Source organism: Octopus sinensis, linkage group LG5, assembly GCF_006345805.1.
Source record: "Octopus sinensis linkage group LG5, ASM634580v1, whole genome shotgun sequence".
Taxonomy (NCBI): Eukaryota; Metazoa; Mollusca; class Cephalopoda; order Octopoda; family Octopodidae; genus Octopus; species Octopus sinensis.
Window position 1 is genome coordinate 14943091 of NC_043001.1, and position 477942 is coordinate 15421032.

General features: G+C 37.6%; 2 protein-coding genes, 1 long non-coding RNA gene and 1 other non-coding gene across 4 annotated transcripts; all 4 read right to left on the reverse strand.

Moving 5' to 3' along the window:
- Nucleotides 1-5319: 5319 nt before the first annotated feature.
- Trnav-aac lies at nt 5320-5392 on the reverse strand. The gene has a single exon. It is a non-coding gene; the product is annotated as a tRNA-Val (tRNA).
- A 68771-nt stretch (nt 5393-74163) lies between these two features.
- LOC118763481 lies at nt 74164-95936 on the reverse strand. Its single transcript, XM_036503117.1, has 7 exons — nt 95821-95936; nt 85682-86044; nt 81019-81054; nt 80367-80522; nt 78752-78773; nt 77565-77613; nt 74164-74957 (listed from the first exon to the last, which is right to left on the reverse strand). The coding sequence occupies exons 1-7, from the start codon at nt 95894-95896 to the stop codon at nt 74823-74825; spliced, it is 837 nt and encodes a 278-aa protein (XP_036359010.1). The 5' UTR covers nt 95897-95936; the 3' UTR covers nt 74164-74822.
- An 18439-nt stretch (nt 95937-114375) lies between these two features.
- LOC118763576 (heat shock factor 2-binding protein-like) lies at nt 114376-456529 on the reverse strand. The gene is made up of 10 exons (XM_036503167.1): nt 456425-456529; nt 440840-440929; nt 439740-439878; nt 374422-374525; nt 320350-320499; nt 186396-186528; nt 160370-160493; nt 136667-136770; nt 127557-127654; nt 114376-114541 (listed from the first exon to the last, which is right to left on the reverse strand). The coding sequence occupies exons 1-10, from the start codon at nt 456491-456493 to the stop codon at nt 114449-114451; spliced, it is 1104 nt and encodes a 367-aa protein (XP_036359060.1). The 5' UTR covers nt 456494-456529; the 3' UTR covers nt 114376-114448.
- Nucleotides 404321-429490, reverse strand: LOC118763577. The gene is made up of 3 exons (XR_004999325.1): nt 429481-429490; nt 420498-420502; nt 404321-404708 (listed from the first exon to the last, which is right to left on the reverse strand). It is a non-coding gene; the product is annotated as an uncharacterized LOC118763577 (long non-coding RNA).
- Nucleotides 456530-477942: the final 21413 nt, after the last annotated feature.

Below are 477942 nucleotides of genomic sequence, written 5' to 3' on the forward strand. Positions count from 1 at the left end.
TGTCTGTCTATCTCTCTATCTATCTATCTATCTATCTATCTATCTATCTATCTATCTATCTATCTATCTATCTATCTATCTATCTATCTGTCTGTCTATCTCTCTTTCTATCTATCTATCTATCTATCTATCTATCTATCTATCTATCTATCTATCTATCTATCTATCTCTATCTATCTATCTCTATCTATCTCTCTTTATCTATCTATCTCTATCTATCTCTCTTTATCTATCTATCTATCTATCTATCTATCTATCTATTTATCTTTATGTATCTATCTTTATCTATCTATCTGTCTGTCTGTCTGTCTGTCTGTCTGTCTATCTATCTATCTATCTATCTCTCTTTATCTTTCTATCTACCTATCTATTTATCTCTCTCTCTCTCTCTGTCTGTCTGTCTCGCTCTCTGTCTCTGTCTTTGTCTCTCTCTCTCTCTCTCTCTCTCTCTCTCTCTCTCTCTCTCTCTCTCTCCCTCCCTCTCTAGCAAGATATTGTTTCCTTTCGGTGGCAACTGGATTGCGTATTGTGATTCCAAATGACATAGACGGTTGGCAACAGAGTTCAGTAATGTCAAAGAACAGATTATAACTAGGTTTTCTCGATATTTCAACGCTCAACTGAGATATCCATCGACATTATTATTGTGCTTCTGTTAACAACAAATTAGCTTTTTATATTTACAAATGACAACGACACTTAGAACATGCATAAAGTGGAGAATCCATGGAAACTGGTAGTGGATGGAGTGCTCAATAAGAATGCTCGATAGGGGAGCTTCATTGTTGTAAGCGATGTGACATACATACATACCTACATACGTAAATACACACATAGACATAACTACAGATGCATACATCCCTGGACTTTGTTGCCTCATAACTTCCAGAAAAATGGATACTTTTGAACGAAACTTTCAACAAAGGCGCAGGAGTGGCTGTGTGGTAAGTAGCCTGTTTACCAACCACATGGTTCTGGGTTCAGTCCCACTGCAAGGCACCTTGGGCAAGTGTCTTCTACTATAGCCTTGGGCCGACCAAAGCCTTGTGAGTGGATTTGGTAGACGGAAACTGAAAGAAGCCTGTCGTATATATGTATATATATATATAAGTGTGTGTGTATATGTTTGTGTGTCTGTGTTTGTCCCCCTAGCATTGCTTGACAACCGATGCTGGTGTGTTTATGTCCCCGTTACTTAGCGGTTCGGCAAAAGAGACCGATAGAATAAGTACTGGGCTTACAAAGAATAAGTCCCGGGGTCGAGTTGCTCGACTAAAGGCGGTGCTCCAGCATGGCCGCAGTCAACTGACTGAAACAAGTAAAAGAGTTAAAGAGTAAAAGAGAATAAATAATTGCTTAGATCCTGCTTGTGAGTCAGTGACTCTTATCCTCACGAATCATCATCATTATCGTCGTCATCGTCATCGTTGTTGTCATTTATAGCTGATGATACATCGAATGTGAGTGGCTCGTCTGACAACTCTTCCCTATTCAATTCCCTCTTCTCTTTACTCTTTTACTTGTTTCAGTCATTTGACTGCGGCCATGCTGGAGCCCCGGGACTTATTCTTTGTAAGCCCAGTACTTATTTTATTGGTCTCTTTTGCCGAACTGCTAAGTGACAGGGACGTAAACACACCAGCATCGGTTGTCAAGCAATGCTAGGGGGACAAACACAGACACACAAACACACTCACACACACACACACATATATATATATATACATATATACGACGGGCTTCTTTCAGTTTCCGTCTACCAAATCCACTCACAAGGCATTGGTCGGCCCGGGGCTATAGCAGAAGACACTTGCCCAAGATGCCACGCAGTGGGACTGAACCCGGAACCATGTGGTTGGTTAGCAAGCTACTTACCACACAGCCACTCCTGCGCCTTCTGTTGACTTTATTGTTACATCTTCGCTCTTATTATCTCTGTCATACTCTCAATAGATTTCTTTTCTAGATCTTTCTCTCGGCATATTTGTAAGGGCATTTCCATTCTGTAGGGTTTTGCCCCTTATCACATCCCTAAAATATCTAAGTCTTTCTTTGTTCAGTTCTTTCATACAATTCTTATTTCTTTACTGCCCACAAGGGGCTAAACATAGAGGGGACAAACAAGGACAGACAAAATGGATTAAGTTGATTACATCGATCCCAGTGCATAACTGGTACTTAATTTGTCAATCCCGAAAGGATGAAAGGCTAAGTTGACCTCGGCAGAATTTGAACTCAGAATATAACGGCAGACAAAATACCTATTTCTTTTCTACCGACAAGAGGCTAAACACACAGAGGACAAACAAGGACAGACAAAGGGATTAAGTCGATTACATCGACCCCAGTGCGTAACTGGTACTTAATTTATCAACCCCGAAAGGATGAAAGGCTAAGTCGACCTCGGCGGAATTTGTACTCAGAACATAACTGCAGATGAAATACTGCTGAGCATTTCGCCCAGTATGCTAACGTTTCTGCCAGCTCGCCGCCATACAATTCTATTCACTTCCAGTCCTATCCAACAAAGTGGTTTCCCATTTTTCTTCATTTTTTTTGTCCAGTTAATTCTTTGCTTCCTTCTATAGCGGCAAACAGGGCTGAGTGGTTAAGAAACACGCTTTGCAACTACATTGTCTTGAGTTCAATTTCACCACATGGCATCTTGGGCAAAGTCTCTTCTACAATAGATCTGGGCCAATCAATGTGCCTTATGAGTGGATTTGGTAGACGGAAACTGTGTGGAAGCCTGTCGTGTGTGTGTATATGTGCATGTGTATATCTTTGCGTCTGTGTTTGTTTTCCCCACCTCACCACTTGACAGCTGGTTGTTTACGTTTCTGTAACTTAGTAGTTTGGCAAAAAGAGACCGATGAAATAAGTACCAGACATTAATAAAAGAAGGAAATACTAAAACACTGCATGGTGGTCCTTCAGTATGGCCACAAATCCAGTAACTGAAACGAGCAGAAGATATGGCAGCAAACTTGGAAACTATCTTTATTCTATCAGCTTTTATAAGCGATTAACTTTCAGATCCATTCGTTGTTATTGGAAACGTGAGAATGTACAGCAACTTCAGTTTGGCTCACTTTACTTATTGATGGAGTTTTCCAAATGCCATTTAGCGGAATTTGCTTCTGCGATTCTTCATTTTTCTGTTTATTTCTTACCACGTTGATTTGTAATATTGCTTTGAGAATAGCCAGAATCCTACCACACTGACTGTTTAATTATCAATCGTGATATGATTATCGTCAGTTTTATCTTAATTATTGACCAACCAGGAGTGGCGCAAGAGTGGCTGTGTGGTAAGTAGCTTGTTTACCAGCCACATGGTTCCAGGTTCAGTCCCACTGCGTGGCACCTTGGGCAGGTGTCTTCTACTATAGCCTCGGGCCGACCAAAGCCTTGTGAGTGGATTTGGTAGATGGAAACTGAAAGAAGCCCGTCGTATATATGTGTATATATATATATATATATATATATGTAGGCGCAGGAATGGCTGTATGGTAAGTAGCTTGCTTACCAACCACATGGTTCCGGGTTCAGTCCCACTGCATGGCACCTTAGGCAAGTGTCTTCTACTATAGCCTCGGGCCAACCAAAGCCTTGTGAGTGGATTTGGTAGATGGAAACTGAAAGAAGCCCGTCGTATATATGTATATATATATATAAGCGTGTGTGTGTGTTTGTGTGTCTGTGTTTGCCCCCCTACCATTGCTTGACAACCGATGCTGGTGTGTTTATGTTCCTGTTACTTAGCGGTTCGGCAAAAGAGACCGATAGAATAAGTACTGGGCTTACAAAAGAATAAGTCCCGGGGTCGAGTTGCTTGATTAAAGGCGGTGCTCCAGCATGGCCGCAGTCAAATGACTGAAACAAGTAAAAGAGTAAAAGAGTAACCATTTTATTTTATCTTTCATTTCTTTCATCAAAAACACTCGATTGTTCTAAGCTGCCATCAACAGGGACAGCATCCTCAGCATGTCTGAGATTAGTGACCATTCTTCCATCTGTATTTGTATCTTCAAAACCTACTGCTTTAATCATTACACTTTCTGCAAAGATATTAAACAGAGACGGAGAAAACATGCATCCTTGTTGTGCTCCATGCTCAATTTCAATTCACTCAGTGAGTTCCATATTAATTTTGATAGTTGTTGTTTACACAGAACTAAGTAATTTTAATACAATTCTATATTTAAGAGATAAGGAATTATTTACATTGTTTACATTATTTACAATTGACGGATATTTGTCCTCATCTTGTTTGTTGTTAACACAATGTTTCAACTGACTCACCCTCCAGCCTTCATTAAGTGTCTTTGGGAAATTTTGAACCTGAGTTCTCATTCCTGAGGTATTTTTTTATGTTACTATTATCATTATTATTATTGTTGTTGTTGTTGTTATCATCATCATCATCATCATCATCATTATTATTATTATTATTATTATTATTATTATTATTATTATTATTATTATTATTATTATTATTATTATTCAGGTCATAGCCTGGAATCAAACTCAGAATCTTGGCGTTAAGAGTGCAAGCTACTAACCCCAAGATTCTGAGTTCGATTCCAAGCAGTGACCTGAATAATAATAATAATGATAATAATAATAATATAATAATAATAATAATAATAATAATAATAACAATAACATCGAAAAATACCTTAGGAATGAGAACCCAGGTGTGAAATTTCCCCAAGATACCTGATATAGGCTGGAGGGTATATCAACCAAAACATTGTGTTAACAACAAACAAGATGAGGACAAATATCCGTCAAATGTAAATAATGTGATTTTTAAACAGGTTATAACATGTTTAGGAAATCCCAATGGTGTCACCATTGACATCACAATTTGTCATCAGAAACGGCTTGCATCAATTGCTAATCAATAAATCAATAAATAGTTCTAAATTACGCTCTCAAGTTTTTTGCTTATTACTATTTTTAACCAGGCTATGCTACAAAGGGTAGGGCTATTAGATATAATGCCAACTGGACACAAACTGCTCTTGGTCAACCCCAGCTGGGTTGCCTGAGTAAGGTTGTCTGATGTTTCAAGACCCAAACATGCAATGACACCGTGATGCATCACTGACAGTGTGTCCAGATGCATCACAGGATAATATACAGAAAAAACTTTCGGAAGAGTTAAGTATCCTTCATTCCTTTTGTAGTTAAAGTCCAACTTGTCACTCTTCGATTTCTGTTTCATATTTCACTTTAACTCTATCATTTCATCTAGTTTCAGCTCATGAGCTGTGGCCGTGCTGGGGCACTGCCATTAAAAAAAGTCCCTGTAGGTTCCAGTGAGTTTCGAACTCACGACCTTCTGTGTGTTAAGCAGATGTGATAACCACTACGCCATGGAACCTTGACAGTAATAATCGAAAGTAAAATTTTTACAAACGTAATTTAATCAGTGCGCAGGAGTGGCTGTGTGGTAAGTAGCTTGCTTACCAACCACATGGTTCCGGGTTCAGTTCCACTGCGTGGCACCTTGGACAAGTGTCTTCTACTATAGCGTCAGGCTCACCAAAGCCTTGTGAGTGGATTTAGTAGACGAAAACTGAAAGAAGCCTGTCGTATATATGTATATATATATATATGTGAGTGTGTGTGTGTGTGTGTGTGTGTGGTGTGTGTGTGTGTGTATGTATGTGTGTTTGTCCCCCCAACATCGCTTGACAACAGATGCTGGTGTGTTTATATCCCCTTAACTTAGCAGTTCAGCAAAAGAGACTGATAGAATAAGTACTGGGCTTACAAAGAATAAGTCCTGGGGTCGATTTGCTCGACTAAAGGCGGTGCTCCAGCATGGCTGCAGTCAAATGACTGAAACAAATAAAAGAGTAAAAGAGCAAAGTGCAGGTTTGTCATTGTTTACACACACACATATATTGTATTAAATTTTGATATTGGTTTCAAATTTGGCACAAGGCCAGCAAATTTTTTGCTGGGTAGGGGTTAAGTTGATTACATCGACTCCTAGTGCTCAACTTGGTACTTATTTTATCGATCCTGAAAGGATGAAAGGTAAAGTCGACCGCGGCAGAATTTGAACTCAGAATGTAATGTTGAACAAAATGCCACTAAACACTTTGTCCGGCATGCTAGCAGGTCTGCTATTTCACTGCCTTAAACATTAATTTTTGATTTTAGAATTTTGTTAATGAAATGAAAATTCATTCAGTCAAAAAAATTGACCATTTGAATTCCATCATATTTTTGCACTCAAGCAGTGGTAACAATTTCACAGACACTTCACCATTTTTTCAAAATTCTCTCGCAATGTCATCTTTTCCAAGAGTTTTGTTGTTTTTCGTATTTTTCAGGCATTTTTGTTTTCACTTGATACAACAGTGATGGAGGTGTTCTTTCTTTTCTAACACAATTTATCCTTTCATCATTTCAGATTACATTCTGTTTGATAAATATCTGTTGCTTTCTTCCGTAAGCCATAACACTATTCTTTCTCCATTTCCAAATATTTTTTCCTTCATAAATCATATTACCATCTTTGTCTGTCATAACATTTCTTGGTGCAAATTTTCTTGTTTATTAGCTCCACCGTTTTTTTTTTTTTTTTAATCTTTAGTATTGCTCTTGGCAGAAATTTCTTTCTCAATCTCATCACAAATTTCATTTCTATTTTCCTAATTTTTTTTCATCATGATTTGAATTTCATGGCTCAGCTGTTGATCTACTTTTTGTCCTAACACTGGTTTGGACAGATCATCCTTCAGTTTTTACCTCTTCTCTTGTCTGTTGTTCACTTCAATCATCTTTATTTTTCTTTGGTAAGATATTTTTTCTTCTGCCTCCAAATCTCCATTTCTCAGCTTTATTCCACAATTCTTCTGGATACCATTCCCCCTCACATTGCCAAAGTTTGTGCAATCATGTTTATTTTTTTCTCTCTATTTCGATATTATATTAATTTGGAATGTTTGCAAGCTCATACTTTATTGATATGTTCATCTTTAAAATACAACATGTCTTGAACAGCACAAACAATGCAGAGTGGACAATAATAACTGTTATAATTTAATTATCCATAGTCTGATATAATAATAATATTTCGGAATGCAAACATTCCTTCTTCAGATAATAATAATAGAAAAATCTGGCATAAATCTGTATCATGGATGGGGCAGTTAGCTAGTATGCATTTCTGCTGTCCCTTACTTTACTATTATTATTATTATCTGTTATTATTATTATTATTATTATAATCGGTTTTCCATTGGTTACTCTACTCTCTTTTTACTCTTTTACTTGTTTCATTATTTGACTGTGGCCACGATGGAGCACCGCCTTTAATCGAGCAAATCGACCCCAGGACTTATTCTTTGTAAGCCTAGTACTTATTCTATCGGTCTCTTTTGCTGAACTGCTAAGTTACGGGGATGTAAATACACCAGCATCGGTTGTCAAGTGATGTTGGGGGGACAAACACAGACACACAAACATATACACACACACATACATACATACATATATATATACACACATATATACGATGGGCTTCTTTCAGTTTCTGTCTACCAAATCCACTCACAAGGCTTTGGTCGGCCCGAGGCTATAGTAAAAGACACTTGCCCAAGGTGCCACGCAGTGGGAATGAACTTAGAACCATGTGGTTGGTAAGTAAGCTACTTACCACACAGCCACTCCTGTGGCTATTTGGTCACAAATCTTGCAAATTAAAATAAACAAACTTTGAATTTCTAATACATTGTTTAATCAGCATCACAGATTATGGTTTATCTTGGTTTGTTTCCCAGAATTCCACAGAATGGTCTCCTGGCTTCTTCATAATGCTTAACCTGAAACTTTCCCCTCCCCTACCAGTTTTCTCATTAGTTTCCTCACCTCATCATTTGCGTCTCCAATGAGATTGAGAACATCTTTTTTGAAATGATTGATCGATTTCTTAGAGTGCATCATAGAATCTACCTACCTCATCTTCATTCATATCAATTTATTGGAGCATAAAATTCTATATTTGGCTGTAACAGTGGATTGTTTTCCTCTGCATCCGGTTTTTATAACTCAATCATAAACTGATTTACATCAAAACAAGGACTTGGTGACAGTTCTGTTTGAGAAAGCTCCAACACCGTGGCTATAATTAATATTGCTTCCTGAGAAAATTACCATTTTATTATGGTTGTTAAACAGCCATTTCCTGTCTGTTTTGTTTCTGAAAACCCAAGAGAAGATATCCACGTCCGTCCTTCCATTACATATTAACCAAAGTTTAACAATTAGACATAAACCCCATTTATTTCATGTGGCAACTTTCATCTATCTAAAGTACTGAAATTTTGATCAACAGAATCAAGATGTGGAGGCGCAATGGCCCAATGGTTAGGGCAGTGGACTTGCGGTTGGAGGATCGCAGTTTCAATTCCCAGATCGGGCGTTGTGCGTGTTTATTGAGCGAAAACACCTAAAGCTCCACGAGGCTCCAACAGGGGGTGGTGGCAACCCCTGTTGTACTCTTTCGCCCCAACTTTCTCTCACTCTTTCTTCCTGTTTCTTGTCCCCGACTTCCTATGCAACTGCTGAGCCTGGATGCGCATTCATCCATCCGTCGATGTTGGGGGGTTGACCTGCTTTCTCTTCTGCGGGTCTTACAAATAGCAAAGGACCACGTTTCGGACCTCTCCCACTAGACAATCCTGAGGTGCGATCTTGCAAGCTCTGAGACGAAGACCGCCTCGCTCAACAAACAAACAGCATCAGCAGCAAGAGTTATGTTAGTGGAAACTTGTCGAAGCCTCTTACTGCTCACTTGTCGTGTTACTATCTTTTATCTTTTACTTGTTTCAGTTATTAGACTGTGGCCATGCTGGGGGCACTGCCTTGAAGAATTTCTAGTTGAATGCATCAACTCCGGTGCTTACTTTTTAAGTCTGGTACTTACTCTATCAGTCTCTTTTGTTGAGCTGCTAAGTTATGTGAATGTAAATGTACCAACGCCGGTTGTCAAGCAGTGGTAGAAGACAACATACAGACACACACACACACACACACACACACACACACATATATATATATATATATATATATATATATATAAAAGCACGTAAAAGCACCGTCCGTTCGTGGCCGTTTGCCAGCTCTGTCTGGCCCCGTGTCGGTGGCACGTAAAAGCACCATCCGTTCGTGTCCGTTGCCAGCCTTGGCTGGCCCCCGTGCCGGTGACACGTAAAAGCACCGTCCGTTTGTGGCCGTTTGCCAGCTCTGTCTGGCCCCGTGTCGGTGGCACGTAAAAGCACCATCCGTTCGTGTTCGTTGCCAGCCTTGGCTGGCCCCCGTGCCGGTGACATGTAAAAGCACCGTCCGTTCGTGGCCGTTTGCCAGCTCTGTCTGGCCCCGTGTCGGTGGCACGTAAAAGCACCATCCGTTCATGTCCGTTGCCAGCCTTGGCTGGCCCCCGTGCCGGTGACACGTAAAAGCACCGTCCGTTTGTGGCCGTTTGCCAGCTCTGTCTGGCCCCGTGTCGGTGGCAAGTAAAAGCACCATCCGTTCGTGTTCGTTGCCAGCCTTGGCTGGCCCCCGTGCCGGTGATATGTAAAAGCACCGTCCGTTCATGGCCGTTTGCCAGCTCTGTCTGGCCCCGTGTCGGTGGCACGTAAAAGCACCATCCGTTCGTGTCCGTTGCCAGCATCGCCTGGCCCCGTGCCGGTGACACGTAAAAGCACCATCTGTTCATGGCCGTTCACCAGCTCTGTCTGGCATCTGTGCAGGTGGCACGTAAAAAACACCCACTACACTCGCGGAGTGGTTGGCGTTAGGAAGGGCATCCAGCCGTAGAAACACTGCCAGATCTGACTGGGCCTGACGAAGCCTTCCAGCTTCACAGACCCCAGTTGACCCGTCCAACCCATGCTAGCATGGAAAGCGGACGCTAAATGATGATGATGATGATGATAATAATTATTTGAGGGAATATTATTCCTAACTTACAGGGAAAAATTCAATTTAGAAATAGTAAATCAAATTTCACAAGATATAATATATATATATAAAATTTAGAAAAAATCACCTTTTATCAATTCAAAATGAACAATTAAATTACACCATCTAGAAAATTACATATAATAGAAATATTGAAATTAAAATAACAATAATATACCGATGATTAAGTAAATTGCAAAATAATAATAAAAACGTATATATATATATATATGGTATATATATATATGTATACATATAGGCGCAGATGTGGCTGTGTAGTAAGAAGCTTGCTTCCCAACCATGTGGTTCCGGGTTCAGTTCCACTACGTGGCACCGTGGGCAAGTGTCTTCTACTATTGCCTCAGGCTGACCAAAGCCTTGCGAGTGCATTTGGTAGATGGAAACTGAAAGAAGCCCGTTGTGTATATATGTGTGTGTTTGTATTTGCGTGTGTGTTTGTGTGTGTGTTTGCGTGTGTGTGATTGTATGTGTTTGTTGTTCCCCACAATCACTTGACAATTAATGTCGGTGCATTTATGTCCCAAAACATAGCGGTGCGGCAAAATACACCGATAGAATAAGTACTAGGCTTGCAAAGAATAAGTCCTGGGGTCGATTTGCTCGACTAAAGGCAGCGCTCCAACATGGCCACAGTCAAATGACTGAAACAAATAAAAGAATATGTATATATATATATTTATATACATACGACGGGCTTCTTTCAGTTTCCGTCTGCCAGATCCACCGACAAGACTTTGGTTGGTCTGAAGCTATAGTAGAAGACACTTGCCCAAGGTGACATGCAGTGGGACTGAACTTGGAACCATGTGGTTGGGAACCAAACTTCTTACCACACAGCCACTCTTGCGCCTAGGTAAAAAGAAAATTCACCATTTTCTCGATTTCTAGAAGAAGTTTCTGCCTAGCTGCTAGTCCTGCTAGAAGTAGTGACCAAATCTACCTCAGATCACATTCTGTGGTGACGTAGAGGTTATATATATAAAAAGGAGATGTTGGATAATGCAGTCTTGCACATAAGAAAAAGGGGAAAAAAGACAGGATGGTCACAACTAGATTGGGACCATCTTGTCTTTGGTCTCTTCAATCAGGACAAATCCTGGAGTGAATCAACAAGAACTACTACTACTACCACCACCACCACCACCACCACTAGTACTACTACTAATACTACTACTACCACCATCACTACCACCACCACCACCACCACTACTACTACTACTACTACTACCCCCCCCATCCCACCACTACCACACCACCACTAGTACTACTACTAATACTACTACTACACTACCACCATCACCACCACCACTACACCACCACACTAGTTATACTACTAATACTACTACTACTACTACCAACACCACCACCACACACTAGTACTACTACTAACTACTATACTATACCACCATCACCACCACCACTACCACCACCACCACTAGTACTCTACTAAATACTATACTACTACAACACCACCACCACCACCACTAGTACTACTATAATACTACTACTACTACTACCACCCTCACTACCACACCACCACCACCACACCACCACCACTACTACTACTAATACTACACCACCATCACCACCACTACCACCACCACCACTAGTACTACTACTAATACTACTACTACTACTACCACCATCACCACCACCACTACCACCACCACCACTAGTACTACTACTAATACTACTACTACTACCAACACCACCACCACCACCACTAGTACTACTACTACTACCACCATCACCACCACCACTACCACCACCACCACTAGTACTACTACTAATACTACTACTACTACCACCATCACCACCACCACCACTACCACCATCACCACCACCACCACTACCACCACCACCACTAGTACTACTACTAATACTACTACTACTACTACCACCACCACCACTAGTACTACTACTAATACTACTACTACTACTACCACCATCACCACCACCACCACCACCACCACCACTAGTACTACTACTAATACTACTACTACTACTACCACCATCACCACCACCACTACCACCACCACCACTAGTACTACTACTAATACTACTACTACTACTACTACCACACCATCACCACCACCACTACCACCACCACCACTAGTACTACTACTAATACTACTACTACTACTACTAATACTACTACTACTACTACCACCATCACCACCACCACTACCACCACCACCACTAGTACTACTACTAATACTACTACTACTACTACCAACACCACCACCACCACTACTACGACGACGATGACGACTTCTACAATTACCACTGCAACAGCCTATCACAATGTGTGTAAGTACTCGATGTGTTACAGTATATTTCAGTTAATTAATATTACATTAACTAATTACACCATTAAACATGCATCAAACAAGAGTATTTGAAATGTCAGAAACAGAGAGAAAATCTGTAGAATGCCATTTTCTAATGTTTTACTGCAACCCAACGCCAAACTGACTCGCTTCTGCGCTTTAGGAATTCTCAGATTTTAACCTGTTCTTAAAACCGATTGACATTTAAGTGAGAAAGTAAAGGTGACTGTGATTTAAGTAGGAGATCCACTTCTTCCGAATCTATACTACCTGGCTAAATATTTATGGTCCATTTTTGGCATATCAACAAAAGTGTGTCCCACTGACTTTGTTTCTGCATAAATTTCAAACAAAAGGATATTTTTTTAATGAATTTTTCTACAAATGTCTTTCACGTAAGGTAGACTACCGTATTTTCCGGTCTATAAAACGTATCGGTATTTAACCCTTTGGTGTTTAAGCTAGCCATATCCGGCCCAAATATCCTACATGTTTTACATACAAACTGGCCATATCTAGCCCCTCACTCCTAACCTACATTGACATTCTAAGAATAAACTATCACACCATTGAAACTTCAAAGCTGTAAGATAATGTATGATTACTTGAAAATAATTTGAGTGAAAAAAATATTACATTTAACAGATTAATCTGAACACTAAAGGGTTAAACCACAGGGCTGAAGTTTGGGGAAAATTTTGGTTTTATTCAGACATAGAGCACACTGGTGTTTAAAAGATCTATAGAGCTATGGGTCTGCACCTAGCTTTTTTTTGCTGATGTCTATGTAGTTTCAAAATGCCTCCGAGAAAGAGTTACACAGCTGTCTTCAAGTTAAAATGTATTAACTATACAAAAGAAAATGGTAACAGAGTTACAGCAAGGCAGCACAGCGTAAATGAAGCCATGGTCTGTTCATGGTGCAAAAAGGAAGATTCACCACAACTGACCAAAAGAGCAAATTGTGGCACGAAAGCTAGACGGCCAGTCCTAGAAGACCAGGTTGAGAGTTGGGTACCTGAGCAGAGAGCCTCACACCAAGGGGTAAGCACAGTACACATAAGACTGAAAGAATTGTCCTTGACCAAAGACTTTGGGCTGACTGACTGCCAAGGTGTGTCCAGTTCATGTGAAGAAACTCCTCTCATCCCACCTCTGAAAAAGTTTTCTTCACAAGAATTTCCAATATAATTGGAATCTACACAACTTGAAAGTTATTTGTGGAAACTTTATTTTAAAAATTACCATTCTTCTAAAGGTTATGAGGAAACGAAGTTAAAGGAAGGGTACACTTGTGTAGACATGCCTTACTTCTGATTGAGGTAGTTTGAATCGAGGTAGAGACCATGCTGGAATGTTTATAAAATAATAGTAACAAAGTCAGGCGTGGTTGTTGGGTCTGAAGCTTGCTCTCCAACCATGTTGTTCTGGGTTTGATCCTGCTGTGTGACACCTTGGGCGGGTATCTTCTACTATAGCCTCAGGCCTACCTAGGCCTTGTGGGTGGAGTTGGTAGATGGAGGCTGAGGGAGGCCTGTCGTGTATATGTATGTATATATCTAGCACATGGTTCAGTGGTTAGAGCATCGGGGGGGCGGTCACTATCATGGGGTAGTGAGTTTGATTCTCAGACCAGGCTCTGTGATGTGGTCTTGAGCAAGACACTTTATTTCACATTGCTCCAGTTCACTCAGCTGTAGAAATGAGTTGCGACGTCACTGGTGCCATTAATAATCATAGGCGCAGGAGTGGCTGTGGTAAGTAGCTTGCTTACCAACCACATGGCTCTGGATTCAGTCCCACTGCGTGGCACCTTGGGCAAGTGTCTTCTACTATAGCCTCGGACCAACCAAAGCCTTGTGAGTGGATTTGGTAGACAGAAACTGAAAGAAGCCTGTTGTATGTATATGTATATATATATATATATATATATATGTGTGTGTGCATTTGTGTGTCTGTGTTTGTCCCTCCAACATCGCTTGACAACCGATGCTGGTGTGTTTACGTCCCCGTAGCTTAGTGGTTCGGCAAAAGAGACCGATAGAATAAGTACTAGGCTTACAAAGAATAAGTCCTGGGGTCGATTTCTTCAACTGAAAGGTGGTGCTCCAGCATGGCTGCAGTCAAATGACTGAAACAAGTAAAAGAGTAAAAGAGATTGTAAAGTTCTTAATGCAGTGACATGTTTCTGGAAGAAACTTCCATGATTTAAAAAATTTTAATTTATTACCCAATTGTTGGACGTCAGAACCAAACAATAAATCAAAATTCTTACCCAAATGTTGTAAATCTACGACATGAATAAAAACAAGAAGTCTCTTGTAAGTTTTCATAAGATGTTACAAGATAAAAATAATGTTACATGATGAAATATGAAAAATATATTAAAATAACAAAGCAAGAATTTTTTAAACATGGTTTATAGCTTAGTAAAATGAAACTGACCATTGTTTGAAATGGTGAACGAAGTAGAGTTCTTAGTTAAGACTGGAATCAGTTTAAGGAACTGTTTGCATTGGTGGTTTTCTTCACATCTTATTGTAGAGCATACCGTAAATCCTCGAGCATAATCCGCATTTTTTCCCCAAAATTTAAAGGTCAAATTCCCTAGTGCATATGATATATGAGGTTAAAAATGAAAAATATTTTCTAAGCAATGTCCGAGTCTCTATTTGCTGTCCGGCAATGTTTGTTCAGACGCATTTTGTGATGTCGGGCGCGAAAATACCTTAAGCTAAGCCTGAAAGCAATGAAGTCATAAAAGAATCATCCATAACTTGCAGTAAGCAACATTTATCAAAATAAAAGTATTCAGAACACAGAATAACATGTAACAAAAACAATTTGCAAAGATATTTACATTCCCATATAACAGTTAAGAACATCACCATTATTGTATTACGCATGCATGGAAGTGTTTGTTCGACTAGGTGCTGCTGGCTTAATTACGCACGACTCAAGTTAGAGAAGTAGTGCATATTATACACAAGGTTTAGGTTTATCAGAGGTACAGCCCCCTAAAAATGTGTTCTGAGTTCAGATCTGGTCTTGGCCTTCTTGGGTAGTAGACTTTAATCTGTCTCTCGATTTAACACCACCTCATGGCACCTTGGATGTCTTTAACTGAGTCTATTCTGTTACAAGCATTGAGGACTGATCCCGGTTCGAAAATATCTTCCTTCTCCCTCAAAGAGACCCTATAAAGGGCCGTGAGTACAACCTTCTAATATAAGTAAAAGATTTCAGGAGGTAAGCTGGCAGAAATGTTAGCATGCCGGGCAAAATACTTAGCGGTATTTCGTCTACCGACACGTACTGAGTTCAAATTTCACCGAGGTCGACTTTGCCTTTCATCCTTTCAGGGGCCAATTAAATAAGTACCAGTTACGCACTGGGGTCGATATAATCGACTCAATCCATTTGTCTGTCTTTGTTTGTCCTCTCTATGTTTAGCTCCTTGTGGGTAGTAAAGAAATCGGTATTTTGTCTGTCTTTATGTTCTGAGTTCAAATTCTGCCTAGGTCAACTTTGCCTATCATCTTTCAGGGTCGATAAATTAAGTACCAGTTGCATACTGGGGTCAATCTAATCGACTGCTCCTCCTTCCCCCAAAATTTCAGGTCTTGTGCCTAGAATAGAAAAGAATTGTTAGCACGACTGGTGAAATACTTAGTGGTATTTCATCTGTCTTTACATTCTGAGTTCAAATTCTGTCGAAGTTGACTTTGCCTTTCATCTTTCGGGGTCAATAAATTAAGTTCCAGTTGTGTACTGGGGTCAATCTAATCAACTAGCTCCCTCCCCCAAAATTTTTGGCTTGGTGCCTTGAGTAGAAAAGAATATAAGTAAAAGATTTTAAAAATTGTTTATTTGCAGAAAATATTTATAATGCCAAACACTAAATAATGGTTTCTGAGTTAGGCACAAGGGCAGCAGTTTTAAGAGAAGAGGATAAGTTGATGGCATTTAAGACCCCCAGTATTTGACTGGTATTTTATTTTATTCACCCCCAGAAAGATTAAAGCAAAATTAATCTTGGCGGGATTTCAATTCAGAATGTAAAGAGTACAGTGTAGCTAATGGCAGGGCGATGGGACGATCTGCCCCAGGTGACACTTTTATGGGGAGAAAGGTACATTTGGGTTTGCTATAAAAGCAGGAGCCTGATGGAGGCAGTAGTAAACTTAGAAGCTGTCCGGGCACCACCACACCCTAGCTATGCCATTGGCAAAATGTAGGAAGAGATATTGCAAGACATTTTACCTGACAGTTGTAAAGATTCTGCTGGTTTGCCACCTTTTAAGTTAAAAATGTGTGAGTTGTTGAACTCTAAATATTACAGTAATCAAATAATACTTGAATATAAATTTGATGCATTTTCTGACTGGGCATGAGTTTGGATCAATGAACACCAGGTATTTACAGGTGAAATGCTTATCAAGATTAATGAAAGGAAGGACTTTTTTCCTGCACTTTATAAGAGCAAACTGCTTTGCCGAAGAAGGTAGCTTTCATAGTTGAATATTAAGATCTATTCCATCTCAATCACAGATTTTTTAATTAATTGTTTTTTAACTAAATGGTTTGAAATTTCGAATACTGGTAGAATTTCTCATGTAGACCATGGTTTACTTGAATGGAAAGCTTGAATCAGTAAAAAAATTAATTCAAGAACTGTGAAATGGAATAATTTGTCAGATAAATTCATTCATTTCTTTCCACTGTTATTTGAATTAATCCGGAAAATATTTTCATCGTAGTGTTGTTTGGTTTGTTTTCTGTAACTGTTTTTCCTACAGAAATTTTGTTTATTGTTTTTGAAATTTGAATAAATTTTTACTTCTTTTCAGATGTATGACTCATTGTGTGCCATGTTCAACATGACAACGATCGCTGCCTCGTCGCTAATTTGACAAAAAAAAAATTCTACTCAAGAACTCAATTGAGAGGCTGTTTCACACCCAATGTATTCTCTTGATATAGCACTTTCAGACTATCATCTTTATCGATTGCTCCTCAACATCTGCAAAGCGTTTCGTTTAACAATAACATGGAGCCGACAACATGGCTCGATGAATTCTTTGAGCCAAGACCCTGTGAATCTTGCACTCATGGTATTGACAAGCTTGAGAAACATTGGTAAGAAATGAACAATGAAGGAGAATACACTATTGATTGATTTGTTAAAATTATTGATGGAAAAAGATTTTAAAAAAATGAATGAATGAATTAGTGATGAAGGAAAAAAAAACAAATTAGTGATGCAGAAAAAAAACGAAGAATTTATTTGACAACCCAACAGTGATGTTTGAATCATTGATTACAACTTGTCCTAGATGCTTTTATTGATGAATTGAATGAAACAAGCAATTTTAAGATCCTCCAGGAGTAGGTTTTTTTGGAGCTGATAAAATTCCTGTATGGAGTCCTTCATTTAAAACCATGAAAAAAACAACAAATTTATATAATGAAGACCAGTTGCAGCTTCAAAACAATTTGCTGCAGAATAGGTCATATTCTTCTCGTTCAAGTTGGGTTTCCTGCTGCCTTAAACATGTCTGTTAAATAAAGGTATGGAGAGTTTATCCAGTTTGTTTTTGATTTTTTTTTCTCTCTGAAGGTAAGAATTTCCTGGCATAAAAATGGCTGAAACAAGTAATTTATAAACGACATTTTCAACAAACTTGCTTTGTTATCTTATATACAAAGAAGACAAACTTCATAATGGCAGATAAGAATCAAAACTGCAGTTGCTGTTTGTTTGTTTGTTTGTTTGTTTGTTGAGCGAAGCGGTCTTCGTCCTGGGAGAAGTCCGAAACATGGTCCTTTGCTATTCATAAGACCCACAGAAGAGAAAGCAGGTCAACCCCCAACACCGAGAGCATCGATGGATGGATGAATGAGCATCCAGGCTCAGGGGTTGCGTAGGAAGTCGGGGACAAGAAACAGGAAGAAAGAGTGAGAGAAAGTTGGAGCAAAAGAGTACAACAGGGGTCGTCACCACCCCCTGCCGGAGCCTCATGGAGCTTTAGGTGTTTTCGTTCAATAAACACACACAACGCCCGGTCTGGGAATCGAAACCGCGATCCTCCGAGTGCGAGTCCGCTGCCCAAATGATTGGGCCATTGCGCCTCCACTGCAGTTACTGTTCCTAATACAATAAAATAGCTTTTTGATTTGCATGCTTATTTTCACTAGTTTATGACAACCCATCAAAGGTGATGACAACGTTGACCTAAGACGGCTATCCTTCTCCGCCTCCAGCATATAGTTTCTTATGGGAGCGGACGTGGTTGACAAGACCGACACGAGATAGGCATATCTTGTGGCACTAAGGGCACTGAAAGTGACTCCAAACAACAGCTGCAGGGCATTGATGTCTCGCCATCTCTTTATCTAATCCCCCATGTTTGTTTTCAAAGCATTCTACTACAAGTGGAAGAGTGCTTTGGTTTGCATAAAAAAAAAAAAGGGATCATCACAAAGCATGCTTTTAAGCATGTATGGAGGAAAGGAAAGATGTCGAATTGCAGCTCTGGGGAGTATGATTTGCGTATATGACAGTTAAAATGAAAGTGCGGTTTATTGGATGAAGGACACAAGGTTCCATTAGATAGATTCTGAGAAGGGCTGAATTATGAAATATTTTTGACCCCCCCCCCCCACACACACTCTATGGAACATTGAGGAAATTCTGTGGAAAATTCAAAGAAGTTGAACCAAATAAATAGAAACAAAATTTGATTCAAATTTTTTATGATTTCCATAACTTAACAAAAAAAATGTTTTCAACCGTAGGCATAGGAGTGGCTGTGTGGTAAGTAGCTTGCTTATGAACCACATGGTTCTGGGTTCAGTCCCACTGCGTAGTGGACTGGGCAACTGTCTTCTACTATAGCCTCAGGCCGACCAAAGCCTTGTGAGTGGATTTGGTAGACAGAAACTAAATGAAGCCTGTTGCAGATATGTATATATATATGTATATATGTGTGGTGTGTGTGTGTGTGTGTGTGTGTATGTTTATGTGTCTGTGTTTGTTCCCCCAACATCGCTTGAAAACCAATGCTGGCGTGTTTACGTCCCCGTAACTTAGCGGTTTGGCAAAAGAGACCGATAGAATAAGTACTAGGCTTACAAAGAATAAGTCCTGGGGTCGATTTGCTCGACTAAAAGGCAGTGCTCCAGCATGGCCACAGTCAAATGACCGAAACAATTAAAATAGTAAAGAGTAACCGAAATAACTTTTTGCTACAATAGCATAAAGACAAAACAAATTATTAATACAGGGTGTGGCAGAAAAGTATAGAACCCCCTCCCATGGGTTTTTTTCTCCATCGTTCTCTGCTGTTAACGAAGTCAAGCAGGTGGTAACGATGCCTTAATGGAACTAATGTTTTATTTTTCTTTTCTTTTTAGTTCCCATCATGGTTTGGATCAGTGAACACCTGGTATTTACAGGTGAAATGCTTATCAAGATTAATAAAAGGAAGGACTTTTTTCCTGCACTTTATAAGAGCAAAATGCTTTGCCGAAGAAGGTAGCTTTCATAGATATGAATATTAGGATCTATTCCATCTCAATCACAGATTTTTTAATTAATTTTTTTTTTTAACTAAATGGTTTGAAACTTCGAATTCTGGTAGAATTTCTCATGTAGAACACACTTTACTCTGAACATTTTTGACAAAATTTTGTATTTTAGATGTTATTTCATGTTAAAGTTGTCTTGTTTGGGTAATTTTAACCAATCAATGACATGTATTTAGCTGAAGGAATGTACTGCTGTTTGCGGAAGAGCAACAGTTTCCGGGTCATCTCTACTAAAGGAATTTGGATATTTTTGCTTACTACTTGTGATAATTTTCACCACTCTGTTCTATTTTATTTTTGTTTACTTGCTTGCATTAATTTCGCGGTTTATTTTCACCAACTTTTGCTTACTTACCTGCATTAATTTGTACGTGTTACACCATGCCTGGTTATTTTTTATATGTACCTCTGCTCAAACTGAGTATGTACTGCCATGAAACTTTACAGTGCATTTCAAAGTTTAATATTCCACATTAAAATTGATTTAATCTTTATCCATTTGTATTCTTTTCCCTTTTGTTTACATCGTATACATGCCTCGTTATGGGTTAAATTAGAGTTAGAGCTATGGTTTAGAATTAGGGTTAGTTAGCATGCTAAAGTGTAAATGGCCATGTCTACTGTATGCTAAAGTGGCACTAAAAATTAATTGAAACAAATTACCTGTCAGAAATTAAATCATGAAAGGGTTAGCAGTGTCAACACACTTTACTCCGCATTTCTATGTTTCTGAGGGCAATAAAATAAAATATGGTTAATGCTGACATTATTACCTGGAAGCGAAATCGAGAAAAAGATAATGCAACAGGTGTAAAAGAAAAAAGATGTAAGAAACAGATATGCAAACAAAATGGTGGAAAGAGGCCTTTGGAAAATTCACAAGATCCGATGTCTTTCCCTCATAACTTTTGGGAAAATGGGTTTTTTTTAATGGAATTTTATATAAATACCTTTCAAATGGTATAGATTACTATTATAATGAATTTTGTGGGAAAAACCTTTTTCGAGGGGGTAGGGAGAGGCCTTTGGAAAATTCACAAGATTCGATGTTTTTCTCTCATAACTTTGAGGAAAATTCGCGTAGGAAACGAATCTGAAAACACAAATGCATGGAAAGCAACAGGGTGGGGGGGGGAGGACTTCGGAAAATTCACAAGATTCATAAGATCCGAGTTTTTCCTTCGTAACTTTGAGGAAAATATAATCCATTTGAAATTACAAATTTTTTTTTTGCATATTCGTAACCTCCGACATCTAAAACGTAGGAATCCGAAAATTATTTATCAAAGAAATCCATTTTTCAAGCAGAGGTTCGAAACTACATTAACCCCCCCCCACCCCGATTGTTTAACACATTGGTTAAACAATCGATCGGTTGTTTGTTAACCAAAGTTCTTTCATCGTTGTTCGCCAACACAATTCAACAAACGGTCGATTTGTTAGTCAGTTAAATATTCAGCCAACTGAAGTGGAACTGAATCTGTGCGTGTGTTATTGGCAAAACGACTCTCCTACGACACAAAATTTACTTCCAACACGTATTCTTATCAGGAATTACACGCAAACCAAATTCAAACAGTTTTTGAGTTGTTTCCCTTAACATCTTCCATAGTTTCTTCCCTTGTATTTATTTATTTTGAAAACAATCTTTTTGGGGGCCCATTCTCATTTACCGTTTTTTGTTTTCCTGCAAATGTATTTTCCCAGGCTACGATAGCGATTATTGGAATGCTACTCTCAGAAAATCGCCTTCCTTTAATCGGTTGGATGGGTTTATTTTTCGTTGCAGCAGTAATATCGCCATGTGGTAGCTCTCTCTCTCCCTCTTCCCCTCTCTCCCCCTTCTCCCCTCTCTCTCTCCCTCTTCCTTTTTCTTTCCCTCTCCTTCTCTCTTTCCCTCTTTCTCCTCTCTCTCTCCCTCTTCCCGTCTTCCTCTCTCTCTACCTCTTCCACTCTCTCTCTCCCTCTTCCCCTCTCTCTCTCCCTCTTCCGCCCTCTTCCTCTTTCTTTCCCTCTTCCTCTCTCTTTCTCCTCTCTCCGTCTTCTCGTCTCTCTCTCCCTCTTTCCCTCTTCCCGTCTTCATCTCTCTCTCTTCCCTCTCTCCCTCCCTCTCTCCGTCTTCCCCTCTCTCTCTCCTTCTTCCTCTTTCTTTCCCTCTTCCTCTTTCTCCTCTCTCCTTCCCTCTTCCCCTCTCTCCCTCTCCCCCTCTAATACTAATACTGATTAGCACAGCTATACGGTTCACAACGGACGTGGCATTTGAATCCTTGTCCACGATGTTAAACTTTTCCCATCTTCTCTCTCTCTCATCGACCCCAGTGTTTCACTGGTACTTTATTTTATCGACCCTGAAAGGATGAAAAACAAAGTCGACCCCGAGAGGATGAAAGGCAAAATCGACTCAGAAATGTAAAGACAGACGAAATACGGCGCTAACGATTCTGCTAGCATATGCTGTCGGGCCCTGCTGCTGAAATCGGGGGATGTGTTCTATGGCTTGATCCGAGCATAGAATGGGGTTTGCTTCTTTGAGCTGGGAAATGAATGGAATACCTGGTGTGTGTCTTGTTGTGGCTACTCTTCCTAAAAAAAGTGGGGAATAGGCCTAGGTATATAAAAAATTATTATTATTATTATTATTATTAAAATTCTGCCAAGTTCGACTTTGCCCTTCATTCTTTCAGGGTTGATTAAATAAGTACCAGTTATACACTGGAGTTCGCAAATTCGAGGCCTTGTGCTTCCAGTAGAAAGAATCATCATCATCATGATCATCGTCGTCGTCGTCATCGTCGTCATCATCATCAAGGCAACGAAGTGCAGGCAGAATCGTTAGCACGCCGGGCGAAATGCTTTGCGGTATTTCGTCTGCCGTTACGTTCTGAGTTCAAATTTCGCCGAGGTCGACTTTGCCTTTCATCCTTTCGGGGTCGATAAATTAAGTACCAGTTACACACTGGGGTCGAATATAATCGACTTAATCCGTCTGTCTGTCCTTGTTTGTCCTCTCTGTGTGTAGCCCCTTTTGGGTAGTAAAGAAATAGGTATTTCGTCTGCCATTATGTTCTGAGTTCAAATTCTGCTGAGGTTGACTTTGCCTTTCATCCTTTCACGGTCAATAAATTAAGTACCAGTTACATACTGGACTCAATATAATCAACTATTACCCTCCTCTAAATTTCAGGCCTTGTGCCTATAGTAGAAAGGATTATTAGTATTATTGAGTGAGAGAGCAGCGCATGCCATCAAAGTGACACTGGGGTATAAAATATACGAAGCCCAGTATGTGATTGTTACCAGCGTCGCCTTACTGGCACTTGTGCCGGTGCCACGTGAAAAAACATTCGAGCGAGGTTTTTGCCAGTGCCGCTGGACTGACTCATGTACAGGTGGCATGTAAAAAGTACCATTTGAGCATGGCTGTTGCCAGTATCGCCTGCCCTCGTGCCGGTGGCACGTAAAAGCACCCACTACACTCTCGGAGTGGTTGGCGTTAGGAAGGGCATCCAGCTGTAGAAACTCTGCCAAATCAAGATTGGAGCCTGGTGCAGCCATCTGGTTCACCAGTCCCCAGTCGAACCGCCCAACCCATGCCAGCATGGAAAGCGGGACATTAAACAATGATGATGGTGATGATGATGATATATATATATATATATATATATATATATATAAACATTTCCTCTATTTACATAATATTGAGGTCTCTTTCTTTCTTTTGTTATCTTACCGTTTTTACCAATATATATGTATATATATATATATATATTTCGTTGCATTTCAGGAAGGTCATTTTATTCATATTCTTTTTTTTCTTCACTTATTTATTACTGTTCTTCTTTTATTTTAACTTATGTCCATTGTCCAGGAATCTTTCATCACACATCTGTGACATCTTCAGCGACATCTTTCGCTTCCGTGTGCGTTCTTGCTCCACTTACTCCATTCTGGAACATTCTGCATCCATCCATCTGTAGTGCCCAATCAGGTATCAACTGACCTCATTTTCTACACCCTCACCATCAGCACTATCATTACAACCACCGCCATCACCCCCACCCCCACTATCACCACCAACACCTCCACCACTACCACTACCACCACCACCACCACCATCATCATTACTAACACCCCCACCACTGTTGCCGCCATCACCATCCCACAGAAAACGTGACATCTCATGCCAAACTTAGTAATCAATATATTACTCAATACTCGAATAGTGATTTCATTGTATTTATTTCTTTTTTTCTTTGTCTCTCTCTTTCTACCCTTCCCTGCCTCTATCTATCTGTCTATCTATCTCATTCTCCCCCTCTCACTTAATGTCTATCTCTTTCTATCCCTCACTCTCTCATTGCTTCTCTCTCTCTATATATATATATAGTCTTTCATCATCTTTTTCTCTCTCCAACTTATTCTCTCACTCACTCTAACATACTATCTCTCTCCTTATCTCCCTCCCTCTATCTAACATTCCCTTTCATTGTCGCTCTCTCTTCCTCCCCCCTTTCTCTGTGCTTCTGTCTCTTTCTTTATACAAACTTACAATAAACCTTTATATTTTACCTTCCCATTGTCTCTCCTTCACTTTATCTAACTTAACCTCTCATCTCTCTCTCTCTCTCTCATTACATTCTCTCATTGTCTTTTTCTCGTTAACCCTCATTGTTTCTTTTTTCTATCTACCCTTTCATTATCTCTCTCTCTCCTGCTCCCTCTCTTTATATAACTAACCCTCTCATTGTCTCTTTCTTTCTCCCTCTCTCTCTCTTTGTCTGACTTACCTTCCTATTGCTCCTCCTTTTCTAACTTAACTCTTCCCTCTCCCCTCCTTTCTTCATACAACTTACCTCCTCTCTTTTTATTAAACTTAATTTCTTTTTCTTTCTCCCCCTCTCTCTCTCTCTTTTAATCTATCTATCAATCAAACATATCCTCTCACTCACTCTCTCTCTCTCTCTCATTTACTCACCCCGTCTTTTTGTCATTCTATCTAAAATATCCTTTGCTCTCTTTATCTTACTTATCCCCCTCTTTGTCACTGTCTCTTTATCTAACTCACACTCACATTGCTCCTCCGTCTCTAATTTCATTTTATTTCTCCCTCTCCTTCTCATTCACTCACCCTCTATTCTTGTCACATTTTATCTACAATAAGCCACTGCTACCCCCCTCTCTCTCTCTCTCTCTTTCTTTCTCTTTGTCTCTCCCCCATCTTCCACTCTCTTTATCTGACGGACATTCTGTCGTCTGTTTCCTTCATTTATCGAAACTCACTGTCATCTTTCTTTCTATTTCTCTCATCAGTCTCCCTCTCTCCTTATCTACATTATCTCTATTTAATTTACACTCACTCCCTCGTTACATTTACCTCTTCTTCTTTCAACCCTCTCCCTCCCAATCACACACACATACACGTTCACCCTCCCTCTCACACTGTCTTTCTCTCTCTTTTAACTCCCTCTCATATTATCTCTTACTGTTTCATTCTTTCTCTAAACCATTAACGTTCTCTTTCCTCTTCCCCCTAGCAGTCCCCTCCTGTTCTTCCCCCTCCCTGTCATTTTCTCTCTTTCCGTCCCTCTCTATCTATATCCTCCTCCTCTCTGTCATTTTCTCTCTTTCCGTCCCTCTCTATCTATATCCTCCTCCTCTCTATCATTTTCTCTCTTTCCGTCCCTCTCTATCTATATCCTATCCTCCTCCTCTCTCTGTCATTTTCTCTCTTCCGTCCCTCTCTATCTATATCCTCCTCCTCTCTGTCATTTTCTCTCTTTCCGTCCCTCTCTATCTATATCCTCCTCCTCTCTATCATTTTCTCTCTTTCCGTCCCTCTCTATCATTATCCTCCTCCTCCTCTCTGTCATTTTCTCTCTTTCCGTCCCTCTCTATCTATATCCTCCTCCTCTCTGTCATTTTCTCTCTTTCCGTCCCTCTCTATCTATATCCTCCTCCTCTCTATCATTTTCTCTCTTTCCGTCCCTCTCTATCTATATCCTCCTCCTCTCTGTCATTTTCTCTCTTTCCATCCCTCTCTATCTATATCCTCCTCCTCTCTGTCATTTTCTCTCTTTCCGGCCCTCTCTGTCTATATCCTCCTCCTCTCTATCATTTTCTTTCCGTCCCTCTCTATCTATATCCTCCTCCTCTCTATCATTTTCTCTCTTTCCGTCCCTCTCTATCTATATCCTCCCCCTCTCTATCATTTTCTCTCTTTCCGTCCCTCTCTATCTATATCCTCCTCCTCTCTCTCATGTCCTTATAAGTTTTACCCCACTCCCCCTCATCCTAATGTTTAATTATTAAATCGTCAATGAATTTCAAAACATTTCTGTAACTTACGGTTACGGTTTTAGGGTTGGGGAAAAAGTCAAAATTGAAGAAGTTGAGGTGGGGGGGAACTTTCACAAAGCCGATTTTTGGCAATTTTTCGGAACCTTCGTACCCGAAAACGGGGGTTTTTGGCAATTTTCCGGAACCTCCGTATCCAAAAACGAGGATTTTTGGCAAAAAAAAAAAAAAAAAATTACAAAAATAAACAAATTTGGGAGAAAATGGCGGTGGGGGGGGGGGGGGGGCAGACAGAAGTCTTTCCAAAACTTCATCTTTCAAGCAACAAAACATTGATATTGGCTTAACTACAAATTTCTGCACCTACCGACTTTGGATGATCGTAACTTTTAGAAAAATGGGTATTTTTAAATGAAATTTTCTCCGAATATGTGTTATATCATGTAGATTCTGAATATACAAGAATTTGGGAGGAAAGTGTTTTAGGTGGGGTGGGGAATTTCGGAAATTTCGTCTTAACCTTCAAGAAAATGGATATTTTTTAATGAAATCCTCTACAAATATACCTCGGACTATGTAGATTCCGAGGACATAGGAATTTTTTTTTGGGGGAAACAATTGGGGGTTATTTTTAAGAACTGTTCCCCACTCGGGGGTGTTTCGGAACATGCCGTCCATATTTGTTTCATTTTCTCCATTTTGTGCGTTTGTGCATCCGTAGATTTCTTCTGAAGCAAGGCAAATGAAGCCCTCACCAGAAAACTCGTTATGCTAAATATAACAGCTAAAGGTCTGGTGCACAGAAATATACTGTTAAGACGACTTATCTGTTGCATAAGATTTTTTTTTCACTTTAAGTAAATTCCCAGGCAAACATTTCTAATAGAAAGACAGAAGACACCAGAAGCAAAAATAAGGAATATACACGCACAGTTAAACATAGAAGTTTACTCTGTAATAAACATATTATATATCTATATATATAAAACTCTAGTTGTGTGAGTGTCTGTCCCCTTCGATTTAGATTCCTAACTCCTCCCACATTTTGCGGTGCAGTTTAACCAAATTCGGGTATCTTATAGTCGTGATTAATATCGAGCCCGTCTGACTATTAGCGCGCGTCAACGATGAGTCTACGATTTTAAAAATAATTTAACATAATTTTTTATTCCATTTTAATGCATAGTTTTTCGTGTGTCGATGGCGGCGGAGTTGGCATCCACGCTCACAGCTGCACCTGTTTGCTTCTACCCCTTCCCTCCCTCGTGAAGCTGTGGGGAAGGGAGTGTAAAGAAATCAACGTCGTAAAGCGTTGTCAAGGAGACCAGCGTTCTTTTAGAACAACGACTTCATGGCTTGAAGACACCAAAACAGAAATGGCTAAGAAAGCCCGAATTGGCATCTATAAGGGAAGTAACTCTCTAAAAATGCTTATATAGTTATTTCCCTTACAAACCCGAGCAACGCCGGGCGATACTGCTAGTCATATATATAAAACTGTAGTTGTGTGAGTGTCTGTCCCCTTCGATTTAGATTCCTAACTCCTCCCACATTTTGCGGTGCAGTTTAACCAAATTCGGGTATCTTATAGTCGTGATTAATATCGAGCCCGTCTGGCTATTAGCGCGCGTCTACGATGAGTCTACGATTTAAAAAATAATTTACCATCAATTTGTCCCATTTTTAATCCATTTTTGGCATATATAAGGGAAGTAACTCTCTAAAAATTTATTAAATCTCAGAACGTAAAAAGCTACAGTAACACCCCCCCCCTTTGTGGTTAGCCATATTGAGATGGCTATTATACTTTACATCTCTAAAAATGCTTATATAGTTATTTCCCTTACAAACCCGAGCAACGCCGGGCGATACTGCTAGTTAATAATGAAATTATTGTATACAGTGCTCAGGTGCACCAGAACTTGTCAGAAAGTGCGTATAAATTATATGCAGTAATGTACAAATGTCTGGGAAGTGAACAGTGTATGAGTCAGACACATGCTTGCGTGTGTATGGAGGGGAGAAAATCAGGTGTAGTGTTGGCGAATCTCGGAAAGCATGGAAGTTTTGAAGGATGCAGTACTCCAACAACTAACAACTGATGCTGGCAGTTTGTTCCATGCTTCAGCGACTCTCAGCGTGAAAAAATGTTTCCTGAAGTCATGGGAGCTGTGCTGTTTTCTGACTTTGTAAATATGTCCACGGGTGTTAGACAGGTGGAGTTTGAAAAGGTGCTCAGAGTTATTGTTTGTATGATGGTTAATAATTTTATGGGTGTCTGTCAAGTCAGCTGCAAGACGTCGGAGTTTCAATGTGTCCATGCCCAGCGAAGTAAGGCATTCAGAATATGGCAAATGCCTGATGGAGGGTATTCTCTTGGTTGCACGTCGCTGAACGGTTGGCTTCCAGACGATTAATATCCTGGTCAAGATAGGGATTCCAGACCGGTGATACAAATTCCAGATGAGGTCACACCATAGCTATATAAAGCCGCAGATATTGAATTAAATAATTCCCCGTTTTAACTTTTTAAATTACGTATGTTTGTTTGTGTGTGTAGAAATCTACGGATGCACAAACGCACAAAACGGAGAAAATGAAACAAATATGGACGACTTGTTCCGAAACATCTCCGAATGGGGAACGGTTCTAAAAAATAACCCCCAATTGTTTTCCCCCAAATTCCTATGTCCTCGGAATCTACATAGTTCGAGGTATATTTGTAGTTAAAAAATATCCATTTTCTTGAAAGTTAAGACGAATTGAAGTGGACTCCGGTGAATTTTCCGAAATTCCCCACCCCACCCCTCCTAAGACAGTTTCCTCCCAAATTTTTGTATATTCAGAATCTACATGATATAACACATATTCATAGAAAATTTCATTAAAAAATATCCATTTTCTTGAAAGTTAAGACGAATTGAAGTGGACTCGGTGAATTTTCCGAAATTCTCCACCCCCACCCCGTCTTAGAACCCTTTCCTCCTAAACTTTTATATATCTGGAATCTACATGATATAACACATATTAATAGAAAATTTCATTAAAAAATATCCATTTTCTTGAAAGTTATAATCATCCAAAGTCGCTGTGCAGAAATCTGTAGTTATACCTTGATATTTATGGTTTTATATTGGAATAATCGATTCATTGTTTGTTTCTGAAAACCTAAAACAAATTACCGAAATGGCAGACATTTTTTGTTTCACTGTTTATTGTTATTAAAAACATATACGAGTTGACTGTTATATATCTATTGTTTTGTCTGGCCTTCTCCATTCGATGTTGTAAAATTACTGTTTATTTTCTCAAAGTACATTTAACCATTGTAACTCTAATTCGCTACTATTGTTTTTAAGAGCAGACTAAATTCACAAATACATTTATGTGAATGTCTATTTAATATTCTTTTGTTTCTCTCGAATTTGTATTTATTGGTGTAGCAACAGATCGTTCATTTGTGTGGGCTTGTATCTTAATTGTATTTTAACTTTTTTTTTTTGCCTTTACACTCGACTAGACGTTGTAAATAAGTATTATCCATTTATTTATACTAACCGTTTATTTCATGTCTACGTGTACCTCTGTTGTGTTTCCCTCCTCGATTGTAAATTCATTTTATTAATAGGAGGGCCGTGCCGAAAATAATTATAAAATTAAGTAAAGATTCTTTTTAATGTTACTATTACTAGCAGTATAGCCCAGCGTTGCTCGGGTTTGTTCTCTTTTCGACCCTTTAGAATTAGAATTTTTGAAAAGTAAAAATTTTGCATTATATAACTTGTTATTCTCTTTGAGTGAACATTTTTCTGGGTGAAATACATTGAAAAATGGCGACACACAGTAAAAAATAGGGATTTTCATAGAAAAAAAAGCACCTTTTTGATGTAAATAATTTTTGGTGCTAACATGGTCCGATTTGAATTTTTTCTTCTACGGAAGGAAGAGCAAGCCTTTGTCTATCATACTCTTAATTTTGGTCAACTTGCACCACAGGGTCTTGGAGGAGATAGTGTTAGTTGAAGGCTACCAAACCTGCCATACACAGACAACTTCAGCTTTATATATAGAGAGATTATTAGCCGTCTTTAGGGTTGCCAATTCTGTTAAATAACAATAAAGGACATAAAAACTTTATTGATATTTAAGTGTACAAATTTTAATTCAGTTCCTATAGATATAATAGATACCAATATTAAATGCAGTTTAAAATTACAAGAATGAGAAGACATTTTTTTTAGCTTGATCAAAAGATTCTAATTTCTAAAACTATATTTGCCCTGGCTTTTTGCTGCCTTCAGGAAATTTGTATCATCTTTGATGTTTTTAGCGAATTCCAAGCAACTACCTTTTATGTTAAAATATATGAGAAGTTCATTCTCAATTAATTCTACAGAGCATCGTTTCCTTTCATCTCGCCATTTAGATGGCATTAAACTAAAAACTCTCTCGCAATAAGATGATGTTCCAGGAATTGATCGAACAAAAGAAGCTATTTTGAAAACATTGCTACATTTAAAGTCCATAGATTTCATAATAAAATACCACTTTCTGTTTGTTGTTTTTGAGCTTATGAAGAATTCCGAGCTTTCGAAATAGTGTCGAAGTTTCTTTGAATTTATACTACTTCACCCAAAAAGTTCATCCATCTTTAATTTAAGCTTTCCTTCTAGCTTCAAATGTTCTACTAATTCTACAAATTTCTGAAACTTTGGGAATGAATATCCTAAGAAACTTAGATTTGGTAATTTGCCGAATGTTGAATTTTCATCGAAATCTATTCTGTTTTCCGAATATATGATGTCACCAGCTGTATTGGATTTGAAAATAATTACTAATTATTGTTTTTCACCAACCATGATAATATTAAGCAAAAAGATACTCTATGGCCCAACAACCATGTAACTAGGCGCATAACTTGAAATGTGAACCGAAATCGAAATGCTAGCACTTGAGAAGTTGGGGCAAGACTGCTGCAAAAAAAACATCCCTTTTTAAATTTAATTTTTTTTCTACACAATTTTTTTTCTCCGTTTTCGGATACGGAGAATACGAATCTGTAAAAAAAATTAGCAAAAAATGGCATTTTGAAATTACTCCCCTACCACTAAATTCTTCATTTTTACCTTTTTTCACAATTTTTTTTCAAAATATTCAGAAAAATATGGAGATTATGATTCTGAAAAAAAATTCCGCAAATTTTCAGAAATTTTTTTTTTCACAATTTTTATTTTGTCAAAATATGCGAAAAAGAATATGGAGATTTCTGAAGCAAATTTCCAAAAATTTTTCTACTTAGGGTTAGGGTTGGGGTTTTAGGATAAGGGTTATGGAAAAAAGTGAAAAATGAAGAAATTGGCGGAATGGGGGGGGGGTGAGAAATTTCAAAATTCCGATTTTTTTTTGCAATTTCCTGGAATTTCCGTATCCAAAAACGTGGGTTTTGGGCAAAAAAAATTTTTAAAAAACCAATAATTTGTGAGAAAATGGGGTGGGGGATGGGAGGAAGTCTTTCCGAAGTTGGGCCTAATCAATACATTCTTGTAACAATGTAAAAATGATCATGTCTCAAAAACACACCTTCAATTAATATTGTTATCTGATAATAACATGAAATATTGGCACTACTATTACAAGTTTTCTCACATAGATTTCACTGTTCTGGTATTTATAACAAATTATGGCTCAATTTTGTGACAGGCCTCATCACCACCTTGTTGTATAACACGCCATATTTGTTTTGGTTCTTCTTCTTCGTGGGCCCCAGTTCAGTTCAGACAGAGGTATTGCCTTTTCAAACGTCTGACGGTACCTCCTTTCTTTCTCTATTGTTTTTTCTTTTCTTTTTCTTGGTGGTGATTCTCATATCTAGTAACATAGTTTCCGATTTTCTCGTTTTCCCAAAATGAGTGCCTTTTTTTGAAATGGAGAATTGAGTTATACATAAAATGAGACTAATTTTACACCCTGGTCTGCGGTCTGCCGCTCTGTGCTTCTGGTATTGTGCACAGAAGCAGGGTTGACAGTCTGCACTCTTACAAGAAGTAAATACTTTTGCAATCCCATCTTGAGAGCAGGAAATTGAAGTACCAGTCAAAACGATTTCCAAATAAAGGACAACTAGTGTCATTTCAAATCTCAATGAAGGACAAGAACAGATAGAGCTGAATAAAGGACTGTCCTTTGAAATAAAGGACTGTTGGCAACCCTAGCCATCCTAGGAATTGCACATGTTGGCAGATTACTACTTCCTCTTTGAAGCAGGCAGGCTCCAAGCAGAAGCAACATGCCGTCAATGTGTTTTTGATGAAGTAGTGATGCAGGATGTCCGTCATCAACTGACGAGTACAAGTTGTTCACAGGGATGACATCATTAACAAGAGCAATGAGAGCGGATGGATGCAGAAGTTTAAAGAATGAGAAACCAATATTGACAACTAGCCACACAGTGGGAAACCATAACTACAACCACTGACTCGAACTGAATTGTGCAAACAGACAAGTCACAGTCTGCGAGTTTGCTGCTCAACTGGACTGTGGTCACAATGTATTATAGAGGACGATGAAGACTTTGGGCCATAGAAGGCAAGTGTGAGTAAACTGGGTACCTATTTCTTTACTACCCACAGAGGGGACAAACAAGGACAGACAAACAGATTAAGTCGATTACATTGACCCCAGTGAGTAACTGGTACTTAATTTGACCCCGAAAGGATGAAAGGCAAAGTCAACCTCAGCGGAATTTGAACTCAGAACGTAACAGCAGATGAAATATGGCTACGCATTTTGCCTGGCGTGCTAATGTTTCTGCCAGCTCCCCGCCTTCTAAAATGGGTACCTTGTGTGTAAACTGGGTACCTTGGCAGTTGACACTCAGTTTGAAGGAGAAAAAGGAGAAAGTTTGATCTGCTTGATGCTAATGACATTTTTTTCCTACTTGGTGGCAGGAAATCAAATCTTGGGCGTGTCTGTCTGTGTGAACTGGAAACAAAAGCACGGTTTATAGAAGGGTTCTACACCTCTTCTCTTAGGTTCAAGAAATTGAAGAATGAGCTTTCAACACAGAAAGTCATGGCAACTGTTTTGGGGGATAAGAGCATTATTTGCTCTGATTTCCTGAAACAAGGCTGTATACTGAACTGTGGGCGGTAGACTGAGACACTTAAAAACCTCAGAGAAGCCATTTGAAGGAAGAGACTGAACAAGAATCTGAAAATGATTCACTTTCTTTATGACACTGGCGACCATACATCATCATCATCATCATCATCATCATCGTTTAACGTCTGCTTTCCATGCTAGCATGGGTTGGACGATTTGACAGAGGACTGACGAACCAGATGGCTGCATCAAGCTCCAATCTGATCTGGCAGAGTTTCTACAGCTGGATGCCCTTCCTAACACCAATGTACATTAATAATAAATCAGGCAATCGGCAAATTGGGTTGGTTAGTGGTTACCTACGAACATACAACACGTATTTGGTGTCATGTGACTTCCGCTTGATTGGTCAAATGGAGGACAGCAATTAATATAGAGATGAGGTGAAGATGTAGGTAAAGCAGTGAGCACCTGGATTCTTTTCAAAGAGGATTTGTGAATTTGGTTCAATGATATTACGTCATCCTTGAGACAGACTATATTGAGTCGTAGCTACTATCATATACATTTGGAAAATCCTGTAGGGGTATGTTTCAAACTTTGGCATTAGAATTTTAATGCGTGAACTGGTAGATACTGTCATTTTCCAAATATAATTTTCAAAATCATGAAAAAAAACAAAAACACTCTGTTGTACCTGTTTTAATATTTGGAGGTCCTCATGTGTTTAACTGCCTCTCTAAAGATATCAGAAATGTAAAAGGATCCTCTGCTGAAAAATTAAAAGATGAAAATTGGCTACACTCTTAATAACGATGCTGGACCAGCTGACCATTCAAGGATACACTCGGGTAAAATCAGCCATAAACCGACAACACAAATGATAGAAAATAAATTAAGGTGGTGCTCCAGTATGGCTGCAGTCCTACGAATGAAACCATTAAAAGAATAAAAGAAAAGAAAGTTCCTCTACCAATGTGCAATTTGAATGACCAACATCAGTTAATAAAACAGTTATGTCCACATTTTCATTACCTTCGACAGCATAATAGGCGCAGGAGTGGCTGTGTGGTAAGTAGCTTGCTAACCAACCACATGGTTCCGGGTTCAGTCCCACTGCGTGGCATCTTGGGCAAGTGTCTTCTGCTATAGCCCCAGGCTGACCAATGCTTTGTGAGTGGATTTGATAGACGGAAACTGAAAGAAGCCTGTCGTATATATGTATATATATGTATATATATATATATATATATATGTATGTGTCTGTGTTTGTCCCCCTAGCATTGCTTGACAACCGATGCTGGTGTGTTTACGTCCCCGTCACTTACCGGTTCAGCAAAAAGAGACTGATAGAATAAGTACTGGGCTTACAAAGAATAAGTCCCGGGGTTGATTTGCGCGACTAAAGGTGGTGCTCCAGCATGGCCGCAGTCAAATGACTGAAACAAGTAAAAGAGTAAAAGAGTATTATAAAATTATACAAAAAATAAGAAATACGAGTATTCGTAATGTGTGTATGTAGGATGTGTAATCTCTATGTAAGTGATGTATATCTGGCAATGAAATTAGTGGTATGTTTAAGTTGAAGTTTTATTGAACACTCAAATTTTTTAATGATTTAATTCCATTAAAATTCCTATCAACGGCAAATTTTATCTTTCACATACGATTCTACTGTTTCTATTGATTATTTTTCATTTCATTTTGGTTCTCTGAAACTGAAATTCATTACTGTAATTAAACTTTTTTTTAAGGTGAGACAATTCTCATTTATATATATATATATATATATATCATCATCATCATCATCGTTTAACGTCCGTTTTCCATGCTAGCATGGGTTGGACGGTTGAACTGGGGTCTGGGAAGCCAGAAGGCTGAACCAGGCCAGTCAGATCTGGCAATGTTTCTATGGCTGGATGCCCTTCCTAACGCCAACCACTCTGTGAGTGTAGTGGGTGCTTTTTATGTGCCACCGACACAGATGCCAGATGAGGCTGACGAACGGCCACGCTCGGATGGTGTTTTTTTTATGTGCCACGGATACAGGTGCCAGACGAGGCTGGCGAACGGCCACGCTCGGATGGTGTTTTTTTACGTGCCACCGGCACGGAGGCCAGGCGAGGCTGGCACGGCCAGTATATATATATATATATATACTAGCTTAAGGTGACCTGCTCTACGTGTGGGTGAGGGTGTGGTTGTTACTTTCTGTTGCTTCCTTTCTGTTTCTTATCCCCACATTCTTCCTCTTTGTTTCTCTCTCCTTTCTCATTTTCCCACTCTCTTACTCTTCCTTTCTCTCGGACTCTCCCTCGATTTCTCTTACTCTTTATCCTTTATCTTTCTTGACCTATCTCTCTCCCATTTATAAAAAAATTAGATTTCCGAGTTTAAATTACAAATCTGCTTCCACTTTACCATGTTGAAAATTTGATTGAAATTGGGCAAAAGGTGTCCGATCTAGACCCCTAAGTGTCCCCCAAGATCAATAAAATCCCAATTTTCACACCAAAGCAACCACTGTAGCACCCAAAAACATCTCCCAATCAATTTCCCACCTCACGTTACGCCCTCCTTTAAATTTTAATCCCCTTCCAGCCCCATTTAGACCCCTTTTTACATAAAAATCCAATTTGTATCACCGTTCGCCTTCTTCATTTTATAGATTAGACAGATATACTTGACCTTGCTCGGGATTAAAATAGTTTATTATTGTTTTACTTGTTTCGCTATTATAACCTGATTTCATTCGGGTCTATGCAGGCCACATTTTAAAAGGAGGAATTTTGCCCTAGAGGCCATGCCTTTCAATTGAGCAAACTCAAAGTTGCCATGCAAACTCGTTAGCACTTTTAACATAGGTGTGCATAGTTTCAGCTCAATCTGACCACATATGCACACACATATATATATATATATATACACACACACATATACATATGCATTAAATATGTACATATATGCACATTATATATACATGTCTACACACACATATATCACGTCACGTGACCGACCAGACCATCAGATGTTGTTACACATCGCTGGTCACAATGCGTTTGCATTGTTTTAGCCTTTGAATGACGCCACCCCGCTGGCTAAGCGAGCAGGCCAACAGAAGAAAGAGTGGGAGAAAGAGTGGTGAAAGAGTACAGCAGGGATCACCACCCCCTGCCGGAGCGTCGTGGAGCTTTTAGGTGTTTTCGCTCAATAAACACTCACAACGCCCGGTCTGGGAATCGAAACCGCGATCCTACGACTGCGAGTCCACTGCCCTAACCACTGGGCCATTGCGCCTCCACACATATATATATATATACACACACGTATATATAATATACACTTTATATATATGCACATATATATATGTATACACATTAAATATATATTTATACACACACACATGTATATATAAATTAACACAATATATCTGATTAATATCTTTTATGATTGTGCGTTGGTGGTGGGCGATAATAATTCACCATTCTAAAAGACCTGTAGTGGGAATATTTAAACTTTTGTGGCTGTCAACGCTTTCTCTCTATAGATACAGACAGACGTACAGTGAGAGAGGTGGTGGTAGAAAGAGTGACAGAGAGACGAAGCTGTCAAACGTCATTATAGAGAGAATGTGTAGGGAAGGGAGGAAAGAGAAATCGAGGAAGAGAGGGTGATATCCGAAAGAGAGAAACGACAAACATTTGTTAAAGTGTGGGTTTTGTTGCCCTAGTAACCACAGCTTTTGAGATAGGGATTTCGAAAACATATACGAAAAACAAGGACAGTAAAAAAAAAAATGGACAATGTTACACAAATACAATAAAAATAACAACAGGACATAACAACAGGTGTCTTTCGACTAAGGACGAAATAAAATTATAAAATTATCGGCTTTTTTTCTTTTTCAAGACATACAAGCATATGAGGTCTGATCAAAAAGTATTGGGTCTGTTCTTATAAAAAAAACAACAACAACAACACCACATATCAATTTGGCATTTAAGCTCCATCGAAGTAGTTGCCTGAAGCCACACATTGTGCCCAGCGTTGTTTCCATTGCTGGAAATATATTCCTGGAACTTCTTTTCGGGGATAGTGAACACTTGGCTTGTTGCATTCTCTTAGATTTACTCGATGTCTCGAAACCTTGTTCAAATGGGATTCCTTTCGAGCCCTGGTTTCGGGGTCATAGATGACCATTTTCAAAAAGTTTTCATCAACACAATCAAGGAAATCCTAGCTGAAACCCAATCTTCTTTTGAGACGACCACGCCCTACACACTTTACTTTCAAGCACTGCTATAAACAACAGAAGTGAATGAGAATGTTATATCTTAGTGTGCATACGCGACAAAGTTCAAGGCTACTCTCTACCAAGTGGCTTCACCCTGTGTAATGTAACTCCGTTATTATAGCAAAAATCTCGATACTTTTTGACCAGGCCTTGTAAGTATGGATTTTCTAAAGCTTCCTATAATATTCTTCAAATCCACTGCCCAGGTAGTTACTATTTATGATGCACTGTTTGAGAACCACTGCAATTGGACATGTAACCAAGAACACTTCACTTAACAATCATTGTAGGGTAGTACATTTGCACCGGTGACACCGATTCCTTGTCGAGGATTTTGCTGTAGTTTTGAGAAATTTATCCAAGCCTGATGTCATTGACCCATTCTAAAGAGTATTTAGGATCGTTTCATCTGCACTCTCTCTGGTTACTTTAACCCTTCAGTATTCCGATTACCAGATTACTCTGTCAAATGTAAAGCTAATTTATAGGTTCAGGAGTGGCTATGTGGTAAGTAGCTTGCTTACCAACCACATGGACATGGATTCAGTCCCACTGTGTGGCACCTTGGACCAGTGTCTTCTACTATAGCTTCGGGCCGACCAAAGCCTTGTGAGTGGATTTGGTAAACAGAAACTGGAAGAAGCCCATTGTATATGTGTGTGTGTGTGTGTATCATTGTGTGTCTGTGTTTGTCCCCTCAACATCGCTTGACAACTGATGCTGGTGTGTTTATGTCCCTGTAACTTAGCGGTTCGGTAAAAGAGACCGATAGAATAAGTACTAGGCTTACAAAGAATAAGTCCTGGGGTCGATTTGCTCGACCAGAGGTGGTGCTCCAGCATGGCCACAGTCAAATGACTGAAACAAGTAAAAGAATAAAAGAATAAATACATTGTTATGAATTTATCATGCATTATCTTGTAGCTCTGAGATTGTGATGACGTGATAGTTTATTTTTGGAATGGCATTGTATGATAGGTGTGAGAGGCCAGTTCTGGCTGGTTTCAACATAAAGCCAGTAGAATATTTGCACCAGATATGACTGGTTTAAATGCTAAAGGATTAAAACAAAAAAAAAAAGCATGTTTATCTGATTGATAACAGCTCTCAGTAATCCTATTTGTTACTCTGAGTACCTGATGAGGAAAATAGTTCACTTACTACTTCCCTAAAATGTTAGTCTGAATTATTTAGACTAGCGCTTCTCGGCTGGGGTTCCCTGGAACCTTAGGGTTCTGCTAAAGGTTTCTAGGGGTTTCACAAGAAAGAGTGAGATAAACTAATGCTAATTTCATGATTGTAATATTACTATACAATCACAACATGTTATTGGTTATTGTAATATTATTATATAGACATCATCTTATCTCATCCATCATGTTATCAAAAAATATATCAACCATTGGGGATATATTTAGTGATGTCTCTAATTTATGGACACCCTATATATATATGCAATGACTTATGGAAAATATACTTGAAAGAATCGATGATGTCATCATTGATGACATATTTGAGTGGGATAATTCCAACAAAAACACGACAGGAGATTTAAACGAGTCCTTAACTGTGTGACTCAAGCAGGGCTTAACTAAACCCTGACAAAGTAGAACTGACAAAGACGAATTTGGTTACATTGGTCGTATACGACCCACAAATAAGCAAGATTTAGATTCTTGAGAATGGCTGAGTATGTTGCAAAGTAAATTCCTAATTTATCTCACGTTTCAGTACCATTCCATGAGGTTATCAAAGATAACATTGAATTCGCATGGGATGATAAACACAGGAAGAGTTTTGATAAATTAAAAGAACTGATAACAAATGCTCCAGTTTTAGTGCATTTTGATGTCAAAAAACCAATCATACTTCCTGCAGGCAGCTCACAAGACTGTCTAGGAGCATGCGTATTACAAGATGGTCATTCCATCACTTATACATCATGTGCATTAATGCTAACATCCCCACCACCAAAAAGAAAAACAGTTATTCACAAGAGAAGGAACTGCTAGCCATAGTCTTTGGATGTAGATGGTTCCATAACTATGTGTATGGAAAGACAGCATTAGCTGCAAATCATCACAAACCACATTGGTTTTCCAGAAGAATCTTTGTCAAGTAGATAGTCCAGAAACTGATTTTACATCTGGAAAGATATGGTTGCGGAATCACATACAAATATGGCAAAGAGTTAATTGTAGCTGATACTCTCTCTGGAGAATGTCCAAAGAAGCTGAATTGCTGGATATCAATGTTATCAACTCACTTCCAATGCCACTAATGAAACCAGAACAGTTTCAGATTACAATCAGCCAAAATTTTAGTCTGACAGCACTGCGTGACATTATGTTAATTGGTTGACCGAAATCAAGAGAGGAATGTCCACTATCAAGTGATACCATATTGGGAGTTGTGAGATAAAATTGCATCTCATGACCAACCGCTTTTCAAAATTGACAGAGTAATCATTCCTGAATCGCTTAGCGGTGAGCCTGATTCACCAGTCATATCAAGGTATTATAAGAAATAAGTAGAGAGCCAGAGACGTCTGTTTTGGTTTGGTATAAATTCACAAATTCAGGAAGCAGTTGAAAAGTGTACCGTATCTGCCTAATTCCGAACTGACAACACTAAAGGACTGTTAATGCCTCATAAGATTCCACAACATCCTTGGTCAAAAGTTGTATTATTCTCGACTAATTATAGTGATTTCATTGTTATTGTTGACTATTACTTCACATTTGTTCAAGATAGACATGCTGAGCACCAAGCCTAATAAAGAAATATTATGATCAACAGGCAGGAAAAGCACTTGGATTGTTGGAACCTGGTGATCACGTACAAATAAATGGCAGAGCATGGATACCAGAAACAGGAAGAAAAACATAAGCTGAGATTATATGTGAGCTAGATGACCACATAAATTTATGACACGTCCATCAAAAGAGTTTGATAGTCAATTTAGAGAACAGCAGACCATTCTTATGAACCAAACTGTGAAGAACCAGTTGTGTCTGACCGAGTTGACCAGCCAACTCCTAATAAGCCGTCACCTCTAGAAGTTGGCAAAACTAACAAAAAGTGTTCATCTAATTAACAAACCAATAAGATATAGAACTTAATCGGTTCTGAGACTGGCTTAAATAATGCCATCAGAACATGAGGCTAGTCTATTGCAGTGGAAAGCTTGGAAATGTATTGATTTACTTTCCTTTGATTGTAAGATTATGGTTAATTATTATTATTAACCAGTATGGTGGCAAGCTGGCAGAATCATTAGCACGCCAGGTGAAATGCTTAGTGGCATTTCGTCTGCCTTGACGTTCTGAGTTCAAATTCCGCTGAGGTCAACTTTGCTTTTCATCCTTTCAGGGTCTATAAATTAAGTACCACTGAAACACTGGGGTTGATGTAATCAACTAGTCCCATCCCCAAAGTCTCAGACCTTGTACCTTTGGTAGAAAGCATTATTATTAACCAGTGCAAGGCAATGTGTACAAGCAATGGCTGCCTGGTCAAGAAACAGGTGTGTTGTCTCTTCTCATTGACTGGCCTCCGTGCTGATGGCACGTAACAAACACCATCCGATCGTGGCCGTGCCAGCCTCACCTGGCACCTGTGTCAGTGGCACATAAAAAGCACCCACTACACTCTTTGAGTGGTTGGCGTTAGGAAGGGCATCCAGCTGTAGAAACACTGCCAGATCTGACTGGCCTGGTGCAGCCTTCGGGCTTCCCAGACCCCGGTCAAACCGTCCAACCCATGCTAGCATGGAAAGCGGACATTAAACGATGATGATGATGATGATGTCATTAAAATACAACATAACATCTCGCAGTTTGCAAACAAAATTTTTCTTCCTAAAGGTTCTATTCTAATATATGTCTGTAGTTTTAGGAGTGGAGTGGGGGATAAATTGTTTGGACTCTTTGAGCCTAATGGTGATCTATGTCCTAAAGTGGCCAATTGTACCTTAAGATGTCTCATGAAGTTGTCATTGGTCACCTATAATTACTCTTTAGAATTTGCTCTTATTCTTATTAGTTTGGTAAAAGAGATTGAAAGAATAAGTGTTAAACAATTTTTTAAAGCATCAGATAAGCACTGGTAGTGATATGTTCAACTAAGCCCTTCCAGACATGCTCCAGCATGGCAACAGTCCACTGCCAGAAACAAATAAAAGATTGTTACTCTTTGCAATCACAGCCGAACGCACCATTTGGTCCTGGGTGTACAACCTGTTACTTTCTCTGCCACCGGCTATTACTTAATCCAACCCCCCTCCTGACACTTTTCATTTCTTTGGTGGGTTTTTTTTTCTTGATAATTTGATCTTTTATGTTTTTAATTCCTTTCTTTTCTTCCTGTGAAAATCGGTTGATGATAAAGTTACCAAGCTGTGTGCTAACTAACCAGACTAAAATTACATACACTTGAAGCATATTTCTAATTTTCTTTTGGACTAATTGGTCAATATTCAAGTTGTTTATTTTCTCTGGCCCAAAACAGGATGCTTTAAAAATTTTTCCAGACACTTGAAATTTTAAAGTTTTTTCAAAACTTAAAAAAAAAATTTTCCACTCTGAAAATTACAAATATATTTTTAAAAAAATTTTCCAAAAATTACAAATATATAGACCCTGCCAGAGCCTCGTGGAGACTTAGGTGTTTTCGCTCAATAAACACACACAACGCCCGGTCTAGGAATCGAAACCGCGATCTACCGACCGCAAGTCTGCTGTCCTCTCCACGCTACTGATGTTATCCAAGATAAAGGCAAAGGACATTGCAACTCTTTTCTGCAACTGCTGGAGCCATGTGGAATAAAGTGTCTTGCTCAAGAACACAGCACACAGCCTGGTCCTGGAATTGAACTCACTATCTCATTGTGAGCCCTACGCTCTAACCACTGAGCCATGCGCCTTCACACACATTGCGTGTAGTTTACTTATTAAACCCAATCTCTTGACACTGCTGTGTATTCATGGTCGGTGAAAGAGCAAAATCCTATTTGCTGCTGTTACGACAAAAGCCAGTCGTCAATCACTAAAAAGCCTTCGACAACCCTAATCCTGCTTAAATGCCACTCATCATCGTTTATCTAATAATTCCATCTCATCCAGCAACATTACAAATTATCCACTTGACTTTCTGGCCATTATCTAGACTGACATTTTCTCTCTCCACTCTCTTTCGCTCTCCCTCTGGTCATTCTTATAACTTCTAATATGTGTGTGTACTTGTGTGTGTGTGTGTGTGTGTGTAATTTTTCCTGTGGTTTTGGCAGTGTGTTGTGCTTTTTCTGTACTGTAGATGTTGTTGTTGATATTGCTGTTGTTGTTGTTAAGCCCCAGGTCCAAAGAGTATTTGCAGATGTTGGTGAGTGTAGAGGTTCCTTCATCTTTGAGATGTTTCTAGATGTAGATTTGTAATTTTGTGTGGGCCACTGAGATATCAAAGTAATTAGTTTTCTCAATTAGTTCGTAAAAGTGCTTTTATTGTCTTCATTGGTGTGTGTGTGTGTGTGATAATGATAATTAATTGGTTGGTGGTCAGAGTACAGTTGGAAAATCGATTCTCGAATGGTTGTCATATCCAGATATGTAGAGCAGAAAGTGATGTCTGGGGAAGAGTTGATTTTGTTAGCTGGAGAAGCCTGTGTGTGTATTGGTGTAGACCAGTGGTTCGCAAACATTTTCAGGCTGCTGCCCCACCGATACCCAGACCACATTCCTAGCACTCCCACCCCAACTAACCATTACAACCCCATTATCACCCCACTTTTCTTCAATACCCCCTTGGAACTTTCCATTGCCCCCAGGGGGCAATACCGCCCACTTTGAGTACCACTGGTGTAGACTATTTACGATGTAAAGGGAGTTAATTTGAAATTGTATTGTTAGTCTTCATGTAGGTAGGAGGGCTCTGAAAGGGTCTCAAGGAGTAGTATCCCTGCCTTCCTGATCTAGTTTTCCATCACATTTCTTAAAAATTGTGGTAGCGGCCTCGGGACCACTTATGTCTAGAAACTGAGGTTGGAGGTAAGCAAGAGCATGCTCCCTATAGAAAATTCAGCTTCAAAAAACCCCTCATGATAGCAAAGGAGAATGGGTACCAGCCAGCCCAAAGGTTGAGGTGGGCTGCACCTGCCTACCTCGGTTGCTATGGAATTGAGGTAGATCTGGTCACTCCCATTAACGGGGACAAAAGCTGGATTTAAAACACTGGATGATGATGATTGTTATTCTTAATGCTACCTATGTTATTGGTAAACCAGGTGGTGTTAAGTGTATGGAAGTCACTAATGTTTTGGGAGTATTGAAGTGTGTGATTGGGATGTGTGACTATGGTGAACTGTTGGTGATGTTGATAGCGGCAAATATATGCTTATGTTTCATTTTTTTCTTTTGATATCTAGTATAGTACCTTTCCATTACTTGATAAATTCCATTTGTGGTAATAAATAGAATGAAAGTTTTATCTAGTGAGATCTCAACAGAGATTTGAACCCTATCTCTCAGATTTCCCCAGTCTAGGACCATAAACTAAAAGTGCCGCCATAAATGTGTCAGCATGAATATAGCTCAAGCAGTCAGCTTTGACTGACTTATTACGATTGGTGTGGCAAACTTCATAAGAAGTATGCAAGTTTTCTTGCCAAACAGTTTGACTGAAGTTTCTAGAAGGATAGCTAACAGTTATAAAAAGATGGCGAATTCAACCTAACCAGTGAGCCACTATTTGGGGGGATCAATATTACTTGTTTCAACAATTTGTTCTCTCTCCCCGATCTTTCTCTTTTAATTAACATAATTATGTTATCGTTAACAATAAGCACTAACATTCACTTGCAGTGTTCGTTAACACGTGTTAATTATATGCAGTGATTAATTTTCTTGCCTTACTTCTATTACATTATCCAGCAAGTTCTATACAGAAGATTCCTAACCATTATGTCCATGGAATATTGATCTGGAATGGGAAGCACTCCGTCGGTTACGACGATGAGGGTTCCGGTTGATCTGATCAACGGAACAGCCTGCTCGTGAAATTAACGTGTAAGTGGCTGAGCACTCCACAGACACGTGTACCCTTAACGTAGTTCTCGGGAATATTCAGCGTGACACAGAGTGTGACAAGGCCGGCCCCTTGAAATACAGGTACAACAGAAACAGGAAGTAAGAGTGAGAGAAAGTTGTGGTGAATGAGTACAGCAGGGATCACCACCATCCCTACCGGAGCCTCGTGGAGCTAAATATAACGAGGCAGGTTAATAATGCATTAGGAAACTCAATTAATGTAAGTGTGGTCATTGTCTACAAACCCAACCTTCCTAATGAGTAAACAGTATAAATACGTATATTATGTGGCCACCCTCACCGAAAAGGTGTCATGCTCCTCAAAATGGCATACTGTTTTTATATCTTTTACTTGTTTCAGTCAGTAGAATGTGGCCATGCTGGGGCACTGCCTTGAAGAACTTTGGTTGAGTGAATCGACCCCAGAACTTATTTTTATGTCCGATACTTATTCTATAAGTCACTTTTGCTGAACTGCTAAGTTATAGAGACACAAACACACCAACATCAGTTGTTAAGCAGTTGTAGGACACACGCACACACACGCACAAATATATGACAGGCTTCTTTCAGTTTCCGTCTACCAAATCCACTCACAAGGCTTCGATCAGCCTGAGACTATAGTAGAAGACACTTGCCAAAGGTGCCATGCAGCAGGATTGAACCTGGAACCATGTGGTTGGAAAGCAAACTTCTTACTGCACAGCCACTCCTGCACATGTGCATATACACGCACACATACACACACATATAGGTGCATGGTTTAGTGGTTAGAGTGTTGCATTCACGATTGCAAGACCGTGGGTTCGATTCCCAGACCGTGTGTTGTGTTGTGATCTTGAGCAAAGTACTTCATTTTACGTTGCTCTGTGATCCTTTCGACATCTGACAAATGGTGCCTGTTGCACCTGTACAGGTAATGTTGATTTGAAGGAATGGGTGAGCTTATGTCTACATAAACATTTGATCACTATAAACAAATCGTTGTTCAGTAAGAAATTATCGAACCTTCATACGTCGTTTAATGATGGGAGGAAAAACATGGTAAATGAAGAAATATTACCTAATTTGGAAATGGATGAGGGTTAGCAACAGGAAGGGCGTCCAGCCATACAAAAAAATCTGCCTCCACAAATTCTGTCTGACCCATGCAAGCATGGAAAAGTGGATATTAAATGGTATTCTATTCTTTTCCTTTATAACGATAATAGTGGGGTGCCACATAAAATCGCCCGTGTGACACAATGTAAAAGCACCCGTGCTGTGCCACATAAAAGCACCCATGCAGTGTCATGTAAAAGCACCCAGTACACTCTGTAAAGTAGTTGGCGTTAGGAAGAGCATCCAGCCGTAGAAACCATACCAAATTGAATCCAGGTAAAAAGAAAAAAAAAGTCACATGTAATACCATCATATATAAAATGAGTTGTCAATATGTACAAGTCTCGAGGCGGTGAGCTGCAGACTTGTTAGCATGCTGAATGAAATGCTTAGTGGTATCCCATCTGTCTTTACGTTCTGAGTTCAAATTCTTCCGAGGTTGACTTTGCCTTTCATCCTTTCAGGGTAGATAAATTAAGTACCAGTTGCAGACTGGGGTTGATCTAATCAACTGACCCCCTCCCTCAAAATTTGGGCCTTGTGCCTAGAGTAGAAAGGAATATGTACAAGTCTCAAGGCAGTGAGCTGGCAGACACTTGAGGACGCCGGACGAAATGCTTAGCGGTATCCCATCTGTCTTTACGCTCTGAGTTCAAATTTCACCGAGGTCAACTTTACCTTTCGTCTTTTCAGGGTTGATAAATTAAGTACCAGTTATATACTGCGATTGATCTAATTGACTGCCCCCGCCACTAAGATTTCAGGCCTTATGCCTAGAGTAGGAAAGAATATTTATATTATCTATGAAGGCGGTGAGTTGGCAGAAACGTTAGGATGCTGGGTGAAATGCTGAGCAGTATTTCGTCTCTCTTTACGTTTTGAGGTTGACTTTGCCTTTCATCCTTTCAGGGTTGATAAATTAAGTACCAGTTATGTACTGGAGTCAATCTAATCAACTGTCCCCCTCCCCCCCAAATAATACAAGACACTTGCCCAAGGTGCTATGCAGTGGGACTGAACCTGGAACCATGTGGTTGGGATACAAGCTACTTACCACACAGCCACTCCCTTCTTTCCTAGACAAAATTGTTATTTTTTCTGTGACTTTATTATCAGCCAAGGCCAAATCAGTCTGGGGTCTGGAGCAACTCCCCAGCCTGTCAGCTCTTGTCAAACCGTCCAACCCATGCCAGCATGGACAACAGATGATATTACTATACAAGTGAGTGTTTATAGAGAAAATCCCCATACTACTAGATGTTATATAGATGATATCACCACACCAGTGGATGTATATAGAAGGCACAAGTGTGGCTGTGGGGTAAGAAGCTTGCTTACCAACCACATGGTTCTGGGTTCAGTCCCACTGCGTGGCACCTTGAACAAGTGTCTTCTGCTGTAGCCTTGGGCTGACCAAAGCCTTGTGAGTGGATTTGGTAGACGAAAACTGTAAGAAGCCCGTCGTATATATACATATGTGTGTGTGTGTGTTTATGTCCTCATTTGTCCCCCACCACCATTGCTTCACAACCGATGTTGGTGTGTTTACGTCCCCCATAGCTTAGCAGTTTCGCAAAAGAAAAATGATGATGATGATGATGATTCAAGGGAGATTTGGTTGCTATTTCTAACAGACTCAATGACTAAACAAAGGCTCCCCACCCCCCAGTTAACTTGTTCTTTTTGTAGTATGGCAGTAGTGGTTGTGGTTATTCTTGTCGTTGTATGGTGTTGGTTGTAGTGTTGTGAATGACATTGTTGTACATGTGATGCGGCGTTTGCAGTCTGTGGTGGCTGTCTCTCTCACCATAGCAACAGATCATAATTGATAGCTCACTCTTACACACAGTTGCTTGATCATACACACACACACACACACACACACAATCACACATGTGGTGTAAATAAACACTCACCCACAAATAGTCTAACACTCATATACACACAGTGGCACTGTTCAACCGATATCCTATAAACCCACACACACTGGTGCTGATATCCTCTATAATACATAGCAACAGACACACACATACTGGTGTAGTGATCTCTCTCTCTCATATCGTTTACTGGTTTCAGTCATTAGACTGCGGCCATGCTGGAGCACTGACTTGAAGAATTTTAATGGTACTTTTTATTTTTAAACCTGGTCTTTTTTGCTGAACTGCTAAGCTATGGGGACATAAACACACCAACACCACATGTTAAGTAGTGGTGATGGTGGTGGGAACAAACACATTCACAAACACACACACACACACATAGATATATATATGTATACAACAAGCTTCCACACAGTTTCTTGTTTCTTTATTGCCCACAAGGGGCTAAACACAGAGGGTACAAACAAGGACAGACAAAGGGATTAAGTCGATTATATTGACCCCAGTGCATAACTGGTACTTATTTAATTGACCCTGAAAGGATGAAAGGCAAAATCGACCTCGGTGGAATTTGAACTCAGAACGTAGCGGCAGACGAAATACCGCTAAGCATTTCGCCCGGCGTGCTAACGTTTCTGCCAGCTCGCTACCTTAGCTTCCACACAGTTTCTGTTTACCAAATCTACTCACATGGTTTTGGTCAGCCCGAGGCTATAAAAGAAAAAAAAACACTTGACCAGGGTGCCACGCAGTGGGACTGAACCTCGAACCACATGGTTGCAAAGCAAACATATTACCACACAGCCATGTTGTGTACACACACACACACAGTAAATACACTGATGCTACTGATCTATGTACACACAGCAACTCATCCTCCCATGTAGTGATTGACTGTGCCACGCACACATACACACACACACACATGCGCACACGTGCACACACGTATAGAAATACCTACACACTGGTGTACTGATCACTTACATATACACACACATTGCTGCTGATTTTCCCCTATACACCCTGTCTTATAAACACCCAGTTGCTGGTATTCCTTTATTCTTTTACTTGTTTGTCATTTGACTGTGGCCATGCTGGAGCACCATCTTAAAGGGGGGTTTTTTGTTCAAAGAACTTGACCCCAGGACTTATTCTTTGCAAGCTTGGTACTTATTCTATCGGTCTCTTTTGCCAGACTGCTAAGCTATGAGGGACGTAAACACACCAACATCGGTTGTGAAGCAATGATGGTTGGGGGACAAATGAGGACATACACACACACACACACATATATATGTATATATACGACAGGCTTCTTACAGTTTCCGTCTACCAAATCCACTCAAAAGGCTTTGGTCAGCCCAAGGCTACAGCAGAAGACACTTGTTCAAGGTGTCACACAGTGGGACTGAACCCAGAACCATGTGGTTGGTAAGCAAGCTTCTTACCCCACAGCTACACTTGCACCTTCTATATACACTCACTGGTGTGGTGATATCATCTATATAACATCTAGTAGTATGGTGTTCTTCTCTATAAACATTCACTTGTATAGTAATATCATTTACATATATTCATTATTGCAGTAGTTTTCCTATATATACACCCACTCGTGAAATATCCTTTATGTACATATATTGGTGTTGTGATATCGCTTATATATCCCCACTTTTGCAGTGATATCATCTGTGTACATCTACAGCTGTACTGACGTCCTCTATATACACCCACTCAGATAGTGATATCACCAACATACATTCGCTGGTGTGGTGATATCCTTTACATATGCCAAGTCTGGTGATATCACTTGTCTGCACCACGTGGATATACACACAGCTTGGCTGTTCCATCAAGTACTCTTCCACCCTACTGCTGTCACTGAAGTGAAACTGTTTGATGCGTCAAGTCACCATGGAAACACTGCAAGTTGGTCTGCATTTCTCTGGATTTTTAACAATAATTGGTGTGGGTGGTGCCGAGTGGTGCCGAGTGGTGCAGTGATTGTAATGGTAGTAGTATAAGGGTGAAGTGTTGTGGCTGTAGTTTGTAATGGTGGTGGTGATGGTGGTGGTATTACATAAGTTGTGATAGTGGTTAAAGCAGTAGTAGTTTTGGTGCTAGTGCACTGGTTGTAGCATAGTGGTGCATTATGGTAATGGTGGTTGTATTCTATGGTGTATGTTGTAGTTGTAGTAGTAGTTGTAGTTTTGTAGTGGTTGAAGTGATTGTAGTATATTGATGGTGGTGGCGTTTCACCCCAGGTCAACTCCCATTAAGCTGACCTATGGCCAAAGGCATTCCACCCATGGCCATCCTGTCTTTTTCCCTTAGTCAGAACACCCATTATCCAAAGTATCATTTTTTTTTTAAGATTATGGAAGTATGATTTGAGATGGATTAGGCTGCTATTTTTAGCAGGTAGGATGACCACGTATGGGATCCCTTGTTTCTATGTGGTGCTGTCTTGTGTCTTATGCTTGTTTCAGTTATTGGACTGCGACCATACTGGGACACCATCTTGAAGGGTTTAGTTGAGCAAATCGATCCCAATACTCATCTGTCTGTAACCCTGGTACTTATTCTATTGGTCACTTTTACCAAACTGTTAAGTCACAGTGACATGAACAAACCAACACCTGATGTGAAGTAGTGATGAGTGGGATAAACACAAGCATTAAGACACACACGCATACTTATGTATATAGATATGGGCTTCTTTCAGTTTCCTTCTCCCAAATCCACTCACAAGGCTTTGGTCAGCCCGAGGCTATAGTAGAAGACACTTGCACAAGATGCCATGCAGTGGGACTGAACCTGGAACCATGTGGTTGGGAGGCAAACTTATCACACAACCATATCTTTATCTATTAACTAGCGTTATCGCCCGGCATTGCTCGGGTTTGTTTCGACCCTTTAGAATTGGAATTTTTGAAAAGTAAAAATTTTGCATTATGTCGCTTGTTATTCTCTTTAAGTGAACGCTTTTCGGGTTGAAATACACCGAAAAATGTCGACACAGCAATCAAAAAATCATAAAAAAAGTAGGGATTTTCATAGAAAAAAAAAGCACCTTTTTGATGTAAATAATTTTTGGTGTTAACATGGTCCGATTTGAATTTTTTCTTCTACGGAAGGAAGAACAAGCCTTCTTCTATCATACTCTCAATTTTGGTCAACTTGCGCTGCAGGGTCTTGGAGGAGATAGTGTTAGTTGAAGGCTACCAAACCTGCCATACACAGACAACTTCAGCTTTATATATAGAGAGATTACTTGGATAATCCCAGGTGTTTAAAACGTTTCATCCCCCTATGGATGCTAAGAAACTCTAGGGAGTACTGAACAGCAGAAGGTCTTCCGAAAAGAAACTGCCTTCATGCAACTATGTCAGTCCTTAACTCCTTACATTTTTAAAGAGTCCTAGCTGTACCTAGGTCATGACACCTAGAAACCCCTCTATTTCCACATTCTTTGCTATTGCCTACATAAGTGGTTCTCAACCATTTTTTTTTTTTTTGTTTATGAACCCTTTGCTTACTGTTTTATAGCCATTTGATGTTTAAAAACTAGTTTTATAGAAATGTCTTTCAAAATTCCTATTTTTTGTTTTTCACACATTATCTTGTGTAGGTTGATCTATGTAAAACATTAGAGAAAAAACCGAATGGTTTCTAGTATTGTTAAATGTATTTTCTATGAATGGATTGCAAGAAATGGAGGTGAAAGATTTGCTGATGCTGCTTGTGGTTAGAATGGTACATGTGGGCGGTTTTGGTTCCTGAAGCCATTGTATGTTCTGTGTTAAGTTATTTTACTCTTTTACTTGTTTCAGTCATTTGACTGTGGCCATTCTGGAGTACCGCCTTTAGTCGAGCAAATCGACCCCAAGACTTATTCTTTGTAAGCCTAGTACTTATTCTATCGGTCCCTTTTACCAAACCACTAAGTTATGGGGACGTAAACACACCAGAATCAGTTGTCAAGTGATGTTGGGGGGGCAAACACAAACACACACACACACACACACATATATATATATATATACATATATATATATTATGTGAAATAGAAAGATGAATAATCTTGTTGCAGATTAATCAAAAGTTTAATCGATACCTTGGTAACAAAAATCACAGCAGAAGACAGCACGGTTGGAGGTACAACCATATGGTGTTGCAACCGTGCGTTGGTGCGGATAATTGAATTTTAATATTATTAGTGAATTTAAGAAATGGAGTTGAACGAAGATTGAACAGAAATCGTTTTATTTCATTCTACACGTGTTTCGAAAGGCACAATTTACCAAATTCCGATTGAATAATGAGACCATATTGTGCCTTTCTCTTCAGGAAGAAATAGGAAATCCGTTGGAAAAAACAAAAACAGAACAGAGGCGGAGCAAAACAAATCGAACTAGGCTCCTAAGAGCCCATGGCCAAACTGTTTATCAGTGTATGTTGAAAACTGGTGGTGGGGGCGTTGAAGATTTTAACGGGTCAGGCAACGGTCATTCCGGTGGGTGAGGGTACGGGGTGTGTAGATGTTCTTTGTGACCGAGAGTAAAGTTCTGACTATTTAAAGAATATTAGATGTATTATATGGGGCGAGAGAAATCTACTAAGAGACATGTGTGTGTTTACTGTTCTATATATGTGTGCGGGTGCGAGTTGATAAGCAGCGCTACATTCTGGTCAGTGCTGAGAAATCCGTCAAGGGGTAGAAAACATTTTGTGTGTGCGTTTGATCGCGCGGCTGTCAGTTGGTAAACAGCTCTACCCAATGGTCAATGCTGTAGAATCCGTTGGGCGGCAGAAAAAAAATATTTTATGTGTGCGTGTGTTCGTCACAGACGAACACATGCACACGCACAGCATTGACCATTGGGTAGAGCTGTTTACCAACTGACAGCCGCGCGATCAAACGCACACACGTACACATAAAATGTTTTCTACCCCTTGACAGATTTCTCAGCACTGACCAGAATGTAGCGCTGCTTATCAACTCGCGCCCGCACACATATATAGAACAGTAAACACACACATGTCTCTTAGTAGATTTCTCTCGCCCCATATAATACATCTAATATTCTTTAAATAGTCAGAACTTTACTCTCGGTCACAAAGAACATCTACACACCCCGTACCCTCACCCACCGGAATGACCGTTGCCTGACCCGTTAAAATCTTCAACGCCCCCACCACCAGTTTTCAACATACACTGATAAACAGTTTGGCCATGGGCTCTTAGGAGCCTAGTTCGATTTGTTTTGCTCCGCCTCTGTTCTGTTTTTGTTTTTTCCAACGGATTTCCTATTTCTTCCTGAAGAGAAAGGCACAATATGGTCTCATTATTCAATCGGAATTTGGTAAATTGGTGAAGTTGGTGAAGAATGTTGCCGTTTGGTGTGATTGTTGTCTTTTAGCTCCATGTTAGAGTCGATGGAACACATTCAAAGGTATTTCAGCCGTGACCTTTGTGTCTTTGGAGAAATCTAGAACCAGATTATTCAGAAACACAAATTTATTGTTTTAGTATCTCTTGTTTTGTGAGGATTCAGCGTGGATGATCCACAGATGAAAACATAGAACAATTTAACACCAGGCCCTGTTTTGTAGTTGTTATAAGTTAATTGTACTGTTGTCAATGATAAACCAGACATGTGTGCCGGTGGCATGTAAAACGCACCATTCGAGCATGATCGTTGCCAATGCTGTCTTCCTGGCTCCAGTGCTGGTGGCACATAAAAAGCACCATTCAAGCGTGGTCGTTGCCAGTAACATCTGACTGGCTCCCATGCTGGTGACAAGTAAAAAGCACCATTAGAGCATGGTTGTTGCCAGTGCCACCTGACTGGCTCCTGTGCTAGTGGCACATAAAAAGCACCATTAGAGCATGGTTGTTGCCAGTGCCACCTGACTGGCTCCTGTGCTGGTGGCACGTAAAAAGCACCATTTGAGCGATGGTCGTTGCCTGTACCACCTGACTGGCTCCTGTGCCTGTAGCATGCAAAAAGCACCCACTACACTCTTGGAGTGGTTGGCGTTAGGAAGGGCGTCCAGCTGTAGAAACATTGCCAGATCGGATTGGAACCTGGTGCAGCCTACTGGCTCGCCAGTTCTCAGTCAAACCGACCAACCCATGCCAGCATGGAAAGCGGATGTTAAACAATGACGATGTTGATGATGTGTATGCGTGTAGATGTGCTTGTGTGTACTTATGTGGATATTTGTATGTAGGTTTGTGTGTGTGTGTATGTGTGTGTGTGTGTGTTATGACATTGCAACAATGCAATGTCATATTTCTTATGTCAGATTTCTTTATTGAATGTAATGCTTATTTAGTCATATTTTGCTTTGAGACTTTCATGGTGTGATTGTTTATTTTTAGAATGACAATGTAAGGTCGATGTGAAAACCAGATCTGGTCAGTTTGACCATAAAATGGGTTGAATACTTTGGCCAGACATGGTCAGTTTAAATGCCATAAAAGTGTTATTTAGAAACACAAATCATAAAAAAAACACTGTACAAAGCAACTAATTTCTTACAATATCTAATTTGACAAGATCTCTCATATTTCAAATTCTATTAGACTTTGTATGTGAAACGCCAATAATCTGTTTTATGTCTCAGAATGGTAATGGTACCATAGCAGCCATTCTGTGGCATTGATATTTTTGTAATATTTATTTGTTCCACAATAATTTTAGAAGTCAGAGTACAACTCGGTGGCAGAACCAATTATGAGATGCAAATTAACAAAAGATTAATGTTCACAACTAGAAATCATGTCGGGAAGAATTATTAACCAATTTTGGTTTAATGTAGTTAATAGTAACACTGTTGCCAGGCATGGCTGTGTGGTCGAGAGTTCTGTTTTCCAACCACATGGTTTCAGGTTCAGTCCCACTGTGTGCTATTATTGGCAAGTGTCTTCTGCTATAGCCATGGGCCAACAAAAGCTTTGTAAATGGATGTGTGTGTTTGTGTCATTTTGTCTTGGCATCACATGATACTTGGAAATTATGAAAGTTGGAAATTATGAAAGTTGGAAATTAAGCATTACTGAAAGTTGGAAATTAAGCATTACTGTTATAAAAACAGTGTTACCCATTTCCAATATTCTGTGACATGGCTGACTGTGGGGAGATATTAGCTTCCTTGGAAACAGGTGGGGGCTGGTGACAAGAAGGGCACCTGGCTGTAGAAAACCTGCCTCAATAGGCTGTCTGACCCATGCAAACAGAGAACAGTGGATGTTAATATGATGATGATGATGATTATGATGACTGACAAAATGAGGAGGTCTTGAGAATGTCCCGAGCAAGCTGCAGTGACCCTGACACTGTGACTTCTAGTAATGTTGGCCAGAATCAACAAGCTGTACTAATGAGCATCGAAGCTAAGATAATCCGGCAGACTTTCGGTATATCCATAGAACTGTAAGTTATTTTGTGAATCCTGTCACTGATATATACACCAATAATGCTGAAGATTTCTGGGCAGGTATACGCAGTGACCGATCAATTATAAAACAGAATCAACCACCATCATAAAGTGGTTGCATGTGGGTGAGGCATGGAATCGTCATTATCATCGTTATCATCATCAATGTAGTCATTGTCACCTTCGTCATCGTTGTCATCATCGTCATCATCTTTGTCATTATCGTCATCATCGTCATCACCGTCTTCGTCAGCATCGTCTTCGTCAGCATCGTCTTCGTCATCACCGTCTTCGTCATCATCGTCTTTGTCATCACCATCTTCGTCATCATCATCTTCGTCATCGTTCTTGTCGTCGTCGTCATCATTGTCTTCATCATCCTCCTCATCGTCTTCATCATCGTCGTCATCATTGTCTTTGTCATCATCGTCTTCGTCATCACCGTCTTTGTCATCATCGTCTTCGTCATCACCGTCTTCGTCATCATCGTCATCATCATCTTCATCATCGTTCTTGTCGTCGTCGTCATCATTGTCTTCATCATCCTCCTCATCGTCTTCATCGTCGTCATCATCATTGTCTTCGTCATCACCGTCTTCGTCATCATCATCTTTGTCATCGTTCTTGTTGTCATCGTCGTCATCATTGTCTTCATCATCCTCCTCATTGTCTTCATCATCGTCGTCATCATTGTCTTTGTCATCATCATCTTCGTCATCATCGTTGTCGTCTTTGTCATGTTCGTCTTCGTCGTCGTCAGTGGTATTTTGTCTAACTTTATGTTCTGAGTTCAAATTCCGCCGAGGTCGACTTTGCCTTTCATCCTTTTGTGGTTGATAAATTAAGTACCAGTTGTGTACTGAGGTCGATCTAATTGACCTGCCCCTCTTCCCCAAAAATTTTGGGCCTTGTGTCTAGAGTACAAAAACATATTTCTCTTGATATGCTGTACCTTTGTTTCAATTAATTTTGGAAATAACGAAGAATTTAAGTAAGGCAATTCAATCCTTACCAAATTTGTGTTTGGAACATAAATGAACTTTAGCTGGAAGGTTTAAATTTAGATCACTTTGAAACAGGAAGTTTTTTATCATAAAACCAGGTGCAGTCTTAGATGAATTGGTATCGAAAGGGTCAGATTGGTGTTACTGTGTTCCCTCTATTTCTGTATGTCCCCTTAATACTTTCTACGTTATATATGATTGATTGAGGAACTCCAATGAGACCTACACATGTCCACTGCTTTCGCAAGCTGTCTTTAAAAACCAGATCCACTCAAGCTTGCTACTTTATTTTAAGAATTATACCTATTTCTTTACTACCCACAAGGGGCTACACAGAGAGGACAAACAAGGACAGACAAACGGATTAAGTCAATTATATCGACCCCAGTGCGTAACTGGTACTTAATTTATCGATGTCGAAAAGATGAAACGCAAAGTCGACCTCGGCGGAATTTGAACTCAGAATGGAGCGACAGACGAAATACTGCTAAGTATTTTGGCCAGCGTGCTAAACCCTGCAGCATAAAATTAAAAAGCTCGTTTCAAGTTCCTAAAGTTAACCTGCTGTGTTCCTGCTAGAGTGGGAACTGGCTAGATTTGATCTCTACTGGATTCCCATTAAAGTGGTAACGAACAGCACATGTAGGAAAAGGAGATGAAATACTAAAAATAGACTCAACCGATCATGTTACATCTTTGTAGTTGAGTGTGTTTATGACTCATTGTTAATGGTGTCCCCCAAAGCCTTTGTTTACTTTTGTTTGTAATAGAAAATAGAACAAATAGAAATCTGTGACTGTGCATTCACTTGAAATATATATATTGCATGCAGAAGTGAGATGCTATCATCTCTAGCAGATGAGGTATCCAGTACTGAGGAGTGGCAGAAATAGCCTGAAACCTGGTCTGGTCTACTGGTCCCATTGCTAGATGATAGGGGTTTGCTACCCTGCTCACAGTTTTATTGGATGCATCTGTGCATCATTAACCAGCTAGAGGAAATGTCCTGTTGGGGTTAAAAAATCGCAGTAGAGTCTGCTCGAACGGACAGCCATGTTAAAGTGGCTACGAATAATACTTGTCAAAAATGATTTTGCAATAAAACAAGTATGTAATGAACCCAGCACTTCATCTTGTAAATGAGCAAGGCCTAGACTCTTTGTAGTTGAGGAAATTGTTGAAGATTAAATCTTTGGATGAAGGGTTTTCACATAGACCAGCAATGAGAGTGATTTGGAAAAATCAAACAGATGAAAGAGCTGAGGAAAGTAGTGATTCAGGTGAACAAATACGGTATTTGAAAGATAGGATTATCATTGTTATTCTCTTGATTTTTTTTTGTTTTGCTTTGTGATTCTGTCCATTAGTTTGTCTGCAATGAACAAATATGGTAGTTGAGAGATAGGCTTATTACTACTACTACTACTACTACTACTACTACTATACTACTATACTACTTATTATTATAGTTCTCTTGAATTTTTTTAGTGATTCTGTCCATTGGTTTGCCTGCAATCGTTGCTCTTGAGAGCTGTGTGTGCAACTGTTTATTGTTTTGCTTAGGAGCCCTCCGGGTGGAGGGTAAAATTAGGCACAGGGGCCCTGGTCTGAGAGGGTTAATGACTAATGTTATTAACATACTTTGCGAATAAGCATTTTAATAATACAAGTTCTATATTTAAGAGATGAGGAATTATTTACACTATTTACATTTGACAGATATTTGTCCTCATCTTGTTTGTTGACACGTTTCGGCTGATATACCCTCCAGCCTTCATCAGGTGTCTTGGGGAAATTTCAAAACTGGGTTCTCAGTTCTAAGGTATTTTTGATGTTATTATTATTATTCACAGGCATATGGCATAGAGGTTAAGAGCGTGGGCTATTAACTCCAAGATTCCAAGTTCGATTCCAGGCAGTGACCTGAATAATAATAATAATATCGAAAAATACCTTAGAAATGAGAACCCAGGTTTGAAATTTCCCCAAGACACCTGATGAAGGCTGGAGGGTATATCAGCCGAAACATTGTGTTAACAACAAACAAGATGAGGACAAATATCCGTCAAATGTAAATAATGTAAACATTTTAATCATCATCATCGTCTCAACAGTGACCTATGGAAATAAGCTGTGTTTGAGAAAACCCAGCAAGCCAAGTGAGACCATAACCTCGTTGCTTATGCCAGATGTGTAACCAGCCCGCTTATGTGTACCTTTCCTTCATTGGACACTAAACTCTGCTTGTGAAGACCTGTTAAAGCAAGTGAAATCAAATTCAATGACTGGCATCTGTGCTAGTGGAGCGCTAAGAGCACCATTCGAGCATGATCGTTACTAGCGTCACCTTACTGGCATTTGTGCCAGTGGCACAGGAAAAAATATTCAAGTGAGGTCATTACCAGTGCCACTGGACTGTCTCCTGTGCAGGTGGCACGTAAAAAACACCATTTGAGCGTGGCTGTTACCAGTACTGCCTGACTGGCCCTTGTGCCAGTAGCACATAAAAGCACCCACTACACTCTCAGAGTGGTTAGCATTAAAAGGCATCCAGTTGTAGAAACTCTGTCAGATCAGATTGGAGCCTGGTGGAGCCATCTGGTTCACCAGTCCTCAGTCAAATCGTCCAACCCATGCCAGCATGGAAAGCGGACGTTAAATGATGATGATGATAATTTTAATGAAATTATAATAAAACTGTTGGATTGTCAGGTAATTAAGAGGTATTAGCTATCACAAGATACAGATCTGTATAGATGTGTGCTTTGACATCATTGTGTTTATTCAGCTTCTATTTTTTATGCTGTCATGAGTGGTATAATAGGATCTAATGATCTGCAGGACTTTGCTGAGCTCTGATGTTAGCTTTGACAGGGTTTCTATGACTTGGTGCCTTCCTAGCATCGACTGCTCTTCAGTGTGTACTGGTTCTTTTCTTTTTTAAGAAACAATCAACTTGCAAGACAAAGGAGGGACACGAAAAAACCCCTAGGCTGAGTGGGAGTGTATTTGAAAGAGAGGGGTATACATGGGTTAACTGGTTACAAATTCATGAAGAGAAAAGGATGTGTAAGTAGGCCCCTTTAGGCTGAGTTCCATTCTTTTCCTTTTAGGGTCAATAATATATTCCCCAGTTGTGTAAAAGCGTCAGTTCAATCAATTATAACTTGAATCTTGTCAAAACAGGTGACGTTGTACATCTATTATAAATTAGTGTGGAGGCACAATGGCCCACTGGTTAAGGCAGCGGACTCGCGGTTGTAGGATCACAGGTTCGATTCCCAGACCGGGTGTTGTGAGTGTTTATTGAACGAAAACACCTAAAGCTTCACGAGGCTCCGGCAGGGGTTAGTCGCGAACCCTGCTGTACTCTCTCACCACAACTTTCTCTCATTCTTTTTTCCTGTTTCTGTTGTACCTGTATTTCAAAGGGCCGGCCTTGTCACTCTCTGTGTCACGCTGAATTTCCCCGACAACTACGTTAAGGATACACGTGTCTGTGGAGTGCTCAGCCACTTACACGTTAATTTTACGAGCAGGCTGTTCCGATGGAGTGCCACGATTATAAATTAGTTTTGGTCTTACTTTAGCGTGCTATCTACCACTGTAGCTGTAGTCTACGTTGTGAAATGACTTGATCAGGATTAGGGTTTAGGTTAATGTTTAGGTACTACTTGAGAACAGTGGTCCCAGTGCGCGCACTCGCGCACCCGCGCTAGCTAGTCGTGACTAGTCGATCTTACAACGACTACCCAGCAAAGTAAATAAAACACAAAGTAAATAATTTTTTAAACAAAGTAAATAACACAAAAACACAAAGTAAGGATCGACTAGCTAGCGCGGATGCGCGAGTACGCGAGTGCGCGCACCGGGACCACTGTTCTCAAGTAGTACCAATGTTTAGCCTACACGCTTAAGTGTAAGTGACGAGGTAGATCGCACACTAAAGTGACACACCACTTTTACACATCAACCGTACAAACAATTTAAGAAAACAATGTTGTTTAACCACAGGTCAGATTTATGGAACAAATTCAATGATCATCAACGTGTTGGGTTGGTAGTACGAACAAAGTTACCTCCCTTACTTCATTCAGAGACCTTTGTATAAGTTTTTCTGTTGTGTTTTGGTATTTAACACCAGCCTTTGTTGTTATCGACAATGGTTGTACACAACTGATAACAACATTGCTGGGTGTTGAATATCATCGTTATAAAAATATATTTATCCTGGTAGTTTGAAAATAATGACTAAAACCAAGCGAAAACTAACCACTGTGGAATAATTCTCTATTTAAGTTATATTATCAAGGGGAGTAACCTACGAGTACAACACTAGACAAGGGAAGTAACTCTAGAATAACTTTTACTTCATTCTTCGACTGCGCGAATATTTTGTTCACAGCGAAATAGGACGGACGAATGGAGACGGCAGTTTGGAACTAGTGCTTAAACCGGCCATACCAGGCCAAAATTGTCTTCCTGTTATATGCTCAAACCAGCCAGCTCTGACCTCTCACGCCTACCCTACAATGTCATTCTAAAAATAAACAGGGACATCATCAAAATCTCAGAGTTACAAGATGCTGTACAATTAATTTTAAACAATGTGATTAAACAAGCTTTACATTTGACAGAGTAATCTGAATGCTAAAGGGTTAAAGCTTGCAGGGATTAATTTCATCTGATATTCTATCAAGATTAAATAAATCAAGTACAAGTCATGTCCTGATGGCAATTTAACTGGGAATTTCTCTCGTTAAAATATTTGAGAAAATACTGAAAAAATAGGAAAACGTTTTTTTATTACCACTTCTTACAGAAAAGAAAATATTTGTATAAATTTCCAGAACATATTGTTCATTATGAAGATCTCCTTTTTGTTATTCCTCTCATCATCATCATCATCATCACCATTTTAAGAGGCATTTCTTTAGAATACAAGTATATTTCATTGTGAGTATTTTATAATAAATGTCTCACCAATTCCTTTTTGGTAATTAATGAGGCCCTGTTCATAGAATTTTCCATATTGATACTTGCTCTCACAGTAGTTGTTGCTTATTGAGGGGTGATATTAACACCATATTGCTATCATATAAAAGATATATTTGAGTTGTATCACCATCATCAACATCATTTTGATGTCCATGAGTTGGACAGGATCTGATGATTCAGATGACTCCACCAGGCACCAGTGTCAGATTAGGCAGGGTTTCGACATGCCCTTCCTGATGCCAACCACTTTACAGAGTGTGCAAGGTGCTTTTTCTGGGGCACCAACACTAGTGGTGATTGTCTTTTCTAATTTGTAAAAGTCAAAGACCCAAAGTCGTCCCAATAACTAAGGGAGAACAAAAGTGGGTGATGGGACGAGGGGGAGATGAGTGAAAAATGGAAGGGGAATATGGTAGGGAACAGAAGAAGGGATTAGTGATGGGTTATTGAGAAAAGGAGGAGGTATATATGAAAGGTGATAGTGTGGCTTGAGTAAAGGTAGAGTCTAAGGTTACCCAGTGTTACAATGGATGAGTATCATGTTCTGCAAATGTTCTTTAGAAATACAACAGAAATGGTGCCGTTTGTTGGCAACTTTCTATGAAAACCTGTCCAGATTAGGGAAAATATTTCACGACTTTGAAACAGGTGAGGATAGGCAACAAGAAAAGAATCCAGCAAAGAAAATTCTGCTTCAGTGAATTTGACCTGATTCATGCAAGCTTGAGTGGAGGCACTTGGCTTAGTGGTTAGGGTGTTGGACTCCTGATCCTAAGATTGTGGTTTCAGTTCTTGGACCAGGCGACGTGTTGTGTTCTTGAGAAAAACTCTTCATTTCACATTGCTCCAGCCCACTCAGCTGGTACAGATGATTAATTTTGCGATGGATTGGTGTCCCATCCAGGCACAAGCATAGCTGGCAGAAGCATTAGGCCTGCTCTGCCCAGGGCGGATCTTTTAAAGGGGGGGGCAGAACTTTTGGGTCTGCTGTAGGCATTGTATGTTTTTTGTGGGGTATGGGGGTGGCAAATGGAGGGGCCACCATGGGCAGTGCACACTCTAGCTACGTTAGTGCATCCAGGCGGGGAATACATACACCACGAAACTGGTTCTTATGGGTCAGTATGACTCGAGAAGATAATTTTTCCTTTTTATTTTATGCAAGCTTGGAAAACTAGACATTAAATCAATGATGAACACTAATCAATCTTAATTTGTGCTTCAAATATTACGGATGCAATATCACTCATAACTAATTTTATAACAAACCAGAGCCAATGTAATATCACACAAAGTTAATGAAAAGTCAGACACAGCCGATGCAAATCACACACAACTAATGTAATATCGACCCACCACCACCACCACGGCTTATCTGATATCAACCACAGATAATACAATATCAACTCTGTCCACTACAAAATCATAAGCAGCCACAGACATACTAAATCAATTATTGAAAATAATAATAATAAAACTATGGCCATTCTATTATGGTTTCCAATATATGTGAATTATAAGAGATAGATGTGAATGTATTATAAGAGAATTTAGCCACACTGCTAGTATAGGTGTTACATAAGCCATTGTATTTATCTGTTGCTGACTGCTAATAGTGTTGACTATAAACATGGCAGCCATCTATGTGCTAGAGTTAATGTGAATGCACGTGAGTGAAGGTGCATGGCTTAGTGGTTAGAGCATTCGGCTCATGATCGTAAGGTCGTGAGTTCAATTCCCGGCGACGCGTTGTGTCCTTCAGCAAGACACTTTATTTCCTGTTGCTCCAGTTCACTCAGCTGGCAAAAACGCATAGTACCTGTATTTCAAAGGGCCGGCCTTGTCACACTCTGTGTCATGCTGAATCTCCCTGAGAACTACGTTAAGGGTACACGTGTCTGTGGAGTGCTCAGCCACTTGCAACGTTTTGTATTGAGACGTCAGATGTAAACAAGCAGTGAAGACAAATCAAAGACAAATGTGGGTAATGAGTATATATATATTTCAGGGGTTTTTGTCCCTTCATCAGTACCCATCCAACCCATTCTCGCCTCCAAACACATTGCTTATATACCCACTGCATACAGCGGTGTAAAGTTATTGGATATACCAATTTACATATTAGGTGCATCAATGTAAACTAAGCATTTTGTCCCACATGCTAATGAGTCTGTCAGTTTACTTCCTGATTATAATAATAATCATTTCAAATTTTTACCACAAGGGCAGCTTGGGAGAAGTGGGGACGAGTCGATTACATCAACCCCAATGTTCAACTGGTACTTATTTTATTGGTCCCGAAAGAATGAAAGGCAAAGTTGACCTCGGAAGAATTTGAACTCAGATGAAATGCCGCTAAGCATTTTCCCTGTGCTAATGATTCTGCCAGCTCGCCACCTTGATAATAATAATAATAATAATAATAATATACAGTACAGTACTGCTTCTGTTTCACAGATTTTCACCTGTTGCTGGGGGTTTTGGAATGTAACACCTGCAATAGTTGAGGGATTACTGTAATTATAAATGATAATATTTTGTCTTGGTGTAAAAGATGGATTACAGCAAATATTCTGCTGAATATCATGGATTTGTTTGTGGACCTTTAATGCCAGTCAAGCATGTCCCTTAGTGACTGACAATATATGCATCTCTGATCACAAGCTGTAGTGGAAAGTATCAAACCATGTGTTGAGAGGAATTCTTTGGAGTTTAAATAATTCACCATTGCAAATATGGGTGTTTTGTTCATCATCCTTAAACAATTCTTATTCAGGGCCTTTTGAGTGGGAACGGCTACTTGACCTGAAGGAAATTCTAGCTGGGCCCCACCAGCAAAATCATGTATTGTTTATCATATGTGCTCATAATGTTGCGTACATATGAGTGAGATGCATATGCCTAGTGTACCCTTATCAGATGGGTAATCATGATGGGTATATTGGGCTTTGTATATTTGTACCCGAGCTTCACTTTGTTGGTGTGTGCTGCTCTCTCACTTAATGATGATAATCACAATAGCAATGGTTTCTAATATAGACAACAAGGCCAGAAATACCCATCAATACACCCATCATGATTACCCATTTGATAAAAGAAGACAAGGCCAGAAATTGGAAGAGAGGGGTCAGTCAATGTCATTAACCCTAGAACTTGGCTGTTGCTTATCATCTTTTTCGGTACTCCTCTTTGATCTATGTCGGCACCCTCTTTGATCTCTTTCGACAACCTCTTTGATCTCTTTCGACAACCTCTTTGATCTTTTCGGTACTCCTTTTTCATCTCTTTCGGCACCCTCTTTGATCTCTGTCGGAACCCTTTTTGATCTTTTTCGGTACTCCTCTTTGATCTCTGTCGGCACCCTCTTTGATCTCTGTCGGTACCCTCTTCGATCTTTTTCGGTACTCCTCTTTAGCCTATGTCGGCAACCTCTTTGATCTCTGTCGGCAACCTCTTTGATCTCTGTCGGCACCCTCTTTGATCTGTCGGCACCCTCTTTGACCTCTGTCGGCAACCTCTTTGACCTCTGTAGGCAACCTCTTTGACCTCTGTCGGCAACCTCTTTGACCTCTGTCGGCACCCTCTTTGACCTCTGTCGGCACCCTCTTTGATCTCTGTCGGCACCCTCTTTGATCTCTGTCGGTACCCTCTGATCTTTTTCGGTACACCTCTTTAGCCTATGTCGGCAACCACTTTGATCTCTGTCGGCAACCTCTTTGATCTCTGTCGGCACCTCTTTGATCTATGTCGGAACCCTCTTTGACCTCTGTCAGCAACCTCTTTGACCTCTGTCGGCAACCTCTTTGACCTCTGTCGGCACCCTCTTTGATCTCTGTCGGCACCCCTTTGATCTCTGTCAGCACCCTCTTTGATCTCTGTCGGCACCCTCTTTGATCTCTGTCGGCACCCTCTTTGATCTCTGTCGGCACCTCTTTGATCTCTGTCGGCACCTCTTTGATCTCTGTCGGCACCTCTTTGATCTGTGTCGGCACCCTCTTTGATCTGTGTCGGCACCCTCTTTCATCTCTTTCGGTAGTCCTCTTTGATCTCTGTCGGCACCCTCTTTGATCTCTGTCGGCACCCTCTTTGATCTTTTTCGGTACTCCTCTTTGATCTCTGTCGGCAACCTCTTTGATCTCTGTCGGCACCCTCTTTGATCTCTTTCGACAACCTCTTTGATCTCTTTCGACAAACTCTTTGATCTCTGTCGGTACCCTATTTGATCTTTTCGGTACTCCTCTTTAGCCTATGTCGGCAACCTCTTTGACCTCTGTCGGCACCCTCTTTGACCTCTGTCGGCACCCTCTTTGATCTCTGTCGGCACCCTCTTTGATCTCTGTCGGTACCCTCTTTGATCTTTTTCGGTACTCCTCTTTAGCCTATGTCGGCAACCACTTTGATCTCTGTCGGCAACCTCTTTGATCTATGTCGTCAACCTCTTTGATCTATGTCGGCAACCTCTTTGATCTCTGTCGGCACCCTCTTTGATCTCTGTCGGCACCCTCTTTGATCTCTGTCGGCACCCTCTTTGATCTCTGTCGGCAACCACTTTGATCTCTGTCGGCACCCTCTTTGATCTCTTTCGACAACCTCTTTGATCTCTTTCGGTACTCCTTTTTCATCTCTTTCGGCACCCCTCTTTGATCTCTGTCGGTACCCTCTTTGATCTATGTCGGCACCCTCTTTGATCTCTTTCGACAACCTCTTTGATCTCTTTCGACAAACTCTTTGATCTCTGTCGGTACCCTATTTGATCTTTTCGGTACTCCTCTTTAGCCTATGTCGGCAACCTCTTTGACATCTGTCGGCACCCTCTTTGACCTCTGTCGGCACCCTCTTTGATCTCTGTCGGCACCCTCTTTGATCTCTGTCGGTACCCTCTTTGATCTTTTTCGGTACTCCTCTTTAGCCTATGTCGGCAACCACTTTGATCTCTGTGGGCAACCTCTTTGATCTCTGTCGGCACCTCTTTGATCTCTTTCGGAACCCTCTTTGACCTCTGTCGGCACCTCTTTGATCTCTGTCGGCACCCTCATTGATCTATGTCGGCACCTCTTTGATCTCTGTCGGCACCCTCTTTGATCTCTGTCGGCACCCTCTTTCATCTCTTTCGGTAGTCCTCTTTGATCTCTGTCGGCACCCTCTTTGATCTCTGTCGGCACCCTCTTTGATCCCTTTCGGTACTCCTCTTTGATCTATGTCGGCACCCTCTTTGATCTCTTTCGACAACCTCTTTGATCTCTGTCGGTACCCTATTTGATCTTTTTCGGTACTCCTCTTTAGCCTATGTCGGCAACCTCTTTGATCTCTGTCGGCAACCTCTTTGATCTCTGTCGGCAACCTCTTTGATCTCTGTCGGCAACCTCTTTGATCTATGTCGGCAAACTCTTTGATCTCTGTCGGCAACCTCTTGATCTCTGTCGGCACCTCTTTGATGTCTGTCGGCAACCTCTTTGATCTCTGTCGGCACCCTCTTTGATCTCTGTCGGCACCCTCTTTGATCTCTGTCGGCACCCTCTTTGATCTCTGTCGGCACCCTCTTTGATCTCTGTCGGCACCCTCTTTGATCTCTGTCGGCACCCTCTTTCATCTCTTTCGGTAGTCCTCTTTGATCTCTGTCGGCACCTCTTTGATCTCTGTCGGCACCCTCTTTGATCTCTGTCGGCACCCTCTTTGATCCTTTCGGTACTCCTCTTTGATCTATGTCGGCACCCTCTTTGATCTCTTTCGACAACCTCTTTGATCTCTGTCGGTACCCTATTTGATCTTTTTCGGTACTCCTCTTTAGCCTATGTCGGCAACCTCTTTGATCTCTGTCGGCAACCTCTTTGATCTCTGTCGGCAACCTCTTTGATCTCTGTCGGCAACCTCTTTGATCTATGTCGGCAAACTCTTTGATCTCTGTCGGCAACCTCTTTGATCTCTGTCGGCACCTCTTTGATGTCTGTCGGCAACCTCTTTGATCTCTGTCGGCACCCTCTTTGATCTCTGTCGGCACCCTCTTTGATCTCTGTCGGCACCCTCTTTGATCTCTGTCGGCACCCTCTTTGATCTCTGTCGGCACCCTCTTTGATCTCTGTCGGCACCCTCTTTCATCTCTTTCGGTAGTCCTCTTTGATCTCTGTCGGCACCCTCTTTGATCTCTGTCGGCACCCTCTTTGATCTCTGTCGGCACCCTCTTTGATCCCTTTCGGTACTCCTCTTTGATCTCTGTCGACACCCTCTTTGACCTCTGTCGGCAACATCTTTGACCTCTGTCGGCAACCTCTTTGATCTCTGTCGGCACGCTCTTTGATCTCTGTCGGCACCCTCTTTGATCTCTGTCAGTACCCTCTTTGATCTTTTTCGGTACTCCTCTTTAGCGTATATCGGCAACCTCTTTGATCTCTGTCGGCAACCTCTTTGACCTCTGTCGGCACCCTCTTTGATTTCTGTCGGCACCCTCTTTGATCTCTGTCGGCACCCTCTTTGATCTCTGTCGGCACCCTCTTTGATCTCTGTCGGCACCCTCTTTGATCTCTGTCGGCACCCTCTTTGATCTCTGTCGGTACCCTCTTTGATCTCTGTCGGTACCCTCTTTGATCTTTTTCGGTACTCCTCTTTGGCCTATGTCGGCAACCACTTTGATCTCTGTCGGCAACCACTTTGATCTCTGTCGGCACGACTTTGATCTCTGTCGGAACCCTCTTTGACCTCTGTCGGCACCTCTTTGATCTCTGTCGGCACCCTCATTGATCTCTGTCGGCACCCTCTTTGATCTCTGTCGGCACCCTCTTTGATCTCTGTCGGCACCCTCTTTCATCTCTTTCGGTAGTCCTCTTTGATCTCTGTCGGGACCCTCTTTGATCTCTGTCGGCACCCTCTTTGATCCCTTTCGGTACACCTCTTTGATCTCTGTCGGCAACCTCTTTGATCTCTGTCGGCACCCTCTTTGATCCCTTTCGGTACTCCTCTTTGATCTCTGTCGGCAACCTCTTTGATCTCTGTCGGCAAACTCTTTGATCTCTGTCGGCACCTCTTTGATCTCTGTCGGCAACATATTTGACCTCTGTCGGCAACCTCTTTGACCTCTGTCGGCACCCTCTTTGATCTCTGTCGGTACCCTCTTTGATCATTTTCGGTACTCCTCTTTGATCTCTGTCGGTAACCTCTTTGATCTTTTTCGGTACTCCTCTTTGATCTCTGTCGGCAGCCTCTTTGATCTCTGTCGGCACCCTCTTTGATCTCTGCCGACACCCTCTTTGATCTTTTTCAGTACCGATAAACATCTCTTTCGGTACTCCTCTTTGATCACTGTCGGCACCCTCTTTGATCTCTGTCGGCACCCTCTTTGATCTCTGTCGGCACCCTCTTCGATCTCTGTCGGCACCCTCTTTGATCTCTGTCGGTACCCTCTTTGATCATTTTCGGTACTCCTCTTTGATTTCTGTCGGTACCCTCTTTGATCTTTTTCGGTACTCCTCTTTGATCTCTGTCGGCAACCTCTTTGATCTCTGTCGGCACCCTCTTTGATCTCTGTCGGCACCCTCTTTGATCTCTGTCGGCACCCTCTTTGATCTCTGTCGGCACCCTCTTTGATCTCTGTCGGCACCCTCTTTGATCTCTGTCGGTACCCTCTTTGATCATTTTCGGTACTCCTCTTTGATTTCTGTCGGTACCCTCTTTGATCTTTTTCGGTACTCCTCTTTGATCTCTGTCGGCAACCTCTTTGATCTCTGTCGGCACCCTCTTTGATCTCTGTCGGCACCCTCTTTGATCTCTGTCGGCACCCTCTTTGATCTCTGTCGGCACCCTCTTTGATCTCTTTCGACAACCTCTTTGATCTCTTTCGGTACTCCTTTTTCATCTCTTTCGGCACCCCTCTATGATCTCTGTCGGTACCCTCTTTCATCTATGTCGGCACCCTCTTTGATCTCTTTCGACAACCTCTTTGATCTCTGTCGGTACCCTATTTGATCTTTTTCGGTACTCCTCTTTAGCCTATGTCGGCAACCTCTTTGATCTCTGTGGGCAACCTCTTTGATCTCTGTCGGCAACCTCTTTGATCTCTGTCGGCAACCTCTTTGATCTCTGTCGGCACCTCTTTGATCTCTGTCGGCAACCTCTTTGATCTCTGTCGGCACCCTCTTTGGTCTTTGTCGGCACCGTCTTTGATCTCTGTCGGCACCGTCTTTGATCTCTGTCGGCACCCTCTTTCATCTCTTTCGGTAGTCATCTTTGATCTGTGTCGGCACCCTCTTTGATCTCTGTCGGCACCCTCTTTGATCTCTTTCGACAACCTCTTTGATTTCTTTCGGTACTCCTTTTTCATCTTTCGGCACCCCTCTTTGATCTCTGTCGGTACCCTCTTTGATCTATGTCGGCTCCCCCTTTGATCTCTTTCGACAACCTCTTTGATCTTTCGACAAACTCTTTGATCTCTGTCGGTACCCTATTTGATCTTTTCGGTACTCCTCTTTAGCCTATGTCGGCAACCTCTTTGACCTCTGTCGGCACCCTCTTTGATCTCCGTCGGCACCCTCTTTGATCTCTGTCGGCACCCTCTTTGATCTCTGTCGGTACCCTCTTTGATCTTTTTCGGTACTCCTCTTTAGCCTATGTCGGCAACCACTTTGATCTCTGTCGGCAACCTCTTTGATCTCTGTCGGCACCTCTTTGATCTCTGTCGGAACCCTCTTTGACCTCTGTCGGCACCTCTTTGATCTCTGTCGGCACCCTCATTGATCTCTGTCGGCACCTCTTTGATCACTGTCGGCACCATCTCTGATCTCTGTCGGCACCCTCTGATCTCTGTCGGCACCCTTTTTGATCTCTATCGGCACCCTCTTTGATCCCTTTCGGTACTCCTCTTTGATCTCTGTCGACACCCTCTTTGATCTCTTTCGGCAACATCTTTGACCTCTGTCGGCAACCTCTTTGACCTCTGTCGGCAACCTCTTTGATCTCTGTCGGCACCCTCTTTGATCTCTGTCGGTACCCTCTTTGATCATTTTCGGTACTCCTCTTTGATCTCTGTCGGCACCCTCTTTGATCTTTTTCAGTACCGATAAATATCTCTTTCGGTACTCCTCTTTGATCACTGTCGGCACCCTCTTTGATCTCTGTCGACACCCCCTTTGATCTCTGTCGGCACCCTCTTTGATCTCTGTCGGCACCCTCTTTGATCTCTGTCGGTACCCTCTTTGATCATTTTCGGTACTCCTCTTTGATCTCTGTCGGCACCCTCTTTCATCTCTTTCGGTAGTCCTCTTTGATCTCTGTCGGGACCCTCTTTGATCTCTGTCGGGACCCTCTTTGATCTCTGTCGGCACCCTCTTTGATCCCTTTCGGTACTCCTCTTTGATCTCTGTCGGCAACCTCTTTCATCTCTGTCGGCAACCTCTTTGATCTCTGTCGGCACCTCTTTGATCTCTGTCGGCAACCTCTTTGATCTCTGTCGGCACCCTCTTTGATCTCTGTCGGCACCCTCTTTGATCTCTGTCGGCACCGTCTTTGATCTCTGTCGGCACCGTCTTTGATCTCTGTCGGCACCCTCTTTGATCTCTGTCGGCAACCTCTTTCATCTCTTTCGGTAGTCCTCTTTGATCTCTGTCGGCAACCTCTTTGATCTCTGTCGGCAACCTCTTTGATCTCTGTCGGCAACCTCTTTGATCTCTGTCGGCAACCTCTTTGATCTCTGTCGGCACCCTCTTTGATCTTTTTCAGTACCGATAAATATCTCTTTCGGTACTCCTCTTTGATCACTGTCGGCACCCTCTTTGATCTCTGTCGGCACCCTCTTTGATCTCTGTCGGCACCCTCTTTGACCTCTGTCGGCACCCTCTTTGACCTCTGTCGGCACCCTCTTTGATCTCTGTCGGCACCCTCTTTGATCTCTGTCGGTACCCTCTGATATTTTTCGGTACACCTCTTTAGCCTATGTCGGCAACCACTTTGATCTCTGTCGGCAACCTCTTTGATCTCTGTCGGCACCTCTTTGATCTATGTCGGAACCCTCTTTGACCTCTGTCAGCAACCTCTTTGACCTCTGTCGGCAACCTCTTTGACCTCTGTCGGCACCCTCTTTGATCTCTGTCGGCACCCTCTTTGATCTCTGTCGGCACCCTCTTTGATCTCTGTCGGCACTCTCTTTGATCTATGTCGGCACCCTCTGATATTTTTCGGTACTCCTCTTTGATCTCTGTCGGTACCTTCTTTGATCTCTGTCGGCACCTTCTTTGATCTTTTTCGATACTCTTCTTTGGTCTCTGTCGGCAACCTCTTTGATCTCTGTCGGCCCCTCTTTGATCTCTTTCGGCAGCCTCTTTGATCTCTGTCGGTACCCTCTTTGCTCTTTTTCGGTACTCCTCTTTGATCTCTCTCGGCAAAGAGGGTGCCGAAAGAGATGAATGAGGAGTACCGAAAAAGATCAAAGGAGCCGACAGAGATCAAAGAGGGTGCCAAAAGAGATCAAAGATCTGTTGGCACCCTCTTTGATCTCTTTCGGTACTCCTTTTTCATCTCTTTCGGCACCCCTCTTTGATCTCCTCGGCACCCCTCTTTGATCTCTGTCGGCACCTCTTTGATCTCTGTCGGCACCCTCTTTGATCTCTTTCGACAACCTCTTTGATCTTTTTCGGTACTCCTTTTTCATCTCTTTCGGCACCCCTCTTTGATCTCTGTCGGTACCCTCTTTGATCTCTGTCGGCACCCTCTTTGATCTATGTCGGCACCCTCTGATCTTTTTCGGTACTCCTCTTTGATCTCTGTCGGCACCTTCTTTGATCTTTTTCGATACTCTTCTTTGGTCTCTGTCGGCAACCTCTTTGATCTCTGTCGGCCCCTCTTTGATCTCTTTCGGCACCCTCTTTGATCTCTGTCGGTACCCTCTTTGATCTCTGTCGGCAAAGAGGGTGCCGAAAGAGATGAATGAGGAGTACCGAAAAAGATCAAAGAAGGAGCCGACAGAGATCAAAGAGGGTGCCAAAAGAGATCAAAGATCTGTTGGCACCCTCTTTGATCTCTTTCGGTACTCCTTTTTCATCTCTTTCGGCACCCCTCTTTGATCTCTATCGGCACCCCTCTTTGATCTCTGTCGGCACCTCTTTGATCTCTGTCGGCAACCTCTTTGATCTCTGTCGGCACCCTCTTTGATCTCTGTCGGCACCCTCTTTGATCTCTGTCGGCACCTTCTTTGATCTTTCTCGGCACCCTCTTTGATCCCTGTTGCACCATCTTTGATCCATGTCGGCACCCTCAGATGAAAAAGGAGTACCGAAAGAGATCAAAGAGGTTGTCGAAAGAGATCAAAGAGGGTGCCAACAGAGATCAAAGAGGTTGCCGACAGAGATCAAAGTGGAGTACCGAAAAAGAGGTGCCGACAGAGATCAAAGCGGGTGCCGACAGAGATCAAAGAGGGTGTCGAAAGAGATCTAAGAAGGTGCCAACAGAGATCAAAGAGGTTGCCGACAGAGACCAAAGAGGAGTACCGAAAAAGATCAAAGAGGGTGCCGACAGAGATCAAAGAGGAGTACCGAAAGGGATCAAAGAGGGTACCGACAGAGATCAAAGAGGACTACCGAAAGAGATCAAAGAGGGTGCCGACAGAGATCAAAGACGGTGCCGACAGAGATCAAAGAGGAGTACCGAAAGGGATCAAAGAGGGTACTCCTCTTTGATCTTTTTCAGTACTCCTCTTTGGTCTCTGTCGGCAACCTCTTTGATCTCTGTCGGCAACCTCTTTGATCTCTGTCGGCACCCTCTTTGATCTCTTTCGACAACCTATGTCGGCACCCTCTTTGATCTTTTTCGGTACTCCTCTTTGGTCTCTGTCGGCAACCTCTTTGATCTCTGTAGGCCCTTCTTTGATCTCTGTCGGCACCCTCTTTGATCTCTGTCGGCCCCTCATTTATCTCTTTCGGCACCCTCTTTGATTTCTTTCGGCACTCTCTTTGATCTTTTTCGGTACTCCTTTTTGATCTCTGTCGGCACCTTCTTTGATCTTTTTCGGTACTCCTCTTTGATCTCTTTCGACACCCTCTTTTATCTCTGTCGGTACCCTCTTTGATCTTTTTCGGTAGTGCTCTTTGATCTCTGTCGGCACCCTCTTTGATCTCTCAGCACTCTCAATGATCTTTTTCGGTACTCCTCTTTGGTCTCCGTCGGCAACCTCTTTGATCTCCGTCGGCAACCTCTTTGATCTCCGTCGGCAACCTCTTTGATCTCCGTCGGCAACCTCTTTGATCTCTGTCGGCAACCTCTTTGATCTCTGTCGACACCCTCTTTGATCTCTGTCGGCCCCTCTTTGATCTCTGTCGGCCCCTCTTTGATCTCTTTCGGCACCCTCTTTGATCTCTGTTGGCACCTTCTTTGATCTTTTTCGGTACTCCTCTCTGATCTCTTTCGACACCCTCTTTGATCTATGTCGGTACCCTCTTTGATCTTTTTCGGTAGTCCTCTTTGATCTCTGTCGGCACCCTCTTTGATCTCTGTAGGCCCTTCTTTGATCTCTTTCGGCACCCTCTTTGATCTCTGATCGAAAGAGATCAAAGAGGGTGCCGACAGAGATCAAAGATGGTTCCGACAGAGATCAAAGATGGTTCCGACAGAGATCAAAGAGGGTACCGACAGAGATCATAGAGGGTGTCGAAAGAGATCAAAGAGGGTGCCGACAGAGATCAAAGATGGTGCCGACAGAGACCAAAGAGGAGTACCGAAAAAGATCTCTTTCGGTACTCCTCTTTCATCTCTGTCGGCACCATCTTTGATCTTTTTTGGTACTTATCTTTGGTCTATGTCGGCAACTTCTTTGATCTTATCAATACCAGAAGGATGAAGGGTGGAGTTGGCCATAGAAGGATTTGAAATTAAACTGTAAAGAACCAGAAAAAATACTGTTAATCCACCATCATTTGTGCATCAGATAAAATGCTTTCCTGGTGGTTCTTTAGGCTCTGAGTTCAAATTCTACTAAGGTCTGCTGTGTTTTTCATCCTTTTGGGGTTGATAAAATAAGTTACTAGTCAAGTACTAGCATCAATGTAAATGACTTGTCCCCCTCCCCTCAAAACTGATGGCCTTGTACCAAAATTAGAAGGAATTATTATTAAGGCAGCAGGCTTGCAGAATTGCGAAAACATCAGAAAAATGGCCTTGCTGTATTTCTTCTTTCTCTTTACAGTAGGAGTTCAAACCCTGCTCAGGTCAACTTTACCAGTCATCCATTCTTAGGGTCAATAAAATAAAGTGCCAGTCAAGTACTTGGGTCAATGGTATCAACTAACTTGCTCCCTTTAAAAATTTTAGGTTTTGTGTCTATATTAGAAATAGTTACTATTATTTATTAAGTGAGTTGGCAAAAATGTTATCATTTTGGATAAAATGCTGCCTGATTGGTAATATAACTGAAGTGAAACATAACCAGTGTGTGTCTTTCATTGACAGTATGACCCTCCCAAGATAGAACATCAATTTAAACCCTGCCAAAATAGACACAGTAGTGTGAAGTAGTTTTCTACCTGGCCGACTCTGTCAAACCGTCCAACTCATGCCAGCATGGAAGATGGATGCTAAATGATGATGATGATGATGATTTCACATAAAAATTCTTGCAATACAAATACAAAAACGATGGTTCACATTCATTTCTTTGTCTCAACTTGATTCTTGTTATTCTTGTTCTTGTGTAAAATTTGTGACAGTCTTAGAAATGAGTTTGTCCTTTACACGTTGGTGCTCCGAGACTGTTGATTAGCAGGAAAATGGATAATAAATTCCTTATTGTTTTGTTTCACAATGAAGTCATGTTGGCAAATTTCTGACTCTGATAAAATTGGTGAGGAAAATCTGGAGTCAACCTGAAACAAAGTAAACTTAGTTTTTATACATTCGTATATACAAAATACACATATTTATTTCTTTATTGGCCACCACAGGGGGCTAAACATAGAGGAGACAAACAAGAACAGACAAAGGGATAAGTTGATTATATCGACCCCAGTGCATAACTGGTATTTATTTAATCGACCCCAAAAGGATGAAAGGCAAAGTCGACCTCGGTAGAATTTGAACTCAGAACTTAATGGCAGACGAAATACTGCTAAGCATTTCGCCTGGTGTGCTAACGATTCTGCTAGCTCGCTGTCCTACAAAATACATATATTAACATATTATTCTATAAGCATCATAAATAATATTTATGTGTCAGTGGATGTTTAATGTGACAGAAAATGTGTGTGTGTGTGTGTGTATATATATATACATACATACATACATACACACATACAAAATGTTAGCGCAAAGCAGTGTTTAGGCATAAGCAAAATTCAGGTTGGTCAAAGTATGTTTGTGACATACTTCAACTGCTAAAAGGCAAATACTTGGTTTGACTGGGCTGGCATACTGGAAGGTCGCACCAGACTCCAGTCTGATTTGGTATCGTTTTCTACAGCTCGATGCCCTTCCTAAAGCCAACCACTTTGAGAGTGTAATTGGTGCTGTTGCATGCCACTGGCACAGGTGCCATTTGTGTGACACCAGTGTCTGCCACAATTGAGATTTTGCTTGGCTTGATGGGTCTTCTCAAGCATGACAAAAGGCCAAAGGTCTTGGTCATTGCCTCTGTGAGGCCCAACGCTCAAAAGGAACTCAGCCACTTTGCCTCTGTGAGGCTCAACGCTTGAAAGGTGCTCTTTACACACACATGCTCATAAGAGATGCAAGCATAGCTGTGTAGTAGAAAGTTTGGTTCCTAATTAAAGGATTTCGGGTTCAATCCTGCTTCTTGGCACCTTGGGCAAGTGCCAACTATAATCCTGAGTTAACCAATGGCTTGTGAGTGAATTTGGTAGACAGAACTGTATGACAAGGCGGCGAGCTGGCAGAAACGTTAGCACACCGGGCAAAATGCTTAGCGGTATTTCGTCTGTTATTACGTTCTGAGTTCAAATTCCACTGAGGTCAACTTTGCCTTTCATCCTTTCGGGGTCGGTAAATTAAGTACCAGTTATGCACTGGATCGATGTAATCAACTTCATCCCTTTGTCTGTCCTTGTTTGTCCCCTCTATGTTTAGCACCCTGTGGGCAATAAAGAAATAAAAAACTGTATGACAAGTGGTTTTCCTAATTTTCAACCATTTATAGCCATACTGTATTCTCAAAACAAGGAGACACATGTGTACATACACACACCCACACCAGCATAGAAGCCAGATGTTAAATGATGGTGATGTATATATTGGGCTTCTTACAGTTTCTATGTACCAAATCCATTACCTATGGACCCCTTTGCTTACTATTTTATTCTGGTGAACCCTATAGCCATTTGATGTTTAAAAACTAATTTGTCCCTTTATGTTTATCCCCTTGTTTGTCCCCTCTATGTTTAGCCCCTTGTGGGCAGTAAAGAAATAACTAGTTTTATAGAAACTTCTTACAAAATTCCTATTTTTGTTTTTCACACATTAACTTATGTAGATTGAAATATTAAATATGTACAACACTGGAGAAAGAAACTAAGCCAAGTCTTGCAATAAATACATCTAAATCAAAATTATTTTCATGGACCCTTAATATACTAGTGTGGGTCCCTAATTTACTATTTTACTTGTAAGGACCTCCAAAAATCTTATACGGACCCATATGGTCCCTGGTTGAGAACTACTGCTCTACACAGTCACTAGACGTTGCCAGAAACAGCAACCAGATCTTTATCATCCCACACTCTCTCTTAATAAGGTAAAAACATATGCATTAGATAATATTGGGTTGTCCGGAAAGTTCATGCCGATTTTTGAAGGAAAGAAAAAGGTCAATAAATACTTGCCATTACATTCTTAGTCAACCAAATATGAACCATTTTGTTGCACAATGCGTCTCCATCTTTCCTTTAACTTGAAAATACCCTCTTCCCAGAATCGAGGTGGTTTCATGGCAAAGAATTCATCAAGGTATCTTTTTACATCATCCAAGGAATTGAAATTTTTACCATTAAGACTATTCTGCAGAGACCTGACTAAGTGGAAATCCGAAGGAGCAATATCTGGTGAATATGGAGGCTGGGGGTAACACATCCCAGCCGAGCTGCCCCAATTTTTGTCTGGTTCCAAAGCATCAAGTGCCGAAAATGAACTTTCTTATCTTCCATTTTAAAGGGTTACAAAATTAACACAGGTTATAGGAACATAAACCTTCTTCCACGAAACGATAGCTTAAACTGTGCTCTAAATAGAGGTGTAGTCAAATCTTATTTTATGGACTCAACCATGTTCTAAAATAAGTCGAAAGGTAAGCTACTATAAATCAGCACAAACTTTCTGGACAACCCAAAATATAGGCTCAGATAGACAATGTTGAGATCAGACTAGATGGCATGGGTATTACTTGAACGTTTTTGATCAAAGTACTGCTAGTTCATAACAACAACTATAACAACAAATACACAAAACATGTTGTAACACTTTACCTGGTCTTCCTGGCTGTGTGGGCTTGGTTGGTCCTCTCTTATATCTGTGCTGCAATGGTGAATGTTGACTTGTCAAAAATTATTCACACATGACCAAAGAGAATAAATAAAAAAATCAGAAATGTTGTATAGAGATATGTGACATGTTAATTCTTTAAATACAAATCCTTGATTAGTAAATTAAATTGGTTGACTGGTTAAACACCATCACCAGGCTCATGGGGTCACAACCATTTAGACCTGGCCTCCAACAGGAGGATTATATCCCTTCTTCCTTCACACATGAACTTGAAGGTGCATGGCCTTGAGTTAAATGTATTGCACTCCTGGTCATAAGAGTATATCAAGGCATGCCCATATCTTCACATTCCATTTTTAGCTGATAATACTGAGGAAGTAGGTTGATTGTGTTATGTAACAGAACTGACTTATGTAATAACAATTGACCTGGGGAAACACGTGCATAATATATAAAGCTTAAAAATACTGATTAATATATACGAAGGGGAAACAGATCAGAAGTGAAGTCATATTATATGACTTCATATTATATGGCAAGCTGGCAGAAATGTTAGTGCACCGGGTGAAATGCTTAGTGGTATTTCGTCTGTCTTTATGCTCTGAGTTCAAATTCTGCCGAGGTTGACTTTGCCTTTCATCCTTTCTGAGTCGATAAATTAAGTACCAGTTGCATACTGGGATCGATCTAATTGATTGCCCCTGCCTCTCCAGAAATTTCAGGCCTTGTGCCCAGAGTAGAAAAGAATAAATATAAGGTGGTGAGCTGGCAGAAATGTTAGCATGCTGGGCGAAATGCTTAGTGGTATTTCGTCTGTCTACGTTCTGAGTTCAAATTTTGCCAAGGTTAACTTTGCCTTACATCCTTTAAGGGCCAATAAATTGAGTACCAGTTGCATACTGGGGTCGATCTAATTGACTGCTCTCACCCCTTCCCCAAAATTTCGGGCCTTGTGGCTAGAGTAGAAAAGAATATTAATAACACAACCTATTCTGTTAAGGTTTGAATTTATCACCTATATGTTGTTAATGCATCATTTCTATCAACAAAAGCGATTAACAAACCACCTCAGGGTCACCAATCTGAATGATGTCCCCCTCATAGTGTGATCCTTCTGTGGAAGACCAATATGCAATTTATAGTTCTTAAGAGAAAATAGAAGACTTACACACTGTCCGTGTCTTTTACATCTGGAAAACAAAATAATACAAATGTTATGAATCCTGATAAAGAACTTGGGGGGAAAAAGGTTTATTTATGATTTTTAATGGTAATGCCCTTCCCATGGCTACAAGTGTATTCTGGAAGCAGCAGCAGAGAATTTGGGTTGGTGTATAAAACCATAATATCAATATTGCATCATATCAGGGTGGCAAGCTGGCAGAATCATGACCATGCCAGGCAAAATGCTTAGCACCATTTCAGACATCTTTACGTTCTGAGTTTGAATTCTGCTGAGGCCGGCTTTGCTTTTCATCCTTTTGGAGTTAGTAAAATAAGTACCAGTTGAGTACTGGGATCCATGTAATTGATTCTACCCCTTCTTCTGAAGTTGCTGGTCTTGTGCCAAATTGTGGAACCAATATTACATCATATCTAAAGGTAATGAGCTGACAGGAAAAAGGCTTAACCCTTTTGTTACCATATTTCTGTTGAGATGGTCTGTGTTTCTTTCAATTAATTTTAAATATAGCAAAGAATTTAGTAAAATAACTTAGTTATCATTAAGCTAGTGTTAGGAACATAAATTGTGGCTAAGGTTTGGTGAAAGATTTTAATTCAGAATTTTTGAAAAAGGACATTTGTACTACAGAACCAGAGGCAGTTTCAGCCAGGTTGGTATCGAAAGGGCTAAATTAATCATTTCTTAACCCTTTTGTTACCATAGTTCTGTTGAGATTCTCTGGGTTTCTTTCAATTAATTCTAAATATAACAAAGAATTTAGTAAAATAAGTTAGTCACAATTTATGTTCCTAACATTAGCTTAATGATAACTAAGGTTTGGTGGGAGATTTTAATTCAGAAAACAAGACATTTGTACTAGAAAGCCAGAAGCGGTTTCAGCTGGGTTGGTATTAAAAGGGTTAATGACTTTTCGTCCATCTTTATGTTCTGAGTTCAAAACTCTGTTTGTCGTTCATCCTTTTGGGGTCAATAATACAAGAACCAGTTGATCACAGGGGTGAATGTAATCAACTCCCCCTTAACTAAAAATTGTTGACCTTCTACCAAAATGTGAAGCCATTATGACATTATCACTCAACTCTTTTGTGAAGCCCAACATTTTGAGATCAAACCTCATCACTTCTCTCAAAAACTTCTGTGGTTTATTTTTTATTAAAATGACATTTATAGGCGTAGGAGTGGCTGTGTGGTAAGTAGCTTGCTTACCAACGAAATGGTTCTGGGTTGAAACCCACTACGTGGCACCTTGGGAAAGTGTCTTTTACAATTGCCTCGGGCCAACCAAAGCCTTGTGAGTGGATTTGGTAGACGGAAACTGAAAGAAGCCCATCATATATATATGTGTGTGTGTGTATATATATATATATATATGTACGTGTGTGTATATGTTTGTGTGTCTGTGTTTGTCCCCCCAACATCGCTTGACAACCGATGCTGGTGTGTTTGCATCCCCGTAACTTAGTGGTTCAGCAAAGGAGTCCGATAGAATAAGTACTAGGCTTACTAAGAATAAGTCATGGGGTCGATTTGCTTGACTAAAGGTGGTGCATGGCTGTATTCAAATGACTGAAACAAGTAAAAGAGTAAAGAGAGTTACCTTTCCATAGCCAAGGACAGATTCTCTGGAAATATTCCAAAACCACTTGTTTATACTGAACACCATAATATATTCCAGTTGTCAGAAGAACTATAATGGCTATAAAACCAATAACAGACCCAACAAAAATTGCAGCATAAGAAACGGTGTTGGCATCTGAAGAGAACAATGCGAAAGAGAAAAGGATTTTAGCGAACAGAAAGTAGAGATTATACAGTATGGTCAGTCATAGTCAGGGGTGTAACTAGGGTGGGGGCAAGCAGGGCACATACCCTGGGTGCCACTTTGAGCGGGGTGCAGTTTTGGCAAAGATCATTTTCTAATTAAGCCATTTCTATGCGAATTTCCACTTTTTGGTTGATGTTGTTGTTGGTGGTTGTGGGGGTGGAGGGTTGCAATTTTGATGCTTGCTCTGGGTGCTGTTTACCCTATCTACACCCCTGGTCATAGTGGTCAGTTGTTTATAGTGGTCATTCAGTTGTCACTCATAACAGTCTGTCAGCTTTAGCTCAGCCTGCCAAGCCTATAGGTCAATTCAGTACTGACCATACAATTCCTTATACCTTACCATTTTACCATCATACCATTACATATTATATCTTTGTAATATCTATTTATATTAAACTCATTATCTCCTTTAACATGCACTTACTTTCAGCTGGATATGTTGTATTCTTGATTCCAAGACCTGAAATACAGAAATCAAAAGAATTAGTGCAATCACCATCATCATCACTTTATATTTCCACCATTTTAATTATTAAGGTCATTGCAATCCCTTCGTTTTAACCATTAATGTCAACACCATCACCTCCCCACCCCCACTGTAATTACAACCTGACTATCTTAACTATTTCTGCAACAGCTACCATCACTACCATTATACCTTCATCACTGTCACCACAACCACCACCACTGTCCCAGTTATCACTGCCATCTTTCTAATGTAGACCATTAATGTCAGCACTACCCACATCGGCCCATCTCCACCACCACCACTGTCACCACCAGCACCACTGCCACCCACATCGTTGCTACCATGACTATCAACTTAAACCAGTATTCCCATCATCAATAATCCTGTCATCATCATCATCTCCTTATAGTAGTTATCATTGTTACTATTGTATACGAAGCTAGTTCATTGATACCAGTATACCCTCTGCAACATCACACCTCTGTGAATGCTTTGCTTGACCTGCATAAACAGCAGTCAAGTCTTCTTCAAATGATACTTGCAGTATTAGATAAAAGGAAGGACACAATGTGGCCCTAGATTTCCTGTGTTTCAATAAAATATATTTGCTTAAAGGTCCGTTCAATTTTGCATTAACAATATTGTCAGTAAATGAGAAGAGTTTCACAGCTCTGCTCAGGATTTGAACTTACAACTCCTCAGTTGTGACTGCAATAACTCATCCACTGGGAACAAATTTAGCAATTTTTGGCAAAATACATACGCTTTTGCCAAGTTGTAACAAAAAGTTAGTGAAATATTTAAAATATTTACAGTTGGATAGACAAATGTAACAGAATAATTTGACAAAAAATGTGAATTTTTAATATTTAAAAAAATATTAAAAAAAAAAAAAATTTTTTTAATGTTATGGTGACTCTACAATGGGGCAGACTGATGCAATGGTCAAGATGTGCCATTTTAGTGACTGCCTTCATGTAATTTGAGAAGGCACCTGTTAGACCTGATTGTCCATTAAACAAAGTATACATTTTTTAAATAATAATAATAATAATGAAATTATTGTATACAGTGCTCAGGTGCACCACAACTTGTCAAAAGTGCATATAAAGCATATGCAGTAATGTACAAATGTCTGGAAAGTGAACAGTGTATGAGTCAGATACATACTTGCGCGTGTATGGAGGGGAGAAAATCAGGTGTAGTGTTAGCGAATCTGAGGAAGCATGGAAGTTTTGAAGGATGCAGTGCTCCGACAACTAACATTGATGCCGGCAGTTTGTTCCATGCTTCAGCAACTCTCAGCGTGAAAAAATGTTTCCTAAAGTCATGGGAGCTGTGCTGTTTTCTGACTTTGTAAACATGTCCACAGGTGTTAGACAGGTGGAGTTTTTTTACCCTTCACTGCCAATTTTACATTGGTACTAATTATAAAATATATGAAGAGGTGCAAAAAAGTTCCTGGCTTTAAGGATATCACGAAAGACCTGGCTAGAGACCCAAACTTCCGAGTTCTTTTACAGGGTTTAGAAAAACTGAAGAAATGTTGCAATAAGTATGTGAAACTGAGAGAGGAATATGTTGAATAAAATCACCAAAACATAAAACTTGTTCTGACCCCTTCCTTCATATTTAACCTCTCCTCCAATAGCATAAAACTGCCTCCCTCTCTACTTTAACCCAACTCTGTCAAAGAGGTTCTTAGTCTTGTGGGATGCATGGTAACCTCTTTAATATTGATGCCATGTGAAAAGCACCCAGCACACCCTCTGAAGTGGTTGACTTTAGGAAGGGCATCTAGCCACAGAAACCGTTCCAAAACAGATATTGTAGTATGATGCAGTCCTTGGATCTGTTGAATGCTATAAAGTCACCCAACCCATGCCAGCATGGAACTTGGATGTTGATGACAATGATGACGATGTTTACTGCTAATTAGTGTTAAATAAAATAAAAAGTAGATTACTAAACAGAGTTGTATGGAGTGCTTTGGGAAATGATTTGCAAGAAGATTGTGTTTTTAACCTAGTATTTCACGCTCAGTACCTATGTCCTAATGTCATCTAAACACTGGCAGGGTCAAATGAGATGCTGTGCTCAGGACATTGATTAGCTTTAATCTGGTCCCTGCATCTAAACACTCATAAACTCTCATCTTGTCTCTGCATCAACTGAATGACGACAATATAATTCGTGCATCACTTAGAATATATCACTGTCATAGTGTTGTCTTAACACTGTCACAATACTGCCCTTAGTACTATCAAACAATTGCATAGTACTGTTATAGTATAGCAGTTTTAATAAGGGTTTTAAATTTTGGCACAAAGCTGGCAACTTCAGGGGAAGAGGTAAGCTGATTATATCGACCTCAGTGGAATTTGAACTCAGAATGTAAAGATGGACAAAATACCACTAAGCATTTTACCTGGCATACTAATTATTCCACCAGCTCACCTCCTTGCAGTATTACCTTAGTATTGTTATAGTACTTTTATGGTAGTGTCACAGGATCGTAGTATGCCTTAAAACTGCTGTAGTGCTGTTGTTGCAGCTGTCATCCGTTAATTCACCTCAAATCTTTACTTTGATTCCAGTTAAAGTGTTTTTGCGCTCAAATTCTTTTTCCTTTCCTTTCACAAGAAAAGAGGTTGCTCATGTTCAGCCCAACCCTTTAGCATTCAGGGTTTCCTGTTAAACGAAATGGTTATTTATTCATATTGTTTCAAATTAATCACGAATTAATTTGAATGTTGCTTCAAGATTTTAGTGATGCGGTAGTTTACTTTAGAATGACATTGTAGGGCAGGTGTGAGGGGCCAGATTTGGCCAGTTTCAACACAAAGTAGGTAGAATATTTTGACTGGATATGGCCATTTTAAATGCTAAAGGGCCAAGGTCAGCCTTAATCAGAGAATTTCCAGCCAGGACCATCTCTTCATTTTTTTTAGTCACTGCATCTAGGACCATATTAGTCAAACTATTTTCATGCTTTAAAATGGCAAGGTATGACTTCGGAGCCATTTGGCTGTTATTTCTAGCAGAGCAAGTGACTATGTAGAGGCTTCTCTGCTGTCTGAGGAGGAAGATATTTTAAGTAAGAGACGTCAATTATCATAAACCAATCAAAATCGATGACTGGCACCTGTGCTAGCGGGGTGCAAAGAGCACCATACGAGTGTTATCATTGACAGAGCAACTAACTGGCTTCCGTACCAGTGGCACATAAAAGGTACCATTCAAGTGTGATCATTACCAGCGTTGCCTTACTAGCACTTGTGCCTGTGCTAGTAGGGTGCCAGAGCACCATCCGAGCATGATCGTTGCCAGAGTGACTTTCTGGCACCTGTGCCAGTGGCATGTGTAAAAAGATTCGAGCGAGGTTGTTGCCAGTACCGCCTGACTGGCCCCCATGCTGGTGGCACGTAAAAAGTACCCACTACACTCTCAGAGTGGTTGGTGTTAGGAAGGGCATCCAGCTGTAGAAACTCTGCCAGATCAAGATTGGAGCCTGGTGCAGCCATCTGGCTTGCCAGTCCTCAGTCAAAATCGTCCAACCCATGCTAGCATGGAAAGTGGACATTAAACGATGATGATGATGATGAATTAAATGCTAGAACTGTGTGACTAATTATACAATTTTGTTTGTTCTTTAAAAGATGACAATATAAAGAGCCCCAGATCATTTTGTAACTGAAACTTCAGCTGACTTGAACAAGTTTTTCCACTACTTACCTAACACTTCTATTCTTTGAGCCAAGTTGATTTCTTTGTCTGCCATCGGACTAACAATCTCACAGCGGAACATCAAACCAAGGTCCCAGGCATTTGTCTTGTATACGATGACACTTGATCCCGACACCTGGCAGTTGTCCGTCTCCTCTGCAATGCTATCAATCTGTTTACCAAAATATTCTTGGAACACGTCGATGGTTTGGCGGTAGAATGACCATCGGAATCGACCATTTGGTTTCCCCAGTTTACCAGAACATGTCAGAGAAATTTCTGTATTTTGCCAAACGCTCCATTCTGAGTGAAATGCATCAGAATAAATATTCAAAGATTCTATGAACGGTTTGGCTGAAATAATCACAGAAAAATAATTGATTAATCATTTATATCAAGATGTATATTGATTTCAAATTTTGGTACAAGGACAGCAATTTGAGGGGAGGGGATAAATTGATTACATTGACCCCAGTGTTCAAAAGACAACCTCTAGATAACATTGAGAAGTGTATTAATTTGATTTACCATCCATATTTATATATAAAATACAATTAGCCATCATTTTTGACAGTACGGGGCCAGCTAGTATATAATATATATTATGGCCTTCTTTCAGTTTCTGTCTACCAAATCCACTTACAAGGCTTTGGTCAGCCTGAGGCTATAGTTGAAATCACTTGCTCATGGTGCCATGCAGTGGGATTGAACCCACAACCTCTGGTTGGGAAGTAAGTTTCTTACCTTAATTCTAAAAATATAATGGGATTTTTTGTTTTTAAACATCAAATTGCTATGGGGTTCTACCTGAGGAAAATAAGGATCAAAAAGGTCTGCAGATAGTGCAATGCTAATTTTATTTTTCCAAATTCATCAATTTTATTGTTCTTACCTTTCAAAATAGTATTTTCTGTCTGTGACTGAAAAGTTCCATAAGACGTCTGCATAGAACAGGAATAAACTCTCTGGTCAGAACATAGAGCTGGTGCCATTAGTAACTCAACAACTGTATTGTCATCACTCGGACGGGATATTTCCGCATGATGTTGAAGCTGTTGGTCAATCCATGTGGTTTGGTTCTTCTCAATGTTCACCAAAAGAGTCCGTTCACCATTTTTAGCATTGGCAGCAAAGAATAAGATGCTGTAAATGTTGATGTTGTCTGGGAAAGAATTGACCAAACCTTGGCAGCGAACCTTCAATGTGTCTTCACCAATAACGGGTTTCTCGGGCAGAACAGAAAGTTCCACTGTAACTAAGACAAAAAGAATTGCAACATTTATTTCTTGTGCAACAATATTGTTTTAAAAAGGATTGAGGGTTAGAAAATATTGGTGAAAGAAATGCTATGAGAAGTTCTGTAATTATTTCTCCAGACCAATTCTCTGTTAGTGTTATTTAATTCTAAGTTCATCCATGACATTAAATTTCCTTACAGGAATGGTTATGGTCAAAAAGGTTGCTTCCCAACTTGATAGTTTGGGGTTCAGTCCCACACTAGGGCAAGTGTTTTCTGCTATTGCTTTGAGACAACCAAAGCCCTTTGAGTGGTTTTGCTAGATGGAAACTGAAAGAAGCCCATTGTATATGTGTGCTGATATGTTCCACTTTCTGATGATGTAACTTCATTGTCTGCATGACTGGTTCGAACAGTGGACCTTGCTGACTGACCCTTCTTACTGAGTCTGTCCAATATTTATCAGAAATAGATCAGCCCACTTCTCTCCTGAGGGCGTCTGCCAAAACATGCACACATGTGGTGGAGTGAATGTATTTTTGTGTCTCCTTGTCTTAACATTGTGTGATGGTTGTAAGCAAGTGTCACCATCATACAAGCAGTGTCATTTCTAATCATCATCATTAATATCCACTTTTCATGCTGGCATGGGTTGGACGGTTCGACCGGGGTCTGGGAAGCCGGGAGGCTGAACCAGGCTCCAGTCTGATCTGGCAGTGTTTCTACAGCTGGATGCCCTTCCTAATGCCAACCACTACGAGAGTATAGTGGGTGCTTTTATGTGCCACCGGCACGAGGGTCAGTCAGGCAGAACTGGCAACGGCCACGCTAAAATGGTGCTTTTACATGCTACCTACACAGGAGCCAGTCCAGCGGCAGTGGCAACGCCCTCGCTCGTATGTTGTTTTTCACTAACAACCAGCATCTACAAAAACATGTCTGGCCATTGGGAAATATTACCTCCCTTGAAAACAAGTGTTTGCAACAGGAAGGGCATCCACCCATAGAACATTTGCCTCAATAAACTCTGTCTGTCCCATGCAAGCCTGGAAAAGTGAATGTTAAGATATGATACATTCATTTCTTAGTCTTCAGCTTTATCCTAGCAATAAATAACTTTGTTTCATATTCACTTAGTGTCACATGTTATGTCTTGTCACAAAACCTGTCACGTTTCCTTTTGTGTTTGTATGTGAGTATGGATGGATGGATTTAACGCATGCGTTCTGTTTTTTCTTTTCTCATTTGTCCTGGTATTGCATTTAGTTGTAAATGAGGATCCCTTCATTTCCAATGTCTTATGAAAACGGAAAGGGCCTCCAGTTACAGAAAATCTACCTCGGTTAATCCCATCTGATCCCTGCAAGCATGGAAAAGTAAACGCTAAAATAATCACACAAACACACACACACACACATATCAATTATCCTTTAACGTCCCCTTTTCCATGCTGGCATGGGTTGGATGATTCAACAAAAACAGTCAAGCCAGAGTGGGTAAAATCAGATGCTCATACGTTAGGTGAGGGTAGATATATTATCTTCATTTATAAGATGTTATATATTTCTTTACTACTCACAAAGGGCTAAACACAGAGAGGACAAACAAGGACAGACAAACGGATTAAGTCAATTATAGTCAATTACATCGACCCCAGTGCATAACTGGTACTTATTTAATCGACCCTGAAAGGATGAAAGGCAAAGTCAACCTCGGTGGAATTTGAACTCAGAACGTAGTTGCAGATGAAATACCGCTAAGCATTTCGCCCGGCGTGCTAAAGTTCCTGCCAGCTCACCGCCTTTCATTTATAAGAGGTTCTAACCCCATAACAGCTGATTAATGTTACCAAACAATTTCACGGAGGTCACTGGCTACAAAACAAACAAAAAAAAAAAGCACCAATACAAGGGACCTAACTGTGGTAGACCTAAGGATCAATTGTGTTCTGTTTGTGCTGTTAATCTGTTTCTTTTGGCTGTGTTCGTTCATCCGTGAAATTCATTCTGATTCTTTTACAATTCTGAGAACCATAATAAACCAGATGTGATATTTTCAGGATCCCAGCAGCAAAGAGTCCAAGCCATACTTTTCCATTCAGCCATATCTAATGATTGCCAAGTTTATCTTCCCAATTCTGGAAGGTTATCAGCCAAAAAACCCATTTGGTAACATTAATTGGCTGTTAGGAGACTATAATCTTTATATATAAAAGAGAGGTTGTGTGAGTGTCTGTCTCCTACGATTTAGATTCCTAACTACTCCCACAGTTTGCGGTGCAGTTTAACCAAATTCGGGTATCTTATAGTCGTGATTCATATCGAGCCCTTCTGGGTATTAGAGCGCGTCTACGATGAGTCTATGATTTAAAAAAAAATTTACCATCATTTTTTTCCATTTTAATGCATTTTTTCGTTATTAAATAAGGGAAGTAACTCTCTAAAAATGTCTACGATGAGTCAACGATTTAAAAAAAAATTTACCATCAGTTTTTTTTTCCATTTTTAATGCATTTTTTTGCTATTTTTTGGCTATAACTCTCTAAAAATGCTTATATAGTTATTTCCCTTACAAACCCGAGCAACGCCGGGCGATACTGCTAGTATGATATAAAGAATAATAGTAATAATAATAATAATATAGATAAAGAGAGGGAGAGGGGGTGTGCGGGTATGACTGTGTGGTAGAGAAACTTGCTTGCCAACCATGTCGTCCTGGTTTCATTCCCACTGTGTGGTACCATGGGAAAATGTCTTCTACTGAAGCTATAGGTCACAACCAACCAGTGAATTTGGTAGACAGAAACAGAAATAAGCCTGTTGTGTGTGTGTGTGTGTTGAGGGTGTAGGTGTGTCCTATTTTCAGTCAATATATCTTTCCATTTTAGGGCAGTGAGCTGGGAGAACCGTTAGCATACCAGGCAAAATGCTTAGTGGTATTTCATTTGCCGTTACGTTCTGAGTTCAAATTCTGCTGATGTCGACTTTGTCTTTCATCCTTTTGGGGTTGATTAAATAAGTACCAGTTACGCACTGTGTTCGATATAATCGACTTAATCCCTTTGTCCGTGTTTGTCCCCTCTATGTTTAGCCCTTTGTGGGCAATAAAGAAGTAAATATATCTTTCCATTTTTAAGATGGTATTGTGTGATTTGAGGGAAATTTTTATCTACTATTTCTAGCAGGTCAAGCAAACACGCCCATCCTCCTAGATTGACTCTTCATTTCTTTCTTTTATTGGTAATAAAATCCTCATTGAGGAATGAAGTTAGTGGATTTGTGTTTTTTTAATAATAATAATAATAATGAAATTATTGTATAGTGCTCAGGTGCACCACAACTGCTCAGGTGCACCACAGTGGTTTGGAATACTGTCTCATGTGGATCAGTCTACCCCGACAGGTGGGGGTGAGGAAGGTTTTAGAGATGATTTGATGTGGGGTGGAGGAAATCAACATTTGATCTGAAAATTATGAATGTCTGCACTTGGTGTGAAGACGTGAGAAGTGATGGAATTCCAGAAGATATCCCCCTCATCGTCATTTAATATCTTGGATTAGATGGCTCAATACTTTTCATATTAGCAGTGGCATTCATCCAGAGTGGGTTGAGCCAGCTCTGACCAATGAGTTCACCATGTCCCCCATGAATGCAGACCACATCTGACATTCACCCCCTAATGTTCCAGCAGGCAATGTAATACTTCTGCCAGGTCTTGTTGTTTCATTCCACTAATATTGCTCAGCCATTCAACAGATATCTCTCTTCAATACTTTATGATCAAAGCAGCAACAGAACAGGATTAACTTGGCTTAAATAACAAATTAATCCACCCAAGATTTCTTCATTAATAAATTTTTTTTCAAAATAACAAAAATAAAAAAATAAAAACCACTAATTAACTTACTGAAAGGGAAAGAAATAAATAACCAATATTAGTGAATCGCTAATACTATTTTAATTATAAGAACAGTCAGGAATGGCATGATTGGAAAATATTGCTTTGTGAGATTTCTGTACATTCATCATCATCATCATTTTGTATCAGCTCTCCATGTTGGCATGGGTCTGATAGGTTTATAGAATCCAGTGGATCAGGGGACTATTTCTGGCTCCAGTCTTCTACTTTTAGAATTATTATTCCAACCCCTGGATGTTTATCTTATCACCAAAAATCCAGTTTGTAGATTTGACAAATGCTTCACCGGAAGAGCAAGCACCTTGGATAGTGCTGATGCTGTAGCCATAGTCATTGTTCATTGCTGAGGTGTAGGGGTCATGTTTGGAGTTCATGTTCCGATGGTTCCAGAGGACCCAGCTTAGCCCAAGTGCTGGTCTCCATTGTCTGCTTTTTATAAAGTCTCTATGGTTTGATGCCCTTCCAAATGCCAACCCCTTTACAGAATGTCCAAGGTGTTTCTTTCATGGTACCAACATTAGTGGGGACACCAGGTACCTTGCAAGACAAGACTTCTTGACTGAGTGGAGGTTCTGTATTAAGGGTGGTGGTTTTATGCCAAGTGTAGAGAAGTTAAAGCATGATAGAGGGGACAGGGACACATGTTGCTCTAGAGGAAGTACATGGGTACTCCAACAGGAAAAGGGAGAAAGGATGGTGAAGATGAGATGTCAGGGCTAACCCTAAAGCTACAAGAAAGAGGATAGAGAGATAATAGGGGTAGAAAATTGAAAAGGGCTGGCTGGATGGATTGGTAGGGTTGTGAAAATGTGAAAAGAAAGTTAGTGAAAGGAGAACAGAAATGAAGATCATTCTGAAATTAAAAATGAGAGAGAGAGAGAGGGGGGGGCTTATGTGTAGTGGTGGTGGTGGGGGATAACTGGGTAATAAGGTGCAAAGTTAAGTAGATGATGTGGAGGGGGAGATAGAGGGTGGGGGTGGAGTAGGGCTGGTGGTACATTATTCAGTTTAACTAAAACACCACTTTTTACTCAACATACCATAAATGATGTAGAAACTAGTAGAACCCATCTAAATTTTGGGTGGAGCTTTTTTAAAACTGAAGGTCCACCCCATCAATCTCTCAGTTATGTGTCAACTGATGATGAAAGTAATAGATTGGTGTGGGTGGGCGTATGAAATATTTTGCTTCAACAAGTCTTATCTCAATCATACTTCAAACCTGTCATGTGGTGTCAGTTAATACCTTTCACTTTCGTTATCTTTTAAAACACAAGACATCTGATACGGTGTCGGATTATTGAAGACATAGCTTTGCTTATATATATATTCGTTGAAATACAATATCTATATAAAATAAACTCCAATCACTACATACATATCCACATACATTCATATACATACATGCACATACACAGGAGTGGCTGTGTGGTAAGTAGCTTGCTAACCAACCACATGGTTCCGGCTTCAGTCCCACTGCGTGGCATCTTGGGCAAGTGTCTTCTGCTATAGCCTCGGGCCAACCAATGCCTTGTGAGTGGATTTGGTAGACGGAAACTGAAAGAAGCCTGTCGTATATATGTATATATATATATATGTATGTGTGTGTGTATATGTTTGTGTGTCTGTGTTTGTCCCTCTAGCATTGCTTGACAACCGATGCTGGTGTGTTTACGTCCCCGTCACTTAGCGGTTCGGCAAAAGAGACCAATAGAATAAGTACTGGGCTTACAGAGAATAAGTCCTGGGGTCGATTTGCTCGACTAGAGGCGGTGCTCCAGCATGGCCGCAGTCAAATGACTGAAACAAGTAAAAGAATAAAAGAATACATGCGCATACGCAGACATAATATATATATATATAATATATATATATATATATATATATAATTTCAACAATATTAAGGAATGGCCCTGATAGGCCATTCGACTCACCAGAAAGAGCAGCCAAAAAATGTTTTAATTTTCCTTTGATTTCTGAATTACTACTATTTAGCAGTTTTGTTTGGCTGCTCTTTCTGGTGATCGAATGGCCTATCAGGGCCATTCCTTAATATTGTTGAAATTATATATATATAGTCTGTGACTATTTTCTCTTTCTCACTAGACCGCTGGTGGCGAAATAAATTTCTATCGAATTTTTTGCTACCCTTATATTGATTTTATATATATATATATATATATATATATTTCTTTACTACCCACAAGGGGCTAAACACAGAGGGGACAAACAAGGACAGACAAAGGGATTCAGTCGATTACATCGGCCCCAGTGGGTAACTGGTACTTAATTTATCGACCCCGAAAGGATGAAAGGTAAAATATATATATATACCGTCCAACCCATGCTAGCATGGAAAGCGGACGTTAAACGATGATGATGATGATATATATATATATATATATATATATATATATATGCAACACCACCACCGTCATCACTACCAACATATAGTCGCTTTCCCATGTTGACCCATCTGACCCATGCTGGCATGGAAAAACATGCGTAGAATGATGGCAGTGTGTGTGTGTTCATACACAATACAGACAAAAATGCATGTATGTATACACATGTATATACATACATACAAATATGCTTAGAATATATATGTCTATCTGTGCTATGCCTGCATATGTGTATATATATGTATGTGTGTATGGATGCATATATATTAGACTTATGATTGTAAGATTGTGGTTTCAATTCCTAGAGCGGGTGATGCATTATTTTCTATAACAAAACACTTTATTTCACAAAGCTCTAATAAAAGTGGGTAATCTTGCTTTGAACTGGAACCCTGTCCAGGGAAGAATATATATTCTGGAGAAAACAGGAAACTGGCCCCATGTTCTTTGTAGAGTCATAAGGACTAACCGTGTGTGTATGTATGTATATATATATATATGCGCAGGCTTGGTTGTGTGGTAAGAAGCTTGCTTCCCAACAACATGGGTCTAGGTTCAGTCCCCCTATGTGGCACCTTAGGCAAGTGTTTTCTACGATAGCCTCAGATCAACCAAAGTCTTGTGGAATTGATAGACAGAAACTGAAAGAAGCCTATATATACATATATAAATATTATATATATATAATATTATATATATATATATATATATATATATATATATATAACAGGGTTATTCAAAAAGAGTGAACCAATTTCATTATGCAATATTTTATTAAGGAAAAGCAATAGGAATCTCCAGCTAAGTCACAAGTATTTACTCACAATCAACTTTCATTTCTATCTTACAAATGTTCAATGTGGCCACCACTTGCAGCACGGACAACATCAATGCAATATGAGAATTCCTCCCAGACACGAATCAGTATATCACAATCCACTGAGTACTTCTTCGGCTGTCTGGTTGAATGCTTTATCGGAGCTTCTCCATTTCCCTTCTATGTCAATATCTTCTGGAATCATCTCAAGCAAAGCAAATTTATTCTTTAATCCCATAATGAACTTGCTTTTGCTCTGCTGATACTCATCTGGGAGGAATTCTCTTATCACATTGATGTTGCAGGTAGTGACCACTTGTAAGACAGGAAATAAAGTTGATTGTGAGTAAATACTTGTGACTTAGCTGGAGATTCCTATTGCTTTCCCTTATTAAAATACTGCATAATGAAATCGGTTCAGTCTTTTTGAATAACCCTATATATATATATATATATCATCATGCTGCCATCGTTCAGGCAGTTTGACAGGAGCTTGCAAGCCAGAGAGCTGCACCCAAATTTAGATGTGTTGTACCAGTTTCTGCATCATCCATTTCCAAGTAAGTTTTATCTCAATAATTCTGATGCAACACTAATTCTATCACTATCTCTATTTCTCTCTCTCTTCCTCTTTCTGTATTTGTATCTCCCTTTTTTCTCTCATCCTTTCTCTAATTTTTCTCCTCCCTCCTTCACCGTTCTATACCTGTCCCTCTCTCATCCTCCTTGACTTTCGTTGCTCACATGTGACCAGTGGCCATCTTTCTTTTCCTAACTCAAATTTCTTTATTTCTTCTCGTTCAGCTACCGGGATAGCAGGCATTTTTGTCTGTCTCCTGTCAAAGCTTCTTTCTCCAGCATTCACCACTTCACCTCATTATGGCTTAACAGCCCATACCGTTTGTTTTCACTATCCTGTTTTTGTTACCAACTTTGACCTTCTGCAAATCCCAAATTTTATTTAATTTGCTTTGCAGGAGCAACTCTTTGACGAAGATACATTTAAAAAAAAATGTTATTAATGAAGAAATCTTGGGTGGATTAATTTGTCAATTTAAGCCAAGTTAATCCTGTTCTGTTGCTGCTTTGGTCATAAAGTATTGAAGAGAGATATCTGTTGAATGGCTGAGCAGTATTAGTGGAATGAAATAGCAAGACATGGCAGGGGATAGGTGGGGGTCCCTGTGCCAGTGGCACGTAAAAAGCACCATCCGAACGTGGCTGATGCCAGCACCGCCTTGGCTGGCTCCATGCCGGTAGCACATAAAAGACACCAACTGATCATGGCTGTTGCCAGCCTCCTCTGGCCCCTGTGCTGGTGGCACGTAAAGAGCACCCACTACACTCATGGAGTGGTTGGCATTAGGAAGGGCATCCAGCTGTAGAAACACTGCCAGATCAGACTGGGCTTGGTGCAGACTCCTGGCTTCCCAGACCCGTCCAAACCATGCTAGCATGGAAAATGGACGTTTAAATGTTGAAGTGAAAGTAATGATGTTCGTGTGTTCTTGAATGGCCTAAAAACATCTTCCATGCTGAAATTGTATAAATATGTGTGTGTGCGTGTATATCTATGTATGTATGTATGTATATGTGTATGTATATACATGTGTGTATGTGTGTGTATATATATATGTTATGTCAGGTCACTTTCGAGTGCTACTGGTAACATGTAACCCAGTACAACCTGTTGCATGGTTGGGTCGTCCGCGACTAAACCGGCAACCCCACCAAACTAGCTTGGTGAGGAGGGTGATTATTGGACACCCTGCGGGATGAAAAACAAAACCCGTCAAAGAGCGGAGGAGCTCTTGAGAGTCAACGGCCATCCAATAAAGGTCTTAAGGCTGTATCATGCGTGGGGACATAGAAATAATCGGACTGAATACCCGATCGCGCGGTTAAACCATTGGGAGTGAAGGACCCCTAGCCTTTGCTAGGGCATCCTTCTAGGAGAAGGTAACTCAGGTAACTGGGATAACTCCGACATAAAACCTGCGTCTCTGTAGTTACTGATGATGTTGACTTGTTCTTCTTTTCGGATTATGGCTGCTGTTGCTTCGTGAGTGGGATTGACTCTGTGCACAGCCTTTCCTCACTTAAAAAAAAATCTTCTTGCACAGGCATTGCACGATAACAACATTGATTAAGCTTCGTGCAATGGCCATACTCGATCACGAGGGGGAAGCCACCATGTATGTATGTATGTGTATGTATATATATATATATATATATATTATGTATATATATATTATGTATATATATATTATATATGTATTTATGTGTGTGTGTGTAGTCTATATTGAGAGAGTGTGGTACATGTGAATGAAAATCCAAGTAAAACTGTATCTCAATTGGTTTTGTTTAACAAACTCTTGTAATAATTCTATCGCAGCATTTCTAATCAATGCCAAGACAGTGGAAGCTCTATTCCCCCCCCCCGACACCACTAATTAGGAGCAGGTGGCTTACGAAGAAGAAATTACTAAAAGCAACCTTAATCAAATACAAGAACAGACAATTAAAAGAGTTTATATATACACCACACCTTTTATGAGGGTGTGGTTGGAGGCCATTGATAATCTAAATTGGTCAGGAGTGAAAGAAACGAGAAGATGATGGAAAGATAATAGCAGAGATAGGAAAGTGCTTACCTTGTTTGTGACGCTGGGAGGTTATTAGGAGAGGAGCATAGAGGAGAACAATGAGATATTGTGTAAGGCCAGTCATTTTTATAAAGACTGTCTGAGCTGTTGGGATTGGTTTTGACCGAAAGGCAGTGTGACAGTTGGACACAGACTGGCTTGGTAAATGGAATAATAAATGGATTAGTGTTTGTTATGCAAAGTTGTACTTCGTGCTGTGTGAAGCTTGGGAGGTCATTAAAAACATACTTGTTTTAGTGTCTTTAAAGAACCGTTTTAATGAATTCAGCATGAAGCAAGGCTGTGTGTGTGTGTGTGTGTTTTGGAGACATTGTTTCACTGAGTGTAATGTTTTAAGATTATGTGTGTGTGTGTGTTTCTATATCTGGATGTGTGTATGCATGTGTGTCTGTGTATGCATGTGTCTGTGTATGCATGTGTGTCTGTGTATGCATATGTGTGTGTGTTTCTGTGTTGAGTAAGCTGTTTTGCTGAACACAAGATTTGGTGTGTGTGTGTGTGTATCTCTGATTGTGCTGAGGACATTGTTTTATTGAATACAAGATTTGAAGAAGTATGTGTGTGTGTATCTGTGTGTGCTGAGGACGTTTTACTGAATACAAGATTTTAAGGAGTGTGTGTGTGTGTGAGCCCCTATGTGCTTATTGGGAATACGGTTTCACTGGGTACAAATTTAATCTTTTTTGATAAGTTCTTTGTTAGGGAAGCTTAATATTTCTGAGACTTTAGTATTTCAAAATAAAGATAAGATCAAAAATGTCTAGGTTGTATTTTTGTAAAAAAAAAACCCAACAAAAAACCCCTCTATAGCTGTAATGTAGGGCAGACAAAACAAGATGTAAATTTAAAGAAAAGGTCTCTACAATGATAACACACCCTTCTTTAGCCGGCCATTTAGATAAGTGAGGAGGAAGAGTTTATTTATCCAGATGACACCACACTACATTCCGACCTCTTCTGTTTACTCTGACATCATCTGGACTCCTCAGCAGATGTGCGCAATCTCTATGAGTAGAGAGAGAGGGAAAAACTTGAAAATCATTTAACAATGGGGGCATGTTAAACTACTTTCGTTTGATGACACTAAAACAGATACATGTCAAAAATACATGGTTTACTGTGAGTTAATACATGGTTTACTGTGAAGGCACATGGCTCAGTGGTTAGAGCATCGAGCTTATGATCATGAGGTTGTGAGTTCGAATCCCGGACCAGGCTGCGTGTTGTGTTCTTGAGCAGGACACTATATTTCACGTTGTTCCAGTTCACTCAGCTGTAGAAATGAGTTGCGACATCACTGGTGCCAAGCTATATTGGCATTTGCCTTTCCCTTGGATAACACTGGTGGTGTGGAGAGGCGAGGCCAGTACGCATGGGCAACTGCTGGCCTTCCATAAACAACCTTGGGAGGGTAACTTTCTAGCTGCAATCCCACGGTCAGTCGTGACTGAAGGAGGTCTCCACTCCACATCTCCACTGTGAGTAAATGAGGGTTGCTTGTATGTTTCTGTCACTGAGCTGCGGCCATGCTGGGGCACTACCTTGAAAGGTTAAGTGAAGCAAATCAACCTCTGCCAAACTACCAAGCCATGGGGTTGCAAGCAAACCAACACTGTGATGGTGGGTAGGTAGGGGATCATGAATACAAAGACAAACACATACATACATATATATAGGTACAGGTGTGCTGTGTGGTAAGAAGCTTGCTTCCCAACCACATGGTTCTGAGTTCAGTCCCACTGCATGGCACCTTGGGCAAGTGTCTTCTAATATAGCCTTGGGCCGACCAAAACCTTGTGAGTGGATTTGGTAGACAGAAACTGAAAGAAGCCCATTGTATATATATATATATATATATATATATATGTATGTGTGTGTATGTATGTATTTTTGTGTCTGTGTTTGTCCCCCCCACCATCACTTAACAGCCAATGTTGGTCTGTTTACATCCCTGTAACTTAGTGGTTTGGCAAAAGAGTTTGATGGAATAAGTACTAGGCTTACGAAGAATAAGTGGTGGTGTCGATTTGTTTGACTAAAGGTGGTGCTCCAGCATGGCCACAGTCAAATGACTGAAACAAGTAAAAGAATAAAAGAATAAATATGTGTGTATATATATATATATATATATCATCATCATCATCATCGTTTAACGTCCGTTTTCCGCGCTAGCACGGGTTGGACGGTTTGACCGGGGTCTGGGAAGCCAGGGGCTGCTCCAGGCTCCAGTCTGATCTGGCAGAGTTTCTACGGCTGGATGCCCTTCCTAACATCAACCACTCCGCGAGTGTAGTGGGTGCTTTTTACGTGCCACCTGCACAGGTGCCGGGGGGGGGGGGTCCAGCATCGGTCACGATCGGTTGGAGCTTTTAACGTGCCAGCGGCACGGAAGCCATATATATATATAATATATATATATATATATATATATACACACACACACACATAACAGGCTTCCTCACAGTCTTCATCTACTGAGTAATTCATTTGTAAGGCATTGGTCAGATTGAGTCTTCAGCAGAAGACACTTGCCGAAGATACCATACGGTGGGACTGAACTTGAAACCATGTGTTTGCAAAGCAAGCTCCCTAACCACACGGCCATGCCTGCACCTGTTTTGGAGACATTACTTAACTGGGTACAAAATATTAAAATATATATGAGTGGGTACATAGTTTTATCATCAACAGCATCAAAACATTTAACAAAGTTTTCCATGCTGGCATGGGTTGGATGGCTTGAGAGAAGCTGATAGGGCCAGGGGCCACATCAGGCTCCATAGCCTGTTTTGATTTGGTTTGTACAGCTGGGGATCCTTCTCATTGCCAGCCACTTTACAGAGTGTTCTGGGTGCATTTTATGTGATGCCAGCACCAGTGGTTTTTACATGGCACTAGCATCAACAATGTCAATAAGTAACTTGCAGGACCCCCCCCCCACTAAAATGATTCTGGTCTTTTATGCAATTTCCAATGCTAGTCGATGAAGAAGAAGAAAGAACCCTTTCTCAAAAGTTGCTGTAGTTTGAAGCAGTATACCTATTTCTTTATTGCCCACAAGAGGCTAAATACAGAGAGGACAAACAAGGACAGACAAATGGATTAAGTCGATTATATCGACCCCCCCCCCCCCCCAGTGCATAACTGGTACTTATTTAATCGATCCCGAAAGGATGAAAGGCAAAGTCGACCTCGGCGGAATTTGAACTTAGAACGTAACGGCTGACGAAATACGGTTATGCATTTTGCCTGGCGTGCTAATGTTTCTGCCAGCTCACCACCCTATACCATGAAATGGAGTTATTTTCAAAGTAGAAACTTGGTTTTGAATGCTTGTGATGGAGTGGACGTTGTTAAAAGAACCCAAAGAGCCAGGTACTGCTGCAACCAAAAACAGACAACGAAACTGTCCAGGAAGAGATTTCTCTCTCGTCCACAACTTAATACTCTCAAACTAGACTTAAGCACCAACTGTTAAACTCTCCCGTGGGTGTTTAGGAAACATTTACCTATATTTTTCTCGCATCTAAACATGTTTGCTTCAACTTCCTTATTTACACACACCAAGCAGACGTTAGACGACAATGATGATGGTGACCATCACCAATAGATTGACTGTCGCTCTAAAGCAAGGAAATTTGAGGTTTATTTCTTTTTTTTCTTTTTCTTCTATAATCCTGCTTTACTTTAAAATAATAATAATAATAATAATAATTATGTATATAAATTTATATTTCTTTATTGCCCACAAGGGGCTAAACATAGAGGGGACAAACAAAAACAGACAAAGGGATTAAGTCGATTACACCGACCCCAGTGCGAAACTGGTACTTAATTTATCGACCCCGAAAGGATGAAAGGCAAAGTCGACCTCGGCAAAATTATTGTATACAGTGCTCAGGTGCACCACAACTTGTCAGAAAGTGCATATAAAGCATATGCAGCAATGTACAAATGTCTGGAAAGTGAACAATGCATGAGTCAGGTACATGCTTGTGTGTGTATGGAGGGGAGAAAATCAGGTGTAGTGTTAGCGAATCTCAGGAAGCATGGAAGTTTTGAAGGATGCAGTGCTCCGACAACTAACAACTGATGCCCGCAGTTTGTTCCATGCTTCAGCAACTCTTAGAGTGAAAAAAATGTTTCCGAAAGTCACAACTTTATATCACATGTCCCACACAGCACATATGTTAGCCAGTAGGGGTGGTTAAATAGGGTATGAGACATTTTGGTGCTGCCTATCTGGCATCACTGACTCAACACTAACTTAATTGGCATCATTCGTTTTGGTGTCTCTCTTGTCCTCTCTCTCTCTGTGAGCATCTAATTAGGTTTCTCTCTCCCTCTCTTTCTCCTTCTCTCTTACTCTTTCTCCCCTGCTCTCTTCCTCCCATTTCTCTCTCACTTTCCCTCTTTCGTTCTCTCTCTGTGTAGATCTTTTACTGTTTTACTTGTTTCAATCATTAGGCTGTGGCCATGCTGGGGCACCACCTTGCAGAATTTTTAGTTGAACGAATCAACCCCAGTAGCTATTTTTTTCTCTTAAGTGGCATGTAAAAAGCACTATTCAAACGTGATCGATGCCAGGGTCACCTGCCTGGCCCACGTGCTGGTGGCATGTAAAAGCATCCACTACACTCTCGGAGTGGTTGGCATTAGGAAGGGCATCCAGCTGTAGAAACCTTGCCAGTGTAGCTGCTGGTGTAGCTGCTGGCTCTCCAGACTGTTCAGTCAAACAGTCGAACCCATTCCAGCATGGGAAACGGACATTAAACAATGATGATTATGAGATATATATATATTATATATATATATATATACCATAAATTCCAGGAGGTATGAAAGGTGTATATATTTATTTAACCAAGTCTTTCTGTGATAACCACATGGTTCTGTGAATCCCTATATTTCACTACAAATTCATCCATGCCAGCATGAAAGGCGGATATTAAGTGATGAGGATGATGATGATATATACATATATATATATATATATATATAGGTGCAGGAGTGGCTGTGTGGTAAGTAGCTTGCTTACCAACCACATGGTCTCAGGTTAAGTCCCACTGTGTGACACCTTGAACAAGTGTCTTCTACTATAGCCTCGGGCTGACCAAAGTCTTGTGAGTGGATTTCGTAGATGGAAGCTAAAAGAAGCCCATCGTGTATGTGTGTGTGTGTGAGTGTTTGTTTCCCCAACATCGCTTGATAACCGATGCTGGTGCATTTACATCGCCCTAACTTAACAGTTCAGAAAAAGAAACCGATGGAATAAGTATCAAGCTTACAAAAAATAAATCCTGGGGTCAATTTGCTTGACGAAAAGTTGTACTCCAGCATGGCCACAGTCAAATGACTGAAACAAGTAAAAGAATATAGAGTTTATGACATCGTTTTTAACATCCCTTTTTCCATTCTGGACAGATTAACAGGAACCAACAAGCTAGAGGGCTGTGCTGAGCTCCAAAGTCTACTTTGACATGGTTGCCATGTATGGATTCTTCTTCTTAACACCAGTCACTTCACAAAGTGTAACAGGGTGCTTATTTATGTGTCACTGGCACTAGTGAATTCACCGTATAACTCACAAGTCAAGAACCCTCAGTTGAATGAGGATTAGCATTGAGGGGCAGGGGTGACCTTATGCTATGTGGTGAGAGGTTTAGAGTATGATGGAGGGACAATGCAGCAGGACAGTCAGAAAAGGTGCTGAACTGTCCATAATCACAAGTACAGGCAAAATGTTCATTTTTCAAGGTACCAGCACTGGTGAGGTCATCAAGTACTTGCTAGACAACTGAAGGGGTGTTATATTGGAGGTACATCATCAGCATTTAATGCCCGTTGTCCATACTGGCACAGGTTGTACAGTTTGACTGGGCTGGCATGCTGGAAGGCTGCACCAGGCTCCAGTTTGATTTGTCATGGTTTTCAAAGGCTGGATGCCCTTCCTAATGCCAACTGCTCCGAGAGTGTAATGGGTGCTTTTAAATGCCACTAGAACAAGTACCATTTGCATGACACCAGTATCTTCCACGACTACGATTTTGCTCGGATTGATGGGTCCTCTTCTCAAGCACAACATAATGCCAAAGGTCTTGGTCATTGCCTCCCAACGCTCAAAAGGAACTCGGCCACTTTGCCTCCATGAGACCCAACACTCATTCAGGAGACAACGGTGTTGTGTGATTTAAGGGACATTTGGGCGCTATTTCAGCAAGTTGATAAACCACATAGAAGCCCTCTTGTTAGCTAAACATAAGAATACGTATGTGTATTTGTACTTTAATAGGACTGTAAGGATGTATTTAAAGTACAAAAAGAAGAGTGCACCATGAAGTAGACCCCAGTTGATTGGTTACCGATACCCTATTTCAGAGCTTCAAGTAAAATTAGTTCTTATGTCTACCCCGCACCCCCGTTCTCTCTTTCCCCTAAATCGGTATTTATTGTTTTAAATTAATAGAGCAAAAGTTTGTCCACAGGATGCTTAATTACAGTTTATATTTGATCTCTTGGTAAATAGTGGAGGCACGTGGCTTAGTGGTTAGGGTGTCAGCATCATAATCCTAAGATTGTGGTTTCAATTCCTGGACCGGGCGACGTGTTGTGTTCTTGCGCAAAACACTTCATTTCACGTTGCTCCAGTCCACTCAGCTGGAAAAAATGAGTAACGCTTCGATGGACTGGCGTCCCATCCAGCTGGGGAACACATATGCCATAGAAACCGGGAAACCGGACCCATGAGCCTGGCTAGGCTTTAAAAGGGCACATTTATTTATTTTATTTTTTCTTGGTAAATAGATCAATATATAGCTTGGAAGGAACTTCCAACTTGATGTATCTCCTTTACAGCAAAACACCTCATCACCTGGCACAAATCCCCCTCTCCCTCAACTATATTTACTCCATTCACACTCATTTGAGGAGTGGGGGGTCTTGTCTTGTAAGTTACTCAGGGACCTCACTGGTGCTGGTAGTATGAAAAGAGCATCTGGTAAAGTTGTAGGCATTAGGAAGGGTACCCAGCCATAGAAACCATGTCGAAGCAGACATTGGAGTTTGGCACAATTATGTGGCTCATGTGTTCATATCAAACCATCTTGACCAATGCCAGCACATGGGTGGGTGGAGTGGTGGGGGTAACTGCCTCTCTGTTGGTTACCAGTTCCAGTTGATCCAATCGACCGATCAACCTGCTCATGAGATTAATGTTCAAGTGGCTGAGCACTCCACAGATGCACGTACCCTAAGATAAGTTCTCGGGGAGATTCAGTGTGACGCTGAATGTGACAAGGATGGCTCTTTGAGATACATTTATGCTGGCTGAGTTGACCGGAGCAACATGGTATAAAGAGTCTTGCTCAAGGACACATGTTGCTGGATATCGAACTCACAACCTTACAATCACAAGCTGAAACCCTAACCACTTAGCCACACATCTTCACTGTCAACTTGGGAAACTGATATTGAATGATGATGATGATGATGATGATGATGATGATGATTTTCAGGAGAAAAGGTTGTTTAGGGTTTGCTGAAATGATAGGAATTCAAGAAATGATAATTTTTTCTTTTTTAACCGGTAGCATTCATAAGTTTTATGATTGATAAGAAAGTAAATTCCTGCGCTTTATTTATTATTATTTTGTTTTGCTTCCGACCCCCAAAAATTACAAATGTTTAGACACTCTCTGGTATTTCACCTATTCCCCTATTTTACTAACCAGCTTCAGTTCCAACAAAGATACAGCTGCTACAGACATATACACAAAGAGGGAAAGGTCTTAGCACGGCTAAACACAACTAAATGCTCTGCTAAGAATCCCTATATATATGATATTTACTAATTAAAGAAATTAATCTGTATTTTCATTAATATGTGATGCCAATTAAAATGTCTACTTAACAAAACTTTGGTTTCTTATATCTGCTGCAGGTGTTTTAGAATGGTATTTGAGCCAATTTTCTTCACTTCCTCTTTAAATAGCAGGAGATTTCTTTGCAGAAAAACAATTCCAGTGATTTTTGTGTAAAACAAGAATTACAAGTTTTCTTTGCTCACTTCTTGTTCACGTGCACACACACACACACACACACACACACACACACGCACACGCACACACACATAGAGTCAGTTAGGAAAATAAATTTTAAATGTTTCCGTAAATGATTTATTTAAATAAGGAAAATAGATTAAATATTTTTTCTCCTCATTTTTTAATTATTGTTTGTTAAGCCAAAAGCTTTAAAAAATCCAATATTTATTACACACAAGAAAGAAAAGAGAAAAAGAGGCATGAAATGATAATTTAACCCCAGGTCTGCTCTGAATGAGAAAACCTATAAATCAAAGTTGCACCGGTCATGACCATTCCATCTTCTTTGTGTGTCTATCTAGGAGTACATTATCCACTGTGTGTTTTCTTTTTTAAGATGACAGAGTGCAATTTCAAGGAATTTGGCTGCTATTACTAGCTTGTTGAGCAACTGCACAAAGGTTACCTCCAGCGTTTGATAACCTCAAGACAATATGTTATGTATTCAATATTGTATTTAGAATGATAGTAACTACAAAGCTATTGGTTGGTCTTCATCATCTTATTATATAATGCAAAGCTGTACCAATAGAGGTGCCACCTCCTACAAACAGAACAGGGTTGCACGGGGCACAAAGAAAACAGAGCCGACTCCTTGCCTTCAGTCCCAGTAGGCCACCAGTGCCGGCCAACCTGCAGCAGAGCCTTCTAAGCAGGCATCTGACTGATTGACCACAGCTGGACACACTGTGCCCCCTGCAACCGGCTTCTTTTCTCATATCATTGTCAACAGAAAAATCATCATTATTATTATTAAGGGGGGCGAGTTGGCAGAATTGTTAACAAGCCAGGCAACATGATTAGCAGTACTGCATCTGTCGCTACATTCTGAGTTCAAATTCCACCGAGGCTGACTTTGCCTTTTATCTTTTCAGGGTCAATTAAATAAGTACCAGTTACGCACTGGGGTCGATGTAATTGACTTAATCCCTTACCCCAAATTTCAGGCCTTGTGCTTCCAGTATTATTATTATTATTATTATATAGGCGTAGGAGTGACACTGTGGTAAGCAGCTTGCTTATGAACCACATGGTTCTGGGTTCAGTCCCACTGCGTGGCACCTTGGGCAAGTGTCTTCTACTATAGTCTCGGGTCGACCAAAGCCTTGTGAGTGGATTTGGTAGATGGAAACTGAAAGAAGCCTGTCGTATATATACTAGGCTTCCAAAGAATAAGTCCTGGGGTCAATTTGCTCGACTAAAGGCAGTGCTCCAGCATGGCTACAGTCAAATGACTGAAACAAGTAAAAGAGTAAAGAGAGAGTAAAAAAGTATTATTATTATTATTATTATTATTATTAGTAGTAGTAGTTTTATTATTATTACTAAGGTGGCGAACTGGCAGAATCGTTAGTGCGTTGGACGAAATAATTAGTGGTATTTTGCCCGTTGCTACATTCTGAGTTCAAATTTCACTGAGGTTGACTTTGCCTTTCATCCTTTCGGGGTCAATAAATTAAGTACCAGTTGAATACTGAGGTCAATGTGATCAACTTGCCCGCCTCCCCCCCAAATTTCAGGATTTGTGCCTATAGTAGAAAAGATTATTATTATTATCATAATATAATGGCATCTTGGGCAAGTGTCTTCTGCAATAGCCCCGGGCCGACCAATGCCTTGTGAGTGGATTTGGTAGACGGAAACTGAAAGAAGCCTGTCGTATATATGTATATATATATATATATGTATGTGTTTGTCCCCCTAGCATTGCTTGACAACCGATGCTGGTGTGTTTACGTCCCCGTCACTTAGCGGTTCGGCAAAAAAAGAGACCGATAGAATAAGTACTGGGCTTACAAAGAATAAGTCCTGGGGTCGATTTGCTTGACTAAAGGCGGTGCTCCAGCATGGCCGCAGTCAAATGACTGAAACCAGTAAAAGAGTAATGCTACAGGTATTAAAAAAAAAATAAGAAAAAAATTATCAATAGATAATAAATTAGTTCTGCCATATTCTATCAGCTGTGAGCTTGTGCAGATCTAAGAATCTACTACTATGAATGTAAGGAAAATGATGTGCAGGTTCAATACCCAGCTTCTCCTTTTCAGCTTGATATGAGCTTCACTTCTTGTGTTCTCTATCAAAAGCGAAGTCTTCAAGACTCAAATGGTACCTGGCCCCATTTGTAGCACCTTTTAAGCTTATTTTCCTTTGTATGAAAACCCTTTACTCTGCGAATGTGCGGAGTGGATTTCTTCTTGAAATATCTAATATGTTATTATCATATTCACTCCTGCGATGTGTGAATGGAATGTGGCACTTAACAAAAGTTAGAGAGTCTGAGAAAGAGATTTGCTGCATCTAAATAAACAATACGATGATGCAGCTGTGCTTACTTAATAGCAAGTCTGCTCCAGTGCGGAGAGAAGAGAATGTGTCTCAATGCAGCACTTGCTCTCATTCACCTCTCTCCGTTCAGTCATCTGTTGCTTAAATATATATATGTGTGTGTATGTATATATATATATATTTATCTTTTATTAAACTTTTAATACTTTTGATATTTATATAAAAAAAAAAATAAATTAATTAATAAATAAAATAATATATAAATATAAAAATATACATACATATATATATATATTTAAAATTTATAAATTTAAATTATTTAAATAATTTTTTTATTTTTAACTTTTATATTTTAAAATTAATTTTATGTTTGGCTTATGTTTTTCACTGTTTGATTTGCCTAATAGTGGTTTTATCTCTAATTTAATTTAATATAATATATATATATATGTGTGTGTGTGTGTATGTATATATATCTTTTCACATTCACTACTGAACCATTTTACTTTCTGTAATCTGCACTTTGCAGTTTCACCTCTGGCTGTGATTTCCAATGTGAAAATGCTTTGATCTTTACTTTGAGTTCGTTTGTGTCATAAAACCATTATCATTTATTTACAACCTGTCTAGCTTTTTCTTATGATTTACAAAGATCAAGCCGAATCTATTTTTAATGAAATTTCCCTTTATGTCCAGAATGCCATAAAGCAGACATTGGTCATATATATATATATATATATATATATATATATATATATATATACAAATACATACAGGTATAACTTTGTGAGGTTATTCCTTTAATCTTCTTCTAAGGTAATCCATCAGGCTTAGAGGCAGAAAATAATTATGTTGCAGACACTTTCAAAAATATCAATAGATTCTATAAAATGAAGGGGCGAAAACTCTGAATGGCAGACAAACTGCCCCGTCTGCAGCATGTCTGCTATAAACACACACTCCCTTAACAATTATTCTAAAATACTCCAAACAAATGCCCCCTGCCTGCTTTGTCTAAATAACATTGTCACACTGTCTAGCTAATAAGTAACTCAACCTGACATTTCACTTGTTGTTTCTCTGACTACTATAATACAAGTCCCTTAAATGAACTGACTGACCCTATTGGTTAACTGTCCTAGAACAGTACATTGGCAGGGAAACGATATGTCGCCAACACAGAGCCCAGCAGTGCCTTGCAACAGACAAACGTTGTTTACTTTGTCTTTCCCCCTGATTAGTCTGAAATACTCAATAGTGTTACATCCTAAATTTTGTACTTGATTACTCTTTCGAGAAGGCGTGGTGGGTAAGGAGGAGCTGGAGGTGGGTGCCCATGGCAGTGGCAGCGGTGGTGATGGTGGTGGTGGTAGTGGCATGAATGGTCATATTTCAACCACATTCTCTCTCTCTCTCTCTCTCTCCCTCCAGCCTGCATCAATGCTAACAATCCTGTGTATTTCAACCGAGATTATCACACCATAATATTTACACTGAAACCAACACTGTCATCCGGTGCTTTCATTCAGAACCATTGTAAGAACACGGTTCAAACATTTCTCTTATCTGTCACTTATTCTCTTGTTATTCCACCTCCACAACTATAATTAGATTAATGAAGCCATGGGAGGAAAGTGGAGTGAAGTATCTTGCTCAAACACCTGTAGCAACATATTAAAGGGTCAGGTGTGATATCATCTACTCAAGTTAGATAATGGTTTTTCTTCCTTTTTTTCTTTCGTTTCAGTCATTTGGCTGTGGCCATGCTGGAGCACCACCTCAAAGGGTGTTGGTTGAAGAAATTGACCGCTGGGCTTATTCTTTGTAAGCCTAGTATTTATTCTATTAGTCTCTTTTGCTGAACTGCTAAGTTATGGTGACATAAACACACCAGCATTGGTGGGGGATTGGTGGAGGACAAACAAATACACACACACGTATATATCATCATCATTTAACGTCCGTATTCCATGCTAGCATGAGTAGGATGGCACCAAACATCTGACTGTTTTGGCGGGATTCTTACAGCTGGAGACTGGCATTGACCACATTTGGATGGTGCTTTTTATGTGCCACCGGCACAGGAGCCATCGGCGGGGGGGGGGGCACAGGAGCCTGTCAGGTAGACATATAAACATACAACCACACACACATATAATGAATATGTTGGTGCAGCCAAAAGTGAAGAAGTTCACTCTTCAACTATGGGGTCCTAGGTTTGACCCTATTCTGTGGCATCTTAGGCAAGTATCATTTCCTATAGCCTTGGATCAACCCATACCTTGTAACTGAAATTGGGTAGACAGGTACTGTATAGATCAGTGCTTTTCAAACTTTTTGCTGGAGCGGAACCCCAAGAAAACATTCCACTGGCTCGAGGAACCCCTGTGCAATAATTTAATAGTCTTATGCACACATATCTGCACAGGAGAATTAAAAATTACTGTCGATTTTAGCATTTTTGTAACTTCTTGCGGAACCCCTGGACTGTACTGGTGGAACCCTAAGGTTCCGTGGAACCCTGGTTGAAAACCACTGGTATAGATGCTTGCTGGCTAAGATTCTATGTGTAATGCAACAAGTACAACCATGTCTTACTAATTCTGCCTGAGGATTATGTGAGGAGCAATCACATCTGTGGAATATTCAATCACTTACATCTTAAGTCAGTACTAAGTAATTTGGCTAATTGAGCAACTAAATCCTCGTTATTGAACAATGAAGACCCATTGTCACTATATTCCAGTGCTCTGCAACCGTTTCTCACTTGCTGTATACGTATATTCTCTTCAAAATTCAGCGGCACACCTGTAAAATATAATTAAAAGTATAGGGGAAAAAATTATATTCAGGTGACACTGTGGCACACCTAGCATCGTTTTAAGGCACACCATTGTGCTGTGGCATACTGGTTGCAGAGCACTGTCCTCGCTTAACGTCCATGGGTTGGATGGTTTGACAGGACCTGACGTGGCCCAAGAACTGCCTTATATTCTAGTACCTGCATTGGCAGGGTTTCTGCTGGTGGATGCCCTTCCTAATGCCAACCACTTTACAGTGTACTAGGTGATTCTTTTTTTTTTTTTGTACCACTAGCACTAGTGCAGTTGCCATGACTAACAAACGCCAATGGAGTTCTAACAAAGGTAGGGGTAACACATTTCTTGAGAGGATTTAGTCATTTCAGTTGACTCCAGTGTTTTAATGGTACACATTTTATTGACCTTGTTGTTGTTTGTTCCTTCTCAAGCTATGCCTGGCTCATAAGGGTCGGTTTCCCAGTTTCATTGGCGTATAGGTTCCCCACCTGATCCGTCACAGGTGAGCTGCTAGATGTAGGAGGAAGTGAGAGAAAGTTGTGGCAAAAGAGTCAGCAGAAGTTTGCCATTACCTTCTGCCAGAGCTGTGGGGAGCTTAGGTGTTTTGCTCAGACACCGGTCCTTCGCAGGTGAGCTGCTGGATGCAGGAGGAGAGAGTGAGAGAAAGCTGTGGCGAGAGAGTCAACAGAAGTTCACCATTACTTTCTGCTGGAGTCACATGGAGCTTAGGTGTTTCACTCATAAAAGCATACATTGCCTGGTCTGAGATTCGAACCCACGATCCCTTGACCACGAGTCCACTGCTCTAACCATTTGGCCACATGCCTCCACTTATTGATGTTGAAAAGACGAAAAGCAAAGTTATTCCAATGAAATAATAAAGAACTTATATACAATGCTCAAATACAATTCGACTCAGCAGAAAGAGTAGCCAAATGTACACATGCAGATTACGTAGAATAATGCACAGGAAGTAATCAGTGAATGACTTATTAAAAAGACTAAAAGGGGTTGGAGGATATCAGGTATTCTTTTGGTGTATTTCAGGAAGCATGGAAGTTTTTGGAGGATGTAGTGTCTCAACAACTAACAAATGATGTGGGTGGTTTGTTCCATGCTTCAATAATTCTGAGCACGAAAGAATGTTTCTGGAAGTCATGGGTGCTGTGTTTTTTTCATTTTCCTGTTTTCGATTTTGTCCATGAGTGTTAGACATATGGAATTCAAAAAGGGGTCCAAGGTTGTCGTTGGAAAGATGGTGGAAAGTCTTGTGGGTGCCTACCAAGTCAGTCAATACTATTGGCCAGAGGGTTTGACTTGTACTTTGCTTTTCTTTCCTCCAGGGTCAATTAAATAAAATTAACTTTATCTTTTATTTTTTACTTGTTTCAGTCATTAGACTTTAGCCATGCTGGGGCACCAACTTGAAAGATTTGTTTCTGTTGAACAAATGGACCCTAGAGTTTTTTTTTTCCTTTAAAGCCTGCTCTTTAGCCTATCAGTCTCTTTTGCTGAACCACAAGGCTAAAGGGATGTAAACACACTAACACCGGTTGTCATGCAGTGGTGGGGCACAAACACAGAACCAAAGACTTATATATACACACAGACATATATATATATATATACAATGAGCTTCTCTCAGTTTCTCTACCAAATCCATTTGCAAGGCACCATGTAGAAAGCACCCAGTCTGTTCTGTGAAGTGGTTGGCATTAGGAAGGGCACCCAGCAGTAAAAACCATGCCAAACAAACAACTGGAACCTGGTGCAGCCTTCTGGTTTGCCAGCTCCTCTCAAACTGTCCAACCCATGCCAGCATGGAAAGCAGACGATAAATGTTGATGATGATGATGACAGATATCATTCCAGTAATCTTGTTATCAATGGTAACCAACACAACACAACACAAAATCAGATTCTTCAGAAGAGATTAGGGATAATCCAGTTCCTATTTTCTCACTACTGAAGTCAGAAAAGAAAGCGGTTACAACCAACAACTGGAGTTTTAATTACCATTTAATTAATAACCGAAAACCAATTTGAAGTGTCAGAGAAATTTAAAACAAAACTTCATTTAATGAATTAGAACAAACATTGCACAAAGTAAATAAATATAAAAAATAAAACATGCATAAGGATAAAGTTAATCCTGTGTAATAACATCATAGAAAAGCCAACATCTGGAATTTTGAATAGTTTCATACTATAATAAACGTCCCTTGAAGGATTATAATTGTAGGTCCTTGGCTTGATTAAATCTATCTATCTATCTATCTCTTCTGCGTGGCACCTTGGGCAAGTGTCTTCTACTATAGCCTCAGGCCAACCAAAGCCTTGTGAGTGCATTTGGTAGACGGAAACTGAAAGAAGCCGTCGTATATATATATATATATATATATACACACATAATGGGCTTCTTTCAGTTTCTGTCTACTCAATCCACTCACAAGGCTTTGGTTGGCCTGAGGCTATAGTAGAAGACACTTGCCTAAGGTGCCACGCATTATATATATTATATATATATTATATATATGTTATATATATATATATATATATTATATATATATTATATATATTATATATATATATATAAGTTCAGCAAAATTTAGATTCAGATAAATATGGTACTTAAGTTAAAGGCACCAGAATTTTGCATGGTATTATCCATATAAATCAAATGGGGTGATTATAATCAAAATAAGCAACAAGGATATCCAAAATAGTGTAGTACAATTGTTTCATGCTACTTCATTTTATTAAACACTGTAAGGATTACATCAGTTTTAAAATGTCGAGCAATCTTCAGCCACATATAGAATTTTTTAAATGGACAATGCACATTCTTATACTTATGAAATAAGTATAAGAATGTGCATTCTGTATGTGGCTGAAGATTGCTCGACATTTTAAAACTGATGTAATGCTTACAGTGTTTAAAAAAATGAAGTAGCATGAAACAATTGTACTACTCTACCTTGGATATCCTTGTTGCCTATTTTGATTATATATATATGTTTGTATGTCTGTGTTTGTTCCCCTCACCATTGCTTGACAACTGATGTTGGTGTGTTTACATTCCTGTAACTTAGTGGTTTGGCAAAAACGACCGATAAAATAAGTCCTGGGGTCTATTTGTTTGACTAAAGGCAGTGCTCCAGCATGGCCGCAGCCAAATGACTGAAACAAATAAAAGTATATTTTGTAGTCTTTGATTATTGTTGGTCAGGAAATTACCATTGATTTCATGTCGATTATTGCCGTAAGCAACATAAGTGATTCATCTGACCTATAAGCTCTTTAATTAATGGAGGTAAGAATACGGTTCAAAGGGAGATAACTCTCTCTTTCCCCAGGTGGGGTTTCCACTTCAAAGAATTTTGTTTCAGGTTTTTTTCCTTTTTCACAACCTTGCTGACCAAGACTGCATTCTTACCTCCATTAGGAAAGAAGTTTATGTGTCTCTGGCCAGCAAGTCCGATGATTTGCTTATAAGAGCAATAACAGACATGAAACCAATGGTTACTTTCTGACTGACCATAACCAAGGACTGAATGAAATATATTTATAGGTGCAAACGTGGTTGTGTGGTAAGAAGCTTGCTTTCTGACCACATGGTTCCAGGTTCAGTCCCACTGCATGGCACATTTCGCAAGTATTTTCTACTATAGCCTTGGGCTCACCAAAGCCTTCTAAGTGGATTTGGTAGACAGAAACTGGAAGAAGACTTTAGTGTATGTGTATATATATATATATATATATATATATATTTAAAATTTATATATACAGGGTTGGCCAAAAGTCACCTGACAGTAAATCAAAACCATTTAATCCCAAGATTAACTTATGTTTAACAACTGAATGAATTTAATAAAAGCATCTAAATATAAAACATCATGAATATTGTGAGGTATACTTGCCACCTCAATATGGCTAACCACTAAGGGTGGGTGTTATTGAGATGGCAAGTATACCTCACATTGTCGTGCAGTTACTGTTTATACCTCGTTCAGAGATTTATTATCATGAATATTGTTCAAACTGAAGTCCTTCTTGAGCGACACATTTTCCCATTCAAGTCAACACAGAATTACAGAAAGTATTTATGGAATTTTGATTTACAGTCCGGTGACTTATGGCCAATGCTGTATATGTATATATATGATTATAGCTATGTCTGTGTTTGTCCCCCACCACTGCTTAAAAACTGGTGTTGGTGTGTTTATGTCCCTGTAACTTAGCAGTTCAGCAAAAAGACTGATAGAATAAAAACTAGACTTTAAAAATAAAATACTGAAGTTGATTTGTTTGACTTAAAGCCCTTCAGGATAGTGCTCCAGCAAGGCCACAGTTAAATGACTGAAACAAGTAAAAGGCAAGATATATATATATATATATCCAAATAAGCAACAAGGATATCCAAAGGTAGTGTTGTACAATCGTTTCATGCTACTTCATTCAATTAAACACTGTAAGTATTACATTAGTTTAATAAAATGAAGTAGCATGAAACAATTGTACTACACTACTTTGGATATCCTTGTAGCTTATTTTGATTATAATCACCCCATTTGATTTATATGGATAATACCATACCGAACTCTGGTGCCTTTAACTTAAGTACCATATTCAACTGAATCTAAATTTTTACTGAACTTATAATACCATATATATATATATATATACATACATACACACACACACACACACACTTTTAATAAAGTTTGATTCAGTTCTGCATCTGATGTGAGGGTTGTGTCCTCCATGCTCACAAAACGTTTGGCTTGGTGGAGCTGTATCCAACTCCTATAAAATGTGTTGAGTTTTACTTGTTGATGCCAGCACCGCTGAACTGGTTCATGTGCTGGTGGCACGTAAAAAGCACCATTCAAGCATGCTGGATGCTAGTGTCACCTGACTGGTTCCTGTGCAGGTGGCACATAAAAAGCACCCACTATACTCTTAGGGTGGTTGGCGTCGGGAATGGCATCCACCCATAGAAACTTTGCCAGATCAGATTGGAGCATGGTACAACCTCTTGGCTTGCCAGTCCTCAGTCAAACCGTCCAACCCATGCCAGCTTAGAAAGAGGACGTTAAACGATGATAATATATATATATATATGACAATATAAAATGGGAACATATGTTCATATAAATATATTTTCTATTGTATTTTAATAAAATTAACTTTGTATGCATATAACTAGAGGATAGAACTATAGACTTCAGTAATTTTTATATTTTTCTGTGTATCTTGAAAGTAATTAAAAATACAGAAGATGAAATGAAAAACTTTTATTGACAACAGAAAAAAAAAAAAAGAAAAAGGCTTGACCTAGAGAGGTTTTTCTTCTCTGGACTGAAATATCTCAGCTTTCCTACTAATTTATGACAACATGAAACACTGTTAATAGTTGAGATCAGTACGAAGATCTGAGGCCAGTTCGGCAACTACTTTATTCCGGCTGCTACACAGCTGCCCCAACTGTTGCTCGGGTAACTGCAAGGAAATTATTAGATAATCCTTATGAAAATTTAATCTAAGAAACAGAATGGAAATTCACAATTGGAACAATGACATATCTTTAGATTTATTTTCTGCTCAAACAAATTGAATTAAGACACCCCATTCTAATTGTTTAGTTATTTTAATTAACAGTAAGCCATTTTAATTCATTTAATTAATTCTTTTGCATAATGGCAAGGTCATATTCTATTTGATACATATTTTCAGTACAAACAATATCATTGTTTCTTTTAATATAATTACAAATCAAATACATTAACAGAATTCAACAACAATAGCCGCAGCAGCCTTTACAATGTCACTCGACCTCCTCGAAAAAGCAACCACATCTATTTCACATGACACTCAAACCAGCTGAAAGAAGGGCACATTGAATGATGTAGTCTCGGTTATACTTGTGTCTGGAGCGCGATGTCTTTGATCCAGCAATAAAGAAAAAAAAATGCTATCCAGAACAAAGACCATTTATTATTCCCTTTATAATAAAAATCAAACACGTTACAGTGTTTGTATAGCTCCGCTGGTCTGTTGTAAGACAATCGTGGTTTGTCACGGTATTGGAACGGCTAACGATCACCGTAAACCATACCTAGCTTGATTATAGAGTCATGATGAACGGTAAACGATAAAAATATCTAACCTTTAATTCATCTTGAAAACTATGTAAGAGAACACAAAGAAATTTATTAAAAAATTGCTTCGTTTCCAATAATTACGTTGGTATTAGAATAAAATAATAAATAAAACTAATTCAAGGACATCTATCCATTTTAATTATGTAAGAGTAGTCTCCCCTAATATTCAGTTTTTAGACTTCGTTAAACCTTTTGCCTAACATGAAAATTTCTCTAATTTTCTTCCATCTACGGAAAGAATTGTTGATTAGCCTAACAATAGTTTTGATATAGTAAACCTATGAGCAAAATCAATCCAGCCACGACCATTTCATCTTATTTTCCAGTGTATAATGTATGTACGGTTGCATTATTAATCAATATCCTTCTTATTTTATGGTGGTATGAGTACTACTAGAGAGATAGTTCACTGCTATTTCTAGCAGATCCAATGATCGCTTAGCAGTTCTCTCATTCGCTGGTATACAAAAAATTGAAATAGACTTGTGAAAAGTTTTGCTATGTTTGAATATGCTGAAAACAATGTGGTCTTAAAATTTACATATATTAAAGAAAATAGGCGCAGGAGTGGCTGTGTGGTAAGTAGCTTGCTTACGAACCACATGGTTCCAGGTTCATTCCCACTGCGTGGCACCTTGGGCAAGTGTCTTCTATTATAGCCTCAGGCCGACCAAAGCCTTGTGAGTGGATTTAGTAGACGGAAACTGAAAGAAGCCCGTCGTATATGTGTATATGTGTGTGTGTGTCTATGTTTGTCCCCAATATCGCTTGCCAACCGATGCTGGTGTATTTACGTCCCTGTAACTTAGCGGTTCGGAAAAAAGAGTCCGATAGAATAAGTACTAGGCTTACAAAGAATAAGTCCTGGGGTCGATTTGCTTGACTAAAGGTGGTGCTCAAGCATGGTCACAGTCAAATGACTGAAACAAGTAAAGAGAGTACAATCACTGAAGCTTCCACAACCAGCAGTCAGCTTCCCTTAATCACATTCTATTGTCTTACAACAGAAAGGACTAAACTGGACAATGTATGTTTAGGGCTGTGCAATACGACTGAACTTCGTTTAACGTCCATTTTTCATGCTGGCGTGGGTTGAACGGTTTGACAGGAGCTGTCCAGACTCCAACTGCCTGCGGTGGCATGGTTTCTATGGCTGGTCGCCCTTCCTAACGCCAACCACATTACAGAGTGTACTGGCTGCTTTATATGTGCCACTGGCTCATTTGACTAACAAAAATTTAGCCATCCGCACATAACCACCATCTCACAGACTCATACACACAATTTTGTCTCTTCGCTGATTCTGCAATGTCCTTTGTTCCTCTGAATTAGCCAACCACAAATATTTGCTGTCTTACTTTCACTTGGTCCCAGTCCCTTCTTTACCAACATTGGTGTTTCATCTCTCGCATCCTGCATCGATCAATCAATGATTCGGATTGAACATTAACCACTCCAATTTCTGGAGCAAAGATCAATACAACCATTTCTCCTCCGTTGACAAATTGTGATCCCTATTATCCAACCCATGCCAACATGAAACATGGTCATACAATGATGATCATTTAAAAAACCGATTTGGGATTTCATTTGACTTTGATGGGCATTTTAAGACCAGATACCCTTTTATCATGCACCACTCACTCACAAGGTGGTTGTGCTAAAATACTGGGTTATCACACCCACATGCTTGTTTTAATAGCTAAAATATTTTGGAGCCTGACTAAATACATAAAATTAATTTTTTGATAACTTAGGCATTAAATAACTTTTTGTATGCAGTTCCATTGAAACTTAAACGACCAAATGATTAATTCCAGATATTTGTACAGATATATCATCATCATCATTTTACATCCGTTTTCCCAAGCTTATATATATATATTTATATATGTTATTTATATATAATTAGAGAACATGCAGGGTTTTAACTGTATAGTGTAAATGTAATGTAAGTATCTTCTAAGCCCCGAGGGGGTCTTTTAAGGACCAGTGCTTATCGACAATATCATGGCATGAACCAAATGAGAGAGGAAAAAGAGATCTTTCTGAACAGACTGCCAGTCTATACCAGATGATCTGGCACGTATTTGTGTCCAGATTATATAATAAAATATTTACAATAGATTTCATCTCACACTTATCAGCTGGTAATCTAATCCCTTCTCCATCTAGCCATTTCACCTCTGCAAAATCCTGATGATAGTGAAGCTAGAACAAAACTCTCTCTTTCTATGTATGTGTGTGTGTATGCTCACACACACACACACACACACACAACTGAAATGCTCAACGGGAAGTGGTTAATATAATTTGTCGCACAATTATTGTCAAAAGATAATTTAGAATGAAGTTTGCCAGATCAGACCGGACACGTGATCAAAACACATTGAAAGATGCTGTTTTTGCTAACCAAATAGTTTAGCACTTCTTGTCAGTTTTGCAGACATTCTGTAGGAAAGCCAGTGGAATTATATTTTTCATCAAATATATTAAATTATGTACCATCCACTAAAAACTGGGAAAATTAGTAAGAAAATATAGCATTACATCACTAGTGTGTTTATTCAGTAAAATTTGAGAGTTCTGTCAGGCACACAAACACACACACACACTATGAGCAACATCTTTTAAAATGTGTACTTGCTGACATGAAGAAATATTGTTTATCTACTGAAACCTGTTCTAGATAAGTGATACCTGACCTTTCTTTGTAATCCAGGTCAAGGCAGTGGCAGTTTCTTTCCAAGCAAACAATTCATCATATCTTAGATAATGTCATTGCAGGCTTGAAGCTCCAAGCTAGACTTTGCATATTTTCTAAGACTCAAGTTTGCTAATTGACAGATCAGTGAAAATTCGGGTACAATAAGATTGCATTCAATATCAGACTAAAATCTCTATTGGGGGATTGGAGGATATTGTACATGATAATGCAGATGTTATGGAAGCATGTCATTCTGTTTGTTTGATATGTTAGGAATTATCATACAGCTTGATGAAAGTGTAATCAAGTTCTCTGATAAAAGTGATGTAATCTATATATATAAAACTGTAGTTGTGTGAGTGTCTGTCTCCTACGATTTAGATTCCTAACTACTCCCACATTTTGCGGTGCAGTTTAACCAAATTCGGGTATCTTATAGTCGTGATTCATATCGAGCCCGTCTGAGTATTAGTGCGCGTCTACGATGAGTCTACGATTTAAAAAATAATTTAACATCATTTTTTATTCCATTTTAATGCATAATTTTTCGTGTGTCGATGGCGGCGGAGTTGGCGTCCACGCTCAAACACCTGTACCTGTGTTTGCTTCTCCCCCTTCTTCTCTCCCTCGTGAAGCTGTGGGGAAGGGAGTTTAAGGAAATCAACGTCGTAATGCGTTGTCAAGGAGACCAGCGTTCTTTTAGAACAACGACTTCATGGCTTGAAGACACCAAAACAGAAATGGCTAAGAAAGCCCGAATTGGCATCTATAAAGGAAGTAACTCTCTAAAAATGCTTATATAGTTATTTCCCTTACAAACCCGAGGAACGCAGGGCGATACTGCTAGTCTTTATATATAAAAGAGAAGTTGTGTGTCTGTCTCCTACGATTTAGATTCCTAACTACTCCCACATTTTGCGGTGCAGTTTAACCAAAACCGGGTATCTTATAGTCGTGATTCATATCGAGCCCTTCTGGGTATTACCGCACATCTACAATGAGTCTACGATTTAAAAAAAAATTTACCATCATTTTTTTCCATTTTAATGCATTTTTTCGCTATTATATAAGGGAAGTAATTCTCTAAAAATGTCTACGATGAGTCAACGATTTAAAAAAAAATTTACCATAATTTTTTTTCCATTTTTTTGCTATTTTTTGGCTATAACTCTCTAAAAATGCTTATATAGTTATTTCCCTTACAAACCCGAGCAACGCCGGGCGATACTGCTAGTTAGAAATATGAAAATAACGATAGTATTGTAATGGAAGGAAAAGGCTAAGAAATGGTTTGTTTCTTTGTATGAAAGTTAGATAATATTGGGTGTGTGTAATAAGAATGCTAACTTTTGAGAGCCTGTGAGGTGATAAAGAAGCTAGCGATCAAAGACTTTGGCAGTATTAGTAGATATGCTGAGTAGTGGAATGTTTAAATGTAGTCGAGATCAAAGGAAACTTTGGAAAGACACAGAGAAGGGGTCATGAATGTATTGAGATGACCCACAACTTGGATTCCTACATATTCTGTATTTTTTTAAAACAGATTCTTTTATTCCCTTGTTGGATTCATCCAGAGGATGGGGCCATGCTGGAGCACTACCTTTGAGTAAGGTATTCTGCATGGAATGTGACTGACATGTGAACTCACAGACATAGACATGCAGACAAGTGTTCTAATTTTATGCTCACATACCATGCTGTTAAAACAAGCTTTTAAAAAAAAAAAATCTTCTGAGGTGGTAGCCATGACCAAAGTTGATATTTTATAAAAAGTATTGGTAAGGATTTCGGAGGGCTAAAGTTCTGGTGATAGAGGATTGAACAAGAGTTTAGGGATGAGTTAGGTGGTTGAGATATAAAAGAGGTAAGAAGTGGAGAGACGGGGTCATCAAATGGTTTGTAGCTACATAAAGGAGGATGTACTTTTATATAATAAAGCTGGAATGATACAGAGAAGTTTAATAGAAAAGATAATGATTACATAAGACAGTGCAGTGCCTGTCCACAAGTCGACAGAAGAAGGACTTCTATTTTAAGTTATCTAATTTTAGAGACAGATTAAATAATTCATAACGAGCAATTGATCATAATGGTATTTTCTTGTCTTAAACAGGAGACATTCATGCATAAGTTAAAGGTATGATTGTTTCAAACATATAATACATCTATACACATGAATGGGAGGGAAAAAAGCTTGGGGAGAAGTTTCTTAGAATGTAAAATGCTTAACATTTAACCTTGTCACTACATATAATTGGCACAGGGAAATCACCAACAATAGATTACCATTTCTGATTAGAGGTATCGCAGTGAAGTAACATATATCAATGACTAGGCTAAGAAGAAAAATGCCTTTTAAGTCAGATAATTACAATAAGAAATGGAGCAAATGTTAGGGAAGTGTGGAAAAAGAATTTCAGTTTCAAGGAATAAATTTATCTGATGCTGTGTTCCTGTTATTAAAACAGTCAGCAATATATGTATATATAAACAACAATTATGTATATATATACAATTATGTATATATAAAGTATGTATATATAAACAACAATTATTACTAAAAGTAAAGAAGGTGATGACCTGCCAGAATCATCAGTGTACGGGACAAAATGCTAGGCAGCATTTCTTTCAGTGTTTTACATTCTGAGTTCAAATTCTGCTGGGGTCAGTTTTGCCTTTTATCCTCTTAGGGTCGATGAAATAATTACTGGTTGAGCACTGGGGTCAGTGTAATTGACCAGCCCCATCCCACAAGATTCCAGTCCTTGTATCTCTAGTAGAAAGGATTACTAGCAGTAAAGTACTTATTTAAAAAAAAATATATTATCTCTTCAAAATATAAAGAAGATTGTTATAGAAAATTTCAGTGTTTTTTGGCCCCTACAGTTAATACTGATCAAATGTAGCCACAACCATGTATGTGTATATATATATATATGTGTGTGTGTATGTGTGTATATATAATGTATTCATATATATTATATATATATACAATGTATGTGTGTGTGTGTGTGTATATATATATAAGGTGTGTGTGTGTGTATATATATATAATGTATGTGTGTGAGTGTATATATATATATAGTTTATCTAGGATTATATCATCCAATGTGTCCTTCTTTATTGAAGAGATCATGGTGTGGTTTGACAAGTAACAGCATAAAAGCTCTCTTGGCTCACCCACCCCCCCTTCACTGGCCCATGAAATTTTGTTTTTGCCTGATGGTTACAAACAATTCTTGTAATGCAATGATATTACCAATTCGAATATGCTAAAAGCACATTCGGACTTGTAAACAAGCCATTCACTGTGTTTTGTCATGGAGAACATTTCTTGCTATAGACAAATGGTGTAAGTACACCCAGATCAACTCACAGCGCCACCTATCCAGACTGTGAGATGCAAGCATTTCGGAGTAGTTATCTCCTCTTCAGTCATAGAAACTGGACGGTGGTGCTGCAAGCTGATTTGAATGTACTTACACCATGTGTCTACAGTGAGAAACCAACATGCAAACACATATTCAAACTGGTAATAGCTTTGCTTTCATACTTATCACTGCTTAGTGCTCTCATCCTGTGGTTCTTGTAATGTTTTAGGATGTAAATGAAATGTTTTGCTAGTGTGTGGATAAACATGCTTACAAGGTTTTCAATGCTTACTGACAAATTTCTACCAAGCATCAGTGATTTTCTGCACCCATGATTATCTCTAATGAAAAGAGTTAATTATTCAAAGTGTAATCTATGGGGATATTATGCTACAGTGAACAGTACTCTTTTACATGTTTCAGTCATTTGACTATGGCCATGCTGGAGCACCGCCTTTTAGTCGAGCAAATCAACCCCAGGACTTATTATTTGTAAGCCTATTGCTTATTGTATCGGTCTCTCTTGCCGAACCGCTAAGTGACGGGGACGTAAACACACCAACGTCGGTTGTCAAGCGATGTCAGGGGATCAAAGACAGACACACACATACATATATGTATGTGTGTGTGTGTGTGTATATATATATATATACATATATACATACATACATACATACATACGATGGGGTTCTTTCAGTTTCCATCTACCAAATCCACTCACAAGGCTTTGGTCAGCCCGAGGCTATAGTAGAAGACACTTGGCCAAGGTGCCATGCAGTGGGACTGAACCCAGAACCATGTGGTTCGTAAGCAAGCTACTTACCACACAGCCACTCCTACGCCTATATGTGTAGTTCATAAACTCTAAATATTCTAGAGCTCTGAGGAGATAGTTAGAACTTCTTATACCTTCAACATGTAAAGATAATTTTATTGTATGACTACTAAATAAGTTAGACGGGGAAAAGTAATTAGTCTGTACGTTAATTCGAAATGATTACTCAGCTCCAGTAACAAGAACAGTTATGAGAAGTGAATTATGAAGGAGTTGATATTTGTTGAAAAGATTTATCTAAATTGTGGATTAGTTTGTAGTTCCGACGGTGTCAGCATTTTCTCAGATCTTAGTAATGTAGCAAAGTAGGCAATAGAAAGGTGAACGGGAGGACTGCTTGCAAGCGAGATAAGATTAGGGCACATTGACAGATGGTATTTGCTGAATGAAAGATGTGCTTTAAAAGCCTGCAAAAAGGAATCGAGAGAGAGAGAGAGAGAGAGAGAGCAAAACTGGCAGCACTCAGAGAGAGATTGAAGAAATCCACTGATTGTTGAAATTGAAGTTCATTTCACACCTACACACACAGCTTCGTTGTTTACAGAATGAAAACAATATTGTTTGAACTAGCGACTCTATACTGATTCTGCATATATATATATAAATATATGTGTGTATATATGTATGTATATGTGTATGTATATATAATGTATGTGTTTGTATATATATATATATATGATGATGATATATATATGTGTGTGTGTGTGTATATGTGTGTGTGTGTGTGTATATATAATGTGTGTGTGTATATATGTGTGCGTGTATATATATATAATGTATGAGTGCGTGTATATATATAATGTATGAGTGCGTGTATATATATATAATGTATGTGTGCGTGTGTATATATATGTATAATGTATGTGTGCGTGTGTATATATATGTACAATGTATGAGTGCGTGTATATATATATATATATATAATGTATGAGTGCGTGTGTATATATACATAATGTATGTGCGTGTGTGTATATAAATATATATACTGATTATTTTTAGACTTAATTATGAGATTTAATTACTCCTTACTTGTACACATGGTTATCGGGTCCTGTTCACATAACTATTATTGATGAGGTTAACATGTTAGATTACAACAGTTATTATATACACACATCTTAGCTTTATAAACTTTTTATTCTTTTTATTCTATACCCTCTTCTTTTACAGTTGGTAGCGTTACAAACTCTCGGTTTACAGCTATCTTCTCCAATGCTGATAATATTTGATACCACTAATTTTCTATCTTCTTGCCCTGACAAAACTCATTTCAGCTATCAAACTCACACTGCACATCTCATACAATCTTCTCACTTTGCTTTGTTCCAGCTGTAGCAGGTGCTCTACTTTCACTGCCTGTGTCTCATTACCCTGTAGGATAACATTCTTGGCACCTTCATCATTCACTATAACTATATCCACTTAATTAAAACTTCCTTTTACTAACTTCCAACTCTAACTTGGGCTTTCCTCGCAACAATAAAGAGCTTTAATGATTATAACCAGTTCAAATTAATATTTTAATCATAAAACTATTTTCTATACATTCCAAAAAAACACAGCTTTATTTATTTAAGCTAGAAACTTTCTGAGTGCGTAAGCCTGTGCTAGAGTGTGTGTGTATGTATATATATATATATATATATATATGTATACACACATACACACCTTATCAATGTGTAAGTGCCTATTTTTCTTTGGTAGCATGGGTCATATATGAATATATAATTCTACTACACACACAAAAATGCCATTTCACAGATGAACCAATGATAAAGCCTTTACTGTAAAGTAATCAAACAATCCCTAAATCAAACCTCAAAAGGACACATTAGATAATGTAATCCTAGTTACCCGTAACAAGATAGGATGGTTGCAGCCAGCACGGCTTTGGTCAGTCAGGTTTATTATAAACACCTCCATATATACTAAGCCTATAGTATTCTTTTATTTGTTTCAGTCATTTGACTGTGGCCACGCTGGAGTCATCATCATCATTGTTCGACCGTGGTTGAGACAATGGAATTTACCATGCTACGCCAGACTTCACGGTCCATCATGGCATTACGGAGGTCCTGTTGCTGGATGCCTGTATCCCTGGAGATTACATCAGGGTAGGAGAGTGTGCGCCCTCTGGTATCGCGAGCAGATGGCTTCCAGAGGAGAAGAGTAGAAATTACCTCGTTTTCAGCCCTACAACAATGTCCAGCAAACTGGACTCTCCTACCTTTCACAAGAGATGACACAGGTGGTAGTTTCCCACGCTGGAGTACTGCCTTTAGTCGAACAAATCAACCCCAGGACTTATTCTTTGTAAGCCTAGTACTTAGTCTATCGGTCTGTTTTGCCAAACTGCTAAGTTATGGGGAGAGAAACACACCAACATCAGTTGTCAAGTGATGTTGGGGGACAAACACACACACATAAAAACATATATATATATATATATGTACACAACAGGCTTCTTTCAGTTTCCGTCTACCAAATCTACTCACAAGGGATTGGTCTTCCTGAGGCTATAGCAGAAGACACTTGCCCAAGGTGCCACATAGTGAGACTGAACCTGGAACCATGTGGTTGGGAAGCAAGCTTCCTACCACACAGCTACTATAGATTATTTCTCATATAACTTGAACCATCATTGGCATAAAGAAATAACTGACCATTGGCCTCTAAAAACTCAGCCAGGATTTCTTTTCTTTCTTTAAAATAACAAATTGAAGACCAATTGAACATTGCCAATAATCCCCATAAACTAGTTCCTTCATTTGGTAACATATTAGTTCAGCATTGTAAGCTTCTCGAGTGAGAAAGTTAGGTTTTCCACATGGAAAATTGTCGATTGCTGCCCTGCTCAATTTACAGACCATTTATTTATGTCTGATTACAGTCCAAATGTTCTGCACATCAATTATAATACACCTGACAGGGGAACAATTTTTGCCCTGCTACTGTACTCCTCCTAAGCTATGAACCATGAGAGTAAATACACAAATATACTTTTATTCTCTTCCTCACATTATTTGTTACTTGTATTTTCTTAACTCTCATATTCAGCACTCTGAATTCTAATGTTTATATATATATATATATATATCATCATCATCGTCGTTTAACGTCTGTTTTCCATGCTAGCATGGGTTGGACGATTCGACTGGGGTCTGGGAAGCCAGGAGGCTGCACCAGGCTCCAATCTGATTTGGTAATGTTTCTACAGCTGGATGCCCTTCCTAACGCCAACCACTCCGTGAGTGTAGTGGGTGCTTTTTACGTGTCACTGGCACAGGTGCCAGGGGAGGCTGGCAACGGCCATGATCGGTTGGTGCTTTTTACGTGCCACCAGCACGAAAGCCAGTCAAGGCGGTGCTATATACATATATATCTCTCCAGCATGTCCAGAATCCTAAAGCATTAGATAAAATGTCTTGTGGTATTTCATGACAGCACATTGCATTCTGAGTTCAAATCATGCTAAGGGTGATTTTGCCATTTATCTGATCAGTTGATATCAATAGGGATCACTCATGCCCCAGCATGGCCAAGCCTCAAGACTGAAACATATAAAAGAATATTGAAGTGTGTGTCTGTGTGTGTGTCCCACCACCACCTGACAACCACTGTTGGTGTGTTTATGTCTCTGTAACTTAGTGGTTCAACAAAAGGAAATAGATACCAGGTTTAAAAAAAAAAATGTACAAGTCATGGGGTCGATTCGTTTGACTACAAATTCTTCAAGGCAGTGTCCCAGCCTCTCTCATCTTTTTGTCTACTCTCTTAACATTACCACTCTGCTGCTCTGCATCCCTATGCATCACTGGACACATCCCACCCCTTATACACTATTCAGTACATCTACCCTCTATCCACCCCTAAACACTTGTTTTTCATTCATTATATTCACACACACACCCACCTATTCCTCATCTCTTACTCTCCCATACACTCTTGCAATCTCTATCCATGCACACCTCTGGTTTCTTTGTTTCCATTCAATTCTTGAGGGTCCACACAGATACCAAATGGTATATGGGAGATGCCTGGCTTGTAGGAGACACATGGCTTAGTGGTTAGGGTGTTGGACTCATGACCATAAGATTGTGGTTTCGATTCCCGCACTGGGCAATGCATTGTGGTCTTGATCAAAACACTTCATTTCACATTGCTACATTGCTCCAGTTCATTCAGCTGGCAAAAATGAGCAATTCCCAGAAGGATTAGTGTCCCAGCCTGGGAGGTGAGGGATATATGTACTGCAGGAATTAGGAAACCGGCTCTATGAGTCTATATGATTCAGGAAGGATCTATCAGATACTAAATCACTATTTTTATCTCTTCCCAGCTCCAGCCCAATCACCCTCACCCTCTGTTAAAGCGTGAGTAATCATGTAGCACTTCTGCAGCAAAGATATCTGTTCTGCTCCGGTTCTTTACCCCCTGTTTTAACCCCCTCATCTTCTAACATAAAGCTGCCTCTCTCCCAAGGTTCATAGTCTTGCAAGTTGCATGGTAACCTCACACGTGACGGTGGCACCCCAAAAAAACAAAAAAACACCCATTACATAAAGTAGTTGGCATTAGGGAGAGGATCCAGCTGTAGGGACCATGCCAAAGTAGACAACAGAGCAAGTTGCACTGTTTTGCTTGATTAAATTCTACCACAGTCCAACCCATGCCAGCACAGAACAAGAATATGAACTCTCTCGTTACTTCGTTACTGTATTTAATTTGAGATGCTCTGTTTCTTTCAATTATTTTAAATATAACGAAGAATTTAGTAAAGTTATCATTAAGCTAGTGTTAGGAACATAAATTGTGACTAAGGTTTGGTGGAGGATTTTAATTTAAAACTTATGAAAACAAGACATTTGTATTACAGGGCCAGAGGTGGTTTCAGCTGGGTTGGTAACGAAAGGGTTAAATGATGTTGAAGAAGAGATTTTTTTTTTTTGGTTTTCCTTTAATATGAAATCATCATCATCATCATTGTTTAACGTCTGTTCTCCATGCTAGCATGGGTTGGATGGTTCGACCGGGGATCTGGGAAGCCAGAAGGCTGCACCAAGCTCCAGTCTTATTTGGCAATGTTTCTACAGCTGGATGCCCTTCCTAACGCCAACCACTCTGTGAGTGTAGTGGGTGCTTTTTACGAAATAGAATTGGAATTTTGTGAAGATCCCCAAACAGCATGTAGGGGTCTGAAAATGCAAAAGACATTAATAAGCTAGGGTGCCTTGTATTAATGTTGATCTTGGAATTTTATTTACAGAACCATCCAAGAAAATTGCTAATAGGCTTTGTTCAAAATCATACAAGTCTCTACTCCCAGGAATTCAATATCATTTGAATTTTGTTTAATTTCTAAGAGTTCTATGAAGGCTCCCCACTATGTACATGATGTAATGGGGTGGGTTTATTTTCTGAGATTCAACAAAAGACTTACCACTTCTTTCAGCTGGTGAATTACAGGAATACTGGCCTCACAAACCAAAGACTGTAACAATCGAAGCACATTAATACAACATTCTGTGGATTGTTCTTCTGTTAAGAGAGAGAAAAAAAAAAAATAGACAGCAGCATAAAGATGAAAATCTTTGAAATCTTTTAATATACTGAAGCATACATTTACTCAATTCAAAATGCCGACAAACTCTGGACAGATAAAAATCTATATGTATATCAGATAAAACTTTGTGTGTGTAATGTGTGTGTATGTGTGTATATATATATATATATATATATATACACACACACACACACACATACGCATACACGAGGGTGAGTCAAAAAGTAATGCCATTTTGTTTAGGACAGGTATAATTACCAACACAGGAACCTGTATCATACATCAAAACAAAGCTGGTCTTCTGTGGATCACATCTCTACTCAACATAGTCACCGTTTCTCTCAATAGCAATGTTCCACCTTCCAATGGGAGCATGTATTCCAGCCCCGTAAAATTCTATTGACTGTTCTTTGAGTCACTTCTTCACTACAGTTTTCACTTCCTCGTCACTGGAATAATGTTTGCCTCACAAACCCTCTTTCATTGGGCCGAAGAGATGATAGTCCAGTGATGAGGAAGTGAAAACTGTAGTCAAGAAGTGGCTCAAAGAACAGTCAACAGAATTTTACGGGGCAGGGATACATGCTCTCATTCAAAGGTGGAACATTGCTATTGAGAGAAATGGTGACTATGTTGAGAAGTAGGGATGTTGTGATCCACAGAAGACCAGCTTCATTTTGATGTATGATACATGTTCCTCTGTTGGTAATTATACCTGTCCTAAACAAAATGGCATTACTTTTTGACTCACCCTCGTGTATGTGTGTATATATCTATATTACAATAACCAATAATATGTTATGCATATATAGTAATATTAAGATCATGAAATGAGCATTAGCTTATCTCACTCTTTCTAACGGAACCCTAGGGTTCCAGAGGAATCCTCGTTCCCTGGTTGAGGAATGCTGCCTTAGGGTATGAAGTACGCAGAAGTGGAGACAGAGAAAGTAGATGTGAGTGGGTGGGGGTTTGCAAGAGTGTAGGGGTCAAGAGATAGGGGGAAATGGAGGAAGTAGACAACATCTGTAATGACTGGATAAGATTAAGGGGGGGGGGCTGTAGATAGTGATGAATAATGGGGTGGGGAGCAGCCAGTAGTTCATGAGTTGGGGAAGATAAAGGGATGAGAAAAAAAAGGGCAGTGGTGCGCAGCAACAGGGTAGTAATGATGATGCAGTTGATGAGGGGATGACAAGAGAGATGACATGTGGTCAGAGGTTGCAGGAGTTGGGGGAAGAAAACAGCAGCCATAATGATGCTTAACGATAATCATTCAACATCCACTTTTCCCATGCTTGCATGGGTCAGACAGAATTTGTTGATGCTGCTTTTCTATGGCTGGATGCTCTTTCTGTTGCCAACCATCACCTGTTTCCAAGCAAGATATTTTCCGACGTCCGGACATGTTTTCCACAGAAGAGTGGAAATGAACCTTCATGGCTTGTATGATGGAGATGCTCATGATGGCAAGACTAGGGTACACACACACATACTCTTTTACTCTTTTACTTGTTTCAGTCATTTGACTGCGGCCATGCTGGAGTACCGCCTTTAATCGAGCAACTTGACCCCAGGACTTATTCTTTTTGTAAGCCCAGTACTTATTCTATCGGTCTCTTTTGCCGAACCGCTAAGTGACGGGGACGTAAACACACCACCATCGGTTGTCAAGCAATGCTAGGGGGACAAACACAGATACACAAACACATATATATACATATATACGACAGGCTTCTTTCAGTTTCCGTCTACCAAATCCACTCACAAGGCGTTGATCGGCCCAGGGCTATAGCAGAAGACACTTGCCCAAGATGCCACGCAGTGGGACTGAACCCGGAACCATGTGGTTGGTTAGCAAGCTACTTACCACACAGCCACTCCTGCGCCATCATCATCATCGTTTAACATCCACTTTCCATGCTGGCATGGGTTGGATGGATTGACTGAGAACTGGCAAGCCAGTGAGCTGCACCAGGCTCCAATCTGATCTGGCAATGTTTCTGCAGCTGGATGTCCTTCCTAATGCCAATCACTTCAAGAGTGTAGAGGGTCCTTTTTTATGTGCCACTGGCATGGGAGCCAGTCATATACACACACACACACACACCATGGTTTTTTAGGGGGGAAATGGTTATAAATATAAATCAACAAGTATAAGACATTTTGCTTTCAAACCAACAAGGGGAGGTTCTATGTAATTTTTCCATTTGCTAGAAATGGTAAACAACCACACCTTACCATGTTCAAAAAGTAAGGTCATGTCAGATATATACATCATATTTCCATCATAAGGTTGGAAGATAAATGAAGAGGTCATAACTGGAATATCTTTGGGCATAAGTTAGATGCTTCATTAGGACTGACCCTAAACGACAATAATATTCTTACCTTTGAGATGATGCCCCCCCCCCCCAAAAAGCGGACATTATGTTTACTATCTTCCGTTACCCGAATGACTTTGGCAGGCCTGTAGCTTAAAACCTTTCAGTTTTGCATAAACAAGTTCATGGGGTGGTTTACATGGCCTATTCTTTCTATTCTTTTGCTTGTTTCAGTCATTTGACTGTGGCCATGCTGGAGCACCGCTTTTTAGCCAAGTAAATTGACCCCAGGACTTATTCTTTGTAAGCCTAGTACTTATTCTATCGGTCTTTTTTGTCGAACCACTGATTTATGGGGACGTAAACACACCAACATCAGTTGTTAAGCGATGGTGCGGGGACAAACACAGATACACAAACATATACATACAGTTTCTATTGATCAAATCCAGTAACAAGGTTTTTGTCAGCCCGAGACTTATAGTAAAAGACCAACAATGCATGCACCTACACACACACACACGACAACCTTCTTCCAGTTTCTGTCAACCAAATCCACTCACAAAGCTTTGGTCAACCTTGGGCTATAGTAGAAGACACTATGGTTACGAAACCTTTTCAACCACACAACCATGCCTGTAGCTATATGTACATGCACACACACACATACAAATAAAATCTTCCAGTGAAAAAGAGAGAGAGAGAGAGAGAGAGAGAAACAAGAGAGAAGGAAAGAAGTGATTCTGGTATTAAAGTGGTACTTTATTCATTGGCCCCTAAAAGATGGAAGGCAAAGGTCTGTGAGATTCGAACTTAGGGCGTTGGACAAACTACTTCATGACATTTGTTCTGACACTGTGCTCTAACAACACTTCTGCCAATTCTTGTGTGTGTGTGTGTGAGTGAGAGTGAGAGAGAGAGAGAGAGAGAGAATAATATCAAAAAGGATCTACTTTGCATTTGTTGATCACAAGAAAAAGTCATTGGATCCCTTCCACATTTTGTAGTGCAAAAGAAAAATGGGTGCGAATGGATAGCTCTTTTAAGGGTTGTTTAAGCCATGAAGAGGGAAGGGCTAAAATCATATTAATACATACAACTGGGTGATACATGCTGTGAATTGGTTACGAAGGGTACATTGAGTACAGGTACATTAAGTATAATGAATTTAGATTAAGTCTTAGAAGTTTCAGCCTCTCAGATGAGACTTTATAGGATGAAGATGAGAAAGATTCTATATTGCAGAGCCCTGAAAAATAGATATTAAATTACACCAACTCTGCTGAGTACTTGTGATTGGTACATTTCATTAGATAAGAGCAATAACAAGGCTTATGTATATATATGTGTGTGTGTGGGGGGGGAGGTGCAATGGCCTAGTGGTTAGGGCAGTGGACTCGTGGTTGGAGGATCGCGGTTTCGATTCCCAGACCAGGCGTTGAGTGTTTATTGAGCGAAAACACCTAAAGCTCCACAAGGCTCCAGCAGGGAGTGGTGGCGATCCCTGCTGTACTCTTTCGCCACAACTTTCTCTCACTCTTTCTTCTGTTGGCCTGCTCGCTTAGCCAGCAGGGTGGCGTCATTTGAAGGCTAAAACAATGCGAAGCGCATTGTGACCAGCGATGTGTAACAACATCTGATAGCCTGGTCAGTCACGGTGATATATATATGTGTGTGTGTGTGTGTGTGTGGCCAACTGGTTGGGGTGTTGCACTCGTGATTGCTAGATTGTGAGTTCGATTCCCAGACTGAGCCATGCATTGTGTTCTTGAGCAAAACACTTCTTTCCACTCAGCTGTAAATGGTTAACCTTGTGACAGACTGGATTTCCAGTCAAGGGAAATGTTGGCCAACGCACCTAGCCATTGGGGTGGCATCCTTTGAAAGCTAAAACGATGCAAAACGCATTGTGACCAGTGATCTATAATATCCCATAGTCTGGTCAATCACAATACACACACACACACACACCATATAAGGGCAAAATACTTAATCTTTTTGCTATTTTCATAGCTATACTGAGTTTGAAATATGACTTTCTAGATTGTATGATACAATACAAATTTGATGCTTCTAAAAACAGTTTGTTTACATATGCTGTTGCACATACACACATACATACACACACACACACACACATATATATATATATATATATATATATATATATATATATATATATATATATATATACTCTTTACTCTTTTACTTGTTTCAGTCATTTGACTGCGGCCATGCTGGAGCACCGCCTTTAATCGAGCAACTCGACCCCGGGACTTATTCTTTTGTAAGCCCAGTACTTATTCTATCGGTCTCTTTTGCCGAACCGCTAAGTAACGGGGACATAAACACACCAGCATCGGTTGTCAAGCAATGGTAGGGGGACAAACACAGACACACAAACACACAGACGCATATATATACATATATACGACGGGCTTCTTTCAGTTTCCGTCTACTAAATCCACTCACAAGGCTTTGGTCGGCCCGAGGCTATAGTAGAAGACACTTGCCCAAGGTGCCACGCAGTGGGACTGAACCCGGAACCGTGTGGTTGGTAAACAAGCTACTTACCACACAGCCACTCCCGCGCCTTTATATATATATATATATAATCATCATTTAATGTCTGTTGTCCATGCTGGCATGGGTTGGACGGTTTGAACAGGACTGGTAAGCTGGAAGGCTTCACCAAGTTCCTGTCTGATTTGGCATGGTTTTCTATAGCTGGATGCCTTGCCTAATGCCAACCACTCTGAGAATGTAATGGGTGCTTTTATGCGTCATTTAAGTGACACTTGTATCTGTCATGACTGTGATTTTGCTCAGCACTGATGGGTCTTCTTCTCAAGCGCGAGAAAATGCCAAAGGTCGCGGTCATTGCTTCTGTGAGGCCCAACACTTGTAAGGAACTCAGCCTCTGTGAGGCCCAACACTCAAAAGGAACTCAGCAACTCTGCCTCTGTGAGGTCCAGTGCTTGAAAGGGACTCAGCCACTTTGCCTCCGGGAAGCCCAACACTCGAAAGGAGCCCAGACACTTTGTCTCCAGGAGGCCCAATGCTTGAAAGGAACTCAGCTACTTTCCCTCTGTGAGGCCTAATGCTCTAATGGTGCTATTTATATGCCACCAGTGTGGGTGCCAGTTGTATGATACCAACATCAGCCTTGACTACAATTTCGCTTGGCTTGACGGGTCTTCTCAAGCATATATCTCAGGATAATTTTTCTAAAATATTGATTTCTAACATTGGCATATGACCACAAATAAGGAAAAAGATGTAGTTGATTCAATTGATACTAGTATAAATTTCACGGTGCCAACAGGTTTAACCCTTTAGCATTCAAATAAATCTGTCATATATAATGCTTTTTCATTTACAATGTTTTGAATTAATCATGCATTATCTTGTATTAGGTTGTTCAGAAAATAATGGCCAATTTCAGAAACATAATTTTATTCTGGAAAAATTAACAATAGGAATGTTTTGATTAGTCAAAGTATGAGCTGTGAACATCTCTGCATCTCTGCCATCGATCAATGAGATTATTTCTGCCTCATTGATAAAAACTTATTGGTTTTGATGCTAAGAAATCTTTAAAAGCTAATTTATCACATAAAAACGTGTTTAAACGCTTACAAAAATGGTTGTCAATAGGTGAAAGATCAGGAGAATATAGAGGATGTGGTAAAGTCTCGTATCCCAAGTCTGAGTTTCTGCAGTGTCATTCTTGCAACATGTGGCTTTGCATTATCATGGAGCAGAATTGGGCCATGGCGATTCACCAATGCAGGTTTCATTTTTTTGCAAGTGAGCATGAATTTCAGCAAGTTGATTGCTGTGAACCTCTGCTGTATTGCTCTGATTGGCTTCCAGAAAGCTGTAATGGACAACTCCAATTGCAGACCACCAGACAGTCACCATAATCTTTTGCTGATGCAACTTTGGCTTTGGGAAATGTTTGGGGGACTCATCATGATCAAACTATTGACTTGATCATTTATGGTTATCATAAAGGATCCAATTTTCATCACAAGTGACTATTTGGTCAAGAAAAGGACCATATTGGTGTTTTGTAGAAAGAACACTGAGCAGACTTCAAAACTCCAAACTTTTCAATTTTCATTGAGCTCATGTGGTACCCATTTATTGAGCTTTTTCACCATACCAATCTTCTGCAGATTGTGTGAGACTGTTGCAATACCGATACCAAGTGCCTGAGACATTTCTCTGACACTCTGAAACCACCTTCATACTGTGCAATCACTTGTGGACCCATCTCCCCATGCTCTATTGATATTGGCAGCAGTTTGGGAGGCATTGTGCCCAAGTTTGAACTCATGCAAGAAAAGTAAGCAAAGGTCCTTTCTTGTCATGCTCATAATTAAGGGTGTCTATGCTTCAAGAATGCTTTCTCTTTGAAATAAGTAGAAAATTATTAAAGAGTATACATAAATTATTAAGTATAGCGAAATTCACCTAAAATATAACTAAAATACTATGATAAAATTGCATTTCAAAACACAACACTTAGAGCGGCCATTATTTTAAGAATAACCTAATAGTTTTTAGATTTCGATGATGTGATTGTTTAATTTTAAAATGACATTGTAGGGTAAGTGTGAGAGACAAGATCTACCCTGTTTGAAGAACATAAAAATATATTTAGTACCAAATAAGACATTTACTATTTAATCAATTCAGAAAGACTGCAATATTAAATAGTAGCTGTATTTTCATGTAGATACCAAAGTCAGTAACTTATTGATATAATAGAATTCCATGAACAGCCTTATATCACAATTGCTTTTAATTGCTGTTACTCCAACTTAGTACTGTTTATGTCAGAGTTAGTATATAATTATGTACTATTTAGTATGGAATTATGTCGGAGTTAATATATTTTATACTTTTGATATTTTGGAAAAAAAAAAAATTAAAAACCCCAACCTAAAAGCCATGAAAGAAACAAGAGAACTTAACATCTATAGTACATGCCCAGTGGACTTGTAACTTTTTCGGAAATATAGCAATTCAAATTATTGGCAATTGTGTGTGTGTATATATATATATATATATATATATATATATATGTATGTATGTATAAAATATTCAATCACAGGAGTCTCATGATTGCACTCAGTGTAGGAATTTTCAGTTTAAATGAAATATGTAAATAATTAAAACAGCTGCAAGCTTTGATCTTTAATATTTTCATGTAATCATATTTAAATCATTAATCAAAAAATCTGTAGATTCAGAATTACTGCTGTGTCAGAAAGGCAAAAAAGAAAAAAATGCCAAGAGGAAATAGATTAAATGTAAATAAAAAAAGATCAAGAACTACAACAAGTGAATTTGTAGATAGTAATATATATATATATATATATATATATATATATATATATATATGAACTAAAGACTAAATGTCACCCAGTATTTATTAAATTGTCTTCATTACTACCTGACAGCTGTAGCTTTTTCAGTAAAGTGAGTCCTGAATTTATTTTCAATTCGCAATTAGAACCGCTTTAATGATTAAATTTGTTAAAGTGAGTCAGTACCCCAAGCCCTTACAGGCAGCCCTCTTGTTCATAGAAAGGTATAATTATTACAACTTGCTATGTTAGGGATTTTCTAATGAGCATAAAAGCCTAATATGGATAAAAGGATATGAATGAAAGCTGGAACGACCAAACGGAAGCAGCAGTTGCTTCTGAGTAGAAGTGTGTGTTTAGATCCCATTACAGGTACCGTCTTACATATCATGAGAGATGTAATGAACATGCAAGTGCCACTTGACTAAATGGGAACTTATGCTCAATTCAAATGGCTATGTGAGAAACTACTGGAGATTGTAATTAAACTCTGGCTGGAGAGGGTTGCTGCAGGAAGGCCATATGTGTAGCAGCAGGATTTGATTCCTTTCCATGCCTCTGGAAATAGTCAAGTGGTTGTCAGAAAATTTCTACAACTTCACCAGCCCCAATTTCTGGCCTCCGAATTCTCCCAATTGCAATGCCATGGAATACTATGTGTGGCATGTAATTGGAAAAGACACCAACTGTTTTACCTGTAACACCAAAGTCAAGATCAAGGAAGTGTTCAAAGTTCTTCCCATGGACAATGTGAGGAAGACATGTACCGAGTTCTGGAGCCACCTTGATGCTGTGGTGGAGGCTGAGGGTTGCTACTTTGAATAAACTGTTATCTCCCATCATTCATCATCATCATCATCCTTTAGCATCCGCTTTCCATGCTAGCATGGGTTGGACGGTTCAACTGGGTGTCTGTGAAGCCAGAAGGCTGCATCAGGCCCAGTCTGATCTGGCAGTGTTTCTACGGCTGGATGCCCTTCCTAACGCCAACCACTCCGTGAGTGTAGTGGGTGCTTTTTACGTGCCACCCGCACAGGTGCCAGACAGAGCTGGCAAACGGCCATGGACGGATGGTGCTTTTTACGTGCCACCGGCACGGGGGCTAGGCGAGTAATCTATTTAAAAATTTTTGATTAAAAAAAAATTGTTTTGAATGAGATATTGTATTTTCTTTTCCTTTTATGCAAACTGTCAAATTTAGCACAAACACCCTGTATAGTCTTAGACACTGTAGGTTAGTAAAAGAGAGCTTTGTGATATATATATATCAGAATATCATTCTTACCTGTTAAAAGCCAAACCAAAAGCTGGAATAATGTTGTTTTATTGCAGATATACTTTAGACCTTTTTGGTTTATAGATATGTTGTAGAGGGACATCAAAATGAGACTGAAAATAGGAAACAGAGAAAAAATACTTTAAAATATAATTGTTCTCCAAATTGTGTACTTTCAATAAATCAAAACTAAAACAAGTAACAATTTAAAATGATGAGTTTATTAAAGAGATGGTGGCATGTAAAAAGCACTAACCAATTGTGTCCGTTGCCAGCCTCCTCTTGCCCCTGTGCCGGTGGCATGTAAAAATCCCCCACTACACTCACGAAGTGATTGGCGTTAGGAAGGGCATCCAGCTGTAGAAACACTGCCAGATCAGACTGGAGCCTGGTGCAGCCTCCTGGCTTCCCAGACCCTGGTTGCACTGTCCAACCCATGCTAGCATGCAAAACGGACGTTAAACGATGATGATGATGATCTGAGTATGCTCTGCTTGATGATGCACAATATCAGTATGCATGACAGTGCACATATGTGCTGAGAAAAATGTGCATCAGAAAAATTAACTGTAGTGTGCAAGAGAAAAAACTGTTCTGAAGCAGGCATATGAAGAATGACAATTGTGTGAAGGTTTAAGTGAGTGAAAAGAAGATATGAGAAGAAATGAATTTTAATTTTAGGATGCTAGATTTCTTGGAGATGAAAAGAAGCCAGAACTAGTATCAAAAAGCTATACTTGAAAACAATTCATTAATTTAATGCCAACATGAAAAAACAGGTGTAAAATTATGTCAAGTGTTATATGGTTGACTGTCCATTGGTTTCAACAATGAAGATTCAGTCATTTGATCAAGTGAATTGTCTACTCATTGAATAAGTATGGAAGTGGCTGAGTACTTCACAGACACATGTACTCTTAATATAATTATCAGAGCCAGTGCGACAAAGCTGTACCTTTTGAAGTAAAGACACAGTCCATCCAATAAGCTTCTATACAGTTTCCATATCTCCAATTTCTCCTCATAAAGTATGAGTCAATCTAAAACCATAGGAAAATGACATTTGCTCAAGATACCATGCACCGGGATTGAACCTAGGACCTCGTGATTACAAAGCAAACTTCTTAACTATTTGTTCATACTGCACAAAAGACCGACCAGTCTGGCCCTTTGCTGTACTCAGGAAGACCCGTACTATGCAGTAGAAGTGTTAAGACTGGTCCCTCTGGTGACTAATGTACTAATGGCTGTGCCATGCTAAACTGGTAGGTGTTAGAAAGGGCATCCAGCCATAGAAACCATACCAAAACAAATTCTAGTCTTGTGCAACTCCCCAGCTTTGGTCAAACTGTCCAACCCATGCCAGCATGGACAATAGACGTTAAATGATGATGATGTACCTATTTCCTAAAAACTACATTACAAGTTTAATGATTATTAAAATGGTTATCAAAATATTTCAATGTTTACTTAGAAATTATTACCAGCATCATTATTTGTTCTGTTTCTTTCAAACAGATATTTCCAGTCATGTCTTGGAAATGTATCTACAGTTTCACTTTTCGCTTTTGTTCTGTTATAAGATCTATTGGGTTGATGCATAATTATTGCGGCTTTTTTTCAACAAAAACAATAACAACCCGTAACAAAAACATCTTTAACCCTTTAGCATTTAAACCGGCCATATCCAGCCAAAAATAATCTACTTGTTTTATGTTCAAACTAGCCATATCTGGTCTCTCACACCAGCCCTACAATACCGTTTAAAAAATTAACAGCTACCTCATTAAAATCTCATAGCTCCAAGATAATGCATGATTAGTTCAAAACAATGTAGATGAAGAAGCATTAACTTTGACAGAATAATGCGAACACTAAAGGGTTAAATGATTATTCTGGAGCATATTCACCATCTACTTCAATTACTGCTGCTTGGCAGACAGTCAGACCATAATTTAAAGATGTTTTTGTTAAATATTGTTATTGTTTTTGTTAAATAAAATTTGTTGAAAAAGAAGCCGCAATAATTATGCACCAACCCAGTAGTTCTCTCAAATTGTACCATATTTAACCTATCTCTTCTCTTGCAAATTCTTACAATAAACTGATAATTCTTTATCATACATTCATTATCTTTTTTTTATCATAGTCTCTTTTCCTCTCTCACTCACAGATATTGAAAAGTACTTCTACACAGTTACTTGACTGGCAAAAAAAGTAACAGCCAACAGCCAGATCTCCCTGAAATCACACCCTGAAGTCTTCCCAAAATAAGAAGGTTATTCATGGCTGGATTGTCTTTGATCATAGCTGCACTGGACCAAAGTTGATTTGAGAAATAACAGCAAATGCAAATCTACAAAATAATACATCACCAGACTATGTACAACTCAGCCACACACACTGACCATGCTGTAGCCTCTTGCAACATATTTAGTAAAAGCACTATACTAAATATATATTTTTTTCCCTGTCACTTCGGTCATCTAGATAACATATCCCTTAAAATCAACAGTAAAAGTTCATGTAAAACTTTAAAGCAGGTGGATTATAAATATCAATTTTAAATTAACTGGTATCCTTTATTATCTCAGTTTCTGCTCCAATCAAGGTGCATTATCTACATACAATTAAGTTACAATCTGTTATCTTCCAATCTGTGAAAGTTTTTAGCTCCAGATACTCTACTGCTAACCTACATATTAGTTTCTTATCTATTTTAATTATGAGTCTGATATCCCATCTAGTTTTGCAAGTTCTTACATTGGTCTTTTAATATAAATTAGGTAATTTGCATTGAAATGCATCAACGATAAGCCAAATCTGAAATCTGCTGTAAAGTTTTTCAATGTAAGGATAAACAAAACAGAAGGACTGCATGAACAGAAATCTAAAAAAAAACATCCAAACGTGGCCGTTGCCAGCACCGCCTCAACTGGCCTCCGTGCCAGTGGCATGTAAAAAGCACCAACCAATCGTGGCCGTTGCCAGCCTCGCCCCTGGCACCTGTGCTGGTGGCACGTGAAAAGCACCCACTACACTCACGGAGTGGTTGGTGTTTGAAAGGGCATCCAGCATTAAAACACTGCCAGATCAAACTGGGCCTGGTGCAGCCTCCTGGCTTCCCAGACCCCAGTCAAACTGTCCAACTCATGCTAGCATGGAAAGTGGACGTTAAACGATGATGATCGATTTCAAATTCTGGCACAAGGCCAGCAACTTTAGGGGAAGTGGGTGTGTTGATTACATCTAACCCAGTGCTCAACTGGTACTTATTTTATCAATCACAAAAGGATGAAAGGCAGGGTCGACTTCAGTGGAATTTGAACTCAGAATGTAAAGACAGACAAAATGCCGCTAAGCATTTCACCTGGCTTGCTCATGATACTGCCAACTTATCACCTTAAATCTAATAAATACATATTAAAAACTTATTGTTTTGGATTTATATATTTTTTATTTTGTATCACAACCGGGTGAACAACAGAGTTCATTGGTTGAAGATTTTCAACGAACCAAGTTATGGATTTATTGCATTTTTGATGGTGAGATTACCTAGGGAGCGTTTGCAACTGAGGGCTGAGTACAATGTCCCCAGGTGACTGGTTGTTGATTTGATGACTGCATTGCTGATGTGTCTCTATGCGTTTTATAAAGCTACCAACATTGTTACAATATCTACAGATGATTCAAGAGGCAAGCAACAGTGTTGGTACAATGTGTCTTGGTGATTTATAGAGCTATCAACATTGTCGAAACAATATCTCTATGTGAATAGTGGAGATAGCAACATTGTTACTAGACACTACAAATCACTTGGAGACATAGCAGTGATTGGTATGGTTAGTAACACAGCTGATATAATGTTGTTTGGTAGCTTGTGCAGCTCACAACATTGTTATGATACTATCTCCAATTGTGGCATTGAAGAAAGATGAGTATCATCACCATTGTTCCTCATTTAACCCTTTCGTTACGATATTTATTTTGAGATGCTCTGTGTTTCTTTTCTGTGTTATTTTAAATATAACAAAGAATTTAGTAAAATGACTTACTCTTTTACTTGCTTCAGTCATTTGACTGCGGCCATGCTGGAGCACTGCCTTTAGTTGGGCAAATCGACACCAGGACTTATTCTTTGTAAGCCCAGTACTTATTCTATCGGTCTCTTTTGCCAAACCGCTAAGTTACGAGGATGTAAACACACCAGCATCAGTTGTCAAGCAATGTTGGAGTGACAAACACAGACACACAAACACACACACTTATATATATATATATATATATATACATACACACGATGGGTTTCTTTCAGTTTCCGTCAACCAAATCCACTCGCAAGGTTTTGGTCGGCCCGAGGCTATAGTAGAAGACACTTGCCCAAGGTGCCACGCAGTGGGACTGAACCCGGAACCCTGTGGTTGGTAAGCAAGCTACTTACCACTCAGCCACTCCTGCACCTATCATTCAGCTAGTGTTAGGAACATAAATTGTGATGAAAATTTGGTGGAAGATTTTAATTCAAAACTTACGAAGACAAAACTTTTGTACTACAGAGCCAGAGCCAGTTTCAGCCAGGTTGGTGACGAAAGAGTTAATGTTCGTTTCCATGGAGGCTTGGGTTGCATGGTCAGACAGGAGCTGGAGTTGTCTGTATTGGCATGGTTTCTATGGTTGGATGCCCTTCTTAATGCCAACCTCTTTACAGAGTGCACTGGGTGCTTTTTATGTGGCACCAGCACAGGGTGAGTACTATGTGATGAAGTTTCACAGTCAAACAATAAAAGTTAAGCAGAGGATGGATGGATGGGAAAGCATAAGAGAAAGTGGTCAGGTTAGATCTTGTGATGTTCAGTTTCACAAATAGGATCAAGACAATTGGCAATATGATGTCCTTCCTAACCATACTAGCAGGGGAAAAGATATCAAAATGATGACAATTCACCTTAGTCAGATGTCTTCTATTATAGCCCTGGGCTGACCAAAGCTCTGTGAATGGATTTGGTAAACAGAAACAAAAAGAAACTTGTCATGCATGTATGTATTTTGTCTCCTTGCCTCAGCTTTGTGCAACAGTTGTAAACGAGTGTCACCCTCATGCAAGCAGTTTTCTTTGTTTCCAAATATCCATGAAAACATAATTGTCCATGGGGAAATATTACCTTATTTGGAATTAGGTGAGGGAAGGTGACAGGAAAGGCATCCAGCCGCAGAAAAATCTGCCTCTAAAAATTCCTTCCAACTCATGCAAGCATGGAAAAGTGGACTTTCAACCAATAATGAGAACAAGTTTGATGATGAAGAAGATGATGGTGGTGGTGGTGGTGGTGGTGGTGGTGAGGACAGTGACAACAACAGTAAAAACAATCATGATTTATGCCTTTTGGCCATTCTGCTAATTTCCTTCATTTAACCAAAGAAATTAGTGGCATCAGAAATAGGATTTGTCAAAATGGTAAAGGCATCAATAGACATTGGAATCATCATTCAACAACTTCTAAGGTTATCTCAGAGATTCAGACATTTTCAGCTTGTGAGAAATTTTTCTCAGAGTTCAGAATAATAAATTTACTGCTAAATATGAGTCATATATATCTGTTAGTAAGAGGACAGCTTCTCAATAAATTTAAAACTAGAATATTAAGATATATACAATTTATTGTACATCTTGTTTTAATAAAGATATTTCATTCCGTGTTTATATTTTCATAACTGAATTTTGTATGATAGCTTCGTTCTCAGATGAAATAAATATCTTACACAGAAGTGTAAGCAGTAACGAACTCAACTAGTAAGAAAGTAAAACACTTGCTCTGAAATAGTAAATCATGTCAGGAAATGAGAAATGTTCACTTTGAAATAATCATTCTATATAGGTGTAAGAGTGGCTGTGTGGTAAGAAGCTTGCTTCCAAACCACATGGTTTCAGGTTCAGTCCCACTGCATGGCACCTTGGGCCAACCAAAGCCTTGTGAGTGGATTTGGTAGATGGAAACTAATAGAAACCCATCATGTGTGTGTGTGTGTATATATATATATATAGGTGCAGGAGTGGCTGTGTGGTAAGAAGCTTGCTTCCCAACCACATGGTTTCGGGTTCAGTCCCACTGCGTGGTACCTTGGGCAAGTGTCTTCTACTATAGCCTCGGTCCGACCAAAGCCTTGTGAGTGGATTTGGTAGATGGAAACTGAAAGAAGCCAGTTGTGTATATATACGTATATATATATTTGTGTGTTTGTGTTTGTCCCTCCCCACCATCGCTTGACAACCGATGTTGGTCTCTTTTGCCAAACTGCTAAGTTACGGGGACATAAACACACAAATAGAACAAGAACTAGGCTTACAAAGCATAAGTCCTGGGGTCGGTTTGTTTGACTAAAGGCGGTGCTCCAGCATGGCCGCAGTCAAATGACTGAAACGAGTAAAAGAGTATTAAAGCTAATGAATTCAATGCATTTTTGTAGGAAGTGTGAATATTCTGTGATGTGAATTTGTATTTTATTATAAGTATTTCAGAGAAATTATTTAATGGAAGCACTAAAAGCCTTTCTGAAGTCATGTGGTAAAAGAGTTTCAGAGAATTGCAGTAATATATAGGATTAAGGTCTATAATGAAAAAAACAGAGAGGAAGTTCATTAGCTGGAAAGGAAAACTACTGGCTAAGATTATGATAGATGACCAGATGAATGGGAAAGCTAGAAATCTGACTAAATGAAACATTTCTGGTGCAGATGTTGTTAAGCTAAAACCTTTGGAGTTCCCTTGACAAATCAATTTTGTGTTTTTGTTTATATTTGCAAATGTGACTAATACCAGATGTTTAACATTCTAGAAAAAAAGATTAAAAAAAAAAGAAAGAACCAAATTGAACTGAATATTCAATACACTCACCAATAAATATTAAGGGATTTTTAAAACTTTGATATCTTAACCCTTTTGTGACCATCCTTCGAATGAAATACACTACCTATATGTTTCGATAAATTTTGAAAATAATTAAGATTTTGGAGGAATCTAGTAAAATAACCAACCTTTATATCTTAACTCTTTCGTTACTGTATTTCTGTTGAGATGCTCTGTGTTTCTTTCAATTAATTTTAAATATAAGAAAGAATTTAGTAAAATAACTTAGTTATCATTCAGCTGGTGTTAGGAACATAAAGGTTTGGTGGAAGATTTTAATTCAAAACTTATGGAAACAAAACATTTGTACTCAGAGCCTGAGCCAGTTTCAGCCGGGTTGATAACGAAAGGGTTAAAGTTGATGTTAATTGAAAGAAAGGCCATTACATAAAATCATTATGGAAGGTTTTAATTAATATATGAGCATTTCAAAATGGGCAGCTTTCTGCCATAGAACTAGAGGTGGTCTCATGTGGGTCGCTATCAAAAGGGTTAATAACTAAATATGCTTGAAATAAATCAAAAGTGACTTTGTGGGAGAAACCTCAGAAGCTTAACAGCTGATGATTATAAAACTAGAAGTCATAAAAACTGCCAGTGTTAAAACTGAAACTTCATCATCATCATCATTGTTTAATGTCCGTTTTTCACGTTGGCATGGGTTGGACGTTTTGACTGAGGTCTGGAGAGCCAGCAGCTGCACTAGGCTCCAATCTGATCAGGCAAGGTTTCTACAGCTGGATGCCCTTCCTAATGCCAACCACTTCACAGAGTGTATTGGGTGCTTAGATTCTATTGAAACAAGTTGGACAATACTATTTTGACAAAGCTACAAACGCGGTCCTAACTAAAACATAGAATTGATAGAGACTGCGAGATCTGAGTAAATATAGACACACTTTGAATAACATTTTTTTCTTTCAAATTCTTTACTGATTTCAGTTACTGGGTTGTAGTATTAATGAGTGCTGCCTTCAAGGATTTAGTTCATTATACTGGGCCTTAAAATTTAACTTGGTTTGTATCTATTTTATTGATCTCTAATTTTCTAAGTGCTGAGTTATAAGAAAGAGAGGGATACAACATAAACAACACCAGTTTTAACAATTGGTGTAAAAAGAAAAATGCACACACACACACACACACACAGTGAGCAAGCACACAGAGTTTCCACCAACTAAATTCTGCTTACAAAGTATTAATCAACCCAAAATCATTGGTAATCGCTTTCTCAAAGAGTTGTACAGGAAAATTGAACCTGGAAGCATGTATACACACACACACACACACACACACACACACAAGTGCGTGTGTATTAAAAAAGTAACATTGCCAATATGAATCCAACAGTCTCTGATGTAAACTATAATACATCCTAACCATTACAGCAAGGTGACATCATAATTTTGACCATTGAAATTAGAAGACCTTATCCGACAAGCTATCATTTGGCCATACCAGTGGTCTGTCAGTCAGGAACTTGGTTAACACAGCATTAAGATAAGTTATTATATAAGACTCACCACAAATATTATATCTTTTGTAATGGATTTAGAATTATACAACCTGGGATATTCAACAAAGAATATCTCAACACCACTAAGCCATATCAGCAAACTCTGATGAGCATATGGTTATATAATCAGGTTGTTACCTAACACTCTTTTGTATTCCTAGCACGAAACCAATTGGTAAGATCAGTCATGATGGATACATAATATTGTACATTTCGAATAATATATATATATGGATTGGACAAAATAATGGAAACCCCTTAAAATTTCAAACAAATTAATTTTAATATGGAGTAAGTAATTACTGTTTTTGGCAGTAATTACAGCTTGAATTCTACGAGCTATGGACCCGTACAAAGTTTGAATCGTTACAAAATATTTTTTGTCCATTCTTCAGCTAAAACAGTCTCCAGTTCTTGTAGTGATGAAGGTGGAGGATATCAACTCCTTACTTGTTTTTCTAAAATGCACCATAAATGTTCAATGATATTGAGATCTGGGGACTGTGGTGGCCAGGTAAGAAGTTCAACTTCACTAGAATGTTCCTCGTGCCATCCAGTAATAACTTTAGCTGTGTGAACCTACAGAATTGGTCCTTATAGCAGTGGAAGAATTTTATTTTCTCAGATGAGTCATCCTTCACCTTATTTCTGACCACCAGTCGAGTATACGTGTGGAGACAGCCAAAAGAAGCATTTAACCTAGACTGCCTTCTTCCAGCTGTTAAACATGGATGAGGATCTGTGATGATCTGATGGGGCTATATCTTGGAAATTCGCCGGCCTAATGGTTTCCCTTCATGGCAGAATTAATAGTCAAAACTATTTAAGCATTTTATCTGATCAAATTCATCCTATGGTTGTGGAACTGTTTCTGGAGGGAAACGCAATCTTTCAGGATGATAATGCACCAATTCACACAGCTAAAGTTCTTACTGAATGGCACAAGGAACATTCTAGTGAAGTTGAACATTTTATCTGGCCATCAAAGTCACCATTTCTCAATATTATTGTACATTTATGGTGCATTTTAGAAAAACAAATAAGGAGTCGATATCCTCCACCATCATCATCACTACAAGAACTGGAGACTTTTTAGCTGAAGAATGGACAAAAATTCCTTTGGAAACAATTCAAACTTTGTATGAGTCCATACATCGTAGAATTCAAGCTGTAATTACTGCCAAAAGCAGTCCTACCCCATAATAAAATAAATTTGTTTGAAAATTTAAGGTGTTTCCATTATTTTGTTCAACCCCTGTGTATGTATGTGTGTGTATATATATATATATATATATATATAATATAATATATATATATATATATGTGTGTATGTATGTGTGTGTGTGTATTTGTGTATCTGTGTTTGTCCCCCCACCATAGGTTGACAACCGATGTAGGTGTGTTTACATCCCCATAACTTAGTGGTGCGGCAAAAGAGACCGATAGAATAAGTACTAAGCTTGCAAAGAATAATCCCTGGGTTTGATTTGTTTGACTAAAGGTGGTGCTCCAGTATGGCCACAGTCAAAATGACTGAAACAAGTAAAGAAAATATATATAGTCATGGCCATTGCTGCCTGACTGGCTCCTGTGCTGGTGGCACGTAAAAAGTACAATTCAAGTATGGTCGTTGCCAGTACCGCATGACTAGCTCCTGTATCGGTGGCACATGAAAAGCACTATTCAAGTGTGGTTGATGCTAGTACTGCCTGATTGACCCTCATGCCGGTGCCACATAAAAAGCACCCACTACACTCTTGGAGTGGTTGGCATTAGGAAGGGCATCCAGCTGTAGAAACTTTGGCAGATCAGATTGGAGCCTGGTGCAACCTCCTGGCTTGCCAGCCCTCAGTCAAACCATCCAACCCATACCAGCATGGAAAGCGGACGTTAAATGACGACGATGATGATGATATAAATATATATATATATGTATATATAAAGAAAAGTGTGTAGGTATGTGTGTAATTGTCACACCTTTTTGAACAATTTATAAAATATCTTAACAATGTTATTAAACAGCTGATGTGATTTAAAAGCTTGTTCTTTCACTACCAAAGCTGTTTATGATAGCAATGTTAAAATAATGTTATTATATAATAAACAACAGAGGGTGATATAGTGGTGGAAGAAGGAGATGGACAGTGCTATAAAGGCAAAAAGGCAGGCCTGGAAAGACTGGAAAAATGGTGGAAGTAGAGAATCGTATCAGGTAGCCAGAAGGGAATCAAGGCGACTGGTTTACATAGCAATGAATTAGCAGAATTTGAGAGATTTACCCATGTTCTATAGTGTGAAAATCAGAGGTATGAAATGTTCAGGATGGGAAAGCAGTGTATCAGAGTATAGAGATGAAGGTGAGAAATGTGTGCAAATAGATGATGGTATGCTTGCACTTAGTGACTCAAAGAAGAAAGATGTGTGGAGGTATCACTATGAAAGGTTGTTGAATGTGGAAAATGAATGGAAGGAGAGTCTTTCAAATATCGAACCAATTGAGGGACCAGCCATCAGAGTTGTTAGCAGTATAATAGATAAGGCAATTGGGGATATTAAGACAGGGCAAGGCCCTGGAGCATCGGGCATCACTGCTGAGATGAGTAATATCTGGCGGTGTAGTATACAGCCTATTTACTTGCATAATTAGTCAGGTTATTCAGGAATTATTTATTTATTTATTTATGTATATATATATATGTGTGTGTGTGTGTGTGGAGGTGCAATGGCCCAGTGGTTAGGGCAACGAACTTGTGGTCAAAGGATCATGGTTTCGATTCCCAGACCGGGCACTGTGTTTATTGAGCGAAAACACTTGAAGCTCCACGAGGCTCCGGCATGGGGTGGTGGCAATCCCTGCTGTACTCTTTGCCCACAACTTTCTTTCACACTTACTTCCTATTTCTGTTGTACCTGTATTTCAAAGGGCCAGCCTTGTCACACTCTGTGTCACGCTGAATTTCCCCGAGAACTACGTTAAGGGTACACGTGTCTGTGGAGTGCTCAGTCACTTACACGTTAGTTTCATGAGCAGGCTGTTCTGTTGATTGGATCGGCTGTGACCCTCATTGTCGTAACCAACGGAGTGCTGCAAATATATATATATAAAACCATACATTCACACATATATACACACACACATATACTCACATTAACATGCAGTCCACATAAGCGTACACTTAGACATACATACCCACAAGCACATACACCTACTTCTGCTTTTTCTTATTGTTGTTTCTCCTTGTTTCTTTCTGTGGAAGAGCATAGGCTCGAAACATTAAAGACTTTTTCACTTCCGAGCATTAAACTAATACTAATACACCACCTGTCTTTGTCTTTTGTTTTTTTGTGAATTCTCCTCTCTATATATTATATATATATATATATATATATATATATATTGGTAAAAATGGTAAGATAACAAAATATGAGGACACTATATATATATAGTGTCCACATAAGTGCATACATACACGTATCCGGTACTCTTAGTTACATTTGAATTATCTTTATATATAAAAGAGAAGTTGTGTGTCTGTCTCCTACGATTTAGATTCCTAACTACTCCCACATTTTGCGGTGCAGTTTAACCAAAACCGGGTATCTTATAGTCGTGATTCATATCGAGCCCTTCTGGGTATTAGCGCACGTCTACGATGAGTCTACGATTTAAAAAAAAAATTTACCATAATTTTTTTCCATTTTAATGCATTTTTTCGCTATTATATAAGGGAAGTAACTCTCTAAAAATGTCTACGATGAGTCAACGATTTAAAATTAAAATTTACCATCATTTTTTTCAATTTTTAATGCATTTTTTTGCTATTTTTTGGCTATAACTCTCTAAAAATGCTTATATAGTTATTTCCCTTACAAACCCGAGCAACACCGGGCAATACTGCTAATTATTAATACAACACAAAGCTATATATTATCATTATATAAACATACTAGCAGTATCGCCCGGCGTTGCTCGGGTTTGTAAGGGAAATAACACTTTTAGAGAGTTATAGCCAAAAAATAGCAAAAAAAATGGGAAAAAATGATGGTAAATTTTTTTTTGATAGTTAAAAAGGCCGAGTTGCATCCCCTAGACCATCTGCGGTTTGTGTTTCTGATTGTCGACCCCATGTCGAATTTATCGATCTTTTTCTGAACTGGGGGAACTTTTCAAAATTTTCGCTGCGTTAGTTTTGAATTATGACATTGGGCTATGTGTGTGTCAAGTTTCATCAGAATCGGTTGAAAGCCGTGGTCAGAGTGAGGGTACAAGCAAACAGACACACAGAAACACGCACAGACAAACTGCCGTTTATATAGAGAGAGATAAGGAATCGGGTGAGCTGGGATGCTGGTGGGGGAAGCATCCAACGGTTTACATTTGAATATAATAAGACCAAGGTAAATGACTTAGTTGCTGTTTGCATTTACAGTAGTGCACCTGTTTCTGTCCTCTTTCTTGTTACCTCTCTCTCTCTCCCCATCTCTCTATCTGCCTAGGTAACCATGTACATCCTCTATAGCAAGACACCTGTTTCTGCCTCTCTGTCTCTGTCACACTCTAACCTGTCATCATCTGACGTGATGCCCCCTCCCTTCTCAAAATTCCTTGTCTTGCAAGTTACTTTGTGACTCTGCTGGTGCTGGTGCCACATGAAAAGTATCCAGCTGTGAAACTCATGCCAAAACAGACACAGTAGTCTGGCGTAGTCTCCTACCTGGCTGCCTCCTGTCAAACCATCCCAACACAGAAGATGGATGTTAAATGATGATGATGATGATGATGAATGTGAGAGAGAGAGAAAGGCAATAGGATCACTAAACAGATATACATAGTATGAGTCCTGTCACTGGACATGTTCATCTTTTGTTTCAAATTGATGTTTAATTATCACCTCATACAATAACTAAGTTTTCTTTGCTAAGGAATTAAAAACAAATATAAGGTGGCAAGCTGGCAGAACGTTAGCACACCAGGCAAAATGCCTAGCGGTACTTAGTCTATCTTTACATTCTGAGTTCAAATTCCACCGAGATCAACTTTGCCTTTCATCTTTTCAGGGTCGATAAATTTAGTACAAGCCGTGTACTGGGGTCGATCTAATCGACTACCCCCTCCCCCAAAATTTCGGGCCTTGTGCTTAGAGTAGAAAAGAAGGAATTAACAATAAATGTTTACATGGAAGCTTTGAATTTATTTGCAAACTATAATTGGCTTATTGGTTAACAGTAATAATAATAATAATAATAATAATAATAATAGTACTAATAGTCTTTTCTATTATAGGCACAAGGCCTGAAATTTGGTGGGAGGAGACGAATTGATAACATCAACCCCAGTGCTTCAATGGTGCTTAATTTATCAACCCTGAAAGGATGAAAGGTAAAGCCGACCTCAGTGGAATTTGAACTCAGAATAGAGTGACGGGCGAAATACTGTTAAGCATTTTGTCCACTGTGCTAATGATTCTGCCAGCTTGCCACAATAATAATAATAATAATAATAATAATGGTTTCAAATTTTGCCACAAGGGCAGCAATTTTGGGGGAGGAGATGTGTCGATTACATTGATCCCAGTGTTTCGCTAGTGCTTAATTATTGACCCTGAAAGGATGAAAGGCAAAGTTGACCTCGGCAGGATTTGAACTCAGAATGTAGCAACGGGCGAAATACTGCTAAGCATTTAGTCTGGCGTGCTAACGAGTCTGCCAGCTTGCCACCATAATAATAATAATAATAATATACTTATCAATGACAATGGAAAATATTGAACTACTTAGCCAAAGTCATTGAGCAATTAAGGAAAACCATGGTATTTTATTCTCGTTTTAGTTTACCTTAGTATTTAGAACAAGGAAGCTCCAACAAAACAAAACACAATCACTGCAACAGATGTCTAAATTAGAAGAACCATGAAAACCATATCAGAATGGTAAACATTGATGTAACATGTGACAAGGATTTATTGCAAAATAGAGGAAATATTAAACATTTCAAAACATCCCCCTCAATAAAGTCATCATGAGCACTTAAGCTTAACTTTAAGCTATTTTTACACAGATGACGAGAAACCTTCATTTAATTTAATATTAATGAATAATTACTGCTACAAACAAACTCCATTTCCTAAAGAATCAAGTTTTCAGCGGTAGGATTTCTTTAAATCCAAACTGTTCTCCTTTTGATTGCTGACCTGTTTTTATTATTTTTTATTTTTAATCAGGAGCCAAACCTAGAATACTATTTTACCCAACACTACTCTTTTCCATGTTATCACAAAGCTAGCTTAGATTATTTCATTCCTTAACTCCTTCAGTATGTCGCCTTTCTTACTAGTATTTCAAATAAGAGGTTTAGATTTCTGTTTTATTAGCCTCCTCCTCCGCTGCTTTTTTTTATGTATATTTTTAACATTCAAAGTATATATACTATGAATGACAATTATTAAATGTAAGTTCCTTCAGCCACCAGCTTGTTATCACGTCAAAACCACTGCAGATCCGATTAACTTTGGAAATATGAGAAATTGAGTAGAGAAAAGTATAGACACTTTACAATGTAGACATAGTGATACATGTTGCATTCGAGAGATGATGGAAAACTGCATCGAAAAGGATTAAACAGAAGATATATGGCTTATTTTTATTTTTTATTATTTTTTTTTTTTGAGACTAGAATCTAAGACGGAAAATGAGAGCAATGACATTGGACCAGTTGAAAGATGGATTAACAACTTAATAAATGTTAGCAGAGTAAAATGTCAGCCTGTAATGTTTTATGTTGTAATTGAGAAACAGGTGGTGATAGATGTACCCCTGTTTAAGTCTGAGAAAAAGACTTCATTTATTAATGACTCCATAAATACTGACAGAGGAACTGAATAAAGTATCAAAAATATATCGGATATGAAACTATAGTAGAGGAATATCATCATCATCATCATCATCATCGTTTAGCGTCCGCTTTCCATGCTGGCATGGGTTGGACGGTGCAACTGGGTTCTGGGAAGCCAGAAGGTTGCACTAGGCCCAGTCTGATCTGGCAATGTTTCTATAATATTTAAAAAAAAATATTGTCATAAATTGTATTCATATAATACAATAATAAATAACATGAGGGGAAAATAAAAGATTTGAAAATATTTATAGAATGGAAACTAGCTGAACTGAGTGAAGTAAATATATATGGATTAGTGAATTGGTAATAGAATAAGTAAAGTACTAGGCTTCCAGAGAATAAGTCCTGAGGTCGACTTTATTCAGATGAGAATTCAGTGATGGATTAAGTAAGCAAAAAATAACCTTGGTGATATTTTGGAAATAGAAAAAGCAAGTGTGAAAGGAATTAAGGAAATAACAAAGAAAGATACCTGGAGGCAAAACAAATATATTACAATACAGCATATAATAGAAGTGGCGAGTGATTGAAAAAGCATATAGTTCTTGGATTTGAGACAGTGTTAAAGAATCATGAAATAGACAATGCTAACTTGAAGAGTAATTTAAGAGAAACAACAAGAATGTATGGTTAATAGATTCAGCAGAAAACACGAGTGTACAATGAAAGCTATTTAAATGGGGGAAATGAAAAACAGACAAATATTTTAGTAGTCTAATAAAACAAAAGGAGTATCAATGCCAAGAGAAACAAATTAAAAATTAATATTACATATTTAGGAATAAGTATAGGAAAACAGACCACATAGTAGTCTAAACAGTGACAATCTTCTTGGATTTGTATTTTCTTGGTCATGTGTTAAGATGAGCAGGATATGATTAACTTTTTAATGTCCTACTTCTCCGTGCTTGCATGGGCCAGATGCAATTTGCCAAGGCAGATTTTCTACAACTGGATGCCCTTCCTGTCACTAACTCTTACCTCTTTCCAGGCAAGGTAATATTTCTGCATGGTTAGATGTGTTTCATAGAAGATAGATTTACAGCCATCACATGATGTCAAGACAAGGGTGCAGACAATCATACACATGTATGATGGGCTTCTTTCAGTTTCCATCAACCAAACCCACTCTCATGGCTTTGGTTTGCCTGAGGCTATAGTAGGAGAAACTTGTCCAAGGTGACACAGTGGGATTGAATGTGAAACCATATGGTTGGGAAGCAAGCTTCTTAAAAACAGTCATACCTGTGTCCAATATTCTTATTTAAAACCAGAGAAAATCTCGATTTAAAAGATACAATTCTAATGGTCCTTAATTTAAAACAAAAACCTACAGACTTTTGGAAGCCAGACTACAATGATACAGTAAACAGTCATATGCATCAGTACTTTCACTGTGAAGTTAGGCCAATGAGGTTCTTTTCAATAGATTGGGATGAAAACCGAAGAGACTGGTTTTTGCCCTTAACAACTCAGCAGAATTCATTGATCTCTCCCTCCTATAATGCCAAGATGAAGTAGCAAAAGATTATTTATTAAAAACATGAACCATGTTGTGTTAGACTCAACACATTCACATAATGATGCAATGTTGAGAGTCTGACAATAATTATTGTATTATATATATATATACCCAGACCTATTCCCTATTTTTTAGGAGGGGGTAACCACATCAAGCATTCCATTCATTTCCCAGCTCAAAGAGGCAAGCCGCGTCCTATGTTCGGGTCAAGGCATAGAACACAATCCCTGATATCAGCAGCAGGGCCCTATAGCATATGCTGGTTTACTCCTGCTGCATCATGCTGGTTCCATACCCCTTTGAGCAGCATCAATTCACTCATCCATCCATGAACACTCTCCAAGCTTTCCTATCTCACTCCGCCATCTCTAACCACCAAAGCTTTCCTCACTCCATCCATCCATCCACACAAACCGAGGTCTGCCTCTGGTTCTGCTGCCTACCACTTCTGCCTTCATCACACTCCTTACCATCTGCCACTCATCCATCCTCTCCTTGTGGCCAAACCACCTCAACATCCGTCTATCCATTTCGGTTGTTAGTTTTTCTCTCATTCCTGCTCACCTTTGCACCTCCTCATTCCTCATCCTATCCATCCATGCTACACCAACCATAGCCCTCAAACATTTCATCTCAAGCACATCTACTGTAGCACCAACAAAACTACATGACATAACATTCACTATAAAATACATTTCCTAACCGGTTGATGTTGAATGCATACATATATGATGAGGCAATACTGCAACGGTGAGTCAGAAAGAACCAAATTCCTGGTTCAGTAAGGTTTAATTCCACATAGTAACTCCACTTTAGGAGCCCAGTAAATGCTGGAAACTTGTTAACGAAGGTAGAGGCTATAAAAGATACAACATCAACTTGTACGTAATGAACTGTAAAAATGGGTTCAACACGGGGTCTAATTAAAGACAGGATAAAATAGAAGATGACTATTAGGTAGGCCTATCTAAACACACCAGTATAGAAAAACAGATGTTGAAATGGTGGTGATTGTCCCTCATTCATTTTGGTTTTTTAATATTTTCATGACTGAATACCATATTATTCTATGCATATTCCAGTATTTTTTAAAGAAATTATACATGCAGCTAATATATAAATTAATGGAAATAAACAATTATGTTATTCCCAAAGGAAATATTAATTTCCATTGCTAGTAAGTAAATCTGTTTAATTTGATACTTAAAAATAACATTAAATCTAAACTAATTTTATATAGAAAGTAAAATAATGAGATAGAATAAACAGTGGAGGTATGTGTGATGTTACATGAACTAATCTAAAATTACATTAAAAACATGTCCAAATTAGTGGTGCCACCGTTGATAGAGGAAGATTGTGGAAATCAGATAGCTGGCTCTGATCGTAGTTGAAGGGATTCTACAAATAATTTCAGAATCAACGTTTAATCTTATCAAGCTGCTAATAAGGAATCAAGCTATTCACCTTGTGAATCCAAAACAATTTCTTTTTCACGGACACATTGAGTAAAGTAAATATAGTTATTTCTATGCAACATTTATGGTTTCCTAATTTATGATAAATTAGAACAAACATAGATTTAATCCAAAATGTCAGACTTGTTGGCTCAAAGCTTTAACAAGGTCTACTGAAGAAGGAAAAATAGGAAAAGAAGGCATTCACTTAGGAAGTTATTAAGTGCTATGAAATGACTTTAAATTAATTAAATATGGTATCTATCCCGCGTCAGTGGCACATAAAAAGCACCATTCGAGCACGGTCAATGACAGTGCCACCTGACTGGCTCCTGTGCCAGTGGAATGTAAAAAGCACCATTCAAGTGTGGTCGATGACAGTGCCATCTGACTGGCTCCGGTGCCAGTGACATGCAAAAAGCACCATTGGACCGTGATTGATGCCAGTGCCGGCTGACTGGTTCTGTGCTGGTGGCACATAAAAAACACCATCTGCGCATGGTCGATGCCAGTGCTGTCTGACTGGTCCCATTTGAAAGCACCATTTGAGCATGATCTTTGCCAGTGCCACCTGACTGGCTCCTGTGCTGATGGTATGTAAAAAGCACCATTCGAGTGTGACTGATGCCAGTACTGTCTGACTGGCCCTCGTGCAGGTGGCACATAAAAATGTATCCACTACACTCTTGGAGTGGTTGGCATTAGGAAGAGTATCCAGCTGTAGAAACATTGCCAGATCAGATTGGAGCCTAGTGCAGCCTCCTGACTCACCAGCCCTCAGTCAAACCATCCAACCCATACCAGCATGGAAAGTAGATGTTAAATGATGATGATGATGTTATCTGTATTGGAGATAGTTACAAACACTATGTAAATTCTATGGAAAATTCATAAACCAATTTTGAGTGACAGCTTAAAAATTGTACTTAACAAAACAGTTTCTGTCAATATTGTCCTTGTAAAGAAGTGATTCAATACCATCAACAGGTCTTTAAAAAATTCTAAATGATATGAAAACCATATAGTTGTTTGCTAGACTAATTCATTGACACCATATATTTAATGGTATAGTCTACAGTTAGATAATTAATTTACAAGCACATATTGGATCTTCAGGTTTGCCTCAGTAGACCAGAATAGCTGTAGCCAAGAAACAGTTTGAATCTGAAAGAAGGTAAAAATCCAACAATATAGGTGCAGGTATGGCTGCGTTGTTAAGAAGCTCACTTTGAAACCACTTGGTTTATGGTTCAGTCCCACTGCATGGCAACTTGGGCAAATGTTTTCTATTATTGCCTTGTGAATGAATATGGTGAATGGAAATTGTGTGGAAGCCCACTGTGTGTGTGTGTGTGTGTGTGTGTGAGAGAGAGAGACAGTGGACACAAATGAAATAAAATGGGCACTCAACATATTTAGTAGGAGTTACATGTATTATTTAAAACAGTTTGATTCGATTCTTTGCTACTCCAAGTTTCGCAGGCACCTAACGGGAGCCTGACTTCTTCAGGCTTCTGGAATGCTGAATGCAACATTCCAAAACCCTGAAGAAGTCAGGCTCCTGTTAGGGGCCTGCAAAACTTGAAGTAACATGGAACTGAATCTAACTGTTTTAAATAATATATATCTATAAGAAAAATTTTATTATCACTAATTGTGAATGAGGGTCCCAAAGCACCTATATTGCAAGAAATAAGAGTTAAAAACTCTTAATACTGTAAGAAGCATGCAATATATATATATGTGTATATATATATGCACTGACACGGGAATTAACTGCCCCCATGAGTGTCTTTAGGATCACTAGACTAGATTAGTTTCACTCTTCCGTCAATGGCTTGTCAGTAGTGACTACTCAAATGCTCATGGGGTGGTTATCTCCCCTGTCAGTCTGTGTGTGTGTATGTATGTATGTATGTATGTATGTACGTATGTATATATATATATATATATAATATATATATATATATATATATATATATATATATATATATATACATATACATACATATATATATATACCAAGAAAATTAAGGGTTGTAGATCCAACCCACTAAGGGATAATACTTATCCAATATACTGTTGGTATAATACCCAATTATTAATACAAAAGTGTTTTTAATTGCAAGCAATAAACTTACTTATTGTATGAAATGGGTGAAAGTAAAGAAATATTTTACCATTAATTTATATTGCAAATAAGAAAATGGAGAAACAATTTAGTTGATTCATATATATATATATATGTATATAGGCGCAGGAGTGGCTGTGTGGTAAGTAGCTTGCTAACCAACCACACGGTTGCGGGTTCAGTCCCACTGCGTGGCATCTTGGGCAAGTGTCTTCTGCTATAGCCCCGGGCCGACCAATGCCTTGTGAGTGGATTTGGTAGACGGAAACTGAAAGAAGCCTGTCGTATATATGTATATATATGTATATCTGTGCGTGTTTGTGTGTCTGTGTTTGTCCCCCTAGCATTGATTGACAACCGATGCTGGTGTGTTTAGGTCCCCGTCACAGCGGTTCGGCAAAAAGAGACCGATAGAATAAGTACTAAAAGGTGGTGCTCCAGCATGGCCGCAGTCAAATGACTGAAACAAGTAAAAGAGTAAAAGAGTATATTGCATACTTCTTACAACATTAACAGTTTTTAACTCTTATTTCTTGCAATGGAGGTGCTTCAACACCTTCAGTCACAATTAGTGACGATAAAATACTTCTCCTTTGTGGTATTATATTGCACCTATCTGTTTTATATTCATTTTTACATGTGTATGATTTTGCATACAACTAGTCTTGGTTTGTTCATGTCCTTGTAATTTAGAAATTTTGGCTAAAGGGACCTATGGAATAAATTACCAGACTTAAAAACATAAGAGGTGAGATTGATTTGTTTGACTAAAACCCTCCTAGGCAGTGCCCCAGCATGGCCACAGACCAAAGGCTGAAATAAGTAAAAGTTAAAGAAAAAAAGAGAAAATACTTGAAATGCCTATGTAAAATATACTGCATCTATGCTAGCAGGGAGAACGAAAATAATTGTAAACCAGTATTACTAATGACAACTGTTTCGTTATTAATTAGTTCATTGTAGAAGATGAAGGTCAGTCCCATTAACCATTGTCTTTGTAGATTCATCCAGACAGATAAGGTCTAGTTTGAATGTCTCTAAGTCAATGCTGGCAGGAAAAGAGTGGGTAGAACAGGAATTATAGAGACTTGTAGTTGTGAAGAGGTAAGACTGGACAAACTTGTAGCAGACCCGTCATGACTGCTTGGGTTATCTCAGGGCTAAACATAAAAGGCCCGGAAGGGATGAAGAAAAGCAGCCATGATGCATGCACAAAACACAACAGCCCTTAACAGAAGTCATGAAAGGCATATAAGGAACCCGACTGACTGGACTCTTCCTCTTTTCCCTTTTGGGTAGTCAGCTCACCAATTGCCCACAGGTAGGACTGCTAGCTCTCTTTCTTTGCTTCGGGGCCCTACACATGGTGTTGAGATGCAGCTCTCACAGTAGGTACCTCCTGATGATATATTCACTCGCTCTTTTTTTGTTTATACGGTACATGTCAGAATGCCATAACATCTTGTAATGCATCTCCAACAAAATAAAAATTGTTATATTGAATGAGTGTTTATTCTTCATTTACACGCAGCCCACACCCAATCAGCACATTGCCAAACTAACAATGAAAACACTCGTATACTCACTAAAAACTGTATAGAACAGTGGTTCTTGACCAGGCTCCATAAGGCCCTTGGAGGTCCCCATAAGATTTTGTTGTTAAATTTTATGTGCAATAATTTAGTTATAATTTTACAATACACAAAATATTTTATACAACTTTTGATAATATTTAGTGGTAAAAATATAATAAGATTTTTTTTTATATGTTGAATGGCTTTCAGCAAAAACCTGAGTGAAATAGGAATCAAAGCAGGTCAATAGGCAAAAAATGGTTGAGAACCATAGATATAAAGTGTGGGGGGTTAGAGATGGTGAAAGTAAGAGAGACAAATACATTAAGGGGAAATGTGAACTGGCGTGAAGAGTAGAAGGTTTTATATGAACAGTAGATTAAGCTAATAGCTTCTGCCTTTTGCTTTGTAACCACAAACAAACAATAACAAGAGCACTCAGAGAGCACAAACTGCCGCCAAGGCAACACCAATGTCCTCTTAGCAGTTAGCCAGGGATGATTTTTAAAATGAGAATATCTGAAATAAACTTGACTGCTCTCACAGACAAGAAGACTAAGAATGAACCAGACTGCTCTCAAAAATTAAGTGAAAAAAACAGGAAAAGTAATCCAGGATCCTTGTCCGGTACTGGATCGATCCTAAAATCTAATCAGTTCATGCCAGTCACGAGGCCAAATATCCCTAAAAATTTCATCTGAATCCATCTGGCAGTTCTTGAGATATCTTGTCCATATACAAACAAACAAACATGACTGAAAACAATACCTCTGCCTTCGCTAAGACATAAGTAATAATCCCATAAGGTGGGTTGTGTGGAAGTTCTTATCTTGAGTCAAGTAAATAATAATTATAGTAAATATTAATTTTAACATAGTTAACCTACCCACTCCACCACTGGAAGATTAGTAAAGCACTACAGTTGATTGTGTAACCCTTGTGATACCAACCTGCTCAAGGCTGCTCTTAGATCTGTGATACAAACTTTATTTTTAACATGATCTGAATTAAAATCTTTCATCAAAATTCCATATTAATTTAGGTTCCAAACACCAGCTTAACAATAAAGCTGTTTTGTTAAACTCTTCATTATTTTCAGAATTAATTGAAACGAAATTGGTTTATTTCAGGAGAACTATGGTAACAAAAAATGTTAATTATGATAACCATCGCAGTACTCTGTCGGTTGCGATGACGAAGGTTCCAGTTGATCCGATCAACGGAACAGCCTGCTCATGAAATTAACGTGCAGGTGGCTGAGGACCCCACAGACATGGGTACCCTAAATGTAGTTCTCGGAGAGATTCAGTGTGACACAGAGTGTGATAAGGCTGGCCCCTTTGAAATACAGGTACAACAGAAACAGGAAGAAAGAGTGAGAGAAAGTTGTGGTGAAAGAGTACAGCAGGGTTCGCCACCAACCCCTGTCGGAGCCTCGTGCAGCTTTAGGTGTTTTTGCTCAATAAACACTCACAATGCCCAGTCTGGGAATCAAAACTGATCCTACGACTGTGAGTCCGCTGCCCTAACCACTGGGCCATTGCGCCTCCACTAATTACCATAAATGTGCACTGACAAGGGAAAACACTGAAGCTGGCATTTCAATAGAGATGGTAAATAATGATACTTTTACAGTTACTTTGGATATAATGACCGAGGACTTAAATGGATTCAAAGATATTAATAAATAACATTGCTTGGTGAACACTTACTTCTTTAGTTTTGTGCTTTTCTTGTTGGGTGCTTCAGCCAATACTGTGATGAAAATATCAATAATTTGACATCCATAGGTGTTATTCACAAGAAAGTCCCGACCATAAGCAGATGCTGCAATATCTATCAAAGAAAGACAGAAAAACAAAAAAATGTTTAATCATTATTCATTCATCAGTATTGGCAAAAAAATTGCTTTGTGGTTATTGTTCCAGCTTCTTATGTTTACAGTTTGAATCCTGCCAAAGTTTATTTCACCTTTCATTTATTTCAGGGTTGATAAAATTAGGTAACAGCCTAGCACTAGGGTTGATGGTATCGACTAACAATCTCTCCTCAAAATTTGCTAGCTTTGTGTCTAAATTGGAAACATTATTATTATGTTTAACAATAACAGCACAGGTCAAATAGTCCATCCCACTCAAAAGGTCCTTGAATAAGGGTTGTTTAAGAGTGAATAATGAAACACCCATGTTTCCAGGGATGAATTATTCAAACCCCCAATAATTCCTCTCAACACATGGCTATGATACTCCCCCACATAAATTAATATAAAGACATATCACTTAAAACATAACTTCAAATCTATAATTGAGGTTAAACTTCCTTTATATGTTGTTAAACATAATACGTTTGATAAAACACACTCATGCGAAATATTCGGTCAGCAAAAACTTACACAAAATCTAAATTCCAGCTAAATAGTCGTTACTATAAAAGTCTTCAATTTTAGTATTTTGTCACCATCACCGTAGTAGTAGCAGTAGTATAAGTAGTGGTGATATTTTGAATTACGTCTTATTTTTAAATCTCAGCACATTTTTTAAGTATTAAGAGCACAGTTGCTTATAAAAAAGAAAAAATTAAAAATTAAAATTGTTTGAAATAAAATGTTCTTATATATACTTTTTAGTTCTATAACAAGTTCATGCCATGCATATATGCATATTTTCATTCATAAATACCATTGTTTTTCATTATAATCCGTTCTTTGTTTAACAGAATCTAAGAAAGATTGAAAGGTCAACTTTTAAACTCTGATGGAAGTCAGATAAAACTACAAAATATTGAAAACCTAACATAGTGGTATGGCGGTGAAAGTAAACTTGTTCCCTGCTGTGAAAATTCCCACAGGAGTAAAAGTATTGCAGATTGTTTTGTCAACTGCTAAATACTTTTCGAAATTCAATGATTCAAAGGATTTTTTAAAGAGCATCTGGATTTGAAAGCTGATATGGAGCCCATGACTCAGCAATAATGTGTTACTTGATCGGTAAATATTGGAAAATAGAACTTGAGGGAATAACACTGATAACATTCATGTAATCAAGCAGAACTTCTAGATTTTTGTCATTTAGATCAACAATTTCCAAATTCTGGAGGTGAAGGATTCTTGCCAGATGCTAGAAAAAAATCCAGTATGGCTTAGGTACAGCCGTGTGGTTAAGAATCTCATTTTGCAACCATGTGGCTTTGAGTTCAGTTCCACTGTGCACCACCTTAGGTAAGTGTCTTCTCTACAGCCCCAGGCTGTCCAATGCTTAGTGATTGAATATGGTAGACAGAAACTGTGTGGAAGCCCAGTGTGTATGTATGTATATATAGTAGGCATCTGTCAGTCTTGAGAGGCCATGGATCTGCATCCAAAGAAATCGTGTCAGCTACTGATGGTGGTGCAGCGTCTGTCGTGGCTGTGCAGGCCCACATGGGAGTGGCAGTCACATATATAGTGACTGCATTTGACAGAACCCTCTGCCGGTACTGCTGATTTTTCCTTTCATCGAGTGTGCTTTTCTTTGATGGTGAGTACCTGTTTATCTTCCTCTCGCTTCATTCCCTTTCGCAGTATTTGCTCCCAGTGTGGGCGATCATTTGCAACCACCTTCAATCTCAGGATGTCCAGATCAGGCGACTTCATCATCTCTCTTACAGACATCTTTGAAACAAAGATGAGGTCGTCCTCGTGCCAGTAGCCAATTCCTCATACTGGAGGTCTTTTGGGATCCTTCCATCTGGCATGCGATGAACATGACCGAGCCAGCACAAACAACGCTGCTGGAGCAAGATGTGTATGCTAGGTATCTTGGCTCGGTTGAGGACTTTGGTGTTGGTGATGAGGTCAGTCCATTTGATGTCCAAGATGTGTCTTAAATTACAAAGGTGAAAGACATTGAGACACCACTCTTGTCCAGAGTAGAAGCTCCATGTCTCACTGCCATAAAGTAACATACACATACACACACACATATATATATATATATATATATATATGAGAAGACCTGTCAAGCTAAGTGAAATCAGAGTCATGGCCAATGCAAGTGTCACATAACTGGCATGAAAAAAAGCACTCTTCAAACAATGGGCGATATGCCGTTCTTGGCATTAGGAAGGGCATCCAGCCATAGAAACCATGCCAAAACAGACTATTGAAACTTATCAAACCATCCAACCTGTACCAGTATAGAAAACGGACGTTAAATGATGATATGATTATTAAATACTAAAAGGACAGTAATTATAGGATAATTAAGAAAGTCAAAAGATTTGTTATTAAAATTCTTTTGATTGGCAATATAACACAAGAGCATGTAGAAACTTTTGTGAATGCTGTGATTGATAAATAAAATAATGATGGTTCCGGGTTCAGTCCCACTGCGTGGCATCTTGGGCAAGTGTCTTCTGCTATAGCCCCGGGCCGACCAATGCCTTATGAGTGGATTTGGTAGACGGAAACTGAAAGAAGCCTGTCATATATATAACCCATGCTAGCATGGAAAACGGACGTTAAACGATGATGATGATGATGATGTATGTGTGTGTTTGTGTATTTGTCCCCCTAGCATTGCTTGACAACCGATGCTGGTGTGTTTACGTCCCTGTCACTTAGCGGTTCGGCAAAAGAGACCGATAGAATAAGTACTGGGCTTACAAAGAATAAGTCCTGGGGTCGATGTGCACGACTAAAGGCGGTGCTCCAGCATGGCCACAGTCAAATGACTGAAACAAGTTAAAAAAAAAAAAAAGGCTTTTCAACATTTGTTTGTTTATTCTTATTGGCTGCAAATTTATTCCAGTAAAGAATTTTTCTCCTCCTATAAAAAGACACTGACAAATAAAAAAAAAAAATTCTGTTGCCAAAGAAAATGAAATGATTAAAATCCAACCAGTACTAAGTATTAATGAACGTAGCTTGGTGAATTTAGATGGCTCTTACAACAGCAAATGTTTCAAAATATCAGTGAAAAGTTTTTTGCCGGTTTTGTTGTATGAAATACAACACAAGTGATAACAGCAACAAATTGGTAATTTTTGAATTATGTTCTGATAAAAGTCCTTTCATGTGTTATCAAACAGGAAAATGGGTGTTTGATTTACATTGAAGTCGACTGACAATTTGATATATCAAATAAGTATTGTGTATCTAATAAGTTTCAGGATTTACTACCAAAACTTCTGCAGAATATGCACAAATTTTGCAAAGCGTTGCAACATTTTTTTCAAAACTCACTGTAAAGAGAGAAAAATCTTTTGTTCCCATCAAAAGTGGTAGTTCTTGAAATTTATCTCATCCCAATTAACTGCAATACTAATTGTCTTACCAAGATAGAGTAACTATCTGTGCCAGCAAGCCATCTGACAGTCTATTATCACCAGGGCAAGGCAATATATGATGTCACTTACTGCAAACTATTGGTAAACAGGAACCTAATTGTCAATGTAGTATTTATTGTATCTTTCGTTGCTGTCTGCACTGGCCATTTCCTGTTCCCAGCTGCGAACTCTTGTATAGTAGATACATATTCATCTGTAAAGTGGTTGGTGATAGAAAGGGCCTAAACTGGAATGCACAGGACATGTGGTCCTTCAATCCATTTAGGTGGACAATAACTCCAAATGTGAATTGAGTCAGACTATGACAATCCATTCAACTCATGCTAACATGGAAAATAGACTAAAAATTTATACACACACATACAAACTTTTACAAAGGAAAGGTTGATTGTGACTTCAAAGTTTTGGCTTGTTCACCTTCATTATACAATGCTTTACACGAGCTCTTTTTGGTTTTATATAGTCTGTGGCAAGATTTTTTTTTCTTTGTGGGTAGGTGGAGTTATTGGGGAAGTAGTTGTATAAAAAAAGGGGAGACAGAGGAGGAGAGGAGATAATAATAATAATAATAATAATTACTTCTACAACAGGCACAAGGCCTGAAATTTTGGAGGAGGGGTATAGTCAGTTACATCGATCCCAGTGCTCCACTGGTACTTATTTCATTGAGCCCAAAAGGATGAAAAGGCAAAGTTGACCTCAGTGGAATTTGAACTCAGAATGTAATGATGGGTGAAATACCGCTAAGCATTTTGTCCAGTGTGCTAATGATTCTGCCAGCAAAGTCGACCCCAGTGGAATCTGAACTCAGAATGTAAGGATGGATGAAATGCTGCCAAGCATTTTTGCCAGCAAGCTAATGGTTCTGCCAAATGCCACCTTATAATAATAATAATAATAATAATAATAATAATAATAATAACAACAATGATAATAATAATAATAATCCTTTCTATTATATGCACAAGGCCTGAATTTTGGGGGTAGGGGGCTGATCAATTACATTAACCCCCAGTGCATAACTGGTACTTATTTCATCGAACCTGAAAGAATGAAAGGCAAAGCTGACCTTGGCAGAATTTGAACTTAGAATGTACTGACAGACAGTGTGCTGCTAAGCATTTGGTTTGGCATACTCGTGATCTTTAACCATGATAATAATAATGGTAAAGAAAGTGGCAGGGGAGAGGGGATTGAAGGACTATAAGTTTAAAATGTGTGCATTTGAGTAAACAAATGTAAGTAAAAATTACACAATACATTAAGCAGAGTTTATAATATATTTATCAAAATCAGATTTTCACACTATGTCGTCAGTAAAAGCATTTACCTGTAATTAGAGACATATACATGTGTGTATGTATGCATGTTTATACACACACACACAACACACTATATTGATTCTATTTGATCTGCATGACTTCTGCTACAAACCAGTATAAATATTATGTTGTGTTTACATAAATTTTGATCCAGTAAAGTAAATTCCATTACTGTAGTAAACACATTTTCTCATATGCATAGATATAAAACTTGAACTCTTCAATTTTCTATCATTTTTCAAAAAACTGACCTGTGCTGTAGACAATAATAATAAAATAATTATTTATGCTAAAGAAAGAAATATTTATCCGATCTAATGAAAAACTTTTACAAGCCTTTGTCATAAAAAGGAAGATTCTTTTATTAGAAAGTGATGTGTGGTATTCTCTGGAGAAAAATCCAAGATGTTCAAATGCTGAGGTTGTTGGGGATTATGCAGCAAATAGTAAAAGAATAGGATTCAGTGTGAAGTGATATTCACATAGTAAATGAAGTCACTGTTGGTCCAGGAGGAAAGACCATTCTGATATTGTTCTTGTTAATACAGTTCTATATTTAAGAGATGAGGAACTATGTACCTTATTTATATTATTTACATTTGACAGATATTTGCCCTCATCTTGTTTGTTGCTAACACGTTTCAGCTGATATACCCTCCAGCCTTCATCAGGTGTCTTGGGGAAATTTCGAACCTGGGTTCTCATTATGATATTATTATTCAGGTCACTGCCTGGAATTGAACTCAGAATCTTGGGGTTAGTAGCCCGTGCTCTTAACCACTATCCCATATGCCCATGGTATTTCAAAGTATCTAAGGCAGTGAGGGGACAGAATCGTTAGCATGCCGGGCAAAATGCTCAGTGGTATTTCATTTGTCTTTACATTCTGAGTTCAAATACTACCAAAGTCAAATTTGCCTTGGTCGATGTCATTGACTTACCCCTCCCCCGAAATTGCTGGCCTTGTGTCAAAGTTTGAAATCAATATTTCAAAGTCTCTAATCATATCTTTAGTGGTTTATGTTATATTTCACATGCTATCTCTCTGCCATTAGTCTTCAAACATTTTCTAAAAAAACTGCTCAAATCTTAAAGCTAGATTTACAAATTTGATAATCCACTAAACTCACCATAACATTTATTGCAATTCTTTCATCAAATTAGTTTCATATTGAAGTATCAAGTTTCTCTTTCTCTATTATTCTCTTTTCTTTTCTATTCCAGGCACAAGGCCCGGAATTTTTGGGGAGGGGGCCAGTCAATTAGATCAACCTCAGTATGCAAACGGTACTTAATTTATCGACCCTGAAAGGATGAAAGACAAAGTCAACTTTGGCAGAATTTGAACTCAGAATGTAAAGACAGACGAAATACCTATTTCTTTACTACCCACAAGGGGCTAAACACAGAGAGGACAAACAAGGACAGACAAATGGATTAAGTTGATTATATTGACCTCAGTGCATAACTGGTACTTATTTAATTGACCCAAAAAAATGAAAGGCAAAGCCGACGTCGGCAGAATTTAAACTTAGAACGTAGTGGCAGATGAAATACCGCTAAGCATTTCGCCCGGCGTGCTAACAATTCTGCCAGCTCAATGCCTTTTCCTGCCAGCTCGCCGCCTTAATTCATTATTCTCTTTCAACAGAGGACTGTCATTGAATCAATTCATGAATGAATCTTTCAAGCGTTTAGGTACATGAAGTAACTGACACTTCTTGTTCACAAGGTCTGCCATTCTAGTAGGGCAAAATATCTCCCCAACAGAGTCAAACTTTTTGGAAGGTATAATTAAAAGAAATGTAGCAGATGCAAATCCAAAGAACTTGACAGCACTGATAATAAGATCTTCCAACAACTTAAGTGGAATAATTCAAAGTAAACATCAACTCTACTAATCCCATCCAGTTATCCTTAGATTAGGAATACCTCAAAAAATTTGCCATCTCCTCTCAATTACACAAAAGTATAAAGTTTCTGTTACGTTCTCATTAGCAGTGAAGGAGTGATGCAGTTGTTTTATTTTACGAAAATAAGGATATCGAAAGAAAAATATATAGCATATCACTGACTGAGGATAGGGTAATTCATTAGAGATTATTTCCCAACCATTTAAAATTTTAATTCATCAATTACATCATCATCATCATCGTTTAACATCAGCTTTCCATGCTGGCATGGGTTGGATGGTTTGATTGAGGGCTGGCAAGCCAGAAGGCTGCACCAGGGGGACAAATCAGATCTGGTAACGTTTATACAGCTGGATGCCCTTCCTAAAACCAACCACTCTGACAGTGTAGTGAGTGCTTTTTACATGTCCCTGGCACAAGAGCCAGTCAGGCGGCACTGGTGACGACCACGTACGAATGGTAATTTTTATGTGCCAATGGCACGGGGAGCCGGTCAGCTGGCACTGGTATCGACCACACTCGAATGGTGCTTTTTACATGTCACCGGCACTGACATTGACCATGCTTGAATGATGCTTTTTACGTGCCACTGGCATGGGTGCCAATCAGGTGGTACTGTCATCGGCTACAACAACAACTTCACTTGCCTCAACAGGTCTTTGCAAGCACAATTTATTGCCCAATGATTGAAGGGTACTCTTAAATGGGCTGGTTATACTGCACTGGCAAAGGTCACAGTTACAGTCTCACTTGGCTTGCCGGGTCTTCTCTTGCACAGCATATTTCCAAAGGTCTTGGTCACTTGTCATTATCTTGGTGAGGCCCAACGTTCGAAGGTCATGCTTCACCACCTCATCCGAGGTCTTCCTGAGTCTACCTCATCCCAATTTAAATATACGTTGCTAATTTTTCGTAGCATTTTTGGCATTAGATGAGGACTCTTCTTATTAACTGATATGTTGCATTAGCAAAAGAGTGGAACTTAATAGCCAAGAATAGTTAAAGCCAGACATTAATGGCTTTAGTTTAATTTCCTCAAAAAAAAAAAAAAAAAAGGATTTGGACACTGAGAACAATAAAATTACCTGCATATAGTGTAGGTGCAAGCACAGGCATGTGTGCAGAGGATGCAAGAACACCCAATAAAATTTTTGTGGGGGTGCAAAATCAAAATTTGTACCCCTACTTATTTTTCTCAGGTTTAGAAAACAGTGAGTAAAAAGGGATCTGTAAGAAGTACCTTGAATTAGTTTCTTCTCAAGGAGCAAAAAAACCCCCCAAAAAACATGACCTTGTTTGTAAAACATTTTGAGCTTGGGTTTCAACCCCTGAAACAAATTTTGTTCCTGAACCAGTGGGTACAAGTATGGCCGTGTGGTAAGGAAGCTTGCTTTTCAACCATATGGTTTGGGGTTCAATTCCACAGCATGGCAGCTTGAGCAAATTGAGTGGATTTGGTTGATGGAAACTGTAAGAAGCTTGTCATATGTCTGTGCGTAGCCATGTCTTAACATGTCATAATTGTAAATGAACATCATTATCATACAAGCAATGCCATTCATTTCCAGTCAGGCTATAGGGAAACCTTTCCTTGCTTAAAAACAAGTGAAGGATTGTGACAGGAAGCACATCCAGTCGTAGAAGATTTACATCAACACTTTCTGTCTGACCCATGCAAGCATGGAAAAGTGGATGTTAAATGATTGCATTTAGTTTTATGGAAGTGATTGTGCTATTGTTGGGGTCAAATTCACTGATCCCTTAGCCACGTTTCTTCAACAATTTTATCAGGTGATGAAAACTTGAGTTAAACAAATTTACAGACCTTAACTGATAGAGTTTCCCTTGAGTAATTTTGAGCGTACATATGATCAAAAATGTTCCAGCTGTGACCATCTGTTTATTCATACACATTGCAATTAGGGATGAATTATCTAAAATACCCTTTCTTTCTTCAAGATGGTAGGATGTGATTAGAAAGAGATTTAGTTGATACTGTTAGCAGATCTTGTAACTATATATAGAGGCCCCTTTACTGGATCATCAATCACTATTTCATCATCATCATTGATGTCCTCCTTCCATGGGCTGGATGGTTTGATGGGAGCTGGCCAGTAGGGAGCAAGCACCATGCTTCTGTGTCTGTTTTGGCATGGTTTTTATGGCTGGATGCCCTTTCTAATACCAACCACTCCATAGAGTGGGCTGAATGCTTTTTATGTGATACTTGCACATGTGAGGCCAGTTTTGGCATGGTTTTTACAGCTGGATTCCCTTCCAAATGCCAACCACTTTACAGTGTGGACTGGGTACTTTTTAAGTGGCACCTGCACTGGTGTGGTCATCAAGTGACTTTGTAAGACAAAAAGGGGACATTGGGGGAGGTGATCTTGTGTCAGATGATGGAAGATTAGAGTGTGACAGAGAGGCAGAAACAGTCCCAAATCAGCATTGAGAGAGCAAACATGATGAAAGACTTCCAAGCCATGACATCACATCGTTTCTGTATTATCCAGTGTACCCTTTTGTGAAAATACTAGGGTATGGCTTAAGGAAACTTTGGCTGCTATTTCTAGCATACCAAGTAGCCATCTGGAGGTTCCGTTAGCTCATCCTTTCCTAGTAAATTTGAATGGTAAGCACCGAATGAGAAACTGAGAGGAGGCCTCGTTATTCTTCTTTCTATGATAATGGCTTACATGCTGATAAGAGAACTACTCTCTAATGCCTGGATTGAACTAGCTTCAGCTGTTAATTTCCACTCCTTTGTTCACACTGCTCATCAGTTATTTAATTGCTTTATAAATAGTTTAAAATATCTGCATTAATAACACTGAAATAGCTGGCTTCTCTGCTTACCTTATTTTCCAATGTAATAAGCCGTTATATCAAGATACCTAATAGTTTTGGATATTTTGCCAAAATTTTAGCAGCTTAGTCATAGTCCATCTCATCTTACTTCATAAATATCCAAACTTCTCACTGTTATCACAACGAACACTGAGAATATTATTTAATACTAGATTACTTGTGACCCGTTGGGTCACCTGGAAAGTCTGAGTTTCCCAGCAACGGAGTTTTGTTTTGTGGGATTTTTTCTTTTCTAGGTTATTTCACATGCTTTCAATGAATGTGACATCGAAATCACGTGTAAATGGCTCCTTTCCCCAGAAAAGGAAAGATTTGGCTGCTATTTCTTGCAAGCCCTGCTACCATGTAACAGGTATTTCGGGTCCCTGATCGCAAATAACTGTTATGTGGTAGCAGGGCATGCTAGGAATAGTAGCCAAATCTTTGGAGCCGAGATACGTTGAATGCACTCGAAAAATTTTTTATAATGGTATTCCCTTGGGGTGATCTTTCGCTTTGACTCTCAGAACTGTCATCTGGATCAGTTGGTTTTGTTCATTAATTTCTGTAAATTGTTTTAAAGTAAAAGAGAGGAGAAAGTGAAAGATGTACGAACGTGTATATGAAATGGACGTGTGTGTGTGCATGTGTGTGAGAGAGAGAGTGTGCCATGTATGTTCCACACATACATGAGCTTGCTTACCAACCACATGGTTCTGTGTTCAGTCCCACTGCGTGGCAGCTTGGGCAAGTGTCTTCTACTACAGCCTTGGGCCGACCAAAGCCTTGTGAGTGGATTTGGTAGACAGAAACTGAAAGAAACCTGTCGTATATATGTATATGTATATATGTATATGTGTGTGTGTGTGTGTTTGTGTGTCTGTGTTTGTCCCCCACCAACATTGCTTGACATGCAATGCTGGTGTGTTTACATCCCCGTAACTTAGCAGTTAGGCAAAAAGAGACTGATAGAATAAGTACTAGGCTTACAAAGAGTAAGTCCTGGGGTCAATTTGCTCGACTAAAAAAGGTGGTGCTCCAGCATGGTCACAGTCAAATGACTGAAACAAGTAAAAGAATAAAAGAAAAAGACAGTATACTTCACATCTCTTCGAGTAGTATATCACCTGGGAAACAACCTTCTAAGCAATTCCTTTTAGGTTTTCCTAACTCCTCTACCAAAAGCACAAGAATAACTAAAAAGAGTGCAGTCCACTTCGGCTGGCTTATTTTTGGAGTAGTATTTTATATATGTATTACTGTGTGCTTTTGTCTTTTGACAGGGTGGGGTGGAGACAAACTCAGAGACTGCCTTGGGAAACACAAACTCAAGTTACATTACTGATTGTAATTACTTTCAACTATCAACTTACAAAACTCTTTCACTCAGATTGCATTATTCAATCAAATTATATGTCAATATCAATGTGGTTAACTCAACCACATACATCACCTGCTGTTTTTGCTTCCTGATGTCATATTAAAGTCTCTTGTACTTAAACTTCCTGGTAAGTTAATTAACATAACACATTTGACAAACCAACTGGCTGCACTCAACCTGTTTCCATTGCTTGAGAATATTTGCATTAACTGTCCATGTTTCCCTGCCATACTGCAAGACATTTTATATACATGCTTCAAACAGGCAACCATTTTATAAAGAGACAAAAACTCTAGTGACAGTAACCTAAACCTTAACTATCGCAAATTGAACACTATCACAAACTCTCCTTCCAGAACTGCATTAAAATGCCACTCAAATAAGAAAACATGGTTGGCATCCTTACTGTCTCGGGAGACAATGGAGTTGCGCATAAAGTAGTCTAGTCCGGCTTTTATATTTCATGTCCTGATACATTTCCTGCTAAAAAATCCTCCGCATCAAATGGCAGAATCATATCCCCAACAAAGATGTCCTCAGGCAAGCAGGAATACCAAGCATGTTTGCACTCCTCACACAAAGACGTATGAGATGGCTTGGGCATGTTAGCCGTATGAAAGATGGCAGAATCCCCAAGGACATACTCTACGGAGAGCTTGCTAGGGGTTACTAGGTCTGTAGGTAGACCGATCTTACGTTACAAGAAAACATAGGATCACTGCTATTAAGAGAACTGACCGCTGTCCATTCTTGAGTCAACCTGTACTCCCCACACCCCTCAAGTTTTGGTTTCATATCTCTCATCATATAAGATCATAACTGTAGCACACCTTTTTGCTCTCTCTCTCTCTCTCTCTGTACGATGCCTACAAGTGTTGGTGATCATGGATCTCCATGCCAGAGTCTGACAATTCAAGATTCTTCAAGGAAAGATGCAGATTTCAACCAGTTTATTTGGTTTACTCTGCAGGTTCCCTGAGGCACAAAGTCTATTTAATCCTTAGGCAGCAGGAAATGATTCACAACATCAAAGCTTATCCACACACTAGTGGGCCTGTCAGGTATATTTAGGGGCCAGTCCTTCTCCAAGTCCAGTATGCCTCAGTCACTGAGTCATCTTCTGCTTTTTGACCCATAATCGAGGCTCTTGACAGATAGTGCTAAGGCCAAAGCAAATCTGGGAGTAGTGGTGACTAAATACTAATTCCATCCTTCCTCAAACTCCTGAACTCCCAAGTTGAATACAATTCTATACTTAAGAGATGAGGAATTATGTACATTATTTACAGGATATTTGTCCTCATCTTGTTTGTTGCTAACACAACATTTCAGATGATATACCCTCCAGCCTTCTTCAAGTATCTTGTGGAAACTTCGAACCTGGGTTCTCGTTCCTAGGGTATTTTTTCGATGTTATTATTATTATTATTATTATTGTTAGTGTTCAGGTCACTGCTTAGAATTGAACTCGGAATCTATGCCCATGGGCACATGGGCATAGCGGTTAAGAGTGCGGGCTACTAACCACAAGATTCCGAGTTCGATTCAATGCAGTGACCTGAACACTAATAATAATAATAATAATAATAAAAGTAACATTGAAAAATACTTTAGGAATGAGAAACCAGGTTCGAAATTTCCACAAGACACCTGAAGAAGGCTGGAGGGTATATCAGCCGAAATGTTGTGTTAACAACAAACAAGATGAGGACAAATATCCGTCGAATGTAAATAATGTTCCAAGTTGAAGCCTCACTACTGGATGCAGTTTAATCTCTTTCCTAAGACATAATTTTCATTAATTTCATGAAAATAAATTCCTACTAGCTTCCATTCTGTATTTAACTGATACTGTTAGTTTTTTGTGATAACTGCCAACAACTAACATCATTTGGCATTGCCATATTCATTTACAGATCCTTTTACTTAAGCTCATTCTTTCAAATTTCTTTTTTTATTCTTATTTCTCTTGTTTATAGCTCAAAAATGTTGAACTCTTAAAAATGGGTTTTGTTATACAAAACATGAAGTCCAATAAAATAAAATAAATGCCTGAAAATGCAACACACACACAAAAGTTTATGGGAACTTTCTACAATCAAAATATAAATATATACCAAGAATACTATTTTAAATACATTTCTCAATTTTCTAATTAGTTCATAGAAAAGATGAACCATTATTAAGCATGATACTAAGATGGTGAGCTGAAAGAATTGTTAGAGTTGGACAAAGTGCTCAGCAATATTTCTTCCAACTCTAAGGTGGCGAGCTGGCAGAAACGTTAGCATGCTAGGTGAAATGCTTAGTGGTATTTTGTCTGTCTTTATGTTCTGAGTTCAAATTCTGCTGAGGTCAACTTTGCCTTTCATCCATTTGGGGTTGATAAATTAAGTACCAGTTGCATACTGGAGGCAATCTAATCAACCGACCCCTCCCCCCAAATTTCAGGCCTTGAGCCTAGAGTAGAAAAAAATATTTCTTCTAACTTTTTATGTCCTGAGTTCAAATTTCACTGAGACTGACTTTACCTTTCATCTTTTCGGGGTCAGTAAAATAAGCACCAATTGAACACTAGGGTCACTCCCCTAAAATTGTTGCCTGTCTGCCAAAATTTGAAACCATTAAGTATGACTACATCTAGATTAACTCTTAGAGTTAAAACTTGACGAATCCTTTCTACCATAGGGCACAAGGCCTGGAATTTGAGGGGAGGGAACTAGTCAATTACATCGACCCCAGTGAGTCACTGATACTTGATTTATTGGCTCCAAAAGGATGAAAGGCAAAGTTGACCTCAGCAGAATTTGAACCCAAGCGACAGGTGAGATACCACTAAGCATTTTGTCCAGCGTGCTAACGATCGTTAAGACAAATGAAAACAGTAAAAGAAATGGAAAGCTTTCTTAAAAAGCGCATAGGAAAAGAAAAAGAATGAAAGAAATAAAATAACAGCTAGGATAAAAAAAATTCAAATAAAATGCAAAAGGTGATAAAAAAAACAGAGAAAGGATCAATATTCAAAGAATGACAAGGTGTAAAAATATATCATTATTGAGTTAAATTAATTGAGATTGAGTTATTTCTCATAGACTGTCAAGTATTGCTGAAATGATCTTTCTGACAGGAGCTGAGTCATATATTAATGAAAGATTAGAAAAAGTTTGCCTGCAGTATATCAATGTGATGTTTAACCCCGAACATTTTAGGAATGTGTCAGTTTGTAAGAGATTGATAGTTAGCAACCTAAAATTGAACCTGGGCAGTCTCAATTGCTGTTAAGTTCACATTAGTGGCATTGCTCTGTTAGTGTGAAGTATTTTTGTATTATGTATGGATAGTATGTGTTTTATATGCCAATGAAAGTGAGCTTATAGAGTTCATTAGATGAAAGGAAAATATTGGAATGATAATACATCTTCCAACTTAAAAACTGCTATTATTTGGTGGAAAAGAATAAAAAAAAAGGAAACAAGTGTGTGTGTGTGTGTGTGTACGGGTGTGTGTACATGCAGAAATATTCAACCAAATCTGAGTGGGGAAAAGGGTAGTTAAGTGTACACAGTATTCGAAGAACAGAATAAATGAAGATACAAAGAACAGTAAGGTAAGATAGTCCAACTGAAGGCAAAATGGCAGATTCCACTTTAATCTACTAATTAAGACAAACTGTAAGTAACACAGGTACACTGAAGTGTACGTCCCCCAGCAATTCTTGGTTGAAGTTTTGAAAATAGCTCAGTTTACCTTACAATACCATCATCATCATTGTTTAATGTCTGCTTTCCATGCTGGCATGGGTTGGATGGTTTGACTGAGGACTGGCAAGCTGAGAAGCTGCACCAGGCTCCAATCTGATGAAGCAAGATTTCTACAGCCAACCACTCCAAGAATGTAACGGGTGCTTTTTATGTGCCACTGGCATGGGAGCCAGTCAAATGGCACTGGCGTTGGCCATGCTTGAGTAGTGCTTTTTATGTGCCACTGACATGGATGCGTGCCAATCAGGTAGCACTGGCATCAATTATGCTTGAATGTTGCTTTTTACGTGCCACTGGCACGGGTGCCAGTCAGCCAGCACTGGCATTTTCCACCCTCAAATAGTCCTTTTTACGTGCCAGTCAGGGGGCACTGGTATTGGCCAGTATGACAATTCTTACCTTATACACACAATCAACTTCAAAAGAACATCGTTTACTAATTATAGCAGGGGTTCCCAAACTTCTCCGGGCTGCCACCCCCTTGACACCCAAACCACATTCCTAGCACCCCCTTCCACCCCAAATAACTATCACAAACTTAGACCCCTTCTGAAGCAAATTCAAAGCAATTGTATTTCACAAATAAAATTTAACCCAATGAACCCATTATTTTGTTGTTTTTACATGAATTGCCACACCATTATCACCCCACTTTTCTTCAATTCCCCCTTGGAACTTTCCACTGCTCCCAGGAAAATAATCAGTACTACATTCATATATGAAAAAAACAGCATATTACCCAGTTAATATTTAACTGTTTGGAGATAGAATTTACTGTGGCCTTGACATCAAGAATAGCGAGCCAATAAAAAAACCTCTATATGGTTACTCAGCCTGCAAGAAATACCAGCCCTGTACACCATCTTAAAAGAATAAATAAATTGGATCATGTACTGGGGTCGATGTAATCAACTTAATCCTTTTGTCTGTCCTTGTTTGTTCCCTCTATGTTTAGCCCCTTGTGGGCAATAAAGAATAAATATGGGGTACATTATTCCGGAGAGAAAAAAAGGACAGTACAGTCATGTGTGCCTTTAATAATAGGTTTGTGTAATCAGAACCAACTTGGAGGTTAAACAACAATAATAATATTAAGGAACATAGTATCATTTTTATGAGATACAAAAAGAATAATGGTGTTATTTAAATTGTTGTATCTTAGAAGACAAATACATACATACATATGTGTGTGTGTGTGTGTAATATATACATATATGTGTGTATTATTGAATGACAAGGAATTGGGTAATCAACTTCATTAGTTTACAGCTAGTATACTGCTACAAGAAGCAGTGCACTCAGAGTTAAGTTTTTGTGCATCTTCTATACCACAAAAAAGCTAATGAAGTTAATTTCTGTTCCCTTGTCACTCAATAATTTATGTTGTGTGTTGGACTCACCTAATGCTTTATTCTAAAGCATATGTGTATTGAGTTCTAACAAGTATTAGTATCATGATGCCAAAACAAAATTATTATGTACTCCTTACTCTCTCTTTTCCTTGTTTCAGTCATTTGACTGTGGCCATGCTGGAGCACTGCCTTTAGTTGAATAAATCAACCCCAGGACTTATTCTTTGTAAGTGTAGTACTTATCCTATTGATCTCTTTTGCTGAACTACTAAGTTATGGGGACATAAACATACCAACATCATTTGTCAAGTGATGGTGGGGGGACAAACACAGACACACAAACATATACACACACATACATACATACATATATATATATATATATATATATATATATATATATATATATATATATATATATATATACAACTGGCTTCTTTCAGTTTCTATCAACCAAACCAAATCCACTCACAAGGCTTTGGCTGGCCTGAGGCTATAGTAGAAGACACTTGCTCAAGGTGCCACGCAGTGGAACTGAACCTGGAACCATATGGTTGGTAAGCAAGCTAATTACAAGTCAGAAAACATGCACTTGCTTCTAACTTTAATCTTTTGTGTATGAATGGCTATGTTCCATGGATTTGAGACATGCAGAAGACAGGTGAAGACTGGAGAAGGTGAAGCTAGTATACTCTGATGGCGTGCAACATCAGTGTGCATGTACAACAAAATGCAAATGAGTTGAAAGAAAAGTTAGGCATAAGATGAATCAGATGTCGCATGGAAGAGAGAAGAAGACTACGATGGTTTGGTCGTGTGTTGCATATGGATGACTTCAGCTGTATAAAGAAGTGCCAATCATTTAAAGTGGATGGAACCTGGTTTATGAAAAGAAAACAATTCCTCAAAAATCTTGTCTAATTAATCTCACAAATATTTGATAATTTGTTAGATAATTGGAAACCACATGTAAGACCATTCACAAATGGCTGAAAAAAGTTGCCATAAGTTCACTACATCTTGTTTGTTGTTAACACAATGTTTCGGCTGATATACCCTCCAGCCTTCTTCAGGTGTCTAAGGGAAATTTCGAACCTGAGTTCTCATTCCTAAGGTATTTTTCAATGTTATTATTTTTGTTATTATTATCATTATTGTTATTGTTCAGGTCACTGCTTGGAATCGAACTCAGAATCTTGGGGTTGGTAGCCTGCGCTCTTAACCACTACACCATATGGCCATGAGCATATAGTGTAATTGGCAACAAACAAAATGAGGACAAATATCTGTCGAATGTAAATAATGTACATAATTCCTCATCTCTTAAATATAGAACTGTATTACGTTCACGACAATCAGAGAAAGAAATGTCTCTACTGAAGAAATGACATAAACACAATGTATTTATTTCTTTATTGTCCACAGGGGATTAAACATAGAGGGGACAAACAAGGACAGACAAAGGGTTTAAGTCGATTATACTGAAAGGATGAAAGGCAAAGTCGACCTCAGTGGAATTTGAACTCAGAGCGTAGCGGCAGACAAAATACTGCTAAGCATTTCGCCTGGCATGCTAACGATTCTGCTAGTTCGTTAGTATGGTCATAGGAACAGGCTTGGCTGTGTGGTTAGGTACTTTGTTCTGCAACCATATGAGTCCAGATTTAATCTCAATGTAAGGCACTTTGAGCAATTAGCTTCTTATTTCTTTATTGCCCACAAGGGGCTAAACATAGAGGGGACAAACAAGGGCAGACAAAGAGATTAAGTCAATTACATCGACCATGAAAGGATGAAAGGCAAAGTTGACCTTGGTGGAATTTGAACTCAGAACATAACGGCAGACAAAATACCGCTAAGCATTTCGCTTGGCATGCTAATGTTTCTGCCAGCTCGCCGCCTTGAGCAATTAGCTTCTACAATAGACTTGGGTTGAGCAGTGCCATAGGAGTGAAATTTGGCAGAAGGAAACTGCACAGCAGCTTGTGGCACATATGTAAATGAGTGTAGATTTGTTTGTGTGTTCTTCAGATAAACACTGCTGGGGCAGAAGTGACATTTGTCTATGTTCTGCATAAATTGTATGTTCTGCAGTTTGAGGAGTGAAGACCAGTTTATCTCGCTTTGTTGAAAACAAATAACAGTTAGCATCATAAAGGGCATCCAGCTGTAAAATACTGCATCAAGAAGTGTCAACCAACTGAGATAAAAGTTAACCATTGGTAGGGTTTGAACTCAGAGCACAGGAGTCAGAACACATAGCAAAATACATTCTAGTCAAATGTTCTAACAATTCTGCTAATATGCTGTCCTTTACACATCTCTTTAATTAGTCTATAAGAATTGATATTGAAACAAACAAAATGCGTTCACAAACTTTTAACAGCCAACATTTTTTTACTGTCTGTTTACCTCTACTCCTACGTAGGACACTCTGAATTCTTATATGAGCAAAGAAAGTAATGTAAGTGTTGTGTAATAACTTAGAGTTCCTAGATGTGTTAGTCCATAGTATTTTTACGTATGTAGGTATCCAATTTCAAAGTTTGGTATACAGAAGAATACAGAACAGTTACTATCAAAAAGCTTTTTAAAAAATGCCAATTAAGTCTAAGCTGAAGATTAAAGTTAGAAGCAGGTGCATGTTTTCTGACAAAGGAAAATAAATGAGAAAGTGCATGGTGTAAGTACAATCCATCAGAACATGATAATAATAATTATCTAGCAGCTATTATAGTAATATGCACTAAATGAGTTACTTATCTGTTTCTTAACTGATTTAAACGGTAAAATATTAACCGTTTCAAAAGTTTAGCTTTTGGTTTCTGTTTTATGATTTATGAATTAATTTAGATTCTAGAAAGAGATATTTTAAATGAATGAGTAAAAAATATTTATTAGAAAGTGCCAGAAGTTTTTGAAGATTGAAAGGTTGAAGAGCAATGCTCTCAAGCACATTGCTGTTGACAATGCTTAAGATTACAGTTCACTTATAGCAGACAACTGGGAGCATCTATGAGACATTCAGCTCTGTGAATGGAGCAAGGTTCCAGCCAGTGGGAAGATGACATGATGGTAGAATAGTACAATAGATAGAGCCATCAAAGTTTAAGAGAGACACTCAAAAGAATAGAAGAAAACGAGGAACAAGCAACAACAGCAAGTAGCTAGATGAGGAACTGTACAATAGATATATTTACCAGTGAGAAATGAAGAGGTCTGCCAATATTTTTCTATTTCCTCATTCCCTAGCAAAAGATATGTATTGGAAATAACCAATAAAATTACCAAAATTTCGTCCCTGAACTTTTATGGAATAAGAGTTAATCTTCCTCGGGAACATCTACGGCTGAATGTACCTAATACATCATCTAAAAGGATATTCACAAACGTCTAAAACATTTATTTATTGCAGCTATTCAGAGGAAGCTTTTGTGTAAACAACACTAAACAAAACAAAAATATTATTCCTGCTAGTTCCAAAGAATCCTTTGTTATTCTAGAAATAACAATTGTTGTTTTCATTAATCGCTTTCACCGATTCGTTCTTTCCTTAATTTATATTCCTGCTTTTTCCACCTATTCCAATAGTTCTATAAATACATTTCCTACCTTATCCAGTTGAGACATTCCCACCTTTATCCCCTTTGTCTTATTTCTAGTCTAATTAAGAGCTTCTTACCTTCCAAAAATATATTCCAAAGCCATTTATAACCATTACCTTATCCTATGAGATGATACCTTAAGCAAAAATAATTTCATATTCTATTTTCTTTTTCAAAGGTTTTAAAATTGATTGAGAGTAAACATAACACCTAGAATGATTAATATAATTATTAGCTTTTATAAAGTTCAAAGAAAAAATCTTACAATTGGCAAGAACTGTAAATGTTCACAGTTCCTGCTCAAAATTACAGGAACAAGATTACCAACAAAATCAAATTTGGAGAAATTTTGTCAAAAATCAATTCATTATAGATTGGGAATTACCAGGAGTTAAGAAAATGCTTCTAGGTCATATAATTTCTTGTCATTTTTAAAAGCAAAATTAGGAAGTTTGAGATGATACCCGAAGTTTCAAGTCAAAATATAAGCATCTTAGAAGGCAGAATGGAATAGTGGAAGATAAAAACACACACATACCAACACTAGGAAAAACAAAACAATTCAGAGCATTATCTATAATAATATCGAAGTAGATGCATGTGTTATGATTTGTTACCTGCTAACTTATTCTAGTGTGGACAAGCAAACATTATAACCTCCACTGCCTAATGAAATGTGCAACTTCTGGTCATTATTGCAGTGCGGTTCATCAGATCTTCATTCTGAGTTCAAATACTGCCTAAGTAAAATTTGTTTTTCATGCCTCCGGGGCCAATAAAATAAAGTACCAATCAAATACTGGGATTGATTTAATTAACTGATATAAATGTTTTTCAATAGACTACAGTACACACACACACCATGTGACAACTGGTGTTGGTTTGTCCCTGGTAACTTAGCAGTTTAGCTAAAGACCAACAATAAGTACAGGACTTAAAAGAGAAAGTACTGGAGTCAGTTTATTCAATTGAAACCCACCAAGGAAATGCTCCAGCATGACTACAGTTTAAATGAATTCAATAGAAAAGTTACAACAACTGGTACAAGCAAAAGAGTGAGGCTCTTCATTATCACTTCAACTGTAAGAAACAACAGTCAAATCTCCCACAAATGATACCCTAATGTTTCAAAAAAGGAGAATCACATTGGATATAGTTCTATAATATATGCAATATCTTAGAAAAGAATAGGATGGCCATGGCTGGAATGCCATTAATCACAGATCTGCCCAGTTGGGGCTAAATTAGATAAATATATTCAAAGTTAATATGATATCTTACATTTGTTTAAATAATATTTAATAATCATTTTCCAAAAATGATTACATTTTGAGATAATATTCTCTGATTTAATTCATATGAGATAATTATATTATAGGCAAAAAGCTTGGAATTTTAGAAGATGGGGCTAATTGATTACGACCCCAGTAGTTGACTGGTATGTATTTTATTAATCTCAAAAGGAGGAAAAACAAATTTGGCCTCAGCAGAATTTAAACCAGGAGAAATGCTGCCAAACATTTTGTCTGACATACTCTGCTTGCTGGCTGCTCTTTTTCTCTGAGGTGATATTCTCAGATTTAATTCACCTAAATAGAATTATCCTATATGTTGTAGACCAAGATAACACTGGACAGAAGAAGTAACTTGGAATCTATGCTTTCAAATGAAGATGAAAGTGAAGCTTTTAATAACGACAAGCACACAAGCAAGCATGCAATCAGAGTTTGGGTAGTATATAGATTTTGTGTTGAATACATTATACCTAATAACTTCAGCACTATCAAGGATAAACATACTTGTTAATTCTCTGATATTGAGACAGTCCAATATGATCATAAGTTCTCTAGTTTCGTGATGTTATGGGACTCTAATCCCTTAGGCTCAACAAATTCAGATTGAAGTATATACACATGAGAGAGAAAGGGTTTGTTGCTGTTGTTTAGTAAGAGCTCAGCCCTTATTGAGTAGACCCATTATCAAAGGCATTAAAGCAATTTTATTTTGTTTTTCAAGATTAGTGGATCCAAACCTCTTTAACTAATATACATTTTTAAAAGCAAAGTGATGTGGTTTTGAGGAATATTTAGCTGTTACTGTTAGCAGGCTAGATAACCATGTAAAGGCTCTTTCATTAGCTCAACACTGAAAGTTTTAAATAAAAAGTAACTGATAAGACAACATGTGCATTTGACAACATAAACTTTTTGAAATGTCATCAAAACAAGTTTATTTATTTTTATAGGTGGAAAAAGTCATTTGTAGAGGGTACGATATACATCCCTTTTCATGGATCATGTTTTCACAAACACATCAATAAGTACAAATCGATTTGTCAATCAAACAGCAGCTATGCTATCTGAATAATTATAACTGTGCATACTGTTGTCTCTGTTGATGATGTTATTAGTAAGAAAAAAAAATATGAACAATAATAACCTTGTATGTTTAAATGGCTGTGTTGGGTAGATTTGAAAATCTCTTCCCCCATCTCGTCAGAGAAAAGGGGTGATTTATATGAATGAGAAAGTCGCTATCTGAAAGATTACACTAGATCTTATCTAAATGGGTAAATTCTGTCAATTATTTGCAACTAATATTACTCTGATATATGTCAGGCTTTCTTACAAACGAACTTATTGCTTGTTTACATGTAAACGATCCAGAATCTCACACTTAAAATTGTATTCACGTTAATTTTTCAAATATGCCATGTAGAAGAAAACTGTACTTTTTAGCAAGGAGTTGCTTAATAGTTTAACAAGATGCAAATAGCTTTTGACAGGCATTGTTCTTGATTTTCCTGATAATGTGTTAAGAAAAAGAAAAAAAAGAAAAAGATGCGTTTGAAAGGCTTGGCTTTAATGAAGTTAACAGCCTTGCCTGTAGCCGGCAGTCAGTTGGGGAAACAAAATACAGAAGATGAAATATATATACCATACAAAGCTTTCCACAAACAAACTACAATAGTAATCTTTCATTGAAATTACATTACACCGTTAAGTAAAATATCCTTCTGTCATAAATATAACTGCATGAAATATTGTTTCGCTCCTTCTCTTAATCCACCATTATGAATAAAACAGACATATACATGTACCGTCAGTTCACTTACTGAGATCATCATGAATTATGTCTGTGATACAACATCAAGACAAATATGTATTTGTAGTTTTGCCAGTGACTTCGACCTCACCTTACTTTGCTTCTCTTTTCCAGTTCTCTTGTATATGAGCTTTTTGATGGATTCATTGAAGTTATTTGTGGCCATATTGTCTCCCGTTTCCAGATGTAATTTATCTCCACTACATTAAGTCAATAAGTCCTTTTCCATCACCATCATCATCATCATCATTTAACATCCACTATTCCATGCCTTAATGGAACAGATGGAACCTGTTGAGGATTTTCTATGGCCAGAGACCCTTTCTGTCACCAACCCTTACCTGTTCCCAAGCAAGATGATGGTTGTGCACATTTGTAACCATCATAATGTCAAGACAAGGGTAGACACAAATATGTGTGCGTGTGTCTGTATGTGTGGATATATATATATATATATATATATATATATATTTGGCTGCAGTTCAATCACTGAAACAAGTAAAAGATAAATCTCAGGTGCAGGAGTGGCTGTGTGGTAAGAAGCTTGCTTCTCAACCATGTGGTTCTGCGTTCAATCCCACTGCATGGCACCTTGGGCAAGTGTCTTCCATTATAGCCTTGGGCCGACCAAGGCCTTGTGAGTGGATCTAGTAGACGGAAACTGAAAGAAGTCCATTGTGTATATATATATATGTGAGTGGATCTAGTAGACGGAAACTGAAAGAAGTCCATTGTGTATATATATATATATATATATATATATGTATACTAGCAAACACACCCATCCTTTGGATGGTTTAAGTTGCTTTGGTGGTATTTTTCTCACCAAATAATTGAACTACCGAGAAGGTTTATGAGTCCCACAGCAACCTACATTTCCAATTAACCTAGGAATGGAAAATCATATTGAAGGCTGGTTATTGTGGAGGTTGTTGCACTTCGATGATTATAGAACGTATAAGTTTGCAAGTGATGCAAAGTAATGCTACTGAGGTGGGCATGGTCTGCAGTGCTGTTGGTGTTGTTGTATTGCTGTTGCAGGCATTAGATGGTGCTGACATGGACATTGTAAGCTTTCGCAACAACCAGGGTACACTGCCCTGCTTGCAATTGGCTGATAGCTTGCTCTCTCTGCACAACTGACAATCAGGTCATACCTGATGTGTCCGATTTTTAGACCCATAATCTCCACGAGATGCACATGCATTTCAGTTTTCATGACAATTGTTTGAGACTGCCACCCACAGCATTCCATGCAGCTGAAATTTGGCATCACATTTCAGGGAAAGTTGAAAGGTTACCTGCAATTTGTCTCTTAGCCATAAACCATCATGTTTTGGAATATTTATACTTACATGCCTGAAATAAATTTTCCGAATTTATTATATAAAAATGACATTTGAAAAAAATCACATTTCTTTTGTGGTTCAGAGTATTTAAAACATTAAACCAATGTAGCCCTGACAGGAGCCTCTGTATGGTCATTCTTTATTCTTTTACTTGTTTCAGTCAATTGACTGTGGCCATGCTGGAGCACCACCTTTTTTAGTCGAGCAAATCGATCCCAGGACTTATTCTTTTAAAGCCTAGTACTTATTCTATCGATCTCTTTTGCTGAACCGCTAAGTTACGGGGACATAAACACACCAGCATCGGTTGTCAAGCAATGTTGGGGGGACAAACACAGATACACAAACATATACACACACACATATATATATACATATATACAACAGGCTTCTTTCAGTTTCCGTCTACCAAATCCACTCACAAGGTTTTGGTCGGCCTGAGGCTATAGTAGAAGACACTTGCCCAAGGTGCCATGCAGTGGGACTGAACCTGGAACCATCTGGTTCGTAAGCAAGCTACTTACCACACAGCCACTCCTACACCTAAATAGGTCACTTGACCTATTAAAATCCAACTTTCAGATTTCACCAATCTTTAAAAAGGAAGCTGCTTATTGGATAATATAGTATTAGATATATTATGTCAAAAGTAATAAAGGATGGCCACAGCTTCGATAACAGATATGCTCCAACAGAGATGACCTGGGGTTAAACAACAACAACAACAATCTACCTGATAAGGTAAGTCATCTGCAAACTTTAACCTTTGAGCATTCAGAATACTCTGCCAAATGTAATGCTTATTTATATCACGTTGTTTTGAATTAAACATGTATTATCTCATAGCTTTGAGATGTCGATGATGTAAAAGTTTATTCCTAGAATGACATTGTAGGATAGCTGTGATAGGCCAGATCTGGTTGGTTTGAACATAGAACAGGTAGATTATTTGGGTCAGATACGGCTTGTTTAAATGCTAAAGGGTTAAGCCAGTATTTCCAGCAAATTAAACCACACCTGTGCTGGTGGCATGTGTAAAAAGATTCAAGCGAAGTCGTTGCCAGTACCGCCTGACTGGCCCCCATGCCGGTGGCACATAAAAAGCACCTACTACACTCTCGGAGTGGTTGGCGTTAGGAAGGGCATCCAGCTGTAGAAACTCTGCCAGATCAAGATTGGAGCCTGGTGCAGCCATCTGGTTCGCCAGCCCTCAGTCAAAATCGTCCAACCCATGCTAGCATGGAAAACGGACGTTAAACGATGATGATGATGATGATGGCAATAGAAAAAAAATCAGAAAACTGCTGAATTGTCTGTATTCACATATTTTCATGTTTTTTTGGCTTTTTATCAAGGCCTCATCCAGTCAGGTTGATTTCCTGGGCCAACCTGACTATCTGTCTCCGTCCCTCCGGATCTTTCACTAGTGTTTTTAGGTCTTCAACTTGGTATCCAACATCTTCTACAAGCTGTTGTATATAGGTCTTCCGTGGTCTTTCAGCCATTGTGGTACCATGATTTGGTGTCCACAGTAACACATTACTCATAAGTTCTTCTTTACTTCTTCAGTAGTGGCCGCTCTTGGATGGTTGATGAGAAAGTTGGTACAATCCCAAATAACCATTGTTTTGTTAGGTTCTCCCTCCAAGAGATATTAAGCACTGCTCGTAACATTCTGATTTTCATGTGATCAATGCAATACCCCAGCATGGCCACAGCCCAGTGACTGAAACAAGTAAAAGAATGTACAAATAAGACATATTTTTCATACTTACTAGTTATAATACCACACATAGCTAAGATGAAATGTTCTTCATCGGTTTTCTCCTGAGGCCAATCTTCTTTGTATGCGGTAAGAAAACTTTCCAGAGTCCCTTGCACAAGCAATAAAAATTCATTTACTTTATTCTGAAATATAAAATTGTAAATAAACAAACAAATTATAAATAAATGACTAAGATTAAAAGACATCATAAGCGCTAATCTAAGCTAGAAAAAATATACCACCCCCTCCGACGGGATTCAAACCTAGCTTCTATCATATTTCAGGCAACCACATTACTAGTTACACTACAGTATGCTTGTCATCTCTGTTAAATTAGGCTATATATGTTTTACTACTAGAAACTAATACTTCAACCTCAATAAATATCACATTTATTTCACAGATAATTCGATAGTCTCTTGGAGGCGGGTCCTGTTTTTTTTTGCATTTTCTTTTTTAGTCTTAAATTAGTGATGATAATGTTTTTTTATCAAATATATATATGTGTGTGTGTGTATGTATGCACACACTATGTATGTATGTGTGTATGAAAATATAACTTGAAATTACTTTTCTCATTCAATTTCAATTTATGTTTTGATATAAATTTGGAACAATTTCTGTAGTAACTGCACAGGAGAGGTATGTATATCTCCATCTGTGTATCATACTTAATATACACACACTGTCAATATGCCAGTTACTGTGCTATGTGTTTGGAGATAATGTCTCTTATGGATATGTGTTAAAAACACTATAAATATCAGCAGATGAAAATTCATCCCTGCAGTGACCAGTGAGAAAGCCAGGTGCATTTTGGCCTTTGAGGGCTTTTTAATGGTGCATACTGAAAGCCAGTGACGTGCTCAGATGAGAAGTTTTCAACTCTGATACAGGAAAGTGAAAACCCTTTTGTTACCATATTTCTGTTGAGAAGCTCTCTGTTTCTTTCAATTAATTTTAAATATAACAAAGAATTTAGTAAAATAACTTAGTTATCATTCAGCTAGTGTTAGAAACATAAATTGTGACTAAGGTTTGGAGGAAGATTTTAATACAAAATTTATGAAAACAAGACATTTGTACTACAGAGCCAGAGGCGGTTTCAGGTGGGTTGGTATCAAAAGGGTTAAGGTTCATTGATGTTGTGAGTGGCTGGCCAGCTGCACAAAAATCTAGTGTATGCAATTGAGGCAGTATTACTACTACCTTGTGTGTGTGTGTGTGTGTGCCAGGTTGAGGCCAAAGTTTTTCATATTTTAAACTAATTAATAGCTCAAATTACATATGAAACATGTTTAGTCCTCAAAATGTATCCAATCATATTCTATTGTCTGTTGCCATCATTGTGCCAGAAGCTCAATTCTACTCTTATACCATTTGGCTGATTTAGGGGCAGAAAACTCCTTGCATCTATTGCCAACCTCATCCACATTGCTGAACGTCTGTCTAGGCAGGATATGAGCCATGGATCGGAAACAGTGGTAATCTGATGGTGCAAGGATTGAATTATAGGCAGAGTGAGGCCACATTTCCAGTCTCTCAAGTTCCTCAAGTTTGTGCTTGGCCACATTGGCAGTGTGTACTGGGGTATTGTCATGCTGTAGGAGTGCAGATCTTCAATTGACCAATACTGTATAGTGGGTTTTCTAACCATCATATACTCACTGCAGTTGTTGAGCACAAAGGTTAGCATTCACAACTTGACCATCTGGGACAAGCTCAAAGTGCAACACCCTCTCAAAATTCCACAAAGCATACAATATGACCTGTTCAAATGACCCTTGTTTGACAACAAATTCTAAAGCCTGGTCAGAATGAAGTCACTGATTTTTCTTATTAGAATTACAAAAATAGATCCATTTTTCATCCTCAGTTACATTTTGATGCCAAAAATGAGCATTGTGAGGATTTGCTAGTAGTTGTTTGCAAATGTTCACACAGCATAGAACCTGATCATTGATCAGTTCATGAAGAGCTTCTCAACAGCGTCTGTTCATAAGTGGTTGACAGATGGAGCTTTGAAGGATCAAATTCTACTGCCAATGTACAAGTGTCTGTGCTTGACTGTTGTTCAACCATTCCAAGCAAGGCCACATCTTCCACAACAGGAGGTCTCCCTGACCTTGGTTTGTCTTTGAGGCTGGTGTCACCTTCTTTGAAATGTCTGAACCAATTTTATGCCACAAAATCGTTAGCAGTTCCTGGACCTTTCTACATCATTAACTTCTTTTGCTGCTGCCTGTGCACTTAGTCCATTTTCCCACAGGTAGCGTAAAATGGTTCTACTTGCAATTTTTTTTTTTATTTGCTACTCATTATGAAAGCTGTAAAAGAACGAGTAAACAATTCAGCAATAATTGGATAATGAGTTGTCTCAAATTAATGATATAACATGGAGATACAAGTTGCTAAATATCATCAAGGAAAATCCAGAAAAAAATTTTTTGACTCAACCTAGTATGTGTGTGTGTGTGTGAATTTATATATACATTTATTTTTGTTGGCGTTAGGAAGGGCATCCAGCTGTAGAAACACTGCCAGATCAGACTGGAGCCTGGTGTAGCCTCCTGGCTTCCCAGACCCCGGTTGAACCATCCAACCCATGCTAGCATGGAAAACAGATGTTAAACAATGATGATGATGATGACATCCAAGTAAGTGAGAGCAGTGATAATGACCGTCTTCAGGCCCTTCAAGACTGTTGGGAAAGAAAGAAGTAGTTAACTTCAAACTAGAAACCAGGTCTGAATGCTTAGAATGGAATGAACTCCAACCCTGAGCACTGATATTAGCCCAGGTAACAAATTAAGTCTACCACTCTCTATGATGGTGATTATGATGATGGTAGTGATGTTGCCGCTGATGGTGTTTAAGGGTGAGCAATGATGGTGTTGATGGTAGTGCCGATAATGGGGGGGGGGTAGTGATATGGCAGTTGTTATAAAGAAAAAAAATTACTATCCTCTAACAAAAATTTCATTTTCCAAGGTTAAGCCATTGTTAAACACTACCATAAAGACCCTGATATCAAGCCAAATAGAAATCACATTGATCTCATCAAAGGTCATGGGTACAGCCCCTCCTCTTTTGAAGTTATATCAAATAAATAAAAGAAATAGATGTAACCTATATTAGCTAAGATTCATTGGAAAATCAATTAAAAATTTATAAAAATTAAAACATCAACAACAAAAGTAGTTTCAAAATGATGTCAGTGAAAGAAAAGTACTCAAAATACAACACAAACACAAGAAATCTGGCAAAACTGACAAAGTGAACAGTTTGAAAGTCCCAGTTTTACAAGACTTATCAATAATCTCTAGATTTGGGACCCTAAGAGATAAACACATTGCCAGCTAACTTGCGGAATAAAAACAACCAAAGAAAAAGAAAAAAAGAAGGAATATTACTTTGGTATGTATTTGCATGGAGACCCTAATTTCTTCTCTTTTATGGAGAGAGGAAATACGATTTCAACATATGCAGCAGAGTAATATACAACAGATTGAAAAATTATTTTAATGTAAATAGTGTAACCATGAAATCTAATAGAAAATGATGTGTGTATATATGTGTGGGAGGATATGTGTGCATGAAGATGTATGGATGTATGTGCACACACTGCTGTAAAACTAGTGTTGTCCAGGGGGACGTATTATGTATACATAAATTTAATGTATGCAGATTGTAAATAAATAAATAAAATCCATATGATTTAACCTTTAAATTTTTTAATTACTTTTAATGATGATGATGATGCCTTCCTGTGAAAGAATTACAATAGAAAACTCTCTCTCATTATCTAGATGCTGGTTACTTTTCCTGTAGTTATTATATATATATATATATATATATATATATATATATATATATGTCCAGTTCCTTGGGTTTGTGTCTATGTTTTCGTTTCTCATTGTGTTCGACGTTTTTTTCGTGTCCTGTACTCATATATGCGTGTATATATATATGTAGAGGTAGGTACGTACATATATGTATATATATATGCATATGTTTTATTTATTAATATATATATATATATGCATATGTTTTATTTATTAATATATATATATATATATGCATATGTTTTATTTATTAATATATATATATATCTGAAGCAACAGTAAAAACCAGGATAGGATACTCTGTCATATCCACTGCTAACAACACAATAAATTAAAGGCAAGTCCCTATCCCCCATCCAGGCAGATTCTGTTACCATGTACCATATGTTCCAGCCTGATTATCATCACTGCTTCACCCCAGTCCTGTTGACATGACTGCATGAGACAGAGAAGTTTCTAAATGAACTTTAGCTTCCCTGTCCAGTAATTATTTGGTTTTTTTTTATTCTTTCAGATGATCTGTCTGAGAAAAAAAAAAAAATTCCCCAAAAAAAACAAAACCCCCAAACCCCAAAACAAAACAAAGAAGCTGACATTTGTTCAGCATTATGTATTGTGATATGGCCTCAGTTTTACAAAACTACTGATCCACATGAAACTGGCATTACTCTTAGCAAACCTCATATTCTTGGTAACAAATATTATATCTTAGCTGAAGTTGGCAGGACCTTAATAACAACTAAATATCGTATCATTAAAATAGAGCCAGCAGCATCATGATACCATGTCAATCAGAAGAGAGTAAACTAAATAGGAACAAATGTCTTCTTAAGCATTAAAATGATATGTTTTCATTTTCACATGTCAAGATTAGACTGAAAGTTCCAAAGTTTAGTTAGTGCCAACAGCAGCCAGTATAGCCATGTTAGAGAGAGAGAGAGAGAGAGAGAAGAGAGAGAGAGAGAGAAAGAGAGAGAGCTATTACAAATAGAAAGTATTTTATTTTTTACATCTGTCATTTACAATACCAACCTCTAGTATAGTTTCCCTATTTCAAATAGACAAAACATTCCCTGATGTTATGAAAGATCAGCATAAAAATTAGGAATTAATAGGTTTTCAGAAGGAACTTTCATAAAATTGACATATACCAGTTTCTAACTCGTTAGAGTACCTCACAATTGTCCTATAGCGCACAGGCTCAAATCCAGCAGTTGGCACTGTTTTAAGACTACACGAGGTTCATTACTCCATTTTGATATAAGCATCAACCCTTCTTCTCGGGTTTAATAAAACGTTCTGAACTGGACAGCTTAAATGTAAAGCACTAAAATTTCAATTTATGCTAGCATTGGGAAGACAGATGTAAAGATAAACATTAGCAGTTGTGTACAAATACAGATCATCATCATCATCATCATCATTTAACATCCACCTTTCCATATTTGCCTGGGTTAGAAAGGGGCTTACCACAGAGGGGACAAACATGGACAGACAAACGGATTAAGTCGATTACATCGATCCCAGTGCATAACTGGTCCTTAATTTATCGACCCCCGAAAGGATGAAAGGCAAAGTCAACCTTGGCGAAACTTGAACTCAGAACGTAATGGCAGACAAAATACATATTTCTTTATTACCCACAAGGGGCTAAACACAGAGGGGACTAACAAGGACAGACAAACGGATTAAGTCGATTACATCGATCCCAGTGCGTAACTGATCCTTAATTTATCGACCCCGAAAGGATGAAAGGCAAAGTCAACCTTGGCGAAACTTGAACTCAGAACGTAACGGCAGACAAAATACAGCTATGCATTTCGCCCGGCGTGCTAACGTTTCTGCCAGCTCACCGCCTTTAGAAAGAATCTGTTGAGCAGATTTGCAGATTTTCTTTGGCCAGATGCTTATCCTGTCACCAACACGCATCTGTTTCCAAGCAAGATAATATTTCACTATGCAAAACAGGAAACAAAAACATGATTTATATCATAGTAATGCTCATTTACAATCATCACATGATGTCAAGACAAGGATACTTACAAACACACACGTAAGATTCAAAAGTTACATAGAAGGATGACAAAGTCACACACAAGATGTGGACATGATCTTCCTTCGTCATTTATTGTCCAAAAATCATAACAATTTTGCACCTTTTATGATACAATAATTCATTTTGGTGGTGTCAAATTAAAATCTTTAATATAGCTTCAGTTGGTTTGGTCAGGAAAGGCAGTAACTTCAAATAAGAACAGGCATGAACCATAATGACCAGTTCAACCTGTTCATAGCAGTGTGGAAAATAAATGAACATCTCTAATAATGGTGCAATGAGGAAATACACTCAGTACAGTCTATGGTTCATGAGAGGAAAGGCATCCAGTGATAGAAACCAAGCCAAGGCCAAGATGACCTGTACGAACACCAGTCTCTGGTGTTCACATGTTATCTTGGTTCTAAATCAAAAAAAAATCACTTGGACCCTGAGAACTTGGAAAGGGGACATAAAATGATGATGGTATATATATCATCATCATCATTTAACGTCCGCTTTCCATGCTAGCATGGGTTGGACGATTTGACTGAGGTCTGGCGAACCAGACTCCAATCTGATCTGACAGAGTTTCTACAGATGGATGCCCTTCCTAACGCCAACCACTCCGAGAGTGTAGTGGGTGCTTTTACATGCCAGTTTGGTGGTACTGGCAACGGCCACATCCAAATGGTGCTTTTTATGTGCCACCTGCACATGAGCCAGTCCAGTGGCACTGGTGACGTCCTCACTCGAAGGTTGCACGTACCACCAGCACAAGTGCTAGTAAGGCGACGCGGTAACGATCATGCTCGAATGGTGTGCTTAACGTGCCACTGGCACGAAGGCCAGTTTGATGCTCAGGCAACAGTCTTCTGAAGTCATGTATATATGTATATATAAATGTATGCATAAATTATTTAAGAACAATGTGACTCACTTCTACATTAAAGTTTCGTGGGTGTAAGATATGTCCACATCATCCGATTTTCATAGAGAAAGTATTCATGCCCCATTGGTCAGTTGAGGTCACACGATCATTTATGCTATCAGAGTGACATCATTTATTCTGTTGGTAGGTCCATGTGGTGGACAGGATGTTGGAGTCACTTTGCTGGTATTCTGCAAGGGTGTGATATTTCAGTAGCACCAGCTCTTTTCAGTAGATGTATAACTTAGCAGAACAGACAATTAGTCGTTATGTATGGTGTGGTATTTCAGTGACAACAGTTATCATGTGGTGAAGTAATCAACATAATAATGCCTGGTTACATGAGTTTACATGGCAGACACAAGATGAGAAATCAGAATTATATACCATGCAACCAGAATTATATACCCTACCATTGTACATATGCCAACTAGGCCTGGGTTGTATATCAGTTATCAGTGGCCAATAGCTTGAATATATTAACAGAATGTACCTCTGGTAGCAACAACATTTTCCCTGTAGATGAATGCCATGAGCTGGGGGATTCGGTGCAGTTTTGGCAATTACAAGCTCCAGGTGAGCAAGGACCCTATCACAGATTCCCCATGTAATGTTGATGAAATCATTTTAATGGTCCTGGAATCTCCAGGTGAAGCAGGAAAGGGAGGCAAAGTTTTTTTGGTTCTATTTCTGAAAGGGTGTATATGTTGCATGTATCTTTCCTTGGACTCATTGGCCATTATGCTTGTGTAGAGTCTTCTGAAGTCATCAGTGTGAGGATGGCTCTATTAATTAGGATCTTTGAGAAGCAGGATCCTTTCAAAGAGCAGTCGCTAGGATTTCAGAAATTGTAGATTGGAGTGTAGGGTGAAGACTGTGTTTACTTTTCTTGTAGAAAGTCATGCTAGAGGCAATATTATTTAAGCATGAGTGACCTTGATGATATGGGAATTAAAGAGTTTATAATATTTGTGGTTTGGGGGAAAAAGTTTTTTTAATTAGCATCAAGAAGTGCCAAGCTATATTAGTGGAAATATCTGCATGAAAGATTAAACCAAATTATCTAACCTCTTTCTTACTCAAAGGTTTGGGAAGGAGTTCTCTTTAATTCCCATAATGTCAAGGTTAGCTACTCATGCTATTATAATACTACTTCCAACATACACTACAACATATGTAAACATACACCCACATAGCATTCACAACTGGCTATAGGGAGGATCCTCCCTCTCAAAGGTTGTGGAGTGAGCACCACCCTCACACCTTCAGATGGCATCATGAGACATTACATGACATGACAGCAAACGACTTCAAAGAAAGATATACAATATACACCAGACACTCCCTTAGATGTAGTGTCAAGGAAAACTCCACATCTCTGACTTGGTTCATCTAGAGACTCCAGGACAGTCAAAATGACTTCTCCAACATCACACAGAGCATCTTGAGAGGACTCTTCGTTACTCACCCAGGGCTCATAATCATCAACTCTGGTTCTGTGAGAAACTGCACCTACTCCTCCAACCCACAACACCCATCAATAAGAAAAATGACCAATATCAATATTGTCATCAGAAGTACCGCCTGTTAATGAACTTCAAGCCATTGACCACTGATAACTCTGATATATTACTGAGGGTTTAGTTTCCCCAAGCACTATGACAGGGTATTTAATTCTTGTCGCTCATAGAGATTACAGCTTTCTGTAACTCATGTTGGTCATGCAAGCTCATGTCAGCTGACACTAACACATCAGTTACTTCCCCACATGGTAACTGTTGTCAGTGAAATACTACACCATACAGAATGACTAACTGATGCCAACATTTTGTCTGTTCTACCATGTGATATATCCAATATAAAGAGCTGAGGCTGCTGAAGTGTCACAACCTTGCAAAATACCAACAAAGTGACTTCCCCATTATATCTGCCCCACCACATGCACCTACCATATACAATAATTGATGTCACTGATAGCAAAAATAATTGTGTAACCTGAACTGACCAATGGAGGCCTGAATACTCTCATCTAGAATTCATTTTTAATTTCTCTTAAATTCCCTCCATTCTCTATAAAAACCTGATGATTTACACATATTGTATACTCATGGAGGCGAGTCAAACAGTTATTAAATACAAATAAGTCTAACCAAATGTGTTGAGTGTTATTTTTGTTAGTTCACTAACTCATTCATGTGTATGTGTGCATGTGTGTATGTATACATATTTCTATGTGTGTGTGTGTGCATACATATGTATGTATGAATATGTGTGTTTGTATATGTATACATGTTTATGTATATATGTGTGTATATACATATTTGAGTGTGTGTGTGTATGTGTGTGCATACATGTCTGTGTATATGTGTATACATGTTTATGTATATATGTGTGTATATACATATTTGAGTGTGTGTGTGTGTCCATACATGAGTGTGTGTGTGTGTGCATACATGTCTGTGTATATGTGTATACATGTTTATGTATATGTGTGTATATACATGTGTGTGTGTGTGTTGTGTGTGAGTAAACTACCAGAAGCAGACTAACGAATAAAATTTTAGCCAACATCATTCTTCTAAAAAAAAAAATAATAATTTAAAAAATAATTATATCTTACAAAGTAAAAAAATTGTTTTGTGCCATGGGAACATGTGGAATTAAATCTGTAATAACATTAAGCTTGGTTCTAGCTGATATGAAGCTGAAACTTAACGATAGATAGTCAACACATAAAGCTAAATGGAAACTTTAATTATGCTAAGACCAACTGATTTAGATTTGAGATGATTTGAGATGATATCTTCGCCTTGATAGTTATTACAGTGTTGATTTGCAAACAGGTGAGATATATCAAGCAGAAAGTAGTATTTTGTTGGGTTTTTTGTTGTTTTTTTTTTTACTTTGAGATTATTATACTATAAATTAAAAATTCCCATTTAAAGCAATATTCTATTTGTGATGATATACAGCCTGCGATATTCCTGCTTTTATCTCCTCTTTTGATCTTTTTGACTGAGCACCAACGAAATAATTCTAATCAGTGTATATCACTTAAGATGCTCTAAGAAGTGGCTTATAAATTCTAAGTTCTTGAATTAAGATGAATAAAAAAAAACAGAAAAAAAAATATCAATGAAAACAAAGCTAGTAGTAACAGTAGTTGTAGTAGTGGTGGTGGTGGTAGCAGTAATGAATGATAATGTAGCCATGAGAAAAAGTAAACCATGCAGATATAGTGATATTAAGTTTAGCCTATCTGATATAAGAGAAATGGGAAAGTGTAGTAAAGAACATTCACTTTCATTCATAACTTCTAGTTTGATATTTTGAAGCCAATTTTTGTCATAATAATTTTTCTTCAAAAATCCACTACTTAATAACTTTCATTGCTATCAAGCAAAAATCTGCATATTTCAGCAGTTGCAGCCCACGAGACTATTTGTGCTTTCCGCCTACATTAAAGTACTCCATTAGTCAGCATCTGTTTCGTTTATTTATCACAAAAAAGTAAGTAAATAAAAAACTACATTAAACTCGTCTCTTAAAAAGGAGGTTAGTATAAAAAAAAAAACTGTGTTTATTGAACTGTATTACAGAATTCACTTCAAGACTATGCTGACATTTTAATATCATTGAAATAACACTGACATTAAAATCATTTTATAGTAAATCTAATTAAGCAGGAGTTACAAAACTAAGAATTCTTTCAGTGTTGCTTTCCTCTAATTGTAAGAACTTTGTTCCTCATAATAATAATAATAATAATAATAATCACGAGCAGAAGTAGTGGGGGAGTATCATAGCCATGTGTTGAGAGGGATTCTTTGGGGGTTTGGATAATTCATCTCTGGAAACATGGGTGTTTTGTTCAACATCCTTCAACAACCCTTATTCAGGGACCTTTTGGAGCGGGATGGGTTACTCAACCAGACGAAAATTCTAACTGGGCCCCACCTGCAAGGTCATGTGCTGTTTGTCTTGATATGAGATCACCATGTCGCGCACACATGGTTGTGATGCATGTGCCTGGTGTACCGTTATCAGACGGGTAATCATGATGGGTATACTGGGCTTCGTATATTTTACCCCAGTGTCACTTTGATGGCATGCACTGCTTTCTCACTCAATAATAATAATAATAATCCTTTCTACTATAGGTACAAGGCATAAAATTTGTGGGGAGGGGTCTAGTCGATTACATCAACCCCAGTACTTGACTGATACTTAATTTATTGACCCCAAAAAGATGAAAGCCAAAGTCAACCGTGGCAGAATTTGAACTCAGAACACAGCAATGGGCAAGATGCTGCTAAGCATTTCTCCCAGAATGTTAACAATTCTGTCAGTTCACTGCTTTTAATAATAATAATAATAATAATAATAATAATAATAATAATAATAATAATAACTTTTTGTATAGATTTATCTTCTTTATTAAATGGGGAGTATTTTTTTAACAGATTTATACACTATTATTTCAAGCCAGTGAGAGAGCATCTAGTGGTTGTTTGACCTACAAGAAATAGCAGCCATGTCTCCTTCAAACATTACACACTACTGTGTTAAAAAATAAAAAAAAATACATGATGTACAGTGTATTCCTCGATATACAAAAAGGTAGGTTAGTCAGCCAGTCATAGCTGTAACAGCTTTGATGATATGTCTTCATGATCAGGGTTGGCTCGGGGCTAAGCAGTGACAGCATATAATTTATTGGCTTGCTTTTTAATAGTTCTTAACAACTTCTTTGAGATTGCTTCTGGGAGGAGAACATTGTGAGATCAGGTTCTAACATGGAGGTTTTCAGTTTTAATTGGGCTTCCTGGTGTTCATTTGTCATATGCATTTCCCAATAAATTCTGGATATGTGTCAAGACCTCTCTCAATACTACACTACCCTTGGTGGAGGGGATCCTGTCTTATGAGTTACTTGGTGAGCACACTGGTACCAGTGCCACACAAAAACCACTCAGTACACTTTGTAATGTGGTTAGTGTTAAGAATGGCATCCAACCATAGAAACCATGCCAAAGCAGCAAAGGCAGCAAGCAGGCAGAAACGTTAGCCCACCGGGCGAAATGTTTAGCACTACGTTCTGAGTTCAAATTCCACTGAGGTTGACTTTGTCTTTCATCCTTTCGAGGTCGATTAAGTAAGTACCAGTTATGCACTGGGGTCACTATAATCGACTTAATCCGTTTGTCTGTTCTTGTTTGTCCCCTTTGTGTGTAGCCCCTTGTGGGCAGTAAAGAAATAGAAACCATACCAAAGCAGACAATGGAGCTTGGCACAGTCCTCTGGCTCACCAACTCCAGTCAAACCGTTCAACCCATGCCAGCATGGAAAACAGATACTAAACGATGGTGGTGATGAATAAGAAGGAGCGTTGACACGACTAGATTGTAGAAAAGCACAAAATCAGTTGGCATGCTTGCTTGTGAAGGTAAGAGTATTCTTCCACCTTTTTCCAAATTCTAATTGGATCTTCTACCAAAGATGTTAAGATATTTACTTTGGACAACTTCACCAGCTCTATTTGTAACTTTTCTGGTGCCTTTGATACAAGAACTAAGTGAGGTTGTAAAGCTAGTTTTAGGGTGTGATATCATGCTTTTCAAAATCATTAAATCTTCCATTGTATCCCTCAATTAATGCGTCCAAAGCTAATAAGTATTTTACAAAATATCCACAGGTGTACTATTCAGGAAATATTTTTGTGAAATGGGGAAAGTGTTCTTTTGGTTGCTTCAAATGAAGAAGAAGCGATTTAAAAGACAACTTCTTTCTAAATGCCAGAATATTTTACCACATATCATATACAGATTTATAATAAGCTTGCAACAAAATATTTAAACCGTTTTGTTTTATAATTACTGTATTTTAAAGTGAATAAGGAACTCTTGTGTATAAGGAACCCCTTAATTTTTTTTTTTTTTTGCTTAAAATCTGGAAAAAAGTTTTGTAAGGGATTATAATACTATCCGTGTATAAGAAACTCCCATATTTTTTAAACCTAATTTTTAATTAAAAAAAAAGGGTTCCTTATACACGTTAAAATATGGTATATCACATAAATGCAATATTCTGAATAAAGATTAATATTTGATAATGAACAATGTAAAATGTTTCCTGAAAAAAGCAATTGTTTCCATTTACAAAGATAAAAGTTTGGACTAATACTTGTACTTGTGATAACCAGAACATCTTTGAATATTAGGGTAAATCTAATTATTTATCACAAACTCATGTTGAAATGGGCAATGCTTTGTAGTATTTGCTCAGATATGGGTCACAATGAGTTTTATATATTTTGTTTTAGTCACTGGACTATGGCCTTGCTGGAGCATCGCATTGAAGGTTTTAGCTAAACAAACCAATCCCAGTACTTAGTTTTAAGTTTGGCACTTAGTCCCTTTTACTGAATTGCTAAGTTACGGGGACATAAACAAACCAATCCCAGTTGTCAAGCAGTGCACGGAGGACAAACACACACACACAATGAGCTTCTTTCAGTTTCTGTCCACCAAATCCACCCACAAGGCTTTGGCTGGCCTGGGGTCCACAGAAGAAAACAGTTGCCTGAAGTACTGTGTAGTAGGACTGAACCTGGAACCATGTGGTTGGGAAGCAAGCTTCTTACCCGCTCTGTTACACTGAGGACAGATTTAAGCTGTCAATCTGCATTAGTTCTTGAGAGAAGCACATCTTTTATACTTGTTAACTTCAAGAATCTTACAGCTTCAACAATGCATTCCTTTACAAGCTCAGAATTGCTAAATGTCTTAGCTTTTCCCCAATAAAATATGCTTCTTTATAACTTGCCTTTATCAATGGTAACATTTCCTTCATGTAACACTGAATGGAATAATTGTCTTTGCTTTTGCTTTCCATCCATTAAATTCTTCAGTGTAATTTAATGGATAGATTGCTCCTCTTATATGTATTATGCTTGTGAGTAGCATGGGGTTGGTGAACTTTGGCTTTTTATTGTTGAAACTATGAGGCATGGCCATGTGGTAAGAAGTCTGCTTCCCAAACACATAGTTCTGGGTTCAGTCCCCGATGCGGCACCTACTATAGCCTCAGGTTGAGTAAAGCCTTGTGAGTGGATTTGGTAGATGGAAACAATAAAAAGCCCATAATAATGTGTGTGTGTGTGTATGTGTGTGTGTCTCTTACCACTACTTCACAACTGGTGTTGGTGTGTTTATGTCCTCATAACTTAGTGGTTCAGTAAAAGAAACTGATAGAATAAGTGGCATACTTAAAAAAAAAATACAAAAACTAAGTACTGGGGTCTTTTCATTCGAGTAAAAATTCTTTGGGGCAGTCCCTTAGCATAGCCACAGCCTGATGACAGAAACATGTAAGAAGATCGCAAACCATGTCATTTTACTGCTATTAACCCATTAGTACCCATTTAAAAAAAAAAATTATTACCAAAAATATTTTTTTATACAACTTTATCTGATACTAAATATATAAAAAAATTGAAAGACACTCCAATCTTGATGACTAACTAACTAAAGATATCTCAGAAAAATACAGGTGTTGCAGAAATATGATGGATTATCCTTCTGGTCCTAAGAAAAAGGACCATGGGCACTGATGAGTTAAAACACCATAAAATATTGTAATTCTCATTTATCATAACAAACTATTCCTATAGCAATCTTTCCAATTTTTTGACCTGATGGAGAGCTTAATAAAAAAAAATTACTATAGGGACACTAATAAATGATTAATTGATAGTGACAACAAAACTCCAAAATAAAGTAATTTCCAATTTTAATATTTCACAGGCATTTTCTTTAATTGTAATATATATATATATATATATATATATATATTATTTGTTTCAGTCATTTTACTGTGGCCATGCTGGAGCACCACCTTTAGTCAAACAAGTCAACCCCAGGACTTATTCTTTGTAAGCCTTAGTTGTCTCAGATGGGTGAGAGTAAGTAAAGCACATTTACTATAAGAAGTAGCCACTGTAGAACTGATGAATTCTCAGCCAGTTACCAGGCTTAAATTAGAAAAGAGAGTTCAGAGATCAGATATTGTTGAGTGGCAGGAAGGGTTGAGATGGGCTGTCTTGTTTAGGTAGAGTTTAACCCTTTCATTACCAATCCAGCTGAAACCAGCTCTGGCTCTGTAGTACAAATGTCTTGTTTTCAAAAGTTTTGAATTAAAATCTTCCACCAAACCTTAGTCACAATTTATGTTTCTAACACTAGCTTAATGATAACTAAGTTATTTTACTAAATTCTTTATAATATTTAAAATTAATTGAAAGAAACACAGAGTATCTCAAAATAAATACAGTAACAAGAGGGTTAAATAATATGAGGGAAGAGACAAAGCGATGGTAAAAATGTTGATTTTGGGTTATGAAAGAGGCATAAAATAGCTGTAAAGTCAGTAGTTAAAGATATTGAGAGTTGAAGATACTAAGTGATGCAGATGGTTTAGTATAGCAAGTCCTCCACCAACAATGTTAGGGGAGTCTGAGAACCAAAAGGAGTTATGGGCATTGAAGTTACACAGGATGATGACTTCAGAGAGAGTAGAGATGAGAAAAATATCTTCAAAGTACAATGAGAAATAGTAAAACAATTGATGGTGGTTAGGTGAGTTCAGAGAATAAAACAAACAAATGAACCTATATCGGACATTAACTATTCCAACATACCTAGTTATTTTCTAAAGTTTGAGGTCTCCCCTTTTGTGACAAACCCAAAATTTTAGAAAAGGAAAAATGGTAAACTAGCAAGATCCATGGTTTATTTGTCAGAAATCTTTGACAGAAACTAACTTATGTCACAGCTTAAAACTTAGATAATCTATATAGCAAATCAGCTGAAATGGGCTGTACTGAAAAACACTGTTCAAAATGATGGAAACCACCTTTTGTATGTCGAGGGAATCACTTTTGATGCCAATGTCAGAACTAAAAAAAATGAGAATTGGAATTCCGAAGTGAATTATCATGAAACTGTAGAATTGTAGAAAATATTGGCCAATATTAAGTACAGAAAGTTCAAAGTATAATAAATTATTTTGCCATAAGGAAAAAAAGAGAACTAATGTTTTGGGTCATGGTTGTATATATTTCTTCTCAATCCAATGATGGGGCCTGCCCAATATACTGAAAATTCTCTTTTATCTCACAACAATTCAATCTAATTTGAACCTGAAGTATTTTACACCAAAACTAAACCAATAAATGTGAAGTATTTTTTTTTTATCACCTTCATAATCATCATTATTGTCACCATCCTTAACGTCCTTATTTTTTAAATGCCAAAACAATATTTTTTTTAATGTTTCTTGCAGCCTGATAAAGGATGTGCTGTAAATGACTTTAGAAATTAGTGTGAAAGTAATTATTATGAAAAATATTTAAAAAAAAAAAAAAAAAAGAAGCAAGAAACAAAAACCCACTAATGAAATAATCCCTTTGAAGGAGAAAACATTTTCATGTCAATTATGTTTTACAAATACATGGGCAAAATATAAAATCAGCCACAGGGATTTGCAGTACAAGAAGGAAATTAGATTAACTAAAAATTCTAAAACAAAGCAGCAGATTTCTAACTTTAAAGTTTCAACTTTGACAAAAACAGAAGTTTTGCATGCTAAATCAAATAGTTTTATCCTATAAGAGTGACTGTAGGGAATTTAGTGGTGACCAAGCATAGCTTGTTTCAACATTTTGTCCCTTAGTCTTTCTAATAATGGAATAATGTAAAGCATACATTATACATAGTTAGTTTCAAATTACCTGAAGACAATATTTTAATGCAAAACAGATGTAAGTTTAAAGATTGGCAGTGTTATAGATATTCTTTAAAAGTAGAAACCCCTTTCATATGTATGAGAGTGCATGTGGGTGAGTGTGTGTGTATATGGACGTGTGCAATAAAGATGGTTTAAATACTTTAAAAGATTAGAAGAGAGAGAGAGAGAGAAAAAAAAAACCCAAAATAAATTGAAGAATTTTGAAATATTGCACCGACTATTTTTATCAGCATTGTAGGCTGGAACTTCTGGGTTAATTCTGACAGTTTGTTCAAGTGCAATTTGTTTGAGGTCATGGCTTAGAAGATGCAAATTAGTCGTCCTATCATTTTACTATGCAATATCTGACAAGTCAGATGGAAAATGGATTGAGGACAAATAATGGTTTCTGTAAAGAGATAACATTAGTGCTACAGACGGAACAGCTTTGCCCATTCTTTCACACATACACACACACCTATGTGCACTCACTCACATATACAGACATACATGCACAAGCACATGTCTATATACATACACACATGCATATGAATATATACATATGTACACATGTATATATGTGCACATGCGCATGTGTGTGTGTATATATATATAGACACACATATCTACATATAAATACACATGCACACACATAGACACATATATACGTATGTATACTTATGTGCACACATATATATACATAAGTATAAAAACACACATATACATTGTATATACACACACACACACACACACATATATATATATACATGCACACATATACATTGTATACATGCACACACACACAAGTATATATACACACGCACATACATTGTATGCACAAATACACCCACACCTATGTGTATACATATACATATTTATATATATATATAAACATATATAGCATGGAAAACGGATGCTAAATGATGATGATGATGATGATGATGATACATAAATATGATAATATATATATGTATGTTGTGTCGGCGTGGGCATAACAAGAAACTTCAATGTTTATCAAAACCCACATGCTGTAGTAGTAGTAGTAGTAGGAGGAGGAGGAGGGGGAGGAGGAGACACACTGTTCACTTTAAAAACATTGGTCCTTTTACATGAATGGCTTTTCGGTAGTACTGTTGACAATCGGAGGCCAGCAAATAAGAAACAACTGAATGCACAGGAGTCATTTTATTTTACCAGAAATAAAAGAAAAAGGAAACTCTACTTGAGCAAAGACATTAGAATCGAGGAATAATGATGTATCGCATTTCAGTCACCACCCTAGTATGTGGCATCAAGTGAGATTTTCCACTGATACAGTACACTACCTGCTTTACGTGGGTGGCATATTAAAACACATTACAGTGGTTGTAAACTAAAAACTTCAGTTGAAAATATTAAACATTCCAGCACTCACTCATACACACACACACACACACATGAACACATACACTCTCTCACACACACACATTTACATCTATTTTTCTTAAATGTGGTCATTCGCTCCTGTGCCTGATCTTAAATAATTTTTCAAATCATTAACAATTCGGTACAGGCGTGGTTGTGTACTAAGAAGTATCAGCTTCCCAACTGTGTGGTTCTATGTTCAATCTCACTGTGTGGAACGTTGGGCAAGTGTGTTTCTCCTATAGTCTCAGGCTGACTAAAACTTCGAGTGGATTTGGAAGCTGGAAACTGAAAGAAGCCCAGTGTGACCTTGTGTGTGCTGTTGGCGATTTTTTTCCTTCTGTCTTCCCTTCTCTGGATATTTCCTTCTCATATGTTTCCGACGAAGAGCTCCGCTCGAAACGTTAAACCCTCCTTCTTTCCTGAGCGTCCAATAATACTATATTTGTTCCACGTCCTCGCGTTGTTGTGTTTTTTTTTGTGCTTTCTTGTTTGGATTAACTTTATATATACATATATATATATATATATGATTAAAATTTACAGAAAAACAAAAGACGAAGACAGGTGTATAAACAACAAACAGGTGTATTTGTTTAACGCTTGAGAAGGTGAGAAAATCTTTTACGTTCTGAGGCTACGCTCTTCAACAGAAAGGAACACGAGGAAATAAACGGAGAGAGAATGAAAAATCTTTTGGAGCTAGCGGTCAATATATAGGTAATGTTTGTAGCCATTTCAACATGGCTGTTCAGTTCGAGTGGAATTTACTACGATTTTGTAACCCCAGGAGGACATCCCCTCCAGCTGATTAACGATGCACAGCTGTATCTGATATTTTGCAAGCAGGGAATCGAATCCCTACCGCCTTCTAGTGATGGGACCAGCAGATCAGCTTGGTTTCAGGCTATTTCTGACTCTCTTCAGTACTGGACAGCTCGTCTACTAGAGATGGCAGTAGCTCACCTCTGCTCACAATATATATAAATTCATATGTGTGTGTGTGTGTGTGTGCTTGTTCTTCATCACTGCTTGACAACTGGTGTTTGTTTGTTTACATCCCTGTGACTTAGTAGTTCGACAAATACCAGGCTCTTAAAAATAAAGTGCTGAGATCGATTTATTCAATTAAAATTCTTCAAGGTGGTGCCCCAGCTTGGCCACAGTCTTATGACTGAAATAAATAAACGATAAAGATAATTCTTTTAAGACTATTCATAATTACTTTTCACTCGACTCTGAACTATTGATATATCAATGCAATCTAATATTTTTGTTGTTTTTGTAAAATCTCAGAAAATAATTAAAAATTCACATTTTTTATCAAATTATTTTGTTATCTGTTTGTGTGTGTTTGTTTGTGTGTAAGAGAGAGAGAGAGTGAGAGAGAGAGAAAGGGAGAGAAAGATAGGGAGAGAGATTCAGACTCATTTCACCATCATATGACCCCTTGCATTTATGATTTCAAGATGATGGTTTCGATTCCCAGACTGGGCAGTATGTTATGTTCTTGAGAAAAATATCCCATCTCATGTTGGAGTAACCCTGTAATACACTGGTGTCCCATTCAGGAATAATGTGGCCATCTCAGATACTTATATAACATAAAAACTGATCTATGAGTTGAGGAACTACTTACTCGGTCAATTGGTTGGTCGGTCACTCACTCACTCACAAACAAATGAGCCAAGAAGAAAACCACTACTTGGTCACTCAAAATGCTAGAAACAGCAGCTAAAGCTCCCTCAAACCACACCATTTCTTAAAAAAAGCGAAAGACTCATTGGGAAATGTGGTCCTATAAAACTCTTTGTAGTATGAAATAGACACAAAGATGTCTGTGTATGGGTTTAGGCATGGCTGTGTGGCTAATCCCACTTGCTGCACCTTGGGCACATTGACTAAAACTTTATGAGCAGAATTTAGTAAATGGAAAATGTAGAGAAGCTAGTTGAGCATGTATGTATCTTTACATGTATGCATGTGTGTATGTATGCATGTGTGTGTGTGTGTGTGTGTGTGTAGGCACAACCGTGGCACTCTATTGGTTAGGACAGACAAAAGGTTCAGTTGATTCAATCAACGGAACAGTCTATTTGTGAAAGTAATGTGCAAGTGGCTGAGCACTCCACAGACACATGTACCCTTAACATAGTTCTTGTGAAAATTCAGCGTGACACAGAGTGTGACAAGGGCTGTCCCTCTGAAATAAGAAGAAAGAGTGAGAGAAAATTGTGAAGAATGCAGCAGGGTTCACCACCACACCCTGCCAGAGTCTCATGGAGCTTCGGGTGTTTTCGCTCAATAAGCATTCACAATGCCCAGTCTGGGGATTGAAACCATGATCCCAGGACCACGAGTCTGCTGGGCTAACCACTAGGCCAGTGTGCCTCCACGTAGGCACAGTACAGCCAAATGGTTAAGACATTTTCACTTCACAACTTTTACTCCTGCTTTTTGTTCTTGGGGCACTAGAAACTGGCTGAAACTACATAAGCCATTGACTTCTACTTTTCATTGGGTAAACATTATCCAATTTCATTGGATAAACATTATATCAAAGGCAGCGAGCTGGCAGAATCATTAGCACGCCGGGTGAAATGCTTAGTGGTATTTAATCTGCTGCTATGTTCTGAGTTCAAATTCCGCCGAGGTCGACTTTGCCTTTCATCCTTTCAGGGTCAATTAAATAAGTACCAGTTACGCACTGGGGTCGATATAATCGACTTTATCCATTTCTCTGTCCTTGTTTGTCCTCTCTGTGTTTAGCCCCTTGTGGGTAGTAAAGAAATAGGTATTTTGCTGTTGCTATGTTCTGAGTTCAAATTCCGTTGAAGTTGATTTTACCTTTCATCCTTTTGGGGTCAATAAATTAAGTACCAGTAAAACACTGGGATCGATGTAATCAACTATCCCCCTCCCCCAAATTTCAGGCCTTGTGCCTATAGCAGAAAGGATTATATCAAAAGCTCTAGTAATTGCTTTGCTGATGCCTTATTCCAAATAATGTGAATTCTTTACGCTCCAGTGATTCTACTGATTTGATGAATATTCCTATTGATGAAGAATTACTATCACCAAAGAACTCTGTCATTTTCTTTCCAATTTCCTTTTGTTCCTCTGCCTGCCTCCATGAAGCATTTTATGAGGAACTGCTGCTGCTGCTCATGAGCAACCTTTTGCACTTGCTAAACATAGATTCTCAGTTTTTCCTGCTCTTCACAGCTTATCTCATACTGACTGTCGATTGACTGTAAAAAAGGCTATATAGTTGTAAATATAGCCAACACATCCATGTCTTCACACCCAACCTCAAACTCATGTATACATACATAGACAAACTCAACACAAAAAGCTATTGTAGCTGAAAAAAAAAGACCAACTTTACAACTAAAAGTGACAGAAGAGTACTGACAGGATAAGCACTAGACTTAAATAAGTACTTGGGTCAAACCCTTCTAGGCTATTCCCCTACATGGCAGCAGTTCAATGACTGAAACAAGAGATAAAAGATTATAAATCCAATCCATGCCAGAATGGAACATGGGAGCTAAATGATGATGATGATGAAGAAATTTTTATGAAGATTCCCAATGTGAAGGACATACTTTTTCACTATTCACGCTACAATATTATTCCACTAATTGCCCTCTGCTGTCAAAAATGATGGATAATTGTAGTATTTTATATATAAATATAGATGGTAAATCAAATTAATACACTTGTCAATGTTATTGAGCGGTTGTCTTTTGAAATGTTTGTTACTAAAAGAACACTGGTTCACATATACAAACATTCACATACTTCCCTTTTACATACACACACATATACTCACACAGAGTTGAAATGCTGTTTGATTTTTCTTTTCAGCATTGGATGTTCACCATCCCACTTCCATTGCACACACACACACATATACACATACATATATATATATATATATATATAGAGAGAGAGAGAGAGAGAGAGAGAGTTGAAACACTGCCACTACCAGTTTGCCATCACCCCTTCCTTCCTTATTCATCTATCACCCCTTCCTTTCTCATTCATATGTTGTGATGGAGAAAAACACAAGAGCATTATTATAGTAGAGGATGATTAATATCATCCAGATTTCACAAATTACCTCAACATATTCTACTTCAGTTGATATCCCAAGTCAACTGATATTCCATCATTTAGGAATATCCGGCTGATCCAAAGCAAATGATTTGCTTCATTTTGCAATGTCAATGTTGACTGCAACACCTCCATTACACTACCTGTAACTGTAGGTAAATTCCAATACACAAACACCTCACTGCTTAAAGAAGTTTATTTGCAATTGTTTATTGTCATTGTCAAAAAGAAATTACAACAAAGCAAGCTTGGTGTGTCTTGGCTGTAGATTTCTGTTTGTAAATTAAACACAAATATCCTTTTCTTATTTTGGCATAAGGCAACAATTTCGAGGAGTGGGGAAGTCAATTACATCAACCCCAGTACGCAACTGGTACTTAATTTATCGACCCTGAAAGGATGAAAGACAAAGTCAACCTTGGCAAAATTTGAACTCAGAATGTAAAGAAGCTGAAATGCTGCTATGCATTCAGTCTAGGATGCTAAAGATTCTGCCGGCTCATTACCTTATATTCTTTTCTACTCTAGGCACAAGGCCTGAAATTTTTTTTTTGGGGGGGGGCAGTCGATTAGATCGACCCCACTGTGTAACTGGTACTTAATTTATTAACCCCTGAAAGGATGAAAGGCAAAGTCGACCTTGGGAGAATTTCAACTCACAATGTAAAGACAGATGAAATACCGCTAAGCACTTCGCCCGGCATGCTAATGTCTCTGCCAGCTCACTGCCTTTCATTACCTTATATTAAACACAAACGTTAACTAACTCTACACGCAAGTTTTTATATTCTCTAATAGGACTCTGGAGAATAAACCGAACTACTAAATTCTTTTTTCTACTTTCTTCTGTTTATTTCCTTAGATTTTTTTCCCCATAATTTGTCTAAATTCATATAATTTTTTTACTTTTATATACTTATATTTTATAATTTTTAAAATTCCTCATTTTTATTTTCTTAGTTTTAAACTTTTTTTTTTTAAATTCCACCTTTTGTTCTATATTCTATGTTTTTATAAGTTCCTCTCCTGTATTTTGAAAATATTTCTTGTTTTCATTTAAAAAAAAAATTAACATCTTAAAGATAGTTTCAGATAAGAACATTGCATATTTTTTTTATTGTGAACATTCAATTCTTAAATATATTCTTTTATACTATATATTTGTCAATTTCCTAGAGCAACTGTATAATAGGAAGTCTTACTTGGTCATTAACATTAGAGAATGTATGGTTGTGTATTCCACCATGTACTCTATGATGATCACAGGGAATAGTTAAAAATGAGCCCCACTCCTTTTCTGTAGACTAATAGGTAAAAAAAATAGCAAAAATAATAATCTATTTCTTCTAACTTGGTAATGATTTTAATTTGAAATTGCATGATAAAATAAATACCACTAGCTCTGGGAAGAACTATTTTGCACATATAAAACACATCTGCACTTTATATTCACTAATTCATTTGTACAATTAATTTCACTGAAATAAAGACTAATGAAGTGATTACTGTTCAATGAAATACAAGTCTCTTCCAGTTCATGACATGACAAATATAGCCTCAGTTATTTCCAGCTTGATTCTTGCTAATGTAAACCACGCCGTATGCCTATGGGCATATGGCGTAGTGGTTAAGAGTGTGGGCTACTAACCCCAAGATTCCGAGTTTGATTCCAAGCAGTGACCTGAACAATAATAATAATAACAACAACAACAACATAAAAAAAAACAACCTTAGGAATGAGAACCCAGGTTTGAAATTTCCCCAAGACACCTGATGAAGGCTGGAGGGTATATCAGCCAAAATTTTGTGTTAAGAACAAACAAGATGACAAATATCCGGTGAATGTAAATAATGTGAACTATTACCATTGTAAACTCCTATCACTTCTAGTGACTGTCCTTCTTCACTATGATTTAGTTTCTTGATAGTCATATATGCTGATCACTTGAGATATTCTAAATAGTGTACAACTTACAATAAAGGACTATGTTTTATACTGAGAGATACGCAGAAGAAAGGACCACCACAAACTAAAATAGATACAAAAATCTTCATTATATATTCAAACATACATACTTCTTGCATGTATGCAAGACAAGGACTCTCACTTTAGAGACAGAGTAAGATACAAGCACAGGAAAAGACATGCTACAGCAACATTTAAAGTACCTGGTACTTAGGCTACATCAAAAAAGAACAGGTTTATGAAATCATCTAGCATCACATTGGCTGACATGAAAACCTCGAGAGCTGTCCTGTTTCAAAGAAATTGCAAGGAAATCAAATGAAAACATGTAAAAAACATATATATAAATGATAAAACAAGACCTCACTCATGTTTTCAATATATATTTAAAACAAAAGCTGATCCTATAGATACAGACAAAGATACACACACACACATTGGTTAACAAGCTTTTAAGGTTAACAATGATTAATTTCTTTGGGCCTGATGTGACTATGGGGCCAATGTAGAATTCAAAAGTCCACTCTTAGACTGAGCATTGACTTAGCAGGAGAAGAGAGTTTACTAGCCACTTCATACAGCTTTCTACACTCATGTTTATCAGCAAGAACTTTGGTTCATGCTAAGTGTTACATATCCATTTGTGTCAGTCATTTGCCTATGACCCCCACTCCTATAGATGATGTAGTTGTTCTGCTGAAGTCACAAAAACTGTTGCAGAATATGTCACAGTTAGCACAGAAGCTCGTATCAATAGTACCTGTGGAAAGTTGATTTAGACTGAATAAGAAACAGCAACTATCAACAGAGTGCTAAAAGTCCACCAAGTTATTTATGCATGTCAACTTCCAACCGCTTTCTAATATTGTCAATGGGAAAGTGTTCTAAGTGTAGATCATTGTCAGATAACATGTGAACACTTTTGAATAAATTCTTTTATACTCTAGGCACAAGGCCCAAAATTTGGGGGGAGGGGGCCAGTCGATTAGATTGACTCCAGTACACAACTGGTCCTTAATTTATCAACCCCAAAAGGATGAAAGGCAAAGTCGACCTCGGCAGAATTTGAACACAGAACATAAAGACAGATGAAATATCACTAAGCATTTTGCCAGCTCGCCACCTTACACCTTTGAATATATTAAGAGATCAATGACATGTACTGGCTCAAACTAATAAAATGAAATTGATATGAGACATTACAAGCACTAATTTGAGACAAATGATAGATACATGTTTCCCTTTTTATGTATCAAATCAGTGCCTATCATGTTGAATATCAAGTACCACTGATGTTTTGCAGATAATCCATTCAGTTAACTCGGTGATTCCAGCATAGTCAATCATTAATAATCAACAATAAACCTATAGTGGTTACAGCCATGACTGGTCACAAATTTTGAAATGCTGAAGTTTTGAAGAAAATCATAAACCAAAAGAAAATTAATCTTCAGTTTAACAAATGTTCTCAACAGGTTAACTTCAACTTTATTCAATTTTAACTCTTCCAAATGAATTGTATTTAATTCTTGACTAGAACAAACATCAAAAAATGTCTAACCTATTTTTATCACTCCCCTGAAAGAAAGTATACTTTCCATGGTATTAAATTTCTACAATTTTAAAAGATTTGCTTTCAACAGCAGCCTGAATAGATTTACTTTTAAATTTGATACTTTCAGCTTGAAGGATTAACACTTATTTCATTATATTTCTAGTTTGGTGCTGCCTATAACAAAGATAGAATTTTTTTTATTGGTACTACTTTACCATTTCCTGAAAATGCTTAATTTTAATGATTTCTAGCATAAATGTAAAGCCAGACACTTTTTGGGTAGGCTAAAGTCAATTTAATTGGACCCTTAGCATTTGATTAATACTTAATTTAATTGATCTTGAAAGGTAGAAAAAGGTGATCCAGTAAGATTTAAGGCAAAAGTACAAAATATATTCCAAGGTGTATAGTGCTCTATTGTGTCTCCCACTTCAACTAGTTTCCATAGTACGATTAAATTCAGCAAAGAAAATATTGAAATAGTCTTTGTGTCATTAAATCATAATTTCTAGGTTATTAACCACCTCTTTAGAGTGTATATTCATAACATTTATATTACAATAGTATAAAATTACACACTAATAAGGTCAACAACCTGTAAAATTAAATCATATTAATAATTCAACTCAAAGCTACAAACTTTTAACCACGTGTTATTTTCTTTGAGGTGTTGAAGCATGACCTTCGGAATGTTGGGCCTCACCGAGGCGATGACAAGTGACCGAGACCATTGGAGATATACTGTGCTTGAGAAGACCCAGCAAACTAAGTGAGACCGTAACTGTGGCCTATGCCAGTGCAGCATAACCAGCCCATTTAAGAGTACCCTTCAATCATTGGGCAATAAACTGCGCTTGCAAAGACCTGTTGAGGCAAGTGAAGTCATCGTCGTGGCCGATAACAGTACTGCTTGATTGACATTTGTGCTAGTGGCACATAAAAAGCACCATTCGAGCATGGTGGATGCCAGTACCACCTGACTGATCCTGTTCTAGTGGCACATAAAAAGCACCATTCGAACATGGTCTTTGCCAGTGCCGGTGGCATGTAAAAAAGTACCATTCGAGCATGGTCATTGCCAGTGTCACTTGACAGGCTCCTGTGCTGGTGCCATGTAAAAAGCACCATTCAAGCGTGGCTGATGCCAGTACCATGTGACCCTCATGCCAGAGGCATGTAAAAAGCTCCTACTACACTCTCGGAGTGGTTGGCATTAAGAAGGGCATCCAGCTGTAGATACCTTGCCAGATCAGATTGGAGCCTGGTGTAGCCTTCTGCCTCGCCAGCCCTCAGTCAAACCGTCTAACCCATGCCAGCATGGAAAGCGGATGTTGAACGATGATGATGATCCCAGACACTCCATCTTTACATGCTAAAGTCATGCAAAAAGGTAAGATGCCTGACACAATACACTTCCATAAATTGTTTGTCTTAACATTATGTTACTAATTCAGGAGTATATAATAAATCTTCACAATAAAGCTATGGATAAGTGTTCTACTAATGTCCTTTATTTTATCCAATGACTCTAATATTCTCTAGTTTACCCAGTTATTTTGTAGTTCTTTAGTTTACCCAATTACTCTATACTATAAACCAAGTTAGAGGAAACCTTTCATAAATTTAATTAATCATTTCTACTATAGGCACAAGTCCTGAAATTTTGGGGGAGAGGGGACCAGTCGATTAGATCGACCCCACTATGCAACTGGTACTTAGATTCTAAGTTCGAATTACACTGAGGTCGACTTTGCCTTTCATCCTTTCAGGGTCTATAATGTAAGGGCAGACAAAATACCACTAAGCATTTCGTCCGGCATGCTAGCAATTCTGCCAGCTCGCCGCCTTACTCTCTTTACTCTTTTACTTGTTTCAGTCACTTGACTGTGGCCATGCTGGAGCACCGTCTTTAGTCGAGCAAATCGACCCCGGGACTTATTCTTTGTAAGCCCAGTACTTATTCTATCGGTCTCTTTTGCCGAACTGCTAAGTGACGGGGACGTAAACACACCAACATCGGTTGTCAAGCAATGCTAGGGGGACAAACACAGACACACAAACACACATACATATATGTATATATACATATATACGACAGGCTTCTTTCAGTTTCCGTCTACCAAATCCATTCACAAGGCATTGGTCGGTCCGGGGCTATAGCAGAAGATACTTGCCCAAGATGCCACGCAGTGGGACTGAACCCGGAACCATGTGGATGGTTAGCAAGCTACTTACCACACAGCCACTCCTCAGTATTTTTTTCACAAATTTAATTAATATCAACTTAATTTTGTCCACTGGGAAAAGTAGAAGGGATACAGATAAAAGTAGCTTTAGTAACTCTAGACCTGTGGTTCTCAATTCGGGTCCATATGACCCTTGAGAGTCCATATAAGGATTTGCTGTCAAAATTTATGTGCAACAAATGAGTTTTATTTCTCCAATATGCAAAATGTTTCGACAATGTTTTTCATACAATTCCTAATGACATTTAATTAAAGAAATATAACGGAATATTTTAAACACTGAATGGCTATGGAAGTTCAGTAGAATAAAATACAAATCAAAAGGGCCCATAGGCAAAAAATGGTTGAGAACCACTCTGCTCTCAATAAAAGGTGTATCTAGTGGTGACTGTAACCAGTTTCTTAATAAGGTCAGGTAGCTTCAAAACAGCAGGCTTCATAAACCAATAAACATTAATGGCATATTGTAATTATCGAAATAGTGGGTGTGTGGTAAGTAGCTTGCTTACCAACCACAGGGTTCCGGGTTCAGTCCCACTTTGTGGCACCTTGGGCAAGTGTCTCCTACTATAGCCTCGGGTCGACCAAAGCCTTGTGAGTGGATTTGGTAGACGGAAACTGAAAGAAGCCCATTGTGTGTGTGTGTATATATATACATACAACCGATGCTAGTGTCCCTGTAACTTAGCAGTTTGGCAAAAGAGACCGATAGAATAAGTACTTGGCTTACAAAGAGTAAGTCTTGGAGTTAATTTGCTCGACTAAAAGCGGTGCTCCAGCATGGCCACAGTCAAATGACTGAAACCAGTAAAAGAATAAATGAATAAACTTTTAATGATTACCATTGTACTAGAGAGTAAGTGATCAAAGAACAATGTGATTGATAGGTAATGCTAAGGAATTAAAATATAATAAATATATAAGGGTTACTTTTTACGTATCTCGAAAGTCAGCTAACAGCTTCAAGATATCATCAGGATAAAAAAAAAAACTTAGCAAAATACAAGTTTCAAATAAATTGGTTGAAATAACAAAGTCTAACAAAAGAATTATGAAGTATTGTAAAGAAGGAGCTGTCAAAAAGGTATTCAAGCATCTGATATTTTCCCCCACTTCTTTAATAGTAAAATGTTGAAAAATAAATGAGTAAACAAACAAAGCCAGCATGAATCTCACCCAAGGGAGAGATTCAGATATAAAACCCATTATTTATGAAGAAGCAACACACACACACACATATATATATATATCTGACTAAAAATTTCTTTGTTTTGACTGTCAGGAAAAATGTAAAAGTAAACAAACACTAAAAATATTTCTCACTACTTATGATATGCTTAAAAAAAAAAACCCCAAAAAACCACCAAAAACCAACCCCCCCCCCAAAAAAAAAACCAAAAAAAAAAAACCCACAAAGATCAGACAGTTTGACTCAAGAATAGAAATCTGAAACAAATATTTCACGTTACAATATTTCTACATCATTATGAGTCACCTACTCATTGTTAGTTTTTAGTTTCTAGCCTTGCAAGTACTTATCAGATTCAGAATGTTGTTAGTCATATGGTAACATGCTCTGTACTGCACATAGAAGGCCAATGTCATTAATCCATAAGTGCCCTCTCTTCTCACCGCTACTTCAACCGTCATGCAGTTAACATTATTACACATCTAATGAACTGTATTCAACGCATTCCTCTTTAATCTCTGAAGATAATCTGAATTTAACACTTAACTTATTTGGCAGCTATTGTTATTTTTCTTTGACAGCTCACTCAATCAGACTTTAATTTATAAATGTTATTTCACCCAAATGAACTGATAGGAATGAGCATTCGATAAACTGAAAGTTGAGAAATCATAAGAAAAGTCCAGAATATTAAAATTTCTGGCATCTCGTCCATATAAATCTAAAGTTGCTGATATAATAATTGTTCCAAATTTTGGCACAAAGCCAGAAATTTTAGGGGGAGCGGAGAGGAGCAAGTCAAATATATTGACCCCAGTACCTGACTAGTACTTTGTTTTAACAACCCTTGAAGGATGAAAAGCAAAGTTGACCTCAACAGGATTTGAGCTCAGAGTGTAAAAAGCCATAAGAAATGCTGCCAAGCATTTTGTGTGATGCACTGCTAAGTCACCACCTTAGTTGCTAAAATAATAAGAAATAATAATTTAATGCCATATCTTTAAATGCAACCTATTTAGTTCTTTCAATAGCAAACAACCAAAAACTGCCTTGGATCTATGATATAAACTTCCTGTTTTAACCCTTTTGTTACTGTATTTCTGTTGAGATGCTCTGGGTTTCTTTCAGTTAATTTTAAATATAGCAAAGAATTTAGTAAAATAACTTCGTTATCATTAGGCTAGTGTTAGGAACATAAATTGTGACTAAGGTTTGATGGAAGATTTTAAGTCAGAACTTTTGAAAACAAGACATTTGTGCTAGAGAGCCAGAAGCACTTTCAGCTGGATTGGTATCAAAAGGGTTAAAGTAATCTAAATTCAAATCTATCAAAATCTCTGGATGTAAGCTTAATAATGACAAAGCTATCTTTCTAAAATCTTCAATATTTTCCAAATTAATTGAAACATTGGAACTGAATTTGGTCAGGAATATTGTAACGAAAGTGTTAATGTTTAAAATACTTTAGCTTTTAAAAACAATACAGTATTTGAAAAGCCATAGTGACAAATATTTTTGCTGTTATTTTACAACAGCTTAGAGTAGAAAAATATGGTTTCTTATTTATTTTGGCTCTCAAAGTTGAAATTGTATAAAATTACAAAATATAAACCTGGATTAACAAGGGGGAAAAAAAAAAGGTTTTATAGTCAAATAACACTAGTCCTCCTATTTTGATATGTATACATTGTATAAAATTTCAGTATGAAAAATATACACTTGTTCTCTGAACATGTTTCCTTTACAATCTTTATTTTTTCAATAAATATAAAATTTTATTTTATTTTAAAAAATTTATTTTTTCTGGTTTCATTCTTTTCTGTGCTGAGGGACCCACCTATAAGGGATTAGTAAACTATACTGACCCCATTACATTGTTTGGTATTTAGTTTATTGACCTTGTAAGGAGAATAGGCAAAACTGATGTGGATGAGATTTGAACTCTGAACATAAAGTCATGTCTCTGACATTCTACTGACCCTATCAATCCATTGCCCTTGTGAACACAATTATTTTCAATTTACAAAGAATTAAATTCTAAGAATACAATCTGAGAATTCTTTCAACAGTTTTAATGCCAGATTGTGGGAATATTATTTCTTGTTCAATATTTTCAGTCTAGCTAAAACTAAAATTACCCCAAAACAGGAAATATTTGACAGAACAATGAAACTTTCCCCAAAATAATCTGAACTTGATCCTCTTCTGATCATTATTAAATAGATTTCAATAATAATATATTTGTGGCCATAAAGAAGCTTAGCTACTTTCATAGTTAGGAAGTAGACACACATCACAGATCTTGTCAGTTGGAATTGAGAAATAACCACCAAGGAATATTTTGGCAAATATATTTGCTATTACTTGAAAAATATGGCATAACTAAATCCACTAAACTATCACTTTGGACAAAGCCATTTTGAAACCCAGGCACAAGGCCTGAAATTTCGGGAGAAAGGATACTTGATTACATCAACCCCAGTACTCAACTGGTACTTATTCTATCAACCCTGAAATGATGAAAGGCAAAGTCGACCTTGGTTTTGGTCAGAGGAAAAACAATGAAAGAAACAGTATACATCAACAAAAATCCAATCTCTGTCCAACATTCCTAAAAAAAATTTTAAAAGTGCAGGCATGGCTGTGTGGTAAAAAGCTTGCTTCTCAACCCCATGGTTTCAAGTTCAGTCCCACTGCATAGCACCTTAGGCAAGTGTCTTCTACTATAGCTTTGGGCTGACCAAATCCTCATGAATGGATTTGGTAGACAGAAACGGAAAGAAGCCTGTTGTGTGTGTGTATGTATGTTCTTCTTGTCCGCCACACCTCTCTTTGACAACTGGTGTTGGTTCGTTTACATCCTTCCAACTTAGTGGTTTGGCAAAAGAGACTAATAGAATAGGTACCAGGCTTTAAAAAAATTAGTACTGGTGTTGGTCTGTTCGACTAAAAATTCTTCTAAGTGTTGCCTCAACATGGCCACAATCTAATTACAGAAACAAGTAAAAGATGAAAAAAAAGAAAGCCAATATAGTAAGAAAATAAACTGGCAGCTCTTCTTGTTTTATGACACCTTCTATATGAAAAACCTGAAAATGGGCTCATTGACATAAATACGGAGAGCTTCAGTAGAGCAGAAGTTTCTAAATTAATCAACTACCACATTCTTGATACAATAAGTATAAAACAACACTCTTTCTAAAGAAAACTCTACACAAAAATAATGACCTAAACATCTCCACAATATGAATGGCTATAATGTATTATCAAGAAGTAAAAGGGAGTAGCATCCCATACACACAAATGAGGAGGAGAAAAATCAGCTGGTATAATGCTCCATACAGTATGATGTTGCTTCAGGTCATCACTCTTTAATCAGTCTAAGTGACTGAGGAAGTGAAAAAAATTTTAAAAAGATTGCCAAATATTTGAAACAATAACTAAAAATTCAGTACCTCTTCAATATCTAGGGTCAACTCAGTCAACTAAAAATTCTTCAAGGTGGTGCCCCAGCATGGCCACAATCTAATAACTGAAACAAGTAAAAGATAAAAGAGGGGGATTGGATGTGTGTGTGTGTGTGTGTGTGAATAAAACAAAGAACTTTCCAGCCTTGATCATCAACCTTAATGTCAAGAATAATGTATGTAGGAACCTTTCTTTTGTAAGACAATAAAGTGTTGAAAGAGGTTGACTACTATTTTTAGCAGAGTGGGGGTCCCTTGTTGACTCATAAAACTATATAAGCATTATAATTAGATATAGACAACCATATACAATGCCTCACCCAGCACAAACCATGCATCACATTAAAGGACCATAAAAACACTTCCTATCCAACCGCAAGTGAAGACCTTTCATGAAGAGACTGGTCATAGTTTGGAATTACATCTTAGACTCTGTAAAATCAAAAATTGTATATAAAATGGATTTATTACGATGAAATTGCAGTCCCAACATAACTAAATGGTTTAATAGCATGAAAATAAAACCAGCTGTAGATTTACCCAGTTTAACACAGTGGAATTTTAGGAAGCTATTTCTAAACTACTTCTTCTGAAAGCTTTAAATGTCAGGAAAACATTCACCACCATAATCAACATTAGTAAAATATGAACACAAGAAAGTACTTCTTGTTTTATGGCTCCTTCCATATCAAAAACATGAAAATGGGCTCATTGACATTAATATGGAGTGCTTCAGTAGAGCAGAAGTTTCTAAATTAATCAACTACCACATTCTTGATACAACAAATATAAAAGAACACTCTTTCTAAAGAAAACTCTACACAAAAATAATGACCTAAACCCATCTCTACAATATGGACAGCTATAATGTATGGAGATTAATTCAGGAAAACACTAATCAACATGTCCAAAGCAAAAAACTCAGTCATAGCATACTTAAAAATAGTTAATTTCCTTGGCATCAAAATAAATTTGAACCCCTAAACCAACTAAAGGAACATATATTAAAACTCCAAATACTATCCTACAATCATAACAAAAAATAGCTTAATGACAAATACAGAATATTAAACTGATAGAGTCTCATTACAATGCCACATTATCAAGTCATGGCTTCAGTGAAAAACTGAAGAGCATGGAACAGCATGTGTGCCCATGTACATACACACACAAAACAAAAACTAGGAAGAGAAAAATCATCTGGTATAATCCCCCATACAGTATAATGTAGCTCTCACTTCGAATATATGAAGGAACTTCTTCAGACATTTTTCTGTAATGCACAAATAGTAAATCTTCAACCAAAAATGTACAAAGGACACTGTACAACTGTTTAGGTAATATAGACTCTCAAATCTCTCTTCACAGGTAAAACTTCAGAAATCATGCATGACTCCAAGAGTCAGAATGCAAGATATTTATTAAAGGTGCTTGTGTATAAATAACAGTAACAAGAGCCAGATAGTAGCCTATATATAAGCTTACAGAGAATGGTTTTATATCCAATTGCACACAGCACATTCATTCCACAAGTTGGTGATAGAATCAACAAAACATCACTATTACAATATATTTGGAAACTTGGAAGTAAAAGGATTTGCAACATCTAATTAAAATGGAGCATTTTATCTCAAATTTAACACTTGCAATCAAGAGTATTCTCCTCTTGGATCTAAATCTATTGCAGAAGATCATAGAGAAAGAAAATATCTTAAAGAGGAAAGGGTTGTCCTCTCCAAACAGACGAATGTATTTTCAAATACACAACCCTTACATAACATGACCTGATGTAGCCACTATCATAATAACTTCTGGTACAGCTCAATTTGTCAGTCATTTTTGTTTCTTTCAGAAGTATTTGGATCAAGCTACAAGCTGAGTAGCAACAGGGTGAATCACCAGCCTCATAATAAATTTAGCTCTAAATTTTTAAACCAAAAATGTGTGTATGTGTGTCTGTATGCATGTGCATATGTGTATAACTATTCCTATGTGTGTGAACTGATCTTGCAATCAGTCTGAAAAAAAGTATGTCCCCAATAGTTTTCTTATTGCTGACACTATGTCAGTCACAACTCCTTCCAGAAGTGTCACCATTCTTTATTTTCAGGTGAAAAGATGTGGGATTTGAACTCAGATGCACAGATCTGGAGCAGATACTGCAAGGCATCCCATTCAAATCAATCTGTCTTGTATTGGTTCCACCCAGTACATTCAGTAAATTGGTTAGTGGTAGGAAGGGCACCCAGCTTTAGAAATGAAGCTAAAAATCACAAGGCACAATTCTCCAACTCATCTAGGGAAGCAGTAACTAAATAAGAACTCAGACCACAGTAACCTTCACAATTCATTTCAGCATGGAAAGTGGATGTAAAACAATGATGGTCATAATGATGATGAGGCATGTGGATGGCAGCATCACAGAACATCAGACAAAATGGTGTTTTGTTACATACCTTTACAGTAGGAGTCTAAACCCTAGCCAAGTCTAATTTGATTCTTTTCTTTTTTTTTTTTCTTCCTGAGGTCAATAAAATAGTATTAGACAAAAGTAAGGGGTGTTCAACAGAACTGAAGGGATGGAACCCCTGCATGGTTACAGTTGAATAACTGAAACTAATAAAACAATAACATTACTTTACAAATTTCATTTTCTATATCAGATTACTATATCAATACATTTTCCGAATATGGAAAACTAAACCAGAAATCTAAACATTAAGAAATTAGATGATGATTATGATGATGATGATGATGATGATGATGATTGACCATCATCATCAATGCTTTACACCCACTTTTCCATGCTGTATGACATTCCTGTAGCCACCCTTTTAGTCACCTCTTTTGAAATGTGAAAACATGATGTACATAATGTAAACGAGGTTACACAGGATTTACAATTAAGATTCGAGAAGAATAGCTCTTAAGCTTCAACTACAAATCATCAAACTGATTCCAGAGATAAACATATGATTGATGGATGCAAGACAGTAGCCAACAAAATGATGAGAGAAGTAAAAGAGAAATATGAAGTATGAATTGCTGAAAGTGGGTACATGTATAGCGCTGTGATTAAGAAATTCTCTTTGCCATCATGTTGTTCTATGTCTGAACCCACTGCACAATGCTACAGCCTATGGTTGAGTAATATTAATATGTTTTGAGTGGAATGTAGTAGGCAGAAACTATGCAGAAGCCACCCCACCAAACACACACACAGACACCTCATCAAGGAATTGCAACCAAAAGAAAGTATCAGTAATTAAAAAAAAAAAGTCAACAGACTTTTATAGGCGCAGGAAACCACATGGTTCCCGGTTCAGTCCCACTGCGTGGCACCTTGGGCAAGTGTCTTCTACTATAGCCTCAGGTCGACCAAAGCCTTGTGAGTGGATTTGGTAGACGGAAACTGAAAGAAGCCTGTTGTATATATGTATATATATGTGTGTGTGTGTGTTTGTGTGTCTGTGTTTGTCCCCCCCCCAACATTGCCTGATAACTGATGGGGTGTGTTTACGTCCCCATAACTTAGCGGTTCAGCAAAGAGACCGATAGAATAAGTACTAGGCTTACAAAGAATAAGTCCTGGGGTCGATTTGCTCGACTAAAGGCGGTGCTCCAGCATGGCCACAGTCAAATGACTGAAACAAGTAAAAGAGTAAAAGAGACACTTTGTTGCTTTGGTTCAATCTGAAAATTGACATCCATCCCATCTATATACTTTCAGGTATTCTTCAAACAAAGTATATGTATATATGTTTTGATGATCTGTCAGCAAAGAATGTAGACATTGCTGAGAAAACAAAAGGGAAAGAGAAGTACTTTTCAAACAAAGTCCTTTGTAATATTTGTTCTACTCTGAGTTACAGATACTCCCTCACCACTTTCACCATCAGAAACATATTGCACTACTAATTTGTTCATTGGAAACCTGTAACCAGTGACACTACTGTTAACCAACTGTGAAATGAAATAAATAAGAATATAAACATTTTATCTTTTCAAATTATTCGAAGTAAATATAGTCTGAAGTATATAGCCCCGATGATATATAATACCTTTTCTAAAAAAGTGAACACTGTATAAATCATTTTGGCCCCTGCTGTTGTCATGGATTTTCTTTGTTTATCATTTTTAATCATTATATGTGACAAAATAAAAATCTAGCAAAAAGAGAGAAAAAAACATCTGACTTGGATAGAAAATAGAATCTGACATTTAGTATTACTTTTCCATGTTGTGTAATAATAAGCCCTGATATCTTGTTGATTTACATTCACAAACAATGATGATAGACAAAAGTTGTCTATAACATAGAAAAAATTTGCAATGTTTAGCAAGGCAGCCTACTTTATAAATATAAAGACAGTTTTAAGAGAAAAGTGATATACTATGTTAGTTAAAAATAGTTTTGAATATTAATCATACTAATAGAAGTGCAGTAAGTTTTATGTTTAGACTAGATATTCTCAGAATTTTCTAATTTAGCAAGGAGATAACTTCCTGTTGTATATTCCATATCAAATATCTCTGTTAAACATGTTATTGTATTCTCAATGAATTAACAGAAAAATAAAAGAAACATTACACCAACTGAAGTGTGATTTTCTAGCAGCTCGGTTACACAATTAGTGACATTAAAGTCAATGAAGTCTCGAGAGCATTTAGAAATTTTAAATAAATAACAGTTCCTGATTAGAAGTTATTAACGCATGTCTACGTTAACAGTGTATCTATCCAAGAAAACAAAAGGACTCTTGAATCTCTCAAGAATATTTTTTCGGTTAGGGTTACTAATGATTTGTTTATAAGTAATCTTTTGGATTGTTTTCTAATATAGGCGCAAAGTTGCAAGTTTTGGGAGTAGGGCATAGACAATCATGTTGATCCGAGTACTTGACTTGTACTTAAATTATAAAGTACACGAAGGAGGAACATAATATGTAAAAAGTAATAAAAGATCTCTTACACACGTCAGTGATGTATATTCAGTGTTGGTGTTTCTGCTGCTAATGTTGTTTGAGAAGATGGGGGTTGGGGTTCATTAAACAGAACTTTTGATATTCACTGTTATACACACACGCACACACACACACACACACACACACACACATTAATAAATAATTTGGACAAATAAGTATAATTCGATTTGTATGTTTAAATGTTGGTATATATATGCATGAACATGAAACTACTTATCAAAGTATTAATCTTCCTTTCTTCTACTTTCTTTTTCCCTCTAAGCAGTTATGACAGCGAAAGCTGATTAGGTCATTTTATCTAAACTGGAATGAATTGATTTCCACATTTATATTTGAATTTTTTGCATTTCTATAATATTATTTGCTTTTATTCTTTCCTAATTTAATGGGCATTTAACAACAGGCCAGCCGACACTAAAAGTCTCTAGTGAGACTTCTTCATCAATGTACTTGAAGAGACCCAAACTGATGGGTTGGAACATGTGTTGTACCTAATGAAAACCTAATACAAAATCCATCTCCTACTATTAATACTATATATATATATATATATATATATATAATATATATATATATACACAATCATCATCATCATAATATAACGTCTGTTGTCCATGCTGGCATGGTTTGGATGGTTTGACTAGGTTGGCATGCTGGATGGCTGTGCCAGGATCCAGTCTGATTTGGCACGGTTTTCTACAGCAGGATGGCCTTCGCAACGCCAACCACTACAAGAGTGTAATGGGTGCTTTTAGGTGTCACCGGCATGGGTACCATTTTCATGACACCGGTACCTGCCACGACTGCGATTTTGTTCAGCTTGATGGGTCTTCTTCTAAAGCATGACATGATGCCAAAGGCCTTGATCATTGACTCCGTGAGGCCTATGAGGAACTTGGTCAATTTGCCTCCACGAAGCCCAACACTCGAAAGGAACTCAGCCACTTTACCATATATATATATATATATATATATATATAAATACACACACACACACACACCATCATCATCATCATCAGTCAGATCATATATGAATTTGGAAAATGATGTACTTTTACTTACACTTAAAAGAAAAAGTGAAAAGACGTTACTTTCAAAATTATTTTACCTAACGGCATGTACATCTGTTAGAAATAATTTACCAAATTATGAGTTGTCATATTTTTATCAAGCAGTTGAATGCTCTACTATAGATCAGACATACTTCATTCTGTATCTTATTTTCAGCCACAGTGTCACAACACACTCACAGAGGCAGGGACATTTGATTGGGTAAATTGTTTACAAAATATAACTAATACTTTCAGGTATGGAGATATTTGAAAATTTGTTAATACCAGTGATTTTAATAAAAAGACTATAAAGGAAAAATACTATTGAGTACTTTAATTATGACATAATGTGTATTTATCTAATTGATTTAATTAATTACAAAGAATCTAACATATATTTCTTCTTTCTTGTCCCCTTAACTGAATGGTTTAGTTTCATTTTAGTTTAACTAAGAAAAATTTCCTTTAGTGTAATGAAAGACAAATTTCGAATTCATATTGTCTAGCTTTCAAGGGTTTACAACTAACAACTCTAACATTTTCTTCAGCCGATAAAGATCAAAATAGTCCCAGGGCTTGATGGTTTTCTACTCACCACTCTGATATAGTGCTTTGCAACCAAGCTCTTCAACATCTTTTTCAATGTAAACTTAAACATACTAAGAAAATTGTGCCCTTATATGCAAGAAGGTTCTTATTTCATTTCACTATCACCTCTACCCTAACTTCAACACAGAAATTCTTCTACAGAAGATACTACCCTACACTTGCCACATTTCATAGATAGATTTCGTTCACATCCAAATTCTGTCAAATACAAACTGCTGAGCATGCACATTTTTCATAAGCAGCAACACTGGTAAAATCTTGCATGAAGGATTTGACAAAAATTTCATCAAGCAGCACAAAATTTTAGATGTGGAAAATTTCAAGAAAAAAATTTCCCAAACTTGCTGTCCTGAACCCTTTATTCATATGTACAGTGTCTGATAACTTTTCGTGATGGTCACATGATCTTCAGGTAGTCATAAATATATTGTGAGAATACTTCAGTCTTCAAAAACAGCAAAAATTATACAAAATGCAAATCAGTCTTACACACAGGCACAGCAAAGCAGTCCATTTCTTAAGCAAACCTTCAACTGGTTATTTAAAACAATTGATCCATTATCAATTTGAGCTCAGCCTTTGTTTCTTTAACCCTTTCATTACCAATCTGGCTGAAACCAGCTCTGGCTCTGAGTACAAATGTCTTGTTTTCATAAGTTTTGAATTAAAATCTTCCCCCAAACCTTAGTCACAATTTACATTCCTAACACTAGCTGAATGATAACTAAGTTATTTTACTAAATTCTTTGTTATATTTAAAGTAATTGAAAGAAACACAGAGCATCTGAAAATAAATACAGTAACGAAAGGGTTAATGATTGCCAGAAAGTTTCCACTCCTGATACTTGTAATCTGTATAAAAGTATTTGATGCACACATTTCTTCTCTTCTTACCATCTTCTAGAATAGAATGAGGAACGAAGTGTGATTCACCTACCTCTGAAGTTCTCTTGCAGTGTCAACTTTCCAGCTAGGTTACATCTGAAAGGCGCCCTACGCACCTGACCTATGGCCAGAACCTAATGGCAAATTCCCCCTCTAGCTCATATGTTCACGTGTCCAACTGTCATGACCACTCTGAAGTGAAGAGACCCATGCTGGTCCTACTTCCACCCACTCACTTCTGCTCTTCTTGTAGGGTCCCTCAGCCATTGATGTTACTGACCCTTTATTCTTGGTTCACCTCATCTCCACATCTAGTTAAATATTTAACCATACTCTCCAATGTTTCCTCCTGGAACCCTCTTCTTACTTATAATCCACATCTTTCCATTAACTCTTTAACACTTAAACAGGACATACCTGGCCAAAATATTCAACCAATTCTATGTTCAAACTAGTCAGATTTAGGCTTTAACACCTATCCTACAATGTTATTCTAAAAATACACAATCACATCATTGAAATATGGAAACTATGAGATATTCCAAGATTAATTCAAAACAATACAAATAGATAAGCTTTACATTTGACAAAGTAATCTGAATGCTAAAGAGTTAAACATTAAACCCATTAACTGCACTTAGTTATCCCTTGACTTGAAAAGGTTAATTAGTCAAATGATTGGTTGTGAACCATAGAAGTATATTTTGTATATACAATACCTCCGCATGAAGGCACATGGCTCTGTAATAAGAGTGTTGGACTCATAATCATGAGGTAGTGAGTTTGATTCCCAGACTGGGTTGTGTGTTGTGTTCTTGAGCAAAACACTTCATGTTGCTCCAGTTCACTCACCTATAGAAATGAGTGCCAAGCTGTATCAGCATTTGTATTTTCCTTGGAGAACATCGGTGACATGAAGAAGGGTGGCTGGTATACAAGGGTGGCTGGTATACATGGGTGACTGTTGGTCTTCCATAAACAACCTTGCCCAGACTTGTGCTTTGGAAGGGAACTTTCTAGGTGCAATTCCATAGTTGTCCATGACCGAAGGGGGTCTTTACCCTTTACCTCCACCTGACAGTTTGAGTAGGATATCACCAAAACCTATTGGTATACAGGAACATATTAGATATCAGAGATGAGGCAACAATTTGGTGCACAAAAATAAAGGTTAAAAAAATTTGAACGAAGCACAACAGTTGCTGATGTTCTGACCTTATCAGCAGTGGTATGCACATCTCAGAATCTCACACTAGAAAGATATTGAGGATGCCACTACTTTAAGCATGTATTTACTTTTTATATTTATACAAACAAGGGGGCTTTTACATGATTGCTTAACCTGATAAAAAAAAAAGGCAGCTAAATCTCTATCAAACTACACCCTGGCATCTCAGAAAAGACAAAACATGTTGAAGAACTTAATCTTGAAAACAATATGCCAAAAAAAGAAAGATGATGGGCGTAATCATAACTTGAATATCAGTCAAACGGCAAAAAATTGACAGAGAACACCATGGTAAGGATATTTTATAAAGCTGTGAACTGAAATTCTTTGACATGCAATTTTCTAAATGAACTTTTTGGTAGTTTTTAGGGTTTTTTTCCTTACACTTTTAATGGATTAGTCAGGAGGAAATTCAAACTCATGACCCTTTAAAGGGCCTCTTTCACTGGTGGGAGCACTTAGCTTGAACAGAGTGAATTCTGCTAGATGTACTGAAAGGACAAGTTGATGGCGGAGTTAAAGTAGTTGATGAACTCACAGACTTAAAGCTTACAAATCAAGGCATTTTCCTCTGTTTAAAAGACTTTGAAAAGTTATTGTTGGGTAGGAGAAATAAGTAACATGCCTATTATTGAAGAGGGGGATTATGATAAATAAAGAATAGTATTGTTTTCGGTACACTTTTCTCTAGAATTAAAGACTTTCTTTTACTTTGATTCAGTAATCAGTTACACACACACACACACACACACACACACTTTGCAGTCAGTTTCATAAATGAACTTATATATTGGTGAAATATTTTAAAATAAAATTCTGTGGTTTGTGTGCGCATACACACACACTTGATTCAGCAGCAATAATGATGTCAAGTTTCATGTAAGCCAAGTTTGTAAGGCAGTTTTAAGTTTCCTGTAGCAAGAATTTCTCTTTTACACGTAATGTAATGTCTTGACCCTTTAGCATTTAAACTGGCTCAAATTTGTGGCTCAAATATCATCCTTGTTTTATGTAAGAACTGGCCAGATCTGGTCTCTCACACCTACCTTGCAATGTCGTTCCAATAACAAACAATTGCATCATGGAAATCTTGAAGCTACAAGATAACACATGATTAATTCAACAACGAGAATAAATAAGCACAGCATGGGACAAAGTAATCTGAATGCTAAAAGGTTAAAGGAAGCACATTCTTTTATTCTTTTACTTGTTTCAGTCATTTGAATGCAGCCATGCTGGAGTACCACCTTTCAGCAAACAAATCAACCCCAGAGCTTACTCTTTGTAAGCCTAGTACTGATTTCATTGGTCTCTTTGGCCAAACCGCTAAGTTACAGGGACATAAACACATAAACATCAGTTGTCAAGTGATGTGGGGGGGGACAAGCACACACATCTATACAATGGGCTTCTTTCAGTTTCTGTTTACCAAATCCACTCACAAAGTTTTGGTTGGCCCAACACTATAGTAGATGACACTTGCCCAAGTGGGACTGAACCTGGAACCATGTGGTTGGAAAGTAAGTTTCTTACTACACAGCTACTCCTATGCCTATGTAATAATGATTTTAATTACCTACAGGTATGACGTTAACTTTACAGTTGTTGTTATTGTTATTTAGCCCTCGGCCAAACCTGAATGAACAGATATGATCTAAGGTGTTCAAGCTATCATCAACCAGATGTCTCTTAAGATAAAGCTATATACGACTCCTTTCCTTTACTAGACAACTGAGTGTGATTTTGAGGAAAATTTGACCATTATTTTTAGTAGGTTACACAATCACATAGAGGCTCCCTTTTTGTTTGCTATAGTTGCTTTACAAATATTTACAGCTGACAGCCAAAAATCTATAATTTATAACGTGCCTTTTGTGCATTAGAAGCACCTTTCATATTCCTCCAAGATTTATCAAGACTATTGTAGGATTAAAGACTCTGGCAAAATATTCTCCACAAGTACATCACCATCTTTTAATATCCGTTTTCCATGCTGGCATGGGTTGGATGGTTTGATAGGAGCTGGTAAATCCAGGGGCCACATTAGGTTCCATTGTCTGTTTTGGCATGGTTTCTATGACTGGATACCCTTCCTAATACCAACCACTTCACAGAGTGTACTGGGAGCATTTTTTCTGACACCATCATGTGTGCTTTTTATGTGACACCATCACGAGTGCTTTTTATGTGACACCATCACGAGTGCTTTTTATGTGACACCATCATGGGTGCTTTTTATGTGACACCATCACAAGTGCTTTTTATGTGACACCATCACAAGTGCTTTTTATGTGACACCATCACAAGTGCTTTTTATGTGACACCATCACGAGTGCTTTTTATGTGACACCATCACGAGTGCTTTTTATGTGACACCATCACGGGTGCTTTTTAGGTGACACCATCACGGGTGCTTTTTAGGTGACACCATCACGGGTGCTTTTTAGGTGACACCATCACGGGTGCTTTTTAGGTGACACCATCACGGGTGCTTTTTATGTGACACCATCACGGGTGCTTTTTATGTGACACCATCATGGGTGCTTTTTATGTGACACCATCACGGGTGCTTTTTATGTGACACCATCACAAGTGCTTTTTATGTGACACCATCACAGGTGCTTTTTATGTGACACCATCATGGGTGCTTTTTAGGTGACACCATCACGGGTGCTTTTTAGGTGACACCATCATGGGTGCTTTTTAGGTGACACCATCATGGGAGCTTTTTAGGTGACACCATCACGGGTGCTTTTTAGGTGACACCATCACGGGTGCTTTTTATGTGACACCATCACGGGTGCTTTTTAGGTGACACCATCACGGGTGCTTTTTATGTGACACCATCACGGGTGCTTTTTATGTGACACCATCACAAGTGCTTTTTATGTGACACCATCACAGGTGCTTTTTATGTGACACCATCATGGGTGCTTTTTAGGTGACACCATCACGGGTGCTTTTTAGGTGACACCATCATGGGTGCTTTTTAGGTGACACCATCATGGGAGCTTTTTAGGTGACACCATCACGGGTGCTTTTTAGGTGACACCATCATGGGTGCTTTTTAGGTGACACCATCACGGGTGCTTTTTAGGTGACACCATCACGGGTGCTTTTTAGGTGACACCATCACGGGTGCTTTTTAGGTGACACCATCACGGGTGCTTTTTAGGTGACACCATCACGGGTGCTTTTTATGTGACACCATCACGGGTGCTTTTTATGTGACACCATCGGGTGCTTTTTAGGTGACACCATCACGGGTGCTTTTTATGTGACACCATCACAAGTGCTTTTTATGTGACACCATCACAGGTGCTTTTTGTGACACCATCATGGGTGCTTTTTAGGTGACACCATCACGGGTGCTTTTTAGGTGACACCATCATGGGTGCTTTTTAGGTGACACCATCATGGGAGCTTTTTAGTGACACCATCACGGGTGCTTTTTAGGTGACACCATCATGGGTGCTTTTTAGGTGACACCATCACGGGTGCTTTTTAGGTGACACCATCACGGTGCTTTTTATGTGACACCATCACGGGTGCTTTTTATGTGACACCATCATGGGTGCTTTTTATGTGACACCATCATGGGTGCTTTTTAGGTGACACCATCACGGGTGCTTTTTAGGTGACACCATCATGGGAGCTTTTTAGGTGACACCATCACAGGTGCTTTTTATGTGACACCATCATGGGAGCTTTTTAGGTGACACCATCACGGGTGCTTTTTACGTGGCACCATCACGAGTGCTTTTTAGGTGACACCATCATGGGAGCTTTTTAGGTGACACCATCACGGGTGCTTTTTACGTGGCACCATCACGATTGCTTTTTAGGTGACACCATCACGGGTGCTTTTTACGTGGCACCATCACGAGTGCTTTTTATGTGACACCATCATGGGAGCTTTTTAGGTGACACCATCACGGGTGCTTTTTACATGGCACCATCACGAGTGCTTTTTAGGTGACACCATCATGGGAGCTTTTTAGGTGACACCATCACGGGTGCTTTTTACGTGGCACCATCACGGGTGCTTTTTATGTGGCACCATCACGAGTGCTTTTTAGGTGACACCATCACGGGTGCTTTTTATGTGGCACCATCACGAGTGCTTTTTAGGTGACACCATCACGGGTGCTTTTAAGTGGCACCATCACGAGTGCTTTTTAGGTGACACCATCATGGGAGCTTTTTAGGTGACACCATCACGGGTGCTTTTTACGTGGCACCATCACGAGTGCTTTTTAGGTGACACCATCATGGGAGCTTTTTAGGTGACACCATCACGGGTGCTTTTTACGTGGCACCATCACGAGTGCTTTTTAGGTGACACCATCATGGGAGCTTTTTAGGTGACACCATCACGGGTGCTTTTTACGTGGCACCATCACGGGTGCTTTTTATGTGGCACCATCACGAGTGCTTTTTAGGTGACACCATCACGGGTGCTTTTTATGTGGCACCATCACGAGTGCTTTTTAGGTGACACCATCACGGGTGCTTTTTACGTGGCACCATCACGAGTGCTTTTTAGGTGACACCATCATGGGAGCTTTTTAGGTGACACCATCACGGGTGCTTTTTACGTGGCACCATCACGGGTGCTTTTTATGTGACACCATCACGGGTGCTTTTTAGGTGACACCATCACGGGTGCTTTTTACGTGGCACCATCACGAGTGCTTTTTAGGTGACACCATCATGGGTGCTTTTTAGGTGACACCATCACGGGTGCTTTTTACGTGGCACCATCACGGGTGCTTTTTATGTGACACCATCACGGGTGCTTTTTATGTGACACCATCACGGGTGCTTTTTACGTGGCACCATCACGAGTGCTTTTTAGGTGACACCATCACGGGTGCTTTTTAGGTGACACCATCACGGGTGCTTTTTATGTGGCACAAGCACTGGCATCAATTCTGCTGTGGTGGATGAGTCTTCTTGAATACAGCAAGGTGCTAGATGTCTCAATCCTTTGACATCTCCTTCATAAGACTCAGTCTTGAGATCAATTTTTAGTACTTTGTCTCATTTTTGCTTGGGTCTCCTTCTATCACAAATTCTATCCACTTTAAGTGATTGGCACTTCTTGCTGACATTTAATTTAGTGAGTCCAAAAAACTTTTAATAAATTGATATTACACTCATGAGGAGGAGGAGAGAGAATCATTAGTTTAATTGTCAATTTTGAAGAAAGAAAGCAGGGAGAAAACTCTCAAATTTTAATTGATTACAATTAGTGGTGAGTTAGTATAATGATAACTAGAATTAAGTAATTGTATTTAGTTTGTTGGTCTTTTGATATTTTCTTAGCTTGTTGTATCACATCTTAATATATATATATATATGGCCTCTCATTCACAACCGATGAAGTTCTAAGATATCATTTCCTGAGGTTGAATTTTCCTCCTATTATCTTATGGGTTTATATTATATTATACACACATCATATCAGATTATGTCATATATTATCATATCATATCTTCTTTTTCCCTATGTGTAGAACATTGAAGGAAATCAAAGCACTGCAAGTCTAGCTGTACATATCAGGTCTTTAAAGAAGTTGTCGCTAACATGATTGTTTTCCTCTGCAGAGTTCTGCAAAACTCTGATACCACTTGAAACATTATTTTCAGGAAAGTGTTAAATCAACAAAAATATCTTAAATGCTTAAACCTTCTAAATATAAATTACATGAGAAAAAAGACTGAGCTTGTTATTCAAGCTAAGCAAAACATGCAAACTCATCATATATCAAGAAATATAGTACCCTTTTCTTTGTGCCTTATCTTCTAAATGTCTTCCAACTACAGCCTTTAAATATAGACAATTAATTGTTTTATCAAGCCTGCTATGATGTGGTTGTAGTTAGACAGTTCTTTATTTCTACTATTTGAATTGAGAAAGTGAATTGACTGTTTAGTTATATGTAATCTACCAGTCGTGACTGTCTGATATAATGGTAGTTAAATTTCATTCTACAAAATATGAAAGTGTTACCAAAACATTAAGAAGATATATAATGTATAACAATTTCAAATTACTGTGTTTTCCATAAATATATGGAAAAGGAAATGTAAGCATGTTCAACTGTTTGTCACGCTGTGATTCTGCGTAATTGTTATGTTATATTCTTGTGCAATAATTAGGATAAGGACGAACATTTCAAGCAATATTTTCCAATAGAATAACAGGAAAAAAAAAATTTTTGGAGGTGTACTTGCCATGTTAGTGATTTCATCTGAGACAATGTGTTACAATTAAAACAATTACAGCATGGAAGACACATGTGAGCCATTCAAAAAGACACAAAAATCTAACTGAAGATGCAATGGAAACATATCAGTGACCAACTGCTGTGACAAACATTTTGATACCAAATAAATGATCGAGTATAACTGACAGGTTTTGTACATTTTTGACTGGCTAACATGTATCTTTCATGCTATAACTGAATTATATTTATTTTACTGCCTGCACAAGCTATTCCCCAACACCTAGTTTCCTCAGAGCCCACAAAATTTCTGAAAATGGCACCTTGTCAAATGGTTTATTTCCAAATCAATGAAAGACAGGAACAGCCATTTATTCTTAGCTAAGTAAATTCTCTTGAAGTTGCCTTACTAGGAAGATTGTGTCTGTGGTGATTCTTCCAGGGACAAAGCCAAACTGCATCCCATCCAGGTCTACTCTATCATGGATCAACTGAGCTACAGCTTTCTGTGATTCCCATAACTTGGTCTAGAAGTTTGGTTCCTCTATAGTTCCTTCTTTCTAAGGCATCACCTTCGTCCTTGTAGCAGTTTACGATGATACTACTATGCAGTCACTGGGTACAACACCCTTGATTATTTTATCTTCCACACTGCTGTCAACATGAATCACTGGTCCCTCTACTGGGTTAGCATCAGGTGACCCCAGTTTATTTCATGTGTTCTCTACTTTTAGCAGCCTTTCATAGTTCAATTTTTGACCCAATGGACAATAATCCAACACTGCAACCTAATTTCAGTCAGTATTACATAATTTGCTGCCTTAATCTGGTTTCAAATTTCAGCACAAAACCAGCAATTTTGGGGGAGGGGGCAAGTTGATTACATTGACCCCAATATTCAACTGGTACTAATTTTATTGACCCTGAAAGGATGAAAGACAAAGCCGACCTTGGTGGAACTTGAACTCAGAATGTGAAGACAAACTACCATTAAGCATTTTGCCTGGCATGCTAACAATTCAGCCATCTCACCACCTTCATCAGTATAAATATTAGAAGATATTTCATACGCATTGTTTCCACCATTATTTATTTGAAAAGTGAATGAACACAGAAAAAAATTATTCAATCACCACTAATTATATTTAGCAATGGCATCAATCTGTTCAATAGCTGTTGCTGTTGATATCCAAGTACACAACCATCCTAGACTACATAAAAAAAAAAAAACTACCATCAGGGTGATTGGCAAACCTTCAATTGCTAACATACTGGAGCATATCCCACTGACAGTCTGTCACCACACACTGTCTGTGACAATGACAATGTCTGCTCTTTGGAACTAGCTGGTTATATACACCTCTGACACACTTGTCTCACTTTTTTTTCATCACCCATAATATATCCCCCTGTCAAGGCCCCTTTACTATGCCCAATCCTTTTTCATTAGAATGTCAAACCTACTCATGTTTTCCCAGTAGATGTCAATTTAGAGATGTTGAAGTTGAACATCAACTGCATCAGTCTCACTTGTCCCAAAGGGTTTACAAAACCCATCAGTACAACCCTTCTTTCTTCAATAAGCTTTTTGTTAAAAAAAGAAAGAAAAACTAATTTTGACAGAGGCAGTGCGCATTCATATTCAGGTGCGGGGAAAGAAAAAAAAACTAGCTTTCTACATACAATTTTATCACCAGTGAAATCAATTACACGAAAATATCATTTCAGAACCTTTTAACAAAGAAAAAAAATATAACATTTTAAGTAAACTTGTTTGAAGTGAAGAATAATTTTTATGACTGAGCTGAAAATTGAACAAACTAATTTACAGTTAATTTCTAGAAGTTGTTTGAGAACCAAAAATTTGCAGCATCAGTAATTTTGCTGAATAAGAATATTTTTTCTTTAATGTATCTGCATAACTCTTAGCATTTTTCAGGCCTCTTTTTCCTTTCTTTTTCTCTTCATGTCAATTTGTTTTTGCCATTTATTTCAAGATAACTACAGAAGATTAGAATTTCTCTCCACAGTAAAAGAATGTTGTTGAATTTACTTCAAATAATTAATGGATAATTTGGAGATATCTGTTTATTAGTAATTGAGTTTGCCATTTTGTGTTGTAAAAAGGTCATCTGTACAGCAAAAGTTCATAGTTTGTGCAACCAAAACTTACTGAGCTTCAAGACCTACTTCTGTAGATTTCTACACTATTCATGACAAACCTATTTTAGAGCATGGCTAATTACACACACTTCACCCAATCTGGCCACCCCACTTTCTATTTTATTTTCTGATTTTAACTCAGTTCTTTATTTATATTTCTGCCACTATTTTCTTCAAAGATCAGCAACATATTAACTTAATTTGGTATGGAAATTAAACAATTCTCATATGCATATATGCACTCTCTTTCACAGGCATACAGTTCCTTGAACAGCTCGAGAACTTAGACATTTATTTTCTTTTTTTTAAAACTGCTTGCTTTTTCAAAGTAATTAAATATTTATTCATAATTGACTTAACTTCTGTAATTTAAAAAAATTATAAAATAAAATACTATATAGATTTAATTTATAAAATATTGTACTTTCAAGAGATTAGTGAGAGGTCATGAAAAAGCTATCCTCAACCCAGAAACCAGGCTTGAATGTTTGTAACCGACTGGACTTCCTTAAAGGCAACCACAGACCGGGCAGTGGTATGGTGGCAGTGTTAAACTGGGCAACGGGTATTTTTCTAGCATCCAAAAAACATGGCTGGCTTTCATAACTTCCTTCAACCAAATTTTACTTACAAGCTTTGGTTGCCCTGAGTTAGACAACACTTGCCTCGGGTGCTACAAAGTAAGACGTAGTATCAAAGTTGTGTGTGTCTGCATGAGTATATGTGTATTTGTAGACCATTAAATTGATATATACAGCTTGATGCAGGCATCTAAGTAGACATTCTTGATCTCCTGAAGAAACAAAGCAAAAGTAGTGATAGTTCAAGAATTGGTCCAAGCTTTCACTTAAACAATACAAGACATTAGTCTTGGACAATGGCAAACATAAATAAAATTCAGGAATAACTGAGCAACTGTTTCTTTTTTTTTTATCAATACGTGTGCAGGAGTGGCTGTGTGGTAAGTAGCTTGCTTACCAACCACATGGTTCTGGGTTCATTCCCACTGTGTGACACCTTGTGAAACCGTCTTCTACTATAGCCTCGGGATGACCAAAGCATTGTAAGTGGATTTGGTAGATGGAAACTGAAAGAAGCCCATCGTATACATGTATGCATGTGTATATGTTTGTGTGTCTGTGTTTGTCCCCCAACATCGCTTGACAACCGATGGTGGTGTGTTTATGTCCATGTAACTTAGCGGTTCAGCAAAAGAACCAATAGAATAAGTCCTGGGGTCGATTAGCTCGACTAAAGGTGATGCTCCAGTATGGCTGCAGTCAAATGACTGAAACAAGTTAAAGAGTAAAAGAGACATGTACATCACACAACATTATGGAAAATTTAAAAAAAGCCATATTCATATCAATATGGTGGCCTATACTTAATAGGAAGTACAAAAGAAATAACAATGACCCTACCACCACCAATCTGTAGATATAAACCCCCACCCCTCATATAGATTTATTCATGTGCCCACATTTGTGCATGCATGTCTGTGCATGTGTGGGCCAGTGTGTGCATGGATTCAATTATGGGATTGATGAATAGAGTGGTGATCATATACTGTGGCCAATGTGGTTGAATGGTTATCCTCATTCCTCATTTCCAGCCTTGTCTCTATGCTGGGAATGAGTCTATGTATATGTAGACATAAAAAAAATAAGGAATTAGCATTCCCACCATCAGCAGACCCAGGATATGCAAGCCATTCAACCACTATGTGTTGTTGGATGCACAAATGTATGCATGTGTATACACACACACACACTTGACTGTATGCATGTGTGTGTGTGTGAGGTTGCTCATGAATGCATCAGGTAGTATGTAATCTGGTACTATCTGTTGTACATTTGGGTCATACAAAACAAAAATGGGTCCCCAAAGGACTTGTGTGTAAGATGGCTTGCTAGAATAAGTACATATCTGTGAATAAATTCATTATTTCCTTGAGAGATAGCAATAATAGGAAGATGTGCAGCCAGGAACTGCGACTAGAAGGCTTATAGGTGTGGGTACATACATGCACACACACGCACACAATGTTCTCACAGAAACTGACCAAAAATGTAAAAAAATCAAAACCCCAACAGACCACATGTAAATCTCCACCCACTTGCCATTACACATGCACGTTCACACATTTCCTTACTCTCCAAAAAGTATAAATACAGTAGCAAAACTCAAGAGATCCAGATAAGATACAACATAACAGACTTGGGGAACTGAAGGTATGTCATTGATGAGGTTGTAAATGGTGACAAAAGGACCCTTAAAAATGAAAGGATTCACTAATTGATTGAATGATTAATCAAGCAATCAGTTAATTAGCTAGATGACTGATGACAATAAAAAGTAAAATAGAGACAGTGCATGTATTTTTATTGGTAAAATGACTCTCCAAGATACAACAACATCTGTTTCAACACACGATTTCACATCAAGGATTTTGCAAAACAAATACAAAAATGAAACCTTCTTTAAAAATATGCCAAAACTATTTAAGCTCTGTCTTAAAAGAAAAAAAAAAAGAAACAAGACCACCTGGCACCCATTCTAAAGAAAAACTTAGAATTAATATCCTCCATCCATCTCGTGTATTAAAAAAGATACCCTCTTTCAAACATCATTAAACACTGCTGAGTCTTAATGTAACCAACAAACCTGGTTGTCATCACATGTCAGCCCATCTAGCTATTATTACTACCTCGGCTTTGTGTTCACTGATGATTTCAGACATCCACCAGGATACCTAGATGAAACCAGGGGATGTGTGTAATAGTCTACACTCATGTGTCAACAAATTTATATTAAGTATATTTAATGTTTTTGAATGTAAAAACCATAAGCATACAAACTGTGTGTTTGTATGAGTATGAGACATTATAAACAACAATTTTAGACAGAGAGGAAAGGAACAGGCCCACTGATAGAAGTGGAGCACTATGTATCTGTGGTGTGTGTGTGTGTGTTTTGTAGCAGTAGTACCAAGCCTTGCCAAAGTTTACTTATACCTAAAAATAAATGTAATCATACAAACTCACTATATGCTGGTAAAAAATAGGTTTTTGAGGGAAAATTGCTGGCAACATTTAGTTGATCTGGAAATGCTGATGCACTCTGGACTGCTGCAGTAAAACCTATTGGAAAATAGTTCAATACACTAAATAAATAAATAAAAATATAAAATAATAGTAAGCTAACAAATATAGAATAAGCTAGATTTCTTAATATGCGTGCTAATTTACATAATTATTGCAAATAAATTTCTAGGTCAGCCTGCTAGAAATAGCAGTTGAGTTAAATCTGCCTACATGCACCCAACCTCCAACTATCTCAAAGAATAAAAACAGAAGAATATACTAGATACCTTACTCTTAAACATAATATCGGAAGAGTGGGCATGGTTGGAACTAGCTTTGATCATAAGTTTGATGGATCAGTTCTGATCTGGAGCTAAATGGGTAGAATGTAACAATTAAGTTCAATGCTGTATAATCTATGAGTTGTAGATATCATGTGGAGGTACAGTTCATTGCTTGTAGTGGATAAGATAGCATGTATAATTTATCAAGTGCATTTCAACAGTTTGTAGTGCTGATCCTCAACTTCTACCTTGAGTAAAAGCCACAAAAATAAAAAATACATGCACACAACACAAGGGTAAGTAGCTTACTTACCAACCACATGATTCCAGGTTCAGTCCCACTGCATAGCATCTTGGGCAAGTGTCTTCTACTATAGCCTCAGGCCCACCAAAATGGATTTGGTAGATGGCAACTGAAAAAAGCTCATCATATATGTGTGTGTGTATGTATGTCCCAACATCACTTGACAACCGATGCTGGTGTGCTTACATTCCCGTAACACAGCGGTTCGGGTAAAGTGACTGATAGAATAAGTACTAGGCTTACATAGATTTGCTCAACTAAAGGTGGTGCTCCAGCATGGCCGCAGTCAAAATGACTAAAAGAATAAAAGAATACCACAAATGACTCACATCATTATACCAGTATAGCTTGGTTAAGCTGTACATTAAAGTAATCTAGAACAAGGCAACACCAATGTCCTCTCAATGATTAGCCAGAGATTATTTTTAAAATGAGAATATCTCTCTCTATATAAACGGCAGTTTGTCTGTGCGTTTTCTGTGTGTCTGTTTTCTCGTACCCTCACCCTGACCACGGCTTTCAACCGATTCTGATGAAACTTGACACACACATAGCCCAATGTCATAATTCAAAACTAACGCAGCGAAAATTTTGAAAAGTTCCCCCAGTTCTGAAAAAAATCGATAAATTCGACATGGGGTCGAGAATCAGAAACCCAAACCACAGACCGTCTAGGGGACGCAACTCCACCTTTTTTAACTCTCAAAAAAAATTTACCATCATTTTTTTTCCATTTTTTTTCTATTTTTTGGCTATAACTCTCTAAAAATGCTTTATAGTTATTTCCCTTACAAACCTGAGCAACGCCGGGCGATACTGCTAGTCTGAAATAAACTCGAATGCTCTAACAAACGAGAATACTAAAAATGAACCCGATCGCTCTCAAAAATTAAGTAAAACAACAGGAAAAATAATCCAGAATCCTTGTCTGGTAATGGATCAATCCCCAAATTTAATCAGTTCGTGCCAGTCATGAAGCCAAACATCCCTGAAAGTTTCATCCAAATCCATCCAGCAGTTCTTGAGATATCTTGTCCACAGACAAACAAACAAACACGACTGAAAACAATACTTCTGCCTTCGCTAAGGTGGAGGTAACAAGAGTGTGTCGGTATATTGTTTATTTTGCTTCAGTCAGTTACACACTGCGAGGGCGAGTACAATTGGCCATCTAAATCTTACTAGCTTAGCCTGCAGCGAAGTTCCTGGCTACAATTCATCTGTTATCAGCCCAATGGCAGTGCCTTACACCAGCATATAGTACAGTTCCTCAAACAATGTAGCATCACATATAATATACATGCTTCATCTATGCCCTTCTTCATCTCTCTCTGGTACTCTGTCAGTTATGACAACAAGGGTCCACTTGATCCAAACAGCAGAACAGCCTGTTTGTGAAATTAACATGCAAGTGGCTGAGTACTCCAAAGTCACGTGTACCCTTAATGCAGTTCTCGGGGATTTTCAGCATGAATCAATGGAAATTGTAGTTGTAATCCCTGTGCCGGTGGCACGTAAAAAGCACCATCCAAATGTGGCCGATGCCAGCACTGCCTTGACTGGCTTCCGTGCTGGTGGCACGTAAAAAGCACCAATCGATCGTGGCTGTTGCCAGCCTCGCCTGGCACGTAAAAAGCACCCACTACACTCACGGAGTGGTTGGTGTTAGGAAGTGCATCCAGCTGTAGAAACACTGCCAGATCAGACTGGAGCCTGGTGCAGCCTTCTGGCTTCCCAGATCCCGGTCGAACCGTCCAACCCATGCTGGCATGGAAAACGGACATTGAACGATGATGATGATGACAGGATGTAACAAGGCTGGCCCTTTGAATTACTGGTACCACTCATTTTTGCCAGCTGAGTAGATTGGAGCAGTGAGAAATAAAGTGGCTTGCTCAATAACACAACACGCTACCAGGAATTGAACTCATGACCTTATGAGCATGAGCTGAATATCGCTAACCACTAAGCACTTCTTCATAGGCCTTAGCAAAACCCAACCCTATCCTCATTTCTTCCCCTTCACAAATTACATCAGGGATTAAGGGAACCTAAAATATGGGATGATCACAGCTGGAAAACCTCTGGTTATAAGCTTGTTTGAAGAGAAAGGCCAGGGCTAAACAATAACAGTAATACACTACCACACTGTACACTGCTGCCCCCATCGCCCTCACCATTCATACAACAATCTTGACAATGTTGGAGGTATCATGCAACTGATATTAACTAGCAGCAGCAGCAGTAGCAACAACAACAACAGCAGCAGCAGTAAAAGTGAGTGGGGAATAGTTTTCTCTCTCATACTGTAGGAAATGCATTTGTAAACATATATACATATTTGGACAGATGTGCATGCACAATGCTTATATATCAATAGCAAAAAGGTTTTAATTCACATGAACTGTGTCAATAAGTACTTATATTATTGTTTGATCTCTCTCCTTTTTGATCTCATCAGCAATACTTTAGCCAATCATGGGTACATTTTACCACAAACGCACACGCATATTAATAATAATAATAGTAATAACCAGGATTTCAATTTTTGGCACAATAACATTGACCTCAGTGCCCAACTAGTACTCATTTTATTGACTCCCAAAAAGGATAAAAAGGCAAAGTCAACCTTGGAATAATAATAATAATAGTAACGATAATACTCTTGTGGTTTTCTCTGTCTCAAAACATGAATGAGAAAGGGAGGGGTGATAGATAAGGAAAGAAGGAAGGAAGGGGTGATGGCAAACTGGTAGTGGGATGATGGAAATTCTAGTGAAAAAAAAATCAAACAGCATTTCAACTCCGTGTGAGTATATGTGTGTGTATGTAAATGTGTGTGTGTGTGAGTGTGTGCAATGGAAGTGGGATGGTGAACATTCAATGTTGAAAAGAAAAATCAAACAGCGTTTCAACTCTGTGTATTTGGTATTTACTTACCAGCTCCCATATTTAGTCACAGCCAGCTTTATGTAGCCTTAAGTCGGACAGGAAAGAAGGAAAACTTTTAAATTCTTTTGAAGGAAACAAGCAGTCAAGGGATGTTAGTTTTGGATAGATTTTTTGCAAAACATTTGGTAATAAAAGAATTATTTAACTAAAAACTTGGTTTTGTACTTTATATATAAAGTACTACAATTAGCCGTCATTTTTGACAGCACAGGACCAGTTAGAGATAATAATAATCTTTTCTACTAAATACCCAAGGCCTGAAGTTTTGGGGGAAGGGACTAGTTGATTACATTGACTCCTGTGTTTTACTGGTACTTATTTTATTGACCCCGAAAGAATGAAGTTGACCTCAGTGGAATTTGAACTCAGAACATAAAGATGGGTGAAATGCTGCTAATCATTTTGTCCCATGTTCTAATGATTCTGCCAGCTTGCTGCTTTGATAATAATAATAATCCTTTGTACTATAGGCACAAGGCCTGAAATTTTGGAGGAGGGGGATAGTTGATCACATCAACCCCAGTAGTTAACTGGTACTTAATTTATCGACCCCAAAATGATGAAAGGCAAAGTTGACCTTGGTAGAACTTGAACTCAAAATGCGAACACGGATGAAATACTGCGAAGCATTTTGCCCAGTGTGCTAACAATTCTGCCAACAGTTTGATTCAGCTCCAAGCACATTATAGTTTTGTGGGCTTGTTTAACAAACCTAGCTCATCAGACTTAGGTAACCTAAGTTGCATGGAGCTGAATTAAATTGTTATTGATGGTAATGATAGATGTAACACCTACCAACTATGTTTGAGTGCTACTTTCTTTCATTTATCCTCTCACTCATGTGTGTGTGTGTATCAGTATATACATATATGTTTAGAGTTCATCCCTTGTGGTATGCTTGAAAATTGTAAAGAGATCTTTCATTACATGAAACCAATGGTAGCCTTGTTAAGTGACATATAAAGAATATTTATCCACCAATGCAGTGTAGAGCATTCATATGCGCTGTTTGATATTGGTGTGTGTGAGTATATATATATATAATGAACAGTTGCTACTCATGAATTTATTTAGAACAGTTCCTACCACTACTGCTACGACCATAACAGGTCACTTTTAGGTCACTTGACCATTAAAGTAGATTCCATGGACAGCTCTACTACTGGATCATACCACTCTCATCTTTTTCTTTTCTTTCACCTTCTTCCTCTTCTTCTCCTTCTCCTTTGCCGTCTCCTTCCTCAGCTGCTTCTGCTGAAACAATCAGACTTCAGAAGCAAACATTTCTCTGCACCCATAAACACTATTTATTCAGATTTGCTACTACCTACCTACAAAGCCTTCACAAAAGAAGAGAGAGAGGGAGAGAAAGAGAGAGAAAACGAAAATGTCCTACGTATTTGAAGATTATGGAAATATTTACAAAACATTTCATTTAATTTTTCTTCAATTTAATTTTTTACTTGTTCCACTCTTAGTTGAAAAAGTTAAAAAGACTGAAACCAGTACCAACCTTTACAAAATGTATTTCATGATAAAATTATTTTAAGATTTTCTACCTTATTTTCCTTACACACACACACACACAGGTGTATGCTTGCAACAAAAGCTAATGATTGACTCCATTGTTAAGCAGTGTTTCTTGCTACATTTGGCCAGTAAATCACAAACTTTGAATGAATTATCAAACTGTGTATTGCATATTTTTCTTTTGAGTATCCAATCATATGCACCCACACACAGACACACACACACACACACTCATATGTACAGCTGTTATAGTGCATACTAATCAGTAACTTCCAGTCAACTAAAATGGGTCAAGGAAAGGAATGTGACAAATGCCATAATTAAATTTCATACACCAATACTTACTAATAAGAATAAATAAGACCAATCTGCTACAATATAAATCAAGTGTTTAACTTTTTTCCATAACTTAGCTTTCTGATATTTGATACATCATTGTTCAAAACTCAGAAAGCTATATTAGAGACAGAAAATGAAATAAACATAGCTAAGAAAAGGGGATACTTAGAAGGAGAGGGTAGAAAACTCACCAGAAGAATCAGGTAAGTGGCCTTGTTCGGTATATTACTGAGAAAGGAATAGGCAGGAGCTAAGTATTAAACAATTAGTAGAAACAAAAGTTGCCGTACCAAATTAATGGTAAACCAAATTTTTAGCTTCACCAGACATACTACAACAGTTAAAAGTATGAATACAAATGAAATAAGAGCAACAGTTCCCAAGAGGATTACCTTTGAAGAATGATCAAGCATGAACATAAAATCATAAAATGCTGGAATTCATTAAAGTTTAAAGCTTCTTAATTTATTCTGCTTTGTTAACATTATTTAACATCATTTTTATAATATAGACCAGGACTTGTCTTCTTGAAATTCAGTGCCGCCTGAATGATGCTGTGCCGGTGGCACATAATAAGCACCATTCAAGCGTGGTCATTGCCAGTGATGCCTGACTGGCTTCCATGCTGGTGGCACATAATAAGCATCATTCAAGCATGGCCAGTGTCAGTACCGCCTGACTGGCCCTTGTACCGGTGGCACATAAAAAGCATCAACTACACTCTCGGAGTGGTTGGCGTTAGGAAGGGCATCCAGCTATAGAAACATTGCCAGATCAGATTGGAGCCTGGCGCAGCCTTCTGGCTTGCCAGCCCTCAGTCAAACTGTCCAATCCATGCCAGCATGGAAAGCGGACGTTAAACGGTGATGATGATGATAAGTGCAGGACTGAAAAACAGCCTAGTCAACTGGTTTAAAATATGGTTCTCCCATTTAATTGAGAGAGAGAGAGAACCTCTATGTGGTTACTTGTCTAAATACCCCTCCAATCAGTCCCTTCCAAACTAACGAAGGAAAGTTTGGGTAAGGATTATAGTCTCGGGTACGCAATACCCGAATGCAATGGAGTGGTTTTGGTTGGAAAGCTTTTCTTCTCAGATCTATTCATTTTATGTTGACATGGGACTAAGTAACAACAGTACAATTGCTGATGTTAAATGAAGATGAAATTTATAGAAAAGCTTGTTTTCCTCAATATAGAAATAAGTATTATAAGAGGAACATATAATAATTTTGATAGTGCAAGTCAGTGAGATGCATACAGCAGACAACAGCATAGATGCAGAGGACAACAGCATAAACCCAAGGCTGGAAAAAGGGAAGGAGGATGACCATTCAACCAGAGAAGGACAACAGAGGATACTGTAGGAACTGAAGAGGGACCCATTGGATGTGGTGTGTTAGATGGAGAGAGTGATATACAAGAAGTTCACAAGTGACACCAGAGAATTTCCCACGGTTATCATCTGCATGAAGAGCATAGAGTTAAGTGCAGATTACCATAAACAAGAGAGAAATTTCAAGCAATCAAAAATTAATAAATGCAGATATACAAAGACTAAATGGGGCATCAAAGTTATTGATTCATGTGTGAAGGTCAGATGAAGGAGCTAATGAACAATTTTACCAGCTGGGTGTAAAGAATTTTGTAATGCAGGAATACCTATGATAGGGGCTGACCATAAAGAACTCTGGAGGAAATGACGTCATCAGATTTGAGGCCAGTGCCCCACTGTAGATAAAATGTGAAAGATAAGAAATATAAAGAAGTTAACTTTACACACTGAGCCAATGCAAAAGAAAAAAATTGTTATGATGAGAAGATGTTAAATGATGGTGATGATGATGAACATGGGAAGACAACTATGTCAGTTTTCAAGCCATTTTCCCTATTTTAGTTGTGCCATTGACACAACATTTTAATCAGAATTTTCTTTAAGCACTTTTAGGTGATAATCTTGAGATAGTTTAGGGATTGAACCTGTTATAACATATGAACATAATAATAAATACAAACATCTGTATAAACACAGCTAAAAGCAAACACAAACAATACCATATCATTGTTTATAATTTATTATTGCTAGAAACAGGGCTATGAGGTTCATGAGAGAAATGACTGTTGCTGCTTCATGTAGAAATCCATGCAAGCAGAGTCACAATCACCATCATGATAACAAAGACAAACAATGGTTAAAATTTTTTGGAGCCATTTATTTTCTACTCGTACGTAACATCGCGCAGGTGTACCGCGTGTATATACAAATGTATGGCAAGTGTATGCTTGCACGATGTTATGTACGAGTAGAAAATAAATGGCTCCAAAAATTTAAACCATTGTTCAGTTTTGTTATCATGGTGGTGATTGTGACTCTGCTTGCCTGGATTTCTACACGAAGCAACAACAGTAAAAAAAACTTTGTTGGCTCATCATCCTAGAAGCAGCAGAAAATTGGTCATACTGGTACAAAGCCACATTAGCAGTGACATGAAATAACCAAAGAAGAACATTCAGGGATGACAGCAGGTTTTCTGAGATATAGACAGACACAAAAGGGACCCCCCCCACCCCTTTTCCTGAAAACAAAACAACCTCGATCCCAGATGCAAACTGAAAGTGACTCGTTTCTGACAAGTTGTGAAAACTAAAACTAAATAGTAATGCAGTAGACTTATCATTGGGGATAACAATGACAAAGACCAAGAGGAATGGTAAAGTACTACACACGAAACCCAGCTGACCAATAACTGCTAAGAACCACGAAACATTGTTGTCAGCAATTATGACAATTACAGTGCTAATGGAATAATTCTTGTTTCCAATTTTAATACTGCTTTCTGTTAAAAATCCTTTAATAACCAATATCTTAATCTAATTAAATGTTTTCAATGTTGAACTTTGAAATGTTAATATTCCACAACAAATTTTCAAAGATTATGAGCTATATTGTATAAGCATTACTTAATCTTATAAATCTGTTTTTGAAAACATTTTTTCCTTTTATTGTGTCTAGGGAGAGTTATTTTCTTTTTGTGCCTTATAATTGAACACACTGGTAAAATTACCACTGAGTGTGTTAAATTATAAGGCACAAAAAGAAAATGACTCTCCCAAGACACAACAGAATATGCTTCAACACACAAACTCCGATAAAGAATCTTGCAAACCAAATACAAAAACAAAATATTTTTTCTTTTACTTATATGAGATAGACACAGGCATGGCTGTGTGCTAAGAAGGTTCTAGGTTCAGTTCCAGCGTGTGGTACTTTTGGCAAGTGTCTTCTGCTATAGCCACGAGCTGACCAAAGCCTTGTGAATGGATTTGCAGATGGAAACTGAAAGAAGCCTAAAGTATATATGTTTGTGTGTGTGTGTGTGGTGTGTGTGTGTGTGTGTGTATGTCTGTCCTCATCACAGCTTGACAACTGGTGTTGGTGTGTTTATGTCCCTGTAACTTAGCATTTCAGCAAAGGAGACCAATACTGTAGTCAATTCATTTATCTAAAAATTCTTTGAAGCAGTGCCCCAGCATGGCTACAGTCTAATGACTGAAACAAGTAAAGGATAGAAGATATCTAGCTCATTATTTATGCTACTAATCGTACATATCTAATGTAAACTTTGGTAAGTATCGTGCATAAGATTCCTTAGTTGCAAATATAAAAAAAGAATACTAAGCTCTCATCAAAACCATGTACCTATCATCATCATCACCATCATCATTGTATAGCCACTTTTCTGGCTGATATGGATTGAATGGGTTGTCACAACTTGAGCCAGTTCTTATTTGGGATTACTACCTTCTCAGACAGATCGATGGACCACATCTCACTCATATATTTGTGATTTAGTTCCCATAGCTTTATGACACTCCAATCACCAACCACTTTATAGTGTGTACAGGGTGCATTTTATTGTAGCACTGGTATTAGAAAGGTTATTGGGTCTTCAATAAGACAAGACTAAAGAATCCTCTTGACCCTACGTTTTCTCCTCTTTGATATCAACAACTTTACAGAATGCACTTTGTGCATTTTATTGTGGCAACAACACTGGAGAAATTGTCTTATATGTGGGAAGACAGAGGAGTTTTTAATACTCCATGTTGTCTGTGTTTGTTCAGGGCAATGTGACCAACAGAGTGAGTAGAAGAGAGGGTGATTGCTGATGATAAACTAAGGTAGGGAAGATAAACATGCACAAATAGGATGTGGAAACCTCTGTGGTTTTTCTATTTCATAGAATATATAAATTAAATTTTTCAATCATAAGTTAGTGATAAGCATACAAAAGAACAATTTTTATTATATGTAATATGTATATCCAAGGCTATTTCATTTTGACAATTAAAACAATGGAATAATAGTGAGAAGCCCAAAAGCTTGGTAATTACGAAGCAGCCAATCATTTTCTTTACTTTCAAAATTGTAACTTCCTGTAAATGAATTTCAGCCAGAACTCTCTTGAGCAGTTTAAAATTCAAACTTCATATAAACAGTCAAAAAACACAAGCAGTTTGTCTCTATCCCAGCCTGAGTGACTAAAGACGAGAGAAAATTGCATTTATTTACAAATCTAGCCAAAGAATGATAAAATGAAAACCAAAACCCGAGTGTAAAAATGTTGAATAGTAATAATAAGTTTTCAAATAAACAATCTCAATAAAGAAAACAATATATGATGATGGATATGTAGAGAAATAAAACACTCATTTTTGCTGAATGATTTTAAAAAGACTTAACTGCCATTAAACAATTATTTCATGTTTAATATATTTAGTTCTATTTAGCTTCTGGTTGTTGACAATAAAAACAATATAATATTTCATTGGGGAATTTACTACACATCACAAAAACACTTCAGTACATAAAATCTCACCCAAAGACCTCTTGCATTTGGTGTCCTCGGTTACATAAAACATAGCATGGGTACATTTTATGTTAACAGATACCTAACCTATTCAAAATTACAAATACAGATCCATATCAAAACAAACTTGTACTATGAGTTCACAGCTACTTACTAGTACAGCTGCAAATGTTATATGAGCACTTTATTCTTCATTACAGTGCATAAGATGAATATAATTATACTGCCCACATACAAACTTTTGAATAAACACGAATAAATCAAAGAAACTATACAAAATTTAATATATCTTTAACAAAACAATGTAACAGAAGAATAATGAAAACAGTATAGTGCATTTGAACGTTTACAATATTCTAACACAAGAATACAGAATACAAAGACCAAAACCATTGATTGTAAATTCAATAGGCAAGCAATGGAGATGAAATTCCACAGTCGTATTCTTTGGAGACGAAAACAATGTTATATATAATTTTATTTTATTTTATTTTATTTTATTATATATTTTGTGAACAAGAGTGTCGTTGGGTACAGGTTTCTCACCAGTCAGCCACTGGGTCGTTGCCTTTACTGTGGTGAAAGTGACAAGGATTGTCTGTGCCACACAAAGAGAAGAAATACAAGCACTGATTTATTGGTTTCTTCAGTGTGTGATGCTCACAGATTTTCCAGTACAGATTACTCAAAACACACACACTTTTCACATATGATGGCAACAAATAGCCTTCGACAAAAACTGTCTGAAATAGCTAACATGCATCTGACAACAGATTAATAACAACCATTGTATTTACTTTGTAAATCTGAACAAACTAATATTAACAACTGTAAGAAAACTCAAATACTGATTGTTGGGACATTGAAATTGTAAGTTATGTCGCATATTAGAAAATTTCCCATTGTAATATGTAAAATTTCATTAATTTTTTTGTCAGTTTATTTACAGAGATGAGAGATGAAGTCAACAGAAATAATTTTCACATAGTTCCTGGAAGTTATTTATCAATTCTTGAAGGGTGACAATGTAATTTGGCTTTAATATAAAGAAAAAAAATGGTTACTGTATTTTACATAAGAAGACTAATTTCTATAAAGCAAGGATAAACAGATTACATATGAAACACGCATACACATCATTATCACTTCCAAGCTTGCATGGTGCAGGCAGAGTTTATTGAAGCAGATTTTCTATGACCAGATGCTCTTCCTGTTACCAACCCTTATGTTTCCCAGCAAGGTAATATTTCCCCCGCATCCAGAGATGTTATCGCAGAGTACTGGAAATGAATGACATTCATTTACAATAATTATGTAATGTTGAAACAAGACACACAAAGAGAGAGAGAGAGAGAGAGAGAGAGGGAGAGAGAGAGAGAGAAGAGAGAGAGAGAGAGAGAGAGAGAGAGAGAGAGAGAGAGAGAGAAGGAGATTTAAATGACAATTTCAGTCAACATGCACTACGCACATACATACACACATGCAACATGCTTCCTTCAATTTCCATCTACCAAATACACTCACAAGGCTTTGATCAGCTTGCAGCTATAGAAGACACTTGCTTAAGGTGCCACAGCATGAAACTGAACCTGAAACCATTTAAGTGGGAAGCAAACTTCTTAATCATACAGCCACGCCTGTGCCTGCACCTACACATACACACACACACAGATTGATTTCCTGTTCTACTGCAAAATAAAACATTTAATGTTTAAAACGTTTCTAGTCAAGGGTATTGAGATTAGAATTTCCAAAGAACATAATAACTAAGTATGGCGAGGGAGTCAGAAAGCAGAATATTTTGATGTAAGAGTTTTCAATAGAGATTATAAAGAAGCTATTGATATCAAATCTTTAGAGTTGGGAATAGTCAGAAGATGATGTGAAAATCTGTTGGGTGGTCATTAATTACTAAACTAACTTGGTTTAAGTGAGATGAGTAAAAGAACTGATGAAAGTTATCAACTTTTATCCCCACTTCTTGTTAAATTATTAGTTAGGGAATTGACTCATGTTTTAGAAAAACTAAAAGTAGTTTAGTTACCACATCTGAGACGTCTGAAAATATTTGTTTTATTTCATATATTGTAACCCATGCCAGCATGGCAAAATAAACACAAAATTGCTAACGATATGCGAATAATATTTAAACACTTCAGAAGTTTTAATGGTTATTGTTGTCAATAATGTATAAGTGATTGAGTGGGAAGAAAAGGAAAGAGAGAGAGAGAAGGGGATTTAAATGAGAATTTCAGTCAACAAACTAGTTAACCTCTCAACTGAAAACAAACTTTCAGTAAAACACTCCATATATGAAAAGGATATCATGAATGTTTATATACTAAAAATTTTACTTAAAGAGGGAAGAAGGATATTTTAAACAATTTTCTCAAGCATATTAAAAAGAAAATCAAGAGATATTAAAAGCAGTCAAAGTCAAAACACCATCAGCTACTAGCGTCTCCCCTCCATAACAACACTACTGGTCAATCCTTCAATCCCCATGATGTAATTTTAGTCGACAATTACACTAGGCTAATCACTTTTAAAGGAAAGATAAATAAAGATGGCATATTACGTTGGTTCATACTTTATTTAAATTATTTCAGTAATTCTATATTTCTCCACCTTCATTTGGTTTTTTTTTTATAATTAGAAAAAATACACCTACACTAAATTATTCATGAGTATCAGCAGAGATTGAGAAATATAATTTTCTTTAATCCAAATGTGCAAATTTGAAGAAAAAAACCCCTCTGCTCTACACGTGTCTACTTGTTCACACATACACACAGAGTGTGTGTGTGTGTGTGTGTATAACATACAAGAAGACATGAGTAATATATGCATCTAAACATACACATGTGAGCCTTAGAACTTTCAAAAAAATCAACCAGAAGGTTCCAAAGGGTAAGCTGAGATATTAAATTTGTAGCTGGATGGAATTAAAATATTAGTTTAGCGAGCAACTTTGTCCTAGAAATAAATATAAAAATAATTTGTGAAACTACTTGATTTTGAATATTACTATCGTCATGCTCGTCATCTTAAGAGCCAAGGTTTCCTGGTGCACAGCTTTTCAGTGCAACATAACATTAATCTTCTTGATCCTGTGTGATCTCATCTGAGAGTGCAACGTTCTGAATAGGGTTTCACTGCTTCCTCCAGTGATTCCACTATCACTATACAGTACTACCCACGTTAGTACATAACATTATTCCACTCAGCACTTTGTCCATCCACATCATATGTCTATATACAAGTGAAGATCTCTCTCAAATGGTCTTTAAGGTCTAATCGTTATTTCAGCTCACGTCTCTCTATTTCCTCAGAATTAATATTACAAGGGTTGATATTTAATACCATTCTAGTCTCACAGATGTTCCACATTAAAAACCTAAGTTTCACTGCTATGCAGCTGCACACTTTTTATATACTGCACCCAAGTACGCTCAGTAAAATAGTTGGCAAATGGATAGAGATGTCGGGGTTGAAAGAACTCTACAATCATTCAAAGTGGATGAGAACTTTACTTGTTCTGGTGCAATGATAAAATGCACCCAGAACACTTCATAAAGTGGTGCTAGGAAACAGTAGAAACCATGCCAAATGAAACACAAATGAGACATGATTTCCAGACCTATCCAGGAGGGCAAAAATCTACAAGAATCATGATAGCCCATCCATACCATTCCAGCAGGGAAGACATAAAATGATGTTGGTATTGGTTTGCTTTTTCCAGAGATAGAGAAACCTTTGTTGACAACAAAATCAATTGTCATCTAAACTTCTACCATGTTTATTTTAATCTCACAATAAGACAGTCATTGTATGAACTTCTGTTTACCTAATGCTTGTATTGAGTTTTTGCAAACACCTTTCCTAAATGTTAAACAATATCAATTCACAAATGGTACTGGGATATTGAGGTTTCAGTTTTACCTTTACTAGGTTTCAAAGATCTGTTAGAGCTCTTCCAAGTCAGGCTGTCAACAACAAAACAGTTCCTATGACTTTCCTTTTCTATTGCCAGAACAGTTACGATGATGAGAAAGCTGTTGAATACAGAGAACCAGTGAACATTTGAAGATTATTTGCCAACATAATGTGGCAGTCCCGGGTGAGACAAATAATACTGTTATTTAGCCCCAGGAAACATCACCTCCAGCTGGCTATATGACACACAATCCGTGTCCTTATATTTTCGAAAAGGGGAGTCTAGCACACCCACTCAGTACAAAGCAATAGCTGTGGACCTCGGCACAGAATAACTGTTCAACTAAGATGGCACTGCTAAATTCCCATTCGAAAATATATATAATTTTCAAAGTGGCACACAGAAAAATTATCATTTCTAAACCTAACCCATATGCTTTTCACTCAGCTGGTTAGTAATCCTTACCTTCTGCATTACACTCTTATACGTAGCTAAACCAGTTCTTACAGGTCATTCATCAGCCCTTATGATTCTTAATGCTAGTATAGGACTCTATACAAGGCTTTCTCCACTTTGACAAATACTAATTTGATTTTCCTTAGTTACAAATAACTTCTCCAAAAATTCAGCAAGGAAAGTAAACCTGCTACATTAAATAAAAAATATATGCAGACTCTAAATATCTCAATATTTTTAATTATCAGCTGAAATATCATTCTATTCTGAATATGTACAACACACTGTTTGTGTCAATAGAAAGGTGGCAAGCTGGCAGAATGGCAGAAATATTAGCATGTTGGGTGAAACACTTTAGCGGTATTTCATCTGTCTTTACGTTGTGAGTTCAAATTCCGCTGAGATCGACAAATTAAGTACCAGTTGCGTACTGAGGTTGATCTAATTATTCCACTCAGCACTTTGTCCATTCCCATCATATGTCTATATACGAGTGAAGATCTCTCTCAAATGGTCTTTAAGATCTAATCGTTATTTCAGCTCACTTCTCTCTATTTCCTCAGAATTAATTTTACAAGGGTTGATATTCAATACCACTCTAGTCTCACAGACGTTCCACATTAAAAACCTAAGTCTCACTGCTATGCAGCTGCACATTTTTTATATACTGCACCCAAGTATGCTCTGTAAAATAGTTGGCACGAAAAATTTTGGGTCTTGTGCTTAGAGTAGAAAAGAATATTTTAAAGGTGGCAAGCTGGCAGAAACATTAGCATGCCAGGTGAAACGCTTAGCAGTATTTCGTCTGCCTTTATGTTCTGAGTTCAAATTCTGCCGAGATCGACTTTGCCTTTCATCCTTTCGGGGTCGATAAATTAAGTACCAGTTGCATACTGGGGTCGATCTAATCAGCTGCCTCCCCCCTCCCCCAAAACTTTCAGGCCTTGCTTCAATAGATCTGCATGGGAAATACCTATTCCACCTTTCCAAGTCTGCTTCAAGAACACATATAAATATATAAACTTGTGAACTCAGACTCCTCATACCAACATGGATATTAACCCTTTTGCTACCATCTTTCTGTTGAAAGACACTGCTTTTGTTTCAATAAATTTTGAAAATGAAGAATTCAGTGAAATAATTTTGACATTGTTAAGTTGGTATTTGAAGCATAAATTAGAATGAAGCTTTGCTTGAAGATTTTAACTCAGATCACTTTCAAGCAGAAAGCTTATTTCGTAGAACTAGGGATGGTCTCAGGTAGGTTGGTATCAAATGGGTTAAATAAAAAGTTGTAATAAAAAATAAGCATAAAAAAAAGATGCTAAGCTATACCACAGAACAATCTTCAACTACTTTCTGCAATATCTTATATCATTAATATTTTTATACATGCGTGTACACCAATTAAACAAATCTCCACAGAAACTTCATCTTTTTCAAACAAACTTCTCAAGAGGAGTTTAATGTAACACTAATTAGATATAAGTGGTAACCATTATAGGAGGTAGCTAATTAGCAATGATGTTATGTCATTCAGATGTTTATCATAGAGTATTGGGGGACATACTAGACTACTGCCATATTCGTTACCAATAGCTTTAAATGAAATAGATTCAGGATTTCATGGTTCAAAGTTCTGACTTTACAATCAATACAGATTTTGTTACCTAAAGTTCATTACAAAATTATTTTATCAATCAGGTGATAATGATACAATTATAAAATTTCTGGATAATAACTAACCTTGTCTTTAGAGCTTAAATATTTTTTAATATTTCGAGCGTGATCAATGCCAGCGCTGCCTGACTGGCTCCTGTGCTGGTAGCACGTAAAAAGCACCATTTGAGTGTGGTCGATGCCAGTGCTGCCTGACTGGCCCCCATGCCTGTGGCATGTAAAAAGCGCCTACTACACTCTCGGAGTGAGGGGCATTAGGAAGGGTGCCCTGCTGTTGAAACCTTGCCAGATCAGATTGGTGCAGCCTCCTGGCTTGCCAGTTCTCAGTCAAACTGTCCAACCCATTCCAGCATGGAAAGCGGATGTTAAATGATGATGACACATTTCAATTGGTTTGAGCTCCAAAATAACCAGTTGTCATTTGGAGTATGTACATAGTGTCAAAATATATTAGGACTCAAACCTTTATATCTAAACTAATGATTGTTATGCTCTTATTGATAAGCCCACTATTGCATGTACATAGTGACAGAGTGGACAAGAACATTAGTACCTTAGTTTATTAACAAACATTCCTATTTTGAATGCCATATGATACCCAACGAGGACTGGAAATCAAATTAAGTGGAAAAGTGTGGATATATTTTGAAAAATATTTCGTTTCTAAAATTAAGGTTAATAATCTGAAAAATTCTAACTGTATTAAGAGAAATCTGTTTTAATCCTTTAGTATTCAGGTTATTCTGTTAAATCTAATGCTTATTTATCTACATTGTCTTAAATTAATCATACATTGTCTCAGCTTTAAAATTTCTTGTTCATTATTACTATGGCAATGTAGAGTAGGTGTAACATGTTGGATCTGGCCAGTTTGACCATGAAAGAGGCAAAATATTTTGGCCAGATATGGTCAGTTTGAATGCTAAAGGGTTAAGCATTTAGACAATCTGGAAATAACAAGATTATCCATCATCAATACAATTGCATGAAGAACACTATATAGGTGCAGGAGTGGTAATGTAGGTGTGGGAGTGGCTATATAAATGCAAGAGTGGCTAAATAGGTGCGGGAGCAGCGATATAGGTGTGAGAGTAGCTATATAAATGGAGGAGTGGCCATACACATGCAAGAGTGGCTATATAGGTACAGGAGTGCCTATATAGGCATGTGGTAAGAAGTTTGCTTCCCAAACACTTGGTTCTGGATTCAGCCCCACTGAGTGATACCTTGCGCAAGTGTCTTCTACTATAGCCTCAGGTTGACCAAGACCTATCTGGATTTGGGAGATGGAAACTGAAAGAAGCCCATTGTGCATGTGTGTGTGTGTGTGTGCGTGTGTGTGTATGTGTGTATGTATGTGTGTATCTGTGTTTGTTTCCCCACCATTGCTTGATAACCAATGTTGGTGTGTTTACATCCATGTAATTTAGCAGTTTGGCCAAAGAGGCCAATAGAATAAGTACTAGGCTTACAAAGAATAAGTCCTGGGGTAGATTTGTTTGACTAAAGGCAGTGCTCCAGCATAGCCACAGTCAAACGACTGAAACCAGTAAAAGAATAAAAGAGCATATTGTAAAAGAATCTAACCAAAATCTATTATACATTTGAGAAGGTTTGTGTATGTCCATCTTCTCTCCACTCTTTCTTTTGGTATCATTTGTTTCACTGGACTGAACTTCTATGTTTTACTATTCCAGCCCTCTTCTTGCTCCTCACTGAAAGCATTACTACTTTCAGTTTCTCTTTCCCTCCCACACTTTTTATTTCTTTTATCTCTTACTCTTATTTATACCAAGCTGTTTTTGCCACCCTAATACTATTAACACTTCTTATATCTCTCTGCTTAATTTTTTTCTTCTTCTTTTGCTTTTCTCACTTGAATTTTCGTTGTTTTTTTTAATTTTTTTTTTTTAGAAAATTCATTTTAATTCAAACAGGAAGCCAAATTTTGTTTTTGTGAATGCCAGCTCAATTTGATCACAACCAAATGTAATTTTCCCTCGTATTAATGATTCACACATTAATAAAAACACAATCATAAATTAAAGAGATTTTGAAGACATGAAGTAAAATATAAAAGCAACTACTAGGCGTGGCTGTGGTGGTAAGAAGCTTGCTTACCAACCACATGGTTCTGAGTTCATTCCTACTGCGTGGCACCTTGGGCAAGTGTCTTCTACTATAGCCTTCTACTATAACCTTGTGTGTAAATTTGATAGACAGAAACTGAAAGAAACCAGTTACATATATATATATATATATATATATATATATATATATATATATATATATGTATATGTTTGTGTGTCTGTGTTTGTCCCCCACCATCACTTGACAATTGATGTTGGTTTGTTTACACCCTGTAACTTAGTGGCTTGGCAAAAGAGACCGATAGAATAAGTATTAGGCTTTCAAAGAATAAATCTTGGGGGTTGATTAGCTCGACTAAAGGCAGTGCTCCAGCATGGCTGCAGTCAAATGACTGAAACAAGTAAAAGAATAAACACAACAGTTTTGCAAATGTGTATGCGATAGAATAGCACAAATGAGTTTTCCATACACAACCAAATTGATTCATTATGTCAGCAGAGGTTCAAGATATTGGCAGAAAGAAAATACTTTTTAATATATGGTAAAAATCAATGCTGTTAAGATGTGAACCATCCAATCTTGCGTTGGTTTTAGCTCAAGTATTGTAATGAGATTGTCAAAGATTTCAAGCATCAAACAGAATAGATTTACTCGAGTGGTTTACACAAGTGGACTCTACAATGCAGTCCACATCAATATTGTGGACAAGATCAAGAATATTAATGAAGAACTTCAAAAACATGGTTTCTTTCAACCTCACGACCATAAAAGTCAACAAGCTATTTACAGAAGTTTTGAGAGAGGCAACACAATTCTGACACATTAAAATAATATATAATGGCCCCTGTCCTGCTCTTAGAAGACACCAAAGGCATTAAAGAGTTTCAAAGACTTTTTGTTGAAGATACTCAAACGGTGATGTTGGTTTACAGAGGAAGAGTACCAGAAGATGGAGGCTTCTAAGCCTTGATTGAACAGTACAAAATTGACAGCAGTACAAAAATGACAACACACAAAATTGACAGCAGCACAAAATTGACAACAGTACAAAATTGACAACAGTACAAAATTGACAGTAGCACAAAATTGACAACAGTACAAAATTGACAGTAGTACAAAATTGACAGCAGTACAAAATTGACAACACACAAAATTGACAGCACACAAAATTGACAGCAGCACAAAATTGACAACAGTACAAAATTGACAGTAGCACAAAATTGACAACAGTACAAAATTGACAGCAGTGCAAAACTGACAGCAGTACAAAATTGACAGATGTACAAAATTAACACCAGTACAAAATTGACTCACTCCTGACCAAGACATTGAATGCACAAAATGTTGAGTTCTGCAATTCAAGTATGTCTGTAAATATAAGTGATCTGATGCTACAATGTTTGTTCTAATGAAGCAAAATAAGGTTTTCTGGTGCTTTTTTGCCTTTACCATTCATGAAGGATACTCCAGCATTCAACAACTTTCTGTCCATTTGGAAAATCCCAACAGATACACTTCACTCCAGCAACTTTGGCACAGCAAACACAACAGTCAAGAGACACAACACATTAGCCTTTTTCAAGCTGCCCCAGCATAACACCTCTTGCAAAAATAATGTTGTGCCATTGTTTTCTCTCCTACTATGCATAGAACAACAAGCCTATGCAGATAAAGAAAGCAAGATGCCCCAGTTAAAGATCAGCCTGATACATGTTTCAACAGTTTCCTTATTGCAAAAATGATTTCATTTTAATGTGATTCATCCTGCTTTCTACTTGATTTTAAAATTATTTTAAGTCTAAGAATTTTAATATGAAGTTCATAAATAGTTTCAAAAGAAGCAATGGAAGAATGGACTAGAACTATTTCTACTTTCACTTAATCCTTATTTAGTATGCTTCAGTTAGTTATATATGATACACACAATTTATAAAAATATACCATTATTATTGAACCCATATCGGTAGAATACTGCATTCAACATCATACTGCTATAAACAGAATCAAATATTTCATTGCTTGCGAAAAAGACAAATTTTGAAGAAATATTCAATAATTCTGTTTATTGCACAGAAAATGCTTAAATAACAATTTCTGGGTGATTTACAGCTATTTTTCAGCCTAGGCAACATCAGGTACTATTCTAGTAAATATAATACCTAAGAAAATAGCCTGTGAATTTCATGTTAATCTGATACAACAAAAGATGTGCAAGAAAAGAATTAAGAGTTTAAAATATAAGGTTGTTCTTTACTACAAGCAGTATTTAGTTGCCTGCTTCAGTTTTTTTCTTACTTTTCAAGGTGTCTGTTATCACTGCCTGTATCTCTAAACTCAAGCATTTTTTTTTTGTAATGATCAAAGACAGTTCTCCAAAACTCCTGATAATGGTCTCTCATAGATCCATTTCAGAAACCTTTTTATTAAAATCACTGATATATAACTAATTCTTTCCTTGATTAACTCAAAGACTTTTATATTTCTTTCACCTCAAAAATCCTAACTCAAACTGTTTTGATTGCTTCGTGTATTGTTTTCATTTGTACAGCTGTTCACACAACTGGGCTGATATGGGGGAAGGTTTCCCAACTTTTAAAAATTACTCTAATTATATGAGTTTCTGATCCCTGTATTTATTCTTCTTGTTACATTATAGCCTTGAAGCTATTCTGTAACATCCAGCATGAAGAAATGTATATGAGTATTGTGTTATATACTATAATCACCGAGAAATTTAAAGTGCACTTATTATCTACTTTCAGAGAAAATAAATATTTTCACAATCATCCATCCATTCAGTAAACAGTAAAATCCTTGGACTGAAATAAATATCTAAAATATTTTAAAAACTTACTGGGAGATAATAATGACAATCAATGAAATTTTTTTATTCTTTTATTTTAAGTCACTGGACTGGGACTATACAGTACACCATCTTCAGTGGTTTTCGTCAACCATATCAATCATCATCATCATCATCATTTAATGTCCATTTTTCCATGTTGGCATGAGTTGGATGGTTTGACAAGAGCTGGCAAGGCCAGGAGCTGCATCGGGTTCCATTGTCTGTTCTGGGAGGGTTTCTACAGCTGGATGCTCTTCCTAATGCTAACCACTTTACAAAGTGCGTTTTACATGGCACACATCAGCATTTAAATCAAACTCTGAACCACAGGGCATAGTTGTTAATCAAACTTAATCATATAACTATGACTACATCTACGTTTATCAAAAAATATAATACGTGATTATCAAAAACAGGATTGAGTCCTAAAAATATGATTAATTCTTAGTCACTAAAACATTTCTGATATTTAAATAAAGAAAATCCATGTCTACTATCAGAACATACCAGATTGTATCAGTATGTAAAAATAATAAAAAGAGATTGATACAAATAAATCAAGATAATAACAAACATTATGTATTAACTTTCAAATATAACAACTATGTGTTATGTCTCATAAATCATGCGTTTTATTATTTTGACCATTAATGCAGATTAATTAAATAAATTATTTTCAAAACAAAAACTTTCCTGTTTTTTAACAAAATATTTTTTCTTACAGTTAGATATATCAGCTCTTATTAAAAAAAATATAAATATATAAAAAAAAAAACAATGAAGTTATTTTCTTTATCAATGGAATCGTACATATTTTGGAAATTTTAATGTAATTTTTATTCTTTTTAAGTTTATTGTCTTAAGAATTTTAGATAAAAATCACAGCAGTTCTAAGTTTGTGTTGTTAAAGATAGCATATCATTTGCATGTCGGTAAGATAGGAGATACCTAACAGCATGCAGCAAAAGATGTAAAATAAATTCAGACTCTGATATTGTCATTCTAAATGAACAGTTAAAGTGTTGAACATTTGAAGTAATGTCACAAAGGACATATAAGAATATGTTTATTTAGAGTAGATTTCTTGTAAGTAACATGTTTGCTATGAGAAGAACAAACCAAAACATACAACAACTCAACTCTACTGGCGTACCATATTGCCACTTATATGCAATGTTTGCTTAGCCTAGTAAAACATACACAAGGAATAGAGCTCTTAAAACAATATATACTAAGAGAGGGCATACTTAGTGCTACCAAATGCTATGTAATGGTAATCCTCTCGAAAGACATGTCATCCACTAATGGAACCAATGAGACATGTTATTTCTTATAACCAGCTTCATTTCAATAAAAATTCCTTCCATAGAATATTTCGTCCATATTCACATATTAAATGTATTCCTTCCATCGGATATATTTACCAATACTCTGGTAGCACTCTTATGCAGGTAGCAACAGAATAGTAGCTACATTTTCTGAAAGTATCATCATCAGTGTAACATGAACAAATGAAGAAAACACAAACCAGCAAAAGAAATTTCTGAAGAAATCTAAACAACTAATTATTTATTGGCAGATTTATCTTGAAAATGTCCTCATTTTAGCAGTGACTATCATATATTTCGAGAGAAAAAATAATCTTCAAGAGATTCTATCTAAAATGCCATTTCCTATATGACCTTTATTTAGTATTTTACGATGAGGTCTTGCCCAATTTGTGACAGATGATTTCAATAATTTGAACTGTTAATTGTGGAAAATACACACACTTTCAAGATTGCTCTGCTATTAAATATAATCAGGCAACGGCTCTCAAGATATTATTTGAACAAAAGGGAAATAGATTTTGATGCTGAAGGAAAAATGGACATTTCTATTTAATCACTGAAATACAAGTTGCTAATCATAAACATTAATGAAGAAAATTCTGATGAAATCTCGTCAACTTAATTGAGCATTAGGTATTAAAATGAAAAAGGAAACACGACTGTCAATTCGAAGCAGCTTATGAATAAGACATCCTGTTCATTTATGGCAGGGTGTCAGTCATGGAATAGGGAAACTATTGAACAAATTGGTAACTAGCTTTAAATAACCGAGTGTTTTGTAAGCGAGAGAATATGTCATTTGCAAAATTTTATTGGATGTTCATTTATAAGAATAACAGTAAGAGATTTATTTGAATAGAAATAATCAAACATTTTCAGGATGTCCACAAGAAATCCTTTATACTGATGACTGCTATTGGAGTTGAAAGTTAGTGAAAGGTTCTATATGTGCAATGTTAAGACCATATTCAACAATATTTCTATCACTGACACTATTTTGAAGTGGCGAGGTATATAGTTAAGTATATCAACAGGAATATATTACAGGAACTTATTTTATCTACTCCACAAGGATGAAAGACAGAGTGAAATCTGAGGTTTGAACCCACAATCTATGACTTGGACAAATGCAAAAATATGAATAGACAAGCTTTAAATAATTATAGGAGAAAAACTTCATTGGTTTTGGCAGTAGATAGAATATGTATTGATAAACACGCACACATACACACGTATATATATTCGTGGCACTCTGTTGGTTATGATGATGAGGGTTCTAGTTGATCCGATCAACAGAACAGCCTGCTCATGAAATTAACGTGCAAGTGGCTGAGCACTCCACAGACATGTGTACCTTTAACATAGTTCTCAGGGAGATTCAGCGTGACACAGAGTGGGACAAGGCTGGCCCTTTGAAATACAGGTACAACAGAAATAGGAAGAAAGAGTGAGAGAAAGTTGTGAAAGAGTACAGCAGGGTTCGCTACCACCCCCTACCAGAGCCCCATGGAGCTTTAGGTGTTTTCACTCAATAAACACTCACAATGCCCAGTCTGGGAATCAAAACTGTGATCCTATGGCTGCAAGTCTGCTGCCCTAACAGATACAAGTCCATATGGATATTTGAGTGTTTGCACATGTTTGAGGAATTGTCTGCGACAGTGTCAATTTTACATTGCAGGTATCACCACCATTGTTTCAAGTGAAGTTGTGTGTCTGTCTCCTACGATTTAGATTCCTAACTACTCCCACATTTTGCGGTGCAGTTTAACCAAAACCGGGTATCTTATAGTCGTGATTCATATCGAGCCCTTCTGGGTATGAGCGCGTCTACGATTTAAAAAAAAATTTACCATCATTTTTTCCCATTTTTAATGCATTTTTGGCATATATAAGGGAAGTAACTTTCTAAAAATTTATCATTAAATCTCAGAACCTAAAAAGCTACAGTAACACCCCCCACCCTTTGTGGTTAACCATATTGAGATGGCTATTATACTTTACATCTCTAAAAATGCTTATATAGTTATTTCCCTTACAAACCCGAGCAACGCCGGGCGATACTGCTAGTTAGATATAAAACAAAACTAAGGCATAAAGTACATAAATCAGAAAAGTGCTAAAGGATTATAAAGTAATTTAATCATTTGATGCCTAACCCTAATCCAAATTATTGCTAACTACAGATCCTTCATTCTTACATATATATATATATATATATCCACAGGCAAGTTTTGGACTTTAATTTCTAATCCCATAGGAGCTCAAGGAAATTTATATTTTCTACATTTTAAACTTATAGCCCGAGTACTTTAATAGTAAATTCTTTGAGGCAGTTACACAACTGATTAAACCTTACCAGTATGTATATATATATATATATATATATATATATATATATATATCATCATCGTTTAACATCCGTTTTCCATGCTGGAATGGGTTGGATGGTTTGACTGGGGACTGGCAAGTCAGGAGGCCGCACCAAGCTCCAAACTGATCTGGCAATGTTTCTACAGCTGGATGCCCTTCTTAATGCTAACCACTCCGAGAGTGTAGTGGATGCTTTTTACATGCCACCGGCATGGGAGCCAGTTAGCCGATACTGGCATCGGCTATGTTTAGATGGTGCTTTTTAAATGCTACTGGCACAGGAGCCAGTCGGTGGGAGGGGGTGCTGGCATCGATGACATTTGGATGGTGCTTTTTATGTGCCTGTCAGGCAACACTGGCAACAACCCACGCATGAATGGTGCTTATTACATGCCACCAGCATGAGAGTCAGTCAGGTGGCACTGTCATCGGCCACAACTACAATTTCCATTCTTGACTGTGATTTTGATTTTTGATTTTACTTGATTCGTCCGACGATTCAAAGGTACTTTTTAAATGGGCTGGTTATGCAACTCTGGTATAGGCTACAGCTGTGATCTCACTTTACTTTCTGGGTCTTCTCAATCACAGCATATCTCTAGAGGTCTTGGTCTCTTGTCATTGCCTCTGTAAGACCCAATGTTCGAAGGTCATGCTACATCACCTCATCCCATGTCTATATATATATATATATATATATATATAATCTCAAACTAAATGAAAATAAAATGAGCAAAAGTTTTAACATACCTAGGGATGAAGTATTGAAGTGGAAGTTGATTTTCTGAATGAGTGATCAAGAAAATAATTAAAATTGTAATAAAAAGAGGAATCATTAGTTAATGACTAATTTTAGTCAAGGAAGGTAAGGGGGACAATTTCAAAATCTAATTTAATTTTAAAAAAACGATAGGAGACATGTGGTGGAATGAAGAGAAGGGTGATCAATGGCAAGAATTATGTGTGTCTAGCATTGAATATTGAGCATATGGTTATAAATTATTTCTATTATTGTGATTGTGTTGCGCTTCTATACAAAGCATGTAATTCTTTTGTTTGTTCCAGTTTGCTGAATTCAAGAAAAACAAAAATGAAAAATGAATATGTCCCACTTTTGGTTTACTGTTGAATGTGTGTGTGTGTGTGTGTGAATGGGTGGCAGGGAGAGAATGGTAGGAAGATTATCATCCAGCTGTAAAAACAACTGCTCCAACAAATAAACCATTCCACCCAAGCTAGCATGGAAAAAAATGGATGTAAATCAGTAATGCATCTAAACGTATCTAAATATGTATAACTAAAACTTTTCATGTTTTTATGTGTAAATGCATGGATGTCAGTGAGTATACTGGCATATCTACACACATAGAGAGAGACATACACATGTAGAGATACATGTATATATATATACATGTATACACACACATGCATATATATATATGTATATATACATGCATATACACATATGTACATATACATTCATACAAACATATGTACATACACATATATATATACATATACTTACTTACACACTAATACATATACACCAGTATACACACATACACATATACATGCATACATACATCTATCACGTGACCGACCAGGCAATCAGATGTTGCTACACATTGCTGGTCACAATGTGTTTTGCATTGTTTTAGCCTTCAAATGATGCCACCCCGCTGGCTAAGCGAGCAGACCAACAGAAGAAAGTTGTGGCGAAAGGGTACAGCAGGGATCACCACCAACCCCTGCCGGAACCTTGTGGAGCTTTTAGCTGTTTTTGCTCAATAAACACTCACAACGCCCGGTCTGGGAATCGAAACAGCAATCCTACGACCACAAGTCCGTTGCCCTAACCACTGGGCCATTGCACCTCCACACATACATATATACACACAGATAATCACATTATACACACATACATAATTACATATATACACACACACACACGCACACATATACAGGTGTGTATATACATGTACCTGTATTCATACCTAGAGCAAGACTTAAAACATGTACTGGAGCTAATTTGATTGCCTAATCCCTTTAAAGTATTGCCCCAACATGACCACAGATTGTATGTATGTGTGAACATGTATTTAAAGATATATAAGATTTGTATGTATGAATATATGGAACTAAGCATGGCTATGTGGTAAGAAGTTTTCTTCCCGACCCTATGGTTCTGAGATCAGTACCACAGCATGACATCTTGGGCAGGAGTCTTGTACTATAGCCTGAGATTGACCAAAATCTTGAGAATAGATTTGGTGGATGGAAACTGAAAGAAGCTTATTCTTTTCTACTCTAGACACAAGGCCTGAAATTTTTTTTTGGTGGGGGAGCCAGTATCGATTAGATTGACCCCAGTGCACAACTGGTCCTTAATTTATTGACTCTGAAAGGATGAAAGGCAAAGTCAACCTCGATGGAATGTGAACTCAGAACATATAGACAGATGAAATACTGCTAAGCATTTTGCTGGCATGCTAATGTTTCTGTCAGCTTGCTACCTTGAAAGAAGCCCATTATGTGTGTCTGTGTGCATTTGTGTATGTGTGTATTTGTCCCCATCACTAATAGACAAATGGTTATATTTTATTGGTGTTGGTATGTTTACATCCTTGTAGACTAAAAACGAAACTGACATAAGTACCATGTTTAAATAAAAAATAAGTACAGGGGTACAAAAATTCTTCAAGGTTGTGCCACAGCCTAACGACTGAAACAAGGAAAGTAATATAAAAATAACAAAAAAGATACAAGTCCATATGGATATTTGAGTGTTTGCACATGTTTGAGGAATTGTCTGCGACTGTGTCAATTTTACATTGCAGGTATCACCACCATTGTTTCATGTCTGTATTCCATGCTGGTTTCACAGGATCCATTGGGTCTAAGGATGGCATCATGCTCTCGTATCTTCTTTGACAGGGTTTCTATGGCTGGAAGCAATGCCAACCACTTTACAGCCTCTACTGAGTGCTATTTACAAGCTACTGGTGAGAGATCCCCATGCAGTTTACAAGACTATAAACCCTGATGTTCATAGAAGATGAGAGTTGAATGTATGAGAAAAGGGTGGGGAAAGAAGGTCCCTGTTGAACAGGAGCTACATATTATTACAATTCATTATTACTGATTCAATTAGGTAACTATTTACTGCATTTTATGTATGATATATATATATATATATATATATATATATATATAATGCTAAGCATATTAAAGCATTTATATATAATTATGAAGCCAAATTATGTAAATGCTTTCATATAATATGTAATGATCTTCATTAGTGTGTCTAATATGCACTTTCATTAGTGTTTCTATTTCTAATTCTTTGATGTCCTATTGAGACAAGAAATTATTTTAATTGCTAAATTTGTTCTGAACATATGAATCACAAAGAACATATCTGAAAGGACTTTGCTGTATTTATAGATTAAGTATATTTAGTTTCTGAAGAGTTTTTGAAAATAGTGAAAGCGGAGATTGTTTGCTAAAAAAATAAATCTGTAAAATGTAACCATTTGCTGCATACTTCACTGTATAGCTTGTATTGAGTCCCCTTTGATTCAAAAATGTTCCTATATATATATATATATATATGTGTGTGTGTGTGTGTGTGTGTATTTCGTTTTTGGATTTGGTTTGCAAGATTTTTTATATGAGTTCGTGTGTTGAAGCATATTCTGTTGTGTCTGGGGAGAGTCATTTTCTTTTTGAGAGTCAAGACTATTGAAAAGGTTGCAAGACGCAACAAAAATTTTAGGAAAATAAAAATAAGAAGTGGAAATTTTACTGGTGAGTGTGTTACATTATAAGGACTCTCTCCAGACACAACAGTATATATATATATATATAGACAGACAGACAGATAGAGCAAAATTAGTTACACATTAGAATCTAGACACATCAACACGTGGGATACCAGGACAGGCTAGGTACCATGATACTGAATTCACACTGAGGTTAAAAGCAACCAAGACTTGTTAGGTGTTGATAGAGTACTGCAGCAAGATATATTGTTATTCGAATTGGTACAACCATGAAACGATCGTAGTGTTTTACTCTTTATCTTTTATTAAATTTTTAATACTTTTGATATTTATATAAAAAAAAAAAATAAATAAATAAAAATAAAGATTAATATATAAATAAATAAGTTATATATATATATATATATAGGTACCAAATCCAATATAAACTGTAGATCTAACTAAGCTGCTTGGTTCCAGGAGTTGCATAAGTATAAAAAGAACATAAATGGGGTTTAAATTTTACTACAGCTGTTTTGGTAGAATTTTGTTGGTGCATTCATAGATTATGTTATAGCATAAACTCACCATCCTCAGGTAAAATTTTAAACAGGTATAAACAGGCAAATCAAACCTTGATGATGACCTAGCCAACAAACAACATGATGAATAGCACACACACACACATATATCTACAATCCTTGCCTCAGTAAGAAAGAGAAAATATTCAGATAGGCGCAGGAGTGGCCGTGTGGTAAGTAGCTTGCTTATCAACCACATGGTTCCGGGTTCAGTCCCACTGCGTGGCACCTTGGGCAAGTGTCTTCTACTATAGCCTCGGGCCGGTCAATGCCTTGTGAGTGGATTTGGTAGACGGAAACTGAAAGAAGCCCGTCCTATATATGTATATATATATATATATATGCGTGTGTGTGTGTCTGTGTTTGTCCCCCTAGCATTGCTTGACAACCGATGCTGGTGTGTTTACGTCCCCGTTACTTAGCGGTTTGGCAAAAGAGACCGATAGAATAAGTACTGGGCTTACAAAAAGAATAAGTCCCGGGGTCGAGTTGCTCGATTAAAGGCGGTGCTCCAGCATGGCCGCAGTCAAATGACTGAAACAAGTAAAAGAGTAAAAGAGAGAGTAAAGAGATATTCAGATAAGCAACTCTTGTTTTCCAACCTCATTTTATAGCACTAATTATAATTAATATTATTATTCATTAATTTATCTCTCTACCCAAATATTTTTTATTCCATGGCATATATAAAGTAAAGTTAGGAAACTCTATGTCCAATTCTCTCTCACTTTAACACTCATTATAATTATTATTATTTGAAAGACCGATTTAATGACACCCTCTTGCAGACTACCTCATCATCAAATGACAGGGACCTTTTCTTTGTGGCTGGCAACTTCAATGGGCATGTTGGACAACATGCAGGGGACTTCCATGGTGTACATGGAGGCTATGGTTTTGGTTCCTTCAATGAGGAGGGAACCAGGCTGCTGGAGTTCTGTGATGCAAATGATCTTATGGTTTGCAATACTAACTTCAGGAAACCTGCCAGCCACCTATTCACTTACTGATCTGGTGGACACACTAGTCAAATAGATTACATCCTTGCCAGGAAATGGGAAAGATGGCTACTTATAAATGCCAAAACCTTCTCAAGTGAAGAATGCACCCCATAACATAGATTTGTAGCTAGCAACTTCAGGATCAGGGCTAAATGGATGCCCAGAAGACAGCCAGCATGGAGAAGAAGGGTCTGGAAGTTTAAGGATCCTGCGAATGGACAGAGATTTAGAGATGTATTACTTGAAGCTTTTGACGAAAAAGAAGAGGATATAACATCACATAATGCAGAGGAAAACTGGAGGTTCCTATGGGACAACCTATTGATGGCTACTGACCAGATCTGTGGCTGGTGCAAAATTCCCTCTCAATCTAAGGTGACATGGTGGTGGAACAATGTAGTTGACAGGGCCACTAGGGAACAGAAACAAGCATGGAAGGACAGGAAGTGTGGTGGTAGCAGGGAACTGTATCAGATAGCCAGAAGGGAAGCTAAGAGATGGTTCACTTAGCCAGAGGGAAAACAGATAAGAAATTTGCCAATGTTCTACGTTGTGAGGACCAGAGACTTGAAGTGTTTCGAATTGCAAGATAGTGTGTGAGAGAAAATCTTGATGTCATAGGAGAGAAATGTGTCAGCCAGTGACACATAAAAAACACCATTTGTGCATGGCCAATGCTAGTGTTGCTTGACTGGCACTCATGCCAGTGGCATGGAAAACGCACCATTCGAGTGTGGCAGACGCCAGTGGTGCCTGACTGGCACCCATGCAGGAGGCATGTTAAAAGCACCATTCGAATGTGACTGATGCCAGTGCTGCCTGATTGACCCCCATGCCAGTGGCATGTAAAAACCACCCACTACACTCTCAGAGTGGTTGGCATTAGGAAGGGCATCCAGTTGTAGAAACCTTGCCAAATCAGATTGGAGCTTGGTGTAGCCTCCCGGCTTGCCAGTTTTTATTCAAACCATCCAACCCATGCCAGCATGGAAAGCGGATGTTAAATGACAATGAGATATACACACATTTATACATATGCACACACATATACATACATGTAATATAAACATACACCTGCATAAATACAATATATAAGTATGCATGCATGTATATATACACACACCTGCATACATCTATCTATATATATATGTATATATATATATATATGTGTGCGTGAGTGTTTATGTTTGTGTGTACACATAAACAAGAAAATATGGACCCAAAGAGTGAAAGATATAAAGCAGAACTAGGTTTATAGACATAAATATCAATTTGTCAAATTATCTGTAACTCAGTGAAAGCATGTAAGTTGTTCGTATCAAGAATCAAAAGATTTCTGCCAAAATCCAGGGTATGCTAACTTTGTTGGCAAGATTCATTTTTAAAAAATACCTTCCTCGCATTTCTTTCTCTCACCTGGCAAAATAATGTGGCATATGTTGCAGGGGCAACCTATTGGCTAAATACCAAAATGAGAAATATATATCATTTCAATTGTTACTAAAAATGTTTTCATGTAGTTGTAAGGTGCCTTTGTTACAAAGGCTTCATACCTTAGTTACCTTTAATATAGCCTGTAGGTGAAGGGAAGAGCTGTCACTAAGTTCTTTGTGTTTTTTCATTTGTTTTCTGTTTTTTTTAACAATATATTTTACTGGTGGAACACTATACATTTCAATGTAGGAAACACAGAGAAAATAAATGGAAAACAAGCATGATTTTTTTCTAGTGTTTACACACACACACACACACACACACACACACACACACACACACATAGAGAGAGAGAGAGAGAGAGAGATTTGTGTGTACAGGAAGATATGCCTATGAAAGGTACAACTCTTGAAGATGTTAGATTCTTAACAACATCAGACTCCAGCTGTGAGATCACTGTGTTTAGTATCAATCAATTAGTATTGATTTGACAGGTGATTAATACAACACCTTTATGTACTTCCATAGAATATGTATCTCCAGCACAATACCTTAGAAGGTAACAACTGCATTTTATGGCCTTAGGTTTTCAGATTCGTGCCAGTGATTCCCTACTAATGCTTTATCCATAATAACTATATATTCAAATTCTGTTGTGTCTGGGGAGAGTCAATTTCTTTTTGTGCCTTATAATCTAACAAACACACTCACCAGAAAAATTTCCACTTTTTTTTCTTATTTTTATTATCTATAAAATATTATTTTTCTCTCCAAAACTTTCAAATACTCTTTATTACATCGAATGAACATTTTCTGGTCATGCAGCGTCACACTTCTTATACATATCTCATACAATTTGTGGTAATGCCGTGGGGGGGGGGGGGATTTTCCATATTTGTTTTGTCTGTGTTTTTCTTGCTGGACTGTGATTGTGTATCACCAGCCATCATAACAGAGCAAAGTATTTTATCATGGCATAAACATCATAAATATTCTGATATTAAATTTTATATTTCAAGAAGAAATTATTTTAAATTTCTCAAGATATAATAATTTCAACAAAGTTTTCTCTGTGTTTTATTGCACTAAAATCAGTAACTGACCTCTTTTTGATATTTGAAATATATATATATAAAAGAGTAGTATAAAATAAGAAAAATCATGTAACTGTCACAGTAAAGTCCTCTTACAGATTTGGCTATAAGTTCTGAAAGAAGCCTGTCGTATATAGGTATATATGTGTGTATGTGTGAGTGTTTGTGTGTGTTTGTCCCCCTAGCATTGCTTGACAACCGATGCTGGTGTGTTTATGTCCCCGTCACTTAGTGGTTCGGCAAAAGAGACCGATAGAATAAGTACTGGGCTTACAAAAGAATAAGTCCCGGAGTCGATTTGCTCGACTAAAAGGCGGTGCTCCAGCATGGCCGCAGTCAAATGACTGAAACAAGTAAAAGAGTAAAGAGTAAAAGAGTATATATAAAATCTTGCATGCTGAAATTGATACTACATGAAGATTGTGAAATGTCTGTATCCCTTTGGAAGGAATAAATATATCAATATTCACTGTGCTGAAGGTGGTGAGCTGGCAGAAACATTAGCATGCTGGGCGAAATGCTTAGTGGTATTTCATCTGTCTTTATGTTCTGAGTTCAAAATCTGCTGAGGTTGACTTTGCCTTTCATTGTCGGGGTCAATACATTAAGTACCAGTTGTGTACTGGGGTCGATCTAATCGATTGTCCCCCACCCCTCCCAAAATTTCAGGCCTTGTGCCTATAGTAGAAAAGAATATTCACTGTGCTGATACTGGTAAAAAGTACCCATGCCAGGGCCATGTGGTAAACACCCATGCTGATTCTATATAAAAGCACCTTTGTCAGTGCCACACAGAAGACACCCCCGTCGCAGTCATGTTGCAGGCACCTGTGCCAGTTCCACAGTAGTCACCCAACCAGGTGTCACATAATATGCACCTACACTAATGCTACTTATAAAGCTGGTGCAATGGAAATGCACCCAGTATACTTTGCAAAATGGTTGATGTTAGGAGAGGCATCCAGCCATAGAAATCATGCCAAAACAGACAAATGGCGCCTGGTGCAGCCTTTCTGGCTGACCAGCTCCTGTCAAAACTGTCCAACCCATGAGAGCATTAATATTGGACTTTAAATAATGAGATGTGTGTGATCATCATCATTTATTATCCATTGTCCATGCTGGCACAGACTGGACGGTTTGACCAGGGATGGTAAGCTGGAAGGGCTGCACCAGACACGAGTCTGATTTGGCATGGTTTTCTATGTCTAGATGCCCTTCCTAATGCCAACCACTCTGAAAGGGTAATGGGTGTTTTTATGTGACACCAGTATCTTCCCCGACTGCGATTTGGCTCGGCTTGATGGGTCTTCTTTGGGCAAAATCACAGTTATAGCAAATACTGGTGTCACGCAAATGGCACCTGTGCCGGTGGCTGTATATATATTTATATATAATAAAATAGAGCTAAGTTTTCTAATATATTTTTTATTAGTGCTGTGATTTTAAATTTGAATTTCTATGAAAATATCCAATCTTATTTTCAAAATAATACACGTTACTTTAAATGAAAGCACACAAGCAAGAATTTTGACTGTTCAAATTGATATTAAATAAACAATATTAAAAAAATTACTGAGTTGTAAAAGGATTAATATATCCATGTATTATAATATTTGATCTGTGTCCAATAAGCAAGACTGGATGACAAATTTTAATACTGGTTTCAAATTTTGGCACAAGGCCAGCGACTCTAGAGGAGGGGGAAAGCTGATTATATCACTCCCAATGCTTGACTGGTACTTATTGACCCCAAAAAGATAAAACGCAAAGTTGACCTTGGCAGAATTCGAACTCGGAATGTAAAGACAAGAGAAATTCCACTGAGCACTTAGCTTGGTATGCTAACGATTCTGCCAGCTTGTTGCCTGATTCCTGTATTACAATATTAGTTACAAATTTTGGCACAAGGATAGTGGTTTTGGGGGAGGGGGAAAGCTGATTATATCATCCTCAGTGCTCAACTGGTACTTATTTTATCAACCCTGAAAAGACGAAAGGCAAAGCTGACCTCAATGAAATTTGAACTCAAAATGTAAAGACGGACAAAATGCTGCTAAACACTTTGCTTGGAATTCATTTATTCTTTTATTTGTTTCAGTCATTTAACTGTGGTCATGCTGGAGCACTGCCTTTTAGTCAAAGAAATCGACTCCAGGACTTATTCTTTATAAGCCTAGTACTTATTCTATCGGTCTCTTTTGCCGAACCAGTAAGTCAGTGACATAAACACACCAGCATTGGTTGTCAAGCAATGGTGGGGGGACAAACACAGACACACAAACATATACACACGCACACAATGGGCTTCTTTCAGTTTCTGTCTACCAAATCCACTCTGGGAGGCAATTCTAGAAGACACTTGCTCAAGGTGTCACGCAGTGGGACTGAACCCAGAACCATGTGGTTGGTAAGCAAGCTTCTTACCACACAGCCATGGAACCACCTTGCCTCCTCATTCACATTTAATATTGAAAACTTTCCTTTTACTAAACCGTGGTGCCTGCAGAAACTGTGTAATATACTTATCAAAAACCGATAGACTGTAACTGACCTTTATTTGTGCACAAACAACAAATGTTAATAAGTCTTTCTTCACATGACAGCGTCAAATCCTATATAACTTAATTCTTGCCAAGTTAAAACATTCACATTGATGCCTATTATAAAATAATTAGTAATATAATTCCAATAATCAGAAATTAAAGAAAACAAAGTACATCAGCTACTTGCTTCAGAAAAAATCCCAACTTTAAAGAGATTAGTTAATATTGCATTAGTATTAAAGCTATAGTTTATTATTTTACCAAGTTACTAAATACAAAATGATTTTTTGATTTTTTTTTTTTTGTGATTTTTGTTCATTCTTTCGTTCTCTCTCTCTCTCTCTCTCTTTCAGAAAGTATTCCACAGAAAGTAATTTAAGAATAGTTGTGAATATTTTCCAAAACATCTGGTAATGATCATCTGTTCAACTTCAATGATTGTAAAACGATGAGGATAAATCTGTTTCATGGTGCTTTTAGATAAGATGCAAGCGATACCTACCATTCATCAACAGGCCAGATACTAAAAACTTTGCCGATTACATGTGATTGTTCAGCTTTTACCATTATGGTCTCCAGCCATTTAGGACAGCTACTCAGCAATAATATTAAAACATGCAATCTATGATTATCCACTACTCCTAGCATAAGCCAAGTTCGAAAGTAATTACATAAATGACTTTCTGGAACTTTTAAATAATTTACTGCTTAATTTTCAAAAATCTCAGATTATATGGTTTTGCATTCAACTAAAAGTTATCATCATTCAGATTTACACAGGTATGTGAGCATGTGTATGTGTGCACACATGTGTGTGTATGTGTAAGAGCATGGATGTAGTTAAGAATTTATTAGTATTCTTTTACTCTTTTACTTGTTTCAGTCATTTGACTGCGGCCATGCTGGAGCACCGCCTTTGATCAAATAAATTGACCCCAGGACTTATTCTTTGTAAGCCTAGTACTTATTCAATGGTCAGGGGACAAACACTGACACACAATATATATATATGATGGGCTTCTTTCAGTTTCCGTCTACCAAATCCACTCACAAGGTTTTGGTCGGCCCGAGGCTCTAGTAGAAGACACTGGCCCAAGGTGCCACACAGTGGGACTGAACCCAGAACCATGTGGTTGGGAAGCAAACTTCTTACCCCACAGCTACACATACAGATTTCATTTTAATAAATATCTCTCCCCGTCACACACACACACACACACGCAAAAGCATACATACACACTCATTAACTTCTGTTACACACAAACACACAGACACAAATATGAGCACACATCTAAATAAACATTTGTCGGTATACTTTTTATTATATTTATTCTGTAATTATTGATGTCAGTTGTGTTAGTCTTAGTCCCATGTGCACCCACGACCAGCATCCCAAGACCTATTATCATCTATTTATTGCTGTTTATCCTTTTACCATGACAGTGTGTGGAATTGCTTTGTTGGAGCAATTGTTATTACAGCTGGATGCCCTCCCAACTGTTAATCTCTCAATGATGAAATAAGAATTGAATTCCTATTGCCAGCAAGGTATATATTAAAGAATTTGGGGTTATAGACTTGCCTCAAAAAACTGTGAAAATGAGCCAATGGAGAAACCTCTATGCAGATGCATGACCAGCTGGAATAACAGCTAAATCTCACTCCAATCATACTTTACCATCTTAAGGACAGAAAGGACATTTTGATAATGTAGTCCTAGATAGCCCTAAAGGACGGGTTGATCAAGACTGGATTGCTTTTGATCATAGGTCAGCTTCATTGATGCCAACTTGCGATTAAACAACTGTGAAAATAGCTGCACTCGTCTGGTTTGCATTCTTTTGAAATTGAATAAAGTTTGACTCAAACGTTAAGCAATATTTGATACAATGCAGAAAAGACAAATATGTTCAATATTTCAACTGGAAAAGGAAGTTGACAAAGAAAGGTGGAACAGAAGATTGAATATAAAGATTTGTTGTTTCTAGTTTAATAAGCAGAATTCTGATTTCATATCTTACCTATTCACTGCACCTTTGAAAACAAAATAACTTTCAGTGACACTTGATGTAAGATTGCATTTACTGCAATATGGTTTTGGATGAAATGAAAATAAACTAGTATTACACATGAAAATACATAAAAGAAGATAAAGAATATAAAGGACAGCTGTGTAAAGAAGTGCCAATTCTGACTGTGGAGGGAATCTGTGGAAGAGATACACTAAGGAAGATGTGGGATGAAGTGGTGAAATATGATCTTCGGATGATGAGCATCACAGGTAATGACAGGTGTCCAAGACTTCTGGTGATTTGCTGTGCTTGAACAGACATGTCAAGCTAAGTGAAATTGTGCCAGTGACACATGAAAGGCACCCATGTTGGTGACACGAGAAACACCCAGTACAGTGTGGGAGTGACAAGAATTAGGAAGGGCATCCAGCCATAGAAACCAAGCCAAAACAGACAGGAGCCTGGTGCAGCTCTCTGATTTACCATTTCCAGCCAAACTGTGTTACCAATGCCAGCATGGAAAACAGATGCTAAATAAAGATGATAAAAATGTTATCAGTTAATTATCCTGAAATGCAAATTCATAAAATACCATATTCAGGTAGGTTTGCATCTAGAATGCTCTGTGATATTTCGTAACAACTCTTTATGTTCTAAGCTTCAAGTCCCATGAAGTGACGATAATCTTTCATCCTCCTAGGGTCAATATATTCACCTGTATTCCTATTGTTAAATGTATGGCCTTCAGCCTATGTTAGAACATATTATATAAAGCTTACGTTTTAAATGCTAAATTCAACAGTTTTTTTTTTTTTCAAAGGACACTTCTACAAATAACTGAACATAATTAGAACATGTAATTATAAAATAATGACATAACAGCATTAGTTAATTTCAGTCAAAATTTTCAGTTAGATAACAATATAATTATAAGAATTGCCATCTGTTTAAAATGCCATAGATAAACATGTTGCATGCAAAATAACTAGGCTAAAAAGCAGAGTAAAACTTTTGGCTAACATTACACAATTACTTGAAGAGAACATTTAAAAGAGTTTGTATCTTTTTTTTTTGAGAAATTAATAAATTAACATGAGAAATTGCCAGTTTTACAGATTTCTAAAAGGTATTTTGGCTTAAATATACGGAAATATTTTTTTGGTATACTTGTTTTCAGATATTTTTTATTTCTATTTTTCACAAAGCAAAGCTACCAGAATAAAATGTGCTAGTATTCCATATTATTTACCTTTCATAACAACACAAAATTTGTATTTCATATTTCTTCTGTATTAACTTAATAGCAAGGCAGTTGAAGTATTTTGATTAGCAACAAAGCTCTCTTATCCATAAGTTTTCTTCATTACATTCATTGCCAGAAAACTCTCAAAGCTATTTACTATTTTCACAAGGCAGGTAAGGCAGCCTTGATTACACAGAATACACAAAAATTACATTAAGTCGTTACACACATGCCCACTAGATGGAAATATAAACAGATACACCTTGCCTCGGTAAATTCAACTGACATAGCTTGAATAGATACAACAACAATTAATATGCCAAAACTAAACCCAAGAAAGACAAAGTTTGTCTCTAAAAACAAAAGAACTATAAGTATCATATGTATAAGTTATAGGTTCAAATAACACATTTTATGTTTGGCACCTTTGGTATCAACATTCCAAAGTAAAGAGAGAGATAACAGAACTCTAACGTTGAAATTTAGATAAAGCTAAATATTTTTATAGCCATTAGCCTCATTAAAATATATCCTTAAAAATGTCTTCAACAATAGTGTTCATGCATTTGTTTTCAGCCTGCTGAGAGGTAATGAATTGATCTGAAAGCGAACAAAATATTGATGTAGAAAACAGACTTAATTTCACAGTAGAATAGCTAACAGACAGGACATAGTTAATTATACAAAAGATACAAGTAACAGTTTAAGAGATGCAGATTCACTGCTTCAGTTGGTTGCTAAGAATTAGAAAATCTGGAAAATCCAGTGACTAAGAAGCTATTGTTAAGACACTTTGACTAAACAGCAGAGAAACAACAACAATGTAACATCTGGTGCATTATAAATTGACCTAAATTTAATGCATGGCTATCATGTCATTATATATATATATCTTGCTCTTCTAATTCAATAAACACAAGAATATCACACTGCTAAAAGGAGACCCATCTCTCATATGTTCAACTATTTAGTCACATATCTAACACAATGTATTCTCCTAACAAGCTAGGTCTCAAGACACTCAAAGACTGCCTCCCATCACAGAATTTTTAATTCTTTCCTGATTCAGTTATTCTCAGAGTATTTTCTCTTCAATAACATCATCTCCAGTCAGAAAAGAATAAACATAATTCTCAGTTATTCTACCACCATAAATGAGCTTCAATTCCTTAATATAAGCAAACAAACTTGTGCTCCCTATTCATAGTTGCATTATGTTCTCATTCTCTTCTTAATGTTTCATAAATTCATTCTTATCATCACCATCATCGTTTAACGTCCGTTTTCCATGTTAGCATGGGTTGGACGGTTCGACCAGGGTCTGGGAAGCCAGGAGGCTGCACCAGGCTCCAGTCTGATCTGGCAGTGTTTCTACAGCTGGATGCCCTTCCTAACGCCAACCACTCCGTGAGTGTAGTGGGGGCTTTTTACATGCCACTGGCACAGGTGCCAGAGGAGGCTGGCGAACAGCCACGCTCGGATGGTGTTTTTTATGTGGCACCGACACAGGTGCCAGACGAGGCTGGCGAACGGCCACGTTCGGATGATGTTTTTTATGTACCATGGACACAGGTGCCAGACGAGGCTGGCGAACGGCCACACTCGGATGGTGTCTTTTACGTGCCACCAGCACGGAGGCCAGGCGAGGCTGGCACGGCCACGATCGATTCTTTAATATAAGCAAACAAACTTGTGCTCTCTATTCATAGTTGCATTATGCTCTCATTCTCTTCTTAATGTTTCATAAATTCATTCTCCTGTTTATATATTAATTCACCTTAGAAAGAGATATACAGTTAACTGATTGGTCACCAGTAACATATATATATAGATAACAGTAATGTCCCTTCATTTACTAGCTTTATTTCACGGAGTAGTTGGCGTTAGGAAGGGCATCCAGCTATAGAAACACTGCCAGATCAGACTGGAGCCTGGTGTAGCCTCCTGGCTTCCCAGACCACAGTCGAACCATCCAACCCGTGCTAGCACGGAAAACGGACGTTAAACCATGATGATGATGATGATGATATATATCACTTTCCAACCACATTCTCTCTTCTAAATTCTGAGTAGCTGCATTACTCCTCTACAGCAGGAAACCCATTCTGCTTCAGCAATTTTCTCTCTACTCCTTATTCTCTTATCATAAAGTTCAAGTGACATAGAAGAGGATAATGAGTGTGCGTGCGTAAGATTATTACCATCATTTAACATCCATGCCAGCATAAGATGGATAGTTTGATGAGAACTGATGAACCCAAGGACAGTGTTTGTTTGGCATAGATTCTATGTCTGTACTGGGTGCGTTTTTTCATGCTACCAACATTAGTGAGGTTGCCATGCATCTTACAAGAGTACAGACTCTGAGAAAGGAGAGAGAACTTTATGCTTTGTAGTAAATGAACACAGACATAACACATTCAACAGAGCATGCTAGCATTATTTCTTTCAAGCCTTTACATGTCCTCTGAATTCGCAGCCCATGTCTCACTTCCATGTAGCTTAGCTGTTTGTACAAAGGCATAATACAATCTGCCTTCCAGTCTGAGGGAGAGGTCCTTTGTTACCAACAAAGGCAATAGCTCTGAACTTTGCCCAGCTGGTTCTTATTCTAGCAACTATACTTTCAGAGCATCCTCCTCCACTGCTTGTTTGGTCACCCCCCAAGATACCAGATACTATCTACACCCTTTAATCCTTTAGCATTTAAACTGGCCATATCCAGCCAAAATATTCTGCCTTTTTTTTTTTATGTTCAAACTGGCTTGATCCAACATCTCACACCTACATTACAATGTTATAGTATAAATAAACTATCGCATCACTGAAATCTTGAAGCTACAAGATAATGCATGACTAATTCAAGACAAAGTGAATAAATAAACATTGCATTTGATAGAGTAATCTGAATGGTAAAGGGTTAAGGTTCCCTCTGGGCATTTGAGAAAACCTACTATTCATTTCAGTCTGTGGCTGTGTTGGGACAACCCTTTAAGGGATTAGCCAAACAAATCAAACAAGTATTGTATTATTCTTTAAGTTTAGTACTTATTCTATTGGTCATTATTGTCAAACTGCTAGTTTATGGGGACATAAACAAACCAAGACTGGGTTTTCAAGCAGTGGGATGACAAACACATACATACACACACACATATATATATGATTTGCAAGCTAGGCAAAATGCTTAGCAGTATTTCATCTGTCTTTATGTTCTGAGTTCAAGGTCAACTTTGTCTTTCACCCTTTTGAGGTCAATAAATTAAGTACCAGTTGCATACTGGGGATTGATCTAATCGACTGGCCACCTCCACCAAAATTTCGGGCCTTGTGCCTAGAGTAAGAAAGTATATATATGACAGTCTTTCACATAGTTTCTTGCTTACCAAGTTCACCCTCAAGACATTGGCCTGCCTAGGGCTGGAGTAGAAAACACTTGCTTAAGGTGATGCACAGAGGAAGTGAATCTGAAACCACATGGTCGCAAAGCGAGGTGCCTAACCACACAGCCATGCCTATGCCTATATAGAAGGAAATTTAAAGCAATAACATCTGATAATTAAAGAAGAATGCCTCATCGTTTCTGATTTATATGATTGAGAGGGATAATTATAAATTAACTCTCTTGACTACAACTTGCCCTGGGATTGGATCTACAACAGATATGTTGCATATCCCATTCCATCATCATTGATGCTATAAGTTCATCACCAGTTATGGCTGTCCACCACCAAAGTCTTGCCCACAGTTTTAGAAAAACATTAATAGTTTATCTTCCCATGGCTCGTTTCCTTTACGATTTGACTGGAGGGAATCTTTATGTGTTGCAGACAGTTGCACTCCAGTTACAGAAAGATCACTGAAAATTTCTGTAATTTTTCTGTTATCTTGTTGGTCAACTGCTGGAAGTTATCATCGTCATTCGTCACCTTCTGCATCCAGCCAATGTTAAAAGCCATCTGGAGCATCAAAGTGTAGCAACTTTTGAAGGACTGTAAAAGTTTCAAGAAAGGTAGTACTAACATACTTAATGTAGTGGACATCAAATAATGTAATTACAAATACATATTTTTTGCTTGCGAAGACCTGTTGGGGCAAGTGAAATCGAAATCGGAATCGAAATTGAACCAATCCTATGACTGGCACCCGGCAGATGCCAGGACCCCTGGACTGGAGATACGTAAAAAGCACTATCCGAATTGTGGCCGATGCCAGCGCTGCCTCGACTGGCTTCCGTGTCGGTGGCACGTAAAAAGCACCATCCGAATCGTGGACGAAGCCAGTGCCGCCTCGACTGGCTTCCGTGCAGGTGGCATGTAAAATGCACCAATCCGACCGTGGCCGATGCCAGCCTCGCCTGGCACCAGTGCAGGTGGCACGTAAAAAGCACCCACTACACTCACGGAGTGGTTGGCGTTAGGAAGGGCATCCAGCTGTAGAAACATTGCCAGATCAGATTGGAGCCTGATGCAGCCTCCTGGCTTCCCAGATCCCTGGTCGAACCGTCCAACTCATGCTAGCATGGAGAATGGACGCTAAATGATGATGATATCTGGTGAGGAAGATTAAATTGGCTCATCATCATTGTTTAACATCCGTTTTCCATGCTAGCATGGGTTGGACGGTTCAACCGGGGTCTGGGAAGCCAGCAGGCTGCACCAGGCTCCATTCCGATCTGGCAGTGTTTCTACAGCTGGATGCCCTTCCTAACAACAAGCACTCCGTGAGTGTAGTGGGTGCTTTTTACATGCCACCGGCACTGGGACCAGAGGAGGCTGGTAACGGCCACGATTGGTTGGTGCTTTTTACATGCCACCAGCACTAGTCAAGGACACCAGTCAAGGCGGCGCTGGTATCGGCCATGTTTGGTTGGTGCTTTTTATGTGCCACCGGTATGGGTATCACAACTACAATTTCCATTTGATTTTTAGTTTGATGTTGATGTACTTGACTCAATAGGTCTCCACAAGCACAGCAGGTCGCCCTACAATCCAAGGTAAGCACAGCAGGCCGTCCTGCGATCTCAATAATATTATTTTAATTATTTTAGCAAATATGGGACAACCATATTTTTCAGTTTGACTAATTAACTTCAGAGATTCATTTTCTATGTTAATTTTCCCATCTAAATGTTTATGATATTGCATATCTAATTATTCCCTTATCATTTGTTTTGAGAGTAATATGAAGGTTATGTTTCAACTAAGAGATCTAATGAGACCAAAACATATTCAGAATTGTTGCCCATCCTTGTTGTAATAATTAGAATAATATTAGTCCTGAACTAATGTATTTTCCTCACTATAAGCATAGGCATGGCTGTGTGGTAAGAAGTTTGTGTTCCAACCACATGGTTCATGATTCAGTCTCTCTGCGTGGCACCTTGGGCAAGTGTCTTCTACTATAGCCTCAGGTCAACCAAAGCATTGTGAATAGATATGGTGGATGGAAACAAAAAGAAGCCTGTCACATATGTGTGTGTGGTGTATCTCCTACCACTGCTTCACCATTGTTGTAGGTGTGTATATATCCCCATAACTTAGCAGTTCAGCAAACGAGACCAATAGAATAAATACCAAACTGAAGAAAATAAAAACTGGGGATCAATGTACTCAACTAAAATTCTTCAAGGCAGTGACTCAGCATGGCTGCCGTCTGAATGACTGAAACGTGTAAAAGATAAAAGATACAAACATTTCGATTTAAACGTTTAATGCTTTCTTCGTTAAATATGCCAACACTAACTTAACTATAGTTTTTCACGCAGATGGCACCTCTAAGTAATTAACCTCAAAGACTTATAAAACTTCTCAACTATTAAAAAGATAAGAGAAAACTGAGTTTCATTTACTATTTAATCTTTATAATGTATTATTGAAGCAGTGTATTGGACGGATATTTATAAATATCATATTTTATAACATTATATTTGCTTCTTCGTATATCTTTCATCTAAGATTAAACTCAGACATAAAATTTCAACGTGATTATCCCCATGTTACCTCGGTGCAAACAATGCACATTGCTCCAGTGGAGAAATCTGTACTTGTAATTTGCAGTTGGTACATCTCCAAACATTGCCTGTGTAACTATTTTAAGACACTGAAAGAAAACTGCATGCTATAGTTATTTTAGGTTGCAAAGCCTGAATCCAAATGTAATTGTTTAGATCCAAGTTAGCTCTGACTGAATAGATCTATGAGCATAGGGTATGCCAACCACGACCCTCCCATGTTTTTATTTGTTTTTTTTTTTTGCCACAGGGCACAAAGAATCACACTACCTAATGTCTTCTTTTCTAAGACAGTATATATGACAATGAGCTAGGAAGATTTGGCTGCTATTACCTCTCAAAGCTAAGTTATGTACAGACTATAGTATAAATATTCTCAAAGATTTATAACAGTGGATATAAGTACTTAAGGATTAGATAATGGAAGCCATATTGTTAAAAAAAAAACCCAAAAAACTTTCAATAAAAAGTTAACATTTTTTCTCATAGGAAATAAAGTATACATAGTCATTTCTGACATAATTGTATCAAACTTTATTAGGCAATTGATGCCTGAAATGAATTCTCTTACACATTGTATGGAGCTTCTAATATAGTTTATCATAACAAACTCACATATCTTTTTGACATTCTGTTTCGTGATTATACCTATTATGTCTTTGCTAATACTGAAATATTTAATTTTGACATTTCTACATAATAAAATGTCTAAAAGATTTAAGTTACACTGACAACTAGACAATGCACGGTGAGTTAATATAAATAACATTAAAGATAGTTATTGCTATTTATATAATTATATTGAGAAAATAACAGTGCAGTTATTGAGACTACTTCATAGTGATTGAGTTAAGTGTCATATGAAACATTATGTCGTTAGAATACCTGAATGGACATTTAGAAGCACCTAAAAGAGAGATTAAATTTCACCCGTTAACTAGCATGATGCTACGTACGAGTATACAAACTAAAAGAAATGCATTTTATTACTGACATTAGATTGAGGATAATGTTTGTGATATTCAGCTGTTAAAGTCATAAGATAGACACAAGGAAAAGTAAATCTGTTTTAAAAGAAAATACATCATCTTTATGATTACTTGCTGAGCTCAACATGACACTGACACCGTACACGTAAAACTGTTAAATTACACAACAGTAATACAACTGTTGAATTATGCAACAGATTGCTACACTGCTTAAAGAGCTCCACTAAGCAATTATATGTAATCTTCTCAATTTGTGCTATGATCAGCTTGCTTCCGAAACAAGTAATATTAACGCTAATTTACTTATGATATCAATTTTCAATTTATTCTTTTCTAATCCAGTAAAGAATTCATTAAACTATATGTGACAATGTAGTAAGTCACATAACAAAAAGTAAACAAGGAAACCAGTGAAGATCTGTGTCAACAGAAATCCATTCATTAAAGTTTAAAAAACGTTTATATATTCTGAAGAGAGAGTGCTAAAATGTTGGGCTAGGTTCGTTATCAGAGAAAAAAAGAGACTCCACCCAAAATTTTACAATCCTTTTCTCATTACAACACACAAATTCATTTCATTTTATGAACTTTATTGACCTGTAGTAAAAGTTTCCTACTAAGTAAGTTCTGCAAGTCATTATGGTTCTTCCAAACACTGCATATTTAATTAGTCGCATGGGAGGAAGTTTTTAAACACAAATTTCATACCAGAAGACCAATTGGTAATTTATTGAAGATGGATCAAAATTACAGTGAGATTAAATGTAGACACTTTGTTATTAGAAGCAAATTTTAGCTTTTGATGTGCTTTTGGCTATTAATATAATTAAGAAACATTAAGTAAAGTCAGTCCAGTGAAGCTTTTAATTTTTAGTGCCCTGATAGCAAAATTATTTACATTTTCTCCTTTTTAAAATTCTTTTCCTTTTTTTTTTTTTGTTTTAGAAACAAAGAAAAATATAAAAAAATATAAGATAAAAGGGGGTTTCAAAACACACTTTTAAAGAACTTATTTCACTGATCTTTTAGTGCAAACCACAACAGAAAATTGCAGACAGATGATTGGGAACAGAAGGATTGTCTGCTGCTTCCTAGATTTAAACATCAACAATCGTGTAACACTAACCAAAACATAACAAATTAAATAATGTTATGACTAAATGATCAAAAAGTTTAATAAAACGCAACATCAATTAAGTAATATATATGGCTTACATGTATAATGTGTACATGTTAAAGCAGAAACTAGAAACTACACAGCAGTGATTTTACAAAAGAGTGCAGTTGATAAGGAATAAGCTAACAAAAAAAGAAAAAAAAAAAAATTACAAGAACAAATTGTGTAATGTTTAGGGAGGATAATAGTAACTAGTAACATCCTGCAATAACAACTCGGTAATTATGAAGATCATTGAAAGAAGGAAGAGGAGAGATTTAAATTTACCATACAAAGAAGTCGTCTTATCTGTCAGGAATACTTATAAGAGAAATACAAAAGAAATAAAGAAAGCAATGTATAGGTTGTCGTTCGTTTCATCGTTTAACGTCCGCTTTCCATGCTAGCATGGGTTGGATGATTGACTGAGGGCTGGCAAACCAGATGGCTGCACCAGGCTTCAATCTTGATCTGGCAGAGTTTCTACAGCTGGATGCCCTTCCTAATGCCAACCACTCCGAGAGTGTAGTGGGTGCTTTTACGTGCCACCGGCATGGGGCCAGTCAGGTGGTACTGGCAACGACCTCGCTCGAATTTTTTTACACATGCCACCGGCACAGGTGCCAGTAAGGCGATGCTGGTAATGATCACGCTCGAATGGTGTCTTTCACATGCCACCGGCATGGAGGCCAGATAGCCGCTCTGGCATCTGTTTATCCGTTTAATCTTTTACTAGCTTTGATCATTGGACTCTGGCCTCACTGGGACACTTCCAAAGATTTTGGTGTGTTATATCAATCTCAGTACTTGTATTTTTCTCTCTTTTCAGTTGTCATGCCAACAAGAGTCAGCAGTCATGGATTTTCGTGCCAAAATCTGAAGATTCAGGATTTGTCTTGGGAAAGATACAGCAATGGTTTCCCCTCACCTTCAATTGGCTTCTTTACAGTTTACTTTGCAAGTCTCCTGAGCTTACTCTTGAGGTATAGAGACTCAACACTTAGGTACAGGACTGGGTCATATGACATCAAGCATGTTCACTCATCAGTAGCTGTGTGTGACAGGTCTATAGGCCAGCTCTCCTCTGAGTCCTAAGGTATACCTTAGCTATAGCACCATCTGCTAACTGACCCATAAATAGGTACTACTCTTAAAAGGCACTACCAACCCAGGTGAGAGTAGTAATGACAAAGTAGTAGTAGTAGTGGTGACTGAAGGGATAATTCCATATTCCTCAAAAAACTTCTGAACTCCCAAACTGGATACAGTGGATTCAGTTTAATATTTTGCCTATTTTAATGACACCAAAAAGGTGACATATTGTAGACTTTACTGTGATTTGATATCAGATTATAAAAAGCTGCAACAAAATACCATGAGGTACTTTTTCCGCCATTCTACTATCTTAAGTAAATGTCCTACCATTGGGTGAAGTATTATTGTAATTTTTTTAGTCATTTTATTTATTTATTTTTGCTGTTCTGCTCAGTGACCAACATTAAATAATAATTAAACAACAGATATAAGAATTTTACAGTTCTTAAATATAATCAAGCATTAGAAATTCAAATTAAAAGCTTAATTGAACATTTGAGTAAGTTAATAGTAAAGTATTTACACAGATAAAAAGGTTAAAAGGTTATTTCAGTATTAATTAATATTGTAGAAAAGTTAACCAGGTAACGTAATTATCATCTAATATTTGTGAGGAGATTAAAAAGTCATTATACAGAATTTTGCAACCACCACAAAATAATTAGCGATTCTTTCATCACTTCAAAAAGTATGATGAAGTCTGCGCTTTGTTGGAGAAGTCAGAATAATACCGAAACAGTTGAGGTCAGAATAATACTGTTAATCATAATCATCATCATCATTTAATGTCCATTGTCCATGCTGGCATGGGTTGGACGGTTTAACAAAAGCTGGTAAGCTGGGGAGCTTCACCAGACTCCAGTTGGATTTGGCATGGTTTCTACAGCTGGATGTCCTTACTCTTTTACTTGTTTCAGTCATTTGACTGCAGCCATGCTGGAGCACCACCTTTCGTTGAGGAAATTGACCCCAGGATTTATTCTTTGTAAGCCTAGTACTTATTCTATCGATCTCTTTTGCTGAACTGCTAAGTTATAGGGACGTAAACACACCAGCATCAGTTGTCAAGCGATGTTGGGGGTGGGGACAAACACAGACACACATATATATACATATACACAACGGGCTTCTTTCAGTTTCTGTCTACCAAATCCACTCACAAGGCTTTGGTCGACCCAAGGCTATAGTAGAAGACAATTGCCCAAGGTGCCACGTAGTGGGACTGAACCCGGAACCATGTGGTTGGTAAGCAAGCTAATTACCACACAGCCACTCCTGTGCCCTTCCTAATATGTCAACCACTCCAAGAGTGTAATGGGTGCTTTTACATGCCAGTTTCAGTGACACCAGTATCTGCCACAACTACAATTTCACTTGGTTAGATGGGCCTTCTACTCAAGCACAGCATATTGCCAAAAGTCTCGGATCATTAACTATTATGTTTTCATAAGTGGAAACTGGGTGAATAGTAAAAGATGCTGCTGCTAACAGATAGAAACAAGTCACTGGATTTAAATAAAAAGGTGGAATAGACGGTTGCATCATTTGATTAGGAATGATTTGGATGAGAGCAATTGACAACAACAAAAATTTATTGATAAAAAGTCTAGGGGTCAAAGAAAGCACAACTGATATAGCAAGTTCAGAATCCAGAAGATTAAACAGAACACAACACATGAAAAATTAACACAACCAGATTTCAAAATGCTTTTTGTTGAAGGGCTTCACTAACATTAAAATCAAGGGAAGTATTTTGGTTTAGTATTCATACAAAAGTCAGCCAAAATAACTGATTTTTAAGGACTCATTACTGAAAATAACTAATTAAAATTTTTCAATAATGGTTTCAATTGCTTAATGGTATTGAAAATTGGCGGCGAGCTGGCAGAAACGTTAGCACGCCGGGCGAAATGCTTAGCGGTATTTCATCTGCGTTACGCTGTGAGTTCAAATTCCGCCAAGGTCGACTTTGCCTTTCATCCTTTCGGGGTCGATAAATTAAGTACCAGTTACGCACTGGGTTCGATATAATCAAATTAATACCTATGGCTGTCCTTGTTTGTCCCCTCTGTGTTTAGCTCCTTGTGGGTAATAAAGAAATAGGTATTGAAAATGAGAGGACTAGCACTGAGAGTCAGAAGAGTCTTATCTTAAAGAGTCATAAGACTCCTATTATGTATCTACATTCATGGGCAGATATATATATATATATAGAGAGAGAGATATTGAGTTCACCTAATTCAAAAGTATTTACTTCAAGGCAATTCATATTCTATGTGTCTAAAATAGGGGGTGACAGTGCTAAGCAGTGATGTGTATAAATACAAACTTGTTACAAATTCAAATATGCTTGAGGAATATTTGAACCTGTGAGAAAGCTATTCACTGTATTTTGTTATGGAGAATATTTCTCAGTGTCAACAGAAATCACATTGAGTTAGCTCATGGTGTCCTCTAACCAGACTGTTGGATGCATGCATTTTGGAGTGGTTCTCTCTTCTTCAGCAACAGAGACCGGAAAGGCAAATGCTACAGGGCAATTATAGGGGCTGATTCTACACAACGCAATTTGTCATTTTCCCTTTAAGTGTAAAAACAAATATAATCTTATATCAACACACATAATAAACATTTGATTTATTAGGCGGAAAAAAATTGAAGATAAATAGCATCTGAAACTCTCAAAGTTAGAAGTATGAAATAAGCATTGTAAGTAATAAGGTCTTAAAAATCTTACTTAAATTTCTTATAGATGTAAGGATATGAATCTAGTGTGGAAAATCATTTAACCCTTTGAACTTCAACTTGCTCTTAGATATTAAAGTGTTCAAATTTATGTTCAAATTTTGGACTGAAATCTTAATATTACATAAAAGATTCTATAAAATTTTGTATTGCTTTACAAATACTAACACATTGCTCCTTGTGTCTTCAGTGAAGGCTGTGTGTATTGTTTTTTTTTTAATATTTTTTTATATTTATGATACATTTAACTTTTATTACTTTGAAAGTTACTATTTTTCTTATCTGTTTCAAGAATAAAAGCACAAAACCAGAGAGTATTTGTGTCAGGGGTTAAAAGCAATCATTTTTGAAACAATTTAAACGAAAAGAGACAAGTTTGTTAAAACCACATTAAGTAATGTACTCTTTACATTAGCATGACAATATTCTTTCTTATTCAAGTGGCGAGCTTGCAGAAACGTTAGCATGCTGGACAAAATGCTTAGCAGTATTTCATCTGTCTTTACATTCTGAGTTCAAATTCCGCCGAAGTTGACTTTGCCATTCATCCTTTTGGGGTCGATAAATTAAGTACCAGTTGCATACTGGGGTTGATCTAATTGTCTAGGCCCCCTCCCCAAAAATTTTGGGCCTTGTGCCTAGAATAGAAAAGAATATATTTTCTTATATTAACCTTACTCTTTACTCTCTTTTATTTGTTTCAGTCTTTTGAATGCAGCCATGCTGGAGCACCGCCTTTAGTCGAGCAAATCGACCCCAGGACTTATTCTTTGTAAGCCTAGTACTTATTCTATCGGCTTCTTTAGCTGAACTATTAAGTTATGGGGATGTAAACACATCAGCATCCATTGTCAAGCGATGTTGGGGGGACAAACACGGATACATACACACACACATATATATATATATATATATATACATACATATATACATACATATACATATATACAATGGGCTTCTTTCAGTTTCCGTCTACCAAATCCACTCACAAGGCTTTGGTCAGTCCAAGGCTATAGTAGAAGACACTTACCCAAAGTGCCACACAGTGGGACTGAACCCAGAACCACGTGGTTGGTAAGCAAGCTACTTACCACACAGCCACTCCCGCGCCTATTGGTAATTTTTTTTAAAAGTAATAAAACCGAATGCTCTCATCATAATAATAATCATCATCATCATTTAACATCTTCCTTCCAAGCTGGTATGGGTTAGATGATTTGACAGGAGCTGGCAAGTCAGAAGACTATGCCAAGGTCTACGGTCTGCTTTGGTATGGTTTCTATGGCTGGATGTCCTTTCCAACACCAGCAATGTTACAGAATGTACTGGGTGCTTTTTACATGACCTCAGTAACTTGCAAGACAAAATCTCTCAATTGAGGCGGGGATAGTTTAGTACCAGGTGATGAATGGAGAGACAATCACAGGTGTCTTGCAGTAGTGGAGATACATGAATACCTCAGTAAGAGAGAGAAGAGAGGGATTAGATGGTAAAGATGTCACTGGGGTGTGGGGCAAGGATTGGATAAGGGAAGAGGGTGGGTAAGGTTGCAAGGTTGTAAAGAAAAGTGGGAGATGGAGGGGAGAGGTGTAGCGAATAGGCACACATAGTGGGAGGTGGGGGCAGTGTTAGGAGGATATGTTGTGAGGGGGAAGTATTGGGAAGATGGGGTGTAGGGGAGGGGTTTGTCATGGACAGACTGTGTGTAGGAACATGGACATAAAGGACATGCCGCCTTTTTGGCCACAATTTCGCTTAGCTGGACAGATCTTCTCAAGCACAGCACATTGCCAATTGTCTCAGTCCCTTGTCATCTCCTCTGTGAGGATCAACATCTGAAGCTGTAAATAAATGGATGTATGACACAGCAATAATGGATCAAAGAGGATTCAAATAAATCAAGAAACTTTTCTTCTTAAATTTAAGTTCCTTTTCTTCACTTTCAGGAGAGGTACAGGCATTCTGTGTTTAAGAAGTTTGCTTCCCAACTACACTGTTTCGGGTTCAGTGCCACAGTGTTACACTTTAGGCAAGTGTTTTCTACTATGGCACCAAGTCAATCAAAGCTTTGTGGGAGAATTTGCTAGATGGAAACAGAAAGAAGCTTGTCATGTGTGCATGTGTGTGTGTACATGTATACATCTATGTCTCCAACCGATCGTGACCGTTGCCAGTCTCACCTGGCACCTGTGCCGGTGGCACGTAAAAAGCACCCACTACACTCACGGAGTGGTTGGCATTAGGAAGGGCATGCAGCTGTAGAAACACTGCCAGATCAGTCTGAAGCCTGGTGCAGCCTCCTGGCTTCCCAGACCCCGGTCGAACCATCCAACTTATGCTAGCATGGAAAATGGACGTTAAATGATGATGATGATGATGATCTCCAGGTGTTAGTTGTAAATGAGCATCATTGTTATAGAAGCAGTGTTGTTCATTTCCATTACTCAGCAAAAACATGTCTGGTCATGGAGGAATATCACCTTGCTTGAAAACAGGTAAGGTTTGGTGACAGGAAGGGCATCCAGCCATAGAAAATATGCCCCAATAAACTCCATCTGACCCATGCAAGTATGGAAAAGTGGATGTCAAAATGATGATGATGATGAAAGACACAGCACTTCCAGTCCATACTACAGACCTGCTTAGGTTGTTATAAAATTTATTGATGTGAGGTTCACTAAGCATCTGTCTCAAAGCAGCACCTGCATCCGGACAAGTTATGCACCTTAGAGTAAAGATCCCATTACTTCCTGCACAAGTTTGAATCATTATAACCAAACAACATGCAGGCTTCTCTGCAACAACAATTGACATTTACTCAGAAACATCTCATGGGGAGACAAAGAGAGGGTCGCAATTGAAGAGACAGGTTAAGGTTGCTGCAGAGAGTTATGTCCACTTCACACAACAGCTAACATCAGTTCAAAAGATTAGAACCATTCCCCACAAAAATAATTGGTCTTTTATCCAAATAATAATACACACTTATAACTTTCAAATAATATCAAGTTATTTTAATTCTGATTTTCATTGCATTTATTCATTTTTTAAAAATAATTTTCAAACAAAAATCTTTTTGTCAATGAATATAATATTTTAATGCTACTGGAAAAACTGATGAACATTAAAAAAACAACAACAAACAAAGCTAATCTCTAAACCAAACAATTAACTCAAAGTAATCAAGAAAATTACAGGAAAATACAATAGTGATGCCTAAAACAGAACAGGGAATTTCAATGACTGTTACAGCTCTAAGATAGTCATTCTTTGGGTGATTTGATACATGACTAAGATGCAACTCCATTTGTTATTTCTAACAAGAGATTATGTGTTTTGACAGTAAAACTTTAGATCAGAAGAGAAAAATTGTTGAGTGAGGAAAAATGCTTATCTTGTGTTTACAGCTTAACGAAGACATAAATGTACTCTTGTTTATCTTTTATTTATATTATTTATTTTGTTACCTTATTCAAAATGGTAGGCATATGTTTAATGTAGTTTCAATGTATAGTAAGCTGTTGTTAATAGCATTATATTATAAGATACTACATGCACTTGTTTCTTATTTAGAAAAGATTTTACTCATAACCACAAGAGAATAAAGTTGTTTCTTTTACTTTCTTTCATTTGTTTCAGGCATTTGACTGCGGCCATGCTGGAGCACCGCCTTTAGTTGAGTACATTGACCCCAGGACTTATTCTTTGTAAGCCTAGTACTTATTCCATCAATCTCTTTTGCCGAACTGCTAAGTTGCGGGGACATAAATACACCAGCATCGGTTGTCAAGAGATGTTGGGGAAGACAAACACAGACACACACACATACATATAAGCCTTGTGAGTGGATTTGAGAGACGGAAACTGAAAGAAGCCTGTCATATATATATATATATAATATAATATATATGTATATGTTTGTGTATCTGTATTTGTCCCCCCACCATCGCTTGACAACCGATGCTGGTGTGTTTGTGTCTCTATAACTTAGCGGTTCGGCAAAAGAAACCGACAGAATAAGTACTAGGCTTACAAAAAGTCCCAGGGTTGATTTGCTCAACTAAAGGCAGTGCTCCAGCATGGTCACAGTCAAATCACTGAAACAAATATAAGAATAAAAGAACAGGCTTAGGAACAGGAGGTGAAAGAGCTCCCACCACCTAAAATCCTTTGTTGAGACAACGAAAATGCTTTGAACATCCTCTTGAAAAACTTAATCACTAAAGCAAATGAGTGCAAAAACATTTTTGAACTCATTTGAAACCTTATTTTTCCATTATTGGGTTCATCTGATTTGAGTCATGTACAAATACAGATTTTGAAGGTGACGAGCTGGCAGAAACGTTAGCACGCTGGGCGAAATGCTTAGTGGTATTTCGTCTGTCTTTACATTCTGAGTTCAAATTCCACTGAGGCCGACTTTACCTTTCATCCTTTCGGGGTCGATATAATCGACTTAATCCGTCTGTCTGTCCTTGTTTGTCCCCTTCTGTGTTTAGCCCCTTGTTGGTAGTAAAGAAATAGCTATTTCGTCTGTCTTTACATTCTGAGTTCAAATTCCGCTGAGGTTGACTTTGCCTTTCATCCTTTCAGGGTTGATAAATTAAGTACCAGTTGCGTACTGGGGTTGATCTAATCAACTGGACTCCTCCCCCAAAATTCGAGCTTTGTGCTTAGAGTAAAAAAGAATATTTTAAGGTGGTGAGCGGGCAGAATTGTTAGCATGCAGGGCAAAATGCTTAGCAGTATTTGTCTGTCTTTACGTTCTGAGTTCAAATTCTGCCAAGGTCAACTTTGCCTTTCATCCTTTCGGGGTCAATAAATTAAGTACCAGTCGCGTACTGGGTTCGATCGAATCGACTGGACTCCTCCCCAAAAATTTCAGGCCTTGTGCCTAGAGTAGAAAAGAATACAGATTTTGGCCTGGGTTTGCACCCCACAAGCTGATTATGTTCCTGCGCTTATGACTGTGACTGTTCCTTTTTTTTCTTCCGATAATATGCCTCCTAGTGCTACGTTATCTAATGTTTGTTTTTGTTTTTCTTAAAGAGGACAGAGTGTAATGTGGAGGTGATTTGACTGCTATTTCTAGCATTTTAAGTTTAAATCTTGCATGTGATTGACTTAGCCCTCCATTCCTCTATGGTCAATAAAATAAAGAAGCACCAGTAAGCAACACGCTGGAAATTGAATTCATTAGCTACAACTTTCTGTCATGAATTTGTGGTGATGTGCCAATGTAAGAATAATGGTTCTCAACCAGGGTCCACCATGACCCTTGGGAATCCTTTAAGATTTTGGTATTAAAATTTATTTGCAAGAAATTGGTTTTATGCTTCTACAATACACAAAATAATTGTTTTTTAAAATATAATTCTCAGGCTGTGTGGTAAGTAGCTTGCTAACCAACCACACGGTTCCGGGTTCAGTCCCACTGCGTGGCATCTTGGGCAAGTGTCTTCTGCTATAGCCTCGGGCCAACCAAAGCCTTGTGAGTGGATTTGGTAGACGGAAACTGAAAGAAGCCTGTCGTATATATGTATGTGTGTGTGTGTGTGTGTATGTTTGTGTTTGTCCCTCTAGCATTGCTTGACAACTGATGCTGGTGTGTTTACGTCCCCGTCACTTAGCGGTTCGGCAAAAGAGACCGATAGAATAAGTACTGGGCTTACAAAGAATAAGTCCCGGGGTCGATTTGCTCGACTAAAAGGCGGTGCTCCAGCATGGCCGCAGTCAAATGACTGAAACAAGTAAAAAGAGAAAAAGAATATAATAGGAATTTTTAAATATCAAATGGCTTTGAGGATCCACTTTAGAAACATAGGAATCAAAGAAGTCCATAAGAAAAAATTGTTGAAAACCACAGATCTAGAAAGTGTGAAACACAGCAAAGTTCTTTCCTCAATGATACAACACAATGACTGCAATTAGAAACCAATATTCTAGTTATCAGCCATACTCTTTTACTCTTTTACTTGTTTCAGTCATTTGACTGCAGCCATGCTGGAGCACTGCCTTTAGTCGAGCAAATCGACCCCAGGACTTATTCTTTGTAAGCCCAGTACTTATTCTATCGGTCTCTTTTGCCGAACCGCTAAGTGACAGGGACGTAAACACACCAGCATTGGTTGTCAAGCAATGCTAGGGGGACAAACACAGACACACAAACATATACACACACACTTATATATATACATATATATGACAGGCTTCTTTCAGTTTCCGTCTACCAAATCCACTCACAAGGCATTGGTTGGCCCGGGGCTATAGCAGAAGACACTTGCCCAAGATGCCACGCAGTGGGACTGAACCCGGAACCATGTGGTTGGTTAGCAAGCTACTTACCACACAGCCACTCCTGCGCCATACTGATAATTTTCTAAATGACACATTATATTTTGCCATAAAAAACCTACAACTCTACTAATCCCAATACTTAACCTGCAAACAATAATACAGAATTTTGGTATTTAGTTTGTAAGATTTATGTTGTGAACTTGTGTGCTGAAACAGATTTTGTTGTATATCGAGAGGGTTAATGTGCCAATAATAAATATATACACTGGTTCTATTTCACTTCTTTTATCACTATTAATCAATTCATTAACCATCTAAACAATTAAGCAATTGACTGACTGACCATTCCTTTCGTTGCCATTTGCAACTTCATCAATGACATGCCCTCTTAGCTCTGGATCTGTTTGAGGTCTGCCTGCCTCAAAACAAGCCTAGCTGAATGACTAAATGATTAGTAAAACAATTGGTTAAATAATAAGTTAAATGCTAATGAAATTGGGTAATAGTAGTATAAGAAGTAAAATAGAACCAGTGCATGTCGTTTATTATTGGCATAATGACCCTCCCAAGATGCAACAAAAAAATATACAGAAAATATATAAATAGGTGCAGGAGTGGTTGTGTGGTAAGTAGCTTGCTTACCAACCACATGGTTCCGGGTTCAGTCCCACTGCGTGGCATCTTGGGCAAGTGTCTTCTACTATAGCCCCGGGCCGACCAATGCCTTGTGAGTGGATTTGGTAGACGGAAACTGAAAGAAGCCTATCGTATATATGTATATATATGTATATGTATGTGTGTGTGTGTGTGTGTGTGTGTATGTATGCTTGTGTGTCTGTGTTTGTCCCCCCAACATCGCTTGACAACCGATGCTGGTATGTTTATGTCCCCGTAACTTAGTGGTTCAACAAGAGAGACTGATAGAATAAGCACTAGGCTTAGAAAGAATAAGTCCTGGGGGTCAACTGAAACAAGTAAAAGAATAAAAGAATAAATAGTTGTAAAAAAGAAAACTCTTTATAAAATACTGAATGTAAAAATGGTTCTCCATAATTAAATAATTTTATATGCTCAAAATGTAACCGTTATTAATAAAAGGAAATATTTCTGAGGCAGAAATCAACTGTTTGCATTATAAAAGATTTCAACTTCATTAAATTGAAATTAAAAAACAAAAAGAAAGCCCATCTTGATATGTATACTGACAAACTAGTCATCTTTGTATTCAGACTATGTGTGTTAAATGACTTAGTTAATAAACAAAATATCTTAAGTAAATATAAAAAAACAATAATCTAACTATACCAACAAAGCATTTTTTAAATAACTCTCACTAGTTTTAAGACGACAACGCCCTACATATTTTGGTCGTGTTAACTTAGAAATAAAAACATGATAATGAAATTAATTATATTTTCAGCTAACTAACTTATTTCAACTAATGTAATACATATAAAAAAAACAAAAAACAAACGAGAACAAATTTTAATTTAAATTGTTATAGAGTTTAACTGTAAATGTCTATTCTACAATAGTTACAATGCCACCAAACTTCAAAACAGTTCATTTTACAAGCCTCTGTATCTTTTTTTGACCTGTAACAAATGGCAATAAAATTTTCCTTATACCAAACACTATTCTCTTAAAATGGGTAAAGTCTGAAAAAAAAAGAGAGAAAAGAAATATCACTGGGATGACTATGGTTGAAAGGTTTTTGGACATGAGTCTGCTTCACATGAATGAGTACACAAAGAGCCAGCGTCTTCTCAATTAAAACTGACCTGGTCTGCTTTAATTGGGCTGATTTGAGGCAAACTACCAACAGCTACCATTTGTTTTTTTGCCCATGTCAGTCTAAAGTTTTACCCTAAAGTACAAGGGTGAGTCAAAAAGTAATGCCATTTTGTTTAGGACAGGTATAATTGCCAACAGAGGAACTTGTATCATACATCAAAATGAAGCTGGTTCTCTGTGGATCACATTCCTACTTCTCAACATAGTCACCGTTTCTCTCAATAGCAATGTTCCACCTTTGAATGAGAGAATGTATCCCTGCCCCATAAAATTCTGTTGACTGTTCTTTGAGCCACTTCTTCACTACAGTTTTCACTTCCTCGTCACTGGAATAATATTTGCCTCTCAAACCCTCTTTCATGGGGCCAAAGAGATGATAGTCTGAAGGTGCTAAATTATTCCAATGATGAGGAAATTAAAACTGTAGTGAAGAAGTGACTCAAAGAATAGTCAACAGAATTTTACGGGACAGGGATACATGCTCTCATTCAAAGTTGGAACATTGCTATTGAGAGAAACGGTGACTATGTTGAGAAGTATGGGTGTGATCCACAGAGGACCAGCTTCATTTTGATGTATGATATATGTTCCTGTGTTGGTAATTATACCTGTCCTAAACAAAATGGCATTACTTTATGACTCACCCTTGTAATAAAAGATAAATCTTTTAACCAGTAATTAGTTGAATATTATTGGAATAATTAAAAAAATTTTTGAGTTCATTCCTTTTTACTTTTAATACAAAAAACATAATATGAATGCTACCTATGTTACAAATAGATAATAAATACACGTGAAATAGAACCTTAATTAGATATTTAAAAAAGGAAGTTCATTAATAAAAATGAGCCTATGCCCTTTGTTTCAGAAATCTTGGAGACCAAATGAGAACTGGTGTTTACAACATGATATTGTACACAAAACATGACAGACAGCTAAAAACTGAGTCCATTAGAAAATATTAGCAAAAGTTTGAAATGATTTTAATAACTGAAATGTTATAAACTGAACAAAGAAGTTTACTTTTCATCTTTTCTTGTTATTGTACTTGTCTTATTTTTTTCTGCTTGTGTTCTTCCATCATATTGGCTCATTTACACCCCAGCAGCTTATGCTGCTGACACTGTGAAATTTAACAATATTATCATAAGGTGCTGAAATTATGATGATTATAGGCGCAGGAGTGGCTGTGTGGTAAGTAGCTTGCTTACCAACCACATGGTTCTGGGCTCAGTCCTACTGTGTGGCACTTGGGCAAGTGTCTTCTACTATAGCTTCAGGCCAACCAAAGCCTTGTGAGTGGATTTAGGAAATGGAAACTGAAAGAAGCCCATTGTATATATGTATATATATATATATATATATATATATGTGTGTGTGTGTGTATGTTTGTGTGTCTGTGTTTGTCCCCCCAACATCGCTTGACAACCGATGGTGGTGCCTTTATGTCCCCGTAACTTAGCAGTTCAGCAAAAGATACTGATAGAATAAGTACTAGGCTTACAAAGAATAAGTCCTGGGGGTCGATTTGCTCTGCTCCAGCATGGCCACAGTCAAATGACTGAAATAAGTTAAAGAGTATATTTGGTTGATGGTATTAGCTGATGAGGGATTGAGCATATCCCCATCCATTGTGTGTGTTTTTCTTGTTTTTCTGTAATTCCTTTGTTATCCCCATGCCATATTTTATTATTATTATTATTATTCACTAAATTAAGTCTAATAGGGAAATCTCTAGACTATGAGTCACAAATAGGTTTGTCATAACAATCTCCAGCTATCTCATACAAGATTTTATTAAAACTACATTAACCCTTTAGCATTTAAACTGGCCATATCCGGCCAGAAGTATTCTGCCTGTTTTATGTTCAAACTGGCCAGATCTGGTCTCTCACATCAACCCTACAATATCGTTTTAAAAATTAACAGCTACCTCATCAAAAGCTCATAGCTACAAGATAATGCACGATTAGTTCAAAACAATGGGGATAAAAAAGCATTCATTTTGGTAGAATAATGTGAACAATAAAGGGTTAAAACTCCAATATGTCTTTGACAAGAACATTTCTTGAATTTATATGGTTTATAAATTGATATCAGATCCCGCCAAAAAACACAAAATATGCAGAAGTAGAGAATACGTTGAAGGTCACATATCTAAAACAATCAATCAGAGCAACATGGTTGGCCACAGCTATTGTATGGCACTTAACTGCCATCTGTAACTTCCCAGTTTGTCTTTCTATAAGTATCGCTATATACAGTGAGATGGTCTTATGTCAAACAATATGGTGATGTACTCTAAAAATACCAATGCATAATCTGACCACAATAACTTTGGATAAGAGAAAGACTGGTGAAAAGATTTCAGGAGTTAAGAAGAATCAATTATTATCTGTTTGTTGTAAATTACAAGCTATAAGAATGTATGAATGTGGTGACAAGACAAGACAAGGAATGGGGAATAAAAGAAACCGTGTGAACAATTATAAGAAACATTGATGCAGCTTTACCTCTTTCCTTATAGTTATAAATAAGGGCTTCTTACAGTTTCCATTTATCAAACCCACTCACAAGGCTTTGGTCAGCCTAGATCTGTAGATGAAGATGCTTGCTCGAGGTGTTGCGCAGGGGGACTAAACTCCAAACCACTTGGTTGGGAAGCACATAGTCAGTCCTGTACCTTATGTTATATTTCTAATAAACTGTGCAATTGTGAACACATATTCACAATCCATTTGTTTTCTCTTACACAGAAACATGGTAAAAAATACATTTTTTAAAATTCAGTGAAGTATTCTGAAAGGTCTAATTACTGTAGGTTTTATGTATGATTATATCCAGATAGCATGGTCTTTTCAAGGAGCAAATTAACCATGGTAATTGGTGAATCACTGTACTAATATTTTATTGCTATATAAGAGAATGGGGAGTACTTTGAATATCTATGTGAGTCCTCTCAGATTATTGTTTTGTAAAATGGTAAGACCTATGATGAAAGGTTCCAGCAATAGACATCCCATAGCCTAGCTTTTCCGTTGGTATTGTGTACTACACACTACATTTCTAATGTGTCCGTTTCTCATGTTGGCATACTGTAATTTGAGGGAGATTTGACTGCTGTTTCTAGCAGGTCGAACTACCGCATAAAAGTTCCCTAAATGATATTATCTCTTTAGTACGATTAATAAAAAGACAGAAGAGAAGTAATGTATACCAATAACCATATGGCAGGAAAATGAGCTGTGTAGAGTGGGAGTGATCTTTAAAATGTAAAATTATGTAATGTAAGTAATGTGAAGTTTAGGAGGTGTCGCATGAGAGGCAATAGGTACTCTGTAACAGTGGTGCCATAATACATAACACATTTTGAAAAATATAGTCCATTATTGTTGCAGTAATGTATGTATGTATGTATGAACAAAAGAGAGAACCTTATGAGGATGATGAATGAAGAAAAAAAATTATCAGTAAGGGAGGGTTTATCATTGTAATGTGATAAGGAGTTGAGGGATTTGCAAACTTGAATGTTATTCACTAAGTGGAGCCCCATCTGGTCTCCGGTAACCTTGAACGAGTTTCTCATAACAGGAAGTAGAAATAAAAAGAAATACTGGATTATGTGACAACTGTCAAAGTAGCTTTCAAAGGACATTGACCCCAGATTTGGATCCTTAATTCTCAAGTAGAAGACTCCTACTTGGAAACTATTTAGTCAAGTATACTCTATAACAGTGAGAGCTAAATAAGTAATCAACATTCCAATCGAACACTCTTTGGAATCTTTACAAGATTTTTTTTTGCAACAGAGGAGAGCCCATCAGAAGCACTCAATAGTTAGAGGGTGTTGTTTTATAATTGTATGTGAAAGTTTACTACCATGAGAGAAAAAAAAAAAAAAGAGGCCATTGAGGGAGCAGAGCCTTGAATTATATCCTGCTTATAATCTTTGAAAATAACTGTATGGAGAGGGGAGATGTGATGGTCATGGCAAGAACACCTTTGATAATAAGTCAACTTGAAAAGCTTTGACTTGGTTCTAACCTATTTCTTTACTACCCACAAGAGGCTAAACACAGAGGGGACAAACAAGGACAGACAAACGGATTAAGTTGATTATATCAACCCCAGTGCGTAACTGGTACTTAATTTATCGACCCCGAAAGGATGAAAGGCAAAGTCGACCTTGGTGGAATTTGAACTCAGAACGTAGTGGCAGACGAAATACCAATTTCTTTATTACCCACAAGGGGCTAAACATAGAGAGGACAAACAAGGACAGACACACGGATTAAGTCGATTATATCGACTCCAGTGCGTAACTGGTACTTAATTTATCGACCTCGAAAGGATGAAAGGCAAAGTTGACCTTGGCGGAATTTGAACTCAGAACGTAGCGGCAGACGAAATACCGCTAAGCATTTCGCCCAGCGTGCGAACGTTTCTGCCATCTCGCCTACAACAACAAAGAGTTGGGGAATGGACAGAAATGGAGAAAAGAAAGCAACATTAAAACAACAAAAATAGATTTAAAATTTATATGGAGATAATATTCCTCTCTATCACTTCCCATATCCTGCTACAGCTTGAGTGGAGCCTACGTTGCTTTCTGCTGTTTTTTTTAAAAATTCATTTTACTTTTATTGTTTACATTTCCTTTGTGATATTAGGCAGTCATAGATATTTTCATGAGGAACTGCCATCACACACCATTATTTCTGTAATAATCATAAGCTGTGGCTCCTTTCCACTGTGTTGAAAATACTTATTTGGTGATGGAAGAAAGAAAGCATTAAAATATCATCTACTCATCTTTCTCAGTCATCTCTGTACACGGAAAATGGGAGAGGTGGAGAGGTAAGTGTTAACAAAAAAGTGCTTCTGAGGATCTTGATCTTGTGAAGCAACATTCACACAAGTCTTAACTGCCCCCCCCCCCCGGAATAAAAAACCCCCAAAAAACAACAAAAAAAAACGTCTCTAGCTAAAAAAGAATATAATCACACAATACTGACTTTACTATTATCAGCAGCTCTTCCAGATAATACTTATTACTTAGTATTATTAAAGCAGTTTTTTTTTTTAAAAGAACTATATATAAACTAAGTTTTTTTCTCTTTTTTCTTTTGTATCAACAAAATTAACCTCTTTAAGCTAACCTTAACTAAAGCAACAAGCAAAAAAAAAAAACATAATAGACCAAACATTTTGTTTGTGTTTGAAAAAACTACGAGATACAATTTTAAGCATCTTTTCAGTTTAGCAGTTATATTTTCTTGTTGATGAAACGATTGCAATAATTATTGTCTGTTGGTTTAAATGTTTTATTTCTTGCTGTTTTGCCAAGCCTGAGAAATTTCCAGGCCAACCTCTCCATCCCCGTGCCAACCATCACATGATTACAGCCTCTCATTATTTACTCATCCCAACCAACTATCTTATTATTATAATTATTTAACATTTACTTATCTATTCCTCCATTTTATTACATGTCAATCTACCTCTCCCCGTCTATATATCAATCTCCCACTTCTCTCTCTCTCTCTTTTTTGTTTTTTAGTGGAATGCTTCTTTAAAACTGCCTAACATGCAACCAAACTTCTGATATACAACACTGCACTATACAGAGCCAAAATCTAAATAAGAAAAGGAAAGACAGAAAATAATAAAACTCGCAACAGTGTTCTTTCTTCTAAAAAGTAATGTTCAAGATCAAACAATTCTTATCTTTCAGGGAGTTTCCCAATCTACTATTTAGAACATATTCAAGAATAAGTATCTACCTTGCAAATAAGAACAAAAAAAACCCCAAAAAAACCCCAGAAATCATACTGTAGAGGTTGTAAGATTCAAAGTATATATTTCATAAATGCTGACCAGGTCCGGTGGCTGTTGATCTTCATTTCTCAAGTCCTTTCCTTTTCAATAATTATTATCAAATATCTTTCACTAAAGATAATTTCTTCGCTAACCTTTTCCTGTCTAACTCCACTCTTGATAACTCAGCAAAGAGGTATCATTATTATTCCCTTACAGAACAACTTTTTCCACCATGCTAAATGTCACATTTAAACAGCTCTCATTAAAAAGTAACAAAAGGAGTAATCAAGGCATAAAATAGTCTTAAAAACATCGACTGATTTGATTTGGACAACAGTTTTTTGGGGTTTTTTTTTTACAACTAAAGCTCTGGAATATTGCCAACAAGGCTGTGAGCTCAATTCTGCTACAAGCATGTATATTGCTGCTACACAAGGAACAGTAGTTTGCTAACCTTACACCACTAAGCCAAAAGAAACCACTTCACAGACTTCTGAGCACCGGGAAAAATAATCCAGGAAAAAAGACATTTACTCGGATGAGACACAAAAACCAACCCCTTTTGCCACTAATGATTTTAATGGAAAGGGGCAAGATTAGGTGATGTCCTTATATTTCTGATAGGTAGTGCCAGCTAAGACACACAAATGACTTCAATGAGGAAGAAATAAGTTGTTTAAGTTGGTTTTTCAGAAAGTAATATTGTCCCACAGCAGATATAAAACCTGAAAATTGTATACTAGAAAACCCAGATCAAAACCTAGTATTGTGTTTTTCATTTTTTAGATGGAGAAACACTGCCCATGACCTTTATTGATCATCCCCTCAACCAGTCTGGTGAAATCAATGCAACAAATGCTTGGTTTTAACTTCTGTGGGAAGAAGGTGGAAGAAGAAATTATTTATGAGGTTTGCAGCTCTGGGGAGGAATGTTTAGCGCACAAACTGAAAGACGGAATGGTCGTGAATATGAGAGAAAATACAAGAGTATCGAGTGAACTTAAGCATAGAGAAAAAGCTTGGAAGTTTGGTTAACAAACAGCAAAAGGTATTCCTGCTTGAAATCATTTACAGGCATAGAACTATCTCTTGAGCTGAAGAGTAATGTTCCATGAAGCCATAATAGAAGCATATTGATAAGAAGATATATAAGATGGCAGGTTGGCAGAATTGTTAATGTATCAGACAAAACTGCTTAGTAGTATTTGTTCTGGTTCTATACATTCTGAGTTCAAATTCCACCAAGGTCAACTATCTTTCATACTTTTGGGGTTGATAAAATAAGTATCAGTTAAGTAATCAGCTTATTCCTCCTTGCAAAACTGCTGGCCATGTAAAAAGCACCCAGCTCATTCTGTAAAGTGGTTGGCATTAGGAAGGGCATCCAGCCATAGAAAAAATGCCAAAACAGACTGGAACCTGGGTCAAACCGTCCAACCCATGCCAGCATGGAAAACAGATGATGATGATGATGATGATCTGGGGTTTAGACTGTGTTGTCTAGTTAACAAGGAAATGCACAAAAGGAAAAGCATACCTATTTCTTTATTACCCACAAGGGGCTAAACATAGGGAGGACAAACAAGGACAGACATAGGTATTAAGTCGATTACATCGACCCCAGTGCGGAACTGGTACTTAATTTATCGACCCCGAAAGGATGAAAGGCAAAGTCAACCTTGGCGGAATTTGAACTCACAACGTAACGACAGACGAAATACCGCTAAGCATTTCATCCGGCGTGCTAACGTTTCTGCCAGCTCGCCGCATACCCATGACCATAATAATAGATTCAGATATTTGAAGTCAAACATTTTCATAAAGAAACTATATCTCAATAATTCCATCACAATTTCATAAGAGAGAAACAAGCAGTTAGACAAGATTAAGAAATGTAAAAATAAGTAGCAAAAAGGCAAAAGAAAATAATAATAAATAAGAAATAAAAAAAGATATGTGCTAAATGAAGAACAATAAAACTTTGTTCTATCAGTCTAATTTTCTCATAAAACATTAACTCCCTTAACTTTCAATTTGAAAGTATCAAATATATTTTTAAAAACAGTTAAATAAATAAAAAAACATTAAATAAATATCTACGCATAAGAGAAAACGTGGATGTGTGGTTAAGCGGTTTACTTCACAGCTATGCAGTTCCAGGTTTCAATGCTAATGCACATTACCTTGGGAAAATCTCCGCTATTACAGCTACAATTTGACTAATACTTTGTGAGCAGAATTGCACATATGCACACAAGAAGGATTGTGGATGAGTGGTAAGGGTGTTAGGCTCATAATCATAATATTTGTGTGATTCCAAGACTGCATGGCACCAGGGGTGTATATTCTGGGTGTGCTAGGTCTACGCTGCACACCCATTGAAAACAGCTAAGTTGTTTTAAATATCAATCTTACTCATTAATTTAATCACAAATCTTAACGGAAAATTTTTGTTATATCCCTGCTTGAAATTTGGTGGCATTGGGTGTGGCAGCAGACCCAATACAACAACCACCATATTCCACTGTATGGCACACTGTGTTCTTGAGCAAGGTGTTTCATTTCATATTTGTACCAGCCGGCTCAGCTGAAAATGAGTATCAACCTAGTGTTGGTGTAACCCATTCTCCCTCCTGCAGTCACATTCTCAATGTTCACATGGGATGGAAGGTCTGAGAAGATGTCTATGTCCACTCACAGCTACATCATCATCATCTTCATCGTTTAACTTCTGCTTTCCATGCTGGCATGTGTTGGACAGTTTGATTGAAGACAGGCAAGCCAGGATGCTGCTCCAGACTCCAATCAGATCTAACAAGGTTTCTACAGCTGGATGCCTTTCCTAATGCCAACCACTCCGAAAGTGTAATAGTACTTTTTACATGCCACCAGCATGGGTGCCAGTCAGGCTGCACTGGCATTGACCACAACTATGGTTTCACTTGACTCAACAGGTCTTCTCAAGCACAGCATAGGCACCTAAAACCACGAGTAAAAGCATGGTACATCTTACGAAGCCATACATGCTAGTGAGTGGCAGTTAAAGTTATATACACACACACACACACATCACATACGTGTCCTGACCTTCTATCCCTATGCTCTCTTCCATCAACCTTTTTGTACCTTGAGGGTACACTGACACCATGTTACCACCATTTTTATCTCTCTTTCCAGCTCCACCTCATTTACTCCCATGCAACTTCACATTGTGTTGGGAAGCCGTGTTCCTGTCCCTTTTATCCCTCTTTACTCCCCATCACTTGAAGGTGGTTCTTTAGTCTTTGCAAGTTACACAGTAACTGCCGGTGCCAGGAAAAAGCAGCCAGTAGACTCAGTAAAGTGGATGGCATTAGGAAGGGCATCCAGCTGTGGAAACCATGGCAAAACTGAAACACTAGAACAAGATGTGGTTCTCTGGCTCGTTGAATGTTGTTGAAGCATCACTCTCATGTGACCAGGGAAAGGAGATGTGATGTGAGATGATGGCTGATGATCTTGGCTTAGAATTGGATCACTGTGTCTTAGTGTTGTATGTGGCAACAAGGTCACTTGATCATAAAACACCACTTGGTCATAAAACAAGTCCAACTAATGTCCACTTGGGAAACAAAATAGAGATAGAAAGGAGCATGATGTGTGAGAGAGAGAGAGAGAGAGAGAGAGTGTGTGTGTGTGTGTGTGTGTGTGTGTGTGTGTGTGTGTGGTGTGTGTGTGTGTATTAAAATTTACACTTATCTAAAAACTAGTGGCGTTTCTGTAGTGTTCTTTTATATTTATATTTTTTTTCCCCAATGGTTTGACAAATAGGTGTGGATGAAATAAATATCAGATTGAAATACACACTTGTGATGATATGATTGACTAAACTCTTGCAGGTGGTACTTTGCTTGGCCACAGTCCATTTAACTGTAACTGGTAAAAGAATGAAAGAATTTTGAATTCATCACAGGTATTTTTAGCACAACAATTAATTTCAAGATTTTTTTTTTTAGATCTATGGATAATTTTAATTAAACTTCTAATTTACATTTTTTTCTCCTGTCTGCTTACAGGCATCAAAAACATCAATTCTATCAGCTCACAAAGATCATGGGTATCACCTTCCACTCTTGACAAATTAATTATTCATTTGAAAATAAGTATTTTCACTTAAAAAATAACTTTTCAAAGAATGTAATGAGTCAAATAAGAATTATTTGTAAACATAAATTAGATCAATTAAAGGATGTAATTTTTATTCTTAACCATATGAAGCTGATCAGTGTTATAAAGAAAAATTCACACAGAAATTTATCATTTCCAAGTGCTAAAAATGTTTTATGCTCAATATATTTACACGACAAAAGATAATATTCTATTTACTGCCTCTATCTAATATACTTCTTAATGTCTTCAAGCGTACTCTTTCAGTAATTTTTTTTCAAATTTTCTCAATAAATATATATCAACTTGATAAATGAATAGCTAATAAATGCTTAAAACTTCTTTCCTCATCATGTCCGTAAAAGTATAATTGAATTTATAATGCATTCTTCATAGTTATAAATGTAATATTAATAAAAAATAGGTTACACTTGTAACTTACATCTGAAGAACTAGTTTCACAAAATTTGAAGTTGAGATGAAAAGCCTTACTTATATATTACAAAGTAAGCCAACAATCAAATGTACGGGGTGCATTCTGTTTCAACAGTATCGTTTACTGTGTCAGAATGAGTGCTTGTTACACAAACTAATTTATCATAAGCTAATTTTAGGAAATCTATCAAAGGCAACTTTGTGTTCTGTTGTTCATAAAAAAAACAAAAACTATTATGACAAACCACAGGTTCTTAAAAACAGAAGAGATTTATTTTCTGTACACATTGTCTTCTATACTTTTCCAGCCTAAATAATAAATTCCCTTGTAATTAGATATTCTTGAAGATTGTATTTATTGCTAAAATACAATACTATATCGATTGAAGACATTTTACTCTTGTTTTCAGGTGTATACATACACATTGTGTTTGTATACATTTATGAGCAGCATTTCTATAGAGTAATGTACAGTATCACCTTGAAGCTGCCAAAAGACAACTAAAAAAGATAAAATAAAAAGAATCATTAAGCAAAAGAAGAAAAGAAACAAAAACTATCAAAGAAGAGTCAATATTTTCTTTGAAGCAGAATAAGCAGTGTTTGCTTTGGTAAGTAAACTGAGGTCATAAACACTAATAATGTATTTTAGAAAAGTATAAACATCACAACTTTACATTTCCTATTTCCTACACATCAGAAATGTTATATCTCTGTATGGCGTCAGTATATAACAGAGTGGATCTCTATCTACCCTGAGTAAAGGTAATGAATTCAATAGATTGGTAGAACTTGTCATAATATAGGTACAGTGCGCAGCAGGGATATTTTCTGTACATTGTATAGTGGTAAGAAACACAAGAAAAGCTGAACAGCAGATCTTCAGAGAAGAAACTCCCCCCAGGCAAGTGTTTAGGCCCTTAAATTCTTGCATTCTAAGGCGGCCATGCCACATCCATTTCGTGACCCCTGGGTGCCCTTCTGCTTGACACATTTTAGCCACTTGGATATCAGAGATGTGTGCATATAAATACACAATAACAGTACACATCCTGTGGATTATGCTCACCCCACTTTCTTTACACTCTTTGCATATCCTCTAAACTCAGTACCCATGTCTAACAGCATTGCAGTTCGTACACACGCATCATACAATCCAGCCTTCACTCAGGAAGTCAGTAGAGATAATATCTCCTTGAACTTTTTCTGTACTATTCTAATTGGCTGACCAAAAAGTTCATTCAGTTTTTGCCAACACTAAACTCCATGCACTCTAATAAGCTGCTAACTTCAGTCTGCCCCTTGCATATGCACACTTGTTCGCTACTTAACCCTTCAACATAATTCAATGCAAACTTGCAACAAAACACATATTTTATGTATTTGGGATTACCGTGAAAATGGAGAACCAAAATGAACATTATCGACACCTCAAGCTTTCTTATTTTAAAAAAGGCAAGAAAGCTGGCAAAAACCTGAGGGAAGATATGCATTGAATACAGGGAGGCTTCTGTTAGGGAACATGTGTGTCAGATGTGGTTTTCAAGATTTTAAACCAGGAAATTTTTTGGTTCAAGATGCAACTAACTATCCAAACAGCTGAGATTAAGAGCAACACCAACCTCTGTTATATGACCAGAAGGATTACAGATCATCATCATCATCATCACTTAATGTCCGCTTTCCATGCTAGTATAGGTTGGACTATTTGACTGAGGACTGGCAAACCAGATGGCTGCACCAGGCTCCAGTCTGATCTGACAGAGTTTCTACAGCTGGATACCCTTCCTAATGTCACCAGATATTCTCCAAATATCCAAATCAAATGTTGAAAACCATCTGCATCAACTTGGTCATGTCAGCAAGTTTGATGATTGAGTTCTACATCGGTTGGATAAAGCTAACTTTGCCCAACAGATTTCTCTCTGCAATTTGTTACTTCATCTAAAGTGGGTTATGCTTTCAATTTGATGAGATTGGAAGGGTGTTGTCTTTTAAGAGCTTCTTCCCATAAACAGGACCATCAATTTGGATGTGTACTGTGACCAGTTGGACAAAATTAAATGTAGTGATCTGCCAGAAGTGTCCAGCACTTGCTAATCATAACAGCACTGTCATTCATTATAACAATGCCAGACTGCACACTTTTTTGCAGACATGGCAAAAGTTACTGGGGCTTGGCTGGGAAGTTTCGCAGCTGCATATTCCCCTAACCTTGCACCTTCAGATTTCCACCTGTTTCAATCTCTTCAAAACTCTGGAAATGTAAAGATTCATCTGGAAGAGTTTAGCACCAGTAAAGACAGGAAATCCATCGAACAGAGAACAATGGATCTGCCCACAATATATCTTCCACAAACCCCTTCCCTCTATCTGTGTCCACTCATTACACCCCTTCCCTCCATCTACCACTCTACTTTCACAATCTCATAAACTCACCTGCTCATCCTCTTGAATCCCCAGCACACTTGCTCTCATTACCACCTCCCTTCTTCCCCTCACTCTCTCCCCACCTGAAGTAGCCATGTTTCCAAAACTACTTCCCTTCTCAGTTGAGGTGGGGGGAAGGGTCTTGCAAGTTATTCATGTCACATAAAAAGCATCCAGTACACCCTATCAAGTGGTTGCCATTAGAAAGGGCATCCAGCCATAGAAACCCAACCAAAGCAGACAACAGGGATTGGTGCAATCTCCAGTTCATGTGAAACCATTCAACCCATACCAACATGGAAAACAGATTTTAAAGGATGATGATGATGATCGTGATGAAATATAACTTTTCTGAAGAAGAACACATCCAATACATATTGCCTCAGTGCATGCCATACAGTAACCACTTGACTAATCTTTTATATATGATTTAATACACTATAAACAATTATATGTGGTGTCAAACTGTGCAAATCTTCCAAAAAAGTCCCATGATTAAATGTGTCAAACATGACTGATAGATTAAATATCAAGATCTATGAGTATAGATTCTCAAAGGTATTCCTTTGAATAACATTGCACAAGCTCACAGTTATATAACCCATATCACTTTGATTTCTATAAAGAAATGTAGTATTTTATGTGTGTGAAAGCATCGTCTTTCTCGGAGAGAAAACACCAAATGATTCATTGTAATTCTTAGTTTCAAAGAATTTCCATGTCAAAATTAACCTTCATGTTAACTGCGGTGATTGGACTTTTGTGGGTCAACTTTTAAGGATATATTCAAAATTCTCACAGAAATGAGTAAAAGATCTGTAAGAAAATCTTAGAAGTGGTTACGAAGAAAATCATGAACTTAAGATTAACAATGAAAGAAATTTCCTTAATTCTTGAACATGTATGATCTATATATATAGGGATACTATTAACCCTTTAGCATTTAAACCAACCATGTCCAACCCAAATATTATCCCTGTTTTATGTTCAAACCAACCAGATCAGGCCTCTTACATCTACCCTACAATGCCATCCTAGAAATAAACAATCACATCATTGAAATATTGATGCCAAGAAATGATGCATAATCAATTCAAAACATTGTTAATAAATAAGCGTTACATTTGACAGAGTAATCTGAATATTTAAGGGTTAAAGACAATTTTATCACACACATTTGGAGGATGATAGATAATGAATCAACTGCGAAGATATTTAACACAAAGAGTATCAAATGGTGTTCATCTTTAATACACAAAAATTAAGTAAATGAGTAAATGAGTATTATTTTTTCATTGCCTCTAAAGTAAGTTGAAAGGCAGTGAGCTGGCAGAAATGTTAGCACGCCGGACGAAATGCTTAGTGGTATTTCGTCCACTGCAGTGTTCTGAGTTCAAATTCCGCAGAGATCAACTTTGCCTTTCATCCTTTCGGGGTCGATAAATTAAGTACCAGTTATGCACTGGGGTCGATGTAATCGACTTAATCCGTTTGTCTGTCCTTGTTTGTCCTCTCTGTGTTTAGCCCCTTGTGGGTAGTAAAGAAAAACTCTAAAGTAAGTTGAACATAATTCTCATATGAGTGAAAGGATAATTTTCTTTCACTGTCTCCTGTTTTACAGAAAAATAAAAAATAAAAACTAAAAGAGGCCTTTACAGAATTTTGAAAACTTGATTTCCATGATAAGTGGAGTTTTGGCTTTTTAACATTAAACAAAGAACACAGTGATAAGTACTCAATGCTTGCTGTTGTTATTTTATTCTCTGTCTGGGCCCATTTTTATTTATACTGTTCCCCTTGTTCTTCTGACCTTAATAACTTTCTCTATTTACTTACTTTAGTTGTATTAGACTGAAGATTTTCTTCAATGAAACTGGTACATAAGCAATTCTCACTTCTTTAAGCATAATAATGATACAATTAGTTGTAACAGAGTTGCAGTGTGAATACCTCTGTCATATTACAAGCTAGCGAAAAGGTTTGTCCTTAAACACTAACAATGTAAAATACTAACTTTTACAATACAAACGAACTACCACTAGTTATAGTAATGAGCCTTGCTCACTATAAAACCTAACATGCACAGTTTCTATGAAGAGACACCCAAACATTTATAAATATATAACAGATCCAGTGATTACCGTAATGAGAGCTTTGTCTACTCATCAAACTGAACCAGACATGCATAATTTCTTTTAGGGAACAAAACAACTTTTACTACAGACATGATAAAACCCAGTCACATTTATCAGCACAAACACAGTTACCACACATATAAAGGAAATATATGTATCACATTCTCCTTATTCATGAACACTTAACCCTTCACACACAGAGCAAAAAATGCTACGTTTTACAAATTCTAATGACCTGTCATGGAAACTATATTCTAAGGCTCCTTCTTTGAGATCATGAAATACTTCAGTTTTTTTTTTGTTTTTGTTTTTGTTTTTAATCCCTGACAAATCAGAAGTGCATCTCATACTACAGAACTGCTCTCATATCTGAAGCAGCTGGCAAAACATCATTTACCAGCATGTTACAACCACAAGCTTAACAATGTACTGCATTATGCCTCTGTTTTTATATATTAGCTTACACAGAACTGTTTTCTTCACATGAAGAGTAAGTTGTGTGACACTAAGTGTGAGTTGAAAGAGAGTGATTCAGGAGTTATGGGAAAACAACAAACTGAATTTGATTGTTTTATGCAACAAGCAAACTTGAGAAACCAGCTGAATGTGAGTGAGTTTACAGCAGAAATTGAATTTCAACACAGCCTACACATATGGAGAAAGTATTCTGTTTGGGTCTGTGTGAGAATAGTTCCACCATTCTTTTTGAAGATAGAGGCAGGATAGAAGAATACATTGTTAAATTAGTGGCTGTGGTGAGTTGATGAGTTAGGTTTTACTGATATAGACATGATACAAGTGGATGGTGCATGCTCTGGAAATACTTTTAGCAAACTAGTAAGTGCTAGTGTTTCATGCAGAAAGTAACTTAAAATAATTAATTAACTGGAAAAAATTCTAACCCATAACAAATTAAATATTAGCCAATATACCTACATGGTGAGGAAAATAAATTTACATAGCTATGTAGACACTGGAAATAAAGATGTTATTATTTCCAGGTGGTGCAATAAATATTTAACAATGTCTAAAATCTTCTTTGGTAGTCTGAGCATCTAAATTAGATTTGTATAATTGTTTTAACATTATTTGCAGCAATGTTTCATGCATGGATCACTTTTCGTTATAACAGTGTGTTCTTTGGTGCAGCTCTGCAATGATATATGTTTATTATTTAGTTTACTACATGGCTGTAAATGCACGCCCCATCCCTCTTTCAACACACACACACACACACACAGAGTACTAAACTGCAACCTTCCATAGCTTATAAAAATAATTAACATCTTATGCCAATAAGAATATATTTGTAATCTTGATATGAAGCATCATCTTTTATCAATTTGATGTTAACCGGTCATTTTATTACTTTGTTCTTGACTCAAAAGCTAATTTGTATCAACCAAAAATATTATACCAGCTGCATTGTGTTCATGATGATCCTACAAAGCACTAATTTACGAGTAACTTTATCTTAAATTAAAGAAGTACGTGTAATTTGCTTTACGGTTGTTTAAATCTTCACTTTAATTTTCTAATCTTAAATGATTTCCATAAGTGTCAATATATGAAGTCAACAAAACACAGAATAATCAGTAATTGAAATCTAGCAGTGACACATAGTTCATCAAATTATGGTCTGTGATATGCAATTAATAGAGAAGATAGAGTCTGATACTAGACAAACACTAACTCTTTCGTTACTGTATATATTTTGAGATGCTCTGTGTTTCTTTCAATTAATTTTAAATATAACAAAGAATTTAGTAAAATAACTTAGTTATCATTCAGCTAGTGTTAGGAACAGAAATTGTGATTAAGGCTTAGTGGAAAATTTTAATTCAAAACTTATAACAAGACATTTGTACTATAGAACCAGAGCCGGTTTCAGCCAGGTTGGTAACGAAAAGGTTAAACATTATTCAAATATGATAAATTAGCCAATTCTACAATGAAAGTTCTATGAAACTATGCAAGTTATATTATTAACAGTAAGAATATCATTTCTGAGTAATAGAGAAAATGCTTGTTGTTTCTTTTTTATTCAGTACTAGCAGTATCGCCCGGCGTTGCTCGGGTTTGTTTCGACCTGCTGGAATTGGAATTTTTGAAAAGTAAAAATTTTGCATTATGTAGCTTGTTATTCTCTTCAAGTGAACATTTTTCTGGTTGAAATACACCGAAAAGTGGCGACACAGCAGTGAAAAAATCATAAAAAATAGGGATTTTCATAGAAAAAAACACCTTTTTGATGTAAATAATTTTTGGTGTTAACATGGTCCGATTTGAATTTTATCTTCTACGGAAGGAAGAGCAACCCTTCTATCATACTCTCAATTTTGGTCAACTTGCGCCGCAGGGTCTTGGAGGAGATAGTGTTACATGAAGGCTACCAAACCTGGCGCACACAGTCAACTTCAGCTTTATATAGAGATAACACACACACACACACACATATATGTATGGATGTATGTATGTATATATGTACATCTGTCCACTTCTTGCCATATTTTTATCCTTCACTTCCTACACACACACAGACACACACACACACACGCACGCACACACACACACACACACCTTAGCTTACAATTTTCTTTCAACAATTGACACTGTCATATATGTATATGTTTGCGTGTCTATGTGTGTAAAGAGAAAGTGGGAGTAAGTGTGGTAATAGGCGGAGTAAAGCCTTTGAAGTGAGAGAGGGAAATCGTAAAATATTGAGTTTTCTTGAATTTTTGCTTAATTGGGGGTGAAATTAAAAGAAATTTATATGTCATGACCGAATGGAATGTACTTGGAAAAATCATAGGTAAACTCCAATTGAAGAAATTGTGTGAGGAGTAAATCGTTATGTATTTACTTGTTTCTGTTTGCTCTGTATTTTTTTTGAGTAGTGATTTAAGGTACACTTGCAAAGAGAAAGTAGGAGAAATTATGGTAATAGCATGAGTGAAGCAGTTGAAATTAGAGAGGCAAATCGTAAAATATTTACTTTTCTCGAATTTTTGCTTAATTGGGGGTCAAATTGAAAAAACTTTATATGCCATGACCCAATCGAATCTACTTGTAAAAATCGTAGGTAAATTCCAATTGAAGAAATTCTATATTGTAGAATTGTATTAAAAAGGAACATGAGAACAGGCAGAGAAAATCTGCCTTTTATCATAAGAGATAAGAGATTAGCTTAAAAGCCACACTCCATGTGGACTTTTAAGCTAGTTTCTGTGGAAGGCTAATTGGGCCTGTAGCCCAAAACAAAAGAGAGCTAGATAGCAGGACTATAATACATCTATAATGACTATATGCCCCAGTGGTTTTTGATCAGAGGTTAAGGACAGATGAGAATTAATTCTGTAATGCAATAATTCTATTGTTCTAGTCCCAAGTTGAATTCCAACTGTTGGCCAATTTGTCTTATCACAACATAAAATTAACAATGTGAACGTCATTTATCTTCCCATTGATCTCTGACATCATCTGACAAACACCAATCAAGATGGTGTGAATCAACAAAGCTTTACCTGCTAAAATTAGCAGCCCAAATGCTTTTAAATCAGATCTCAATGCTGGATGTTCAAGAACCAAATGAAGGGCAGATTTTCAATCCCAGGATCATCCTGATTCCAAAAAAGGTAAGGGTATAATATGTCTATGTAGACCAAATGTAGACTGAGATACAAGGGTCCCAGACAGACAGAATTTTGTGTTTATTATTATAGATTTAATCTGACGTAGGAGGGTTGTGCCTATAATATTTGTAGACTCTTTTAGACTAGTGATGTTGATGCAGGAAGACAACTAGTGCTAACACCAATGATGATGAGAGGGTGCCTTGTAGAGCTTTTTTGTAAGATTAATAGATCCAAACATTTGAATGAAGTAGGGGCTCAATAAAGAGTACAGTTGAAAGATGAAGGGTGATTAAGTATCTTACTTCCTAACCACATGGTTTCAGATTTATTCCTATTGCATAGCACTTGGAGTGTCTTCTATTATAGTCCCAAGTTAACCAAAGCCTTGTGAATGTAAATTGTAAATGGAAACTGAAAGAAGCCCATCATATACGCACACAAGTGTGAGTGTCCTAGTCTTGATATCATGTGATTATTGTAAATGATTGTCAGCATCTTACAAGTAGTGTCCCTTGTTTCTAATCTTCTGTGAAAACACTTCTACCCATGGGAAAATATTGCTTTACTTGGAAATAGGAAGGGTATCAAGTCATAGAAAATCTGCCTTAACAAATTCCATCTGCCTCATATATATAAGCATTGATAAAGGCGGTGAGCTGGCAGAAATGTTAGCGTGCCGGGTGAAATGCTTAGCAGTATTTCGTCTGTCGTAACATTCTGAGTTCAAATTCCGCTGGGGTCGACTTTGCCTTTCATCCTTTCGGGGTCAATAAATAAAGTACCAGTTTCGTACTGGGGTCGATGTAATCGACTTAATCCCTTTGTCTGTCCTTGTTTGTCCCCTCTATGTTTAGCCCCTTGTGGGTAGTAAAGAAATATATATATAAACATTGAAAAGTGAACATTAAAGCAACAGCAACAACTTCCTTACAAAAATACAAAATTTTAGCAAGAGAAAATAGAAGCCTATATACAAATACAATATTGATAAACCATGTTATCATTTCAAAGGAGAACTGCATTCCATTGAGTGAAGCATGTCATAGTACATACAATATTGCAAATATAGTAAATCTATTTATTCAAAAAATAAATAGGAGTGGCTGTGTGGTAAGTAGCTTGTTTATCAACCACATGGTTCCGGGTTCAGTCCCACTGCATGGCACCTTGGACAAGTGTCTTCTACTATAGCCTCGGGCTGACCAAAGCCTTGTGAGTGGATTTGGTAGACGGAAACTGAAAGAAGCCCGTCGTATATATGTATATATATATATATATGTATGTGTGTGTATGTGTTTGTGTGTCTGTGTTTGTCCCCCTAGCATTGCTTGACAACCAAGGCTGGTGTGTTTATGTCTCCATCATTTAGCGGTTCGGCAAAAGAGACCCATAGAATAAGTACTGGGCTTACAAGGAATAAGTCCCGGGGGTCGAGTTGCTCGATTAAAGGCGGTGCTCCAGCATGGCCACAGTCAAAATGACTGAAACAAGTAAAAAAGAGAAAAAAAGAGAAGAAAGAGAAAGAAAATGAGCTGAAGAAATTACGGAATTGCCTCAGTGCCTCAGTCTTAATATCATAGGCTTTATACAGGTTTAAAGTAAGAGTTAAAAAGTAGAAGAAAAAAATTCATTGCAATAAAGGTATAGCATGGATTGAAACCTTAGTATATAATATATTGTTTAGGAGGTCATCTGAAAGAGGAATTCTTAGAGTAGATTTGTTGATACTTTCAACCATGTAAGAATAAACATCCAACAATACAAAAATAATAATAAATAAACTGTAGTGGCAACAAGGACAGAAATGGGATGCAACAAATCATTGCCAAAACTACTTTAAAAGAAAAGGTAAAAATAGAGAATCTGAGGAGACTAGTGATGGTCAACTGGAAAGGTACCTTTCCAGTTGAGCAATTAGAGTTAGTTAGAAAGGATAATATCTATAAAAACATTTGTTTCAATTATCCAAAATTTCCAAACACCTGTAACTGTGGATGGTAATATGTTACCAAAACACCCAAATTACCCAGATACTTGGTAAGAGTATTGATGTGAGAGAGAGAGAGAGGGGGGGGAGTAGTCTGACAAGAAAAGGCCAATCCAAGAAATGAGAAATACATGTAGCTCATAGAGAGGCAATTTATCTGTTAAAAAGTTTTCCCGGCAATGTTGTCAGGAAAGGTATCTAGCTGTAGAAAACCATGCCAAGCTGACATTGAAGCTCACTGCAGCCTTGCAGCTTGCTGGATCCTGATAAAAGCTGTCCAACCAGACAATGGATGATGTTTCCCCCATCTAATACCTTATTAGACGGGAACCAAGAAATCTTTAAGACATGGCAACTATATGCATGAGTTATTGATAGGGAACTGATGGTGAAACAAAGGGGAGTTTTGATGAATGTTTAGTTGAGAACAAAACAAGTGGCAAATGTGGAGGGGGTTTTGTGGTGGTGCGGAAGAAGTGCTGTTTACAATATCATATTGGTTGACAAACTGTGAATACAGGAATTCTATACAATTGAAAGAGATCCTGTGACAGTGGATTAGAACCAATTGAATTATAGGAAGAAGGAGAGTTTTTACACTACTCTCTCTTTTACTCTTTTACTTGTTTCAGTCATTTGACTGCGGCCATGCTGGAGCACCGCCTTTAGTCGAGCAACACTCGACCCCGGGACTTATTCTTTGTAAGCCCAGTACCTATTCTATCGGTCTCTCTTGCTGAACTGCTAAGTGACGGGGACATAAACACACCAGCATCAGTTGTCAAGCAATGCTAGGGGGACAAACACAGGCACACACGTACACACATATATATATACATATATACGACGGGCTTCTTTCAGTTTCCGTCTACCAAATCCACTCACAAGGCTTTGGTCGGCCTGAGGCTATAGTAGAAGACACTTGCCCAAGGTGCCACGCAGTGGGACTGAACCCGGAACCATGTGGTTGGTAAGCAAGCTACTTACCACACAGCCACTCCTGCGCCTACTAGGTAATATTAATACACAAAGGCACATCATTTGCATTTTTATGGTAGTCTTTCAGGCAGGGATGGCCCTAGGACTGCTGGTGCCCCAGACAAGCTGAACTTCAGTGCCCTTACAGGTATACTTGTTTAAAACTTTCACCAGGAGAAAAACTGAAAATGTCAACTAAAAAGCACATGGCATCCTGGTTGATTGCCTGAGTTGCTGGTACCTTGAGCCAGCCCTGCTTGCAGGGGCAGTATTGATGCATAGATGCCTTCCACAAAGTGATGATGGTCTATAACTTGCTCCAGGAATTTTACAACTGCAATTTTTAACAAATACATTCATTTCCATTTAGTTATTTCTTTTCTTTTTTTTTTGTACATTCTGATAACAATTTTGTGAATGTAAAAGTATTGAGGTAACACTATAGTGTCCATTTTAGAATACTTTAGCAGAGATGATGTACTGAACAAATATAATGATAACTTACAAAATAAAACCCCAATCCCCTGTCAATGATGAAGCAAAATTTTACTCACTAAAACTGTCCAGTTCACATACCCTTGCCTCATCAACCTCTCATCCATATCCTCAAAACTACGTAAGCAAATATGTTCCACAATTGCATCCCTCTAGAACTTTTTCCAATGTTTTTTTTTTTTACCTAACCCATAACTTAAAAAAATTCTTTCAAAACATTAACCCCAGTAATTCTCCCACCATCACAGTTAAATTTGATCTTCAGTCATGGAATACTTGGAAAGTGTATGGGTCCTCCTCTTTCTTCTAAAAGAAAATACATTTTAAAAAGGCAATATTTTCAAGTAGTAAATTTTGATAACAACTTACTCCCACTAGTATGGCTTGAATGCTTTCCTCAGAACGTGACACTCTCCATAACAAAGTACAACAAGCTGATCCTAAACTTGAGGTATAATCCGATTGTTGATTAATCTGTTCACTCAGTTCTCGGACTTGCTGAGACAATTGAAGGTTACGCTGAAATGTGAAATATGGAATGAGTTAAATTATTTCAGATTCTGTCAAAATTGTAATAATTGTTCACTAAAGATAAACTTTCAATAAAAATGTTATTCCTTTTCAAATACATGAAAAAATTATTTCAATGAAAACTATCTAATTAACTGGTGTTGCCAAATGAAAATAAATAAGAAAAATTATATTAATGACTTTATTTTTAAAAAAGCATAGAAATTAAACCTTTGCTAATATATCTGAATTAGCATCTAACAAATCTTCTAAGTCATTGAATCTCTCAGTAACTCTAACACAGCAATCTTGCTTCTGAGGGAAAAATCAGAATGAAAATATGAGGGAAGATGTTAAGAAAAGTTTTGAGAGAAAGAGAATAATTCTGTCCATGGAATCTCTATTATGTTTTTCCACTTCAATAACGGAATCTTGTTGAGATGTATACATCTTGACAAGTTTTTATTATCAAACTGGAAGAAACCCCCCCCCAGCCTTCCACCCACTGAATTAGCACACTGTTAAATTCACTTTATCCTTTTCTTCATACAATTACTTCCACTAAATATATATATATTTAGATGTAAACAGCCAAAATCAACAATATCCTTCATTTAACAGGTTAAAGGGGCATGACCAAAATTTAAAAAATGGAATTATTCCATTTCCCTAAAAATGTCTAATGTTTTGCTTCTATTTTGTTTTTCTTGCATTTCCTTGTGGAGTATTCATGCTAATTGAGCCTGACTGATTGCCAGATCATGCAAGATACACTATAGAAGTCTGACAACTGCACTAACTGAACATGAAACTTGAAGTAGCTCAAGTATAATGCCTGTTTTCACATATATATAATATATATATAACACAGCATTTTTGTGACTACTTATATGTCTATAAATTCATCCATCCAACCCATGCTGGCATGGGTTGGATGGATGGGTGTGTGTGTGTGTGTGTGCTAATATTCTTGCTGTACAATACAATACTAAATCTAGCATCAAAAATATTTTACTGGCAACACTAATTTTTAACATCTTTTTATACTTAATTCAGTTCTCTCTCCACTAACAACAACAAAAATATGCAACAATAGAAATGGAAAGATAAGGATATGAAGATACAGACATATTCAATCTCTTAACCATTTTAGAATACATCCAAGACATCCTTCTAAAACAATTAGGAAACAAAAATCATACAAGTTACAATATGTAAAATAACCAATTTACATTAAAAACTAAAAATGCATGTTATATATAAAACCAGACATAAATATCAAAGGCTTAACACTCCTGAAACTTTTAATTTCATGCACCTGCAGAAGAATTACTAAGCAACAAATTGTAAAACCATTATTCTTTACTCTATGCACTAACCTATTTCAAAGTGTTTTTGATTGATTCAAAAGACAATCATAATTCAGTCCTTATTCAACTAGAAAATCTTACTGTATACATTCAGCATCTGATTATTCTCTGTTATTCATTCATCAGTAATGCACCCAACACACCCTTATATGGTGATTATCAAAGTATCTGACTCTCTCAATATGTCAACAAATATTCATACATCTATTGCTTTGTTAATGGATGGCTCTTCCCAATCCCAAAATCTATGTAACTAACACTCCTAACCCACATAGACATTAGATTATACACAAACAGAATTTATGATCATGAAAATCTTAACAGCTAATTCATAGTCTGTTCATATTTATGCATAATGTCTGATTGCAAACATTAAACAAATGTGTAAGCCTACATTTGATATTAGCTGAATAGTCTATCCTCATCATAATCAACATGCTTTTTCCATGCTGAGATGAGATGGACTGGTTGTCATGGACTGAGTCGATTTTTATTTGAAGTTACTGCCTGCCTAGATGAATCATGGATCATCCTGTCTCAACCATACATTCCAATTTTTGGCATGGTTTATGATTGCATATCTTTCCCCATCACCTGCCACTTTATAGATTGTACTGGGTGCATTTTATCATACCACGAGCACTAGAAAATTTACCCTGTACTTGGCAAGATAAGGGAGTCTACTTTACCCCATGATATTTCTATTCAGTCATCAAACACTTGACAGCCTGCACTGAGTGTTAGTATCATCATTGCAGAAGGCTGCCTTTTGCTCAAATGCATGTAACAAAGTGGACTCTGCTAAAAGGAACCTGGAACCAGGTGATATAAAATCAAATTATGGATTAAGTCTACTACACAAGTGTGGAGGCACATGACCTAGTGGTTAGAGCAGAGGACTCGCAGTTGAGGGATCGTAGGTTCAAATCTCAGACCGGGTGATGTCTGTGTTTATGAGTGAAACACCGAAGCTCTACACAGCTTTGGCAGAAGGTAATGGTGAACTTCTACTTCTGCTGACTCTTTTGCCACAACTTTCGCTCACTCTTATCTCCTGCATCTAGCAGTTCACCAGTAATGGGCCAGTGTCCTGTCCGGGAGAGGAACCTATACACCAGTGAGACTGGCCCATATGAGCCAGGCATGGCTTGAGAAGGAAAAAACAACAACAACAACACGACACAAGTAGGCTACAGCATCATTTCAACTGTACTCACTCAATTCAGATAATTAAAATTTATATTAATTAGAACCATTTTCCATTGATTATTTTAAATCTAAGAAAAAGCAAATTTTATTTAAAACTTATATTCCTGATGAAGAGAATAACCCAGAAATCATGATACACAGATATTGTTTTGAGCTGAGTGGGGGTGCTAGATTCCCTTGTTCAAAAATGTTAGGACACAGATTGTGTGATATAGCCAGCTGGAGACGATGTCTCATGGGGCTGAATTACCGCAACATTTGTCCTAGACCAGGACTGCCATGTTATGTTGGCAATCAATCATTACTACAAAGTACTGTTGCTGAATATCTCACATTGTGAGATTTAAAAATAGTAATAATTTATAAATCAGTGACTAGTTATCACTGAAAACTATATATTTTGAACAGGAATTTAGCAGCGTCATCTCTAGCCGAACAATTATTCTGCGCTGATGAAGGGAAATAACCCGGAAATCACGATACACAGATATTGTTTTGAGCTGAGTGGGGGTGCTAGATTCCCTTGTTCGAAAATATAAGGACACAGATCGTGTCATATAGCCAGCTGGAGATGATGTCTCCTGGGGCTAAATGACAGCAACATTCGTCCTAGACCGGGACAGCCATGTTATGTTGGCAAACAATCTTCATATTCATGTAATGTCTTATTTTTTTATAATCAGTAAGGCAATATTTATTGTAAAAATAAATATATCAAGTTAGAAACCAAACAAAAAAATGAAATGAACTAAAAATCACACAAATGTAGCTATTTGTTTTCTCTATATTGTTTTGTTTTTCACATGAAGGATTAGTTTCACAGTAATAAAAGTTAATGATACATTAAAATGTTGTTTTTTTTTCCCACATAAATAATGTAATTAGAATACATTCGAATATGTAAAGTGAAGAAATAATTCTCCAATATTTCTGATCATAGGTAAAGCATTAAACTGAAGCAAACTACTTCAGACCTCCCAGGTAGTAAAAAAAAAAAAAACATCCTTTAAAATGAAGAACAATTTAGAAAAATGATAAAAAAAAAATAAAGAGATATAATGAGTGATGATGACAGACAAAAGATGTAGTAGTAGTAAAAATAATAATAATAATAATAATAAGTTATCTGTAGAGTAACAGTAAGGGAACATGTTAAAAGGGTAGAAAGCTATGATGACATAATTAAGAGATTAGAGCAGAAAAGAAGAAAAAAAAAATTGTCAGATAAAGAATATGTTTTCCTACTATCACTTAACTCTGTGGAGACAAGTCTATTGATGTTTTTACACTAAAGTAGGAGATACAAAAAAAAAAGTGTAATTATTTAAAATTCTACAAACCATCTTCCATCTGAATCAACATCATATATTTATTACACACACACACACACACATATCTTGAAGAGGGGAACTTTTCTTCTTTCTAGCACAAAAATAGTGGGGATGATAAACTGACATAGTCATCTTATTACAATTTTTTCTACACCAGGCACAAAGCCCCAAATTTTTTTTGGGGGGAGGGGGCCAGTTGATTAGGTTGACCCCAGTATGCAACTGGTACTTAATTTCTTGACCCTGAAAGGATGAAAGGCAAAGTTGACTTTGGCGGAATTTGAACTTAGAACATAAAGACAGATGAAATACCGCTAAACATTTTGCCCAGTGTGCTAACATTTCTACCAGCTCACCACCTAAATAATCTTTTCTACTCTAGGCACAAAGCTGGAAATTTCTGGGGAGGTGGCCAGTTGATTAGATCGACTCCAGTATGCAACAGGTATTTAATTTATCAATCCCAAAAGGATGAAAGACAAAGTCGACCTTGGCAGAATTTGAACTCAAAACAAAGACAGACGAAATACTGCTAAGCATTTTGCCCGGCATGCTAACGTTTCTGCCAGCTCATTGCCTTAGTCATCTGATTATAATGCGAAGGCAAAAAGCTAGGCAAAGTGACAGCAATCTAATATTAATTCTGTAGAAGAGTTAAAAATTAAAATGGATGTGAATAGTCAAAACTTCATATATGTAAGTTACTTTTGTACCAAGCCAGAACAATAGAGGAGTTGCTGTAATTGAGTCCTAGGTCAGTCCTCATTATGCAGATCCTATGTTCAAAGTGCTCCAGCTGTAACCCTTCTGTTTTTTTCTTCTTTGTTCTTAGGCATAATGTATCCAGGCCTAAATTATTGAATGTGTCCAGCAATCTTTAAAATGGTAGGAAGTTATGAGGGAAATTTAGCTGCTATTTCTAGCAGATAAAGTGACTTAATCTATTAAATGGAGAGATATTGAAACAAAGAATATATATATTTTCATGAGTTTCATTACTTTTTTTTAACTCCTTAAACTTTACTCATCATTGTAATGATAAAAATGAAGCAACAAAATCAAAGCAAATCAAGGTTTCTATATAAAACAATTAAATTTACATCAAAACAAAATTGAATTTATCCATTTAATACCAGCACTTTTAAGATTTTATAAATACAATATAGAATGGTACAAGCATGGTAGTCTGGTGAAAGCATTCTCTCATGTTATTACGGGTTCAATCCCATGGTGCATCACCTCAAAATATCAGGCTGAGTAAAAGGTAGCAATGTTTTGAAACATGAAATTCATCAGAATATATTTCAACAATGTGAAAATTCTATTCATCAAAGTAAAAACCATTATAATCAACACATTTTTGCCAAGTTACAAGTTTGTTTATTCCGGTAATGTAAAAATCTGGAGTTCTGGAGCTGATGAACTCTTTGAATGCATTTTCAGCATCAGTTTGATTTTTGAACTCTTTCTCTTGCAGGGAACTATCAAGGCACTTGAAAAAGTGGTAGTTGGTAGGAGAAAGATCTAGGGAATAAGCTGGATGGGGAAGAACTTCATAGCCAAGTACCCTCGACTTCTGGAGCATCATTAGTGAAATGTGTGGTCGAGCATTGTTATAAAGAATGATTGACCCTCTTCTGGGGATGGAGGAATGGCAGTTTTTTGTTCATTTTGGCAATTTCATAGCAATATGTTTCTAAAGTAATGTTTTTTCTGGGTTTTAAGAAGTTATAGTGGATGAGTCTAGCAGTACACCACCAAACAGTCAGCATAGCTTTCTTTTTGAAGAGCTCAGATTCAGGGAAGGTTTTCAGTGCTTTATTTTGGTCTGCGAAGAACATTTTTTATTATTGTACAGAATCCACTTTTCATTGCAAGTTAAAATACAGTTGAGAAATGGATCGGTCTGGTTATGGAGAAGAAGCGACGAGCAAATTTCATATTTGCACATTTGCTGATTTTTATTTAAATCATGTGGTACCCATTTGCTGAGCTTTTTTGATTTTCCAATCGCATGCAAATGGCTGCAAGCAATTTTCTGGCTGACTTGAAGTTCTTTTGCCAGTTCTTGTGTGGTTTTATGTGGATCTTTCTCAATGACAGTCTTTGATTGTCCATCACCGATGACAGGTGGGCATCCACTACGCTCGCAATCTTCAAGGCTCAGGTCTCCACTGTGAAATCATTTAAACCATTTTTGAGTTGACCACTCACTGCTCATTTCCTCACAAAATGTTTCGTCAATATCAGTTGCTTTACGTCCTTTTTTTGGAGATGAATAGCAAAATTGCTCCAATATCGCGCTTTGACAGTTCCATTTCAGATGATTGTAACAACGGTGAAAAACAATCAATGTTAATTTATTGATGCATTTGGGTAAATCTATGTCTTTATGATCAGACAATTGCAAAAAAATGTTTTAAAAAATTCAAAACTCTGCAAAAATCCGGTACAAATTCTTCATGGTTCAAAATGTTGCTTACTTTTTGCTCAACCTGATAATTTCTTCTATCAAAGCCTCATGTTGACCATTATTTTGTGAGATAAATTTGATAGAAGTCAACTGCAGGAATTAATTTGGTATGTGTTTTCATGAATAAATGTATGTACATATAAATGTGCATGTATATACGTTTGCATGTATATATGTTTATATGCATGCATATATATACGTTTGTGATGTGATGGGAAAAGCAAGAAGATCTTAACAGAAATATTCTATGGTGTTTATATCTGATTACATCATGTCAATGTCCATATTGTATTTCGTACCTTATGAGAACAATGAAATAAATGAAACACTATATGAGCCTAAATTATGTGATTAGAACCCTTGAAGGCAGTTACCTAGCAAGGTTACAGTTCAATGACTAAAGCTAGTAAAACAATAAGATGATCATCAGTATTACTCATCTTTTTACTTTTTTTTTTGGTTGTCAAATACTGTTTCATAAAATTAAACATAATCACACATGAGACTAGTGGTGTGAAATTAAGTAAAATTAAGATGTGACTCATAAAATGACTATGAACTAAAAATTTCACCTTATATTTTATTGAATCAATGAGCAACAATATTTTAGGGACTTGGTATATTGTTAAACATAAAAAAACTAAAAACTTTTGTTAGTCTTAATTTGTTTAAAGCTCTTCATTAATGAAAAAGGGAGCATTCTGTATTCTAAATGGCAATTTGAAAGCATATTAATATGCAACACAAAGTATACCTTCCAATCCAAAGTATTTTCATAAATTTTTCCTAAACATCCACGCTTGTTTTGAGATTTTTAGCTAACCATAGTTTCATGCTTTGAGTATATAAAGCTTTCCTTTCATAAGTTCCAAGTTACTCTGGTGGCTCAAAAAAAAATTAGGAATATGTATTGTATATAATGCATGGATGCCAGGAAAATACATCTTGTGAATCACATGTGATGCACAGGACAAGCAAAGGGTTAATATATTGCTACCACAAGGCAATGAGCTGGGTGAAATGTTAGCATGCTGAGCGAAATGCTTAGTGGTATTTCGTCTCCTGTTACGTTCTGTGTTCAAATTCTGCCGAGGCTGACTTTGCCTTTCATCCTTTCGCGGTCAATTAAATAAGTAGCAGTTATGCACTGGGGTTCATGTAATCGACTTAATCTCTTTGTCTGTTCTTGTTTGTCCCTTCTATGTTTAGCCCCCTGTGGGCAATAAAGAAATAAATATATTGCTACCACAAGGATTACGAATTTAGAGATAAGGCAAATGCCACCAAAACACAAAATTCATAGAAGAAAAAAACAAACGGTCAGGTCTTTGGGTATCAAAGTAAGCCATTCATACACAGACATCTGAATTGGAAATATTAATCTAGCACTGATATTGAGTATTGTATTCTAAATTTGTCCATATTTGTCCAGGCGCAGGAGTGGCTGTGTGGTAAGTAGCTTGCTAACCAACCACATGGTTCCGGGTTCAGTCCCACTGCATGGCATCTTGGGCAAGTGTCTTCCTCTATAGCCCCGGGCTGACCAATGCCTTGTGAGTGGATTTGGTAGACGGAAACTGAAAGAAGCCTGTCGTATATATATATATATATATATATATATATATGTGTGTGTGTGTATGTGTATGTGTGTGTATGTGTATGTGTGTGTGTCTGTGTTTGTCCCCCTAGCATTGCTTGACAACCGATGCTGGTGTGTTTACGTCCCCGTCACTTAGCGGTTCGGCAAAAGAGACCGATAGAATAAGTACTGGGCTTACAAAGAATAAGTCCCGGGGTCGATTTGCTCGACTAAAGGCGGTGCTCCAGCATGGCCGCAATCAAATGACTGAAACAAGTAAAAAAAGAGAGTATCCTTTCCGCAATCAGGCACCAGGTTAATAACCACAATGCAGCTGTTCCAAACATGGCAATAAAAAAAAATGGGTAAATTTGTAATAAACTTCAGTCACACACTGGACACTGTTTCTTATAGTAATGTTTTATTGATTACACTAATATTTTTATTTACGAGAGATCCATTTACATTCCAGGAACACATGCAAATGAATCATTTGGTTTCTTATTCCTTTATCCAGCCATAAATGCCAAAAAGCTGGTTAAAATCACAATCAAGTATGTAGGTATATATACGTACACAAACTCTTGCCAATGTTAAATGACAGAAACATTTTGGTTGTTAGGGGAAGATTTCTTTTTAAGTTTTTTTTTGTTACCTGTTGGAATGAGAACCTTTTTTCATTTTATATCATAGAGAAATAGTTCCTAAGGCAAAAGAATTTGGGTAGTTCTGAAATATCCAACTAGAAAGTCTTAACTTTAAGTAATTATCTTAAGATATTAACATTCTTCTCCTCAAGCTTGTGGCTCATTTTCAAACATTTTAGTTATTCATAGTAGGGTTGTTGTCATTTAACACAGGTCAAGATGAATGAGAAAAATCTCTAATTAAAGGCATTCCATCCACGATACCCCCACCTTTCTTTTTAGAAATGTCTACAACTACAAAACAGTAAACTGAGATTTTTTTTTTTTAATGGCTGCTATTTTTAGCAAGTCAAACAACCATACATCCCACCCCATATTCGCTTGTCATAGTAGAGTAATTGGTGTTGCTGTTTAAGATTCCTTTGTATATCAACTGATTCCAAAAGTTTTCCCCAATTTAACATTTCCATTGTAACAATCCAGTCCACTCTACTTGAAGTGAATTGAATTGACTTGATTTCAAAATAAAAATAATTTATTTAAACTAGTTGCAACATTATAATAAATTCTTTAAAATTCATACTCTCCATGAATGTCACATCGATAAAATGATTCCATCTATTTATACTTAAAAGTTTTACTCTGTGCATCCTAGTTTTAGAACAGGTACACTATACAGTTCTATATTTAAGAGATGAGGAATTATGTAGCACAGACCCCAAGATTCCAATTTCGATTCCAGGCAGTGACCTGAATAATAATAATAATAATAATAATAATAATAATAATAATAATAATAATAACAACATCAAAAAATACCTTAGGAATGAGAACCCAGGTTCAAAATTTCCCCAAGATATCTGATGAAGGCTGGAGGGTATATTAGCCAAAACATTGTGTTAACAACAAACAAGATGCGGACAAATATCCGTCAAATGTAAATAATGTAAATAATGTACAGTGTGTCTTGGAAGCTGTAGCTAAAAGAGGTGGAGATTGAAAGAGCAACTGAATAAAACCTGCTGTCTCAAAAAGGCTTTCCAATCTGTGCCAGCATGAAAAAGAAAATACAAAACAATATAAATATATATTCAAAACCTAGACACCATCATCTCCAGGTATTACTACCTCAAGCTGAAAAATCAGCAATGAGAAAATAATAGTGAGTATTAAAGGCTGATTAAAAATAATTATGTAATGAGAAAACAAACTGCTAGATTATCATTTAATGTCTGTTTTCCCTGCTGGCATGGACTGGATAGTTTGACAGATGTTGGCAAAATCAGGAGCTGTACCAGGCTCCATTGTCTGTTTTGGCAGGGTTTATACAGCCGGATGCTCCACTTTACAGAGTGTACTAGGTACCTTTTAAGTGGCACCATCACTAGTACTTCTTACATAGCACCAGTACCAGGGCTTTTTACATGGCACCTTCACCAACAGGGTCACCAAGTATCTTGCAAGACAAAGACCCCCTAAACTGGGAGGTGGGAGTAGTATTGAGGGGGTGGTTTTGTGCCAGTTGATGAGAGATTAAAGGTATAAGGGGACAGGGATGGGTGTCTTGTTGTAGAGTAGATACATGGATACTCAGTTGGAAAAGAAAGGAAAATGAGTTTGAGAATAAGAAGATAAGAGAGATGATGGCAAAGATAGGTGATTGGTGGAAACAGTAGGTGGGGAAGACAATGGGAAAAAGAAGTGGTTTGAGGTGGGGGAAGAACAAAGGTAACTGAGAAAGCAGGGGCAGGTGAGAGTAATATGCACCTATTCTGCTCTTAGGTGAGAGGCGTGACATATGTTAGGGGGTGAATGAAATGTGTCTGTGTGTGTGTGTGGTGGGGAGTGATTGATGAGGCAGAGAGGATGGAAGTGAGGTTGGGCAGAGCCCTGCATAGACAAGCATTACAAAGGTGGGTTTAGGATAACAATTCTGCTGTGGTGGAAAGGTCTTTTTGAGTAGAGCAAGGTACCAGATGTCTTGGTCATTTGTCATCCCTATTGTAAGGTATTAATATTATTATAGCAATTTTGGTAACGGTAGAGACAACTCCAAACATGATGCAGTCATATTTATCCCTCTTACACAAAATATTGACTTTACTCTATTTGCAAATGTAACGCAGAGAGAATCACTAAGTAGATGCACAAAAAAGTACACACAGAGATATGAAAATTATCAGATTTTAAAGATCAAATCCCTACAAGAAAATTACTCTTAATTAACTTCCTTGATGCTAATTGCATCAAATGTATTGATAGTAAGTCAAATATTATTTTTCTCAAGGATGGAAACTGAGTAATTAACGTCAAATATTTTAAAACAATATACCTATTTTCATATCTACTCATATACAGTATTATACATCTACTCAGATAATTCTCTCATCTTTATTTCAGAAACTGCTGTGTAGTTTGAAGAGATCTAATAAGACTGAAACATGTTAAAAATTATAACCCATACTTCCTGAAATGGTTAAAACAATATTAGTCATTGAGCTTAATGTCTTCTCTTCACCGTATAATTATTTTAAATGAAATATTTAATACTTCTTAAATTAAGTAAGTTAACACTACCATTTATTTATCTATTTATTCATTTATTTATATTTATTTTTCCTGTGGTTGGCAATTGTGAACAATTTCCCTTGGTGATATATTTGTTAACAATTTCTTGCGACTGAAGATCATTTAATACTTTAACATGAAAAATAATAGTAAAAGACAGGCAGTAATATTTTGTTAACCATTTTCCAAGAACTACGATTCCATATGTCTTCTACTTTTCATCAGTTTATGCACGTAAATTTTCAGTGAGCTATTTTATCAAAAACGTGAGCCCTAATATTCTCTACAACATGGGTGTTCTAGGACAGTATCTGTAACATTACATTGACTGCTAGGGAGATGTTCACATAAACTGATAAAGAATGGCATACGCAAAAATAAACAAAAGACAAAAAGACGAAATACAACTTCAACTCAGATTATTTTCTTTTCATTGAGGCCCATAGAAAACAGAGCCAACAATAAATTTGAAAAAACCCCCAAAAAACTAGAGAGTGATAGTATCATGATGCTATCAAGAAAAGAAAAATATGTCAACAACAACAGAAAAAAAAAAAGAAAAGCCATTACTCTTTTAGAATAATTTCTTAAATGATAGAGCTATTAATGATAACTTTTGTTTCTAAAGATTCTGACTTTTTCAAAGCAGATGGTTGCAATTACATAGACACACAAAACAATATCTCGCTTCCTTAAGAATAGCTAAAAAAAAAAATACTTTAGTCCTAAGTTTATATATATAAAATAGAAATTAATTACATTGTTATTGAAAGTGAGTAACAGACAAAAAAAAAAAAAGATTGATAGGTTTATGAAATGGCTCTATGGCTCGGGCAGATATCCACTACTAGTTAATCTATAAATACATTTATACTATATATATCTATATCACTGCTGACCTTGCCACTACAAGAACTATTATCATTTTCTATTAATCTACCTACCTCACATTAAGAAAATAACAAAATCTTTTCAGAAAGAAGTGGTATTTTGTTTCATAAATGTCTCCATATCAGTTAGACACATATAAACCATTAGTGAGGGCTGCATTGTCATACTCCTTTTCATTTAGATTTCATAAATGCTATCTTCAGCAAGTCACCCTTTTGACAAGTTTCAATATATAATTCTTAATTAGATGACTGAGAAGCTTTCCAAACAAAGAATGCAACTTAAAAATATAAACAACAAAAACACACACACAAACATATACATACACTAAAATCACAAATATGGCCTGGAAACAATGGATATAATCAAATCTAAAAGCTGCGTGACCAGAAAAATATCTTACTCTATGAGACACAATGTCAGTAGCACTATAAAGCTGATAAAAAGGTGAAGAAAGCTAATACATGAAATGACAGTAACATGCAGCTTATATATATATATATATATATATATATATATATATATATATATATATATATATATATATATATACTAGCAGCATAGCCCGGCGTTGCCCGGGTATGTAAGAGCCCCTAGTAGGCAACGACTAATCCCAATCTAGTCCTTTCCCTCTAGGGAACGAAGGCGCATGTGTAGGTTGCAATGTCTTCTCTTCACTCCCAAATAACTATCAAACAGCTATCGATAATTCAACCCAACCAATTCCTACCAGGAAGAAATTACATTCGAGACTTTACCCCAATAGCTGCTGCAGCCGCAAGTTATTCAAATACTTTTTTTGTTTACACTTTCTTTATAACTACCACCCCAAACGTTTTACCTTAAATTTTTGACGTACCCTAAGGGTCCTCGGACGCTACTTGCAAACTCTTGGTTTATTATAAACCGCTTTTGTCGTGTGCACCAAAAAACCTTTTCCATTCGTTTGTTCAGTTTGGTCACTTTTGACTTTTTCGTTGTTGTCACTCACATTGCTGCCCGCTTTTTTGCCATTTTTGTACATTTTTATACATTTTAGGATACTTACCCCACGTGTTCCGAGAGTTAAAAAGGTCGAGTTGCGTCCCCTAGACAGTCTATAGAAAATGTGTTGCATATAAAAAGCTTAGATTCTCGACCCATGTCGAATTTATCGTTTTTTTTCAGAACTGGGGGAACTTTTCAAAATTTTCGCTGCGTTAGTTTTGAATTATGACATTGGGCTATGTGTGTGTCAAGTTTCATCAGAATCAGTTGAAAGCCGTGGTCAGGGTGAGGGTACAACCTGACAGACACACAGACAGACAAACTGCCGTTTATATATAGAGAGATAAGAAATATACAGAGAAATACAGAAGAGAAGCCTTAAAATATGGAGGGAGCAGTTATGAGAAGTTGAAAAGCTTCAACCTTTCTCAAAGGAGTTAACAATGTTTGTGCTACACAGTCTGAATTGGTAAATAAGACCATTGTTAGAGCCGTGGTTCTTTAAGAATGGCAGAAAGTGAAATATCGATAAAAAGGTTGAATAGATCATAAAATATTCATTAGAACAGAGAATAAAAATAAAACATCAGTTGCTCATCAATAAAACTTCCTGTTACTATTATTATTATTATTATTGCTAAAGCAGCAAGGTGGCAGAATTGTTAGCATGCTGGGCAAAATGCTTAGTGGCATTTTGCCCGTTGCTACGTTCCGAGTTCAAATTCTGCCAAAGTCAATTTTGCCTTTCATCTTTTCGGGGTTGATTAAACAAGTAGCAGTTAAGCACTGGGGTTGATGTAACCAAATTAATCTCTTCCCCAAAATTTGAGGCCTTGTGCTTACAGTAGAAAGGATTATTATTATTATTGTTGCTCAGTCACAAATCAACTCTAATCGAGCAGACCTAGCATGAAAGCATTCCAGCCATGACCATGTCACCTTATTTTCAGACAATATTATCTTACTGTATCTTTTTTTTTTTTTACTTATTTCACTCCTTGGCCATGCTGGGGCACCACCTTGAAGGTTGTAACTGAATGAATTGACGCCAGGACTTTTTTTTAAAGCCTGATACTTATTCTATCAGTCTCATTTGCTGAACAGGGACATAACTAAACCAACATCAGTTCTTAAAGATGATAAAGTGAGGCTTGGAGGGAATCTGGTGGTTATTTCTAACAGGTTAAGTAAACAGGTGGAGGATCCATCATTGTTTCAGAAACTTCCTGTTGAGACTGATGTTTACATAACAAAATTGTTAAATTTCATACACTTCAATCATATGAATTTGATGGATTTGTAGCGGGATGAGTAGCGAAATGTGATGTTGCTGATGGTTCAATGTATGCTGTGGGGTGCAGCAGATGAAGATAGGAATGTTGGGCTGACATCAAAGGACAACAATGAGGAAAGAATAGGAATGCTGTTTTCATAATGTATTTGGTTAACAGTTGCATTTATGTATTGGATACAGAAAGCTCGATTTGAAAATATGAACAAATTTGCCGCTACATAAGGTTACCAAACTACTTCGAGTTGGTGAAGTAAAAACAGAAGAAAGAGCATGTTGATGGGACAAGATAGTACAGAGCCATATTTTGCGTGTGTGTGTGCTTGCCATTTGGTCATGTTGTGTTGTTTTTCTGTGTTGTCTGTTTGTGTCTTCACATGTTACTGTCTTGTATCACTGGTCACTGCTTGCTTATCTCCTGCTATCTGGCTCTCTATCTCAATCATGAAGCTGCCTGTCTGCTCATTGCCATCTATCTGGCTCACTGGCGTGTGTCTAAGGAAACCATATTTATAATGGTCATCCTAGCTAGAAGGACGGACATACCATAGGAGTAGTTTGTACTTATTTAGGTATGTACTGGTATGAACCAGGAAATGTGTGCCTGTTACACAATCATGGACGAAAAATAGGTGACTTTGTGGATGAGAGCCAAGGAAATCCCATCACGTTCAACTCCTGGCTGATTCGTTTCCCGAATGGGATGTCGAGAATGGGTATGGAGTTGTGCATTTCTGCACCCATGTTTCAAATGTATGGTGGTACTAACATGTTTCCTGTGAAGTATGAGAGGCACTGGGAATTTGTGGCTACCTACCAAATTGACGCGATCGGCTGCTACCTCGATGGGGGATAACAAATGATAGGGCTTGTATCTGCACTGTCAGGGTTTGTATTTCTGATACCCGCTGTGCCACCAATGAATGCAAGTTCGCAATTTCTGAAGCAATGGGTAATGAAAAGAAAGGATTGGTGGAAGGAATCGCTGCCTGGAATGGCTCTCTATCTCAATCATGATGCTGCTTGTCTGCTCATTCCTGTCTATCTGGCTCACTGGCATGTATCTAAGGGAACCATATTTGTAATGGTCATCCTAGCTAGAAAGAAGGATATACCATAGGAGTAGTTTGTACTTATTTAGGTCACTTGTTGTCCATCTGAACTTTCCATGATACAGCCGAAGTTGAAGGTTGAGTGGAAACTCATCCGTCACTTCTTACAGGACAAAGAAATTTTTCATGCCTGGTCAACCCATAGTGGTGGATCAAGCAAAGGAGAATCCTTAGATTCGGGTTTTGAATCTTAGCCCGGAAAATAAAATATAGCTTTTACAGACTGTTCAATTATCAGATAATTGTTATAATTACAAATTCTGTTGTTCTTTGGTTTGTTTATTACTGGTTTAGTCTGAAGAAAAAAATCGTGCCTATCACTTTTGAAAGTACTCTAAAACATGAGACTTAGATTAAATGGTGAGGGCATTCCAGAGGGATGACATTTTGAGAAAGAAGGATTGAGAATAGTGGTTAGTATAGAGCCTAAGGGTTTACCAGAGTTAAAAATACCATCTGATCCTTGGATGCTCTATCATGGTTCACTACTCAAGATAGATTTCTAATCTGAGAATAATTTGCCCCACCAGTTTCAGTGTTATGGAAAAGGATTTTAGTTGCTGCTCTCCCTCCTGGTTAAAATCATTTAAAAAAAAAAAAAACGAAATAAGAAAAAGCAGTCTCCATATGCTTTTATTTGCTTGTGAATGTACGCATGTATGTACAATATCTCTGTCTATATAAAATGCTTTAGTTTACATATTTTACAAATGTACATTAGTTATTTGTTGACAGTCTAAACTTTCAAGTTGGATATTCTGAAGGTAATAAAAGAAGTAGATGGTAGCAGGTTTTAAGTAAGCAAATAGTTTCTAATGTAAAAGTAAATATTTCACCATGGCAATAGAAATTAATAATTTTTTTCTTTTTTTTTTTTACTGTAAAATACATTTTAATACACATTTAAACCTTATCGTGTTGCAGCAAAATGCAAATATCTATTACAAATCAGTTTTGTTTTTTTTTTTTGCTATGACTGAACATACACCAAATAAAAAATAAAAGAGAAGATGATACGAGGTGTAACTTTCTAAATGATTAATTGATGTCTTTAGATAGAAGGACAATGATTATTTACTCTCTCTCTTATTCATTTATTTATTTATTGTTAAGTGACATAGGTTAACAGAGAAGTCTATAAACTGCTAAAAGAGAAGTCTATAAACCAGCTTACATTTATGTATATTCAAAATGTATTTCTGTTCTTGAAATATATACATTACTAGATAATTCTGTAAATATTTTCTCATATAACAAAATGAAATATAAGCATGAAAGTGAAATGAAAGAGCTGAAAAAAATTATATAGAATTTAAAGAACCCAAACTGAATAGTTTAGGGATTACAGGAAGGAAATAAGGAAGTCATGTGTCAAGTAGTGAATTCTAACATTAAATACAATCATAAACTTAGAGTTCATTCAAAGTTAGCAAAATAATACAGCTTCAAAACCAAGTTCTGTTACACAGATTTTACATAACGGTTAATGTGCTGTATATGTGAGGCATGATAATTGTTAGTTGAAATGAATATTGTTGATGGGATCTAGTGCTATTATCATCATAATCATTTAACATCCATTTTTCATGCTGGCTTCAGATGGATGATTTGACAGAACCTGACAAACTGCACAGCTACATCAAGTCTCTTTGTCAGCTTTGGCGGGGTTTCGATTATACATAACATCAACTACTTTACAGTGAGTCATGGGTGTTATTTATCTATTTATTTTGTGACACCGGTACTAGAGAGGCCACCAAGTAACTCACAAGACAGAGAAAAGAAAGGAAAGAAAATGCTATAAACTGTGCCCCCACCCCACCACACCATTAAACATTTTCATACAGCTCTCCATCTTTGGCCAAACTATCCAATCCATGCCAGCATGGAAAAACAGACATTAAATGATGATCATAATGATGATGATCACTAATCATCTTCCAAGGCCTTATTTTCATACACATATCTCAGCATAGAATCTTAATTGTTAATACAGAATTTCAATACTAGTGTCATACAGTTAGTTTTTGGAGATCTATAAAATTATAATTGTCCAACAAGACAGTGTTAAGAACCTTGAAACCCAATATAAAAAAATAAAGAATCTAACTTCAGCTCAGCCAAAAGATATATATCTAAAAACAGGTCTCCTGAAGAAAAACAGAAAATAGGGCTAAAACATAATAATCCTTGAGGTGCACACACTACAGCAAGAATCGAAACAATAACGTACCCATTCTTAATATGTTCTTGAGAGTTTTGAACAGGAAACTTGGTTATCATAGTTTGGCATTTTCAGAGAATATGTCCCTTTGAACAATGTATTCATAACACATGTAATTCACCAGTATAAAAGGCTGAGATATGACTCTAACAAGATTTCAGGCTCTTCTTTGTAGAAATCAGCAAGCAGATGTTCTCTGATGACAATTAAAGAACAGCAATCAGATATTCACATTTGCATCGGCCAAAATGTATTAAGAATGGATGCATTATTTGGATTCTCACTGCTCTGCATGCATCTCAAGAATCATCTGTTTGATATGAATCATCAAAAAATTTTTTGTTGATTTCTACAAAAAAAAGAGCCTGTACTCTTGTTATATTTGTTGATCAGCTGGGATATCTTTGACTGATGAGACACAATAAGGCTGAAACATCCTGATATTTCAAAGTCCCCTTACATCGGGGAATTGTAGATGTTATGAACACACAAAGTCTAAAAGAAGATGTTCTCTGATGATGAGAAACAACAGCAATCAGACATTTGCATTTAAATCTGTCAGAACATATTCAGAATGAATAGATATATTATAGTTTAGACCAGTGGTTTTCAACCAGGGTTCCTCGGAACCTTAGGGTTCTGCCAGTACAGTCCAGGGGTTCTGCAAGAAGTTACAAAACTGCTAAAATCGGCAGTAATTTTTAATTCTCCTGTGCAGATATGTGTGCATAAGACTATTAAATTATTGCACAGGGGTTCCTCGAGCCAGTGGAATGTTTCCTTGGGGTTCCGCTCCAACAAAAAGTTTGAAAAGCACTGGTTTAGACTAAAACAATTTAACTATAAGTATGAAAGATAATGCTGTGTGGAAACCTTGTTAGATACTTATACCTTTTTTAATTTCTCAGAATGTTTTCACGAAATCTTACTAAAAACCTAAATCTATTAAATTCTATTAAAAACTCTTGATAAAAAATCCTTTAACATGTTTTTATTTTTCCTTCTTTTGAGAAAAGGTTAAACTGAAATACCAAAGATCAAAAAATTTTTTCTAAGGATAAAGTATAGTTAGTCATACTATACCTTCAAAGTTCAAGAGGTAGCATAAAGATAAAAACAACTAAAAAAAATACCACTTCATGGCTAACCCGTCACAATCTTCATCCTATTTAAACCCTTTTTCAGCAGAGGAAATCATTGCTCATTGTTTTACTGATGTCAAAGATTTAGATTAAAAAAGAACTAGTTTTAAACTGTCACACATTTAATGATGATGATGATGATGATAGTGGTAAAAGCAGGGACAATGGTGATGACAAACACAACAATGATTATAATTCATATATAGAGTATATGAAGTGCTTTGTTATCCAGTTTGATAGTAGCTTTAAGAGACTGGCCAGCTGCTTAAGATAGAAAAATAGTCCTTACAGATTTAGTCATAAATGTGGCACTCCATCGGTTACAACAATGAGGATCCCAGTTGATCTGATCAACAGAAACGCCCGGTCTGGGAATCGAAACTGCAATCCTACGACTGTGAGTCTGCTGCCCTAACCACTGGACCATTGTGCCTCCAGTCATGAATGTAATCAACCAATAAAGACTCGTACTTTTTATATTTTAGTTTATTTTTGAGATTTGAAAGTGCAACAAATTTCATATTTTGATACAAAAATTTATCAAAAATTTTCTTGTATCTCAGGAGGGTCATTGTGCCAATAACAAGCACAAGTCCTATTTCATTTTTTTGTCATTTATTTGTCAACTGGTTAACTATTTAATCAATTAATTAATCAGTTGCTTGATTAGTTGTTCTGTCAATCAATCAATCAATTATTTTTTTTTTAAAGTCTCTTGCCTTTTGCAGCCTCGTCAGCGATAGTCTCTCATACAAAGATTAGCAAAAGTTTCTGAGAGAGAACTCAGGAACATTTAACGAACAAGACAAGAGAGAGGTGCGACTGTTCTAGTAAATAAGAATCAGATTTTAATGGATCAACAATGGAAACATATTTAAAAAAACATATCTTTGCAATATGAAATTTAAGCATTATGAAAGAATATTCTGTTACATATATACTTTTGTTTCGAAACTGTCAATGCTAATATTTAAAACTGATATCTAGCTTTAAAATATTTTAAACTTTATGCATTTTTGATCATTTATTTACAATAACTGTATGTATATGGAGAACAAAATTTACAGTATGCTAAAATAATTCATAGCAAACCAAACATTCACAATTGAAAGAATTTATTCAAAACAATGCTAAGTGCATGTTTTAATATTTGTTAATATCAACTCGGAAATTAGAAAAAACTTATTCAGTAAATTTCAATAACAGGCATCGGCAAGATTGTTTGTTAAGGAGCTTTCTTCCCAACCGCATGGTTCTGGGTTCAGTCCCACTGCAAGGTACCTTGGAGAAGTGTCTGCAACTATAGCCTTGGGCTGAAAGAAGCCCATCACATATTTATTTATTTATTTATTTATTTGTGTGTGTGTCTCTGTCCTTCCACCATTGTTTGACAACTGATGTTGTCCCCATAACTAAGCAATTTGGCAAAAGAGTCCTATAGAATAAGTACTAAGCTTAAAAAAGAAGTCCTGGAGTTGATTTCTTCAACTAAGAAAAACCCCTTAAGGCTGCAGACTGAAATAAGTAAAAGAATAAAAGAATATCTATTTGTCTTTTCTTATTTTATAATCTTTTTTTGAGGTACTATCATCATCATCATTATCATTTAAAGTCCCCTTTTTCTTACTGGCGTGGGTTGGGCAATTTGACAGAAACCATTGAGCCAGATGGCTGCGCTGAGCTCCAATGTTTGGGTATAATTTATTCAACTGGATACCCTTCCAAATGCCAACCACACACACACACACACACACACACACACTTTGAAACATTCACTAATTAATACTTTATAAAAAAATTTGCATTGTGCATTTTAATTCATTGATTTACTTTACACGAGAGAAATATTGGCTATAAGAAGCATCAGATGCGGTGTGCAAGAAAGACAACTGCACTGGTATGGGCATGTGCTGCATATGGATGAGGAGAGCTGTGTGAAGAAGTGTCACTCCCTAACAGTGGAAGGAATCCGTGGAAGAGGGAGACCCAGGAAGACATGGGATGAGATGGTGAAGCACGACCTTTGAACGTTGGGTCTCACAGAGGCAATGACAAGAGACTGAGACCTCTGGAGATATGCTGTGACTGAGAAGACCCGGCAAGTAAAGTGAGATCACAGACATAGCCTATACCAGTGTTGCATAACCAGTCTATTTAAAAAGTACCTTTGAATCATTGGGCAACACACCATGCTTGAGGAGACCTATTGAGTCAAGTAAAATCAAAATTACAATCAGAATCTCAATTAAATCGAAATGGAAATTGTAGTTGTGGCTGATGCCAGTGCTGCATGGCTGGCTCTCTGCTGGTGGCACGCAATAAACACCATTATTGCGTGGGTCGATGTGTGTCCCACGACTGGCTTCCTGTGCCAGTGGCATGTAAAAAGCACCATCTGAACATGGCCGATGCCAGTGCTACCTGAATGGCTCCTGTGCCGGTGGCACGTAAAAAGTAACCACTACAATCTCGGAGTGGTTGGCGTTACGAAGGGCATCTAGCTGTAGAAACCTTGCCAGATCAGATTGGAGCCTGGTTCAGCCTCTTGGCTTGCTAGTCTCCAGTCAAACCGCCCAACCCATGCCAGCATGCAAAGTGGACATTAAATGATGATGATGATGAGATGATGTGTAATCAAAGTGTTTTTTATGTTTATGTGGTTATATTAAAAGTAAAGGAAAACATAGCCATTTGATGTAGCAACTATTTGTTTCTATATAAGAACATGCATACGGATAACATTCTATGTCTTACACTTGTTGTTTGTTCCTTCTCAAGTCATGCCTGGCTCATAAGGGACGGCTTCCCAGTTTCATTGACATATAGGTTCCCCACCTGGACAGGACACCGGTCCATCACAGGTAAGCTACTAGATACAAGAGGAGAGAGTGAGAGAAAGCTGTGGCGAAAGAGACAGCGAAGTTCACCATTGCCTTCTGCCAGAACCACGGGGAGCTTAGGTGCTTCGCTCATAAACACACACATCACCCAGTCTGAGATTCGAACCCACGATCCCTTAACTGCAAGTCTGCTGCTCTAACCACTAAGCCATATGCCTCCACTGTGTCTTACACCCCTCTTAATTTCAAAAACAGCAAGATTTCCTGTTGTTGGAAGCACTCTGTCGGTTACGACGACGAGGGTTCTGGTTGATCCGAATCAACGGAACAGCCTGCTCGTGAAATTACCGTGTAAGTGGCTGAGCACTCCACAGACACGTGTACCCTCAACGTAGTTCTCGGGGATATTCAGCGTGACACAGAGAGTGACAAGGCCGGCCCTTTGAATTACAGGTACAACAGAAACAGGAAGTAAGAATGAGAGAAAGTTGTGGTGAAAGAGTACAGCAGGGATCACCACCATCCCCTGCCGGAGCCTCGTGGAGTTTTAGGTGTTTTCGCTCAATAAACACTCACAACGCCCGGTCTGGGAATCGAAACCGCGATCCTATGACCGCGAGTCCGCTGCCCTAACCACTGGGCCATTGCACCTCCACAGATTTCCTGTAACTACCATATTTATTACTAGAGCCATCCTTTTCATCATTTTTAGTATATCATTTTAACTTCTATAACTATTGAATATGGCACTGATATAGCATTTATTGAGGATAACCTGCTTAGCAAAATGAGAGACTAATATTAACTCTTATGACACTGATGCTACCAGTATCTTTACGACTAGCTCTGGATATCATATTTACTCCACAGTAATTTATTTTACTGCAGTCAATAATATTTGTTACTTTTTTTTTTTTTTATAAAAATGAGGGATGGGGTGGAATTTGGTGGAACAATTGTTTTAACAGCTGGACACCCTTTCTAGTATTAACTAGAAAACTGAGAAGTAGGAATGGGTGATGTTATCAGTAGCTCAACTGATGCAAGTAAAATGTATATCATGCTTAGAAGCACAACAAAATGGCTGTCGTAAGGTTTGATCTTATAACCATGTGACTAAGTATTCCAAGATATTAACAACGAAGCCTTTGCACAACACATTCATATGTGCAGCTTTCTTTCTTAGTAGATGGTTTCTCTGGGAGATTGAACTCCTCAAGATCCTGCCAATTTTAGAATCTCTTGCAAATGCAACTATAAAATGGTCTGTCATTGTCCACTCATGAAGAGACAAACATAGGAAACTAAACAAATCCAGGAGAACCAATGAGGGAGTCTCAACCTGTTAGAAATAGCAGCAAAATATTCCTCAAATTACACTGTATCACATCTTAAAGGAAAGAGCACATTAGACATGTGGTCCTATATACCCCCAATAAGATGGTACGGTCATAGTAGGAATGACTTACTGCACAGGTCTGCTTGATTCTGGTTGACCCGCATCTAGACAAGAACAGGGATCTGTATCTGGACATGATAGCCATTTATTTCTATGTGTATTGAGCCAGCAAGAATTAAGTACTTTGACTATGGACTAACCACAATACTAATAAACTAGAAAGTGAACAACGGACCCTTCTTTCAAATGTTTTTCCCTTTACCATACAATAAGAAAAATATAAGAGGACAGTAGCCAGATTGAGTAAAAAATAAGACATTTGGATTAAGTAAATTTAATAATAATAAACCATCAGAAGCAGACAAAAGATCAAAACAATGACATCCATACTCATTTTTAATACATTCTAAGGTGGCGAGTTGGCAGAAACGTTAGCACGCTGGGCAAAATGCTTAGCGGTATTTCATCTGTCTTTACGTTCTGAGTTCAAATTCTACCGAGGTCAACTTTGCTTTCATCCTTTCGGGGTCAAATAAACAAGTACTAGTTACGCACTGGGGTTGATATAATTGACTTAATCCGTTTGTCTATCCTTGTTTGTCTGTTTTTGTTTGTCCCTTCTGTGTTTAGCCCCTTGTGGGTAGTAAAGAAATAGGTATTTCATCTGTCTTTACGTTGAGTTCAAATTCTGCCAAGGTCAACTTTACCTTTCATCCTTTCGGGGTCAATAAATTAAGTACCAGTTGTGTACTAGGGTCGGTCTAATTGACTGTCCCCATTCCCCAAAATTTCAGGCCTTGTGCCTAGAGTAGAAAAGATTCTTAATACATTCTGCCAAATTTAAACATATGAGTCTGCCAGAATGTAGAAAGAATGAATATGTATGTCATCACCACTGCTTTTTACATGGCACCAGCATCAATAATAACTTAAGGATGGTGCAGATAGAATACAGTGGGTATTATTAATGAGAATTTTTCAGTGTAAATTCAGAATTGTCTTTTTATATCGAAGCATTAGGATGAATTGTAGTAAGTCATAGTCAATAATAAAATTAATCTGAGATTAAAAAAAAAGTTACTGCTTAGTAGTTTCTGTTCTACTTTTCAGAATATATACATTTGAAAATGAGGAAGTTGTAGGCGTTTTGTGATAAATCACCTGGGAACAAAGTACACACTACATTGATATAAGGATTCTGATGTTACTTAGATCTTGATATCATGACGAACGGAGAATTAACAGGGATTAGAATGGGTTAAGTTTGTATGCTGCTGAAGTTGACTAAATTTTATACGCTGCAAGCTGAAATGTAAATCATGAAGCGGAATAGAAGCAACACTTTAACAGAATATTTAAAAAGAGGCTATGAGAGATACTCTTATCATAAAAGACAGATAAATGTAATATTTAATCAGATATGACTAACTAGATATGTTGATAAAAAACTGAAGTGTCATCTCTGAAATAAACAGATATAGTGTTTGAAATATAAATAATTTACTCCTTAGCTTACAATTTAGATACAAATGATCATCTGGCATACTTTATATTTTATCTTTGAAATAGTTTTCAAAAATGAAAAACAAAAAAAACACAAATGGTAACATTTGATATATGTTGTGACACTATCACAATCCTACAGCACAAACATTTTGGTCTTATTCTTTACATATTAAAATTATTAGAAATATAAATTTATTGAGAAACTTTCAAAATGTGTGTGTGTGTGTGTATATATATATATATATTTGTGTAACATTGTCCATTTTTCGTCCTTGTTTTTGTATACATTTACTGCTTTGTTCCAAGGAATCTAATGCTCTTAGCTTAGTTTTTCCTTGGGGCTGGCCAGATTGGAGCAATCTCAAGTATAATCAGCCGAAATTGCGAAGATAATCTGGTACTTGACTGAAGAAAGAAAACTTCAAATGACCCATCCTTGTTTTATTTGTATTGTCTATCTGGATATTTTGTTGTCCCAATTTTGTATCACCTAACTGTCCGGATGTTTGGCGTTCTCGTCCCATTTTGTATTTTATATATATATATATGTATACATATAAACATATTCTTTGTAAAGCAAAACATAAAATGTTTTTCCCCATCAAACTAAAGTACTTTGTCATCTCAGAGAATGGGGTGTTATATGCTTGTCTAGACAATTAGTATATTTCTTTCCAGCTTATTTCAACTAAAAAGAAAGTAATAATAATAAAAAAAAAGAAAAAACAACTCTGTAAAATTAATACCAGACAATATAGCACATAGCAAAACTGTCATGATATATACTTTACGCAACTCACACAGTTGGCTTTTCTACACAATGGCTAAATGGTTAAGAAGCTTGCTTTTCAAAAATATGGTTTGGGTTCAGTCCCACTAAGTGGTACCTTGAGCAAGTATCTTCTACAATAGCCCCAGGCCGACCAGTACTTGTAAGTAAATTGGGTAAACAAAACTGTAAGGAAGCCTATCATATATGTGTGTGTGTGTGTGTGTAAGTGTTTATCACACCCACCAACCACCAATAGACAACCAGTGTTGGTTTATTTACATCCCTTGAATTTAGCAGTTTGGCAAAAGAGACTGATTGAATAATCAAGAGACTTCAGGAAAACATAAATATGGGGTCAATTTGTTCAATTAGACCAATTCAAGATTGTGCCCCAACATGGCCACAGTACAAGGACTGAAACAAGTAAAAGATAATGAAAGATATAGTATGACCCACACAGCACATAATCTATAAAGTCCCAGTCTGATATTAATCACTTAACATACAGAAAACACAATCGCCAACCAAGTAAATAATACAACTCCCATTGAACTCAATCTATACAAGTGACGAAACACTGAAGTCAGTGGCGGACTCGGTCTAAAAATATTGGTTGCCAGGAGACTAAGGGGGCCCACCCTCAACTACAATTTTTTTTTCTTTTTTTGTTAAAAGTATTCTTTTCAACTGTCTACAAACACAGCCACGCTGAAATAATTAATGCATTCTTCCAGAAGTGAATAAAAAATTCTCAAAATTGAGGGGATGGGCCCTTTAGATACTAACATGGGCTCCCATATATGGATTCTAATGGCGTAGGGGCCCACTTGCCATCGGGCAAGCTGGCAACCTGACCAGTCTGCCACTGACTGAAGTAATACCAGAAATGACAAAGGAAAGCCTGCAACAAAGCAAAAAAAGAATACAACCCCAATTTTACATTTTAAAAGGACAATGCTGCACACACCTCAGGGCCTCAAATGCATCTGGTGGTGCAGTAGATGCACATATAAAATTGCTGAAAGCAAGATAGTGGTTTTTAACTAAGGGATAAGATCACAGATTTGGGGAGAAAGGCACAGTGGATCAACTGACCTAAGTACCTTATCCAAGTATCCATGTGAAGTTGTGTGACTAAGTGGCTAGACTACTTGGCTCATGAACATAATGTCGTGAGTTCAATATTCAGTAGGGTGTTGTATCCTCAGGCAAGACACTGTATTTCATGTTAGTCCACTCAGCTGGCAAAAATGAGTAGTGCCTGTAGTATTTCAAAGGGCCTTGTCACATTCTGTGTCATGCTGAATATCCCTGACAACTACATTAAGGGTACACATGTCTGTGGAGTACTCGTTAATTGTATATTAATTTCACGAGCAAGCTGTTCTGTTGATCAGATCAACTGGAACCCTCATCATTGTAACTGATGGGGTGTTAGTTTAGCCAGTTGTCTATCTTATCAACTCTCAATGATGAAAATAAAAGGACAATTCCAATGGGATCTGAACTCACAATGTAAGGAAATGCAACTCAATAACACAAAGAGTCCATCAAGCATTTTACCTTTTATAATCAATAATAATAATTATTTCTACTCTTGGCACAAGGCCCTGAAAAGTTTGGGGGAAGGGGGCTAGTTGATTATATCGACCCCAGTGCATAACTGGTACTTATATCTCATCAACCCCGAAAGGATGAAAGGCAAAGTTGACCTTGGCAGAATTTGAACTCAAAACATAGCGGCAGACGAAATGCTGCTAAGCGTTTTGCCTGGCGTGCTAATGATTCTGCCAGCTGGCCACCTTCAATAATCAATAATAATAATGTTAAATAATAATAATGTTAAAAAAAAAAAGTGGGGAAGCAAAAAACAAACTAACTAAACAAATAGAACAGAATGCAATGGATAAAGTTACTACTGGACAACAAACTAAAATTCCATCTTTCTCTCTCTCTAAACTTGTCTTATTCTTTCTTTCTCTAGTTACCAAGAAAATGTGAGAGCGGTAAGAAATTTCGGAGGGAGCAGGTTAATCAATTAATTGCCTCTAGTTCTGGGGCGGGATTAATTTAATGGGACTTTATTTTATCAACCCCGAAAGGATGAAAGGCAGTTATCCTCAGCAGGATTAGAACTCATATAAATATAAAAAACCTCTGGAAAAAAAAAAAAACCCAAAAGGTATTTTGCCTGATGTGCTAATGATTCTACCATCCTTTCTACATTCTTTTGTTTATTTATACATACATACACACACACACACACACATATATATATATATATATTTATACATACATACATATATATATATGTGTGTGTATACCATTTCATTCAAAGCATTGAATAAATCCGGTTATCACCCTCCTCCTCCCCTCTCAATGGAAGCTTCTCTTTCTATTGCCTTCTTTCTCACATTTGCTAATCCCCACCCGCTCTCTCTCTCTCTCCCTCTCATTGCTGGCTGTTTTCTGTTGTCTAGAATTCTCTTTGTAAACTTCACTTCATGTCCAGCTAAATTATGCTCAGCCAAAACCAAACCCATTTCTTTGCATTTTCATTGTACATTGCAAACTCAGCAAATGTACTTGGTCCTTGAGAGTAGAGGACATCTTAAGAGACGTTCTATAAACTGTGATTCTGTGTTACAATGATAATATCACCAAAAGAGCTACATCCGCATTTATTGGGTGTCACTTTGGGACCTGCAACTCTGATTCTCAATCAATCAATCAAAGCATTTCTACTTTGCCCAGCTTCCATTCCCACCAAGTGGTAGCTGTTCACTTGCCAGCATTTCCACCGGTTGGCTGTAGTTTGCTTTCTCTCACAAAGTCATTCTTCCTTCACTTGGCATGTCAAACTGCCTCCTGAGACAATCAGTTCTACATTGCATCTAATTCCTCTTATACCCAGCTTTTAATTTCAATTCAACTAGCAGACTATGCTCACCTTATTTCCATCCATTGCATATGTTAGTGCATGTATGTGTGTGTGTGTGTGTGAGAGAGAGAAAAAGAGAGAGATTATGAATGTAGGTATGACCAATTGATTAAGATGTTCTCTTCCCAAATATAAGAAGTCCTAGGTTCAATCTCACTGTACATGGCATCTTAGACAAGTGCCTTCTGTTCAAGCCTCAGGTCAACCAAAAACATTTTGCATGGAATTTGGGGTACTGATTTGGGGAGAAAGGTACTGTGGATCAACTGACCTAAGTACTTTATCCAGGTATCCATGTGAAGACATGTGACTAAGTGGTTAGAGTATTTGGCTAATGAACATAAGGTCATGAGTTCAATATCCAGTAGGGTGTTGTATCCTCAGGCAAGACACTTGATTTCACATTGCTCCAGTCCACTCAGCCAGCAAAAATGAGTAGTACCTGTATTTCAAAGGACCTTGTCACATACTGACCTCAGTACTTATTTTAGTAGTTTTGTATCTGTTTTAATGTTTTCTATTTATCACTGTAGCATGACCAAGTGGTTAAAAAATTGGCTTTGCAATCAAAGGGTCTTGAGTTCAATCCTGTTGAGCGGCAGCTTCTACCATAGCTTCAGCTTAACTCAAGCACTGCAAGTGAAGTTTGGGTGATGGCAATTGTGTGAGAATGTATCATATGGACTGTAGCTGTAATTCAAAGGGCGACTTTGTATCTTAATGATTAAGCCTGAGAATTGCTTTTAGAAGTATATGTGGAATACTCAGGCACCTACCCATGTTAATTTAGTAAATAGATAGTTCAGTAGAGTAAATAACTAAAAGTTCATTTCTGAAACAAACAAAAAGTCCATCACCATCATCATCATTAGCAAGGGGAGAACAAAACACTTTGTGGTATTTAGTTCCAACCAAGTTACCATCCTTTGTGTTTGCCTTTCATTTCTTATAAAACCAGTAAAATAAATATCAGGCAAAATATAATAAACTAGAACCCCTAAAGGTGGTATCAGCATGGCTGTAGGTAAATAACTGAGAGTAGTAAAAATGATATAAAAGTCATTGAAAAATATGTTATCAAAAATGTTTTTTATAAATATCCAAATTATACAAAGTTTTCCTTTACTAAATGAAGCAATGTTATATTTTAATTGCATCAGAATAAAAAAAAATTTTTTGGTAAGAACACAATTGTTATATAATATACATGATGTGTTTTTGGGGATTTTTTTTGTTTTGTGTTTAAACAGTAATGATAAATTTGGGTGTAGAAAGTATCATGTTAAACAAAAAAGAAATGAAAAGCAACTGAGAATTTGAAGACAAATATGTTTCATAAAGAATCTATATAATTCTGCTGATAGTGTGGCTCATCTGTTATACAGATGGAGCAATTATGGACAAAATGTTGTTTTTATAATGCACAAATGTCAAGGAAGTAAGATTTACAGATAAAGAGATTAACCATAATTAGCTGAGAAATATGTCTTTCTTTTAAGCTGAATATGATGCAGCTGAATTTACTCAAATCACACAGAAATCTTATGTCAGCCATCAAAATGACAGAATCTCACAAAGAAAATTACAGTTACATCTACGATAAACATACCAGAACCATTTTCTGTAGAGTCAGGGATTAAATTTCCTACAATTCAAACATCTAAATAACAAATGGAACATAGTATTCAATTCAATCTGTATAAAAACAAAAACCCCAAAAAACCCAAACTAAGAACTTAATTACACCAATTCTTTCTACCAATTGTTAACCAAATCTTGGACAATGACAATATAACCAGATTGATATCCAGCATGGAACTATGATTTTTAAAATTATATTTTTTTTATCAAAACTGAAATTCAGACAAAACTAAGTCTATCAGTCCTACACTGTCCAGTTTGTTTATGTTTATTACTGGTTTATCAGTTTCAAAATCTGTGACATTTTAGCTTTTATACTTTTATAAGACAGTACAGATGAACATACGTGTGTGTGTGTGTGTGTTGTGTGCACACGAGCGTGCGTGCATGCGTGTGTGTCTGAATTTGTATATATTCTCAATTTTCTTATCCTGAACATGAAGATAAAAACTCTTTTAGCCAGGATATCTGTTAAGATGCTAGAATAACCAAGATCTATTTTCAGCTCTAAGATAGTTCATATAAATTAGAGCTGACAATAAAAAGTCATAGTAATTTATCCTTAAAACATTACTGTTTTATACATATGTAAAACAGTATACACACACATACATTATATATATTATACACACACACACATTATATATAATCATCATCGTTTAACGTCTGTTTTCCATGCTAGCATGGGTTGGATGGTTCGACCAGGGTCTGGGAAGCCAGGAAGCTGCACCAGGCCCAGTCTGATTTGGAAGTATTTCTACATATGGATGCCCTTCCTAACGCCAATCACTCTGTGCTTTTTACGTGCCACCAGCACAGGTGCCAGGTGAGGCTGGCAACGGCTACGATTGGTTGGTGCTTTTTATGTGCCACCGGCACAGAAGCCAGTCAAGGTGGTGCTGGCATTGGCCACATTTGGATAGGGCTTTTTATATGCCACTGGCACGGGTATCACAACTACAATTTCCATTTGATTTTTATTTTGATTTGATGTACTTGACTCAATAGGTCTCCTCAAGCACAATATATATATATTATACACACACAAATATATATATATATACACAAACCACATAGAATTACAAACTTACATATATATATATACACACATATCATCATCGTGGCACTCTGTCAGTAACGACGATGAGAGTTTCAACTGATCCGATCAATGGAACAGCCAGTTCATGAAATTAATGTACGAGTGGCTGAACACTCCACAGACAAGTCTACCCTTAATGTAGTTCTTGAGGAGATTCAGTGTGACACAGAGTATGACAAGGCCAGCCCTTTGAAATACAGGTACAACAGAAACAGGAAGAAAGAGTGAGAGAAAGTTGTGGTGAAAGAGTACAGCAGGGTTCACTACCACCCCCTGCCGGAGCCTCGTGCAGCTTTAGGCGTTTTCGCTCAAACACTCACAATGCCCAGTCTGGGAATCGAAACTGATACTACAACCACGAGTCCGCTTCCCTAACCACTGGGCCATTGCGCCTCCACATACACACATATACATATACTACATACATAGACATGTACATACATATACCCAGCTGGATGCATGTATGAAAGGAAAAGTACTCAATACATAGAGTAAAGTTTATTCATTCATTTGATGCTGAAGCTTCACTCTCTCTTGACTAGGCTTAGAACACACACACACACACACAAACACACACACACAAGATATTAAAATAATTCAGCACCATTAACAATACACAATGAATAAAAAAATATAAATTATTAACCTATTTGAAATGTTAAAACAAAACAAAACAAATGTATATCACACACACACACACACACACACACACACACACACACACACACATGTAAATTGAACTTTACATGTTAAAACTGCCACTTGATGTCAAGATAGAAAAGTCTGTTCTATCAGTCAATGACATTATCAAGGGAAAGGCCTACCACAGCCACTCTGATGGCAGCCATCACAAAACTGATTATCCCATAAAACAAGGGAACAAGCCAAAAAAGAGAAAGAAAAAAACAGAAAAAGAAATATAAAATAAAAAGTGTGTCAAACAGCAAAAGAATGAAATGAAATGAAATTCAAGTAGGTGAGTGATAAGGGAATCTAGTCTTGTGGGGGAGTGAGTGATAACAGCCTTGTGCTGGGGAATGAGTGATAACAAATAAAGGGGACAATATAAAGGGGACTGCAATATAACAAGAGATATCAGAATGGAAATGAACTAAAACCCTTAATTAATGATACTGTCCAAGAGATATGGAATAATAGAGCTGCAAGCACATAACTACATCATCATACAGAACATTTTTTTCCTTCTTTTATTTTCCTAATTTTGAATATCTAATCAGCAATTTAAATATATTACAGTCCAAAGGATATTATTTCCTTGGCACTGTCAATTATTGCCATTCCATTTTCAAAGAATAAGCATTCCATTCCTGAAGTTATGAACTCACTTTACCCCTATTTCTTTCATGTTCAAAAACCAATGCCAGCATCATTTAAAGCTCACACAAACAAGTGCGAGATTATATTATTCTGGTGTAGCTTCTATAGTTGTAGTTTTCAACATTCAGAGAAAACATTTCCGTAATCTCTCTGCTCTCTACAAATTCCATATCTCTTTATTTTGGTGATTCTTTTGCATATTTGGAAATATTCTTTCTCATTTTTGCCACAAGATCAGCAATTTTGAAGAAAGAAAGAACTCAATTACATCGATCGCAGTGCTCAACAGTAACTTACTTTATTGACTCCAAAAAGGATGAAAAACTAAGCTGACCTTGGCAAAATTTGAACTCAGAACCAAAGCCCAGAAGAAATGGCAGTAAATATTTTGCCCAGCATGCTAATGAGTCTGCCAGAAATATATAATTTATTAATTCTTGTTTACTGAGTAACCTTTTGATTAAAAGCATTCTACCAAAGATGTAATGTATATAAAACTTATTCAAGTTTTTTTTTTTTTTGAAAGATGATGAAGTGTGATTTATGCAAGATTTGCCTGCTGTTTCTAGCAAGCTCAGTGATCACAACAACACTTTTTGATTAACCTAAATACAAATATTTGTACCAAGTAAACTCAATATCTTGCAATAAGTAATGCAGACCAGTTATTAAGATTCGATAGAAGTATTGTAATTGAGCTGATAAAATGAAGTTCTCAGATCCCACCACTGGAATTAACTTATCACAATTATAATACTTCGTATTTTGGAGTCAATGACTATCGAAAAGGTTGCAAGATACAATGAAAATTTTAGGGAAAATAAATAAGTAAATGAGTGGAAACTTTATCAGTGAGTGTGTTAAATAATAAGGAACTAAAAGAGAATGACTCTCCCCGCAAACACAACAGTTATAATAAAACTGCTGGTATTTGTCATATCAGATTATAAACTGACTTTACTTTCAGTTGAACCTACTGAGAGAGATTTAGATTCTTTTTTTTTATCAGAATTATGTATTACTATGTATAATAATGTTGTAGAAGGCATGTGGCCTAGGGGTTAGGATGCTGAACTCATGATCGTAAGATCATGGGTTTGATTCCCGGATAAGGTGGCATGTTGTGTTCTTGAGCCAAACACATTACTCTGTGATCATTTCAACATCTGATGTGTGGCACACTTGTGCACCTGTACAGGCCATGTTGATTCGATGGAGGGAGTGGGCTAATGTACAGCATGTACAATGTCAATTGTAAGAGCAATAAATCATCGCCAAAAATATAAACAATTAAACTGAACAGTCTGTCTGTGCTACTTAGACTTGAACAATACACAAAATCTATAGCTCAGAACATCTACAGTCTGTCTTTTATTTGTTTATGTCATCAGACTGTGGCCATGCTAGGGCACTGCCTTGAAATGTTTGAGTGAACAAATTAACTGAGTACTTATTTTTTAAAAGTCTGCTTTAAAAATGAGTTCTCATTTTTTTTTATTGTGGTCTCTTTTGCTATACTGCTAAGTCACAGAGACATGAATAAACAGACATCAGCTACCAAGTGGTGGTGGTGGTGGTGGACAAACACACACACACATTATATAATAAGTTGCTACACAGTTTCTGGGCACCAAATTCACTCACAATGCTTTAGTTAGCCCAGGGCTATAGTAGAAAACACCTGTTGCCGAAGGTGTGGAGCAGCAGAACTGAGTCTGAAACCACATGGTGGCAACATAGAATAAAAATTATTAAAAATTCTAAGTCTCTCAATCTCTGATAATCTTCCTTAGTGACCATACAGTCCACAGTACAAACTCCATTGAAAAGACAAGCTTTCCTTTCCAGCAATGAAAAATACTTCAACTCTGTTCGATTGTTGACTGATTCTCTTTAATATTCAAGTGAGATATGTTAGAACACTACACGCACTTCACAGAAAGTGTCTGAAACAAGGTCCTCCAACTGATTGGCATAAATTCATTTACCAACACACTACAACCACAAGCTTTCAGATTTGCTGTCTCTTCATATAACTTCATCATTTTGGCACTAAAAGCTCAAAATCTGCTGAGGTCAACTTTGCCTTTCATCCTTTCGGGGTCAATAAATTAAGTAAGTGATCAACTTACTCCCTTCCCACAAATTTCAGGCCTTGTACCTATAGTAGAAAGGATTATTTTGGTGCTAAAACAACATCAACAGGTGGTAATAATGGAGGTTGGAAAATGAAATATATCATTGTGTTTCTTGCCTCTTATATTCCTGTTAAATTTCAATTTACTGCTCTTTTTCATTATCTTCTCACCAATTCACTGTGCCATGCTGCCTGTGCATAGAAGAATGGCATTTGTTCTGTCAGTAGTCAATCCCTCCATCTTCCTGGCACATTGGAAGGCTGCACCAGGTTCCAGTCTGATTTGGCATTGTTTTCTACAGTTGGATGCCTTTCCTAACAACAACCACTCCGAGAGTGTAGAGGGTGCTTTTATGTGCCATTAGCACAGGCGCCATTTCGGTAACACTTGGGTGCTTTTACATGCCACCAGCATGGGTGCCAATTTGCATGACATCAGTATCTGCCATAGGTTGATGGGTGGTCTTCTCAAGTACGACATAATGCCAAAGGTCTCGGTCATTGCCTGCGTGAGGCCTAATCAATGTAACACAATAAGTAACAAGACTGGACATTTGGATCTGAGCTACAATCCAGCCAATGAACTTCTACAGATTCCATCCACCCAATTTAACTCACATCTCAAGTCAGCCCAAAACTACAATAAAAGACACTTGCCAAAGATACCCTGCAAACTTTAACCACTTTGCCATGCTACATGAATAAACCACATGATCATGTCAATGACCAAACTATCAGCTTTTGTTATACATCACTGATTACAATGTGCTTTGTATCATTCTAGCTTTTGGATGATGCCACCCAGCTGGCCAGGCAAGCATGACAACATTCCCTCTGATCGGAAGACTAATCCGTCACAGAGTGACCCATGTAACAGCTGAGTGGACTGCAGCAATGTGAAATGAAGTGTTTTGCTCAAGAACACAAAATTCAGCTTGTCTGGGAATTGAAACCACAATCTCAGGATCATGAGTGCAACACACCTAATCACTAGGCCATGCACCTTCACATTAATAAATAGGGAATAATAAAACAAATACAAGACTAAAATAAGCACCAGGGTCAATACAATACACGAAGACCCTCGACATCAGTACTTGAGCATGATCCCTATCCAAAGACCAAAATTAATAAAAAGAATTTTAATTACTCTTTTGATGATATGGTAGCAGAAATGAAGTAAGATTGACTCTGGCTTCAGATTTAAAAAGCTTCTCTCATGAGAAGCTTTTATAATTATAAATGTTTCATAGCAATTTCACAACATGTATTAATGTCTGGATAATTATAAAACATAAATTTACATTGTTGCTTTAAGTTGTATGATAATCTGTATTGAGAATGATATTTTTGAGGAAATAAGTGTAAAGTCTGTGTGACATGCCATAAAAGCAGGTCACATTTGAAAACTAATCTAAATTCAAAATTTATGATGAAAAAACCAAATACAACTGACAGTAGAGACAGAGGAAGAGAGATGTTTGAAATTTTACTGTAATAAGGAAGAACATTAGCTGATAAATAAATTATTTATCAGAAGAATCACCAAAAAGCAAAAGAAAGAGTAGTAAAGAAACAGCATGATATATGCAAAATCCAGCTTGGTAAGGGAAGATATAAAGAAAGTAATTTCTGATGAGAAACAAGAGTAATAGAAAATAGGGAAATATATAGCTATTACAGAAAGACAACATAAATGCAAGTCTGCATATTTTCATAGAGAGGAACCTACGTCTCATACTGTCAAAAATGGACAGTTGAAATAGAATACAGCAATGTAAACACTCCCACGTATTTTGTTTTATATATATGTATATATATATATATATATACTTGTAGAAGTAATTATAATACTGGTTTCTTTGTATATAACTAATATGATTAGTTTGTATTGAGTTTTAACATTCATAAAATGAATAAGGGAAAATATTTAAAGCCATTTTGTGAAAGCTATTTTTTTTTTTTTAATTTCCTAGTGCAGAAAATAAGCAAAAACAGCGAATAAAGTGAAATAAAGATGAGTTTAGAAATCAAGTGCAAAGTTTGATAAGTCTGTAAAAAACAACTGCATTTCTCTCCCAACTAAAAACACTATAGACATTATTTAGGTCAGTTAATTTTTAATACACACAGCTGCAAACAGACATACACTAACAGTAACAGAATACTTAGTCGGTAGAAAGTTGGACACTGGATGTAACAAAAAGGAGCTGATGTCGACAGATCCAGACACTGCTAAACTGTGAGAATGAAAACAGTTTAAATTCATTTTTAGATTAATTAGATGATAATCTGCAAGATAATTGATATAACTATTAGCTCCTGTTGGATATTAATTTTTCTCAGATTACTTATCTTTGTAATTGTAGACGTTTATTAGTCTAAGAGGTTCTCAGTGTCTTTCACTTTCCAAAGGTTAATAGATTAGGTATTCAAATCAATTAATCAACTATACTCTATATGGTAATGTTCCAGCATGGCCTTAGATCAATAAAAATAAAAGAATATCTACTCTGCATATATTTTTCTGTTTGATGAAATATTCACCACGAGCTTCAGGGATGATATTTCTAAATATAGACATATCTATCAGCTCACAAATCTTTATTTGTAAGACATTTATTTGCAGTTATCATTTAGTGGTAAGGCAACAAAGTGTTAAACTACCAATTAAAGGTCAATGGATCAGAATATTAATATTCTATGTTATAAATTAAGTTCTGTGAGCTCAATTCTAGCTTAAAGATAGTTAAAAACTCTGATCATTGCCAATCATTGCCAATCTGTCCCTTATGGGCAGTAACAAAAATCATGGCCATCTCCAAACTGCTTGCTTTGATTGGGATAAAGCAAACTGGAATTCTTACTGCACTGAGCTACAGTGCCCAAACTGGCTGGAATTTTACAACTCCGGAGATGTGAACACTATACTTCAGAACATATTGAATCCAATATGGAAAGCATGTGCAGCATCGGTACCACGTATGCACAAAAAACCTCCCAAAAGTGCAATTTGGGAGACTGCAGCAGTCAGACTTGCCAGGAAAGAATGTCGTAATGCTGAACGGGAATACAAACTGCATAAATCAAATATAAATAGAAAAAAGTACAATAAATCATCCAACCATCTCAAGCAGGTGACAAAAAGGGCAGCGCTTGAATCTGGATGGTGCATAGCAACCAACCCTGACAGTAAGGTGTTCTGGAAATATGTACATTCAAAGCAGAGACCTCACCCTCCAGTTGTACCTTGAGATAAAAAGGTCAGATCCTGAACATTATAGACCTTTCCTGCAATCGGACCTGGACACAATGTAGCAATGGATCATAGACTGGCAACTCAAGCTGGCTGTAGACAAGTGTACCACCATGCATTTTGAGAGGGAAAACTCAGCGTCCACATACTCCCTCCACTACACTAATATCAAGAAGTCTTCTTGTGAACGTGACCTGGGCATTACTGTCAGCAGCGATTTGCACTGGACAAAACATCTCTAGAATTGTCAAGAAGGCTGAGGGTGTCTTGGCATCACTCAGAAAGATCTTTGTCAGCCGCTTTCCAGCTATCTGTTTAAGGCTGTATATGGCTATGGTGCAGCCACACTTGGAATTTGCATCACCAGTCTGGAACTCCTACCTTCCTAAGAACATTGACCTCCTGGAAACTGTTCAGAGACATGTAACGCAAGTTACTTCCTTGCACCCTACCCCAACTAACCATCACATATGTGAACCTCTTTCTGAAACAAATTCAAGGCAACTTTACTTCACAAATAAAACTTTACCTAACAAAGCCAATATTTTGTTGTTTTTACATGGACCACCACCCCATTATCGCCCCAATTTTTACATGAATTGCTACCCCATCTTCTCCTAACTTTTCTTCAATGCCCCCTTGGAACTTTCCACCACCACCAGGGGGGCAATACCGCCCACTTTGGGAACCACTGTTTTATAATCTCCATGTTTTCAGAAATTCACGAGCTGAGAGAAGACTCCAGAGAGCTAATATTCTGAAGGGAAAAGGCTTGCACAATGAGGTTAGTGTAGGGGAGAGAATGGATGCAACAAGGGTGAGGAAAGATACGTGGAGCATCTGAGCACCTGAGTGGTGGATATATAAGACCAGCTAGCTCTGAGGAGTAAAAACCATTACAGTAGCAATAGAAAGATAATGACTAGTGGATCAGAGGCTGAAGATGTCCAGTAAAGATGGGATGCAAAGCAGCTGAGTGACTCTTCTCTGGATGCAGTCCAGGATATCAATATGCATAGTAACAGAATTCCATTATTTAAGCCTTGTAGAGTGTCAGCAGCTGTTGGGGACTGAAATATCTTCAAGTCCCAAGGGGCCATTCTTTGGTTGAGGTCCTAGCTATGCTAAGAATTTGTTTTTACCAGGAAAAGATCCTTGGTGATAATGAGGCCCAGCACTGAGAGTGACTGTGAGGGCTCTGTCTGAGAGTTGCTCATGGTTAAAGGGGTTGTGATACAGTGGTGGTTTTCTTTTATATGAATAGCGCTAAAATTTTTTGGCTGTTAAAGGGACCAGATTGGCACGACCTCATTGGCATGACCTCACTGGAGGATGCTCTCAAGGCTTCCATTTATAGAGTCAATGCAGGTTTTGGATGTGGTAACTGAGTTGTGCATGGATGATGCATGATTAGGAAAGATTAGGGTCACTTATTTGCATAAAATATTCAATGCTGGGTGTGGCAGCAATTAGATAATTGATGCTTAGCAGGAAAAAGGGGTGCAAAACCAAACCCTAAGAAACAAATAAGCTGACCTTCATAATAGTTCTGAGATTTTAGAACATTTAACAATAAAACCTGAAAATTAAACCCTTGTCTTCACTGAGCTTAATATATGAGAATATTTTATTAACATTTCTTTTATTTCTGTAGGTATTTTATAACAAGCAGAATACAGAGTAACTTAACAGAGCAAATTTTTCCATTTTCTTTTTTTCATTGTTCTTTAAGGCAGAGATCCTTATCAGTTTCCTCAAGCCTTAAACATCATTCATGTCTTAATGCTGTCTTACATTAAGGGAGAAGACAGTGATATTCAGTCAAGGGCAACATACTTAGTCATATTGTTGGTACGGATAAACAAATATGATAACTCATTTCTTTGAAATGTTTTATAGAGGGCTAATGGTAAATATAGCGTGTAAGAATCTTTTTTGTTGAAGAAGAAAGTAATTGTGCATACATATTTAATACATGTTGACAACAAGAACAGATGTTTATCTCGTTTTAGTTCAATGTGTGATGATGAAGAGCACAGAAGAACTAGGACACAGCAAGAGCAGGAAGAGAAATAGCTAGGATAATAACAAAGAAATATAAATGATCATTGCAAATGCTCTTTCTTAACTTTCATCTTTATTTCTTGGTATTGCTTCATAAATTGTTTAGAAACAGAAAGGCATTTTACAAAGTAGATAATAACTGAACTTTTGTATGATGAAAAAAAAAAAGTTATCAGTACACAGTAGTTTTTTCTCCTTAATGCCAAAATAAAATGTGGAAAATTAGTAGTCAGTGAAAAGATAGTTAATGGCTTTATGGAAGACAATAAATAGAATAAAGTTGAAGCAAATTAAGTAAATAGCTGCTTTAATTGACTGATGTTATTACTTTAATAATTGTGTAAACTTGAAGGAAAGATCCAAAGAAGAATTTTATAGCAATCCTTGGTGATTTTAGAGGATAAGTTATCAAGACAGCAAAACTACAGCGACAACTTTAAAATATACTTTTGTTCTTCTATGATAAGAAAAAGCTATTAACCCTTTTAAAATCGACTTGCTTGAGACTGCGCCTGAAGCTATGATACAAAGCTCTTGGTTTAAAGAGATCTAAATTAATACCTTCCATTAAAATTTCATGTTCCAGACACCAGTTTCATAATAACAATGTTATTTTGCTAAATTCTTTGTTATTTGTTATTTTTTTTAATTAATTCAAACAGAGGCAGTGTATTTCAACAGAAATATGGTAATAAAATGGTTAATGAAGATTGTTCTTTTAAATTTAGTATACTCTTTTACTTGTTTCAGTCATTTGACTGCGGCCATGCTGGAGCACCGCCTTTAACCCTTTAGTGTTCTGATTATTCTATCAAACATAATGCTTATTGATTCACATTGATTTAATCTTGATGGTGTAATTACTTAATGTAGAATAACATTGTAGGGTAGGTGTGAGAGCCTGGATCTGGTCAGTTTGAACATAAAACAGATTAAATATTTTGGCCGGATATGGCTGGTTTAATACTAAAGGGTTAATTGAGCAACTCGACCCCGGGACTTATTCTTTTGTAAGCCCAGTACTTATTCTATCGGTCTCTTTTGCCGAACCGCTAAGTAACGGGGACGTAAACACACCAGCATCGGTTGTCAAGCAATGCTAGGGGGACAAACACAGACACACAAACATACATGCACACACATATATATATACATATATATACGACAGGCTTCTTTCAGTTTCTGTCTACCAAATCCACTCACAAGGCATTGGTCGGCCCGGGGCTATAGCAGAAGACACTTGCCCAAGGTGCCACGCAGTGGGACTGAACCCAGAACCATGTGGTTGGTTAGCAAGCTACTTACCACACAGCCACTCCTGCGCCTATGTATATTGCTCAAAGTTTACCAAGATGGTAATGAAATTACAATATCAATTGACAACTAAGTATGCGATACTAAAGAAACTCTTCAGGCCATTTACCTTAAAAAGTTTCAAGAAAATATCAAGAGAGCATGAAGAATAGGAATAATTCATTTGAAAAATAGAATTCCTGAAGAAATAACACAATACTGACAATAAATAAATAAATATGACAGTCTAAGAAAGTCAAAAAGCCAAACAAAAATATTAGTTTTCTGAGACCAACATATGAGAAATGAGGAATATCTTCAAAGAGTTTAGGAAAATAATCTTTGACATCAAACCAAATCAAGATAGATGAACATCAATGGAATTTATATCTTTGTGGTACCAGTGCCAGTGGCACATAAGAAAACCATCCGAACATGGCCGTAGCCAGTACCGCATCGACTGGCCTCCGTGCTGTGGGCATGTAACAAATACCATCCGATCGTGGCCGTTCGCCAACCTCGTCTGGCACCTGTGTCGGTGGCACATAAAAAAACACCATCCGAGCGTGGCCGTCTGCCAGCCTCGTCTGGCACCTGTGTCGGTGGCACATAAAAAGCACCATCCGAGCGTGGCCGTTCGCCAGCCTCGTCTGGCACCTGTGTCGGTGGCACATAAAATCACCCACTACACTCTCGGAGTGGTTGGCGTTAGGAAGGGCATCCAGCTGTAGAAACACTGCCAGATCTGACTGGCCTGGTGCAGCCTTCGGGCTCCCCAGACCCCAGTTGAACCGTCCAACCCATGCTAGCATGGAAAGCGGACGTTAAACGATGATGATGATGATGAATATATTTATATTAAATGAATAATTTACTTTTAAAGGACAGATATATGGATTCATAGTTACTTTTAACTATCAGATAAGACAACTATAAGCATAACAATCATAAATATAGGTATATATGCATATGTATGATATATGTCTCTCTCCCAAGTGTTAAACCACCCCTAATATTACCTTCCTGCTCCTACTTTTCCATGCAGACATCAACGCTTTCAATATAATTTGCCCCTTGTTTGACCATAAAACAAAAAATGCATAGATCTAACATAATATTATGGCCTACATTTGAAGCAGTGAAGTATGGTTGTGTGGTTAACACCACCACCCAGCTCTTGAGCACTTTAGGAGGAGAACCCATTGTTACCAGCAGTTGGTTTAGGATTCCAGTATGCTCACTAGCCTTGAAGGCCATAAAAGAAGGTCATAGCTATTGCTCTTCCTCCTCTTATTAAATAATTAAAACAAGAATGACTTGTATTACGTTTCACCGAGAAGAAAAAAGAATTAGTATTTAGTAACTAAAATTAGGAGATGGCAACGAGTGCGTGTGCTGTTTGTTTTATATTGTTATATTGATTTTCATAAGAACAACTTCTCAATGTGAGTTCTTCCTTGGAAATACAGCATCACAGACAGCTCGGAATATTAAAGGAGTATTTCATTCTAATTCCAAAACTGTTATTGCATGACTAGAGAAAATAAATGTTTTAACTTGACTCTTTGTATGTGTGTGTGTGGGTATGCGTGCTTCCTCATCTTGACATTGCACAGCAGTTGTAAACAAGGATCACCACCATACAAGTGGTGTCCATTTCCTTGAAAACTTGTCCAGCCATGGGGAAGTATTATCTTGCTTGGAAATAGGTGATGGTTAGTGACAAGAAAGTCATCCTGCCACAGAAAATCTTCCTCAATGAATTCCACCTGATCTATGCAAGCTTAGAACAGTGAACATTAAGATGATAATGATTGGGTGATTTTTGTTTTAGTGATATTTGTTAGCACTGAACAGTAAACAGGAATTTAAACAAAAACAATTGAATTTCAGTTTAAAAAACACTCTTTCTCACCCATCTCCCCACAAAAAGCACTCTTCACAAAGACCTCTTTCATATATTAGAGACTAGCAGTATCGCCCGGCGTTGCTCAGGTTTGTAAGGGAAATAACTATATAAGCATTTTTAGAGAGTTATAGCCAAAAAATAGCAAAAAAATGCATTAAAAATGGAAAAAAAATTATGGTAAATTTGTTTTTAAATCGTTGACTCATCGTAGACATTTTTAGAGAGTTACTTCCCTTATATAATAGCGAAAAAATGCATTAAAATGGAAAAAATGATGGTAATTTTTTTTTTAAATCGTAGACTCATCGTAGACGTGCGCTAATACCCAGAAGGGCTCAATATGAATCACGACTATAAGATACCCGGTTTTGGTTAAACTGCACTGCAAAATGTGGGAGTAGTTAGGAATCTAAATCGTAGGAGACAGACACACAACCTTACTTTTATATATAAAGATATTCTTGTAGATATCTCCAATACGTAAAATATATGTAAGTTATTTTAACCATCAAATGCTATCGTAAATACACTAACTTGGCTGGACAAATTTATATTTCTTCCAAAACTAAAATCTCTTTGAATTATGATTTTTAGTGATATAACAATAGCTACAGACATTCTATTAAAAGAATGTCAGGTTTCATTATAAGCTAGTAGTATTTTTTTTTATTTTTTGCATCTCTTTCAGTAAAAACTTTATTCCAGTAACAGGAAATTCCTGCCACCATTTACCAACTTTAAATTAGCAACCTTCTTATATATCCTGTTAGTTCTTACTTCATTGACACCTATCAAAGTATTGGTGGTAAACAGCATCCTGTTAATTCCTATTTCATTGACACCAAAGTACCGATAGTAGACATTAGTACAAAACAGAAGGTAAACAGTATTTTTATGTCAGTAAAGCAGAATTTAGTAGGAAACTAAATAAATGAATTTCTCATATTAATATTACTTATTAAAAGATTATTAATTAATGGAAATACTGTGATTTCTTCTTAAAATAATTATCTACCTCAGACTTTATACTGTGCTTTCTTAAATTGAAGCTAACGTGATTTTTTCAGTGTTAGCAACAACAAAGAAACATCAGATTATTCTGTAACATTTTATTTCTGGTAAGTAGGAAAGAAGAAGATCCTAATGCCACCACAGAAATGGCTGAGTTAGATAACAAAAAAAAAGAAGGTAGAAATTTTATAGGTGTATCCAATGTAAGTTCTAGTTGTGCAAGATCTGGAATGGAATCACAGACAAGCTGACAAAGAAGATTGATTTACTATGTGATAGATGCAGACAGCAGTAAATGTATACAAGAAAAATTCCTTCAGATGCTTGGAAGGCTCCCTCGATGTAGTCATTGTAAGAAAGACATGGAAAAAGTTCAAGGAGATAAAACTTCTGCTGGCATCAAAAGCTTTCTCTCTCTCAAAGTGAAGGGCATTTTGTATGATGCATGTGTATAGAGTGCAATGCTGCATGGCAATGAGATGTGGGTCTTTAATGTTGAGGATTTGTGAAGGTCAGAAAGAAACGAGGTAAACATACTCTGCTCGATGTGTAGTGATAATATGCATGAGCGACAGTGCACAAATGAGCTGAAAGCAAAGCTAGATCGAAGAGGAATTAAATACGGTGTGCAAAGGAAAAGACTACACAGGTACAGGCATGCGATGTATATGGAGAATGTTAGTTGTGTAAAGAAGTACTGAGGGCTAAAAGTGGACGAAAACTATGGAAGTGGGAGACATCGGAAGACATGGGTCAAAATGAAGACTGATCTTAAGAGGCTGAACTTTTTTAAAAATGGAGATGACAAATGACCTCAAAGAAAGACTAAGTGCTATGCAAGCAAACATTCATCCAACCCTTGCAATCATGACAAAATTGAAGTGAAATTGGTGGTGGTGAAGGAAGTTGGTCATCAACATCACTTCATGGCCACTTTTCCATGTTTGGGCTCGATACCCTTTCTGTTAACAACACTTATTACCTGTTTCCAAGCAAATTAATATTTCCCCATAGCCAAACATATTTCCATGGAAGAGTGAAAATAAATATCATTGCTAGTACAATGATGACGATGAAGACGTTCATTTAGCAGCCATCATGTAATGTCAAGACAAGGGTACACACAAACACACACATAAGTGTACACACGTATATGTACAATAAGCTTCTTTCAATTTCTGTCTATCAAACCCACTCATTAGGCTTTGGGTGGCCTGAAACTCTAGTTGAAGACACATGCCCAAAGTGCCATGCTGTGGGACTGAACCCCAAACCAGGTGGTTAGGAAGCAAACAGGATGAATATCTACATTTTGGCTTCTTGTCTTTTACATTTTTATTACGCCTCCATCTTCTGCCCTGCCACTGTCTTCATTATTCTCTCATCTCTCACTCACTGTCTGACCTATCATTGAGCCATGCCACCTGTGTAATGAGGCATGGAACAGGATCTGCTCATATTCAATCTCCCTTCTATTATCCTTTCTTATTGCAAGCCAACATTTTCTTCTATTCAGTCTCCTTACCAACAACCAAGATGTAGCTATCTATCACTGTCTTTCTTCCATCTCTCCTACCTTTACCACCCTTTCATTTTTACACTGTTTCAACCATCAACTCTTCTTTTACCTTCTTGCACTAATCCAGTATTTTTCACCACTGTCTTGTATTCATCCTCCTAGTTGGGTTGCTTTGAAAAAGTGGAAACAATGTGGTTTAGAGGATTCTTTAGCCTTTCCTCTCCAGCGTTGATGTGGTGATAGAATGCATCCAATATAGAAGAGGTACTTGTCAAGTGATTCACAAATAAACAGATACAATGTGAAATAGAGAGGGTTCTTCACTCTTACTTGTGACAAGGCAGTAACTCTAGTGTTGGTGCCATAATAAAATGCACTCAGAACTTATGTAAAATGTTTGGCATTAAGAAGGGTGTCTAGCCTTATATATTTCTTTACTGCCCACAAGGGGTTAAATATAGAGGGAACAAACAAGGGCAGACAAAGGGATTAAGTTGATTACATCAACCCCAGTGCGAAACTGGTACTTAATTTATCGACCCCCAAAAGGATGAAAGACAAAGTCGACCTCGGCGGAATTTGAACTCAGAATGTAATGACAGACGAAATACCGCTAAGCATTTTGCACAGCGCGCTAACATTTCTGCCAGCTCACCGCCTTAAGGGTGTCTAGCCTTATAGCCATAAAAAAAGACTCATGTTAACTGAGCTGCTGGGAATATAAGGAGAATATGAGACTAACCTGACTTTTTATAATGTTAAAAATCTTAAAATTTTGATGTAGATTTCTATTCCAGCTAATGGAGATTAAAGAGGGTTTAAAAACTCACTAGAGTCTTTCTTGCTATTCTAATAAGAATTAAAATACTCGTGTAAACAGTGTGCATTTTATGAAAAGTCACAAATGTTTAAAGCAGTAAATTCTTTACATAATGAAACAGGAAGCTTTAAAATACTTTTTATTTCAACAAAATTAAGACAAATGTTTTAAGTGGTTGAAAACATGCTTGGAGAATTAAAAAAAACTAATGTAGAATCAAATATGCTGAGAAAGAAAAAAATATATTAGACAACGAAGAATATTTTATTTCTTTTTCCTTATTTCCATCAACAAGCACAAGAGATAACTACAGACATAAATCCTTAAATCCTTAAAATTATTTTAGCCCGAAGGCCGCGGCCATGCTGGGGCACCACCGCTGTTTAACTTTCATTTAACCACCACATGTTTAACTTTCATTGAAGTTTATTAGAAATGTCTATTATCATACAACTTGCCAAAGTATAAGTGTCTGAATCACTTAGTAATTATAAAGAAATATATATTCGTTGGCTTAAATAAAGAATAGTTTTTAGAAACTATATAAATCTGAAATACCAATATTTATAGAACAAATTTGATTTGCTATATCATTAGTATTCAGTTTTTTTTACACATTCTAATTTTCAAATATAAATGTAAGAATAATTCAAAGCCTTATTCAAAAAGGTAGTATAGTAGACAGGATTTTTTAAAATGCTAATTCAAGTAAGAAATAACTTATATGAAGGCTAGATTATGAATGAACAAATTAACAGATCAAGATGTAAATAAAAAAAAAATAAAGGCTATAAAAATAGAAGTTTAATCTTAATATTGCTATATAAAAATTTAATTATTTATAAAGTGGGGAAAAAGAAAATGTTCTAATCATTAGATTGCTGTTAGATTGTTTATTATCTACAAGCAATTTATAACACAGAAACAATAAGATCTAATAGTACTTTGCAGTATCCTTTTGGTCATATCAATTAAAAAATAAACTAATTCAGCAATTTAAAGGAAATCATTTGACTGGCCTTATAAGTATACACAACTGTAGCAGACATTTTAAAAGTACTGCACGTAGGGAAAAGTATGTTTAACCTTCTCAGTATAAAAGTATACGATGTAATTTTTTTTTGTTTTATATATATATATATCAACTTCCTGAGACAACTACAATTGTTGCTACACAGATTTTTGTCATGTTTCTCATTGACATTAGCTGAAGACTCAGCGCAGATTTTTTTCAATAGTACTACAAGTGGAAATATAAAGTCATTATTCAGAAGCAGTTTATAAGAAGACTAAAATCAGATTACTAGTGTCAACTGTAAACTGAGAGGAGTAAGTATGCTTAAGACTGAAGCATATGATAGAAAATAAGATAAAAAATAAATTGAAAGGGAAATAATTTTGGCCTTTGGTCACTCCAGAGTGTATATATTTAGTCGTTATGGCATCCTGTGTATGAAATAAGAGCCATCTCAAGTACTAATTTTACTTGTAGTCTATTCTTGACCAGCTCTTTTATTCATATAACAATTATTTTTCAAGAGCTTCTAAAAAAAATAGATATACTTTGCTTGACATCAAAAGCACTTCAGATCTTAAAAAGATATTTTGGAGGAATAATTGTCTCACAATTAAATGCAAAGAAAACTCAAATATATTAAACAAAGAAAAATATGAGATGGCTTTGTTTGCTTAAAATATCTACTTATTCAAAGATAGGTAACAAGTACAGATATTGCCAGACTAAGTCAAACAAATTAGTAACTCTACATTCAGAACAGAAAAATATTTCTTTTTAAGTATTGATCAGTGTGCCAATTATTCTAGGCTTTAATTATTTCAGTTCTATTTGATTTAGACCTGAGAGTGACTACCCCAAAACCAAAATGCATCTTGGAATCTGGCTTTTAAACAACAATGGCTTTGTAGAGAGAAAAAAAAATCATCTACATAATCTATGAATATGCAACCTTATTATCAATTAATAAGGAAAGAGAACTAGATAAGATTAGTAAAATTAGATTTTCAAGTGCCAGAGGTTGGTAAGACACAGAAGTAAAAGGAAAATTAAGTAGCAGAATTCGGTTAGTAGAATTGGAGAGAAAGGATTACAAATCTTTAGGGATACTTTTAAGTGATGATACAAAAGATAGGAAGCTGCAGTAAACAGATTTTATATTAATTACAGTGGAAAAACAAGAAACTAGCTAAAAATAAAATACAACACAATAGCATGCAAGGGCTTACAATCCTAAAACTAAACAAATGTTAAAAATAAAAGTATTTCTTGGTTTTTCAAAAGAAACCTATGTCATTATGAATGTCAGAAGAGTTTTCCAAGAGAAACTGGAAGAATAAATGTACTTAACAACTACATACAATGTAGGCCTTAAATATTAAATACACAAGAGTCAAGACTATTGAAAAGGTTGCAAGACGCAACAAAGATTTTTGGAAAATAAAAATAAGGAATAAGTGGAAATTTTACCAGTAAGTATGTTAAATTATAAGGCACAAAAAGAAAATGACTCTCCCCAGACACAACATTAAATACACAGTTTTAAGCTTATTTTATGTATTACAGAAACCAAAACCAAGTGAGCAAATTTTCAAAAACAAAGAATAATTTCCCCAAAATAGCAATTATAACCAATTAAAATCCAATGAAAATTATAAATTGACTCTAAATAGTAACAAAGCATTGTTTATATATCAAGTGATTTATATTGAAAAACTTTTATGAAAATCACCTAAATTAATATACACAGCAGCAAATGATGTTAGACTTCATTATTCAAAATATAGAATGAAAGCTGAATGAAAACTTTGCAATATGTATCAGAGTTCTCCCCAATTCCTTACTCTATTGGTTCAACACCAACAACTCACACTTTACTATCCTTATTGATACACAATCCAATCATTTTTATGCTGCCTTTTGTTAGCTATAGGTCTTCCAACAGCCAAATCACTGGCCCAGTGCATCTGTGATGATGAATGAAATGAAGGACTGTCCAGGAAACATATGTGGAACAAATACCAGAAGGTACAATTTAACAGTTTCCTTGCTGGTGCATACATCTTTCACAAGGTATATTGATGAGAGGAATACAAATACCAGCAAGTTGTGGTTCTCAGACTCTTCTATAAGGGTAGCTATATTTAATAAAAACTGACTTGGACTGTGGTGACCCATGTCAGTATGATGAGTTATAAGAACAAGAACATCAGCATAGGGGATCTCCCATGAGTAACTGGTCTTAAAGTCCCCTATTAGGGCCTGGATGACTATGATATATAGAAGGAGACTAATAACCAGGCTCTGGTGAACTACCAGTACACTAAATTCATGGCTGTACTCATTGCTAGCTCTCATGTTATTGGCAGTACTCCTGTACAAGGCTTGAATGGTTCACACTAGCAATGTGTCTACTCTCAGCATCCACAGTAATTTTTTTCCCAAACTGACATCCACCACTGACCATGCCTCCACTTGTGTTCCCCATCTGTCTAAGTCCCTTTGCTTTCTCACTCTTGCAAGCTGAGCCACCCTTTCCAATCCTCTCTTACATTCACCTTGTTGTACTTGGAGAGTATGCCTTGACCCTTCATCTCCACCATCTCTTTCCTCTTTTCAGCTGAGGTAACCATGTATCCCCTCTCTTCTGGCATAAAGCCAACTGTCAATACCACACACCCCATCCAGTTAAGGGGTCTTGTCATATGAGTTACTTCGTGAACTCACTACTGTCAATGCCATGAAAAAAAAACACAATCACTCAGTACATTTGGTGAAGTTACTGGCATTAGGAAGGGCTTCTCTCCATAGAAATCATGCTAAAACAGACATTAGAGTTCAATGCAATCCTGTAGCTTGTTAGATTCTATTGAAGTATCCAACACATGTTGGCATGGAAGATAGATATTAAGCAATGATTATTATGAGGATACGCACACAAAATCATATATTGTGAATGAATTTGATAGACGGAAACTGTGTGGAAGCCCATTATATATATATATATATATATATGAGATGCAGCATGGAATTTTGTCAATGAAAAGGTCATGGTCTCAAAGCAACGAAAATATTTGGCAAATTAAATTTAAATGTTGAAGTGAATCTAATGGTTTTTGTGTGTTTAAATAGCTTATAAACACCTTCCACACTGCAATTGTATATATATACATACACACATATGCATTTATTTGTCCACCACCACCACTTGACAACTGGCATTGGCTTGTTTATGTCTCCATAGCTTAGCTATTTGGCAAAAGAGACCAATAGAATAAGTGCCAAACTTTAAAATAAGTACTGGGGTTGAATTTTTCAACAAAAAAATCTGCAATCCAGTGACTGAAACCAGTGAAAGATAAAAGATGCAAACACTCCCTCGTTAGTTCATTAACATTCAGAAACAAATCATACAAGCAAGAGGAAAAATAAAAAATAAAGAAGCATGAAAGTGATATCGTATATGTGTAAACCATGCAAGGAAACAGAAAATCATTTGCTGCCTGGGTGTAAAATATTAAATGGAGATGATTATGTTAGGAGATATTAAAATTGCATTGATGTTCTTTTTAAAAGAAATCCAGTGCAGTATAAAACCAGATGGGATAAATGGACCATGATGAAAAATAAGGAAAATTAACTATACTGGGATTTTGAATATATGCAAAACAATCATCAACAGAAGATGAGATTTAATTTTAGAAAATAATTCCAAGAGGTAAAATACAGATTATTGAAATGATCTACCCATTGAGAAATACTTTAATGCAAAAAAAGCATGAGAAGAGACCAAGAAATACAAAAAAGAAAAGAGTCTTTGAGGTTCCTGAAAGAAGTAGAAGATTATACTAATTGTAAGTTTGTTGATTAGATCCAAGTCAGTTCCAAATGAGCAAAGCTATGATCAAAAGTATTCCGGTGATGGCATTTCGTTTTTTTTTTAAGCACATTGCATATCAAGGACTACATCATCCAATGTATCGCTCTGTTAGTCAATTACATCAGCCCCAGTGCTTCACTGATACTTTATTTTCTTAGTATCAGGGTTGAAAGGCAAAGGGAAGGTGACCTTGGTGGAATTTGAACTCAGAATATCAAGAGACAGGACAAATAATGCAAGGATTTTGTCTGATATTCTAACAGTTCTACCAATCCACTACCATTAATCATCATCATCATTTAGCATCTGCTTTCTGTGTTGGCATGGGTTAGACAGTTTGACTGGAAATGGTAAGCTGGAGAGCAGCACCAGGTTCCGTCTGTTTTGGTCTGGTTTCTACAGCTGGATGCCCTTCCTAATGTCAACCACTCCAAGAGTGTAATGGGTGTCTTTTATGTGTCCACACTATGATTTCATTTAGCCTGATGAGTCTTCTCAAGCACAGCAAAGGTCTTGATAATCATAATAATAGTAAAAACTGGATATAAATACAAATGTGACCCATCAATAGTTGGCTGCATCTGGACTTAAATCAGATCAAAGGGTTTCATTATAGCAGATTAAGAAACTACCAAGCAAGCATTTCTAAAAATGGTGCAGACCCTACCTGCCTGCCACTTTTGTGGTACAACCAAGAAAACAATTGACTACCTCCTTTCTGGTTGCTCTATGCTAGCTTCAAATGAATACATTATTCACCATGATAGAAATGGCCAATATATGCACTGATTTATATGCCATAAGTTTGGACTCCCATATGAGAAGAACTGGTGGAAACATAAACCTGCCAAAATAGTAGAAAATGACGATATCACCATTCTCTGAGATTTTAGTATTCAAACTGATTGTGCTATACAGGCAAAGACTAGATATTATGAAAAAAAAAATCACATTGACAAAACATGCCTGCTCATAGATGTGTTAATGCCAGCAGATTGAAATGCTTCATAAAATTATTTGAAAAATTAAGAAAATATAAGAACTTTGAAGCAGAGGTTTCAAAAATGCAGCCTCTAAGAACAACTGTGCCTGTAATCCTCAGAGCTTTGGGGACAATACCAAAGAGTGCTCTTGAACACTATGGCTAAATATCAAGAAACTCCAAGGCAACAGAACTACAAAACATTGTTCTCATGGTACTGAAATCCTAAGAAAAACATTGTCAACTTGAAAATACCTGATTCTCTTAAAACTCTATAAAAACTGAAATAATAGTTCTCAGATTCTGGCCTCCTTCACATAAACTACACCTTTGCTAGTTATAAAAATAATACCCATAGTAAAATGTCCAACTTGCAGTTCTTTGGGGCTTGTGGGTGAAACTTGGCATAACTCATATAAAACAAAGTAACAATAATGTAATCTTGTATCCTCCCTCTCTCAAAATTTCAGGCTTTGTGCCTGAAATTTTGGGAGAGGAAGGGTAGTTGATTATATCAACCCCAGTGCTCAGCTGGTACTTATTTTAGAAACCTTGAAAGGATGAAAGGCAAAGTTGACCTCAGAAGAATTTGAACTCAAAACATAAAGATAGACAAAATGCTACCAAGCATGTCCAGCATGTTAATGACTCTACCACCTTAACCCTTTAGCATTTAAACCGGCCATATCCGGCCAAAAGTATTCTACCTGTTCTATGTTCAAACTGGCCAGATCTGGTCTTTCACACCAACCCTACAATATCGTTTGAGAAATGAACAGCTACCTCATCAAAATCTCATAACTACAAGATAATGCATGATTAGTTCAAAACAATCGTCGTCGTCGTCGTCGTTTAACGTCCGTTCTCCATGCTAGCATGGGTTGGACGGTTCGACCGGGGATCTGGGAAGCCAGAAGGCTGCACCAGGCTCCAGTCTTATCTGGCAGTGTTTCTACAGCTGGATGCCCTTCCTAACGCCAACCACTCCGTGAGTGTAGTGGGTGCTTTTTACGTGCCACCTGCACAGGTGCCAAGCGAGGCTGGCAACGGCCACGGTCGGATTGGTGTATTTTATGTGCCACCGGCACGGAAGCCAGACGAGGCGGTGCTGGCATCGGTCACGAGTCGGATGGTGCTTTTTACGTACCACCAGACCAGGGATCCTGGCTGGTTCAATTCGATTTCGATTTCGCTTGCCCCAACATGTCTTCGCAAGCAAGGGGGTTGGCATGGGTGCCTGTTGTACGGTCAGATTGGTGTATTTTACGTGCCACCGGCACGGAAGCCAGCGGAGGCGGCACTGGCATCGGCCACGAGTCGGATAGTGCTTTTTACGTACCACCAGACCAGGGAACAATGTGGATAAAAAAGCATTAATTTTGGCAGAATAATGCGAACACTAAAGGGTTAAAAATGATAATGTCGATGATGATGATGATAATAATGGGATCAGTCAGGACAAGATATTGAAGGCATTGTGATTGGGAAATGGAAATTAAACTGAAAATTTCTAGCAAAAGAAATATGAAAAATTTGGATGGTGATTGCATAACTTGTGCCTGAGGTCTATTAGAAGATTATCTTACATGCTGATTGCCAAGTCAGTTACAAATCAAATCATTTTCAATGTAGAATAGATGAATAAAAATTGAAAGGAGAATAAGAAAAGTGACTGAAATATTAACCTGCTTTTCATTCTGACAGTCAAGTGAAGTTGAATCGTAACGAGATTTCCAATGATTCCTCTCCAGTTCGCTTTCTTGAAGAAGCCGTTTGATTTTATTTATTTCTGCAACAACAAATTATAAAGCATTTAATTAGGAAATAATCTACCAGAAACCAGTTGTGTTTCATTATCATTATTTGTTTAAGCATTCACTGAAAGATAAATGTACAAATATATATAACTTTCAGGAACAAAAAATTATTAAAAAAAAACTAACAAAAGTATTTAACCCTTTAGTGTTTAAACTGGACATATCCGGCCCAAATATTCTATGTTTTATATTCAAACCGGCGATATCTGGCCTCTCACACCTAATCTACATTGACATTCTAAAAATAAACAATCACATCACTGAAACCTCAAAAGCTATAAGATAATGCAGGATTAATTAAAAACAATTTTAATAAAAAAAAGCATTACATTTAACAGAGTAATCTGAACACTAAAGGGTTAAACTTAAGGGATGTTCCAAAGCATCAAATACCAAAGTAGTAAACAAATTCCATTTTGAGTTTATAGTTCTGTTCTGTATAAATTCTAAAAGTAAAAAAAAAAAGAATTCCAATGCTTACATGTGAAAAAGTGTCTATAAATTGTTAAGTCAACATATATTCTATTTTCAACAAGTTAAGTATTTGCAAAGAAACATAGACATAATGAAATTCCATAAGATTAGACCAAGAATGCTTGGCTTGTCATTTCTTCCAAACTATAGATATATTAAAAAAATGTTAGATTCACTCATGCAGTAGCATAGTTTTAGCAAGGCTGGTATGCAGAAGCAGAGATGATATTGTCCTTCTATGTAGATTTGTTGATAATAATTATAACAACATTGGCACAAGGCAATACATTTTTGTGGGAGGGAACAGTTATTAAATCAATCCCAGTACATGTCTGGTATTTATTTTATCAACACTGGAGAGATGAAAGGACAAGTCAATCTGGTGATAATTGAAACCAGAATGCAAAGGGACAAAACTAAATACTCTAAGACATTCCTTATTCTATTACTCCACCATTTCCGCCTTTCTAACATTAATGTTTAGCACAAGGCCAGCAATTTCAAGGGAAGGGAAAAGACTTTGTATTAACTAATATCAATGCACCGTTTAGTATTTAATACATGACAGCTAAGTCTACAGTGAGGCAGATTTGAAAGTTGTTCAGATAATTAGAGCAACATTTAGTCAATGAATACTTCCTGAAAAGTTAAATTCTGCAGAAATCTTCAATAGGCGCAGGAGTGGCTGTGTGGTAAGTAGCTTGTTTACCAACCACATGGTTCCAGGTTCAGTCCCACTGCGTGGCACCTTGGGCAAGTGTCTTCTGCTATAGCCTCGGGCCGACCAAAGCCTTGTGAGTGGATTTGGTAGACGGAAACTGAAAGAAGCCTGTCGTATATATGTATATATATATGTATATATATGTGTGTGTGTGTGTGTGTGTCTGTGTTTGTCCCCCTAGCATTGCTTGACAACCGATGCTGGTGTGCTTATGTACCTGTCACTTAGCGGTTCGGCAAAAGAGACCAATAGAATAAGTACTGGGCTTACAAAGAATAAGTCCCGGGGTCGAGTTGCTCGATTAAAAGGCGGTGCTCCAGCATGGCCGCAGTCAAATGACTGAAACAAGTAAAAGAGAAAAAAGAGAAAAGAGAATAGGAAGATTCTTGCTAATTCTGTAAAAATGGAGATTCATTTTAACCTTTATAAGATGACTGATCCACCATTTTTGTGCTAGAAAGAAGAAAAAAACTGATTTCATCATCATTTTAAAATCCATTTTTCCAAGCTAACATGGGTCTGATGGAAATTTTTTTTCGGATTTTTCTATGGCTGGATGTTTTCCCTGTTACTAGTCCTCACCTGATTCCAAGTAGGGTGATATTTCTCCATGATCTGACACACTTTTATGGAAAACTGGAAACAAATAACAGCACTTCTATAACTAACACTCCGAACCATTATCTGCTATCAAGGCAAGGCAAGGATACACACACACACACACACACACACACACACACAGAGGTTTATTTGAATTTCCATCAACTAAATTCTCTCATGAAGTTTGGTTGGGCCAGAGCTGTAGTAGAAGACACTAGTTTGAGGGGCCACACAGCCACACATTGTGCCTGAGCCTGAAGTTGTGTGGTTAGGAACTTAACCTGCTGTATGTATCTAAACAAAACAACTAAAATGTTTTCTATGAGAAAAGAAAAAAATTGTAACAGCATATATCTCCAGTCCAATTTTCTGATGTATCTTCTCTCCTGTTGTTACTGCATAATGAAATGGGGATAATGTATATCAGATCAAATGTATTAACTTTTAATATTGTGCGGACATATTTCTATAGAAGTCTTTTTTTCAAAATTAAATGACACACCATAATGGAAATTTCAAACAAATTACCCATTATTAAGCGTGTTTTTAATTTATTTAATTTCAGGAGTGAGTGTGTACACATATACACATACATAACTACAGACAAATATATATATTTCTTTACTACCCACAAGGGGCTAAACACAGAGGGGACAAACAAGAACAGACAAATGGATTAAGTCGATTACATCAACCCCAGTGCATAACTGGTACTTAATTTATCGAGCCCGAAAGGATGAAAGGCAAAGTCGACCTCGGCGGAATTTGAACTCAGAACGTACCGGCAGATGAAATACGGCTACGCATTTCGCCCGGCGTGCTTGCCGCCTCTACAGACAAATATATATTTTATCATAAAAGAGTGGATGGAAAAAAGCAAAAAAAAAAGCAATATTGATACAAGTATTTTATTTCAATGAGTGAACTTATTTTAATTTATTATTTCTTCATACACAGTGATTCTTTCTTTTACAGATTCTTTTCCACCACCGCAACTCACAGACTTTGAATTAGAATGAACAAAAAAAGTTGGTGTTTGGCTGCCGTTTCAATGATTGTCAGCAATATCTGATAAAATTATCAGACATGCTTACACAGCAGTCTATAATCGCACAGGTCTGCTTTATTAAAAGTAGTCTTTCCATGGTAAACCGAAATCTCAATGTATTATTTACTTTCTCAAGGAAAGGCTGCTCTCATTAAAAATAACGTCATTGATATTAGTGGTGATATATAAAATACAGCAAAATTATCAGAACCAAAACAGAAAACATTAAATTTCAAATAAAATCCTTCTGGTGAGGTAAGCTCTAAAATATATCTCAAGCCAGCTGTGTTTGAAATATAGTACTGTAGTATCTGTACTAAATTTACAGCGTCATGAAGGAAACCATTGATAGAAAATTATTTTTCATTTCCCATAGGTATTAATGATTATCTTTCTTAGCTAATGAATTCAGATAATTTCATACAAAATCATAAAATAGCAATAAAAGGTTAGATATGATTGGTTTGATTAAGTAATTGAAGTTATCAACAAAGAAATTTAAATCTCTGTAGATTCGTGAGCGTGTGTATTTACTTATCTTTATACTTGATAGAGAGAGAGAGAGAGAGAGAGAGAGAGAGAGTGATGTAGACCAAAAACTTCATAATTACCATTCAGTGATATCTAAATCTTTTCCATACAGTAGCTGACATTATGCACAAGCATTGAAACATTTACAGTGTTTCAGCAAGATAATATATATATCTGTGTATGTGCGTGTGTGTGTGTGTGCGTGTGTATACGCACACACACACACATAAAGGCCTGTCCCAAATGAAACCAAATTTAAAAAAAAGAAATTAATTGCTTTACTTACATTTTAATCTGATTTGTCTTCCTCTAAAATAGTCCCCTCCACTGTTGATATATAAATATACTAGCAGTATCGCCCGGCGTTGCTCGGGTTTGTAAGGGAAATAACTATATAAGCATTTTTAGAGAGTTATAGCCAAAAAATAGCAAAAAAATGCATTAAAATGGAAAAAAAATTATGGTAAATTTTTTTTAAATCGTTGACTCATCGTAGACATTTTTAGAGAGTTACTTCCCTTATATACTAGCGAAAAAAATGCATTAAAATGGAAAAAAATGGTAAATTTTTTTTTAAATCGTAGACTCATCGTAGACGCGCGCTAATACCCAGAAGGGCTCGATATGAATCACGACTATAAGATAACCGGTTTTGGTTAAACTGCACCGCAAAATGTGGGAGTAGTTAGGAATCTAAATCGTAGGAGACAGACTTTTATATATAAAGATATACATATATATATACACACACACACACTCTCTCTCTCTCGGTAGGTTTTCTTTTTCCCTAGTTTCATAACATGACTTAAAATGTGTTTTCAGGGTTAGAGAACAATTCTTGAAATGAAATTTCTTTGATTTCTATGTTGACTGAAATCAGTAGCCTCCCTCAATGCGGATCTCAACTTTGAGAAATGAGACAAATCGAGAGGAGCCAAATTCAGCCAGAAGGGTAACTAGAAGGACAAGAATCATTTCATGCATCACAGAATAAAGAATGACACATGAGCAGATGCACTGTCATGTCGCAGCATCAAGGATTGTATGTACATCCATTTGAAATACTCATGGCATTATGTATGGATCAAATAGGCCTCTCTATATTCCTGTTGCAATATTAGAGAAATCTCAACAACACCATAAATGAATTTTTTCTAATTTGAAACAGAATTTCATGCCAACACATTGCTCCTCCAAATCTTTCAGTGTTCCACTTGTGGCAAATCATCAACAGCACTAAACATTCAATGTAGGATGTATAGATCTTTTTGCTTTCTACTCTAGGCACAAGGCCTGAAATTTTGGGGGAAGGCACCAGTCAATTAGATTGATCCCAGGATACAACTGGTACTTAATTTATTGGTACTTAATTTATTGACCCCGAAAGGATGAAAGGCAAAGCTGACCTTGGTGGAAATTGAACTCAGAACACAAAGACAGATGGTGTACACCTGGTGTACTAACGTTTCTGCCAGTTCGTCACCTTAAAGAATATAATATATTCTTTTCTACTCTAAGCATAAGGCCCGAAATTTTGGGGGAGGGGGCCAGTCGATTAGCTCGACCTCAATATGTAACTGGTACTTAATTTATTGACCCCAAAAGGATGAAAGGCAAAGTTCACCTCGGTGGAATTTGAACTCAGAATATAAAGAGAGACGAAATACCACTAGGCGTGCTAACAATTCTGCCAGCTCGCCGCCTAGTAGCATGTGTAGATGTGGCATGATATGATTATTATAAGATTGAAGATTAAGATTACCTAAACATAGCATTACTGTGAACACAATGTGTTAAATAATAAGCATGCTGTTTTCAAAATCCAGCTTCTTTCCGGACAGACTATTACACATACACACACTTATTTTTTCAGGAACAGGTAGAATAGGAGAGGAAAATAAGTAACATGCCTAAATAGTCAAACTGCACCCATATTCTAAACTACTGTATATATGTGTCTCATGTGCTTCTCAACTAGATGGAAGTATCAAATATCTGGAGCAGGAGATATGTGGATCATACCTAATCATTTAACCAGCTACTTTAGAAATAAAGGTTCCAAATTTGAAAGTTTGTTGCCTGAAGGTAATTCAACGAATTGCTTGAAACATAAACGGACGAAACATTGATGTTATCATTCGCAGTTCATATCAATTATGTATACAGTAATCCCTCAACCATCGTGGGTGTTATGTTCCAAAACCCCCAACAACAGGTGGAATTCCGCAAAGTAGAAGCAGTACTGTGTATTTTTTCTATTATTTTTATAATCTTTTCTATTATTTTTATAATCTGTATATATTTATTATATTATAAATGCAAAACACCACCACGCACTCGCCTCCCGAGTTTTGTTTTCCATACAGCATGAGCGATTCTTTGTTTACTTATCTATGGTACACTCTTTACTCTTTTTACTCTTTTACTTGTTTCAGTCATTTGACTGTGGCCATGCTGGAGCACCGCCTTTAATCGAGCAACTCGACCCCAGGACTTATTCTTTGTAAGCCCAGTACTTATTCTATCGGTCTGTTTTGCCGAACCGCTAAGTAACGGGGACATAAACACACCAGCATCGGTGCTAGGGGGTACAAACACAGACACACAAACACATACATATATATATACGACAGGCTTCTTTCAGTTTCCGTCTACCAAATCCACTCACAAGGCATTGGTCGGCCCGGGGCTATAGCAGAAGACACTTGCCCAAGATGCTACGCAGTGGGACTGAACCCGGAACCATGTGGTTGGTTAGCAAGCTACTTACCACACAGCCACTCCTGCGCCTATCTGTCACTACGTATTTTCTTTTTAATATATTTTAATTAATGGGTTATATAGTGCAGTACTGTACTGTATTTTTATTTATTTATTTGTTAATTTTTAGATGTGAAAACGCTTATTTTACCACAGAAATAATTCAAATTAAAAAAAATATAAAGTGGCTGTGTGTTAAGTAGCTTGCTTACCAATCACATGGTTCCGGGTTCAGTCCCACTGCGTGGTACCTTGGGCAAGTGTCTTCTACTATAGCCCCGGGCCGACCAAAGCCTTGTGAGTGGATTTGGTAGACGGAAACTGAAAGAAGCCCGTTGTATATATGTATATATATGTGTGTATTTGTGTGTGTCTGTGATTGTCCCCCCAACATCGCTTGACAACTGATGCTGGTGTGTTTACGTCTCAGTAACTTAGCGGTTTGGCAAAAGAGACCGATAGAATAAGTACTAGGCTTACAAAGAATAAGACCTGGGGTCGATTTGCTCGACTAAAGGCGGTGCTCCAGCATGGCCACAGTCAAATGACTGAAACAAGTAAAAGAGTATTTATCGGCCACAGAAACCTGCAATATACTGAGGAGTCCATGATATAAATTTACATGTATTAGCCAGAAAAATCTGCAATGTATTGCAGATGCAATTGGTGAACAACAATAATGGCGAGTGATTACTGTATTTTTAAAAAATCCTTTCTACAAGGATTTATGAATTGGAATCAAAAGACAATTTAAGTTAGTTTCAAATAGTATAGTTTCAAGTTTTAACCCCAGGAATATGTACCTAATTAAATTATTGTTTGCCCATTTACTTACTGCTGTAAACTTTTGGAGATGAGATGTTATTGAAATGATAAAACAGTTTTCAGTTATTGTTTATTTAGTCTTACAGATAAAGTGTCAGGTTTTCAGTGATCTCACATATACTTCTCAAACAAACAGACCTCCACGCATAATGAGATAAGAACAAGTGCAGGAGTTAATCGGGCGATCACCTAATGGATTGTTAGTTCAAATCTGCTGCAGGTGTAGAGGCACTCCTGGAAAGGGTACATTACTCTAGACTGTTTCAGTACAAGAAGGCCAAAAACATAAGCACCGTATTATGTGTGTGCATGTGTGTAGGCTTGAGTGTGTGCATGTGTGTGAGTGTGTGTGTGTGTGTGTGTGCACGTATTTGAGAGTGCATGTGTAGTTGTGTGTGTGTACGTGCATTTGAGTGCATGCATGTTTGAGTGTGTATGTGTGTGTGTGTGCATAGGTGTGTTTGAGTGTGCGTGTATGTTTGCTTGAGTGTGTATGCACATGTGTTTTAGTGTGCATGTATTTGAGTGTGAGTGTGTGTGTGTGTTTGAGTGTGCATGTATGTTTGCTTGAGTGTGCATGTGTGTGAGTGTGTGTGTGTTTGAGTGTTTGCATGTGTGTGCATGTGTGTTTGTGTGCATTTGTGTGTGTGAGCATACATGTCTATGCACACATAAGTGTGAGTGTTTCTTTATGCCTTCATATAGTCAATGTATGAGTAAAAATAGTGTCTGCATTTATGTACCTTGTACAAATAATAGATGTAACTAGCTGTAGAGTTAATTAGCATATCACTGAAAGGCTTTCAGTAGGAGGTCACATGCTGACATGCCAACGAACCCAGGGCAGAAGAGGTCCTTCAGCTGCTCATCTCTATATATATAAACGGCAAAATGTCTGTGTGCGTGTCCTTTATACAAATCCACAGTTTTTCAGTTAGAGGGCTCGCACTTTCTATGATCATTCAAAACCGTCCATGGGTGGTCGTGCACATCTTTACATTTCCCCAGTCACCCCGCAAAGCCATTAAAAAAATCAATAGAAGTGATTATTTTGTAAATTTTCTATCCAAAACCCAATCAAAATGCCTGAAACTTGATACGCCAATTGAATGCCAGCTAACTGTATGTGATTGGTCAGAGATTTGGACAGTACTTGCATGTGCGTGTGCATGCAGCTGTATATGCATGCACTAGCACAAGATAATGTAACTCCATACAAACCCTGCATCCTGATAACTGTTGGGCTTGTGGCACTTGTTGCACCAGACGATACATGTTGGGAGGATAAGAAGGTGGGACTAGTTCTGCACGGACCATTCCCATTATAATAACAAACCCCAGCTACCTTGTGGGATAAATTATTGGGTGCTGTCATGGACTTTTACAATGATGAAAGCAGCACTAATCTGGCAAGACCCTGCCTTCTAGATATCAATAGCACTTCAACAGAGGATGTAGCCACCTACTAGAAGAGCATGATTACTGCTGCCTCTACAATACTTTCTGTGTGCCATCATGTGAGAGGGAAATATTTTCCTTGTATATTCCCTCTTTGGTGTGGTTTCTTGGGCTCTTTTTACTGTGGCACCACCACTAGAAAGGTTAAGTCTGTAACAGGATCAGAGTGTCCCCTCTACCCTGTATTGTCTCTCTTCATTTACCAACTCCTTAATGGTGTGCATTAAGAGCATTTAGCAAACCACAAACACTTGAGAGGCTGCCTTGCCCCCTGAAAGATTAAAGAACCTTCTCTAAATCATTCTTTCAAAGCAAACACCCGACCAGTGGTGAAGATAAGAGGGAATGATAATCAAGAGAGTGAAAGAGAGAGTGTGAGAGTGACAAAGAAAAGAATGATGAGAATAAAAGAAGCGTAAGAGAGTGAGTAACGAGATATAGTGACAGTTATGTGTTGGTAAGAGACCGATAGTAATGAATAGCAAGATAGATGATAAGTATAAGTGGTAGATATCAATGTATATTTCTTTATTGCCCACAGGGGGCTAAACACAGAGGGGACAAACAAGGACAGACAAAGGGATTAAGTCGATTACATTGACCCCAGTGCATAACTGGTACTTATTTAATCGATCCTGAAAGGATGAAAGGCAAAGTCGACCACGGCGGAATTTGAACTCAGAACGTAACGGCAGACGTAATACCGCTAAGCATTTCGCCCGGTGTGCTAACGAGAGTAACATGAGGCAGAAGTCATATTCTTTGGACCCTTATTTCACTCCCTACAACCATAACCTTTATCATTCTGATTCCTTCTTCCTTCACAAAATCTATGTATAAAGGATTGCATCAAACTGATATTCTATCGTCATCCTTTCTCTTTTTGGCTGCTTATTACTGACATCCATCGCAGTTCACCTCCATTATAATGCATCACACTCTCTCCTCCTCCTCTATCCTCTCACCTGAGTAACCCTCATCCTACCATAATACTCTTGCTTGCCTTCACTCACCCATCTCAGTTCTTCTTAGGTTCGCCACTCTCACCTCTGTTCAAATGAGAAAAAAGAGCTCTCCCCATGGAATATAAAAGGACAAGATAACCCCATTAATGCTGGAGTAACAATAAAATATACCCACTACACTCTGTGAAGTGGTTGGCGAATGAGTGAAGATGATGTACAGAATGAGGGGAAACCATTGGCCTTGTTGAGTATATGACAATCTCTCTTATGGCAGCTGTCCCCTCCCATAGTTTAAAGCCTGTCATACAGAGACAGACAGACACACATTTATGAGTGTATGTGTGTTTGTGTGTCCTCGTTTTGGCCTCAAGTGCTGATAGTTAAAGTCATCATTCAGTCATTAGTTAAAGTCATTTGCTATTAATCTTCCATGAAAAACATGTCCAACTACTGAGCTGCTTTTGTTGAAAGAACTGGAAGAAATAATACTTTGCTTGAAATTAATTGAAGGTCGGCAACAGGAAGAGCATCCAGCTACAGGAGAATCTGTGGCAACAAATCTCATCTGACCCATGTAGGCATGGAAATGTGAATGTTCAAATGATCATTTTATTTATATATATATATATATATAAGTTGTCGAAGAGAGAGACCCAGGAAGACATGCAATGAAGTAGTGAAGGCTGGTCTTAAGGCACTGAGCTTTATGAAGATGACAAAGGACCGAGATATCTGATGCCTTGCTGTACTCAAGGAGACCCATCCATCACAGCAGAATTGATACTGGTGCCACATAAGAAGCACTCATGTTAGTGCCATGGTAGAGGCACTGGTTCTGGTGCCACTTAAAAAGCACCTGGCACACTCTGTGGAGTGGTTGGTGTTGGGAAGGGCATCCAGTCGTAAGGAACCATGCCAGAACAGACAATGGAGCCAAGTGTGGTCCCTGGTTTACCAGCTCCAGTCAACTTGTTCAACCTGTGCCAGCATAGAAAATGGATGCTAAATGATGATGCTGATGAGTGGCTGTGTGATAAATAGCTTGCTAACCAACCACATGGTTCTGGGTTCAGACTTGCTGCATGGCACCTCGGGCAAGTGTCTTCTACTATAACCTCGGGCCAACCAAAGCCTTGTGAGTGGGTTTGGTAGACGGAAACTGAAAGAAGCCTGTTGCATATATATGTATGTGTGTGTATATGTTTGCGTTTCTGTGTTTGTCCCACCAACATTGCTTGACAACTGATGCTGGTGTGTTTACGTCCCCGTAACTTAGCTGTTCGAATAAGAGACTGATCGAATAAGTACTAGGCTTACAAAGAATAAGACCTGGGGTCGATTTGCTCGACTAAAGGCGGTGCTCCAGCATGGCCACAGTCAAATGACTGAAACAAGTAAAAGAGTAAAAGAGTATATACAAACATAAAAATCTCTCACATATATATAAACACACACACACACACACACACGTATATATTCTATGTAGTCTTTGGTTATGGCCTGTTAGAAAGTTACCATTGATTTCACATCTACTATTGCTCTTTGCAATACAGGCAACCCACATACATACATTTATAAAATTCTGTTTCACTACTGTGTGTGCGTGTGTGATGCGCGTCCACCTCATGCCAGTAAGGAACCTGGACACTGGATGATGATATATCTAAATGCTTTTTTTGCTAAGTTTTAAACTAAAATATAATTTCAAGCAAATCTTTACATGTATTGCTAAATTCTTCAACACCTGAACACTATAAAATATAATGCAAAACCGTTTCATATCAAGCATTTTGATCTTTGCTTCAAGTGAACGGAAAGTTTTGATTTACAAGCTCTGTGGCCTTTTTAACAAGCAGATATTCAAACAAATAGTTAAGCACACCTAACTTTGCTGGGAACATAAATAAATAATGTAAAGATTCAAAACTATCCATCCTTTCTCCATACTGGGGGGAGGGGGGAGAAGAAAAAAAAAAGAAAAATAGTATAAACAAACATAGCTCTAAAACACATATCAAATATAAACAAGTCAGTTTGTAGAGAGACTTGAATTTTTGAGACCTCACTTTGATATCAATAGGGACCTGGTATTTAAACAGAGTGACACATTCATGATTGACCACTTCCTGTGTGTATGTATATATGTATATATATATATATATAGATATGTGTGTGTGCATATGTATATATGTGTGTGTGTGTATATATATATACATATATATATGTATATATATTATATATATATCTATGTATATATATATATATTATATATGGTCACACACATTTACATTCAAGTTAAATACAAATAAATACACACTGAATTTCTATTTTCTTTTTTTTGCCTATTTTATTTCTTTTCATTTATCTCTGGATGGAGAAGATTTAGTTACAATAAAAGAATATTTTCTCAACAGCTGTATTTGAAGCAGAAGAAAATCTGCCATCATTAAATACTACTAATGTCATGAATAGACATTTTTCTCAAATTCTTTAAACTGTTTGCTTTTCAGTATGAAAAGAATATGGTCATCGCAAGTTTTATTTATTCCTATCAAGTGTTACTATCAAAAGATCAACAAATGCCAATTTTGTCCAATCTTGGTGGCACCATCAATATGAGAAGCTCTTAGCAGCTTTATTAAGAATTTCAAATAAAAGACATACCAAAAAAACAAAGAAAAAATAAAGAAAGGAAAAATACATTATCATCTCTTTTTGGCCACCAGAAAGAAAAGCAGCTGCAATGAGAACTAATATAGTAGTATCACCTGATACTTTAGATCAATGATGACAACTTAGTATTTGATGTGTCAGAGTAGTGTCCACCATACACACACAATCACACATATATATAGACAGATAGATAAAGAGAAGTAGGAGGCTAGAATACAATACTTTCCATTACTAAACATTAACACTTTTGTTACCATATCTATTCTGAGATGCTCTGTGTTTCTTTCAATTGATTTTAAATATAACAAAAGAATTTAGTAAAATAACTTTGTTATCATTAAGCTAGTGTTAGGAACATAAATTGTGACTAAGGTTTGGTGGAAGATTTTAATTCAGAACTTTTGAAAACAAGACATTTCTACTACAGAGTCAGAGGTGGTTTCAGCCAGGTTGGTATCGAAAGGGTTAAGAATTGTTTCTCTATTATATATTTTAACCCTTTCTTTACTGTATTTCTGTTGAGTTGTTCTGTGTTTCTTTCAGTTACTTTAAATATAACAAAGAATTTAGTAAAATAACTTAGTTATCGTTAAGCTAGTGTTAGGAACATAAATTGTGACTAAGCTTTGGTGGAAGATTTTAATTCAGAACTTTTGGAAACAAGACATTTCTACTACAGAGCCAGAGGTAGTTTCAGCTGGGTTGGTATCAAGAGGATTAAATGTAGCAAAATTATAAATTTTGCCCCCTCTAATTAAAAGAAGTCATTCTTGTGAATCTGAGTAAACAAACTATATCATTAATTTTTCTGAACACATTTATCATCATCATCATTTAGCATCTATTGTCCATGCTGACATGGGTTGGACGGTTTGACCAGGGCTGGTAAGCTGAGGGGCTTCATTAGACTCTGATCTGATTTGGCATGGTTTCTATGGCTGGATGCCATTCCTAATGTCAACCACTCTGAGAGTGCAATGGGTGCTTTTACATGCCACCATCATGGGTGCCAGTTACGTGACACCAGTATCTACCATGACTACAGTTTTATTTGGCTTGATGGGTTTTCTTCTCAAGCACAGCATATTGCCAAAATTCTCAGTCATTTGTCATTGCCTCTGTGAGGCCCACCGCTCACATGAAAAAAAAATGTGCTATAAACTTGGTTGTTAAATAAGAATTATAAAAAAGGTGCAGGAGTGGCTGTGGTAAGTAGCTTGCTTACCAATCACATTGTTCTGGGTTCAGTCCTACTGCGTGGCACCTTAGGCAAGTATCTTCTACTATAGCCTCGGACTGACCAAAGCCTTGTGAGTGGTTTGGTAGACAAACTGAAAGAAGCCTGTCATGTGTATATATATATATATATATATATATATATATATATATATATATATATATATATAAGATGCACCAAGTGTAAGCTATGGACACATAAGAGATGCAGCAATGTCAAAGGAAGGCTAACTAGGAAGATGGTTTTTGTATGTGGCAGATGCTCAGGAACAATAAACACTGAAATGCTCTGAGACCAACTTCCGTCACTTTCCAGGGAGAAAAACTAGAAATAGTTGATAGTTTCCATTACCTAGGTGACCAAGTCAGCAGTGGGGGTGGGTGTGCTGAAAGTGTAACTGCTAGAGTAAGAATAGCTTGGGCAAAGTTCAGAGAGCTCTTACCTCTGCTGGTGACAAAAGGCCTCTCGCACAGAGTGAAAGGCAGACTGTATGATGCGTGTGTACGAACAGCCATGCTACATGGCAGTGAAACATGGGCCGTGACTGCTGAGGATATGCGTAAGCTCGCTAGAAATGAAGCCAGTATGCTCCGATGGATGTGTAATGCCGGTACTCACACTCGGCAGAGTGTAAGTACCTTGAGAGAAAAGCTGGACCTAAGAAGCATCAGTTGTGGTGTGCAAGAGAGACGTTTGCGCTGGTATGGTCATGTGGCGAGAATGGATGAAGATAGTTGTGTGAAAAAGTGCCACACCCTAGCGGTTGAGGGAACCTGTGGAAGAGGCAGACCCAGGAAAACCTGGGACGAGGTGGTGAAGCACGACCTTCGAACTTTAGGTCTCACTGAGGAAATGACTAGAGACCGAGACCTCTGGAAGTGTGCTGTGCGCAAGAAGACCCGGCAGGACAAGTGAGTCCACAACCCGTGGCCTTCTACATGGGATAGAGCCAGCCTACGTATGCATACCTTCCCTTCTTGGGACACAAAACTCTACTTGTGAAGACGTGTTGAGGCAAGTGAGGATCAGAATCGAAATCGATCAATGGAAATTGCGGATGTGCTACCAGTGCCGGTGGCATGTCGAAACTCTGCTTGTGAAGACCCATTGAGGCAAGTGAGGATCAGAATCGAAATCGATCAATGGAAATTGCAGATGTGTTACCAGTGCCGGTGGCATGTAAGAGAACTTTCCGTTCGCGACCGTTGCCAGCACCGCCCCGTTTCGTGTCCGTTGCCAGCCTCGCCTGGCCCTCGTGCCGGTGGCACATAAAAAGCACCATCCGTTCGTGGCCGTTTGCCAGCTCTGTCTGGCACCAGTGCGGGTGGCACGTAAAAAGCACCCACTACACTCACGGAGTGGTTGGCGTTAGGAAGGGCATCCAGCCGTAGAAACACTGCCAGATTTGACTGGGCCTGATGAAGCCTTCTGGCTTCACAGACCCCAGTAGAACCGTCCAACCCATGCTAGCATGGAAAACGGACGCTAAATGATGATGATGATGATGATATATATACATACATATGTGTGTGTGTATGTATGTGTTTGTGTGTCTGTGTTTGTCCCCCCAACATCGCTTGACAACCGATGGTGGTGTGTTTACATCCCTGTAACTTAGCGGTTTGGCAAAAAGTGACCAATAGAATATGTACTAGGCTTACAAAGAATAAGTCCTGGGGTCGATTTGCTCAACTAATGGCAGTGCTCCAGCATGGCCACAGTCAAATGACTGAAACAAGTAAAAGAGATAAAAGAGAGAGAAAAAAATAGCAATAGCTGATAGTTCAGTCTGGTTCAGGTTACTAAAGAGAGATATAATGAAATACTTTCTACCACTAGATGTCAGTTGAATCAGCTATGAAAATATGGTTGAAATTAAGTACATAAATAATTTTAAACTGACATTTCCCAGCCTCATTTGCTTAGTTCATCATATTTCTTAGCAAGCAAACACTAAGACATATATATATATATACATATACATCATGTGACCAACCAGACTATCAGATGTTGTTACATATCACTGGTCATACATTATGAACCCTTCTTAGTTTCTGTCAAACAAATCCATTTACAAAGCTTTGGTTGACATGGGGCAATGGAGTAGAAGACACTTGCCCAAGGTGACATAGAGTGCAACTGAATCCAAGACCTCCTGGCGGGGAAATAAGCTTCTTAACAGCACGGCCAGGCCTGCACCTATGTGTTTGCTTATCCATCAGATTTGCTTATGGTCAAAGGTTGTTCTTGAATGACAGAATTACATTTTTATTAGGCATAACATCTCCAGTGTTTAGAATAACAACAGAAATTGAGAAAACAACTTTCATAACATATTCAATAAATACCTTTTTAATAGATACATTTAAAAAATTACATTTTCACAGTCGTATACAGCATATGAATACCTTTCTATTTTGTACATGATTGTTATTGAAAAACATGTCAGTTTAAATAAACAAGTTATATTGCTTTTAAGGTACAAAGTTGTTCAACAACAATATACTACTTGTATATAAATTTTTATTAAACCTAAAAGGTTTAATATTTACTTTTGCTGTCTTACATCCATGTTCCCATGTTAACACAAGTGGAATGGCTTTTGTTAAGAACAATAATATTTTCAGTTGAATACCCATCCTGCTGCTAACCACTTAAGCAAGAGGTACAAAAAGAACCTGTTGTCAACTAGGCATATTTGTCCTTTTTTTCCCTCCAAGAGCCTACACAATGGCTACAAGATTTGAGTTTGTTACCAATAACATAAAAACATAGCTGTTTTTTTTTTTTTATAAAACTTCAATCATCATCTTAATCATTAAACATCTGCTTTTTCATGCTTATAGGGATCAAATAATTTAAGGCAGATCTTCCAAGGACAGATGCCCTTCCTGTCACCAACCCTTACCGATGTCCAAGCGCAGTAATATTACCCATAGCTAGACATGTTTTTCACAAAAGACTGGAAACAAACAACCTTGCTTGTATGATGATGGCGCTCATTTAAAACCATGACATGATGTCAAGACAAGGGTATGTGTATGTTGTTCGTTCATCATCATCGTTTAACGTCCACTTTCCATGCTAGCATGGGTTGGATGGTTCAACTGGGGTCTGGGAAGCCAGAAGGCTGTGCCAGGCCCAGTCTGATCTGGCAGTGTTTCTACAGCTGGATGCCTTTCCTAACGCCAACCACTCCGTGAGTGTAGTGGGTGCTTTTTAGGTGCCACCAGCACAGGTGCCAGACGAGGCTGGCAAATGGCCACAATTGGATGGTGCTTTTTACGTGCCACTGGCATGGCGCTGTCAACGGCCACGTTCGGATGGTTCTCTTATGTGCCACCGGCACTGGTATCACAACTACAATTTCCATATATATATATATATATAGCTGAAATTTATAGAAAAACAAAAGATGAAGACAGGTGTATGAACAACAAGCAAGTGTATTAGTTTGATGCTCAGGAAATGAAGAAGTATTTTATGTTTTGAGCCTACGCTCTTCAACAGAAAGGAATAAGAGAAAATAAACAGAGAGAGAATGAAAAAAATTGTCTATATATTACACACACACACAATACATATATATATATATATATATATATATATATATACACATACATCATATGACCAACCAGACTATCAGATGGTGTTACATATCACTGGTCATACATTATGAATCTCTCTCGGTTTCTATCAAACAAATCCATTTACAAAGCTTTGGTTGACATGGGGCAATGCAGTAGAAGACACTTGCCCAAGGTGACATGGAGTGCAACTGAATCCAAGACCCCCTGGCTGGGAAATAAGCTTCTTAACAGCACAGCCAGGCCTGCACCTATGTGTTTGCTTATCCATCAGATTTGCTTATGGTCAAAGGTTGTTCTTGAATGACAAAAATTCTTTATCATATCAGATCAAGCTATATGTAAGGAGCAGTAGAAGCATTATTTTTAATGCCACACATAATAAAGGGAAAATGCCGTACATGCACAGGTTGCTGTACAGGTCAATGTTAGCCTGTGATATATGGGGTACTATCTTTGTCCATCCTGTCTTTAAATATATATATTTAGAAATACTTTATTCAATGTGTCTTGCTTTCTTTTTAAAGATGATAGGGTATGACTGGCTGCTATTTCTAATAGGTCCAGTGACCATATAGAAGTTCCATGCTTTGGCTCATGCATGTGAAGTTGAAGAAAGTGGGATATATGACAGCACCTTATGGCACTCTTTTACTTGCTTCAGTCATTTGACTGCAGCCATGCTGGAGCACCACCCTTAGTCGAGCAAATCGACCTCAGGACTTATTCTTTGTAAGCCTAGTACTTATTCTATTACTCTCTTTTGCCAACCGCTAAGTTACAGAGACGTAAACTCACCACCATCGGTTGTCAAGCGATGTTGGGGGGGGGGCAAACACAGACACACAAACATATATATACACACATATATACGACTGGCTTCTTTCAGTTTCTATCTACCAAATCAACTCACAAGGCTTTGGTTGGCCCGAGGCTATAGTAGAAGATACTTACCCAAGGTGCAACACATTGGGAATGAACCCGGAACCATGTGGTTGGTAAGCAAGCTACTTACCACACAGCTTCACAATTCCACAGGTTTTTGCTCAGTATGCTATTGTATATAATTACATATAATATATAGGTGCAGATGGGTCTGTGTGGTGAGAAGCTTGCTTCCCAACCACATGGTTCCGGGCTCATTCCTACTGTGTGGCATCTTGGGCAAGTGTCTACTATGGCTTCAGACTGACGAAAGCCCTGTCAGTGGATTTGGTAGACGGAAACTGAAAGAAACCCATCATGTGTGTATGTGTGTGTGTTTGTTTGTTTGTTTATTTGTTCCCCACTACTACTTCACAAATGGTGTTAGTATGTTTACATCCCCATAAGCAAGCAGTTCTGCAAGAGAGACTGACAGAATAGGAACCAGGCCTAAATACAAAAAGGTACAAGGGTTGACTCATTCCACTAGAAATTCCTCAAAGTGGTGCTCCAGCATGGCTGCAGTCTAATGACCAAAACAAGTGAAAGATAGGTTTAGCAATCTTAAGTTAACACATAATATATCTCACACACCCCACCCCCACCCCCAGCAGAGTAGCCAGACATTTAACAACTAGTTACTTCAAACAGAAAATATGACTGAGATGTACGTTTTACCAAAGGGTACCAGTATAATAAGAAAACCTGGGTCACAGACAGTTTGCTAGATACTAACCGACATATATTACATACCAATGACATAAGAGCATTCTGTTTAGTTATTTCGTGAATACTATGAATTGGTGAACTGCTTAATAAATCGGTCAATAACTCACAATATCTTAGTGGTTATAATAGTAACTATATCTGAACATATTGTAATGTGAATGGCATTACAATAAGTTTAAAATATACTGACCCAGATATGTTTACATTAGTTCATCCTTTATGCAATGCTAATATTTAAAAGGACAATGAATGAAAAACTAAAATTAAGTCAGTGTATATGTGTTACTCCTGCTATTAACCCCTTATCCACCAATCACAAGATATCTTGTAACAACTAAAATGCTTGCTGACAGTCAATCAAAACATATCTTATAATTGTAACCTTCCTTTATAAAACTATCTTATTGGATTATATATTTAGTTACCATGGAAATTGCTTACATTAACCAATTAAAAATAATTTTACAATTGTTAATAGTAACTTTCGGCATATATATATTCAATGCACAATCACTAGCTTGTGTGATTACATTCTGGTATATTTTTTCCCAAAATGGCACATACTGTAGGTGCAGGAGTGGTTGTGTGGTGAAGAAGTTTGTTGCCAAAATATGTGGTTTTGGGGTCAGTCCCGCTACATGGCACCATGAGCAGGTGCTTTCTACTTTAACTTCAGGAACTGAACTCAGAATACAACAAGTTTTAATAAATACGGTAAAGAAGTTCCCATGATGCTTTTGCCAATTCCATGCCTTTCAAAACCTGCCAGGGAGATTATGCTGCATCTTTGGACAAGACATGTGTTCATAAAATGATTATAGACATCAAACATCATCAGTCATCATCAATATCATTTCATGCCCACTTTCCATAGTGGAATAGATTGGATCCAGTTTTAGTAAAATAAAGGTTCCAGGTTCCATCACAAGTACAGCTCATGCACATCATCATCATCGTTTAACATCTGCTTTCCATGCTAGCATGGGTTGACGATTTGACTGAGGGCTATCGAACCAGATGGCTGCACCAGGCTTGATCTGGCAGAGTTTCTACAGCTGGATGCCCTTCCTAATGCCAACCACTCTGAGAATGTAGTGGGTGCTTTTTACATGCCACCGGCACAGGAGCCAGTCAGGCGGTACTGGCAACAACCTCGCTCAAATCTTTTTACACATGCCACCGGCACAGGTGCCAGTAAGACGATGCTGGTAACAATCATGCTCGAATGGTGCCTTTTATGTGCCACCGGCATGGAAGCCAGTTAGCCGCTCTGTCAATGATCACGCTCGGATGGTGCTCTTAGCACCCTACTAGCATATCACCTGAAAATAATCGTAGGTTATGGTGATTGAAATAGAATATCAACAAACATACCTAGGATGAGTAAATAGTCTGAGAAGCAGAATATGTTATTTTTGAAGGGTAAAGGAAAGTATTCCAGCATGGCTTAATGTTTGCTTGCTAACAAATATGATGAACCAAGCAAATGAGGCTGGGAAATGTCCATTCTTGTCAACGGAATTTATCTTTGGCTCAGCTGACAGACATATTCATCCACTTAGACATTGCTTTTGCACACTGAAACAAGTAAAAAGATAAAAGATCACTGTCATTAGACTGTGGCCATCCTGGGGCACTGCCTTGAAGAAATCAATGCTGGCTATAACTTCTGTAGAATGTCAGTAATATTTATGTACCAGCTTCCAGGAATGTGTTTAATATGTTTAAAATTGGTATATCTCATATTATTACATCCCTAAGCTTAGTGGTTACTAAATTGGGGTTAGATGGGTGCTGATGAAGGAGCGAAAACTCCCGAAATATAACATATATGCCCATTGCCCTTTTTTCGTCTTCAATGTTCGGTGCCGGTGGCATGTAGAAAGCACCATTTGAGCGTGATCGTTGCCAGCGTCGCCTTACTGGTACTTGTGCCAGTGGCACATGTAAAAACATTCGAGCGAGGTCATTGCCAGTGCTGCTGGATTGGCTCCTATGCAAGTGGCACGTAAAAAACACATTGCCAGTACTGCCTGATTGGCCCTCATGCTGGTGGCACATAAAAGCACCCACTACACTCTCAGAGTGGTTGGCGTTAGGAAGGGCATCCAGCTGTAGAAACTCTACTAGATCAGATTGGAGCCAGGTGCAGCCATCTGGTTCACCAGTCCTCAGTCAAATCATCCAACCCATGCTAGCATGGAAAGCGGACGTTAAACGATGATGATGATGATGAATCTTATTGTTTGTTTACATTTGACATCTCGGATATGAAATGTAACAAAAATCAGTGCTGGCAATAATTTCTACAGCATATCTCTTTACTCTTTTACTTGTGTCAGTCATTTGACTGCGGCCATGCTGGAGCACCGCCTTTTAGTCGAGCAAATCGACCCCAGGACTTATTCTTTGTAAGCCCAGTACTTATTCTATCGGTCTCTTTTGCCGAACCGCTAAGTGACGGGGATGTAAACACACCAGCATCGGTTGTCAAGCAATGCTAAGGGGACAATTACAGACACACAAACACATACACACACATATATATATATACATATATACGACAGGCTTCTTTCAGTTTCAGTTTCCATCTACCAAATCCACTCACAAGGCATTGATCGGCCCGGGGCTATAGCAGAAGACACTTGTCCAAGATGCCACGCAGTAGAACTGAACCTGGAACCATGTGGTTGGTTAGCAAGCTACTTACACACAGCCACTCCTGCGCCCTTATCTGTAGAGATAACCCTAACAAACGCTAAACTACAAGGACATAGAGACACTAACATTGGTGGGCGTGGTGCAAATACCGCTAAGTGACGGGGACGTAAACACACCAGCATCGGTTGTCAAGCAATGCTAAGGGGACATTACAGACACACAAACACATACACACACATATATATATATACATATATACGACAGGCTTCTTTCAGTTTCAGTTTCCATCTACCAAATCCACTCACAAGGCATTGATCGGCCCGGGGCTATAGCAGAAGACACTTGTCCAAGATGCCACGCAGTAGAACTGAACCTGGAACCATGTGGTTGGTTAGCAAGCTACTTACCACACAGCCACTCCTGCGCCCTTATCTGTAGAGATAACCCTAACAAACGCTAAACTACAAGGACATAGAGACACTAACATTGGTGGGCGTGGTGCAAATACCGCTAAGTGACGGGGACGTAAACACACCAGCATCGGTTGTCAAGCAATGCTAAGGGGACAATTACAGACACACAAACACATACACACACATATATATATATACATATATACGACAGGCTTCTTTCAGTTTCAGTTTCCATCTACCAAATCCACTCACAAGGCATTGATCGGCCCGGGGCTATAGCAGAAGACACTTGTCCAAGATGCCACGCAGTAGAACTGAACCTGGAACCATGTGGTTGGTTAGCAAGCTACTTACCACACAGCCACTCCTGCGCCCTTATCTGTAGAGATAACCCTAACAAACGCTAAACTACAAGGACATAGAGACACTAACACTGGTGGGCGTGGTGCAAATACAAACACAAAGACACACATACACACACTGAACCCAGAACTTCTTACCACACAGCTATTAGGCTTTTTTCGTTTTATTGCCACAGAAAATTTTCGTAAAGATGTAAAGTTATAAACTGGAAGCTCAGAAAGTGAGAATCACCTGTATGTTTGCATGTAAAAGGACTTGAAGAATGCTCGTTCCAATTAGTTGTGGTGTCAAACAAGGTGATATAACTGTTCCTATCTACTATATTTTCTTTATACTGCATATAATTTACAACAGATATTTTTCCCACTGCTTTCAAAGAATGCTCTGTAAGTATTTGCATTAAGTTATTCAACCTCAAACAGTATAATTCTAAATCACACACTTTTGTATCTCACTGATAAGAGGCCTCTTGCATAAAGATGGTATCATCACACACAATGAAAAAGAGCTTGAAACGCTTGTAGATAAAATTTCACTGGCATGTAACATGTTACGCCTTTAAAAGGAATTTAATGTTCTTATTTACAAATACTAATTTGAAGAGGAGCAACATCACTAGACAACAGAAAGATGGCTGTTTGAAAAACTTATTGGCCCCAATGCTATCAAACAAATATAGAATCAGAGAAGATTTTACTGATCAGTTAAGTTCTAGGTTTAGCATATACTCTTTTACTTGTTTCAGTCATGTGACTGTGGCCATGCTGGAGCACTGCCATTAGTCGAGCAAATCGACCCCAGGACTTATTCTTTGTAAGCCTAGTACTTATTCTATCGGTCTCTTTTGCCGAACCGTTAAGTTACGAGGACCTAAACACACCAGCATCAGTTGTCAAGCGATGTTGGGGGGACAAACACAGACACACAAACACATATATATATATATATATATACACGACGGGCTTCTTTCAGTTTCCATCTACCAAATCCACTCACAAAGCTTTGGTCAGCCCGAGGCTATAGTAGAAGACACTTGTGCAAGGTGCCACACAGTGGGACTGAACCTGGAATCATGTAGTTCGTAAACAAGCTACTTACCACAGAGCCACTCACTCGAAATTCTGAAGGTGTGTCAGCATATGTTTCCTTTAATTAGAGTTCAGACTAAATCTGACTTCTTTTTAAAATGACTTAAATGAATTGGGTAGAAGTAGCAATCCCAGCGGTGAAAATACACTGTTGATCAGGGAATATGGAAAATGAAACGAACATGTGAAAATTGCTCAAAACATAAAGCAGCATAGATATTGCTGATCAGCATTTGCCAGGAAAACTTTTAGGCAAATTAATGGACAGTGTTAACATTTAATGATGTGATGAAGAAAAGACAACATTTGGTAGGAATCAGATCTAGACATGCCTAGGACTTACACTTCTTCAGTGAAGCATAATCTTGACTGTACATGTGACATTGTGACGAGAGAATCGGTAAGAAAATGTACAATATTGTACACCAGTTGGCCTGAAAGAGTAGAACATATATATGTGTTTATGACAGTCCTCTTATCTCCAAACAACGAGTCAGTCCCATTCCTTAACGGCATGTCAGTTTTGGAGAATTCTGGAATCTTGAGATTGTCTCCCCTTTTGACCATAATTGCCATTTGATAATTATGATGCTTTAAAAGTGGAGATAATTTTAATATAAATGATTTATAGGTATGTGGTACTTCGTTATAGAAACATAAGGTATTTAACATAACATAGCAGTGTGTGTGTTGTGTGTGAGAGTATGTGTGAGTGTGAGAATGTGTGCTTGAGTGTGTGTGAGAATGTGAATGTGTGCATGAGTGAGTGCGAGTGTGCTTGAGTGCATTGGCGTGTGTGTGTGTGTGTGTATAAAAAGATTCTTTTGTCTATGGTTCAAGAGATTTTTCTACACAAACTACATGATGGACTTTTCAAGTTCTTGAAGACTTCCTTCTTTGCTACGAATATATTTAAAATTTCTCTATATCTAAAGCCATCATTACATGCACAATATCATTATATAATAAAAGTACACACACAGACACACACACACACACACACATACATACATACAAATGAACTTTAAGAATAATTTTCTGTGAGAATAGAGTAATGTTGCCAACGTCATTAGTGGTAATTTTATTTTATCTCCAGCAGTAATTTAAGATGATTGATTTATTCTCATGAAATAGTTAAATGTTACTTTGCATCATTTGAATTGCCTTTGAATGAAAAGGTTTTTTTCTTCTTCTTCACTTTTTATTTTTTATAAAAATAAACAACTTCAAATAATCAATTAGCTACAAAATAAATTTAAGATAGTAATGCTGCAGAGTGGTCAAAGTAAGGCAAAGTACGATTAAAAAAAAAAAAAAAAGTCTAAAGTTTGTAGTAGTTAACTATCTTACAGTGCTGCTGTATTCAAGAAATGTTAATCTCTTTCGATACTTGACCCTTTGTCAGGCAATGCAAGGAGACTGTTTCCTTTAGTTAATTACTGACAAACTTGACTAAAGTTTCAAGGCATCAAGATCTGGTTAAGTGCAGAAGTAGATGTAAGGGAGAGAGGTTGGCTTTAAGTAGAGTACTCCTCCTACTACCTGATAACTATGGAAACAAACAAGCACCTAAAACTAGAAAAATAAACAAACAAAAAGAGCTAAAAAGGTGAAAGCATTGTGTTTTCCAACGTTATTTTGTTTTGTACTGGCATGAGTAACAAGGACATTTTTATAAAGTTTGTTGAGTTAAATATTTATTTGGTGGAGGTTCAACCTACCACACTAACTCCTTTCTTATGAAGTAAAAGTAATGAACTTCACCTGGGAGTACAATATAAGGATTCCAGGAAAATTTTAAGAGAATAGATTTATTTACTCAAGTCAAAAGTTTACAAACTACACACATTTCCTTCCTCTTGTTTTTGAAGAAGGAAATTAGAGCGAGTTTGAAGTCTTATACACCTCGAATGTGGTTGCTCATATTGCTAGAAATGTAAACAAACTTTCAAACCACACCCTACTATCTTAAAACAAAGTGCGACGGGCCACAATCATGGTCGTCAGGCACCGGTTGACAGGCCACGATCGTGGCCCAGATAGATGCCTTTAATTTATGGGCATTTGTTGGGGTCTAATATCACTCAAACGCTCTGATACCCCTCAGAATGCAAGAGGACTAATAGTTCAACTAATGACTTTTCAGATGATCTAAAACTTGCCACCGTTATATACTAAGAAGATATTTGAACTATTTTTTGTTTTTTATGTGTGCATGGTAGTCTCATTTTCATAAAATGTGCTCAGCAGTCCATGCTAATGTAAGTGCAAAGCCCAGCGTTTTATGGGTTAAAAAGGGCACATTCAATAATTTAATCCTATATGGAAGAACTCCGTCGGTTACGACAATGAGGGTTCCGGTTGATCCGAATCAACGGAACAGCCTGCTTGTGAAATTAACGTGTAAGTGGCTGAGCACTCCACAGACACGTGCACCCTTAACATAGTTCTCGGGGATATTCAGCGTGACACAGAGAGTGACATGGCCGGCCCCTTGAAATACAGGTACAACAGAAACAGGAAGTAAGAGTGAGAGAAAGTTGTGGTGAAAGAGTACAGCAGGGATCACCACCATCTCCTGCTGGAGCCTCGTGGAGCTTTTAGGTGTTTTCGCTCAATAAACACTCACAACGCCCGGTCTGGGAATCGAAGCCGCGATCCTATGACCGCGAGTCCGCTGCCCTAACCACTGGGCCATTGCGCCTCTATTTAATCCTATATATAGTATGTCTGAAAAGAAGATGTGATGGCTGTGGCTGGAATGTCTTTGTCCAGGATCTTGCCAGCTCAATTCTGAATTGGAGCTAAACAACGACAATTACTATTTTATGAGATTTACTTAGAACAGTCATAAAATTTACCTTTTGCAATAATTAATCTCTTTGTAATCATAATTTTACATTAATCAAATAACACATAGTTCTTCAAGTGATACCATGAGTAGTTGTAGCAACTGTTTTTACAGCAAAATACTCTTCTCAATATACATAGGCATAGGAGTGGTTGTGTGGTAAGTAGCTTGCTTACGAACCACATGGTTCAGACCCACTGCGTGGCACCTTGGGCAAGTGTCTTCTACTGTAGCCTTGGGCTGACCAAAGCCTTGTGAGTGGATTTGGTAGACGGAAACTGAAAGAAGCCCGTTGTATACATGTATATATATATGAATGTGTGCGTGTGTATGTTTGCGTGTCTGTGTTTGTCTCCCTAACATCGCTTGACAACCGATGGTGTGTTTACGTCCCTGTAACTAAGCGGTTTGGCACAAGAGACCGATAGAATAAGTACTACAAAGAATAAGTCCTGGGGTTGATTTGCTTGACTAAAGACAGTGCTCCAGCATGGCCACAGTCACATAACTGAAACAAGTAAAAGAGTAAAAGAGTATACATGTTCACAAACGTGGTCAGCTGGCCAAATCGTTAGCACACTGAGCAAAATGCTCAACATTTCATCCATTTTTACTTTCTGAGTTCAAATTCTGCCAGAGTCGACTTTGCTTTTCATCCCTTTAGGGGTCAATAAAATAAGTACTGGGGTCAATTGCTGGCCTTGTGCCAAAATTTGAAATGAATATACATGTTTATTAATTAGCCCATCTATAACAGTGGTTGGTACTCCCCCTTGGGGTTAATGGAAAGATCCGGAGGTGGGGTGGGGCGTTGAAGAAAAATAGGGTAATAATGGGGTGACCAAAACAAGGCAATGAATGTAAAAAAAAAAGAATACAGACAAAATAAAGGGTTAAGTTAAATCTTATTTGTGAAATATTGTTGTTTTGAATTTGTTGCAAAAAATGGTCTATGTCTATGATGGTGAGTGGGGGTGGCAGCACTAGGAATGTGGCCTTAGACCAAGGGGGCAGCAGCCTGAAAAAGTTTGGGAACCACTGATCTATAACAATGTAAGACAATTATGGCAATATTAACTTTATATGAACCAATGACTTTTATGAAACTTATAATTTTCAATGTCCAATTCCATAACTTTCCCTCATTATTTCACGATCCACCACCAAAGGTGCAATAAACGAAGTCAGTGATGCAAAAAAGCTGGGTGGAGAAACTATCAGATTGTCAGTTCGAGGCTTGTAAGCTGGATAACACTGTTCAAGCCATCAAACATGACAGACTGAACCTGCATGACAAGGGGAAAGCAATGAAGTGACTAGTGGTGATGATGAATATGAATCCTAAAAAAAGTAGTGAAAGTCTTCAAAAGAAAATTAAATTTCTAATGGGACAAGAAACTTATGTGTGTACAAATTATTTTAAGACTTCCTACAGATGATTGAAGGGTATTCTTAAATGGGCTGGTTATGCTGCACTGGCATAGACTATGGTTTCATTTTACTTGCCGGGTCTTCTCAAGCACAGCATATCTCCAGAGGTTTCAGTCACTTGTCATCGCCTCAGTGAGGTCCAATATTCGAAGGTTGTGCTTCACCACCTCATCGCATGTCTTCCTGGGTCTACCTCTTCCACAGGTTCCCTCTATTGCTAGGGTGTGACACTTTTTCACACAGCTGTCCTTATCCATACACAACACACACACGTACAGACACACACACCCACACACAAACGCACTTGCACAAGGGCCCAGGGCAAAAGCAAGAGACGTCCGCCCAAGGTGTCATGCAGTGAGACTGAACCCGAAACCACATGATTGGGAAGTACAATACAACTGTTTAACACAAAGTTTAATGAGTCATTTCAAAGGGAAAAGAGAACCGGTGTTTAACAGTTCTTTAGATTATTTTATGATCACATAACATGGATATATATTTAGATTGCTTTCTTTTCAGCATCAACCATAAAAGAATATAACAAAGTAGTTCAGGTACATACAGTCAGCTGTAATATTTTATGGCATTTGAACAGAGTGTGTACAAAACTGACAATTATTTCACTGGAAATGTTTTCCCATAAATAAAGACATTTCAATAAGTTTATTAGAGAAGGGCACAAATCTATGTGAATATTCTTTCATTGTTTTTCTTTTATTCTTTTATTTGGTTCAGTCATTTTGACTGCAGCCATGCTGGAGCACCACCTTTACTCGAACAAATCAACTACAGGACTTATTCCTTGTAAGCCTAGTATTTATTCAATCAGTATCTTTTGCTGAACTGCTAAGTTATGGGGACGTAAACACACCAATATCGGTAGTGGGGAACAAAGACAGACACACAAACATATACATATATCAACATCATTATCATCATCGTTTAACGTCTGCTTTCTATGCTGGCATGGGTTGGACAGTTTGACTGGGGTCTGGCAAACCAGTAGGCTGCATCAGGCTCCAATCTGATCTGGTAATGTTTCTACAGCTGGATGCCCTTTCTAACGCCAACCATAGTGAGAGCATAGTGGGTGGTTTTTACATTCCACTGGCACAGGAGCCAGTCAGGCAGGCCTGGCATCGTGTTCGGATAGTACTTTTTACATGCCACTGGCACAGGAGCCAATCAAGCGGGTCTGGCACTGATCATGTTTGGATGATGTTTTTATGTGCCACTGGCACAGGAGCCAGTCAGGGGGCTATGATTTTGGTTTTACTTGACAACAGGTTTTCTCAAGCATATATACTCTTAAATATATATATATTGGGCAAGTGTCTTCTACTATAGCCCCAGGCTGACCAATGCTTATAAAACAAGCTCCTTTCAGTTTCTGTCTGCCAAATCCACTGGGGCTATAGTAGAAGACACTTGCCCGAAGTTCCATGCAGTGGGACTGAACCTGGAACAATGTGGTTGGTAAGCAAGCTTCTTACCACACAGCCACTCATGCACCTATATTCAATAAATAGAACTAATCTTATTAACACTAAAAGTGTCTACTCTAATTATAAGGGTTATTGGGAGAGCTTTACAGGGAAGGTTTTTTTTCTTTATATGTTTTTCCTGTTTGACATACAGTAAAACTTCAACTGAACCAACAATCAGGTTCGAGAAACAGTATTGCTTTTGGAAATATTCAGATTTCAATAAAACCAAAATTAAAACATAAAACATCTGTTCGATTTCTTTTAGAATCTAAAAATATAGAAATATAACTTAAGGGAATAAGTACAAAGTTATTATAGTGTATTTTGTGAGGTGGGTTTATTCAGTGATAGAGGCTGGTTGGTATACCAATTCTAAATATGCATTGTTGGGGGTTCATTTGAGCAGTTTCCTAATTAGATTAAAAATCTAAGCAAAAACAAAGCAAAAAAAATTGGTAGGATGCAGCACAAAATATAGTTGGATGATGCACTAGACAACAGGCATTGCTTGGGATTACACACCCCAACTCATCTCTTCCAAAATGAAGTTTTTTTCTAAATAGTTCCTTTAAAATTAAAATTAAAATGTTTAACCCAAATTGAGTTTTACTCACGGGTTTCCTTTAAAACCATTTTAAAATTACCCTTCACACTGACATTCTTCAAAGATATCTTCCACACTGTGAGTATCTAAGGTAAAACAATGAAAAGAGCAGTGGTGAAACTGGAGTGTATTCTACCTGGGGCAGCCCTTGAGTTTCCCACCCTCTTCTTATACAGACTTATAGAGCAGATCCAAAAGTGCTGCCCACATAAAGCATTGCTTTCTCCACCTACGTTACTGGTAAAGTGATCCTGCTGAAGTTATAATAATTATTCTAGTTTGCAAATAATATTTAGAAGTTACCAAATAATTTTGTTTATTTTCCTAATATACAGGGTGATTCAAAAGTCGCCATACATAGGAGTAATTTATCTTTTTATAAGAAGCAGTTTATAAGAACAGTTTTTTATTATTATTTAACAGGCTCTATATGGTTACCACTGTTTCGAATACACATTACAATATGTTTAACCCCCACTCACTGTGAACTCGTAATAGCACATCTGGTGATACGTGTGCAAAGGAGTTGGTGATGCGTTCCTTCAAATGATTTATGTCTTTTATCTTTCTGCGATACACCGTGCCTTTCAAATGCCCCCAAAGATAGAAATCAAGAGGGGTCAGATCAGGGGATCAGGGGGATCTTATAAACTGTTTTTATAAAAGGAATAAATTTTTCCTATGTATGGAGACTTTTAAATCACCCTGTATATTTTTTGCGTCTTGCACTGAATATTCATATTAAAAAAAAATTTCAGTTTTATCATTAATTTTCTTCCATAGAAGAAAACTTCATGTGCCATTTAAACTGCGCCAAGTGCTGTTCAGTTTTCTGTGGTCAAGGGATGAAAGCAGAGGCAAACACGAGTGGTAGCAACTATCTAACATTATTGAGTAGTTTTAGTGAAACCAGTACTACCATCTTACCATTAAGAAAGCAGAACTAATTAGCACATTTATTTATGGAGAAGGGTAAAGCTACAGAGAAAGCTGGCTTTTAGATGAAATATGACATTTGCCAAATATCAAAAAAGGATAAAAATATGAAAAAAAAAATGTCTACATAACTGAGATAATTTGTACAAAATGTTCTTTTGATTGTTGATATTAACACTACTGGTATAGTTAAAACTGGCTTGTCAAGTAATACAGAGAAACAGACAAAAAACTTGTACAAGAAATTGTATGAGAATTTAAAAAGACAGCGACATTATTATGAGTAAATATATGTTTGAAAGTATATAAATCTCACTGAGTTTCTTAAATTTGTCCTTTACTTATCTATGCTTTGTAAATCCTTTTATATTGTTGTTTGTAAGGGAAAAGTAAAAAGACACTTGCTCAAGGTATCACACAATGGAATTAAATCTAGAACAACATGGTTGCAAAGTGAAATTCTTAAACACATTCTTTTCTTAATTAGTCACACAATATAACTCTTCCCATTATTTTCACAACCTGGTCCATCAATTTCATGCCTCAGTAGCTGCTTCGTTTTAGGGCTTCTTGTTTGCCCTTGAAGTTATTGATGATACTATATTGCCAGTCACTGGGTATGACACAGTCCTGATTATGTGAGTGACTTGTCTCTGCCATACTTTTCCAGATATTTTCATCATCTCATCCCTGATCATCCAGCTGCTTTTCCTACTTTCATATCCCAAATTGCACTTTCAGCCATGTTGCTAATTTCAATAGCATGTCCCTCCACTAGAGCAACTTAAGGTTACTTCCTAGCTCTCTCTCTCTTTCTCACACACGTTTTCTTCATTCAACCTATCATAACATCTCCAAGCCTTACTTTTCAGTAAAGGTGAAGTACATCACTGCCATTTCAAACACTTTTTCCCAACAATATCTAAATCACCTAACACAGTGCTTTACAATTTGAAACATGAATCTTTTATCACAGAACATTGCTTAACCCCTTATTTCTAGCTTCCCTCATGCCATATATGCCTTCTGATTAAGCTGTCTGATAATGTTCCATTTCCTCCTTTCTTCCAATCTTTCTAGGCCCATCTCTTGGCTTTTATTACTCAAGCTAGTATCATCTAACCACTCTGTCACTCTTCATCTGGTTGATACCTTGTTCCCATCACAAACCTGGTGCCTGTGGTAAGGCGTGTGCCTGTCCCATTCTTCTTCTTCTTTCAAGATACATGTCACCTAATGCCTTTCTGAAGAATAAAAATCTTTGTTTTCCTGCCTTTGCCACACCAAATTGTCTTGTGTTTAAGATTCTTCATGAAGGAAAGAATATTCACAATCCTTTGTCTGTCCAGTTTCCTGGGGACTGTGAAGTCTATCTGGCTTAACCCTTTTGATACCAACCTGGCTGAAACTGCCTCTGGCTCTGTTGTACAAATGTCTTGTTTTCAAAAGTTCTGAATTAAAATCTTCCACAATTTATGTTCCTAACACTAGCTTAATGATAACTAAGTTATTTTACTAAATTATTTATTATATTTAAAATTAATTGAAAGAAACACAGAGCATCTCAAAATAAATACGTTAGCGAGAGGATTAACAAATGATTAATTTAACCCTTTTGATACCTGAAACCGCCTCTGGCTCTGTAGTACAAAAGTTTTGAATTAAAATCTTCCACCAAACCTTGGTCACAATTTATGTTCCTAACACTAGATTAATTATAACGAAGTCATTTTACTAAATTCTTTGTTATATTTAGAACTAATTGAAAGAAACAGAGGATTCTCAACAGAAATACAGTAACAAATGGGTTAAGTGTTTACTTGAGTAGTGGGTGACAAGATTGTTGGCTAGTTTTCTGAAGTTAGTATTACAAATGGTTAGCTCATTTGTTACAGAATTCTAAGAGTTTTCATCTTTCTCATTCTTCAAACCATACCCATAGCCACCACCATGCACATTTGATTAGCCAGTGTTCATTTTGTCACAGTTGTGATAGTGTGAGGTTGCTGCCATTCAAGTGGGAAAATGGTCCATTTACTCATCAGATAGTAGTGTATAGACAGAGATTACTGTTGTTGGTGTATTGTCTATGGCTAACCTAAACTTAATTATCCTACACACTAGAACATTTGGTATGAACTACACTGAAGGATTTTGACAAATGCCAACTCATATAATAGAAATAAAATACTATGGGACTTATACAGTACTGAAGCATTGGAGATCTTTTTTTTTTTTGGGGGGGGGGCTAAAAACACAATTCTGAATAGAAATTTGTAAACATAGGATATAAAAGACTATCATGTATCTAAATAGATGATAGTTATCTGTGTCTTTATACCTAATAGGTTGTGTTTTTTTTTAAAGAAATAAAATTGTGATATAGTCTTAACTTTTAATATTAGCTTCTGAAGATCCATCTAAAGGTGAAAGCATAGTTTCTTAACCAAAACATTATATCTGTTGTGAGTGTGCATGATTTCCTTAAAGGTACAATGACTGTTAAAACTCTTCTATAATATACTCTTCAACAATCTCACAATTATTTATCTCACAATATTCAATTCATATGCACTTTAAAGATTATCTTTTCAACATACGCTTACCACAATATAATTTTTTATTACTTTGTTTTATCAAATTATATCTGCTACTTCATGATTCTAGTCTATCCAAAAGCCAAATATATAAATATCTATCCGAAGCATGTTTCATTTGTTTATCTACAATTTCCTTTATCTCTCACTGCCTTTCCTGGTATTTACCTCTTAAAATACACTACACTGTGCTAAAACTAAAATCATTTAATATCAAGTAGTAATTTTCTGTCATCACATACCTGTAAACAACTGTAAAAACATGAATAAAAATTGAGATAACATCACCTTTTTACATATCAGGTGATTTTATACTTCAGTCGTAATCTTGAATAATAATAAGAAATAGAAATAAAGAAAGGTACCCATGTATTTACCTTCAATAAATATTCACAATGGATATTAGAAAATACATGTTATGAATATATACAAACATAAACGCATGGGCACTGCATGTGTGTGTGTGCATGTGCAAGTACACAGATGTGGCTGTGTGGTAGGATGTCTGCTTTGAAACCACATGGTTTTGGGTTCAATCCCATCTTGAGCTAGTGTCTTGTAATTATAACCCTAGGCCAACCAAAGCCTTGCAAATGGATTTGGGAGATGGAAAGAAGCCTGTCTGACACATGTACACACACAAACACATGTGTGTGTGTATGCTGAAGCATGTGAGCTTACATGTGTTACTGTCTACTTGCACTGACTTTGCATGATAGTTGTAAACAAGAGTTCATCATGCAAGCCCTGTCCATATTCAGAGGTATTGTTTTCAGTTGCGTTTGTTTGTTTGTTTGTCCGTGGACAAAATATCTCAAGAACCGTTAGATGGATTCAGATGAAACTTTAAGGGATGTTTGCCCTCATGACTGGCATGAGCTGATTAGATTTTGGGGATTTATCTGGTACTGGACAAGGATTCAGAATTATTTCTCCTGTTTTTTTTTTACTTAATTTTTGAGAGCGATCGGATTCATTTTTAGTATTCTTGTTTGTGAGAGCAGTCGAGTTTATTTCAGATATTCTCATTTTAAAAATCATCTCTGGCTAATCACTGAGAGGACATTGGTGTTGCCTTGTCAGAGGCCTGTGCTCTCTGAGTGCTCTTGTTATTCATATTATTATAGCTTTTTCTTAAATTTTGCTCCGTGACTTACTTCATGAAACTTCATTATAAACACATTAACTCTTTTGAAACCAAACTGCCTCAGATTATCCCTAGTTCTAAAATACAAAATTCTTGTTTTGAACTGATTTAAATTAAAACTTACAATCAAAATTTCATGTTAATTTAGGTTCCAAGGACAAAGTTTTGCTAAATTCTTCATTATTTTCAAAATTAATAGAAAGAAAAGGCAATGTATTTCAACAGAAAAAAAACGGAAACAAGGGTTAAGCTTACCATAAGCATTTAACTTTTGTTAATATTTAGTAGAAATTATATATTAAAGTCTCCAGCTGTTTATACTTGTAATTAGTCACAACTAAGTAAGTGTGGTACAAATTGTAGTTGTAAAACAAAGAAATTGAACATGACAGATTTTAAATTATTAATAAAGGCTTAAAACGTTTGTAAAAAGAGCACATATTGTTTGTTGTAAGATTTGTAGGTGAAAACACAGGGAGGATGGCAGAGAGAAGAGAAAGAAAAAATAAATGTAAAAAAGGTTTTCAAAGGAAAAAAATGAGAAGAAACCTATACATTTATTAGAGTAGAGCAGACAAGTGGATCTCATTATTGGATAGATTCAGTTCACATCTGTAGCCAACTACATTCCCTGTTTTGTTTTTAGACACTTGAAATTACTATCCTAGATTTTAATGCCTCTATTGCAGTCATGGCTCTACCCCTACTTCATCAGTGAGGAGTAAACAATAGAAAGGCTGTCCACCTGTAAAACAAATTAATCCAACAAATAGACCATGTCATTCATCTCTCATGTGTCATGGCCACAGGTGTTGGTAATCATGGACCTTCATGCTAAAGTCTAAAGATTCATGATTTTTCTTGAGAAAAATACAGCAGTGGTTTCCTGTTGCCTTAAGTTGGTTTTCTTACACTTCACTCTGTTAGTCTCCTGCCCATTCTTGAGGTTTAGGGCCTACTTAACCTGTAGATAGGGTTCATGTGACATCAGAGCATTTCTACACCCAGTGGGCCTGTGCAACATGTCTAGAGGCCAGCTCTCCTCCAAATCCTGTACAACGTAGCTTTAAAACCATCTGCCACTATTTGACCCATAACTGGAGGCTTTTGACAAGTGCTCCCATCCTGGGTCAAAATAAATGTGAAAATAGCAGTGACTAAGAGTAACTCCGTACTTCCCAAAACCCCTGAGCTCTTGAGATGGAACATCACTGCTGGATGCAGTTTAATGCCTTACCCAGGACACAATCGAATCAGTAACATATGAAGTTAAAAATCTATATCACATTCCGTATTGATACAGCATACACACAATGGAATGAGCTTTCTGAAGATTTTCAATGAACTATGAACTTGGTATAGACATAGCTATGTGGTTAAGAAGTTTGCTTCCCAATCATGTGGTCTTGGGTTCAGCCCCATTGCACAGCACTTTGGACAAATGTCTTCTACTAAAACTCCAGGCCATCTAAAGTCTTGTGAGTGGATGTAGTAGATGGAAACCCCACCCAAAAAACCTGTCACGTGTGTGTGTGTGTGTGTATACTCTTACTCTTGTGCAGACAGAGCTCCATTGTCATACAAGTGAGGTTGTTGTTTCTAGTCTACAGTGAAAAACACGACTAAGAACAGAGAAATATTACTTTGCTTGGAAACAGGAAGGGTATTTTGCCATTGAAAATCTGCCTCAACAATTTCTGTCTGACCATGCAAACATGGAAAAGTTGAAACTAAATGATGATGATGATGATGATTTGTTCTAAAGAGTTGAATTACGTTTCTTTGTGTAATCTCTTAAAATATTTTGATAAATTTTGATATTCCATGTTATTTATACCTTTAAAAATACTCATGTTATCTTATCTTTATATGGACACATTACCTTTCGTTGTGTTTTCAAAGCAGCACTAATATATCAATAATTTTTTTTAAATAATTACTCTTTCACCCGCTTCGGTCATTTGACTGCGGCCATGCTGGAGCACCGCCTTTAGTCGAGCAAATCGACCCCGGGACTTATTCTTTGTAAGCCCAGTATTTATTCTATCGGTCTCTTTTGCCGAACTGCTAGGTGACGGGGACATAAACACACCAGCATCAGTTGTCAAGCAATGCCAGGGGGACAAACACAGACACACAAACACACACATACATATATATATATATATACATATATACGATGGGCTTCGTTCAGTTTCCGTCTACCAAATCCACTCACAAGGCATTGGTTGGCCCGGGGCTATAGCAGAAGACACTTGCCCAAGATGCCACGCAGTGGGACTGAACCCGGAACCATGTGGTTGGTTAGCAAGCTACTTACCACACAGCCACTCCTGTTTAACAAAATTAGTCAAAATACACAATTACAAATACAACATTTTTTAAAATAATAATTTTAATTCTAAGGCAGTGAGATGGCTGAATCATTAGCATGCTGGGGAAAGTGCTTAGCAGCATTTCGTTCATCTTTATAGTCTGAGTTCGTATTCTGCATAGGTCTACTCTGCTTTTCATCCTTTTGGGGTTAAGTCCTAGTCAAGCACTGAGGTTGATAAAATAAGGATTCATCAAGCACTGGGGTTGATGTAATCAACTTACACCCTCCCCTACAATTACTGGTTTTGTGACAAGATTTGAAACCAACAGTTTTAGTTGTAAATATTGTAGTTAGAAATAAAGTAAAAAATGGATTAATTTGTCTATCAGAATCATATTAGTTGCATTATGTGCATCAACATAAAGAGATGAATAAAAGTACATTTTATTTGCACCTTCTTGTTTCCTTTTGTATGTGATCTGAGTGGTGTTGCACTTTTTACTGAGATGATAAGGAGTAAAATTAAACCCAAGTCATTGTCCTACAAGAGCTTTCAAATCCAGGTGACAGCTTTCTGACGTCAGTCACTAAGAAACCTGATAATATCAACACGTTTCTTTAGACAACAATAAGTAGCTGTCTAATTTCTGTACCCTGTTTCAAGTTAAACTTCATAGGACAAAAGCTGCATTTCAAATTTGTCTAATAATGGTTTAAAGATAAAAATACAAGTTTGTTGTGATAACCACAAGAAAATCACACAAAGAAATGGTATACAAATAGTAACATAGATATAATTACACTAATTATTATTATACCATTGATAATAGTTTCTAGAATTTAATTGTTATTTGTCAGGTGTGTTCAAGTGGAAAGATATAACTAAATATATTTTTTATAAAGCAGAAATATTTAATTTGGTGTAAATGTAGTGAGATTAAGGTACTGCACTACTAATTACATGGTCTTATAACCTTACTAGTCGTTGCATTGTAATATCCAGTCGGTACTAATCAAACTTATGAGCAAATGTATTCCATATATAGCAATCCTGATTCTATATATTTAAAACAATACTGTGTAATGTGTCCTTCCTTTTTTTAAGACTGTGATTTGGTTGTTATTTCTAGTGAGCTGAATGACTGCTCAGAGGTTCTCCCATTGCTTGCATTCTTCAGTGTTGTTACTCTTTACTCTTTTACTTGTTTCAGTCATTTGACTGCGGCCATGCTAGAGCACCGCCTTTAGTCGAGCAACTCGACCCTGGGACTTATTCTTTTGTAAGCCCAGTACTTATTCTATCGGTCTCTTTTGCCGAACCGCTAAGTAACAGGGACATAAACACACCAGCATCGGCTGTCAAGCAATGCTAGGTGGACAAACACAGACACACAAACATACACACGCATACATATATATACGACGGGCTTCTTTCAGTTTCCGTCTACCAAATCCACTCACAAGGCTTTGGTTGGCCCGAGGCTATAGGTGAAGACACTTGCCCAAGGTGCCACGCAGTGGGACTGAACCCAGAACCATGTGGTTCGTAAACAAGCTACTTACCACACAGCCACGCCTGCGCCTATTCTTTTGAATAACTTACGTAACACAGCTTTTCTTAGTTTGTCTAACTGATTAAATGAGTCTCTACTGTTATTTGATGTGTGAGTGGTTTGCAGTAAGAAAGGGCATCGAGATGTAAAATTCATCTTTGCCAACAATTTTTTTTATTTTGTTGAGGTTTCCTTCTACTTTTCACACATGGGTAAATAAAAATAGATAAAATAAAAAGAATCTTGATACATTCAGTTTTACATTAAATTTTTAAAGCCTGAGTGAATTCACATTTTCTAATTGTTTTCTAATTGTTAGATAAGATCTCAAAGAAACTGATCGTCTAGCATGAACAAGGGAACTTGAGTCACTGAATGAACTAAAACAGGTAACTCAACCTGTTAGAAATAGCAGCCAAATCTCCTTCAAAAGGGATCCTACCATCTTATAAATAGAGGAGCATAATGAGTGATGTAGTCAGAGATTTATTATTTTATTATTGTTCGACCAGGGTCGAGACAATGGAATTTACTATGCTACGCCAGACATCACGGTCCATCATAGCATTACGGAGGTCCTGTTGCTGGATGCCTGTATCCCTGGAGATTACATCAGGGTAGGAGAGTGAAATACACGCTATTTAAATAAAAGACAGGATGGTTATGACAGAAATAGAAGGCGGCGAGCTGGCAGAATTGTTAGCATGCCGGGCGAAATGCTTAGTGGTATTTCGTCTGCCGCTACATTCTGAGTTCAAATTCCGCCGTGGTTGACTTTGCCTTTCATCTTTTCGGGGTCAATAAATTAAGTACCAGTTATGCACTGGGGTCGATATAATCGACTTAATCCCTTTATCTGTCCTTGTTTGTCTCCTCTATGTTTAGTTAGCCCCTTGTGGGTAATAAAGAAATAGGTATTTTGTCTGCTGTTACATTCTGAGTTCAAATTCCGCCGAGGTCAACTTTGCCTTTCATCCTTTCGGGGGCGATAAATTAAGTACCAGTTACGCACTGGGGTCGATGTAATCAACTTAATCCCTTTGTCTGTCCTTGTTTGTCCCCTCTATGTTTAGCCCCTTGTGGGCAATAAAGAAATAAGAAATGTCTGTGATCATAGGTCTGCTTGACCAGGAATTATTTGGTGCTAAACAACAACTAGTGCAATTTTCCTAAAGCAAATACTGCATCTTAAATAATAATTTTCCTTGTTCTTTAGCTCAGGTCCAACCTAAATCAAGCAGAATAAAATCAAAGGCATTCCCAACTTGACCACCTCCCATCTTCAACACATCTATCATCATCATCATCATCGTTTAGCGTCCGCTTTCCATGCTGGCATGGGTTGGACGGTTCAACTGGGGTCTGGGAAGCCAGAAGGCTGCACCAGGCCCAGTCTGATCTGACAATGGCTGGATGCCCTTCCTAACGCCAACCACTCCATGAGTGTAGTGGGTGCTTTTTACGTGCCACCGGCACAAGTGCCAGACGAGGCTGGCAAGCGGCCACGATCGGATGGTGCTTTTTACATGCCACCGGCACGGAGGCGGTCGGGGCGGCGCTGGCAATGGCCACGTTCGGATGGTTCTCTTATGTGCCACCAGCACTGGTATCACAGCTATGATTTCCATTGATGTTGATCGATTTTGATTTTGATTTTGTTTTTCACTTGCCTCAACAGGTCTTCACTACAAGTAGAGTTTTGTGTCCTAAGAAGGAAAGGTATGCATAAAGTGGACTGAGGCCACGGGTTATGGCCTCACTTGTCTTAGCTTATATTTTTAATATAGTTTCCCTTGGTTAGGATAGCACGGCTTTCATGCTGACATATTTTGCTAGTATTTTTAGAAGATCAAGTGACCACATAGCTCATAAATAATTTTAGTATTATGTACTACTAGCAAAATAAAACATAATTAATGATGGCATGTGTATGAAAAGAAGCGGAAGAGCGGCAGTATTTAACTGCTTATATCAGCTCAATAGAACACAGAATCTCTTGCCATCTTTAAACTTACGCTTGCACATTTACAAATATTGTCAGACATATGTTCACATTAACTATACTCTATTCTCACCTTAGTCATTTCAAATTTCACAACAGTAAAACCCTTATCTCGTTCATTCTTATCTATTCAACACATTGTTGTATTTGTCATTTTAACAGTCTGTGCTCTGTGCTGCTATTTCTAGTCCCGGTGACATAAGATTTGGAAAAGGACTTCTTACTTCTTAGAAAATCAAAGTAGAAAATAATAAAGATGCAGGAATGGTTGCATGGTTGAGAAGTTCACTTTGTAATCATATGGTCTTGAGTTCAGTCCCAAAGCACAGTACCTTGGGCAAGTGTCTACTGTAGCTCCAGGATGACCAATACCTTGCAAGTGAATATACGGTCGATGGAAACTCTAGAAACTTGCCATGTATGTGTATCTGAGCTTGCTCCCTCATTATTTGGCAATCGGTGTTGGTTTGTTTATGTTCCTGTAACTTAGCAGTTTGGCAAAAGAGATCAATCGAATAAGTGCAAGACTTAAAAATAAGTACTAGAGCCAATTTGTTTGACTAAATCCTTGAAGAGAATGCCCCCAGCATGGCCACCATCAAAAGACTGAAACAGGTAGAAGATACAAGATAAATAGCTAGAAGAGAGTAAAAATAATATAAAAAAACTTATGGTTTTCTAGAAAGAAAATCTCAAGCCCATAGCCTGGTCAGGCCATACAAATTTTAAATAGTGAGAGATAAACAGAATAAAATTTTTTGAGGAGTACAGGTAATGAGAGGTGGTAGATATTGGATGTAACGTGTTCGAATGTAACAATGTTACAATATAACGTGGAATGAATAGTATATAGAAATAAATGTCAGAAGGCATGTTTGTTAAAAGAGCATAGTAATTTTATTTGGATTGTTGACAAGTGCTGAGCAAAGGGAGTGTATATGTGTAGGAGTCAGAGGGAAGCCTTGATACAATTGCACAAGTAGGTTTAGAAGTTTGCGGTGCTAAGGATGTAAGAAAAACAAGCAGACAATAGCCGGTAGTACAAAGGCTGGTGTGAAATGTTAAGATCTGTCCGTGCTGTCAGTTGTGGAGATCTGTTTGCTGACGGTGGTGGCCTCAAGGTCTTCTACTGACTGACTGCAAAAAGGCGTGCTTCTGCTGCTTTTATAGGTACACGACCAGCTCTGATTGGCTACAGTTGCCCAAGCACAACTGCGCCAATCCGCGACAACAAATTAAGGCTTCCTTGATTCACTACAGATGTTACCTGGTCTAGCATTATCAAAGGTGATTAGAAATGATATGTAAAGAAATGAGTACGCATAGTCTCAACATACTCATTGAGTGTACCACAAGTGAGTTTACTAAGATTACCTTTGACAGAAATGTTTAAATGCAGTCTTACTTATACAAGAATCTACTACTTGGAGTAACTAGACCAATACTGTATATTCATGTTTCTTCTTACTAATTATAAAGAACTTTTACCTTAAATCTTACACACAACATATTTAAAATCTCAGCTATTTCAACCAATATACTAACACAATTCTTTTTAATGGCTTAATCAGAGGAAGAAGGACATCACCTATGACCTTTTTGGGACTTCCATCACTAGATTCAGCAAAGAGTTTAGCACAGAGGGTGTACATCACATAGTATACTAAGTTTCTTGCTGAACTCATTAACTCTCACCTTACTAATGGCATCTTTGCACATGGCTTGTATGGTTCTCACAAGCCATTCAGCTATCCTTAGTTATCTAAGTGACTACCAAGTATAAAGTGTGGAACTATCGAATGATTTCTCCAAAATCAAAAGCTACATAGCATGCTTACTCCTAGCTAAGTATTTCTCCTGTAGCTATCTTTCTAGGAATACAACAATGGTGGTACCCTGTCCAGGTGTAAAGCTGAACTGGTTTCTGTCTAGGTTAATTCTTTTCCTAATTTCATTGATTGCCTCTTCCTCCCTCTCTCTCTCTCTAGAGTTTCCTTTGTCTTTGAGACAGTCAATGATTGACTATGCAAGTAAGTAGCACATGACCTGTATCACCAAGTAAACATCTCAATGACTAACCATGATAGTCCAGCTGCCTTTCTTGTCTTCATATCCTTAATAGCACCTTCATCTATATGACTGTCAGCTTCAATGGTTGGTTCATCTATTGGATCTACTTGGAGCAGGTCCTTTCTCTCTCATGCACTCTCCTCATTCAACAATCTCTCACAATACCATTTCCATACATTTTTTCTTTTCAGTGCAGTGAGGCCAAGTGCACTGCTACCATTTTGTACACACTTCTCCCCAATAACTCTGCCTAGTACACTGCCTTGCAATCTGGAACATCTCATGCATCTGATTTGCACACTGCAGAGCATCGCAGAACAAACCTGTTAACTTTGGCTTCTCCCCTTGCTAAGTATACCTGACATCTAGCTTCTCTTCCAGCTACTTAATATTGTTGATAATGGAAGTTTTTACCTCTGTTTTACTACACCAACACAAAGCTTTCTGTGAAAGCTATTGCTTTTACAGCTGGTTGTCTTCAACCACTGTCTACTCAAAGATATATAAAGAATACAATAGAACCTGTTTGACAGACAGGCAAACTGATACACAAAGAATTATATATCTTGTACAAGAATGCAACACACATGGGAATTCTACACTGTACTGAGGAGAGCTATCTACAATCATAGGACTAAGCACAACTTTAATTCATGAATATAAGAAATTAATTAGATTTTGTATTTAGAACATTGGTGGTTTGAAAAGAACTAATCTGTGCTAATTACTACAGTACTCATTAATTAATTGTGTGTAATTTTAATGCCATATAATACCAAAGCAAAACCATTGTAACTGCAAAATATCTCAAGTAACCAGATGAAAATTGATTAAACATTATATTTGCCTATTCTGAACAATAATGGTAGGAGTGATATAACATTAAAAAACAAAACAATGAAAGATCTCTTAGATAATCTAGAAAATTATTTCGACTTCCATCAGCAGTTTATTACCCCTGGGAATGTTGCGCCTTTGTCAGCTTCATACAACACATAATGGGATAATGTGCCATCCAAAGATGACACATCAATCGCCAAATAGAAAAGAAATTAAAAATAAATGGTGAGTTAGACATTTATTTAAAGAAAGAACACACTAGTGATAGCATCCTTATTGTTTGATAAGATATTGTGGTCCCAATCAAAGAAAATATTTATTCCAATGTGCTGTTGAGATTTCATTTGATTTATCTCTCACTATTGGCTGATAATAAAGTGGGTCTGAAGTGCCATACCAGACCTTTCTCTGTCAGCAAGTAAGATGCCTGTGGGTTTTACTTTTTATATTATCTTATAAGTGGAATTCATATAAAAATAAAACCTACATTCAACAAATCACAAATAAACATCTGTGAATAGTTTACCTTGTCTCCTAACAAATGTTTTTGTCATTTTGAAGTATGCACATCTGCAAAATAAAAACTAGATGGCAAGCATAAGAAAAAATAATTTAATCCACCTCAGCTGACTAACCATACACAAAGAGAAAGACAAAGCTAAATACTGGAAAACAAGGTTTTGGAGTTTTTTCTTTGCTTTTTTTCTATAGGCCCTAAAACTGTTGAAAATTATAAAGAAATACTTCATTAGAAAATGATAAACATTTCTCAGTTGGGTGGTGTTAGAGATGTACTTTACAAGTAGAATTAGAGCATATCTGATAGTGTTCTGTATATTAACTATTTATTTAATGTCATATCTATTACAGTCTTTTTTTTTTGTAGATTTTTCATCAGTTTCTATCAATTTCTATCTTCAAGTATAATCCCGCCTTAATTGCTTGCTTTCAGACTTTTATAATTTAGTGCTATAAAAAAAAAAAAATCTCACAATATGCTTGCATTTCTAAGGTGGTAGATGGCAGAATCAGTGGAGCAATGGATAAAATGCCTAGTGGCATTAAGTTAATCCCACCAAACTCAAATTTATTAATTTCAGAAGGATGAAAGCAAATTACAGTTAGTTACTAGGAACAGGATATGGACATTTAAATTGACCTAACATATGTAGACTAATTTAAAAATTATTATTATAACTATTACAGGTTATATTAGTTAGCAGGGCTATTGTCTTGAGGTTTGGTAACAAGTTTCCTCAAATTTCAAGAATCATTCAAATGATTCTTGCAGAATATAGGATTGCTCTTTTCTACAGGTCAACAATGCAAGCCCCCAATCAATATACTCCAGCCTCTTAGTTAAAAGTCTGGATATCAGACTTAACTATGAGCTATTACAAGTTTCATGTGCCAGTAGTACAATCCTGTGTTTATTAAATGTGTATCTCTTGCTAAATGGAGCGCTTGTTTTGTTGATCCTACCAATAACAAAACAGTACACTAAGTGTGAGTGTGTGTGTGTGTTTGGTGTAAGGGTATGCATCCAGCCAAGGAAACCAGGAGCTTGGTACAGTTGTCAGGATTACCGGCTCTTTTCAAATTGTCCAACACAAACACCAGCATAGAAAACAGACATTAGATGATGCCCACACACACATTTTATTTATGTCTTGTATCTTTGTTTATCAAAAGTCTTGCATGATTTTATTGTGACTTTCATAACTTTTGTGTTTTAATCCAAAATAGAGACAAATACCAATGTTTCCATGTGATAGGCTTGATAATTGTGGAGGTATTTCCTAACAGGAAACCAACGGTAGCCTTAATACACAAATGAAGAATCTTTATTCATCAACATGGTGTTGAGCACTCATTCTCATGGTTTGATATATACACACACACACGTCTGTATATATCATCATTTAACATCCATTGTCCATGCTGGCATAGATTAGATGGTTTGACCAGAGCTGGCAAGCTGGGGAGCTGCACCAGACTCCAGTCTGATTTGGTATGGTTTCTATGGCTGGATGCCCTTCCTAATGCCAACCACTTTACAGAGTGTACTGAGTGCTTTTACATGGCTCCAACATGAGTAGCATTATATTCTTTAATTGGCTGAAGTTGCAAAGTGACTCAAGGCTCAAGAGTTTCCTGCGTGGCACTGACCAAATCTGTACACACAAAATGTCTAAAATAAACATTAGGCAAATAGCCCTTCTGCCCATAAAGCTGTAGGATGCAATCTCCATGACAAACCAACAAACTAGCATATCTATCATAAAGCCATTCACCCAACACATTACAAACTTATTCTTTCAAGTAGAAAGACATACTGGATAATATAGTCTTAAAGATACTATTTCTATCATCATCATCATCATTTAACGCCCACTTTCCATGCTGGCATGGGTTGGACGGTTTGACTAAGGACTGGTGAGCCAGAGGCTGCACCAGGCTCAATCTAGTCTGGCAAAGTTTCTACAGTTAGATGCCTTTCCTAACACCAACCACTCCAAGAGTGTAGTGGGTGCTTTTTACGTGCTACCGGCACAAGGGTCAGTCAGGCAGTTCTGGCAATGACCACGCTCATGCTCAAAAGGTGTTTTTATGTGCTACCTGCACGGGAGCCAGTCTGGCGGCATTGGCAATGAACACGCTCAAATGTTGTTTCCACATGCCACTGGCACATGTGCCAGTAAGGCGACACTGGCAACGATCATGCACAAATGGTGCTTTTCATGTGTCACTGGCACAGGAGCCAATCCGAGGCCCAGGCAACGATCATGCTCGGATGTGCTTTTAACATTCCACTGGCACAAGTGCCAATCAGGCAGTACTGTCATCGGCCACATCAGCGATTTTGGTTTGTTTACACTTGCCTCAATAGGTCTTTGCAAGCAAAGTTCATTGTCCAATGAATGAGGGAACAACAATTATAGTAGCAGTGAATCAAAAACTTACACATTTTAAGCTTTGCATTTATTAGTTCAAGACTGGAACAACACAAAAATTAATCTAGAAAATATGGGACTACCTGAATACAAACTACAGCTCAGATGCATTAAACCATCGTTAAGACAAGTGTAGGACAAAAGCCCCATTGTTAAAGTGTGAAAGTGGACAAAAGCCCCATGGTTTTTTTTGTTATTTTTTTTACACTTTTTTACTTGTTTCAGTTATTAAACACCAGAATTTTTTTTATTTTTACTTGTTGCAATTATTAGAATGCGGCCATGCTGGGGCACCAACTTGAAGAATTTTTAGCCACAGAAAAATCAGCATTTTAAAATTTAAATTTAGAGTCTTTTGCTTTCTTCTCTCAGCCCTTACAGATTAATGGGAATGAACTGACCTTTGGCACTTTCTCTGGCCATTGAAGGTCTAACAGAATTATGGTACCAAAGGCTACTCAAACGTATTTCTTATCGTTTTTATGTTTCTACACATTTCTGGAAGTAAATGCTTTTCCTTTTGTTAGAATTCAGACAATATGTACATTGATTAGTAAAGAGTCTTATATTCTGTTATTCTATTCTACTTATTTATTTTTGGTTGAATATATTTTGTTTAAAAATTGGAATTTTGGAAAATAATTTTTTTTCTTTTTTACAACTGCGATTTCTGTTTTCGTTTATGTGAAATTATAAAAATAAATTTCTTAAAGATTTGGCTGTTATTTCTAGCATGTAGAAAGACCTAGGTTTAACTTCATGTGCAGGTTGAAAATCACCTAAAAAATGATTCTAGGGTTGACACATTCGACTAAAAATTCCTCAAGGTGGTCCCAGTATGGCTACAATCTAATGACTGAAACACATAAAAAGATTTTTAGAAAATAAATAAAAAATCAAAGAGTAACCAAAAAATATAATATAATTTTCAAGAGATTTGGCTGTTATTTCTAACAATTGGAGAGACCTTCTAGGCTTAACTTCATGCACTGGTCTGGTTGAAAATCAGTTAAAAAAAAATTGTGGGGTTGATACATTCAACTAAAAATTCCTCTAGGTGGTGCTCCAGCATGGCCACAGTCTAATAACTGAAACAAGAAAAAAGAAAAAAAAAGCGAAAAAAATAACCAAAAAATATAACCATGGGCCTTTGTCCACTTTCACACTTTAATTATGGGGCTTTTGCCTGTGGGGCTTTTGTCCTAGGGGTCTTTTGTCCCAATTCCCATTAAAACACATAGATATGAAGCAATAGAATCCAAAGTAACTCCTGATAGTTTGTGTCTTAATACTTATAATAAATTTTAGTCTACAGTGATACTTGTTCAAACAAAAATTATTAAAACCTACTTTACCATCATTACCACTTTTTCCTCACTGCTTCTTTGATCTTCTTAGATTTTCTATAATTTATATTTCATCAGACCCATCTTCAAATATCTCCCTAGTTATGTCTACTCGCTAAAAAACATGACATTTCAAACATGAACCAAGAGCAAGCTCAATAATTAATTACAAATTAAGGTAATAGCCAAAATGATCTAAATAAATATTTGCCCTATCTGTAATGTGGACGAGATGTAAAACATGAAAGAAGTAATTATTTTAAAGATGGATAATCATTAACTGGATTCATCTTTTATCTCTTACTTGTTTCAGTCACTGGACTGTGGCCATGCTGGGGCACCAACTTGAAATACTATTTTTAAGTCTGGTGCTATTCTTTTGGTCTCTTTTGCAGAACCACTAAGTTACTGGTGACACAAATTAATCAACACCAGTTGTTAGGCAGTGGGGGAGGTCACAAACAAATACATGTACACGCACAAGCTTCCACACATTTTCCAGCTATCAAATTCACAAGGTACTTGTCAACCCAGGGCTATAAAAGATTCTTGCCTAAGGTGCCACATGCTTGCAAAGCAGGCATTTTAACCATACAGCTATACCAGTACCTGCTTCTTTATAAAATAAAAAAACTTATTTAACCCTAGGCCAACTCTGATCTAGCAGACATGATCAACATGTAAGGTGCCAGGACTGGCTGAGTGTATAGGTGCCACATGCTTGCAAAGTAGGCATTTTAACCATACAGCTATACCAGTACCTGCTTCTTTATAAAATAAAAAAAACTTATTTAACCCTAGGCCAACTCTGATCTAGCAGACATGATCAACATGTAAGGTGCCAGGACTGGCTGAGTGTATAGTATTAAACCTACAAGTTGAGAGGTAACTCACAGTTGTCATTTGTTGTTACTTCATTATAAGTGTGTGTATATATATATCGTCATCATCATCATCATTTAGCGTCCGTTTTCCATGCTAGCATGGGTTGGATGGTTTAACTAGGGTCTGTGAAGCCGGAAGGCTTCATCAGGCCCAGTCAGATTTGGCAGTGTTTCTACGGCTGGATGCCCTTCCTAACGCCAAGCATATACCTATACAAATATATATAAATACACATAAACATATACACACACTCACAGTGTAGCATATGTATAAAGAAGAACACAACCTCACTTGTGTTCTTCATATATCATCATCATCGCTGTTTAACATCTGCTTTCCATGTTGGCATGGGTTGGACGGTTTGACTGAGGACTGGCAAGCCAGAAGGCTGTACCAGGCTCCTATTTGATCGGGCAAGGTTTCTCTACAGCTGGATGCCCTTCTTAACACCAACCACTCCGAGACTGTAGTGGGTGCTTTTTACGTGCCAGGGCTAGTCAGGTGGCACTAGCATTGACCATACTCGAATGGTGCTTTTTACATGCCTATTTCTTTACTACCCACAAGGGGCTAAACACAGAGGGGACGAACAAGGACAGACAAACGGATTAAGTCGAGAATATTAACCCCAGTGCGTAACTGGTACTTATTTAATCGACCCCAAAAAGATGAAATTGAACTCAGAACATAGCAGCAGACGAAATACTGCTAAGCATTTCGCCCGACGTGCTAACATTTCTGCCAGTTTGCCGCCTTACATGCCATCAACATGGGACCTGTCAGCCGGCACACACACACACACACACATACATGCGTGCTTTTTATATTAAAAAATGGTCTGTTCTTGTAGAATATATGACAAACTGAGAGCTTGTATGACCTTTTGTTTAAGCACAAACAATATTTGATAATGACCTGTATATATTATCTTACACTGTTACTGAGCACAAATGCTGTCACCCTAATCACATTCAGATAGGTATTATTCTCCTTGATTTTTGTTTTTCTGTTTTCTTTTCATAACAAAACACTGAACATGATATTACTATGTATCAGGAATTACATATATACACAGTGGGATGAATTTACCGACTGAGATACTGGGATTGCTAACTTCATAATGAAATACTGCAAAACTATTTAAGCTAAGAAGGAACAATTTACAACTTGCTGAACTGGAGCGAGTAATATGAGTTGTCTAAAAGAATAATGCAACGTCTGTGGCATATCAATCACATAGATATCAGATGTTATACCCACCACAAAAAAAAAAAAAGAGGAAAAAAGTACTCAAACTAAAATGGAAAGTATAAACCTGACAAGGTAACATAAAGAGAGTCAGCAATGCGAGTGTGATAGTCGAGTTGCATCTGACAGCCAGAAGCAAGTCTTATGTTATACTCTATCGGCTTATCTTTTACTTGTTCCAGTCATTGGACTGCAGCCATACTGAGGTACATCTCTTTGAAGAATTTTTATCAAATGAGTTGACCCAGTAAATATATATATATATATATATACATATATATATATACACATATATATATACACACATATATATATACACACATATATATATACACACATATATATATACACACACATATATATACACACATATATATATATATATATATATATATATATATATATATATATATAGGCGTAGGAGTGGCTGTGTGGTAAGTATTTTGCTTACCAACCACATGGTTCCGGGTTCAGTGTGGCACCTTGGGCAAGTGTCTTTTTCTATAGCCTCGGGCTGACCAAAGCCTTGTGAGTGGATTTGGTAGACGGAAACTGAAAGAAGCCCGTCGTATATATGTATATATATATATATATATGTATGTGCGTGTATATGTTTGTGTGTCTGAGTTTGTCCTCCCTAACATCGCTTGACAACTGATGCTGGTGTGTTTACGTCCCCATAACTTAACGGTTCGGCAAAAGAGACCGATAGAATAATTACTCACTCAACTTACAAAGAATAAGCTCTGGAGTCGATTTGCTCAACTAAAGGCGGTGCTCCAGCATGGCTACAGTCAAAATGACTGAAACAAGTAAAAGAATAAAGAGTATATATATTTTTTAAAGCCTGGTACTTAATTTAATTGATCCCTTCTGCTGAACCGTTAAGTTATGGGGACATAAATACACCAACACTGGTTGTCAAGCAGTGGTGGGGGACAAACAGACACAAAAGCACACGCACACACACTCTCTCTCTCTCTCACGATGGGTTTCTTTCAGTTTCCATCTATCAAATCCACCAACAAGGCTTTGGTCAGTCTAAAGCTATAGTAGAAGACGTTTGTTCAAGGTGCTACGCAGTAGGACTGAACCCAGAATTATGTGGTTGGGAAGCAAGCTCATTATCACACAGCTACATCTGCACTTATATAAAGTAGGGGTTGAGACTAATCAATTTTTATGTTTTACTGGTTTCATTCATTGGACAGCAGCCATGCTAGGGTACCACTTCAGAGGGTGTAGTTTAACAAATTGAACCCAGTACTTTTTGAATTCATACTTATTCTCTGGGTCGTTTTTGCTGAACCACGAAGTTATGAGAATATAAACAAACCAGTAGAGGTTGTCATGTGGTAGGGGACAACAGATATTCAGGGTTGGCCAAAAGTCACCTGACAGTAAATCAAAACCATTTAATTCCAAGATTAAAACAGAAAATTATTTTATGAGACTTTAAAAAAAAAACAGTGGTTTTAAAATTCAATTATTAAACATTCATAATTAGAATGAATAAAAAAAATTGAATATTAAGTATTTATGGAATTTTGATTTACTGTCAGGTGACTTTTGGCCTACCCTGCTCTCTCTCTCTCTCTATATATATATATATATATGTATGAAGGCGCGTGGTTTAGTGGTTAGGGCATTCAGCTCACAATTGTAAGGTCATGAGTTCAATTCCCAGCGACGTGTTGTTTCCTTGAGCAAGACACTTTATTTCACATTGCTCCAGTCCATTCAGCTGACAAAGATGAGTTGTACCTGTATTTGAAAGGGCCAGCCTTGTCACACTCTGAATCTCCCTGAGAACCACATTAAGAGCACACATGTCTGTGGAGTGCTCAGCCACTTGTACATTAATTTCACAAGCAAGCTCTTTCCGTTGATCATATCAGCTGAGCTGCGACCCTTGTCGTCATAACTGATGGAGCACACACACAACAGGCTTCCACACAGTTTCCAACTACCAAATTGACTTGAAGTGTTCATTGGCCAGGGGCTATAGTAGAATACACTTGCCCAATGTGCTATGCAGTGGGTTCAACCCCAAAACCCAAGTTGCAAAGCAAGCTTCTTCACCACATAGCCATGCCTAGAAAAACTACAAAAAGGTAGGATGGTTAAGAAAAAAAATGCATAAAAAGGCAGGTGTAACATATTGTGAAGTATCAGTCAATAATTGCAGAACTTAAGGGTAAAATTATGTAATTTAAGGAAAGCATATCTGTGATAAGAGAGGTGAAGTATGGAGCCTTGACCGAGAAATGCAAGAAGTGGAGAAAGTGAGGTGACATTTTAATTGAATAAAACAATGATATACATATAATGTTACCAGCGAGAATATTAAATTTCAAAATGTAAAGTATGAAACCAAGTATCATGAGACACTGTCATGGTGAACATTATCTCCAACAATGTAACACTGTATTCATTGCTTATCGTTACCATCATCATTTAATGTCTGCTTTCCATGTTAGCTTGGGTTGGTCAGTCAAACAGGATCCAACAAGTTGCGGAACTGCTTCAAGTTTCAATGTCAGATTTGCCGTGATTTCTACAGCAAGATGACCTTCCTAGTGTCAACCACTTTACAGTGCGAACAGGGTGCTTTTTGTATGTCACCAGCACTAGTGAGATTTCCAAGTAACTTGCAAGAGGAGAAAAGAACACTAACTCTCTGCACTTGATTAAGTGAGGATGGGGGAGGGGGGTTATGCCAGGTGTTGAGAGGCTAAAGTATGATAATGGGACAAGCACAGGTATCTTGCTATAAAAACACATAGCTATCTCACATTATATAAGGGTTTGTAGGAGTAACTGGGGAGAAGATAATATGGTAGTGATAGGGTGCCAGAGTGAATCCTCAAAGTACAAGTGAACACAAGAGACAATAGGAACAGAGGATCTTGTGGGGAGAAAGGAGCGATGAGTAGTTTTATTAAAGTGTGAGGGAAGGGTAGCAGATAGGGGAAGAGTTAAACGTAGTGAATGATGAACGAGAGTGGCAGTGTTGTTGATGGAGAAGTACCAGTGTTACTTTCTTTGAAATCCATTGAAAGATGAATGAACCAGTCTGATAGAAATAACTAAATTATACCTGGTCATCTTCAAATGAAAAGGAACATTGGACAATAATATCATGCTTGACATCAGAAAGTCTGAATGAACTCAGCTCAAACATCTTTGGTCATAAGTGTACGCAATCAACACTGACCTGTGTTTAAACAGAACACGAATAATGTTGTGGGATTAAGAAATTCACTGCACAATACCTTTGTGTGGCACAATGGATAAGTATTGTCTAAAACAACCTTGGGGTTGACCAATAATCTGTGAGTGGAATTCAATAAGTAGAAACTGTACAGAATTTCATCATACATACAGGAACTGTACAGAATTTCATCATACATACAAGAACTATACAGAATTTCATCATACATACAAGAACTGTACAGAATTTCATCATACATACATACATAAAAAGCACTTAGTACACTCTGAAAAGTGGTTGACATTAGGAAGGGCATCCAGCAGTAGAGACCTTGCCAAAACAGACAACTGGAGCCTGGTGCAGTCAAACCATCCAACCCATGCCAGCATGGAAAATGGATGTTAAGTGATGATGATGATGACATACACAGCTCTGTGCTTAAGGAGCTTGCTTCCCAACCACATGATTTTAAATTCAGTTCCATTGAATGGCACTTTGGACAAGTGTCTTCCACTGTAGCCTTGGGCTGACCAAAGCTTTGTGAGCGGGTTTGGGAGGAAGTGTTACTGTCATACAAGCGATATACTTAATTTCCAACCTTACATGAAAAAACCTGTCTAGCCATAGGAAAATAATACCTAGCTTGGAAACATGCAAGGACAGGTAACAAAAAGGGCATCCAACCACAGAAAATCTGCCTCAAAGAGTCTCATCTGACCCATGGAACAGTAGACATTAAAATGATGATAACACAACACTATTATAATAACTGTATATTAAAATGTAAGAAGCTTTGAATGAATATGCACACAAAATCATTCAAAGAATTTTTTTGCCAATCGAGTAGAAATTAGCCTACTTCTCCCAAGTGCTTAAGGTTTATCCAAGGTGCTGAGGAAAATTCAGAAGTATTCATATGTAGAAGAGGTTTGTATGATAGATTTAAACACTAGAATAATTTTGAGAATCATTAACGAATATTTCCACTACTCTCCTCAACTTGAATTTCATGTTGATGAAATAACTCTCCATCATTTTGTTGTTGATGTTGAAAGGGTTGCCATCTTACACTTTCAACTCTTGTAAAGAAAGAAAATGCTTCTGGGTGGAAGAACAGAAAAGCCTGGTTGGTGAGTTGAGCAAAGACAAGACAGGGTTGAAGAGGGCTCTTTAGTCTTGCTGAAGAGAAGACAATCTTTGTAGTGCTGGTGCCATTAAAGAAATGGATTTGGTAAACTCTAAAGTAATTGGTATTAGGGTAGGCAATCGTAGGGTATCCAAGCTAAATTTGGGACACTGGAGAAGTAGTCCTCTGTCTCATCAGATCTCATTGGACCGTTCAACCCATGCCAGTATGGAAAACAGATGATGAGGAAGATGATTTCCTTTTACACTCACATTCTGCACCGAGATGGATAGCAGACATTAAAATAAAAATCTTTGAAGTATTGCTTTTGTATGTATTCCTATTAAAAATATAATAGTTTAAAATATTTTACTGTGTCCAGGAAGAGTCATTCTTTTTTAATGTCTTATCAATTTAACACACTCACTGGTCTGATTTCCACTCATTTATTTGTTTTTACTAAAATTTTTGCTGGGACTGGAAACCTTTCCAATAGTTGTTGATTCTGTCTGTTATTGGTATTGTGATAACAGACAGAATCGATGACTATTGAAAATATTGCAAGTCACAACAAACATTTTTGTAAAAAATAATAAGTAAATGAGTGGAAATCAGATTGGTGAGTGTGTTAAATTGATAAGGCACTAAAAGAGAATGACTCTCCCCAGACACAATAAAATATGCTTCAACACACGAATTCACATAAAGGATCTTGCAAACCACATACAAAAATGAAATTAAAATATTTTATTATACAATTAAGAACACACACACACACAGAGTTCAAATAAGAACTGATGTAGACTGTGACAAACTGTTCAACCTAAGCCAGCATGGGAAAGAAATGATGATAATGGTACAACAACCGAGAGATCTATAACATTTAAGGATAAAAACAAATAAAACTTCTCTAATCTTGCAGGTTATCTGAAGCTGTTAGCGAAAAAAATAAATGCTTTAGCTTTTCATTGTTTTTGCAATATACAGTATTAAATAACATGATAGCATTTCAAGGAATGGAAGGAAAAAAAGGAAAAAAAACTTTTAAGAACTGTTACAAGGAAACTACAAGAGCTGTTTACAATTAATGAGGAAATGGTACATAGAAGAGCTGCCAACATACATTGAAATAACAGATTCCGTAGCATTTTTTTATGATACTCTAGCTCATAGTCTGGCCCATTCAGGTTAGCAATTTAAAAGATTAGCTGCTAAATGCAGAATTGAACTTGCTTATTTTGCTACTTGAGACCAAACACCAGGCTGTACTAACATGCCACAAAATATAAACTTACAACACATCCAGTCTGCTCACTAGAGCATTCATTGTCATTTGAAGAGATGAGGATATGGTTTTACTCAATCCATATATCAAATCACGATAAATGTGCATTAGAAAACTTAAGTAGAATATGTAAAGTTTAAATGCCTCTTTGTTATATAATTCAGGGCATAAACAGCTCCCTAACAAATAATATTCAGGTGGGAAAGTGCTTTAGGAAATGAATGATCTGATAGCCTAAGACATAACATCAAAGTATGCCTATGTATCTTCAGAATATTACATTGTCAAAAAATAAGCAAAGTAGGCCTTTTTTTTTTTTTTGAAGCACATACGAATACTTAAAAATCCATTACAAAAGCTTAAAGTGACATAAGAAAAGACAACAGGTAGTAGACTGCCTTAATTTATGAGTTGCTGGTATTCAAATCAGACTTTTCAAAAATGATCTTTCATCTTATACTTGTCTCAGTCACTGGACTGTGGCCATGCTGGGGCTCAGCTTTGATGGTTTTAGTCAAACAAATCAATATTGTGACTTATTTTTTAGGACAAGCACTTATTTTATTAGTCTCTTTTTATGGGGACATAAACAAACCAACAAGCTGTCAAGTGATGGTGGGAAACAAAAACAAAGACACACACATATACACACTGGGCTACCATGCTGTTTCCATCTCCCAAATTCACTCACAAGGCATTGGTTGATCTGGGACTATAGCAGAAGACACTTGCCGAAGGTGCTGTACCATGGAACTGAACTCAAAACCAAGTGGTTGCCAAGTGAGCTCCTTAACTATTCTTTTATTTGTTTCAATCATTTGACTGCGGCCATGCTGGAGCATCGTCTTTTTAGTCAAACAAATCAACCCCATGACTTATTCTTTGTAATCCTAATACTTATTCTATCGATCTCTTTTGCTGAACCACTAAGTTACGGAGACGTAAACACACCAGCTTTGGTTGTCAAGCAATGGTGGGGGGGGGGGACAGTGTCTGCCTACCATATCCACTCACAAGGCTTTGGTTGGCTCGAGGTTATAGTAGAAGATACTTTGATCAAGGTGCCACAGAGTGGGACTGAACCCGGAACCATGTGGTTGGTAAGCAAGCTACTTACCACACAGCCACTCCTGCACCTATGTTTATATTCTTTTAATGGAAGAAATGCAAAAAGAGATAATTATTTCTTTAATGTTTTTTTTTTATATTTCTTTCCAGGTTTCCAGTGCATCTGAAAACAAGTTAATGAAGAAACCTCTGTGTGGTCAGCCAACCTACTAATAATAGTAGCCAAATGTCCCTAAAATAATACTATATCATCTTAAATAAAGGATACACAATATGTTGGCCAAAATAGCAATAAAAGTGACAAGATGTCTGTAGCTGTTCATAAATCTGCTCAATCAGGTTTGACCTAATGCTAAACAATACCTGGTATTGCTAAAATAGAAAGCAAAGGCAGCTTCATGAAGTTTATGTTAATCTATTTTTACCCAATATAGGTGCAGGAGTGGCTGTGTAGTAAGTTATAGGCACAGGAGTGGCTGTGTAGTAAGTTATAGGTGCAGGAGTGGCTGTGTGGTAAGTTATAGGCGCAAGAGTGGCTGTTTGGAAAGTAGCTTGCTTACCAACCATATGGTTCCAGGTTCAGTACACTGCGTGGCACCTTGGGCACGTGTCTTCTACTACAGCCTTGGGCCGACCAAAGCCTTGTGAGTGGATTTGGAAGACGGAAACTGAAAGGAGCCAGTCATATATATATATGTATATGTTTGTGTGTCTGTCCTCCCAACATTGCTTGACAACCGATGCTGGTGTGTTTACGTCCCCGTCACTTAGCAGTTCAGCAAGAGAGTCTGATAGAATAAGTACTAGGCTTACAAAGAATAAGTCCTGGGGTCGATCGACTAAAGGCAGTGCTCCAGCATGGCTGCAGTCAAATGACTGAAACAAATAAAAGATAAAAAAGAATAAAAGAATACATTAGTCATACTAACCTATCAATAGTTTTATCTGACCAAGATAACTATAGAAAGAATAAATTAAAGATAAATTCTCTTGAAAATGTTTGTTTTAACTCCTAAATTGTTATTTTAGACACATTTTAAACATCGAAATTTGGACAGACTGTCTAATCTGATATTTAATTGCTATGAAAACAAAGTATTATAATCACGGTACTAGCAAGTTCTCACTCCTTCATAGAAAATGAGACAATGAGGATTAGTGGGAAGTTCTAGCATTCATCATCATCATCATCATCATCATCATTTAACGTCCGCTTTCCATGCTAGCATGGGTTGGACGGTTCAACTGGGGTCTGGGGAGCCCGAAAGCTGCACCAGTCCAGTCAGATCTGGCAGTGTTTCTACAGCTGGATGCCCTTCCTAACGCCAACCACTCCGAGAGTGTAGTGGGTGATTTTATGTGCTACCGACACAGGTGCCAGACGAGGCTGGCAAACGGCCACGCTCGGATGGTGTTTTTTATGTGCCACCGACACAGGTGCCAGACGAGGCTGGCAGACGGCCATGCTCGGAAATATAAATATCATGATGAGCAGGAAGCCCTAGCATTCATCTAGGTCCACATGGTAACTTAAATAATATAAGGAGTTATAAAATATTTCAGTGAACCTTTAAAAATTCTACTGTCTTTGAACAGGAGTTTCTTTACTGTGATATCATCGTGATGTCATCGTTGTTTAACATCTACTTTCCATGCTAGCATGGGTTGGATGGTTTGACTGAGGACTGGCAAGCTAGTAGGCTGCACCAGGCTCCAATCTGATCTGGCAAGGTTTCTACAGCTGGATGCCCTTCCTAATGCCAACCACTCTGAGAGTGTAGTGGATGCTTTTTACGTGCCACCGGCACAGGAGCCAGTCAGGGAACACTGGCATTGACCACGTTTAAGGGGCACTGGCATTGACCATCATTCAAGAATGATCTTAAATATTCAGACAAAACCCCACCAAAAAACAAACAAAAAAGTCATTGATTATAATTATTATAAAGTCAGAAGTTAACCAATATCATTTTATGTCCACATTCCATGCTAGAATGGGTCGGATGATTCAACAAGATCCAACAGGTTGGAGGACCATGTCTTGCTCCAGTGTTTCAGCTTTGGTTTTGTTTCAATTGTTGGATTCCTTTCCTAACACTAACCCCTTCACAGAATGTACTAAGGGCATTTTCACATGGCACCAGCACTGCAGAGGTTGTTTTGCCCTCAGCAAGGCCAAAGAGTCCTCTTAAATCCAGTGTTGTCTATGTTCAAATCACTAACCACAGTACAAAGTGTACTGGGTGCTTACTGGTGCAATCAGCACTAGTGATGTTGCCTTACAACCAGGGCTGTGGAGTCAGAGTAAGAAACAATTAAGGGGTAGCTGGAGTCGGAATCAGAGTCAGTAATATATATAGACCACAATCACTTAATTACATAGAGGAGTCAGAGTCATAGGTGCCAATAGTAGAGGAGTCGAAGTTTTTTGTTTTGACTCCACAGCCCTGCATGTAACTCACAGGGTGAAAGAGCCTCCATCAGTGAGAGAGAATTAAAAGAGGAGTGTTGAGAAAAGTATAATTGGAGAAACAGGTTTATTGTTGAGGGATGGTGGTAATGGAGAGAGTAAGAGAGGATGAGGAGGATATTCTCAAAATTTTCATAGGCGCAGGAGTGGCTGTGTGGTAAGTAGCTTGTTTACCAGCCACATAGTTCCGGGTTCAGTCCTACTGCGTTCGGGCTGACCAAAGCCTTGTGAGTGGATTTGGTAGACGGAAACTGAAAGAAGCCCGTCATATATATGTATGTATATATATATATGTGTGTGTGTTTGTCCCCCAAGCATTGCTTGACAACCGATGCTGGTGTGTTTATGTCCCCATTACTTAGCGGTTCAGCAATAGAGACCAATAGAATAAGTACTGGGCTTACAAAAGAATAAGTCCCGGGGTCGAGTTGCTCGATTAAAGGTGGTGCTCCAGCATGGCCGCAGTCAAATGATTGAAACAAGTAAAAGAAAAAAAAAAAGAGAGTAAAAGATATCAAGAAGGAGAATATGATGACAAGACTCAGGGTAAGTAAAGGTTAATATCTATAATTGTTAATATTTATAGGTTATTTCCACTGCCTTACTATAAAACAGTCCATAGAGAGTTCAACCTTGAGAGAAACAGTATGGTTCAATATTCAAACGGACTGTGTTAGACTAGTTTCTTTAAACTGAACTAGACATGGCAAAACAGGAAATGGTAGTCTCTTGAACTGATAAAGAAAATTTGCTGGAAGCCTATGCCACACTCATTTACAGTGCCCTTGCTGCTTCTGGTCTGACACAGCTACTTTTCTTGCAGGTGACCAGCACCAGATGTATTTCGTGAACTCTTGCTACAGCAAGGAGTGGCATTCTGTTTGGTGTATTTGACTTCCAGGAAATGATACTACACTTCAATCCTGACATTGTGTAGTTGGGTAGAAGAAAAGAAAATGACGTCATGCTTCGCAAGAGAAACTCTTTTAAGAGTTAATAGATGAAACATATGTATATACTGCTAAACCTGAACAAACAGAGTAAAAATTATATAGATAAAAAGGTGATAGAAGTTCAAAAATGTAGTGCTGTGAAAGGAAAATGATTAAAGATACTAGATGGCATTAAATTTGAATGTGTTTGGTTGGAGGACAAACACGAAAAAGAAAAGCAAAAGAATATAAGGGAAATATCAGAGATTTACACATATGTCGAAAACTATCAAATGAAAGTAAATTGATATCATAGGAAATTATATAAAATTATAAGATGAATTAAGAAATATGGATAGCTTGTGACTATAGTTGAAATATTTTCTGTGTTGAAAGAAAAGTGTCATACAAATTTTGGATAACTCATTAATTTGAATATTTTGATTTGTGGAATAACAAATATTTTGATTTGTGGAATAACTAATTTGGATATTTTAATTTGTAAGATAACATAAATAAAAGATAAAAATAAATAATCTCAATCATCATCATCATCATCGTTTAATGTCCGCTTTCCATGCTGGCATGGGTTGGGCAGTTTGACTGAAAGAACCACATATTGCCTACAGCAGACCCAAAAACGTCGCTCCTTTAAAAGTGGCACCCGGGGCATCCTCCTCTAGCTACACTAGTGACCTCAACAAATTCCATCTGACCAATGCAAGCATGAGAAAGTGGACATTAAAATGATGATATATTACTGCTCAATAGAATTGTTACATTTCATCAAAATTTGAGTTGACATTTCAATTCAGATAGAATATTTTCAATGACCTGGTTCTGGGTTCAATCCCACTGTATGATGCTGTGCAAGTATTATCACATACCATGACCTCAGAGCAACAGAATTTTTAGGTGAAATTAGGAACTGCGTAGAAGCCCATCAGTAGGACTATACCTTTTATGAAAGTAAACTTATAATTTATCGCCCATTTTAACACCACCACCTGACCTGAAGGTGCCTTTAGCAGAGTCCACTGTTGCAAAAATCAGAAAAAGGTGTCTGCTCTGAGAATAATCCATTAGTCACAGTTTTTTTTTACCTTTTCACCAAACTTGGAGGTCCTTCTTCTTCTGACTAGGTTATTACATAGAAAGCACATCTGAAACTTTATTTTCAAGTCCTGAAATATCCTAATTTACATAACCAACGCTTCAAAATGGAACAGTTTTGAAGCATAAGAAGTGAAAGAATTTGGGTGTTATACATTTGAAAAAAGCTGAAGCTGTGTGTACAGCCAGAGAGTATGTAAATAAAATAACAAGTAATAATTGATGTCAGTGCTGCCTGACTGGCACCTGTGCTGGTGGCACGTAAAAAGTACAATTCAAGTGTCGCCTGACTGGCTCTCATGCCACTGGCACATAAAAAGCATCCACTACTCCCTCAGAGTGATTGGCATTAGGAAGGGCATCCAGCTGTAGAAACCTTGCCAGATCAGATTGGAGCCTGGTACAGCTTCCTGGCTTGCCAGTCTTCAATTAAACTGTCCAACTCATGCCAGCATGGAAAGCAGACATTAAACAATGATGATCATTATGATGATGATGATATGGAACTTTCAGTTTAAGAACTTGTAGAATAAGGAATAAAATGGTGCAAAAAAATAACTAGTGGGAAAAAGAGTGGAACGTAAAAAGCACCATCCAACCGTGGCCGTTGCCAGCTTCGTCTGGTCTCCGTGCCGGTGGCACATAAAAAGCACCATCCGATCGTGGCCGTTTGCCAGCCTCGTCTGGCACCTGTGCTGGTGGCACGTAAAAAGTACCCACTACACTCACGGAGTGGTTGGTATTAGGAAGGGCATCCAGCTGTAGAAACACTGCCAGATCAGACTGGGCCTGGTGCAGCCTTCTGGCTTCCCAGACCCCAAGTGAACCATCCAACCCATGCTAGCATGGAAAGCAGACGTTAAACGATGATGATGATGATGATTGATATATATATATATATATATATATATATATATATATATATATATATATATATATATAATATACATATATATGTGTATACTTTTTTTTTATTCTAACACATTTGCTTCATAAATTGATGAAGATATATTTTTGGCAAAGGAAAATTTCATTCCGAAGTACTACTAGTTATATATTACCTTGATTTTGGGAGAATGAAAGACAAAATCAAAAGTTCACTAGATACAAATAAGGTAGCTAGTTCTTAGAAATAATAAAAACATTTTTTAAAATTGTAAAAGAGAAAGAGTAATAATACCAATGAAAATTAAATAGAAATCCATTTATAATCAACTTTTAAATGTGTACTCCTTGTCTCTCATACACACATGCACACTTCCAAACCCAATCCAGTGGTATGGTTTCTATCACCATTCCAAACCTGACACCAATCCCCTGTGAAGGTATTTAATGAAACTGAAGTAAAGGGCCAGCCCTTCCCTTTCCTATCCCCTGTTACATTGAGGTATGGGATGGATGGTAATTCCAGAGCATTTTTGTTTTTTCTTAAGGGTACATAAAATTAGTAGTGAACTGCCAGAGTCATTAGAGTGTGGGACTAAATGCCATGCAGTATTTGTTCTCTGTACCCTGAGTTCAAATCCCATCAAGGTCAACTTTGCCTGTTAGTGCATCAAGGTTGATAAAATGAAACACCAATTCAAGGTGGTGAATTAGTAGAGTTGGTAGACTGTTTGATGAAATGCAGTGTATTTATTGTAGTTTGTTACATTTCAAGTTCTTGGGTGATAGACTTAAAATGTTGCTTGGTTTAAGCATCTGGTACCTGGGTGCAGTTGACAGAGTTCCTCTGTTGCTAGCATTCAGGCAAGACCTCTAGTTTGAGGATAAGTTCCTCCCTTTACCCATACCAGTTTTGGAGGCCCTGAAAATAAAGTACCATACGCATATCCCTTCTGTCTCTGACTAAATGGTAAATTTAAAAAAAAAACTGATATTGAATAATTATATCATCATTATTGTCGTCGTCATCATTTAACGTCTACTTTCCATGCTGGCATGGGTTAGACAGTTTGACTGAGAACTGACAAGCCAGGAAGCTGCACCAGGCTCTAATCTGATTTGGCAAGATTTCTCCACCTGGATGCCCTTCCTAATGCCAATCACTCCTAGAGTGCAGTGAGTGCTTTTATGTACCACCAGCACAAGAGTCAATCATGTGGCACGGGCATTGGCCACGCTCGAATGGAGCATTTTACATGTCACCGGCATGGGTACCAGTCAGGCAGCACTGGCATCGGCCATGCTCAAGTGGCATTTTTTATGTGCCACCGGCACAGGTGCCAGTCAAGTGGCACTGTCATCAGCCATGACTACGATCTCACTTGGATTGCTGGGTCTTCTCAAGCAGGGTCTTATTCATTTAAAAAGTTTACATCAAGTTATATGTCAATGAAATATAGAAAGTGGAAGGTGGTGAGCTGGCAGAAATGTTAGCATGTTGGGCAAAGTGCTTAGCGGTATTTTGTCTATCTTCACATTCTCAGTTCAAATTCCGCCGAGGTCAACATTGCCTTTCATCCTTCCAGGATCAATGAATTAAGTACCAGTTGCCTACTGGGGTTGATCTAATCGACTGACCCTCGCCCCAAATATTTTTTAAATATTGATTTTTGACACTGGGACAAGACCAGACATTTTGTGGGAGGGTACAGTCAATCCCTTTAACCTTAGTATCTTAGTGGTACTATTTCATCAACCCTAGGCCATTATGTGGAGATGCATGTCTTAGTGGTTAGGGTACTGGACTCATGATCATAAGATTGTGGTTTCGATTCCTGGACTGGGTGATGTGTTGTGTTCTTGAGCAAAACACTTCATTTCACATTGCTCCAGTCCACTCAGCTGGCAAAAAGGAGTAATCCTGCAACGGATTGGTGTCCCGTCCAGGTAGGAAATATACACACCATGGAAACTGGCCCTATGAGTCTATAAGACTTGGAAATGAACTTTATTTTTACTCAGGTCATTCTTTATATATTTTGATACTTTTATAATATAATATATATATATATATATATATATATATATTATATATATATATATGTTGATAGAAATGGTAAGACAACAAAAGAATGAAAGAGACCTCAATATTATGTAAATAGAGGAATTTATCTGTAAAAATAATATGTGACAATTATTCGGTAGCCATGATAAAACTCCGAGCTTCGGATGTCAGGGCAGAAACCCACACCGCCGTCTTTTCAGTTATCCGGCCATCAAAAAATGCTATGATGGCCGAATAACTGAAACGATGGCGGCGTGGGTTTCCACCCTGACATCCGAAACTCGGAGTTTTATCATGGCTACCGAATAATTGTCACATATTATATTTACAGATATATCTATATTATAATTCTAATCCACTGCATTAAAGCAGGGATTAAAGAACAGTTACCACACAGTCAAAAAGTAATTCTTTTGGAATTTACCTCAGTATTTCATTTTATGATGCTTCATAGCATGGTTTTCTGCTGCCCACTTTCTTCCAGTCTTTCCAGACTTGCCACACACACACACACACCCTCATCATCACATGATGTTCACTTTTCCATGCTTACACAGGTCAGATAAAATTTGAGGTACATTTTCTATGGTTGGATGCCCTTCCTACCACCAACCCTCATCTGTTTCCAAGCAAGGAAATTTTCCCACAGCAAGACAAGTTTTTCACGAAGGACTGGAAACAAATGACACTGCTTGTATGACAGTGCTACTCATTTACAACCATCACATGATGTCAGAAGAAGGGGGGACACAAACTTCCCTCCAGCACACAATGGGTTTCTTTTAGTTTCTGTCTTCCAAATCCACTCACAAACATTGATCAGCCCAGTGCTATAGGAGAAAACACTTGCTTAAGGTGCCACACAATGAAATTGAACACAAGACCATATGGTTAGCAAACCAGTTCATTCACCATACAGCCATGCCTGCACCTATAGCCACGCCTGGTAGAAACATTAGCATGCCGGGCAAAATGTGTAGCCGTATTTCGTCTGTCGTTATGTTCTGAGTTCAAATTCCGCCAAGGTCGACTTTGCCTTTCATCCTTTCGGGGTCGATAAAGTACCAGCTTTGCACTGGGGGTTGATGTAATCGACTTAATCCCTTTGTCTGTCCTTGTTTGTCCTCTCTGTGTTTAGCCCCTTGTGGGTAGTAAAGAAATAGGTATTTTACCTGTCATTACGTTCTGAGTTCAAATTCCGCTGAGGTCGACTTTGCCTTTCGTCCTTTCGGGGTCCATAAATAAAGTACCAGTTTCACACTGGGGTCGATGTAATCGACTTAATCCCTTTGTCTGTCCTTGTTTGTCCCCTCTATGTTTAGCCCCTTGTGGGTAGTAAAGAAATATTTAGCCACGCCTGTATTAATGTGCATACTTAAAATGCTTTCGGCAGCAGAAATTTTCAAATAGTCATGCATTTAATTTATAAACCTTGCATAATTAATTTCCTTGGTGCTTTGTAACCTTGATAAGTCAAATAGAGGCTTTTCCACCAAGAATAATTAACATAATTTCTGTGTCCTATAAAATAACCATAACACATACATAATTTACTTCATCACACTCAACTCTATCTCAACCAGAACAGAGTCAGCAATAAATCCAAAATATAATTAATATTATGTAAATCCAAAATTCACAAACCTAATTACAACTTCAAAATTTGCAATATAGAAAATATGATTTTTCTGAACACTAACCTTTTGACAATTCATTTATCACATTAGTAGCAGCTCCTCTCTTGTTGTTGACAAGTTTAGGAAGAGACTTGGAAAGCTGGGCTATTTCAGTTGACAATTTGCCCAAATCATTTGGGTCTACCATCATCCACCCTCGTTTCTGCAATACAAGCATGAAGTGCTTAAAATATTATCGAAATGTTTGATAAAAGAACTCAATTAAATGCAAAATGTGTCCAAATATAAAATCCTTTAAATTGTTTCAGTTTGTCTTTTTTTTTAATTAAAAATTAAAACATTGAAATATTGTGTATCATGAGGAGAGAAAAATATCTTATGTTTCAAGCAGAACTCTTTATCATCACTGTCTTTCTCTTCTGTTCTGGCTTTTATCCAAAGTTACAGTTTCTTATTTCTTTACTGCCCACAAGGGGCTACACACAGAGGGGACAAACAAGGACAGACAAACGGATTAAGTCGATTATATCGATCCCAGTGCATAACTGGTATTTATTTAATCAACCCTGAAAGGATGAAGGGCAAAGTCGACCTCGGCGTAATTTGAACTCAGAACGTTGCGGCAGATGAAATACCGCTAAGCATTTTGCCCGGCATGCTAACATTTCTGCCAGCTCGCCGCCTTTCCAAAGTTAGAGTTTCTGACACACAACTCTGCTATCTTCATTTATCTCCTTTTACTTGCTTCAGTCACTGGACTGCAGCCATGTTGCGGCACCACCTTAAAAGGTTATGTCAAACAATCAAACTTAGGGCATACTCTTCAGCCAAGTACTTATTCTGTCAATCTATTTTGCAAAACTGCTAAGTTATGGAGATATAAACAAACTAAAACCAATTCTCAAGCAGTAAAGGCAACAAACACACACACACACACACATGCAATAATGGGGTTCTACAAAGTTTCAATCTCCCAAATTCACTCACAAAGCATTGGTCAGCCTATGGCTATAGAACAAGACACTAGTCCAAAGTGCTGCACAGTGGTACTGAAACCAAGACCACATGGCTGTGAAGCAAGCTTCAGTCTTTAAAGATTATTATATTTTTGCGTAATTCAAGTAAAATAATATTCTGATGTTAAACAAAATTTTATCACAAACCTTTTCGCTGCCATTTGTCCAGGAAATCCAAGACATCCATGTCTTCTGCCAAGATTCTAAATTGCTTGATAACTTTTTAATCAACAATCCCTGGCAAAATAAATACAAAATATATCAAAGTAAGATAATATAATTTTTCAAAATAATTACCTCATTTGAAGGGGATTTTTTTTTTTTATATTTACATTTACACTATAAGCACTCAGTAAAGTGGTTCATGACAGGAAGAGAATCCAGCAATAGAGGTGAAGTCAAAATAACATGCATGAGCAACAATCAATGGAGGGTAGTGACTCCCAATAAGAAATGATTTGGACTATGATGACCCATCAGATCCATGCAAGCACTGAAGTAAATATTGTCTCAAGCCTTAAGACTCATGGGGTTGGTTATCTGGTTCCCATGGTGGATAAATGACCAGGAGAGGCTGTGTGGTAAGTAGCTTGCTTACCAACCACATGGTTCTGGGTTCAGTCCCACTGCGTGACACCTTGGGCAAGTGTCTTCTACTATAGCCTTGGGCCAACCAAAGCCTTGTGGGTGGATCTGGTAGATGGAAACTGAAAAAAGCCCATCGTATATATGTATGCGTGTGTATATGTTTGTGTGTCTGTGTTTGTCCCTCCACCTTTGCTTGACAACTGATGTTGGTGTGTTTACGTTCCCGTAACTTAGCGGTTCGGCAAAAGAGTCCGATAGAATAAGTACTACGCTTACAAAGAATCAGTCCTGGGGTTGATTTACTCGACTAAAAGCAGTGCTCCAGCATGACCACAGTCAAATGACTGACACAAATAAAAGAAAGATCACAAGGTGCTCCCAGAAAGGGATGAGAGTCTGTAACAGGGTTACTACTCATTTTACAGCTGAGTGAACTGGAGCAATGTGAAATGAAGTGTTTGGCTCAAGAACACAACGTACTGCCCAGCCCAAGAATTCAAACTATGATCATGCAATTTTCTAAAAACTAGGCCAAACACCTTCATGTGATGCAAGAATGCAAAGTGGATGTAAAACGATGATGACTACGTTTCTAATTATGCAATTTCTGATCATTGTTTTATTCTTTGATATGTACATAATAACAGGTTTGATAAAAGCAAGGAACCTGTATTTCCAAACTAAGGGTAATAAGATTTAAATCTACAAGACCACTGGCATACATGTTCAGAAATGAGATACCTTGTGATGTTCAGATATCAAACCAATCAAATTATTGTGGATGTAAATATTGCAAAGGTCATGAGAGAGGTTACCCAGCGCCTTCAAAACTGTCTATTTGTTCAAGTAATATGATACTACAACAATTTATTACTGAGTTTCTGAATATTATGAATTGTATGACAAGTTAATATTGTTAACTTAATTTGTCATATCTGTTTTTCTTTTTTTTTTATTTAAATTGTTATTTACATTCTGTACTTCTGTTAATAAAATATAAAACATTAAAAAATTGCTTTCTACTCTAGGCACAAGGCCTGAAATTTTGGGAAAGGTTGGGCCCAGTTGATTAGATCAACCCAAGTATGCAACTGGAACTTAATTTATTGACCCTGAAAGGAAGAAAGGCACAACTGACCTCAACAGAATTTGAACTCAGAACGTAAAGACAGACAAAATACCACAAAGCATTTCACCCAGCGTGCTAATGATTCTTATTTCTTTACTGCCCACAAGGGGCTAAACATAGAGGGAGACAAACAAGGACAGACAAAGGGATTAAGTCGATTACATAGACCTCAGTTCGTAACTGGTACTTATTAATTTATTGACCCCAAAAGGATGAAAGGCAAAGTCGACCTCGGCAGAATTTGAACTCAGAACGTAATGGCAGACGAAATACCGCTAAGTATTTCACCAGCGTGCTAACATTTCTGCCAGCTTGCCACCTTCAAAAAAGGCTAAACATAGAGGGGACAGACAAGAACAGACAAAGTGATTAAGTCAATTACATCGACCCCAGTGCGTAACTGGTACTTATTTAATCAACTCTAAAAAGACGAACGGCTAAGTCGACCTCGGCAGAATTTTAACAGAATGTAGTGGCAGACAAAATACCGCTAAGCATTTCGCCCTGCGTGCTAATGTTTCTGCCAGCTTGCAGCCTTCAAAAAAAAATATTACAATAGAGATGAGGCTAATAGCTCTAAAAATGGTAAACAGCAAATTAGTTTAACCCTTTAGCATTTAAACTGGCCATATCCAGCCAAAAGTATTCTGCCTGTTTTATGTTCAAACTGGCCAGATCTGGTCTCTCACACCAACCCTACAATATTGTTTTAAAAATTAACAGCTACCTCATCAAAATCTCATAGCTACAAGATAATGCATGATTAGTTCAAAACAAAGTGGATGAAAAAGCATTAATTTTGGTAGAATAATGCAAACAATAGAGGGTTAAGCAGGTTTTACAAAATATGGCCACAGTTTACTTGATGGAACCAATAGAAGAGTATATAAAAATAAAGCCAGCTTAAGTTTTAACTTGATTTTATTGACATCATTGTCAGCTTTGGTGGCAATGTCATCACCAGAATATAGAACAAACACTAAATCTGACATCATTTTCTTTTTTACTCGAGTAAGCTTATTTAAATAATCTAAAGATCACTGAGTAACAATATCAAAAAACGGAACAAAAAGAAACAATACGTGTACATAAAACAAACATATAAAACATGCTTCAAAATATACTTATTTTTAGTTTTTCCATCTTAACTATTTATGACAATAATGAAAATGACAGTTGACTTAGCATTGAGTGGCTGCAAATTATTTTCAAAATAGATTCCACCCACTGAAATGATCCAGTAAAGTGAACTGGTACAACAACCCTAGTCATTAGCACTAAAACTCACTTCTCTTTTGTTGGCATAATTACAATTATTTATACAGCTTTCTAACTTCATTCTCTTCTTGCTTTTTTTGATTCGTTTATTTTTTATTATATATATATTTTTTTTTGCTCTTTTTACCCTTTCATTCATAACACCTAACAAGGTCTTTTACTATCACTACTTTCTGTCTGTCTTTGATCTGTCACTGTATGACTCTGCGTGAGTGTGTGTACATGTGTGTGTGTGTGTGTGTGAGTGTGCGCGCACCTAACATTATTATTTGTTGCACACAAGGTGAGAGTCAAATGTCAAATGTCTGTACTCCCTCTCTCTCTCTCTCTCATTCACTATTTTTAACCATCAGCATTTATCAATGGAACAAAGCAAATGGGAAGTAGCAACATTTATTCCTTTACCAACAGAATTGTTATTGTAAATAAAATAACTACAACAACTGAAGAACAGATACATAATGTACCAGGAATTATTTTACTGTGTATTCTATAGCACTCGCATAACCAAGAGTAAAGTATGTTTGTGTGTGTATACATACACACTCATGCTTTTATATACACACATACTTTTATACACACACACACATATATATATATATACACACACACACACATATAACACAGACTTATATAACACACACATGCTTTTATACACATATGCATTTACACACATGCTTTTATACATACATATACACACACACTTTTATTCCCACATATATACACACATGCTTTTATACACACATATACACACACACATGCTTTTATACACACACATACATGCTTTTATACACATATATACACACACACACATGCTTTTATACACACACATACATGCTTTTATACACATATATACACACAAACATGCTTTTATACAGACACACACACATGTGAGTCACTTACAAAACACTTAAAACAATGTTTTGCAATGCATATTGGTTTCAAATTTCTGCACAAAGCCAGCAGCTTCAGTGGAGAGGGTAAGTCAATTGCATTGACTCCAGTATGCAACGGGTACTTATTTTATCAATCCTGAAAGGATAGAAGGCAAAGTCAACTGCAGCAGGATTTGAACACAGAAAGTATAGATGGACGAAATGTTGCTAAGCATCTTTTCTGGCACAGTAACAATTCTGCCAACTCACTACCTTAAAGTTATACAATGACTATTCTTTTCCACTCTAGGCACAAGGCCCGAAATTTTGGGGGAGGGGGCCAGTCAATTAGATCGACACCAGTATGCAACTGGTACTTAATTTATCGACCCCAAAAGGATAAAAAGCAAAGTCGACCTTAGCAGAATTTGAGCTCAGAATGTAAAGACAGACGAAATACGGCTATACATTTCACCCAGCGTGCTAACATTTCTTCCAACTTGCTGCCTTGTTGTACAACGAATATTCTTTTCTACTCTAGACACAAAGCCCGAAATTTCGGAGGGAGGGGCAGTCAATTAGATTAAGTACTAGTATGCAACTGGTACTTAATTTATTGACCCTGAAAGGATAAAAGGCAAGTCGACCCCAGTGGAATTTGAACTCAAGATGTAAAGACAGATGAAATACCTATTTCTTTATTACCCACAAGGGGCTAAACATAGAGGGGACAAACAAGGACAGACATAGGTATTAAGTCGATTACATCGACCCCAGTGCGTAACTGGTACTTAATTTATCGACCCCAAAAGGGATGAAAGGTAAAGTCAACCTTGGCGGAATTTGAACTGACAACGTAACGGCAGACGAAATACCTATTTCTTTATTACCCACAAGGGGCTAAACTTAGAGGGGACAAACAAGGACAGACATAGGTATTAAGTCGATTATATCGACCCCAGAGCGTAACTGGTACTTAATTTATCGACCCTGAAAGGATGAAAGGCAAAGTTGACCTCGGCGGAATTTGAACTCACAACGTAACGGCAGACGAAATACCGCTAAGCATTTCGCCCGGCGTGCTAACAACTCTACCAGCTCGATGCCCTGTTACACAATGAATATCAAAAGAACCAATGACCTCCCTCAATTATAAACATTCAATTTCTGGGATATCAAGACTTTTTTTTCACATATTACAGTTACTTGAGCCTACTTGTTAGACAACAAACATAAAAGAATGCAACTTTTATTGTTTTTTCTCTCTTTTAGATATAACAGACATGAATGAGTGGTTAACTTTCCTTCCCAACCACAGGGTTACTGGGTTCAGTCCCACTGCATGGTACCCTGGGTGAGTGTCTTGTACTACAGCCCAGGTTGATGAAAGCCTTGTAAGTGGATTTGGAAGAAATAAACTAACTCCACTGTATGTATGTGTGTGCAGGTGCATGTCTGCACAGGTGCATGTGAGCGTGGGTGCATGTGTACACAGGTGCTTGTGTACATGACTGAGGGTGTGCATGCGAGTGCAGGTGAACATGCATGTATGTGTATTTGTATGTGTGCATCCATGTATTCATGCATGTGCACACACACACACACATTTTTGAGTTTTACATTTCCATGTTGCTGAAAAAAAAAATCACTGAGCTACCAGTAGTGATATTGTTGAAATTTGCCATCAACACATCATCTGCTGGCTTTGCACCTTCAAAGATGAGGAGGATAAGAGATCCTTAATTTGGGAAAATAGGTAAGGGTAGGCAACAGGAAGGGCATCCAGCTGTAAAATAATGCCCTGGTAATATATTTAAGCCATGCTAGTAAAAGAAAACTAGCAGACATGAATCAAATGAACTGGTGAGAAAAAAGGGAATGATCTTCAGGCTGAAACCTGGCTTGAACACATGCAAGAGACTGGAATCTGCTAAAGGTACTCAAAGAACTGTTGATATTAAACCAAGAAAGAGACTATCTTTACTAGCCAAGAACAGGAATCTTCTCACCAAAAGGCTAATGTATTAGCTTCCATCAATCAAATTTCATTCACAAGGATTTGGTAGAAGACACTTTGTAACCCTGTGGGCCGACCAATGCCTTGTGAGTGGATTTGGTAGACGGAAACTGAAAGAAGCCTGTCGTATATATGTATATATGTGTATGTGTGTGTATTTGTCCCCCTAGCATTGCTTGACAACCGATGCTGGTGTGTTTACGTCCCCGTCACTTAGCGGTTCGGCAAAAGAGACCGATAGAATAAGTACTGGGCTTACAAAGAATAAGTCCCGGGGTCGATTTGCTCGACTAAAGGCGGTGCTCCAGCATGGCCGCAGTCAAATGACTGAAACAAGTAAAAGAGAAAAAGAGTAAAGAAGACACTTTGCTTAAACTGTCATGAGGTGGAAATTTTAGCCCAAGGTAGACGTATGATTAAAGACAATCTAGTCATACCTGTCTTTTTATTCAAGCATAATCTATCTTAGTCCATGTTATCCAACGTTTGTTTTTTTTCAAAAGCAGTTATTCATCTGAGGGAGATTGGCTGCTATTTCTGGTGGTCAGCTAACGATGGAACTCGACATGATCACCTGAGATTTTTCTTTCTTTCTTTTTTTCTTTTTTAACTAACGTGTAAATGGTAATTATGTGAAAGAATCAAGAACACAGTAATTGTTTAGAACAAATTTTAGATGCAATTACACACCTAATAGCATAATTTTAATTAAATACCTTTCTGTGTGACAATTTCAGAGAATTATTCCTATATATTATTACAAATGCTGACATGTCATATGAGTGCAGTCTAATTTATTTTAATAAAATAACAAGACCATTGAGATTCCCCTACGAGTGCAACACTTAGTACGGCTTCAATCAAAAGTATAAATCTATCAATTTGGTTACTGCAATCTATTTTCAAATCACACTTGCATATTACTAACTGATTATTTTCTCTGAAGGCTGTTATTAACTTTATTTTAAACACAAAATATAGAGTAATATATAAAACAGCTAACCTAACTACCTTATTCATAAATATGAACTCAATGTGAGTCATGCCTATAACTAGGAAAATTAAATTAAAAGATGTTATTTCATTTCAAAATATATATATGTAATGTCTCCTAACTATTAATATATGAAATTATACTTAAGTATACTATTTTCTTAATTTGATATAACTAGAGTTTTAAAGGTATACTTCTATTTCAAAACTCAAAATTATCCATCATCTGTTGCCAGCCTCGCCTGGCCTCCGTGCCGGTGGCATCTAAAAGCACCATCCGTTTGTGGCCATTGCCAGCCTCGCCTGGCCTCCGTGCCGGTGGCACGTAAAAGCACCATCCGTTCGTGGCCGTTGCCAGCCTCGCCTGGCCGCCATGCCGGTGGCACGTAAAAAGCACCATCCGTTCGTGGCCATTGCCAGCCTCGCCAGGCTGCCGTGCAGGTGGCACGTAAAAAGCACCATCCGTCCGTGGTCGTTTGCCAGCTCTGTCTGGCTCCTGTGCGGGTGGCACATAAAAAGCACCCACTACATTCACGGAGTGGTTGGCATTAGGAAGGGCATCCAGCCGTAGAAACACTGCCAGATCAGACTGGGCCTGATGCAGCCTTCTGGCTTCACAGACCCCAGTTGAACCGTCCAACCCATGCTAGCATGGAAAGCAGACGCTAAATGATGATGATGATGATCCTTACCATTCAGGATACATTTTGCCACTCTGGTGGGGTTTGAAGAGGTCAACTGTACAAATTTTAAGGCTTTCTCCTCAATTCACATTTGTCATGTGATGAACATTCTGTCCAATCAAATGCATCATCAAAGAACTAATTTTCCATTCTCTTCTATTGTACAGAAATGACTAAACAACATAGTTAATATTTACATATTTAACCCTTTTGTTACCTTATTTCTGTTGAGATGCTCTGTGTTTCTTTCAATTAATTTTAAATTGATCAATGGAAATTGCAGCTGAGTTACCAGTGCCGGTGGCACGTAAGAGAACCATCCAAACGTGGCCATTGCCAGTGCCGCCCCGACTGGCCTCGTGCCGGTGGCACGTAAAAAGCACCATCCGTTCGTGGCTGTTGCCAGCCTCGCCTGGCCCCCAGGCTGGTGGCACGTAAAAAGCACCATCCGTTCATAGCCGTTGCCAGCCTCGCCTGGCCCCCGTGCTGGTGGCACATAAAAAGCACCCACTACATTCACGGAGTGGTTGGCATTAGGAAGGGCATCCAGCCGTAGAAACACTGCCAGATCAGACTGGGCCTGATGCAGCCTTCTGGCTTCACAGACCCCAGTTGAACCGTCCAACCCATGCTAGCATGGAAAGCAGACGCTAAATGATGATGATGATGATCCTTACCATTCAGGATACATTTTGCCACTCTGGTGGGGTTTGAAGAGGTCAACTGTACAAATTTTAAGGCTTTCTCCTCAATTCACATTTGTCATGTGATGAACATTCTGTCCAATCAAATGCATCATCAAAGAACTAATTTTCCATTCTCTTCTATTGTACAGAAATGACTAAACAACATAGTTAATATTTACATATTTAACCCTTTTGTTACCTTATTTCTGTTGAGATGCTCTGTGTTTCTTTCAATTAATTTTAAATTGATCAATGGAAATTGCAGCTGAGTTACCAGTGCCGGTGGCACGTAAGAGAACCATCCAAACGTGGCCATTGCCAGTGCCGCCCCGACTGGCCTCGTGCCGGTGGCACGTAAAAAGCACCATCCGTTCGTGGCTGTTGCCAGCCTCGCCTGGCCCCCAGGCTGGTGGCACGTAAAAAGCACCATCCGTTCATAGCCGTTGCCAGCCTCGCCTGGCCCCCGTGCTGGTGGCACATAAAAAGCACCATCCAATCGTGGCCGTTTGCCAGACTTGTCTGGCACCTGTGCCGGTGGCACGTAAAAAGCACCCACTACACTCATGGAGTGGTTGGCGTTAGGAAGGGCATCCAGCCGTAGAAACATTGCCAGATCAAACTGGGCCTGGTGCAGCCTTCTGGCTTCCCAGACCGCAGTTGAACCGTCCAACCCATGCTAGCATGGAAAGCGGACGCTAAACGATGATGATGATAAAGAATTTAGGAATATTTGGGCCAGATATGGTCACTTTAAATGCTAAAGTGGTTAAGAGAGATTTTGCTGTTTTATTTTTCTATACAGTCAAGTGAACATGTAGAGTTCCCTTCTTTAGCTCAACTTTTTCCATGTATAATCATATGGAAATCATGAAGAAGAATCAACAAAAACACAATAATTGTTCAGAATAGATTTTTGTATGTGATGTTTTCAGAGAGGTACTAATCAAATGCTGGGGCCTATCTTTTGTTTGTTGGGATCAGTTACATTGCATAGTGAGAAGGATCATGGAAGGAACACTCCATGACCCTTTCTCCACCCAGAAACAGAAGTGGGTTGAGTGAGTGTCAAGCATCTTCTTATCTTATAAGAAAACTAATGCGTTGCTAAAACTGTTCAAAGATAGCTTGATGTGTAGAACAACAGGGAACAGAAATTAAAAGGAAGAAGGCACTGTTGTAAGTATTCAGGGAAGCTTTCTAGTCTGAAGATACCTTTTTCGAAATAGTCCTAAAATCCCTGAAAAGGGTTATGGGCATTGCCCTTTCTCCTCTAATTCTGGAAAGAAGAAAAAAATAACAGAAAACGAACCATCCATCATTGAAATCCTCAACCATCAAATCATAGACTTCTCAATCCAACATGACATTTCCAAAGCAACATAATAGTCTTGCTTGACTGACTTACCACACATCAGCCAATGCTTCTAATATTCAGCTACTTTTTCAGCCCACTCAGTATTACTCCAAAGAACTTTAAAAATCATCAGTGGAAACATGATACTAATCTCACCAACCTATAATGAGCTTGATTGGTTAAAAGTTTATTACTTAGAGAATTATACATTCAAAAACATATGTAAATACTGATTTCACATACAAGAATTTAATTCTTCTTTGAATTACTGGATGATAATCCTTCCTAATTGGTAACTTCCATGTACTCATAAATGTAGTTTTTCTAAACCTGTCAGAAATAACTATGTTCACACCTACAACATATCAGCTGGATTCGAAATAAATTTAGAAGAAATCTCATCAGTGGTGTTGTATGTTGATTTACTTTCACAGAATTATTCAATGAATGTCTAAGGTGTCTTTCCAGACTACCCTCGGGGAAGTAAACTTGTTTCAGATGTGCCAAATTGCTAAGATCTTCTCTGTAAGAAGCATAGCTGTGCTGATGGCTTTTCATTCTTAAAACAACAGCAAGAACTTTAAAAATTACACATCCTTCAATAGCTTAAGCAGAGCTAGAGCAGGAGAACTACAGAGATGCTTAAGAAAACCAATCAAAGATGTTAGAAAATGTGAATGTAATCTAGCCAAGCTTGAAAGAACAAAAAAAAAAATGTCCTATTATTTTTGTTTCCTTCAAAGAAACATATTTAGTCTCAGAATTAATGAAGAGATAAAAATAGGCAGAAAGTATTTTGCAAGTAATAAATTAATTAGTAAGCCTGAAAATAACCTTTTAGTGCCTGAAATTGCTTAAAAAAGATAAATTGCTGATAGTGAAAAATAACTACGAATAGCTTAGAATACTCAGCAAGACAAATTATCTCATTGGTTGGTATCGCCAAAAACCTTCCTCCTTTACCCAGTTAAAACTATACTTGACAAGCTGGTTACTCCCCTTTGGCAGATAAATGCCTCTTTTCACCGTCACATCATGACACCAGAGAAATCATCGTTCTTAGGCTACCCCCATAAAATCTTTCACTGTTATTTACAGAACCTTTGAACCCAGGGATCTTATCACTGCCAGGTTACTGCTATAAAGCACCCCACCACCATTATTTACCCACAAAATGGAGGCATTCTTTGTACCCAGTGGTCTTTACAGCCACTATAAACACCTTGATACTTCAAACCAATCGACAAGCAGTAAGAATAAAGAGTGACAAAGGATAGATGGACTCTGCAGTCCAATCACTGACAGGCCTCTCTAATGCTAGTAGGGCAATAAAATTAACCTATTTCTTTACTACCCACAAGGGGCTAAACACAGAGAGGACAAACAAGGACAGACAAACGGACTAAGTCGATTATAGCGACCCCAATGCGTAACTGGCAATAAAATTAACCTGTTCTATGTTGTAAAGTGGCTGTGATAGGGAGGGCATCCAGTTCTGTAAAAATGAAAGGAATGAACAAATAGAAGATGATGGGTAGGAGGGGGCTTGTTTTATTGCAAACCAAACAGACTCACTATTTGTCTGAAGACAAAATATGGTAGCAGAGGTTCTCTAGACTTTTTAAAGACAAGTTCTCTAGTGCCAGTATCACGATAAAATGTGCCTGGCCCATGCTCTAATGTACTTTGTCAAAAACTGTGATAAAACCAGCAAGGTTGATCTGGGACTAAACAGCATAATGCGTAAGATAATGAAGGATTGCTATAGAAGGTGAGTCAAAGGACGATATTGGATAATGATATGAAGGACAAATGGTTAGCAGTGAGACAGGAGCATGGTTAATAGTTATTTCTTTACTACCCACAAGGGGCTAAACACAGAAGGGACAAACAAGGACCGACAAATGGATTAAGTCGATTACACTGACCCCAGTGCGTAGCTGGTACTTATTTAATCGACCCCGAAAGGATGAAAGGCAAAGTCGACCTCGGTGGAATTTGAACTCAGAACGTAACGGCAGCCGAAATACGGCTACGCATTTCGCCCAGCGTGCTAACGTTTCTGCCAGCTTGCTGCCTTAAATGGTTAATAGTGAAAGGTCACAGATGATGGTGACGTAAAGATCTGTAACAGCTTGTGATGAAGGACAATGGAGAATCAAATCACATCACAGAGGTTACCCATCTAAGAGGGCAGTAATTCTGATTAACAACTGATAGGGCTGGTGGCATGATAAAATATACTTATTATATTCGATACTGCATGTGAAAAACAACATTCGAGCGGGGTCATTGCCAGTGCCACCAGACTGGCTCCCATGCAGGTGGCATGTAAAAAACACCTTTTGAGTGTGGTCGTTGCCAGTACCGCCTGACTGGCCCTCATGCCGTTGGCATGTAAAAGCACCCACTACATTCTTGGAGTGGTTGGCGTTAGGAAGGGCATCCAGCTGTAGAAATCTTGCCAGATCAGATTGGAGCCTGGTGCACCCGTTGGCTCGCCAGACCTCAGTCAAACCGTTCAACCCATGCCAGCATGGAAAGCAGATGTTTAAACGATGATGATGATGATGATAATGCAGATGGGGAACAGGAAGGGCATCCAACCTTAGAAAGTATGTCAAAGCTAGAACAAACAAGAGGCAAACTCTGCAACAAACATCACAGGTTACCTATGTAGGATAATGTACTTCTAGATACAGTGTGAAAAATATGAGGTGGTTATGGTCCGAATGTCTTTTATTATAGGTCTTCTAGACCAGGCCTAACCAGGTGTCAAATAATTAAATTTTGACACAAAGACAGCAATTTTCAGAGAAGGGGTAGGTCGCTTACATTGACTAGTGCCTGACTGGTACTTGATTTTACCAACACTGAAAAGATGAAAGGCAAAGTCGACCTCAAAATTTCAACTCAGAACTTAAGTGTCGAAAGATGCCACTAAGTATTCTTTCCATGTGCTAATGATTCTGCCAGCTCACTGCCTTGCATCCACTAATTAAATAATAACTAAATACAAATGAGTCAATGAGGGACTGTCGCTCAACCCACTAGAAATACCAGTTAAATCTATCCCCTTTTGTTAACAAAGGTACTACTTAAATACAGAGGGCCCGACGCATCTACGTAACCCTAACCCCCTAATGAGTGTGCACTTTAAAAGCATATCGTTATGTAGATGCATCGGGACCTCTGAAGGAAAGTAGTGCCTTAACAAATTTCTATCAAAATGCACCAGCTTTGTTTTAATTAATTTTGAAAATAATGAAAAATTTAATAAAATAACTCATTACTTCGCTAGTGTTTACTCTTTTACTTGTTTCAGTCATTTGACTGTGGCCATGCTGGAGCACCGCCTTTAGTCGAGCAAATCGACCCCGGGACTTATTCTTTGTAAGCCCAGTACTTATTCTATCGGTCTCTTTTGCCGAACCGCTAAGTTACGGGGATGTAAACACACCAGCGTCGGTTGTCAAGCAATGCTAGGGGGACAAACACACACACACAAACACACACATACACATATATACGACAGGCTTCTTTCAGTTTCTGTCTAACAAATCCACTCACAAGGCATTGGTCGGCCCGGGGCTATAGCAGAAGACACTTGCCCAAGATGCCACGCAGTGGGACTGAACCCGGAACCATGTTGTTGGTTAGCAAGCTACTTACCACACAGCCACTCACACTTTTTTTTTAACAATGAAATTTTGATGGAAAGTTTCAATTTAAACCACTCCAAAGCTGGTATTAAAAGAGTTAAAAGTTACTCAACCATTTAAACAAAAAAAATGGGACAAATTATATGGAATATTGTAATTCTAGACATGTTTCGAAAGAGAAAAAAATTATGTGATAGTTGAGGTTGAGTATCAAGTTATAGGATAGACAATGATATATCCTTGCTTTTCCAAAACGATAGGGTTCTGTACCGCCGCATGGCATCTTGGAAAGCTGACTTCTGTGAAACTAAAACCGCGGGATTTCTGAAGAGGAAAAAATTTAATGCGAATTACATGTTTCAGAAGGCGGGATATTATGAAACGATGAAAGATAATGAAAAAAAGGTTAACATTTTTGCTCCCCTGAATCAGGGATATTTGCTCAAAAACTCCGCCCTTTATTTTATCGATTACTAGCAGTATCGCCCGGCGTTGCTCGGGTTTATAAGGGAAATAGCTATATAAGCATTTTTAGAGAGTTATAGCCAAAAAAGAGCAAAAAAATGCATTAAAAATGGAAAAAAAATGATGGTAAATTTTTTTTTAAATCGTTGACTCATCGTAGACATTTTTAGAGAGTTACTTCCCTTATATAATAGCGAAAAAAATGCATTAAAATGGAAAAAAAATGATGGTAAATTTTTTTTTAAATTGTAGACTCATCGTAGACGTTTTTAGAGAGTTACTTCCCTTATATAATAGCGAAAAAATGCATTAAAATGGAAAAAAAATGATGGTAAATTGTTTTTTAAATCGTAGACTCATCGTAGACGCACGCTAATACCCAGAAGGGCTCGATATGAATCACGACTATAAGATACCCGGTTTTGGTTAAACTGCACCGCAAAATGTGGGAGTAGTTAGGAATCTAAATCGTAGGAGACAGACACACAACTTGACTTTTATATATAAAGTACTAGCAGCATCGCCCGGCGTTGCTCGGGTTTGTTTCGACCCTTTAGAATTGGAATTTTTGAAAAGTAAAAATTTTGCATTATGTAGCTTGTTATTCTCTTTAAGTGAACATTTTATTTTTTTGGTTGAAATACACCGACAAATGGCGATACAGCAGTCAAAAAATTCGTAAAAAATAGGGATTTTCATAGAAAAAAAGCACCTTTTTGATGTAAATAATTTTTGGTGTTACCATGGTCCGATTTGGATTTTTTCTTCTACAGAAGGAAGAACAAGCCTTCTTCTATCATAGTCTCAATTTTGGTCAACTTGCGCCGCAGGGTCTCGGAGGAGATAGTGTTAGTTGAAGGCTACCAAACCTGCTATACACAGACAACTTCAGCTTTATATATATATCAGTGCTTTTCAACATTTTTGCTGGAGCAGAACCCCAAGGAAACATTCCACTGGCTCGAGGAACCCCTGTGCAATAATTTAATAGTCTTATGCACACATATCAGGCACAGGAGAATTAAAAATTACTGCCGATTTTAGCAGTTTTGTAACTTCTTGCGGAACCCCTGGACTGTACTGGCGGAACCCTGGTGGAAAACCAGATATCTTTATATATAAAAGTGAAGTTGTGTGTGTGTCTCCTACGATTTAGATTCCTAACTACTCCCACATTTTGCGGTGCAGTTTAACCAAAAGCGGGTATCTTATAGTCGTGATTCATATCGAGCCCTTCTGGGTATTAGCGCGCGTCTACGATGAGTCTACGATTTAAAAAAAAATTTACCATCATTTTTTCCATTTTAATGCATTTTTTTCGCTATTATATAAGGGAAGTAACTCTCTAAAAATGTCTACGATGAGTCAACGATTTAAAAAAAAATTACCATAATTTTTTTTTCCATTTTTAATGCATTTTTTTGCTATTTTGTGGCTATAACTCTAAAAATGCTTATATAGTTATTTCCCTTACAAACCCGAGCAACGCCGGGCGATACTGCTAGTAGAGAGATAAAATTTAGATGAAATGATGGAAGCGAAGTCGATCTCGGCGTAAAAGGCTGTAACTAAATACCACAGACGATGCTTTAACGATTCTGTCAAATAATTATTGTTGTTCTGTGGAGATTGTATTGGAATTATGCAGTGGCAAATAGGTTGTTTTCTACAATTTCTTCCAGTTATTTGATTGAAATGAGAAACAGACGTTCCCTTTCTCGTCGCCATTCCGCAAACAGACGACAACAAAAATAGATCCACCACGAAAATATTTAACCGAGAATCGAAAGAAATCACAACAGACCACCACTGTAGCTTATAAACAACAAATCTTGTACATTGTTATTAATGTTTTCTTGAAATTTAACAGTAAAAAGAAGTGACATTGATTTATCGACGGTCAAATTGTTTATCGTTCGTCGTCCGTACCAGACGAATTGATAGTCTTGTTTTTGTCACCCTTCAGCTTTCCTTTCGGGGAAAGAATAACTTAAGATCTTACCATCTGTTGAAGACTATGTCTGGAAACAGTCGTAGGAGCATCATTTCTATAGCAATATTCAGACATCATGTTCAATACACGACTGACAAATTGTTTCCATCAACTCCAAACATCCTAATGAAGAGTTTTCGTGTCACTTCGCTATTTTACGGAACTTTTAAACAAAAATCTTTCAGACGGGTTTATTTTAGTCTCGATGTTTATAAATATTTACAATTATATAAATAAATGCATTATCACTCAATTTTTCTTTCTCTTGCAATAGGAATAAAAAAAAAATCTTTAATAGGCGCAGGAGTGGCGGTGTGGTAAGTAACTTGCTAACCAACCACATGGTTCCGGGTTCGGTCCCACTGCGTGGCATCTTGGGCAAGTGTCTTCTACTATAGCCCCGGGCCGACCAATGCCTTGTGAGTGGATTTGGTAGACGGAAACTGAAAGAAGCCTGTCGTATATATGTATATATATGTATGTATGTTTGTGTGTCTGTGTTTGTCCCCCTAGCATTGCTTGACAACCGATGCTGGTGTGTTTACGTCCCCGTCACTTAGCGGTTCGGCAAAAGAGACCGATAGAATAAGTACTGGGCTTACAAAGAATAAGTCCCGGGGTCGATTTGCTCGACTAAAGGCGGTGCTCCAGCATGGCCGCAGTCAAATGGCTGAAACAAGTAAAAGAGTAAAAAGAGTAATACCACAGCAAAACTTTCTAAACGTTTTCCCTTACCATTGTTAGTTCGTTCTAAATGCGTTTATGATTACGTAATTAATTGGAATGTTTGAATAATTAAATTTAATTAATTTGACTCGAGAAACATTGCTCCAATTTTTTTGTACGCATTATACTGGTGCTATAAAAATGACGCCCCCGTCATCACTCCATCTGAGTGCCATAATACATTACTTACTCTCTAATGATTGCAGTAAATACGTAGTTTTATATCATAATTCCATTTGCGATTAGTATTAAATCGACCGAAATACTTGCCTGTTACACTGCTTGATCTACCCAAGATAAAAAGAGAATTCCACCTTGTTGATATTTGAACTCTGAACCTAAAAAGCAAATGCATTTCTAAAATTTAGAACCATATGTAAGAGTAAAGACTCCCTTTGATCAAGAATGAACATGGGATTGCATTGAGAAAGTTCCCCTCCAAAGCATAAGTCCAGGGGAAACAAAGGCTGATACAGCTTGGTGCCAGTGACATTGCAATTCATTTCTACAGCTGAGTGAACTGGAACGACATGTAATAAAGTGTCTTGCTCAAGAATACAGCACACAGCCCGGTGTGGGAATTGAACACACGGCCTCACAGTTGTAAGCCCAATGCTCTAACCACTGAGCCATGCACCTTCACTCGAAACCGTTAGTAATAGCTGTGTTTATAATACTTGCAGTAACAGCAGCTATAGTTGTACAAGCGGAATAGTAGCAATGGTAGTAGTAGTAGTAGTAGTAGTAGTAGTAGTAGTGGTGGTGGTGGTGGTGGTGGTGGTGGTGGTGGTGGTGGTGTGGTGGTGGTGGTGGTGGTGGGTGGTGGTGGTGGTGGTGGTGGTGGTGGTGGTAGTAGTAGTAGTAGTAGTAGTAGTAGTTGTTATAGCAGATTGAAATAAAATCACTGTGTTAAACAATCACATACATGTCATTCCTACGGAGCTTGATTCTTACCAACTTATGACGAACGACTGCATTTTTAAAACATTTTGGCTGAATGGAAAGTATTTCTTGAAAAATATGATTGGGAGATAATGTAAGCTGCTACCAACATTATTCTCTCTCTCTCTCTCTCTCTCTGTTTTTTTTTTTTGCAAAATTTCCAGCAGTATTTACCAAATATTTCTCTTTCCCTTTTTCTCTGGAGAGCCATAAATTCTAGTGTCAAAGAGTTCCACTGCCATTCAGCTATGTTTATACATTCACTCGTCTTAAATTCAGCACATTCTTCTTAATGATGTATCCCCATTCATTTGGGTTATGCTCAAGAGGAAGTTTTGTAAATTAACCATGTTGAGATAAAAATGGTACAAAGTGCCTGATAACACCTTTTATAAATGACCACAATAAACATGGTTTGGTGAAGAGGAAAGCAAGCTTATAAACAAGAATTATTAAGCCAGTTTCTTTATAATTTCAGTATGTCTATAAAAACAGTCAAATGATCTTGGTAAAAATCCATTCCAAAATGTCATTTGGAATTCTGTGTTTGTCTCAAAGGCTGTCATTTCCATGTTGAAAAGAATCCAAATAATTCCTACGGAGAAAATTCCATTTCATATCTGTCTTCCCTTATGGCTTGCTCCTGTCGCCATCTGTCATTTATCATATAAAACTGTTGCTTGCTTTGGTTTACATCTAGCCTCAGTCTTCTTGCAAGAATCTGAGAAGTTTTGGTGCTTTCAAACATTCTAACCATTTTTTACAGTTAAAAGTAAGTGAGTGAATATTATTCTTTCGGGAGATGTTAATTTTAATTTCTGGTTGATACAATTATTGGTTAGCAGAATTGTTTGGCAGAATGCATAGCAGTTATAGCTCTAAACATTTTGAGATCAAATCCTTGAGATATTGATCATCATCACTGTCATTGTTTTAGCACAGTGGTCACAAAGTGGACAGTACTGCCCCTCTCTGGGGGTGATGGAAAGAAAAATGGGGCAATTATGGGGTGACCAAAGCAAGACAAACAAAATAAAACACAAACAAAATAAAGGGTTAATTAGGCCAAGTCTATTTGTGAAGTACTGTTGTTTTGAATTTGCTACAGAAAATGTCTATGAGTGGGGTGTAGGGGGCACTAGGGATGTGACCAGAGAACCAGCCTGAAAATGTTTGGGAGCCACTATTTTAACTTAGAAAATTACTATTTGTAAATCTCACAGTGAGAGATATTCAGCAACAGTACTTTGGAGTAAAGATTGTTTGCTAACATAACATGGCAGTCCTGGTTTAGGATGAATGTTGCTGTAATTTAGCCCCAGGAGGCATCGTCTCAAGCTGGTTATACAACATGATCTGTGTCCTTATATTTTCAAACAAGGGAATGCTAAATTCCTTGCAAGAAAACTGAGGCTAGATGTAAACGGTTTTATATCATACGAGGGACGTTCAATAAGTAATGCCTCTGACCCACTTGCAGTTGTTTGATCTAGCTGCAATTTTGCATGTGCAATCATTTATATCTCTATAGAGTAAGTGGCAAATTACAGCTCTGAATTAATTGTGGTTTCTGATTTACAGGTGTTTGTGAAATGGAGCCTGTTGAGTGTCGAGCAGTGATCCGGTTTTTGTATTTGAAAGGACGCAAACCACGGGAGACTTTTGATGAAATGAAAGTAACTTATGGTGATGATGCCCCATCATATGACCTTGTAAAACGCTGGCATCGTGAATTCAAACATAGTCGGAACTCTGTGGAAACAGCTCCCAGATCTGGTCGCCCCCTTCTGCCATTGATGAGGCATCTGTCCGTCAAGTTGAGGCTGCCATTTTGGAAGATCGACGCATAATTATTCGCCAAATAGCCCATGAGGTCAAGATTAGTACCGGGTCTGTGGAAACTATCATTCATGACCATTTGCATATGCAAAAGGTGTCTGCCAGATGGATTTCCAGGTTGCTCACGCCTTTCCAGAAGCAAGAACGTGTCGAATGCTCGAGGGTGAATTTGGAGATGTGCCAAGAAGATGAGTTAAAATTTTTCAAAAGACTGATTACACAGGATGAAACCTGGTTCCATCACGATGATCCAGAGACCAAAGCCCAGTCAATGCAGTGGAAGCACCGTGACTCACCCCCTTCAAAGAAGGCAAGGGTGCAGCCCTCCGCTGGCAAGGTCATGCTCACAGTCTTCTGGGACCAGGACGGAGTAGTGATGACAGATTTCCTGGCAAAGGGTACCACAATTGCAGGAGCCTATTATGCTTCACTTTTGAGAAAAATAAGAGAAGTTATCAAAATCAAGAGGTGGAGCAAGATCAGCAAAGGCATCCTCCTCCTGCAAGATAACGCTCCGGTCCACAACTCGCTTGTCGCCAGATCAGAAGCACAGGCGTATGGCTATGAACTCCTCCCCATCCCCCCTACTTTCCTGACCTTGCACCCTCTGATTTTCACCTCTTCCCAATCATGAAGTTGTTTTTGAAAGGAAAGCGTTTCCCAGATGATGCAGCCTTGATTTCTGAAGTCACGTTGAGGTTGGAGGACCAAGCTGGGTTCTTCTACAAAAACGGTCTCCAGAGCCGCATCAAACGATGGGAGAAATGCGTAACTCTGGATGGTTCCTATGTAAAAAAAGACTAATAACTGTGCCAAGTTTCGTTGCTCTACTGCTATGGGAAGTGTGTCAGGGGCACTACTTATTGAACGCCCCTCGTAATTATGATATAACGAATAAGTTTTGGGGTCGATTTGTTCAACTAAAGGTGGTGCTCCAGCATGGCCATAGTCAAATGACTGAAACAAGTAAAAGAATTAAAGAATATGTGTGTATGCATGTATGCGTGTGTGTGTGTTTGTGTGCACCCTTGTCAAGACATCACATGACAGTTGTAAATGAGTATCACCATCACACAAGCAGGGTTGCTAGTTTCCCGTCTTCCATGAAAGAAAAATTTCTTGCTATGGAAAAAATTTTTTCCTCTTGGAATCAAGGAAAGATCAGTGGCAGCAAAGGTACCAGGCCATGGAGAATCTGTCGCAACAAATTTCATCTGATCCTTGCAAGCTTAGAAAAGTTGATGTTAGAAATGACAAAGATGACGATACCAGTATTAGAAACCATTTTTATTTTGTAATCTGCTTTTCTGTAGCAAAATAAGCAGTCTTTAAAAATGACCTCTTTTTCGCTTTCGGGGGAGGGTAACATCTTCAGAAAATGTTGGTTATATTTAGCAAGCATAAACTATGTTTTTTGATTTAAACAGACAGCTATTATAGACTGCAAAAAAATACCTACTGTGTGATCTAATACCAATTCTATCTATTAGCTTTACACATTAATTACGAAAACAGAAAAAGGAAAAATTTTAAACAATCTTCAAGTGAAAGATTGTGTTAAACAATTATGTTGCCAAATTAGAAATTGGTTTATAATTCTGGAACACATTTTACATTGTCTCTTCCTTATTTGTTTGTCTAAAACAGCAGAAAAGTTACATTTCAGATATTCTCAGTAGATTCCCTTTTCTAGTAAGTTTGTTAATTCAGTCTGACTTACATAGAACCATTGCATTCATAGAATCGACAAGAGTAATGGGAATAGTAATTTTAATAGAAATTTTAGTGACTTCATAGGATAAAAAGCAAATCTGCTTCTGAAGGGAGATTGAACTTAGGACACCAAGAGATTCTGCAAAGCATTTTAGTCCAGTATTCTATTGTTTTTGCTACTAAACTAACTTTTATACTAGCAGCTTCCAGTTTAATCGTGAAAGGGTCGTGGAGATAAATCTTTTAGTTTTGAAATTATTTTATAAAATGCATATATATATATATAATATATATATATATCGTTGCCATTGTGATACTCTGTTGGTTATGACGATGAGGGTTCCAGTTGAACTGATCAATGGAACAGCCTGCTTGTGAAATTAATGTGCAAGTGGCTGAGCACTCCACAGACAGGTGTACCATTAACGTAGTTCTCGGGGAGATTCAGCGGACACAGTGTGACAAGGCTGGCCTTTTGAAATACATGTACAACAGAAACAGGAAGAAAGAGTGAGAAAAGGCTGTGGTGAAAGAGTACAGCAGTGTTTGCCACCAGACTCTGCTAGAGCCTTGTGAAGCTTTAGATGTTTCTGCTCAATAAACACTCACAACGCCTGGTCTGGGAATCGAAACCACAATCCTATAACTGCAAGTCCGCTGCCCTAACCACTGGGTCATTGCGCCTTCGCATACATACATACATATATATATTTTTAGCCCCAGGAAGACATCTCCAGCTGGCCAACGACACACAGTCCATGTCCAATTAGTATTTGTGAGGGAGGTCATTGTTCCCATCTCTAGCCTTATGTGATACACACAGACCCGGGCTTCTGAGTAGCCACCTGTCTTCACTGTGAGTCAATCACTGGCTAGTGATGAGTTGACAGATATATTTTACAATTCTGTACTGTTACTGTTTATCTCTTGCTCAGAGATTTAATATAAGAAATCTCTCTCTTTATATATATATATATATATCATCATCATCATCATCATCATCATTTAACATCCATTGTCCTATACAAAGAATATTGAACATTACATTTAATACTCAACTGCAAAGTAACTATATAAACCGTGGTTTATATATGTTTATTTATTATAATGATAAGATGAGAAAATAGAGAGGTAAGAGGTAATTAATAAATTATTATTTCTTAATTTAAAAAATTGCCAAGCATTCCTTACAGCTGTTTCAAACATCCCTTACAGCTGTAAGGGATGTTTGTCAGATTTTAATTAATAAATAATAATTTATTAATTACCTCTCTATTTTCTCATCTAATATTATTTTCTCTCCTTGTTTCTTTCTGTGTTCCTTTCTGTAGAAGAGCGTAGACTCGAAACGTTAAAGACTTTTTCACCTCCTGAGCATTATACTAATACATCTGTTTCTTGTCTACACCACCTTTCTTCGTCTTTTGTTTTATTTTGTTTTTTTGTTAATTCTCCCCCTATATATATATATATATATATATATATTAGGAAGGGCATCCAGCCGTAGAAACACTGCCAGATCTGACTAGGCCTGATGAAGCCTTCCGGCTTCACAGACCCCAGTTGAACCGTCCAACCCATGCTAGCATGGAAAACGGATGCTAAACGATGATGATGATGATGATGATGATGATGATGATGATGATGATGATGATGATGATGATGATGAGATATATATATATATATATATATATATATATATACCCATATATATACACACACACACACCACACACACACACACACACACATATATACATACATATATATATATATAATAATATATATATATATATATATATATATATATATAATATATATATATATATATATATATATATATATATATATAAGGCACGGTGTGTGTGTAAGAAGTTTGCTTCTTAACTACATGGTTCCAAGTTCAGTTCCACTGTGCAGCACTCTGGGCAAGTGTCTTCTACTGCAGCCTTGACCAACCAAAGCCTTATTTTGAGATTTGGTAGACAGAAACTAAAAGAAGCCTGTTGCGTGTATGTGTATGTGTGTGTCTCCTACAACTGGTGTTGGTGTGTTTATGTCCCTGTAACTTTGCAAAAATGAATGCTAAATTAAATACCAGGTTTAAGAAAATAAGTACAAGGGTTAATACTTGACTAAAATTCTTGAAGGCGGTGCCCCAGCATGGTTGCAGTTTAATGACTGAAACAAGAAAAAATTATATATATATGTGTGTATATATGTGTTATATATATGTGTATATATATATATATATATATATGTGTGTGTGTGTGTGTGTGTTGTATACACACATACATACATACATACATATATATATATATATATATATATATATATATGTATATATTTTACTCTTACTATTAGATTAGAGAAAAAATGTCAAATAGTTTTTACAATAAAGACAAGCGTATCATATCATCAGAAATAAAGAATACTTCATTCACATTATTTGTATGAATTTTTCTTATAAAATCATGTTTTTTTTTAATAATTTGTTTTTGTTCCAGATTTATTGTTTGGGTGTGGACTATTAATCTCTACTTTTGTTTCACCTCTGTTGGAAACATGTCAAATTTTACAAGGAAAAAAGATTGAGTACAACTATTTTTCGCTTTTTTCTTTTACTTAAACAATTATATAATTTATATTAAGTTCATTGAAAAGAAAAATAACAAACTTCTTGAAAGATTAAATGTCTGTAGTTCTAAGATGAGTTGTTAAGATTATAATTTTCTGGACTGTTAACCTAATTTTTAGCGCCTATTTACGCTACACTTGTCATCAGGTGTCCTATTTCTAAATTTGTACATATGTCTGCTTAACAAGTTCTGTTCTCAGCTTAGGGCTCTGGGTTCAATCCTACTGCATGGTACCTTGGGACAGTGTCTTTTACTATATCCTTGGGTTAACCAAAATCTTAGAGCAAATTTGGTAGACAGAAACTGGAAGAATCTTGTCCTATAATACATGTATATCATCATCATCATCATTATTTAATGACTGTCTTCCATACTAGCAAAGGTTGGATGGTTTGACAAGAGCTGGCAAGGCAGAGGACTGCATCAAGTAGAATATATATATATCACCGTGAGCACCATGACTGACCAGGCTATCAGATGTTGCTGCACATCGCTGGTCACAATGCGCTTCGCATTGTTTTAGCCTTCAAATGACGCCACCCTGCTGGCTAAGTGAGCAGGCCAACAGAAGAAAGAGTGAGAGAAAGTTGTGGCGAAAGAGTACAGCAGGGATCGCCACCACGCCCTGCTGGAGCCTCATGGAGCTTTAGGTGTTTTCGCTCAATAAACACTCACAACACCCGGTCTGGGAATCAAAACCATCATCCTAAGACCGCGAGTCCGCTGCCCTAACCACTGGGCTATTGCACCTCTTTATATATATATATATATGTGTGTGTGAGTGTGTGTGTGCTCGTGTGTGTAGGTATGTATATATGTACATGTGTATGGTTGCATATATATGTGGGTGTACATGTATGTATTTCACGTGAGTGTGAGTGAGCATAAACATATAGACACATGTACGTTGATGTGTATGTACGTACATATGCACATACGCGATTTCTAATGAACACTTTTACCTTTTTACATTTTTACTTTCTCCCCTTCAGTTTTTTTTCCCCTTATTTAATGGTCTTTCTAATAGCTCTTTTGTCTTAATAAGGGTCAATTACATAGTAATTTCCCTTTGTTTAACGGTCATTTTCATAGCATTTTTTGATTGCCTCGATAACTGATGAGATGCTGGAGCAGATTTCCACCCCGACATCCGAAACTCGGAGTTTTATTATGGCAACCGAATAACTGTCAATATTTATTTACCACATATATATATATATATATATATATATATATATATATATATATATATATATATAGAGAGAGAGAGAGAGAGAGAGATTTAAGCAGAGATGAAAAGGCAAACTGTTTAGCAAGTTTTGACAAGGCTATTTAATTTAGTTATATAATATAAAGGCTTACATAGTCTTTAACAGCTGTTTCTAGAATATCCCAGCCATTGAAACATCGTGCTGAGTGAGAATTCCGAAGCTGAGTATTCTGTCATCAGAGAGAAATAGGTTAAACATATGTAACATCATCGTTTAACATCCACTTTCCATGCTAGCATGGGTTGGACGATTTTGACTGAGGTCTGGCGAACCAGATGGCTGCACCAGGCTCCAGTCTGATCTGGCAATGTTTCTGCAGCTGGATGCCCTTCCTAATGCCAACCACTTCGAGAGTGTAGTGGGTGCTTTTTATGTGCCAGTCAAGTGGTACTGGCAATGACCTCGCTCGAATCTTTTTACACATGCCACTGGCACAGGTGCCAGTAAGGCGATGCTGGTAACGATCACGCTCAAATGGTGCCTTTTATGTGCCACGGCATGGAGGGGGGGTGGGAATATTCCTCATCATCTAACCACTTTCAATTGCATTTCAAACCGGAAGTTTAGTGGCATACCAATTTGAGCACTCCTAGTGCATACTTATTAGTTTAAGTCACTCTGACGAAAATTCCTTGTATCTGATTTATGTACATACATACATACATACATGCGTACATGCGTACATACATACATACATACATACATACATATATACATACATACGTACATATATATATATATATATATATAATTATATATATAAATGACCATCCCGGAATACAACTATATATATATATATTGTTGTATTTTGGGATGGTCATTTTTTCTTTATTTTTTTTGCCAAATAAACACACACACTACATATTTGTTCTTCACTTCATTTATTTCTCTTCTTTTTTTAACTCATGTCCATTGTCTGGAAATCTTTCATCACACATCTGTGACCTCTTTAGCAACACTTTTTGTTTTCATGTGTGCTCTTGCTCCACTTACTCCATTATAAGCTATTCACCTCAAGACCATGACTTCTATACCTAGTGGTGCATTATGTCTTTGAAGAAGATACTTTATTTTATATATATATATATATATATATATATATCATCGTCATCATCATTTAATGTCTGCTTTCTATGCTGGCATGGGCTGGACAGTTTGACTGAGGACTGGCAAGCCAGTAGGCTGCACCAGGCTCCAATCTGATCTGGCAAGGTTTCTATAGCTGGATGCCCTTCCTAATGCCAACCACACCAACAATGTAACAGATGCTTTTTACGTTCCACTGGCACAGGACCCAGTCAGGTGACACTGGCATCAACCATTCTCAAATGGTGGCTTTTACGTGCCACTGGTACTGGAGCCAGTCAGGGAGCATTGGCATCAACCACACTTGAATGATGCTTTTTACGTGCCACTGGCATGGAAACCAGTCTAGTGGCACTGGCATCAACTATGCTTGAATGGTGCTTTTTGTGTGCTACCAGCATGGGTGCCAGTCAGGCAGTACTGGCATTGGTCACCACAATGATTTCCCCTGACTCAACAGGTCTTCTCAATAACAGCATATTGCCCGATGATGATGATTCTTATGTGTTTGCATGTTTGCGTGTGCTGTGTGCCCCTGTGTCTTGTTATCACATGATGGCTGTAAATGAGAATCACCATCATACAAGCGATGTTGTTTCTTTCCAGTCTCTTACAAAAAAACATCTCTGACCATGGGGAAATATTACCTTGCCCAGAAACAGTTGAGGGTTAGTGGAAGGGTATATGACTACAGAAAATGTGCCTCAACAAATTCTGTCTGATTCATGTACGAATTGGAAAATGGATATTAATATTAATATTAATATTATTATTATTACTATTATTATTATTATCATTATGATAATGAAGGTGGTGAGCTGGCAGAATCGTTAGCACATTGGATGAAATGCTTAACGATATTTTGCCCATCATTATGTTCTGAGTTCAAATTCCACTGAGGTTGACTTTGCCTTTCATCCTTTTGGAGTCGATAAATCAAGTAAAAACGAAACATTGGGGTCGATGAAATCAACTTATCCCCTTCCCCAAAATCAGTCTCTTGTGGGCAAAATTTGAAGCCACTATTATGCTGATGATGATGATGAACGAATGAATGAATGAATGAAAAAATGGAGATAGATTTGATCGACACTGATAAGAGAGGAATTTGGCCAAAATGACTGTCATCAATGTCTGAAAGTCCCAAGACTCATGGAGAAAATTTCAGCCATGAAAACTGCAGAAACAATCAGCTGGAATCTTGATCTTTTATCTTTGACTTGTTTCATTCATTAAAGAGTGGCCATGCTGGTGCACCACAGGATTTAGTTAAACAAATTGCACCCCCACTCCCCTCTAGCACATTTTAAAGTCTGGTTATTATTATATCAGTTTCTGAACTGCTAAGTTATACTCTTTTACACTTTACTTGTTTCAGTCATTTGACTGTGGCCATGCTGAGCAACGCCTTTAGTCGAGCAATCGACCCGGGACTTATTCTTTGTAAGCCCAGTACTTTTTTTCTATCGGTCTCTTTGCCGAACCGCTAAGTGATGGGGACGTAAACACACACCAGCATCAGTTGTCAAGCAATGCTAGGGGGACAAACGCAGACACACAAACACATACACACACATATATATATATATACATATATACGATAGGCTTCTTTCAGTTTCCTTCTACCAAATCTATTCACAAGGCATTGGTCGGCCCGGGGCTATAGCAGAAGACACTTGCCCAAGATGTCATGCAGTGGGACTGAACCCGGAACCATGTGGTTGGTAAACAAGCTACTTACCACACAGCCACTCCTGCACCTATATATATATATGTATATGGGTAATATACAAACATAGAATGTATCTATAGAACATGACTGGGTAGGTATATTGTATATATATATATATATAAATATATATATATCCCACGCACTATTAGCTGGTCCCTCAACCCTTTTATCAACCCTATTATCTCCCCTTATTCGCTCTCGCGTCTCATGTTTGATCTTTGACCTCTGGCCGAAATCAGATCGCCATGTGATTCGTTAGCTACTGCACGCATTTTTTTCTCTCCTTCTTTAGGTGTTTTTCTCTCTCTGTGTATCCTTCGGTTGAAGAGCGTAGCTCGAAACGTTAAGACTTGTTTTATTATATTTCCTGAGCGCCATACTAATACAATTTGTTTGTTTTCCACCTGCCTTCGTCTTTTGTTTATTTTCATAAAGCTTCCCGTTATATATATATATATATATATATTATATATAATATATATATGTTTATAAATAAGGATAATATCGATATTAAATATCGGTATTATCAAGTGGCCAGCATAGGAATAAATACCATACAAAGGTAATAATTTTTTCAACTAAAAATAAGGGTGTCTAAGAGGACACCACCATGCCGAAATAGCAGTCAAATCCCTGATTCTAAGAACCACCATAAATGTTCATAAATTTCATTTGACTGCTAGTTCGGCATAGTGGTGTCTCTCAGACACCTTATTTTTTAGTTATATAGTATAATATAATATATATATATATATATATATACTCTTTACTCTCTCTCTTTTACTTGTTTTCAGTCATTGACTGCAGCCATGCTGGAGCACCGCCTTTAATTGAGCAACTCAACCCCGGGACTTATTCTTTTGTAAGCCCCAGTACTTATTTATCGGTCTCTTTTGCGAACCGCTAAGTAACGGGGACATAAACACACAGCATCGGTTGTTCAAGCAATGTTAGGGGGACATTACACAGACACACAAACACACACATACATTATATACATATTACGACAGGCTTCTTTCAGTTTCCGTCTACCAAATCCACTCACTTCTGCTATAGCAGAAGACAATTGCCCAAGATGCCACGCAGTGGACTGAACCCGGGAACAATATGGTTGGTAAACAAGCTACTTACCACACAGCCACTCCTGCACCTATATATATATATATGTATATTGGGTAATATACAAACATATCTATATGATTAAAACCTGGGCAAATAGATATATCTGTCAGGCAATACGCAGTCATTTCCATGTCAAAGCTGAAAATAAATGGTTTGAGCAAATAGCAACTTTAGTATGTGACAATGAACGACTTACTCTTTTACCCTTTTATTTGTTTCAGTTATTTGACAGCGGCCATGCTGGAGCACCGCCTTTTAGTCGAGCAAATCGACCCCAGGACTTATTCTTTGTAAGCCTAGTACTTATTCTATCAGTCTCTTTTGCCGAACCGCTAAGTTACGGGGGACATAAACACACCAGTGTCGGTTGTCAAGCGATGTTGGGGGGACAAACACAGACACACAAACACACACACACACACACACACACACACACACACACACACACACATATATACATATACAACGGGCTTCTTTCAGTTTCCATCTACTAAATCCACTCACAAGGCTTTGGTCGGCTCGAGGCTACAGTAGAAGACACTTGCCCATGGTGCCACGCAGTGGGACTGAACCTGGAACCATGTGGTTGGTAAGCAAGCTACTTACCACACAGCCACTCCTGCGACTTAGTTATTCTACTTTGGGACAAATCTGTTCAGACTGACAAGAACAAAACGAACCACTGAGATCATTATTATCATCATTATCAACATCCAATGTCTGTTTTCCATGCTGGTATGGGTTGGATGGTTTGACCGTAGATCGGACTGTTTGACGGGTGCTGGCAGGGCCAGGAGCCACACCAGATTCCATAGTCTGTTCTCGCTTGGCTTCTACAGCTGGATGCCTTTCCTTTCACCTCATCCCATGTCTTCCTGGGTCTACCTCAACCCTGGATTCCTTTAACTGTTTGGAAGTGGCACTTCTTCACACATCTCTCCTCATCCATCCATAGTACATGCCCATACCAGCGCAGACGTCTCTCTTGCACGCCACATCCAATGCTTCTTATGTCCAGCTCTCAGGGCACTTACACTCTGCCGTGTGTGCACACTGACACTACACACCCAGCGGATCATGCTAGCTTCATTTCTTTCAAGCCTACCCATGCCCTCTGCAGTCACAGCCCATGTTTCTCTACCGTGAAGCATGGCAGTTCGCACATTTGCGTCGTACAATCTACCTTTCACTCTGAGCGAGAGACATATAGATATAGATATAGATCGGCAGATGCCAGGACCCCTGGACTGGTGGTATGTAAAAAGCACTATCCGAATCGTGGCCGATGCCAGCACCGCCTCGACTGGCTTCTGTGCCGGTGGCATGTAAATTGCACCAATCCGACCATGGCCGTTGCCAGCCTCACCTGGCACCTGTGCAGGTGGCACGTAAAAAGCACCCACTACACTCACGGAGTGGTTGGCATTAGGAAGGGCATCCAGCTGCAGAAACATTGCCAGATAAGACTGGAGCCTGGTGCAGCCTTCTGACTTCCCAGATCCCCGGTCGAACCGTCCAACCCATGCTAGCATGGAGAACGGACGTTAAACGATGATGATGATGATGATGGCTATATATGCATTTTTTCTCAGTGTGTGGCCTGTCAGATATTTATATGTCTCTCCTTGATTCTGTAAGCGATAGACCAATCCAGCTCTTAAAGGCCCAACTCACCAAGTCTAAATATTACATTGGCCATCAGACACTATAAGTAGGTGAAAAAACTAAGCTATTATAAATATGTATGGTAGGAATGGTCACTGATGATGATTGATGAAGTTCTATGTTAGGACACTGGTAAGTAGTTATAGAAGACTAAGGAATTGGTAACATTAAGTCTCAAGATGATGGGCCACCTGATCATCATGTCAGAAGAAGGAAGCCAGTGATTTACTGTGCTGCAGATCTATCCAACCCATGCTACATTGCAAAAAACACAGAATGGCAATTATGATGATGACAGCAGCAAATGGCAGTTGTGATGACATTTACAAATACACCAAACACACACACACACACATTATATATAATATATATATATATATTATATTATATATATATATATATATAAACAAACATACATGCATACAAATGCAGAATATGTAGATATAAACACACACAGATGTATATTACACATACCTGCATCTACACACATTTTTATGCAAATAAATATATATGCACATGAAATGCATTTATCAATATATATATGTGTGTGTATATATATATATATATGTGTGTGTGTGTGTGTGTGTGTGTATATATATATATATATATATGTATATATATACAGTAAAAAATAAATATGTATATATCTATATATGTATGTATGTGTGTGTGTATGTGACTATGCGCACATACATGCATACAACAGACACATGCGCATACATACAGTTATATTCATGCCAAAGTAATATCCATATGCAACATGTAAGTATACACAAGCATGCATAATTGTAAATAGAGATATAGGTGTGTGTATATAAATATAGCAAGAACTGACATTTTCACAAAGTTTCTTATCAATACACAGATGTGAATAACGCACTTTTTCTTCTTGTTTCTATCTTTTTCCTTACATAAAAGACACGGCTAAACAGACCCACAATTAAGACAAACATACAGAGAAACACGTCCTAAAACAAAAACTAAAAAAATAATAATAAGGATAATAATAATAATAATAATAATAAAAACCCCAGCAAATATGCTCACTAATAAATATACACTTGTACATAATCCAGATATCTGTTTATAAATAAACACAAGCTTTATATTCACATGAAAGTTACACCTAGCTACCGTAACCTTGGAACTCTGTACTTTGGTTTCAAGTTGTGGATAATAAAACATATATATAGATAATATATATAATATATATATATATATATATATATATATATTATATTATATATAGATAATATACACACACACACACCACATATATATACATACATATAAAGATATATACATACATATACATTTATAATTATATATATGCATATAAATATATATTATATATATATATCTATATATTTATATATATATGAATATATACTAATTATATACATATAAATTATATACTATATATATAATATATATATATAATAATAGATATATATATATATATATATATATATACTATATTATTATATAGATGAATATATTCATATAAATATATATTATATATATATATATATACATATATATATATATTTATACATATAAATATATATATATGTATGTATATATATATCTTATAAATATATGATTTTTAAAAAAGAAAATACCTAAGCATATTCTCCCAGAGACCGCTTCTAGTTCTCTCACCAACAGCTAACAACTGAAATTCTGCAGCTTTGAACATTTATGTTGCCCTCCCCCTGTCCCCTCAATCTCTTTAACCTTTATTTTTCTTGTCATATTTTCAGTTCAAAAGAATAATTTTGTTTATTTGTAAACTTCGTGTGACCCAAGTCATTATTTTTTATTTTCATACCTGGCATATGCGAATGTACATGGCCCAGCGGTTAGGTTGTTGCACGCATGATCATAAGTTCGTATTTTCAATTCCTGGACTCAGCAGTGCATTGGTGTTCTTGAGCAAAACACTTCATTTCATATTGTCCCAGTCTGCTCAGCTACAAATGAGTAATCCTGTGGTGAACAGACATGTGTGTGTGTGTGTGTATATTCTACCAGTTCACCATCTTAACAACAATCATTTAATGATCCATGATTCATAATGGTAGATTAATTAAAAACACGGAACCGATGGCATCGTGAATACAGAGAAATATTCTTCCATTCTGTAAAATGGTTAATTTTGCACTGTATTACGAGGGAGTGTAAGCCATTTTACAATACTCTCCACAAACTTCATTCCTAATTAGTAAATCTTTACGATGCATGACTTACAAAGATGTCGGTTAAGAATTATGAAATATGGAATGTGAAAATGAATGAGTTGGAAACTATTCAGACAAAATTGAATATGATCTGTGGGATGTATAATAAATTTGAAAAGCTGACTGTTTGTATACTATCTGAGATAACAGCAAGGATGAGAAAATAATCTTTTTTTTATTTCATATTTCAGATGTTGGTTAGGAGAGAAAAAATCCAGGTGTTATGGAGAAGTTCTGTAAAGGAATGATAAGGAAAGTAGAATGAAGTGGTAGCTAATGGTTGATGGTTAGCTAGCATATGTAAAAAAATAATATTGTGGTTTATCTGAAAGGACTAAAGCTCTGAATATTTGAATGTTTCATCTACATTTCCATATGTTTATATTTTGTCTTACCTACTTTCAGGCACAGGGGGTAAATTTTTTGTTTTTGACCAAAAAAATATTATCTGTTTCAGAAAATGTTCAACTCTTATTAGGCTACAGAACCCTTAGTTACAGAAAAAAAAAATGTTTTACTTGTAGACAAATTACAGAAAAATAAACATATTTTCATGGTGTCATCATCGTAGTTTTAACACCCACCTTTTCCATGCTTACCTGTGTCAGACAGAGCTTACTTAGGCAGATTTTCAATAGTCAGATGCTCTTCCTGTTACCAACCCTTAACTGTTACCAAACAAGGTAATATTTTACCCATGGCTGGACATGTTTTGGGAGAATAATGGAAATGAATGACATGGCTTGTATGACAATGACACTCATTTACAGCTGGCTGTGGTTCCGGGTTCAGTCCCACTGCGTGGCTCCTTGGGCAAGTGTCTTCTGCTATAGTCCCGGGCCGACCAATGCCTTGTGAGTGGATTTGGTAGGCGGAAACTGAAAGAAGCCCATTGTATATATGTATATATATATATGTGTGTGCGTGTATGTTTGTGTGTCTGTGTTTGTCCCCCTAGCATTGCTTGACAACTGATGCTGGTGTGTTTACGTCCCCGTTACTTAGCGGTTCGGCAAAAGAGACCGATAGAATAAGTACTGGGCTTACAAAAGAATAAGTCCCGGGGTTGAGTTGCTCGATTAAAGGTGGTGCTCCAGCATGGCCGCAGTCAAATGACTGAAACAAGTAAAAGAGTAAAAGAGAATATGGTGCCAAGACAAATAAACACCAACATACCCAGTCACACACACACACTTATACATCCATCATTATCATCATCATTACTATTTAATGCCCATTTCCCAAACTGACGTGGGATGGATGGTCGACAGGATCCAGCAAGCTACAGGGCATGGCTGTCTGGTAAGAAGGTTGCTTTCCAAACATATGGTTCCGGGTTCAGTCCCACCGCATGGCATCTTGGGCAAGCCTTGTGAGTAGATTTGATAGAGAGAAACTGAAAGTAGCCCATCATATATATACATCATCATCATCATCATATATATATAAAGTTAATCCAAACATGAAAACACCAAGAGAAAACACAACAACGCGAGGACGCGGAACAAATATAGAATTATTGGATGCTCAGGAAGGAAGGGAAGAAGGAGGGTTTTACGTTTCGAGCAGAGCTCTTCGTTAGAAACATAGGAAAAGGAAAGATCCAGAGAAGGGAAGACCGAAGAAAAATATGTATATATATGTATGCGTGTATATATATGTGTGTGTTTGTGTGTCTGCGTTTGTCCCTCTACCATAGCTTGACAACCGATGTTGGTGTGCTTACGTTCGGCAAAAAGGAAACCAATAGAATAAGTACCGGGCTTACAAAGAATAAATCCTGAGGTCAATTTCTTCGACTCAAGATGGTGCTCCAGCATGACCACACTCAAATGACTGAAACCAGTAAAAGAATAAAAGAATATTTCATTTATGCTTCTAACTCCCAACCCACTCTGGTTCGCAGATCACTCTCATGTCTTTCAAAATTGTTGCCATTTCTCTACAAGGTCACGACAGTGACAGTAATATAGCGTTAGTAGTAGTAGTAGTAATAGTAGTAGCAGCAGTAATTGTGATGATGACTGTTGTGATGGCGCTCAGGTATGGAGCAGGGGCGGGCTGAGACTGGAATATCTATAGCAGGAGTCAGAGAGAAGAAAGCAAGGAGTGGTAATTTCTTCCATACAATCTCCGTGAATCTCTGCTTCAATAACTATAGTCTTACAAGAACGTCTGGATTATAAATCAAATGTACAATGAGTAGGGGTTCCTGTCTTTGTGGCCCCGGCTGTTGAGAAAGCTGCACCAGACAAAAGAACAGGGTGGTGGGGTGGGGATGGTGGGTGCTGGTGTGCCCCCCCACCCCACCCCACCGCCGCCCAGACTTGCATCAGATAACATGACAAGTGTTTGGCAAGACAGCACTCTGTGCTTTGTGTGTGTGTGTGTGAGTGTATATGTTTGTATGTATGTCTTTGTGTATATATGTATGCTTAAATTTGTGTATTGTATATATGTTTATATATATATAAATATATGTATATGTGTGTGTGTGTGTATATATATATATATTATTATATATATATATATATATATATATATATATGTATATATTTTATATATACACACACACACACACATAATATATATATATACATATATTTATATATATAACCACATATATGTATGTATATGTGTTATATATATATATATACACACATATACATTTGTATGCATGTATTTATGTGTGTGAATATGTGTGAGTATGTGTGTATACAGACATACATAAATATATATATGTATAATGCATGTGTGTATGTGTTTGTATGTGTGTATATATATAGTATGTGTATGTTATATATATATATATATTTACAACACACACAAATATTATATATATATATATATATATATCATACATACATATATGTGTATATATATAGAATATTATATATATATATATATATATATATATATTAATATATACACCACACACACATACACATACATTCATACTAAATGTGTAAATTAAAAGAAAAAGAGAGAGAAGAGTGAGGAGACACATGTTTGACATGTTTGATTTCCAACCATGTAGCTTGTTTGATTATTCTTTTGATTGTTATCACCATGCACATGTCTTGTGTGTGTGTGTGTATGTGTGATATGTAGTCTGTACTTGTATATTGTGCGTGGTCTCTCTCTTTACTCTTTACTCTTTTACTTGATTCAGTCATTTGACTGCGGCCATGATGGAGCACCGCCTTTAGCCGAGCAACTCGACCCCGGGACTTATTCTTTTGTAAGCCCAGTACTTATTCTATCGGTCTCTTTTGCCGAACCGCTAAGTGACGGGGACGTAAACACACCAGCATCGGTTTGTCAAGCAATGCTAGGGGGACAAATACACACAAACATATACACACACATACATATATATAATATATATATATATAATATATTATATATATTATATATATACATATATACGACAGGCTTCTTTCAGTTTCCGTCTACCAAATCCACTCACAAGGCATTGGTCGGCCCGGGGCTATAGCAGAAGACACTTGCCCAAGATGCCACGCAGTGGGATTGAACCCAGAACCATGTGGCTGGTAAACAAGCTACTTACCACACAGCCACTCCTCCTTGCAAGTGTATTTTATAGAGGTTTCAGTTTTCTTTGGCTTCATTTTGCTGAAGTTTTTTTTTTTATAAAAGATTATTTCTAGACACTTAGAGTTCCTTACAAGGGAGATAATCATTTCTTTGTAATATTTGGTGGGATTAGGTAGCAAGCTGGCAGAAATGTTGGCATGCTGGGCAAAATGCTTAATGGTATTTTGTCTGCCGTTACGTTCTGAGTTCAACTTCCGCCAAGGTCAACTTTGCCTTTCATCCCTTTCGAGGTCAATAAATTAAGTACCAGTTATGCACTAGGTCGATGTAATCGACTTAATCCGTTTGTCTGTCCTTGTTTGTCTCCTCTGTGTTTAGCCCCTTGTGTGTAGTAAAGAAATAGGTATTTTGTATGTCTTTACGTTCTGAGTTCAAATTCTGCGGAGGTTGACTTTGCCTTTCACCCTTTTGGGGTTGATAAATTAAGTACCAGTTGCATAATTGTCGATCTAATTGTCTGCCCCCTCCCCCAAAATTTCGGGCCTGGTGCCTAGAGTAGAAAAGAATATTTTGTGGGATTAAATGCTGGAATATGAAACAAATAATAAGAAAAAAGATATATAGGCTACATATCTTTTAATCTTTTACTTGTATCAGTCATATGACTGTAGCCATGCTGGAGCACCACCTTGAAAAATTTTAGTTGTGGGAATTGACTCCAATATTTATTTTGTTTAAGCCTAGTACTTATTCTGTTGGTATCTTTTGCTGAACCACTAAGTTATGGGGATGTAAACACACCAACGCTGGTTGTCATGTGGTGGTGAGGGAGAAACACAGACACACACACACACACTCATACACACACACATGATGAGTTTCTTTCAGTTTCCACCTACCAAATCCACTCACAAGGCTTTGGTCAGCCTGAGGCTACAGCAGAAGACACCTACCCAAGGTGCCATGTAGTGGGACTGAACCCAGAACCATATGTT

Excerpts from the sequence above, each read along its gene's own strand:
- LOC118763481 (XM_036503117.1), bottom strand. The coding sequence starts at position 95,896 with ATGACTGGCCTTACACAATATCTCATTGTTCTCCTCTATGCTCCTCTC. Across the intron at positions 80,523-81,018 it reads TACAACATATCCAGCTGAAA|ATGCCAACACCGTTTCTTAT; the intron begins GTAAGTGCATGT and ends TGTTCTCTTCAG. Across the intron at positions 74,958-77,564 it reads CACACAGCCAGGAAGACCAG|GTTGACTCCAGATTTTCCTC; the intron begins GTAAAGTGTTAC and ends ACTTTGTTTCAG.
- LOC118763576 (XM_036503167.1), bottom strand. The coding sequence starts at position 456,493 with ATGATGTCTGAATATTGCTATAGAAATGATGCTCCTACGACTGTTTCC. Across the intron at positions 320,500-374,421 it reads ACTGTCAGAATGAAAAGCAG|CGTAACCTTCAATTGTCTCA; the intron begins GTTAATATTTCA and ends TTCACATTTCAG. Across the intron at positions 186,529-320,349 it reads TTCAAGCCATACTAGTGGGA|AATAAAGTAAATGAATTTTT; the intron begins GTAAGTTGTTAT and ends TTTATATTTCAG.